Genomic DNA, 576,716 nt, shown 5'->3' with positions numbered 1-576,716 from the left:
TATCTCAGGCCACCCAGGCTGTCCCAGGGAGGGGCTGGAGGCACCGAGAGCCCTTCAGATTGACCCAGACACGTGGCCAGGTTGAGATGCTGGGATTCTCCCAAACCCAGTCTGGGAGGAGCTGGGGAGAAAGAAGAACGGGTTTGGGCAAAGACACTTCAGCCCCTCCCCCCACACCCCCCGCTGGGCCTTTCGGTGGGAAACCACCCAGGAGCTGTTGACTTCTCACAGGGAAAGCCGGGCGGGGGTGGCCGGAAGGGAGCAAGACGGAGAGAGCGCTGCGCCAGCTCCCCGGGGACCGCCTGCCTGCAGGCGCGAGCCGGCGCTTGCATCAGCGCCTGCCAGGGCAGGGGCAGGGACCGCGGCCACCGGCGACGTCAGTCTCTTTCCCAGAAGAATTCCACTTCCTGCGGCCGGGGCCCGGCTGTGAGGGGGCGGGGTGGGGGGGTGGGTTGGTTTCGCAGGATGACACCACTCGTTTACTGCATCTCCTCGGTCACACACTGTTGTCTAGGAGACCAAGAGCATCCTGGCCGCCTCAGTGAGGCTAACCCGCCCCCGGGAAGTGACCCGGGGCACGGCCCACTCAGGAAGCCACTGGCTCTAGGGTGCAGGCCCCAGGAGACGAGGCCACCCACTACAGGTCCTGGATTCTGCCCTGAAGGCACCCGGTGGCCCACCTTCCATATTGTACCTGATTGTCAAGTTTTCAAAGCACACTCGCCTGAGGGTGTTAGAAACAAGCCAGAGAAAACTAGAGCCCAGAGAAGAGCCCTAGGATAGCCTGTAACTGGGAGAGCTGACTTTTCAAGCCTCTGTGATTTGGTTTGGTTTGAGTTGGGTTTTTTCTTACCTTTCTTGCCATAGATCAGGGTCTCACGAACCTCTTAAGAGTCAATGGCCCATCCACTATCAGTGAAGCAATATATATATTTTTTTGTTTGTTTATTTGTTGCTGTTGTTTGAGACAGAGTCTTGATTTGTCACTCAGGCTGCAGTGCCGTGTCTCGATCTTGGCTCACTGCAACCTCCGCCTCCCTGGTTCAATCCATTCTCTTGTCCCAGCCTCTCCAGTAGCTGGTATTACAGGTGCATACCACCACGCTCAGCTAATGTTTCTTTTTTTATATATATATTTTTAATAGAGACAAGGTTTCACCATGTTGGCCAGGCTGGTCTCGAACTCCTGACCTCAAGTGACCCACCTGCCTTGTCCTCGCATAGTGCTGGGATTACAGGTGCGACCCACCACACCTGGCTGCAATGTTTGTTTTAATTACTTTTGGCAAGTATTTCCTGAGTACCCCGAGCGTGCCAGGTGAAGAGAGACGGATAATAACAGCGCTAGCCAGCACGTATTAAGCCTTGCAAAGCTGCACCGGCATGAACTTGTGGCTTCAACACAACCTTATGAGGTAGGTGTTATCCCCATTTTACAGAGTAGAATACCCAGTTAATGTGAGACCAGCTGGGAAGTAAAATCAAATCTGAGTCCTAAACTAGAAGTCTTTACCATTACCAGGCAGCCTTGCAAAACATCAATTAACATGACAGACATGGCCCTTTTTCTTTGGAATTGATGCATTTTTACTGCATTTTTAAAACCATGCATTTAATCTTGAATTATGTGTTAATAATGTGAGATGAGGATAAAAGTAATTCCAAATAAGAAACACGTAATAACATCAATGCAACTAGCATTGAGGCCTACTGTATGCCAAACGCTGTGCCAAAGCCACTACCATTATTACCTCATTTGATACAACAACCCTATGAGGTCAGTTCTATCACTTTGGTCCCTACTTTGCAGATGAAGAGACCGAGACACAGAGGCGAAGTAACTTGTCCATGTCCCAGAGCTGTAAATTAATGCTCAGTAATGAGCAGAATAGCGTCCTGGTCCATGTAAGCGCTTAATGCACTTGTACTCGGCTTTGGAAAGAATGGAGAGACTGCAGTGTATAGAAACATCCCAGGAAAACCTCATTCATTTGGACCATTTCCGTCTAGATTTTATTATAATTTGAAAGGAGCCTAGGGTCGTGTTCTCTTTTTTTTTTTTTTTTTTTTTCTGCTTGGGGGGAAAAGCTAAGCAAATAGTACAAACAAAGTAAAAATATTTTTGTGGGGCGTTTTAGAATTTAGACGAGATAGGGTGCATTCAGGATAGTATGACCGTAGACACATTTTAGTATTTATAAAGCATTTTCCTACCCAGGAGTTAACTTTATCTTCACAATACCCCTGAGAAGTAGTTAGAACTGGTCATCTTAGTCCCAGTCTACAGGTGAACTCTGAGAAGCTTTCTAAAGGAGAATTTCTAACTAGTAAAGAGAACAAATGATCTTTAGGGACTCGAAAGTAAACTACCCACAATAGCTGAGATGTGAAAACAATAAATGAATGGATAAACTAAATGTAGTATGTACATACAATGAAATGTTATTCAGCCTTAAAAAGGAATGAAATTCTGGTAAGTGCTACAATATGATGAATGTTGAAGACATGATGCCAAGTAAAATAAGTCAGACACAAAAGGACAGTATTGTATGATTCCACTTATATGGGACACCTAGACTAGACAAATTTATACATACAGAAGTAGAGTAGAGGTACCGGGGGCTGGAGGGAGAGAGGAGTGGGGAGTTCTCGTTTGATTAGAATTCAATGAACAATTTAATTGGTGATGAATTGAAGGGATGCTGAACAAGCTCTAGGAATGGGTAGTGATGGTTGCACAACGTTGTGAATGCACTTAATGCCTCTGAATTGTGCACTTAAAAATGGTTAAAAGGTGGCTCATGCCTGTAGTCCCAGGATTTTGGGAGGCTGACATGGGTGGATCGCTTGAGCCCAGGAGTTTGAGACCAGCCTGAGCAGCATAGTGAAACCCCATCTCTCCAAAAAATAAAAAAAATTAGCTGGGTGTCAGGGCACATGCCTGTAGTCCCAGCTTCGTGGGAGGCTGAGGTGGGAGGATTGATTGAGCCCTAGAGGGTGAGGCTGCGATGAACGGTGATCACACCACTGCACTCTAGCTTCGGTAACAGAGGAAATTCTGTCTCCAAAAAAAAAAAAAAGTTAAAATGGTAAATTATGTGTTATGCATATTTTACTACAATGAAAAATTTTAAGAAAAAAAAGGTAACCCACATAGCAATCCCCATGCTTATCCAAGTCTTTCTTTAAAAGCAGACTCCTGGGTACTTATTAAAGCAGAAGCAGTCTTAACCCAGGCCTGCACTTGAAAGCAAGAAAACATCATGCCTTTAAAAAATAGCTCACGAGTGTGTGTTTTCACTAAACACAGGAGGCTGGTATTCCCCTCAGGTATTCCAAGTGAGCAAGATATGGCTGGTAGAGGGGAGAATTGGGAGGTGAGTCACCGGTTTGGCAGGTGACGTCACCATGAGGTGACCGTCTGCGTGGTGTGCCTTCCACCTCCCACGTCTCCCATTTTCTCCACTCAGGGGCGGCCAGGTCACCAGCTGGCTCAGCTGGAAGTCTATCTGTTCTGGTGTGATGTTTAGTGAGAAACATTCCTCTTTATGACTCAGTGACTCAATATCCCAACAGATGGGTTCAGGAAGGCTCCAGCAGCTAAAGCCAACTCCGAGGTCGAAACCTGGATAGCCAAGGAGGAGATGAAAGACATAAACCCTTGGGAAGGGAGAGGAGAGAGCTCGTTTTCTGTTTGTTGGAATGCTAAATATCTAAGAAGTAATGGGATGATTTAGGATAATAGTTATTATCCTAAGACAACTTAGGAGACTGGCACACGGAAGAGGATAGTAAATATTTATTGAATGAAATATTCATTGATTATTATTTCAGAGGTATTCAACTGCAAGAACAATCCCAAACTATGAGTGAAAAACACAGATTCTCGGGTGGGCACAGTGCCTCATGCCTGTAATCCCAGCACTTTGGGAGGCCAAGGCGGGTGGATCACTTGAGGTCAAGAGTTCGAGACCAGCCTGGCCAACATGGTGAAACCCTGTCTCTGCTAAAAATACAAAATTAGCCAGGTGTGGTGGCACAGGCCTGTAATCCCAGATACTCAGGAGGCTGAAGCAGGAGAATCGCTTGAACCCAGGAGGCAGAGGTTGCAGTGAGCCGAGATTGTGCCACTATACTCCAGTGTGGGTGACAAGAGGGAAACTCCATCTCAAAAAAAAAAAAAAAGAAAAAGAAAAATGTATATTCTTACTTATGTCTCACCAACTCTAGTTTTCTCAAAGGGGCACCAGAAATGGAGCTTGATATATTTTCATGGAATTGACACAGGTTTGATACGGACAACTATGATACTGACACAAAGAATCATGATGTTTATGCAGGTAATGAGGTCATTAACAAGTAGTAATGTGAAGGGATTGTCTTGGACATGTTTGTACACTCATCCAGCAATTGTTAGCAGAGGTACCATATCTATATAAGATGAAAGGAAATGAGAAAGAGAAAGTATTTGCTTTATTTGTTTTTCCTTTTTTCTCTTTAGGCTCTATACTGTTGAGTCAATCTGGGATGGTTTAAGGTACATGAGCCTCGGTATCAGGCAAGCCTCAAATTAGTCAGTGAGGACTCTTAGTTGCAAGACAGAAACTGGATTCAAATTAGCTACAGGGGGAAAAAAAGATCCAGCTGATGGCTTCAGGCATAGCTGTTTCCAGGTGCCCAAATGCTAGTGTTAGAGATTTGTTGTTTTTTTAATCTTTCAGCTCTGCCTGCCTATAAGATGACAAGGAATTGTCCCAGTAGCTCTAGTCTTACCTTTTGTGAGCTTAACAACCTCATTAGAAAGAGATCTTTCTTCTCAACAAAAATATCAGGATTAACCCTGGCCAGCCTGGCTTGAGTCACATATTCCTCCCTAGACCTGGAGATGGTGTTAAAGCCATAAGATGCTGTTTCCAGAATAAAAAGGAATGGTTGCTGGGCAGGCAAAAACAATGGGTGTCACTCCCTCTGTGTAAATGTATGCCTGTGGGAGAGAGGGTTTATAGTTTATGTGGCACTTTCCTGATTTGTCACTACCTAGTGAGTCAGTCTGATGTGGTGGAATGCGAGCGCTCTGGACTCAACAGGCCTGAGTCAAAATGTTGGCTCTTCATTAGCTGTGTGGCCTTGGGCAACTTACTTAAAAGTAACCGTGCGGATAACTAGCATGTTTTGAGCACTTGGCATGTGCTAGGTGTTATATATATTAATCTCGTTACTCCACAGCTCTGCAAAAGAGTTATTTTCTCCTTCTTATAGATGAGGAAGCTGAAGATCAGACAGATTAAGTGACCTCCTCAAGGTCACTAAGCTAGCTAGGGACACTCCAACCCAGGGTGCTCTGACTCAAGGCAGCCTCTCTGGCGCTCCCCTCTCCATGCCTGAAAAATGGACATGACATGGAGAAGAAGAAAGTGGCAGAAGAGGAGGAAAAGGAAAAATACTGAAACAGTGAAATGCCCACAACATATTAGGTATGCAATCAATCTAGTTCCCTTCATCCGTTCTTCCACTCACTTCTTTTCTTACTTTTCTCCATCTTTTTCTTTCTTTGGGCACTTCAAAAGGTCCTAGCTTTCTCCTTCCTTCCTTCCCTTCCTTCCTTCTTTCTTTCCTTTCTTCCTTCCCCCCACCTGCCTTTTTTTTTTTTGGACAGGGACTCGCTCCATCATCCAGGCTGTAGTGCAGTGGCGCGATCTCAGCTCACCGCAACCTCCACTTCCCTTGTTCAAGCGATTCTCCTGCCTCAGCCTCCCGAACAGCTGGGATTACAGGCGCCCTCCACCATGACTGGCTAATTTTTGTATTTTTAGTAGAGACAGGGTTTCACCATGTCGGCCAGGCTGGTCTTGAACTCCTGACCTCAAATGATATGCCCACCTCAGCCTCCCAAAGTGGTGGGATTACAGGCGTGAGCCACTGCCCCCGGCCCATTTTTTCCCCCTCTTTTTGAAGTCCTTACCTGGTCCAAGGTGATATTTCTGAATCATAACAGGATAAACACTGGGGCTCTAGTCATTTTTAAAGCACTCACCCTCATAAGCATGACTGCCCCCCCAGAGGAAGCCCCAGCCACGGCCCCTACATCAGCACTCTGGCTTCACCAAGATCATGTTCTAGCTCACTGGGAAGGGGGAAACCAAGGTACTTGGGTTTCCTCCCACTCCAGTTCATGCCTCTGTACCCATCAGTCTCTGCGTGAAGTTTTCCTAATCTGTTTAACTCATGTGCCAGCTCTGACTGAGGTGGGGCAGTGGCAGGGGCACCCTTTTCTCTCCACACTGTTTTGGCTTCGGCCCTCACCTGACCTTTGTTTCACCCCCTCCTGCCTACCTGGGGAGCCTGCCCAAGCCCTGATGAAAGGCAAGGGAAGTGAGCGCCAGGCTGAGCCGTGGGGTTTGGAGATAAGCACCTTCCATTTTGGACATGTCGGAACTAGAAATCAAGAGGAACTGGCACTCCAAAGGGAGAGTCAGGCTTCTTCCAGATGCTGGGCTGGTGGTGGTGGGGTTCCCCTCGGCAGATGCAAGGGTGAGACTTCACAACATAGTCTTGCCGGGTGAGGAACTTGCCGAGGGTGAGCAAACAGTGAACCTCTGACTCCTTAATGATTTTTATAGAATGTTCTGGCCTTGGGAACAGGAAGTCCTCCTAAGTGACAGAGCCACCACTTCACCCACACCTTGTACAATGTGTGAGCGTGTGCAGGTCATTCTCCACACGGCCACATGCCCTGTTTGGTGTGGGAGCCGCACCCCATGCCCAGGCCCCTCAGGCCGCTCCACATGGGTTCCCCCACCCAGGTGGGCACTGCAGTTGGGCTCAGGGTCTTCCCTCTTGGGGTAGCATCCCTGGTAGCAGAAACTGCCTCCTGTTCACCCCATCCTCAATGTAGGGCACAACGTTCAGAAAGTCCGAGTCCAGGAAGGCTTTTGTGAGATAAAGGGGGAGCTGTGGCCAGAGAGGAAAGGGGGCATGGTGATGAGTTCACACTTATTAAATACCATCAGCCCCGAGAAAGAGTATGAAGAATCCCCATTCTAGAGATGGGAAAACTGAGACTAGAGTTAGTTAACAGGAAGATGCGGTGTCTACCAACAGAACAATTTCATTTTATGGACTTGAGTCCCTCCCAAGATGCCTGGCCCCCGAACATTCTGACTTCCTCACCCGGTTCTTCTTAAACTACAATGTGCCCACAAATTCCCTTGTTCAAAGGCAAATTCTGATTCAGCAGTTCTTGGGAGGGGCCCGAGATCCTGCCATCTGACAAGCTCCGCTGCTGCTAGTCTGAGACAACACTTTGAACAGCCAGCGAGGCTCCGGGTTGAGGCTGTCTTTCTGATGAACTTACGACAGCACGCGCTTCCACTCCTCACACAGGCAGCGGGGCTGGGTGGTCTGGAGTCGCGCTCTCCTGATTGAGATGTGCTGGGAGTGTGAAATACACACCTGATTTTGAAGATGTTGTAAGAACAAAAGAACATAACATATCTCATTCATTCTTTATATGAATTACATGTTGAAATAATATTTGAGGTAAAATCAAATAGATTTTTAAAAAATCTATTTTAACCGCGTCTTTTTTCTTTTCTAATGTGGCTACTAGAAAATGTAAAATCATGCATGTGGCTTGTATTTTTTTTTTTTTTTTTTTTTTTTTGAGACAGGGTCTCACTGTCACCCAGGCTAGAGTGCAGTAGCATGGTCATTGCTCTCTGCAGCCTCAACATTCTGGAGTCAAAGGATCCTCCCTCCCATCTCAGTCTCCTGAGTCGCTGGGACTACAGGCACTCACCACCATGCTTGGCAAATTTTTTTATATTTTGTGGAGCTGGGGTCTCCCTATGTTACCCACGCTGGTCTCCGACTCCTGAGCTCAAGTGATCCTCCTGTCTCAGTCTCCCCAAGTGCTGGGATTACAGGCATGAGCCTCCAGGCCTGGCCACATTATATTTTTAGTGAACAGCTCTGGTTTAGAGCAGTGGTTCTGAACCAGGCAGGGGTAATCCTGGCGCTCCAGGGATATTTGGCCATGTCTGAAATGTTTTTGGCTTGGTTGCCATAAGTAGTGGGGTTGCTACTGGCATGTAATGGGTAGAGGCCAGAGGTAGTGCTAAACATTCCATAGTGTCCAGGACACCCCCTTATCACCAAGAATTTATCCAGCCCCAAATGTCAGTAGTGCCAAGGTTGAGAAAGTCTCATCTAGAAATGTCGCCACCATCTCTGAGATTATTTTATTGACTTTTTAATTTGTCCAATGCCTTCACCCCTCTACTAGAACACGAGCTGCATGAAATCAGGGACTTGCCTGCCTGTAGCTGCCAGAACAGTGCGTGGCACAAGGCAGCATTCTGTAGTACACATTAAATGTCCCTCTATCCACTTGAGCCCACCAAGTGGCTCGAATTCGCCCATGCAAACCAGCACAGGCCCGCCAGCCAAGGGCCTCAGGACACAGTGAGACCACTCCACTCTGAAATCAAGCTAAGACAAGACAAAATCTAAATCCACAGGTCTTGACAGGTTGTCCTCACAACTGCACATTCATCAATCCCTCCACAGGCAGGCATTAACCCCAGGGAGCAGAGATAGGAATTGCCTCTGAAGGGCTTGTTAGGCCTCTGTGCACAGCTTGGCCCAGCCCAGCCCTGGCAGGCCTTTCATCCCGGGCGGGGCCACCTACCAAGCTGCCACAGACCAAGCTTCGTTCGTTTCCAGTGATTTTATTCACCACCCAGTGGTGGTTTCAAAGGGCTGGCTCCAGCCCATCTGATCTGCTGCCTTTTCTGAGTTGCTGGGCCCTGTGTGGAGCCCAGACCTGAGCTTTCTACGGGAGAGTTGTCTCCCAGCCCTCTCCTTTCGCAAGCCGGTGGGTGGGGTTAGGGTGAGGCCAAAAGAATAACTTGGGTCCACCCAGGGTGTGCGAGGGAATGGAATCAGGGCAGATTAATTTCTCTTGTTGAGATAACTCTTTAATCTTCAATATAAAGTCTTGAAAGCCACTGTTCTGGGCCTTCTCCCTTTCCCTCTTGTCACTCCCTGGGGTGCGGCCCTGTCCTGGTAGGAGTCCAGAGACCTGGGTTTGGCCCCAGAGCTGGGCTGTGTGACCTAGGGTAAGGGAAGAAAGCCCTTCTGAGCTTTTGAAATTTCTACTATTATTATTATTTTTGAGACAGAGTCTCGCTATGCTGCCAAGCTAGACTGCACTGGCGCGAACTCGGCTGACTGCAACCTCCATCTCCCGGGTTCAAGCAATTCTCCTGCTTCAGCCTCCTGAGGAGCTGGAACTACAGGCGCGTGCCACCACGCCCAGCTGATTTTTGTATTTTTAGTAGAGATGGAATTTCACCATCTTGGCCAGGATGGTCTCGATCTCTTGACCTCGTGATCCACCTGCCTCAGCCTTCCAAAGTGCTGGGATTACAGGCGTAAGCCACTGCGCCCGGCCTCTGAGCTTTCTTTTAAATGGAGTAGGGGAGAGAGGAGTAGGAGTTATACTGATCTTTAAATCTTTTAGCATTTCAATCTTGCCTCTAGTCTTTAAGATAAAGCCCAAGCCCCTTAGCATGACCCAACTTCACTCCTGTCCACCTTCCTGCCTCCCAGTCGGCAGTCCAGCTCCTTGCCCCATAAGGTGAATACATCCCACTTCAGCCGCAGTGGCCTGTCTTCAGTTTTGTTAATGTGCCTTGCTCTCTTTTACCTTCTGGTCTTTGGACTTGTCATTCTGCTCTTCCACGGAGTTTTCTAGGGTAATGCTTAAATCTATGTATGGTAGATCACATGACATCTGTTCACTGTGTGCCCTTGGGCAAGTTACTTAGCTTCTCTGTGCTTCAGTCCCCTCTTGCAGAAAAATGAGAATAACACTGGTCCTTAATTCATGGGGTTATTGTGCAGGTTGAATGAGATGATGCTTGCAGAGTTGTTTACAGCAATATCTAACACCCAGAAGGCAACAAGGGGAAACGTTCCCTGCCATCATTATGATTATTTCTGGAACGTGTTCACAATCAACTCTCAGGAATCAGCTCCGTTGTTACCCCCTTTCAGGAAGGCTTCCCAGGTTTCCACTCTCCAGCTCCGGTGTCTGCCCCTCCTCTGCCTCCTGACTCACCCTGGGTTCACTGCTGTCACCACCCTTATCACCGGTGTGGTAACTGCCTGTTTACTTGTCTAGCTCCTCTCAATAGATTGTCACTTCCTCAAGTCTAGAGATTAGAAACAGACCACATGCTGGCCTAAACCACAGATGTGCTTTAGCTGGACTGGGGGCAGGAAGTTTGGAAAACTTTTAATAAGGTGTATTTTTTAAAACTGAAAAAAATAGTTTATTTTAAAAATGGGATGATTTCACATAAAAATATGAGTTTCCAACTTCTCTTGGAAAATTAGAGACTGCAAATACAAGCCCCTGTCATTGCCTGCACCTGCGGGAGCATCGGCTTCAGCGGGGCAGGTGCTCCTGGCTTACTGCAGGTTCCACCCAGCCCGATTACTCACACTCTGCCCCCAAAATAAGGTGATGACATAAGCCTCTCCTCTGAATCAGGACACCTTTGAGAGTGAAAGTGATATGTTATTAATAACCACAAATAAACCAGACAGATCAGGGAAAACTGGAAAACAGACTCCCCCTGAACTACAGAGTCGGGGACTTTGACATCTTTGGGTCCCACATGACACACTTCCTGCCACATATATGCTCAATAAACGATCATCACAACAACTAGGGCATCTTGAGCATTTGCTTCATACAAACTTGTCCAATCCATGGCCCACAGGTCTAGGACAGCTCTGAAGGTGGCCCAACACAAATTCGTAAACTTTCTTAAAACATTATGAGGACAGGTGCGGTGACTCACGCCTGTAATCCCAGCACTTTGGGAGGCGGAGGCAGGCGGATCACGAGGTCAAGAGATTCGAGACCATCCTGGCCAACATGGTGAAACCCTGTCTCTACTAAAAATACAAAAATTAGCCGGGCGTGGTGGCAGGTGCCTGTAGTCCCAGCTACTCGGGAGGCTGAGGCAGGAGAATCGCTTAAACCCAGGAGGCGGAGGTTGCAGTGAGCTGAGATCTCACCACTGCACTCCAGCCTGGTGACACGGCGAGACTCCATCTCAAAAAAAAAAAAGAGTTTTTCTGCATTTTTTTAAAGCTCATCAGCTATCGTTAGTGTTAATGTATTTTATGTGGGGTCCAAGACAGTTCTTCCAATGTGGCCCAGGGAAGCCAAAAGACTGGACTCTCCTGGCTTAATGTATTAACTCGACAGCCCTCCCAGGAGCCTTATGAGGTAGAGACTGTTGTCTGCATCTTGCAGATGAGGAAACTGAGGCACAGATATATTTAATACTGTAACCTGTCTCAACTGCACAGCTAGGAAATGGGGAACCAAGACAGTTTGAGTCTTGAGTCTAGAGGTCGTGTGTTGGCAAAATCAATAATTCGCTCTTAGGGTCCTTCCCACCTCTACAAACCTCGGGTTCTTTTGATGTTTTTCCTCTTGTTTTCTCCTTTCCCAAGTCTCTCCTTTTGTCCTTTCCTCCTTTCTCTCTTGTACTCTGTTCTCTTTGTCTCTCCCTCTCGCTCACTCTTTCTGTTCCACCAACTCTTGCTCTCTCTGTCTCTCCCATCTTTGTCTCTCTGTGTCTCTAACTGTTGTTCCTGCTCTTGGGAACTCTCTGTTTCTGTCCCTCTGTATTTCCCTTAACATCTTTTTTTTTTTTTTTTTAAGACAGGGTTTCACAATGTCACCGAGGCTGGAGTGCAATGGTGTGATCTTGGCTCACTGCAGCCTCAACCTCCCAGGCTCAAGTGATTCTCCCACCTCAGCCTCTCAAGTAGCTAGGACTATAGATGTGTACCACACTCGGCTAATTTTTGTATTTTTTTGTAGAGATGGGGTTTTGCCATGTTGCCCAGGCTGGTCTCAAACTCCTGGGCTCCAGCAATCCTCCGCCTTAGCCTCCCAAATTGCTGGGATTACAGGCCTGAGCCACTGGCGCCTGGCCATGACTCCTTTCTTGAAAGACTCTCACTGTCTCTTCTCTTGCCGTCTCTCTGCTCTTCCTTTTTCTGTCCTCCCTTTGTCCTCCTCCTCTTTCTCCTTCTCTGTCTCTCCCTATCTCTGTGTGTCTCTCTCTTCGTGTCTCTCTCTTCCGCACATCATGCATTCTTACCAACCATGACTAAACACTTATGCGATAGAAGAATATGTTTTCAGTAATTCACTGTGGGTCTTGGCTTGTAGAAATCCCACAAGCCAGGCTCTGTGCCTTCGCTACACTTTTGGTGAGAACTTCTGTGGACAGAGGCACAAAAGCCTCAAGCTGTGAGATTCAAAATCTGGTGGTTAAGCCAGCCCCTCAGCGCTCCCAGCCTGCGCCCCTCGTTGGAAACAACGAGTTGGAAAGTGTCTTGATGACTTTCAGCAGACAGACCTGCAAAGAAGAGAAGCTGATCTGGACTCTGGCCTTCCTTCACAACACACTGACAAGTAAATAAAACTAATGGCATGTGTTTCTTTTCTGCAAGAGAAGGATAACCAGAGTATATTTTTTGCAACAAATATGTATGTTCAAAGCACATGAAATGAATGTCTCTTGAAGGAGAAAATAGCCTTGGAATATCAGTTTGAAGCCAAGGAGAAAAGTAACTTTTTCTGGCTGGGCGCAGGGGTTCACGCCTGTAGTCCCAGCACATTGGGAGGATGGCGCAGGAGGCTCTCTTAAGCCCGAGAGTTGAAGACCAGTCTGGGCAACGTGGCAAGGCCCCCATCTCTACAAAAACACAAAAATTAGCCAGGCGTGGTGGCGCGCACCTACAGTCCCAGCTACTCAGGAGGTTGAGGTGGGAGGGTGGCTGGAACCCGGGATGTCAAGGCTGCAGTGAGCTGAGATTGTACCACTGCACTCCAGCCCAGGTGACAGAGTGAGACCCTGTCTTGGAAAAAAAAAAGTAACTTTTTATTAACATGTAAACAGGGAGAAAAGTAATCGAAAAGGAGAAAGTGGTGCTCCTCATCAGTGAAGTGAGTGAAAAATTGAGTGGGGAGTGCAGAGAGGGAAAGAGAGGGGAAGGGAAATTAAGCAGAAGTCACAGTGACCCGAGGAATGAGGCAGAGGAGGAGGGGGGGGGGGAGAGGTGGAGGAAGAGGAGGAGGAGGCAGAGGCAGAGAAGGAGGAGAAGGAGAGGAGGAGCAGGAGCTGAGAGTGGGGGGAGGAAGGGGACTGATCTTAACAAATTTGAGATGAGACTTCAGCAGCTCCAGCTTAGGCAACTACCTGGTTGGCTCTGCCTGAATGAATGTCCACTTATGGAGGGAGGGAGGGAGGGAGACAGGGAGAAGGAGGAAACCTGGAGACCAAAAGGGCCCCAGTGATGTAGATAATCAGTCTCAAATCCCAGACGGGGCTCCACCCTCTTTTTCACCTTGGTTTCCGAATGGGTATCCCTGTGCTCTGGAGGGGAAGTGTTCAGACAAAGGCTCACTGGTGGCGAGGAGTCAGGGCCCCTCCCAGACCCTATCAGCCCCAGGAGGCCTCTCCTTGCCCATAGGCCTGACAGCAGCTGGGTGTTATCAGGAGAAAGCAAGAAACAGTAGGGACATGGGAAGCCATTCAAAGTCACTCCAAAAGACCTGCTGTGGCCATAGGGTCTAGCTGCCAGAGCTCTGTAGCTGGGATGGCTCCATTCATCCTGTCAATTAATGGTGAGTTGGCTGCCCAGTGTTTGTCATTTCAATGTCAACAGCCCAAGGGAGACAGCTCTGTGGAGCAGGACCAGCCCAGTTATAAAGATCTGTCACTTGGCCTGGCCCAGTGGCTCATGCCTGTAATCCCAACACTTTGGGAGGCCGAGGCATGAGTTTGAGGCCATGAGTTTGAGACCAGCCTGACCAACATGGCGAAACCCTGTCTCTACTAAAAATACAACAATTAGCTTGGCGTGGTGGCACACGTCTGTAATCCCAGCTACTCAGGAGGCTGAGGCAGGAGAATTGCATGAACCCAGGAGGTAGAGGTTGCAGTGAGCCGAGATCACGCCACTGCACTCCAGCCTGGGTGACAGAGCAAGACTCCATCTCAAAAAAAAAAAAAAAAAAAATCTGTCAACACACTATTTCCACCATCAACACCCTTCCTTTAGCTGTAAGACCTGAGAGGGCAGTATCCCACAGCATACCCAGCAATTGACATGCAGGCTGGTATGCAGCAGGTGCTCAATAACTGAACAAGTTAACATGCATTTAACTCTCCCTGCTGCCACAGACCAGCTGTGTGACCCTGCTCAACTTCCTTAACTTGTCTGAGCTACTACTTCCTCTATCAGGACACGGGAGAGTGCCAGTGAAAACACAGACTGTTGCCTTCCCACCTTTGTGAGATAAGAAAGCAGGAGCATCGAGTCCATAGTTGTCATCAAAATATGGTGGGGGTGGAAAGGAGGAGCTACTTTCCCTTTCCAAAAGTCTGCAGCTTCTGTTGCTGCTAGTTCCAAGGGTGTCGTACAGATGTTACTTTTTAGGAAGATGGTGTGGGGATGTGGTTAAGAGCCCACGATCTGGGGGCTGAGTACCTGGGTTCAAATGCTGCCTCCTCCACCCGTCACTCCCTGGTGGCCACCGGCAAGCCACTTCATCTCGCTGAACTTGTTTTCCCATGTGTAAAACAGAGTTGTCAGGAGGCTTACGTGAGATAAATCCCACATCCCTGGCACATAATAGATGCTCCATGCACCTTAGCCATGATCACCAGTTTCCACCTCCCAACACTGTGAGGGAGATGACTCTCCCCAGGGTGCAAAAGAGGAAACCAGGGCTGGCCAGGTGGAGAGGCCCTCTCCTGACAGCAGAACCAGAACCAGACACCCTTCTCCCACCCAGGCCCACCACAGCTGCCAAACATGAGGTGATGGGACAGCCCTCGTGGTCTCCACCCACCGCCCTGGTGGAGAAGTGAAACACGAACCCACCAGTGCAAGACAGAGGAAGAGGCACCAGCGAAGGTAAGAAGAGTCGGGTGGCCCTGAATTTTGTCAAAGGGACAGTCCAGGACAAGGTCAAGTCCGGGGTGGCAAGAGGGTGGAGGCGGTGGGAGGATAGTATGACAAGAGGGGTATGGGGGTTGAGTCGGCCGGCGGCCCGGGGTGAAAAGCTGGTCCCGAGAATGAGGAAGGAAGCCTTTTTATCAGTGTTAACAAGAACAGAGAGGGAAGTTCTTTGCATCTGGCCAGATACCTCAGCTGTGACCTCCTGTCTCTAAGGAGGGGGTCCCTGCAAGTTTTGCTTTCAAAAGTCTCTTGGGAGAAAACACAAGTCCCTGATTCTTAGAAGCTGCCTTCGTCTTAACTTAAGAAATCCCTCAGTGGCTTTTTGGTTAGCACGACAGGGTTAGCCTTTCTGACTGGTGGGCTTCCAGCCTCTAAGGATAGCTGGGTTTCCCTTGCTTTCGCCTACCCATTTGCAGGCGAGAAAACTGAAGCTGGACGTTGGCCTCCAGTCCTGTCTTTGCCATTAGCAGCCCTGGGATCTTAGTGCCTTCACCAGCCGAGCTTCAGTTTTTCCACCTGTAAAATGGAGGGTTGAGGCCACATCTTCCCTTTAGTCCTTCCTCTTCCCTTCCCTCCAGAGCAAGTGGTGTGGAATTCTAAGGCAAAAGTCACCCTGATTGAATGGTGTGGATTAGTCAAGAACCCAGCACTGAGGTCAGCCTCTGGAAGCAATTTAAGATGACCCAAGGATTTGAGATTCCAACCTCCTGCATGCAAGCAGAAGTGCTTCCTCCTACATAGGGCTGCCCTCCTTCCTGAGCAACTGGGCTGATTTGTGGAAGAAACAGCTGTGCTTTCTGGTGAGCTCCAATGCCAAACATGTAGGCCTTGGATCAGGCAGGATGTTCCATCAGCAGTCATTGTTCACACCTGTGCTGTATGGGCCAGGCATCGAGGCAATAGTAACACCTCCTTTCACCCCACAACAACCCTGTACCAAGCACACACCCATTTTATACCTGAGGAAGCTGAGGCTTGGAGAGGCACCGCGCCCAGGGTCATGTAACCACAGGTGACAACATGAAGATGCAAATGCAACCTGAGTGATTCCTTTTGATGGAGCCACACCATTTAAATCAATGCTGGGTGACTGGATTATATGTAATTTTTTTAAATTAAAAACATTTTTTTGCCAGACACAGTTGCTCACGCCTGTAATCCCAGCACTTTGGGAGGCCGAGGCAAAGTGGATCACTTGAGGTCAAGAGTTCAAGACCAGCCTGGCCAATACAGTAAAACCCCGTCTCTACTGAAAATACAAAAAATTACCCGGGTATGGTGGTGGGCGTAATCCCAGCGACTTGGGAGGCTGAGGCAGGAGAATCACTTTAACCTGGGAGGCAGAGGTTGCAGTGAGCTGAGATCGCACCACTGCACTCCAGCCTGGGCGACAGAGTGAGATTCTGTCTCAAAAAAACCCAAAAAACAAAACAAACAAAAACATTTTTTTCCCTATAATGAATAGGATTGCTTGTGTTTTAAAAGGGAGTAACCAATCACAGCACTTGCAGATAACATTATATGTTGCCTGGAATCTGATTTAAACTATTCCATGGGGTGGGGGGTGCAAAAATAAAGCCAAATTATCCGTGAATTCATAACCCTTGAGGCTGAGTATTGGGTATGACGTTCATTATCCTATTCTCCTGTAGTGAACGTGTTTGAGAAGTTCCACGATATTAAAAAAATGTAAATTTAAAATTTAATAAGTCTAAATTCAAGACAAATGAACTAGCCTGGGAATGCCCTGTCATGAGGGTAGCAGTCCTTCGCCCCACCCCACAGCTGAAAGCATTTTAAGGTCGGCTTCGAGAAGGTATTCATTAAGGCCTCCTGGTTCTGCTCTCCCTGGACCACAGTGGCTCTCTTTGCGTCCAAGAGAACAATCTTCCCCCAGATTGCTGGCCGAGTCGCCACTGCGTGTTAGGGATCCCACAGCCAAGTTGTGGTTTTATGACAGAATTTGGAACCATATGTGGTTCACGTTCACTCAGTCCGGAGACTTGGGGAATCTCTTATAAATGTTCTCAGCAAAGGCACAGTGGCTGCCCACATCCTGGGACACCCAGAAAACTGGGGAAGATGAGACCTCTGGCTTCCACAAGACAGCCAAGCGTCTGGGAGTGGCCCCTCTGCACTGGCCTCCCTCAGGACCAGCACACGCTGCTCTTACCTGTCCCCAGAGTCCCTGGGGAGTTTGACTTCTCTTCCCAGACCCCTCTGAAACAAGGAGACCTCGCCATGTACAGCCTTCCCTGTCCTCAGACAAGTGGAATCACCTGACCACTGTCCTGTATTAGACTGAACTATAGTCATTCACTGAGTCAATAATTATTTATTCAATTATTATTTATTGAGCACCAGCTATATGTACAGCCTTCCCTGTCCTCAAATAAGTAGAATCACGTGTCTAATGGCCTGTATTATATTGAGCTATAGTCATTCATTTATTCAATAATAATTTATTGAGCACCAACTATATGCACTAGGATTCTAGCATATAGCAGATAGATGGCCTATATAACATGTACACCATATAAAAGACACAGTCCCCATATTCCAGGAGCTTCTAATTTCCTAGAGGAGAAAGGCAATAATCAATAATTAATACTATTAATCATTTCATTATAATTCTGACAAATGCTTTAGAGAAGTACAGGCACTATGGGGGCATCAGGAATGTGATCTGATTGGGTGAGAAGGAAGGGAGTGGAGAGCCTTCAAAGAAGGCTTCTTGAGCCTTGGCAACACAGTGAGACCCCAACTCTACCAAAAAAAAAAAGCCAGGCATGGTGCCCTGTTTCTCTCGTCCTAGCTACTTGAGAGGCTGAGATAGGAGGATCTCTTGGGCAAAGGTTGAGGATGCAGTGATCTGTGACCGCGGCACTGCACTCTAGCCTGGGCAACAATGTGACACTCTGTCTCAAAACAAAACAAAATCAACAAAGGCCTCTTGGAGAGAATAATATCTAAATTGAGATCTGAACATTTGAGGCATTAGCCAGCCAATCGGAGAAAAGGGGGTTATTCCAGAGAGAGGAAACAGCATATGCAAAGATCAGAGGGACCATGGCCCCTTCAAGGAAGTGAAGCTATACCGTGTGGACTGTGTGGTATGAGGAGTATGAGAGGGAAGGAGATGCTAGAGATGGCAGAGAAGGAGCTGGGGGCAGGTCGTAAAGGAGCTTGAAGGCCAAGTTAAGGATGATGGAGTGCTCATGAGGTAATAGGTGTGTGTGCAGGGGCGAGTAACTTATACCTAAAATGAGTGCTTTAGTTGGTGGGAGCTGACTGGGTCAGAACAAGGTAATGTGAATGCTGCAGGGGCTAGGCCAGCTCACACAGCACATTTGTAAGAATTAGGAGAAGGTGCCCCTCTGGGAAGATGCAGCCCCATAGGCCCATGCTTAGGAAAGGGACCTGACCTGAATTTCAGCCCCTCTATGCCCGAGCCAGCACCCTCGTGCAGTGAACAACCTACACAACTGTATACAATGGCCACAGATGCCAGGGAACCGTCAGAAGGGTGTAGCGACATTTGTTGACAAATCTGTCTCCTCCATCTTAAGCACCTTGAGTTCTGAGTTCTGGAGCTGCATATCCATGTTTGTAACCTCAGTACACATAGGAGATGCTCCTAATATTTGTCGAATGGATTGTTCTTTGGCTACTTGTTTTTTCTTCAGACTTTCTGTCTCCTTGTCCTTCTAAATTCATAACGGCTTCCTCTTAATGCACTCCTGCTAGCGTTAGAAAGCACTGTGTTGGCTAGCTTGACTTTTTTTTTTTTTTTTTTTTTTTTTTTTTTTAGACAGGGTCTCGCTCTGTCACCCAGGCTTGAAGTGCAGTGGTGCGATCTCTGCTCACTGCAGCCTCCGCCTCCCAGGTTCAAGTGATTCTTGTGCCTCAGCCTCCTGAGTAGCTGGGACCACAGGCATACACCACCAAGCCCAGCTAACTTTTATATTTTTAGTAGAGATGGTGTTTCGCCATGTTGCCCAGGCTGGTCCTGAACTCCTGGCCTCAAGCAATCCACCCACCTTGGCTTCACAAAATGCTGGGATTACAGGCGTGAGCTACCACGTCTGGCCCACTTTGACTTTTTAATCCTAACGTCTTACCCTCTGTCCATTCAACAGAAACTTGGCTATGGCCACACAGCTAGGAAGGCGGGCAGGCAGTGCTGGGCAGGAAACTGTCAAGCCCTGGGGTTGTGGTCCAGGCTGGATCCCCTACCTTCTGGTAGGGATTCTTGTGGCTTAATCTCTGTACTTTGGATCCTAGAATATCAGAGCCGAAAGGAACCTTTTGGGGCCCCATTTTACAAATGGGGCAACTGAGGCACAGAGAAGGGCTGGAAATTACTAGAAACCACTGAGTAAGAGCCAGAGCAGAACTGGAAACTAGGTCCCTTGACATGTTTAGAAGAAGTAGCTAGCTAGATATCAGGAGTGGAAATTACAAGAGAAAGACCCAGGAGGAGAAATGGCTCTGTGAGGAGGGTGTCTGACTGTGATGGCTGTCAGTGGGGCTACGAGGGATTAGAGAAGGACTTGGGAGGATCCTTGATCATTGTTCAAAGGGAAGAGAGGGTTAAGAAAACAGGACTTTGCCAAGGAGTGGACAGCCCTCTAAACTGGAATCCATTTGGATCCAGCCTGGCCATAGATCTCCAGATGCTAAACAGAATTTCTTGTTCTGGGCCTGGTCAGTTTGGAAGTCCTTGGTCAGTAGCATTTGGCTGGCAGCGAGCCGCCAGATGGCCTGCTCTGTGAGCACTTGCTGAAATCAGAGGCAAGGCTTGGTTCCCCTTCCCGGGAGCCTGCACTCCAGGTACCTCTGTGAGGCCCCACTCCAGTTCTCTGTCAGCATCTGCTCGGGGCTTTCCTCCTTCTAGGTCTTCATCACAGCTCCTCCTATGTCACATTGCCTCGGGTCCCACCAGCACTGCCCTAAGCTGGAAAATCCCTCCGAGCCCAAGCAGCCCGTGACCATAGAGGCAGGAAACTGTGACACTAGAGGCACACAGGGTGTGAGGTTTATTCTTGGTATGTGGTTGGGAAAGGCGGGGTTGAATGGAGGTGGGGTGGGATGGGATCCTCAAGAGAGATAGAGAAATCCAAAAAGAAGGAACCCCTTTGAGAATATCAGAGTAGTTTTCTTTTCTTTTGTTTTGTTTTCTTTTTCTTTTTTTTTTTTTTTTTTTTTTTTTTTTTTTTTTTTTTTTTTTTGAGACAGGGTCTCACTCTGTCACCCAGGCTGGAGTGCAGTGACATGATCTTGGTTCACTGCAATCTCTGCTATCCGGGGTCAAGCGATTCTCCTGCCTCAGCCTCCTGAGTAGCTGGAACTACAGGTGCACACCACTGCACCTGGCTAATTTTTGTATTTTTTGTAGAGTCGGGGTTTCACCATGTCGCCAAGGCTGGTCTCGAACTCCTGGCCTCAAGTAATCTGCCCACCTCAGCCTCCCAAGTTGCTGGGATTACAGGCATGAGCCACTGCACCCTGCCTCAGAGTAGTTTTCTTTCCCAACGTGTTCCCTTTGCTTCAAGCCTCTGGGATTGTCTCTCTTCCTTGGGGTAGCCTCTGGGTGTGGGGGGAGCAGGGGAGCATTTTAGGATCAAGGGTTCAGCTCCTCAATCAGGGTCTCCAACCTATAGAGTTTAGCAGTAGCAATCGTAGTAACACAGGGAATATTGAAATTAACTGATCACTTTCTAGATGCCAGGTTTTATGTACCTAGTACAGTGCCTGGAACACAGTAACTCCTCAATATATGGTAACGTGATTGTATGATTGTAATCCACCTTAAGAAGTGGCATGGGGCCAGGCACGCCTGTAATCCCAGCCCTTTGGGAGGCTGAGGCAGGCAGATCACTTGAGGTCAGGCATTCGAGACCAACCTGGCCAACATGGTGAAACCCCGTCTCTACTAAAAATACAAAAATTAACTGGGCATGGTGGTGGGTGCCTGTAATCCCAGCTACCTGGGAGGCTGAGGCAGAAGAATCTCTTGAACCCGGGAAGTGGAGGTTTCAGTGAGCCGAGATGATGCCATTGCACGCCAGCCTGGGCGACAGAGCGAGACTCCGTCTCAAAAAAAAAAAAAAGAAGAGGCATGAATCCCAATCCCATTTTAGAGATGGGGAAACAGATTCAAAGACCACAAGTCATTTTTCCAACATGGTACAGCTGGCTATTCATTCGCTCACTGATTCAATAAGTATTCATGGAGTCCTTGCTGTGTGGCAGCCACTGCTGTAGATGACAGAAATGGAGCCCTGAACGTGGCCCCCGCCCTCAGGGTTCATCTGTGTGTGTTCTACGGAAGGGAGTCAGGTGATGAACACATAGCAAGTCAATAAGGAAGGGAATTGCAGATTGGAATAGAAAACAGGCATTGCAGGGAGATGTGGAAGAAGTGAGAAGATGACAGTGCTTTAGAAAGGAAGAGAAGGGAAGCCTTTTTAAAAATCTTTATTTTTTGTAGAGATGGGATCTCTCTGTGTTTCCCAGGCTGGTCTCAAACTCCTGGGCTCAAGTGATCCTCCTACCTCGGCTTCCCAAAGTGCTGAGATTATAGTCATGAGCCACCATGCCCAGCCAAGGGAAGGCTTTTTAAGGGAGGTGACACTGAAGCTAGGATTTGATGAGTGTGAAGGAGCTGGGGAAAGGTCGTTTATAGCAGGGGCAACACCAACAGCAAAGGCCTTGTGTGGGGAGAGAACTTGGTTGGTTTTCAGGAGGTTCAGGGAGGCCAGTGGGAGTGAGGTGAGCAGGCAGGAGCATGGGAGGGAGGGAGATGAGGAAACCGGTGGGACAGGGACACACCGGCCTTTGGGGCCACGGGAAGAGCTGGGGCTGTCAGTGGCAGAGGCTGCCACTCTGGATTTTAATCCCTCACTTCGGACCTCCATGGCCAGCCTGGGCTCTGCCCCTTTGGCCCCAGTCCTGACTCTGAGCTGGGCTTCAGCAGGTGTGACTCCCCTACGTCCCTGCCGGCCACAGCCCCCTCCACTCACAGTGTGTCATAGGACAAGCAGGGCCACTCCTGTTTCCCAGCTCAGAGCCTGTCCAGGCCTGCAGATTCCCCACTGAGCAACAGAAACAACCCCCTCCTGATGGGACAGTCAGCCCTAAAGGAGGGAGCAGCTGTCCAAACCCCAAACACCTCCCTACCAGCTACCTGCGAGGCTTCTGGGCCTTCTCCCTTCCTCCACCCACCCTTCTCTCACACGTCAGCTGACCTGGGTTCAAATCCTGCCTCTACCTCCCATAAACAGTAGGGCAGTGAGCAAACTGGGTTTTATTTTGTTTGGTTTGGTTTGGTAGAGATGGGGTCTTGCTATGTTGCCCAGGCTGGTCTTGAACTCCTGGGGTCAAGCAATCCTCCCACCTCGGCCTCCCAAAGTGCTGAGATTACAGGTGTGAGTCACTGTGCCCAGCCTGAGCAAGTCATTTAATCCTTCACCTGTGAGGTGGGATAATACCTATCTGCTCTCACAGGGCTGTCAGTGAACATTAAATATGATAAGAATAATATCAGTTAGCATTGAGAGTCTACTCTGGGCCAGGTATGTGCCACTTGCCCTACACACTTTAACTCACTTTCTCCTCATAACAACAATATGGGGGAGTATTGTGATCAGAGCCAGCTTCATGGGCATGTGGCCTATGCAGTCACAGAGGGCCACCCCACACTTAGAAGGGCCCCACACTTGGTTTAATTCTCCATCATTGCTGTCTTGAAATTCTTTTTTTTTTTTTTTTTTGAGATAGAGTTTTGCTCTTGTTGCCCAGGCTGGAGTGCAATGGCACGATCTCAACTCACCACAACCTCCACCTCCTGGGTTCAAAGCGATTCTCCTACCTCAGCCTCCCGAGTAGCTGAGATTACAGGCATGCGCCACCATGCCCAGCTAATTTTGTATTTTTAGTAGAAATGGATTTTTTCCATGTTGGCAGGCTGGTCTCAAACCCCCAACCTCAGGTGATCCACCTGCCTCAGCCTCCCAAAGTCCTGGGATTACAGGTGTGAGCCACTGAGCCCGGCCGAAATTCTTAATAATTTTCTTTTTTTTTTTTTTTTTTTTTGAGACGGAGTCTCACTCTGTTGCCCAAGCTGGAGTGAAGTGGCACTGTCTTGGCTCCTGCAACCTCCATCTCCCGGGTTCAAGCGATTCTCCTGCCCTAGCCTCCCAAGTAGCTGGGACTACAGGTGCATGCCACCACGCCCGGCTAATTTTTGTATTTTTAGTAGAGACGGGGTTTCACCATGTTGGCCAGGCTGGTCTCAAACTCCTGACCTTGTGATCCGCCCGCCTCGGCCTCCCAAAGTGCTGGGATTACAGGCGTGAGCCACCGCGCCTAGCCCAAAATTCTTAATTTTTAAAACAAGGGCCCTGCCTTTTCATTTGCGCTGGGTCCCACAAATTACATAACTGGTCCTGATTACTGCATTAGCATCTACTCTTGGCCAGGTGCTGTTTAAGGCACTGTAGAGACAGGAGTGAACAAAAGAGAATTCCCTACGCTTGTGGAATTTACTTTGCATTACTTCCCAGATGAGGAAACTAAGGTTCAGAGAAGGTAAGTTACCTGCTCAAAGTCACACAGTAAGTGGGTGTCCAAGTTCCAACTCAGAGCTCTTAACCATGATACAATTCCCCTCTTCTGACTGAGGCTGTAAAGTATTTAATACGACTTCAAGCAAAGAAATAGCAAATAGCGTTCTACATGCTTTAAATGGGTTAACTCATTTAATCACAACTGCCCCATTTTAGAGATGAGAACATGGAGGCTCAGAGAGGTTAGGTACCTTGCCCAGGGTCACACTGCTGTGAAGAAGCAGAGCGGAGACTGGGAACCCAGGTGTCTTGCTCAGAACTACGTTCCTAGCCACACCAGCATGTTGCCTTCTGAAGGAATCATTCAGAAAATGGTGGCTTTTGCAATTCGTTTTAATCACCGTCATTTTCATTTTTGTCATTTTTGTCTTGTGTCTGGAGCCCCCACGCACAAGGCCTGACCCGAATTAATATGTACGCGATAAAAGGATCAACAAATGAATGAGCAGATTGAGGCATAAACCTGTGTGGTAACGGCTACCGTTGCCCCCACCACCACTACCACAACCACCCAAAATCTGACATGACTTATCACCAGGGCCTGACACCCAGCTTCTCTGTCTTGCCTTAAGCCAGTGATGAAATCTGTCATCGCTCAGGATGTAGAAAACAGGGTCGCGTCTTCCAGTAAACAGGCCAGGGCTGGAAGGTAGGGGGTGGGGAGGGGTGCCGTGTGGAGGAGTCGTTCACAGCGATGGTTATCAATGAGTAACAAGCTTTCCTTTTCCTCCCGAGGTGATGACGGGGCTCGTGACAGGGCTTGTAGACGTCTCCCTCCCCTCAAGGCTGTCACTCTTTACAGGGTCTCATCCTCCATGCTTGGGCTGACTTGGGGAATTTATCAGTCAGGCAGGCCTTAAGTGCCAGGTGATTTCTGGGGCTCTGGGAGAGACCCTTGGAGAGAATAGCACCTCCCATTATCCTCACTGATGTCTGACACCCCTATTCATTCATTCATTAGTCAACGAATCGTTATTGCGTGCCTACTATGTGTCAGACACTCTTCTAGGAACTGAAGATATAGCAGAGAATGAAACAGATAAAAATCTCTTGCCTCAGGGAGCTCATATTCCAGTCCAAGGCACTTCCACTGGGAATTCTTTTGATTACATGGTAGACATTGGGAACTTTATCTTGCTGAGCATTAGATATGTTTGTACTCTTCTAAAACCCAGTGAACTTTGCCTAGGACACAGTTAAGGTTCTTTTTAATTGTTTCAGATGGGAGGGTAAATCTGGTACCTGTTACTCTATTTGGCCAGAATCCAAAGTTCCCTTCCCCAGGTTTTTTTTTTTTCTTATAAGAAAGTCTTTAGGCCTGGGAGAGGCAAGACTTGAAATATCATCAGTTACTTATACCTTTTTGTGAATGAGTTTATAACAGCCGTTTTGAGGCACTGTGGTAATAGGTAACAGGAAATGAAGACCTGGACCTGGAAGACACCGAAATAATATCTACGGATTAGGAAATTAAATATATTCACATAGCCATTATTTCATTTGAATTCATCTCATTCTTGGAAATATTCAAGCAAGAAAAGTGCTTCAATTTCCATTTTATGGCTGACGAAAGTGAAGCTTGGAGAGCTTCACTGGCTCAAAGCCACACAGCTAATTAACACCCAGAGGCACTGACCTTTTTAGAGATAGGGGGTCTCACTTTGTCACCCAAGCTGCATGTGCAGTGGCATGATCATGGCTCACTGCAGCCTTGACATCCTGGGCTCACTTGATCCTCCCACCTCAGCCTCCCAAAGTACTGGGATTGCAGGTGTGAACCACCACGCCCCACAGAGCCTATTGACATTTACCCTAGAGTGCGTCCTAACACATCTTGGGGCAGGGATCACCATATGGAGAGAGCAAAGGGCACCTATGATTCCAAAATACTTGTGCTGACTTTGTTGTTTTGCACACCGCTGCACTTGCCCCTTCTGCTTTGGGCCTGTCTGAGGAACAGCATCAGCTTTCTGGCGACACAAGTCAGTACTGCTTGTTCATGTGCCCTGAGCAGCAGCTACAGGTTAGGAAGACACACAGGAACAATCTGAAGAGACTGCGAATTCCACGAGGGCAGGGACTGCATCTATTTGGGTCCCCACTGGGACCTCAGCACCTAAAACAGCACCTGACCCCTAGTAAGTTATCAAGGAATATTTGCTGAGCAACGATAACAACAAAACACATGAATAAATGAATCTGAGGGGTAAGCAGACGAAAAGGAATACCTACCTCAGTTGCTTCAGCTATGGGAGACAGTAATCTTTGCCTTTTAATGTTATTTTGATTTCACTGAAGCCAGGGGTTTTTGTCTGTTTTATTTATGCCCTCCTATATCCCCAGCTTCTAAACCAGGGCCTGTCACATAGTAGGTACTTAATAAATGTTTGCTGGATAAACAGAGGCAAGCAAAACATCTAGGTTTTCGTGAACATGTGTGCCTAAAAAGGACCTAACATAGTACTGTGGTTAAGGGCAAGGAACTTGAAGTCAGGTCTGGGTTGGACTCCTGGCTCTGACACTTACTAGCCGTGTGACCTTGAGAAGGTCTCTGAGCCTCTGTTTCCCCAGGGCATATAATAAGGAGAGTCATCATCTCTATACTAGGGTATCCTGAGGATTAAACAAGGTCATGTATATAAAGTGCTTAGCATAATTCCAGCAGCAAATAAAATGCTCCAAACTTATTAAAGTTCTAATGTGTCTAGGGGCAGGGTGCAGCAGCTGACACCTGTAATCCCAACACTTTGGAAGGCTGAGGCAGGAGGATTGCTTGAGCCCAGGAATTTGAGATCAGCCTGGCCAATATAGTGAGACCTCATCTCTTTTTAATAAAGGAAGAAATTTTTATATAAAAAATAATACGTCTAGGAGTGAGGATGCATTTTTATGGGGCATTTTTCTCCCTTAAGGACTTTTATCCCTAGGACTCCCCAGAAGATCCCAGAATTTGTTCTCCTAAAAGATGAAGATGTATGGAAAATAAATACCAATTGAATCTCCCATTGGCAACTAAGGTCCCCCTTGAGCCTGCAGGCAGTGCTCCATCCTACCCTGCACCTGCCTGAGCCTGATGCAGCTAGATTTATTGGGGGGGGCATGAAGCTCTGCTCGGCTGCCCTGGTCTTCGGCAGCCTTTTCAAGTTGGGATGTGTCTTTTCTTGTCTTGTGGTTGGCCTGGCCTCAAAGCTAACATGCAGCCCGTCCCTGCCCCAGGGTGAAATGGGTGCTCTCAAGATCTTCAGTGGAGATAATGAAATCTAGCCCTCCAGCAAAAGCAGGTAAAGAGCATTCTTCCAGCTTTGTCATCTGCCCCGAGGCCTGTCCACCTGCATCCTTGGCTCTGTTCCAAGCCTGGATCTTGGCCAACTCAGATCCCGGACTTTTGGTCCCTCTGGCCTCAACTCTTTGGGCCTGTGGATGCCATAAGCATGTGTCAATTTTTGCCTTGGAAACTTGGTCATTATCAAGGGAAGATTCTGTGGCTTTGCAAAGAACACCCCACGAGGCTGACCTTCCTGTGGACTGCAGGGGATGAGGGGAGAGCGGTTTAGGAGAGTGATTAGACAGGCCTTTGACACCCTAACACAGAGAGGGCAGGAAGATTCAAAGATAAGTAGGCAGGGTGTGGGACACAGAGAAAGCTCTCAATTCACGAAAGCAATTATTATGTTGATGTGAGTATATGGATATTCCAGAACTAAATGTGCATATCTCTTTTCACATTCAAAAGTCCCACACAGATTTAAGGCTCATGGCATCCTACTTCCTTGGAGAATTTTCTGGAGCTTAAATATTTCCAGGCTTCACAACCCTGTAGCTCTCTCCGGTGAAAGCTCTCCTGAAATATATGTGTATGTGTAGTCCTGTAGCTAGCAGATGTGCTTTCATTCATTCATTCAGTCATTTGAAGATAGGCAATACAGTCTAAGGTCAGGAACACACTTGAGGCCAGAAGGCTGGAGGTCCCTCTGACATTTACTAGCTGTGTGAGCTCAGAGAAGTTACTCAGCTGTAGCCCTCTCATCTCTAAAATGGGCATGATAGGCTGGAGGCAGTGGCTCATGCCTATAATCCCAGCACTTTGGGAGGGCGAGATGAGATGATCACTTGAGCCCAGGAGTTTGAGACCAGTCCTGGTAACATACTGAATCCTGTCTCTACAAAAAATAGAAAATAAAAAATTAGCCAGGCAGTTCCAGCCACTCGGGAGGCTGAGGTGAGAGGATTGCTTGAGCCCAGGAATTTGAGGCTGCAGTGAGCTATGATCATGCCACTGCACTCCAGCCTGGGTGACAGAGTGAGACCCTGTCTCAATCAATCAATCAGTCAGGCATAATAGTGCCAACCTTACAAGGCTGGGTGAGGGTTACCTCAGTGAATACCCACGAATCACTTAAAATAGTGCCTGGCACATAGTGATCACTCAGTAACTAAGATATTGTTCTTATTCTTTTTCAGCAAACATATCTTAAGCACCTAACTTATGCCTGACATTGTGTATATAGTGATTTCTGGGCTTATAGAGATAAAAGGTTGTGTTTGCCTTCCTGAATTCACACTTCAGGCTCTGCACAAACCTTTGATAATTTCTCTTCTTTTTTTGTAGGGAAATGTTCACTGATGAATTCATGAATGAAGGATGATTACTTTTTCCCTGATCAGGGCTTGGGCTGCTGTTTCACGTGTACCATCTTAAGGACTGTGACGCCCAAAAAAGGCTCTGCCACTTAGATACAAAGGCATTTCTCCTCCTCTGAGCCTCAGTTTCCTCAACTGTAAGACTAGGGTTGGGGAGATTTAATTCCTGACTTGCAGGGTTTGCAAAGTGAAACAAATGCCGCCAGGCTCACAGAGGCATGGTGAAGACTCAAGCGCCTCCGGTACTATAAAGAGTGAAGATGGCCTTCGGCTCCATGAAGGGTTTCCTAAGAGGGCAGGGACATCTCCTTGGTCCCTGACACAATAGCACACACTAGGGCCAAGAGCAGGGTCTCATCACCTCACTCACAAACAGTGGCTGAGGTTGACACGGGGGATCCCTGTGTGAATCAGAACTCCTAGGACTGTAGGTGACAGAAACTCCTCTCCAACTAGCCTAGGGGAAACTGATAAATGCAGGGTGAAGAATGTGCGTGTAGGGTATCTCCAGTAAGCCCAGGGAAAACGCGGAGATGCAGCAGGGCCAGGGCAGCCAAGGGGCTCGCTCGCACTCTCTCTCTCTCTCTCTCCCTCTCCCCTCCCACCTTCCTTCCCTCCCTCCCTCCCTCTCTCTCTCTCTCCTTCCCTCTTGTCTCTCTCTGGGTCAGCCTGTCAGCTCCATTGCCTCAAGTCAGCCCCCTCTATGTAGCAGCAAACATAGCCACCAAGAGAGAAACTGCATTTTCTTCCTTAGCTCCTGACCAAAAAATCCAGGGAAAGATTCTGATTGGCCCAGCTTAGGTCACGTGTTAACCCCCACCCATCCCCAGACCTATTAATTATGGAGTGGTGGGGCGGGTGGAGATGTACAGCATCGAAATTGTATCTGGGGCCGGGCGCAGTGGCTCAAGCCTGTAATCCCAGCACTTTGGGAGGCCGAGGCAGGCGGATCATGAGGTCAGGAGATCGAGACCAGTCTGGCTGACACTGTGAAACCCCGTCTCTACTTAAAAAAAAAAAAAAAAAAAAAATTAGCCTAGCGTGGTGGCGGGCGCCTGTAGTCCCAGCTACTCGGGAGGCTGAGGCAGGATAATGGCGTGAACCCGGGAGGCGGAGCTTGCAGTGAGCCGAGATCGCGCCACTGCACTCCAACCTGGGCGACAGAGTGAGACTCTGTCTCAAAAAAAAAAAAAAAGAGAAATTGTATCTGGGGTCCCACTAGACTTCGAGACCCCCCATTAGGGAAGCCACCACTTTAGCCCTTCAGAATGTCTGACATTGTCCACTTCACACACTTAGCACTTCCATTGTGCACTGGCCCGAATGAATGTCATTTCCCCAACTAGACTATAAGTTCCATAAGATCCACAACTGTGTCCAATGCTATTTTCATTCTTTTCTCTTCCTTCGCACCGGCTCACCACACAGGAGACAGCAACACAGAGCACACTGCTAGTCATATGGTCACAGAATGTCCCAGATAAGGGGAGAGATCGAAGAACTAAGGCACAGAGACAGACAGCCATTTTCCCAAAGTCACACAGCTCAAACGAGGCTCTAGGTCGCCTGTGTACCCTGCTAGCTTCTCCTCTGTCTTAAGGTTAAAGGCTCCACTTCTACCCCTACAGGGAAGCCCCTGCATAGCTCTAGTCACGTCCTGCCTCCCCAGGCTTATCTGGTACACTCTACACACCTTCGAGGTAGTTATTTTTATTGCTACTTTAATAGCCGCCTGAGGTGCCCACACTGATCTGCTTCCCTGTCAGTCTGGATAAAGGAATTTTTGACTCTGCATTTCAGCCAGGGTGGCCTCTTTTCTCAAACCCGCCTCCCCTGCCCTCACTTCCAGGGCTTTTGCATGTGCAGTTTCCTCTGCCTGGAAAACTGAGTTTGTCTGCTAGGGCTACCTTGACAAAAGGTTTAACCCACAACTGGGGTGGGTTAAACAACAGAAATGTGTGATCTCAAGTTCTGGAAGCTACAAATTCAAAATCAAGGAGTCAGCAGATTTGGTTCCTTTGAGGCTGTGAGGGAGCGTCAGTTCTAGGCTTCTCTCCTAGCTCCTGGTGTCGGCTCACTATCTTCGGCATTCCATGGCTTGTAAGCAGCCAGCATCACCCTGATGTCTGCTTTCATCTTCACGTGACATTCTTCCTGTGCGCATGTCTGTCTCTGTGTCCAAATTTCCCCTTTTGATAAGAATACCAGTCAAGATTAGGGCCTACCCTAATGACCTCATGTTAACTTGATTATCTCTGTAAAAAACCCTATTTCCAAATAAGGTCACTATCTAGGTACTTGGGGTCAGGACCCCCATCTCAACCAGACAACTCCCACTTACCCATCTATTTCAGGCAAACCTTCCCTGAACACCCCAGACCACTCCAGGCACTGTTGTCTGCTCTTCTGTGCTCTTCCTGCATATTGATACTGGATTGTTGGTATCTATCTGTGTAATTATCAGGTTGCTATCTGTGTCCCTCTCAGACTCTCAGCTTCAGAAAGACAGGAGCATGACTCTTCTGTGCACCATTGTAGCCCCAAAGCCCAGTACCTGGCATGTAAAGGTACCAATAACTATCTGTGCCCTGAATGAATGAATTATTGAGAGGTTAATCTTTGCTAATCGCAAAAATGAATAGGAAGTTATAAGTAAGGGCTTCAGAAGCAGTGAGGTTAATGTTTCCTCCAGAGAGAATGAATTTACTGCGGGATCCATGAGGGCTAAACCCCTGCCCTCACACACCCTCACCACCCTTTGACTAATGGTCATTGCCTCTTCCTCCCTCCCACCCAGTCACCCTAGGGAGAATCCACATCAGCCTGGCCATGCAGGGGAGGCCTCACGAAGCCCTGGGAAGCCAGAGGTGAGTCAGAAGGGATGGTAAGGTGAATAGCTCTGAAACCGGAACCCTGGCATAGAGCTGGGGGCAGGAAGGTTCACCGAAGGTAATGGTGCTTGCTTTAAAATTCAAGGGGCCCAAGGGAGCATCATCTTTCAGGAAGGCACCACTAGTTGATAAGAGGCCAAGTGTGCCTCAAGCTCCAGGTACCTGAGGTTGCTGCGCTAGCATGGCCTGTGAAAGATGCCAAAGGTGGACTTTATTTTATAACTCCTCTTCTTATCCCCCTCCCCATGACTGGGCACAACCGTAAGGGCCATAAGAACTTACCCTCTGTGGCCTCTACTTTTGCTTATATGAGCAGGGGGAGGTAGAGCGAGACCAGTTGGGCATCTTGAGGGACCCTCATTTGGCTGAATTGCAGCAACTCAACCTGCCCCAAAGGAATTCCAGCCCCATTGCTTCCTAGGGACCCTTGGGAATACCTCGTAGGCAGCCGAATCCCAAAGGGAAAAATGAAGGTCTCCCCAAACCCAGCCCAGGACAAGGGCCAAGCTGGAAAAAATGACTTGGAGGCCAGTCACCACGTTTTTCCCCAGTGAAAGGCTGACTCATTGCAACAGGCCTGGGCTGGCTGGGACTTGAGCCGGTGGCTTGGAACATGCTTGGACAGTGAGCGCCTTGTCTGAAAGGCAGACCGTGAGAAGCCACGGGTCAGGGGAGCCGAGGCCACTGCCCTGAGAAACACCCCTCACACAGCCATGTGAGCCCCAGGGGAAGCAGGGGCCAGGTGGGTGTCCATGCTGCCTCCCACTCAGACTCTGGAGAGCTGGCGTCACCTTGCTGGCTGAGGTCTAGAGAGGCTCTAAGCCCCAGGGCAATTAAGCCATAAGGTCCTGAGACATGAGCATTTTGATCCTTCCTCCCCATACGAAGTGCAAACTGAAAACACAAAGCTTAAAATAAATTTAGAGAAACCCCAATAAGGCCTTGATTTTAATCCTAAGATGATCTCCATGTTTTTCTTTGAAATATCAAAGAGAAATTATTTTCCAATTTTAGGGAGATGGAAGGAAGCTGGGGCTGCTTTCCCAGTGTTTTGAGCACACACTAGGTCTACCTAATGGGTAATTCAGCAGTGTGCACAGAGTGGGAAGCTTATCTCTGACCCTCTTCCCTCCTCATGCCTCTGTCCATTTTGACATCCTGGGCTCTTTCAGCAAGGACTTTTGAGTCATACGTTGAGTTAAATCCTGTCTGTGCCATCTGCTTGCTGTGTGACCTTGGGTGAGTCACTTAATCTCACTGAGTCTCAATTTCTGTAAATGTAAAAATGGAGATTGCAGCAGATAATGTATGCACAGTGCCTAGTACAGTACTTAGCACACAGTCTGATATATATACATATCACATATATATATATCAGAGAGATCTCATACACACACACATATATATATGTGTGTCTGTATATATATGTGTGTGTGTGTGTATGAGATCTCTTTCAGCTTTTCCCTCTACAAAGCATCTTTCAGGAAATAATGTTATGTCAGTTACTTACACTTTAGAGTGAATATGTTCCTATAAATGTCACTTTCTTTTCATTTATTTTTTTATTTTCTTTTATTTTTAAATTAAATTAAATTTTTATTTTGAGATGGGGCCTCACTCTGTCACCTTGGCTGGAGTGCAGTGGCGTGGTCATGGCTCACTGCAGGCTAAGATCCTCCCACCTTAGCCTCCTGAGTAGCTGGGACTACAGGTCCGTATCACCATGACTGGCTAATGTTTTAATTTTTATTTGTAGAGACAGAGTTTTTGCTATGTTGCCCAGGCTCCTTTCATTCATTTAATCAGCAAATGCTTGAGCACCTACCACATACCTGACTGTAGCTAGATGCTGTATATTCTACATAAGGATTTCTTTTCATCCTCACAGCAATCTCTACAAGATCACTAATATCCCCATTTGATGGATAAGGAAACAGATTCAGGAAGGTGAAAGAACTTTCCCAAGGTCACACAGCAGAGTCTAGATTCACTTGTTCGTTCAGGAAACACTGACTGAATTTCAGCTTTGTTTCAAGCTAGGCACTGGGAGCGCTGCAGTGAATGAGTTACAGCCCCCATCCCAGGACCCTCACAGCCTATTGAGTGTCTTTGCACCTTTTTTGAAACTTTTGTCATCTCTCTAATTGTTAAGGTCCTTGTTAAAAGCTCCTATGTGCATGTGGGTAGGGAGAGCTTTCTCTAGATCTTCCACTCACCCTTTGAAGGGAGTTGCCTTCTTCCCAGGGTGTAGGGCTGGCCCTGCCCAGGGCTGAGCTGGCAAAACCAAAAAAGCATCCTGCCTCTCCTTTCCACATCATCCCCTGGGACTGCTGGGTACAGATGTCCATGACAACCTTGAACTCCATTCTTGTCCCCTACTCCACTTATTCTGTTGCACTTCATGATCTATATTACAGAAATACCATGTTCATTGTAAAATAAAAAAAAAAAGAAAATATAGAAAAGCAAAAATTCTTAAAGGAACAGTAACCAATAATTCTAAATCCTGCTAAGGTGGTTAAAATTTTATTGTATTGCCTGCCAGACCTTTTTCCTCTGTAACTATAATACGATTACTAAAAAATAATAACAATAACACTAATTTTAGCTAACCCTGACATGGAGCTTTCTCTGTGCTAGACACTGTTCTAAGCATCTTAGACATTGAAACTCATTTAATCCTCACAACTCAGTAGGCCAATTACTATCGTCCTCATTTTACAGTTGTTCAAAGTGAGGCAGAGAGAACATTTAGAAGCACACATATTATTCTTTTTCAAAAATGGGATAAGTCTGAACATACTATTTTGTGGCCTACTTTTTCTCCCTTTACAACAAATAAACAATAATCAATTTACTTTCCTAACATAATTTTTCATGACTATTTAGCATTCCAGCATTTGCACATACTGTAAGTTACTCAACCAGTCTCCTTCTCAGCCATTTTTCTGATTTCCTTATTCTCTCCTTCCCTCTGTCCCTCCCTTCTTTCCTCCTTGTTTGTTTTACCTATGAATGGCACAGGATGTCCCATCTTGTAGCTTAGTCTTTGAAAACCTGTTTAATAACTTCTTGGCTGTGCACGGTGGCTCGGGCCTATAATCCCAGCACTTTGGGAGGCCAAGACAAGAGGATTGCTTGAGGTCAGGAGCTTGAGACCAGCCTGGTCAACATAGCAAAACCCTGTCTCTATTTTTTATTTAAAAATTAATTAATTTTAAAAATCGTATTTAGGATAACTCCTAGAAGTGGAATCATTTGGTCTCAAGATATACATGTTCTAAGCTTCCCGACATCTCTTGCAAATGCCTCCAAGACAGGCAACAACGTTGGGTTCTAAAGGAGTATGACCTGTGTCCCACAGAATGATACCCATCAGAATGACAGATGCTCATGACATTGACCCAGCAATTCCATGTGGGAGTTTACCCCATAAATACTGTTATACGCTTGCAAAATGACCTGTGTATAAAATTACTCATTGCAACCCTTCTGGTGATAGCAAAAGATAAAAAATAATCCAGATGTTCATAATAGGGAACTAGTCAAGTAAATTATAGGACATCTATACAATGAGATACGCACAGTTGTGAAAAAGAATTAAAAGCCTTTCTATGTATTCACGTGGACAGCTCCTCAAGACATACTAAGTGCAGAAGAGTGTGAACAGCATGCTATTTTTGTGTGGAAAAAGGGGACAAATGACAGCCCACATCCATATTTATATGCACATGCCTAAATAAACTCTATTTTTAAAAACATTATTATTATTTTTTGAGACAGGATCTCACTCTGTCACCCAGGCTGGAGTGCAGTAGCAACGATTATGGCTCACTGCAACCTAGGCTCAAACTATCCTCCCACCTCAGCCTCCTGAGTAGCTGGGGTTACAGGCATGCACCACCACACCCTCGTAAGTTTTTAATCGTTTGTGGAGATGGGATCTTGCCATGTTGCCCAGACTGGTCTTGAACTCTTGGGCTCAAGTGATCCTCCCACCTTGGCCTTCCAAAGTGCTGAGAATACAGGTATGAACCAACATGCCTGGCCAATAAACTCTAAAGTAGTTAAAATAGTGCCTACTTGCCTGCTTGCGGGTGAGTTTGGTGAAGGCATAGAGACCAGGATGATGGATAGGGACAGGGAACAATTTCTTTTTTCAGATCACTTTTTTTTTTTTTTTTTTTTTTTGAGACGGAGTCTTGCTCTCACCCAGGCTGGAGTGTAATGGCGCGATCTCAGCTCACTGCAACCTCCTCCTCTCGGGTTCAACTGATTCTCCTGCCTCAGCCTCCCGAGTAGCTGGGACTACAGGCGCCCACCACCATGCCTGGCTAATTTTTGTATTTTTAGTAGAGACTGGGTTTCACCATATTGGCCAGGCTGGTCTCAAACTCCTGACCTTGTGATCTGTCCTCCTTGGCCTCCCAAAGTGCTGGGATCACAGGCATGAGCCACCGCACCCGGCCTCTGATCACTTTTTATATTTTTTAATTTTGAAAACAATCTATATTCTTATTTAGAGAACTAGTCTAAAAAATTGCCTTTTTATACTGTTAAATATTTTTAGGTATGATAATATTACAGTATTTTTTATAACACTTATCTTTTAGAGATATATACTAAATATTTTAGAAATATTTACAAATGAAATTATATGATATCTGGATTTGCTTCAAAATAATACATGAGCAGGGGAAGTGGATGGGTATATATTACAGATGAAACTGACTTGGGCAGGAATTAATGACTAATGAAGCTGGGAGACTGATAAGTGGAGGGTTCATTATGCTATTCTATCTACTTAAAAGAAAATTTATTGAGGTGAAATCTACATATAATTAACCATTTTAAAGTGAATAAGTCTATGCCATGTATTACATTCACAATGCTATGCAACCCCCCATGCCTAGTTCCAAAATATTTCTATCACTCCAAAGTAAAATCCCTGTACCCGTTTTATTCCCATTGTCTCCCTCCCTCATCCCTTGGCAACCATCAGTCTGTATTTTGTCTCTATGGATTTATTTATTCTGTATATTTCATATGAGTGGAACCACGTAACGTGACTTTTTGCCAGCCTTCTTTCACTTAGCATAATGTTTTTGAGATTCATCCGTGTTGTAGCATATACCAGGACTTTATTAATTTTTTGCGGCTCTATAATAGCTCATTGTATGTATACACCACAATTTGTTTATCCATTTATCTGTTGATTGACATTTAGGTTGTTTCCACCTTTTGACTCTTGTGAACAGTGCTATGAACACGTGTCCATATATTTGTATGCGTTCCTGTTTTCAATTCTTTTGGGTATATAACTCTTAGAAATGGCATTGGGTAATATGGTAATTCTATATTTAACTTTTTGAGGAAATGCCGAACTTTTTTCTATGGTAGTTTTATCATTTCACATTCCCACTGGCAATATACAAAAGCTTCAGACTTCTCCACATCCTCGACAACCTTTGTTATTTTCCATTGTTTTGTTGTTATTATTATTAATATCATACCCATCCTAGTGGGTGTGAAGTGGTATCTCACTGTGGTTTTGATTTGCATTTCCCTGATGACTAATGACATTGAACATATTTTTATGCACTTGTCGGCCATTTGTATATCTTCTTTGGAGAAACATCTATTGTTGTTTCTACTTTTGAATATGTTTTAAATTCTCCACAGTAAAAGAGATATAAAATATTAGATATTTTATTTAAAACTTTAAGAAACAGTTGTTTTTTTGTTTTTTTTCCATCTGAGAAGAGAGTGGTTTTTCCCTCCTCCTTCTCCTGCTTGGATTCCCCTGAGACCCTTGCCTAATTCCCACCCCCACATCCCCATCCATAATTCGGTTTCAAAAAAACATATTTGCTCTTCAAACAAATAAGCACAAGTTTATTCCCTTTTGCCTCCTCAAAGGTGGGTGTGGGCGTGGGCGTGGGGGAACAGGGCCAGGACTTAGGGTGAGCAAAGGCCGGTTGCCCTACTTCCTTTGGTCCCAGCCTGAGGCTGGCACCCCTACCCAGAGCAGCCTTGTGACACCCTCATGTCCCACCTCCACATCTTTGCTGAGAATCCCCAGGGAAGGGAGGGCCCCATCTATAGTGGAAGAAACCTTCTGGGCCCAGATCCAGCCACATCACAAGACTGGATGGCCCAGCCGCGAGACGAGCATGTCAGTGGCTTCCATGGCCAATGGGAGAGGCTTCACCCGGCTCATGTTCTGCTGTGGTTGTCGGGCCAAACAGATGGCCGGGGATAAACAGGGGGTGGTGCTGGGTGGGGTGTGTGTTGGGGTGGCTTTGAATGGCCTCAGCCTCCCTCTGGATCCTAGGGAAAGAGGCCAGTGAGGTGAAGGCAGTGCTTGAGGAAGGGGCTGTCATTGGTGGCCTTCAAAACTTGTTTGTGATGTCTTTTCAGCAATAAAACTCTTGTTCAAACAAACGATTACAGTGGTAAGACACGAAAAGAAAGCTGTTCCTGCTGATGAAGGGTGAGAAACCTGGAGCCTTCCCTCCCTCCGCGCCACGTGGCAGACACCTCAGGGAATGCTGGGTCTTAGGAGAACACGCCGATCCCGTTAACACACAGTCTTCACATGAAACCATGTGGGAACTCAACACATGCTGTCTCCTCTCTAACCTGAGATCCTGGCCCTGTTCCACAAAGCGAGGCAGCCTCTTATATACCCCTCACAAACCAAGTACTGGGGTGGTGGCCAAAGGGGAGAGACAGGCTAGGGTGTGGGTGGGCCGAAGAAATCTGAGAGGGACAGGAGCTGCGGTGGCCTGGTCTCTGAGCCTGCAGAGGCTCCCTTCCAGAGAGACAGCTTGGAACTCAGTCTCTGCCTCCCTCCTTCTCTCCCTCCCTCCAGCAGAACTGCCCTGCCCCAGGGGGTTCATACCTTGCTAGTCCCCTAGGCCTACACCTTTCCTAACCTTAGGAGAGACATAAGAAAAGGAATCTCTCCCCTTCCCCGCAGAATACTTTTTTTTTTTTTAAACAGGGTCTCTCTCTGTCACCTGGCTGGAGTGCAGTGGCGCAATCATGCTCACCGCAACTCTGCCTCCTGGGCTCAAGTGATCCTCCCACCTCAGCCTCCCAAGTAGCTGGGACCACAGGCATGCACCACCACGCCTGGCTAATTTTTGTATTTTTTGTAGAGACGGGATTTCGCCATGTTGCCCAGGCTGGTCTCAAACTCCCAGCCTCAAGTGATCCTCCCACCTAGGCCTCCCAAAGTGCTGGGATTACAGGCATGAGCCACCGTGCCTGGCCCACAATACTTTGATATAGTTGCTTCAAGCCCAGATTCTGGTTCTTTGCACAGTCAACCTATAGGGTGCCCCCCCACCCCCCCCCATAGTCCGTGATAGTCATGCTGGGTTAGTTTCTCTAACCAGAGGATGGGCCCATTCTTTGCTGTGGGATGGTGTGTGGGGACATCGGTAAGGAACAAATAAAGACTTGGGCAAATAACTTTATTCTGAGGTTGGTTATCTCAGCCACAGGCTGAGCATCATAGTACCTATTCCGCAGGGCTATTTGGGGGATTAAATGAGATAATGTGTATCAAAGCCCAACATGACAGGAGCTCAGCGTAGAAGCAGTTCCATACCAGAAAAAGGGATGGCTTTGTCCCTTAGGTGTCGTGTCACCTCGGATAAGGCATTTCCCCTCTTTGAACTCCAGTTTCCTCATTTGTAAAATGAGCATGTTTAAAATTTTTTTTACTTAAAAAAGGGGCATATTAATATCTACCCTTCACAGTTGCTATAAGTAGAGGCGATTCACATGACGTGGTTGATACCTGGCACAAAGAAAGTACTCAAAACAGGATAGTAATAATTGTAATTATTACTACTTTTACTATTATTAGCTTAACTAGAAGGGCAGTGTGGTTTTATAGTTAAGCACATAAACTTTGCAGCCAAATTTCCTAGGTTTAACTCACAATTCATCAATGGAGCTGTGTGACTTTGAGCAAATTACTTAACCTCTGTGTGCCTACAGTTCATTAACTGTATACTAATTTACCTACTTCATGGACTTGCAGTGATAATGAAGTTATTGTAGGTAGAGCACTTTGCAGAGTGCCTGGCAAATAGTAAATGCCACAAACACATTTGCTGTAATTATTATTAGTAATAAATATCCATATTTGTATTATTATAGTCATTAACAACTCGGCTCTGTGAAAGCCTTCTCCTTGGATCCAATTAAGGGACCCACAAACCAACAGATCCACCATCCTACAAAAGGTTTAGCCCCCTCAGAAGCTGTGTGACCTTGGGCTAGTTACCTCTCTTCTCTGAGCCTGCTTTTCTTTTATTTATCTACAAAATGTGAATTGTAATAGTACCCATAATGATACTTCTAGGTTGTTTGACGTGCATTAGTGAGCGATGACCCGTGGGAAGCTTCCGGCTTCTAGTTAATTAAGCCCCGGTCCCCGTGCTCTGCCTAAATCCAGCTCCCTACCCCACCCAGTCCTCCCTCCCCACCGCCGACGGGGAGCGCTCGAATTCCCTCCTGCTGGGCGCGAGGGAGCGGGGGGCGTCCCGTGCCCGCTGCCAGGCCCTATTTCTGGGGGCCGAGCGATCCCAAGGCCTTGCCAAGCTTCCCCGGGGATCAGGTTTCTGCTGACGCGGTGCCAGGCACGTCTGCTTCCAGGAACCGGCAGCCGCTTTTAGCCGCGGGCCGCACATGAAAGGGCTGCAGTCGGAAACGTGACGTTGTGTCAACAGGCGAGGCGGGTCAGCGCTGGGTGAGACCATCCCGGCAGGCCCGGCGGATCACGCCCTGTCTGAAGGCGGCCAGATCCCCAGCCTCCGCTCCCCTGCCTCCTGCCACCTCTCCTTGGCCCCGGAGCCAGCGCTTCGCCCCCTGACGCTCACACACCCCGCTTTTGAAACAGAAGTCCTCTTTGTCCGCAGCGGGCATTAGGCTGGGGTGCGCGCCCCTCCCCCGCACCTCCCTCTGAGCGCATTTGGATGCCGCCAGAACTGGGCTAGAAGAGAGGTTAAGGGCGAGCTGGAAGCAGAAAATGAAGTGGAGGGACAGCTGCAACTTTAGGCGCTGTTTGACAGGGGCAGGTTCCCATAGCGGGATTCTGGGTTGACTGTGTGTGGAACCCTCAAATCTTTTTTTATTTCAGGTTGCTCCAACCACTTCCTCCTTTCCCCATAGCTACTCCTCCTGCAGTGGCCTAGGAAAAAAAGAGGGTTATGCAAAAAGAGTTTGGTCTTTATTGCAACCCCCGGCTATATCACCAGGGTAAGTTTGATTTGTTGGGTTTTTTCCAAAAAAGTCTAGCTAGAGAGGTCTGGCAACTCATGGAGCAATTGAGGTGTTTCACAGGCGTGAGACCTGGAAGCCCAGGCGTTGGGCTGGGAGAAAGAGTGGCTTACAGAATTTGCCATCTGCCTGCACTGGGACTTGTGAGAAGGGCTCGGGATTCTTATTTTATCTAGTCAAAAGCAGGCGTGGAGAGGGAGGTGATAGACCACCAGCAATTGATGCCAGGCTTCCACCTCCTGGTCCCGGCTCCTTGCACAACAGCCTGTGGCCTGGGGACAGTTATGTGCATTCCATATGCATCCAGCACAAGCAGACAATGCTCACTTTCACCTGCTGGCCCATCAGGAGACAGGGAAGGTGATATGTGAAGCAAACAGTCTTCATGGTCAGGTGGAGCCTCTGCCTGGCTAAGAAATCCCTAGGGGCAGCTTCCCTGCTGTACTCCAGACAACCAGGGAGTTCTGGCAGATTGGGATGCTTTGGGAGCTGGAGCGTGTTGAGTCAGGCGCTGGCCATCAGGAAACATCAGGACACCTCTGACAGGGAGTATCCCACAGGAATGTTGCAAATCAAGGCAAAGGAGAGAGGCAAAAATACACGACAGGGTCATTTCCCACCTTTCCCATGGTTTTTTTTTTTTTTTTTTTTTAAATAAGAGCACTTGTTGAAGGAACACCCAATATTCATTCACGCACAAACACACCGGAGAGGAAGTCCAGGAAGGATGTAGAAAATAATTATGGAATGTTGCCTCCAGCAGGAATAAGACAGGATATGGCAAATCCATTAGACCTTGCTAGATTTGAAAAAGCTAGACTGCTTTGGCAAAGAGGTGCTATCCCAGCATCAATTAGCATTGCATAATAATCCAGTAAATCTTTTCTCAATGTGCCTCTCCCTCCAGCAGGCTCCCCAGACACTGCGGCCCACGGTGTCATACCTTGGTTTTCTGTCAAGTTCCAAGGACCACGATGAAAGCAGGCAGGGGAAAATATGCTTTTTACTTAACTCTGGAAAAAGGTAGAGGATGATCGTGAACCCCTGGCAAGGGTTAAACAAAAATTGAACCAATATTTACCTGCCAAGTTGACTAAGCTTATTCTGATTGAATACAAAGCACATGAAAAGCTGAATGAAATTACACTGAGATTAACTGGTTTGCTTCAGCCAAGAAAGAAGGACATGGGAGTCAGCCATATCACACCAATTGAGCTATTTTTAAAAACTCAGGAGACCATCTTTCTCTTCCACAGGAAAAGAATTATTTTATTAAGTATTTTAAAACAACTACTTAACATTTACTCATAGATAAAAATATTTACAATTTTACACCTTCAGGAAGGCTCCAAAATATAAACACTGTACCTCTCCCTAGAGAAAAAAAAAATTATTCTTCTCTTCAAAAACAGGAATACATTCATTTTTTCTCACTGTGTGAATCAAGTAATTATACAAATAAACATCTGAAACATTTTCCTTTCTAATATATTTATATAATATATATTTATAACAGCTTTACAAATAAAGGCAACGACTTAATACCAAAATAAAAACAGGAAAAGAAAAAGTTAAAACACGATCAGCAATCAGGCATAGTGCATTTTGAAAAGCTGCTGCGGAGCTGGCTGGACACATCGGGAAAACAAGTACTCTGGACCAAAAATAAAACTTCTTTGAAGGAGACAGAATCCTTTTTAGCAATAAGGACACTCCATATGCCGTTGGGCAAGAGGAATTAGCCTACAGAAAGGATCTGGCGGTGCCAAGGCTTGGTTAGGCCTTTGAGAAGCTAAGCTTGGTTAAAAGGAGTTTTAGGATGGAATTGACAACTGAGTCTAGCTCTGCTTGAAGGGGGCAGCTTTTTACTCAGCTTTGTGCACTTTGGGGTGCTCGCTCGGGGTGTCCGCATCTCTCAGACCTTGGTTTGGTTCCCTGAACAGTAAGTACTAATGGTTAGGCCTAGAAACAGGTGCCAGAAGCCCAGGGAACTCCTCCCTCCCTCCGGGGCAGCTCAGCTTGTACAAGGGGCCCATTTTCAGTTCCTTAGTAAGCTAATCACTACGAAAGCCTGAGTAGGGAACTACATTCTCTTTATTCCTCCGAGGCAGGGGTGGGGAGCAGACCTGCGGAAACCTCCCCAAACCACTACCGTGCTATGCCAGTGCCTGCTACCTCCCCATGTTAGCAGAAAGCTCGGTCTGACTGCTCTCTCTCCCCGTCGTCTGGTGAGTCACGTCGACAATAAAGGCAAAAGGGTGGGGTCCTAACAGCTGGTTGGGAGCTGAGCCCTGGAAAGCCCTCTTTTGAAAGTACCTTCTGATCAAAGCCACAGACCCAGCTCCCAAACTGAAGAGTGACTCACAGACCAAGACTTTGAAGCTTTTGAAAATCCAGCTGATGTGTATCAAAGGGGGCTATTCTCTGGGCGGGGAAAAGCCCAGACGTCTGCTACAACCCCCCCACCCCCCAAGTCTCCTGATGTCAAGCAATCCTTCGTGACTTCCCTATGCCAAAAGGAGCTTTAAAGTCCTATACCAACACGCAGGCACACATGTGCACGCACACGCACATACATACATACATACATACACACACACACACACCCTGAATCTTCTCTCCATGCCTCAGATTATCTCAGTATACACAATGCAACAATCTTGCAGCATTCACAAAAACTTTTTTGTTGTTTTTTAGGAAGTAGCGAGGAAGGAAAGCAAAGCAGCAGGATCCCCTAGAGAGTTTAGTCTTTGGTTTCTAAGTTTAAAGGGGGGATTGGCTTCAGAGCTTGGAGCAAGACAGAAGAGTCGACGGACGGATGAGCTGGCAAGGGAGAAGGGAGTCTCTGGGGCATGAGCAAGGGAGCCGAGATCTTGTCTGGGTTCATGAAGCTAGAGAGGGCTGCGGCAGAGGCGTTGAGGCCTGGGTATAGCACTGGCACTGAGGTGGGATACCAGCACTTCTCCAGCATGGGCAGGTAGGCAGTCGCTGAAGGTGGGATCAGGTAGAAGGGCAGGCAGAAAGGAGGCTGGTGTGGGTGTGGGCCCAGGAACGGGGAGCTGATCAGGTCACTGCTAGTGAAATGGCCTTCATCATCTGAAAGCTGCATCCGGTTCTTTTTTGTGGGGGGTTCTTCGGATTCTTGCTTAATTGCGCCGATCCTTTCTCCCATGGTGAACCTGCGTCCGTGGTCACTTTTGAAGCACGGCTGCTCACTGCGCAAGTCGCCCTTCTCCGATTCTCCTCCATAGCCACTGTCTGTGTCCGTGTCGCTGCCGCTCTGCTCCCCACTCGAGTGAGCGAAAGTCCGCTGGATGACTGGCACGCAGTTTTTCCCAGGACCTTCCGAGCCTTTGGCCGGAGAGCTGGGTTTTTCCTTGAAGTCCATCACTTTGGGAGCTGGGTCTGATGGCTTCCTGGAGGTACCACCCTGCAGCAGCTCCGAGACCACCCGGTGGAGGTGGGTGACAAGCTGCGAAGACTTCAGGTCCCGAGTGTTCTCGTGCTTGGCCAGATACTGAAGCACCTCCCGGGCACATGTCTGGAAACCTGAGCAGAACATCTCTTGACCTGTTTCGACATTTCTCCCTGACAGCTCACCTGGGGAAAGAAAAATCCGAAGGAAAACGTTTCAGAAGGCCTGTGGCGCACCTGGAACCTATACTCCAAAAAACCAGGTGCTTTAGTTTTTGTTAAAAAAAAAAAAACGCATTTACTGATTTGTGTTCCCACCTCCAAAAGTAGTATGCTCAGAGAAGAATTACACTGAAAAGTATAAATAATTAAAATAATCCATATACTAACACTCAGATAAAATATGATTTTTAATGGTTGCATAATATCCTATCATGGAAATGGACCATAATTAATATGAGATGAGCTGTTTCCCCTCTTTTGGATTGTATAGGTGGTTTGTGAGTTTTCCATGTAAGCGAGGCAGCAAAGAACATTCTGATGTATTTATAAACCTAAGAGTCAATGCATACAACATTGCACCGTGGCAAAATGGGCAGAGGCCGGATAGTTATAAAATGAGGAAAAGAATGAAGAAACAATAATCACCTAAAGTAAACTTATTTTCAATGATTTGTAAAAGTTGCAGTCATGCTGTGACCTTTAATTAGGCTATTTCTATGTCTTCTCCACATATTCTATCCATGATCCTCAAGACATTAGGTATGACCATCTTCCTATTTTGAATGAGGAAACAGGCAGAAGCACTTGCTGGGTTTTTGCAATTTTCATCATACGAGCCTTCGAGAGGAAGGCAGACAAGAATGAAATGAGGGAGTGGGTAGAATAATTCTCCCCAGTCTGTACAGTATTATTTGGAAGAAGTGAGACTAGAAGGTTAGAAGGTGACTCCGATTATCTGGAAGTCAGTAGAAACGAATGATGAAACTTCAGTGGTTTCGCTAGATTGTGCAATTCACCAAGATACCTAGTGGCTATTCAGGGAACCACATGAAATGCAGGAAAAACTCCTGCTGTATCCTGCCAGGATCACACCACACACCAAGTGACAAGGAAGCAAAGAAACAGGAAAACGCTGGGGCATACCCACGATTTCTTCTCCAATGAAAGAGGGCTAAGAAGACCAACTGTAAAACACCCACAATGCAAATTATAGGTGCCTTGGCATTTTAAAAGGGAGTAGGGAAATCTCCCAGAACCCAGAGACTCTCAAGCTAAAATGCCACAGGAATATCTTATCATTTCACTAATACGTATTCATGCCAGGTGGCACACTGCATTTCAAATGAAAAGTCTGACCTTTTAGGAAAGATAAAACTGCATCTCCCCCAATGAACGTGCATAAGCAATTTGTTGCAGTAATGTTTATTGCATCAGATGTTGAGCCCACAGGCTCTCTATTTGCACTCAAACTCTTAAAGAGAGGATAGCCAGAATCAGCACTCACCAGCTTGTAAACCACTCTGCAGGGCAATGATTTTCTGCTGCTGCTGATCAATTAGGTTTGTTAGTGCTTTCACATGCTTCAAGGTAAGTTCAAGAACCACTGCTTTTTCCAAGTGACCCAAAGTCTGGAAGGAAAAGAGCCTTAGTCAGCGGTGAGGTCAGAGAAGTCCCACCTTTGGGACATTTATTAGCAATGAGAAATGAGAAAAGAAAAAAAAAGTGGAATAGTCTTTCCTGGTTGGCTGTTTTAAGTCTGTAGGTCATGCTTTTAAAAAGATAGACAGATACACTCATATATATATGTGTGTGTGTGTGTGTGTATATATATATATAATATATATAATTAAAGAATTTTTAAAAACGGGTGCCACCTATCTTTGGAGGCATTTTGGAAGCTGCAACTACTTCAGGAAAATCCTTTGACAGGTAAATTTCTCCAGCAGCCTCTGCCGACCTTAACTCAGGGGAATCCAGAGAGAACATTTTCCTGCAGTGGTGTCAACTCAGAGAGGGACCTCTATTATGTCTGGCAGCCAAGAGGCTTTCCCTACTTCTTTCCTTACACCCTTTCAGAACTTCCAGCTCATCCAGGCTTTTTTGTTCCTCCCGAAATACTATTTTTTTTTTTCCATTTCCCCAACCAAAGGCTGCGAAGTAGCCGAGGGCTACTGTCAAGAAAGGACAGGCCGTAAAAATCACACACCAAAGCAAGTCCCCTTATTTAACAACAAAAAAGGTGGGGGGAGTGGTAGAGGGGAAGGGGTAAATAAAATGTGTGTGTTTCTTGGCGTGTTCCTTTAAGTGAGAAAAACCAGGGAATCCTGAAAATCACCAGAAGTTAAACTCCTGAAAAGGAAGGCCAGTTGGTGTTGGAGCCAACTTGGAGAGGTCCAAGTGGTTCTCGCCTCATTTGCATGAGTCAGCCCGAAAACGCCAGGACTGTGGAGGAGGACCCCACCGCAGAGCCACCCGCCAGCTCTGATCCGCCAGTCTGGTCTGCAGTTCCCCGCGGAACCTGCAGGCGGCGAGTGACCCGCCCGCCCTCTGGGCAAAGGACTGGGTTGGAAAGGGGCCAGCTTCTCACTTACTGTAAGTTTGAGATGTTCGGGTAGGAGATCCTTCAGCTGGGCGATGCACTCGTTAATCCGGTCACGTCTCTTTTTCTCGATGAGCCGGTGCGGCAATTTGTAGGTCTCCTGCAAGACGCACGGGGAGGCGGTGGGCGCTTGGGGAAGGAGATGAGAAGCCTATCCTCCCAGCCCCGCAGCAACAGTCCGGCAGAGGAGCAGAGTAGCAGAGTAGCACCCAGAACCATCGTCTGCCCTTTCTTTTCCAAGTCACTCAGAAGAGGCACCGAGCCCACACCCTGCATCCCCTCGCCAACCTCAAAGCGAGAAAACTTTTCTTGGAAACTCAGCGCGCGCGAGGGGCTGAGCGCAGGGTCCCTAGGGGTGCACTTGCTTACCTTGCTGTCCTCGCTCCGCTTTATTCCCCGTCTTGACTTGTACACTTGGTACATGTGGGCAGGGTACATCCTGCAGGAAGAGAGACCAGGAAGGGTCGTGACTGCTTGCGCACGGCTGCAGGCGTTCTGCCGGGCAAGAACCTCCCGGTGCGCCCGGAGCTGCTCCAAGTTGAGAGTGGCGCATAACATGGGGCTGGAGTTGAGGCTTGAAGGGCCAAGGAGTGCCAACTTACCCTGGTAGGTCTCCGTGCTCCAGTCCCGGTGCTTTGGGCAGGCAGGCGGGGGGTGGTTGCGCGCTGGGGATCCGCTCCATGGCGCGGCGAGCCGGGGCCACTGCGCGCTCCTGTCTGCACTAGCGGAGCGTCTGGATGAGGACTGTCCTGGAGAGGGCTTCGGGGGTCTCTCCGCAGATGTTCCTCTGAGTCTGAGCTCTTTGAAATCCCCTGGGCTGCTGGAATCTTCGGCTTTGAGATGCAGCTTCAGTTGGGGGCGTGCATGGCCCGGTGTCCCCGCGGCCTCTGGCTCCGACTCAGCGCACAGACTGGCGGTGTGTGCTCCCTGCGCGGTCTGCGCCGTGCAAGCCAAGTGAATGAGAAGTGGGGCGGGCGGGGAGGCGGGAGGGAGCGGGTGAGGGGGGGGCGGTTAGGGCGGAGTGGGGGGGTGGGGGGGCAAGCCGAGGAGTAATGGAGAGGCTGCGGGCTGGGTTAAATGGGAGCGAGTGGGTGGGTTGGAGCTACGTGTTCTACCCTGTGACTCCAGGCACGTCTGGCCACTGCCGGGGAGGGAAGGAGCGACCTGCCCGCCCTCCCCCGGCTTCATCACATGAGTCTCACGTGTTGGACAACGCTCCGGCGGCTGCTAGGGAGCCCCCACCCTCAGCCCCGGCCCCCAGGTGTCTGCGGCTGCGGCCGCCTTTCCCCGAAGAGGGGGTGGCAGCACGACCTGGGTCCTGCCCAGTTGGGTGGGGGGCGCGGAAGCTGGAAGGGACGGGGGTGCTGGGGGAGGGGGAGAAGTTGGTAACGTGGGCGAACCTGCCCCAGGGAAATGAAGTAAGTTCCCGTCTCCTGGGAGGGAACGGGGGAGGACGGATCCGCCCGCGTCTGACTCAAGCCGGGAGAGGAATATCCCCTTGCTAGCTCCAGCCCAGCCCTCTTCCTCCTCCCCCGCCCGGCCCGCTTGGAGGAACCGGCGCGCAGCGGAGGGAGTCGCCCGGCCCCCCAGCCTTCCCCAGAGGCTGGGGTTTCTTTCCGTCCTGGCTTCCCTGCCCCCACTGCTCACCCTCGCGTCCAGGAATTGCCCGCCTTGGGGAGGGACCGAGGGGCGGGGCGGATGTCACCCCATGGGAAGCGGGCCGACGGCCAAGCGCAGGGGCAGCTGAGGCTGCCGCCGAGCACGCCGCGCGCACCTGACCGTGGAGGGTGTGAGCCGAGGGCCCCTCGCTCCCAGGAGCTCCGCTCCTGGGCACAACCTGCGGGCGGGCGGGCACCCGGTTGCGCAGCCCCCTGGGTGCTCCAGTGTCACCCCCTTCCTCCCGGCCAGTCAAGCACAGAAAGATACCGGGCGCGGTGCCCGGCGTTCCCTCCCTCCGCTGCCCCCTCCGGAGCAGAGGCGCCCGGGTCGCCTCCCCTCCGGCTGCAGCGTTACACAACCGCGGCGGCGGCGCCTGCCCTGCAGCAGCGCAGGGCGTGACGCTTCACGTGGCCGGGCTCAGGTCGTAGCACCGCGGACCGCGAGCCTCTCTGCGTTGACCCAGGGACTGAGACCCCGGGGACGTGGTGCGCCAGCCCGGATCGGCCCTCTCCCTGCCTGTTGGGAAGTTCGGCGGCGCTGTTTGCGGTCTGCACCCGGGGCAGGAGGGATGAGAGAGACAAGAAAAAAACCGCCTGTTACAGGGAAATCTTAGCAATCGTGCAGTCGACACGTATTTCTTGAGCCCCCTACTCTGTGCTAGGCGCTGTACTTGTTGATGAATCCGACACGGATCCTGCCCTTGAACTTACAGAACCTCTAGGAAGAGGTTAAATTGAGCAATAAGGGAAAGGCAGCCCTGGGAAAATTGTATCGAGGCCACTGGCTAACAGAGGGGGAAAAAAAATGAGAACTTGTGTTGCTTTGTGTTTTGTTTTTAATTTAATTGTAACCGAGATGCCTAGGTAGAGAAGCGGGGGAGAAGCTAACCCAAAGCCCCAAGCCCGGGGCGGAAAGACCTCCTCCAGCGGCCCCAGATCTCTGCAATCTCACTTAGGCTGCCGGAGGGCCCCACCCACCTCCCCCGGAAAAGTCCGGGCTCTGTGACCTTCTCACTCAGCCGGGAGCAGGGAAAACAGCTGAAACTCCAATCCCGCGGTGTGAGCCCCGCTGATACAGTCAGAGGAGGGAGCCAGTGGAAACTCATGACTAAAATAAGGCCTGGCTGGGGATTTCACTGACCTCTGCGCTCCCCTGCCCTGCAAGTTCGGGGAGTTGAGAGATGACTGTAAGCCTTTCCCACTGCGCTTCGGGTCATTCACCCCACTGCTGAGTGACCTGGCTGTGGGAAGGATTGAAAAAAAAAATGGGGTCACTGCCGAGACTGGGTGAAGAGTAGTAGCCTCGGGTGCAGTTAGGGGGTCAGCCTTAACTGGCAGTGTCCTTGACGACCTAGAGAACTGGCATTCACAAGTTGACCAAACTGGCAGTGTATTTCCTTCAGGTCGCCTTGGAGAGCTCCCACTTCCTGTTTATATTTCACAAGCGTCAAACTCTTTAGCAAGTGTGAGAAATGCCTCCTTTTCTAACTGCTAACTGGCATGACCTCACTTCGGGGCTCAGAGATCCCTCCCTGCCAGAATGTACTTTTGCTGGCCAAAGGCGGGGACCGGAGTCCGCCCTGGAAACGCGCTTTCAATCTTGGGCGACCTGCTTCATTGTGTGATTTTAATAAGGATGAAGAGCTGTCACGGCTGCGTCAAAACCACGGTTCCAGCAGGAAATAAGCACTGGGAGAGGACAGGACACGTACCCCCTCCCGCTGACACCCCCCACCCGATGGCAGGAGGGAGCCCAAACCTTGCAGCTTCCATGGCTCATGGCTCATGACAATATCATTCTTAAAATTCTTTGAGTTTATCAATACGTTTTGCCCTTACCTGCCCTACAACTGTAAATAACAAAATGTATGCATTTCCTGCTTTTCATTTGTTCCGAATGTATTCTCAAGCTTCAAGAACTGTTCCCATCCTACCAGACTTCCACCGTATCAGGATTAAAAAAAAAAACAAAACTCTGTTATTCTCTCCATAGCTTATGGCTTTTAAAAAATAATAATTTGAACAAACAATTCCTACGTGGCATAGATCTTTCCATCCTGGAGAATGTTACTATTTCAGTCTGTCATCTTTTGTAGATATTAAAAACCTTTCGTATGTCAATTTCTTTGCTCCTCACCACCACCTTTTAGGCAGGTACTAGTATTAGCTCGATGCATTTGACACGTGTTTATTGTTATTTAATGCCAGACACTGAAATAGGCCCTAGGGATGTATAACATATTCTGTTTGGAAAATTGAGGCTCAAGGAGGCTAAATAACCTGCCCCAGGTTATGTAGTCTGGGATTCAGTCTGAGACAAGCCCCCAGGTTTGTTGGACTCCAAAACTTGTGCTCTTAATCACTATACTTACGGTTGCCTGGTAGGGTTGTTTGAGTTGTGCACCGCTCAACTCCAGGGGGAGCTATTCACATTGCAGTCTGTGTGAGAGCACCCTCTGGAGTTGTGCAATGTGGCACTGAGCAGCTGCACTGGGTAATTCTGCCATTTTGTAGCCGTCCCTGCTGTTTTGTCTCTTCTAAGTGGGGAGAGAACATAATTTCGTACAAGAGAAAGATGGGATCTTTCTCTTCTTTCCTATTGGGACTCAGCATCTTGGTGGCCTTACACTGTGTGCTGAATGAGTCTATACTGTTACTATCTATAGTAACTCCCGGGCCCTTCCTGTGCAAGAGTTTAGAGCCCCAAGCTCCCCTATACATCCCCACAACTTGCTTGCTCAGATATCACTTTTTACCTGCTTATGAAGCCTCAAAAATTTTTATCTCAGCTCACAGTAAGAAATACATTTTACATCATGTCTCAATACACACACGTATGTCTTTACACACATCTTAAGTATATTTAAGCATAGGGCAGCCAAAGCTTGGTTGGGCTATAGCAATAAGTGACCACTACCCTCTCTCCTATACTCCTGAGTAACCATTGCTCTCTTAAAAAAGAAAAAAGAAAAAATTGAGCCACTTAGAAAGAAGTCAATCAGGCCGAGTGTGGTGGCTCATGCCTGTAATCCCAGCACTTTGGGAGGCCAAGGCGGGCGGATCGTCTGAGGTCAGGAGTTCGAGACCAGTCTGGCCAAGATGGTAAAACCCCAGCTTTACTAAAAATACCAAAAATTAGCCGGACATAGTGATGGGCGCCTGTAATCCCAGCTACTTAGGAGGCTGAGATAGGAGAACTGCTTGAACCCAAGAGGCAGAGGTTGTAGTGAGTGAGCCGAGATCACACCATTGCACTCCACCTTGGGCAACAAGAGCAAAACTCCGTCTCAGGGGGAAAAAAAAAAAAAAAAGTCAATCCAATGCATTTCAGACAAAAATTTCACAGAACAATATTTCACTCTTATTATATACATTCTGATATTTTCCAGTTTAGTCTCATCTGTTTTATTAAAAGTATTCAGGTCATGACTTACTAAGTTGATCTCACCACTCACCAATGGATCATGACCTGAAATTTAAAAACTTGCCTGTGGGGCACAGTGGCTCACGCCTGTAATCCTAGCACTTTGGGAGGCCAAATCAGATGGATCATGAGGTCAGGAGTTCAAGACCAGCCTAGCAAATATGGTAAAACCCCATCTCTACTAAGAAAATTAAAAAATTAGCTGGGCATGGTGCTGCACGCCTGTAGTCCCAGCTACTTGGGAGGCTGAGGCAGGAGAATCGCTTGAACCAAGGAGGCAGAGGTTGCACTGAGCCGAGATCATGCCACTGTACTCCAGCCTGGGCGACAGGGTGAGACTCCGTCTCAAAATAAATAAAAAATAAAAACTTGCCTTACTCTAGAGATAGTGTTGTATTTTTGGCTTGGCCTCACCAGAAAGAGATCAGTGGCATGTGCACACTTGAAGATCTTCCAAATAACTTACAAAAATGTTAAATAAAATTGCTGATCCTGGTTGGACTTAATGGTATAGAGGTCTCCATTCAGGAAAACATCTGTTAATTCCTACCTTTGTTCCCTATTTATAATCAACCTTCTCATTTTCTGCTCTTTTAAAAAATAACTGCATTTAATTCTTTAATTGAGAGGTAAACATAAAATACAGATCTTAAATGTTTGGTACATTATTTTTGGTAAATGTACACCTATGTAGCCACTGCCCCACACAAGATACAGAACATTTTTATCACCCCAGAAAGTTTCTTTATATATCATTTTCCAATCAATCCCCCAACCCCCATAATTACTTTCTGATTTCTATCACTATAGATTAACTTTGTCCATTATTGAGATTCGTATAAATGAATGTACTCTTCAAAGTTTCTGTCAATATAGTTTTGAGAACCTACCATATAGCACATGTATTAGAATTTTGTTCTTTTTTTATTGCTGAGTGTATTTCATCATACACATATAGCACAGTTTATCTAGTTCCCTGTTAATGGATATTCAGGTTGCTTCCAGTTTGGGGCTGTTATGAATGAAGCTGCTATCAACATTCATGTACAAGTTCTTTTGTGAACGTATGTTCTCATTTATGTTGGATAAATATTAGGAGTGGAATTCTTGGGTCGCAGATTAAATATGGGTGAACTATATTATAAATTGCCAAACAGATCTCCAAAGAGGTGTTACCATTTTACAATACTACCAACAATGTATGAGAATTCCAGCTGCTCCACAACCTCACTCACATTTAGGGTAGACAGATTTTTAAATTTTAGCCATTCTAATGGGTATGAAATAATATTTTATTGTCATTTTAATTTGCATTACCCTGATAATGAAGTTGAGCACTCTTTCATATGCTTATTGGCCATTGGTATATCTTATTTTCTGAAGTATTTGTCCACATCTTTTGCTTAGTTTTTAAATTGGATTACTTACCTTTATAATTGTTGTATATAGAAATACAATCCAATTTTCTATATTGACCTCGTATCCTGCAACTTTGCCATTATATTGTTGACTTTTAGGAGTTCCTTATATATTCTAATTACAAGTGCTTTGTCAGAAACACGATTTTATTAATGATGTCCTTTATGAGTAGAATTTTTAGTTTTGGTAGAGTCCAATCTATCAGTATTTTCTTTTACAGCTTGTGTGTGGGTCTTTATCAAAAAATTTTGCATGACTCAAGTCAGAAAGATACTATATTTTTCTCTAGAAACTTTATAGATAAGATTTTTGTACTTAGGTCTGTGATCTGTCTCAAAATAATTTTTTGTTTATGGAGTGAAAGAAGAGTCAAGATTCAGTTTTATGTTCCAGCAATACTTAACAAGACTTTCCCTTCCCAATCGGATTTACTTCACCACTTTGTTGAAAATCAATCAACCATATCTGTGTGGTTCTATTTATATACTTTCTGTTTTGTTTCATTGGTCTGTTTGTCTAGGTTTCACCAATACCACACTATCTTGATTACTGGAGCTTTACAGAAATCTTAAAATTGGATGGTGTAAATCTTCTAACTTTGTTCTTTTTAAGGATTGTTTTGGCACGCCTGTAATGCCAGCTCTTTGGGAGACTGAGGTGGGCAGATCACATGAGGTGAGGAGTGTGAGACCAGCCTGGCCAACATAGTAAAACCCCGTCTCTGCTAAAAATACAAAAATTAGTCGGTCATGGTGGTGGGCACCTGTAATCCCAGCTACTCAGGAGGCTGAGGCAGGAGAATCGCTTGAACCCAGGAGGCGGAGGCTGCAGTCAGCCAAGATCACACCACTGCACTCCAGCCTGAGTGAGATCATCTAAAAAAAAAAGATTGTTTTGACTATTTTGGGTTCTTTGCATTACCATATAAATTTTAGATTCAGCTTTTTTCTTTCTTCAAAGAAGCTTGCTAGAATTTCTATGGGAATTGCATCATACCTATAGATCAGCTTAGGAAAAATGAACATTTAAACAATATTATGCCTTCTTATCTATGAATATGGTATAGCTTTCCATTTTTTTTATGTCATCTTCATTTCTTTCAGCAATATTTGTAGTTTTCTATGGAGAGGTCTTACACATCTTTTGTTAGATCTCTTCCCAGCTATTTCATTTTTTTAAATATGCCTGTAAATTTTAAAATATTTCCCAATTGTTTATTGAGTGTATATAGAAATGCAGTCAATTTTTGTATCTATAACCTTGCTAAATTCATTTATTAGTTTGAGTAGTATTTTTGGTAGGGTTCTTCACATACGCAAACATGTTGTTGTGAACAATGACAGCTTTACTTCTTTTCTGATCTTTTAAATTTCTTTTTTGCCTTTAATACTTTATCAGGATAATGCTGGTCTTATAAAACAAGTGGAGAAATATTACTTCTTTTCTGAAGGAGCTTGTGTAGGATTGGTAATATTTCTTCCTTAAATGGAGAAGCCACCTGAGCCTGAAGTTTTCTTTGGGGGAAAGATTTTTACTATGAATATAATTTCATTAACAGATATTAGGCTATTTAGTTTTTAATTTCTTCTTTCATTAGTTTTGTTCATTTGTGTTTTTTAAGAAATTTGTCTATTTCACTTAAATTTGCCAATATATTGGTATAAAGTTTTATCAGTTTCAAATTTTATAGTCAGTAGTGATAAACCCCTTTTCACTCCTTTTAAAAATTTTTGTTAATGTATGTATTTTTCTTGATTATCTTGCTAAGGGGCCTATCCATTTTATTACACTTTACAAAGATCGAAATTTTGATATTATTGATTTTCTCTATTGTTTGTTCATCTTATATTTCATTAATTTTCTCTTTTTTTCTTTTTTTTTTTTTTACTTATTTTGGATTTAATTTGCTCTACTTTTTCTGGTTTCTTGTGATGCAAGGTAATGTGATTTTAAACTTTTCTTCTTGTTACTTACTTTTATTTTTTATTTTTTATTATACTTTAAGTTCTAGGGTACGTGTGCACGACGTGCAGGTTTGTTACATATATATACATGCGCCAGGTTGGTGTGCCGCACCCATTAACTCGTCATTTACATTAGGTATTTCTCCTAATACTATCCCTCCCCACTCCCCCCACCCCACAACAGGCCCCAGTGTGTGATGTTCCCTGCCCTGTGTCCGTGTGTTCTAATTCAATTCCCACCTATGAGTGAGAACATGTGGTGTTTGGTTTTTTGTCCTTGCAATAGTTTGCTGAGAATGATGGTTTCCAGCTTCGTCCATGTCCCTACAAAGGACATGAACTCATCATTTTTTATGGCTGCATAGTATTCCATGATGTATACGTGCCACATTTTCTTAATCCAGTCTATCATTGCTGGACATTTGGATTGGTTCCAAGTCTTTGCTATTGTGAATAGTGCCTCAGTAGACCTATGCATGCATGTGTCTTTATAGCAGCATGATGTATAATTCTTTGGGTATATACCCAGTAAAGGGATGGCTGGGTCAAATGGTATTTCTAGTTCTAGATCCCTGAGGAATCGCCACACTGACTTCCACAATGGTTGAACTAGTTTACAGTCCCACCAACAGTGTAAAACTGTTCCTATTTCTTCTCATCCTCTCCAGCACCTGTTGTTTCCTGACTTTTTAATGATCGCCATTCTAACTGGTGTGAGATGGTATCTCATTGTGGTTTTGATTTGCATATCTCTGATGGCCAGTGATGATGAGAATTTTTTCATGTGTCTTTTGGCTACATGAATGTCTTCTTTTGAGAAGTGTCTGTTCTATCCTTCGCCCACTTTTTGATGGGGTTGTTTGTTTTTTTCTCGTAAATTTGTTTGAGTTCATTGTAGATTCTGGATATTAGCCCTTTGTCAGATGAGTAGATTGCAAAAATTTTCTCCCATTCTGTAGGTTGCCTATTCACTCTGATGGTAGTTTCTTTTGCTGTGCAGAAGCTCTTTAGTTTAATTAGATCGCATTTGTCAATTTTGTCTTTTGTTGCCATTGCTTTTGGTGTTTTAGACATGAAGTCCTTGCCCATGCCTATGTCCTGAATGGTATTGCCTAGGTTTTTTCTAGGGTTTTTATGGTTTTAGGTCTAACATGTAAGTCTTTAATCCATCCTGAATTAATTTTTGTATAAAGTGTAAGGAAAGGATCCAGTTTCAGCTTTCTACATATGGCTAGCCAGTTTTCCCAGCACTATTTATTAAATAAGGAATCCCTTCCCCATTGCTTGTTTTTGTCAGGTTTGTCAGAGATCAGATAGTTGTAGATATGTGGCATTATTTCTGAGGGCTCTGCTCTGTTCCATTGGTCTATATCTCTGTTTTGGTACCAGTACCATGCTATTTTGGTTACTGTAGCCTTGTAGTGTAGTTTGAAGTCAGGTAGCGTGATGCCTCCAGCTTTGTCCTTTTTGCTTAGGATTGTCTTGGCAATGCGGGCTCTTTTTTGGTTCCATATGAACTTTAAAGTAGTTTTTTCCAATTCTGTGAAGAAAGTCATTGGTAGCTTTATAGGGATGGCATTGAATCTCTAAATTACCTTGGGCAGTATGGCCATTTCCACGATATTGATTCTTCCTACCCATGAGCATGGAATGTTCTTCCATTTGTTTGTATCCTCTTTTATTTCACTGAGCAGTGGTTTGTGGTTCTCCTTGAAGAGGTCCTTCACATCCCTTGTATGTTGGATTCCTAGGTATTTTATTCTCTTTGAAGCAATTGTGAATGGCAGTTCACTCATGATTTGGCTCTCTGTTTGTCTGTTATTAGTGTATAAGAATGCTGGTGATTTTTGCACATTCATGTTGTATCCTGAGACTTTGCTGAAGTTGTTTATCAGCTTAAGGAGATTTTGGGCTGAGATGATGGGGTTTTCTAAAAATACAATCATGTCATCTGCAAACAGGGACAATTTGACTTCCTCTTTTCCTAACCGAATACCCTTTATTTCCTTCTCCTGCCTAATTGCCCTGGCCAGAACTTCCAACACCATGTTGAATAGGAGTGGTGAGAGAGGGCATCCCTGTCTTGTGCCAGTTTTCAAAGGGAATGCTTCTAGTTTTTGCCCATTCAGTATGATATTGGCTGTGGGTTTGTCATAGATAGCTCTTATTATTTTGAGATATGTCCAATCAATACCTAGTTTATTGAGAGTTTTTAGCATGAAGGGCTGTTGAATTTTGTCAAAAGGCCTTTTCTGCATCTATTGAGATAATCATGTGGTTTTTGTCTTTGGTTCTGTTTATATGACGGATTACGTTTATTGATTTGCGTATGTTGAACCAGCCTTGCATCCCAGGGATGAAGCCAACTTGATCATGTTGGATAAGCTTTTTGATGTGCTGCTGGATTTGGTTTGCCAGTATTTTATTGAGGATTTTTGTATCAATGTTCGTCAGGGATATTGGTCTAAAATTCTCTTTTTTTGTTGTGTCTCTGCCAGGCTTTGGTATCAAGATGATGCTGGCCTCATAAAATGAGTTAGGGAGGATCCCTCTTTTTCTATTGATTGGAATAGTTTCAGTAGGAATGGTACCAGCTCCTTTTTGTACCTCTGGTAGAATTCGGCTGTGAATCCTTCTGGTCCTGGACTTTTTTTGGTTGGTAGGCTCTTAATTATTGCCTCAATTTCAGAGCCCGTTATTGGTCTCTTCAGGGATTCAACTTCTTCCCGGTTTAGTCTTGGGAGGGTGGATGTGTTGGGGAATTTATCCATTTCTTCTAGATTTTCTAGTTTATTTACGTAGAGGTGTTTATAGTATTCTCTGATTGTAGTTTGTATTTCCGTGGGATTGGTGGTGATATCCCCTTTATCATTTTTTTATTGCGTGTATTTGATTCTTCTCTCTTTTCTTCTTTATTAGTCTTACTAGCGGTTTATCTATTTTGTTGATCTTTTCAAAAAACCAGTTCCTGGATTCATTGATTTTTTGAAGGGCTTTTTGTGTCTCTATCTCCTTCAGTTCTGCTCTGATCTTAGTTATTTCTTGCCTTCTGCTAGCTTTTGAATGTGTTTGCTCTTGCTTCTCTAGTTCTTTTAATTGTGATGTTAGGGTGTCGATTTTAGATCTTTCCTGCTTTCTCTTGTGGGCATTTAGTGCTATAAATTTCTCTCTACACACTGCTTTAAGTGTGTCCCAGAGGTTCTGGTATATGGTGTATTTGTTCTCATTGGTTTCAAAGAACATCTGTATTTGTGCCTTCATTTCGTTATTTACCCAGTAGTCATTCAGGAGCAGGTTGTTCAGTTTCCATGTAGCTGCGTGGTTTTGAGTGAGTTTCTTAATCCTGAGTTCTAATTTGATTGCACTGTGGTCTGAGAGACAGTTTGTTGTAATTTCTGTTCTTTTACATTTGCTGAGGAGTGCTTTACTTCCAACTATGTGGTCAATTTTGGAATAAGTGCAATGTGGTGCTGAGAAGAATGTATATTCTGTTGATTTGGCATGGAGAGTTCTGTAGATGTCTATTAGGTCTGCTTGGTGCAGAGCTGAGTTCAAGTCCTGGATATCCTTGTTAACTTTTTGTCTCGTTGATCTATCTAATGTTGACAGTGGGGCGTTAAAGTCTCCCATTATTATTGTGTGGGAGTCTAAGTCTCTTTGTAGGTCTCTAAGGACTTGCTTTATGAATCTGGGTGCTCCTGTATTGGGTGCATGTATATTTAGGATAGTTAGCTCTTCTTGTTGAATTGATCCCTTTACCATTATGTAATGGCTTTCTTTGTCTCTTTTGATCTTTGTTGGTTGGTTTAAAGTCTGTTTTATCCAAGACTAGGATTGCAACCCCTGCTTTTTTTTTGTTTTCCATTTTCTTGGTAGATCTTCTTCCATCCCTTTATTTTGAGCCTATGTGTGTTCTGCATGTGAGATGGGTCTCCTGAATACAGCACACTGATGGGTCTTGACTGTTTATCCAATTTGCCAGTCTGTGTCTTTTAATAGGGGCGTTTAGCCCATTTACATTTAAGGTTAATATTGTTATGTGTGAATTTGATCCTGTCATTATGATGTTAGCTGGTTATTTTGCTCGTTAGTTGATGCAGTTTCTTCCTAGCATCAATGGTCTTTATAATTTGGCATGTTTTTGTGGTGGCTGGTACTGGTTGTTCCTTTCCATGTTTAGTGCTTCCTTCAGGAGCTCTTGTAAGGCAGGCCTGGTGGTGACAAAATCTCTCAGCATTTGTTTGTCTGTAAAGGATTTTATTTCTCCTTCACTTATGAAGCTTAGTTTGACTGGATATGAAATTCTGGGTTGAAAATTCTTTTCTTTAAGAATGTTGAATATTGGCCCCCACCCTCTTCTGGCTTGTAAAGTTTCTGCTGAGAGATCCACTGTTATCTGATGGGCTTTCCTTTGTGGGTAACCCAACCTTTCTTTCTGGCTGCCCTTAACATTTTTTCCTTCATTTCAACCTTGGTGAATCTGACAATTATGTGTCTTGGGGTTGGTCTTCTCAAGGAGTGTCTTTGTGGCGTTCTCTGTATTTCCTGAATTTGAATGTTGGCTTGCCTTGCTAGACTGGGGAAGTTCTCCTGGATAATATCCTGAAGAGTGTTTTCCAACTTGGTTCCATTCTCCTCATTACTTTCAGGTACACCAATCAAATGTAGATTTGGTCTTTTCACATAGTCCCATATTTCTTGGAGGCTTTGTTCATTTCTTTTTACTCTTTCTTCTCTAAACTTCTCCTTTTCTTCATTTCATTCATTTGATCTTTAATCACTGATACCCTTTCTTCCACTTGATCAGATTGGCTCCTGAAGCTTGTGCATGCGTCACATAATTTTTGTGCCATGGTTTTCAGCTCCATCAGGTCCTTTAAGGTCTTCTCTACGCTCTTTATTCTAGTTAGCCATTCGTCTAATCTTTTTTCAAGGTTTTTAGCTTCTTTGCAATGGGTTCGAACATCCTTCTTTAGCTCGGAGAAGTTCGTTATTACCCATCTTCTGAAGCCTACTTCTGTCAGCTCGTCAAAGTCATTCTCCGTCCAGGTTTGTTCCATTGCTGGTGAGGAGCTGTGATCCTTTGGAGGAGAAGAGGCGCTCTGATTTTTAGAATTTTCAGCTTTTCTGCTCTGGATTCTCCCCACCTTTGTGGTTTTATCTACCTTTGGTCTTTGATGATGGTGTCCTACAGATGGGGTTTTGGTGTGGATGTCCTTTTTGTTGATGTTGATACTATTCCTTTCTGTTTGTTAGTTTTCTTTCTAACAGTCAGGTCCCTCAGCTGCAGGTCTGTTGGATTTTGCTGGAGGTCCACTCCCGACGCTGTTTGCCTGGGTATCAGCAGCAGAGGCTGCAGAACAGCAAATATTGCAGAACAGCAAATGTTGCTGCCTGATCCTTCCTCTGGAAGCTTCATCTCAGAGGGTCACCCGGCTTTATGAGGTGTCAGTCTGCGCCTACTGGGAGGTGTCTCCCAGTTAGGATACTCAGGGGGCAGGGGCCCGCTTAAGGAAGCAGTCTATCCATTCTCAGATCTCACACTCCATTCTGGGAGAGCCACTACTCTCTTCAAAGCTGTCAGACAGGGACGTTTAAGTCTGCAGAAGTTTCTGCTGCCTTTTGTTCAGCTATGCCCTGCCCCCAGAGGTGGAGTCTACAGAGGCACACAGGCCTCCTTGAGCTGTGGTGGGCTCCACCCAGTTCGAGCTTCCTGGCAGCTTTGTTTACATAGTCAAGCCTCACCAATGGCAGACACCCCTCCCCCAGCCTTGCTGCCACCTCACAGTCCAATCTTGGACTGCTGTGCCAGCAGTGAGCAAGGCTCTGTGGTCATGGGACCCACCGAACCAGGCATGGAATATAATCTCCTGGTGTGGCCTTTGCTAAGACCGTTGGAAGAGCGCAGTATTAGGGTGGGAGTGTCCTGATTTTCCAGGTACCATCTGTCATGGCTTCCCTTGGCTAGGAAAGGGAGTTCCCTGACCCCTTGAGCTTCCCAGGTTAGGCGATGCCCTGCCCCACTTCGGCTCACACTCCATGGGCTGCACACACTGTCCAACAAGTCCCAGTGAGATGAACCCGGTACCTCAGTTGGAAATGCAGAAATCACCCGTCTTCTATGTCACTCACACTGGTAGCTGTAGACTGGAGCTGTTCCTATTTGGCCATCGTGGAACCAGTCCCTGTTACTTACTTTTAATAAGGCATTTAAAACTAAAATTTTTCATTGAGCACTGCTTTCATAGCATTCCACAATGTTTGGTATGTTTGATTTTTTTAAATTGTTTAGGTCAAAATGTATTCTAATGTTTTTTGTAATTTTTCATTTATTTATAGTTTATTTACAAGAGTGTTGCTTAATTTCCTAATATTTATGAATTTTCCAGGTAACTTTTTCTTTTAAAATAATTATAGGCTGGGTGCTGTGGCTCATGCCTGTAATCCCAGCACTTTGGGAGGTCAAGGCGGACAGATTGCTTGAGCTCAGGAGTTTGAGACCAGCTGGGCAATGTGGTGAAACATTGTTTCTGAAAAAATAAAAAAAAAATTAGCCAGGTATAGCAGCACGCACCTATAGTCCCAGCTACTCAGGAGGCTGAGATGAGAGGATCACTTGAACCCAGGAGGCAGAGGTTGCAGTGAGCCGAGATCATGCCACTGCACTCCAGCCTGGGTGACAGAGCTAGACCCTGTCTCAAATAATAATGATAATAATATCACAAGAAATTACAAACATAATACAGAGAATTTCCATGTATCTTCACTCAGTTTCGTCCAATGGTAAAAATCTTACATGACTATAATACAATGTCAAAACAAGGACATTGACATTGGTGCAATTCACAGGTATATATTCATATTTCACCAGTTTTACATGCATCCAACTTATATGTAGGTGCATATATAGTTCTATGCAATTTCATCACAGGTGTAGATTAGTGTAATCACCACCACAACCAAGATGCAAAACTGTTCTATCACAGTAAAATTCCCTCATGCTACCCCTCCATAGTCATACCCATTCCCTTCTTCTCACCTGTCCCACAGCCCTGGCAATCAATCTATTCTCCATCTCTGTAATTTTATTATTTCAAGAATGTTATATAGGCCAGGCATGGTGGCTCATGCCTATAATCTCAGCACTTTGGGAGGTCAAGGCAGGAGGATAACCTGAAGCCAGGAGTTTGACACCAGCCTGGGCAACATACAGACCCTGTCTGTATATTAAAAAATTAAAAATAAATATTGAAAAATTTAAGAAGAATGTTATATAAATAGAATCACATCATATATAACCTTTGAGATGGACTTTGTTTCACTCAGTATAATTCTCTTGAGATTTATCCAAGTGGTTTTGTGTATCAGTAGTAAGTTTCTCTTTTATCATTGAGTAGTATTCCATGATATGGATGTACCATAATTTGTTTACTTATTCACCCACCGAAGAGATTTGAATTGTTCCAATTTTGGGCTACTATAAACAAATCTGCTATAAAAATTTATGTACACATTTTTGTGTGCATATAAATTTTCTTTTCTCTGAGATAAATGCCCAGGAATGCAATTACTAGGTCATTTTGTAATGTAGATTTTTTTAAGACACTGATAAACTATTTGCCAGCATAGCTGTACCATTTATTTATTTATTTATTTATTTATTAACTTTTATTTTTTTAAGTTACTCAAGACTTTATTCTCCTGTTATTACTCCTCAGCTCAGTCACTCTTCTCTTCCCCACAATTCCAAAACTATGTTGCAGTTCTTTAAGGGTCAGCCCTCCTGAAGAGCTATTTTCTTATTCTGCCGACTTTGACTCTGTAAAATTCCAACAGGCAAAATAAAGGCTAAAAAAATTTTTTTTGCCTTTACTCATTTTCAAAATCTGTCAAATTCTCCTCAGCATAAAATTAATTATCCCTTTAACTAATCAATATGCAAGGATGAATGAGTAGTACTTTGGGTTACTTCCTTCTCTTCCTCCCTCTCTTCCAAATAGACTGAGATAAGGCTTCTCAGAACCATGGGATGTATCAGCAGTATAGAAAAGGGACAGTGCTGAATGAGTCAGCACCCAGTTCCTCCTACCCATTCCCTTCTATACCAGCTGGTAGGCTCGCATTTTATATTTCCCATCGCAATGCATGAGAGATCTAGTTTCTCTGCATCCCTACTAGCATTTTGTATTGTCATTATTTTTAATTTTAGATGTTTAAATAGGTGTGTAGTGCCAGGTATCTTTTAATTATTGATTTCTAATTTATTACTATTTGGTCAGAAGATAAACTGTATTAGATTTTAATTTTTTGTTTTTGTTGTTCAGAGAGGGTCTCATTCTGTTGCCCAGGCTGAGTGCAATGGTACAATCATGGCCTCAGACTTCCAAGTAGCTGGTACTACAGGCATGTGCCACTGTGACCAGATAATTTTGGTATTTTTTGTGGAGATGGGATCTGTTATATTCTTCAGGCTGGTCTCGAACTCCTGGACTCAAGCAATCCTCCTGCTTCAGCCTCTTAAAGTACTGGGATTACAGATGTGAGCTACCATGCCCAGCCAGATTTTAATTTTTAACAGTTATTAAAACGTCTTTCATTGCCCAGCATATAATCCATCTTAATGAATGTTTTATGTGGGTTCAAATACAAACAAATGCGTATTCTACATTTGTGGTAACATTTTATAAAATCAATTGAGTCAAGTTGGTTGACATTGTTGCTCAAATATAATATATCTCTATTGGTTTTTTGTCTATTTGTCCTATCAATTACCGAGACAAGAGTCTTAAAAATCACTCCAACTATGATTGTAGATTTGTCCATTTCTTTCTTTTCTGTTTTCTTTCTATTTTTTTTTTAAGATGGGATCTCACTCTGTCACCCAGCCTGGGGTGCAGTGGCGCAATCATAGCTCACCATAACTTCAAACTCGTAGGCTCAAGTGATCCTCCCACATCAGACTCCCAGGTAGTTGGGACTACAGGCATGTACCACTATTCACAGCTAATTTTTTTTTTTTTTTATGTTTTGTAGAGACAGAGTCTCACTGTTTTGCACAGGCTGGTCTTGAACTCCTAGCCTCAAGTGGGATTCTCCCACCTCAGCCTCCCAAGGTACTGGGATTAGAGTGTGAGCCACCACACCCAGTCAATTTGTCTGTTTCTGTCAAATTTTGCTTTTGCATTTTGGGACTCTATTCTTTTTTTTTTTTTTTTTTTTTTTTGAGACGGAATTTCGCTTTTGTTGCCCCAGCTGGAGTACGATGGCATGATCTTGGCTCACGGCAACCTCCACCTCCCAGGTTCAAGTGATTCTCCTGCCTCAGCCTCCTGAGTAGCTGGGATTACAGGCATGCGCCACCACGCCTGGCTAATTTTGTATTTGTAGTAGAGACAGGGTTGCTCCATGTTGGTCAGGCTGGTCTTGAACTCCCGACCTCAGGTGATCCCTCACCTCAGCATCTTAAAGTGCTGGGATTACAGGCATGAGCCACCACACCCGGCTGGAAGTCCATTCGTAATTGCATACACACTTAGTATTGATAGATCCTTTTGATGAGTTTCTCTTTTATCATTAATACTTTTCCTCTTTACCTCTAGTAATATAATTATTCTGAAGCCTATCTTAATATTAATATAACCACACCTGCTTTTTTATACTTAATGTTTGTGTGGTATATTTTTTCTACCCTTGTGCTTTCAAACTATGACTTTTTATATTGTATTTATTTTATTCTGTTTTTTAGAGACAGGGTCTCACTCTGTTGCCCAGGCTGGAGTGCAGTGGTGAAATCACAGCTCACTGTAACCTTGAACTTCTGGGTTCAAGCAATCCTCCTGCCTCAACCTCACAAGTAGCTGGAACTTCAGGCGTGTCTCACCACACCCCTGAAATGGGGTCTTGCTGTGCTGCCCAGGATGGTCTCAAACTCCTGGCCTCAAGCAGTTCTCCTGCCTTGGCCTCAAAGTGCTGGAATTACAGGCATGAGCCACTGTACTTAGCCTTAAACTATTTCCTTATAATTTTGTATTTGTCAAGAGCATATTGTTGGATCTTACTTTTATATTAATCTGACAATCTCTGCCTTTTAAGTGTTTAATATGTTTATATTTGATATAATTACTAATCTGAGTTAATTCTCCCATATTGGTATTATTTTCTACTTATCCCTTTTATTCTTTGTTTCTGCTTCTACTTTCTTGCCTCATTTTTGGTATACTGCATTCTTTTTAATTAATTTTTTTTTGAAATGGGGTCGTACTATGTTGCCCAGGCTGGTCTTGAACTCCTGGCCTCAAGTGATACTCCCATGTCAGCCTCCCAAAGTCTTGGGATTACAGGCATGAGCCACAGTGGCCAGCCTATATTGCATTTTTATTTTTATTTATGTTTTTTGTTTTTTTTTTTTTTTTGAGATGGTGTCTCACTCTATTGCCTAGGCTGGAGTGCAGTGGCACGGTCTCTGCTCAATGCAACCTCTGCCTCATGGTTTCAAGCAATTCACATGCCTCAGCCTCCCCCATAGCTGGAATTACAGGTGTGTGCCACCATACCCAGCTAATTTTTCCTATTTGTGGTAGAGTTGGAGTTTCACTGTGTTGGCCAGGCTGGTCTCAAACTCCTGGCCTCAAGTGATCCACCCACCTCAGCCTCCCAAAGTGCTGGGATTACAGGCATGAGCCACAACACCTGGCCCCATATTGCATTTTTTAATCATTCCATTTTATCTCTTGTTTTTAGCTGTATTTCTTGTGGTGTATTTTTAGTGGCTGTTCTAGAGCAGTGGTTCTTAAACTTTACATACATTAGAAACACCTAGTGCTTTTATTAAAACATAGATTTCTGGGCCATACTCCTAGAGCTCCTTATCTATTAGGTCTGTGAGATTGCTCAAAAATATTCATTTCTAGTAAGTTTTCAGATGATGCTGGTGGTATAAGTCTGGGAACTACATTTTGAGAATCACTATTCTAGAAATTATTCTCTGCATTTACCTTCAAATAGTATACTAAAAACAATTATTATACAACTTCACAGATAGTGCAAGAACTTTACAACAGTATAATTCTATTTCTTCCCCCACCAACATTTTGTGCTCTTATTATCTGACATTTTATTCTTTAATCCCAAATATGTAATAAACCTCACAATATATTGGTTTTTTGCTTTAAACAAACAATTATCTTTTCAAATATTATATACACACACATACACAAATAGATATATAAATATTTCTTTGTAAAAGACCTTTAACGTAGTTTTTTTGTTTGTTGTTTTTTTTGAGACGGAGTTTAGCTCTTGTTGCCCAGGCTGGAGTGCAATGGCGTGATCTCAGCTAACCACAACCTCTGCCTCCCAGATTCAAGCAATTCTCTTGCCTCAGCCTCCTGAGTAGCTGGGATTACAGGCATGCACCACCACGCCTGGCTAATTTTTGTGTTTTTAGTAGAGACAGGGTTTCTCCATGCTGGTCAGGCTGGTCTTGAAATCCCGTCCTCAGGTGATCCACCTGCCTCAGCCTCCCAAAGTGCTGGGATTACAGGCGTGAGTCACCGCACCTGGCCTTTTTTTTTTTTTTTTTTCTCTTTGAGATGGAGTCTGTCTGTCACCCAGGCTGGAGTGCAGTGGCATGATCTTAGCTCACTGCAAACTCCGCCTCCTGGGTTTAAGCCATTCTCATGCCTCAGCCTCCTGGGTAGCTGGGATTACGTGTGCACACCACCATGCCCAGCTAATTTTTATATTTTCAGTAGAGATGAGGTTTCACCATGTTGGCCAGGCTGGTCTCTAAGTCCTGACCTCAAGTGATCCACCTGCCTTGGCCTCCCAAAATGCTGGGATTACAGGCGTGAGCCACCACACCTGGCTCTATCCATTTTTTAAAACACTTTCTGGGAGTCTTAAATTCTTCCTACAGATCTGACTTTCCTTCTGCTATCTTTTCTGTTCAGTCAGAAAAACTTCTGCCAGCTTTTCTTGTAGCATGGGTCCACTGGAGATGAATCTTCCCAATTTTTACCTGTCTGAAAATGACTTTATTTCACTTTTTTTTTTTTTTTTTTTTTTGAGACAGAGTCTTGCTCTGTTGCCCAGGCTGGAGTGCAGTGGTGCAGTCTCAGCTCACTGCAACCTCCGCCTACCAGGTTCAAGCGATTCTCCTGCCTCAGCCTCCTGAGTAGCTGGGATTACAGGCGCCTGCCATCATGCCCAGCTAATTTTTTGTATTTTTAGTAGAGATGGGGTTTCACCATGTTGGCCAGGCTGGTCTCAAACTCCTGACCTTGTGATCCGCCTGCCTTGGCCTCCCAAAGTGCTGGGATTACAGCTGTGAGCCACCGCGCCTGGCCTTCACCTTCATTTTTAAAGTATATTTTCACTGGGTATAGAATTCTAGTTTGACAGTGTTTTTCTTTTAGCACTTTAAAGATGTTCTATTGTCTTCTGGCCTCCATTGATTCTAGTGAAAAGTCATCTGTTATTTCTATCATTATTCCCTTATATTTATGTATTTTTCCCCCCTTTGATTGCTTTTCAGATTTACCACTTACCACTGCTTTTCAGCAGTTTGGCTGTGATTTGTTTAGGTGCTGCTTTTTCCATATTTATTCTCCTTGTGGGTGTGTTAAGGTTCTTGGTTCTCCTCCCACCCCCAACTCTCCCCTGACACACAACATGGATGTGGAACTTCTTGATTCTATGAGTTGAGATCTTTAATCAATTTTGGTAAGTCTTGACCAATAAAGCTTTAATGATTTCTTCTGCCATGCTGTCCCTGTTCTCTTATTTTTGGGATTCCATTTGCACATATGTTGGGTTGTTTGAAATTAACCCAAATACTGTCAGATGCTCAGTTTCCTCTGCTGTTGAGTCTGCTACTAAGCTGCTACTAATGAATTTATTTTTGATATTGTGTTTTTCATTTTTAGCATTTCCATATGGTTCTTTTTTTCTAGTTTCCACCACTTTTTTGAAATTCCCCATCTCTTCATGAATGTTGTCCTCTTTTCCATGAGGTCCTTTAACATTTTTATATTATAGATGTTTTTTATTTTAATATCTCAGTCTGATAATTTTAACTTTTAAGGTAGCTCTGGATCTGATTCTATTGATTATTTTCTATCTTAACCATGAGACCTATTTTCTTGCTTTTTCACAGACCTTGAAATTTTTTATTGCACACTGAATACTTTGAAATAAAAGCAGAATGAATACAAAATAAATAATATTTACCTCCAAAAAAAAGAAAAGAGCAAGCCCCTTCTGCAAGGAGCTGAGTCTATCTGATCTGTAATTGATCTGGGTCTGGGCATTGTTGTAGCTTTAGTTTAATTCTGTTCACAACTGTTCTCAATGTTTTGAGGGTGGGATTAGGACTTTGTCTTCAGCAGAACTGGGTATCTGAGCACTGGTGAGATTCTTGAGATCGGCCTTTATTTCAAAAGTGAGCTGACAGACTTCAGAACTGTCGGGGATCGCAGACTACTTTACAGCCCAGCTGATAGCTTTTTGATTTCTCATTGCCCTTTGCTTCCCTGCTTTCTGTACCTCTAGAGAAGTCTTTCAGCCCTTTGGCTCCTCACTGGCTCTAGAAACTTCCTAGACTCTATGAAGGCCCAAAACACCTCAAGGAGTTTCCCCTAGCCATTTTTTTCTGCCCCCAGCTTTGGTGAACTATTCCCAGCATGATGTGAAGACTCCCGGGAAAGAGGAGGCAGGCAGGTGCAGACTCCCTCTGTGGCTGGGGCTCCTCCGCCCACAGGCAGCCATTCCAAGCTTGTTAAAATTGCAGCTGAGTTCTCATCCCTGCTGTTCACAGACTCGTCTTCCTTCTGCCATTCCCCCAGAGGTGACAATGACCATGAGTCTTTCCTTTCATATATAGAGTTTGTCACTTGCTTGAGTTTGGTTTATTTAGGTTTCTTTGCTCCCTCAGTTCTCTGATGGGTTTTAAAAATCAATGATTATTTTGAGCTTACCTGTCTTGTTTTGGTTGATAAGGTACGAATAGTCTCATGTAACCCTGTACATCTGGTAGAAATCCCCCAGATAACTGCCTCTTACTAGCAATGAAAATGTATGTAGGAATCAGAAGAAAGCAATCAATCACATAGGAATTGAAATTTTTAAAGCCGAAGCCAGTGCAGAGATTAAAAAAAAATAGACGATGGTAAAGGTTTGCATCGTAGTCTATCAAACAAATGCCAAGGTGCTAATCACACACACACACACACACACTCGCCCAAAGACTAAGGCAAAGAAGAGATGATCTGTGCCCCTTGCAAGTGACATTTATTTTCTGAGATTGGATAGAATGCATAGTGCACTAAAATGTGTTGTGTTTTATTTGGGTGATTGCCTACTTCCTACTCTGTCTCTTAGGGTAATGAATCTCACATTTTACTCTGCATCTGAATCACCTGGGCATCTTGTTAAAATTCAAATTCTCTCTTAGTAGGCCTGGGGTTGGGCTCGAGATTCTATATACATTTCTAACAATTAGATAATGCTAATGGTATATGACCAGCATGGTCCTAGAGTATATACACCTTTATTTTTAGGTGGGTCATAGCAATGGAACTTAATCATTTGTGCTAAGGTGAGTTTACAGTATAAAGGAAACAGGAAATATTTAAAAACTTAATTAAGTAAATAAAATCAGCAATCTGAAAACTCCCAAGAAGTAGCTAGAATGTGGCTTATAGTCATGCAAGGTGCAGAGAAAAGTGACATTTCAGTGTTGAGGAAATCCAGTGAGAGGCAGTCCTATAATTCATCAAGCTGGCTTCTCTGGGGGTGGTTTAGTTTTTCTTGAAGTGGGTAGCTGCCATTCTGGGAGCTGGGGCTGGAACCGGTATTCATTGCCATTCAGAACCAGGCCTTTGACAGCTCTGCTCTCTCACATCTGCTGAGGGCATCAAGCACCAGTTCAGCAGGGAAAGAAGGATGGGGAAAGGCTGTGGGGAGAGAGGTTGGGTAACATTAGGGAGATGCCAAGAATCTGGCTATTCAAGACAGTGTTCACAGCACCAACAATTGCAGAAAACATTCATTGGGTGGTTGTAAATTAGCACTTGAATCCCACTATCCTCTTTTTCAACTGCCAAATTTGTTTGTTTTTCACCAGAAGAGACTTAGTGATTGGAATTTTGTAATTGTGATATTAGCTGTTGGTCCTGCATTCATCACAGAACTAATTAATGCACCCATAGAAGAGAAAATAAATTCCCCATCATTTTCTGGGCTTAGCAAGGCAGTACAAATTTCCAACACATGTGACTAGGGCACAGGCCACCTTGTTAGGAAGAAAGCAAGGGAAATGATTATAAATCCACTAAAGGTAAAGATTTAATTTAATGAAACTTTACCACTCAAAGAAACACAGAGGGAAGTAGTCTAAAGTTTTAGTGACGTTTAATTAAAGAAAATTTAAAAGATTGAATTCATTTATTTAATCAAAAACATTTACTGAGGGGTTTCTATCTACCAAACACATGCTGTATGAAAAAAAATTTCATGATTGTACTCTCATGGAGCTTGCAATGTTATTACTTTGATGCATGTGAGGAACTTGAACTAGGCTAACAGATTATTGTATGCTATTCCCGTAGGGCAACTGTTTAATGACTAGACAGGAATTCTTCAAAATTATCATGTTCTCTGCATACAAACAAGGACATCTTAACTGGAAAATAATGTGTTCTTTTAAGTACTTAGACCAAGTTTATTCAGTCATTATCGGCACTGTTAGTTTTCTTTTCTTTCTCTCTCTCTTTCCTTTTCTTTTTTTTTGAGACAGAGTCTCACTCTGTTACCCAGGCTGGAGTGTAGTGGTGCGATCACGGCTCACTGCAACCTCTGCCTCCTGGGTTTAAGTGATTCTTGTGCCTCAGCCTCCAGAGTAGCTCAGATTACAGGTGCATGCTACCACGCCCAGCTAATTTTTGTATTTTTAGTAGAGACAGGGTTTCACCATGTCGGCCATGCTGGTCTCAAACTCCTGACCTCAAGTGATCGGCCCACCTCGGCCTCCCAAAGTGCTGGGATTACAGGTGTGAACCATTGCACCCAGCCACTATTAGTTTTCTTGAGCAGCGCTCCTTTCTTACTTAAAGCCTTAGTTTGCTCAGCTGTAAAATGGGGCAACAAGGCTATCTACCTCCTAGCATCATTGTGAGTATCAGATTAAATTATTTGTTTAAATTATTTATTACAGTGCATAGCATATGGTGATGACTTAATTAAGGTTAGTTAATAATATTTGTTTTTATTGGTAGAATGCCAGTAATTGCTTAGCATACCTGAGTATATAGTCACATAGATGTAATTTGGCTATCAGTAGCACAACCAGAATTTTCTCTGTAGAATGTGCTGAAGGTGAACTAAGGTTCTAAGACTGAATGGTTCTTGTTGAGTGTTCTTTGGCACCAGCAGCAAAGAAACGACTCAGGAGTCCTGAACTTTTTATCCAGAAAAAGGCAAAAATTGACCTTCCCTAACATGGAGTTGCTCAGAATAACCAATATCTTTTTTTTAACAAACAAAGAAAATTTAAATTTTAGCTTTTACCATAAAAAGGAATGAATGGATGGGATTGGAGACTATTATTCTAAATGAAGTCACTCAGGAATGGAAAACCAAACATTGTATGTTCTCACTCATAAGTGGGAGCTAAGCTATGAGGATGCAAAGGCATAAGAATGACACAATGGACTTTGAGGACTCTGGGGGAAAAGGTGGGAGGAGGGTGAGGGATAAAAGACTATAAGTTGGGTTCAATGTATACTGCTCAGGTGAGGGGTGCACCAAAATCTCACAGATCACCACTAAAGAACTTACTCATGTAACCAAGTACCACTTGTTCCCCAAAAACCTATGGAAAGAAAAAATTTTAAAACAAACAAACAAACAAGCTATGCCCTGACCACCTTGGGCACATGTCCTCTGGAGATGTTCAGAACTTTGTGGATTTGTCTACATGGTGTTAAAACTTTTGAACAATTCAAACAACTGGCCAGTACTTTTTTTTTTTTTAAGCTATTTAATAGATAAGCCTGGTTGGTTAAGACTTATGAACTCATGGCCAGCTGTGCACATGAACTTTGCCTGGAGGTATCTTTCAGTATAGTTTAGAATAATAAGGATTTGTGATAAGAGTATCAAAGAAAAATAGACAAGTTGTATTTAATAAAGCTCCATGTCATTTAATAAAGCTCCATGTCACAATGGCTTTGCAAATATAGTGTGAAATCCTGGTGAATAGATACTTAAAAAAATTATCCAGAACCACTCAGATTACAAAATGTAACTCTTGATTACTACAGGAGATTGTATATTCATTCATTCATTCATTCAACAAAGACTTAAGTGCTGTATTGGTTAGCTCCAGGTGCCATAGCAAAATGCCATAGACAGCATGGCTTAAACAAAAGGAATTTATTTTCTCACTGGAGGCTGGAAGTCGAGATCAGGGCGCCAGCATGGTCGGGTTCTGGTGTGGGTTGTCTTCCTGGCTTGCAGTCAGCTGCCTTCTCCTTGTGTCCTCACAAGCAGAAGAGCACTCTGGTGTCTCTTCTTATAAAGACACTAATGCCATCATGAGGGTCCCTCCCTCACGACTTCCCCTAAAACTAATTACCTCCCAAACGTCCCATCTCCAAACACCATCACATCAGGTGTTGGGCCTTCAACATTAGAATTTGTGGGAGGACACAATTTAATCCATAGCAAATGTCTTCCTGCGCTTGGCATTGTGTACCGGAGAAATAAATCCAATCTCTATGCTTCTAGAGGGGAGAAACAGACAACACATGAATAAACAAATAAATAAAATCAATTAATTTCTGAACATGATGGCTGTCATGAGGGAAATAAATGAGGTAGTGAGATAGAAAATAATGGGGCAGGAGGTGAGGAGGCCACAAGGCCCTTCTGATGATGGAACATTTAGGCTGAGACCCAAGGAATGATAAGGAGCGAGCCAGAAAAGCCAGGACAGGGGCATTCTGGGAGGAAGGACAGCAAGGACAAAGGTGCTGAGGTGGGAGGGGGCTTGGCATGTTCTCAGACCAGATACAAGGCCAGTGTGATTTGAGGGTCTTGATTGTAGGGCAAGGGACACAGACAAGATTGTACTGGTAGCTAAGGGCTGGATTATCTGCAGTTTTGTTAATAGTTAGTAATACGTGGGTGTTTTTGGTACATTGGCACTTGTTATAAGTTAAACTCAATTGCCTTCAATACTCTACAATGTGTGTTGATCATCTCACTTCCTCAATTCACTGTACCTATAGGAATATCCTTTGAAACCAAGACACCTAACCACGTATGGTCATTCAGGAAGACTCAAGAGGGGGCAGATACCATTCCCAGCATGGGAGGGTAAGGTTTACCCTCCAACCTGCATTCATCTATGAGGATGCATGGATCCTTATAGATTCAACCACTTGATTATAGAAATTATTAAATGTATTACAAACATCTTATGTGCTGGTTGAAATGTTTTGTCATCAAGGGAAAATAGGTATTGTTACTTAAAATGGTCTGGTCTAATGAAATGCAAATACCAAAAAGAGATGGAATATTGAAAATGTTTAAGAGGCAAGATAAATTGATAATTTAATGGGATAGTGCAGGCATAGTCTCCATTTACACCAGCGTGTCAGATGAGGTCCTGAGAAACACAGAAAGATGTTTTTGCAGATTTCTGGATCTGGAGTGTTAAATTTCTGATGGCAATTCTCAGGAAACCAAATCATTGGCCTGGAAGTTTAAAGATATTTGGTAAACACGGTAGCCATTTTAATTCAGGAAATATGCCCTTTCGGCTTTTTAATTATTTAACTGGACTGTGATATACAAAAATGGTATTTTAATATCAGTTGCTTATAATAGTTTAATTAGATTAATGACCAAACAAATGAAGCTTTGCTCATTATCTAATATTTCAGCATGCCATCTGAACGGGCATGGTTATCATGCCAACGTAGTATTTAAAAACCATATATTTCACTACATTTATTTAGATTGAATTTACCCTGAAGTATTTTCACGTAAGAGGAAGTGGGGTTGCCGGGCACTGTGGCTCACGCCTATAATCCCAGCACTTTGGGAGGCTGAGTTGGGCGGATCACCTGAGGTCAGGAGTTTGAGACCATCCTGGCCAACATGGTGAAACCCCATCTCTACTAAAAACACAAAAATTAGCCGGGTGTGGTGGCAGGCGCCTGTAATCCCAGCTACTGGGGAGGTTGAGGCAGGAGAATCGCTTGAATCCGGGAGGCAGAGCTTGCAGTGAGCCGAGATTGCGCCACTGCTCTCCAGCCTGGGCGACAGAGCAAGACTCCATCTCAAAAGAAAAAAAAAGGAGCGGAGTGCCTAAGAGCTAAAAAGACACTGAACTCATGTGTATATTAAGTGCCGCTGAGTATCTGTCACTAGTATAGGGGTGTCCGAGGAAGAGAATACAGTCATGGGTTCTTAGTTTCTCTTTCTGGTTGGGCCAGTAAAGCCCCTTCCTCATCCCTCTTTTCCACTTATCACTAGAGACAGAAACTAAAAACCACGGCTTCAGAATGCCAAAACCTAAAACAAACAAAACAGAACAACAACAACAAAATAAGGCAGGCTGGACAAGCTTGCAACCCTTCAAGATGATTGTTTTCATGGATTTAAAGAAATGGGATAGCACTTTGGGGGGCTGAAGCAGGCAGATCACCTGAGGTCAGGGGTTCGAGACCAGCCTGGCAAACATGGTGAAATCCCGTCTCCACTAAAAATACAAAAATTAGCCAGGCGGGTGGCAAACACCTGTAATCCCAGCTACTCGGGAGGCTGAGGCAGGAGAATTGCTTGAGCCCAGGAGGTGGAGGTTGCAGTAAGCCGAGATTGTGCCACTGTACTCCAGCCTGGGGAACAGAGTGAGACTCCATCTCAAAAAAAAAAAAAAAAAGAAAGAAAAGAAACCGGAAGAAATAAAATGGATGACGGAAAGAGAGTTTGCAGAGTGTACACACTTTCTTGAACAAACAGTTTTTTCTCGGGCTTTTTGCCCCACCCAGCTTTACTCATTAGCTCTAAGATCAAACAGGACTTTACGTTGGGAGGGACATTAATAAGGAGACTGTACAAATGGAAAAACCCAAAGATCTAAGCAGAACATCCGGTTCAGAGGAGAGACTGCACGGAGAGGACAGTTATCGTCATAGTGCAAAGGAACACAATTAAAAAAGAGAGAGATGTCAGGGACCTCTCTGATTCATATTTGTTTATTCTGTGATGCTTTTCCTGGCTCCTCTTCTATTTATTTATTCATTATTCATTCACTCATTCATTCAACTTACTGAGTGCCAGACATTATCCTAGTCATTAGGGAATTCTTTATTGACGTTCTCTTAATCTCTGTTGTTTTCAAGAATGAAGGGGGCCAGGCTCAGTGGCTCACACCTGTAATCCCAGCACTTTGGGAGGCTAAAGCAGGCAGATCACTTGAGGCCAGGAGTTCAAGACCAGCCTGACCAACATGGTGAAACTCCGTCTCTACTAAAAATACAAAAATTAGCCAAACATGGTGGCACCTGCCTATAATCCCAGCTACTGGGGAGGCTGAAGCATGAGAGTTGCTTCAACCCAGGAGGTGGAGGCTGCTGCAGCGAGCTGAGATTGCACCACTGCACTCCAGCCTAGGTGATAGAGCAAGACTCCATCTCAAAAAAAAAAAAAGGAAAAGAAAGGAAATTGAGCAACTGGCAACTTCTTCTGGTGTGTAGAACAGACTCATTCCATTTGGATTTCCTTTTCCTGAACCAGTCTGAAGGGGCGGCCTGATCCTGCTCCATGCACCAACTGGGTTCCCGTGTCCTTGGCCAGAACTCCATAGAAGGCTCTGCCTTGGGGCCAGGGCCAGGAAAGGCTTCCACAACTCACAACTCTAAAGATGAGCCAGAATCATGACAAAATAGGGAAAAAGAAGATTCAGAAATGTTTGTCGTCATCTTCAAAATGATTACCCCTTCCTTGTTTGTAGAGTACTGATTTAAAAACAAACAAACAACAACAACAAACAGAAAGAAAATGATTACCCCTGGTTGGGCCTGGGATGAAGCAAGGTGACCAGGGTGCAGCATGTAAGGAGACCCTCAGTCTCAGGGTTGTGCTAGTGTTTTCGTGCAAGTAGGTACTTTCTTAGATTTTGCGCCCTAGCTGTCTCCTTTACCTTGTTCTAGTCTTGACCCTGCAATTAATTCTTTTCTTTACTCCCTCCACTGCTACCCTGAAGTGTCCACTGTCAGACACATTTGGAAAATATTGCTTACCATGTACAGTATATTCTTCAAACTACCTACAGCTTCTGGTTTATACACAGTGCACGCCAGTCTATTAAAGGCTCTGAGATCTCCTGCAGTAAGGAAATCCTATCTAACCCTGCATTTCCCAAATGTACTGGACTGTGGAATTTTTTCTTCTTTTTAAAGAAATACTTATTAACATCTCATGGGACATCCAGGGACGCTGGTTAAGAAATACTTTGAATGGTTGTGTATGGAATGTACTCATTAGTTTGAAAAGTTTTCCTTGCTCAATAATACCTATTTTCTATTCTGGATTTAGATTTCTTTGCAAGTTTCATTAAGCTCTTCAGCATCTGGGAAAGGATTAGAACGTTTATTCACACTCTCCAAATTCCAGTTTATCAGTTCATTGATTCATCAACATTGATTAAGCACTTACTATGTGCTGAGAATACAAAGGTGAGTGAAATGGAGTTCCTTACCCCTTAAGGGGCTAAGGAGGAGCAGAGACTTGCACAACTTAAGTCCAAATGCAATTTGATAATTGCTGTAAAAGCACAAAACAAACAAGGAAAGCAGCTCAAAAAAAAAATCCTTTGATGTTTTTTGTTTTGTTTTGTTTTGTTTTTGAGTCAGTCTGGCTCTGTAGCCCAGGCTGGAGTGTGGTGTTGCGATCTTGGCTCACTATAACCTCTGCCCCCTGGGCTCAAGCAATTCTCCCCACCTCAGCCTCCTGAGTAGCTGGGACTACAGGCATGTGCCACCACACCCAGTGTTTTTTTATTTTTTTGAAGAAACAGGGTCTCACTATGTTGCCCAGGCTGGTCTCAAACTCCGGAGCTCAAGCAATCTGCCCACCTTGGCCTCCCAGAGAACTGGGATTGTAGGCATGAGCCTCTGCCCCTGGCCTATCCTTTGATTGTTGTACCTCCAAACCAAATTAACTGCTCCTTAGGGAAAAGAGCTATTTGTGATTTTTTCAGTCTTTCCTATCACACCTAGTAGGGACTATGCACATAATAGAGGCTCAATAAATATTCATCAATTAAATATTTGAAGAAGAAAGCTTGCAACTTAACTGACGTACATTTGGTTATAGTATCTATTAAAGATCATTCACAAAAACACTTTAAAAAAACATAAACAGAAGGTTGTACTAACCCCTCTAAGTTTCAGTTTCTCCATCTGTTAAACAACAACGAAAAAATAGTCCTAACTTCATGGGGTTCTGCGACGATTAAAGGAGAATGTATGTAAAGCGGCTATTATGTTCCTCAGCATGTTAATGGGTGGCAAATAAAAAACAGTGATTATGACTACAATGCACCGTGCTTTTCATCCACAATGACACACTCTGATATGATGAAAAGGTCACTTGGAGTTTTATTTGGCTCCATGAAACACTCTCTCGCTTGACAAGAATGTAGTGAACACATGCTGGCCAAGAGCCCTAGTTAAGACTACACACCACACACACACACACACACACACACACAGCACATCACAGCACACCACAGTGCACACACACACACACTCCTCCAACCTTCCCTTTCTTTTCATTAAAAGGCATCAGCAGGAGGCCAGGCTCAGTGGCTCATGCCTGTAACCCAGCACTTTGGGAGGCCAAGGCAGGAGAATCACTTGAGCCCAGGAGTTTGAGACAAGCCTGGGCAACATAGGGAGACTGCATCTCTACCAAAACAAAAAAGTAGTGGGCATGGTCGTGCACCCCTGTGGTCCCAACTATTCAGGAGGTTGAGGTGGGAGAATTGCTTGAGCCCAGGATGCGGAAGCTGCAGTGAGCCATGGTGGCACCACTGTACTCCAGCCTGGGTGACAGAGTGAGATCCTATCTCAAAAGAAAAAGGCATCAGTAGGAATTCCCCAAATGGTCTGATTTCCCCAACTCTCCAGTGTGAACTTGCTGAAATATAGGTTGACTCCTTCCTTGGAAGGCACTGTTTTGAGATCCAAGCAGGCTTGATAATGAGGAGGGAGAACCCATGAGTGCCCGTCAGCAACTCAGCATCACCTCACGACTGGTCAGCTTTCCCGCCTCCACGAGGCTGCGAAGGGTTCTCTTGGTACCCAGCACTGATTCCTGCTTCATAGTGTAATTAGCTCAGTTGCCTTATCCTTTTCCCTCATCTAAATGCTCCCTGAGAGATGACTTTGAGCCACATTTACCTTGAGATTCCTCTCTGCCCCTGCAGTGTTTTCCAAACCCAAACAGGCCTTCAAATTATCTGGGTGGCTTGTTAAACATACAGATTCTCTTGTCAAAACTTCTGGGAATGGGACCCAGAGAGCTGTGTTTGGAAGGCTTCTGGGGGATTTTAGGTGGCCAATGTGATGTTTGGGAAGCACCAGGCCACAGCACTTTGCTCAAGGTTTTGCTCACAGTTGGCCTACCATGTCTATGGAAAGAATGACCAATGAGAGGGTAGGACTTTGAGCAAACAAGGAGACATTTGGTGGAGGGGCGCATACACTTGCATATGTGCCATATGGTCTACAGAATAGAATTCGGTCTGTGGCATAAGATGTTGCCTGTAATTCAGAAACAGAGGCCCCAGGAGCCAGAAGATCACCTTCAGGGACCCTGAAGCAAAGCCAACTGCTTCTCATTCTGCCTCCACATCACCCTGTGGAAGGGCACAGCTGTTAATCATAATAATATGGATTCTTGGAGGAGCTCCAGATTGATATCACGCTAGCCAAAGGATCCCAGGTGAAAGTAGCAGCATTCAGAAATAAATAAATAAATAAATAAATAAATAAATGTCTCCTGGCACCCATAAATAAGATATCAGGATAGGAGCCTGATTGGCCCAGCTAAGGTCCCACACCCTTCCCTGAGCTAATCACTGTGACTAGGGTGCTGGGGTACATTGTTGGCCAGGCCTGGATTACTTGCCCATCCTTTGGCCTGGGGACAGGGTCGCATGATTGGCAACCACAAGAGAAGCACATGACTGAGGAGAGGCAGTTCCCTGAAGGTGTGGTTGCTACTGCCAGAGGAATGTATCTACTCCAGACTATGACCTTGACTTGCCCAAACAACTGAAGACACCAGCTAGCCCCAAAGGGAGATGTCCTATCCCCCAGGCAAAGCTTCTTAAGGATCCCCATTGAAGGAGCCTTCTTGAAGTAACTTCAAAGATAGTGAGTTTTTATTTCCTGAAGGTAAAAGCTCAAAGCAGACATATTCAGACCTAACTTTTTTTGGAAGTTTCTTATTTCTAATTAAAAATAATGTTCTGGCCGGACGCAGTGGCTCATGTCTGTAATCCCAGAACTTTAGGAGGCCAAGGCTGGAGGTTCGCTTGAGTCCAGGAGTTCAAGACCAGCCTAGGCAACATAGGGAGATCCTGTCTCTATAACATTTTTTTTTTTTAATTAGCCAAGAATGGTGATGCACACTTGTGATCCCAAGCTACTCAGGAGGCTGAGGTGGGACGACTGGCTGGGCACCACTGCACTCCAGTCTGGGAAACAGAGCAAGACCCTATCTAAAAAAAAAAAAAAGAAAAAAATCCCAAATTTTTATTATGAAAAATTTCAAACCTACAGAAAAGTTGAAAACATAGTACCAACACTACCAACACTATCCTTAAGTTTCAACAATTGTTAACATTTTACTACATTCACTTTATTTCTTTCTCTCTTCACACACATATATAAAGAGAAAGGGACACAAACAAAAACACGTGTATATTTACTTTTTTTTCTAAACCAATTAAGTGTTAGTTGTGGGTAGGCTGGGTGCGGTGGCTCAGGCCTGTAATCACAGCTCTTGGGGAGGCCAAGGCGGGTGGATCACGAGGTCAGGAGATCGAGACCACGGTGAAACCCCGTCTCTACTAAAAATACAAAAAATTAGCCGGACACGGTGGTAGGCACCTGTAGTCCCAGCTACTCAGGAGGCTGAGGCAGGAGAATGGCGTGAACCCAGGAGGCGGAGCTTGCAGTGAGCCAAGATTGCGCCACTGCACTCCAGCCTGGGGGACAGAGCGAGACTCTGTCTCAAAAAAAAAAAAAAAAAAAGAGTTGTGAGTAAAACGACACTTCACCCCTCAATACTCCAGCATATATTTTCTAAGAACAAAAACATTCTCCTACATGACTACAATGTAATTATTGAACTCAAGATGTTTAACATTAATGCAATGTTATTATCTAACATATAGGAACATTATGGAACATAATCTATATTCAGATTTTTCCCAAATGTCTCAATAATGCACTTTTTTTTTTTTTTTTTTGACAGGGTCTCACTCTGTCACCCAGGCTGGAGTGCAGTGACATGATCTTGGCTCACTGCAGCCTCGACCTCCCAGGCTCAAGCAATGCTCCTGCCTCAGCCTTCCTAGTAACTGGGACCACAGGCGGGTGTCACCACGCCCAGCTAATTTTTGGTATTTTTTGTAGAGACAAGGTTTCACAATGTTGCCCAGGGACTGGTCTCAAATTCCTGACCTCAAGCGATCCACCCGCCTCAGCCTCCCAACGTGCTAGGATTACAGGCATGGGCCACTGCGCCTAGCCTCAGTGATGTCCTTTAAAGTGTTATGGTTTGTTTCCCTCCTGCTCTGGTATCCAATCAAGGATGCTTCATTGCATATCGTTGTCGTATTACTTTAGTCTCCTCTCTTTGTCTCTCACACCATTGATATATTTGGAGCTCAAGTTCCAGTTGTTTTGCCAAACTTCCCTTAATTTGGAAATCTATGGTTTTTTCCTTATGGTTAGAATCAACAATTTTGTCTGGAATACTATATACTTCTCAGTGCATCCCCTCAGGGGCACATGATATAACTTACTTGGTGATGTTAACTTTGATCACTTGGTTATAATCATGCCTGCCAAATCCACCATTATAGCACTCCAATTTCCCTGTATAATAAGTAATTCACGAGATCATGTGAATATCCTGTTTTCCAACAACCTTCCACCCAATGGTGATTTTTGTCTGAATCAATTATTAGTATGGCAGTTGTGAAATGGTGATGTTTCTATCCTTTCTTCTACATTTATTACTTAGTATTATTCTGTTAAAAAATTTCCCTCCACCTAACATTAATTTTTACATTTTTAGTAACAATTAGTAATAATGATGCATAAAAATCTATTACTGTCTTTATTCATTTTGATGTTTCATATTATCTGAAATGTGGCCAAAATACCTTCAGGCTGGCGCTCCTGTCCTTTTGAGATAGCCACGTCAGCTTTTGAACGTGTCCTTACTGTCTGTGAGAAGACGTTCCAGACTCACACTTGTGCTTTCTTCTCCCTAACTCTGGAAACAGTCATTTCTCCAAAGAATCCTGATTCCTTATCATAGAAAATGATATTTAGAAACCAAGGTATAGGTGGAAGGTGTGCTTATTACTGTTGGAACGACACTACTCCCAGGTTCTGTAAGGAGACAGAGCCAGGGAATACTTGTCTGTATATATGCATGCACGTACTGAGATATAGCCACACATATCTTCAAATACTTCTTTATGTATCTATACATATTAAAAACTCAGTTCATACTGGTAGCTCCAATTCCAATCCAACACTATAGAATTCATTCTATTTTTCTCACTTTCCATATTTGCAACTCAGTTCTTCAACAATGAGAAACCATTAGGAGAGAAAAATTAATTCTGCAAACATTATATCCCTAGAAGATCAGTAATAAAAAGAAATAATGCTCAACACACAACATGGATGAATTCTGAAAAATTATGTTGAGCAAAAACATTAGATACATGAAATAATCAGATATACATTATTGCATATTCCATTTACATTCCATTTGTACAAGCAAAGGTAATTTATGAGAATACAAACCAGAAAGTGGTTGCTTCTGGAGTGGGTGGGAGGATTGACAGGAAAGGAGTCAGAGGGATGTTCTAGGGGGATGGCAGTGTTCTACAGATTGTGCTCAGTGGTGGCTACACAGATATATTCAACTGTCAACATTTATGGAACCACACACTTGAGAGCTGTACATCTTGTTGTACGTCAATTATGCCTTAATAAAAAAGAAAGACATAAAAATCTATAAATTGCTCTTAAACGGAAAGTTGTTAAGCTTAACTCATAATAAGAGAATGCAAATTAAAACACTGAGACACCACTTTCACCTATATCGATGGCAAAAATCAAAAGCTTGACAGTACACACTGTTGGTGAGGCTGGAGGGGAAATGGGCATTCTCACCTGCTGGTGGGAATGCAAAAGAACAGCCCCAGTGAAGGGGAATTTGGCAATACCTAAAAAGAGCTATATCGACCCTTTGCCCCAGCAATCTCGCTTTTGGAAATTTATCCTAAATATGTATCTAAAGCTAATTTCCCTACATACTCAGGTCTATTTCTTCACTTTTCCTTCTTTTCTACTAGTCTACTGATCCTCCAGTACCACACAACTGTACTTCTAGAGGTCTTCTAGTATGTGTTCTTGTCTATTAGGGTTACTTCTACCTCTTTGTCTTTTTTTAGTTTTTCTAGCAATTCTTGTGTGCTTTATTTTAAATAAATAAGTATATATATATGTACACACGCAAATAGGTATTATATATATTTGTATATATGTGTGTGTATGTATATACCCATACAAATAGATATAGGCATTAAATAAGTATATATTTGTATAGGTGTATATACACATACACTCACACCCCATACAAATAGGTATATATACACACATACATATATATACCTATTTGTATACATATATACACATATACAAATAAAATATATATACATATATACAAATATAAAAATAAGTATATATACTTATTTAAAATAAAGCACACAAATAGGTGTGTATATATATGTATATGTTTATATATATGTGTATATATAAACCTATTGGTGTGTATATGTATGTGTGTATATATACACAAATATGTGTATGTATATGTGTGTGAATATGTACATATATATATTTGAAGTTTTGAAACAAAAACTTAGTGGTACTTTTCATTGGAAATGCATTAAATTTATAATTTAAGAATAAGTAACATTTTTATGACAGTCATACTTTCTGAAAACAAAGGATGTCTTTCCATCAAGTGTATACTTATATCTTTTAAGAATGTTTTACAGATTTCCTCTTATAACTTTTGCACATTTCTTATTAATACCTAAGTTTTTATCTTTATTATTGTTGCTATTGGAAATGGGGTTTTTGCTTTCATGATTCCTTCTAACTAGTCGGTCATTGTTTGTGTATATGAAGCTATTGGTTTCTGAAGGTTAATTTTATACCCTTTTATATTATTGAATTACTTTATTGTTTGAGTTAGTTTTATCATTTAACCTCTTGGGTTTTACAGGCATACTACCATATCATCTGGAAATGTACATAGTTTTACTTCTGCTCTTTCAATTCTTATGCTTCAAATTGCTTCCTTCTGCCTAATTGCATTGGCTGATACCTTCTATACTGTGTTAAATAGTAGTAGATATACTTGGCATCCTTGCCATATGTCTGACTTTAGTGAGAATGTCACCAATTTTTTCCAATTAAATAAAAAGTTGGCTTTTGACTTAAGTATTTTTATTATGTTAACCACATATCCATCCTCCTATTTTATTAAGAATTTTTTATTTGAAATGAGTGTTGATGTTTATCAAAATCCTTTTCAACTTTTATAGAAATTATTATATAACTGTTCTTACATTAATATGATGAATTATTTTAATGAATTTGCTAATATCAAACCATTCTTGCATTCCTGAAATAAACTCTACTTGATCATGATGTATTTCTAAATGAGGTATTAGATTCTGTTTGTGAATGTTTCATTTGTTTTTTTGCATCAATATTTGTAGGTTAGAATGATTTATATTTGTGTGCGCATGCACTGTATTTATTAGGTTTACGTATAAATGTTAATCCTGCTTTATAAAAAATTTAGAAGCCTTTTTCTATTTTCTATGCTCTGGAATAATTCATGTAGCATTGGTACTATTTGAATTTTGAAGGTTTTCTGGAATTCTCTTGTGAAACCGTCTGAGTGTGATGGCTTTTAATGGGGTAGTTCTTTGAAACTTTCTTTAACAATTCTTCGGAAATTTGTCTGCTTAAGCATTTTCTCTCTCCTGGGGTCAATTTTGTAAAACTGTATTCCTAGGAAGTTATCCATTTCAAAAGTTTTCACATTTATTTATGTATGATTATGCAATGTAGTCTCTCATGATTTAAAAAAATTCCTCCATGATAAAAGTTATTTGTCACTTTTCTTTTTTATAGATTCATGTTTTCTTCTTTGTTTTCTTTATTAGGTTGGCTACTGTTTCCCTCTGCCCAAGGAACCACCATTTTAATTTATGTAGTTTTATCATTTTCCTGTTTTTTTAAGCCCTTTAATTTCTACTTCAATATGGATTATTTCTTTAAGCCCTTTAATTTCTACTTCAATATGTATTATTTCTTTCCTTATGTTTTCTTTTGGTTGATTTTGTTGTTATTTTTCTAGCTTATTTGAGTTGGAGTTTAATTCACTTGTTTTCCTCTTTTTATTTTTATTAATGTAAGCATTTAAGACTATGAATTTCCCTCTGATCACTAGTCTAATGTATCCCATAAATTCTCATATACAGTGCTTTCATTATTATTATTATTTATTATTATTTTTTTTTTCAGACAGGGTCTCACTCTTTCACCCAGGCTGCAGTGCAGTGGACCAATCATGGCTCACTGCAGCCTCTACCTGCCAAGGCTCAGGTGATTCTCTTGCCTCAGCCCCCTGAGTTGCTGGGACTATAGGTACGTGCCACCACGCCCGGCTGATTTTTGTGTTTTCAGTAGAGACAGGGTTTCGCAATGTTGCCCAGGCAAATCTCGAACTCCTGGCCTCAAACAATCCACCTGCCTTGGCCTTCCAAAGTGCTGGGATTCCAGGCATGAGTCACTGCGCCTGGCCTCATTATTATTCTTTTTTAGAACTGCCACCATTGCAGTTTTTATGCCCACTGTCACGTAAGTGTTTTTTTTTTTTTTACATGCTCATATCTGACCAATCCTCAGTGTTGTTTAATAGACAAGATTTTAATTTTCACCTGTAAAGGCCTTTAAAATACTTTGTAGTTTTATTGTATTGTGATAAGAATTATGCCTTATTTTTATTTTTAATTTTTAGAGACAGGGGTCTTGCTATGTTGCCCAGACTGGCCTCAAACTCCTAGGCTCAAGTGACCCTCCAGCCTTAGCTTCCCAAGAAGCTGGGACTATAAGCACATACCACTATGCCCAGCTAGAATTATGTTTTAAAGCACTTAACAGTTAAAATGTTTTCCTCCTAGAACATTTAAGTGCAATTGACATTGGAAGATGTGCTGTATTCACCTGGTAGCATCTCATATCCTCTGGCTTACAACCACATATCCCTGACAGCGTGTTCAGCATTTTTTGGGTCACACTTTTTAAAGAGTGAAATCAGTTCTTCTCATAATGTTCTAGTATTACCTTTCAAAAAATGGTTTTCATTTATTACATATGTATTTTTTTAAGAGACAGAGTCTCGTTACGTTGCCCGGGCTGGAGGGCAGAGCCTATTCACAGGCACAATCACGGCACACTGCAGCTCTGAACTCCTGGACTGAAACGACCTCCCACCTCAGGCTCCCGAGTAGCTGCGACTGTAGGTGCACCACCGCACCTGGCTAGTATTACCTCCTTCTTCTTCTTCTTTTTTTTTTTCTTTTGAGACAGAGTTTTGCTCTTGTTGCCCAGGCTGGAGTACAATGGCACAATCTCAGCTCACTGCAGCCTCCACCTCCTGGGTTCAAGCCGTTCTCCTGCCTCAGCCTCCCGAGTAGCTGGGATTACAAGTGGCTGCCACCAAGCCCGACTAATTTTTTTTGTATTTTTAGTAGAGACGGGGTTTTGCTATGTTTGCCAGGCTGGTCTCAAACTCCTGGCCTCAGGTAATCCACCTGCCTTGACCTCCCAAAGTGCTGAGATTACAGGCATGAGCTACTGTGCCCAGCCAGGTAGTATTACCTTCTTATCAATAGAATGATAATGTTTGATTAAAATGATCTGGATATATCAGACCATATGGTTCACTAAAATACCAACCTAAAAACATATATGCCTTCAATTTTCTTGTGGTTCAATAATTTTATGAGAACCTAAATGCTTCCTTTTTTTCCCACTTCACTGAGAAAATTTTATCTCGTGCAGTCTTTGTTTTACTGTATACTAAAGGTCAACTAATGGCCTACAGTTCTACATTAAGAGCAAAATGATGGCTGTGTTTACCAAAACCTAGCAGAAGACCTAACAATTTACGAATGTTTAATGAATATTTTTGAAATTCATAAGTGAATATTCTAATGTACATTAGAGTTTACTTTTGTAAAATAACAGCACTTTGATAGATCTTTAAGTAGTTAAGTATGATTGCTTTAATCTTACTACTAAAAACCATTTTCTATCATATTTGTAATCTAAGTTTAATGGGATGTAGTGCCTTTTAGCTTAAGTGCAGTGGATTGGAAATAGCATTTTTAAGGGTGGGTGTCAGAAGACCTAGAGTTTTCTCAAGCTAATGGGAGGAAGGAACTGTTGTCTTTAAGTAATGAATCATAGATTCTTTTTTTTTTTTTTTTAGACGAAGCTGGAGTTTTGCTCTTGTTGCCCAGGCTGGAGTGCAATGGCGTGATTTCAGCTCACTGCAACCTCCACCTCCCGGGTTCAAGCAATTCTCCTGCCTCAGCCTCCCAAGTAGCTGGGATTACAGGTGCCCGCCACCATGCCCGGCTAATTTTTTGTATTTTTAGTAGAGATGGGGTTTCGCCATTTTGGCCAGACTGGTCTCAAACTCCTGACCCCAGGTTATCTGCGTGCCTCGGCCTCCCAAAGTGCTGGGATTACAGGCATGAGCCACCACGCCTGGCCAAATCATGGATTCTTTAAAGTGATGTCAAGAAGATAATTCTTGAAAGGATCAAAGGATGGCTTCACAAGTCACCAAACATTTCCCTTAGGTGAGGGTCTCCAGACAGAATGTGGAATGAAACACAGTTTTGACAAGCAAACCTCTTAGAATTGTGTGATGGTCTGTAACATTTGGTGAACCATGCCTCCTGGTACTTACACCCTTTCATAACCCGCTCCCTTGAATCTGGACTGGCCCTGGGGCTCATTTTAACCAATGGACTGTGATGGAAGTAATGCAAGTTCCAGGCCTAAGCCTGTCAACTTCTGCTTTTCACTCTTGGAACCAGCCACCACGCTCTAAGAAGCCCAAGTCACATGAAGGGTGGGTGTCAGAAGACCACACAGAGCAGTGCCAAGGCACTCCAAGAGTGAGCCATCTTGAATGTATCACGCCAGACTGAGCCCTTAAATCATGGGTGGTCAAACAGTGCCTTTCAGTGAAATCTGGTCCGCCATCTGATTTCTGTAAATCAAGTTTTATTGGAACACAGCTACGCCCTTTGATTTATATATTATCTATGACTACTTTGTCACAACAATGGTATGGCTGAATCATCATGCCAGTTGACCATATGGTCCACAAGGCCTAATGTATCTGTTATTTGGTCCTCTATGGGAAAGTTTGCTGAGCCCTGCCCTAGATGGCTGCAGCACCAGCTGGCTTCATGTGATGAAGAAATGCCAACCTGAGCCCAATCCACCCACAGACTCATGAGCCACAGTACAATGGTTGCTGTCTTAAACCATTAAGTTTTGGGATGCTTTGTTATATAGCCACAATAGCAACAAATTATACAATCCAATATCTGAATTGTATAAGCTTGATGATTTCATAGTTTAAATTTTTATGCTCTTTTCTTTTGTTTTAACTCTTTGTAAGCTTTATTTAACATTTTCTAAGTTGTGTTATCCATGTGTCATTGAAACTTCTCTTACCAAGGCAACCTTCTCCTTGTTGTTACATTCAATGGAGGTTTTTCAGTCTTCACCTCATTTGACTCTTGACCAACATTTGACACTGTTGAACTTCTTGGTTCCTGAGATATTTTTCCCTTTTATTCAGTTACAGGATGATCTCCAAGCTTTCTTTGGTTTTACAGGAAGCTCCTTATCAATTTTCTTTTGGAAATTCTGCCCAACACTTAATGTTAGAGTTTCTCAGAATTCTGTCTTAGATTTCATTCAATATTCAAAAGATATATATTTTTTAATTCATAAGTGAATAATCTACATATAGATTATAATTTATATCATTTCTATGTAGAAATACAAATTATTTTAAATTATAATTTATATTTTTACATTGAGATTATATAAACTATAACATAATGTACTTTATGCCAGGCATTTTTCTAGGTACATTGGATACCTTAATAAACAAAACAGGCAAACAAAAGTCGTTCCTGCCCTTGGATAAATTTTTAAATGTACACATAATAAAATAAATTTTTGCAAAAGCTAGAAGTTGATAAGTGCCTTAGAAAAGAAAATCAACAGGGAAGGGGAAGGGAAGTAGGGAGTAGCGCAGGGGAAGGGGAGGGCAATTTAAAGAAGGGTGCTCAGAATAGGCCTTTTTGAGATGATGATATTTGAGCAAAGCCTTAAAAAAGGCAAAAGACCTGACATGTACCTATGTCAGCATTTCTGGCAGAGAGAGACCTGAAAGCAAGGAGCATGTCTGAAAGGTTTGAAGACAAGAAGGTTGTCCCCTGTGGTGGAAACGAGTGAACATCAGGAGATGAAGTTGAAGAAATCTCAGGCTCCCGGGGTCCTGTAGGACCTTGTAAATTATGGTCAGGCATTTGTGTTTTCTGAGTGAGATGAAGGGTTACAGGGGAATTTTGAGAAGCATGAAGTCATCCGATCATCAAAAGAATCACTGTAGCTGCTGAACTGAGAGGAGAACAGAGGTGGCAGGAAGGGCGATAGAGAGACCTGCTAGAAGCTCTGGGAGTGACCAAGGGCAGCAGTGGAAACAAAGAGGAGTGACCATCTCTGGACAGTCGTACAGACTCATGCTTCCACGGTTCCTATTACCATTCACATGCTGATACTCCCAGGTCTATGTTCTAGCCCAGATGCCTCTCCTGAGTTTCAGACCCAGATATTCCAAATACCTGTTTGTCTTCCCTTTTCTTTCCATGTTCCATAGGCACTTCAGTTTCTACGCTTTCCTCTAAAGCCTTTTTCTCCTCCCATGCTCCCTCTGTGTCACTACTAAAGCCATGCAGCCACACCTTTCTATGAAGGCATTATCTTTAAAAGGTCACTGTTAAAACATATGTTAGTGGAGAATCTGTGCTGGCCCACAGACATTTTGGTTTCCACTAACACATCATTATGGTTTAGTTTATCAGCTTTTCTGCCTGTAATGGTGGCTTTAAGGATTGGATATAGGATCAGTAGGTTTTAATTGGCATAGGAAGATGGAATCCTGCCTGAGAAGTCAGTTTAGGGCAGGGTGTACCATATTGGTGGGATGCTGAACACCCTGAGGATGGAAGATGGGAGTTACAGAGGGAATTCCTTTCATTTCACAGTTTTACCCAATACAGGAACTGCCACTGGAACACATAATCCTGAAATTGTCAGTTTTGTTACAAATAGTGCCTTTATCACGTAACCGTCATGCAAATAAAATTCTGTATATGTTATAGAATTTTAATATGTGAATTCCATTTTCTTCCATCTCTCTTAGGAATTGTTTTGTCCACTTGCCATAATAATTTTAGAATTTTGCGTTCATCCTATTGACTTGTAGCAAAGGCAATACTTTCACTCTGGAAAACATTTAGTCTGAAGGTTGTGTGACTCCTTTTTCCACGATCTTTGTTTTTTCATAATTCGTGTGTAAAGGAGTTTACACATAAATATCTTAATCTTTTATTTCTAACCCTCACAAGAGTTTTTTTTTAAATAATAGATACAAAGGAAATACGTTTTCCTAAATTATATTCTACCACATCATACTTGTATGTGGGAACAAGTCTTGTAAAAATCATTAATGTGAAACTAACTAGGCCAAGGAGAGCTATTATTTTTTATTAGAAAATTAACTTCAAAATGAATGTTTAAATACAAGCTTCACATAGTTAAAAATGCAATTAAGGCTGATTCATTGACACTTGAAAGCTCTTTTTATATATTTATCATTTATTCAACAAATATTTACCAAAGGATTGCTCTGTGCCAGGCAGTATGCTTGCACTTGGGATGGAGCATAAACAAAGACAAGGACCCTGCACTGTGGAGCTTAATTCTAAAGGGAAAAGTAGACAAAAAATAAGTTAAAAAATAAATTACTGCTTGCAAAAAGTGCTAGGAAGGAAATAAACCAAATGAAGAGAGAGAGAGAGAGAGAAAGGAGAGGCTACTTGAAAGAAGGTCTTTCTGAGAAGATGAATGTGAGTTGAGACCTGAAACCACAAAGGTGAGGTTGAGTCAGCCACAAGAACTGAGAAATGCCTCCCAGCAGAGGGACCAGCAGGAGCAAAGGCCCAGAGGCAGGAAAGGCTTCATGTTCCAGAAACAGAAAGGAGGCCAAAGTGGCTTCAGTGAAGTGACCAAAAATGAGAGGCACCAGACAGGCTGGAGGGAGGGGCAGAAGCCAGATCACGCAAGACTCTGTAAGCCTTGGGAAGGAATTTGGATTTCATTCTGAATGTGATGAGAGGACAATGAAGGGCTTTTGAAAAGGAATGATTTGACCTGATGCTCTCCTTTTTGTTTTTTTGTTTGTTTGTTTTGAGATGGAGTCTTGCATTGTCACCTAGGCTGGAGTGCAGTGGTGCGATCTCCGCTCACTGCAACCTCCGCCTCCCAGCTTCAGGAGATTCTCCTGCGTCAGCCTCCCAAGCTGCTGGGATTACAGGCATGCACCACCAGGCCTGGCTAATTTTTGTATATTTAGTAGAGACGGAGTTTCACCATGTTGGCCAGGCTGGTCTCAAACTCCTGACCTCAGGCGATCCACCATCCTCGGCCTTCCAAAGTGCTGAGATTATAGGCATGAGCCACAATGCCCAGCTCTCCGGTTTTTTATTTATTTTATTTTTTAATTTTTAATTTTTATTTATTGTTTTAATTGTGGGAAAATACACGTAACATAAAATTTACCATTTTAACCATTTTTAAGTGTACAATTCAGCAGTATTTTGTACATTCTCATTGTGCAACTGTCACCGCTGTCCATCTCAAGTACTTGTTTCATCTTCCAATGGAAATTCTGTCCCTCTTAAACACTAACTCCCCATTCTCTGCCTCCCCTCCCACCCCATCTAATCACAATTCTACTTTCTGTCTCTGATTTGCATATTCTGGGTATCTCCAATAAGTGGATCATATAATATCTGTAATTTTACCTGGCTTATTTCACTTAGCATCATGTTTTCAAAGTTCACTCATGCTGTAGCATGTGTCAGAATTTCATTACTTTTTAAGGATAAATAATATTTCATTGTATATACACACTACATTTTGTTTATTCATCTGTTGATGGACACTGTCTTCTGCTTTTTAATGAAGGGTTAATTATTTCAATGCTTTTTGTGGGAAGAAACAACGATATGAAAAATAGTTGTTGAATGGAGTTGTGTCTGATAGGATTTATACTCAAAATGATAATTGTGTAAACAAGGTATCAGTTTGTTTTTCTCTCACATAGAGGTAGATGGTCCAGGACCAGTATGATGGCTCCATACTTGTCAGGTTGTCAGGGACCCAGAATCCCTTCTGGCTTTCTCCTCCATCATCTTTCGCACAAGGGATTCCCATTCAAGGTCATCTCATGGTCACGTGATAACTACAACAGCTCCCACGACCACATACGACCTCCAGGCAGCAGGAAGAAGAAAGAGGGTAATACAACATGGTGGCCAAAGACAAAATGTGCCACAACCGAGTGGTATGCTTGTGTAATTTGTTTTTAGAGATGGGGTCTTGCTATACTGCCAGGCTGGACTCCAACTGCTGGTCTCAAGCAATCCTGCTTCAGCCTCCTGAATCACGTGCCACTGCATATGGCTCTGAGTTATATTCTTTAAAGAACTCTCCTAGAAGCTCATTGGCTGCCCTCACCTGCAATGGAGGCTGGAAATCTAGTCTTATAGCCGTGCACCTTACCACATCCAGCATTATAGGCAGGTCTCTTCAGAAGGAAGGAAAGAAGGAAGAAAGAAATTCCTGATTGTCTCGGAAACAACAGAAGTGTTCTTGGTATCTTGGCATTTTGGCTGCTTGTGATGGTTGAATTTTAAAATTATAGCAATGGCTCCATGGAAAATACACCATTTTTTCTTTTTCTTTTTTTGATACGGAGTCTCAATTTGTTGCCAGCCTGGAGTGCAGTGGCACAATCTCAGCTCACTGCAACCTCTGCCTCCTGGGTTCAAGCGATTCTCCTGCCTCAGCCTCCCAAGTAGCTGGGACTACAGCCGCGTGCCACCACGCCCAGTTAATTTTTGTATTTTTAGTAGAGACAGGGTTTCACCATGTCGGCCAGGTCAGTCTCGATCTCTTGACTTCATGATCTGCCCGCCTCGGCCTCCCAAAGTGCTGGGATTACAGGCATGAGTCACCGCGCCCGGCCGACATCATCTTTTTAAGAGGAGACAGTGTGTGGGAATTAAGTTGCCTTGCTGTTAACTTTTCAATTGGCCCATAGGCGATTTCCCTGTCCTATCTACTTATATTTGAAATCCACGATTAAATGATAGAACTCAGAAGTACATGTTGTGCTTATTGGCTAAAGAAATCTTTTTTTGTGTGCAGTTGCAGTTGGTTTTCTTTTCTTTTTTTGTTAAAAATTTAAACTTAAAAAGGACTAAAGTCACTTCTGGAATTTCAGGAGTGGGTGGAGGTTTAAACAAATAACAACAGAAAAAATGAGAGTGAGTATGTCCAATCAGATGCACTTTCCTCTAGTTAAAAATAAATAAAAATACTAGTTTTTTCATGTTTTCTTCACCCACTTAAGAAGCATAAAATACATTTTTTCTTTTATTTTTTCTTTACTTTTGTATTAACGTATGGTTTACATATAGTAAAGTCCAAAAATCTTAAATGTAAAGCTTCTCTGAATTTTTACATTTTACATTTACATTATACACCTGTATAGTTGCCAACTGGATCAAAATATAAGCAATTTCCTGCATCTAGAAGTTTCCCTCAAATCCCCAACCAATTTCCCCCCCAAAATGCAACTACTCTTCTGGTTCTTCTTATTATAAGTTAATTTTGTCTGTTCAATAAAATACATGTATGTATGTATGTATGTATGTATGTATGTATGTATGTATTAGAGACAGAGTCTCACTCTGTCATCTAGACATTACCTCGGCTCACTGCAGCCTCGACTTCCAGGCTCAAGTGATCCTCCCACCTCAGCACCCCCGCCACCCCGAGCAGCTGGGACTACAGTCACACATCACTATCATCCCTGGCTGATTTTTGTATTTTTTTATAGAGACGGGGTTTTGCCATGTTGCCCAGGCTGGTCTCGAACTCCTGGGCTGAAGAGATCCTCCTACCTTGGCCTCCCAAAGTGCTGTGATTACAGGCGAGACCCACCATGCCCAGCCTAAAATACCAGTTTTCAAACTTTTTATTTGGAAGCTTGCAGAAAGGTTGCAAAAACAGTACAAAGAGCATCCTTATTCCCTTTACCCAGATTTACCTGTTGTTAACATTTCTTTTCTTTTTTTCTTTTTCTTTTTTTTTTCTCACCAAGACCAGGCTCTCAAACCTGCTGTTAACATTTTTCTCTCCTTTATAATTTGCTCCTTTTCTCTCTCTCCCTGTCTCCACCTCCGTTCCCTCCAGCCACACATACTTTTTTTCTCAAGTATTTGAAGTATTGAGGTGTTTTTGTTTTTGTTTGTGGTAGAGATAAGGTCTCACTGTGTTCCCCAAGCTGATCTCAAACTCCTGGCCTCAAGAGATCCTCTGACCTCAGCCTCCTAAAGCACTGGGACTACAGGCATGAGCCACCACACCTGGCTGAGGTGTTAATATTAATATAATATTTTCATCTAGTGTACCACCCATGCTCCAGTTTTGTCAATTGACTCAATAATTTTCTTTTTTTTAGCATGTTTTCCTCTTCAATACAGGATGGAGTCTAGGATCTGGCATTGTATTTAGTTGTTACATCTCTTTAGACTCCTTTAATCTGAAACAATTTTTCAGCTTTCCTTTGTCTTTTATGACAGTGACATTTTTGAAAAATACAGGCCTTCTCTTTTTAAACTAGAGTATTTCTCATTTTGGTTTAGTCTGATGTTTCCTTGCTATTAGATTCAGGGTCTCCACACCTAGCCAGAATACCACACATCTGCCCCATGCTGGTGCTGTTAATTTTGATAATCTGATCAAAGCTTTGTCTGATTTTTCCACTGAATACTTACTATTTTTCTTTTACACTTAACAATCTGTGGGTAGACGTTTAAAGATCATGCAAATGCCCAGCTCTTCATCAAACTCACCCTCCTAGATTTAGCATCCATGAACAATTCTTGTCTGTATCAATATTTACTTTGTCGATTGCAAAAAATGATGATTTTCCAATGGCCACACTCCATTTTTAACTTCATCTCAGGACGACTTTAGGATTTAGAACATCCTAAAAAGAACAAACCAATGGCCAACTCCTAATTTCTCTTAGCATGGTCTCTTTATTCTGCTTGCTGCTATATACTTGAAGTTACCCTGCTCCCATTTGTCTCTCTTTCCTGGTTACTTCAGCTGCAGATTTCATCATGGCAGATTTCACCTATGGAAGAATTTTCCAGTAATCATGCTTTTGAGTACACCTGGGCATTTGATATCTGCTGTCTTTAGACCCTTAGAAGATGAAGTACTTCATCTTTCATTTAGAAAAATAACCACACACTCTCATACGATTATTATTCTGAAGACAGAAATCCAAATTATTGATTAGTGGTTCTTGGGGGAGGGGGAAGATATGGTTCCAATTAAATATGATGTTTCAGATAAACACCAGCATTAGAAACCACTAGAAGTGATAGGGAAAATATGACATTGATGTTTTTAAATGGAAGCTGTTCTCATTAGGGGCATGATATGCAAATTGCCAGTAAAACATCAGAGATAACAAACATTTTATTTGTTTTCTCAATTACAGAAGGTTGCCTTATTTTTCCATTCCTTAAAAATATGAATACATTATAATTTTTCATAGAAATTCTCCCTAGGCACATATCTTTCTGCCCAGGGACAGCTACAATGGCAACTCTAGTAGTTCCATCCTTAAACCTGATCTTCATACCTGTAATCTAGACTGGAGGCCACTGAAGTGCAGGCTAATGCTTCTGGTTGGGGACCTGTAGGAGGTAGTGGTTGGATTTTAAACTAGTTACCAGGAAATGATCTTCCTCATCTCAAAAACCATCGATTCCACTTTGGGAAAGAGTTTTGCAGTTTTCCAAAAAGTTAAACATAAAACATATGACCAGCAATGCTATTCCTAGGGATCTACCCATGACAAATGAAAACGTGTCCACATAAGGACTTGCACATGAATGTTCACAGATGCTTTATTCATAATAGGCCCAAACTGAAAACAACCTAATGTCCATCAACTGAAGAATAGATAGACATAATGCGGCTTATCCATGAATGGAATTCTTTTCAGCACCAAAAAAGAACAAATTACTTACACATGCTACATCGTGGATGAACCTCAATAATATTATGCTGGCTGGGCAAGGTGGCTCATGCCTATAATCCCAGCACTTTGGGAGGTTGAGGCAGGAGGATCACTTGAGCCCAGGAATTTGAGACAAGCCTGGGCAACATGGCAAGATCCCATCTCTACAAAAAATAAGAAATTAGCCAGGTGTTGTGGCACATGCCTGTAGTCCCAGGAGGCTGAGGCAGGAGGATAGCTTGAGCCTAGGAGGTCAAGGCTGCAGTGAGCTGTGATTGCACCACTGCGCTCTAGCCTGAGTGACAGAGTGAAATCCTGTCCAAAAAAAAAAAAATAGTATGACAAGTAAAAGAAGTCAGACACAGGCAAGTATGTATTGTATGATCCCATTTATATGAGATATCCAGAAAAAGCAGATTTATAAAGACAGAAAGTAGATTAGCAGTTGTCTGGGATTAGGGCTGGGAACAAAGATCACCTATAAATGGGCGTGAGGGATCTTATTGCGGGGATGAAACAGCTTTTAAACTGATTTATGATGATAGTTGTATGGCTCAGTGAAGTTACTAAAAATAATTATATTGTGCACTAAAAATGGGTGAATGTTATCCTATGTAAAATATATCTTAATAAAACTGTAATATGTCACATAGTCAATATCCAGATCAGCACCTGGATAAAGTGTAATATTTACTGTTCTCTGGAAGATAAGACATGTTTGGCTGGACCAATGTTGAAACATTTCAGCTGGGCAGAATGGAAGGGGAAATTTATTCTAAAATTACTGATAGGCCTGGATTTATCTGTGACAATTATATTTTGAAAGGCTCTCAATATCTCTATATTAAGAGGAATTAAGGTTTCTAAAACCATTTTGAAAGCATAATTCTTTATGTTTTTTGCATTAATTGTGCATTCTTATTTCCATTTGTTTTCACAACTAAGATATAGGATCTAAAATAATTTCTGTTCCCTGCACTGTTATATCCCTAGGTAAATTGGTTGTCCCAGAGGTTACTACTCAAGATTTCACTTTCTGTGGTAAAAAGGATTTGATGAATTTGTTTTTAAACTTTCAGAGAAGCATTTGTTCCTCAAATGGCTAAAAGGTTCTGATAAATATGAGGGGAGAGGGAATAAGCCTTCCAAAGATCCCTTGGCCAGCGTGTACTAAAGGCCTATGCTTGACTGTTTCTAAAGCTATCTTCAAATTAATTTTAGTTTACAGGTTATGATTAGGAAAATAATAAGTTATTTTACAAAAGTCCTTTTGTAAAGTGGAGCTTTAGGGAGAACTCAAGAATGAAGGTTAGAAAGACCTGGATCCTGGCCGGGCGCGGTGGCTCACGCCTGTAATCCCAGCACCTTGGGAGGCAGGCGGTTCACGAGGTCAGGAGATCAAGACCATCCTGGCTAACACGGTGAAACCCCATCTCTACTAAAACTACAAAAAATTAGCCGGGCCTGGTGGCATGCACCTGTAGTCCCAGCTACTCAGGAGGCTGAGGCAGGAGAATTGCTTGAACCAGGGAGGCGGAGGTTGCGGTGAACTGAGATCACATCACTGCACTCCAGCCTCAGCAACAGAGTGAGACTCTGTCTCAAAAAAAAAAAAAAAAAAAGAAAGAAAGAAAGAAAGAAAGACCTGGATCCCAGGCCTGTGCTGCTTTTTACCAGTGGTACATCCTTGAGTCAAATTACAGAGTGACTTCTAGCTGGCTGTCACTGTCCTAGTGGAGTGGAAAGAGGCCCAGACATTCCGGTTATCCCAGCAGAGCCCAGGGTGGTCCAGCCCAGCTAACCCACCAGCTGACTGTAGCTGCATGAGTGAGTGTAGGTGAGACCAGCACAATCCACAGAATTGTGGGAAACAATAAATCATTGTTTTAAGCCACTAAATTTTAGGGTGGTTTGTTACACAGAGAATACATAAGTGAGACTCCAAACTTCCCACGACCTCACCACTACCACCACCCCACAACACACACGCACACACACACCCTTGAGCATCTCTCTGGCTTGCCAGTGGCAATCAGTGACCGCTTTGCTGCTCCTGTCTTCATCTTACCCGACATTAAAACTCACCCTCTACTTTGGCCTGGCCTGCAAGAACCTTGCAGTCCATTAATGGGTTTGAAAACAGACTCATACTTTGGTTCATACTGAGGTGTTAGTAACTGATGTTAGCTTAATGTTTTACATGGCTTTCACCCAAAGGACTAGCTCCCTTAAATGAGGAAATTTAGGCCCCAAGGCAGGCAAAGTCCTGGGCAGCATCCTCCTTGTAAATGGCTGTATCTTTGACTTAGAGGTAGACCTTCATGTGTATGGAAATGAAAGAAGGTGCCTCCTAGCTTCAGACTCCTTTTACCTGCTTCTAATACTGCACTTTGTTTTAGAGAACAGTGGTTTCCAATGAGGGTGGAGACTTCAGGGCTTATTTTAAAAGCCCATTCTTGGCTCTGCCCACAGGGATGCTGAGATTCTGATTCAGTAGGCTTGGGTGTGGCCTGGTTCTCTGTATTTTCACCAGGTTTCTTAGTGGTTCTGGAAATCTCTCTCTCTTTCTCTTCCTCTCTCTCTCTCTCTCTCTCTCTCTCACACACACACACACACACACACACACAGACACATTCCAGCTCAATTGAACATAGAGTAGGCAGCAGTGGAAACAGCCCAAAGTTCACCTCCTGTGGTAACATGGTGGGGGTGAATGGGTCTAATTTTATAACATGTGACTATCTTTTGTCACTGATTGAAAGAAGGGAATAATTATACCTTCCCACAAGGGGCAGAGTGTGGTGTCTATATCAGAATTGCATCCTAGAAGTACTGACTTTCTAAGATCTAGGATGGAAAGGGAGATTTGAGAGATGATCTGATTATACATGGGGATATTCATATGGACCCACAGGAAAAAATAAGATATACTATTTTTAAAGGTCCTCAAAGTGGGCAGTTTCAAAATTTGGTTTCAGGTTCATTAATTTCCAAATCTGGAATTTGTCACCTTTTGTCATTAAAAATGAAAGCCCAGTAATTTTTTTAAAAAATCTTTTGGGGGTTTTTTTGTTTGTTTGTTTGTTTTGTTTTTACAAATTCACATGGTACAAAATTCAAAAGACACAAGAGTGTATACAGTGGATTATTTCCCTCCTATCCTTGTCCCCTAGCCATCTAGTCCCCTTCTCTGGGCCCAAGGTTTACCAAAAAAAAAAATGTTTTTTAATTGAGGTAAAATTCACATAACAGAATTCACCATTTTAACTATTTTAAGGTATTATAATTCAGTGGTTTTAGTATAACCACAGTGTTTGGCAACCATGATGCTTATCCATTTCTGAAATATTCCCATTACCCCAAAATGAAACCCTTTATACCCCAATTCCCCATCCCTTACCCCTTAGCAACCACTAACCTACTTTCTAGCAGTATGGGTTTGCCCATTTTGCCATTTCATCGAAGTGGAATCATAAAACATGTGCCCTTTTGTGACTGACTTCTTTCAGTTACCATAATGTTTTCAAGGTTCATCTATGCTGTAGCAAGTATCATTTCCTTTTTGTGATTTGATAATAATATTCGATTGTATGGATATACCACATTTTGTTTATCCGTTCAACCATTGATGGATTATTTCCTCCTTTTGGCTATTATGAATAATGTTGCTATGAGCGTTTGTGTACAAGTGTTTGTGTGGACATACATTTTCAGTTCTTTTGAGTGTATTTTTAGTAGAATTTCTGGATCCTTTGATAACTCTAATTTTTTTAGAAACTGCCAAAGTGTTTTTCCAAATTGGCTGAACAATTTTACGTTCCCATCAGCAATGTTGGAGGGTTCCAATTTCTCCACATCCTCACCAACACTTGTTATTTTGTTTTTGTGTTTTTATAGCCTTCCTAGTGAGCTAAAATCGTATCTTACTGTAATTTTTATTTGCATTTACCTAATGACGAATAATGCTGAGCATATTTTCATGTGCTTATTGGTCATTTGTATATCTTCTTTGGAGAAAAGTCTATTCAAGTTCTTTCCTCATTTTTTGAATTGGATTGTTTATTGTTGAGTTATAAGAATTACTTATATATCCTGGACCCTTATCTGAGACCCTTATCAAACATGATTTGCAAATATTTTCTCCCATTCCTTAGGTTGCCTTTTCACTTTTATGATAGTGTCCTTTGATCCACAAAAGCTTTTAAATTTTGGTCAAGTCCAGTTGTAACTACTTTTTCTTTTGTTGTGTTTTGGATGTCATATTTAAGAAACCATTACCTAATCTAAAGTCACAAAGGTTTATGTCTAGCTCTCTTCTAACTATAAACATAGTTTATAACTATAGTAATTTTATAATAGTTATAGCTCTTAATTTGGGTCTTTGATCCACTTAGAGTTGATTTTGATATATGGAGTGAGACAGGGGTCAATATTCATTCTTTTGTGTGTGCATATCCCGTTGTCCCAACACCATTTGTTGAAAAGGCTATTATTTCTCTTATTGAATTTGCTTGGTGCTCTTCCCAAAAATCAATTGACCATCGATGTATGGATTATGTTTCTCCTTATGCCAGTACAATACTGTCTTGATTATCATTGTTTTAAATTAAGTTCTGAAGTCAGTAAGTGTGAATACTCCAACTTTACTTTTCTTTTCTTTTTCTTTTTTTTTTTTTTTTTGGCTATTTGGGATCCCTTGCATTTTTGTATGAATTTTAATATCTGCTTGTCCATTCAGCAAATTAGAAAAAAGGCAAAAGGTAATTGGAATTCTGATAGGGATCGCATTGAATCTGTAGACCAATTTAGAGAATATTGCCATCTTAACAATACTAGGCCAGGCACAGTGACTCACACCTGTAATCCCACTTTGGGAGGCCAAGGCAGGAGGATCACTTGAGGGTAGGAGTTTGAGAACAGGCTGGGCAACATAGAGAGATCCCATTTCTACAAAAAAATACAAAATACAAAAACAAGACTAAGTCTTTCAATCTATGAACATGAGATGTCTTTCTATTTGTTTCGGTCTTTTAATTTCTTTCAACAATGTGTTGCAGTTTTTGGTGTACAAGTCTTACACATCCTTGGTTAAGTATATTCCTAAATATTTTATTTTTAATGGTATTGCAAATAAAGTTGTTTTCTTAATTTCATTTATTCACTGTCAGTGTATAGAAATATAACTGGTTTTTGTACATTAGTCTTGTATTCTGCAACTTTGCTGAACTTATTAGCTCTGATAGTTTTCTGTGCGGATTATTTAGGAGTTCTATATATTATATCATGTTATCAGCAGATAGAAATAGTTTTACTTCTTCCTTTTCAGTCTGGTTGTTTCATTTCTTTTTCTTTCCTAATTTCCCTGGTTAGAACTTCCAGTACAATGTTGAGTAGAAGTAGTGAGGATAGACATCCTCATTCTATTTCTGATCTTAGGAGGAAAGCTTTCTGTCTTTCACCGTTAAGTATGATGTTAGCTGTGGGTTTTTTCATACACGCAGCCTGAAGGTTTTTGTGTGTTCTTCCAGATGTAGTTTATTCACATACAAGAAAATAAATTTTAACATAAATACTAGCCTATGTATATACTGGTCTGCACCTTGCATTTTTTAACCTAACGATATATCTTGGAGATATATCTTTACTGACTTTCTAAGTCAGTAAAGAACTTTTTTATTTTTAGAAAATGTTGCTTAGTTTTTCATTTTATGGCTATACCATTACTTATTGAATGAATTCTCCATTGAAGCATAGTCTAACTATCAGCAGTATTGGTCATATAAATTCAAAGTCAGCAAATATTTATTTAATCTCTACTACTTATTTAACCCCTACTGTTGTATAGAGCACAATAAAACTTGTTAAAGAAAATAGGGTGGCTGGGTGCGGTGGCTCACGCCTGTAATCCCAGCACTTTGGGAGGCCGAGGCGGGTGGATCATGAGGTCAGGAGATCAAGACCATTCTGTTCAACATGGTGAAACCCCATCTCTACTAAAAATACAAAAATTAGCTGGGCGTGGTGGTGCATGCCTGTAATCCCAGCTACTGGGGAGTCTTAGGCAGCAGAATCATTTGAACCCAGGAGACAGAGGTTGCAGTGAGCCAAGATCGCGCCACTGCACTCCAGCCTGGGCAACAGAGTGAGACTTCATCTCAAAAAAAAAAAAAAAAAAAAAAAAGAGAAAAAGAAAAGAAAGAAAGAAAGAAAGAAAATAGGGCCTAACTTTTATTCACTCCATTTTCCCACTTTCATTTATAGGAATACTGCAGCAAAAAAAAGCTGTTAATACCATTTCTTCCAACTTTGAAAATTTCAACAGAAGAGTTGAAAGAATTGTACAAGAAAAATCAAATAACAGTTACTTAGATTGAAAAGTTTTTAAAATTTTGCCATCTTTATCTATAATGATACATTATTTGCTTTGTTTGCTGAACCATGTGAAAGGTTTTCTTCAGTTAAAAAAATTTTTTTTCTTGAGATAGGGTTTTGCTATGTTGCCCAGGCTGGTCACAAACTCCTGAGCTCAAGCTATCTGCTCACCTCGGCCTCCTAAGGTGCTAGGATTACAGGTGTGAGCCACCACGCCCGGCCTAAAAATTTGCATATATTTAGGAGATATAAGTGCAGGTTTCTTACATGCATATATTGTATAGTGGTAAAGTCTGGGCTTTTAGTGATATGAAAGTTTTAAATTATAGATTTCTCAACATTTCACCCCAAAGAATAAGGATATTCTCTTACTTAACCACAATATTGTTATCCCACAGACATTAAACAATTTCCTTATAAAATATTATCAAACATCTGGTCCATATTCAAATTTTTCTATTTGTCCCCCAAAATGTCTTTTTTAGTTATTTTTTTTTAAACTAAAATTCAGCCAAGGTCCACACACTGCATTTCTGTTGTTACCTCTCTTATTTCTTTACCTACAACAGTTGCCATATCTTTTTTTAAAAAAATAATATTGACATTTTGAAGAGATTAAACTAGTTAGCTTTTAGAATGTCCCACATTCTAGATTTGCCTGATTGTTTACTCATGGTATGGTTAATCTTGCTCTTTTATTCCCAGGATCTTCTGTAAATTTGAAGGTGAACTCTAATGGTTTGATTAAATCCAGGTTAAATATTTTTGGAAGAATATTTAGTAAGTGAAGCTATATAGTTATAGCATCCTATCAGGAGGCATATGACATCAACTTATTCCCTACTAAGTTCATCTCTCAGTTTAAGTGGTCTCCACTAGAACTGTTCATTAAAAAGGAAATTTTTTTTCTTTTAAGCTCTGAAATAGCCACTGCTTTAACGATGAGAGAATGTCAAAGACCTGGAATTGGAGGGATGGGGTGGAATCTATTTGCTTCTTTTCTTCCTTATATATCTCAACTCCAATTAGTGATTTAGATAACTTTTAAATACAAATAGAAATTTAGATGCAAAAGTGTTGAGAAGCAGACCTCTATTTTAAAGAATAGATGCAAGAGTGCGATAGATCACATGGCCTTCTGTAACTCAGAGCAGTAGGGCATGATCAGCTTATGACTCAGGGGTCCGTGGAAAGGTCATTGCATTAGAAAGCCAAATCTGAGACCAAGGTTTCAGTCTCTAATCTGCCACTAACTAGCCATGTGACCTTAACTCATTTAACTTCTCTGGTCTCCAGTTTTTCTCCATGACTTGAGATGGTCATTATCATTCCTACAGCTTTGACAGTTCATAATCTTATGATTTCACTTAGTGAAAGATATTAGAACACATTTCTTAGACGTACAATGTGAGAGCTTTTTTTTTAATTTAAAAATCACAACACTTGAGAATTTCAATTAATCCCATAATTAAGAAATGCCTACTCCATGTAGGTGCTCAATAGGTATTCTTGTAAACCAGGACGCTGGTTTTCATGATTGCATTTTGCTATGTTCATAATCAATCCCTGTATTCCACAGGACCCTGGGAAATTATTTGATAACTAGGTCACTTTTTCTTTTTGTAAAGGGTTGAATTGTGTCCCCCTGCCAGATTGATATGTTCAAGTCCTAACCCCCTATCCCTCAGTAATTCAGAACATGGCCTTGTGGCCTTATTTGCAGATTGACAAACTGGTTGTTGCAGATGTAATTAATCAAGTTAAAATGAGATCATTATGGTGGGCCCTAAACCAATATAAGTGGTATCCTTATAAAAAGGGGAAATTTGGCTGGGTGTGGTGCCTCGCACCTATAATCCTAGCTCCTACGGAGGCTGAGGTGGGAGGATTGCTTGAGGCCAGGAGTCAGAAACCAGCCTGGGCGACACAGTGAGACCCTGTCTCTAAAAAAGGTTTTTGAAAACCCAGCTGGACACAGTGGCGTGCACCTGTAGTCCCAGCTACTTAGGAAGCTGGGTCGGGAGGATCTCTTGAGCCCAGGAGTTCAAGACTGCAGTGAGCTATGATTTTCCTACTGCACTCCAGCCTAGGAGCCTGGGTGACAGAGTGAGAGACTCCATCCCTTTAAAAAATAAAATAAAAAGATAAATTTAGACACAGAGACACATAGGAGGAATACCATGTGAAGATGAAGGCAGAAATTGGGATGTTCTGTTGTCTACAAGCCAAGGAACAGCAAAGATTGCCAGCTAAACCACCAGAAGCTTCCAGAGAGGCCTGGAACAGATTCTACCTCACAGCTTTCAGAAGGAACCAACCTTGCCAACATCTTGACCTTGGACTTAGCCTCCAGAACTTTGAGGCAATATATTTAAGCCACCCAGTCTGCAGTACTTTGTTACAGCAGCTCTAGCAAACTAATACACTTGGTGTCCCTGACCTGGTAATCAATGCCTTGAGCAATTATAATATCCTATAAAAAAGAGAAAAAATTATAATATTCTATACAAAGAAAAGAAATCACAGGGTTACTCTTGTGTATATGTCAGAACCATGACTGCTATGGTTTGAATGTTTGTGTCCCTCCAAAATTCATGTTAAAACTTAATCCCCAATGACCAGGCATGGTGGCTCACACCTGTAATCCCAGGACTTTGGGAGGCCGAGTCTGGCAGATCACTTGAGGTCAAGAGTTCTAGACCAGCCTGGTCAAAATGGTGAACCCTTGTCTCTACTAAAAATACAAAAATTAGCTGGGCATGATGGCACTCGCTTGTAATCCCAGCTACTCAGGAGGCTAAGGCAGGAGAATCCCTTGAATCTAGGAGGCGGAGGTTGCAGTGAGCAGAGATCATGCCACTGCACTCCAGCCTGGATGACAGAGCAAGACTATGTCTCAAAAAAAAAAAAAAAAAGGGCTTAAGGAAGCCTATTTAGCCCCTTTTTGTCCTTCCACCAAGTGACAACACAGCAGCAAGGCGCCACCTATGAAGCAGTGAGTGAGCCTTCACTAGACATTGAATCTTCTGGTGACTTGATCTTAGAATTCCTGTCTCCAGACAGTAACAAATAAATTTCTGTTTCCTTATAAATTGTCCAGTTTAAGATATTTTGTCATAGCAGAAGGAATGGACAAGGACAATGACCAGATGAAAAGGTCTATTTTTTTATTCCTTGCAAATTCTATATCAAGCCAGACACGTTTTCTGAACTATTCAGGGGATACTTTGCTGCCAGTGTGTCTCTGGTAGGTCTTTCGTGCATATGTACATTGGCACGTGTGTGCACTCACAGGCATGTGTAAGTGAATTCTAACTCATTCTTTCAACAGATTACAACTCTTGATACCAAAAAGACAGACTAGAACTCATTATTCTCTAACTGAATTTAAATCTCTTCGCTGTTTCAGCATACATATGGTCACATCTACAATACACAAAAATTATATTCAGACTTTTGAGTAAAAATCTCAATAATTGCTCACACTTCCTATACGGATATCAGAAAGATATCAATCATAGAAAGCTATACAGGGACCCAGTTAAGTAGAAAATGCTTCTGAGGAATATAGATGCCTAAGATGAAGACTGATCTGCTAAAAATTTCCATTCATTTCTAGCTTTTGCTATAATCTTAGAATGTGGAACTCTTAATCATGTTGTACTTCTATCATTTTTTAAAAAAACACAGATGCAAAAATACGTTTGTTTGGTTCAGATGCATGATTTCAGAAAACTATATGAATCTAGCGGTTTTATAAGAACTGCTTCATTTATTTTAACAGTACAGTTTTGTTCTTTGAATGAATTTCCTCACCTGTGCCCTGATGATTTCTGTGGTCCCTTCCATTTATAAAATGCTGTCAGTCTAATTTAAGTCATGGCATATCTACTCATTTCTTTAGGGATGCTTCTGGAATCATCGATAGTTATCTCACAATTGTCATAGTGCTAGCATGAATTTTTCAAACATGACCCTTTTCAAGGGTGACATTCTGACGTAAGCCTTTGGAATGGCTCTGTGTCCCCACCCAAATCTCGTGTCGAATTTTAATTCCCAGTGTTGGAGATAGGGCCTGGTGGGATGTGACTGGCTCACGGGGGTGGTTTCTAATGGCTTAGCACCATCCCCCTAGTGCTGTCTCATGATAGAGTTCTCACAGGATCTGGTTGTTTAAAAGCATGTGGCACCTTCCCCCATTGCTCTCCCTCTCCTGCTGGCCATGTGAATATGTGCCTGCTTCCTTTTTGCCTTCTGCCATGATTGTAAGTTTCCTGAGGCCTCCCCAGAAGCAGAAGCCTATACAGCCTGCAGAACGGTGAGCCAATTATACCTCCTTTCTTTATATTATTTTTTGAGACTGAGTCTCACTATATAGCCCAGGCTGGAGTGCAGTGGCACAGTCTCAGCTCACTGCAACCTCCACCTCCCAGGTTCAAGCAATTCTCCTGCCTTGGCTTCCCAAGTAGATGGGACTACAGGCACATGCCACCACACCTGGCTAATTTTTTGTACTTTTAGTAGAGACGGGGTTTCACTATGTTGGCCAGGCTGGTCTTGAACTCCTGATCTCGGGTGACCCACCTGCCTTGGCCTCCCAAAGTGCTGGGATTACAGATGTGAGCCACCATGCCCAGCCTTTTCTTTATAAATTACCCAGTCTCAGGTGTGTCTTTTTTTTTTTTTTTCTTTGAGATGGAGTCTCGCTCTTTCACCCAGGCTGGAGTGCAGTGGTGCAATCTATGCTTACTACAACTTCTGCCTCCTGGGTCCAGGCTATTCTCCTGCCTCAGCCTCCCAAGGAACTGGGATTACAGGCATGTGCCACCACACCAGCTAATTTTTTGTATTTTTAGTAGAGATGGGGTTTCACCATGTTGGCCAGGCTGATCTCAAACTCTTGACCTCAGGTGATCCACCCACCTTGGCCTCCCAAAGTGCTGGGATTACAGGCATGTGCCACCGCACCTGGTCAGGTGTGTCTTTATAACAGTGGGAGAATGAACTAATACAGCCTTCATCAATGATTTCTAATAACAAAATTATCTTGCAAACCTATTGAACAAGTCTGGCTTTCATTATCACAAATTTAACTTTCCATGCCTCTGATTATATACTGTGATTAAAAACACAGAAATTAAGAGAAGATCAATAGATCTGAATAAAATGGGGACAGTAACTAGTTTTTATGCTTATTAATGAGTAGAAATTTATATATATCTGGATGTCTGCTATGAAAATGTAAGCATAAGGCATGTTTCTGCTTGAAAAGAAGGTCATCTTGCAAAGATTAAGGGTTTTTGCTTGTTTTGTTTTTTGTTTTTGTTTTTCTTTTGAGATGGAGTCGTGCTCTGTCCCCCAGGCGGGAGTGCAGTAGTGCGATCTTGGCTCACTGCAACCTCTGGCTCCTAGGTTCAAGCGATTCTCCTGCCTCAGCCTCCTGAGTAGCTGGGATTACAGTGGGCAGCATGACGCCCGGCTAATTTTTTTTTTTTCAATAGAAGCGGGGTTTTGCCACGTTGGCCGGGCTCGTCTCAAACTCCTGACTTCAAGTGATCTGCCCACCTTGGCCTCCCAAAGTGCTGGGATTACAGACATGAGCCACCGTGCCCAAGATTAAGGTTTTAAAACAGTTCTTTTTTGCAAAAGGTAAAGTGACTGGCGATACATGAGGAGCTTGTGTTCATTCTAAAGACAAGTGTGGTTCATAATTAGATGCCACAGGGCCAGTGACAAAACTCTTATACTTGTCGTTGCAATTACAGTGGCTTCCTTAGGTGCACCGTTTGGAGTGAAAAGTCATTATACATAACATTCAACTTCTGTAGTGGTAGAGGAAGAATGGAGACTTCAGATTTTCTTCTTCAGATTCACAGTGTTATAAAGACAAACAAATGAAATCCAAATGAACTGCTAGGAGCTCAAAGTACGTAGCTCTGACAGTATCATCCTAAAATACTGACTTCGCCCAGTCCCATGGAAGTTCTAATAAGCACCAGAGGAGGCTTCATCCAGGGATAAAATTTATCCCATAAAAATAGTCGTTTTTTAGGGATGCTTCTGGAACTATCAACAGTTATCTCACAAACAGTTCAGAAAATGATTCCATAGTTTCTAATTTATCTTTTCAAGTGTATGTCCTAAGAGCCCAACTCTGGTAATCACATTTTCAAAACCCAGAGAGATGTAAGTAGAACTGTGACTTACGTCACAAAAATGATAATAACCAGTGATCAAGTTTAATCTGATTCCAGATTTTCTAATAATGTTAGTGGCATTACAGTGTTTGGCTTCAAGAAATGATGTAAATAACACATTTTTAAAAAGCCAACGTTTTTATGATCTCATTTTATATCTGTCAGCTCAGGTTATTCAAGACATCCATCACTGTATATTGAACATTGGTCCATTCATTTGATTTTGCTTAGATCCACGTGCTTCTGTTAAAACCTGGGCTTGAATTATGACAGTGAATTTTTTAACATTCACACATGTGGCAAACAGAATTATTTCGATATTTACTAATTCATTTGTTTTATAATCTTACTGGTAGGTCAGGCTGCCAAATGCAAGCTCGGTGAGGCTTTATAAAGGCAGGGAAGGATGAACTATTTAATATCGTTAATTATTCCTGTTTTGTTCACAGTGATAATCTGTCTTAAGACACCTCAAGACACACCCTGAGTTTGGACTCTGCTCTCTCCTTAAACTCTCCAATATTAGCAGATATGCAAGAACTCAGGAAGACAACTGTTGATAAAGTATCAGCTAGTATCCAAAAAGCTCTAAGGCCCATGTGTATCTGCACATAATCACATCCTTCATCGCACATAATCACATCCTTCATCTCACCCTGCAATAGAAGGAGTGCTCCTTTACCATGCACTCACCTGAGGATGTGCTGTCTGTATTCCTCTTTAAGTGCTGGGCCATGTTTACACTGTATATGTGCACTCCCCCTTCCAAACCTGGTATAGAGTGTCTGGATGCTCTCCCCTTCCTTCCTTCAAACCTCAGCTTGGATATCACTTCTTCTGGGAAGGCTTCTTTGACCATGCTAAGATGGGGCGGGGGTCAGGGCTGCCACATTGCACAGCTGCAGCGGACATCATTCAGCAAAGTCTCAGGATACAAAATCAATGTGCAAAAATCATAAGCATTCTTATACACCAATAACAGACAAACAGGGAGCCAAATCATGAGTGAACTCCCATTCACAATTGCTTCAAAGAGAATAAAATACCTAAGAATCCAACTTATAAGGGATATGAAGGACCTCTTCAAGGAGAACTACAAACCACTGCTCAGCGAAATAAAAAAGGACACAAACAAATGGAAGAACATTCCATGGAAGGGCATTGTGTTTCAAGTGAATCCTGACCCCTCTGGTGTTAGGCCATGGAGCAGCCCTCTCACAGTGCTACCTCTGCCTTGGTAGCACTCTGGGTTTACTTCTTCCAGGGACTTCACTGCTAGATTGTAATTGCCTGTTTCCTTGTCTACCTCTCTCAAGGGCAGAGACTATATCATAGAACACTGAACTTTACGCAGATGGTGTGCTCAGTAAAAGCTACTAAAGGATTGAAAGTGTTGTTGAGTTGGGTGGCCCTGTGTCCAGCATTTCCTGAGGGGCGGCCCCGATCAGCCGGTTGCTGTGGTCTTGTTTTGGAAGAGGGCGCTATAAACCCATATAGAGGGCTTCCTATTTCTTGTTGCTTATGAATATCTCCTACTGCCTGGCCCCGGGGCCCTGTGTACTTTCTCAGAGAATGGGACCACGTTGGGAGCTAGAATGGGAGAAAGAGGGGCTGAATAAATCCAGGAATCCCAGCCCTCTTACAACACCTTCTCTTTAATGAGAGAGACTTGTAAGTCCTAAGTTCAATTTTTAGTGACAGACGATTCTCTAATCAAGAAGGTCTGACTTAATATTTATTTATTTAATGAGCATATAAATATATATGGAAGCATCAAAAAATCATTGAAATCAAAAAAGTTGGTTCTGCTTTGTGGAAAACAAATCCTTCTGCTGTAGTATATTTTTCCATTAAAAAAAAAAGTTGATTTTCAGAGTCCTGCCAACAACATTCTAAATGTAAGTGCTAGATTTGCAAATAGGCTTATATTCATATTTAGAGAATATGCATATTCAGAGACTTATTATTCAGGAAATATTTGGTTATCTTCAGACTAAGTAAAACTTATGGCTAAAAATAAGAGGGGTAACATATAAATAGTGGGGAAAGTTAGGGAGCATGAACAGCAGCCATGGCAAGAATAGAATTGAGAGGAAGAGGTACAGAGAACTGCGTGTTATTTTTCTGTTTTGGTTTTTGTCTTCACCACTACCTAAAATTCCATTCCATTCCATTCTATTCAATGTAACAAACATTAGCTGGGTGCCTGGTACGCAGAAGATCTGAAAATGCAATTTTTGCCCCCATGTTCTTAGAGCTGGATGGGCAAGATACAATGGAATAAGGTTGCCTCTCTGACATCCTCTCCTCCACCATGATGTAGCCACTCTGTAGTTGTGGGGTTGGACTTCAGTTCCATGGGTAGCACTGACTGGTGTAAACCTGTCAAGGTAGCCCTACTCCCTGCCAGCAATTGGTTCAGATACCCAGGCTCAAGCCTGGCATGGCACTCCTTAGGCAACAGTGGCTGGTTCAGGAATGGTGTGTGACTCTGTTTAGGCCAAGGAGATAAAAGGGAGTTTTCTGAGGATTCCAGAGAAAGTTTCCTGGCTACAAAAATAGAGAATAGACAGTAGAGTATTCTTCTTATAGTCCCTTTTGGGCAGGGATAGGAGGCCCTGAACCATTGCATCCTCTTGCTGTTTGTCTCAGGATAAACATCGTAAACACAAATCAGTAGAGTCAATAAAATCACAGAGAAATAGATCAAGAACTCTGATCCAACTTTGCTTGAACCTGCACTACTCCTTAACTCTTAGTTCTATGAGTCAGTAGATCTTTTTTCTCGTTAAGGCGGTTTGAATTGGCTTTTCTCATTCTAACTGATGCAAGTGATAAGCGCACTGGTACCTGCAATGCTTGTCAGGAGATGACACATAATAGAAAGATTACCCAGGAAAACAAAGCAAGGTCTAGCGGGGATGAGATCCCATATCTAGGAGTAATAGAATGCAAATAATAAAAATATTGTTAATTGAAAGTTAAACTGGGCCCACAAATATGAATTAATATCTAACAAAACAAACAGCAAACATTAAATAAGAGAAACCTAAGTTGGAAATGAATCATAGAATTTGAGAGTTAGACAAGATCTCAAAGCTTAGATAGGAAAACCCCTAGATTTCCTGTACAGAAATAGGTTCTGAGAGGTTAAGTAACTTGTTGAAAATCACACAGCTAAGTCAAGCGAGGCTGAGGACCCGGCTTTCTTGAATTCCAAATGGGGTTCTTTCTGCTGCATTACATAGTTTCCTCTCTGAAGATATAAAATGAAATAGGAAAATGGTATTTCTAAATGTCAGCATAGGAAGAAGAGTGAGGAAAATACTGCATTTTTATTTAACGGGGATTTGGGAGGCTCATAATAGAAATTTTGGATGTTTTGTTTTTAAATAAGACCGTGGCCTTTACTAAAAGGTTGAGCATATGCTACAGCATGGAACCACCTGGGGTAGCGCTGTTGCTAAGCGCCCCAGCAAAAGCAAGGCAGGGCTGGTTCAACCCATGCTCACCCCAAACTTGTGACCTGACTCCAGCTGTTAATTAGCTGGCTGTTGCTAAAGTTAGACTCTGTACATTCTTTACGAGATCAAAAGTCAATCCATAAGGAGTCAGACCAATAGCGTATTCCGCCTGCTGTCCACCCCAACACTGGCACTGTTTTTCTCACTTTCTTCTTCTACATATTAAGTGAGGTAGGAAATTCCAACTGAACCACGGTGCTAAAACAGCAGTAAAACAGATCTCCAAGAACTGGATTCTGTCTCAGGTGTTCTATTTTAATTGCTCTAAGATCTTAAACACGTTGTTTTATCTCTGAGCCTCCATTTCCTTGTGTATTAAATAACAAATGCCCTGCCTCCCTTCAGGGTTGCTGTGAAGATCAAAAGAACTAATGATTGTGAAAGCAGTAGGCGAATTCTACAGCCCTATGATCTAACTTCAGGCCCCTCAGTTTAAAGACAAGGGAGCCCCAAGCTACTGACGGGTTTTCTTAGGTCGCCCAGTCTCCTAGTGACAGGTAGAACTACCCCTTCCTAAGAATGAAGTGACAACCTCCAGGACAGAGATTCATAATTACATTCAAAACAGCCACAAGATTTGCTAGATCTATTCAATAGCTGCCTTACGAAGCTATATGTGAATGTTGGATTCTATTCCCTCTTTTTTAGTGATGCTCCAGATGTAATAAAACGTTATACACAATGTCAAGAGAGATTGCTGTGAACAATCTAGCCCAATGATGCCCATTTCAAAAACAGTTTCCAGTGCTATTTTGCTTTCTGGCTAGTGAAAAAAGAATTCTCAAAGAAGAAAAGGGAATTTTAACAAAGGAAATGGAATTATTCCTTGTGAACATGCATTCATATTACAGCCATTCAATCAATTGTCCTGTTCTTTAGAGCTTTTATAAATTCTCTTTTACCCTGAATTTGAGAGCCCTGCAACTTGAATACTTGAGGGATTGATTCACACTTAGAGTCTCCAGGGTTAACAGTTTAAACAAGTGACACCTCTGCTTCACTAAAACGGACTCTGAGATCTCACGGTCTATCATATTAACATTCTTTCTACACTTTATGTATTTGTCTGTTTGTGGCTTTCCGTAGAGGGAATTGAAGCAGCTTATACAAATATAGGCTCTGCTTAAGAATAAAATAAACTGAAATGAGTTTGAGGAAAGAAAAAAAATATGGCTAAGAAAATATAGGCTGGGTACAGTGGATCACGCCTGTAATCCCAGCACTTTGGGAGGCTGAAGCAGGAGAATTACTTGAGGCCAGGAGTTTGAGACCAGCCTGGACAACATAGTGAGAACTTGTCTCTAGAACAAACAAAAAATTAAAATTAGCTGGGCATGGTAGCGTGTGCATGTAGTCCCAGCTACTCAAGAGACTGAAATGGGAGGATGGCTTGAGCCCACGAGGCCACAGCTGCAGTGAGCTATAGTCACAGCATTGCACTGCAGCCTAGGAGACAGAGTGAGACCCTGTCTCAAAAAATAAGTAAAAAAGAAATATGATGGTTTGCTGGATAGATAGATATATATGCGTATTTGAATATGTGTCTGTGTGTATACATATACATACATACCCAATAGCCCAATTCACTTGCAAGCAGTAGAGGATTAAAAAAGACTAAGCCTCCTCACAGCCAGTGCAAAGACAAGTCATTGCTACCTGGTGACTGGCGTTTGGCTTATAGTCAGCAGCCTATGCTGGGCTAGAGAGAAGGGGTGGAAAGCAAGCTTGGCTTATAGCCAGTGCTGTGTATGCAGCCATATAGTGAATGCCTTCATTTGCACCCTGAACTCTGAATAGTCACTTTTAAAACATCCATCTGTCATCCATCTAGTGAGCTCAGGAGAGTGGCTGCTTAACTTCTGGGGTGAGTAATTCATCTACAGATTCACCTACCCCAAGCAAAGTGGGTAATATTTAAATTCAAAGCCTGCATTTGTTCTACAGAAACCACTTGCAGAGTCGGCTGCCTTGGTAATGTATTGCCCTAGGCAACTGCTTGTTCTGACTCTGTTCTTTTCCCAGCTGGAGTCATTGTTTGGACTTATTTGTATGAGTTAATGCTTCTTGGGTACCCAGAAACCTATTCCCAGAGCTCACTCATTAGTCAAGTTGTTTTTTTTCACTAATCAATTATGTTCTCTTTAAACTAGCTAATCTGAAGAAAAGCAAGTTAACTAATTTGGAGAAGGGTGTTTAAATCATTGTAATATAATGTTTTCATGAAAAGTGCTTCTGTGAATGAGAGTCAGGTTGTGTATGTGGATGATCCAAGAGGTCCTGGAATTTGAAGACTGGGTCCTTAGCTTGTGTTCCCACCTAGATATTTTCTTTCTTTCTTTCTTTTTCTTTTCCTTTTTTTATTTTTGAAACAAGGTCTTGCTCTATCACTCAGCCTGGAGTGCTGTGGCGAGATCTCTGCTTACTGCAGCATACACCTCCCAAGCTCAAGCTATCCTACTACCTCAGAGTCCTGAGTAGCTGGGACTACAGGTGTGCACCACCACGCCAGGCTAATTTTTTAAATTTTTTGTAGAGATAAGGTCCCACTATGTTGCCCAGGCTGGTCTTGAACTCCTGGGCAAAAGCAGTTCTCCTGCCTCAACCTCCCAAAGTGCCGGGAATACAGGTGTGAGCCAACATACCCAGCCCTCACCTAGACTTTCTTCCCTCTTCACGTGTTCTTCTTTGACAGCTGTGACACAGAAACCACTTCTGCCCTTGTTGAAAGAAGAAACTGTGAAATGCCAGGACAATAGGTGTGCAGGGGGTGGTGAACTTGACATACATGAAATAGTTAAAGAATGGGCAGGACCAGTCGGGCAGCTTGACTCGGCAGTGTGTATAATCATTACTTTGTGATCATTTTTATAGTCGCCATCTGCTTACTAATAATGTTTTTAAAACAGGACCTTAACTCAACCTCTACAGATTGCTTGTGTTAAATTATTTGGTCTATCTCACAACTGGTGAGAACTTTTCAAAGAAAATTTTTTAATTCATTTACACAGACTTGAATGTTTAAATTAGAGGAACATATCATCACTTTTATTTTAGTCACAGTTTCCTTCTCTTGTTTTGATGTGCTGTTTGACTTTTTGCCTTGCCAACCCAGATTCAACTGTCTTCAAAATATCTTCAGCTATCATTTAAAAAATCAGCTTTCTTTTCTTTAGATAATTCTGCAACATGAAGAATTAAAACAATATTGTCTAGCTGTGCTGTTGACTCTTGCGCAATCTTCAGGAAGCTAAATCATTTTCATGTGGCTGCTTAGGTTTTAGAGCAAGGTTCCCATAAGCATGTGCTCTTTTTTGGAGAATGAATGATGATAATTCTGTCTGTTTTTCTTTCCTATTCTTCGTGATATAGAAAATATAAGCTGTACAGAGGATATAAATTACTAAGAGTCTATATGCCTTTAAAAATGCATCTCCTAGTCAAAAGATTTGTATAATTTTTGTTGAACAGTACAGTTTAGGAAAAGAAACTATAAATCTATAAAACTGATATCTATCAAAATATTTTCTATGAGTTCTAATTTTTTCTTGTCCTTCTGTTGCCACAAACTTACAAGTGAGAAATAGCAATTATTATGAAAGCACAAAAACCAAAGAGTGCTTCCTTCCAATTTTGGAATAGATTATATTATTTTGTATGTCTTCATCTAAGGATGTAAAATATCATTGGAAACCTCAATGACTCTATGAGGTAGATAATTTTATATTGTTTTACAGGTAAAGATAATGGCATATTAAGAGGTTAATTAAGTCCTGGGATCATATTGTCACACCCAAAGGTGGATTTTAAAGTTCAAATTCAAGGATCAGAAGTACAATTGGCCACCAAACCACTTCAATAGGAATTTCCAGATTCTGACACCAAGGCTACATTTGACCTAAGGATCTGAAGTTTGACTGGCCAAAATTTTTCTCCATCTCTCCTGTCTTCTCTCCATTTAATTAAATACATTGTAGAATGAAAAATAGGTTTTGTAGCTGTCTTGCTCTCCCAAAACTTTCATCTGTAAAACAGAGACTATAATACTAATGCTTATCTCACAGAGTCATTTTGAGGAGGAAATAATAGCATGTAAAGACTTTATTACACGCCCAGGAACTTAGTAAGTACTGGACAGTCAGCCCTCCATATCCCCAAGTCTGCATGCAAGGACTCAACCAACCTCGAGTAGAAAATATTCAAAAAAATACCGATAAAAAATACAAATAAAAAACAGTGCAATATAATCCTATTTACATTGTATTAGGTATTATAAGATTACTTATAATTTAAAGATGATTTAAAGTATATGGGAAGATGTACATAGGTTACATGCAAACACTATGCCATTTTATAAAAGGAACTTTAGCGTCTTGGATTTTGGTATCCATGAGGGGGTCCTGGAACCAATCCCCATGGATGCTAAGAGATCACTAGAAATGTTGACTACTATTATCATAATGATCAGCAAATAAAAGAATGAAACGAAGGGCGTCAAAACCTCTTACTTGCAGAAGGTTAAAAGAATGCTTGCTGGCTGTTGGGTGTGGGGATGCATGCTTATAGTACCAGCTACTCAGGAGGCTGAGGTAGGAGGATTGCTTGAGCCCAGAAATTTGAGGCCAGCCTGGGCAACATAGTGAGAAAGTGTCTACTTTTTTTTCCAAAAGACTGGAAGGAAGACTCTTCTGTAGACATACAAACCTTGCAGCAGAAATTCTATCGATACTATTATTTTTATCTACCTACCTATTACCTAGCTAATATCTGTATATCAATTATCTGTTATTATCTATTTTCTACCTGTTATTGTTTATTACCCTATTATCCAAGAATAAAGTCTTTATCCTGTAATTGTCCCATTTACCCATGGCCAATTGACAAGGACCAAAGACTTTATCACAGAGATAACAGAAGAAACACTGAAGTGGTAGCCAGCAACCACTTACGAAATTGCCAATATTTGATGTCATTTTAACTAAATAAGCAGCAATTTCATATGATTCAGCCTAATAGACCTTGAATCCAGATACAACCAGGCAAAGGATTCAAAACCAAATCAAACAGTCTATTTTCTACTGTTTCTTCTCACTTACTTCCAAAATGTGAAACAACCATATAGTAAAAAACAATAGAATAGGAAATAGTGATTCACCAGAGCTGTTGGAAGTTTAGAAAGTATTGATATAATTAATTCAATACAATTTCAGTTGGTCGCTTTTCCATTTTCAAAAGGCATTTTAGATGTAGGAAATGACATTTTCTAAATATAAAATATAAGTAAATATCACATTTTTTTTTAAAAAATTATAGCTGTTTCTAGCATGAAAGCCCATTCTCTCTCTCTCTCTCTCTGTTGTTAAGACAGGGTCTCACTCTGTCACCCAGGCTGGAGTGCAGTGGCCCGATCATAGCCCACTGCAGCCTCAATCACCTGGGCTCAAGAGATCCTCCTACCTCAGAGTTCCAAGTAGCTGGGACCACAAGCCCGTGCCACCACATCTGGCTAGTTTTTCTTTTTTAATTTGTTGTAGAGACAGGATCTCACTATGTTGCTCAGCCTGGTCCTTTGTCTCTAAATGGGATACAGATATTTGAATAGTTTATCGTAGATCAGCTTTACTTTTACAGGACAAGGTTATTTTTAAATAAAATTCTCTACTGCCTTAGACTGTATATTCTTGTTATGTGTTAAATATCTCTATTTTTGAAGAGAATTTTAACAAGATAATTTTATACCTCCTTCTCGCTGTTTTCTGCTTCCTTGATTGGTCACCTAGCTAATGGAGCTTTCTATTTGAAACATTGCAGCTTCCCTGTCAAGGGGACGGAGTCAACATGCTGTAATTATAGCTGTCTTCGAGGGTTGGATTATTATTCTGTCGCTCTGACTTTCCTATAAACGGAGCAGCTACCCATTGTAGTGTATGTGCACTGTTCACCCAAACAGAGTAAACTCAGCCTGCTAACGACATGACGTGTCCTCCAACACACAATTACATTTCACGGCAGTTCAGAGGTTTTCCAACGTAACATCTGTAATACAATTTTCCCTGCCAAAGTTTTACAAATCGCACATTCTGGCAAATGATCAGCGATACCGAATCAACACTATTATTCACAGCTGGATCTCCTCAGGAAAATAAGTTGGAATATTAAGCTGAAGTTTTCTGAAAAGCTCCCATGGTACCTTTGCTGAAGAGATGTTAAACCAAACAGCTCCTGATATGGAACCAGCGGTTTGAACTGTAACTCAGTTAGATAACTTAATAGGGGAAGGCTATGATGTCATGATGCAGGAAATGACTAAACTTTTTTTTTTTTTTTGAGACGGAGTCTCGCTCTGTCAGCAGGCTGGAGTGCCGTGGTGCCATCTTGGCTCACTGCAACCTCCAACTCCCTGGTTCAAGTAATTCTCCTGCCTCAACCTCCCGAGTAGCTGGGATCACAGGCACGCACCACCACGCCCAGCTAATTTTTGTATTTTTAGTAGAGACGGGGTTTCACCATGTTGGCCAGGATGGTCTTGATCTCCTGACCTTGTGATCTGCCCGCCTCACAAAGTGCTGGGATTATAGGCATGAGCCACCGCGAAATGACTAAATATTGCTTTGCAGTATTCCTGGATTTAGGGAGGGGGTATGAATGGCATTGTGTGGGCACTGATGGTAACCCAGGTCAGTGAGACTTTAAAGGGACCATTACTTTGTCCTTCTTTCTAGAGTTTCAGGCATTAAAAATGTTAACTTGTGGCTGGGCATGGTGGCTCATGCCTGTAATACCAGAACTTTGGGAGGCCAAGGCAGGAGGATCACTTGAGCCTGGGAGTTCAAGACAAAGCCTGGGCATCGTGGTGAAACCCTGTCTCTACAAAAAATACAAAAATTATCCAGGAGTGGTGGCATGCACCCCTGTAGTCCCAGCTGAGAGGTGGGAAGATCCCTTGAGCCTAGAAGGTTGAGCTACGGTGAGCCATGATGCTGCCACTGCACATCAGCCTGGGTGACAGAGCAAGACCCAGTCTCACATAATAAAATAAAATAGAGTGTTAACTTGTCCAAGATCCTGTTTCACAGCAGTCATTGATGAGACAAATGAAACATTTTGGGACACCTTAAAAAAATCCCATCGGTGTGGCAGAGCTAGTTTTATTATCCCACTTCCTAAAAAGCCATGAGACCTCATCAGCCATGGAAGAATCTATGTAAAGCTGAAGGAATTTGGCCCTTTAATGATGCACAAAGACGTATGCATGGATTTTGCAAGTTCCTACTTTCACCTTTATAAATGCTGGGTTTCATCCGTGTTTTAATTGACTGGAGTTTTAAGCAAAATAAATACAAATACCATAGTATGTAATTTCAGAGACTTTTTTAAGTACAAAAATGTATTTGGGCCCCAAAATGTATTTGGGCTATGTGCTGCAATTGATCTTTCACCATATGAGAAATCCAGGCCCCAGCTGATATTTTGGAGTTAAGAATGATTTTTTACATTTTTAAAGGGTTGTAGAAAAGGAAGAAGAATCAGCAGAGACCATTTGTGGCTAGCAAAACTTAGAATATTTCCTAACCGATCCTTTGCAAAAAAAGTTCGCCCACTCCTGTAGTCAGCAGCTCCCCTATTGTGCGCAGTCAGTGTGCCATCTCAGACTAGCAAAGGTGAGTAAAACCATCCCTGCCCCTAATCAATTTACAATCTGCATCCTTAGGGCAAGAGCCTAGTAAGCAAAAGGCAAAATAAGATGGCGCCAGATAAGGGCTTCAAAGGAAGAGAGACCAGGTTTGGTGGGGAAATAGGGGGTGGCTTCTTAGCAGGTTTTCTTTAGATGAACCTTGAAGATAAAAAGAGATTTTGATGAATAAGGGTGGGTGAGATGCAGAGGGGGTCAGCGCTGTGTCCTGGAACCAGAGAGTGATTCCATTTCAGAAGCACCCGGGGAGGCTAAAGGGTAGATTCTAAGGCCAGAAAGAGAGGAGAGGGTCGTAGGCTGGAGACCATGATGAGGAGTGTATACAGAGGGAGAGAGGAGAGATTCCTGCACTTAGAGGCCAAAAGGACAACAATTTGCACTTTTACTTTGGTGTCGGAAAGAACCGTAGTCTCATATGGTTACACGGAAGTGTTTTATGATAATCAGTGAAAAATGAGGAAAATAGTCTCTCTTAGGCTGAGCACCTAGGAAATGAGTGGCTCTTGGCTGTAAGTCAATGAACAACATTAATATATGCAGTTACCAAGTCATCATTAACACATAAAGCACCGCAGGGTTTCAATCTATTCATCAGAATTCTTGCAAGTCCTATTTTAAGGCAGTTCAAACAGAGGCGAGGCAGCTGAACCTGGTGAGGCTGCCAGGAACAGCGAGTTCTGCCTCTGAATTTGCTCCTGACTCAGTGCCTGACCTTGGGCAAGCACTCAGCGTCTCACTATCTCAGTTTCCTCAGCCATAAAATGGGGATAACAGACCTTAGCCACCTCATAGGAGTGTCATAAATGTGTCTGCAAAAACCTTTCAAGATAAGTGCTCCTGGAAACGGACAAGGTGGGGAGGGTTCTTTTTCAATCGTCTAGGCGGGAAAATGAGGTTATCAAAATTAAAATAGGAGACTACTTTGTGAAACAGAAATGATTGTGGATGAATGATGCAAAGCCGACAGATGATTAAAGGTACCCATAGTCTACCAGTTAAAATCTCTGTCAGGATTTTCTAAATTAACGTCAGGACATCTTCTTTGTTGTTGTTTAAGGATGGAAGAGAATATTAAAAATCAGACAGGACCACCTTAGGGAATGTGGTCTCACATATCTGTTCTATTTGCTTTTTCGAAGCTTAGAATATTCTGCTCAATTCTCTGGGTATTACTCAGTTATAAAGGTGCAGAGGGATGCATCTCCTTCTGCACTTTCTTTACTCTGTAGATTTTCCTAATCCGTCCTAGAGAGGGACTGTGGCAGGGTCTGCAGACAGAAGGGCTGCCTTGTAGCCAGCCATCTTTGTATGACCTCTGCCACTGGCCGTTGGTGGCTGAGAAAGACACTGAAGTCTCTCGAGAAAGCTGAAGACCCAGCCCTGAGATGTACCCACACTGCACCTGGAGCAGACAACTGGGCTAGAAGACAAGTTCTGCTCTGCTCTGGAAAGTGTGAGTGGTAAAATATTTATTAGGATCCTGTTGAGAAGACTTGCCATTTTAACCTTCTCTCTCTCTCTCTCTCTGTCTCCTTTTCTTTCTTAAATAAATTTTTACCTTACAGTTGTCCAGAGAGGAAAGACAGGCCAAAATAGTTCAGTATGCTGTCTTACTGGGAGGACAACAGCTTAAGCCACAAAGCCCTGAGTTTGACCCTAGAACTCTGTGGCTACTGATGACTCATCTTGAAAATTATCAGATTGAATCTTCTCTACTGGCTTGATAAAAACTGATGAGTGGAAAAAGAACGCCAATCAAACGTGCATGCTTAATAAGCAGCCTCCTTATTCCCCTCTGCAGATTTGTGCTTGGATCATCTACACTTCCCTGTATGTTGAAGAAGATATGCTATCCATGCAATCCTTGTGGACTGCTTGATTAAAAAGTGGATAAACTGTCTTCAGGCCCTTGGAGTATGGTGCCTGTGTGAAGAAGGGAATGAGGCAGAAGTAGCCGTCAGTGGTGGCTGAAGTAGGAGAAAGTGCTTGCTAATGAAATCTTGATTTTTCTGTGGCTTTTCTGTGCAATTGGGTGGCTAAGTAGGAAAGCCATTGGAACTTCACTGTATCAATTCTGCCTTTCTTGTTTTTTGGAACTCCAATTCACCAAGGCTCCCTGCCACCCTATCCATCTATAACTTTACATCACTTTTTCCTCAAAGTAAGAAGTGTGTCCCAGAAAATGTGCCTTTGTGACTCAGCAACATTTCAAATCCATCTGAGCCTTCCCAGCGTTCCAAAAGAAATACTGATTTGAATTCAGCTGCTTAAAAAACCAGTCTCTAAGCAGGCAGCTTGAAACTTCCTTACAGCAATAGTTTAGGCTTTGGAGGGGAAATTGGTTTGTTTTTAATTGTTTTAATTTTTCAGTCAATTCATTTGCCACCTGATTATATATGATCTTTTGAGCCCAATACTCTGCTCAATTAACCTTGACTTTCTTTCTCTCTTTCTCTCTCTCTCCTTCTCTCTTTCTTCGTTTCTTTCTTTCTTTTTGACAGAGCCTTGCTCTGTCGCCCAGGGTGGAATGCAGTGGCACAATCTCAGCTCACTGCAAACTCCGCCTCCAAAGTTCAAGCAATTCTCCTGCCTCAGCCTCCTGTGTAGCTGGGATTACACGCACCCGCCACCATGCCTGGCTAATTTTTGTATTTTTAGTAAAGATGGAGTTTCGCCCTCTTGGCCAAGCTGGTCTTGAACTCCTGACCTCAACCTTGGCCTCTCAAAGTGCTGAGATTACAAGCATGAGCCACCATGCCTGGCCTTACCTTGATTTTTTTTTTTTTTTTTTTTGAGACAGAGTCTCACTCTGTTGCTCAGGCTGGAGTGTAGTGGCTCGATCTTGGCTCACTGCAACCTCCATCTCCCGGGTTCAAGAGATTCTCCTGCCTCAGCCTCCCAAGTAGCTGGGACTACGGGTGTGGGCCACCACGCCTAGCTAATTTTTTATATGTTTACTAGAGACAGGGTTTCACCATGTTGGGCAGGCTGGTCTTGAACTCCTGACCTCAGGTGATTCACCTGCCTCGGCCTCCCAAAATGCTGGGATTACAGGTGTGAGCCACCACACCCGGCCCCTACCTTTGATTTTTAAGTCAAGAGGGAATAAGTCGAAATTTCTATTCAGTTAAACTATATACCTTTGGACATTGAATCACTTTTAGAACCACAGTAAAAATCATGTATGAATGACCCACAATTTCACTCCAACAGGAAGGTGTGTATATGTGCACAAAAACATTAGATTGTTCACACCAGTGCTATTCATAATAGTCAAAAACTGGAAACAACTCAAACATCCATCAACTGTAGAATGGATAAATAAATCATGATATATTCATACCATGGAACATAACAGTGACAATAAATGAACCACTGCTACACACAACAGATATGAATTTCACAAACAGAATGCTGAGCAACAGAAGCCAAACACAGAAGGATACACATTTATGAATCCATTTGTATGAAGTTCATAAACAGACAAAATTAGTCAGTGGAGATTGTTCTCATAGAAGTCTGAAGGGTAGTTGTCTTTAGGGAGGGGGATATAGTGACTGAAGTGGGTATAAGGGGTTTCTGGGGTTTGGTGATGGTACACCAGCATATTCACTCTGAAAATTCATTGAGCTGTGCAATAATGATTTTTCAAACTTTTATATGTGTATGATATGCTTCAATAAAGCTTTGCTTAAAAACACACATAGTCATTGCTATGGTGTGAATGTTTGTGTCCCCCCGTTCACCAAATTCATAGGTTGAAATCCTAACCCCCAAAGTGATGATATTAGGAGTTGAGGCATTTGGTGATGATTAGATCATGAAGGTGGGGCTCTCATGAATGAGATTCATGCCCTTACGAAAGAGGCCAAGGGAGCTGGTTCACCCCTTCTGCCACGTGAGGACACAGTGGAAAGATGGCCATCTATGAACCAGTAAATGGGTTCTCACCAGAGACAGAATCCGCCAGCACCTTGGTCTTAGACAGGTCAGCCTCCAGCAGAGTAAGAAAATTAAATTCTATTTATAAGCCACACAGTTTATGGTATTTTACTACAGCAGCCCAAATGGACTAAGAGAGTCATTATTATCAGGTATAGTTTAGTGTTACCACTTTTCGTCAGAATGAAAGTGATCAAATATTGTGTGAATGCTTTTGAGGTGCAAATGATAGGAGACCCAACTCAAAATGATCGAAGGGATTGGAAAACTTTTCCTTCAAAGGAATAAATAGTAAAGATTGTAGTTTCTGCAGGCCATGTGGCTTCTTGTCTTAACTACTCTGTGTTGTTGCATGAAAACACCCATAAACAATGGGTAAACAACTGAACATGCCAGGGTTCCAATAAAACTTTACCTGCAAAAACAAGTGGTGAGCAGGATTTGTAGTTTGCTGACCTCTAGTTTAAACAATCACTGAATTTACCATCATACAAGTAACAAGAAGTTCCAGGCAACGTAAGCTTCAGGGTTAGTTGATTCAGCAGCTTCACATCTCAATCCAGGAACTCAATTCATTCCATCTGCTTGCTCAGCTTTGTGCAGGCTGTGTCCCCAGTCTTGGTCTCTCCTGGTCATGAGATGGCTCAGCTTTGTGCAGGCTATGTCCCCAGTCTTGGTCTCTCCCGGTCATGAGATGGCTCAGCTTTGTGCAGGCTGTGTCCCCAGTCTTGGTCTCTCCCGGTCATGAGATGGCTCAGCTTTGTGCAGGCTGTGTCCCCAGTCTTGGTCTCTCCTGGTCATGAGATGACCACAGCCCCCCACACATCATGTCTTCACACAAGAGTGTCTAAAGGCCACAAATGTCTCTTTCCTGTGTCCCCTTTCTAGGAGCATGGAAAGCTTTCTTTCTTTCTTTCTTTCTGTTTTTTTTTTTTTTTGAGACAGTCTTGTTCTGTCACCCAGGCTTGAGTGCAGTGGCGTGATTTTGGCTCACTACAACCTCTACCTTCTGGGTTCAAGCGATTCTCTTGCCTCAGCCTCCAAGTAAGTAGCTGGGATTACAGGCACCCGCCACCATGCTCAGTTAATTTTGTATTTTTGGTAGAGACAGGGTTTCACCATGTTGGTCAGGCTGGTCTCAAACTCCTGTCCTCAGGTGATCGGCCCATCTGCAGCCTCCCAAAGTGCTGGGGTTACAGGCGTGAGGTACTGCGTCCGGCAGGGAAAGCTTTTTTAGATGCCTCCTAAAAGATTTGATTCACTTCCTAAGACTGAGAAAGCAGGTGAGGTGTGTGTGTGAGTGGTTGTTTTTAGGCAGGCAACCCACATCGTGATCTGCATTCATTTCCTATTGCTATGTAACAAATTGCCACATAGCTCGCAGCTTAAAACAACATACAAACTACCTCCCAGTTTCTGTGGCTCATCCAAGCAACGCTTGAGGTCCTCCATGCAAGGTCTCACAAGGCTACAATCAAGGTGTCACGAGGCTTTTCTTCTGGGGCGTGGAATCCTCTTTCAAGCCTATGTACTTGTTGGCAGAATCCAGTTCCTTGCAGGTGTGGGACGGAGGTCCCTGTTTTCCTGCTGGCTGTCAGCTGGGGGGTCACTCTTGGCTCCTAGAAGCCACTCACAGTTCCGTGCCCACCACATGCCCCTCGCCATGAGACACCTCACTTCTTTAAGCTCAGCTGGAGAATGGCTCTATCCAATTTGCTAAGAGGGTCTCATATAATATAATCTAATCAAAAGAATGAAATGGATTATATTCACAGGTCCTGACTGCAGTCAAGGGAGGGGGGATTAAACAGCACACATGAGCACCCCCAAGAGACCCAACTCAAAATGGTTTAAGCCAGAAGCTGCAAACTTCCTACAAAGGGACAGACAATACAGATTGCAGGTCTTTCAGGTCATCCAGCTTCTCCTCTCAACTACTCTGTGTTGTAGCACAAAAGCAGCCATAGATAATACATAAAAGCAAATGAACATGTCTGTGTTCTTTTTTAAAATTATTTGTATTTTTTGAGACGGAGTCTTGCTCTGTTGCCCAGGTTGGAACGCAATGGCACAATCTCAGCTCACTGCAACCTCTGTCTTCTGGGTTCAAGCGATTCTCCTGCCTCAGCCTCCTGAGTAGCTGGGACTACAGGTGCGGGCAAGTACACCTGGCTAATTTTTGTATTTTTACTGGAGACAGGGTTTTGCCGTGTTGGCCCGGTTGGTCTTGAACTCCTGACCTCAAGGAATCTGCCCACCTCAGCCTCCCAAAGTGTTGGGATTACAGGCGTGAGCCACTGTGCACAGCAACATGGCCGTGTTCTAATAAAACTCAAGTGAACTTGGAGGCCATCCCAGAATTCTGCCTAACGATAGCTCTCACCTGAAAAATTAAATCAGATAATATAACAGTAGAACATTACAAACTTAGAAGAGGAAATATGCTGTATTTGGCATATTCTTTGCTTGGAGGACAGACATTTAAAACACAGCTCCTTAAAACACAAAGTTTTTTTTTGTTTTAACTTTTATTTTAGGTTCGGGGTACATGTGATGGTTTGTTACATAGGTAAACTCATGTCACTGGGGTTTGTGGTACAGATTATTTCATCACCCAGGAATTAAGCCCAGTACCCAATAGCCATCTTTTCTAATCCTGTCCCTCCTTCCACCCTCCACCATCGAGTAGACCCCGGAGTCTGTTGTGTTCTGAAGACCCCAGTCCTTCTTTGTGTTCATAGCTTCTCATCATTTAGCTCTCACTTATAAATGAGAACATGTGGTATTTGGTTTTTTGTTTCTGCATTAGTTTGCTGAGGATAATAGCCTCCACCTCCATCCATGTTCCCCCAAAAGACATGGTCTCGTTCTTTTTTATGGCTGTGCCGTATTCTATAGTGTGTATGTACCACATTTCTTTATCCAATCTGTCACTGATGGGCATTTAAGTTGACTTTGCTATTGTGAATGTAAAAATGTTTTTGTTAGTGTGAAGAGTGCTGCAATGAACATTCATGTGCATGTGTCTTTGTGGTAGAATGATTTCTATTCCCCTGAGTATATACCCAGTAATGGGATTGCTGGGTTGAATGGCAGTTCTGCTTTTAGCTTTTTGAGGAATCGCCATCCTGCTTTCCACAATGGTTGAACTAATTTACACTCCCATGAACAGCGTATAAGCATTCCCTTTCCTCTGCAACCTCACCAGACTGTTATTTTTTTACTTTTTAATAATTGCCATTCTGACTGGGTGTGAGATGGTATCTCATTGTAGTTTTGATTTGCATTTCTCTAATGATCAGTGATATTGAGCTTTTTTCATGTGCTTTTTGGCCACATGGATGTCTTCTTTTGAAAAGTGTCTGTTAATGTTCTTTGCCCACTTTTTAATGGGGCTCATAAACACAAAGTTAACCTGAAAGTCCTGAAGAATCAATTTTTTAGTTTTGCTCTTGTTGCCCAGGCTGGAGTGCAATGGCGCAGCCTCGGCTCACTGCCTCCTGGGTTCAAAGGATTCTCCTGCCTCAGCCTCCTGAGTGGCTGGTATCACAGGCACGCACCACGATGCCCGGCTAATTTTTTACTTTTAGTAGAGATGGGCTTTCACCATGTTGGTCAGGCTGGTCTCGAACCCCTAACCTCAGGCGATACGCCCTCCTCGGTCTCCCAAAGTGCTGGGATTACAGGCATGAGCCATTGCGCCCAGCCTGAATTCTGGCTTTTACTCTATGCTTCAAAGCATACTCCAAGATTATATTTAAAGATTATCTAATGGCTTATTCTAGTGCTCTCATGATTTTATTTCCCTTTTGCTCTTTCTAAAAATGTTAATTCATCTGGAATTTATCATGGCGAAACATGTAAGGCTTGGATACAACTTTCTCATTTTTTTCCCCAGAGGGCTACTCAGTTGCTCTGACATCATTTATTGAACAGACCATCTTTTTCCATTGGTAAGTGGTGGCATTTTATCATATACTAAATTTCTTTTTGTATTTGAGTCAATTTCTGGACTTTGCATTTATAATTTATCGAGTTGCCTTGTCTATTCATATACCATACCCTTTTACTTGTTAGAGCTTTATACTATATTTTAATACCTGATACAACTAAAAAACCCTTGTTTTTTATTTTCAGGATTTCTGAATATTCTTGCTTCTTTATTTTTCCATATGATAATGAGCTTGTATAGTTTTTAAAAGTCCTTTTTTAAAATTGAGCTTTTGCGTTATAGATTGGGAATAATTGACATCTTTATATAGTTAAGTCTTTTTATCTAAAAAGACATACATCCTTCCATTTGTTCAAGTTTTCTTCTGTGATCCTCAGTGGCATTTTAAAGTCTTTTCATATAGCTCTTGTCCACTTCTTAAGCTTAGGAATTTAGTCTTTTTGTTCTAATATAAATAGGGCCCTTCTATTTTTAACCCCATGTTGTTTCAACGATTCTTAAAAGCCAAAAAAAGCATTTATTCTATCTTAATAAATGAACTTTCATAAACATATAAGTAGCAATAGGACTTGCAAGTTAGTTCTGTCCTAAATATTTCACTGGTAGGAAGAAAACAAACAAAAACCTTTCCCAAATTCACACAAGCAAAATGGTATTAAGAATACATTAAAATGTCTCTTCTTAAGATCTTTTTTTCTTTTTTTTGGTAGAGACAGGGTCTGGTCATGTTGCCCAGGCTGCTCTCACACACCTGTCCTCAAGCAATTTCCCCACCTCGTGCTCCCAACGTGCTGGGGCTACAGGTGTGAGCCACTGCACCTGGCCTTACAATTGGTTTTTGACTGACTTTTGAATCTTAAAATGGGATCCATGTAATTTTCTCATTCTCACAAGTCACTCACTCTTCACATTTTGCCTATTTTGGGTACACATATTATTTCTCAGGGTGCTCTATTAACTGTTTACCTCTCCCTAGGGGAAGGCTGGTAGCTCAGCTGTTCTGATCCTGTCTCACCAATATCTTAGGACACAAATGTTTCTAGGAAGTAGAGCTCCTAGGTCAAGCAGAAGAGGCAGCTGATGCCTCCCTTTCTTCCCCACCTGCAGGTTCCCATCATCATAACCTGGCAAAGCAGTCATAGCCTGGGAAAGCAGTACTTATGGAGGAAATTAAAGCTCTACCCAGAACTGAGAACATTTCCAAGGTCAGCTACAAAGAAGAAAGGTGGAAGCCCTTTTAGAAGACTCCCAGATTTGTAACCTGAGAGGATGCAGGATACAGGAGTGAGTTGTTCTGGGAGGGGAGCCTGGAGCTGGGAGAATACTGGTCTGTGTAGCCCTATGATGGAACAGCCTCATGGAATGGGAGTTTTCCGTCAGTGAGTGGCCATGTTGGAGGCTCGCATCTCATTCTTGGACTCGAGTTGCTTGGCTCTGACTTTGGAAGAACAATTGATAGGGCGGGGAGGGACTAGAGGCTATAATCTCCTTTTCTTAACACCCCAAAGCCCCCTTACAGGCAAAAATTCTACCTGTAACATTTTCTTGGCTTAATTGGTAGTATCTATATTTATTGAAAAGCAATCAAGAGGCCTTCTGCATAACAATACAGTACTATTAATAATAAAAAGTAGAAAGGCCGATATATTTGTAGAACCAAGCCCTGTACTCATCCTTTACATAGATTCCCTTATATTTTTAATTTTTAATTTTTTATTTTTTCTTGAGACAAAGTCTCAGGCCGCCCAGGCTGGAGTGCAGTGGTACGACCTTGGCTCACTGCAGCCTCCACCTCCCGGGTTCAAGTGATTCTCCTGCCTCAGCTTCCTGATTAGCTGGGATTACAGGCGCCCACCACCACACCCAGCTAATTTTTGTATTTTTAGTAGAGACGGAGTTTCTCCATGTTGGCCAGGCTGGTCTCAAACTCCTGACCTCAAATGATCTGCCCGCCTTGGCCTCCCAAAGTGCTGGAATTACAGGCGTGGGCCACCACACCCGGCCAGATTCCTTTATTTTAATCCTCACAGCAGCCCTATAAATTTAGTAGTACAATCATTTCAAATTGATAGATGAGGAAACGCAGATTTAGGGAAATTAAATAACCCATTCATGGTCACATGGCAAAAGGCAGAGTCAGGATTTGAAAACAAGCACCTGACTTTGATGGTCGTGCTTTTTACCACCACCCTTATGAACATTCATGGTAAACCTAGATATTTTGAAATAAGGGTGAGGAAAGAGCTTAAAGTTGTTTTTATGTATTAAATACTCTGTCCTATCGTTTTACATATTAATATATTTGGTTTAAAATGTATGTTTTACTTATACTGACAGAGCTCATGTCTATGAGAGATATTGTAAACTCCATTCACAGGCATTTAATGCTTTTGCCTTTAAGTGAGTGATGTACTCATATAGACATTGAAATATAAGCAACCAATCAACTAGAATGTTTATTCTTCAGTGCTCCGAAGATTATTCTACTTGTGACTATAATTCTGTACTCAGTTTATAACATTCTTGCAGAGATGTCAGGATGTGTGTGTGCGTGTGTGTGTTTATTATGAATAATATGATTTCCTTGTGGGTGTGAATTTCATCCTCTCTGTGATTCCTGTGCCCTAACCATATTGCTAGGCAACACCAAGCAACACACATCCCACATTTTCCTAATTCCTTTTGATGTTTCACAAATGGACCTTTGCTTTTATCTGCAAGCAGAATAACACCAGTGGGTTTAGGATTTTGGCTTTTTAAATAATCAGGTGTCCGGTGAGATCAAAGCTAAGTGACCATAACTGGCAGAAACTGGCAGAAAAAAGGAAGAGCTGGCATGAAGCAAATGCACATATTTATTTTAAGACTTTGGCTGATGATTCGTTAGTGAAGTCTAATGTGATTTCTACCATTCTGACTTTGTAGATGACATCAAGGACAGTGAGTAGGTTGGCTTCCTTCCAAGGACCTAGAGTCCTCCTAGGGCTTGGAGGGTAATTGCATATGAAATACTCTTTCTGATACTGGCAATGTTGCACGCATATCATTTTCCAGATGAAAATCAGGTGCCCATCTCCTCTGTCAAAACAGAAACCAATATTTTCAGGTCAAGATCCAGAATCTGGCAGGTGTAATGCACAGATATCACATCACAAGCTAAAGAGCATTTACAGTTGTCCTGCCTTCTATGTGTAGGGAAAGGTCAGAGAGAGGCCCCAGTGGGCATGGAGAATGCCAGAACTGGCCTACAGTGGACAAGGGCTCAGCACTTCATCACCACAAAAAAAGATCATTTGGTTTTTCCCCATCCACTCAAGCCAAGCCACAGAGAACCACAGGAAGTAAGACTGACGAGTTTCCCCACTGCTAACTGACAGTATTTGAGAAGTTGTGCTGCCCAAGTTAGAAAGCCCCATGATGGCACTCTAAACTAACACTCAACCTGTGAAAGCGAATATGTTATAATACCTTACTTGCAGGCTTGGGGAAGAGAATATTTTTCCAGACGGGAGATGAAACGGAAATGGGGCCACTGGTAAGAAATGCACTTGTGGGAAAATATGATTGTATTAGTTATCTACGGCTGTGTGACAAGTCTCCTGCACCCCACCTCCCCCAAAACAACCCTGTTATCAGTTTAAAACAATATTAAGCATCACTCAGTTTCAATGGGCCAGAAATGGAGGAGTGATGCAGCTTGGTGGTTCTGTCTCACGATCTCTTATGAGATTGCAGTCCAGATGTCAGCCATGGCTGCAGTCATCTGAAGGCTTGCCTGGGACTGGAGGAGCCACTTTCAACGGGGTTTACTCACGTAACTGGCAAGTCAGTGCTGGTGATTGGCAGGAGGACTCAGTTGCTCACCATGTGGCCCCCGAGCATCCTCATAACATGGCAGCTGGCTTCCCCAGAGCAGACAAGCCAAGAGAGAGCAAGGCAGAAGCCACAGTATCTTTGACAGCCTAGTGTTGGAAGCCACGCTCCATCATTCCCACAATATCCTATGGGTTCTACAGGTGAGCCCTACTCAGTGTGGGAGGAAACTACATAAAGGCATGAATACCAGGGAGGGAGAGTCACCAAGGGCTCTTTTGAAGGCCAGCTGCAATAATGGTGGAGACATTTCTGTGCATACGATACTGAGAAGCAATTCGTGTATGGGTTGGGTGATGGACGGCACTCTTGTCATGGGTCTCAATGCAAGCCGCAAGCCAGTGCCTGCATTGGAATCATCTGGGAGCACTTTTTAAAGCACTGGTTTCCCTGGACCCTTCCCTGGACATTCTGATTAAGTCAAGGATGATGCCCAGGTTTGGGAACTACTGGATTAGAAGATCTCTAAGGTCAAGTCCAACCTTAACAGTGTTCCTCAGACTTACCTGATCATAGGCATTACCCAGGGAATTTATTAAAAACCTTAACAGTGTTCCTCAAACTTATCTGATCATAGGTATTACCCAGGGAATTTATTAAAAATACAGATTTTTTTAGGCCCCACTTCCAGCTTCATGAATCAGAACATCCAGGGATGGGCCTGAAAATCTGTGTATTTATTTATTTATTTATTTACTTAAGAGACAGAGTCTTGCCAGGCTGGAGTACAGTGGCACCATCATACCTCACTGCAGCCTTGAATTCCTGGGCCCAGGCGATCCTCCCATCCTGGCTTCCTAAATAACTGGGATTACAGGCATGTGTCACCACACCTGGCTAATTTTTAAAATTTTGTTGTTGTTGAGACGGAATCTTGCTATGTTGCTCAAGCTGGTCTTGAACTCTTGGGCTCAAGTGATCCTCCCACTTTGGCCTCCCAAAGCACTGGGATTACAGGCATGAGCCACTGTGCCCAGGCTGTGATTTTGTTTGATTTTTAAATTTTTTGACCAGGTCATACATTTAAAATGATGGGAAATTCCAAAAGGTATAAAAGGGTGTCATTATAAAGCCCCTATCCCAACTTTGTTCTCTCAGTATCCCAATTCACCTACCTGGAGGTGCTCAATGTTATTGGTTTCTTGTGTATTCTTCCAGCAATATATGAATATATAAGACATATAAAGTAAATATATTTATTTTAAATGAGAGAGAGAGTGTGTTTGTGTGTGTATTTTTCTTTTTTTTTTTAACTCAAGGCAAATCTAAAGGGTAGGCAGTGAAAAACAAGTTTATTCCTGGTTCTGATCACCAGTTTTTTCCTTCAGATTCACTTTTACCAGCTTCCCGTGTGTCTCTTTAAGAGACAGGACGCTGTTAGTTTGTCAAGTGACTCAGGTGATTCTTATAATCTGGTGCTTGGGACACCCCAGTTCTGTAATGTAAGTTATAATAGAAGCTGAAACAGCTGGAAAACCTCACTTGGTTACACGAGTTGCATGAAATGCATTAGATCGTATCTGGATGTCTTAGTTACATTTGTTCGTGTAATCATTATTTACCAAATAATGATTATTTACCAGGCCAAGTCATTATTTGCCAGGCCAAGTCAACGATGAGCAATGAACCCAGCTCACGGGAGCTTGCAGTCTAACACAGGAAACAGCCACCTGCATCTGTAAAGGTGCGTGCAGGGCGCCGCAGAAGCTCCTTGGCATCAGAAGTGAGTGGAGGCTTCTGGAAGGAAGGGATTTCCACAGAGGTAAAAATGATGAGGACGTGGGGCTCATTGGGCAAATGGAGAGGACGATATTCCTGGCAGAGAGAAAAGGAGAAATACGAAGTTCCCAGGTTTTGATCTGGTACGCTGCTCTCAGGCAACCAAAAAGTAGAGCGTTTTGGTGTTTGTGCGCAGAAGAGGCTCAAGATAAAATGAGAGAGGTAAACTGAGGTCAAAATAAGATGGGGAAAAAACACGATGACTCTGAATGTCAGATATTAAGTTTGGGAATGATACGATCAGCACGGGGGAAAAATCGATGTGGGTGTAAAAAAAAATGGACTAGAAGGGGGCGGGGCATGGTGGCTCGTGCCTGTAGTCCCAGAACTTTGAAAGGCCAAGGTGGGAGGATCACTTGAGCTCAGGAGTTCAAAACCAGCCTGGGCAACATGGCAAGACCTCGTCTCTACTAAAAATACAAAAATTAGCCAGGCATTGTGGCGCACGCATGTAGTTCCAGCTACTCAGGAGGCGGGAGGATCGCTGGAGCCCTGGAGGCTGAGGCTGAAGTGACCAGTGTTTGCTGCACTGCACTCCAGGCTAGGTGACAGAGTGGGACCGTGTCTCAAAAAAAAAAAAAAAAAAAAAAAAAGACCAGAAAGGAGTGGTAACAACTTGGAGGTGGGAAGATAATTTAGGAAGTTGTTATCAAAATCCAAGAAAGAGACCAGAATGGACTGGATTAGGTGGCCATTGTAGGGATGCACAAAACTGGAAACACTGAAGTTATTAAAGAGGTAGATTCACCTGGACTTGGTGATTGATTGAAAAGGGCTGTAACTGGGACGTTTCCAAATTTCCAGTATGGGCAACCACCTGTGTTTCAATAGGGAATACCTGTGGGAAAGTGCTTGGGGAGGAGGCACGAGGGAGCGTGAAGGGTAAGTCTAACATTCTGAGTTTGAGGAAGAATACGTGGGTAAATTAAAGTTTAGAGTCCAACAGAAAAATAAGAGCCTGTTTGTGACGGTCCATGGCAGGACAGGCATCTGCTAATTTCTCTTTAAACCTTATTTAGTTTGCATCTCTGCCCCCATCCCCACACTCTCTCGCCCACCATAAAGCAGGCTGGCACTGACAGTCCCTTCAACCTTCTCCACGGGTTGGAGTGGAAGGGGTGAACGAAGGTCCTGCCCTCCAAGCAGGTGCATTCACAAAATTCCGAAGCTGGCCAATAGTGTATTCCGTTCTGTAAAAATATATGTTTTTTTTTTCTGAGGCAGGGTCTCACTATATTGCCCAGGTTGCTCGAAAATAGTATTCCCAGGATGGTTATAAACAGTTTCATGTTTCCCAGAATCAAAAACCAGACTCTAAATTCACTTCCTTGATTGATTTATTCTAGGTACTGATGAGACCTCTTTAGTATGACACTGGCAACTGACTGCACTGCGGATATGTTTGGAATAAGGTAAGCCTGCAGCCACAGTTTTTATGCCTTTTGGAGTTTTGGCCGGAATGAACAGAGCTTAAGCAAATTAGATATTTGAAAATACCTTTGTTTTGTTCCGTGAGCAACCACCAGAGGCCTTTTAAATTGTGATGGTGACTAACAAAATTAAGATCTTTGCTATTGTTCAGAGAAATCTGAAGAATTTTATCCATTCTTTCGTTCTTGCTAAATGGTGCATTGTATGCTATCTGTGTGGTTTGGGTCTAGGACAGATTTCTCTCTGAACTTCACAGCATGGGTGGAAGAGAGTAATTTGGCCTTTCGTTTTCTCTGGCAGCCGGTGCCAGTCCATTTATATGGTATGTTCACAGGAGAGCTGACAAGTGTTGAGAGGTTTTATTTGATATGCGTTTTTTTTTTTAAAGTAGAAAAAAATCCGTAAAAATAGGTACTTGTTAGCTAGTTTTCCTAGTTAGTCTTCAGATCATAACCAAATGTTTCATTAAGGAGTTCCACCTCAAACAGACGAGCTACATTGAATTATCTGGGCTGTGTTTAATATTCACAGTGTAACCATTCATGGCAAGGGCAGTTTTTAATGATAGAAATGCAAACCCACATTATTTTTCTGTGTAACTTGTAAAAGCCGTGCCTTCTAAAATGGGGCTGCTTATGCTAATTTGTTATAGTTAGTGAATTGCAGGCAGCTCTGTGAATTTACTTTTCTTGGCAGTTCTAGAATATCCTGCCATAACACATACTGAAAAACTGTTTGACGGGTTATGAAAATCTGGATGTACTAAAGGTACATCTTGTGCAAACCATAAAATAAATACATGATTACATTTTTAAAAATCTGTTATCAGGTTAAGGAAGTTGTCATTATAACAACCCAAGGAAAATTAAACGTTTTGAATGGATGATACACTTTTTCCACTTGCACATACTGTAAATACTTTTAGTATCCAACCCTCGCACTATTTTGCTGGTCTTTTTGAAAAGACTGCCTACTGGAGGTAAACCGTATTTCATATAGGCCATATAGAACCTATCTTGGAAGTGGATAACACCTCATTGCAAAGGTTAATATTCTCAGTGAAGCATAAAAAATTGTCAGAATTATTTGACACAAAATATAATTTGAAATTTGTATTATTTTTAGTCAAGCCAGCAATGTTCTATTACTTCAAGGATGTTGATTATGGGTCTGTCAATGTTACTGTTGCCAGTGATGTGTGATTGCTTCATTCATGATAAATGAATTAAGTATGTAATTTGGTTCTATACTGTTTTAGCTATATACCAAACCAACTCCTTTGAAACAGTCTCTAATCTCAAGGAGCTTGTAATTTTAATAGACGTTAAGATGTTAAGACAAAGGCAATTCATTTGTTCAACAAATATACTGCATACTGAGAATTTACTATGTACAAGACAATTCATTAGACTTCTTGGGGCATGGGGACTGTAACTATGGTGAATAGGAGAGATTTGGTTCCTATCCTCGAATTCTACCAGAAGACAAACATGAAAGAACAAATCATACAATTACTTAATAATTATGTGAAGTGTTCCAAAGTACATCTACAGGGTGGGCTGAGGATGTATAATGAATGAAGTGAAAGAGCAAACTTTTTAAAAGGGAACTCCTGAAGGTTAAATTGTGTTTGCGATTAACTGGAATAAAACCTTAATCGTGTCAAAGAAAAAAAGAGTTCTTTTTAAATACAAAGTAAAAGATCTCTAAAAGAAATATGGTGGTGTTTGGTGAGAATCTTATACAGTCAGGAAAATATCCTTGCATGCACTGAAGACATCTTACCACTTGGAGGAATGATTTTTCATCCTAGGATAAAAGTAGGATTTTATATTCCACTTTAAGAGGAAAAATAGATAAGAAATGCAGATGGCCAATTAACTTCTTTAGTAGAACTTCATGTACGTGATAAAGAATGAAACTTTAACAAAAAAACTTTAACACGTTTATATGCTCATAAAAACTTCAAATTGATTAAAATTCTTCAGTGACAAGGTTAGGGTCCTTGATCAGTGAATGTTCTCACATATTTCTAAGCAATATAGAAGGGTTATATTTGAAGTAGAAGTATAAAGAAGAATTATACAAAGAAAGCCAAAATTGAGTAAGAAGTGTCAAGAATATGATTAATTTTTGTAACCTACTCTTTCAATAATGAATTTCAACCAAACCTAATTAATCTTACATTTCTAGCACAACATATAATTTTAAAGAATGTGTCATTAAAGAGATACATAATCAGAAGTAAAGTAAATATCATCTAGGCTTAGATTAGGGAAAAATATTGGTTTTGATTTAATTTTTGAACAGGTAATATGCATATCATTGAAAATTTAAAAATTGTTTCACAACCCTGTCCCCCATCTACCTCGTTCCCAACCACCCTAGACACACACAGACAGCTGCACACCTGACGTTCTTTTCTTTTTTCTTTTTCTTTTCTTGAGGTCGGGTCTCACTCCATTGCCCAGGCTGGAGTGCAGTAGCACCATCATGGCTCACTGCAGCCTCAACCTCCCAGGCTCAAGTGATTCTTCCACCTCAGCCTACTGAGTAGCTGGAACTACAGGTGCGCACCACCATGCCCAGCTAATTTTTATTTTAATTTTTTTAAGGGATGGGGTGTTATTGTGTTGCCTAGGCTGGTTTCAAATTCCTGGGCTCAAACCATCCTCCCCTGGTTGGCCTTTCAAAGTGCTGGGATTATAGGTATGAGCCACCACACCTGGTCCTGATGTTATTATGTGTATATGTAAGCACAGTTTGTTTAGCACATACCAACAAATCTTTTTTCCTAGGTAGTATTGGGTTGATACAAATCTTAGTGTAGTTTTTCTTGTCTCTTTGTATGCAAAAGGTAGCATACTGCAGACACTGTTGTGCCGTTGCTTCCCCACCACCCACTTAATATTATTTATTTCTTGGAGATCTTTCTAAATCAGTACATGGACCCTTTCCCTTTCTCCTTATTTATAGCTGTATAGTATTCCACTATATGGAGCTACCATAATTTATTTAACTAGTCTCCAATTGATGAATATTTGTGTTGTTTCCAATAAACATTTCTGTAGTGAATAATCTTATGTAGGGTCATTTCACAAATATATCTGTGGAGGTAGAATTGCTAGCCAAAGGAATAATTAGTAATTTTGTAGATATTGCCAAAATGCCCTACACATAAAGTTTATAGTAACTTAATGCATTTAACAGTAATACATAACAATATTTTCCACTTGATGTCATCAAACTTTTTTTGTGTGTGTGAACAAATGAAGAAAAATGGTATCTAATTTTTCCCATTGTTTTCCTCTTGTATGATTTTCTTTTGGGCTGTTTGTGTTTTTCTTCTCAACTTAAGCTCTTCTGTATTAGGAAGATAAGACCTTTATTAGTATGAATTACAAATATTTTTATCTCATCTTATATAAAATAAATTTTATTTTTAAAAATAAAATGTAAAATAAATTTTATTTTTAAAAATAAAATATAAAATAAATTTTATTTTTATGTACCTGAATTTACCAATATTTTCTCTTATGACTTTTGGATTTGACTCATAGTTGAAAAGGTCTACCATATTCAAGGTCATTAAGAAGGTATCCTGTTTTTCTCCTAGATCTTGGGTAGCTTTTGGTGTTTACCTTTACATTTTTTATTCATTTGAAATTTGGCCTGGTGTAAGACAGGCTTTCCCCTAGAATGCTGCCCAGGTAGCTCAATATCAAATATTGAACTATCCCTATTTTCATTCCACTCTGATTTATAATGCAATTTTTATCCCACATATATTTGGATCTATTTCTGAACTTTTTTTTTTAACATACATATTTTTACACGTTCCAACTCTTAGAAATGTTCCATGCTGTTTCTGTTTTTAGGCTCCTTTTAGGTACCTGCCGTGCTTAATTTTTTATTTTAAACATGGTTTTTCCTGTTAACAAAGTTTGCATTAGTTGCTTCCTTGAGCAACACCTTCAGAAATTTAAATGCGTTTGAAATGATGTGAAAATATTATTCATATCAGAGCTAATTCTGCAAAAGCTGAAATCTTGTGGGAAAAAAATCTATTTCAAGCGAAATCCCCTAAATCCCAGGGAACCTCCATATACTCAGACCAGAAATATTTTTTGATTCTACATAATGTATTTTAAAGGGACAAATGGATCAACTGGGCAGAGAGTTGGAAGAAAGTGTTTTAGCTCTGCTTCTGAATCCCCCAGTGTGATCGCTGGGAAACTTCACCATAAGTTGCATTTATTGTAGGGCAGTTTTGTCGCTTAAAAAAATATTTTTAATTGGAAACAGCAAGCTGGTTATATAATTGTAATTGCAGGATTATAATGAAAATATCAGGCCTGCAGGTTTTACATAATCACATGCAAAGTCATGTGCAAGAGTGGAAAAAGGGAAGAGCAGAGATATGTCTGATTATTTACTCTCTGTGGGGTGTACACAGATTATTTCTGGTGCAATTTAATCTGGAAGATTATATAGCTGAGAATAAGATATCAAATAGATATCCTTGAGACACCAGAATCTCATGAGTCAGTTGCAAACATCAGGCACGCAGCCTGCACTTGATACTGGATAACTTGCTCATGTTTTATTCCTGACTTTCCTTAAGCAAGGTCTGTTCGAAAAGCTTGAAGTTAGTATTCGTTTAAACAGAGAAGCACTGGAACCAGCTGGCATTCTGTAAATGAAATCAATGGAACAGGAACGTTGAATAGTTTTTTCTTAATTATTTTGCTAGGTCGTCACTACAAATGGCCAAATCCTAAATCAGCTCTTTCACTCTTCTAGTGTTGACAAGGAAGTCGTCAACACTAGCATTTTACAGTGTTTAATGAATTATTTTCCAAACATACATTAAGTTTACTGTAAACAAGGGTATTTATAAGAATACCATGACTATTTGACATTTAGGTAAGAATTATGTCGTACTCTAGAAAAAAGAGAAAGCAATTTCAGTACTATCAGAACCTGGAGCAGAACTTAGTCTTGGGTGGAGCTTACATATGAAATTGAAATTAAAAAAGAAATCAAAGTAACTCTCCAAGTTTTGGACAGGGTATTTTTATTCTTCAGAATATCGATCCTGAAATTAGAGTGAATACATCAAAAGTGTGTGTTTAATTTCTTCAGTGGAAACATGAGCTCATCCCTTGGGGAAAAATATCACTAATTGTACATTGAATAGTTTTTGCCCATAAATAGCAACATGTATAAATGCAAATACATGAAGTCAAAATTAATTTTAAATACTTCCTCAGTAAATGTAGAGGTTTTTATTAATAATCTAAAAGAAGGAAAAAAGCATTACTGAGAAAATCTCCAATTTTTTTTAAAGTTTATGAAATGTGAGCATTGAGTTACTTTCTTGTATGACATGATTGACCCATATGTGAATTTTTTCTAAGAATAAGGAAATGGGTGAATTAAAATTGGGACTAGAAGGTTGGATGATTTAAAGGCTATGCTTATTTAAATGTTCTATTCTCTCCAAATAGTACATTTTTGGGCTTGCTTGCACAATAATGAAACAGCCTACTTGAGGTAACTTAACAATAATCCCAACACTTTGGGAGGCTGAGGTGAGAAGATGACTGGAGCCCAGGAGTTCGAGACCAGCCTGGGCAATATAGCGAGACCCCATCTCTCCCCCCGCCCCCCCAAAAAAATCATTGGACTAAGGTGGAAGGAGACAGGGCAGCTGTGAAGTTGCTGGTATGAGGGACGAGAATTAATGTAAAGGTGGGCAGCAGGTGATGATTCTGTGGCAAAGCAACAAAAGCAGGGATTACAATTTATTTCTGTTTATAACCATCAGCACCTAGTTTGCCTTTCATTGTTTGCTGATTTTGTTGCCTGGGAAGCATGAATCTCTCTGATTCCTTTTTAGTGGTTCTTCATGAAGCCTACATGTGAGAAATGAAAATTGAAAATGCATTTTTTAAAAAGGAAAATAAAACTGGTATAAAATCAAATTACTCTGGCTCATGTATAATAAAATACAATTACATTAATCCTTTCCTAATTATTTCATTCTACCGTTTGTGGATTTTTTTTTTTTTTTTTTTTGTAATTAACGAATTTATTAAGTACCTTCTATGCTTAAGGGAATGACTTTGTCTCTATTTTTTCAGCAAATTATTTTGTGTGGGTGACAAAATGTACGTTCCCTTGCATGTAATATTTAAGTGCATATTAAATGTCTAATATGACTCAGGTCACAAAATTTCAGAAACAAAGACAACAGGAACTGTCAGCTCAGGAAAGTTTGTTTGTTTGCTTTTGAGATGGAATCTCACTCTGTGGCCCAGGGTGGAGTGCAATGGCATGATCTCAGTTCACTGCAACCTCTGCCTCCCAGGTTCAAGCAATTCTCCTGCCTCAGCCTCCCGAGTAGCTGGAATTACAGGTGCCCGCCACCACGCCCGGCTAATTTTTATATTTTTAGTAGAGACAAGGTTTCACCATGTTGGCCAGGCTGGTCTGAAACTCCTGACCTCAGGTGATCCACCTGCCTTGAACTCCCAAAGTGCTGGGATTACAGGTGTGAGCCACCATGCCTGGCCAGGAAAGTTTTCCTGAAAGAGACTAGTCAGTTTTTTTTCTCTCCTTCTACATATTGCCTATAATTTTCCAGGAATCAGAGAACTGGATTATTCATGCTTAGAAAGGAATAAAGGACAGGACTTAAAGGATTCAGGAATTTTTTACATAATCTCGGACGACTGCTTAACTTGTCACTGGGGACACGTTGAAGGTGTAGGGTGTTTGTGTGTGTGTTTCACACCAATCTTTTTTTTTTTTTTTCTGGAACTTTTCTTTCCAGAGTTAGTGGCTGAAGATGCCATAGAGGGAAGCAGAGGTGATACAGAGAAAGGCTAGGATAACCGAATGACAAAGCAGTGGTTTCAGAGGGTTCATTGCAGCCTCTGGATCTGGGGACGGGTCTTACAGGTAACAGCCTGTCTAGGGAAGCAATTGGAAAATGCCATTTCTCTGATTCTTCTATAGTTCATGAGCATGATGATTGGGTGTTCATGACATGTGTGAGATGTGCCACCCTCTGAACCTTGTTCCCACATCGGCACATTACCCATCTAACCTAAAAAGAAAAAAAAATGTTGCTCCTCTCAGGTGTGAGGGCAGCTGAAATTAGAAGGGAAATCAATACAGCACAGAAGTGACAAAACACCTTGGTTTTCAGGAGGAATGGGGTGAGGGGCACATATATTTGAAGTCATGGTGAGATTCTTTCATCTCTGAATATCTTACCTAATGGGCTCCCTGGATTCTTTTTCTGCTCTTTGGAATCTCATGGCTTACGTCTTAGATTTCTTCTTTCCAACATTTACTAAAAGCACAGAAACAGACATTCCTGACTGCTCATTTCTTTTTTTTTATTATTTTATTTTATTATTATTATACTTTAAGTTTTAGGGTACATGTGCACATTGTGCAGGTTAGTTACATATGTATACATGTGCCATGCTGGTGTGCTGCACCCACTAACTCGTCATCTAGCATTAGGTATATCTCCCAGTGCTATCCCTCTCCCCTCCCCTCACCCCACAACAGTCCCCAGAGTGTGATGTTCCCCTTCCTGTGTCCATGTGTTCTCATTGTTCAATTCCCACCTATGAGTGAGAATATGTGGTGTTCGCTTTTTTGTTCTTGCGATAGTTTACTGAGAATGATGATTTCCAATTTCATCCATGTCCCTACAAACGACATGAACTCATCATTTTTTATGGCTGCATAGTATTCCATGGTGTATATGTACCACATTTTCTTAATCCAGTCTATCATTGTTGGACATTTGGGTTGGTTCCAAGTCTTTGCTATAGTGAATAGTGCCACAATAAACATACGTGTGCATGTGTCTTTATAGCAGCATGATTTATAGTCGTTTGGGTATATACCCAGTAATGGGATGGCTGGGTCAAATGGTGTTTCTAGTTCTAGATCCCTGAGGAATCGCCACACTGACTTCCACAGGGGTTGAACTAGTTTACAGTCCCACTTGACTGCTCATTTCTAGTAATAATCTTTTAAATGAGAGCCTCTCATGTTCAGAGTCCAGTCTCCTGCATTCTACTCACATTTCTGCCTCAAATGTCCCTCTAAAGTCCAAGGTACAACTCTGAATTTTAGGAATTCTCTGACCCTTTGCTGTAGTTCCAAAATGAACATTTGCCAGAATCAATTCTCAAATCAGTCTCAATAAATAAATATATTCTAAAGCACCCTATGCAAACTGTGCAAACTGTTGCACTGTGGGAATCTTTCTTCTACATCTGGATTTTCTAGAAATGAATCTTTAGTAATGTCAGCAAATTTAGAGTCTTGAGGTATCTGCCAAATCTTACCTCTGCCAAGCATTTTGTGGCTAATCTATTCATTTAATTTTTCTTACAATTCTTTTTTTTTCTAATTATAGCTGACAAGCTATGACAACTTGCTATAGTCAATATGTTGCCTGACCCTCCTTTAATAAATATCACAGTGTGAACGATGTGTGCATGGTGCTAATATATTTTATTCTTCCTCTGAGAATTGTTATAATGACCTTACTTTTTGGGGGAGAAATGTGGGTTGCTGCTTATTCAACATGCTTTTAGGTTTGACTTAGCTATCACGTTTTCTTCTTTTAATCTAGACTTTTCTGTATTTTCTTCACTGACCATATATTACTGGCATATATTACTATCATAAAAAAATCTGCATAAAAACATCTTGCCCTCACCAAAATCAACAAAAATGGAAACTTTAAAACTGATATATGAACACACACATATATAATTTTTTTTTTTTTTTTTTTGAGACAGAGTCTTGCTCTGTCACCAGGCTGGAGTGCTGTGGTGCAATCTTGGCTCACTGCAACCTCCGCCTCCCAGGTTCAAGCGATTCTCCTGTCTCAGCCTCCCAAGTAGCTGGGACTACAGGTGTGTGCCACCACACCCAGCTAATTTTTGTATTTTTAGTAGAGACAGGGTTTCATCATGTTGGCGAGGATGGTCTCGATTTCTTGACCTCATGATCCACCCACCTCAGCCTCCCAAAGTGCTGGGATTACGTGCCCGGTCACATAATGTAATTTTTAAGTAAAGTTTCAGAGAAAAGAAGTTTTAATGATAGTGAGATCTGATGTTTGCCTAGGACTTTATCATTTGATAGTTGTTTTCATATATGTTATATTAGAGGTAGAATAGTTTAGTAGTCTGAAGTCAGACAGCTCAAATCTTGGCTCTGCCACTTACCAGATATGGTTTGGGCCAGGTATTGACCTTCTCTAAGCCTCAGTTTTATCTCTGTACCTGTTTCCTAAGGTCATTATGAGGATTTGGTGGGACAATTCATAGAATGTGCTTATAGGGGCCAGATTATGCCAAATGTTCACTTCACATTACTTGCCTTTTTCTTTTAAACCGCAACACTCTTATGAAAAAGTAGGGCATGTGGGTTTATCTTCACTTTACCAAAGAAGAAAATAACGTTCAGAGAGATTAGGTGAATGACAAGTAATTCTATCATTTTAAACTGAGTTTCCATTGCAGTCTTAATGGCAAGACTGGAAAAGAGAATCCGGTGAGTTCCCTGGGCTCTTTCCTTAGTGTGGACTAACACACAGGGAATGTGAAACACCCATTGAGCCACTCTTGGGGGGTTAGGAGAACCCCAAAGATCTGATACCGTCAGATATTCTATATGGTCACATAGCTAATGGCTTCAAGTTCAACTTGAGCTGAATGTTAACAGGGTAGATTCAAATCATTTTTCACTTTTTTGGGGGCTTAGAGTGGGGAGGTGATGAAGAGCAATTGTAGTAACTCCAGTAACTTTCTCATTTCTAAATGAAAATTACTTCTCTGAGAATTTCTGTGAGTAGGTAGCCTGTGAAAGCTACTTTCAAGGCTCAGCTTCCTTGGTTAATGTAGCTTTGCTAAAGGGGCATACAGGCCTTCACACCATACAGTGCCGGCTGGCCCTAGCCTTATTTAGCTGGGAGACATGTTGATCCAGTGACTTTATATGAGGCTCGTCTTTTAGAGCTACTTGAAAAGTAATGCCTCCCTTCAGCTTGTGACAAAGATGCACTCTGCCATTTCTTCCTAGCAATTACATTTTCTGTTCTAAATTAATGTCACCTCACAGCATTCTTTTACCATTCTTTGGCATTTAATCCAATTTTCTTATTCCTAACAAACAATTTTAAAAACAAACTCAATCCCTTTAAAATGAACTGAAATGTTAAAATGTTTCCTAGGAACACATTCAGTCCTCATTCTATTGTTGTTTCTTGCAAAAATATTCTTGGATTGCTTAGCTTTGAGAGAAACTATGAAAATGAAAAATTCCCAATAAACAAAGGGGGATAATTCACTTTATAAAAGAATGCTTTTCTTTGCGCTGGCATGTGTAATAAAAAGAAAGAAATACAAATTCTTTATTCACTGATGGGTTCTGTTAGCAATACACTTAATTTTCAGACACAAAATGTTAGGAGTCAGTTGACTACCAAAATCTCTGAAATCACATGGTTGAGGAGATAATTTAAAATGCAAACATTTGATACATACCAAAGTTTCCAGTGATATAGCTATTTGGCAACCTCAAAGTGGAATCTACAGAGATAGTCTGGAAAGTCATTGTTAAAAGACTCATAAAATCATGTCTTCGGATAGTGATGAAAACATAGTTTAGCGAACTTAATTCTAGAAGACAGTAAGCTGGAAAAGCAAGGTTTAAAAGCCAGACCACAGACAGAGAAGTACTTCATATAGGCACAATAATCTTCAAGAAATAGATAAATGTATTGGATATTTATTTTTATTTGTAATAATTCTAAGAAGCTATCTCATAACTACAAAATGCCACACAAGCATAGCAGCTTTTATCCAATTGCTATATGTCCTTGGGCATGTTTTTACAATAATAGAAATGTTAGTTTTGCTATTCACATACAAACTCCAATTTAGCTAATTAAATCTTAGCCTTAATATGATTCTACTGGAATTAAAGAAAGATACTGCACACATTACTTCCTGCCCTGACCATTTGAGTGTTGCTGACAGCAGTTAAAAAGGCATCACATCCCTTTGGTGTGGCATTGCCAGGTTTAAGAAAAACAATGCCAGGCAAACTGGGCAAAGAAGCTGGAAATCCTTCAGGAATGAGATACAGCATGAGTAGGTATGTGTGCATACACATGCAGGTAGAAATATATGTTATTATTTACCCAAAACTTGTTACAGAGCATATACAACTAATTTTCTTTAAAATAGGTGGCTGTCAGATTAAATTCATAATGTCTCAACCTTGATGAAAATTGTGTGTGTGTCAACTGCAGGCTATAAAATCTATTTTTTTAAAAAAACGTTTACAAAAACAGCAAAAATGATAGATTATTCACGTTCTACCCTCTCCAGTTTGAATCCAAATCCCTGGGGAGGGTAAGATGAACTGCACTCCCAAATCAAGACATGTACCAGGAAACTAAATTAATGTTAAGTGTTGCAATTGGCATTTTTTAAAAGCAATCAAAGCTCCTGGAATTAGTTTTTCTATCAAGTTTTATCCCTAGCATGAAATTCAGATGCAGAGTTTGGAACTTGGGCAAGGCAGGATTGTATTTTCCAAATACGGCAGCAGCCATCTGCCCTTTTAACAGTGTGATATGGGCATTCCTTCATCAAGAAGTGGGGCCGATAGACCATTTTATGGAATATGGGTGAACCAATGGCAGGGCACAAGGGTTGCTATATGACTTCCAGAGCATAAGTCATACAGTGCAATACAGCTTCTTCCGGGATCACTTTCTTGGGAGTGTGAATCTTGGGAGCCCTGGCCAACATGTAAGATGACTAGCCAGCCTGAAGCCATCATGCTGAAGAGACTGTGTGTAAAAGCTCCATAGAGATGATAGAGATAGAGATACCTGAGGAACCCCACTGTTCTAGCCTCCAGCTATTGAAGTCTTCCACCACCAACCTCCAGACAAGAGAGAGCCAGCCTTCAAATTACTTCACCCCTAGACTTCAAGCCAGCCCTAGCTGATGCTGAGGGCAGCAGAGACCAGCCATCCTCATGAAGCCCTGCTCAAATTACAAAGTGGTGAGCAAAATAAGTAGTGTTGGCTGCGCACGGTCACTCACCTGTAATCCCAGCACTTTGGGAGGCTGGGATCACTTGAGCCTAGGAGTTCGAGACCAGCCTGGGCAACATGGCGGGAACCTGTCTCTACAAAATAAATAAATAAGTAGCATCATTCTAAGTCACCAAGTTCTCCGGTGGTCTGCTGTATAGCAGTAGATAACCAGAATATTAGAATTTGAAAAGAAAAAAAAACTTTGTTACAGTTAAATGCTAAGTATAAGTGAATATACCCATAGGGTCGATTGATCAGCAAATTAATAAAGTGTAATTTAAATTACAGCTTTATTGTTGGAGAAGAGCTGCTGACATACATGGAAGTGTTAGCTGACTGGGTCTCTTAATGAGACTACTGAAGCTTAACCAGAGTATCATGTCTTGATTTCTTAACTATGACCATCAAGTTAATAAAAAGGCAGAGGGTGTAGCAGCCTTTCCGTTGCCTGCTTCTCATGATTCTCTGGGTCAGGAATTGGGGTAGAGCTCCACTGGGTAGTTCAGGATGGCTTGGCCAGGCATGGTGGCTCATGCCTGTAATCCCAGCATTTTGGTAGGCCAAGGTGGGCGGATCACCTGAAGTCAGGAGTTCGAGACCAGCCTGGCCAACGTGGTGAAACCCCGTCTCTACTAAAAATACAAAAATTAGCTGGGAGTGGTGGTGCGTGCCTGTAATCCAAGCTACCCAGGAGGCTGAGGCAGAAGAATATCTTGAACCTGGGAGGCGGAGGTTGCAGTAAGGCGAGATTGCACCACTGCACTCCAGCCTGAGTGACAGAAGAAGACTCTGTCTCAAAAACAAACATAAAAAAACAACATAAAAAGAAGTCTTGAACTCAATTGGCTGCTCCTCCACGTGGCCTCTCTGCGTCTGTGTGCTGGTCTCTGGTCTCATCACTCAGTAGTCTAGCCCAAGCTTTTGTTTGTTTGTTTGTTTCAGACAAGTAGCTGGGATTACAGGCATGCGCCACCACGCCTAGCTAAGTTTGTATTTTTTAGTAGATACAGGGTTTCTCCATGTTGGTCAGGCTGGTCTCGAACTCCCGACCTCAGGTGATCTTCCCGCCTCAGCCTCCCAAAGTGCTGGGATTACAGGCGTAAGCCACCACGCCTGGCCTCCCCAGGCTTCTTTAAAGCATGGAGGCTGGCCCCCAGAGGGAGGAAGCAGAAGCTGCCAGACCTCTATGGCCTGAGCTTGGAAGTCTCAGAACATCACTTTCATTGTATCTTTCCGCTGCCAAATGAAATCACAAACCAAGTCAAGCGGAGGGAAGAGACTCCACCTCTTGAATTGTGTGACATTATGTGCATACAAGATGGGAAGAAATTGATGGTGGCCATTTTGGAGAGAAAAGGGAAGAGCAATTGCGTCTGAGCAGGGAGGGAGTGGTTCTAATTCTGGTTCTGCTAATAACTAGCTTTGTGGTGTTGGCCATATCACCTGAAAATGCTTAACCGGTTTGCTCAAAGTACAGGTGAGCAGAATGAGCCATAAGCTCCAAGCCCCTGTCTAGTTCTAAAAATTTGCATCTAATCAAGGCAGAATCTACATTAGCCTAAAAGGTGGGAGAGGAAGGGATGTCAACAGAAAACACAATGAGTGAATTATATCCACTTGTGCTCTTCTGGGCTGCTGTTTAACCTTTCACTGTGGACTGGTGTGACATCTCCCTCATCGACCATTATACAACCTCAGCTTTTGAGGTCTATTCCTCTATCTTTAGGGCTTTGTTCCTGTTACAACTTATTCTACTTCAGCCTCACAAGGTGGGAAATCAAAATACTATTTTTTTCAGCTAAGGTATTGTCTTTTACAGGGAGTAGGAAGCTTTAGGTTACAAAACAAGTTGGGAGAAAGATCCTGGAAATGAAGCTTTGAGAAAATAACGTAGAACATCTCTTATAAATGTTGTGTCCAACAATCTGAATCCAATATTGCAAAATGAGACCTCTGAAGTAAACTGAAACAGATGGCGGGGTGGGGGGGGGCGGTATTTTAAAAACTCTTCAACTATGGGCTTTATTACTTTGAAATATACAATTCTTTCAGCAGGTATTCCCAAAAATTCATTGTAAGAGGACCACAAGTTGCCACAGGGGCCCCCTGAGCTAAGTCTTTGATCAGTAATTGATGAGATTCAATTTGTAATATCTATGCTAGGTGCACAGGGTCTCTATCTTGAGCTCATAATTCAGTAAATTAATCTGGTGCTTTCTAATTTGGGGGACTAAGTTAGACATAGCATTTGAGCCCTTATTGGCTGCATCCATTCAAGGAATTTCAGCAACAACCCCCCAGGTTCAGGCCTCTGTATACCTGGTGCTAGCTAGTTACTTGTGTGCTGCAGAGACACTAAAAGAACTGGAACTGAGATCTACCCAATCCTAGATTATCTTTGTCATTAAGCTCTCAACCCCTCCCTATGCCCTTCCTACTCTATTGTCAAGAATTTTCAGGCCTAGTTTAACTAAAAAGATTCTCCAAATGAGGACACAGTAATGTTTTTGGTCACCATAAATAATATAGAAATCCTTACACTCAAGAATTAGCTTACCATTACTATTAAACCATAGAGGCCAGGCACGGTCGCTCATGCCTATAATCCCAGCACTTTGGGAGGCCAAGTGGGCAGATCACTTGAGGTCAGGAGTTCGAGACTAGCCTGGCCAACATGGTGAAACCTCATCTCTAATAAAACCACAAAAATTAGCCAGGCATGGTGGAGTGCTCTTGTAATTCCAGCTACTCAGGAGGCTGAGGCAGGAGAATCGCTTGAGCTTGGGAGGCAGAGGTTGCAGTGAGCCGACGTTGTACCACTGCACTCCAGCCTGGGTGAAAGAGTGAGACTCTGTCTCTAAATAAATAAATAAATCATAGAATATTGTTAGATCTGCCACTCACTCATTTTAAAAAATTCCTTCTCTAAACTCTCATTGTTATCTCTCCTAGCCAAGATTATGCCCTCCTTTCCCTAATACCTTGACACTGCCTCCTCCCCAATTTCCAATGCATCCATTCTGCCAAAATTTCAATTGAGGCAATTCAAATCCAAATACAGGAAGAATATTCTTTCAAATGTTATGAGCAAAGATTTGAGTTCATCTGTGAACGGTCACTGAGTTCTAAAACTTTTGGATGAGAGGGCGGCAAGGCGGGAGCAGAACTTGAAGATCTCAAATCAGTAAAGGTTTTGTTATTTGTTCAATTCTCATTGTTCCTTAATCATCCCATTCTCTTAACCACCTTCTGATGATAAGCTTCAGTCAAACTACCCACCATAAGAGAAGATGGGAAAAACAGGAGTAGCAGTAATTCCATATTAACGAGAAAGTGAAATTTGGAGGTTGAACAGCAGATCTAGAGCTACTTCCTTATGGTATTTGCACCCAGGAATCAACCTAAAAAAAATCCACAGGAACTCATAATCAAGCAAAACTAAATGCTGCCAAATGTGATAAATGTGGGACATATGTTCCTTAAGTCCTGTCCCAGGAATGCCCCATCTTACCACACTCCATCAGGACAGCTTCAAAGTAATGTTAAGAACAACAATCACAAAAAACTTCGTGTTCTCAAGGGACCCACGGTATGCGAACACACACAACTCACCTAAGGCAGGGATTTTTTATTTTGAATATAGTGACATGGTCTGGATATAGACTTTTCTTAATAAAACTACCCACCAGAAAGCTACACAAGAATATCAGTAAGTGGCTGGGTGCGGTGGTTCTTGTGAGCCTGTAATCCCAGTGCTTTGAGAGGTCGAGGTGGGAGGGCAGCTTGAAGCCAGGAGTGTGAGGCCTATCTAGGCAACGCAACGAGACCTCCTCTCTATAAAAATATTTTTTAAAATAAGCCGGGCATGGTGCACGTGCCTGTAGTCCCAGTTACTCAGGAGGCTGATTCAGGAGGATCGCTTGAGACCAGGAGTCCGAGGCTGCAGTGAGCTATGATCATGCCACTGCACTCCAGCCTGGGCAATACAGCAATATCCTGTCTCTAAAAAAAAAAAAAAAAAAAAAAAAAAAAAAAAGAAAGAAAAAAAACCCCACAAGGCCAGGTGCGGTGGCTCACGCCTGTAATCCCAGCACTTTGCGAGGCCGGGCGGGTATATCACTTGAGGCCAGGAGTTCGAGACCAGCCTGGACAACATGGTGAAATCCTGTCTCTACTAAAAATACAAAAATTAGCTGGGTGTGGTGGCACACGTCTAATCCCAGCTACTCTGGAGGCTGAGGTGAGAGAATTGCTTGAACCCGGGAGGCAGAAGCTGCAGTGAGCAGAGATTGTGCCACCGCACTCCAGCCTGGGTGACACAGCGAGACTCGGTCTCAAAAAAAGACAAAAAATGCCCCCACAAACCTGTTAACTGGGTTAAGTTAATGTAAGAAGTCTAAATATCAAAGTTCTAAGCATGCCCTGGCTTAGCCTCTAGAGCAGGTCACTGACCAGCAGGGTGGCCTTGGACACCGTCTTTCAAAGTCTGCTACTCAGCAGGACGATTGGGGCCCTGACCAGCAGTAGCTTCATAGATAATGCTCATGATTAGCAAAGCGCTTGCAGCAATAGTTGAGCTTTGGTGGAAGGAACTGCTGAAGTTCCTGATGTGATGGGGAAGGGGGTCCGAGTCATTTGGATTTAGCCATAAAATGGGAAAATCTGGAGCAGTATCTTGTGATTTCCCACTCAAGACGCCAAAGGGGCCGTATTGAGGCCCGTGACACCCACTTCCTTCCTTTTCCGGGGAAACGCCCCCTCCTCCACCGAAGCCGGCCGCGGCACGCCGCCTTCCCACTAGAGTTTGCGGCCTCGGCGGCCTCGACCGCATCCCGCCGCCAGCCAAACCCCAACATGCGCACGCGCACGCGGGGAAGCCGGCGCCCCGGGCTGGGCTGGGAAGTGCCCGCGCCAGCCGAGGGTCCCGCGCTCCCTACAGGAGGCGGGGCACGGAGGGGGCGGGGCGATCGCGAGGCTCCGCCTTGCCCTTGGCGGCGCTGGGCCATGCGGAGGCCCACGTGAGTAGACTGCCCGCTGGCCCACGGGCCGGGGCGCGCAGGCGCACGGCGGGGCTGGGTCGAGGGCGGAGGTGCCAAAAGGGTGAAGGCGGAGGAGGGAGTGCCTGGGAACAGGCGCATACGCTTGGCGCGGTGCCTCGCAGCTGTCTGCGGGTGGGGCCGCCGCTTTCCCTTGCAGACGAAAGCTGCTGACGGGAAAACCACGCGGGAGGGGAACGTCTAGGCCCTGGCCCTTTCCCCTCAAAGGCCACGGGAACATGGGGCTGGGGAATCCTGGCAGAGGCTCTGGGCATTATTACAGATGGTCGTTGAGGGTCGCAAGGACCAGGCCTGGAGGCCCTCCTCGGCCTGCCACCAGCTGTGACCTTTGGAAAGTCACTTGGCTCGCGCCTCAGTTTTCCGTTTTCTTGAGGACTTGCGGCCTGAGAGCGGCCAAAAAGAAGAGAGTTAATGTCGCAGTCACTACCTGCCTAGTGGGTATTTAGGTGCCCAGTCATGCCTTTGCTCTCGGAGCCAGTGCCTGGTGCAAGCACTGCGGTGGGTTCGTGCCCTAGCTTGGGGGCCGCAGGGCTGACTCGGCCGCACTGCCTATGCGAGCTTGGCCCCAGTTTCCTCATCAGGGCACAGAACTTCCTTCAGAGGTAATGAAAAGAGGTGAAATCTGTGTCACCTTCAGTCCCTGGCTCATAGTGGGCTGGTAATCCCGGTTACAGGCTTCAGGCCGCGCACAGGGCATGTAACTAGAGCTGATCCTTTCATAGGAGGGGAACGCAGACACCATGCCAGCCGGTTGTGCATGCCCGCCCAACAGAGGTCGATTTCCACTCTGTCGGCTGGCCAGGGAGAAGGAATGCAATTATTCATTTATTACGTACACTCCCACTGATCCCTGCCGTAGAAAAAGCTGCTCAGTCTTACTTTGCAAATCTTTCTAGTTTAGTGTTTTAGAAAAGATAAAGGAAGCATTTCATTGATTATTTTTTCTAAATTTACAATTAGTCCTTTTCTAATGATCAAGAAGGAAACGTGATTAATCTGTATTTGTGGAGGTTATTAGTGTATTGGAATAACATGGGATAAAACAGTAATAGAGCTGGCAAAACCAGATACTCTTCAGTTGTTAACTGTGTTGAAAGCTTGAAAAGTATTCATGTTCTGTGCTGTGTTACACTCTTTTTTTTGGTCTCAAAAATACGCCTACCTCCATTGTCTCTAGGTGGTCCTTAAAAGCTGTTATTTTTTGTAGGCTTTTATTTTGATCTTAATTTCACCTTTTCCTACCAGTAACCACTGTCAGATCCTGTTGCTACAGGAGTTCAGAGAAAATCCATTTGTAATATTATTTAGAGGATAACCACGCCCTGACTTCTACAGAGTGTTGAGTAAATCAAACTACTGTTCTTTCTGGAAAAAACCTGCAGCTGAAACTGGGATTAGGGATAAAGAAACCCAGCTGGAGTTTGCCCCTAAGTGCCAGTGATAGTTTCTGTTTATGGTCTGTTTATCACACAACATGTTTTGCCAGGATGTGACTAGCTTTTTGTGAGCCTTTCATGACCGCACGCAGTATGTGATGCCGTACATCTAAAATATGTACAGATAGCCGATCCTGACCCCCTTGATTAACTGTCAGATGTTTGCTAAAGTCAGTGATTTGCCCACACATAGCTCCTTGTTGGAAAAGCAGCCATTTGATTGATGTTATGTATGAATTATAATTTACAAATAAATTATTGAAAGCATATGAGGTCCAGTCAGATGAGATCCACAGGGGGAAAAATACACATACGAGGGAATCCAGGGTTTGACTTTTCCATTTAACCAGTTTTTCATTTTAATATTTTAAACAGTTGCAGAGTTTAGCTACTAATGGTCCAGATTTTTGAAATAGGCATAAACGAGTTAGTTGTCCTTGGTCTTACTATTTCAGTTCAACATACATTATTTAATGTAGTATAAATAACTACAGCAATCATAATAAACATTTATTGAGATTGTACCATTTATATTTACTATTTAAATATACCATGTATATTCATGATTTTATTTTACTGTTGACCCTTGAACAACATGGGTTGGAACTACGCGGGTCCACTTACAGGTGGATTTTTTTCAATAATTAAAAAAAAAATTCAAAAAATTATTTCTAATAATTGAAATAATTTTTTCAATGTGTTAGAAAAATTTTTGGACATCTGTGACAATTTGAAAAAACAGATGAACCAAGTAGCCTAGAAATACTGAAAAATTTAAGAAAAACTTAGGTATATCATGAATGCAGAACATATATGTAGATACTAGTCTGTTTTATCATTTACTGTAAAATATACACAAGTCTTATAAAAATGTAAAATTTATTAAAACATACATACAAACATAGACTACATGGCACCATTTGTAGTTGAGAGAAATATAAACAACAGAGATGCAGTATTAAATCGTGACTGCATAAAACTAACTGTAGTACATACTGTATTGTAGTAATTTTGTAGCCACCTCCTGCTGCTATTGCCATGAGCTCAAGTGTTGTGCATAGCCACTTAAAATGTCATGTGATGCTAATCATCTCTGCAGGAGCAGTCAGTCTCTCCAGAAAATTGTGTATCACAGTAAAAAGTGATCTTTTGAGGTTCTCATGTATTTTTCATTGTGTTTAGTGCAATACTTCCATTGTGTTCAGTGCAATACCTTGCATAACACCATGGGACCCATGCAATGCTGGAAGTGCTCCCAAGAAGCAGAGAAAAGTCATGACATTAGAAGAAAAGGTTGAATTGCTTGATATGTATGGAGGTCTGCAGCTGCAGCTGCCCGCCATTTCAGACACAATTCATCTTGTAAACTTATGGGGTTGATACATACCGATAAATGTATTTTCCTTATGATTTTTGTTAATCACATTTTTTCTCTCGCTTACTTTATTGTAAGAATACTGTGTGTAATACATATAACATACAAAATATACGTTAATCACCTGTTCATGTTATTGGTAAGGCTTCCAATCAACAGTAGGCTATTAGTAGTTAAGTTTTGGCAGAGTCAAACGTTCAACTTGGATTTTCGACTGCACAGTGGGCTGGCACGCCTAACCCCTGCATCGTTCAAAGGCCAACTGTACTATTTTGGATAATGGGGAATAAAACAATGTTTATTATATACTCTTCCACCGCTGGAAATTTATAGCATTGTTTTTACTTTTTTTTTTTTTTTTAAGAAAAAAGAATCTTCCTGAAAAGTTATGCCTTTTAATTGTGGTATACATCCTGGGTATTTATAATATTTCATTGAGAAATTTTTGTTCCCTCTAATATTTTTGTTGTTTTTTGTTTGTTTCAGGTGAAATAACTAAACCTGACAATGTTAGTGTGGACTTAAAACAGATCGTTTGTATAATAAAGGGATCAATAATTTTATTTTAGTGCACAGCAACTGTTTGAGAATCTTTAAGTAAAATTGATATTGGATGATGAGGATTTTAAAACAAGGGTTTTAGACTTAAGAAAAAGAAAGGTAATTGGTATTTATCCTGTCCTTTATTAAAATAAATTTGAAAATGTAGGAAATTAGTAGTAGTGGAAAACACTGATGGATAAAAATAAGCCATTATACTTTGGCCACTGTGGATTAGTCAAGGATACGTATATGTATATGTTGAGTATCATTGTTTGATTTACAAAATGCTTTCGCTTCATCTCCTATCATCTGTTTCTCCTATATCACTTTGGTATAGGTATTGCTTAATCCCTTTAAGAAATGAAGAAAAACCTTCAGAGAGGCTGAAAGGAATTGCCCAAGGCATCTGAGTCCAAGTCCTATAATGCCTTACACAATAATAAGAATGTCAACATGTTGGGCGATGAATATTTTTGACTGAGACCATAGTCAATGTGGTGCTCTGAGTCAATACACCCAAATTACACTATGCCATTGACTGCTTTGTTCTGGTTTGTGCCTGTTTCTAAGTAATAAGGATTACTGAATTTAACATTAGTGGGAACAGAGTGATGAATGAAATGAACAAGTAAAGCAGCCCCAGCTCTCACGGAGGTTGCAATCTAGAAAGAGATACAGAGAGAAAAATAATTTCAGTGTGTTAAGTGCTAAAAGATAAAGAGCACGTAATCTAGATTAGGGTATTATGTAAAGCTTCCCAGGAGAAAGGATACCTTAACTAAAACCTGGAGGATAAGTAAAAGTTAGTTAAGTGAACGCAGGAGGAGGTGGATGTTCTACATAAAGGAATAGCAAGTGAAAAGACATGATGCAAAAGACAGCATCTGTTGTTCCAGGACTTGGGAACTACAGTGTTAATTATTATAGATTTACGTGTGTCTGTTGGGGCAGTGGCTTCAGTGAAGGAGGGAGTGATGAGAGAGGATAGATAAGAAGAGGGAGCCAAAGGACTTTGTGAGTAGAAGTTTTGGGGAGTAGGGTACAAGAATGCTGGGAGCTTCAAAACTGCAAGTAGGAGGAACAACCATTAAAAGACTTTTGCAGAAATCCAGGTAAGAAATGATGGTTGCCGAAAAGGCTAGTAACATTGCACATAAGATGGGAAATGAAAAGGTAAGATATTCGAAAAAATATATAGGAGTAGAATTAATGGGGGTTTGATGATTAGTTGGATGGAGGGAGAGAAGAGAAGAGAAGGTGAATTTCTGACTTGGCAATTGGCAGGATGATACTACTATTCACTGAGAGGAGAGACATAAAACAGGGTACAAATTTGAAAGGAAGAATGTACAGGGGATGGTAACAAATTGAGTTTTAGACATGTTGAGTAAGAGGTACCTGTGAAACATCAAAGATATTAAGTAGGCTTTTGGCTTAGTGGGTTTGACAGTGACTTGGGAGATTTTAGTTGTAGACAGATATTGGGAGTCATTGGATGTATAATACTTGCTTCGTCTCATTAGGAATGGGAGAATAGAAATATCAAGTATACTTTTAAGTTATTTTTGAATAAAGGTATTATGTTTAATTTGCATGACAAATCTGTAAGAAACCTCTAGGACAGGGAAACGTTATTGCACATAGAAGTGGCTAGTGGCTTGAAGGGTTGCCTAATATGTAAAGACATCCAAATTTGTAAAAGGTGGAGTAGGTAGAGGGAAATTTTAACTTATTTTTTTAAATATGGCAAGAATTGTCAGATTGGGTTAAAAAATCAAGACCCAACTCTATATGCTATCTGCAAGAAACCCACCTCAAATATAAAGACATAGATATATTAAAAGTAAAAGGACGGAGAAAGATATGTCATGCAAAGCCCTAATCAAAAGAAAGGTGAAGTGGCTATATTAGACAAAGTAGACTTCAGAATAAAGAATGTTACTAGGAAAAAAGAAGGATATTACGTAATGAATAAGGGAGAAATTGATGAAGAATGCACAACAAGCATAGATATGAATGGACCTAACACAAAAAATTGAAAGAACCAAAAGTGAAATAGACAAACAATTTTAGTTGGAGATGTCAGTGCTCCTGCTTCAGTAATCCATAGAACTAGTAATCAGAAAATCAGTAGGGATATAGAAAACCTGAACAGCCCTATCAACCAATTTGATTCAATTAAGTTTTAGAGAACATGCCAACAACAGCAGAATACCATCCTTTCAAATGTATGTGGGAAATTCACCAAGTTAGATGATATTCTGAGACATAAAACCTTAACAAATGTAAAGAATTGAAATAATATAAAATATATTCTCTAATCACAACAGAATTAAACTAGAAATTGATAATATCTGCATAATTCTCAAGTAGTTGGAAATTAGACAACATACTTTTAAATAACTTGTAAGTCAAAGAGGAAGGCATAAGGAAATTAAAAACTATTTTGAATGGACTGGCGATAAAAATATAACACATCAAAATGTATGAAACTAAGCTAAAGCAGTGATTAAAAGGTAATATATAGCATTACATGCTTACATTATAAAACAAAAAAGGCCTCCAATCAATGATGTAAGTCTCCACCTTAAAAAGTTTAAAAATAGAAGAGCAAATTAAATGCCAAAGAAGCAGAAACTAGAAAATAATAAAGAGCAGAAACGAAATTTTAAAAAAGATTCTAAAACCAAAAGCTGGTATTTGAAAGACAAAATTAATAAACCTCTAGCTAGACTTATCAGAAGGAAAAGTGGAGAAGACATAAGTTTTAATTCAAGAATGAAAAAGGTGCTATCACTATAGATCCTACAGACATTAAAATGATAAGAGAATATCATAAACAATTTTATGTCAATAAATTTGATAAATCAAATGGACACATTTCTTGACAGACACTCAAAGCTTACCTAAGAGGTACTAGGCAATGTAAAAACTTTCCCACAGGAAAAATCTGATGGCTTCATTGGTAAATCCTACAACATTTAAGAAAGAAGTAATACCATTTTTATACAGACTTTTTCAGACATAGAAAAAGGGAGGAAAGCTGGGCATGGTGGCTCAAGCCTGTAATTCCAGCCTTTTGAGAGCCCAAAGCAGGAGGATCACTTGAGCTCTGGAGTTTGAGACCAGCCTGGGCAATGTAGAGACTTTAGTAGAGACTTCATCTCTACTAAAAATAAAAGAAAAAATAGCCAGGTGTGGTGGTGCATGCTTGTAGTCCCACCTACTCAGCAGGCTGAGGCAGGAAGATCACTTGAGCCCAGGAGATAGAGGCTGTAGCGAGCTATGATTGTACACTGCACTCTGGCCTGGGTGGCAGAGTGAGACCCTATCCTGGAAAAACAAAAGGAAAAGGAGAGAAAACGTTTCAATTTTATGTGGCCCGCATTACCTGATATCAAAACCAGACAAAGAATTTATAAGAAAACTACAAGCCAGTATCCCTCATGAATATAGACATAAAAATGTTAAACAAAATATTAGCAAATAAAATCTAGTATATAAAAAGAGTAGAAAATACATCATGACCAAATGAGCCTTACTGCAAGAATGCAAAGTTGGTTCAATATACGTAAGTTAATCAATGCAATTTACCATATCAACAGACTAAAGAAGAAAAAAGGCGTATGATTATCTCAATAGATACAGAAAAAGCATTTTACAAAAATCTGTCATTCGTTCCTGATAAAACTTTCAGAAAACAAGGAATAGAAGGAAATTTCCTCCACCTGGTAAAGGGGATTTATGAAAACACCTAACATCATACTTCATAAAGAAAGATAAAATGCTTTCCCCCTAAGATCAGAACAAAGCAGGAATGTTGGCATTCCCCACTCCTATTCAATATTGTCCAGGAGGTCCCAGCTAGTGTAATAAGGCAAGAAAAAGAAATAGGCACACAGATTGGAAAGGAAGAAATGAAAATGCCTTCATTTGTAGATACCATGATTGTCTATGAAGAAAATCCAAATAATTTACAAAAAGCTACTGGATCTAGCTGGGTGTGGTGGCTCACGCCTGTAATCCCAGCACTTTGGGAGTCCAAGGCGGGCAGATCACGAGGTCAGCAGATCAAGACCATCCTGGCTAACATGGTGAAACCCTGTCTCTAATAAAAATACAAAAAATTAGCTGGGCTTGGTGGTGGGTGCCTGTAGTCCCAGCTACTCTGGAGGCTGAGGCAGGAGAATGGCGTGAACCCAGGAGGCGGAGCTTGTAGTGAGCCGAGACTGCGCCACTGCACTCCAGCCTGGGTGACAGAGCGAGACCTTTTTTTTTTTTTTTGAGACAGTCTACTGGATCTAGTAGGTGAGTTTAGCAAGCCCACAGGATACAAGGTCAATATATGAAAATGAACCATACTTTTTTATACTAACAGCGAACATTTTAAACGTGAAAACTTTTTAGAGTATATTTACAATAGCATCCAATTTACAAATACCTAGGAATAAATCTAACAGAACATGTATAAGATTTGCCTGCCAAAAACTGACATACATTGATGAGAGAAATCAAGACCTAAACTAGTGGTAAAATGTACTGAATTCATGGATTAGGATTCTCAATATTGTCAAAATGTCAGTCTTCCCAAATCGACAGATATAATGCAATTGCAGTCACAATCTCAGCAGTCTTCTTTGTGGAAATTGACAGGCTATTTCTAAAATTTATATAGAGAAATAAAGAACCTAGAATAGCCAAAACAATTTTGGAAAAGAAAATGTTGGATCATCCACACTACCTGATTTCAAGACTTGCTGTAAAGTTACAAAAATCAAGACAAAATGATTTTTAAAATTTTATGGTTAAAAATGAGCTCTACCCTCTTAATAAATTTTTAAGTGTATATGTTGTTAACTATGAGCACAAAGTTATACAGCAGATCTCTACAATTTTTTTATCTTGTGTGACTGAAACTATACACCCACTGAATAGCCACTCCCCTTTTTCCCCTACCTGCAGCCCTTGGCAACCACTATTCTACTTTCTGCTTCCATGAGTTTGACTATTTTATGTAATTCATGTAAGAAGAATCGTGCAATATTTGTCCTTCTGTGACTAGCTTATTTCCCTTAGCATAATGTCCTCAAGGTTCATCCATGTTGTAGCATGTGACAGGATTTTCTTCCTTTTTAAGGCTGAATAATATTCCATTATATACACACATCACCTTTTCTTTCTTCATCCACCAGTGGACATTAAGGTTGTTTCTACCTCCCGGCTGTTGTGAACAATGCTACCGTTAACATGGGAATGCAGATATCTTATTTTAATTCTTTTAGATAAATACCCAGAAATGAGATTGCTAGATCATATAGTAGCTCTATTTTTAATTTTTTAGGAAAATTATGCTATGCTCCATAGCAGTTGTATCATTTTACATTTCCACCAACAGGGCACAAGCGTTTTCATTTCTCTACATCCCCACGAACACTTGTTATATCCTGGGTTTTGTTATTGTTGTTGTTGCTTTCAAATAATAGCCATCCTAACAGGTGTGAGGTGATATGTCATGTGGTTTTGATTTGTATTTCCGTGACGATTAGCAATGTTGAGCATCTTTTCATATACCTGTTGGCCACTTGTATGAATTCTTTGGAAAAATGTCTATTCAAGTCTTTTGCCCATTAAAATTTTTTTTAAGTTTTTATTTTTTGAGACAGGGTCTTGTTCTGTCACCCAGCCTGTTGTGCAGTGGCACAGTCACAGCTCACTGCAGCCTTGACCTCCTGGGCTCAAGTGATCCTCCCATGTCAGCCTCCCAAGTAGCTGGGACTACAGGTGCGTGCTCCTGCACCTGACTAATTTTTGTATTTTTTTTGTAGAGACTGAGTTTTGCTATGTTGCCCAGGCTAGTCTGGAACTCCTGAGCTCAAGTAATCCTCCCGCTTTGGCCTCCCAGAATGCTGGGATTGTCGGCATGAACCACTGCACCTGCTTTTGCTCATTTTAAAATTATGTTATTTTTGTTTGGTTGGTTCTTTTGCTATTGAATTATAGGAGCTCCTTATATATTTTGAATATTAACCTCTTATCAGATTTTTTGGTTTACAAATATTTTCTCCCATTCTATAGGTTGCCTTTTCACTGTGTTGATTATTTTCTTTGGTGTACAGAGGCTTTTTAGTTTGATGCAGTACCACTTGTCTATTTTTGCATTTGTTGCCTGTGTTTTTGGTGTCATATTCAATAAGTCATTGCCGTGACCAATGCCATGAAGGTTTCCTGTATTCTAGAAGTTTTATAGTTTCAGGTATTACATTTAGGTCTTTAATCCATTTTGAGTTGGTTTTTTCTTTTCTTTTTTTCTTCTTTTTTTTGAGACAGGGTCTCACTCTGTCATCCAGGCTAGAATACAGTGGTGCAGTCATAGCCCACGGCAACCTCAAACTTCCTTGCTCAATATTTATTTTTTTTTTGTAGAGATGGAGTCTTGCTATATTGCCCAGGCTGGTGAGTTTATTTTTGTGTGTGGTACAAGATAAGCATCCAGTTTTATTCTTCTGCATGTGACTATCTACTTTTCCCAATACCGTTTGTTAAAGAGACTATCCTTTCCCCATTGTTTATTCTTGTCACTCTTTAAATATCAGTTGACTATATGTTCAGTTGATGAAGGGATAGACATATAGGTCCATGGAACAGCACAGAGTCCAGAAGTAGACCCACACAAACATGGTCAATTGATATTTTTGACTAAGGTGTCAATTAACTCATTGGAGACAGGATAGTCTTCACACAGAATGGTGCTGGAGGAATTAGGTGTCTATATTTTTTAAAAAAATAACCTTGACACATACCTTGTACCTCTATAAAAATTAAGTAAAAATGTATCATAGACCAAAATGTAAAACCTAAAACTATAACACTGCTAGAACTTCCTGGCCCATTATGGTGGCCACATGTGGCTATTTAAATTTAAACTAATTAAAACAAAATAAAATTTAAAAATTCAGCTCCTCAGTTGTTGCAGCAGCATATCAAGTTCTCAGAAGTCACATCTGGCTAGCTATACCCAGTGTATTGGTGAGCACAGATTATAGAACATTTCTGCCACAACAGAAAGTTATATTGTACAATGCTGTTCTAGAAGAAAACAGGAGAAAATCTTTGGAATCTTAGGCAAAGATTTCTTAGGAGGCAATATGAACCATAGGAGCAAAATAATTGATAAATTGGGTTTCATCAAAATTAAATCCTTCGATCTTCAAAAAGCTCTGCTGGCCAGGTGTGGTGGCTCATACCTGTAATCCCAGCACTTTGGGAGGCCAAGTTGGGAGGATTGTTTGAGCCCAAGAGTTTGAGATCAGTCTGAGCAACACAGGGAGGCTCATCTAAAAAAAAAAAACAAAAAACAAAAACAAACAAACAAACAAAAACAACCTTTGCTAAGAAAATGACAAGCCACAGACGAGAAAAAAAAATTGCAAAACATATATTTAGTACAGAACTGGCAACCAGAATATAAAAAGCATAAGTTTCAAAATTTAAAATTTAATAACATAATCATAGTCTGAGAAGTCCTAAACATTTTAATAACAAAGTAAAAAGTGGGCAAAAAAATTTGTATAGACACTTCATCAAAGAAATATGGATGGCATATTATTTAATTTTTCTAATCTTTTTTCTTTTTTGGCTCTATTACGTTAGTAACTTACAACTTTTCTAAGCTTATACAGGTATGCATCCATTTTTTAAAAATCAGTAAAGTTTATCTGGTTGAGAAGTTTATGATCTACTTTTATTTTCTTTGTACCTCACTGGATCTTTTAAAGTGCAAATCCTAGCAAATAAAACCTGAGGAAGAAAGTCTCTAATCGGGGGTGCGTGTGTGTGTGTGTGTGAGTATGTGTGTGTGTCTAAAAAAGCAAACATCTTTTTATAGTTGTTTCTGGTTGTCCAAGAATAGCAATAGTGAATGTAAAAGGAAGCAACAGTCTCTTGGGCAAACATTTATAGCTTTATCAGTGTATACGATCATGTTAATGAACTGACTTGTTCAGCCTGTTTGGACCATGAGAAAATGTGACCTTCCTAATTGTATTCAAATCCATCAGAGTTGAAAAGAAATATGTGATTTGTTTTTCTCGTCTTTAACCTGTCTAGATTTTGCCTAAGCAAATGTGGTAGGCAGAATAGCGGCCCCCTTAAAGATGTTCATGTCCTAATCCCCAAACCCTGTGAATATGTTGCCTTACATGGCAAAAGGGAGATTGCAGATGTGATTACTGATTTTGAGATGGGGAGATTTCCTGGATTATGCAGGTTGGACCAATGGAATCACAAGTGTCCTAATAAATGAAGGAGGAAGGCAGGAGAGTCAGAGTCAGAATGATGCAATGTGTAAACGGCTCAACTGGCCATTCCTCTCTTTGAAGATGGGGTCAGGCCACAAGCCAAGGAATGGAGGCAGCCTCTTGAACCTGAAAAAGGCAAGAAAATGGATTCTCCCCTAGTGCCTTCAGAAGGAACGTGGACAAGCAGAACTGTAAGATAATAAATTTGTGTTGTTTTACGGCTTTAAGTTTTTGGTGATTTGTTACAGCAACAGTGGGAAACTAGTGCAGCATACCTACAGGACTGTTCCATTTGTAAGTTCTAAAACACAGGCAACGGATTATTTTTATTTAAATCAGGAGCACAAATCATTTTAAGTTTCACTGCCAGTGCTACCTTGCTCTCTAGTGAGCAGGTTTTTGACCCTTGCCCTCCTGCCCAACTCTGTGAGATACTTAGTTGAAAAAGTGTGCACACTGAATGTGCTAAAAAGGGTAAAAGTACCGTGAGTCAACCCAAACATTGGCAGTCCTGGGTGTGTGGGCTGTGGGCCACATGCACACAATCGCCACTGTATGTTTGCACCACCATTTGTTTATTCATTTACTAGTTGATGGACATTTGGTTTGTTTCCAGTTTGAGGTGATATTAATAAAGGTGTTTATAATTTGCATACAGGTTTTTGTATAGACATATATTTTCATTTCTTTTGGATTAATACGTGGTAGTAGGATTTCTGGATTTTTTAGTAGGTGTGTTTATTTTTTTTTTAACTTCAGTTGTTTTTCAAAGTGGTTGTACTGTACTCTACCCATAAGTATGAGAATTTATATTAGTCCATTCTCACATTGCCATAAAAAAATGCCTGAGACTGGGTACTTTATAGAAAAAAAGGTTTAATTGGCTCACGGTTCTGCAGTCTGTACAGGAAGCATGGTGTCATCTGCTCTGCTTCTGGGCCTCGAAGCCTCAGGAAACTTAGTCATGGCGGAAGGAAAACAGTGGGCCAGCACTTCCAATGGCTGGAGTAGAAGGAAGAGAGGGTGCAGGAGGTGCGACACACTTTTCAACAACCAGATCTCATGAGAACTCACTCACTATACAGTATCAAGGAGGGATGGTGCTAAACCGTTCATGAGAACTCTGCCCCCATGATGCAGTCACCTCCCACCAGGTCCCACCTTCAACAATAGGGATACAGTTCTACATGAGATTTAGGTGGGGACACAGATCCAAAGCATGTCAGAGTTTCAGTTTAAAATCCTATGGAATGGTACAAAAAGAGCTATGAAAGACTTCCATCCACCCCTAAGTCCTTTGGCCCATTGTGAAATTTCTAGTATTAGCAGAAATACTAAAATTTGTTAAATCTGGTTGGGAGACTCTAACTCAAGTGATTTACATATGGTTTATGTATAGATGAACCATCATTATTTGTTATTCAAAATGGCCATAATTTCTTTAGGCTACTTAAATGTGCTCTGTCTCTTCAGGTGTCATGAGAACTGCCATACTACTACCTGGATTGTTGAGGGATTATCTTTTAGCATTGTTAGATAAGGGAGTTGGGTGGAGAGAGGAGTATGAAAGTATATGTGGGTCTGAATTTGCACATTCGTAGAGACCATGCTAAATCACAGCTTTGTTATAAGAATTGAAAGAGGGAGGGAGAGAGAGGTTGGCATCCCCTGGTTAGAGGGAGCAAATTGGAGAATGTTGTGAAGCAGGGTTACCGGAGCCAGAGGCATTATGATTAATGGTTAGCTTATAGGATTGAATGGTCAGTTAGCAACAGAAAGAGTAGTGACTGCCTGATGTTCAGTTCTATCTGCACCTTCTTTTTGGGCCACTGCTAGATATTCGTTCCTTAATGAAAGACTCCTCCTTGCCCTTGGCTCCAAAACAAGCAGATTAAGTGAAGTTTCAAAAATAATCTTTTTTTACCCCTCAAAGGCATTGACCCTCTTTGTTTGGGAAGAATTGTGCTAGGTACTAACAAAACAGAAATGAACTAGTTGCAGCTTTTGCCTTTAAGAACTCTGACTTTTCTTTGCATCTCTTAGAACTCTGATACCTTACACATCTCCCCCAGGCAAGGTGGGCAGGTAGAGGTGCAGACACAGGAACATAGCTGGATGGCACCTCGCATAGTGAAGCACTGGGATACTGAGGAATATACATGAGGTCAGATGATCTGGCTTTGAATCCCAGGTCTGATGTTCTGGTTTGGTCAAATCACTTCAACTTTCTTTTTTTTTTTTTTTTTTGAGATGGAGTTTTGCTCTTGTTGCCTAGGCTGGAGTGCAATGGCATGATCTTGGCTCACCATAACCTCCGTCCCCTGGGTTCAAGCGATTCTCCTGCCTCAGCCTCCCGAGTAGCTGGAATTACAGGCACATAATCCTGTAATCCTGGCTAATTTTGTATTTTTAGTAGAGACAGGGTTTCTCCATGTTGGTCAGGCTGGTCTCGAACTCCTAACCTCAGGTGATCCACCCACCTCGGCCTCCCAAAGTGCTGGGATTATAGGCGTAAGCCATTGCGCCCAGCCCAAATCACTTCAACTTTCTAAAGACATTTCTTGTTCCGTAAAATAGGGATGTATCAGAAAAAAATGCTATTTTAGCAGCCAGTTTGCCCTGCAAGTGGAAGCTAAGGATGACAGAATTATAGCCTTTTTTTTTTTTGGCCAAGGTAAAGGCCTAATCTAGAGAGGAATGACTGGGAACTGAGGGCTAAAATTGCTCTGCATAGTAAAGAAACAAGAATTTTTGGTTTTCACTTGAGGCTGGAAGGAAGGTTTTTGTTGTTGTTGTTGTTTTGTTTTGCTTTTGTTTGTTTAGGCAAGTGGGAAAGAAAAAGTAGATGCCTGCCTGCCAACAGGCTGAGAAGAGACGTTGCTCCTCCCATGAGTGAAAAGGAAGGGGGAGGGAGCTTTGATGACTGATTCTCAATTTTTAATTGTTTCCTATTCCTTATTGTAATCTTCTTCCACTAAAGATCTGCTCTTCACAAAGCCCAGATGATAGTGGTGCTTTGGGGACAGGTAGGAGAGAGAGCTGTGTCCACACTAGTGAAATAAAGAGAGGGGAGATGATGAGAAGGAACAGATAATTGGGTTGGAATCAGGATTTAGGATGAAACAGTGATAAGGGATCATGAAGAAGGTGTGAACACCCTCCTTAGAATGGTTACTTGCTGAACTTGGGTCTGCCCACCCAGAGCAGCAAAGCCACACACTGACATCGGGATTGCAGGGAGAGAAAGTGAGGCATTTATTGCAGGGCACCAAGCAAGGAGGATCGGGGAGCTCATGCTTAAGACCTGAACTCCCAGATGGCTTACACAGGTAAGGGTTTTTAAAGGCAGCGTGGCAGAGGTTACAGGCAAAGTTATAAATCAATACATGAGGCTACATATTGGTTTAACCTAAAAAGGTGGGATATCTCAAAGTGGAGTAGGAGTGGAAGGGTACAGCCCATAGATCATAGGTGGATTCAGAGATATTTTCTAATGTGCAATTGTTTAAGGAGGTGAAGCTTTGTAGAAAAATTTGAGGTCAGCAGAAAAGAATGTTAGCTCTGGCCTGTGGGCAATAACTTCCTCCAGGCCCTTCAAGAAGAAATTTAGAACAAAGAACAGTGGTCAGAGTTCCATCCTCCGTTCCCCCTTATCTGAGATTTACCTGCCAGCTGACAGCATTTTTCCTTTGGTAGTGGTCTGGATTTTTAAAAAGCAACTCAAGGACATATGTTAAGATACTATCTATAGTTTCTTTAGGGAACCAAACATCTCATGACTTCCTTGGCTATTGTTTTAAGCTACTATTACCTTATTTTATTTTATTTTATTTTATTTTTTATTTTTGAGACAGTGTCTCACTCTATTGCCCAGGTTGGAGTGCAGTGGTGTGATCTTGGCTCACTGCAGCCTCGACCTCCCTGGGCTCAGGAGATCCTCCTACTTCAGCCTCCTGAGTAGCTGGGACTATGGGTGTGTGCCACCACGCCTGGCTAATTTTTGTATTTTTTGTAGAGATGGGGTTTTGCCGTGTTGCCCAGGCTGGTCTTGAACTCCTGGGCTCAAGCAGTCTACCTGCGTCAGCCTCCCAAATCATGAGCCACTGCGCTGAGGCTGCTATTATATTACTTTATTGCTTAACAAGTTGCTTATTTACTTCTCAGGGCTAGCTAGGTGCCTGGAATTGCCCTTGAAGGAATTCAAGATTTTCCTTTATTTTCATGCTCGGGTTGAGGAGGGGCTCACGGGCCGCCAAGGTGGGGTCTCTGCTCCTTCTCAGGATCCTTCTCAGAAAGAAATTATTAAAGAGGCTCTGGGTCTTCTATAGGTAGTGAGATGTGGTGTAGAATTTGTATTTGAATGTTAAATTAAAGTAGTACAACTTGGGACCATTCAGACGTCAGGGATAATATCTACTTGACAAGCAAGACTGGGAGGTTTAAATGAGAATGTAAGTGAAGGCATTTCAGAAACTAAGGAAATATATTGTCATTCCCAAGATAAAACATTTTTTCTGTAGAGATTTATTTTATTTATTTATTTTGAGATGGAATCTCACTCTGTTGCCTAGGCAGGAGCATAGGGGCACAATCTTGGCTCACTGCAACCTCCGCCTCCCGAGTTCAAGTGATTCTCCTGTCTCAGCCTCCTGAGTAGCTGGGACTAAAGGCATGCGCCACCACACCTGGCTAATTTTTGTATTTTTAGTAGAGACAGAGTTTCGTCATGTTAGCCAGGCTGGTCTCGAACTCCTGATCTCAGGTGATCCATGCACTTTGGCCTCCCAAAGTGTTGAGATTACAGGCGTGAGCCATTGTGCCCGGCCCAAGATTTATTTTAAAAAAAGAAGTCAGATTTGAATCCAGCACTGCTAAAAAATATGAGAATAGTTATCTGGAAGTCATAAGCTGTATGAGAGGTTTCTTTATGAATTTATTCAGTTCAAACTGATAGTTAAAACATAATTTGGATAGAAAGATAAAAGTTTTTAAAATGACTGGATGTGGCCCAAATATGTCATGTTAAGACATGTAGATTTAGGATTCCGCAGTAATAACATCAGACCCATTTAGTGGGAACAGAAAGAAGCTTTTGATCATGCAATAGTTAGTTGAGATTGTGGATAGGTATGAAAAAAAGGAAATGGTCATATTGCAAAGGAATGGGAAGTAACGTATCAGGTATATGCCAGACTCTTGGTATAGATTATCTTTCTTGATGCCCATTACTGCCCAAAGAAGTACGTGGTAGCATCTCTACTCTTGAGAAGGGGGGAACTGCACATTAAAATCATTAGTAACTTGCTCCAAGTTATAACATTTCAGTGACAGAAATGGTATTAGAATTCTTATCCACCTTAAGGCCCGTGTTCTTTCCATTCCACCATATTGCCACGTGGACTCTGACACAGACCTAGCACCTAAGCCTTGTGTGGTTCAGGTCTCCTTGTCCCAGTTTTATACCAAACCTTAATTGTTTTTCTGCAGAGAACTTTTACAAAAAGCTTCTCACAAGACTTTATGAGATACCATAGGTGATAAGTATGTGACTTATGCTCAGGAGTAAATAGGTGAAATTCCTGGATTGTCTAAAGTTCCATTTACCTGGGACCAACCATCTATTGTGAGGTCGTTATAAATGTGCTGGCAAACTCTTTCCATGAGTGGTTCTTGCGTACAGTGTGCACTTCTTATGTTGTTGGACTCTTTGTGTTGTTGTTCAGAATTCACCTTAGGGGTTTTCTCAAACTCTGCATTCTTATTCTGTAGTGGTTTTTGGCTTTCTTTTTTCTCTCCAAGCTGGGTGGATGATGCAGTTTCGCTTCTAGGTGTTAGGATTCTCTTTCACACTGGTTTGTCATGACCTTAAAGTATTTTAAGATGTTCCTTTGGTAATTTTTTTTTTAATGTCTTGCCCTAGTAAGCTAGAGATTTGTTTTACCAAATGAGTTTAAAATACCAGCAGCTGGAGACTCCATAGCATTGTCTGAGTTGACCAAATGTAAACACCCACCAGTGGTCTACCTTTTTATTTTCTTGATTTTGGTAGACTTTTTTGGTTCCAGACCTGAAGGCTTGTTATGCTTCTGAATTGGCCTCTGGGTTGTGAGAGTTGCTTAATGTGGCATATGATACCAAAGATGGAAAAATGTGTATGATAATTATAATCATCTTATTATAAATTGCCATCATACTCTCTCCTGTCAGATGATTGATGAGGCCTAAACGTTGTTCTGAGCTGCAACCACCCACAAAAACCACACACACGGCGTTTTACTCAAAACTTTACTTCAACCACTGCTTTGTGATGCAAAACTAGTGGAATTTTGGGTACTTTCTGTAAAATTGAAATCTTTATGGGGATTTTCCAACATTCTAGTTGATTGTTATATTATTAGTGTAAGGAACAAGACCAAGGCAGAGTTTGCCAATGAACACTGACATCTGTGGTAGGAGAGGACACCAGTGTGCACCTGCACATGCTCCCTAGGAAGAAGCCACCTTGATTGGGCCGAGGACGGATTCTCCCTTTGAAAAATGCAGTTATATAAGAGCTATATACAAGAGATTTGTAGTTGTGAAAGATAAAGACTTCAGGAGCTCACTCACTGCTTATCTTTGCCACAAAGTTTTCGGTCTTGACAAAATATTCAGAGTCAATACTTTCTAATGTGTAGATCCATCATCTCATGAAAGAGATTTGAAAAGAAAAAACAAATCAATCTGTATTGTTCCACATGTAGGACAAAATAAAGTTCTGCATGAATGCTTTGTGTAAAGGGAGAACTGTTAAGGGAAACTGATTCCTGATATCCCCACTCTGGAAGGGAGATAGCAAGTGGGAAGAGCTCTCTGTATTTTGCTTAGTCAGGAGATCTTTATTTATTCTGAAGCTGAGTCCTTGGACAAGTTACTTTACTTCTTTAGGGCTCAATTTCTTATCTTATTTAAAATAAGTTTCACTTCTGCTGTACAGTGTCTCAAGAGCCTTCAATAACAGTCCTTTGTTATTATATTCTGTCTTATGTAAAGGTGACTTTTACTGTCATATAATTTGTCTTCTAACAAGCACATGTTATCAAAATCTGTAAAAAAAAAAAAAAAAAAAGTTTTGGCGAAAAAGTTTTGGCAAAAACCCGACTCTGCTTCTATAAGTATGTAGTTATGATTGTAGCAGTTTTGAAGGAGTAAATTTCCCGCCCTGCCGCTCAAAAGTCGGGCTAAGGGTCTCATTATTAGCCTTAAAATAACTATCAGAAACTTTCAGGCCGTTGCCCATTAAGGCTTTATCCAAGCCGTCTATAGTAGGAGTATACAGAGATCTACAATTGAGTTTTTAACAGGTTATTTTCTTAATTTACTCTAGAGATCTTAGTAATTTCCCACTAGCACATGGCATGTCAATGCAGAACTTCCCAGTGAACTGTATGGGACTTGGGAGACAAACAGCTCTGTATAGTTTGCTGCTGCAAAGGCTGAGTTGTTGACTAGCGTCCATAGACAAAGGATGCTTGCTTTAGAATTCATATTAGGAAGTGCTCAGTGAAACGCAGTGAAAGAGCACGTTTTACAGGAGCAAAATCAAGCAATTGATTTCCAGAAAGGGCAACCAAATAAAAAAAAATTGGCTGAATGAAGAACAATGAATAAGGAACATGAACTTGAAAGCAAACTAAGTGAATAGTATCAAATCTTTAAAGAATGAGATTAAAGTCATATTTTGTATGTTGGGGGGCAGGGTAAATACAGATAAATACAGCACTAGGAGAAAACTGAACAGGGTGGATGGAATATCACTTAGACCTTCAGGACGACAGCAAACAGAGTGGAAGCTTTACTTGTAGAGAGAAACAGGGTAATCACTACACAATTTTAGGGGCATGGAAAGGGTAAGATCCCATAAATGTTAGAGAAGTGGAATGGAATTTCCCAGACCCTTTAACAGATGGATTAGTTAGGGAAATTTGCAAATGCTTGAAACTTGAATTGGTGCTATAGCAAACTGTTAATATTAAATAAAATGGCTTAATTAAATAACATTGGCTTTCTCTCATGTTAGCGAGTACTACCATACTTTCACCCTGATAACACTAATTCTTCATCCGGGTAGGTAACTTTGAAGGTGACTTGGACCTTGATCTTAAAATAGAGGTGTTGGAAAGGCACAATGTGAAGGAAGCAGGCAGAATTACAATTACACATCAAAGGCCACCAGAGTTTTAACTTTAAATTGTATGTTTCAATTCTACTAGCTTTAGTGTTCACACCCAAACGGCAAGGGTAGGATCTACTGCATGGAGGGAGGAGTGGCATTCCAATTTCATTTATTTTCTGCTGAAGCTGGCACACTGAATGAAGATTTATATCTTAAGTGACAGGATTCAAATGGAACATGACAAACCTGTAAAAGCTGCAACTTGGCATGTCAATGCAGAACTTTCCAATGAACTGGATGGGACTTGGGAGACAAACCACACACACTGCCACATCTCGTTGGGCAGTGCGAGGGATCAAAGAGAAAGCCCAGGGGAAAAGCAAGTCCTTGCTAGCTAATGTGTGCATTGTGGGGGTTAGCATAGATTGCCATTTTGCTTACAGATAAAAGTAGGTATCTGTCTTAGGCTTGCCTTACGATGGAAAAATTTTGTGGAGACAGGCTGCACTGACTGGAAAAAATTAATTTGTTTTTAAGTTATCAAATTTATAAAGTAGAAGCATTAGTTACAAAACTAGCCATTTAACTGGAATTTAATCTTGACCTAGTTCCCAACATTGGGTGGTATTATTTACCAAAGCATAGAGAAAATTAGTGTCAAAAAAAGCAGCCAGGGCAAGCACTGATTTGAGGAGGGAACAGGTTTTACTACGTTTGGACAGGCAAGGTGGCTCTGTAAAAACATTTTACACTTTGCTGAAGGACCCTGACCGCTGGGCATGAACTAAAACAAATTTCAGCTGTTCCCGATACTTCCACATTGCACACAGCAAATTAAAGAAAGATCCCCCAGTAAAAGCAGAAGAGACAGGAGATTTAGTAGGGCGCTCCCGACAGCCTGGCTGGCAGTCACTAATCCAGAAGAATGAATGAACGTTGTACTAAATACTCCCCAATGTTTGTTCTAATAATTCTCCTCAGAGCTGTCATAACAACAGCAAGTGTTTTTTTAAATAAATAATCAGGTAAACATTTTCTGAATTAACCTGGTAATCAAACCGATTGTACTTCAAACTGATCCTAAAGAAAGTACATAAATGGAATAGCAGTTAAGTCACAGATGCCAAATGAAAGCCACCAACCAGTCACTGTATATTCTGCATCATTTATTAAATATTTTTATATATGCATTTACAAACTTTACTCATTTCAGAACTCTGCTTTCAATGCATTTTTAAACTTTTTTTTTTTTTGCAGAGAGATTCTCTTGTAAAATGAGATCCATGTACAAAACTAGGCAACAGATATAAAAGTTTCCTTTCATATTTTTCATCCATCAAGAAAAGAAATCAATCATGTGACAAGAAATAAAACCAAAATGTGGCTCTTTCAGAAGAATAACATGTCTGTGTTCAACTATGACTTCTAATGAGATAGTTCATATTTCATCTTTATATGGATGTATATAGTTTTAATACTTCTTAGCTACTGTAGCATGTTGGTTCAGATGAAGAAAAAATAAACTCTATTGTTTGGACTAGATAATCTAGAAACCATCAATTATGCATGTCTTTATAACGTGACATCAAAATTTACCCAGGAGATGACACTGATTGGCCAACAGTATGCATTTATCCTGAACATTGCATAAAAAGTTCCCTTTAAAAAATTCATTATCTTCTTCACAAGCTAAAGTATGAGCCCCTAATTTGGCTCTCTTATTTAAAGAAATAGTTTAAATGATCAATTTAGAAGCTTAAAAGTATCTTTGAAACTAAAGTTGCTTTTCTTAAAATGAATGCTGATTTAACAGTTCATAGACTTGGAGCATTATCACTAGGAGACGGAGGCACTACTGCCACTAACGAGAAACAGCATCACCAGAGGATAATTACACGGTACAAAATGCCCAGGGGCCTGAAACTCACTATTAATATAATTTTGGCAGCAGCATCATTTGAAAGTTAACCATTTATTACATAGTATTAACACACCAGCTTCAAAGAAGTGCACTCCCTTTAGGACACTCGGGAGCTACAAATGTATTGTGATTGCATAATTCGTATTGCACAGTTTTATAAAAAACATAAATACTGGCTATTCTAGTTTTAAATACAAAATACATGTCATATACTTTTAAATCTATAATCTGGTTCAAGTGCAAATCAGGTGCTTTCTGTTAGTCCTTCCAAAAAAGGCATTTTCAATATTTTTGGCACAAATGAAATGTCATCATGCCAACAATTCTAATTACAATACATATATCCAAACCTTTAGAGTAGCAATCATATACATACAGTATAAAACTGAGTATTTACAAATGTATTCAGCATAAATGTAACCTTCGTGGGTGAATCAGAACTCATTAGCCATACCCACACTAATAATCATTATAAAAGGTAAATACAATTCCTTTCTTTCATTTGCTTATGCCGGTTGTTGTGGGTTGACATTCATGTGAGGAGGATGTCCTAGAAGACCGATTCTTTGTTTCTGCTTCCTTTGTTCTGTCATCTGGAAAGTTAAAAAGTTTCATCATTAGACCCAGATACTTCCTGTACGTCAAATCGCATACTGAACCATAGATTTACCTCTGTGGTTATGGTTTATACTGAAACCCACTTTCTACAAATAGTGTACCATCGCTATATCAAACACACAGCACTTCAAAAAAGGCATCTTCTTAGGCAGAATGGGAAATTCTGTGACCTAGTCATGCAATGTAACATTCAGAAGTATTGCTTGCTACTTGTTTCATGAAGAAACAAAAAACAATAAAAGCACAGGATTCTTTCTTGTTTCCCAAATCCATTTCCAAATGATTTGAAGACTCATTGGAAAATGGTGGCTTTGTACGATAGTAACAACACGCCTTACTAACAAGAAAAGCAGTGTTTAGAATCCTAGGTTTGAGAGGGAGGGTTTATGTCCACACTCTTTCGGTGGGTCCTGATTTTTCTCTTCAGTGACTCTTGAGTAGTTGGTTAGAGAAAAAAAAAATTACCTACCATAACTAGGAAAATGAGAAATGTTCTCAAATCTCTTTGAGGTCCAGAATGATTAAATGCTGTAAATAATGCTGTGACCATTCACGGTATCTATTTCTTGCCACCCAGTAGACACTGAGGCTCGCTGAAGGTCAGGCGAGACCATTGCCTAAGACTAGTTCAAATGAAAAAGTGCTTTCAAAATCCCAAACAAGAAGCCGATTCTATTCATTTGGTTGCTGAACTAAATATATTCTCATGTTGATGGGTCTCTAGACCTGTTCTAGGTATTTTAGGGCATACTTACTTCTGTCTCTGTATTAAGATTTTCCTTAACCCAGTTAGTCTTAGTTTTGGATTTTAGGCTGAGCATTCAAGTCAAGTGAGATAAAAAGGCTGTACGAAATATATATTCAAGAAAATTGTTGTCTGCAAGTGGGTTAAGGTCCTACTCCTATGTTTTTAGCGTCCTAAAATTGTAGAGGAATTAGGGTAAAAAGAATAAGGGCTTTGGAATCAGATCTAGTTTCTTATGGTTTTGTCATTTAACTTATCAAACTCTGTTTTCTCATCCATACAATCAGGATGATAATTCCTAGCTGATTGGTGGAGAATTGCGAGGTTATAGGTAAATTTATTAGCATAGCATCTGTCGCATAGTAGATGTGACACTTAATCTCACTTTTTCTCACTCAATCTCACTTTTCACATGAACTCATTTTTGGTACAAAATATCTGGAGAGAACATAAAACAAGACTAATTTACCTAGGTTCAATTTCAATGTGGTTATTTTTTCTTCTTCAAAACTAGCATTATCCTCTCAAATCAAAATACTATTTTTAGGCTCCTGTGGAGATGCTTTCTCTGTTATAATTTAGATGAGAAGATTTACAAGGACTTAATATTTCCAAAAGGTAGCTTTTAATAAAGCTTTTAATTAAGAATTGGATTAGGAAATTCCAGCTAGCCCCTGAAGTTTCCTTAGGTGAGTGACATCTTTAAAGGAAGTGTTACACACTACACTGTATCCACAGATTCAGCTCAGGAAGGAGCACCTAATATGACACATGAAATAAATTCACAATTAGGTTAAAATGCCAGTAACTCATTCATCTTACTGCCTGATAGTTCAGATGTTTAGCTCAGATTTTTCTCCCACAACCCTTCCCTTGGCAGGTAACCTTGAGAGGGAATCCAATACAACTTAGCTAAATTTGGATAATCTCAAGTGTTCAAATTGATTTAGAAATCTTGGTGTGCTCAGCCAGGTGCAGCGGGCTCACGCCTGTAGTCCCACCACTTGGAGAGGCTGAGGTGGGCAGACTGCTTGAGCCCAGGAGTTCGAGACCAGCCTGGGCAACGTAGCAAAACCCCATCTCTACCAAAGGGGAAAAAAAATTAGCTAGGCACGGTGGTGTGCACCTGTAGTCCCAGCTACTTGAGAAGCTAAGAGTGGGAGGATCACTTGATCCTGGCAGGTGGAGGTTGCAGTGAACAGTGATGATGCCACTGCACTCCAGCCTGGGCAACTGAGATCTTGTCTTGGGAAAAAAAAAAAAAAAATCTTGGTCTGCTCAGCCCTTATTGAGGGATACTTTACTCAAAGCTTATATTTAAAGCTGCTGAAATCTTTCAACTCAAAGTTGAATGTCAAAGTTGGCCATTAAGACTTTTTTCCCCTGTAATTTTGCTGTAAATAACTACTTGTATTTGAGATGACCTTTTAGTATGCATATTTTCATCCCTGTTTGTTAAATCAGCTCTCCTTGACTTTTCAATTTGTCAGTTAGTCTTTCTCTTAAACTTGAAGAAACCTCTGAAACTTTACAACAAAGGAGTCTTCAGTTGGTGGCCTGGCTTCCTTTTCACTTCCACAGCCGCGGCCTGATACCTCCTCAGTTAGCAGCCCTATTCATTTGTCTTTGTAAGTGATCCCATCGCCCACCCTCCCTCCGTCCCTAACCTTAGGGCTCCCCACTGATGTGGGTTATTGGCCAATTCTTTGCTCAGGTAGTCATATTCCTGATAATTTTAAGTACCAACTACACATCTAATGTTCTTTTCTGTTTCCCTAGAAGAATGGTTCTCAAACTTCAGCATGCACCAGAATCACCCAGAACATTTGTTAAAACACAGATCAGAAACAGAGTTCCTGACTCAGTAGGTCTGGGGTAGGTCCCATGAATCTGCATTTCTAACGATTTCCCAGATGATGTAGACGTTGCCGGTCTGGGGACTACACTTTGAGAACCACTGCTCTAGAAGAGGTTTTTCACTGAGAATCTCCAAAATCGGACAAGATCATTTTGAGTATATACTTGAACACTTTTTTTAAAAAAAGTAATTTGTGTACATATATTATTTTTCTCAAATGAGGGAAGCTCTTGGAGAAGATTCTCTGCAACTGAGCATATAGTAGGCACACACATTTGACTGATACTGTTTTGATTGACCATGGCCTTTTAGACAGAATGGCTGTCATTTAAGTCAACATCACTGCCATTTAAGGGACTGCTAAAGGAGAAGGAATTGGGCAACTGCTAAAGTGTTTGGTTTTTTAGTAGCAGTCATCATCCAATTACAATTATAAGAGAACCAAAAAAAAAAAAAAAAAAAAAAAACCCTCAAAACCCTGAAGGACTAAATCTGACCTATAAGAAACTGAGGCCAACAATTCTGGACGCTTAGGTTTCTCCAGCCTCTTAGTGCATATTCTCACATAATTTCTGGTTTTATTAGTTCAATTCTTCTTATCTACTTACCTACCCCACCTACATACATTCACACGTACTATCTATATATCTTCTTATAAGGCATCATTATTGTCTGTTACTCTTACCTACATCAAAACAAATATAATGACCAAAGTCTATCCTTAGCATTTTTGTCAGATAATAGTCTCTCTGGACATCTGAAACAAAATTGACTCTTGAGTAAAAAAATCTATGGTAACTGTATTCAGAATTCTAATATTGAAACATCTATTTTGAGTAGTGTGAAATGTCTCATTTATAGTACATTTAAAAATCCTCAAAACTCCTGGGCATGTGGTTGACTCCGTAATACCAGCACTTTGGGAGGCAGATCACTTGAGGCCAGGAGTTCGAGACTGGCCTGGCCAACGTGGTAAAACCCCATCTCTACTAAAAATACAAAAATTAGCCAGGCATGGTGGTACATGCCTGTAATCCTAGCTACTTGGGGGCCTGAAGCAGGAGAATCACTTAAACCTGGGAGGTGGAGGCTGCAGTGAGCTGAGATTGTGCCACTGCACTCCAGCCTGGGCAACACAGGGAGACTCCGTCTCAAAAACAAAACAAAACAAAAAACCCAAACCAAACCTCAAAATTCCCATGTAGCTAAGGATAAACAGTTGTAGTAATGCTGTTCTTCACATCTATACAAATGTAGAAACTAGCTTGAATTTCAGCATTCCTCCTTTTGACTCATCTAAACAAGAAGCAAAGAATAGTGTAGCTTTACAAGTCAGATACAGCCAAACATCTGAAAGACTGTTCATGAAAACACGAGGCATACAGTAGAAATGGACAAATTTTAATCTACCAGTATTGCCCCTAAGTGATTAAAGGCTGGCACTGGAAGGAAAGTTCATTGACAGCACACAAATGCCACATTTCTGGTTTATAACACATCTTAATAGCCTTTGAAAAGCTGCTTTCATGTTACAGGAAGGTCTTGGTTACTCAGATTCTAAACAGCTAGCAAATTCTAGTAATCACAATTATTTTCTACAGCCCTATAAAATCAGTCATGTTCAGAATGATGAGCTTCAAATACTGAGAAATGAAACCAAACCATCCCTTGAATACAAATATGTTGATTTACTATCAATGTACAGATACAATTCAGATTCTTAGAGTTGATCTCAAATGCTCTGTTTCTCTCTATTTCACCTGGCCAACTCTTACTCAGGCTTTGAAACCAAGCTCCTGAATTACCACCTCTGAGAAGACTTCTGTGGTAATTACTCTAATCCTCTCCCGAAGATCAGATTGAACAAATCACTCCCTTTTCTTCATTCCCAGAGCAATGTGTTCACAGCTCGGTTACACCCTCACCAAGTTTAATTATAATTGATCTGTTTACTTGTTTCCCACTCTAGACTTTTAGTTCCTGAAGGCAGAGAAGAGGATCTATTCACCTTTGTAGCCCCAGTACCTAATGCCGCACCTGGCAAACAGGTGTTTCATGTGTTGGCTGAAAGAAGGAACGGAATTAACCAGAACATACTGCCATTCCTTGAGCATGCCATGCATTTTCATGCCGTTGCTCATGATGATTCCTTTCCTGGGAAGCCCCCTACTGCATTTCTCTGCCAGCTCAGAAGTCACCTGCTTGTAAGATTATAAAAGCTAAACTCCTTCTGCACTACAAACTTCATACAGGACCACTACCTACCTGCTTCTTTGTGCTCCATGAAACTATTCATGCCTCAAGTCATTCATACTGTATCAGATTGCTAGAGGTCTACTTCTTTGTCTTTCTTGCTAGATCCTGGATCTAGAGGGCAGATGTTGACTTAGTCTTCTTTTGTGGTCCCAGCACAGTATAAGGAACATAGATGAAGTACGGGTCGTTTAATGTTCCATTTTCCAACTTTGGGCAGTTATTCTAATCTTGCGTTATGCCTTCTGTCCTTAAGCAGTTAATGTTAGCAAGATAACCCTCTTGTATGAAAAATGCCAAACGCTGTAACATGCTAATGTGATCTGAATTTTCAAGCACTTCTTGTATTCCTAGCAACAGCAAATAATGGTCGCTGTCCTATAGGAAGCCAGTCATATTTTCAAGAAAGTTAGCCCTTCTTAGTATTTGCTCTTTTGCATTATGAAGAAAACATGCAAAAGATTTTTAAGTTCTTACATTAGTTCTCCTCCTTGGAATAAGAATGTAAGAGAATCACATTTAGTATTCAGAATCTTTTGGGAGGGGAAACTTCAAGATGAGAGGCATCGTTAAATAATACTTAGAATAGCAATCCTAACCAACCCTTCTTGGCAATAATAGAAAAAGTGACACCACTAACCATAATTTTACTAATATCCTAACAAGAACTTTTTTCCCTCAGATCGATACATAACAAAACAACCAAAGAGGTAAATAACAGTAAAGATTTAGACCAAAGTCATCCACATTTAAGCTATCATTGCTCGATTCTGCTGGTTTTTGAATCAGAAAATCTAAAACAAACAACAACAACAACAACAAAACAAAAAAAACCCTCTAAGTAATGGAGCAATTTTTGTGTTTTCTGGCACTTTTACTAGTGAATGGTATTCTTTCATAGCTGTTTTAAAAAATATCACAAGATTTCTTGGTCATTTAATCATTCATGGAGCTTTTATTTTTTAATTCAAAATTTTTTCCCACAAAGGGCAAGAATTCTCACAATTACTATTTAAGAAAGAGCAGCTCTGTAACATATCTGCATTTTTTAATATCTTTTGCACATAAAGGGTTTTTAAACCTTTATGATTGCTATAACCAAACTTAATGAAATTCAAATCTATTCAACAAGTTGATTCTCAAATGCATTAAAGGTTTGTAGGATGTTACATAATCAAAAGAAAACACTGACTACTTCCTTTTAAAAGATGCAAATCCCCCTGCCCCCTCAAAAAAAAAAAAAAAAAGCAGCTATGCTGAATTTTTCCTGTAATTCTGAGTACCTTAAAACTTAAGTAGATCAATCCTGGTAAAAGCACTTGAGAATGTACTACTGGATTCTCATGCTTCTTTTTAACTTATAATATCTTCCAAGAAAAAAACAGTTCAAATTCATTCACAGGGGAAGGGCTTTCTGAAGAGTGGTTCCAACTGCCAACTTCAAAATAAAAAACGCATAAAAGGCTGGAATCAAGCAGTTTAAACCATACTGGTTTTAATGTCACTTAATGAACCTTAGTCCATATGTAATCAAATTTTACATATTTTGTTTAAACTAAAACTTTGGCTTATCCAGAATACTCTTATCTTGCATTTTAGAAATGCCAAGTCTCTACTATGCTCACTTGTATAAAATGACAATGAATGTATCCTCCATACCATTTAAGTATATGATGCGACTTGACTTCTGAAACTTCAAGCTTTTTTTAAAAAAAGAGTAAGAACTTAAACAGTCAACCATGAAAGGCAAACAGTACAGTGACATAACAAAGCAAATGAAAACACACACACACCCCTGACTGGATGATCAGGAGCTCCCGCCCTGGCAATGCCTAAGAACCTTCTGGGCTCCTTTGGTATCCTCATCAAGAAAATAAGGGAATGAGGTGAGATGGCATCTGAAGTCTCAGATACTGTCCTATACCTGTATTTTTTTTTTTTTTTTTTTTTTTTTTTTTGAGATGGAATTTCACTCTTGTTGCCCAGGCTGGAGTGCAATGGCGTGATCTCGGCTCACCACAACCTCCGCCTCCTGGGTTCAAGCGATTCTCCTGCCTCAGCCTCCTGAGTAGCTGTGATCACAGGCATGTGCCACCACATCCAGCTAATTTTGTATTTTTAGTAAAGACAGGGTTTCTTCATGTTGGTCAGGCTGGTCTCGAACTCCTGACCTCAGGTGATCCACCCTCCTTGTCCTCCCAAAATGTTGGGATTACAGGCGTGAGCCACCACACCCGGCACTATACCTGTATTCTTTACTCTAATTCCTCAGCTCAACTCACTCCTTCGATGAGGCTCAATGGTTTGTAAAGTGTGCACTGAAGCAGATTCAGAATCACTCTTCGTGAACAATTCAAAATAACAGATTCTTAGCTCTGAAAGGACAGAGAGCGTAGGGAGGCGTTGCCCGGTTTTACCACCACAGAATGCCCATTAATAGTTTGTTTCAGATACATTTTAAGAAACTCTCTAGTAAATTGGTAACACCCAGTTTCTCAGATCAACTGAAACATACCCCCAGAGAGCCTCCAAGTGTGACAATGAGAAGCAGAAATGAGTGAGCAAGAATGAATGCCGCTCGCATTGGCATGTGAGAGCTAGAATGCCTCACTGTTGCAATTCCAGTACCACGGGTGTGAAACAAAGATCCTCTGTTTCTTTGGAAAATGGCACCAGATTTTATGGAGAACTGAAGTGTTCCTTTATTTAAGTATTAGTTCAGTGTCTGTAAGATTTTTTGGCACCTAATTTAAACATCGGATTTAACTGAGATTCTTGTAGCCACAGTTATCTCAAATGGGAGAAGAATGTAACTAAAGCTTGCTGGATGTGTAAAGAAGTTCACCTCACTGGGGGGTTGGGGGGGCGGTGCCAGAAGCAGCTGTAGGCACCAATGTCCTCATGAGTCCTGCAGAACATCTGCCAAATGTTTCACGGGGGGGAGGGGGTAAAATGTTAATATTAAGCAAAGTAATCTAGTTAGATCTTCATTAGTTTTACTTATTTAGGTTATTACTCATTTTATGTAGCTACCAAGCTCAGAGCTATAGACAACCTTCATAAATAAGGCCTTCTTTTCCTACTAGTCTTCTTTATTTGCACCTTAATACAGATGAAAGAAAAGAACTTGAGGCCAAATGGTATCTCAGGGCACAGTTTGGAATAATTTAGTTTGAAAAGAAATATTAATATAAATCTAAGTATGATGATTAAAAGTGCTCTGTAAACCATCTCCAGTAAGAGCATTCTAGATGCGGTCTTCATTAGTTATCATCTTTGTAAGAGTAATAAATCACCCGTGGGTGTACCTTGCAACTTACCTCCAGTGCAGACATGGCCCATGCCTATTGCTGTGCAACACTATAATCTTGTCTATGGAGTTGATTAAAGAGCTTTCAGAAACTCACGTAAAATGCTGAACTGAACATGATTATCCCAGTCACTTACAGAAATGCACTAATAAAACCAATCAGGGTCTGCTCACCACCCAGGGTACAAGTCCTTAATACACAGCTGCATCCTATCACTAGATAACCACCTGCTGACTGTGGCATGTTCATTGTAATGGAGTCAAAAGGGCAGAAAAAGAGTACGTGCGGTTTTCTATAAACATGTCCCCTACAACTTACTTTAAATTGGAAACTGCCTGTTTCCAATTTAAATTCTGCCCACAGTACTGCCCGCATCCTGCTTCCTATCCATACGATAAGAGCAAAGCATTTATCTTACGGATAGGAAGCAGGGTGCAGGCAGTATTTCTGTAGATGGTTAAGGCCTGTGAGATCAGGGAGTATGTCTATATTATTCACTGTTTTATCCCCAGCACCTGGCATAATTCCTGTACTATGATAGCCACTCAGTAAGCCACTGAGAAAAGAATGAAACCAAAAGGGCTTTTCCATGACTATGGTTTAGCCTAGGATGCTGAATTTAAATATATGGGGTGAGGATTTGACAAGTCTGAGGGCTAGGAAGCAAAACAAGAAACAGCTTTTAATCTTCCACAGTACATAAAGTAAAAAGGGTATAGCTTTATGCATAGTGGTTTTTGGACAGTACTTCACTGAAGTAGTCTGCATTTCCCCCCTTTTTTTTGGTTTTGTTTTTCATATTAAAACCATGTCCTGAGCAGCACTGAAAGTAGCACCATGGCTTTATCCTGGAAAAGGGCAGTGAAGGGGATTGGGGTGAGGAGACTGGAGGAGTGAGTGGGTTTGTCCCCTGTTGCCCGGCTCTCTCTTCCATCTAGATGAAGCACTACTGATTTTCCTCATCAGATTTGGTGTGGTGACAGTGGGGGTGGGTGGGGATGGTGATGGGAGGGCAGGCGCTGGGATTTTCTTTCTTTACCTGATCCTTTAATTCCGACAGCTGGCCAGAAAGGTTCGTGACAAGTTTCATGGTGGACTCCAGCTTCTCCTGCAGGTTTCTCAGCTCATTCTGTTCTCCTTCAGAATCACTGCTGACCAATGACATGGCTCTCATCCTGGGGAACCAGTCAAGGTTTCTTTCCTAGAATCCACATTAAAAAAAAAAAAAAAAAAAAAAAGACTGAGTCACTTCTAGAGGTAAAAACAAGAAAGGCCAGCTTACCATGCCATGTTTCCTAACTCTCATTAGGTTATCTCCTTCTATTGCAGAACTTATGTGCTGTGTATTTTTTTAATTGCTCAGCAGCTATCTTTTTAATTGCATACAATGGAACTCTTAATTCTTAGAGGAAGTCACTTTAAATTTAAATAGAGGGGAAATGTAGGTTCTAAACAAGAGTCCTAATCTCCAAATCTGAATACTGCCACTGCCGCTCTGATCTTTGTAAATTACATGGCTGATGAGTTTGGTTTTTTTAAAAAATTGTGGTAAAATATGCGTAACATAAAATTTACCATTGTAACCATTTTAAGCATACAGTTTAGTGGCATTAAGTACATTCACACTGCTGTGCAACCATCCCCATCATCTGTTTCCAGAACTATTTTTTTATCTTCCCCAAGTGAAATTCCATCCCCATTAAACACTAACCCCATTCCCCCCAGCCCCTCGCAACCACCATTCTATTTTCTGTCTCCATGAATTTGACTGCTCGAGGGACCTCATATTAGGCTGTGTATTTTAAAATGCATTATATACTGGGGAAAACCTTTTGCAAACACTTCAAGTGAAGTGAATTTTCAGGTCCCAAGTGTTCTGTCACTTAACAGACACATGTGCATGTATGCGTTTGCGTGGGCGAGGAGATCATTAAGAGGCTGAAAATGGGGAATAGGCTCTTCCGTCAATGTCCCCGTTTATGAGCTTATAGAAACCACTCCTCTTGTTTCCTTTTCCTTCCAGCCTGAAATGGTTGATGGGTGCTGGCAACTAGCCTAAGAAAGGCCCATTCAGTTTCCTCCCCCGTCCATCTCCATCCTTTTGATGTCTATAGCTTATGCCTGTAAACAGTATTTCTCACTACTGGTTAACAGAATGGGACAACTCCTCCTCCCACCTCACTTCCTTCTGCCCACATATGCCTTTCTCCCAAAGAGCATGCCGCATACATAAGTTCTGTACAGAGAGGCAGGAATGAACAGTAAGAAAAGCTTAGCATGAGACAGGGGGAAGAAAACTGACTCATTCCACATGTCTGGTGTCATTCTCACCTGGACCAGTTTTATCTTGTAAGGATACATTTACCAGTTTTATCTTGTAAGGATACATTTAATGGTCTTTCTAAAACAAATCAAGCCCCCTCCCACAAACACACACACTCACTCGGAATGCTGGATAATTGTTGCTTTGTGTACACCGTGGGGGTCGGCAACATTTTCTGTGTAAATATTTTCAGCTTTGTGGGCCATCTGGTCTCTGTCACAACTACTTAGCTACTCTGTTATACCCCCCAAACAACCAGTAAATAAATAAATGGGTATGTCCATGTTCCAATAAAACTTTATTTACAAATGCGGCCAGCAGGCTGGGTTTGCTCACCTCTGCTGTATACAATAGAAGGCATCAATATATTTAAAATCACGAAACTCCATGAGACGTATCTAAATATTACAACTCAAGTGAGATCATTAAACTGTATCTTGACCTAGGGCCATCTAGCAATATAGAAGCCATATAAGAGAGCTAGATGAAAAATATCACAAGCAGCCATACCACATTGACAACAAGGTGTCATAGAGTGTTTGCTTAAGATACTGGTGGGTGGGCGGGCAGGGTTACAGTCTCTAGTTTGTGAGCTTTATGAAGGCAGGAACCACCTTAGTATTCTGGCTAGAGCATAGTAGACATTCAATATTAATAAAAGCTTGTGGAAGGACAGAATGACATGCAACTCTTTTTCTGCATGGACTCTAATAACAAATGCTTAAGTAGTAAGCCTGAGCTGCTTATCGTGACTGCTGGAGGAGAAAAATGGCAATCTCTACCTTCCTATACCCTGAATAAACACTTCATTCATGTGTCTTAACGTTAGCTTATATTCATCAATTTCCCATCACAGAGCAATGGGCAAAAGATCGTTAAAAAATATTCCATTTCAGAGATGACTAGCTTAGAAACCCAAAGTGCTTCCCCATCTGTAACCAGTTTTCTCCCGTGCAGCTGCAGTGACCTATCATTGACTATACTCATCTCTCCTGTGTCAATCCTTCAGACATAGCCACATCTTCCCACCAAGGAAGTAGCCCATGTTCAAGGACTATGCAACTCTGAGAAGGAAACCTCATTTTTCAGAAGAGGGCACACATAGGGGACAGGTCACTGGTGATCACTCACTCCCACTAGGGTGAGGGGAGGAGGGATGATGTGGGCTGGGCTGCTGAAGCCACAAACCAAAGCACAGCTGCAGAGAGATCACTTAGCACGAGGCCCTAGATACTCACGGTGGCTGCTACATATTTTTGCAGACTGACCTCAATTGAGGAAAACAAATTGAAGAAAAAAGATACAAAGTCCCACTTTGGATACAACAATGTTAAGGATACTACAGTGAGCAACAGAGACATGGTCACTGCATCCTAGACCCCCTCAAAGGAGAAACAGTTTTGATACCTAAGTATGTGGTAGAATTCCTGCCATCAAAGTGCTTACAATTTAGTTAAGGAGAGTGACCATCTAGATTTTCTTTTTAACAGGCCAGTCCTGGTGGCTGGTGCCTGTAATCCCAGTGCTTTGGGAGGCCGAGGTGGGTGGATAGCTTGAGGCCAGAAGTTTGAGACTGGCCTGGGCAATAGAGTGAGACTCCATCTCTATAAAAAATAAAAATAATTAGCTCGGTGTGGTGGTGGGCACCTGTAGTCCTAGCTACTCGGGAAGCTGGGGCAGGAGGATCATTTGAGCCCAGGAGGTCGAAGCTGCAGTGAGTCATAATTGTGCCACTGCACTACAGCCTGGGTGACAGCAAGACTCTCTGAAAACAAAAAAATAAGGAATAATGCAGGCTATGTTGTATCTAGGAGCGGTAGAGAGAGTAGTGTCCAAGTAAGACCCAACAACCAGTGACTGATTGATTGGCTAAAATCCTCTTCAAGCAAGGCTTGGCCCTAAAGAAGGTTAGCCCTATGGGCAAGCATGAGGGCATTTCACAGAGGCCACTGGCACAGTGAGGCTCCAGTGTGGCTGGAGCTGGGGATGAGGGCAGACAGGCAGGAGCAGCTTGGACTGTTGAAGACTAGAGGGAAACAGAAGGGAGCAGGAACTCTGTGAAAGGCTGCCGTGCCTTACAGACCAGTGGAGAGGAGAGAGGATGGACATTCACAGTCCTCACTGCTATAGTCAGAACTCACCTGTAGCTCACTTATTACTGACATGCAAATGAATGCTAAACTGCCTAAAATGTTAGCCAATCCATCTAAAATCTGGCTTTCAAATCCTTCATATGTTCATTGGCTTAGCAAACCTTCTATAAAAATAGAAAACACAGATTTCCAAACAGAGTCCACATTAATGAGGCCTTCAAAAGACTCCAGAAAACCAGTGCAAGAGTCTGCACATAGCCGGAAGTTTAAGGAACAGTTTATCTCCCTTATTCTAATAGCAAGTGACCAAATGACTACAGATTAAAATGAGAATTTTCCTCACCTTTCATGCCATATGTACCTCCTGGCCCTCTAGGCAATGATTTCAGAAGGGTCTTTGAACAAATAAATGCAAAATGCACAGACTTTCTCCATTCAACAGCCTTTTACTGAACTTTTACACTATCTGTGTCCTGCATGGGGTTGAGTGCTGAGGATCTAAAGATGAGGAAGACAAGGTCTCTATTCTCAAGCTGCTTTAGTCCAAGAATTGTGGTCACCGGCCAGGTCTCAATGCATAGTTCTTCGCCTCTGTGGAGCTGCACGGAGGCCCTACCTCCAAGTGTGAGTGTCTAAAGAGTGTGTGCTGAAGACATGAATGGGGCCCATCAGCATGCCAAGGGCTGCTCCTGGCATCTCTGCCCCTCGCCTCAGTGGTGGTGGAGAGGCACTGATGCCCTGCGTCTTGTGCTGCTACATGGCATACCTGTAATCCTGGGACTTGATGGCCCCACCCAAGGGGTACATAAAGCCATAAAAAGAAAGAATGCATCTTTTTAGAATGTACAATATCCATTTTAATCGATGGTAAATGATTGAAATATTTTTATATTAAATTCAAAAAGTTACATAGACCAGATAGAAAGGTCAATTTATTTTTTTGAGACGGAGTCTTGGTGTGTCACCCAGGCTGGAGTGCAGTGGCGCCATCTCAGCTCACTGCAACCTCTGCCTATCTACTGGGTTCAAGCTATTCTCATACCTCAGCTTCCTAAGTAGCTGGGACTACACGCATGCACCACAATGCCTGGCTAATTTTTGTATTTTTAGTAGAGACTGGTCTTGAACTCCTGACCTCAGGTGATCCAACCACCACCTCCCAAAGTGCTCAAATGTTAAAACACGGCGTTTCAAAGAAGGTCATACTTTGTGCAGTCCACATGGGCCATGTGCTCCCATCCTAGGGATAAAGCCTCATTCTCCATTTCATAGGAGGCCTTCAATGCAAAGATAGCAAAAGGATTTTCTGGTCCAGAAATTTATCAATCACCACCACACAGAGTCTCCCCCATTGCCTCCCTTAATATCTAATAATGAAAAGCTGGGCTAGGAGGGATCCCACTGGCAAGCATTCTTATCTTTTCTGCACTGAAGTGGGGGAGAGCCCCAAATTTAGGTGTTGCCAGTGTTTTAATTAAATAATCATCCTGGGCTGTGAAATTAAATCTCAAATTACCAAGAAGTACCTGGTAGTTAAAATTAATTAGCAATTTTAGCCAAACTGTTCTCTCAATTTCCCGTTGGCTTTGCATCCTGTGCAGTAGGACGGGCTCTAGTGTGGTATAAGGTTCCCCACCAACAGGGTCCCCCTCTGCACAGAGAATCTAAATCTCAAAGTGCAAATGTTTAGACTATAACCCAGTTACTGGAATAGGCACAGAGAGAACACCTGAATCCAATTACTTTCTCCCTAGCTAAGACTTTCATACAAAACTCTGAGCTTGTTTGAGTGCTGAATGACTCCAGTGAAGCCTGTCACCCACGCCTCTCCAGCCAGCCAGAGTCTGAAGGCCTAGAAATGTTTGCAGAATCTTGCCTGTATTATCTATTCAAGATCAAAAACGTGTCTCAGTGTCTTGGCTTCTAATGGATTTTTGGAAAAGTCATCTTCAGCTAAGACGCTTTGTCTGTTGTGAATTATCTTGGGGTGTATGTGTGTATGCAGTTGGGAGGGGAAGGTGGGGAGAGGATTACGGGGTCACTGAGCATCTGTCGGCCGCATCTGCCACTGGATCTGACTCTGGCTTCAGTCTGCTTTGCTTCACTCACTCCTTGCTGCTGGCATCTCACATACCGATGTCATTAGGCACTGTCTGCCCCGGTCCTCCTACAATCCAGCCAGTACAGTTCCCGTCACAGCAAGTGCTTCCTCTCTCGGAGCAGACAAACTAACTGAAGCCACAGCCGGAAGCAGGCTGACCACAAGTGCTAAGGTTCTGGTTAGTTCTTTTCTAGGTAAAGTTGGAAAAGTCCCTGCGAAGGCAAACACTGAAGTTTTAGATATGGGGGTGGTACTGACCAACCTCTTGAAATGTCCTTGACTGGAAAGAGGGAGAGAGACAGAGAGAGAGAGTGAGTGTGTGTGTGTGTGTGTGAGAGAGAGAGAGAGAGAGAGACAAAGACAGACAGACGGAGGAGGAAGTTGGATTGTATGATGCAAATGCGAATCATTCTGAGAAGTGGGGTATTTTTTTTTTCTTCCCAGGTTCAAAAGAAGAGGCTGTTCTAAGAAAGACTACCGAGTAATCAATCACCTCCTCAGAGAAAGTCTGCTCAGGTAGAGTATTACGTTTACCACCTAAACGATGGAACATTTTTGTTGAATCTTTTATAGCCAAATCAGAGAATGAGGTGTTGAGGGTGAGGGGGGCTTGAGGGCAAAAGAAAGGGTCATGGGAGAGAAGATGGGTCCTAGAAAAATGGTCTTGTTGCTTTCTCTGCCCTTGAGAATCCCCTCTGGGAAGATGCGAGGAGGCAAAGATGGCCTTTCCAACTCAAATGGCAGCTTCATGTCTACTGCTCTTACCAGGCAGGAAGACAAACTGGATGTTCTCAGAATGTCTAGGGATGCTCAGGTGATGGAAATGACTAGAAGGGGGTATGGGGTAGGCCTGGAAACAGAGATTTGGCCTCCCCATGTATTTAAACCCTCAGAAAATGTCAGGAGGAGGAGGCTTGAAGATAATATTTATGTCTTCAAAAGCAGGAATATGGGACACTTAACAGACTTTAAATCATTTGTCCCTTTTATGAGCTAGTAGGGTGATTATTTTCATTGAAGAGGAAGAAAAAAAAATTAATCTTTAGAGCTAATTTTTCTAAGATCACAGCAAAACAAAATGAAACCTAACCCTCCAAAAACAAAAACACAGAATCTGTTGGTTTTGGTGAAAAAATAGTCATCTTTATGTTCAGTAGCTCTGAAATGCCACTTAATAATATCTATTATAGGCCAGGCATGGTGGCTCACGCCTGTAATCCCAGCGCTTTGGGAGGCTGAGGTGGATGGATCACCTGAGCTCAGGAGTTCGAGACCAACCCGGCCAACATAGTGAAACCCTGTCTCTACTAAAAATACAAAAAAATTAGCTGGGCATGGTGGCATGTGCCTGTAATCCCAGCTACCCAGGAGGCTGAGGCAGGAGAATCGCTTGAACCCAGGAGGCAGAGGTTGCAGTGAGCCGAGATGGTGCCACTGCACTCCAGCCTGGGCAACAGAGCAGGACTCCGTTTCACAAAAAAAAAAAACCAAAAAACAAAAAACTGTTATACATGTTTTAAAAAAAACCCCTAAAAAATGGATCCCATCTTTGGACACAGTAAGATCAGAGACAGCCTGAGGCTCAGGGGGAGGGAGGGAGGGAGTGATAAATAGGAGGTGTGCAGAGGATTTTTAGAGCAGAAACTATTCTGTATGATATTCTAATGGTGGATACGTGTCATTTGCACTGGTGAAAACCCACAGAATGCACAACATGAAAAGTAAGCAGCAAATGATGGAGGGACATTAATATCAATGTATCCAATATTGGCATATGAAATCTTAACAAACAAACAGGCCACAATAATACAAAACGTTACTAACAGAGGAAACTGGCAGGAAGTCAGGAGGAGAAGGGCATGTATGAGAACTCTGTACTTTCTGCCCCATTTTTCTGTAAACTTCAAACTGCTCTAAAAAATAAAGTCTAGTAATTTTTTCTTATTAAAAAATTATCATCCTTTTATTCTTTTTAATTTTTTTTCTTCTTCTATCCTGTGAGTCTATTAATTTTTTAAAAATGGGATTCCATACCCGGAATTTGTTGGCCAGCCCCAAATTCAAGGAATTCAGTTCTCTTTGTCCCAAAAGTACAGTGACTTCAGACCACATGCATATTAATATCCCTGTATTTCACAGGTTCTGTACATTTCTGCCACAGCCTTGTGACATTAGTGTGTCAGTAGAAAAAGCAATGGCCTGTAATAAGAAGAGTTTCAGTTGTGTGTATACAGGACGGTGAATGAGTGTGTAAGTCAGCTAGCTCACCAACCTGGTCTATTTTCTTTCTTTCTTTTTTGAAAGAGATCACCTCACCAGCTACCTCGCTGGGTTACTGTAAGGATCAGATGGCTATAAAAATGTCCCATAAACTGGAAGGCATTATGCAAAAGTATTATAAATCAGTATGTCCTCTGCCTAGAGCTGGGATAGAGTCAGCACTGCAATCCACGTATTGACTCTAATTTCAGTGCTCAGCTCCTGTGTAAAGATAGTTCCTTTCTTTCTTTGGGATAAAAATTTTAGGGATACTGATTTCTCTTTTTACCAGCTAAGCCACATGAAGGGTATCCAAACTGCATAAATCAAGGTGTCAGTCTGGTTCTGTTTTTGAGCTCTGAATGACATTACCAAAACAAGCCACATTATATAATCTTCAGCTGGACTGGAATGACCAATCACCCTTCCCAGACTCCATAGTTGTTCTTGGATGATACAGTGCAACAAAGATGGGCTCATCCCAGCAGAGAGAACCACGCCCGTTTCTGATGAAATCCCTAGGAAGAGCCAGCCTCAGAATAATCCTTTCAAGTCATTCTGGGGCCACCGGTGGAGGATTTCCTGGGCACCCACGGGGTGCCATGGTGCACAGGGACCATGGTACACAGGGTGCACACTTGCTGGGTCCTGGGCACCTAGGCTGCCAGGCTGAGGAAACCAGAGGACAGGAGGAGAAAAAGGTGGGGCCGGCCACCCGTGCTGGACAAGGGCAGGGCGAGCCCATTTGAGACTCTGAATAGAGAACAATCAGGCTCACTCACCCTTCTCCCCACATCAGCATCCAAGCTGGCTTATGACATCTCGCTTAGGCAACTTCCCCTGCACTTTCAATTAGCTAAGAAATATGCCAGAACATTCCCAGTGGCTACGTATGAGGATTTTAGCAATTTTCGTGGTTTTCTTCTATTCTTTTCTGGATTCCAGTAGTATTCAACTTTGATCCATTACTACTTTTATACAGCAATGCATTGTGTTTGTTTTAAGCCTAGGGAAACATCTTTCCAAAGTTCTATGCTGTTGTTTCGGGGAAAGATACATTCGTCTTTGAAAACACACACACACATCCTCACCAATAAGCTGCTTCAACACAACCACGTTCCATCTCAGCTTTATCATCTGATGGGCTTTTATACTGGAAAGCTCTGAGCTGAAATGGTTTTACTCAAGGTCAGTCCCGCCTAGACACACCGAGAAAGAAGTGATGGAAGATGTTATCCATCTCACCATCTACAGGACTTCATGAAGAACTGAGAAGGGTACCAGCACTGTTATTGACTTAAGAGTGGTTTGGAAGAAAGGTTCCACACAGCTAGATCTCTTTAGGGGGAAAGAGATCATCTGCCACGTGGATGGTCTCCAAATTCCTTAATCCTTTCCAAACCCTCCCCTTTTCTAACCAGCCCCTTGTACTCTGATCCCTGACCCAGACCCTAAGGATCACACCTTCCTGTTTCATATTTCATGAACTCCTATCCCCACTCTGAATGTTGCTTATTGGAATCTTAGACCCTACAAAGGGCACAAGAGACCCTTTGATTCAACTTCCTCATTTTATAGGTGGTAAAACTGAGGCCCTGAAGAGAGAGGATTTGTAAAAGGTGGAAACTCAGTCTAGTTCACCTTGTATAGCTTTCACATACAAATGACTATCCCTAAATACTAACCTCTTTTCCTCATTCTCACATTCCCTAGAGACATGACAGTAGGCTTCATTGTAAAGACGCAGGTTTTAAAGAACTCTGAATATATATACCTGATGTAGACAGTCATATTCAGAACATTTTCCACGTGAGAGCAGTTTTATAAGTGCATTTTTATGGTGACACACTTCTCAGTATCATATACTATAGTCCAGCTCTACCAGACACAGTCAGTATTTAGAATACACAGGAAATAAAGGAGTTGAAGCAGGGGAGTTACAAATGTAGTTAGGACGTCTGGAAGTAAAGGGCAAGCGGGGCAGCACAGTGGTGGTGCTGTTGGGGAAGGAGCAGGAGGGTGGGTCAGGGTATGGGCGGGGGGAGAAAATGCATTTTGGAGCTTATCAGATCTGCCAAGTTGAGGAAAATGTACATGTATGCAGGTATTTCATGTGTTTGTTTAATAAGCATGTACAAACTCATACATCCTTGGACGAAGTAGCCAATGGGGAGAAGTGGTTTCATGCACAGTGAAGCCAGTCTTCAGTGGCTGATGGAACAATGTCTATGCATAACCCTCATGTCCTGCACAGTCTCGCAGACTAGACTCTTGGGTATACCTGACTCATGCCCCATGCTCTCCCTTAGCACACAAGCTCCTTCAGGGAGGATCATGGCTCTGCTCAACTCATTGTTACAAACGGCACCTGGCACACCCTCCACGAAGGTCAGAATGTAGGAAATTCGGAGGAGAGCACTGGGAGGTCAGTGCAGAACCGGGGCCCAAACGCCAAGTGCCTCACAATGAAAGGAAAGTGCCAGTGAAGTGCTGCACGGAACAAGGGGTGATTTCATCCTCTCTAGACTAAAGGGCAGAATGTGTTCTAAGGCTGGGTGGGGAAACTTAAGCTCAGCAACTGCTTTGTGCAGCTGCCACTGACACGAACCCAAGCTCAAGTGCACAGGGTGGGGTGAGAGAGGCCTGGCTGGCTGGCTGGGCGGCGAGTCCAATGACGCTGACACACTGTTTCCAGCCACCGGGAAGCCAGTGCCAAATCCCTCTTCACTCCTCCCTGCTCCGATATTCTTGACTCTGCCGTGGTGCCAGCTAACTTCAAGGGGCATTCTGGGAATCGTATTTGGCAGGCAGCACAGGCTGTATCCTCACCCATGGTTAAGGGCTTGTCAGAGCCCAGGTGACATTTTAACCAATGCTCGTGGCCTCCCAGGTTAGGCCACAAGGAAAGCTGCTGCTCAGCACTATCAATGCTGAAATATCAATATTCTAGGAACATACCTAGGCACTCCTTTCCTGCCAGCATCCTCACTGGAATTCAGAATAAAAGCCCAAACCCATCATCGTGCATCTGCACGAAGCAGAAGGTGTCCACGGCACTTTATCAACAGCCAGGAGCTGCCTGCTTCATGCACAGAGGAGGTGCACAGGCAGGCAGAAAGGTCAGACCAGGGTTAAGTGCACGCCCTGTTGGACTCGCCCTTCCTCTCTCCTGCACCTAAGTGCTGTCTGGCAGGGACTCCAACTTCTGATTTCCTTAAAGTGAGACGCCCCATGATGGCTGTGTGAATTTTTATGCTCATTTCTTGGCTCCGGTCACTGCTGCCACCATCTTTTCCCCCACACCTAGGTCCTTACTCTTATCTAATTATGATCTGCAGGTAACTGTACTCCCACCAGCCCCTGCACTTGGTTCCTTGCATTGCCTCTGGCTGGAAGCTGTTGTCCCCAACTTCAGAAAGTGTCTGCAGATTTCACAGGCTCTCTCTTGGGTCAAGGTAAGACTTCAGCCAGTTCCCCTTTTAAACAGAAGGTAGTGACACGCAGGTATTAAGTTTCCATTTTGATCTTTTGCCCTTGTTAACACGTTGCTTTCTGTATTTGCTTCCTGTGTCATCAAATACAGATAAACACAAGGGCCAGATGTCCTACTGCTTTTGAATCTTCTCATAATGTTTCCTCATAGATGTTTAGTAGCACTGAATTAGCTAATAGAACTTATTTGCTTGGAAATGTTACCCAGGAGGTGCTGGCAGGCAAAAAGGCTCTTTTGCGTGTTACTTTTTTTTGAAGCAAATTACCCGCAGCTCTCAGGAAAGCATTTTCCAGGAATGCGGGCTCCTGGACTCTCCCCTCCTATGCAAAAGCACCCCACCACCTTCTGAGAGCATCCCACTTGCTGCCACATTGAGCCTACTTTTGATCTGGAAAATTGCTCCTTTGCTTCTGGATCCTGTATAGCTAATTTCTGAAGAGGTCAAGTGAACTAACCCGTAATGGAACAAACTGGAAAATCTCCAATGGAATGTTGAGGGCAAGGAAGAGGGAGCAGGAGAGGCAAAGAGAGAAAGTAGGGAGGTGTCTACCCCCACTGTGAGAAAAACTCAGCACCAGGCTTAAAGGATGATGGAGCAGACATTCTCATGTGTAATTATTAGGGAGTTAAACTCATTCAGATGAGTCACCTGGGTGTGGACGCTCCAGTCTGGCTGTGGTTCTAGTGAATCGTCCTTCTCCTTTTACTTCGACACCTCTCAAATCTGGCCACCAAAGGACATGTCATTCCCTGTTTCAAGCTAAGGTGAGGGTAGTGAAGTTTCTCATATTTCAGCAGGTCAAAATTAACATATATTTCAGATACATCCTTTGCAAGGGCTGCACTTGATACCCTTTCCTGAACTCCTGCCATCTCAACAACCCCTAGGGTTTTGAAGTGGTTGTCTGAGCAGTGGTTGCTGGCGGCAGCAGCTCTGAAAGTCACACCCCATCTAACTCCTGTCTTACTGATTTATGCATGAGCCAGTCAGTATCCCCGGGAGATCCTCTTTCCCACTCTCCTCTCTACCCGCAAAGGGGCCTTTCCTGCATCTTGCCTCTTTTAAAGGAGGCTAATGCAGTATCACTCGGGGTCGGGGCTGGGAGATAAGCCAGTCCAAGTCTAAGATGCGCCAGTCCAAACCAGATGCCGCCAGCCAGCCAATGGCTGCAGCCTGACAGGAGGGCTGTGTGCATGTGCACACAGGTAACCACATGTGGATATGTGGGTCAGGACAACCTGAGGGTGGGTTCTGGTTCAGCAGCTCTGGATTTCAGTCTTGGCTCTAGCACCTCCCAGCGCCGCGACCCTGCAAAAGTTGCTCAACCTTCCTGAGCTTTAGGTTCCCATCTATAAAGTGTTAATAGTGCCACCGACTATGCCGTGATGAGGATTGAGTGAGATCACGCACATACAGTGTTTATTTCATGCACACTGATTACACACGACCTATTCCTTACTATCCAATCTGCCCTTCCCGGGGTAAAGCAGAGCCCAGCACAGACCGCTCCTCCAGAAACGGCAGCGCTGGTGCATTCCAGAACACCGTAGCTACCATGGGGGGGCAGGTTCTCCCCCGATATTTCACTGTCCACGTTAGTCAACGAATATGCTGTCCTAGAGAAGTAGCCAGAGTAGACCAAGGTATCGGGACCTTCTGAAATGTAGATGGACAGTGTTCTATCTGATCAGGCCGTCTTTATATGCAATTCACTCAAAAACACACCTCTGAAAATACGAGAGTTATGTTAACATGGCAGAATTCCAACATATAGAAGTGAAATCTATAATTAGCAGAAGACATGTCTTATATTTTTTTCATTTGTACAAACGTATGGGGTATATATGAAATTGTGTTACATGTATGTTGTGCCTAGTGATCGAGTCAAGGTATCTAGGGCATCCATCACCCAAGCACCACACATTTTTGTTAATTATAGTCATTCTACTCTGCTATCAAACATATTCCTTCTACCTAACTGGATGTTTGTACCCTTTAACCCATTTCTCTTCCTCCTTTCCTTTTTCCCCTGACTCACTCTTCCCAGTCTCTGTTATCTATCTTTCCACTTGCCACGTGATCAATTTTGTTTTTTTTTTAAGCCCCCACATATAAATGAGAACATTCAATATTTGTCTTTTTGTGCTTGGCTTATTTCACTTCAGATAATGGCCTCCAGATCCATCCATGTTGCTGCAAATGACAGGATTTCATTCCTTTTTTATGGCCAAATAGTATTCCATTGTGTCTATATACCAAATTTTCTTTATCCATTCATTTGTTGATGGGCACTTATGTTAGTTTCATATTGTTACTGTTGTGTACTTAAGTTACTGTTTGGTCTTCTTTACCAACCTTCCTTCTTAATGCTGCTCAAATTTCTAATTTTCAAGAACAATTTAGTCTCCTGCATTTGACTATACTAGAAAAATGGGCTGCTGTTTCTTTGCTGGGAATCAAATATTTGGTCTTTTACCTGCAACATGCCCAGGGTGCAGTATCTAAATTCTCTCAGGCAAAGTGCTCATAATGAATTCACCACTTATTCAGATTAAATAGCTCCAATAGCATGGCCTTTCAAATCATCATCTATAGACTAACACAGATTCTCAGTTTAGTTGGCACTAGAGCAAAGCCAAACAGTGCTAAAATTATTCAAAAAAGGGTGTGCAGCATATAAATTACTGTGAAAACTTAAATGTAGATCAAGATTAATAAAAATTTGCTTATTAAAAAAAGCTATCACCAAAACTATGATGGCACCAAAATTCAAGTTCCCGCAGGGAAAGGAAATTTTTTTTCCCTCTTCCCTTGATCTGCCAAGGGCTATGTCAGGTCACCCCACAGTCACATTTCTCTGAAAGCCCAGGCTTGTCCAGGGCCCAAGTCAATGAATATGAGATTGCATCTTGGGGAATGAGTGGCACTGTGAGTTACAGTGGAGGAGGGCTCACTTCCCCTGGTCATTTGAGTACTCGACAGCATCGCCTTCCATCAGGTGCTTGAGTTGAAGGACAAATCTACCAGTGAACCATGAATGATTTCATGATTAATCTAAGGTTTGCCTTGAATACACAGAACTCAGGGTCCACTCCCCAAATCAATGAAAGCCCTACTTCTGGGCAGTAAAAGCAAGTGGAGGAAACCACTAAAGACATGGATAGAATTTACAAGTATCTGTGCCCAATTCAACAGAGAAAAGAATGCTAATGTCAACCATGCCCTGCCTCAACTTTGAAGGACACTTAAAGATTTAAAGTTCAAGAGAGAGAAAGACATAGGGATTTTCCAGGGGAGGAGGCTCTTAGAGTCAAGATGCCCACTCTGACTTTTCTTAGTGACAACGTGCCCACAGCCAAGGTGTCTTGCAGAGTTTTGGAACCATAGGAAATGATGCTTCTGTCAGCTCTGCTGTCAGCCCCACAGCCCCTGCTTCCTGGCTGGCTGTGCTCTGGGCCTGTTGCTCAGTTGCTCTTTCGCCTGCTCCCTCCCTCTATGCGTGCCTGCCACCTGCCAGGTCTCATTTATCTCATGTCTACCACCCAACGGATGTGTGAGGTGGTATGAACCGCGATGTACAGACAGGAAACCCAGGTCAGCAAAGTCCCGTGACTTGCCCAGGGTCACACGGCGAGGGAAGGCACAGAGCGGAAACTCTCACCTTGGATCTTCTGCCTCCACTTCTTGGGTAGTGAGGACTTCATAGTAGGCATCAGCCTGGCCCCAGCTTTGAGGGGGATACTCCCATCTCCAGTGAAAGGAGAGAGGGGAAGACCAAAAGGGGAGAGGGAAATCTATGATCTATTATGTTTAAACAAGATTAACTTGTGGGTGAACAGCTAGTTGCAGAGTTCTCAACTTAAGACAGAGCTTCTTTGCATGTTCCCTCTTTCCCTCCCTCCAGAGATGACAAGAAACACACTGTTTGTGTCTACAGGGAGAAGAGGTCCTGTCACCTTGTCTGTAGGCAGTTCCAGCAGGAATTAGGAAAGGTGAGGTATCTGATCTAGACAGGCTGTTGTGTTTTTACATGGCTGAGCAGCCACCAATGCAGGGAATGTGCCCTTGGGACATGGGACTAGGCAGGGAGGGCCATGGCTCTGCACACAGACACCTCTTTCATTCATGACTCGTCAAATGTCATTCTTTCCAAGTCAGCCTGGGTTTCCAAGAACCCTTCTCAATACAGTGCCCCAGATAAATTCTATGACCCAGTGTGGGGTGAGATGAAAACCCATTTGCCATCCCTGATGCTGCTGTCTGCAAGGAGCTGCTCTCAGGGCAGCGGGGCTCCTCCCTGCCCGAGTGGCATCTGAGGCCTTTTCCATTGGTTCTCTTGGGTTGCCTTTTGGCAGCTGTCATTCCACCAGTCTCCAGGAGTCTCTGGGATCTTCAACCGTGGGCTAAAGGAGAGCTGCAGAATAATCCAACATCCCCAGCCTTCTGCAATTAGGCAAGAGGTATTTTTCCTGAGGACCACATACCCTAAAAGAGCCTGTATCAAAGACATAAGGTAAGCAAGAGGGCAGTGAGCCCTCCAGCCTGCTTTTCCTTCCATCTCTGCCACTGCCCATCAGCTGTCCCTTCTCTGTTCTCCACGCTGGAGTAGCTACAGCCTCCTGGGGTTGGCTCATTCAAGAGATCACCTGATTTTCCCTCCCAGCAGCAGTGGGTAGGATGCCCCCGCTCAGAGGGGAGGCTGGTGGGGGCCTCATCCCAACTGTGGCTGCCTCCACAGGGTGTGACTAAGCGGGGCCCACAGGTGGTCTTGTAGCCTCTGCACCGCAGCTCTGAGGTCCCATGGGGCCCCAGCCCCCACCCCCGCCAAATGACTCAGCTGAACACCCCAGCCGCTACCCTGATGGGGCTAATGCTCCCTTAGGAGTCCGCAGCAGGGATTCATGTGGTTTCAAGACTAAACACAACAGCAGATAGCGCAGGCGAGAAGGCACCACCGTTTGGCGGTAGATCTGATGCTTCTCTGAGCCATCACTTAGCGCACAGAACATCTGGTTCTGCAACAACTTTAACATTCAGAGAAGAATTCCTTGATGCTGTAGATTTTTAGGTTTTCTGACAAGATGTCTCATATAATCAAAGAATGATGTCGATGGAGAAAGCACACCAAACACCCAGGTTCTCAGAGTGTTGCCACGCAGCAGGCTCTGACCGGGTTGGGTGGGTGGCGGGCTACAGGTCACTCTGGCTCTTAATCCTTATCAAGTGACTGCTCACAAGATGCCTTTAAGTCTCCACGATTGAGACAGAAACCCAAAAGTGTGCCAGAGTTTTCTGTGACCGGAAAGTAAGGTGATTAAGAGAAAACTTCAAAACTGGCCCCTGGAAGATTTAAAGATAGGACCCACTGAAACACTTCACAGACAAGAGAGCAAAGTGAGGGGTGAGAAGGGACATAAGTCAAGGGTGAACAGTACAGGCCTCCTCTAGACATTAAGACATCGAATGCAAATGAAGGTCATTATCTGTGCATGTGGACAGGTCTGTGTCAGTATAAATGCTGATCGAGTAGGGTTTAATTTGCCAGTGCCAACAATTGGAGGAAAAGAAGGGAATTGAGGACTTTTCAGTTAATGTGTCCTGACCCTGGAAACCTCACCTGTGGAAATCCACACTGGCACCCATCAGAATCCCTAATCTGCTTAAAAATAGGAGTCTGCTCCCAGAATCACCAGCACCCTCCCAGTTTCCTATCAACGACATGATTATGGAGTGCGATTTCTACAGTCAGCCAAGCCTGGTTTGAATTCTGGCTCAGCTCCTTCTGAACTGTTCCTAGGAAGTCACTTAACCCCCAGCCTGGCTTTTATCTGTAAAAGGGATAAGCCATCATCAGCATTCTGCAACTTGTGTCTTTTTCTCCCTGGTCTGTGCTGCTTTTTTTTTTCTCCTTTCTTTCTGCTAATCTATGACCCTAGTGACTTCATCCTCTCTTTCAAAACCTTTTTCAAAACTTACCTCTGCCGTGAACCTCCATCCATCCCTCCCCACCCCAGAAGTCCCTTCCTCCGGGTTCCCCATGGAGCGTAACTTTAACAACCAAATACAATACTAGAGGTGAGAGGATTTTACAAACTGAAGAGGGCCAAATGTATATAAAGGATTAGGAATATTTCTCCTCATCATTCGCAGAACCCCTCTGAGAGTAATCTTAAGTGAGCATCTGTTTTGTCTCCTCTGTGAGGCTCTTACTACTTAAAGGGTGATTCCCGGACCAGCAGCTTCGGCATCTCCTGGAAGGTTGTTGGAAATGCAGAATATCTCAAGTCCTGGAAGTGACTGCTGAGTCAAAATGTGAATTTTAACATGCTCCACAGATGATTCATACGTACAATAAAATTCGAGAAGCATGGAATTCAACTCTAAGGACCTCAAGGGTACAGACGGCACAGTATCTCCAGAAAGCCCTCCAGAACCTAGGAGAGGCCTCTGTGCCTCTGTAATCAGGGTATTCAGCAAATACAACCACGTAATTGCTGCCCTGCTGGCAATAAAACGGAAAGCCTGGCTGCCTCTAGGCCTGTCAATGATGATACTTATCTGAACAGACCTGACTTCCAGTATCTTTACATAAAAAGCTTGAAAATTACATCTACATAAAAAGCAGGCTCCTTTAGGGTAAGTCATTATCAGGCCGAGCACTCAAGTCCTTGGTAACTGGAAGGAGAGTTGGCCCCTTCTCCTCAGAGGCAGCCAGCGTGAATCACAAAGACCCCCTCGATTTCACAGTTCATGCTCCTCACGCCACTATCCACCCCTGAACATTTTAATGATGTTCGGAAAGCACAGGTCTGAAAGGACAGCTGGCCCGGGACACCCACAGCGCACGTTTGGTGTCTCAGCAAACTCTGCCCGAGAAGTGTTCTCTAACAGCCTGAAGCGGCTTCCCCGCTTCCTGGGACATAGTATCCACACTTCCCATCAGCGAAAAGATTAATTTGGAACTCAAATTCCTCCATCATATGATCACTTCTTAATGATTAGTAGAGTGTCTCCCAGAAAGGCGAGGCTGAGGGCAAACACAAACCATGCTGGACTGCAGTGAGCAGTCACTTTGCCTCTTCTCCCAGAAAGGCGAGGCTGAGGGCAAACACAAACCATGCTGAACTGCAGTGAGCAATCACTTTGCCTCTAAGACACCTCTTAGAGAGTAGGTGTTATTTAAAAAGAAAGGGGGGGAAAAAGCACTATCAAGAAAAGAGGCAGATTCACATAGCGACAGGAAATCGGGCTATGGAGTTTGATCCAGATTAAAATCCCAGCCCCAGTTCCGTGCTCACGTGCTAATCTCACCGAGGCTCAACATTTCCCCCACTAACACAGGCCAATACCACCTATCTAGTGCTTCTGAGGATCACTCGAGAGAACACACGAAGTTCACAGAGCACAGCGCCCCATCCGTGAAAAGGGCTCAGGCAACATCGGATGTTATTCTTCTGTTGTGCAGCTCCCCGATGGGCTGCTGGGGCCTTGCTCAGAGCTGAGAAGCCAGGCCAGTAGGCCCCAAGTCCACCTTGCTCCCAGGAGGCCTTTCCACTCACCTTGATCATTTCTGCCACATAACTCTCAGGCCCAGTATATTCGGTGGAGTCCTTTACTTTCACCAGGACGATGAAGCACAGATAGTGCCACATGTTGTGTTCTTCCTTGATGTGCTCTTCAAAGGTGACAGTCTTGTTGTCAAACTTGTCTCTTTCCAAGCCTAAAAATGAGACAAAAAGCCCCCAGCCCCAGCTGAGCAGTCTTGTTAAAGAAAAAAAATCAATAACAGAACTGTCAGTAGAAAGGGGGCTGTGGTTTCACTCCTGTCTTTATAAAGAGTTGGATTCTGTCGGCCTTATAAGTACATTCATGTTTACATTATGGCAGGAAAACACAGGCTGTGAGTCAGACAGACTTGGGTTTGAATCCCACCTCTGCCACTTAGCAGTTGCTGCTTCATCTCCACATGCCTTAGTGGCCTTGTTAGTGAATGGGGAGACCGCCGTCTAGGTTCCAGGAGTGTTTAGGGGTAAAATGAGAATGTGTGTGACACGCTCACACATTGCATGCAACCAGGGAACGTGAAGTCCCTTCGCCCAGGTAAATGCCAAAATGCAGATATGTTAAGGTTTTTTGAGGAGGCAGAATAAGTAAGGACAACAAGAACTTTAAACAAATTGTGAATTCTAGCTGGTAGGTTTATAGTTTGAAGAGGCCGGGGTGAGCAATTCTAGTCTGTACGTATTCTAGGATTGATCAAATAAATATATCATGGATAATGGGAGCTGGATTCCTCACTGCCTGAGAAAAGAACACAGATAGAGAAAGGGAGAAAGAATAAACCCTGTAATGCTGAAATGGAATTAAAGGTATCAGTATGAATTCATCCTTTTTCATACATATATACACAGATGTGTGCAGATACATGTGCTGTGTACACATACACACATATGCAGATGCATACACCTCTCCTCTAGATCTGCACCCTAATAAGCCCTGAGAGCAGCAGCACACCAACAGGAATGAGCACACTCAGTCCCCAGATCTTGGCTTCTAAATACCTTTCTCCAATAAAAAGAACCGGGGCTCTTTGGAGAAATGGCTGATTCCAGGGATGGCTCAGGAAATGTACAAGGTGAGCCTAAGCCTGGAATATATTATGATGCCAAAAAAGTAAGAAAGTACATAGAAAATGACGATGACATGACTAAACCCAGGAGTCAGCTGGAAAGGGCTCTCACTGGCCACATCTGAAGCAATTTGAACATCAAAATAAATAGCCCATTGAATAAAATAAAAATCCACAAGTCCATGTAGTTACAAATACAAACACAGAAATATAAACACATACGTGGGGAGAAGAAAAAATTCTTTCTTACAATAAAAAGCCAATAAAGAAATGTAGAAATAATAATAAAATAAAAATCATCATTGGGCAACCATCATCATAATAGAGTTAGCCAAGCATCATCAATGAATGCTAAAGCTAAGGGGTGAAAGTTTAAGGAATAGCAGGATATTTACAGAGTGTCTCTCCAAAAAAGACTTTATGGAGTTACTGGAAAAACCTGGCAATTAGCACCTTAACCAAATGATCAACGTTAGTATCAAGGCTGGGCGCAGTGGCTCATGCCTGTAATCCTAACACTTTGGGAAGCTAAAACGGGCAGACTGCCTGAGCTCAGGAGTTCAAGACCAGCCTCTCAGCAACATAGTTAAATCCCATCTCTACTCAAATACAAAAAATCAGCCAGTTGTGGTGAGAGGCACCTGTAATCCTAGCTACTCAGGTGGCTGAAGCACGAGAATTGCTTGAACCCTGGGAGGTGGAGGTTACAGTGAGCCGAGATACTAGTTACAAGATGAACTGGCATTACATGCCTCCTGATACGATGCAATGAGAAGAACACAACAGCATGTCTTTGATATTCCTGTGGAAAATACATACCCTCAATCTTACCATGAGCAAACATCAGACAAACTCAAATCAAGGGACATTCTACAAAATAATTGACCTACATTCTTCAACATTGTCAGCGGAGGCTAACGAGGCATGGTGACTGAAGCCCCACAGGAGGTGGGATTTGCAAAGGACATTATTGGAATGAAGGGTGAAATTTGAATAAGGTCTGTAGATGAGATAACAGTATTGGATCTGTTTTAATTTCCCAATTTTGATAATTATACTGTAGATACACAAGAGAATGTTCTTGTTTTTAGGAAATGTGTACTAAAATATTTAGGGATAAGAAAGCATCACTGTCAGCCACTCACATTAGAAAATGTGTGTGTGTGTGTGTATAAAGCAAATGAGATAAAATATTAATATTTGGGGATTCTGGGTGAAGAATATATAGAAATTCTTTGGATAGTCATGTCTTTTCTGTAACTCTGAAATTATGCCAAAGCAAAAAGCTTAAAAAGGTTTTAAGGGGGCAAAAAGCAAAGAATTTAAGTCTTTAATTGGAAACTGATCATTTTTTTTTAGCATACATACCACTAGGAAATTTATATATTTAGTAGCTATATTATGAATAATCCTGAAATGATTACTCAGCTCCCCAGGTTCCTCCATGATTAGTTTACATTTACAAATATTTTCCTGTAGTTATGCTGAAAATGATTTGTTTGGTGTCCATGCACCTCTTTTACGTAGCCATTCACCACTTCCCCTCCCTTGCCTATAGTGTGCCAGGTTCTAGCTAGGAGTGTTACATACGCTGTCTCTCCTAATTCTCACAGTAATGCAGAGAAGGACATGTTATTGTACCCATTTTACAGATGAAGAAAGAAGGATTAAAGATGTTAAATGACTAAATGATGGTTACACAGTTAGTAAGTGGTAGAAGCCCAGTCAGAACCCAGGTCTGTAAATACTTCCCAGCAGAATAAAGGCCAAGGACAGCCTCACTCACGGCAGAGGGTAGAAGAGTCAAGAGGACGCAGCAGCCGGTGCCCCCTCCCGCATAACTGGGCACGCACCCAGCCCATCACACCCTCGCAGTATCCACGTGCCTCTGCCACGCTGGGCCTTCACGCCCTTGCTGGAGCTGGCCAGCGACACTCACCACAGATAAAGCACGTGGTCTTCAAGATCTCTTCCTTCTTCTGCTTCTCACTCCTCAGGTCAGCAAAAGTGTCAATGATAACCCCAAAAATCAGGTTAAGAACAATGATGATGACCATGAAGAAGAACAAGAGGTCATAAATAACTCTAGCAGCAAACAGGGGCTCCTGGAAAAGAGAGGTGTCTGGATCAGTCTGGGTCCCTTGCGACCCTTTGGTCTGCAGAGCCTGGGGCACAGCTCAAGTGAGACCTCATCTACTTGGGTAGAAATTAAATTGGGCATTCAACTTTTAAACTGAAAACTGCATCTCTTTTCATATCCCCTGTCTCAATTGTGACTTCTCCAAGTGTGGTGTGACACAGCCAGGAGGGATATTCACTGTGCGTTCAGGTGGATCAGGCCTAACCCCGATGGAAACAGTCCCTAAGTCTACTGAGCCAAAGCCAACCCTTTCCACGCAGCTGATTTTGCGGCACCACCTCACATGGTAGAGAGGAAAGAAGCCTGACGAGCTAGTTCCGCAGCTACTCAGCCCTACTCCCAGCTCTTCCTCTGCGTCTTCAGTTTACACTCAACACCGCTGCATGGTGCTCCCACCAACCACCCCACCCGCCCCCTTTGCCCTTCCTTCCCCTCGGGATGAATTTACCTCTTTGGACGGCTTCCTGAGCACATCTCCTACTCCACCCCCGCTCCGCAGCCCGTGACTCAGTACAGTGACAATGCACATCAGCAGCGTCTCACATGTGTGCTCTTTATCCTGTTCCGTCTCTTCTGCAGGGACCAGCTCTGTGAACACGGCAAGTAATAACAGAGAGAAAACGTGAGGAGAAAAGAGAGACCGGGATTTTGAAATCCTGTTTCCTGAATGCCATCTCACCAGGCACACGAAAGAATAAAATTAAGGAATCAAGAGCCAAGTATTTTCTTTCAAAAGCTAAAGTCGTCTGGGGCAACTGTTTTCATCGCTAACCCCTGCTAATTTCTCCAGCTACGGTAGTATTGCTCTCCCTCTGTGGGATCTAAAACACGCCCTGTCCTTTTCAGCTCTTAAACCCCAGACCCAGCCGCAAACAGTCTTTTCATGTCAGATGAGTTGCTTCGCGACCCTGAGTCACAGGCCTCTTGTCTCTCAGATGAGGGTTATGCCACAGGACCCAGGTTCCTCACTGGGAATGGTGTGAGGACTAAATCCAGGGATATTTCACGGCAGGGCCTCTGGATAAACTGCTTTACATTGGAGGCTGTTCATTCTCACTGGTTTATGCAGTAAGAGCCATGCCTTGCTGTGTGCCTCATTCCTTTCTCCGGCTGCAGAAGGGTCTTGCTAAAACACAGATTTCATCACTCATCTTCCAACAACCCCTGACCATCCTCTGGATGAAGTTTAACCTCCTACGCCTGACACAGAAGACCCTTCATGATCTAGCCCTTTGTCTGTATCTGTGGCTTCATTTCTTGCCACTCTCCTTCCTTATAATCATTATCTCCCCAAACTTGCTGTTTTTTTCTTTTTACCTTTAAAGCCTTTAGATGTACTATTCCCTCTCCTTGGAATATCAAGTCTTCTTTTACAGTTTGGACATCACTTTCTTGATGATACGCTTAGCCCAGTAGTAGGCCGGGTGCCTAACTTCTGTATTCCATCCTTATTCCCAGCATTGGGCAACTCTCTAGCAATCACCATTTGGCCTGCCCGCACCCTCCACTACATTACTGTCTCTTAGAGTACACCACAGTCCCTGGCAAATGGCGGGCACTCAGTGTAAATCGGCTGAATCACATCAGATCTTTTCTTCAGGTGTGACCTTCTTTTCCCTTCATCTCCCTCCTCTTTCTCAGCCTTTCCCCTTTGCTATAGCCTTACTCCTGAGCAGTAAATTTAATCTTCTTCCAACATCACCTGCATCAGCTAAGCCTCTGGAGGAGTCCGATATTAACATGGGGCTTACAGTTCGGAGGTCCTACCTTCTCTGGGTGCAGGAGAGGAGCAGTTCTCCCCACTCTCCACCCTACACACATCGGAGAACAGGAACTCGCTTGCCAAACTCTCGCCGGTTTCTGGGAGAGAGAAGGAAATTTTATGATGAACAATCTGGCAGCATATGGTTAAAATGTTTGAAGTCCCCAATTCACGGCTGATTAAACAATTCTTTACATAAATAACACCCTAGAATCTTGCATATAAATTCAAAGCAGAAATGCAATTTACACTTTCATTTGGTGATCTGGATGGGAAAAAAGCCAAAAATGTCAATTCCTGTAGGCTTACTAGAAATATCGCACTTAAATAGCACCTCTCCAACTTTAAAGACAAACAGCTGAAACTCTTAGACAGATACTACTGAACGTACAGACTCTGGCAAGATTTATACCAAGTCTGCACGAGAAGCATTAGCAGGCATTAATAGAAATCCAAGGTCCAGGCCAGTTTAGTCCACAACTCTAAGATGGCTGGCAGTAAATGTCACTTAGTGTCAACTTGGGAGGCTGGAGATACATGCCAAGAACACAGCATTTGGGAGGGAGAGCACAAAGGCTGGCTGGCTCAGTCAGCCACAACGATTCTAGTCTGTTTCTTAGACTCGGGATGAAAAACCAGTAGTATTTCACTAAGTCAGGCCAACTATTGTAACTGAGAGAAGAGGGCACTTGGGTACCATTAAAGTATTATGGTCATTTTTTTTCACTCTCAGAATTGGAAATCTCTTCTGTTCTTGCTGTGTGTAAAAATAACATGAGCTCACTGTAAAACCTGCATATAGTAAAAAAGCCCCAGAGAGAGCTACTGCTAGCAGTCTGGAGGTACAGTCATCCATGTTTTAATATATGTATATGGGCTTTTTAATTTTTAAGAAAACATAAGACCAGGCATAGTGGCCCACACCTGTAATCCCAGCACTTTGGGAAGCTAAAGCTGGGGGATCGCCTGAACCCAGGAGTTCGAGACCAGCCTGAGCAACATGGCAAGAACCTATCTCTACAAAAAATACAATTAGCCACATGCAGTGGCAGGCGCCTGCAGTTTCAGCTACTGGGGAGGCTGAGGTAGGAGGATTGCTTGAGCTCGGGAGGTTGGAGGTTGCAGTGAGGTGAAATCATACCACTGCACATCAGCCTGGGAGACAGAGTGAGATCCTGGCTCGAAAAAAAAAAAAAAAAGACATACGTGTGATCCTGCTATAGTTATCCTTCTGCCATTTCCAACTACATCTTGTGGGTATTTTTCCATGGAGGTTTCTAAAGATGTACCTATGTGCAAGGCACCCCACCTCATGGATGTACCATGATCTGATGAAACACCCCCGAACGTTTACACTGCTTCCAACTGTACACTGCAGCGAACGCTCTCCCATATATGTCTGTTTCTACATGCACAGTCGACAGCCTTTTTTTCTTTAAGTATTGATCCTAGAAGTAGATTTACTCAGTTAAAGGGATGCATAAGCCAATGCTCTCAATATGTATGGTCACTGCTTTACAAAAAAGTTGCACTAGTTTAAAAGATGATGTTAGTGAACAAATAAATGTCAGATCTGGTCACCCACTCTTAGCATTTGATATGCCACATTGCCACATTCATTGTGAGAATGAAGACCTGTATTTGAAATTCACAGTCTGCGTGTTAGGGAGATACAATGGGGAGATATCTGCATTACTAAAGTCACTATTTTCTTTAGTTCAGTTATAATCAGGAAATAATCTTTTAGCATTAAACAGATCAGAAGATCCCAAACCCACCTGGAACAGCTGTTTCATTGGGCAGCCTATCTACTTCCAAGATAAAGTCATCCTTGAAGAAAAGGTAGCCCACTATCGAGAACAGGTAAACGAGGATCAGAGCCAGAACTGCTGTCAGGATGATGGACCGTCCATTGCGAGTGACACTTTTAATGACATTAAGCAAAGTCTCTTCTCTGTACACTAAATCAAAAAGCTTTGAAAACAAACAAAAAGAATTTTAAGAAGCCTTGATGTTAGATGTACATCACTATCCCATAATGAAAACTTGGTTTATAGAGAGTTTACCCTCTTAGACACTCAAAAGCACTACATATGATCTTAACACTGAACATCTTCCCTGGCTTCACAGTGAAACGGAGATGGTAAAAATGAGGAAAAATAAACACAGAAGAGGAAGCAGGAAACAATAGCAACTTCAAGTAGTATCCAGAGCCATTTAGAGGGACTGGAAATAGAGAAAATACATGCTTGTGCCAATGAGTTTCAGAGACAAAGGGAGAGGAAAGTGATGAGGGTCTTGGCATCCATTCATTTAGAAGGTACTGAATTGAGTTTATGAAGAGCCAGCCACCCTGGTCCCCGCCCTCCTGCAGCCCAGTGTCTGGTGGGAAGGCAGATGTACTACAAGCCAGCGTCAGTGGCAAGAACTCTGGACTTAGATGTAAATTCAAATCTCAGCTCAGCTACTGTCCACCGTATGATCTCGGGCTAGGCACTTTCCTCATCCCCTCTGAGTCTCCATTTCCTCATTTGCAGACTGGAGGATGTAGAGTTGTTATGAAGAATAAGTAAACCACGTACGCACAGTGCTTAGCACACTGGCATCCATATGCTCAGTAAGTACAGTAAATAGTAATTATCATCAATTTCCTGATCAAGAGACTGGGGCAGGGTCACATAGCTAGTGTATCGCAGGGGCATTAGTGACGGTAACACTGTGAGGGTAAGACCCCTGCAGGTCACAGTGCATTCACAATCCAGGCTTGCCCTCTGCTAAGGAACCTGCTCTTAGCAAGAAGTTGGCTTCCTGAGGAATGGAGGATCCTTGTAGGTACATATAGGTATGGGAGGATGGTGGCTAGTTTTCCAAGAGCTACAGTCACAGATACTTGACTGGGAGAATGGTGGGGAGTGTGGGGAGAGAGCTCTCTGAAGTTACTCTTAGACCTGAGGCTAGTTTTTAGCATGGCCTCTGGCTGCTGTCTAATCCTGTACAGAAGGTTTGGTCTCCACTGTGGCTTTGGGGTGTGACTGCACCATGAAGTGAGTCAGGGGACAGGGTTGAATCCTGACTGCTTTTAATTTGTTGCAAGATGTCGGCCAAGCCATCTAAGCTCTCTGGATCTGTTTCCTCATCTGTAAAATAAGTGGACTGAGACAGCTGATCTCTGAGTCCCTTCCAATTTAGAATTTTTCATCTGAGGTCATTTTCTGGTCGATTGGCTTTTCTGCCTCCTTGACACCAATCTGTGTTCTGAGACTAGTTCTGTGAAGGGCATTGGGTAGAGTAGGATACTTAAAGGGAAGCAAGGAAGAGGGATTTTAGTCAATACAATATGACAGAAGGCAAAGTGTTGCTGTTAATGTTGGTTAAATATTTTCCAGCAGCTCAATATAAAGTGGCAAGTAAGCGCAACTTCAGACAACAAACAAATGATACTTGTTTTTTGTGGTTAAGGACCGCAGAGATTACACAGGCTCCAAATCATAGAAATGACAAGCGATTTTTTTCTTTTCACTCATCTATAATTTCTGATTTTAAAACAATCAATAAGTATTATTTATATAAAAGAAAAGCTTTCTTCTAATTGGAAAATTATACATGTTCAATGGAGAAAACTTGAAAAACAAAAAAAAGCACAAAGGAAAAAAAGTCAGTAATAATTCACCATCTAGAGACATTCGCTCAATAGCTTAATTCCTTCTGGCCTTAAAAAATGCAATTTATAGATATATATTGTTTACAAAAATATTATACCATAATACTGGCACATAACCAGCCTTTCACCAAGCCATCAGGAACATTTTCCTGTCAAAAGTGATCACCTGGTATTTCACTATATGGGAAAAACATGATTAACATAACCAATATGTTTTTTAAAAACAGTCAAGATGTTTCCAATTATATGTCATAATAAATAATGCTGTGAGGAACACTTCTATACATGCCTCCATACGTGCTCGTCTAGTTATTCCTTTTCGGCGAATTTTTGGAAATGGAGTATTTGAGTCAAATGGTATAAGAGAAACATTTTGCCTGCTGCTTTCAGAAACGCAGGATCAGTTTACATTCACCACTAGTAAAGAATCGTGCCCATTTTACCCCACTCTCACTAGTACTGGGCACCATCAGGCTTTTTAACCTTTACTAATGTCACAGGTAAAACACGGGATTGCGCTGTTTTAATTAGCATGTCTTTGTTTAGCACCAAGGATGAACATTTTTCCATGTTTACTGACCACCTGGATTTCTGCTTTTGTTAACTGCCTGCTTATGAACTTTGCACATTTTCATCTCCAGGTGTTAATATTTTTCTAAGGACACAGCTTTAATGCAGGCTCACGACCAGGTCCGGCCAGTGTTTGTGGGGGAGGGGGGGCAGCAGTTTAATTAGGCCACCAGATCACCCTCCCTACCTTCCGGCCTGCTGGCATGGAGGGAGCTCTCCCAACTCTGGAACACATGGGTGTTCCCTGCTCAGGTCTCTCTCCTTTTACAGGCAGCCCAATTTCTTTTGGTTGCAGGCTTTCCTTATTAGTAGAATAATTTGAAGTGTCAGTGTTTTCTGGTTCTTACCAGACACATTGAGTACTGCTTTGATACCAAAAGGAGCACATCACTTGAAGACACAAACAAGTCAGGGTCCACACAGCTTAGAAAATCCCCCCCCCAAAGCACAGGAGAGGCAGCCAACCATAATCTAGTTTGATCCTATTGCGTTTCCTAAAAGTGAACTGAGGTAGCATCATCAGAAGTTGAGAGTTACTCTTATCTTTCTGTGATAGGTTGGAGACTTGAAAGCACAGATGCAAACTGGAACGTGAAATGCCAGTTTCACTGATGCAAGGACTTTTTCACATGCTTGAATAAAAGGCAGTGTCAACTTGGGAATCAACAGAGTTGTGAGGCTCTCCTGCCTCCACCAGTTACTGACAGTGTGACTCTGAGCAAGTTACCTAACCTCACCAAGCCTCAGTTTCCTCAGGTGTAATTGGAAGATACCATCTACCTCAAAGGTGGTAGTGAGAGTGTGTAGAGAAGAGTGCAGGGTGACCACTCACAAAACGGCTGTCCCTGTAATGTGCTCCTGACTGTGAGGCCTATGAGGGTAGGGACTGTGTTCCTCTCACCATTATGTGCCCTGCGTCAGGCACTGGCACTGGCCTGCGTTGCAAGTGATGAAGAGAAGAGGACTCAAATGAACAGAAAAGAAGCCAAGCCAACTGGAGGCAGATTGGAGGAAAGGTCGAAGTGTCTACTGGGGCAAGGTGGCGTTGACCAAAGGGGAATCTCCTGTCTCTTGGGAGAGAGCCCTTGGCAGGGATGAGAGAGACCACTCCAACTGAACTCTGCCGCCCTCCCAAGGGAGGACAGGAATTTGTTGTCCAGGGACATGATGGCATGAGACAAAAAGTTCCAGAAACAGACATAAGTCTCTAAAGATTTCTGATACAAAGTGACCAAAATAGGCCACGTAATGGGAATCACAAGTATATCCTGAGACCTCTTTGCCTAAAACCTCAAAATATAGCCAGACCTATTTTAAGATGAGGGAAAAGAATCCATTCCCTTTAGCCTGCCAAAATCCACCCCTAATGGAATGAGCTAATCCTAGTGATCTGAACGGTGAATTCCTTATGGTGTTTTGGACGGGGGAAGGAATATAGAATGACAAAGACAATAACAATAGCTGGCAATCATTCGGCAGTGCTATTCCGAGACCCTGACCTGAACAGCTGCATGTAATCCCGATGACGGCCCTGGGAGGGAGACACACTGTTCTCATTTTGCAGATGAGGAAACTGAGGCACAAGGCAGTCAAGTACGTTAAGCGAAGGGAGCATCTCACACAGTTGCATTTTGTACTTTCAAATCTCTAACCTATCGCAGAAAGATAAGAGTAACTCCCAGCTTCTGATGCTGAACTGCTCCTCAGTTCACTTTAAGAAAACGCAATAGGATCAAACTAGATTGTGGCTGGATGCCTCTCATACGTGCTTTGGGGGGATTTTCTAAGCACCTCCCTGAAGAGCTTCCCTTGCTCTGCCTTTTGCAAGTCCCCCCTCTCTTTGTAAGTCAACCCTTAGGCCTTGATCATTTTTGTCCTCACAAATATTTTAATATTCCTAGGCTCTTTATGGTGTTGCTTGCAGATAGGTCAATTTTATGCTTCCTGTCATTTTATGTAGGCACAAGAAAATGGTTTCTTATCTACAACACCACAGGTCTAGATTCCTTCTAACTACAGGAAAGTAAGTAGTTACTTGATTTGTAATTTAAAAACCTGCTCAGGAGGAAGGTGATGGAACCAACTTGTTTTATAGACTGTCAAGACATTAAGCACTTGGCTCATATCGGAAGAAAATGAGCTACTGAAAGGGTCTCCTAGACCAATAAATCTACTGAGCTCATGATCATGAATCCCGGGGCTTCAAAACTAGCTCCTACTCTTATGGTCGCTACACGTGTTCACAAGAAATGGATTCCATGAGAACTGTTGGATGACAGCCTCAAAGACACTCCTCGTGGTGTAAGTGCTGGCTGAGTCTAAGAAGTAAAGAAAAACAAAGGTGCATGGAAAGGAAACATCTCCTCAACCTACTACAGGCATGTTCCATTACTGAGAAGTAACAGATCGGGAGTGCCCAGTACACAGTGCAGTTGTGTGACTCTTGAATTCCTGGGCTGACCCAATGCCTGTGGAGCTCTCCTCTCAGATCCCCCAAAGGCTGCAAACTGTGGAGCTTCAATCTTGGTGGACCAGGCACACCAATCACCATTAAAAGGAAGGGTCTGTGATGAGAGAGAGGACATAGGACACTCTCCTAGTTTCCCCACACATAAAATATTTCCACACCAGGTACTCACCAGCAGACTGTAGAAGAATTCATGGACAAAGAGCCCCATGGCACAGATCACCAGATACAACAAATGATAGAGGAACTCAACATCCAGAACCATGGCTCGGTAGCCTCTTGTGAATGTCCCACAGTTGCCCACAAAGCTCATTAGAAAGATGATTTTATTGCATACCTGAGAACAATGACAGGTACAGTCAGATGGCACGGACTGTGCCAAACTCTTCATGAGAGCAAAGAGAGCATCTCACACAAATGTATTTCAGTCACCGTGCCCAAACAAACGCTTCCTTTTCCACCCGGTGCCCACCAAACCCGCCAAGACCCATTTGCAGATCTAAGTCATTTCATTACTTTGCTTTTCAGGCATATTACAAATTACATGGTAGTCAAATAACTTCATGCGCAACAGTAATCAAGTAGCATTTCTCTATGGCAAAAACAAAATTAACACATACTGAGATTATGATTTTCAAAATGAGATATGAATCATTTCTAACATTCTTGTATGAGTTAGTCAAACACAGAAGTCACCTCAATCCACGAACCCTGTGATCAGCATGATCAAAAGCATTTTCTGAATTTGTTACATTCTAGGCACTGTAAGGTGGCAATTTAATGAGCAGTGATCAGTTCTTGCCTTTCAATGCTCCTAAGTTCACAGGGAAAACAAGAATTTTCTTGGGGGAAAAAAAATATAAGGGACTTCAGGATGAGTTCTATTCCCCTGCCCTCTCTTCTGGGAATAACTTCTAATTTTCCTTTGGGAACCATTCCTCTCTGAGTAGCAGTCTTTGAGGTCTGGGTGGGGCTCCAACCTGGCCATCACAATAGTGTATTCCCCTGGGTACAATGACTGGTTTAGAGATAGACACAGGACCAAATGGAGCCAATGATGTCCACTGAGCTCTTTCTTGGGATTGCAGCCAAAGATAATTTTGTTCTTTCCCACCAACCTTGAACCTGAGCAGCTGTAAACTCTGGAGCTGCCACATTACCAACACTGAAGGCACCACCAGCACTGGGGACACAGAGCCAAAAGATGGCAAGGAGGAACTGGGCCCTGAGGACACCGTGTGAGCCCCTGTATCAGCTGTGCCTGAAGCGAGGCTGTTGGTTTCTTGGTCAAAATGAACCAATACATATTCTCCTTTGCTGAGGCTAGCATGGATTAGGTTTTCTGACATCTGCAACTGAAGGAGTCCTAACTGAACTACTGTGAAATATAGTCTCACCTTTGATAGAAACCCCAATGCCTGGAAGTCCATCTCTAGCAATATGTTGACAGAAAAACTTGGCTCAGGAGGAGGCCAGAGAGGGACCTCTCTGGATGCACTTGGTAAAACCATCTTCTGCTACTCTAGCTCCCTTGGCCACAGGTGTGGGGGAAATACTGCCAGTTAATCTGGTAGGTCGGTGTAAGTGAGCTTCTCGGCAATCAGATAAGCGAGGAAGCCGACACCCACAGATCGCTGCTGGCTTTCTCAGACAGGCTAAGCATTCAATCTGCCAATTTTTTCCAAAATTCTCACCTTTGCCAGTGGAGGGGATTTCAGAGGGTGGGAAAGTATCACTGATTCTGGATGATCCATGATGATGTGGTTTCAGGGAGAGGCAGATGGTGCCCTGGGTGACATCACCCATTACAGGACCTCAAACACACCCCAGATCCTGCCATCTTAACAACAGGGTGATCCACTTCACCTGAGTCCATTCTCCCCTCTAACTTCTGCCCTAGTTTTCTCCATTGCTTCCCCAGGAAATAGCTGCTATTTGTGGTCTCAGCCTGCGGCTGGACTCTGCTTGTTAGTCTTAGATCTGGCTTCCATCCCCACCTCTCAACAGAGACAGCTCATGTGAAGTCTCCAAGGATTCTGCGCACCCAGCAGTCTTCCCGTCTGCTCTTAGCATCTTTCCCAGCTCCCTGCGGCGTGACAAGTCTCCCAGCGCACCCTGCTCACCACTCTCCCAGCTGGGCTTTAGGACCCCACCTTCTCCTCCTCCAGCTCTCAGAACTGCAATATTCTTTCTCTGTCTCCGTCCACAGGTACTTTCCCTCTCCCATACATTCCATGTGGGTGTTTCTCTCTTTTAAAATTCACTCTAGGCGGGGCATGGTGGCTCACGCCTATAATCCCAGCACTTTGGGAGGCCGAGGCGGGTGGATTGCCTGAGCTCAGGAGTTCGCGACCAGCCTGGGCAACACGGTGAAACCTCGTCTCTACTAAAATACAAAAAATTAGCCAGGCATGGCGGCACACACCTGTAGTCCCAGCTACCTGGGAGGCTGAGGGAGGAGAATTGCTTGAACCCAGGAGGCGGAGGTTGCAGTAAGCCGAGATTGTACCACTGTACTCCAGCCTGGGTGACAGATCGAGACTCTGTCTCAAAAAAAATGTAAAATAAAATTTACTCTAAATAATTACTTATTATAGCTGTTTGCCCCCTACCAGCTCATGTTGTTGTAAATGGTAATTAATTATCTCAGTTGAGTCTTTCCCCCAACTGATTTGTGTTAAAGAAGTGATAACTGTGGAATGATTATCAGAGAAGGCCAGAGAAAAAAAGAACTAGACAGCCCATAGAAGACAGCCTCTGAAATACTGAACATTTTTTCTACCTAGTTGTTTATGTAATTCTTTTGTATTTCTTTCTTAAATGGTTTCCTCTCACTGCAGGCAATCCCTACATTCCCCTCCCCACACTGATCTCTCTCTGTAGTTCTGGTCATGTATTTCCAAATGCCGCAGCTCACGTTAACAGCGTGTCTTTCCACCTGAAGCCCAGTAGGTCAACGATGTAAATGCATTTTCACCCTGAAAAACTAGATCTTTGCATGACTTCATTTTAGATGGCCACATTATTCTTCTCCCAATCATTTGTGACTGAAAATTTGGAGTCATATTTGCCTCCTTCATTACCCAATCAAGACAGTGATACCCTCTTTGTCTGAAAAAGGGACCCGGAGTGGCAATATGGTTTGGTTCTGTGTCCCCACCAAATCTGTTCAATTGTAATCTCCAGTGTCAGAGGTGGGGCCTGGTGGGAGGTGACTGGATCATAAATAGTTTAGCGCCACCTGTCCTGGATACAGTATAGTGATAGAGAGCTGGTTGTTTAAAAGTGTGTAGCGCCTCCCCATCCGCTTCCTCCTGTTCCAGCTCCAATTTTGCTGCTTTTACTCCGCCATGAGTGAAAGCTCCCTGAGGCCTCCCCAGAAGCAGATGCTGCCATGCTTCCTGTACAGCTGCAAAACCTCAAGCCAATTAAACCTCTTTTCTTATAAATTACCGAGTCTCAGGCATTTTATAGCAATGTGAGAACGAACTAATAGAAGCACATTGCTTTCTGGGTGGGGTAAGGCTCTGACTCTGTGCCCACCATGTGTTACTATTTCCTCATCTCTCTTTCTCTCTTTCTTTCTTTCTCTTTCTTTCTTTCTTTTTTTTTTTTTTAATCAGTCTCATTCTGTCACCCAGGCTGGAGTGAAGTGGCACCATCTCAGCCCACTGCAACCTCTGCCTCCCAGGTTCAAGATATTCTCGTGCCTCAGCCTCCCAAGTAGCTGGGATTACAAGCATGCATTACTATGCCAGGCTAATTTTTGTTTTTTTTTTTAGTAGAGAGGGGTTTCACATGCATACTGGCCAGGCTGGTCTTGAACTCCTGGCCTCAAGCAATTTTCCCGCCTTGGCCTCCCAAAGTGCTGGGATTACAGGCTTGAGCCACGGTGCCCAGCCTGTTTCCTTCCCATTTCTGACGTCCATACCTTCCTTCTTTCTTCTACACTACGTCCAAGACTCAGGCTTCTCAAACCTAATCAAAACGTCGCTACAGCCCCCAAAAAGCCTCCTTGCCTCTAGTCCCTCCTGATGAATCCACATAGCAAGCCATACTGAATGCATTTTCTCAAGAATACTTCTTTGTATGGACCATTTCTTGGCTCAAAAACACCACAGGCACTTTCCACTACTGGGAACAGAGTTTCCAACATACATTCTATACAACACTAATCTCAAGTGATACTTACAAAAAACTGCAGGAAAATAAGTTTGGGAAACAGAAAGACACTGTTTTCCTTGGAGGTTCCTAATCCATATTAGTACATTAAAGTCTGTGAGGAAGCCTGTAGTAACGAAACCTTTCATTGTGTTTACCTCAGCATTTTTCATGCGGATTCAATCACGGAACCCTTTTTTCACCTCATATTTATCAACGTGGAATATGCTCTGGGAATGCTGACCTGGGGGATGAAGTCCAGTTGCTTTATCCTAAAATTCAGTGCTGCAAGTGACTTACACAGGATCAGTTCCTACTGATCACGACTGAACCACGAATGAGGTGAAACTCTTTATTGTCTGTTGATAACATCCCGAGCTTTCCCACTGTTCTGCTCTGGCCTATGGGGCCCAGGAAACCAAAGAACTCTTCTCAATCCCCGCTTCATGGCCAGATCCTCTCCATTCCCTTTTTTTTAAAAATTATTTATTTATTTGTTCATTTATTTATTTTTGAGATGGAGTCTCCCTTTGTCACCCAGGCTGGAGTGCAGTGGTGCCATCTTAGCTCACTACAACCTCCACCTCTCAGGTTCAAGTGATTCTCCTGCCTCAGTCTCCCGAGTAGCTAGGATTATAGGCGCATGCTACCAAACCCAGCTAATTTTTGTATTTTTAGTAGAGATAGGGTTCTGCCGTGTTAGCCAGGCTGGTCTCAAATTCCTGACCTCAAGTGATCTGCTCACCCTGGCCTCCCAAAGTGCTGGGATTATAGATGTGAGCCACCGAGCCTGGCCCTCCATTCCTTAAGCCCTAACTTCCATCCTGCCTCCTCCCCGCGGTAAGCTTTTCAGCTTGACATGACCTGTTCTCTAAAGTCCTTGCTGCCTGTGCCATTTGAATACTCCCTTTGGGGCTTTTGCTGTTGCACTGAATTACTATATTATTTTGCGATATCACTTCCAGTTTTGCATGGGACCTCAGCTTCCTTATATACTCAGGGCAGAAACCCCTGGAAGGCATTTTTAGATCCTCCAGTGCCTCACATGTCCAAATTTTCTCCTTCCCTTCACAAGGAAACCTCTCTAATGTATGGTTTTATATCAGTTTGTCCTAAGAATTCTCCCAGAGATGAAATTGGCTTCTATCTTTCAATGGTAGTGAAACAGCATTTCTAAATGTCACCACTGACTTTTAAAGAATTGTCTCTGCTTCTCCTCTTCCCTCTCCACCTGCCCTGTCTCTGTATTTGGCCAGGCCCTCTTACCTATCCCCTCTTTTCTATGTGGGCCTCTCCAGAAGTGGGTACGGTGTTAATATTTGATCATTTCACTTATTGTCTAAAATCTTCTGTCCCAACAAACCTTTGACCAGATTGGCAAAACTAACTGAAATCTCAAAGCACTACCACTTTTTCTGCCTATCTCCTGACAGGGATAGTCCCTAAAAGTGAGAGTGCTGGTGCCCAAGGGATACATTACAAGGCTCACTGCACCACGAGGAGGTCAAGAGGGAGACGTCCACCTGCAGCCATCCCTTGCTTCTGCTATTTAAACAGTTGCCCCCAACAATAATTTTCTGGACTGAAAGCACAGGCCAGGATTCTAGAAACCAGAGTGCAAGGCATTCCTATTAATCTGCAAACAAAACAGTGGCAAGGAAGGTATTCACACTTACATTGAAAGCGCCCAGAAGAAACAACGTGGGTTGTAACCCGACTGAAAATATCAATCGTAGAATTGTGGAGGCAATTAAGGCCCGGATGCCATGGGGCTTGGGGAGGGCAATGACGATGGCCAGAGAGATGAGCATGGCTGTCCACAGGAGTCCCGACCAGTGGGGCTCCAGGGTTCCTGCAAGGACAAAACAGGGTTCTCTCACAAATCTGTGCATTCACTGAGTACAGGGGACAGACCTAAAACATGCACTGTTACAGATTCCTCAATAACTTTTTTGGCTTACCAGTCCCAACTCTCACCTCAAATTCTCTGCCCCATCCATAACCAGTCCCATCAGCATTTTTTGACCTCCAAGCCTCCACACATGCTCCTTCTGCTGGGAAGTTCTTCCCCTCTCATTCATCTCAGGTCTTAGCTTTGACGTTACTTCTTCCAGGAAGCCTCCCCCAATCCCCTTCCTCCCCACAAAAACATGTCAGGAGTTCCCTCCTCCTCCGTACTCCCTGCTTCCAGTCATCCCTACGGGACACTATTTCCTAATGGTCAGTTTACTTGTCTCTCTCTCACCAGATTGCACATTCCCCAGGGGAAGTACCTGGTGCCTGGCAGGTACTCACGAAAAGCTTGTTCGAGAAATAAAACTCATGCATGTGTCACACTTCACTCAAAGAAGGCGACGTGGAAGCCTAAACTTAATTTCTATTAAAAGTATGCAAAGGAAAACTGCAGGTCCCCTGCCTGAATCAGATTTCTCCAAGGGAAGGAGAAAGGCAACTTCCGTGTCATGAGCATCATGCTACAATTAGATTATCCCTGCAGTCAAAGAGCTTATACCAATTTTTGTCATCTCTTGCTACTGCAAGTTCTATTTAGAGTGTCCCACGAGACGGCTTGGTTATATAACATGAGCCAACACGGCTAAAAATATAGTTCTGTAAAACACTCATTAAAAAAAAAACACCCCTATTTCAAATGCTGTCACATTTTGAGTCTCCTTCAGATGTAAACAAGCAGCACTACATGATTAAGGCCACTTATATAAAGGAGCTTCACTTCTTCAGAGATGCTTGGATTGTGGCACCACTGGGGAGGAGACACCTTTGCAGGGCACAGCTCTTCCACCAGCTGCTGGCTGCCCTAGTTCACTGAGTCCACGCCTGCCGAGATTCAGCCTCACTTTAACAACTGTTCCCCCCAGCCCAGCCACTTACCTCTTCCCTTTTGAAATCCTTCAAAAGGCAAAGCTGATTGGGAATGGGGACAAAGAGGCAGAGGTTTCTCAGAAATTCAAGAAGTGCACATTGAGGCACATGTGCCGCTTTCTACGCATTTAACAATCGTTAGACATCGTGTCAAGCCCTTGATGTTGATGATCATTTATTCATCCTACTGTCCCCAGTCTACTCTAAAGGAAACTGAGTCTCAGGTTACATTTCTTGCCCAAAGTGATGCAGCAAATGGCTGCAGACCATTTGCCTCTGAAGTCAATGGTCCTTAATCAATATTTTTAAAAATCCATGCATTTTAAGTGTAAAATTTGGTGAATCTTGGCAGTTTATATAGTCATGTGACCACCGCACGTAATTGTCACCACAGTCAAGATACAGAACATTTTTATCACTCTAAAAGTCTCCTTGTGCCTCTTTGCAGGTGATGCCTTGCCCCATCCCTACCCCCAGCTACCACTGATCTAATAATGTCAGTCCCTATAGCTTTGCACTTTCTAGAATTTCATAAAAATGGGAAAATAATCCTATCAGGTAGTCCTTTGTGCTTGACTTCTTTCACTGAGCAAGTTTTTAAGATGCATCCAGGTTACCATGTATGTATTGATACTTTGTACTTTTTATTGCTGACTATATCATAGTATGGATATATTACAATTTATTTGTCCAGTTAACAATCAATGAGTTTCCAGTTTGGAGTGATTACAAATAATGCTACTAGAAACATTCATGTTCAATTCTTGGAGTGGACATATTTTCATTTCACTTGGACAAACATAGAGAAGTAGAATGTTGGATCCTACAGATATGTTTAACTTTAAAAGACAATACCAAACTGTTTTCCAAGGTGAATGTATCACATTGCCTTCCCACCAGCCGTGTATGACAGTTCCATCTGATCCACAGCATCACCAATACTTGGTAGTGCCCATCTTTTTCATTTAGTCATTCTAGTAGGTTTGCAGTGGTATGGTGTTGTGATTTTAATTTACATTTCCCTGATAACTAGTGATTCTCAACATCGTTTCATGTGCTTACTGGCCATTCATACATCTTCTTCTGTGAAGTGTCTGATCAAATGCTTTGCCCACTGTTTTAATTGAATAGTTTTTTTTATTGTTGAGTTGTAAGAGTTCTTCACATATTCTGGATATAAGCTTTTTATCAGATATATATTTTGCAACTATTTTCTCCCAGTCTGTGGCTTATCATTTTCTGAAATGCTTAATGCCATTTTAAATGGACTCTTAAGATGATCTCAGTATCATCAATGTGACCAGTACAATGTATGTCCCAAATCCTGAAGAGGCCAATGTAAAAATGCTGTCTCCTCACTATAAGAGCAGTGTTAAAAAAACATAGTGCTAGATTCCAAAAAATCAACTCTAGAAAGACATCTTTGAGACAGTTGGAGAAATCTGAATTTGGACAGGCTATTACAGGATTTGCTGTTAGTTTTGTTAGATATGATAATGGCATGGTGATTATACATATTTTAAAATGTCCTCATAAGTTATACACTGAAATATTTATGGACAAAAAATCCAAGATGTCTAGACTTCTTTAAAATATTTCAGAAAATATAGTACGGGGATAGATGAAACAAGATGGGCAAAATTGTTAAAGCTGGCCGATAGATATATGGTAGCTCATTATACTGTTCTTTCTACTTGTGTGTATATTTGACAATTTCAATAATAAAAACATTTAAAAAGTAGTACTACATTTGCTTTAGCCATCACGGCATGCTCACAAATTCAGTAAGCAATCTGAAGCTGCCTGAGTTGCACGCTTTTGAAAGACTGTAACTTGTCAGTTCTAAAACAAAGGTGGAGGGGCGGTGATACTTTTGAAAAGGAGCTTTTAAGGCCACTGGTTCTTGGCAGTCGCAAACCTTGTAAGCCACACAAAATCAGCACACATAATACGGCTATTATACACATTCAAGAGGGACATTATGAATTCTTGCCTTTAGGATGCAACAAATCCTAACACATATTAGCTCAAAGAAATACTTTCAGGTCAACAAACCAGATCTTGTTTCTAGGCAGGGTTAATACAACCCTTCTACTGAGGATGGTTAGCAGTGAGTATAGGAAATGCCCTCAATGCATCTTACAAAAGGAAAAAAGAATCCCTCTGAGAGTGAACTGATGCACTTAAGGAAGTATCAGCTACTAGATAATGGAAAAGGCTTCCTTGGGTCATATCAGCCTCAGGTCAAATCTCCTAGGAGCTCTGATTTATGCTTTCAGTTTAGTCCATCAGCATGAAGTTCTAAAGCCCATGATTCCAAACCAGGCACCCTTGTCTCCTGCAGACCAGCCTGAGTTGATGGCTCATTCAGAATGCACCATTTTAGAGTTGGAAGGACCCTCGATAGTCATACCATCCAGGGGATCTCAAGCTTGGATGGGCAAGAAACACATGCTCTGGAGATCTTGACTAGTTTGCCAACTGTTCTTCCCCGGGTTCCACAGGATTTTCTGAAGCCATATCAAAGTTTTCTAACCATGGGCTTAATGTAAACATCTCTTCACATAAAGGATGACAAGGACTTGCTGAAGTGGCTTGCCCAGAGTGGCTTGGCAAATGGGCGGCAGGAGCCAGGCAGAGACCTTAAGTCTCTGGACTTCCTAAGTCTAAGAAAGGCACTGCAGGAGGCTTGTCAATGAAGGGTGGGGGGCTGTTAACTCCCTGTCCCCAGAACTGGCCTGAATGCTGCCACAAATGACCGGTGAAGAAAACAGACGTGGTGAATAATAAAATCTGTTTGAAATATTTTTAAGGCAATGGAGAGTAAATGAAAACACAGACAAGGTAAGCGTTGAATAATCTGCTGTGAGGAACATGACAACTTCCCTGAGGCGAAAGGAGACCTGGGCCTCCTCCGCCGCCGCCAGCTGAGCTCCTCACTAGCCCTCTGCTGACTGGCAGCTGGGTTAAGGTGGACATCCCCAAAGAGAAAACCTTGCAGCTCTGGGTTCTAGTCAAATCTTTTTAGACATAGACACGGGCATTCATGTTTCCTGACATGACATTAAAAAAAAAATCCCCCCTGGACTTGTGTTTAGATTGTACTTTTCGGAGGGGGGGGGCATTCAGATGGTGCCTTCCACGTAACTTAAGGTCAAACAGAGAAGCTAGCTCCTCAAAAGGGTAACTTAGGCATATAAGCATTACATAACGTGTCATCGCTTTCAAGTTGGTCCTTAAACTGACTCATTACCCATACATGTCTGCTTCAGTTGATGTCTGCATGATTAAGCTAAAGCGTGGAGCCTGAAACTTACTCCTGTGTGGTTTTGGGCTCTTTATCCCATTCTCTGTCACATAAGGTGGTTCCTGGCAGGTTGATCTATGCGTATGTGAGGTGATCTGCCAAAAAGCTCTGATGAAAAATTTAGCTGGGAGGTGGACCTCCCAGGTGGCTGCTGTGGATGTCAGAAAAGGGGCCATGAATGTATCACAGAAGAGGAGCTTTGAATGCTTGTCGAGGGGCCCCAAATAGCAAAATGCCCCCCTCCAAATTGTCTGCCTTTTCTCAGCAAAATGTGTAGCCTGGAAGGAGGTGGGCTGGGGGGAACCCAGAAAGACCATAATCATCATGTTTTGTTATGTGAATAATGGCAGGTACCTCTTAATAGACTAAACATTGTACAGTCTGCAGTCATTCAAGTCCTGCCTCCCCTCTGACCCCTGGCAAAAAAAATATTCCAGAGATTTCTTACAAATTCTTTAGTCTGAAATCAATTCCAGAAGTGCGGCGTGGCAACACATATACTGGACTGAGCATCAAGACGTCTATGTTTTAGAGTTAGCTCTGCCATTAGTTAGCTATGTGACTTTGGCCTGATTTCTTAACTGCTCTGAGACATAGTTTCCTCATATATAAAAGAAGGGGCTGATTAAGAGACTTTCTCACAGGTTTAATAGTATCTAGCTGCTTCTCTTTCTTTCCTGGTTAAAAAAAATGGATAAAAAAGTTAAATTACTTTAAGTTAGTTAGATTTAAAACTAAATCTATGGTAACAGCTACAATCTCCTCTTGTCTGAATGTGGATAACTGGGATCCCCAGTACTGCACCAATACATCCAGGAACCACAGCTGAGATGCAAGTCCTAGCCTTCCTGCTGCTTCTAATAGGTTTTTTGAAGTTAAAGATATGGGTACCTCCTCGGACTCCCTTAAACGGGTAGAAAAACGCCACAAGCAGGTTCATCAGGACGGCCAGGTTAAACGAAATGCTGCTCCAGAAAGACATGTTGCGGGCACACCAGTACAACACGGGCTGGGCTGCAGAGACAAAGGCAAAGCCGTGTGAGGTTGGAGACCCCAAGCCGGAACGCCAGGAATGCAATGTGGCCCTTCCGCCAGCTCTGCCCCACAAGTCCACTTTTGTTCCCGGTTTTTACCACAATAGTAAAAATGATCATTTGTTTTGAACTTGGTACATAATGACATCAGATTGGTTTATTTCTGTGTGGAGTACTTACTGGAACAGAAGATGTATTGGGGGTGGAGTAAGGAGAGAGGAAAAAGAGAAAAGTTGGAGCATCTATAAACCCTGCATACCCCAGCCACAGCCATCAGTTGCGGAATCTGGGGGTTATCCAGAGTTCACACACTGAGTCCTCGGTTCCCCCTAGGGCTCTGGGACCAGATGAGATGCCCGGAGAGACCCAAAAATTCAATTAGCTTTTTAGAAGTGTGGGGCACTGGGGAGGGGTGGGGGACATACAGCATTCAGAGTCAGCCCCGCTGGGCCCCAGACTAGGGCTGGTATCATTTCCACATTCCTCTCTGGCTCAACATGCTCCACTAACACGCCAGTGCCTAAAAGCAAGACAATGATTCCTTTCCCGGCATTGAGTCATCTGCCATTTCCCTGAAGTTGGATGATCATTCTTGAGGACAGGGAAGCGAGGGGTACAAGTTGCTGACCTCGTGGTCAGCAGCAGAGTTCCCATCTCCAGGGCTATGGCAGAGACAGGATGTGGCAGCAAAGCCATCACAAAGGGGCAAGAGACAGAGACACTTTGGACATTGCTGCCACCTTTATCCACCGTTGCCCACAGGTTATCCCACGCTGGCCGGGCATTCTCAGTCTTAGAACAACAAACACTTGGTTACAGGGGTGCCTTTTTCCCTGAACTCTTTTTCAATGGTGCTTTACACTTAGGGTGATGCTCCAAAATAGACATGGTAGGCATAATTTCAGTGTCCATGTCACAGGCAAAGTTTCCAAAAGACAGTCTCATTCCACATCATCCCCTCCAGAGAAAAGCATGGAGTACGTGAGAATGGATCTCTATCGTATATTTCTTTTTCCCAATGAAGTCATCATGGAACTTTGCGACAGCAGCCAATGACAAATCCAATGGCCCTATAATAATGCTTGTAGCAGCAGCCAAGCCTTTGGGAGCTTCCAACCAAAATGAAATTATGGTACAATTAAATAGAGCCCTGGGTAATTTATTAATCGCCCATATCATGTTTGCACTTGGTAACAGGCAATGTTTCCAAACTGTAGAGTTTTAGAGCCATGAGCAATCATCTAGTTTAAAATCCCTCATTGTATAAATGAGGGAAACTGAGGCCCAGCACAGGGCAGAAGCAGTGGAGATCTTGTTATCCAGGTTAGTGATCCTCTGGGGTCTGCGACAGGGATAAAAATAAATGACCCATGTGACAATTCAATGGGGGAGCCAGCCAGGACCCAGTCAACCACTACGTAGCAATGTACTTTTTTTGGTAAGTTGATTGCTGAAGCAAATTTAAGCTGAGACATTTATCTGCTCTAGAAACAACAGCTATTGTGTTTCTTCTGGGACTGAAGCCCATTTCTGATCTGGATATGTAAACTCCAGAAGAGGACAGAAGAGATGAATGGCAAAGAGTTGATAACCACTGAAGCTGAGTGATGGATATGTGGGAATCTGAAATATCCTCTCCACACTAGTGTGTGTATAAAAAGCTCATAAAACAAAGTTGGGGGGAAGAAAAGGATCTGGCAAAGCTCAATGATGGTCTGTGTAAGCCAGCATTCGTTTCAGAGGGAGTGCTCCGTATCAAATGTGAGTGCGTGTACTGCAGGATACGCTAATATGATTGTAATAAATGGTCTTCAACTATGGCATATAGTTCATGAAATAAATCTTATTTTTATAACGCTAACATTCTACTTAAGTTGTAATGTTGTTTTCAATCTGGACAAACATTCAGTCCTTCAAATCAACTAGGTATTTATCCAGGTGCAAGAAGATACTTAGAGACCAATCTTGACATGCAATGTCTTTTATTTCCTGTGGCACATGGAACTATGTCCCTATCTACCTTTCCAGACACTTCTCCCACTCCCCTTCCCCATATACTCTGCCTTTGTATCCCAATCTAGTGGTGGTTCCCGAACACACCCCGCACTCTCCAGCCTCTGCACACTCACTTTGTGTCAATTTAAAAATATGTTCATGAATTATTTGATCCTCCTCCCTTCAAGTGGTACATCTTAATTTCCCTTCCACTTGAGTATGGGCTGGACTTAACAACCTGTTACTAATAAATAAGAGTAGAGTGAAACTGCTGGTTCATGCCTTCTGAGACTAGGTGATATTAATAAAAACACTGTGGCTTCCTCCTCCTCCTCTCTCTCTTCCTCTCCCTCTGTCTCATCAATAATTTGCTCTGAGGAAATCATCTGCCATGTCATGAGGATGCTGAAGCAGACCTATGGAGAGGTCCATGTGGAGGGGACCTGAGGCCTCCTGCCGACAGCCATGTAAGAGCACCAAGGAGTGGACCCTCTAGGTCCACTTAAGCCTTCAAATGATGGCAGCCCTGGCTGACATCCTGGCTACAACCCAATGAAAGACCTGAGGCAGAACCATCCAGAGGAGCCACTCCCAAGTTCCTGACCCCAAGAAACTGTGAGGAAATAAACATTTATTGTTTTAAGTCACGGCATGTTGGGGCAATTTGTTATACAGCAATAAAAAGCAACTAACCTACTTTCTGTGGCAGCCAAATAATGTGCCCCCCTCCAACATGTTGACATGTGAATCATTAGAACTTGTGAATGTGCTACCTAACCTGGCAAAAGGGGCTTTGCAGGTATGATTAGGTTAAGGATGTGAGGTGGGGAGGTTGTCTTGGATTATCTAGGTAGGTCCAATGTGGTCACAAGTATCCGTGTAGGTGAGAGAGTGAGAGAGGGAACAGGAGGGTCAGTAGCACAGCATGAGAAATGCTCTACTGGACAATGCTGCTTTGAAGGTGGAGGGAGGGGCCGGGGGCCACAGGTAGCCTCTAGCAGCTGGAAAAGGATATGGCCTTCAGAAGGAACACAGCCCTATCAACACCTTGGTATTAGCCCAGCGAGAATCTTTTCAGACTTCTGACCTCCAGAACTGTAAGATAATCAACGTATGTTGTTGTAAGCTTCAAGCTTTGTGGTAATTTGTTATAGCAGCAATGGGAAACAAATACATCTCCCCATCCCCCAGTCTCTCAGGCTGTGTCTATTCAAGTCCTACAGACCTTTCTATATGCTACTCAAATCCTACCTTTTCTCTGAAGCCTTCCTTTCTTGTACTTCCATGTGTCAATGCTTGATTACAGCTCTAGTCACAAACAGCTTGGTATTGCAGCCACTTAAAAATATGCCATTGTTGTCTGCCCACTTCAGATAGTAAGTGCCCACAGGAGGAGTCATAGCTTACACACTGTTGAATTCCTCAATGTACCTTATAGCAGGGGTCCCCAACCCTGGGGCCGCAGACCAGTTCTGGCCCATAGCCTGTTATGAACTGGGCAGCACAGCAGAAGGTGAGCAGCAAGCGAGCATTACCGCCTAAGCTCTGCCTCTGTCACATCAGCAAGGGCATCAGATGCTCACAAGAGTGCGAACCCTATTGTGAACTGTGCATGTGAGGGATCTAAGAGGCTGCACACTCCGTAAGAAAATCTAATGCTTGATGATCTGAGGTGGGACAGTTTCATCCCCAAATCATCCCTCCGATCTGTGGAAAATTGTCTTCCATGAAACCAGTCTCTGCTGCCCTAAAGGTTGGGGACCGCTGCCTTACAGCATGTTTTCTACTTATCAGGGGCTAAAAGTTGGTTGGATCAATATACCTGCTACATTATAGCAAAAAGAAGGAGTGCTGTGATCCTGGATTGGCAAGGCAATTTAAATAACCACAGCCTAGGGCATCTCTTGGTAACATTCTTTCCTAGTTTTTTGTTTGTGTTTGTTTGAGAGGAACGGGCCTTTACTGGAAGGCTTGGACTCCATATATACTTACGAGTGGGATAATCACATGGGAAAACCTCATGCAAGAAAGTGTCAGCACATTCAACTCTGCCTCGATTTCCTCTTTCTCTCTCTTCTCATTTTCCTAGCCCAGAGTTTTCACTTCACTGGGGATAGGATCTTCAGGAAAGGATATCAGAGAGGGATGGTGAGAGAGAGGATGTGAGTGCAGAGAAGACTATGTGTGTGTTCTAGTGTAAATAAAGCAGAGAAGAGAGTTTATGAAGCTCAGAGCAATTGCATATTTTAATCTTGCAGAAGAAAATACTAAGCCCCATCAGTCTCAGACGGATCTCACTACGTGTCTGAGTCCTAGCTGCAGATTTACTGAAGAACAGATGATCCTCTGCAATACATTCAGGAAAAGGTAAAACAGCGAAATGAATGAGCCTGAAAAATTGATTCTGCAGACTTATTAGAAGAGATATAAGCTACTTAGAGGGGAAAATGCATTTCATTTTAATTGTATTTCTGATGAGTACATTTCTCCCTCCCCAAGTGTGCAAATCATGGTTAATTCAGTTATTATTTTCAATTTCTCTCTTACCAGCAGATAGTTTTGAAGCCAATTAAAATCTTTCAGCTGACAACTGCAGTTGTGCTTAAGTTTCACTGAAATGAAAACTGTTTTTCAAAAAAAGAATGACTGAAATAAGGAAGGTATTAGCTACAATATAATATAAGTCTTGGCATAATGACCATGCTACAGTCCATCAGTTAGGTCATCTTAATCCCTCACTTCACAGGTGAGGGTCTGGGAGCAGTTAAGCCATTTGTCCCAGGGCCATGGAGCCTGTTGGGGGCAGAAATGGACTAGAACTGATTCCTCACTCTTTGGGCCTGAGGGTCCTCCCGCTATTCCGGGCTGGAGACATTATCTCAAGAAAAGGGATAAGGAGATATCTCATCTCACCAGAAAAGGTGAAAACCTTTTTGTCATCTCCAAAATAAGCCGTTTGGAGAACCTATAAAATACATACATTATACATAAACATTTCATAAAACAATTTATAGAGAATGAATGTATCAGTGTATGTGTCTGACCAATTTCATAGACACATATTCTGATAAGGCTAAAATTACAGCCTATTAACTATCATGGAGGTTTGGATACAAGAACTCAGGATTGGCCGGGCGCAGTGGCTCATGCCTGTAATCCCAGCACTTTGGGAAGCTGAGGCGGATGGATCACAAGGTCAGGAGTTTGAGACCCTCCTGGCCAACATGGTGAAGCCCCGTCTCAATTACAAATGCAAAAATTAGCCAGCCATGGTGGCATGTGCCTGTCATCTCAGCTACTCAGGAGGCTAAGGCAGGGGAATCGCTTGAACCCGGGAGGTGGAGGTTGCAGTGACCCGAGATCGCGCCAGTGCACTCCAGCCTGGGCGACAGACCGAGACTCTGTCTCAAAAAACAAAAACAAAAACAAAACACCTCAGGATTATTCCCTAAAGCTGGAATGATGGAATATCCCAGTGAAGGACAAAAGCAACAGATAAGTTTTCTCCTATGTAACATAATAGCTAGAAAAATGAGGATGAAATGGGTGGGGTCTATGTCTCCCTTTTGGGGTACAGGGTATCTTTTTCCCTCTTATTGCCCAAGCATGGTGCTCTGCAAAAGTTTCCATGTTCATGAGGATCCTGGAGCTGCAAGGGTCTTTGAGGAATCTACAGTAGGCTATGAGGACACTCTGATACCAGGTAGAATTGCACCTCTGTCTCCTGAGGTCCATACCGTGGAGGCCACAGAGGCTGGTCTGCTAACGGTCCCCTGGCCCCTCGGTCAGACGCTAGACATGGAGCTGGCTGAGGGACGGATTTGGCCTGGCCAGACTTTTTGTAATGTTTGAAGGTGCTGCACAGGAAGGTGCCCCTTAGAGACGAGCAAGAGTACAGCGGGGCTGGAAGTGAGGTGGGAACGGGACCTTTGGGCGAACCTTCTTGCACCACCTTATCTGCCATTAGCCTAATCTAGGGATGCAGGCAGGTAGGGAGAAAAGGGAAGAAAAAACACAGACAGCACTGGTCTGTGCCTGCTCAGATTGGCAGCATCACGGAGAAGACGAAAGCTCTGGGAAACTGACCTCCAACACGGCTGTTCTCCACCCCAGGTCTACCCCTCAGAAAGAGCTCAACATGTCACAACTATAGCTGGAATCCAGTGTTTCAAATAAAAAAATCTGGCTCCTGATGAACAGATAGAAATGAAGCACGATCCTTTTTAAGTTGGTCTCAACAGCCGGTGCCAAGCACAAGGCTGGTACTGAAGGATCACATTAAAACCCCAGTGAAAACCAGGAACACAGAAGCCCCCTGGGGAAGCCCTACGAATGTGTTTCAGACAAGTAATTTCCACCTGCCTGGCTGGGATCCTCAATGGGACTCGCTGGTGAGCAATGATGCACCTTATGTGGCAAATGATTCCATTGCCTGTAAAACGATTTAGTCTAAAATCCAAGCTACCCCATAAAAGGGAAAATACCAGAGTCTCTGGAGCAGGTGTGCTAGTAAGTGAGCCAGCAAGCAGTGTGAATTTCCTGCTCAAGTGAACCACCCTGTGAGCTCAAGGGCCTGGGCTTTTCCCTTTTCTCTTTATTTTCTAGATAGAGATACCAAAAGAGGCATTCAAAAAGTCTTCCATGGAGCTTTCCAATCAAATCAAGTCAAATTCTGATGAAGGAAGCCTTTTCAGGGGAGTTATCATACTTTGGCTTGAGCCCACTGATCAGCTGCAAAACTGGTTATGACTTCCTGGTGGTCAGAGGTGCAAAGTATCATAAATGATACTAGCTTTGCTCCTGCTTGGAAATGAACGCACCATCAGGCCCAAGTTTGTGAAATCCCAGAACTGTGTCTCTCTGTGTTGTTGCTGATGCGTTGGAACCCACCTCTCAGTTTCTTCTGCCAATTCATTTCATTGAAGAGGTCTTCAGACCGCAGAAAGAAATCATTGATTTTGCTGCCTTGTTCGTCTCTCTCTGTAGTATAGTAAATTCGTAGTTTTGACTCCTTGGTTAGGAATTCACATATGCTGGGCACGGGAAAGACTATCTGTTCCATTGTTCGGTCTAATCTGACAATCTAGGATGAAAAAGTGGATGAGATTAAATATTCATCTTTGAAACCTTTTACTAAGACTATTTGCTACTGGTGGTAGACTCGGTGGTCAAGATTGAGTATAATATGATCTCTGATTTTATAACCCCAAACTGGGCTGTGTGTCTCAGATTTATATAAAAAATAGCTTGGGTAACTCTGGAAGAGTATTTTCCTAACTTCAGATCCATTAATTTTATTTATTTATTTTTAATTTTTATTTTTTTGAGACAGAGTCAGGAGTCTTGCTCCGTCACCCAGGACAGAGTGCAGTGGTGCGATCTTGGCTCACTGCAACCTCTGCCTCCTGGGTTTAAGTGATTCTCCTGCCTCAGCCTCCAGAGTAGCTGGGATTACAGGCATGCACCTTCACGCCCGGCTTTTTTTTTTTTTTTCCTCCAGTATTGACAGGGTTTTACTATGTTGGCCAGGCTGGTCTCAAACTCCTGAGCCCAGGTGGTCTGCCCACCTCAGCCTCCCAAAATGCTGGGATTACAGGCGTGAGCCACTGTGCCTGACCTAATTTTAATTTTTTTATATAATCCAAGACAATGATGAACCCATGAATTTTTTTTTTTTTTTTTTTTTTTTGAGATGGAGTCTCGTTTTGTTGTCCAGGCTGGAGTATGGTGGTGCGATCTCAGCTCACTGCAACCTCTACCTCCCTGTGAACCCATTAATTTCTAAGGTGACCAACTTTTATCTGGATCAATTCACTCTGTGTTTTGTGTGCATATTCACATGAGGCTGGTGCTATCCCTAGAACTTTCTGTAATGATGGAATGGTTCTGTGTCTGTCCTATCCACGAGGACAGCCGCTAGTCACGTGTGGCCCCAATCACTAACACGTGTGGCTAGTGCAACTGAGAGGCAGAATATTTAATTTTATTTAATTGTATTTAAATAGCCATACATAGCTAGTGACTATCATGTTGGAGAGTACACTGCTAGGCAGTGGTATAAATCTCACTTAAGGCACTTTCTCAGATAGTAACATTGGGTTATTTTTCCTAGATGGGAACTTTAAAAAGAGATCTTTGGTTATATCCAGTTGCAGTGACCTCCTACCTTGTCAAAGGATCTAAAACATACAATACATGAACCAACTTGCCTATTTAACTCTGGGGCAGCACTCACTGTTCTTTATGCTGGGTATGTTTGGGCCCCGGGGTGGACACCTTGCAAGTTTCCTCCATGCCCTTCCTAGACTGGCTCAGTCCCCAGAGAGGAGGTACCCTGGTTGGATTGTTCAAATTCTAGCGCACTTGACTGTGTCATAGTCCTGGGAGGTGGTGATTTCGAAAGGGCTATGGGTTACAGTATAGTAGAGGCACAAGTCTCTCTTCTTCCTCCTCAGAGGTTGGAGAAGTCAGGTGAGGCCCAGGATGCAACGTGCTCTACAAGAAGAGCTGGTTCTAGCTCTCCCAAAACCTTTGTTCCCTGATACAGCAAGACAGGTGACTCAGGTCAAGTTGTAGTGGGAAACTCTCTTAGAGGTGAGACAGATTCCCACAGCCCTGCCTCCATAAGTTCTGGGGGGTGTGGTCTTTAGACCAGTGGTTCCCAAATCCATGTGGAGATCAGGTTAGTTACCATACTGATTCTTGTCCATAACTCAACCCCATTTCACTGGAATTGTGGTGTGGGGTCAGTGACCAGAACCTGCACACAAGCAGTTCCCCCATGATCTTGGTGTATGCAAGGGTCAGGGATCACCTCTGCCGTCTCCTGCTATCAAGAGCCTGCCTGCTTCATATAGTCAAGTGGACTATGGACAAGTGCTTCTTCCCACTGAAGGAAGATGATCTGAGGTGTGCATCTGGGTCCAGGAGGGAAAGGAGGAGTAGACAAGGAGGCCTCCTGGCAAGAACTGAGTTCTAGACTCCAGGGCTACCCAGCCTAGTTCACCAGAGTGAAGATATTGGGTCTGCATGGAAAGCCCTTGGTAGTAACAAAGTGTCCCTGGCTTTGCATCGATCACTCCCTAGGGAAACCTGAAGAGCTGGGTGGCTGGCCAAGGGCAGGATTTGAGAGCTAGGTCATGCCTGGTCACTTCTCTTTACCATTTAAGATCTATTCGTAACTCTTTCTCAGTAGATTTAGAATCTGGAGTCAGGAGAGCATATTTCCGTCCTTCTAACATCCCTAAAAAGCTAGGTGACCTTGTTCACACCTCTTAAACCTGATCAAGTTTCAGTCTTCTCCCCAGTGAGTCAAGGAGCTCAGTGAGATAATCTCCAAGGTCCTTTTCTCCTCTGAAATTCTGTATCACAGACATCTAAAGCTCGCCTTTTAAGGGCTCTAGAGGACAGAGCTGGCCCTTCAGTCAAGCTCCTAGGCATTAATGATAAATCAAAGATATTTGCTCACATACACTGGCATGGTTGGCTAATCAGTGAAATGATGTGTTTTATTAGGATAGCCCAGAGACCTGAGACATCAGGTCAGAACACATTCTTGAAAAGTCTCCATCATGAACATTTCATATTGCCCAAAGGAGTCTGTCCATTCTTTAAAATCTTTGTTTCAACACTGATATTGAACTTGTGCATTTCCTCATTAGCAAAACACATCATTCCTTACTGCTCAAAGCCTGTAGAGAGAAGTCTGTGTTCTCTTGGATTCTGAAAGACAGTGCAGGTACAAACGGACCCACAGGCTCAGGGACCAGACAGATCAGGATGAAAATTCCAGCTCTGCCACTGGTGGCTGGAAAAGTGACACAGTCTCTCTGAGCCTTATTTCACAGCTCCCCATCTGCAAAATGGAGATACACCAATGACTTTGCAGAGGCTTTGTTTTTTTGTTTGTTTCTTTCCCCCAGAGAAGATTGTAAAGCTTTATTGAAAGAATTTAAGTCACATTTTCAATATAACACCAACATGTGTGGCTTCAGCTTGTCTTCTTTTTAACTTATGGCTGCCCAGCACCTGCTTCTGTAATTTTAGCATTCCCTAGATTAGGTGGAGTCTCCCCTTTCACATTATGGCCATCTCCACACTCACAATGCATCATGACACTTTTTCTTTTTTTTTGAGACAGCTTGCTCTGTCGCCCTGGCTGAAGTGCAGTGGTGCGATCTTGGCCCACTGCAACCTCCGCCTCCTAGGCTCAAGCCATTCTTGTGCCTCAGCCTCCCAAGTAGCTGGAATTACAGGCGCGTGCCACCACGCCTGGCTAATTTTTTTTTTTTTTTTTTTTTGTATTTTTAGTAGAGAAGGGGTTTCACCATGTTGGCCAGGCTGGTCTTGAACTCCTGACCTCAAGTGATCTACCTGCCTCGGCCTCCCAAAGTGTTGGGATTACAGGCATGAGCCACTGTGCCCAGCCACATGACACCTTTTTTTAAAAAAAAAAAAAAAAAACACAGATCTGATTGTAATGCCCTCCTGGGGAAAACTCTCCAGTGGTTCCCCATTGCTCTGGGGATGCAGCCCAGACTTCTCATAAGGATGGCTGATAGGACCCTGTGAGATCAGGGCTGCCTGCCTTTCCCTTCGGATCTCCCTCTGCACTGAACTCTATGCCCTGAGCCTTGAAGCCTTGCTTAGCCCCTCCGGATCACCTAGAATCTTCCCACGTCTGGGCTTTCGCTTGCTGTTATTCCCCATGTCTGAAAAGTTCCTCTTGCTAGTCTCTACCTGTTTCATCCCTCTGTTCCTTAGGGTCTGGGTTCAGATGAAATTTTTTCAGACTAGGCCTCTGTGACCACCACGATCTACAGCAGGTCTCTCTGCTGGACTTTCTTATGATGCCTCCCACCTGTCCTCGTGAATTCGTGATGAATGAGAGGTTGCTCAGTGTCCTCTTCCCCACCGGACCACAAGCAGCAATAATGACTGTCTTGGCCATGGGATGTCCAGCACCCAGCCCAGGACCTAGCACACAGTACACACTCACATTTCTATTGCTCAGATGAATGAATGCACGCCAGCCCCAGAGCAGGGCATTGCACACTAATGGCCTCAACACAACCCCATGCCCTGAGTTTACTCAGCTTTTACCTCTATCTGCGCCGTGTGCTTGGCATAAAACTCCAGGGCTTCATCTCCGTCCACTTGGCCACCAGGTTTCAGCATGCTCTGAAGTTCTTTGTTATGCCGAGCCAACTAGAATACAGGGACAGAGATACAGGAGGTTGGTGTCTCTTCACAACAGGAACACAGAAACTCCTTTCTAATGTTGGGTATTTAAAAATGCATAATAACCAGCAGCAAGCCAAAGGGCAAAGGTGCCACGAGGCTTGCTCCATCCCATCATGGCGTGCTGTGCACAGGCGCTATTTTGGGAGCTTGGTAGAAAAGCATGGAAAGCTCGTGCCCACACATGGTTCCACTTTCCCCCGATGTCATTAGCCAGGCAGGAGGGAGATGGGGCTTTCTGTGTAGCCTAGGGAGCCTCCATTCGGAATGTTCAGAAACCTTCTCGGTGGCAGATGTGGTCATGGAAGGGAAAAGAGGCAGGAGACTGTTTGAAATTCTTTAACCAGTGGGTGGTAACAGGGGCCCACCAACCTCGGGCCCAATATCATCATTGTTGTGTATCTGGTTCCCGTATCTGAGTTTAAAAGAGGTGGACGGGACAGGAAACACAAGGCTCCAGCAGGGTTACAGCCTGCCCCTACCCACCGAAAGCTCAAGGCACGTCGGCATCCAAAAAGAGAAAGGCTCTTCAAAAACCCAGCCGCTTGGAAGGAGAATTATGAAACATGGCATTTTGGTGCCAGGGCATAAAGTATTGCCGTATCCCCAAAAAGGGAAACAAAAGGAAGTCATAAGGACAAGTTCCCACAGATTTCCAAGTGCAATATGCAAGGAAGCTGAAGTTTATTTCTTTAGATTGTTAAGAGAGGCTCATCAATATTTATAAAAGCCTAAGACTCCTTTCAACTGTCTCCAGACAGAGTCATAAACCATCCAAGTATCACTGCTTGGGGGTGAATGCTTTTAAGAAAGACGGGGATTTCCAACTACATGACCCTATCACTGTGGAAAAATGGAAACGTCCTGGAACTCTGCACACTGGGTCAGGTTGCCACGAGCACCTGTGAGCCGCAGGCTCATGAGTACAGACAGTCCTAGGTTAAAGTCATAAAGGAAAAGCAAGACTGGGGGCACCCTCCAGCTCGGAATTTTGGACCTGTAGGGAGGCAGCATCCAGAGGAGGCACAGGAGAGATCATACCTGATGGGCTAATATGTAGATGTTGTGCCCCACGTTCCTGGGGGACGCCGCCCCATCCTCACCGTTTTCTCCATCCTCAAATTCCACTTCACCTTGCATGTAGGCTTTCTTGATCACTTCCACCTGCAAGAAGAGCCAAGGGAACAAAAATCCTGTTTCGAGGACGACCCACACATGACTGGATGGACAGCATGCACACTGGCTGTCTCCCCTCCCAGGGAAAAGGCTGTTCCGCACTCTCTCCTATCGGGCTTGGACACAGCCTCAGAATCCTTCATGACACTGGCACAGGCAGTCAATACCAATCCACCTCTCCTGTCGTGAGAAATGAAACTCATTCACTCTACTTAGACCAAGAGACATGCTGTGGCTGGTTAATGTCCTTCTTTAGAAGGCAGCAATGGCTTTCAAGCGCCTTGAAACAATAAATATGATATGAATGTAGGCTAGAAGCCAGACTTTTCCTATCTCAACATTTCCTCCCACCAACATTCCCCACTCCCAGCCCTTTGCCATTTCAGGAAAACCTAATAAGAAGTCTATTCACATTTAGGAATAGCTGGTGAAACTATTTTTTCATTTTTAAAATTTTCCCAGTGCCCAACAGCCTACTCCAAATGAAAATAACAGCACGAACTAGTATTACCTACTGAGTACTTACTATGTGCCAAGGACTGTGTCTAGGTGTTTAACATTCTTTCAAAAAAATTTAATGCTCACAAACATTTATAAGGTATCAGAGATTCCCCTCCTTTTTTTGAGACAGGGTCTTGCTCTGTCACCCAGGCTGGAGTGCAGTGGTACAATCATGGCTCACTATAGCCCTGACCTCCCAGGCTCAAGTGATCCTCCTGCCTTATCCTCCCAAGTAGCTGGAACTACAGGTGTCCACCACCATGCCCGGCTAATGCTTTATTTTTTTGTAAACACAAGGTCTCACTATGTTGCCCAGGCTGGTCTTGAACTCCTGGACTCCAGTGTTCCTCCCACCTCAGCCTCCCAAAGTGCTGCAATTACAGGTGTGAGCCACTGCACCTGTTTCCTTATTTATTTTTTTAGTGGATGAGGAAATAGAGTCAAGGAGATAAAAGAACATTCCTAAAGTCACAGGTAGTGAGCTGGGATGTGAACTTGGCCCTATTACCCTCCACAGCTGCAAGACTCGGCTCCCGGAGGACCACACACTTGGCTTGTCTCATGGTTTGAGCACATTTCTCAGAGCATTTCTGTGCCTGTCTGATTGTTCCCTCAAGTTTCTGTCTCAGTTTCTTGAGAGCAGGGACTGGGTCTGCTCATATCTGAATCCTTCCCCTAGGACCCTCCGCAATGCCCAGGACAATGTAGGGTGTGGCCAACACGTATCAAATGAACACATCATTCATGATTGAATCATTTCAAGAAGAAGAAAATACCTTCAACCTCTAATTTGTACTAAAAATTATAATCCTCTTTGATGATTCAGTGGGCATTTCTGCCTCCCCCATTGCCACGAGGCCATTCCCATGAATTATTTGTCATTATCTAATACCAAAGGCCACGTATGTCAGTACGGACACCAAGTCAGGCCCTGGAAGTAACGGTGGAGACAAGAGAGCCTCACTGTCTGAGCTTGTTTCCCTGCCAATTCTCTCAAATACTAAATTGAGCAGACAACATGTTACATGCGATTTGAGGCCAGGAGCATACACACGTATGTACGCACACATGCATGTACACACGTGTTCTATTTGGATTCCTAGAACAGTGTTTGTTCCAGGAAGCCTGACTCTTCCTATGAGCCAGAATGATGTTCTCCAACCACCGGGGGGCTGCCCAAGAGCCGGTGCCAGCCACCTCACTGGGTGTTGACATTTTCCCCACCTGGGATAGGTCAGAGAGCTGGGGCATGTTCTTGATTCCTGGGAAGCCAGATAGGGTCCCTGCATAGTCATTCCATCCCTGCTCAAGAATGACAAACCTCGCCTCCCCAGTGACCCCCAGTTACATAAGCTTGTTATGTAAACTCAGAGAGGCCTTCCATCTCGGGCTGAGAACTTACTCCCTGACCTCAGAGATCAAAGAACTGGGCTGCTCTTAACTTTATTTAAAAGCATACATAAAGGGACTTTTGCCTGGCCCCCAAATGCACATTCAGGTCACCAGGAGGCAGAAATGTTTTGGTGCCCTCATTTAAGTCTGTCAGTTACAGTTTATTAGCGTGGAAAAAAAGTCCAAATAGAGAGCTCTGCCCTCAACTCATGTCACCGTCTCTGAAAGCTGCTCGTCTCACAGCCTGCAACACTCTCCCAACCTGCAAGTCACAGCCAATTGTGACTATCACCCCTCAAAAATAAACCAGATCGTGTTTTCTTTAAATGAAACAAACAAAAAATCCAAACGTCAGCAACCAAAAAACATTTCTGTAGCTCAGACTCTTGGCACCAAGAAGAGACATGAATTCTTCAGCACTGGACAAAGATATGGCTCCAATACCAGCAGCAAACGAGGAAAGAAAGGAAAAGGAACTTCCGTTCATTAAGGGTGTATCAGGTGCTGGGCACGGTGCTAGGGCTTGACATGAATCTTCTCATCTAGTCTTCAAAGCAACCCTCTGGACTAGGTCATATTATTATTATTGTCCTTTTATGGATCAGGAAAGTGCAGCTCAGAGAAGTCTAAGGTAACACAGCAAAACAGGCAGAGCTATGGACTTGAACTCAGGTCTGCTAGGTTCCGTAACCACACTGTCCCCCATGAGGGAAAAACAGAGAGGGAGGCTTCTCCATGTGGTTTACGCCAAAGGGAGAGGGTAAAATAGCACGTATTCAATGTCGTATAGGTTGGTGCAAAAGTAATCGCGGTTTTTGCCATTACTTTCAACGGCAAAAGTAATAGTGGTTTTGCCATTGAAAGTAATAGCAAAAACCGCGATTACTTTTGCACCAACCAAAATATTTCACTTCTCTACTCAGTCAGAGGCCTGAATTCAATGTTCCCTTTATACTTCTGACTTTGGGAACCTTCAAGAAAGCTCCAGGAAGCAGATCCTCTGCTCTGTCCCAAATATCGTCGCAATGCTCCTTGGTGCTACCATCAGATCCGTCACCCGACTCACCAGTTCCTTGGGCCTCATGTTATAAAGTATCCTCTCTGCGTTTTCACTGTCGTGCCTGCTTTCCATGATGGCCAGGAGCAACTTCGAGGCATTGTTCTAGTTGGAGAAACAAAGGGAGAGGAAATGTAGAGGGGCTGCTTGGGGGCCCGGCCTGAATGCAGGTGCCAACTGGCACATGGGAGGCATCCCGGCTAAACAGACGAACATTTCACCCCGTGAGGAAGCTCCGGGTTAAGGACATCAAAATCCATCTGCACCAGGCAGAGAACGTCCCCCTTCAGACCCCAGATACGTGTGCAGAATCTGATTTCGGACAAAGAGGCACATATTTGTCAGGGCATGTGTGTTATGCCCTAATGTTAGCTGGTACAAGTCCTAGAAGAAATTGGGAATTTACACGTGGGTGCTTACGGATACACTGTCACCCTCATGGTGACGGTGGTTGGGAAGAAGCTGCTACTACACAGATCTGTGCTGCCTTCCGGGCAGGTGTGGTTACAAACTGTTATTTGGCCTTGCAGGCCACAGAAGACAGGTAATAAAGGTAATTCTTCCCTGTCTTAAAATATTTCTATTAGCTCTCATAACCCCTAATATAATGAGTACATCTGACACTAGTTAACAAATGTGACCCAAAGGAACAATGTATGCAGGCCAAGCCCTAATTTCCCATTACATTAAAAACACCCATGTTCACCCCCCACATCCTGTACTTCCTGGCTTGACTTCATTTTAGGCCCTGGGTCTATGATACTTTGTATGCTTCTTTACGTACAGGACTTGAAAGCTGTTGGGTTTTTTTTCTTTTTTTGGACAGTGTGAGTGGTCTTATTTCTTCCCCTAGTTTAGGTCACAGCAGTTGAGTCAGGGTATCATGCTATCGCAGGGCACAAATTTCTATCATCATCCATAGATCACTGGATTAGTTGAAAAAGTCACTCAAATGCTGACCAGGAGCACATGAACTTCTGTTTATTTCGGACTTTCTGATAAATGGTGGCCAGGTACACGAGCTTGAATGTGTTAAAATTCATTCTAAAACACAATTTGTCAAAAGGAATTAAAAATAGCGGAAAAAAGTCCATTTAAACCACACACCCAAATCGACTGTCAGTGTGGACTCTCAGTTCTAAATAGTAAAGAAAAAATAACTGCCATTCCCACAGGTTTCTGTGTTCCCATCTTTCCTAATGACCTTTCCTATGACATCCTTCATGCAATAAATACAGCTCAACCTTTCAGCCAAAACCCTGTAGTTCTAGGCTCTTTCATGATAATGATGAAGTGCTCGCTGCTGCGGATGGGCAGATAGAGGACAAATCTCAACATGCCCTGACATGGGAACAGTTAAAAAGGAAATGTGTCCAGAAAGGCTAACATGTTTTGAAATATACTTTAGAAACCTGATGCCTGCAAGCTCAATTGTTAAAACTGAATCACGGGATTCTCAGAGAACCTATGGAACCCCTACATAGAAGGGAGGGTTTTCTGGGTATACTTTAGAAGTCAACATCAATTTCTCAAATATCCAAAAAAGGCCAGCTTGGAAATGCTGCAGGTTTAGCACCTAGAAGTCACGATTTTCATTCCGTTAAGCTGTTTGAGTAATAGAGAGTCCAAATGTCAGTGGGGCTTCCACATCAGTCACCTGCAGTCCCGCATTTGTACACAATACAGAGAAACTCAGCAGAAGCCTGCAGGCACATTTTTGGTTTGTGTAATTTTCCTTATTTTACACCAACATTATTAACCACCCTTCTGCTAAATCAGTGACAAAAGAGAAAAAGGTATTTCCTTGATTAAGTAAAAATACACGTTTGTTTTTTTGGGTTTTTTTTTTTTTTTGGTCCTAGATAGGCTTAGTTGTACTATTCTTCAACCGGCCCTTTTCCCTCAAATGGGGAAAAATCAGAAACCAGAGAGGGAATGGCGTTTCCACTGTTTCTCTCTTTGTGACTTTCAGAACCAAGGTATTTAGTACTCGATGCTGTTGGGATTCACTTCTTAGCTTGGAGCAAGGAATCTTCATTCTGTGTGACCTAACAGTTCAGAAGCTCCTATCCCCTCATGAGATACCTTATGTGGAAGAGAAAGGTTGGAGTTCTGCATCGTAGTCAGCACTAGCAACCTGGGTCATTCATTTAAAGAACTATCTTTAATATTTACTCTCATGGCTAATTGCCCATGTGCATATGCCAAGGCAAAACACAAAAGTGACTGTTTCCAAATGACTGTCTTCTGCTTTTAATTCCTACTTGCCTTCAGTTCTAACACGAGGTCCATCCTCTTCTTTCCCAAAGGATTGATATCATTGAGGATCAGGGCTGTGATGATGTCAATGCCATTGGATTCATGGGTGGCTATGCAGTTCTGAGCAAAGACACACACAGACATTCACACAAACGCTGGTCATAAATCAGACGTCAAAGGCCAACAGGCTGAACTGCTATTTCAACACAATGCTTACCACTCCCAGTAATGTCTCTAGGGGAGAGCTGCAAATTTTCCGTGAGAAAGTGGTAAGAATAAAAGACAGATGAAAATCTCTAGTTTCAGAATTAACAGTAAACAGTAGGAAAGTCCCCATGCACTGTAACTGATAAATTGGTTGTGTCTAATCCAAATCATGCAGCACAGCTGGCTTTTGTTCTTAAGGGAAAATATGGTGTATGACTGATTCTGGGTTCTGAACCCTTTTTCCCCTTTCAAGGTGTGTTCCATTTTCTCTAAATCACTCTTTTTGTATTTTGTACTTTAGCTTAAGGCTTAAGCTTGGAAAGCAAGTTTCCTGTTTAAGGCACACAATATCAAAATTAATCATCTGCCCCCAGGTAACATCTCCGTTTGCAGCACAATCCACTCTGATCTGTTCCTTTCAACAGGCCCCTATTTGGCAGAGAAGCAAACTTGAGGTAATAAGGAAATTCACTTAGATGTCAAATAAAGCCTTTCCCCAAGCCTGTTGTATTTTTTTGTTCCTTTTCATTTTAACTAGGACTACACCATCTGCTTCATGAGGGAACCGGGAGAGGAAAGTGCATCTCACAAAATGCTATTCTCACATTCACAGACAACTGAGACCAGGTTTTTAATAGACAATGAGTTGTCTCTCATAAACCATTCTCCTCTGAATGAAGGGCCTGGCTCCCCAAGTCACACAAGTAACCTTCCCTGGCTGCTGGGTTTAGCACTGACCATTTGAAGCCTTGGTCATCTCTCTCCAGTTAGGATGAAGCTATAATTTGGTATTAAAAAACATACTTGGCTGGGCGCGGTGGCTCAAGCCTGTAATCCCAGCACTTTGGCAAGCCGAGGTGGGTGGATCACGAGGTCAGAAGTTCAAGACCAGCCTGGCCAATATGGCGAAACCCCATCTCTACTAAAAAAATACAAAAATTAGCCAGGCATGATGGCATGCACCTGTAGTCCCAGCTACTAGGGAGGCTGAGGCAGAAGAATCGCTTGAATCCAGGAGGCAGTGAGCCGAGATTGCACCACTGCACTCCAGCCTGGGCATCAGAGTGAGACTCCGTCTCCAAAAACAAACAAACAAAAAATCATACTCAACCTAGCACAATGCAAAAACTCACAAAATCCTTAAGATGCCATGTATAAGCAATGACTCTACTCAAGACAAGAAGTTATTGGGTTGTACTCCCAAAATATTCTTCTCTGAGAAACCAAAGTCAAGACTATCTCATCTTTCTTTTCCCTGAATGTCCATGATGTTTAAATCTCAACTATAAAAATGTCCTTATATTACTTTCAAGCTGTCTCACGTGTAGTAATTTTCTTCTCTCTAGCTAGGCTTAAACCCCCTTCCAGTAGTCACTCTTTGAAATCCCCTAGTATTTAAAATAGGTCACTGTCTTTTGGTTCTCATTTCACTCCTGCTTTATTGCCTACTCCTAGAAATCAAGTTAAATAGTTGGACATTCAAACCAGATCAAATGAAGCCAAACCTAGCCAAGGAAAGAGACCATGGACTGTCCCTCCAATGTCCTTCATTAGGAAGGTTCTGAAGTATCATGAAACACCATGGCTATTTCTCAACTGCTGGAAGACAGCCTCCTGTCCTACTGACTCCCTAGGCCAACAGGCACAGGCTTCGTGATTTCTGAACTAGTCTCTGTCAACATTTCCAAAATGGGACACTTTTTTTCCCCATCCCAAAACAGAAATTTAATTACCTGGTTCTCATGGCAAGGTCCTTGACAGTATTCGGTCAGACTTTCCAGGGTTTGGTTGATAAGCGCTACGTTCTTTTCATTTATATACAAGCCCAGAAGACCAAGGCCTCCAGTTGTGCTTCCACAAATACAGTCCAGAAACTGCAGGGTCTCACATACCAGATTGTAGTTGGTCTTGTTATTTTGGCAACGGAGGAAGTTCTGCAATTGGGTAGTCCCCAGGTTCGGTGAGCAAAGGCAGAGGAAAGAGGGAAACATTATTCATCCTGCCATTTTGATAGCCTCTAATAGGTTGGTAATTATACAGAGAGATGCCACGTGGGAGAGCATGGAAGAGTCAGTATGCCCCCCACCACCACGATGATAAACCCATGCACTTGGTGTATGGCAATGGCCCTCAACAATGCAACCTGCTCTCCAAGGTGTAAGTATATGGAATGCAGTGCAGTTGACTCCTATAATCTTTTTGAGTCCTCATTTCTCCATTCACTTCTTAACCCTTCTTCTCTCCTGCCCACCCCAGCTTCCATCAAGTGTTGAGTTCAGAGGCATCTGACATTTCCAAGGGCGGCGGTTTTGTTTAAAGATGATGGTTTGATCTGAGTGCTGAATGCCCGGAGCCCAGCACTAGGGACAGTTCACCATAAAATGGGGGTGTGATCAGCTGGCTTACTCCCAGTGCCATGTGGAGGGAGCCTGGATTACTTGTTTGGCCATTTCCACGATTAAAGGAAGGAGTGACAGTGAGTAAATGTCTGTGTGCTTGTGTGCATGTGCCTGAGCAGGTGTTCTCCAGGTGAGTTCTAAATGTAAACAAGAGGCACAGATAGGAGCAAGACACTTCCTCAACAAAATTTAAAAAGCCACATTCACCCAACTTGAGAAATAGAGTATTTTAATGAGGAGATTTTTGTCAGAGGCTCCAGTAATCTGTTCTTAAAAAGAAGCAAAAATTAATTATGTATGTTCTTTTCCTCAGTTACCAAAGCGACATGCTTACTGTAAAAAAAAAATGGGCAATACGAAAAGATAAAATGGACATGATCTTTGACCCAGTAATTTCCACTTCTATGAAGTATTCACTTCTACTCACAAAGTATGTATTGGATGTCCACTATAGTACTGCTTGTGACAGTGAAGAACTGGAAACAACCTAATTGCGCACCAATTGAGGAGTAAATAAATTACAGTATATCTACATCATTTAATATTATAAATTAGAAACACCAAGTAGATCCCTGTGTGCCAATATGGAAAGATCTCTATGACACACCGTCAAGTTTTTTCAAAAAGGCATATAGATTAATATGTAACAAATGTTCCCGTTCCAATATATAGAAAAAGGACTTGAGGATACAGTGTAAATCAACAACCAATTCTCTATGGATGAAAGAGAGGCAACTCTTGTAACTAAATACTTATTTTCATTTGGTCTTTATAAAAAGGATATATCCACACATTCCTTGTATAATTAAAACATTTGTAAATGCACAGGTTAAGAGCTGGTAACCAAGTTCAGTGCTTGACTCATCACCAAACTAACCACCTCCTTTCTCCCCACTACAACTTAACCCAAATCCCTTTTGCTCCACAACAAGTTCAGGTCCAGGTGGGAGGTGGAGGGAGAACAGATGATTTGGGACTGTGTGGGCTCGATTGTTTCTCTAAGGGAAACCAGAGGAGGATTTCACAGCCATTTCTGCCTTGCTCCAGCTCCTCAGGGAAGACACTACCTGTTTGAGGGGTTGGCTCAGCCCCGCTCTGTGCAGGGGCGCTGGAAGAGTGTTTGGGACAACTCTGGAGAGGGCCTGGCTGTCCACGGCTGAAATTCACAGCAAGGCTCTCCTGGCCCATCTGTCTGTCAAACTTCTGTTACTGCTCCCAGTGAATTTAAAAAGGCATATAGATTAATATGTAACAAATGTTCCCATTCGAATATATAGAAAAAGGACTTGAGGATACAGTCTAAACCAACAACCAAGTCTCTATGGATCAAAGAGAGGCAACTCTTATAACATCTGAGAGGCAACTCTTATAACATCTGAGAAGCAACTCTTATAACATCTGTCTCTCAAACTTCTGTTACCACTCCCAATGAATTCATTTCATTTAATTCAGATTATTTCAACCAGTGTTTACAACACACTTCAAGCACTCCTCATTCTCTGCCTGGCCTCCAGGCTCCCACCAGGCAATGCCCTCTGCCTGTTGCTCTCGAGGCCTCCACCCTGAATGACTCCTCTTCCTTCAGGACGTGGTCTAAAGTCACTTCTAGGAAGCTCCTCCGACCCCTGAGCCCTACTCCAGTGAGATGGGAGCACCGCCCGTCGCCTCTTCCAGCCTTCCTCACTCCTGTGATGTGCGTACAGAGGGACCGATCAACTCACCAAGGACCACGTTGACAGTGCTGGGTGCCCAGCAGCTGGCACAGGGACTGGCACCTACCAGCTGCTTTGTAAACACTGGATGAAATAATCTGAACTAAATGAAGTGAATGGAAGGAAGAGGACTGGGAAGTCCTCAAGGCTAGCTGGGCCCACGTGTTTCAAACTCCCCATGAAGACAATGGCTGCCCATTCCTGAAAGCCTCTCCCATCTCTCATGGCTTTCAGAGTGTCTGGACGGAATCTGTCCCAGACTCAGATCCATTTCCTCTGGCCCTCTCCATAAACAGAGGCCCACCACTCACTACGAGGCACAGGGAACTCCTTCTTAGAGAAGAGAACTCCCCTTCAGCATGTACCACCCTGCCTTGTCCAAGCTAGAGAAATCCTGCCCTTTTTGCAGTCTTCCTTGAAGAGCCTGGGACAAAGTTGAGATGGGTGGGTTAAGGAAATGGAAGACTTCAAGTCTGTGCTTAGACAGACTTTGGTGGAAAGAGATCAGGACCTGCATTCATTACCCCAGGGGAAAAGCAAAGTCAGCTTCTCAGGGGAGGGTCCCCAAACACATGCCAACTGGCTGAAGAGAGGTTTTTCCCATCACATTTCTGACCACTGTAAACAAGGCTTGCTTAAGGCAGCAACTGCCTGTTTGGCAAAGTGAGACTTGGTGACTTTATCTCTTCTGAACATTTACCAACAGGAAAGTTAAGGTTATAAATATGACAAGCAACTCCGGGCACGAGCCCAAAGGGTGCTGCTGCAAAAGGCCAGATTCCTTCTCCCTCTGCGCTGACTCTGAGCTGCTTTACACCAGGGAGCCGAACACTCTCTCCTTATGAGAATGCCTTCTCCTTCCCTCCGATCCAAGAGGAATCCCTGACCCAGTGACCCACCCCCTGTTCTGGGATATTGCCACAGAATGGCACTCAGAGTGGCTGAGTCCTGCTTAAAACTATTCTTTGGAGAAGTGGATTTCTACACACCATAATTTTATTGGAGCAAGTCACCACCTGAGAGAATCTGATTTTGCAGGAGTTTTTAAGGATGATTCCAACCTCCATCCTTGTGAACCACTGGTCCAGATCACGGGCTTCTAACTGGGCCCTGCAGAACCCTGGGGGCTCCCTGCAATTCCTCCCTACCACCCCAGGGGTCTCCTAGGTGAGGGAGCACTCTAGTTTCCACTCCGAACAGAGCAGCTTTGCTCTCCTCTGCTGTACTTAGTATATTTCAACAAAGGATCCCGTGCGCTCCCCACAGCCAAAAAGTTTTAAAGCACTGAACTGGATAATCTTTATGACACCTTCAAACATTATGTTGCTAGCTCTTTTTTTTTTTAAGTTAAAATATGTTAAAATATACTATACACCCCAACACCCCACAGCACTGTTTCCAACAGAGCAATGCACTGAGGAACGAGTTTTGGAAGGACTTCATTAAAAGGTGCTTCTGTCCATGGGGTTCCCAGGGCATTGATTCAACGGAGAATTCTGCAGAAAGCTAAGGTATAAAACTAAAATTCTGAAGACTTCCAAACAAGAAATGATGAACCTGTGCAATTAAAGCCTTACTCCGCTTTCACAGTGGAAGGAAGTGGGTGTGTGGGCGAGGGAGGGAAGGTCAGGGAGAGAGGGAAGGCGGAGCAGGCCCATGCCACCAGAGCTAAGCTCGGGAACAAGCACATTGGCACTGCACCTCTGACACTCATGGAGGGATTCTACTCCAGGCAGTTTTGAGTTTCATAAGCTCAGAACTCAGCAGATGCCACCTCCTCTGAGAGGCCTTCCTGGACCTGCAATGGGTTGGTTCCTCTCTTCTAAGGAGTGGCTGGTTCCATTCAGCTCAAGTGGCTGCTACCCTAGACTCAGCTCTGTGAAGGAAGGGGTGCGGTCCTGTCACCATGGGTGCTGGGCACAGAGCAGGGATTCACTGATATTGATTAAATGACACACACATGCCTGGGCATCATCTCAACCTACTTCCCCTGTGGACTCCAAGGCTGGCAGAGACCAGTGACACCTGCATAGGGGAATAGTACAGAGGCACTGATCACCATGCTCTGCTCAGAAACAGTCCCCAGCATCAGGATTCCCCCACTCCCATCCACAGAGATGCCAAGCTAGCTGCTCAGCATTTAGTCCTCTGTGAGTCACTCACTCCCCCTTTGCCTGAATCCCGTGACTAGTGGTAGGGTTATGGAAGGTGGAGGGTGGACAATGTCACGGAAACAGTGGCCTTCAGATAGAGGTTATCAGCCAGTGAGATGGTACCAGGCCCTGAGCATTTGGGGCATAAGTGATTTGCTCCACCCAACTGGACTACACAGTCCTGGCAAGAAAATCTAGGGCTGAGGTATTCTAAAGCCCCAAAGAGGAAAGTCTGAGCAACTGACAAGAAAACTAAGGAAACCGATGGCTGAGATCCCACACTCAGATGGCGACAGGGATCAAGCAGGGAGCACCACAGGCTGAAACGGGCCAGGCACCAAAGAAAAGAAAGAACCCAACCTCATCTGGAGGGGCCCCCACTAGCATGCAAGCCACATGGTACTGTGGGTCCAGCCTGGCCGACAGTGGGGTTTGTGTGAAGTTCCTCCACTTTCCAACATGAGTCAGATCTGGCCAGGTGAGGACCTCAGATCTCAGATGCTTTTTCAAAGTTGAGGCTCTTCAATCTGATTGAAAATTCAAACAACTATAGAAGGTATTAACGTTGCAGGCTTCTCTCAGTTCCATTTCACTGTTTGCCTCACTAATTAACAATATAATTTCTTAGCTAATCCAGGCATAGACTCTGTGGCAAGTTTTAAGTGAGAGCAATTCACTGTGGCAGTACCAACTGTCTAGCCACAATCGAGGTGTGACAGGCATCAAGTCACCTGGGGGATAAGGTCAGCCAGGTAAATATTTAAAGGCTGTGCCTTCCCTGGCCAGATCTGGACTAGCATTATTTCCTTTCCATACCCTCATAACCCAAGTACACAGAACTACCACGGCTGACTGGAGTGTCTTAGGAGGAAACATTCCACCACAAAGGAGATAGATGTTCAGATGCCCTTTCCTTGTTCATCCTCACATCACTCAGGCAAAAAGGGGGTGGTTTCCCTAGGTCCAGGAGTTGGCAACAAACCCAGGCAAAAGCCAGGGACCCAGTGCTCCAGCACACTTCTCCTGGGCAGTGAGGGGCCTCCGCAGATCCAGACCCATTCGGAAGAAAGAAGCGGATCTCTACGATCCATCCTTGGCCCTTCCTAAACAGCTCCTGCTGCTGGGAAACTTTGCAAGGGACATCATGTGCCCTCTGTCTCTCAGCATTTGGTTAACAACATGAGCTCTAGTGTAAGACTACCTGGGTTCAAGTCCTACTTCTGCACTCCCTGTGTCCTCTGCACCTCAGTTTCCTCATCTATATAATATAATCATATAAGCAACACTTAGGATTCAGGATATCGTAAGTGCCTAACAAACCTTGCCCATTGTTATCAGACAAAAACAACAAAATGAACAAAGGATTTCTGGAATAATCAGTTCAGCAAATATTTTTGAGCACCTCTTTCTGTAAAATACTGAAAGGCAGCCATTTCCTTCATTCAACCAACAAATATTTATTCAGAACTTTCTATGTATCCAATTTTAGAAATCTAATATATTTAATTATCTAGCCATCCATCCATCCCATTTTTACCTGAGTGCCTAGATGTCTAACAGTGACAGGCTACAAGACACACACATCAATAGGCACATACAGACACTTAACAAATATATATGGGGCAGGCACCTATGTTGGTGCACAAGATGTGGTCTCTGGCTCCCTGGAGACAGCAGGGAAGACAGACAAGGGCATTACTTGCCCAGGCTTTCGCATCACAGAACTTTGCTGATCTGGCCAGGCTCGGTGGCTCGGTGGCTCATGCCTGTAATCCTAGCACTTTGGGAGGCCAAGGTGGGGGGATCACTTGAGGTCAGGAGTTCGAGACCAGCCTGGCCAACATGATGAAAACCCATCTCTACTAAAAATACAAAAATTAGCCAGGCATGGTGGTGCACTCCTGTAATTCTAGCTACTTGGGAAGCTGAGGCAGGAGAATCGCTTGAACCCAAGAGGTGGAGGTTGGAGTAAGCCAAGATCACGCCACTGTACTCCAGCCTGGGTGACAGAGCGAGACTCCATCTCAAAAAAAAAAAAAAAAAAAAAGAAAAGAAAAAAGAAAAATAAGAACCTTGCTGGATCCTTGGCTCGAGCAATCTGGCCCAAGTGAGAGGTGCTGAACCACCAGAGGAAGGCAGGCCTTGGCAGCCTTTCCCAAGCTCCACGCCCCCGCCCCCGGGCCCTCACCTGCAGGTCTCGGTTGTGGTTTTCACACAGGAGCTGAAGGAAGCGGAGGATGGGCTGCATGATGGTGATGACCGCGCTCATCTCCAGGTCGTCCTTGGTCTTGTCGGCAGTGGCCTGGGTGCCCTCTCCAGGCTGGTAGTGGTCGTCAGGATCGGCCTCCCTCCTGAAAGTGGTGAAGGCTTTCCTGGTGGCAGCGGAGGCCTCCAGGAGCTGATCCCGGACCTCTTCTGTTATCTGTGTTGTGGGCTCTTTAGCTAGAAAGCAAGCATAAGGCATGAAAGGCTGCAGAGTCCTCACGGGCCCTATTCACCACTCCAAAGGTGACACTCAGAAACCTACATTCCTTTATCTCCTAGAGACCTTCAAAGTTGGCAAAACACTCAAAGAAGTCACAATCTGCTGTCAGTCCTCAGACAGGATTAAAACTGAGCCAGGCCCTGCCACCTTACTTGTGGATCTACCATTTCACCTACGTGTACAGTGTGTTTCAGAGGAAAAGCCTCAGTACAGGTTCTGTCAGCCTCACACATCTAAGGTTCTGGGCCTCAGCTTCCTGATCTTTAAAATGGGAGAGCATCCGTGAATAATATCTCAAGAAAGTTCTTAAGAAGCTCAACATAATGCTAATCACAATTATTGTTGTCGTAATGACTGACCCTTCTGTAACTATCAAAGCACTGTGATGAAGAACTTTGTGTGTGTTATTTTATCTCATCCTCAGAATAACCCTGTGAGGTAGTTATGGCATTACAGTTAGCAGCACTGACTCTGCGGCCAGACAAGCTGGGTTCGAATGCTGGCTCCACTGCCTCCTAGCTGCATGTCCATAACGACTTAATTACCAATGCTGGCTCCACTGCCTCCTAGCTGCATGTCCATAACGACTTAATTACCATCTCTATGCCTCAGTCCCCTCATCTGTAAAGTGGAGATACCTCAATTTTATCTATCTTGCAGCGGTGACATGAGTCTGAAATGAGGGGAACTGTAAAGAACTTTGAACAGTCCAGCGCAGTGGCTGGACTAGAATCCCAGCTACTCAAGAGGATCACTTGAGGCCAGAAGTTTTAGACCAACTTGGACAACATAGTGAGATTCCATCTCTACAAAAAAAAAATTGTTTTAAACATCAGCCAGATGTAGTGGTGCAGACTTGCAGTCCCAGCTACTCAGGAGGCTGAGGTGGGAGGATCATTTGGGCCCAGGAGTTTGATGTTGCAGTGAGCAATGATCGTGCCACTGCACTCTAGCCTGGGCAACAGAGTGAGACAGAGCCAAGATTTCGTTTTTTAAAAAAGAACCTTGAACAGTGCCTGATTCCTAGTAAGCACTTAGTAAATGGTAGCCATTCTTCTTTTTCTTCTCTTTAGCTCCTGTCTAGACCAGCTGTTCTCAGCCAGGGGTGATTTTGCCCCCAACCCCGCCCAGGGGACAACTGGCAATGTCTGGAGATATTCTGGGAGTAGGGGTGTGCTGCTGCATCTACTGGTTACAGAATGTGTATGCTGCTATATATCTTACAGTGCACAGGACAGCCAGACAGGCCTGTAACAAAGAATTCTCCAAATGTCACTTGTACTGTGGTTGAGAAACCCAGTTCTAAACTTGAAACGTGAGGCTCAGCATGCTTAACTTTCTCAAGACCATCTGACTCCAACACTTGTGGGTCTACCCACTGCCCAGTACGACTTCTCTTCTGGTGAGATACTGGATAAAAAGCTCTATAAGCTTTCCAATACCTCGGAAAACAAAAGAACATTATCTGACAAAGGACTAACACCCAGTTTTAAAATACGTATTTCCCTCAACTTTCTCTAACATTAAATAGAAATCACAGGAAAAGATTATTCATGGATCCCTTGCCAATAAAACCCTAAGCTTGACCAAGAGGAATGTTCTTTATTAAACAGGAAGATCCTTCTGAGCAGCAGGGCTTCAGCTCAGGTCACTGAGGAAGAATTACATCATAACCAGGCTGGCTTTTCTTCTGAAAGCTCCCATCATAATGCATTTTAGAGCATAGAAGTGATGAAAACAATGAAGGATAACAAGGACTCTTCTGTTGTTCATGATCCAGCTGACTGAAGACTGAGGAACATTTACCTTTTTTCCGTGATGGGGCATCCCTGTCTACCTCATCGTCTTTCTTTTTATTTCCCAAGTCACTGGTGTTCACTGTCACTGTTGCTTTGATTTCTTGCTGGGCCACCTTCATCCGGTCATAAAACACCTTAAAGAATTTCTCTGACTTCTTATCTTCTGTCAAGCGACAGAAAAAGGAGTGCTGCAAAGGAAAATCCATAGATTGTGAACACTGTAACTGACCAGAAACTGCACCCCACTCATGACACCAAAACCTAATGAAGATCAGAGCCAGTTGCAAAACCTCACGCATGATCTAAGTTTAGATCAACATTAAGGACCACTCCACACACTGTAGTTCTCTGGGTTCTAAGGCCTGGGGTTTTCAACACAGAGCCTTTGAAACAAATTGCTGTGGCTGGAACAGACACATAGGCTTTGGGAGCATGCTCGAGTGTGGTGGGCAGACTGTTGCCAACTAAGAACAACTCCCTTCCACCCTTGCACACACGCAAAACAACACTGTTAATAATGAAAACTGAGTTTTTCTGGGGGGATTACTGCAGGGCCAATCATTTGTTTAAGGGCTTCTATGCACTCTTCCCCTGGGCAGAGCCCTATGAAAAATATACACATGAATAAGATATGCTGCCTTTGCTCATTAACAGGTTAGGATGACATGTCCATAAATCAGACTAAATTATGTTAAGTAAAAAGTACTCAGGAAGCTACACAATTATATTATAAATGCTCAGAGCTGGTGAGGATGACACTATGCTATAGTGACTCCAAAATCTTCAAGAAAAAGGTCATCTTCAAATCAGGCTTCAAAGGACAGGTAAGAGTGGTTAAATGAAGAAGCTCAAAATGAACAGGTAGCTCTCCTCTTGGATACACATTTGTTTTTGGACCCTCTGCAAGCAATAGTATACACTGTTGATGGAAAAACACAATATGGTGTCTCAACTTTATTTATGAGTATTCGCTTTTCACCCCTTTGCAAACACCACGCTGTTGTAAATTATTTACATAAAAATACAATACGGTCATTTCCAGAGAAAAAAAAACAAAGCTCCAAACAATATATTTGCTTCTTCCAGTGGATCTTCTGCCAATTTCAAATCTTTCCAATTGGAAAGATGGCACTTCCCTACAGAAGGCAGTCCTAGGCTTCCAATCCCAGAAAGAACTTAAATCTTATCACCTTCTTGAAGCCCCCTTACTCTTAAAACTCTCACCCATACACAGACCCCAATGCCTGATTCAGCAGAGCCCTAGGGAACCACCAGATTTCCATCGTCGACATGCAACTTCAGCTACTCTGACTCTTCCAGCCATTGACTCACACACTTTGTGGACAAACATCTGTCCTGTCTGCCCACAATGCACTTCTTGGTCATGCCCTTTCTCTTCCTTCCAACTGTTCTTCTTTACCTCTGGTTGCTTTTTACAGCTCAGGATCCATCCATCCTGCCTGTGCTCCCTGGTTCATTTTCCCTCCAGCCACTGCCAAATGCCAGGACACAAGTCACCACCTCCCCTATGCTTAGCCTTGTCATCCTCCATGTCACTGAGGCCTTCACGACTCCCACTCTGGAACCAAGGTAAGTCTGTAGTGTCCTTCATTGCCTTTTACTGCCTCGTTTCTTTTCTTTTCTTTTAGGTTTCCTGCTATTTCATCTATCCATCCACTCATCCATCTACCTACTCATCCATCCACCCACCCACCCATTCACCCATCCATCCATCCATCCATCCATCCATCCATCCATCCATCCATCCACCCACCCACCCACTACTTATTTTTGCATTTGTCACAAGGTGGGCACTATGTCAGTTATAAGAGAAGTGAAGAAAAAGGAGCCTAGACCTTTCCCCCATGAAATTGACAGCCTCAGGAGGAAAACACATAGTAATTCAACAATCACCATAATGACTACTTACTAAATAGCCTTTTACCCCTACAAAAGTGACCCAGGAGGCTGCTGGTAAACAAAGCTGTGGCAGACGCTCAATGCCACTGCCCTATTCTTATATTCCTAGCTCTTCCCACAGCTAGGGCCCCTCATCTTTTGGGCCCACCACCAATGCCACCTGCTCAGTGAGGCTGCCCCTACAGCAGCTCCCAAGCCTATTGCTTATTCTCCATGCCCTGTTTTATCTTCTTCACAGCAATCAAGGCCTCTGAATTGCACTGTTGCACTGACTGTTCACCTCCTTACTGTCTGCCTTATGCAGAGTGCAAGCTCTGTGAAGGCAGATGCCTCGCCTGAGTGGTTTCCAGCTGCCCCCAGAGCACCTAGAAGAGGCCCACCACATAGAAGGCACTCCATGATTATTTGATAGAAGAATGAATATAACCCAACACTTTATGGCTCCCCATAACTGGATGCCCCTCTCCTCATGGTCAGATCCTTTTTATATTTGGTGGACATGACAGAAATAAATCTCCAAAATAAATGAATTCTAGAAAATTGCTCAAATATGAGAAAGCAACTTCCAGTTGTTCACTTCTTTGAGAGCTCTTGAACCCTCAGGTCAATAAAAGAGACAAAAAAATGGTGGGGGCAAAGAATGCAACCTGAAGCCACCTAATTATGGTGACTGAATTTCTCACCAAGACAGACCATCCAACATCTCACCCATGCGGGCTCACAGGGGACTGCCTGCTAACGCTGGGGTGCACCAGAAGGTGGCCGTGCAGGACCATTCGCTTCAGTTGCTATCCCAGCTGTGTTCTCATGGCATGGAAGCAGCTTTAAAAGCATTTTGGGACAATCTGGTCATTCAAGGAAACAAAAGCCCTTCAAGTAAGTAAGTAAATGAATAAATAAAGCCCGCCATCTGTTATCTGATAGCAGCGCCACGCGACACACACAGATAGCCTGCCACGGACCGCGCTGTCTGACGGCCAATCGGGTGACCCAACGGCTGTCAACCGCTAGGGTCAGGGTAAGGGAAGCTCTTATGAGATGAGACAGGGCCAGGCGCTGAGAACGCCACATTGCTGTGTGTGTTTCCGCCACGGTCACTAGGTTTGTTTCGCATTACTGATTCCAGTCCTCAGTCGCTCAAGGGTTCGAAGCAGCTTTATTGATAGAATGTGCTCAATAAAATAATAAAATGGATAATAAGGTCTAGAAGACACAAGTAAGCACAGAAAATCAAAAAGAGAATAGGTTGGGAACTGGAGAATGGGGAATGAGGATTCAGAGGAGTCCCAGGCTGGGCTCTGAGGTCAAGATGAAATGAGAGGTGTGCTCAGTTACACTACTCTTGGTATCAAAAGGAGAAATACAACCAGTGCCTCAACGGAAGGAAGACATTTCTTTTTTTTTAATTCTGTTCAAGTAATTTTTAAAAACTTTTTAAATTTGTTAAGTTCTGGGGTACCTATGCAGGACGTGCAGGTTTGTCACAAAGGTAAATATATGGTGGTTTGCTGCACCTATCAACCCACCCATCACACACATATTAAGCCCAGCATGCATTAGCTCTTTTTCCTAATGCTCTCCCCCAACTCCTGCCTCCCCTAACAGGACCCAGTGTGTGTTGTTCCCCTCCCTGTGTCCATGTGTTCTCATTGTTCAGCTCATACTTGTAAATGAGAACACGTGGTGTTTGGTTTTCTATTCTTGCATTAGTTTGCTGAGGATAATGGCTTCTGGCTTCATCCATGTCCCTGCAAAGGACACGATCTCATTCCTTCTTATGGCTGCATAGTATTCCACATTTTATGGCTGCATGGTTTATGTACCATAATTTCTTTATCCAGTCTATCATTGATGGGCATTTGGGTTGATTCCATGTCTTTGCTATTATGAAGAGTGCTGCAATAAACATATGCATGCATGTAACTTTATAATAGAATGATTTATGTTCCTTTGGGTATGTACCCAGCAATGGGATTGCTGGGTCAAATGGTATTTCTGGTTCTAAATCTTTGAGGAATTTCCACACTGGGAAGGTGTTTCTTAACAGAGGAATTAGCAGGGCAGGTTTTGCAGTCAGACTGCCTGGGTGTGAGTCCCAGGTCCTTGACCCACTGGCTCTGTGGACTTGGGCACACTGCCCAGCCTCTCTGAATCCACATAGAAAGGCTGCCATGATGCATGCCAAGTGCTTAGTACACTGCAAACTGATGGTGTTAATTTTGTTTTTCTACTACCATTACATTAGTAGAATGTGAAAACTCCAAGGTGAAGGTGATCCTGTGAGCAGCTAGGACAGGAGAGCAAAGTGAGAGCTCTGCTTCCAGAGTCAGAAAGGCCTGGATCTCAGCTCCACCGCTTACTAGCGAGTGTCACCTTAGAAAGTGACAATGTCTCTGAAACTCGAATCTTCTCATCTGCAAAATGGGCAATAATCGTACTTCATGGATGGTTGTGAAGGTTCAATGAGATCACTACAGTAACATGATAGCTAACACTCACTGACTGCTTTCAAGCTACCAGGAGCTCAGGCAAACCTTCACATGTTATCTCACCCAAAAACCCATGGAGCTAGTTACAAGGCCTACCTGGGCAACATAGTGAGACTTCTGTCTCAATGAAATAAAAAAAAATTAAAAAGGTACCCCTGAAGAAAGAAGTGGGGTTTCTAGAACAGAAGCAGTGGTATCTATTGCAAGAGTAGAAGTGAAACATGATGGTAGTGTGCGTAAAGAACTAACATACTTCTTCTTAGAAGGGGCGTGCCCTTGGAGCGAAGGGAGGCAGAGGGCCCTCAGGGAGGGCCTTCTGGAATTGCTGGCTGTGGCTGCTGGAGGCATTCACCTGCCCCCTCTGCTACCTGGTGTGACCTAGACTTAGAGAGACAAGAGCCCTCCACACAGTCACAGACCTGTTCATTAAGCCTCTTTCTGTAATGATGCGTTTGCAGGGCTTGGGTGGGGAGTGGAGTGTTCTCCTCAGGACTGTCTCCCTATGGCTGGTGGGAGCGGAGAGCAGAGAAGGTGGGTGCACAGCCTCCCCGCCCCAGGCTCCCGAAGCACGGCCCCTCTACCCGCTACACTGCCTCCCTCTCTCCCTCCCGGAACCTCTTTCAATTCATCACTCTTCACCCCGACCAAGAGCAAATCATCAGAGATTTTACTTTTCCAACCTTTTCACTCCACCCCACCTGGCAGGTGTGAGGTAGCCCTTCAACATAAACCTGGCCCAGACTGGGAAACATCAGGTGATGGTGAGAGAAATCAAAATGGTGGTTGCTAGGTACCCATCAACAGTGGGCTGCATAAAGAAAATGTGGTACATATAAAACATGGAATACTACACAGCCATACAAGAGATTGAGATCAGGTCCTCTGCAGCAAAATGGATGCAGCTGGGGATCATTTTCCTAAGCAAATTGATGCAGGAACAGAAAACCAAATACTACATTTTCTCACTTGTCAGTGAGAGATAAACATTGGGTACTCATGGGCATAAAGAGGGGAACAACAGACACTGGGGAGTACTTGGGCGGGGACAAGGGCTGAAAAACTCTTGGGTACAATGTTCACCACCTGGCTGAACCACCCCAAACCTCAGCATCACACAATATACCCAGGTAACAAACCTGCACATTTACCTCCTGAATCTAAAATAAAAGTTGAAAAAAACACCAAAATGGTGGTTGCCTCTGGAGGGTGGGGGGTTGTGAGTAGAAAAGGACTATAAATGGGAATGAGACAACTTTCTAGAAGAAAATAAATGTCTTGATTAGGTCGGCAGTTTCACAGGTGTGGTAGACAGAATGGTCCCCGCAAACATGTCTCTAGTTCCTGGAACCTGTGAAAATGCTGTCTTATGTGGCGAAGGGGAATTAAAGGCGCAGATGGAACAAAAGCTGCTAATCACTGACCTTAAAGTAGACAGATGAGCTTGGATTACCCGGGTGGGCCCAACATAATTACAAGGAGCCTTCGCTGTGGAGGCAGGAGGCAGGAGAGGAGGGTGGCGAGAGGCAATGTGAGAGGGACTCCATTCACCATTGCTAAACCTGAAGATGGAGGAAGGAGCCACAAGCCAAGGGATGTGGGTGGCCTCTGAAAACTGGAAAAGGCAAGGAAGCCTTCTCCCCTAGAGCCTCCAGAAAGGAGCGCTGGCCTGCCAACACTTGCTTTAGTCTATTCTAGTAAGACTCATGTTGAACTTATAAAACAATACATTTGGTTACTTTAAGCCACTCAGTCTGTAGGAATTTGTTACAGCAGCCACAGAAAACTGGTACAATGGGTATAGAAACATTTGTCAAATCTAATCAAAGTCTACATTTAAAATCTGTGCCTATGATTATATGTCAATTATATCACAATAATAATAATTAAAAAAAGATAACAGAAAGTCTGCTTTGTTCCCAGAAAGCTGGGGAACTCTGTAGAGGGGCCACCTTCTGAGGCTGCCTCTCCACCAGAGGGAACGGCATCTGCCCCCGCCAGGCCGACCTCTCCTCACCCTCCAGTCATCTCCAAATCACATTTGATTCCAGAGCCCTTTCCATATAAGCTGTCTCACCAGAGTCTTAGGAGATTGCCAAGGCAGATATCATCATTCATAAATCTGTCACATTATAGATGAGAGAGCTGGGGTTAGGAGAGGTCAGTGACTTGTGGCAGAGCCACAACCAACTCTCCTCCCATCTGCACGCTGAACCAACACAGACAACCAGCCCCAGCAGTGAGGCCGGAGTCAAAGGCTGGGAAAGCAGAAGACACGAAGCTGGTCTGCGGGCAGATCCTCAGCACCAGTCCCAGACATCCCTGATGACAGATCTGATCTGATATGCTTTAAGGAAAAGGCCAGGGCAGGGGCAGGGTGAGGCAGTGACCCCGGCAGTGGCCGTTTCCATCCTGAATCCACTGGACAGGGGGAAAGGGAAGTGGGCATGGCTGCTGTCAGCCAACCTTCAACCACAACAAAAGAGCAAGAGAACACAGATCACAGAACTCTGCAGCTGGAAGCACTGGAATCCAGCAGTTTCCAAATGCCTTTTTCAGCAGGGTAACGTGCTCCTCTCCGGTCCCAAAACACCATCTTAGGATAAAGACGCCGCTAGATAAAAGACAAAAGGCAAAACAGCTCCATATGAAGCAGGGCAAAGAGGATCCCCTCCCTCTTGCCATTGAAACTCCTTGGAACTTCAGGAGAGCAGCACTTGAAAACCACCCATGTCGTCCATCCTTCCACATTTCACAGATGAGGAAACTGAAGCCCAGAAAAGGAAAGAGACTTGCCAGGGCCACACAGAACCTCCCTCCCCTGACTGCCCAAGACAGTTACTTTTGACCACACTGGGGTGTGGCTGGTTGAAACTACAACCCGAGTTTACATTCTTACCTTCTGATAATTGTCAAGTAGACAGTTTTCCCTCCGTGGGTTGACTGAGCTGTAGAGGGGCCAGTGAATCCGGGTCTTAGATTAAAAGAATAACAAAACTACCTTTTCAGATCAGCCTTGAAAATAATATAATATTGCTTAATTAGCCTGGCTCCCCCATCCTCCCCCAGCCCTGCAAGTCCTTGCAAAGCCATGGAGCGTGGTTATGACGAGCCTGCCTTGCTTCAGGAACAAGAGCCACCCCGAGGTTAGGGGCTAGCGGACAGTGGCGGCCACCTTGGTGACAGCAGGGAGACAGAGGGCCTGGAATTATCACTGGATGCAAGTTGGACACCAGTCTTTGGCCTTTTACGTAACACCCACCTCCTTTCTGGATCCACCTATCTTACCCTTCCCTGGAAACGGGTATTATTGTTAGACAACTGTAGCACTTTGCATCTGAGTAGCTCTTGGCAGTAATCAAAGTGTTTTTGACACCTCATGTTTCATAACAACCTTGCTGGACCCCAGCTTCCATGTGATGCTGACATGGCAGATGGTAAGACCCTCATTTTTCAGCTAACGAACCCAGGGCACAAATGAGGTGAAGTAAATTGCCCACGATCACATGGCTGGATAGCAAGGAGCCAAGGCCATAATTTAGGTTTCCCGACTTCCAGTTCTCCAGGCACGCTCTGCCTAGCCAGGTGTGTTTTATTACCTAGTTCAAAGGGGGACACTCCTTTCTTTAGGTGCAAGAGGTCACAGTCCTAATCAAACTGTGTAAACAAGTGGTCCTGGGGAGACGAATAGGAGAGACAAATCTTCTCCATGACCTAGACATATACCCATGAAGCCATCTTTCCCAGAATTCAGGAAGTTCAGGGGAAAAGACAGGCCTTGCAGTCCAAGGATCATGGTGCTCCCTGGAATGTGAGCCAGCCTACCTGTCCGTTTCTGGGCCACCAGACCATTCTAGGGGAGGAGCCCCTTTGTGGCATCTTAGCTGCAAGACAGGGCAGTGGCGGGGAGCATAGATGTATGTGTCCCAGGGTGGAGCCTGGTGGGAGCGGGCATGTCTTGCAGGGGAGCAGTCCAGCACAGAGTGACGGCTGCAGGACTCAGATCCTTCCTCAAAGAAAAGCATTTCCATCAGCTTCTGAAAGTTGGTCCACCTTTCAGAAGCCCTCGCTGTGGGCCTTGAGAGAATCCAGAGAATGGGATTTTCCACCTCACTGCCTCGTAAGACATGGCCCTGACCCATCTAGCCCATGACACTCACCACGGCTGCTCACTTACCTGCTGCAGAATGATTTAAGTTCTCATGTTAAGGCCAAGAATTTGAAAAATGTGGCTGCCAAACAGTGAGCCAAAGCTTGAGTTTCCACAGGCTGAGGAAAATTCTCTGTGGGCATCTTTGATTTTTCTCTTTTCACATCAACTCTGGGAGTCTCGGGGACTTCAGAGGACATCTCCCACCAGACTAACCCACTCCTGCCCAGCTTGAACAGATACTCTGTGGGTGACAGAGCAACGCCAGTGGCTACCAAGAGGTGGGGCTTACCTTGGCTGTCTTCCTACACCTGTGGTTAACTGAGAACTCCCCACTCCCTGGGGACCCTCTCTCTGCAAGTTTTATTATAGTGAACGGCAACTGAACGTTTCCAATTTGCCGGGCGCTAAGTGCTTTATATGCATTATCTCATTTAATCCTCAGAAGCACCCCATGGGGTAGGTGCCATTATCATCCCCAGTTTACAGATGAAGAAACTGAGGCCCCAAGAAGTAACCTGCTGAGTCATCCACCTAATAAGTGCCCTGGCACCCAAGCCCCACCTGTCTGACGCCTCAGCCCTGTTCCCAACCACATGCTCTGTTAAACGCCTCTCCCCTGAGCAAGAGTCTGTCCTGTTCTGAACACCTTTTGGCATTTTATAATCCACCCCACCACTACCCCTACCCACCAGGTCTTTCAGAGGCATAAACAGGCTCCTCTCACAGTAAAGAATAGTGGCGGAAGGTACACATGCATTCGAATGCCTCAACTTTCCCATGACGTTTAATACATTTGTTAATATGGGCTCCCAAACAATCCCCTTCTGCAAGCTGAAGGGCTGCCAGGGCTGGGGTAATAAATTATTAACAAAACCATTGTCACACAATGACTTCTGTGGGTCTGGAGTCCTTTTTTAGAAACCAATGATTACAATCAAAACTCAAAGAGCAGGAACCATGAACCAGGTAATAAAACACACCTGGGTAGGCAGAGCGTGCCTGGAGAACTGGAACTCGGGAAACCTAAATTTTGGCCTTGGCTCCTTGCTATCCAGCCATGTGATTGTGGGCAATTTACTTAACTTCATTTGTGCCCTGGGTTCTTTAGCTAAAAAATGAGGGTCTTACCACCTGCCATGTCAGCATCACATGGAAGCTGGGGCCCACCCAGCAAGGTTGTTATGAAACATGAGGTGTCAAAAACGCTTTGATTACTACCAAGAACTACTCAGATGGAAGGTGCTCCAGTTGTCTAACAGTAATACCCCTTTCCAGGGAAGGTGTAAGATAGGTGGATCCAGAAAAGAGCTGGGTGTTACATAAATGGCCAAAGACTAGTGTCCAAATTGCATCCAGTGATAATTCTAGTTGGTTCTGATAGGTTGAATGGCCTCTAAATTGACAGCAAAAACACAATGAATGGCAACTCCCATTAAGTGTCACAATGTAGAATTTTTTTTTTAAGTTTGGACGGCATGAAAAAGAACGAGATCATATCTTTTGGGGGAACATGGATGGAGCTGGAGGCTATTATCCTCAGCAAACGAATGCAGGAACAGGAAACCAAATACCGCACGTTCTGGCGTATAAGTGGGAGCTAGATGGTGAGAACTCATGAACACAAAGAAGGAAACAATAGACACTGAGGTCTACTGGAGGGTGCAGGGTGGGAGGAGGGAGAGGAGCAGAAAAAATAACTATTGGGTACTGGGCTTAGTACCTGGGTGATGAAATAATCTGTACAACAAACCCCAGTGACATGAGTTTACCTGTATAACACACCTTCACATGTACCCTCAAACCTAAAGTAAAAGTTAAAAAAAATTTGGCTGAAATTTCAGTAGCTATAAAAGCCATTCAAATTTCTGCACGTGCAGAGATAAACATCGTTGCTTCCGCTTGTCAAAGTTTAATACACCCAAAGGCGGAATACAAGCTTGTGTCAGACCCTCCTCTCAAATAATCCCAAGCCTTTCCACATAAAGCATTTCCCAACATTTTAAACCAGTCTTGACTTCAGTAAAAGTCTGACCTATGAAAAGGGCCTAATAATGAGTACAATGGGCATTCAGAATTGGACCCTCCCTTGGCATAAATTATCACTCACCCTAACAAGAAACTTTTTTGCAAGGTCTGATGGCTTTCAACCAGCCAACATCTGCAGCTCTCAGTTTACCAGCCTCTCTCAGGATGTTTCCAGCTTTAATGAGTTCAGAAATAACATAGACTTCCAAGTAGAAAGGAAGCGATGAAGTGAAGCAAGTCTGTATTGGAGAGGTGTCAACATTTCAATTTCATTTTTCTGAAATAAGGTCCTCCCTCATCCACACTGTACAGTCACCTTTTAACAACTGAGAGACAAACCAGTTTCAACTACCCTGCCAGGCAAGGGTGGGGCAGACGCCCTTGCTATGCCTGACACCTGAGAGAAAAGGTGGAGGACAAAGAACCCTTCCTTCACTCTTATTAATCTGGTCACTGGGCTCTGGGGAACGGCCTAAGCTCCAGGGTCAAGGCCAAGGCAGGGGATCTTCATGATGATTTTCAAGGTGAATTCAGTCTTCTTCAAGCAGCAAAGTCCAACCTGTTCTATTAAAAACACTTTTCAGGGTCCAGTATGGTGGCTTACAGCTGTAATCACAGCACTTCGGGAGGCCAAGGTGGAAGGACTGCTTGAGCCCAGGATTTCAAGACCAGCCTGGGCAACATAGCAAGACCCCATGTCTAAAAAAAAATGTTTTTAATTGGGGAAAAAAACACCTTTCTTCTGAGACAGAAAGCTTAACAGCTCTCCTTTCCTGTCTCCCAGTGCCCATGGGAACCGGGACTTACTGGGAAAGCTCTGCCCTATCTGGTAAGCAGCGTGGTCCCCCTCCTCCCTGTGTGGATCAGAACGCTAACAGTTTCACACATATTCAACAACAACTCAACCAACAAACAGTAATTCCTAAAAAAAAAAAAAAAAATTAAAGGTATTATCGTAGGAAGCCCCTGATGGTGTAGGTAGGCTACTGGCAACCACTGTTTCCAGCAATATTCAACAGTAAAACCAGATTTCAGAGAAGCAGGTCAGCCACCACCCTGGAGGACCCTGTGGCTCTGACCCAGGAACAAGAAGTTAAGGAGACTCCAAATTTTCTCTGGGTTCAATAGTCAAACAGATGCCAAAGGCCAGTATCTTTTGTGGGGATACACGGCACAGCCGTCTGTCTCTTCCAGCCAAGTCATGAAGATTGGAAAGCCTCCAGACAAAACAAAGATGACCAGTGGAGTGTCAAATCAATGATACCCTTGAAAACAGACATAAAATAGATGCAACATCAAAATTTGCCTGAAGTGGAAGGGGACTGTGGTAGGAAGCTCCTTGGTAATCCTCCAGGAGGGCAAGAAGGTGTTCTGGTGGCTCTTCAAGCCAATATGAGGCTTATTAAAAATGTACTCTAAAGCAAAGGAGAGTTTGGTTAGATCTCAGGAAGGACTTTTGTCCAAGGAATCAGAGGGCTTTAAAATCTCAGTCCATAAAGAAGGAATGAACAATGTGAACTGCACGTCTGGGCTGCAGGAGACACATGCTAGCCTCTGAGGGTGGCTTCCAGGGCTGGTTCTATGATTCAATGACAAGTATCCTCTGGTGGCTCTTGTGAAACTCTCAGGTCCTGTCTCAGCTCACCCACATGATCACTGTGGGAACTGTGGCCAGGAGGACATGAAGACTTTCTCATCACACCTCCACCTTGTCTCATGAACCCTGAAAAGACAGATGCAAGAGGCGCTTGGAAAATTCTATCATCAAGTCCTCTTCCCGGGAGGAGGGTCCAGTGCTGAGGACCTGGCAGTGACTTGGGTGCTGTTCCTCCATGGGGGTGGCAATCTGCATCGTGGAGAGCGAGGGCTGAAGCAGGAGTTGCAGGGTCAGGGGAGTCGATCTCTGGAAACAACTCCCCAGGTCTTATTTCCATTCTGTGTACCTGAGGGACAATGAATCAACACCAACCAACATTTCCTGTCCTCAATGCTCCAAGGTTCCCAGGGAATTCAACTTGAAATTTATACAGATGCCAAGAATAATCCTTGCCCCACCCATTTTCTGTGTTTGTGCAGTCACACGGCTCAGTGAAAGCGATCTCTATCCTGCATCTTTAGCAAGGTAGAAACGTACGCATGGGGTGACTTAGGAACTGGGTGGGTTTGGACAGCTCATTTATTAACTTCCATCCTCAGTTCCCTCATCTGCAATGGAGAAAGAGGAGGAGAACCACTTGAGATTCTATTGCAAGGAGTGCAGGAGAGAAAACAGGTGAGAGCCCGCACAGTACCGGCAGGGTGTCTACACCAGCCACGTTCCCTTCTCTGCTCTCCACACAAACTGTGACAAGGACACTTGGCCATAGAAGCCGAAAAAAATAAATCCACTCAGGCCGGATGGAGGCAAGGACACTGGCTTAGGTGGCAAAGCATCAAGCAAAGCAAGTGCCTCCTTGATGAAGACTGCAGTCACCCCCAGTCAACCCTAGTCCTTCCCAACTCAACTGACTCTCGGGTACAGCCGAGTCTGGTCCCGAGCAGAATGCTCTGGGACTTTTCATGTCTCCCCACCCTGCATACCCATTTTGCTGTGTGCTGGCCCACCAGGTAACTTCCACATGGCCACAGAGAGCATCCCTGGCAGCTGACAGTAAGATGTACAGATGGCCAAGTGGTTAGAGCAGGGCAGGGTGAAATCACACAGCACTCATCTGGGTAAAGCTGCTTTGTATATTAGGGCTTTGGCGGCAGCAGCGCATATCCAAGCAGGGGACAGGCCCAAGCCAACTTGGTGCCCTTTAGAAGCACTGACTAGGGATTGGCAGGAACCACAGAGATCACCTCATCCAGCCCCCACTTGATGACAAGCCCATCACCTTGGTGGAGCAGATACTTTCCGCAGCTCTGCCCCTGACCGACCACCATGGGGTAGACCACGTTAGCTTCCTTCACTCAGCTCCTCCAACATCCTAAGCACAAGCCAACCCTCTTATGAAATACTCTTGCCCTCCGCTACTCTTCACACAGCTCCTTCTCTTCTCATCTGTTGGGTCTCAGCTTGAACGGCATCTCCCTAGAGAAGCCCTCCCTGACCACCCTTCGTGGCGCCTGTTTGCTTCCCCATCACACTTCTCTGAAGCTCTGATTTAGCTGATGATGAGCTGATTTCCTAGCTCTGTCTCCCACAAGACTGTAAGCTCCTGGAGGGCAGGGGCTATGTTGGTCTCATCCCTGACTCTATTAACGCCAATGTGTATAGCACCTGACACCCAGGGAGTGCTCAGTAAGTAAACATCTGCTATATTAAGCCGGCTGTGGTGGCACAAGCCAGTAGTTCTAGCTACTCCGGAGGCTGAGACAGAAAGATCTCTTCAGCCCAGGAGTTCAAGGCCAGCTTGGTCAACACAGAAAGGCCTCTTCTCTCTTTTTAAAAAATTTACTATATTAATGAATGAACAATAATCCTGAAGGAGGTGCAATTCTGAAACACTCAAGCCAAGCTTTGCATCCATGGCAGCTGAAGTATAACTTTATGGCCAGAAGAAGCCTGCATGTGAAAGCTCAAAGTCCTGCTAAGTGGGAATATGCAGCACACCGCAGACCAGCCAAAGGCAGCTGATGTGGTGTTGTCACCTCTACGGGCTTATCTGGTTTTTGCACGTAACTCTGTGATGGGCTCAGCCTGGCTGGGGATCCTTAATCCATTGAGTTAACTGTTAACTACCCCGGCCTCAGTGACACAGCAGCTTGCATTATTAACTACAGCCCGGGAGGGATGATCATTTGTGCACCTTCCGTCTCCAAACCTGGCTCCCTCCCCAGACTTGATAGCTACAAGCTCTGGGCTCAACAGTTTGTGGGTTTGTGTTGCAAGGAGGCTAATAAAAACATATTTCTCAAATACCATATGGTGAGGGCAACTGCAACACATCCTCCTCGAAGAGCAATAAAATATATATATTTTTAAAGTCCTGAATTCCAGGGGAAAAACGAGGCTTGAAGACTTCAGAGGGTTTACAGGACTATCCCCTTCAGTGTCAGGGCCATCTTGATCAAAAGTCTAAAACCCAGGAATAGGAAATTGGTAGAAACTTTGAGAGAGCCTCTGACAGTTTCAAAGAGGAACTCAGAGGACCTCAGGAAATGTGAGCGGGCATAGATTTCTCTGTGAAAAGGAGGGTCAAGGCAGAAGAACCAGAGGCAACTGTGAATATCAAGTCAGTTCTCAGGGAAGCAGGGGATCCAAGTGTGTACATGAGGCGCCTTCATTGTCCCTGCATCAGGAATCTAGCTGTTGGCACCTTATAATGAGAAAACAGTCTCAACCATGAAGTTAACTCTGCTGGAAGATTTCCAAAGGGAAAGTCCCTCCAGTTACTCAGAGGGGAAAAAAAAAATTACCTACTTGGTCTGGAATCCGGGGATATTTTATGCAGATGTCTCTAACAGAAGTTAATAAAGGGAAGTCAGCTTGCCTCTGATTATTCAAACAGGCTACTGCTATTAAGGATTGCACAACTTCTGGGCAAGGCAGAGGTGGGTTTGGCTTTTTAAAATTTTTTTCAGCCTGTCCTCATGGAACTACATATTCTTTTCTAAGAACTTTTCATCCTAACCTCCCTACTCACATCTTCTAACTGTCTCTGCTCTGGTGGGAATGTGATGGACAACACAGAGCCATCTCAGAAGCCTCTGTGGCCACCACCAGGCCGGCCAGGGTGCAGGGGGCCACTCCCTGGGCAGCCATAGGGTTCTCAGCAAGGTGCATTCGTCGTCCCTGCTGAGAATCTGATGGGGCAGCATTTTTTTTTTTTAATTAAATGCAAGCTGAGTCATTTCAACCTGCAACCTTCAGGTAACAGGAGTTACCCAAGCTCCAGGAATTATGATTGTGGGGTAAACCCATTCTCTTGTTTTCTTGCAGTTCTATTTTATAACGCACTAGAGGAGACAGAGACGTCATTGCTTCACCCAGGGCAAGAGGACAAAGGAGGATGCATGGAAATACAAACAGCCCTTCTCCTCCAGGCCATACCGACTGTCCAGCTAGCAAGAGACTTCACCTGGTTTTGGAGCAATCTGAATTTGGAATATGCCAGAGAAAACTTCTATCAGGCAAGATGGAAGACTCCTAGGATAGGTCCCTCTCATGGAGGGGTTGGTAATAAAAAAAATCATGGGAAAAGAAATAAGGGAGGGTGGAAAAAATACACCTTAGAAAACAACTTCTGATGTCCCAGGGCTACACAACGGGGGAGCTGAGCACTTAGGAAGGAGAGGGAAAATATTCTGTTTCCGGAGACAGCTCCAAGAATCATGAGTAGGTGTGAGAAACAAGGAAGCTTACAGATTTAAAAAAAAAAGAAAGAAAGAAAGGAAGGGGGCAAAAGGAAGGAGTCAGGGAAGGGGGGAGTGAGATCTTTGAGAGACAGGGGAATTAAAAAACACCATAGCAACAACGCAGTCCACCTACCCCGGCCGCCCACCCACAGCCAGATTCTTTACTGACGCATTTGAGAACAAGCTGGTTCCTACCAGCTCAGGAAGGTGAGCAAACCCAGAGAGCTCATTAAATCCCTTCTCAGCGACTCTTGTCTGCCTGCAGATAGTGAGCAAGGAGGATATAAATAGAAGTTATATAACATCTCTTTGTTGATTCCTGTGCTTACCAAAAAAAAATGCAGCATGACCTTGTTTTTCTTTAGAGTTTGCCTCGGCCTGCTGGTTGAGGACTTTAATCCAGATAGGAATCATCTTGAAGTTTAAACAGCAGGATATAGATTTCCAAGTTAAGGGTGCTCTGCATGGCCATCCAAGTTAGGAACCCGCAGGGTCAAGTCCTCCTCCGCGGATTAAAAAAAAAAAAAATCCACCAGCTCTAAAACAACAACAGCAGGTATGGAATCTTGTGGCTTCCTCTTAGAACATCTCCTGAGGTAAATTAAGGAGTAAATTTGATACCCAAGAGCAAAGCATCATTAAAATGGCATCTTGGGTTTTCTAAAGGAGGTTGGAGCACCACAGGTATATTCAAAGGTAACTGATGGTTTCCACCTACCCTCCAGGCCTAACCAGTTGTCTTTTTGTTCCTTAACAGGCACGATGGTAAGAGTCCAGTGGATGGAAAAGGGCTCCTCCTTAAAGATGGTGATGGAAACGAGCACTGCACAGGGAAACACAAATCAGGTCCCCTGAAATCCAGCCCAACCTGGCTAGACCCTCCAGTGCCCATCAGGGCTTAAGAACAGGTTGCTTCCGTGTCTTTGTTAGGGGGTGGTTAAAAAGGAGTATGTGCTTATAGAGTATGCTGCTGAGCTCCATGATTTTGACTTCATGTCTAACCTGTTGATGCTACAAAACTCTTTCAAAAACAGTTACCATGGGAACTTTTCCCTAGCAAGCATTCTTCAAGAAACGTTACAGGTGCTGGTGAATTCAATGCCCTTGGTGTCAATAAGCTTTTGCTGAGTCTTAGAATGTGTGGCTTGAACTGAGAGGACTTTCAAACAGATAATGCAAAGTTTCCAATGCAAATGTCTTCGGGGTTAAGTGTCAGTGAAACGCAGTGGAAGGTAGGGGGGATAAAATGATCTCAGTGTATATGGAGGCCCCACTTAAGCATTCAAAAAACTCTATATACAGTGTTTTCAATGTATTATGTATCAGCAAAACAAAATACCCCATAGTGCTATAATCAGCTCAGGGGGTCACCTCAGCAAGAGATGCTCTGGTTATCACTCCTACTACGGGATTTCCTCTCTCATCAGAACCAGTAGGTGGTCAAAACCACAATAATGCATAAATGAAGGCAGGGAATTGGGTATCCAATGTGAGCAACTGAAAAGGTGCCATGTATTAGCTATTTGCCATTATGGTACTGCAAGTGCTCAGATGACTCACAAAATGACCAGAACAAAAGTTTGTTGTTTTGTTTTTACTTTGAGAAGATAAAGAATCACGAATTAGTATTCAAGGTTACCTAATACTAACCCTTGTCTACCACGTGAGGAACCAGACCTTGCATTACAGGGAGCTGTTGTTGGGACAGGACAAGAGTCCACATCCCCTGCCCAGTGCCTGGTTCTGGGTCATGTCACTGAAGCGCATCAGCCCATCTGTCAGCCAAACCCCACTAGCCTTGTGCCTTCTCTTCTAAATCCCTGCGGAGGAAAACAACTTCTGCCTTCTACAGTACGAACAGTGAGGGTCTGCTAGGAACCAATACAACTTCGCGTCCCAATGCAGCAATGTTGCCAGGTAACAAATGTAGAAATATACTCCAAAAACTGTATGTGACAATATACAACCTCCGCTCTGCAGCTGATAACCGAGGGAGTGTTAAAACACCGTGTTCTCTTAACACTTGGGTTTTTGGTGTGAAAATAAAATTAAACGGGATACTTCCTCTTGTAAATAGAAGACAGGCACACAACTCACACATGTATCCACTAATTGGAAATAGTAGAGGGGTTTGCAATAGCTATCTGCAGTGCATCCCAGCCTTCACTCTTACCCTCAAGATGAATTCCAGAAAACCTACAGAAACAATAACTGAGGAAGAGCCTTTCTTATGTCCGGGACAAGCTCTCCTCTAACAATTGTGAGGAAGCTACCCACAAGAAAGACACCAGCAGAAATTAAGGAAAAGCTCATGCACTGTTATTAAAAAAAAAATGTGCTTCCATTCCACTCCATTTTAAAGGTCTACCTTTAAAACTCATTGGCTAACCAAGCAGTGACTACTTGCTTCTCAGATCAAATAACCAGTGCAGCCTGTTCCCACCCCAAACGAAAACAAGATAGACACTGCTCTCTAGTAGGCAGAGCTCCAAAGTGGGTACAGGGCACTGAATAGCTCCCTCACATTGGACTCATGTAACTTAAAGGCTGGCTAGCATGGTAGAAAGCTGAGAGACTTCTGAGGGCCTTGTGTTCAAATCCCAGCTCTGCCAACTGGGTGACTTTGGGTAAGACACATGGCTTTTTTCAGACTCAGTTTCCTTATCTGCAATTGGGACTATTTCATGTAGTCCAGATAGAGTATCTACTGGCTCCATGCACAGTGCTGGGCACTTTATAAAATGAGAAGACCTTCCTCCCTTTCCCTTCGCCCAAACATGAATATTCTTCAACCAGTAAAGACTCAGATGTGGGGAGTATCTGGTGCATTTAGCTTCTCTGAGCAAAACGGGCAAAAGCTGAGATCTAATAACCATCACATGATGCCAAAGAACATATGTTTCTTTAGACGCAAGCGAAAAACAAAAATCGCTATTAATCCAACTTTTCATAAGGGCCCTAATTAGATGAGCTGCTGTCAATCTCTTCCACAGTGAGGAAGTTCTGTAGGACAGTCTTCTTGTCATTAACTTTCCTAAGACCTGGGAACCTGGAACTTGCTGGAAGCACATGTATGTAGCACACATAATTGTCATTTGGCAAATGAGATGCCCAGTCTAAAAGGAAAAGTCTTTCATGATTTCCTCCTTCAGAATTCACGGGCAGACCTTATAAACAAAGCAAATACACTGACCACTCGAGCTGCCTTCTGATTATCAGGAGGGCACAGTGTCTCCCACAAAGACTCCACTACCAAAGAAAACAAAATGTGGAGCCACAACTTCCAAACTGCCTGGCAAACAGACACAAAGTCCTTGAAGCGGCCATGTCTGTGCCTGGAAAATTGGTGGAGTAAGGAGGCGGCATGGTAGAGAGGTTACAAACTCACGTTCTGGCAGAAAACAAACCCTGGCACAACTACCAGCTGGCTCTGTGACTCTGAGCATATAACCTGACCTCTCGGATCCTCTATTTCCTCATTAGCAGAAAGGGATCAAAACAGTACCTACTACATAGGCGCCCCAGGAAGATGGATGAGACCATGCAGTGAGGGCGCCTGGCTAGCCCGTGGTACGTGAGCACTTGTTACCACTACTGTCCCTCATTATTACAAATAAGAAGAAAAGAGGACTGCTGCCATCATAAGGCTATTTCTCCAAGTTGACATGTATTTCCCATGGGCTCAGATCAACTCCCTCCCACACCTAAAGAAGGTCCCCTTTAAAATGGCAATAACCATCAACAACACAAGTTCACATTTCACATCCTCATGTTTCTATTCAGAAATGGTTAAGAAAGCTAAAGTAACACGGTGGCCACATTGGGTCAGAACTTCTATCTCTACATTTACAGTCTGAGTGCTGGGGAGTCAGATGGAGACTTGACCCCGGAAGAAAGTGCACCCTTGGGCGAGTTAGTGGGTGAGGGAAGATAAACAACCAAACAGTAAGCAGAGTTGCTTTGGATGAGCTGTTACGATGTGTGAAAAGCTCCATGCTGAGCTGAGTGCCTTCCACATATTATCTCAGTGAATTCTCAGAATACTTTATACAGTAGGAGTATCCACACTGATTCATCATGTACACACTGAGGACCTTTCATCCAGCACATGTGGAGGCTCCTCGAGGGGACTCAGAGTGAAGACAGACTTGGTCTCTGCCCCCTCGGGTCTTACAGTCAAGCTCCAGTTGAAGTGTGGTCATTACTACAGTAAATGAAGCACAACCCATTATCTCTGCCTCAGGGGATCAAGAGGAAGTTTCTAGAGTAGGAGACATTTCAATCAGGGCTTGGGGAGCCTGCCAAAGGGAATGAGGGCACGTCCCACATGAAGCAAAGGCATCTGAGTTCATGGCCCCGCTGGGGATTGGCAGGCATGAGTTGCAGCTGCAGGACAATAAGCGTAGGGGAGTGAGTGGAGAAACCCCAGTGGGGCCAGACCACGTGAGGCACTGATGGGTTCCATCAGGGTGGCCATGGGCTCCATACTCCACAGAAGGCTGTTCAGATGGGGAAGCAGGTAGTGAGGGTTCCATTTGGGGGGCATCACTGACAACCGCGTGGAAGAGAGAAATGCCCAGAGGCAGGAGGCCACTAAAAGGCTATCTCAGTTATCCAGGCAAAAAGGCTGACAGGTGCAGATCTCAGCAGCCCTATGCTGGCAGGCGGTCAAGCCTGGTGGTCAAGAATATGAATCCTGAAGTAACAGTGCCTAGTTTCAAACCGCTGCTCCTCCATTCCCAGCTGGGCCACTCTGAATTCACAGTGCCAACTATCTGGCTCATTGTAAGTCCTAACAATGGTTAAACTCCCAGGAGGTAGAGTGGGCACAGATTAGTTCCTGGAGAAAAGCAAGAGAAAAAGAAGTCTGATGACTGCAAAGCTTCTAGCTTGGGTATCCTTGGCTGGTGGTGAGTCCACTGACAAAGCTATGGAACACGAGAGGGCAAATAGAATGGAGGAAGGGAGATGACAGCGTCATGGGGTCCTGCTAACTTATAGCTAACACAAGTGGAGATGCCCATCAGGGATTTCAGCAGAAATCTAGAAATCGGCAGAGAGGTGGGACCGAGAGCTGTATCTTTGGGAGGTGTTGGCATAAATGGCTGCTGGAGGCCTGGGCAGTAGATGAGATTACCCAAGGGGATCGGTAGAAAAAGAAGGCAAACAGGCTGGAGATGGGGCCTTAAAACATTTCAGATGTTTTAAGGTCAACCGTATATGCCCTGAGAAGTCCCTGTGTTTACCACTAGGAAAACGTTTGTAGGAGGCACAGAAATAGCACAGCATTAAGCCATAAGGGAGTGACTAACCTGAAAACATGATGCTTTGGGGTAGGACGGTCAGAGGGGGCTCACAGATCAAAAGTCTGTAATCGCAGGTGTCTGGACTCTCAGGCTACATATACAATTTCCTAAGGAATGTCCTGCTTTGTCTGCCTCCCGAATCTGTGTTGAAAGGTAGTAAACTGGGGTGATGGAGTACATCCTGGCAGAGGCTATGTGGGGAAAGCAGAGATGACTCTAGGAAAGAAAACGTCTTTTAAAAAACAACCCTGTCTGCCCCCACCAAAAGGAAGAAAGAAAAGAAAGAAAAAAATGAAGGAAAAAGGGAAAGGAAGGGAAGGAAAGAAGGGAGGGAGGAAGAGAGGGAGGGAGGGAAGGAGGGAAAGAAAAACAAAGACAGTGAGAGAGAGAAAGAAAGAAAACAAAAGAAAGAGAAAGGAAAAGAAAGAGAAAAAGAAGAAAAGAAAGGGAAGGAGGAAGGAAGGAAGGAAAGAGAAGGAGAGAAGGAGGGAAAGAGGGGAACGAAGGAAGGAAGGAGGGAGGGAGGGAAGGAAGAAAGGAAGGAAGGAGGGAGGGAGACAGAGAGGGAGGAAGGGAGGGAGGGAGGCCCCAGCCTGTTTCCCTGAATTCCCATTTATTAGCTGAGTAAGTGGCCAACATATCTTGGGACTTAGGATATTGCTCATCTGGTGAATATTTACTTAAAAATTGCCATACCAGGGGATGAGGAGCACAGAACAAAGGGGAAATACTGTGGTTCTTTCCCATAGCCAGTTTAACATCTACATAGTAAAGATTAAACAAACCCTAGGGTCAGCAAACATTTTTCCAAAGGGCCAAATGGTAAACATTTCACACGCTGAGGGTCATCGCAGCTCTCTGTCACAACTACTCAACTCTGCCCTTGAAGCAGGAAAGCAGTTAGGACAATCCCAGAGGAAAAACTGCAGCTATGCACCAATAAAACTTTATCTACAAACACAGGCAACTGTCTGGATTTTTCCCGTGGGCTACCATTTACTAATCCCTGACCCTCCAGAGGAGGACTGACCAATCCTCTGCCTGGCAGTTCCCAAGAGGCATCTCACACTCGGAAGTCACTAAAGAAAGTTAGGAAGAGCACAGACCTCTTGCTAGACCAGAAGGAAGAGAAAGAAATAAGGAATATCTGGACCTGTTGAGGATTCAGTGGGATAAAATGAATTGATGCCTCACTTTACAAAAATTTCCAGGTCTTCTCTGTCATTTTTCTCTGCACTTTTAGTAAAATTTTAGAGACCGTGGAAAACCTGAGGTTCTCTCTGAAGACATCTCCTCTTAGAAACAAATTCCTAGCCGGCGTGGTGGCTCACGCCTGTAATCCCAGCACTTTGGGAGGCTGAGGCGGGCGGATCACTTGACGTCTGGAGCTCAAGACCAGCCTGGCCAACATGTAGAAACCCCATCTCTACTAAAAATACAAAAAATTAGCTGGGCGTGGGGGTGGGCACCTGTAGTCCCAGCTACTCAGGAGGCTGAGACAGGAGAATTGCTTGAACCCATGAGGCGGAGGTTGCAGTGAGCTGAGATCGCGCCACTGCACTCCAGCTTGGGCGACATAGTGAGACTCCATCTCAAACGAACAAACAGACAAACGAACAAGAAACAAATTCCTGCTTCTAGGTTTCGCAGAAAGGAAGGAGATTAACATTCTGCTTCCAAAGTTCTTCCCCTCCGCCTTCCCCCTCAACAACTGTAGTCCTCTCATGGAAGGCCAGACAAGCAGATGTATGTAACTGTCCACTTCTGCCCATATTGTTGGCTCTGCTACTCAGGAAAGAAGAAAAATCACGCTGGGTCTCCAGCTCCTCTGGAAGCATGAACCAGGATGCACATTCTCCCCTGCGACCACCTCACAGGGATTGTGCCTTTTATAACCAACCTGGAAGGACTCACAGATGAATGATGCTGACAATTCTTGCAGTAATTTCTTGCCCCGAACTGGGAAACCGAATGCCAGTAGGTGCATGCATTACCTACTGTCTGCCGTCACTCAGAGAGCTGCGCTAAGGATGACCAGGGCAGAGTTGTGGGAACTGCCATCTTCTTCTGCAGGAGGGCTCACTCAAGTCTGATATGCCTAAGAATGTAACGACTTTTGAATTTTGAGCTTCTTCCTTAAGACCTGGATTCAGACCAATAATCCTCAAGGACTCCTGTTCAATAACAGTCCAGTTTCCTGGGAATGGTGAAGAAGGGTGTGAGGTGTTCAGGTCAAAGGCAGATAAAGTAGGAGGAAAGGAAGAGAAGGAGGGAAAGAAAGGAAAGGAAAAAAGGACAGACAAGACAATGGCCTGGGCCAGGGAGCACTTCAAACCACAAAGAAGTGACTAGATTGCTGTTTTTCTTTCTGCTTCATCCCAGAATGTCTCTCATTACTATTAGTGGCAAAAACTGCAATTACTTTTGCACCAACCTAAATAACCTGTACCCAAGGCAATGAAATTTCCCAATGTCCTGGAGTTCTAAAATCATTTTTAATATACAGTCAGAAGGACTTGGGTCAACTGAGTGTGAAAATAACATAAAACAGAGCGTCCCCCAGGCCCGCTGGATGATAAACCACTATGCAAAAATAGAAAATATCAGAAGTAGGATTTTAGACAGAAAACAAATTTCACAAAATACAGCATTTATTTAAAATAAATAAAAATATTATTAATTAGAACCGAGCATGGTGGTCAGCACCTATAGTCCCAGCTACTCAGGAGGCTGAGGGAGGAGGAATGCTTGAGCCCAGGAGTTCAAGTCTAGCCTCAGCAACATAGCAAGACCCTATCTCTTAAAAATATATATGAACAAATAAAAATAAGAACCACATCATCTTGAGATCTTTGTATTGGCCAGATGCCACGTGAGGTGCTTTCTATAAATAGTCTGTGAAAACATCTCAGGAGTTCTCTGAGGTGGGAACTGTCACCATCCTATTCTCCAAGTCAGGAACCAGTGGGATGAGTGAGGTGGACTTCGCCAGGAGTCCTGAGGTGGGCATATAGGAGGCAGGGCTTGAGCCCAGGCTGTACCCACACCACAAAATCAGCAGCCCTGGCAGCAGCTCCACATGTCTACCGGACCACACACTTTACCCTCATGTTCTTGGTAACTCCATAAGGAAGGGACTAGGCTTTTCCAACCCTCATTTTGCAGATGAGGAAACTGAGTTTCAAAGTGGCCCTGACAAACCCCAAGGTCACTCAAGGCTGGCAGGGGCAGAGCTGGAATTCCAGCACAAATATTGTGGTCTGGAGGCCCGCAGGTGATAGGCTCTCTCCTTCCAGGGGGTCCCCCCTGAGTCCCTAACCTTTATGCCACCATTTCTCAAAGGAGCCAAGCTGGTCCTTGAGCCAACCTGGGGCAGCTTTGCTGACCCCTCACAGCTTCCGCAGAAGGGCAGTGTCTCTGGGGACGCCTGCTGGGGACAAGTCACTGCCTCCCTCTTTCTTTAATGCCAACAGCTCTCGAACCCCCACGTGCAGGAGGAGAGCTGCCCTGACTCCACTGCTGGCTTCACTCCTTTCCCACATGGATAAAACCTGAGGTTAGAAAACACCGCTCAGAAGTGACTCATTCCTGACTTCCCTGCCAAAAACAACACCCATTTACGTAACTTGCTCACACACCAATCTTTTCCTCCTCCTCAGGGTGACTGCCCTGTCAAACCAAGGCTGATCTTCCTCACAAACTGGCCTTCCATTTCCAGCAGAGGCAAATCAAATTGCCCTTTCCGCCCTCATCTCTTTGCTAACTGGGGTCAGAGATAGCCCAACCAACGTGTCCCTCCCACACTGTGTTGGTGACTTCCGGAAGGGATGTGAGATTTCCTATCTAACACTGGTTCTTGGGCTGATTTCTTAAGCCAACCTCAAAAAAAAAAAGAGTGTGGTGTAGGAAAGGCCTCATGAACCAGGGATCACTCTCTCTGCTGAATTTGCAGGCCAGTTTCCTGACGGAGCACTTCTCACATTTTCCATCTCTAGCTGCTTACGTGCAGAAAAGAAAACCCTTTTCGGGTGTGTCTGTAGACTAGACTTTGGCATAGGAATAGACGTGGGCAGCCATTTGATACATGAAATTCCCGGTGCTTCTGAAACCAGAAGCAATTTGTCCAAAAAAATGTTTAACTATCTATCCCCATAATGTGCTAGGAGGTTCTCTATGGTCATGTCAGCATATATATCCCAAAACATCTGTATTGGCTTAAAAAAAACAAAAATAAAAAACGAGGTATGTCCAAAGATAGCCTGTCCTCCTCTTCATTCCAGGTAAGGACAGCCCCTGTCCTTCTGTAAGGAAGAGGAAGCGAAGGGAACTTCCCCCAGGCGCCGGTGGGAACATCTTAGGAGGAAGGAACATAGAAATTGGCAAGGACTCGAAGGACGGATATGAAAGTGCCGTGAGCCCTGCTGAGCCCCATGTGTGCCAAAAATTAATTCATAAGCAAATGCTTATTTTATAGTTTCCCACTTGCTACAAAACATCAAGCCACAAGGAAATATTTCTTCTGGGGGCTGACAGGAAGCGGGTGGCACCAGAGTGGGGAGAAAAAGCCGGAAGTTCTCTTCAAGACAAGCGTGATCCTGTCACCTGACAATGTGTCACCCGTTTCTGGAAAATCCATGGGCTGTGGTACTGTCTCCTTGTTCCCATAAGCGGAGGGTTCAATGTGAAGCCTGCTCTGATGGCAGCCAGGTAGGAGAAGTCTGGGAGTCACGATCTACCCTCAGATGTTATCACCATCACAGGAGCCGGGGCAGGAAGAAAAGATGCTGGGAGACTTGGGGACACCACCCCTGGGAGTCCATTATGCCAGACTGGGAAGTAACCTGTATTTGGCTTCCAGGCATTTCAGGGCTTTAGGTGATGATGTGATGGATGACAGGGTTTCATAATAAGGGAGCAAACCCTCCATGAGAGTGCCTAGCAAGCACTGTATGTCATTATTTGTGGATTCCCATAAATTGAATCCTCTAGGGTCTGGACAATGAAATCTAGAATTTCTGGAGTGCTGTGATTCCCAGTGAGCTTATCCTAAGGCAGGACTGAATTTTCTTACAACATCCAAAAGGAGAAAGACAAGAGTCAACACTTTTGCAAAGAAGGGATTTAGTATCCAGGGAGATCCAAACTCCTCAACTGCAGAGACAATGGTGTCTCCCTTTCCTGCAGCTGTAGCATCCAGCTTGGGGGCCTGGCTGACCCATGGTAGGTGCTCAATCGATTATAATGGGGGTGGTGGTGAGGAAGCCAGTCCCCAAAGGTGGTCCCCAACAATTCTCTCTTTTTATACATATACCCTCCTCACAATAAGAGGTGGAGTTTTTCTCCCCGCCTTTGAAATGGGGCTGGCCTCATGTCTGGCTTTGACCAATAGAATATGATAGAAGTGATATTCTAGGAATTCTAAACCCAGGCTTTGAAAAGGCTAGTAGCTTCCACTTCCTGCTTCTTGAAACACTGTTTCTCAGAACCCAGTCACCATGTTCTAAGAAGCCCAAACCACAAAGAGAACCAAGGCACTCCAAGCAGTACCCCCAGCTGAGCTCTCAGCAAAGGACCAGCACCAATGGCCACAGTCATATGAGTGACCACGTAAGCTGTTCTAAGACCAGTCAACCCCCTGATGGTTGCAGACTCAGCCAAGATCACACAGAGCAAAAGAACCACCCAGCTGAGCCCAAGCTCACAGAATCATGCTAGGCACCAAAATGGCCATCACTTTAGGCTATTAAATTTTTAGGTGGTTATTCAGTGACAGATAACTACAGGTGGAGGTGGGACGGACAAGAGGTACAGGATATTTTATCATGGGTTTTGTCCAGCTCTGGAACTCTGAGTAAGTCATAACCTCCTTGAGTTTCTGTTTCCTTGAGCCACTGTGCCCAGCCTTCCCTAAATATTTTAAATCTGCAGTTGGTTGAATCCACAGATGCAGAACCGACAAACACAGAGGGCAGACTGTATACATTTCCGGAACTGTGTAGGCCTGCCTGCTTCCCTGCAACTCCCTTTTCTACCACCTGTCATCAGGAAACATGGATCTCAAGAAGGCCAGCTGACCACAGACCCATTTCCCTTCCTGAGACCCTCCATGGTGCACCGAACAGGAAGTGACCGTGCTCCACCAGCTCCGGCAAGAACCCACCATGTCTTCAGTGGAGCAAAGCATCTCAGCAATCATTAATTGCCACATTGTGGTCTTAGCCCAAGTCAGGCTCACTTCCCAGCTGGCCACTTACTACTCTGAACCAACTTCTCAACAGCAAGACGAAACTCTGAATCACTCCCCCTGGGGCTTCAAGGTTCCTGTCCTTAACTGGCCCCAGACACAACCCTAGTTCCACATCATTTTCTCCAGAGAAAGAGAAGCTTGGGGCCAAGGGGCTCTGACAAGTCAAGTCTAGGCTAGAAGGCCTTTTCCTGGAACCATCGGCCTCCTGTGAGACACTGGGTTAGACTGGGCCCCCCAGGGGTCACAGAAGCGGGGAGGAGAAAACAGCATGTGCGTGCGGCCAAACCCGCACCCTTCCATCCTGGCATGGGTCCACAGGCCCCCACACCACCCCTGAGTTCCCCCAGGAGAAAACATCCCTGCTCCACACGTGGCTGAACTGTGGTAACTCCATCATGGCATTTCATCTACAGCCTGGGTGTATGAGTAATAAATGTGTGAAAACATGAAACTAATATTCATAATGACCTTACAAGATAAAGAACTTGAAGGAAAAACAGCTTCTGTGTGCCTGGCCGTCACCATCAGGGTGCTCCGTGAAAAACATGGCATCTCACCAGAGCCACAGACATCGTCTCCCCAGGAGCCTCAGTGCTGGCGGCCCTCAGCCCCACCAGCCACTATACTTCATTGTTGGTCCTTAATTAATGGTGCCTTTGTGCACCTGGTCATCCCGATGCCAAGCCCAGAACCGAATGGGGCCTCTGACTTCTCTTCCACGTCTAATCAGATGCCATTTCAGCCAACATTTACCAAGTATCAGCAGGTCCAGGCCTGGGCCTGGGGCAAGGAGTGACAGGGTCTCTGTTTGTGATATCCTGTCCCTCACCCCCACCCCTTTAGTCCCAGCAAGGTTCAGAGTCTCATTCCCTGCCCTCATTTCTTTTATTTGTTGATTGACATATAACATAGGTACAGTAAAGCACACCAATTTTAAGCATATGGCTTACTGAGTTGTTGTTTTTTTTTCTTTTTTAAACTTTTATTTTAAATTCAGGGTTGCAATTGCAGGTTACATAGGTAAGCTTGTGTCACTGGGGTTTATCATATAGATTGCTTCACCACTCTGGTATTAAACCTAGTACCCATTAGTTATTTTTCCATCCTCTCCCTCCTCCCGACCTCCACCTTCCGAAAAGCCCCAGTGGGTGTCGTTCCCCCTATAAGTGTCCACGTGTTCCTATCACTTAGCTCCCACTTATAACTGAGAACATGCGGTATTTGATTTTCTGTTCTTGTGTTATTTTGCTAAGGATAATGGTCTCCAGCTCCATCCGTGTCCCAGCAAAGGATATGATCACGGAGTTTTAAACATGTGCACAGTCATGTAACCACCACCCAAACAAAGAGGTCGAATATGTTTCCAGCACCCAGAGAGCTCTCTTGTGCCATTATGAGAAAATATCCTCTCCCAAGATATGAACTCTTTTATCAGAGATTTAAGTTCAGGTTCTCATCAGCTCTTCCACAAATTACTGCCCATTAACTTTTTAATTCTTAGACTGCCTCCTTGGGACCCTGCTTTCCTCAGTTTACCTGTCCTCTACTGCCAGGTGTATAGTCCTCCGTTACAGCTCCAAAGCCCCTTGGAGGGCTGCACTGCTCCTACATGTGAACCCCAACCCCCATCCAAGGCCCTTCACTTCTACATAGCACTCCTCGGTCTGAAAGACCCAACCGCTGTTCTGGAAACCCAACTGCTGCTCTCACACCTCTGGGCCCTCTCTACCATGGAATATGACAAAGATTCCTTATGCCCCAGGTCCATGCCCAATTTCCCCCTTTCAGTCCCATGTCCATCCTTGAAAGCCCATTTCATCCACAGACCGTCTGCAGACTCCCCAGAGAGATGCTGGTCCTTCTTCCTTGGTGGTTCCCCGGCATCACTTCTACTTCTTGGAGGGCACTAAATGTCATCCTTGAGACATAGCATCCTATGTGCACATCCACGTATCCTTGTTAGAGGTTCAATTTCTTGAGGACTGAGATTCTGGGATTTCTCAAACTGGTAAAGCTTTAAAATTTGGGGAAGGGAAGGAATAACAACCTAGGGTTTCCAACTTCTAATTTGGCCAACAGAAAAAAAAAATCTATCATCCATAATCAACACCATTTCATTGAAGAAGACACTGTGGCTAAGAATAAAGACTGGAGAGATATAATCTCAGAAAATAATGGCCAGGTCTTCAAACTGAATCCATTGGTTTATGAAAAATTCACCACATTGTCCTCATTTTCCACACTTGACTATGCCTGGAGAAAATTCTCACAGACGAACTGGCTCCCATGTCTGGAAACCACTGCCCCATCATCGCCCCTGGTATAGCAGCACATACGCAGAAAGGACTCAATGACTATTCAGTTCAACTGCTCTAATCACAGGAAATCATGTGGTTCTAAGACAAGGAGCATTTCAGCTCTGCTTCCTCCCAACACAGGAGCCCAGAACACAGCAGTGGCTGGGCAACATTCCATTGATGAGAAGGACTGCAGGACCCACCCACACACACATGACAAAATAAAAAGCAATCCCAACGTGTACGACTCGTGCCCACGTGACAACTTAGACAAGCAGTGGGCCTTGCCACTGGCCCAGGTGCCTCACTCATTGTCCCAAATCCCAACCTGGCGCAACACGTGACAATGAACTTCAAAAGTGTACGTTGGGGGAAGCGGGGATTGGAAGGCGAAAGAAAAGGGCCACCGCAGTTGGCTGCACAGGTTGTGCCAAGGCACAAGGGTGCTGGCTGGAGGAGCAAGCAGGGACTGAAATCTCACCTGTGCTGCACCTGCCAAGCCAGGCACCCTGGCCCGGGGCACAGTGACTCACAGGAAGAAACGCCCTTTTCAAAGTTGCACAAAGAACCAAGACTTCATTAACCGAGACTCTGAATTTCAATTCAAGGCCAAGAATATGTCAGGTCAAATATATACATCAGGGTGAATTTTACGGTATGTGGATTATATCTCAATAAAGCTTTTATCAAAATATATATGTGTGTGTATGTGTACACAAGTCTGTACATAGATACACGTCCAAAAAAAACTCTTACTCAGAGAGCTAACAAAGAAGGAAGAGTGCGTAAAGGAGGTATTAAAAATATTTAAAGGGATCATATATAAAAGTTATGTTATTTATGTATTATTAAAATTCACGTTCTAAGATGACTGTTGTGGAAGAAAAAATCATGAAAATTGTTTTTTAAGGACATCTATAAAAAGTGAACTAGAAATAGAATTTGAGTTTTTATTATTATTTTTAAATATATATCATACCTACCTTTCAAAAAGTCATCTATTCATTTCTGACTAACATAGCCTGGTATCTCTAGTATTTCAAATCGATTTGGCTTTATTAAACTTTCAGTTAAAAGGTAGGTAAATTTATCAGAAGCAACAGCTGTGGTATCTATAGATACATAAAAGTTAAATCTTCTAAATAGCACACACAGTTCAAACTCTTTTGGTCATCTTGTGATGAGATCCCCTACAATCTTGGATAAAAACTGTAAATAAACTTCATGCAATCATTTACTTATTCAACAAACATTTATGGAGTGCCCACTATGTGCTAGATCTTAGGCCAGTTTCCTTTGCATATTCTCAGCGTTTTATCAGTTTTCAAATGTAACTCATGTTCTGGAACCAAGTCTGATTTATGACCAAATGATCACAGCAGGATACTAGCAGAATTCATTTTTCAAAACAGAATTTTGTGCCCTCAGAATGAGCTGTCTCTCAAACAAGCCTTGGTACCACCCAGACATCTGGCTCCCAGAACAGACTCTCCTCCTGCTCAGCAGGGATGCCATACCAGTAGCCAAGCTGCCTTCCTACCTGGATGGTGGTGTTGCCTCCTTCCAGAAGGGCAATGGCCAGGAGAATGCTTTCATGGAACACTCGGTCACTGGATGCGTTCATGATGAGGTCGATAACTAGATTGGAAGCCCCCTCCTTGTCAAGGTGACACTGAACCTCGGCCAGACTCATCTCACCCCTGCTCATAGAGCTGGATCCGGAACCTCCCCCTAAGAAGATGGAATATTGTTTTTACTAAGCACAATCAGAACAGCTAATGTTTGCTGCATACTTACTACGCACCAACACTTTATGCACTAAATGCTTTACCCATGTTCATCTCTTTTAACCCTTTCAATCCCACAAGGAAAATACTGATTATTAACACAGAGCGATGAAGGTGCTTTCCCTAAGGACACCCAGCTTGTCAGCAGCAGAGATGGTGTTTGAATTCAGACAGGTAAGATGAAAAAAGAATGATACATTTCCAGCAAGGGACCTAAAGCCAGCCAGCAAAGACTCTCCCTTACATTAAAACACAATTACTTGTGGCAGAGTTCAGAACTGGTTTCAGAAACAAACCAAAGTCAAACACTTCTTAGAACACTCTCAAGGAAGCTTAGCCTATAATGATCACTTTAGCTCTCTTTTTAACAAGCCCACTCTAATCCCCAACTTACTCTTTTACATAATTTATCTGTTTATTCATTCAACAAATGTTTGCTCACTGCTTGGCGTGGAGCCAAGAGCTGGGGATGGGGGAGATGAATATACTTAAGAAGACCTATGCCATTTAGAATGGATTCTGACTGTGTTTGGAAGGTACATATTTAAGGACTTGCCTTGTATTACTATTGGCAATGACTAAACCCTGAACGCACATGGAGAAATGGGCTGATCAGCTTCAAAAAGCAGAAAATTGTCTATCTGTCCTTTCGTGCAGAACTCAATTCCAATGTCACCTCCTTTATGCTGCTTGTCCTTGACTTGTCCTTATATCTATAGCACAAGGTAGAAATTGGGCTGCACATTCTCTCTGCTACAGCTTCTCAGAGCAGAGTCTGTCTTGCATTTCCAAATCCCTGTCATGATGCCTCCCCAAGGGCTTCACATAATTGTTAAATGACCTCACTACAGAAAGTAAAGAGAATGGTTTTGAGAGATTATGTGAAGAACCTCTGCATTGATTTTTGGATTTGAAAGGCCAAGTTCTCATCTCTAGGATGCCTTGAGAACTGCATCTTCACTGAAGCCAGCATAGCTCCATGAACTGGGCAGCTATGCTTCCAGTTTTCATTTAGTGAGAAGTCCAGGCTTCCTCCTTAGCACGTGCTAGGACAAATTAAGCGTACACTGAGTATTTCTGTGCTATACATGGAACCCACCAAGGATCTGAAGCTGCCCCACAGTCATCACCATAAGACAGGAAATCAGGCAACTCACATCTGTGCTTTGAGCACTGCCTAAAAACACAAACTAGGTAAGACCCACCTTTGAGTTCCATGTTTTTGTATCTTTTACCTGTAATTGTGCTTAAACTGATTTAAAGTAAGCACTTCTGTACAGGGATGTTTTTTTTGTAAACTCCCATAGGAGTTTGTGGATGTACACAGCATGGGCATTAGAATTAGATATACCAGGCTGAAATTACAGACCAGCCACTAACAAGCTTCCATTTCCTCTGTGGAACTGGGATAGACTGTACCTATCATATAATGAGTAGCTGGGAGGAGAAAATGAGACAAAGAATGCAATGCACTTAGGAAAGCCCCTGGCATTCAGTAAATGTGTAATAAATGGCAGCTTTCACTATCCTGGATGCCAATATCCTCATTATTTTATGGAAAGACAAGAGTCCTAACAATCACGAGACGAAGTGCAATAAAATCAAATCCCTCAAATCATTCAAACATCACCAAGATGGTCACTGCATGGGAAGGAGGAGCAAAAGGCTTAGCCACTATCTAGTTGCAGGGAAATGCTAGTTTGCAGGAAAATATGTTTAGACATCAATTTGATGGTAGACCAAAGACAAAACAAGTTGCTAAAAAATACACTTGCAACACAAATTCATCTGTTGTGAGCATTTCAGCCTGTTAGGAGGAAACATGCAGCTATCATAGAACACACTTGATTCACACACAAAGGTAATTACACCACAAAGTGTACCTCCTCCCCCGGGCTTGCTCGGTCCTCCTGGTGACAGTGGGCCATTGCCAAAGCTGGTAAGGCTCTCTCTTCTTCCCGAAGGTCTGATGTTTCCATAGTAACGGTTGACCAGAATTTGCCTGAGCGCCTCACCCTTAATTCAAACAGGATAATAAAATCAGCTTCTGCATTTAATGCATCACTGAGGGACGAATATTCAAAACACACAGGGGTACTCAGTTATAATTGGCCCAGTTTCACTTGGCGAAAAAATAAGTTATTCATAGAAGCATTTAGAAACTCTGAAGTTAACTTCAATATTTTCTCAGAAAACCAGATGTTTTTAAAAAAATGGTAGCAATCTAAAATATTGACTGAAGTACCCTCTCACAGAATGATAAGACAGAACAGTAATTTTGAAGGACAACTAACAATAACAAACAAAAATCTCTTTGGGGTAAGTTGATAAAATTAAGACAAATTGAAAATGCTTACAGGTCAGCTTCCACATAGCAATATAAAAATGTTATTTCAAGCACAAGGTTTATTCCCAAGGTCCGAAAAAATATTAAGATATCAGAGTAATAGAATAAGATGATACAATAAGCCAAGAGTAAGCCTTTCTTACAAAAATAGTCGATGGGCCAAATGGTTAAAAAAACAAAAGACAAACCAAAACAACAACAAAAACCTCATAATGCTATAGGAAATAAATTAGTGGCATGAGTGGCAGATATCAAATATATAAAAAAAAAACCCAACATAGATAAAATGGCATTTTGTCTGGAATCTTCTTTAAAACAATACAGGAGAGAAGGGGAAGCAGCGAAGGATATAAGTGAGACAAGAGTGGGCATGAGCTGAAAGTTGCTGTTGAAGCAGAGTTATGAATGAGGGGTTTCAAAACCTTTCTGACTCCTTTTATATACATTTCAACCTTTCTGTAATAAAATTTTTTAAAAATATAAATATCAAAGAGTCCTGAACAGGGATATAGTAACTCTTTGTTATTACTCTAACCAAAAAAACCTCCATTGTTCAGTAATACTGGGGGATACTGGCAAGCCAGTAACCAGAGGCAGCGTGCATTCTGCATTCTCAGCTCTACACTTTCACCCGCGCTCCTAAGGGGCCCCAAGACCACCTCCTAATCTGAAGGTTCTAAAAGTCAAAGGCTGTATAAATTTTCCCTGGACTCCTTTCCGGAATCAAAGTAGCAAGTCACGGAGTTCCTCTGGTACGTCATGAAGAGAGGTGAGGGAGAAGAAGTCTGGCCGAGAGGAAAGGTGTTGAAATGTAGCAGGTCTCTAAAACAGAGACTCCAGAGTTCTTCTGAAGAGACCTGCAACTGAACCATGAGTCAGGAGAATTTAAAATGATTTGTTAATAAGCTCTGAGAATAGGTCTGGAGATTTCAAGTGAGGCATTTGCAAAACAAGATGGGAGGGAGCAGACTGAAGCGGGGACCCTGGGAAATGTGAGGCACCCTGGGAGAAGTAGGGGACCAAGGAAGAAAGGAGATAGGCAGGAAACTCTTGGCTCCTGTCAATCATCAAAACCATGGAAAGTCCCAGAAAGGGTTTATCTACTCTGTTAATTCATGCTGCTAATTAAAGATTCCAGGGACAGATTGGGATGGGATAAACAGGGGAGACGGGAGGGGACTGATTTTTAAATGAATGTGCAGAAAACAAAAAAATCCCAAATTTCCTCTCTCCATTCCACCCACAAATATGTCTCTCTTCATAGTTCAGCAAAGGAGGGTAACTTCTATCAGCTCATGAAACTCATTTCCCACTGGACTGACTGTAAATTCAAAATTCCAAGAGTGCTTCAAATGGGTAAGTTACTGGTGATATTTTAAGTACTTTTTAAATAAACTGCTCACAGGTGGGGAAGAAAGTTTCGGTGCAAGATGCTTTAATGACTTAGAAGACCTCATTCTGGAAACAAGATACAACTTTACTGGTATTCCAGTCTCAGGCACCAGTGTAAACACATCAGCACTCTCTGAAGAAGTCACTGGGAACACAGTGATTTAAAAGGCTGACTTCATAAGAGAAGCACAAGTTTGAAAGCTACATTCAAGAAAGCCTATGAAGAAAGAATTGAGAGAAAGAAAAGGTTGTCTCCATGTTGAATATGATAGATTAAATATGATTTCCCTTTTTAAATATTATAATGCATCTATTTGATTTTCTTTCAATATGACACAGACTTTGAGTTCCAGCAACAGGAGTGATTGGCAGCTGACCATCCTGAGTCTCTCACTGGATCCCCTTTGGCACTGTGAGAACATTGTTTGAGCACTAGATGGCTGGGCTGAGACCCGTAAGCCGCAGCCAGGGAAGACAGCCAACGTAGCCATCGCAACGGGAATCTGAAAGAGCATAGGGTTGAGTGGCCAAGTGAAAGGCAGTATGGTTGTGACCAGTCAACAAACACACATTTCTTAAGGGGGTCTCAACTGGAGCCTGTGTACCACGATTCCACTTGGAGCTAGAGTGACTTGCTTAGAATTTCAATTTCTAGTGGTGGCTTTTTTCTTCCCCGCTTCGTGTTTTTGAGGGTGAAGAGCAAGACCCTGGTCAGTCTGCAATCAAGCAAGCAGGAGGTAATGAAAGGAGCACGTGGACGCCAGCAACAGGAACTCCACATTTATGCAGCCTGGATGCCAAACTCAAGTTACAAAGGGATCTCACATTACCATTTTGTCTCTCCTTCAACAGAAAAACCCTAGCAGTTACCATAGCAACTGATGCATCAAATGGTACATTTTCCCCCATAAGAGAATATCATGAAATGTGCTCATTCTGGGGGAAAAAAACCACACACACACACACACATTCCACCCAACAAACTTTTTTTTTTGCTTTTAATTATAAGGTTTTTGGCACATATTCGTCTCACCTTCTCCACACACACACACACACACACACACACACACACACACACACACACAATTAAACTGCAAGGAAGAAAAACCAGAGAGCAAGGTTTTTTGTTTTTGTTTTTTTTAAAGATGAGATTCATTCCTTTTTTGAAAGAATAAAGACTGAGAATTATAGGTAAGAGGGGATAGAAAAGGAAAATGGATAAGAATTATTAAAAGTTATGCAAATCCCTAATGTGAAAACTTGGGTTCAAGGAGAATTCTGTTTGAGCCAGCGGTTTAATTTAAGAAAAATTAAAATCTGCAGAGAAAAGCTTTCCTAATCATCCTGATATAAATTACTCAACAGCACTAAGCTGTTCATAATGTACCAGGCTGAGAAATCTGATTGCAGAGAAGGAAAAAAAAAAAAAAAAAGACTTCTAAAATAACGTCACTTCTTCAGCTTTAACATTTGGCTGTGCAACCCTTTTTAAAAATAATACCAGTTTTTTTCCAGCAGTTTACACCTACAGTATGCAAACAAATATCAGATGTTTGTCTCAGTCAGAAATTCCCACACATTATTACCTAAGACTGAGAAAAGAAAAAGTCATTTGTAATAAGTGTCACATTAAAACAATGAAAATTGGTAGATTAGTGATGTGGAGTAATTAAACCAAGCTCCTACCTGGTCACTCTACCAATATGAGTTCCACTGATATGAACTGAACTAAATAAGCGAATGAACTGCGTGGGAAGAGAGCCAGTGTTGAACAAGGCACTAAGGAGTTAACATTGCCACACACAAAGGAGAGAGAGAACTGACCTTTCGGTTTCCCAGGTTCCAGCCACTTAAAAATCATGTGCTTCAGGCAAGATCACCCTCTCATGTGAGCTGTGAGCCTCTCACACCTTAGTCGGCATGAGGGTAGCGCCTGGATTTTAAAATACCTTCCTTCTCCTCTTGTTGTCTACAAAATCACCTCAATGTTTCACTCCACAAGGTATCTACAAGTTAATATCCCTTATCACATTCCAGCCACTGTGCTAAGGGCTTCATGTGCACAGCTCACTGTCCTAAGGCATAGGGACCATTGTCACCCCCATTTTACAGCAGAAGAAACTGAGGCACAGGGAGGTTAACTTGCTCAAAATCACACAGCTAGTATCTGGCAAAAGAAAACCCCAAAACTTGAACCTGTTTCTAATTACAAAGTTCACGGGCATAGGCAGCATTCAGTACCAAGTCCTGTGAGAGCTCAGGACATGAGGGACAGGTATGTGCCTTTACCAGCTACTCCTAGGACCTAGGACAATTCTAAAGGGCAGGCAAGGATGGAAAATACAAGAATGCAAGGTGCCTTGGGCCATGAAGTGCAGGAGATACAGGAAGCTGGAGAAGAAGGGCTGTAGCCTCATGTCCTGAATTCGGATGAAATGCCAACTTCCTGGAGCTATTCTCTGGTCCTAGTCTGAGAAATCACAAAGTTGATGTCTCTATCAGAGCAAGAAAACAAAAGGGATTTGGGATGCAGTGGGACAGGGCAGGGGCCTGGGTGTGTGAGCAGAGTACAGGTGCATCTGGCTACCCATTTATCTCAGGCATCAATTCTCCAAGACAGGGGGCAGGTGGGGATGGTTAACGGGTACCAAAAAAATAGTTACAAAAAATGAACAAGACCTGCTATTTCATAGCACAATAGGGTGACTACAGTCAACAATAACATAATTGTACATTTTAAAGTAACTTAAAGAGTGTAACTGGATTGTTTGCAACTCAAAGGATAAATGCTTGAGGGGATGGATACCCCATTCTCCATGATGTGTATATTTCACATTGTGTGCCTGTGTCAAAACATCTCATGTACCCTATAAATACATACACCTACTATGTACCCACAAAAATAAAAGAAAAATTCTCCTAGACACCGATGACCATAGTTCCAAGACAGTCTTCATAATGACAGGTCATTTTTGAACTCCATGACCTTAGACAAGATGTTGAACATCCCAGAGTCTCAAGGTCCTGCTTGTGAAATGCGGATGAAGCCTGTGTCACCAGGACGTCTGGTTATCTTCCCAAAAATGGGCAACATGAAAATCGGTGCTGTCAGCATGCTCATGGATATACACAATCTTCTAGAAATGGTTTGGCAAGGCACAGTCAGCACCTTAAAAACAGATCTGCCCCTTGGCCAAGGAATTCCTCTTCTAGGAATTTATTCAAAGATGCACACATTCATTCATTTCTTCATCAAAGGAAAACAGTGATGAACCACCTGTTAATTTGAGGAACTTCAGGCAGCTGTTAACTTCCAAAGACTTTCAAAACAAATGCTCAGATCCAGTATTAAATGACAAAACAGGGTACAAAAGTTGTATACCTAGAATAATCCCAATGACAATGCAAATGTGCCTGTGTCTGTTGGCACATGTGCTCATGTGTATAAAAAATGGGTAGAAGGAAATATTAAAACATTAGTGGGGCTGGGCATGGTGGCACACACCTGTAATCCCAGCACTTTGGGAGGCCAAGGCAAGAGGATTGCTTGAGCCCAGGAGTTTGAGACCCGCCTGGGAAACATAGCAAGACTCTGTCTCTACAAAAATAAAAAATAAAAGAAAACTAGCCGGGCGTGGTGCCTATGGTACCAGCTACTCGGGAAGCTGAGGCAGGAGGATCTCTTGAGCCCAGGAGGTTGAGGCTGCAGTGAGCTGAGATTGCACCACTACATTCCAGCCTGAGCAACAGAGTAATATCTGTCTCCAAAAAACCACCCCAAATAACAAACAAAAACAGTGGCTCTTGTGGCTAGGTAATGTAATTATGAACTTTTTTCCATTTTTTAAAATTATAAATTATAATGGTCATCAGCCATTACAGTTTTTCTTTTTCTTTTATATTTCACCTAAATAGAAAGCCACCACAGAAAAGAAAAAAGGACATGAAAAGCTTACTTGGTCTTTATTTGGAGGCCAGCTGGTTACAGTGCTCTGATCAGGTAGACAATGGGCAGAACCACTATTTAGTTTCATTTATATACATGGCTGTGATTGCTCTTGAGTCAATTAATGCTTTAACAATATCAACAACAAAAGCTGTCTCTCAATCACAGTGTGTGGCTGATGGAGGTGTTACGGTCATTGATCATTAGCTCCCGATACCCGAGACTCAAGACTACGTACCCTTTTATGGTCTTCCAGCTGCCGCAGGGGTGGACTTGGTTCAAGCTCCTGCTAGGCATGCAGAAATTCCATTTTAATACAACACTAAGGAGACACTACCATCTGCAGCATCAGTCACATATAAAATACATTGAGAGTTCATATATAGACAAGAGTTACACAAAAGGAGAATAGGTCTGGAGTTTTGTTTTTCCCCCGTATATCCATGCTTGATCACTTTAGATGCTGCTTAACGACTGTCCTATACCCCCAACCCTAGTGCACTGTTCAAAATGGGCAGACACATGACTTTTTGGCCAACATAATTTATTGCAAAGATCATGACAAAGAAGTTCTATATTATATGCTGTGACATTAACCCAAAAGGGGTTGTAATGCAAGACTCAATAGGGCAGGTCCTTATGATTCATACATGCATCATTGCACAGCACATGCATAAGGACATCAAGACACACGCCTCTGAGCAGACACAGATATGGGACCACGGCTTTCCCCACCCCACAAGTACACAAGTCTTGTAACAAAACTGTTAACAGAATGAGGAGCTCTGATTAGGATATTAAACACTGATCATTAGAAAACATGGACACTGCAACTTAGCTATTCAATCATTTGTTCATGTTTCATTTTTAAGTCTTCTTTCAAATAAAGCACACTTCATTCTAGCTTGAACTACTGTGATTTTGGAATAGTTTCTGAAATTAAATTTTGATACTTGGAAATACGTCTCCCCAAAAAGCTTCTCTATGATCTTACAGACCTTAGTAAACGTTAGTCCTTCATTTAGTGAGTTTAGTTAGCAGCAAGGAGGAAAGATTTTTTTTTTTTTTAACTGCATCATAGGCTGGGCGCAGAGCCTTATGCCTGTAATCCCAGCACTTTCAGAGGCTGAGGCGGGCGGATCACCTGAGGTCAGGAGTTTGAGACCAGGCTGGCCAACATGGCAAAACCCCATCTCTACTAAAAATACAAAAATTCGCTGAGCGTTATTGCACATGCCTGTAATCCCAGCTACCCGGGAGGCTGAGGCAGGAGAATCACTTGAACCCAGGAGGCAGAGGTTGCAGTGAGCCAAGGTTGTGCCATTGCACTCCAGCCTGGGTGACAACAAGACTTTGTCTCAAAAAATAAAAATATTTTTAAAAGTGCATTGCAAAATTACAAGTTTATTAGTAGCTTTTTCTACAATTATAAATATTCTTTATTATTGATTTATAATAACTTCAAAAGTGCATCATCTCTGCACAGGACCCAAAGTCAATTTTGTATAACAGCAGAAAGGTCTTAACATCCTCACATGTCTCAGCTAAACGTCTCACGATTAAGATGGTTCTGAGTGAGAACTTTCAAAGAACCATGTCCTGGCACCTGGAGGATGCTCAGTTTGGATCCAGCTCCTCAGAAGTTTCTATACTGAGAGCCACATCCACGTCAGCAATGATCTGTTCCCAGCCAGCCTAGAGACCTCCCTCCTACATCTACCACCGGGACAGACTTTTTGTTACAACAGTTCAGACACCCAACCAGGACAACTGAGAGGCATCCATATTTGCTGGCAGTGGCGCTACAAATATAGGCGGGCAACACACCTCGGTGGCGTTCTCAGAATCCGGAGCTGGAGGAAGCTAATTGGGAGTAAAATGAAGTACGTTAGTCATGGCACTTGCATCTCGTGGGCCACAGAGAAGTCCAGAGACCAACACTCAAGGACAAAACACAGGAGGAAGGATCAGAGATGAGGCAACCCTGCTGGATCACCTGCCGAAGTGGGCTTCAGCAATCAAGGTGACCAGATACCTTCAAATCAAACTGAATGTGGTTGTGCTGGAGGAGACAATTGACCTGCGATGGGGGAACACATTTAAGATAAGAAAGAAACAAAAAAGTCTACCACTAACCAAGAAGGAATGATGCTTTAAAACAAAGCAAGTGACAGGAAAAACCACAGCACATCCGTGTCTCAGTCCACGGAGACAGGGAAAGCATTAGTATGCGTGTCCACGGAGGCTCTCAGGGGAGCAGGGGTAGTGATGAAAGCAGGGGCCCAAGGCTTGGGAAAGTTCCACATGCCACATGTCTCCTGTGGGTTTAGGCTTTCTCCCATGTCTCTCCATTCTCCACATCCTGTCCTACAGCAGGCAAGAAGACCTAGGCTCCAGCTTGGGCTTAGGGGATGCAGTCTCCCTGCTCCAGTGTCTCTGGGAGAAACAAGGTTTCCTGCACTCAGGGTTACTTTGGAGATGAGTTTCCCACCCCATGCGTTTCCCTTGAGGGCTTCATGGTCTGGATTTCCTGGCCCCATCCCAGCCATGCCACACAGATACCACCCTCCCCCTTGATTTAATAATTTCCAGCCCATGGATGAGCAACAAAAGGATGCCTCGAAAGGACACGCAGGTGAGGGGGAAGGGGTGAGAGGGCATGCAGGGGCTACACAAAGGTGTGCCTGGAGAAAAGTCCACCGCTCCATCTGCAGACAGTGCCGTGAATCTGCCCTCCAAAAGGACATGTGCCTGGAGCAGAGAAGAGATGACAGACGGAACTGCCAGACCCCACCTGGGCATCTCGGGACCAAAGTCACACACCAGCGGTGTGACTAGTGTGAGGTGTAGTCTGAGGCCACGAGACAAACCCGAGGCTCACGCTGCAACTGTGTGACCTTGGCCTCTAACAGGGCTCCAGCACACTCATCTCAGGGCCAGAAGGTGGCTGTCAGGTGGCAGGCCAGGGCTGGTGTTGAAAGCATGAGATGAGTGACACTACGAAATCTGGTGGTGTCTTCGTCCAGCTCAACATTACCCTTTTGATAGTTTGATCCCCAAGAGGGAAGAAAGCCTCTTAATATAGGGCTGCTATATTATGTAATCTAATGATTTCTGTCTTTTGTCTATTTCCCAATAGAGAAAATGAAAGAAAGATCCAGGGGATTAAACTACTTCGGCAAAGACAACAAGGGTTGCTCACTCAATTCTGGACAGACGACCTTTCATGCATGAGTCCAACTCCACTCATCTCAGGGAGAAAACTTCCCTCTGAAGCATGCAGCCTCCTGCTCGGGGTGGGGAGGGACAGTGCTGGTGGTAGGAAGGACATGAGTGGGGAAGGAAAGTAAAAGCAGAGCACAGGTAAAGGTATTTTCAAAATGATAGAAAGATCACAATCCAGGAATGCATTTTTAACTCTACCCTTACATTCTGTATGCTAAAGAATTAAAACTGTGTAAACATTTTTGCTATCTTCCCTTACTGCAAAAAGAACATATGAGAAAAAGCAGAATTAAAGCAATTTCCCATGCATTTTAGAGCAGACAGAGATATAGACAGAAGTATTATATTCTACTATTTGCATGGGCAACCCTCCCACTACAGCATCCTTTATACTGATCCATTATGATCAGAACAAAAGAATTATAGGCATGGATTCACCATAGGAACGCATGGAGCTACCCTCTTACCCCTTTGCCAATCAAAACAGAAGCAAAAGAAAATAAAGATGGAACTAGTGTGTCGTCTGTTTGAATTCTCTTGCCTGTGCTCTCTTTGTCCAGAGAAGCATCTTGAATTCTTTCAGAACAGAAATAGGTAGTATATATCTATTTCTTAATCACCCAGCAGGGATTATGTTTTATGATTGTACTGACACTCTGTTTCCTCTGTTAAACTGCTGTCATGCTTGTTCTAAAATTAGTTTAATTAATTCTTAAAACAAAAATTAAATTTAAATTAATAACTGTCTTTTCCCTTGAAAATTTTACGAAGCCGTTTGAGAAAACAGAGGATGCTTTGCAGCTTCAAGAATCATGTCTAACCAGAAAAAACACTTTTCAATGTGATCCCTTCGTGGAATAGACTGGAAAACCCCAGAGCACTGCATGAGGATCCTGTGACTATGGCTTATCCAGGGTTTAGCTCTGGCTCTCTGTGTGCCCCTGAGCCAGTCACTGAACCTCTCTGGGCATCCACTTCCTGACCTACTCAAGGAGGACAAAGCAAATATTCTTTTTTTGTGTGTCTGTTTGTTTTTGTGATGGAGTCTTGCTCTGTGTCCCAGGCTGAAGTGCAGTGGCGTGATCTCGGCTCACTGCAACCTCCGCCTCCAGGGTTCAAGCGATTCTCCTGCCTCAGCCTCCTGAGTAGCTGGGACTACAGGCGTGCACCACCACACCCAGCTAATTTTGTATTTTTAGTAGAGACATGGTTTCACCATGTGGGCCTGGCTGATCTCGAACTCCTGACCTCAAGTGATCCGCCTGCCTCGGGCTCCCAAAGTGCTGGGATTACAGGTGTGAGTCACCACGCATGGCTGCAAATATTCTTTAGGATTCCTTCTAGCTAAAATACTAATTAATCCTTGGTTTATTTTCAGTAAATTTCATTTCACAATATCTAGCTGGCAAGTTCCCTAAATAATCCAACCCGCTGGGACATAAAACATTTCCAGGCATGGAAGGGGCCAGGCCATACATGGTATCTAAGTCGGTAAAACCACCCATGGCCTATACTAGCACTTCCTTCTAATGAGGATGTTGGCTATGTTTCCTTGAGGATAAGGTTATTTTACGGCAATAAGCTGTAATTTCAATAAATATAAGCATATTAATAGGATATGTATGTTCAAATAAGATCTGTATAAATACAATGTATAATACCCCAAGTAAAACATAATGTTTAGTAAATGAATAAATGGAATTATATTTTTATTGTCACATTTTTTACATGAAAGGTGAAGCCCTCATTGAACATGTGTTCAGGGGGAACATTTTGAGGGCACGGGCTCTCTGAAATTCCCATGTCCTGTATTCCTGCTTAGTCCCAGGACCAGTCACTACGTTCAGGCGCTGGCACCTCCAGTCAAGGCCAATCTCACACACCAGCAGGCGATTCATAGTGATCTGATGTGCTCTGGTTTTGAACTGAGAAACCAACTAGTGCCCTCTACTGCCTCTTCATATTTACTCTGCAATCTTGTCTTCCCAGTGTTTTTAGACGAGGTGAGCAAAACCTAACTTAATAGAAAAATGACTCCCAATGAATGGCTTTGAAATAGAAATTCAAACTGCACCTCAAGTCACTGAATCTTAAGTGTCCTTCCTGGATGAGGCCACGAATCAGGCCCTCATTATGGTACCTTGGGTAGTAACTGAATATATGCATATGCGACACTGATCTACTCACTTGCAACACATAATGTACCCAGCATTTTATCAAGGGACGAATTTCTACTACAAATGAAGGAAATTATACTTTATCATTCTTAAATGAAAAGGAGCACACAGACTTCCTAAGGTGACTATTTCTGGTGTCTGCACAACAGCACCCACGCACATCCATCCACCCGCTTCATGTGTGCCCATCACAGACCAGCACAGATCGCGGCCTGCAAATACCCTTTGTTTTCTACTGCCCTCAGCAGGAATCCCCTTCCTACCCTGGGGCTTCTAGAATTTTCCTTTGAAATGGGATGTCTCTTTCTATGACTAACCTGATAGAAACCGAATGCAATTCAAAAAATGTAACTGTATCGTAGATCTAGTTATCAGCAAATCAAAGACAATTTGTATCTCCAGCCCCTCGAATCAGTCTTCAGAGTTCCTTTCCACTCACTCATAACCTCAGAGGAGACCAACAAACAGTGAACAGGCTTGCAAATATGTTTGCTGGGCCCGATCCTGCATCAGCCTCTGAAAACCCACACTAAGAAAACAGAAAGCTTTAAAGAAAATTGAGCTAAAATAGAAGTTATCTAGCATTTCAGTAGAACAACTTTAAATCTTCCTATCTGCTGAGACAACTATCTTTACTAACTCTATTTGTTTTTAGAAACAGAACTAAGCAAAAATTATTTAGCTCCAACAATGTGGTTTCACCTACAGTTTATAGGACAAGCTCATCAGAACTCAATAGCAAAGCTCATTTTTTAAAAACACATTCTGACATGACCAAATTATACAACTTCAGTCATTACGGAATAATCTCAGTGATATGCATATATATATATATATATATATATATATATATATATGCACACACATATCTACACACAGACATATATAAATATAAATATATATATATATATATATATATCCCTCCACTGACTTTGCAATAGCTTCTGTATGTTCTGAGTTGAGTTTGCTCTGTGGTTGCCAGTGTCTAACAGTAAACAGCCCCACTGCATTTATTGGCAATTACTGCTGAAGGTCACACATCAGCAGTGAGCCTAAATTCCAGGAAAAAAAGCAGCTCTTATGTAACTGCTGCCTGAACACTGGCAGGTACCCAACCCAGCAGTTCACAGCAATGTAAAAAAGTAGGACATCTCCACCCTGGGTTGGGCGTCATGAGAACGCCCCCTGAAGGTGAAATTTAATCACTCTGTGTTTCTCCTGTTCCCCCCTCCAACCTCGAATTTTACAATGGCATCTTTTGCCTGCAGAAGCAGCTCAAGTAGGAGAAGTCGAGGTGTTAACATATGCAGGCTGCAGCCGCCCTGAGTAGCTGGAATGTGAATTTAGCTTTTTTGTTGCAATGCAGGAGGGCAAAGTTGCTAGCTGGCACCAATGGCTCCAGAGATTCCACAGTTCCAAGGAGGCAGTGATTCAGTGGGAATCACATCTCAAATATGTAGAAACAGACACGTCCACTGAACTACAGTACCTGCCTTCTAAACACACCAATCCCTTCTACAGACACATCTATGAAAACTAGGTGGACTACTGTTCTGCTCACCACCTCGGGAGTACTTCGCCGGAACTATCCGTTTGATTAGTGCAGCACTTTAAAGCGTAGGAAAGCAATTCACATGATTACCTGTTGGGGCCACTCACCTGTCGTCACCTGATCTCCTAAGCTGCTACCTGGCCTCCCTGCTTAGGTAGAAGTCCCCGCATTCCATGAGCTTCTCCTTTCTAATGTGTCTCACAGCTGAGAGCTGTCATCTTGCATGAATCTGTATTATTGTCCCTTTGCCCCCACAAAACTGTAATCTCCAGAATGGCAGACACTGTGCCCATTTGGGGCACCACTGTATCCAAATCCCCCTGGACGTAACAGGCACTCAAATATTAGTCATATAAATGAATGTCTTTAGCACCAGCTGTTAACTCTTTCAAGCTAAGAATGGCTAGAGGAGGGGACTTTCTGGGATGATGGAAACATTCTGTGTCTTGATTTAGGTGGCGGCTACACAGGTGTACACATGTGTAACAATTCACCCAGCTCTGAGAGGAAGGTACAACAACACGAGGAGTTTCTCTCTCTCCTCCACCCCATCTGTCCCCCCGCCCCAGCCCCAAGGGATTAAGAAAAATCAGGGGGTAAGGATGGAGACCCTGCCTCTTTGTTTGCCAAAAAACAAACAACCCCTTCTCTTCCTGGTTTCAAACAAAATTTTATTCTAGAAGGCAGCGGGGAAGACCCCATACCATGAGCTTTTCTTGCAGGAAATCTACACCCCTGTCCTCATTTCACCCTGTTTTCTCAGAGCACTGACAGGGCCTCAGTAGGCGTTGTACTTTTTATCAAGTCATTAACTGCACATTAAGTGGCCTTTATGATCAAAGCATGGTGTCCCTTCCTCGGTGGGCCACTGGGCAGGCCCTACACAGCCTTGGGGCTATTCCCCACCACATTTAGACTTTGGAACATGGGTGTGCAGTTCAGATGTGAGGCCCTGCCTTAATCCTGGGCCAGCATGAATTCTCATTAAGCTTCTGCAGAACTCCAGCTGTGGGCTGCAGGTTTCCAGGAGTATACACCGGCAAACGACTTGGTGGGGGAGAAACCACAGGAGCTGTGGTAGCTTCCAGAACAGCATCAATTATAAAGGCCAAGGAGGCATCTCCGCTGAGAGGGCCAGATCCACCAGCCTGAGGGGCTGGGGACAGGGCATCGGTGTCCCAGCGCTGACAGTTGCCAGGGGAACAACGCAGAAGGGGATCCACAGTTGCTTCTTCAGGGAATTTTCAAAGAATCTGAGTGGCTGCCAGAACATTCCTCTTTTATAAACAGACAGTATTCTATTTCCTAGAGTATAATTATAAACACACCTGCTCCAACTGTGGAATCTTTCCATAAGTGAGCAATAAACTCCCAGCCAGGAGACCCAAGCTCTATCTTGAGCAAGCAAACACATCAACTGATTACTATGGGGCAAAACAGTGTATTAACAACACCACAGACTCTGATTAGGGAAGGTTTTCCTTTCCCGACTTAATATGTACTTAAGCAAATAGAAACTCAACCTCAATATTTCAGAGGAAAAATTTAAATCAGTGAGGCATTTACAACTCTACGTAGAAACAAGAGTCTTAAAGGGTGCCAACATCAAATTCAGCATAGAAGTGATTTTTCTGGCATATAAATAACCCGGAAGAAGGAATGCTAAACAGGAAACGGCAAAATTCCCTGCAGTTAACAGCAGTTAATTAAGTTGGTGCACTCCCTTTTGTTTTTCTCACCTTCTAGTCTTCCCAGAAGGCATGGCCCTCTCAACTGCTCCCGTCTAATTAATATAAGGAAAAATCTGTGCTTATGGAATTGACTGTGGTAGAACAGCAAGCACATCAGGAAAGCCAGCCATGTGTTTGTCCTGATTTAGTCACTGTCTAGCTGTGTGAGCGAGGACCAGTCACTTAGCCTCTCTGAGCTCCATTCCTGAGGCAACTGTGCCAAATTCAACATAAGCACTCATGCTGCTTTCTGTTTCAAGCTGGTAATTCAAACCCTCCTTAGGGATATCTGAACCATTTCTCAGTATTCCTGAAATTACGGTGTATTAATTAGAGTAGATCCTAGAGTAGACAGCATGTTCTATTTGGTAGCTCTATCTCATCTAAAGGCATCAGTTGGTCTACTAAAAGAAGAAACAGAGATTTGAAGTAGATCAGAGAAGTGACTTTTAAAAGACAAATTAAGTTTTTGTCCAGTTTGCTTGATTTGCCAACCAATGAAACCCTCTCAATTATGTACATGAATTCCTCAAATTAAATTTTTCTGGTAGCATTTACCTAGCATGTGTCACAACCTAAAAATACAGCAAGGAATATTGAAGAAATGCACAAAACAGAAAACATTCAAGAGGCCCCCAGATCCCAAACAAAATGACCACTAGTCAGTCTCCAGGGTAATTCTGGGTACGGGAAACTAGCTTGACATATAAGTACAGAAGCCACTGGATGATATTCAATTTCTGGATCTATACATAGTTTTCCTAGAAGAGAAGCCATGGATACAGGACATTTCTAACCCTGCCGGTGAGCCTGCGGATGGAAAGTCTCAACTAGCACGTAGGAATTCACACTGCACTCAAAAAAAGGTTTATATGAACTCTCACACTCAATACTTTTCAATACGTAGACCAAGAGAGTGATGAGTTTTCCTTTTTTACTACTTTCAAATTATACCAATGCTGTTGTATCTTTTTGTACCAGATGCTTTACTCACAGATAGAGAAGTTCTTTAGGCCAATTTCAAAACTGACTTTCAGAGATAGGTTAATGGCCAGCGTCAACCACAAATTCAGTTGAGATTTTAGACAGTGAACAATTAAAATCTTACTGCAGTTTAGAAAGTCTTCATCTAGACTCAGATGAGAGCTCCAAGGACTAATGGCAAACAAACTCATGGGAAATGCTAACACAGACACGACAGACTCCACTCACTCCCAGAGGGCACACCACACAAAGCCAGATACTCGACGCTGTGAGACTAGAGGAAGGATCACAGGGCTAACTGGGAAGGTGTCACGGAAACACCACCATGAGACATGAAAAACAAAAAACAACAAAATTAGGACCTCAGCATTATCCAATTCATCAATGGAAATTAGCTGGAAAAGAAAAAAGGGGAGAGAGAAAGAAGGAAATGTTAGGAAAGGAAATACAAGCCAGCCAAGTTTATAGACTTTACTCTTATTGCTGACGCTTTCTCCTTAAAGCCTTGCTAGATGGGTAACCATCCTAAGAGGCTTTGGCGCTTAGGTCACGGCCAGAGCTCACAGTGACATCTGCTCAGGACCAAAATGGACACGATGCTGCCACGCTTTATTCACATGTCAGGCATCAGACCTCGCAGGTCACTTAACCACATGTGCAGACAGCCGTGTGCTTGCTTGTGGACGTGAAAACATGAACCGAGCTGGGAGCAAGGGCAAATTCCCCAATGTTTTTTTCCGAAGAGGGTGGGAAAGAGTAGAGTGAAAGACTAGAGTAGAATTAGCCCAGTTTAGAAGAAAATTCTTTCCTTAGCTTCATTTTACGACTCAGTCGTGGGGGTCAGAAGCTCAAACGGTACCAGCTGTAACTTCAGCAGCTAATAAGACCAGCATATCCCCAGCCTGGTCCTGTGGATGATTAAAGGAAACTATATTCCCTCTGGGATGATTAGTGGCAACTCAAGTGATATTAGTGACATGGGATTTATCAGCATCGTGTCCAAGAAAAACAAAAGCACAAGAGAAGTATCACAACTATGCTTGTTTAAGGATAGATGGATGATCCTCAACTGATTTTTTATTAGGCTTTGTTAACATTTAGTATCTTTTGCAAATTTAAGTTGCTGTCAGAAACACTAGTAGCTGGAAATGTTAATACTTTACTCACCTGGAGCAAAGACGCTTTGGTAATTAATAGGAGACAGACAACTTGTATGAAATGAAAACCCAGGCATTACCTGAGGTCATATACTTTCTAGTACTAAAACAGCTACGACTATTCAGAAGGGAAATGGATTTTAAATACATTCTGAGATATCCTTTTACATTAATTCCTGGCCTCTGAATTTCTTTCCAAAGCTCTTTGAGTAATAACTTAAGTCAACAGCAGTTTAATAATAAAAACCCACAGCAAACAAAAGCAGTTATTAATAATACATAAAATAATTATGTTTCCTTCTCAAGCAGGGTCTAGGGGCTTGAAGATTTTCTGAGTTAGAGAGTGATTCAGGTTAAATTTTAGAGCTATTTAGCTGTGGGAGGTTATTTTCTTTTCAACACAGACATGGTTTAAACTGTAGATTAAAAGCAGAGATTAGTAGGCATTGCACACAGAGTGTTTATAAAGTCCTGATATAATTTTAAAGTTTATTAACTTTGAATACACAGGACCGAAAGACACTATAAGCATCATGCAAAAATGTATTTCATCATTATTTTGGTGATAATTTTAATATTTATTTTATATTTAACAATCTGAGAAGTATATGCATTGGTGGTCCTTTGCATTTTAGAGACATAAGAATTAAAGATTTTTTTTATTCCTAAGTGGTCATGATTAAAATCTCTGGCCATCTTCTTCAGTCAGCCCCTACCTTTCATCATATGTGATAATTTGTTGTCGTCGTTGTTTTGAGATGGAGTCTTGCTCTGTCACCCAGGCTGGAGTGCAGTGGTGCAATCTTGGCTCACTACAACCTCCACCTCCTGGGTTCAAGTAATTCTCCTGCCTCAGCCTCCCAAATAGCTGGGATTATAGGAGTGTGGCACCACGTCAGGCTAATTTTTGTATTTTTAGTAGAGACAGGGTTTCTCCATGTTGGCCAGGCTGGTCTCGAACTCCTGACCTCAGGTGATCCACTCGCCTCGGCCTCCCAAAGTGCTGGGATTACAGGCATGAGCCACCATATCCGGCCATGATAGTTCTTGAACAGGCACTTCTTGAGGGCACTGGACCCAGACAAGTGAACCAACCACTTGCTACTCACTAGTCTGATTCCTCTGTGTGGGAACTGACCAAAACTACAGGTTTTGGATGGCCTTGGGACAATCACACTTTGTAAACGCACTTGGCGTCTATGGGAGAGTGTTCTCAACTGTGTGAAAAATCAGCAATGAGCTGAAGACTAGATGTTTAAGCTTTGATACATTTAGTGCTCTCAGGGCTAATGCCCACTATTGTTTACATAATCGTGTAACATAAAGGAAACTTAAAGGTTCAACCTGTAGGTGGACCTCAAAACACTCAAATGGTGTCCACCTGTTCACTGATAATGCAGTGGTGAAGAGCTAGGACTCTAGGATCAGACTGTCTGGGTTTGAAAGCCAGGTTCCCTTGTAATTAACTATGTAACCCCGGGCAAATTCTGTAGCTCTCAGAGCCTATGTTTTCTCTTCCTTGCGTATAAAATAGTTAATGACAATAGTGGTATCTATCTCTGAGGCTGAACTGAGATAAGGCAGATGTGTTTAGTATAGTGGCTAGCACATGACAAGAGGTCGATCAATGTTATCATTGTAACTTATGACATAATCTAGGAAACTAGTGAATATCCATGACTTTTAAAAAGTGTAGGTCAGTCTTACAGTGATTCTATCATGTTTTAGTCTATTTGGTAATATGGGTGACAGTTCTTCATGGCTTTTCTTCCCCAAGGCAGGGAGACCCAAACAGGCACGCCAAAGTTTTTGAACAGGATAATAAAGAATGATGTCAACTTTCTTTTTCATCTGTGACCTTGACTAAGTACTAAAGTTGAATGAAAAAGTAAAGATGGGTAAAGGTACCTACGTCTCATCATCTTTAAGGATTATCGCTTAGAAAAAAGGCAAGAAAACCCAGCCCACACATGGTGGACACCACCTCAGGAGAGGCTGGAGAGGACACCGCACAGGGATTTGGGAAACCCAGACGGTAGTCTTGATCTCATATAGACTTCACACGTGACCTCGGGCAGTCTCTCAGCTCTTAGCCCCAGCCTCCTCGTATGCACAGGGAGAGTTGGAAGAAGCCATGCCAGGGCCCCTCCAGATCCGATTCTTTGGCGGTGAAGGCTCAGGAGAGGGCAGAGAAGCAGAACAATTCTGGACATCACCAGGGAAGTGTCAGTCATGGGACAAGCTCCATAAGAGGCCACTCATCAGAAAACAGGGATGGGAGGAGGGAAATGGCCTCCACACTCACCGTGGTGTTGTCTTCAGCACCCAGGCCAAAGAACACCTCATTTATTATATTGACTCAAGTCAACTGGTTTGCTTGAGAAAGCTTAGTTCTTTGGCTCCGGGTTATTTCTGCCCTTGAAAAAGTCGGCCTGCCCTGTGCGTCATGCTTCTTTAGTCAAACGGGGCAGCCAGTAAACCATCAAAAAGCATCTTCAAAAAGCCTTAGTGAGACAGACAAAGTGAATACCAGCTACCAGGTCAGGAGACAGAAATACTTTAGTGTCCCTTGTTCTCCTTCTCTCTCTTTTGAAGTTCAATTAATAGGAATGGCTAAGTAGCATTTCCTGGCAGTCAAGCATTGGGCCAGAAGCACGACAAGTCTTGCAGGTTTGGAGTGGCTAACATGGGTTTCTAGAGCATCTTCCTTGCTTTCATGGCATTTTCCTTGCTGGCCTATAGTTTGTTCACATTCATGGATGGGAATGACAGCCCTAACCAGACTGGAAAGAAATGCCATCTCTTCTCCAAGCCTCTCTGCTTAGGTGTGACTGATTTCTTCACCAGCTGAAAAGGATTCAAGCTAGACCCCAGGAACCTCTACAAAACTGTGATATAATTTACTCTTTCCAAGTGATCTCCTTTGAGGGTCCTCTCAACCCTATGCCCTTTCTTTCTCCATGAGCTTTATAACATGCATTACGACATTTCTCATGCGGCATCCCCTGGGGTCTGGGATGCTCTCCCAGTTGGCACTAATGGGTAGGGGCAGGGAGCAGGGCAGCACACCTTCCACATAGCCTCAAAGACCCTGACATACTTGTCCGCCAGGCAATAGAGACTCAGGAAACTCCAGGACAATGCTTCTACTTTCCAGGTTATAAAAAGACAACTGCAGGGAACTGCATGTATAATCACAACTTGTAAGTCACTAGAATAGAGGCACCGAAGTTTACTTTAAATACCTCGGTTATGGAAAGAAATAGATATTCCAAATAAGAGAAAATTGTGGTCTCCAGATTTGAAAAATCAGGTTTTATGCCCATGGGTGTGAAAATATTCACTCAGCTTTGGTGGATTTAATCTTTTTTATGGAGAGCAAGTTTCTGTAACTAGATTCATATTTTATGAATGTTTCTGAAAACTCACTTTAAGAGAAATGAAGATCTTGTGAAATAAACGGTTAATATTTATTTGTCTGGTAAGTGTATTCTCTGCCATCAGCCTTCCCCCGCACCCCCCATCTTTTTTCTTTTCTTGTTTTTAAGAGATCTACTAGGTGCCTATACAGGTATGAACAGGCCATCCCAGCACTTCTCACCTTGCCAGGGGTCTTCACTTCCATCATTTCTATTTATAAACTCTTGTCTGGCAGGTTTTCTCTGCAAAATTCCTACTGAGTTACAGAAACCTATGTTCTAATTAGTTTCTAAAAATGTAATGGAGATTTCTAGTCATGGAACTGCTTGTTGCTTACAGATTATGCCCCATGGTATAAACTAAGAAACTACAAAATCCGTTTTCTGTTTTCTTATCCAAGGAGTCTCACTAGTAACACTGCTCTAATATTAATGACAGATAGGTTAGAAAGCAACATTCCTGCAGACATTTATACTTGTGACAATCTGGTTGCCACCATCGATTTTGACAAGGCAGGCTGATTTAATTATCAAGGCTTCTTCCTAGAGCTGAAAAATGACTTACTGGGTATTTTGATTAGTCAGTGATATCAGCATATTCACCTACTCAGAAATTGTTGCTAAATGTAGCTAGCTGACCATTAGTGAACATTATTACCTTCAAATGAAAATGAGTGAGATTTAAATTCACGCCCATCATTTGTTGCTGGGGGCTGAAAGGAAAGGGAATGAGATTGTTTCTGTCCTGCTCTGCCCAACATCAGAGGTGTAAGGAATGGATCTGGTATATCCTTGTTCACTGCATATACTAAGAACAATCAGGTCACGGGACTGTCCATTTCCCAATCTCCCTCAGAAGTGGTGACGTGTATGCCTGCCTTAATTGCAGTTAGAAGTGGAGGGCGTTTCTTGATGCACTGAAGGGATTGCGCAACAGCTCATCTGAACGAGGAAAGTAAACCCACAGGTAGGCTTAGCTGAAACCTAAAAATCAGAAACGCATACTTTGATACACAAGAGGCATTTGCTCCTCACTGGGAATTTAAATGGATGGAAAATCTTGTTATTACCACTTCTCTGACATTAGATTATGTGGCAATCAGCCTATAAGAGACGACTAAGTATATTTGACTTTTAAAAAAGACAGTCACATGATTTAGCTCCCTTTAAGGGCTGGATAAACAGCTTTTTCTTGCTTTCTTTTTTTTTTTTTTTTTTTTTTTTTTTTAACAAAGCTAGCCCCTCAGTCGGTAATGCCTGAGCTAAGGTGGGTTTTTAAAGGTCCCTCCCTTCAGTTTCATAGTAAAACCTGGTTTGACCATGAAAATAAAATGCAGTACCTTTTCTCCATAGCCTCTATCTTTGGTCATCATTTCCCTCAGGGTCTGTAGGACCTTAATGCAGAGCTTCTCTTCATTTTCTTCTAGCAGCTGTTTTGTATGCTTTATTAACCTGAATGGGGGGAAAACCATGGATTACTTCCTTGAAGCTAATTTTAAATTAAAAAGACTTCACAAGCAATTTATTTTAACTAGTCCGTTAATGAACAAATATTTATTAAGAGCTCTCAGGTTAAACATACTTCAGGGCATTCCCTGCACTGAGAACAGCCAGTTAGCAACTGTGTCTCAATAGTGACACCTGCTGGTAAATCACAGCAAACAGGCTCACTGGGCAGGAGTCAGCCACATACAATGGAGAGATTATATGGAGAGGAGAACCGAGACAGAGGTCCACACAGACCTGCTCGTTTATAAAGCGTGGCTATTTATCCACTGAGAATTGCTGGTAAAATGGGTCAAATATGCCAACACTGTAAAACAAAAACAACTCATGAGGATGATGGTTGAGGCCAATACACACAGTTCCCTTATGCACAACCTCGTCCTTAGAGGGGCCCAGAAAAGTAAGAAACTCATAGGCAGAGTCCAGCCCCAAGCTAAACCAACAACTAATCTCAGGGTAAAAATCTCTTTTTTTTTTTTTTTTTTTTTGAGACAGGGTCTCGTTCTGCCACCCAGGCTGGAGTGCAGTAGCGCGATCTTGGCTCACTGTAGCCTCTGCTTCCTGGGTTCAAGTGATTCCCCTGCCTCAGCCACAGAGTGGCTGGGATTACAGGAGCCTGCCACCATGCCCAGCTAATTTTTGTATTTTTAGTCAAGATGGGGGTTTCGCCATGTTGGCCAGGCTGGTCTTGAACCCCTGACCTCAGGTGATTCACCAGCCTCGGCCTCCCAAAGTGCTGGGATTACAGGCATGAGCCACCGTGTCCGGCCTTAGGGAAAAAAATCTAATGGAGACTTCTAACCATGGGTCTGCTTGTTGGTTACAGATTACGCACAAGGCATAAACTAAGAAATTACAAAATTGCTAGGAAAAGATGGTGAGGTCACGATAGATCTGAGATTTCTGAGGGCTGAGGGACCATGGCTTCTTTATGTCTGTACCACAGCACACGGTGGGTGCACTGTAATGAATGAACGAATGGGCATGCAGTGAAAATAAGAACTTCTCACCAAAAAACAAAGCAAAACAAAACAAAACAAAAAAGTGTCAGTAAGCAGGATTTAATAGACAAACTTACTTCGGGGAGGTCAGAACAGGACTTTAGCACATCACCTTGCATTCATCACAGTTAAAAAACAGGACAACGTCTCCTTCTTCGGGAACAAAAGCTTTGTGAGGTCATCAAGGTTCTGGCAAATGAACACCCCAGAGAGAGAGGCCGCTTACTTGCAAATGAAACCGCCACTTTCACATTTCCTTCTGGCGTCTGTGTTCTCTGGGAAAAGCAGCTCGGGTCTGTGGAGAACATCCACGAGCACAGATAACTCTGCCTGCACCAGGGGCCTGAGACGGTCCTCCAGCGCGGAGACGATGTCCTAAAACGGAAACACAGCCTCAGTCAACGGCTCAGGCAGACGCTGACCGCAGGAGGGTGAGGACATTGATTTCTGCCCTAAAACACTGATGCACGGGTAGGCTAGGTTAGAGTGACTTTAGTACCGTCTGGCATCTCAAATTATTAGACATCGCCCAATGGTTACCTGAAACATTAGCCTCTGATGCAGAAAACAAAGTGAAAACAAGTCAACTTTCCCCCAACCCCTTCTTTCAAGGTGGCCTTATGCTACTCAAGGTACCATTGCATGTAGCTTAAAATAGGACGCAAAAAATCAATTTCACAACATGGAAAGATGTCTATGACATGGGCATAACAAAGGTCAAACAATAATAATCCTATTTTTATAAACATCATCAATATCTAGCTAAAGGATAAACATCAAATATTAAAACATTACTACTGGTTTTCTCTGGGTGGTGGGATTACAGGTGATTCTAATTTTCTTCTATATAGAAATACTTGTCAGTGTTGTTTATTTTCAATGAGCATGAATTATTCACATAATAAAGTCATACAAACATGAGGACACCAATGAATGAACATGCTGTATCAACATGCTAAATACATGTACCCTGATAGCATGATGGTCTTCAAATGCAAAACACATAGCTGTAGGAAAGGAAAACAGAGAGAAGTTGAAAGAGCAGCAAAACCAACACAACAAACACCATTTGAAGGCAAATGATAGAAAACAGATGAGAAATTATCTTCAAAAGATGCTAAAGCCTGCTCTATGGTTTGGTGACTCAGAACCTGCCCAGAGGCATGTTGGCTAAGACAGGGGCCGAACACAGCACGTTGGATAATACAGGAAGGCCTGGTTAACCAAGGACATTTGCATGGGAAAAGCTGCTTAAATTGGGACCCAGTTGGGATTGACAAAGAATTAACTAATCTTTTATCCAGAAACTAATGACATGAAGATAATTTAATCTTAGATTTAACACAATTTGGGTGATGAATGTAATCACTCAATAAGGTTTAAGATGCATAAAGATACATGAATCAATCAAATAATTTTGAGTGGGGCAATTTTCCCAACAAGACTGTAAGACAGTACTTTGCAACATCCCTTAGTTTATACTGACTTTCACAGCACAGTCAAAAAAGGGTCATTTTTGCAAAATTCTGAGGATCTTATCAGTTCCCCCCACAGCATCCCTTTTGGAAGCACCCAGCCAATATTCTCTTCAATAGTTACTGATCCTGACTCTGGCAAATCTTTGTCTACGGTATTTACACAGGATTAAAGTTGTTCTTATCATGTTCATGTATTTCATAAAATCCTGCATCTTTTGCACAGTTTGAACTTTACATTGCAATTGATTTGCATTGTATTGTCAAATGTATAGCATTCAGCAATCAAGGAGACATCAACAAAGATGGCAAAGCAATGGGCGGGGAAAGATGCTAGCATTAAGTGAGAGGGATGTCTAGATGGGGATTAATTACAGAAGTGGTCTGTTTGCGAGTGAATTTCTTATATTACAACTTTTGCTGCACTAGGCAATCTCATAAACCACAAAAACTCAGACAGTAAATAATTGGATAATGCAAATCCTTTAAGCCACTGGCCAAGTCCTTAGAACAGTATTGCCCACCTACGCGTTTCATTTAATTTCCCAAGAATACGCACAATAAATCTAAGAAGAGCACAAGAAACCAGCATGTTTGATTGCAGATAGTTTGTTTCATTTGAGCAGGCGAGAAAATACTGTATGCTCATGGAGTGAGGAGTCTACAACATCCCTCCCGCCTTTCTAAAAGCATAGTGGGATCAGGAAGCACTCCATCAGGAATCAAGAACTGGTTCTCTTTGTTATTTAAGAACTGGTTGTGTTATGATAAAGGCTGAAATTCTTAACTTGACCCGAGAAATCCCGCCAGCCTCCCCAGCTTCCTGGCTCCAGCCACACTAACGTTCCTTTGCTCATAAGAGCAGGGTTTCATAGGTCAAGTTAAGATGCACGTTTAAGTGTTTAACACCCATCTAATACGACTCTCCCTTTTAACAAAGGGAGAGCAGATCTCTTGGTAGACGCTAAGAAAAAAAAGAATAATCTAGCTGGAATTGAGTAATACTTTTATTTTCGTCTTCTTTTCGGTATAACGGTCTTTACACATGCTGTTTCCCTCCCTGTTATTCTTTAAGTCCTGCTGTTCCTTCTCAGCTTAGTTCAAAATGTTACTTTCCTCAGCAAGGTCTTCCTTGACCCTCATCCCTAACCTCAGACAAAATTAGTTTCCTCATCAGAATCTTTCAAGCGCTCCTCACTTCTCTGCACTTCTCACTTGTCCCTCTCACCATTTTATATTTAAAATTAATGTCTCTTTCTCCCTTCTGATACTTGAGATACTATGAGACAAAGATCATCATTTCTGGTTTTGCTGACCACTGTATCCCCAGAGCCTAGCATGGAGCTGATGAATGATTTAATGAATTCATCTGTCTCCAAGTAGGTTGTGTAACTGTACAGAGACTCAGTAACTATTACAATCATAGCAGTAAACAACAGTAGTAATAGTAATAATAATAATAGCAGCCCTCAACTGAGTGCTCACTACATGCCAGGCACTGCTCTATGTGTTTTATGTGCACTCTATTTTCCTAAGATGGCTATACCACAATACATCCTGTCTTTCACATTCTTCTTACAATGTGACACTGACATCCCTTTCACTGAATGATGTTCTAGATTCCCTCCCCCTGAACTTGAGTGAACCTTTGAGACTGCCTTGACCAACAGAGTACAGTAAAAGTGACGCTATGTGACTTCTGAAACTAGGTCATAACAACGATAAAGTTTTCACTTGTCTCTCTCTACACACACTCATCTTGGGACACAGCCGCCATGACGTGAGGAAGCCCAGGCTACATGGAGATGTTTCAGTCGACAACTCCAGCTGAGGTCCCACCTGACAACCAGCATCAACTGCCAAATATGCGAGTGAGCAAGGTGTCAAGATGAGTCCAACCGCAGTCACTATCTGACTGCAACCCCATGAAAGACTCTAAGCAAGAAATAGCTAGCGGAGCCCAGTCAACCTCCAGAAGAGCAAAAGAGAATAAGGTAATTGTTGTGATTTGCTGCACGAAATACAGGTAACTGGGACATATTATCAACTCTCTTAATCCTCACATCAACCCCATGAGGTAGGTGCTACTGTTTTACAGACTAGGAATCTGAAGGACCGAGAAGTCAAGTAACTTTCCCAAGATTACACCATTTCTAAGCGGCAGAGCCAGGATTTAAATTTAACCCAGGCACTGGCCTGAGACTACACTCTTAAACACTGCTTGTGGGCTCATTCAAAGGATCTGCGATTCTCAAACTGTGACCTATGTACTACCTGTGAGAGCATCAACTGAGGTGCTTGTATAAAAAATATGTTAATGTTAAGATGCATGTTTAAGTGTTTAACATCTAATACTCACTACTCTCCCCTTTAACAAAAGGAGAGCAGATGTCTTGGTAGATTCTACGAAAAAAGGTAAATAATCTAGCTGGAAGGAATACTTTTGTTTCCATCTGGCTCATTCTGATGTAAAATTCTTCTCTCAGGTATCACCACCCTTGTTCACCTGCTGATTCAAGAGGCTAAATAACCCCAGAGTGATGGGGAAAACGGAACATTTATGCTCTTACTCTAAACATCCTCTGTAATACTTCAATATTTCCTTCTAATAAGAGCAGAGTCCCAATTTTTCGCCAGGAAATCTGCAAATCTAGGAGTAACCTTTAAAGACCATCAGTTTTTCAGGAACTTTTCTATTCCTAAGTAACTTCCCACTCCTGGCCCTACATATATAACATTTGACTATTCGTTCACCACACTGACATCTTCCTATGGCTCAGCTTAGATGCTCTCTGGCTCAAGGACGCACTGCTGTGTGTGGCAATCACCTGAGGCCAGGCTAAGCATCACTTCTCTCAACACCAGGCATTACCTGCAATCTCTCAATGATATTCCGGTAGTCTCTGGAAGCTGCCAGAACAGAGTCCCTGCGTGCGGCATTGCGGGCTGAGAGCCGCCAGTTCATGGCTGTCTTCTGCACAATGTTGTGGGACTTGAGAAAGAGGTTGTTGACTTGGCTGTCCAGGTCCACGGGAATGGCAATGGCCCGGCTCTTGGCTGCACAGGAGAAAGATGAGTCGTGAGCCTACAACTTTGATGGGGGACACCCCTACAGATGGACGTAATGCCCTAGTCCCCATCCAGCAGGTTTTTCACACCCAGAATGGGCCAGCTTGCCTGGTATTGAGCTTAAAGACTGAGAAGCTCAAGTCAACTTTACCATCTTTTAGGTCAGGGTTTCCCAGTGTGAATTCTGGGGGGAAGCAGTTCTTAGGAATGTTAAAATGCTCTCAGGTCATAAGGCCAGGGCATGTCAGAGTTAAAGTTCAATGGGTTTCCTCAATGAATGGCTTCTTAAGGTCACTGAGGTGTTTGTGTATTTTAAGAATAATCAAGACAGGGAACTCGTTTGGCCAATGAATCATTTGCTAGTTATTTTTCAGGTTTGTTCAACAATCTACAAAAATGCTGGGTTATCCCAAACATAATCCTAAAGGTAGCATTCACAATGGTATAAACTCCTCTTTCTGGATAGGTGCTTCTTTCTTCCTCTTAAAAAAGGAGAACTCCAGTCTAAGCATGAGACAAACATCAGTCAAACCCATAATGGGAGACACTCTACAGGACTCCTGACCAGTACTTGTCAAGACTGTCAAGGTCATAAGAAACAAGGAAAGGCTGAGAAATGGTCACAGACCAGAAGCCACTGGAGAGACATGACAACCAAATGCAAGGTGGTACCTGGACCAAATCCTGGAACAGAAAAAGGGCATGACAAGGGACAGCAGTGGGAAAAGTGGTGAAATTCGAATCGAGTCTGGAGTTGAGGTAATAGCATTGTACCAGTGTCAGTTTCCTAGCCTTGACAAAGGTGCCCTGCTAATGTAAGATGCTGACAACGGGTGACAATGGGTGAGGGAAATTTGTGGGAACTCTCTGTATTACCCTTGCTACAGTCCCATAAACCTGAAATTATTCCAAAATAAAAGATTTTGAAAAGGAAGATAATTAAGACTAATAATCATTCCTTTCCATACGGGAAAATGTCCAAAAAACAATGATTTCCTGTCTTCAATGCTTCAAAACACTAGAAGCAAAGAAAGTACTCAACTATCTAACTGTAAAAACAATTCCAACATCCTGAAAGAGGAATCTGAGAAGCAATTATTTAAATCCCATTGAAAAACATACACACACACACACACAATTTAGGGGAAAAAAAACTATAAGCCAGCCAACAACTTTCTAACAGTCTAATATAGAAAGTGGGAAATTTGGAAAAATACAAATAATAAACAATTAAAAAGCAGGATGCACAGGGTACACTCGTCACAGCTAGAAACTCTATGCCTTGGATATTCATAAGCTAAACAACTAACACAGTGGGCTCTGGGTGTGGTATTAGTCACGAGGAAGCAACCCCCAAGAGGCACAGAGGGGACTCTGGGTAGTGCTGTTTTCATGTCTTACCGTTCCACAGACATCAACTCTCCTTGTCTTTTGTCTTATCACCGCCAAGACAAATGGAAAGATTTCCCCTCTCTAATGAGCACTGAGCTACTAGTCAAGTCAGCCACTTGCTAAAATATTAAACAAAAACTAACCTCTGTGGCAAGGACTTCCTCCTACATTTCCTTTGGCCTCAACAAGCACAACTTTTTTTTTCTTTTTTCCAACTTTTATCTTAGAATCAGGGGGTACCCGTGCAGGTTTGCTGCAGAAGCGTATTGCTTAATGCTGAGGTTTAGGGTATGATCGAACCCATCACCCAGACAGAGAACAGAGTACCCAACAGGTAGGGTTTTTTTTTGTTTTTTTGAGATAGAGTTGCGCTCTTGTTGCCCAGGCTGGAGTGCAGCGGCGTGATCTCGGCTCACCGCAACCTCCGCCTCCCAGGTTCAAGCAATTCTCCTGCCTCAGCCTCCTGAGTAGCTGGGATTACAGGCATGCGCCACCACGCCAGGCTAATTTGGTATTTTTAGTAGAGATGGGGTTTCTCCATGTTGGTCAGGCTGGTCTTGAACTCCCAACCTCAGGTGATCCGCCCGTCTCAGCCTCCCAAAGTGCTGGGATTACAGGCATGAGCCACTGCGCCCGGCCCCCAACAGGTAGTTTTTCAATGCTTTTCCCCCTTTCCCCCTCTAGTAGTCCCCCATCTTTACATCCACGTGGACCCAATATTTAGCTCCCACTTTAAGTGAGAACGTGTGGTATTTGGCTTTCTACTTCCACATTAGTTCACCAGGCACATTCTTTTTGATAGATAATCCTGTATGGAAAAAGTATAGGGTTATCTGGGAATTTCACTGCAGGGCCCTGTTTCTAAGATATAACACAATGAACCTGTCGTGTATATATTTTCCAAAACCTAATTTCTTACTGTGAAATACGGCCACACCAATAATACAAAGACATCAACACCTGCCATAGGAGAGTAAAGGAACTGGGCGGGAGACTACTGAAATCAGGCAACAGTCCTAATAGATTATACATACCTCCCAAGGTATATCCAAACTGACTTGATATCTTACCTACACAATTGACACTTGCTGGACAGCCACTAAATAATGCTGAGAACTACACCTGTCTTGCTCTTCTTGTTACTGTCTGCAAGGATCTAAGAGGCCACTCCAGGCAGGTAACTCTCTTCTCAACTTCAGGCAGGAAGCTTACCTCTTTGCACAGCATTAATAGGGGGTGGGGAATGGGTCAAGTCATGGAGTCTGATAAAGTCAGGATGAAGGAAAAAGAAATTTTCCTAACTTCCTTTCAAAGGCTGCCTATGAGAGGCGGGACAGGAGGGGAGTCACAGAGGAAATGGAGAATCATTTCTCCTCAAGGGGAAGAAGGGAGCAGTGCCCCATTTCTGAGAAAGGGTGTTCCTTAGGATGTGACAGGTGCTTTCCAGGAAAAAGTTACCACATGGTCAAGTACATTTGCTGGATTAAACAAATTAGTTTCTTGAATGAGGGACTTCCCAGGGCCTTGAATAAGCTGTGTGTATTGTTACTTGCCAAAGAATTGCCTAACAACCATGGAAGCTTGTTTTTCTAGGCCTATCTGACTTAGGACTCACTGGCTCTTCCCTTGGGAAATGCTGGCTTGGTAGATAAAAAAAAGAAGCCCAGCAATCAAGAAGAACTTGGTTCCGGGTCTGGCTCTGAAACTTCCTGTCTGTGTAACTGTAGAAGAGTTGCAATGAGTGCTCAATAAATGGCAGCCTTACTACTGTCAGACAATTCATTTTCATCACGTACATCCAAACTGACTTGGTATCTTACCTACATCAGACAGCACCCGAATACAGCTCTCCACGGAGGCTTTTTGGCTTGGCATTAACCAGTTGCAGTGGTAAACCCTGAACACGCCTTGCAGCAGTTGCACAAAGACAGGTTGGCGAGTCTGCAAGAAGCCAAAAGAGGCAACGTGAAAAACAGATTTTTATTTGTAGACTACTGATGATCTGATCAGAGATAGAGACATTGTCTTGAACCACTGGACCCCAGATCAGAGACAGACATTGCCTTGTTAATGGACCCTGAGGCAAGTGTGAGAGGGGATGCCTGGATAAGAGCTAAATTCCATAAGTTACCTAGCCAAGGGAGAGCAATTCAGAAGCATTTTAGGGCAATGCATTAACTTGATGCTATTTTAACTAAGTTTGAGCACAAGAAGGAGCAATGGATCCACAGTTCAAAGACTGGTATTCTTATCCAGTTACCAAGCAGCTGCATGACTTTAGGCAAATTACTTCACCTCTCTGAGCTTCAGTTTCATCCAATGTAGAAAATAAGTGGATTGAGGCAGACTGACCCCAAAGTTCCTTCCAGACATTATATCCACTGAGTAGAACCCACGTTTTTAATCAGCAAAAACAAACTGATACGTGGATCTCACCTAGAATGCTACTTCTTTATTTCTGGCAAGGTCTTCAATGACATAAAGAGAATTTGGATAGTTACTCTTTATAAATATTCATTTATTATGATGAGTACTTGGAAGTTACATGAGAAGATTTATTCCTTTCCACAAAGGTATAAATTTATACTCATTTTAAAGTAAGAGTACTCAAACATCCACTGAATCAATTTGACACTGACTTTCCGAGTACATTAAAAAATTATAGTTTTGGTCTCCATTCAAAGGGTAGCTTTGGACCAGCAAGGCAAAGATAGATAGCTGTGTATGCTGCGCTATTCAACTGGTCTTCTCGTTTCAGAGGGGACAACTTGCATAGCCCCTCTAAAAACAGCGGCAGTTAATATAGTAAAGAAAGAAGTATTGAAAACCCCGAAAGAGGTCTCTGAGATGAAAGAAAAAGGAAAGCGTCAGGGGAGAAAGGAAGTCTATTTTAAGAAAATAACAAAGATTAATTAAAAATTCAGAACCTCCCTGATAAACATGGTTCAGATAATCTCCATTTATTAAGGGCATGCTATGTGTGAGACATTTCACATATGATCTCATTCAGGCCTCGGTGAACAATTCTGTGACTTGGAATTACCTTCCCGTCACGCATGAAAAACAAAGGCCCAGCAAGGATAAAAGAAATTATCCAAAAGAAAAGAGAAGTGACGGCAAAGCAGGAAGTCAACTGCAAGAGTCTCTGATGGCAAACCTCCATGCTCTTTCCATGAAGTTCACCTGGGAGCCAGAATCTCATTGCCTTCTTCAGGAAGTACTTTCTGTCCTATTCCCTGCAGCCACCCAAGATAGTAAGCTGTGTTTCTAATAGAGGACAGGAGCAGAGGCAGCCTGGGAAACTGGCAGGGGAAACCTAGGATTTAGTCCCTGAGTTTTGTGGCTGCTTGTTAGCTCTGGAGCTAACTCAAAGGGTCCAGTGAGAACGGTCATTTACCCCAAGCACTTCCTGCATGCCAGGCTCTGTGCTAAGCACTTTATACATATTTAGCCTTCACCATCACCCTGTGAAGTAAGCAGTGCATTATCGCCTGCCCTATTAGCCAGTAAGTGCTGGATGTGGGATGAGAACCCAACAGCCCAGCTCAAAGAAAGCAGTGTCTCTTGACTAAATGAATTCCACTGAACCCTATTCCTGGAACACCTGATCTGCTCCTATTTGACACCTCGGTGTACAAAAGATGATTAAATGGATAAGAGTAGCCACCTACTAACTATCCAAATGCAACAGGCAATCTGGTGGGATATGGTTTGGCTGTGTCCCTATCCAAATTTCATCTTGAATTGTAGCTCCCACAATTCCCACATGTTGTGGGAGACACCTGGTGGGAGGTAACCAAATCGTGGGGTGGGTCTTTCCCATGCTGTTCTCATGACAGTGAATGAGTCTCGCATGATCTGATGGTTTTATAAAGGGGAGTTTCCCTGCACAAGTTCTCTTCTGTTGTCTGCTGCCATGTGGGACGTGCCTTTCACCCTCCACCATGACTGTGAGGCCTCCCCAGCCACATGGAACTGTGAGTCCACTAAGCCTTTTTCTTTTGTAAATTGCCCAGTATCAGGTATGTCTTTATCAGCAGCGTGAAAATGGACTAATACAGGTGACATCAGCTCACTCAACCTCCTGGAAGAGCAAAAGGACGTGATGGCTCATCGTCTGCTTTTTTCCTAAAATCCTCCCCTTTCTTCATTCCTGAGGTCCCAAATCGCATCCTGCCTGCATGAAAACTCCTGATCTTGCTCCACCTCTTTTACACCCCATCCTCCATTATTTGTGTTCTCTCCAGGTCCCTTTTCGTTCACCACTTCCTTTTCCTGGCTAAGGCTTCAACCAGCACATGTTTATCTCTGGTCTCTACCACTCTCCTGAGTCTCATTTATTCATTTGTTCAACAAATTAGCAACTCAGTGCCAGTCACAATGCCAGGTACAAGGGACAGAGTACTATATGAGATGACCATGCACATAAGGCATAACTTTGTCCTCATGTAGCTTATAGTCTAACAGAAATAGCACAGGCTACCATTTATTAAAGCACCTACTCTGTGTCAGGCACTGTGCTAGATGTTTTATAAATGTTATCTCTAGGACTGGAGGGCAGGGAAGCAGAAGACTGGAGGACAAAAAAAGCAGAAAAGATTTCAAGGAGAAAATCAACAATTAACAGAACCATCCAGTATAAGAAAATATCCCCAGGTACTTCTTTACCCAAGAAATCCCATCAAAGCTATCTTCCACCAAGAGAAATATATCTTTTATTAATGCCTTGCAGACCAGTTCATTTACAGTTGCTCACTCCCAAATTCACATCAAGCCCAACTGCAGAAGGTGTATTGTGAACATTCTGCTTGACGTTGGTTATTTCTTACCTGCAAAGTCGTACTCTGGTCTGAGAAGGGAGAGCTGAAGAAAGTAGTAACAATACTCATGACGATTTCGGTGACATACTTCTCCAAAATCGAGTCTGCATGTTTCCTGTCACTAGTGTTGTTACAGGCCTGGAAGACAAGTGGGTATGTTAAAGCATTACACTAAAACCTACACCAAACATTAAGAAATCTGCGACTCCCTCCAGTGGGTTACTTTTAACAAATGAAAGGTAAAGGCCTGCTGGCCAATATTTCTCCCCTTAAGGAATCATAATAATAAAATATAAATCATGAAAAAAAGAGAAGCAGATCAGCTTGGATATCATGATGCAAAATCACAAACATTAAAATGGGTATGAGACCAACAAGGCCACCGCTTGCAGCTTCCTACGTGTGTCTGGAAAATCCAAAGCCCCAAACGGCAGTAAGAAGCACAGTGACTACAGGTGTCTTAAATTTCCCCTAAAAGAAAACTGCTCTCCTGAGTAATCCATTCCTCCATTCTAGGCCATGGTTTCCTCATCCAAATAGTCAAATATGTTACTGAGGTCCTGTGGACCTGACCGTCTCCAATCCTTTTTTTTTTTTTTGAGCTAGAGTCTCACTCTGTCACCCAGGATGGAGTGCTGTGGCATGATCTTGGCCCACTGTGGCCTTCATTTTCCAGGTTCAAGTGATTGTCGTGCCTCAGCCTCCCAAGTAGCTGGGATTACAGGTGTCCACCACCATGCCCAGCTAATTTTTGTATTTTTTTTTTTTTTAGTAGAGATGGGGTTTCGCCACATTGGCCAGGCTGGTCTTGAACTCCTGGACTCAATGGATTTGCCCACCTAGGCCTCCCAAAGTACTGGGATTACAGGTGTGAGCCACCACACCTGGCCTGACCATCTCCAATCCTACAACAATCTTCCATTCAATTAAAATCTGACCAATACACAACATTGTTCAAAATAGCAAGCCATATTTCAGAATAACTGACTATACATGTTTTGGGGTGAGGAGACACCTACGATTTCACCCGTACTCTGCTTAATTCTGCTGCCTAGAATAAGATTTGCCATTGAGAGGGTTAGCACATACTTTAAAAATCAAATTTTATTACTGAATTCATTAGTTCTATAATTTAAGAGATAAAATTGCTTATGCTGAAAAGAATGAATGACATAAAAATCAAGTGTTCTAAGAGACTCTCATGTTCTCACCTTAAAACTAGACAGTCTGAGAACATATTCAAAGAATGAAATTAATAACTGATTTTACAGCATTTCTAAGTAATTTAATGCAAGGATCGGTAAAATCAGGGCCAGTAATTATTTTTATAAATAAAGTTTTATTGGAACACAGCCAAATCTGCTTGCCATGGCTACTTTCATGCTAGAAGGGCAGAACTGAGTAGTCATGAAAGAGATGAACAGCCCACAAAGCTGAACATATTTACGATCTGGTCCTTTACAGAAAATTTCACAGAGCACTGATTTAAAGAAATAAAGCAGGCCTGCCGTTCCAAGCCAAAATCCCTAGGCTAATGGGATTAAAAAACTAGGAGGAGTTTGAGATTTTTTAAAAAATATGTCTGTGAAACCAAGACCTGACCAAATATTACTAAATACGGTTCTCACTCAGAAGGAAAATAAGTTCTTACAGGCTTCTTGTCTCACACTAGTAATCGTACAGTCAAGCAGAAAATACCACATTCTAGGATTCTACAGTGCACCTTTTTCACACCACAATGTTTCTGAAATTGGGATGTATCTGACAATTATCTTCTAAAGAATCTTTTAATCTACCTGCTCGCCAAATTCCACCATCACAAAACTCATTTTAAATCTGTGGTATGCTTTGCTATGTGGCAGTCTTGTGGCTTTAGCATGAATATTAGGCTCAATGCAAAACCAAATCAAGTATCTTGAAGGCCACTCTTGAGGCTGAGCCAGGAAAGCAGTAAATGGAAGTGAAGAGCTTTGCAGAATCCTCAAGTTCAGACTGCAGGAGACAAATGCTCAAGCTCAGGGAAGTGCCCTTCAAGCACAGACATATTACCAAGGAAAATAAATCCTTATAAATGGAATTTTAATATGCCCAGGTTATCATTCACCAACCAATCCACAGGGGTGACATGAAAACCAGAAATTACCTCTCTTCCCTGCAGCTTGATAAATAACATCCATTCTCGGCTAAGAGCAAAAGGTAGGAAGAATGGCCAGGTGTGGTGGCTCACGCTTATAATCCTAGCACTTTGGGAGGCTGAGGTGGGCAGATCATTTGAGGTCAGGAGTTCAAGACCAGCCTGGCCAACATGATGAAACCCTGTTTCTACTAAAAATACAAAAATTAGCCAGGCATGGTGGCAGATGCCTGTAATCCCAGCTACTCAGGAGGCTGAGGCAGGATAATTGCTTGAGCCCAGGAGGCAGAGGTTGCAGTGAACTGAGATTGTGCCACTGCACTCCAGCCTAGATAACAGAGCAAGACTCCATCTCAAAAAAAAAAAAAAAAAAAGGAAGAAAGGATACATGAGAAGAAAGTCACAAGTGCCTCTTCATGCCACGGATTAGAGTAGAAATGATGCAGCTGTTTTCTTCATGTGTGCACAAAGATGCTACACACACACACACACACACACACACCTCTCTCACTCTCCAACTCTGCCTCCTTCGTTCCAAAAGCCTTACCCTGCAGATGTCTACAAGGAAATTCTCAAACAATTTCCACATGTGATTGCTGGTATAAATCTCCTTCATTTCCACCTCTGTATCCACATAGCAGTGATTCAGGAAGTTAATGTATGCAATTTTAACCTGCAAGATAGAAAGAAGCTTTTCTGAAAAACCATCTTGGTGTGTATGGAACTCATTAGCTGCTTCAACTTCACAGCAAGGACCGATGAAAATGGTCATCCCATTCCCCACTGCCGAGTCTTACTTCTATGATTTTCTGACATTTGAAATTCACAATTATGAAATCCAAAACCATAAAGCTTTTGGAAGAGAATATTTTCATGACCTCAAGGTAAAGAATGAGGCAAAACCTCTGACCACAGAACAGGGACAAGTTTGACTACTTGAAATTAAGAATTTCTGTGCATAAAAAGGCACCATTCAAGAGGTAAATGGGCCCAAGTTGGGACAAGATATCTGCAAGGCGTGTACCAATGAAGAATGCCCCTAGATCTGTGCTTATATGATAGACACCCCCAGAGAAAAGGTAAGCAAAAAACTGGATCAGATATTTCTTAAAGGAATATCAAATGTCAAAAAAAAAAAAACCACACGGCAAGGGGCTCAACTTCAATTAGGAAGCAAGGACATAGAAATTAAAACCACTACGGTTAATGAAAACGTGTCTATACAAAATCCTGTAGACAAGTGTGCACAGCAGCATTATTCACAATAGTCAAAAAGTGGAAACAATCCAAATCCCCATCAACTGACTGATGGACACAAAACGTGGTGTATGTATAGAATAGAAAATTACTCAGCAACATAAAGGAACGAAGCGCTGATACATGCTACAACTTGTGTGAGCCTTGAGAAAAATCATGTAGGTGACAAAATCCAGTCATAAAAGACCACATGTGTATGATTCCATGAAATGTCTCAAATAGGCAAATCCATATATTCAGAAAGACAATCAGTTGCCTAGGATTAGGGGGGTTGGCAGGAAATGGGAAGTGACTGCTAATGGGCATGGGGTTTCTTTATGGGGTGATGAAAATATTCTGTAACTAAATTGTGATGGTGATTGCACAACTCTGCGAATATATTAAAAACCACTCAATTGTACACTTTAAACAAGTGAATCACACCTGTAAATATCTCCATGAAGCTTCTAAAAATTAAGCTGGTATGCGATACTATTATACAACCATCAAATTGAAAAAAATAATAAAGGATCTGATGATAGCAAATGTTAGCAGGGTTGGGAGGAGGAATGGTAAATGGAGCAACCATGCTGAAAACAACTGGACTGTATCACATCAAATTGAAGAAATGCACCTCCTGTGATCCAGCACTTCCACTTCTGACTATCCACACACCCTGGACGGAAGTGTACACATGTGGGCCAGGATGTATGCACAATCCTAACAGCCAAAAGCTGGAAACAACTAAAATGAGCATCAATAGAAGAATGAAAAACCTATCATGGTGCCACAATAGAAAGGAACGCTCCAAAGCAAAGGAAATGAACGCAGCTACATGTCAGGGTGGATCAACCTTAACAACACAGAGCTAAACTTAAAAAGGCATGGAATGATACACAGAAGAAGTCCAAAACCTCACAAAACTAAACTATATTGTTGAGGGATGTATACAGAAAAGCAACTGCAGGATTACATAAAAATCAGCTTGTGATTACCCTCAGGAGACAGCCCTTGGGGGAGGTGAGGACAGGAAAGGGGAATGGGGGAGGTTTTTGCATATTTCTTGACCTGGGTGGCAGTTACAAAGCTGTTCTCTTTATAATCGTTCTATCGTTCTTGTAGCATACAATTGAGTTTATGTACTTATTTGCACTTCCGTTGTATTTCAAATAAAAAAGAGTAAAAAACAAACTAATGCTTGTTATAACACTATGCTTCTCTCATCCCTAATACTAGTCATAACTCTACCTTCTTTATCCATAACAAGTGAACTGTAAATTAAAACTATGTTGAAATGACCATTTTCACCTGCCAGATATATGAGAACCCAAAAGTGTGGTAACATACCCTGGCCAAGACTGTGAAAAGAATGCAATCTCATTGCTTTCTTATTACAGCAATTAATTATTCATTATTATCTCATTATATCATAAATTAGTACCACACTTACAAACGGCCATGACAGTACATCTATACAATGGAATTTTATGCAACTGTAAAAAAAAATCTGGCATCTTTTTATGAATTGATATGAAAAGAAGTTACAGTGTTAAGGTACAGAATAGTATACCTAGAGTATCATCTTCTGCATTTACAAAAAGGGGGTGGGGAAGTAAAGTATATATACTGTATGTGTTTATGTGCAAAATTCTAGAAAAATACACAAGAACATAATAAATTATTTTCTGTAGGGTGGTGGGAAAACAGATTATAAGACTTTTCGTGGTTTACCCCTTTACAGTCTTTGATATTTGAACTTTTCAAAGAGTATGGTCAGGTACTGACTAATGACATTTTGGTCAACGATGGGTCTCATACACAACAGTGACCCATAAGATTATAATACCCAATTTTTACTGGACCTTTTCAATGTTTACATAGACAAATATAATTGTGTTATAATTGCCTTCAGTACTGAGACAGTCACATGTTGTGCATGTTTGTAGCCTGGGAGCAAGAGGCTGTACCATATAGCCGAGGTGTGTAGCAGGCTGTGCCATCTAGGTTTGTGTAAGTGTGCTGTATGATGTTTGCACAATGAGGAAATCACCGAAGAACGCATTTCTCAAAAGATATCCCCACCACTAAGCGACACATGACTGTTTTTAGCTTTTCAAAATAACCTAAAAACATAATATATATGATATATGTCATATATATTTAATGTAATATAAATGTGTACTACAAACTAATATTACACATTGTAAAACATACAATACATACTTTATAATATACTTTATATGATATATCATAAATACATACTTTATAATCCAGTTTTTCATTACTAATCAATATAATCTATGAGTAGGAAAAAAGGCAGCCTGGAAGGGTTAACTTCAAAACTTAGGTATTCATTATTATTTTTTTTAATTGATTGTCTGTAGTTCCTAAATTTTTTATAATGGCCATTATTTCTGTAATAAGGGTTTTTGTTTTAAAGAATTAACTTATTAAGTCTTACATTCATATGAACTAGATCTCAACCTACTCTTCGTCACATTTCTGAAAAGTTCATTCAGGTCATATCCCCTTTGCTCAACAGGCTAAATTACTCCCACAGAGCTGAAGCTTTTTTCCTCACTGTTCTTAAAGATACAGAAGGAACGACTAACTTCTCCCGTGTTCCTTTCATGCAAAATCAATGCTCGAGAAAATGTTTTAGGGAACTGAAATCCCACTACAAAATGAGCTGCAGCTTTCAGAACCGTGAGGGCTCCCCCAGGCCAGCCACCACCACGTCTCCCAGTGAGCCACGACAGCACACACCACATAGCAACGAGAAGGGCACAGCCAGGCTGGGCTCGCTCACCTCAGGGATGCAGTCCTCGTGGGTCACCACGCGAACGATGTCATCCAGCGGGAGCAGGGAGTTGCACTTGATCTCTGTGTAGACGTTCTTACCCTCCGTGCACACAGCCAGGAGCTCGACCAAGTGGATGTGGTACATGAGAGGGCTGTTCTCATCCATCCGATCCCGCTCTGACCGCATCATCTGGATCAGAGTCTGGAAAGAGGCTCTGTCGTTGTAGAACACAAGGACATCCTCTCCCGAATTGACCAGCTACATAAAGAACAGGGTGGGTTTAGATTACAAGCTTGCAGGGGTGGGGCAGCATGAAAAAAATCTATTCACAGAGGAAGAGAGAGGTTCTGTTAGCATTTATCTTCCCAAATCAGTCTTACCTATTTTGACTTCATTCATTTATATAACTGAACAACTAGAAATCTTCAGCATCATAATTTTAGTCCACAGATACAGAAATACCACACTGGCCCTAGAAAGCTATTAGGGGAAGAGAAAGCCTGCATACCAGCATTAACGTATCAAGTGGAAATAGAGATTGCAAGCTTGCACTGGCATTTCCAAACCTACCGATTAGGCTATGATATTTCTTTTTAAATGTTTCCATCTTATTTATTTTTTTGAGATGGAATTTCGCTCTTGTTGCCCAGGCTGGAGTGCAATGCCGCGATCTCAGCTCACCGCAACCTCCGCCTCCTGGGTTGGTTCAAGTGATTCTCCTGCCTCAGCCTCCTGAGTAGCTGGGATTACAGGGATGCACCACCATGCCTGGCTAATTCTGTATTTTTAGTAGAGACAGGGTTTCCCCATGTTGGCTAGGCTGGTCTCGAACTCTCAACCTCAGATGATCCACCCAACTCGGCCTCCCAAAGTGCTGGGATTATAGGTGTGAGCCAGTGTGCCCTGCCTCCATCTTATTTTTATGCTTTACAATGTATCCCCTTTACAATTCTTTCATCTACCATCTTATCTCTTCAATCACAAATTACTTTTAATTAAGATATGCCTTCCTCTCCATACTTACTCTTCAAAAAGTTGAGGCATTCCTGTTTATAACTTGTCCCCTAAGATGAGGCTTCTTGCAAATCTATTTAAGAATAAATCGGTTTCATCAGCAGTACATGAAGTACAAAAAACCCAGAAAGGGCTGGCACAGAAGTCAAAATAAACATGGTCAGTACTTACTAATGACTAACCTTTATGAGCTCTAATGATTAGATGCCAGATACCAAGATAAACTCTTTAGACGAACTTCCTAACCTCATTGTATCTCAGTTTCTTCATCTGTGAAACCAGGACAAATACAATAGCTAACTCACAGTGCTATGTAGATTAAATAATTTATTATAGACAAACTGCTTAGGACTGTGCCTAGAGTATGACAGGCTTCCAAAAAGTGTTAGGCATTAATGTCACCATTATCTCATTTGCCCCACATATCAACTCTTTAAAGTGAAATCTGCTCTATCTTCATGTTATAGAAAAGCTCACTGAGGAGTTGAAAGGTCAAGTAATGTATCTCATGGCACCCTTCAGTGAAGGGGTTCAGGTGACATTTGTATCCCAGGTTGAGCCGACTCTCTCTTTTTTTTTTTTTTTCTAAGAGACAACGTCTCACTCTGTTGCCCAGGCTGGAGTGCAGTGGGTGCCATCATAGCTCACTGCAACGTCAAAATCCTGGGCTCAAGGGATCTTCCTCTGTAACTGGGATTATGGGCACATGCCACCACACCCAGCTAATTTTTAAAATTTTTTGTAGAAACAAGCGTCTTACTATGTTGCCCAGGCTGGTCCCATACTCCTGGCCTCAAGTGATGCTCCTGCCTCAGCCTCCCAAAGAGCTGGGATTACAGGCGTGAGCCACAACGTTGGCCCCAACTCTTAATCACACTACCCTCCCTGCCAACGGAACCATATACGTAGACAAGATTGTAAATCAAAGTGAATTCATAATAAACCAAGTAAGACTTTTCCTTGATTCCACAGACCAACTGCTCCTCAAAAAGCATCAGGCAAAATTTTTTCCATCTAATTAATTAGGTGAATAATTTTTAAAATTCATTAATCCACAAGAATGGAAGCTGTTCTGGCTCACTGGGTCCTGACTACATTTTATCTCCATTCCCTATAATTCAGTTCCTTATTCCTCTTTCTGTCCCCTGTCAGAAAAATCCAAGCCATCCTTCCTTAAATTGGTTGCTATGAAATATCAGATCAGATTCTTGCCTATAACTACAACTTAAGCTCACACAAGAGATGACACAGACATATGCACACACAATTACTTTCTGTCCTTCTGTATGGCTCCTGAAGAGGGTGCAAGTTCATACAGATAAGATTAAATAATTTTAAAATTTCTACAGAACACCAGATGGAGGTATACAGAAATATATAACAATCACCTCGGCCATAACCATGTCTTGGCATTTTTTAATAAATTTCCCTTCTGCCTTGACAATTGTCTGTAAGAACTTTATATACTGGACATTCCGACCGTGAGTCTCTATGCAGTGAACGAAGTGCTGAACAACTCTCTCGTTGATCTCACTGCAAAGCTGGAAATTGTTCATGAAGATGTGCTGCATGGTTACCGCCTCCAGGATCTGGCACAAGAGTGAGGAAAAGAGCACAGGGACAAGTCAAAAAGCTGACAGAACAGATTAAAAAGTGAGAAAAAGAAGAGTCCACTGAAACACACACAAGGGAAGCATTTAAACCCATGAAGATATGTTTCTCTCATTCTTGCTTCTGTACTACCTTCTTTTTTAGTAAGCTTTTTTCATTGACATATAAATAAACATACAGAAAAGTAAACAACTCATTAGCATTCAGCTGAATAGATTATAAAGGGACCTTGAACACCCAGATCAAGAAACAAAACAGGTCTCCTTTATGCCTTATCTCACAATTTAACTACTATTTTGACTTATATAACCAGGTTAGTTTTGCCTGTTCTTAAACCTCTTGCACTCTTTTTCACTGATATGTAAGTTCCATTGCATGAATATACGACAATATCTTTATTCTATGGTGGAAGGGCATTTGGAGTAGGATCCAGTTTTAATAGATAGTAACATTACTAGTATTATAAATACTAGAGTTGCTGTGAACATTCTTACACATGTCTTCTGGTGAACTTAAACCCATACTTCTTTTGGGTCTAAGAACAGAATTGCTGGGTCACAAAGTATGAGTATGTTTGGCTTCAGAAGATACTGACAGCTTTCAAAAGATGTTAACAAGTTGCATTCTACATTCCAGCTGTTCCTATCCTTGTCAACACTTAGTATTGTCAGTCTTTTAAATTTTAGCCACATCTTATTGTGGCTAAACATAACTTAATTTGCATTTCTCTGATGTCTAATCATGTTGAACACTTTGTCACATTTATTGGCCATTTGGATATCCTCTCCAACAGGGTGTCTGTTCAAGTTTTTTGCCTTTACGTTCTTACTTACTTATTTATTTATTTGAGATAGAGTCTTGTTCTGTCACCCAGGCTGGAATGCAGTGGTGCAGTCTTGGCTCACTGCAACCTCCACCTCCTGAGTTCAAGCTATTCTCCTGCCTCAGCCTCCAAGTAGCTGGAATTACAGGTGCTCACCATCATACCCAACTAATTTTTGTATTTTTAATAGAGATAAGGTTTCACCATGTTGGCCAGGCTGGTCTCAAACTCCTGATCTCAAGTGATCCGCCTGCCTTGGCCTCCCAAAGTGCTGGGATTACAGGCGTGAGCCACCACGCCTGGCCTATTTTTAAAAGAAGGTCAACTTTTTCCTTAGTGACTTTTTTGAGAGTGTGTTATGTACATTCTGGATATGAATTCTTTGTTGAGAACGTGCATTGCAAATGTCTGTTACTCTCTGCCTCCCCTTTGGATGCTCTTAATGGTGTCAGTGGACAAACAGAAGTTCTTAAAAGAAGGCCCATTTATCAATTTTCAAAAATAGTGTTCTTTGCATACCTTGTAAGAAAATTTTGCTTACCACACGGCCATGAAGATTCTCATGTTACCTTCTAGAAGGCTTATTTTTCACTTTTTACCCACAGTTACTGAGTTTTATATTTGGGGTGAGGTGGTGGCTTTAATCTTTTTATCTTTTGACTTTTCTTTCTCTTAACATGACACTGAGGGAACACAGGTTGAGTATCCCTCATCCAAAATGCTTGGGAGCACAAGGGTTTCACATTTTGGATTTGGGAATATTTGCATTACAGTCTGCTGGTTGAGCATCCTAAATCCAAACATCTAAAATATGAAATGCTCCAATGAGTGTTTGCTTTGAGCATCACACTGGCACTCAAAAGTTTTGAATTTTGGAGTATTTCAGATTTCAGATTTTCAGATCTGGGATGCTCAACCTATATTATCCTACAATCCAGCAATCCTTTTTCTGGAAAGTGTTAGCAGTACTACTGAGTGAGTGAGTGTGTGCATGCACAAAGATGTCCTTTGCAGTATTGTTTACAAAGTTAAAAATCAGAAATTGCCTAACTGTCCATTAATATGAGAATGTTTTTTTAAAAGTTACAGCCATTCTATGGAATGTCATTTAGCCATCAAAAGAATGAGAAAAATTTATATCTCTCTGATTTGCAAAGGCATCCATAATGTGTTAAGTGAAAAAAGCAGAACACAAGACAATGCATAGAGTGTGGCATCATTTTTCTTTACAAAACCTATAATACATTTAATATACTTCTAGAAATATATTTAACAAACTAAGATGTATTACAGATATGTTTGATATGGAAATATGATATATGTATACATAGCCACAGAAAACTTTATGCATGACCTCAGTAGGAGGTGGCAGGAGAGACATTTAGCACTTCTGTATTGCTGAAGTTTGATACAATGAAGGACTTGACTAGGAAAATATAGACACGTATCTTACTTTATCCATCTCACTTTCCTCCTTTTCCCCTCCCCAACTCCTGCCATCTCATCCCCAAAAGATGAGTGTTTATGTCCTCCTGATAAGTGATGAAAATGTTCCCCTTTGGAATGAATGTTGCATTATAACAAGCCCCAGAAGCCACAACAGCCAAAGAACAAGCTGTTCCTCCTCCCTCTTCCCTGCCCTCCTCCCTCTACAGATTTGCAGATTGGCCTCAAGTCTTACCCCTGGGTTGAGAAACAGGTTTATGTGTTTATGTAGCAAAGCTTGATTCTGCTGGTTGCCTGCGCAGAAATTCTGCAAAAATTCATGAGCCAACCTCATTATCTCTTGCATCTTGGTATCTTCGGCCTGTGTGGGAGGAGACAGATGAAAGCACTGATTGCTGGGCCAGGAGACCAGCTTCTCCTATACCCAACACCTCCTGCTAACGTGGGAGTCAGAAGGTGTTTGCTGGGGACCTGTTGTGGGTAAATATTGAGGGGCTGCACTGCTGATGCTGAAAAGAAGCCAGTAACTTGTCTGTGCTCATGGATGAAAGTGAAGATCTTATTTGGGTGGGAGGGAGCACTGCAGAGTGAAGGCTAATAGAAGGCATCCATGAGTCCATTATCCAGCAAGGACTGAAACTTCTGAACCCCCTACTTCTAAAGACAGGGATGGGCTGGGCACAGTGGCTCATACCTGTAATCCCACCCCTTTGGGTGGATCACTTGAGGGCAGGAGTTTGAGAACAGCCTGGCCAACATAGTGAGACCCCCATCTCTAACAAAAAATAAAAATAATAAAAATTTTAAAAATACACAAAAACAGGGACTGACAACAGAACTGGGGCTGACTTCCTCACTGATGCTGAGCAGTCATTTTCCCTATTGGGTTCACCTTTTTAAGTTGTCCGACCTATTAGACATTAACTTTTGCCATCAGCTCACACGGCAAAGTGGAAATCTCCTGAGATTATACATTAGAGCGACTGTGCCTGCCATAACTCCTTTATCATCTCAAGTACAATTTTTAACCTCAGACTTAATTTTCCCATCGGCAAAATGGGGATAATACCCTCCCTGGCATTTCACATGGTTGGATTATGTGATTCATACATTAATAGCATAAACTCAGTATTTTAGAGTTAAATATTCCGTAATAAGCCAATTCTATAAAACCCATGGCCATTTTGTCCAATTCTAAACAAGCAAACATTTAAGAGAGTAAAAACAGAACAAGAATTTCTAAACTGGAAATCATCCTTCATATTCTTACAGCCCACAATAGTCTTCCTAAGTCTTCACAGCCATCACCTCATTTCAGAGGCAAGAGAGGATAGCAGGTAGGAATGCAGGTCCCCAAACCTGACTGCGTTACTCTTATCCCAGATCTCCAACTTCCTGGCTGTGTGACCTGGAGCACATTTCTTAGCCTCTCAGTGTCGCTGTTTACTCATCCATGAAAAGGAGATAACAAAAGTGCACACTTCATGTGATTGTTATGAAGATTAAATGAGAAAAGTCACATGAAGTGCTTAGACAGTGATTACTCTGTAGAAGTTAGCTTTTGGTTCCGGGCTAGACTGAGGTCAGCAAACTTTTTCTTAAAGGGCAAGGCAGCACATACTTTGGGCTTTGTGGGTAGAGAGGGAGTATCAAGGACATTATGTAGGTACTTATGTGACTATTTTAAAATGTAATAACCATTCTTAGCTGATATGCTGTTCAAAACAGGTGGTGGATTAGATTCGGCCCATGCCTGTAGTTTGCTAACCCCTGGTCTAGAAAAATAACTCTGTGACAAAACAGAGTTGTGGGAGGAAGGTGAGCTCCCAGCTTTGACAATCAAACCAAAACCGAGGAGAATTTACAAGGACGTTAATAGCAAGTCCCAGGACAACTAACGGGGATCACATTTGTCCCTGATTAACAGGAGGAGTGGTGAACCTTCTAGCTCTAAGAAATCAGAGGGCTTGGGACAGACAGCCACTGCTGGTTGACAGCTGTAACCTTAAATAGTTCCACACACCTCCAGTCCTTCCGTATAAAAGGAATCTGCGGGTGCACAAGCTAAGTGAAGAACCTTTGTGGTGTGAAGCGGATTTTTCCACGGAAAGCAAGCCCCAAAGACATCAAGTCCCAAGAGATTACCTGTGGGGGATTCCTCCACCGTTCTTTGGAAGTCTGTGCCCATCCAAAAGCAAACAAAAGCGTGCACATGTACACACACAGATACACACACACATGATATTCTTCCTTTGAGTCACCAATTCCAACCACATCTGGTTACCTGTAGATTAAGCCTGCTCTATGAAGGCATAACTCTCATTAGGGAAACTGATGATATTACGAGACAACACTATGGTCAGCAAATGACCCCCTCGCATTCCTTACTCACAAGGAAGTAGATCAGCTTGTTGGTTCTAGTCTAAATGACAGGCAAAGTTTGGATGATAATGCACACCTGTATCAACTACAAGTTAGCTAGGTATTATACCTACGACAGGGATTAAGCTTGGACTTTATTCATAGCTACTGAAAGGCCTGACCTGCCCGATTCATATGGTCCCCATGACTGAGGAGGAGGATCCTTTCATAGGAAATTTCCTGGAGTAGAAGGCGACAGGCATAGGGAAGGCAGCAGGCCCCCGATCCACAGTGAAGTGGAGCCAGCGTCACTCTACACAGCGGTGCCATCCATGCAAGTTACTGAACCTCTCCAGCTGCAGCTCTCTCATCTAAAATGGGGCTAAAGATAGCACCACCCATCTCATCCATGTGTCCTGAGGATGGCATGAGCTAATAATGTGTATAAAGGCCTCAGCATAGCGCCTGGCACCCTGCAAGCACCTAGAAATGAGCCTTCATCAGGTGAGTCTTCTCTAGCAAATCAGTCTCTCTAGCAGTTAATAGTCAACTCAAGAGACCTGAGTCTGAGCCTTTCACCTCTAAACCTCCCCAAGCCTCAGTCTCCTCATCTGTCAAGTGGGCACAACACAAATACCCCAGTGGGTCTTGTAGGCTTGAATGAATGATTTCATAAGTGCCTTGTCAGCCTACATGCATGCAAAGCACTGTCAGCCTGCTCCTGCCTCCCCAAATCAAATACGTATCAATGACAAACACTAACGTGAAAAATTAGAGGCAAAGTACAACTTCCAGCCACAGAAAAGAAGACCTAGATCAAAGCATCACCTGATAAATCCAAATACTTAAGCAGATGTCAGCGTCTTAGTGAGGACTTCAAAAGTGGGCACATCCCATGTTCCTACATGCACTTAATAGCTGGTGATACTTAAATTGGTTGAGTCACATTGCAAATGAAATTGAAACACACCAACTCATGGGTAGATATAGCTCTAAGCTCTGACACAGACCAAGTTGTCTCTATCCAATATGTCTTGGGAGTATGGAGAATAAATGGACTCTCTTTCTTTACAGAGTCTTAAAACTGGGGATGAGGATTATTCACGGGTGATTTTACTTTATTTTTCAGATGCTCTGTTTCATATCAATACCTGAAATTGCTTTGTAGTCACAATAGTCACACTGGATGCATTTCTTCACTAACAATATCCAGATGTGAAGAGTTTGGGGAAACCCAGGGATCCGCCCCATCCTGAGAGCAGCTGCTGTGCATGAGGCACCGCTCACCTTCTCATAGGGAATCTGCAGCAGCTCCAGCACCACGGCGTGCGCGCCCATGTTCCGGAGCAGACGCTGTTGCTGCTTCCTGCTCTTTCTCACTGAGGCACTCTCTTGAACACAGAGTTTGCTAAGCCGAATCAAAATCTAGTAGAATGAAAGAAATCAGTCTCAGAAAACTAGGAACTATAGCTGGAAAAAGATTGCAGAGGGTGGTGGTGGGCAGGGAGGCAAAGGGGATTATAATGCATTAAAAACGTAAAACAAAATTCCTTCGGTATGTGGCATTTCTGTTGATTCCATCAAGCCAAGTCCATAAGACTAAGGTCACGTCTTCCAGAATAAGCAGGGGATTATGGCTTCAACAACAAATGGGACAGTTTCAGAGATATCGCTTAAAATGGAATGACCTGGCATCATTGCCGAGACCCTGGGAAGAGTTTGTTCTGGGGTAAAACACACAAAGCTCCCAGCCTCCCAACTTTGAACCAGCGTACGCAAAGGTTTCTAAAAAACTACAGCTCTCAGTGGGGACACTGTGCCAGGCACTTAGATGACTCCCTGACAGTATTCTCAATTAGTCCTTCCTTCAATTGTAAAGCTTCAGAAATATGTGGTGCCTACAAAAGGTTGCACCTACAAAGGTGACGAAGCTGAGGACAAAAATATTAAGTAGAAGAGCTGGGTGTGGAGCCCAGATATGATGCCAAAACCCATGAGCTTAACCTCTGAGCTCTACTTTCTCCCTGTTAAACCACATGAAGAAAAAAGCTCAAATGTGTGTACCTTCAACTTGATTATCACAAACTAAAGCTCCTTAGAGAATTCATAAAGAAAGGAAAAATGGTGGTGGGGGAGGAGCTTACCTCTTTGACCACTCTGTAGTTGTAGCTGCTGGTGCTTTCATGCTTCTGTGGCTTGTTATTTCCCTCCTAGAAACCAAAGTGAACACAAGTGTGATCTGTACAACTCTTGGGCTACTGTCAGTTTGTTACAGTTAGCATCAACCTTTAGGAAAGAAAGGGAGTTCTATACTGTTTTACAGTACCCATGCTGGGCTTATGCCCCAGTCATCTACCTACTTGCTATGGGTTTCCTTAGGAAGGGAGAGTGGGCTGGGCCATGCCTAGAGAACAGGTCAATTCCCAAGTGGGTCTGTAAGGGAAACCTGGTGCTAATTCACTCAACATCGCAGTCTCTTCTACACGGTCCAAGGCTGCACAGGAGACAGAGCTAAACTTTGATTCGTAGCTTATTTCCTAGGCAAACAGCTGTGATCTTGGTGACTTAACAAGCAGATCTCTTGAAAATAAATCCTATCACATTTATACCTAAAACCAGAAGAGGATGCCCGCTAGTTTCGAGAAGCCCATCCATCCACTTTGGCAGCATAACTTGTGTTTCACTCACCTCCGTCTTCTTATGTTCATTTTCTCCAGATGCACCATCCATAGTCTCATCGGGGCCCTGCCCTTTGTACACCCAAAGCTCTGACTTTTCCACGATGGACCTCAGTTGATCCAAGTCTTGTTTGATCTGTTTGTAGTTGTCCACATCTTGGCTGGTAACCAGCAGTTGAACCTTAATGAACGCAATCCGTTAGGCGCACACAACAGCTTCTTGGACAGACAACACACACGTGGGTGACCCGAGCTACCTGTTTGAAGGCCTGGAGCACCTCCTGCCTCTGGCTGAAGTGCCGGAAGAGGAGCTGCAGGGCCCCTGACACCAGGGGTGGGTAGTCATGCATCGTCAAGTGGAGCAAGACCCGGAGAAAGGTTCTGCCGCCGTGGTCATCCAAGTCCAGCGGGGTGTTCTCCTCACTAAAGGAGCACAAGGTGGGGGAAAGGCCAAATGAATCACAAATGCCTCCTCTCACGCCCCTTGGGCCCAGATGCACCTAACCTAGTTACATTTCTAGCGCTGTGATCTCCAGACATGCAATTTCACTTTTCATTAGCTCCTTTAACAATACAGCCTTGCTTCATCTTCAACTATATTATGAGGTGAGGGGACAAGTAAGATGTCATATTAAAAGATAAGTCAAATTTTAAGCCAAAGTGACAAGACTAGCATTAGATTCTCAACATCTACATAGGGTGTTCTTCTGCTGGGCTTCGTCTGTGGTCTGAGAACTGCAAGAGGATGTGTTTCTCCTAAGTTATTAGTTTATGTATTTAGTTTTTAGAGATGAGGTCTTGCTATGTTGCCCAGGCTGAATTCAAACTCCTGTGCTCAAATGATCCTCCTGCCTTAGCATGCTGAGTAGCTGGGACTATAGGAATGCACTACCATGCCTGACTATATTTAAATATTAATAAGCATATCCTAGATCAAATGGCAGACTACTCCATAACTGAGCACTGCTAGTCAATTATTGGGTCTGCACCTATATTGGGTTTAGAGTCAAATGAATGACAAATGGTGGAACCTTCCTGGTTGCTGGCTAATAAGAAAAGCACAGAGAAGGCTTATAAATACTGTATTCATGCTATGTATTCCAAAAAGGTGTGAAGGTTTCAATGCTGTTCACCATGAGGAAAATGGCGGGAGAGCTGAGTGATCACACAGCACGTGGAACCTGTATTATGCTAAACTCACAATACCTTGTTTAAGTTTCAGAAAAACGTCTTATCATAGTACATAATGTTGCTAATTCAAATTTCACAGGTTTTATGTTAAGCATTGAGGTAGACTATTAACACTGGTGGGCCCCAACAGAGTATTCAAACCCTTATGTAGTCCCCTCCCACACTGACAATGAGCTTGGCCATGGGATTTGCTTGAACAATAAGATATTAGGAGATGCAATGCAAGCAGAGGCCCAGTTAGCACTTGCATACTGTTGGCTTGTCCTCTCAGAACATTTGCTTTTTGAGTCAGCCACCATGCTGTAAAGAAGCCCAAGCTATCCACATGGACAGAGAGAGAAAGAAGTCCTGGCCTCGCAGGCATCTCTGCTATAGTGCCAGAAATGTGAATAATCCAACTTGGAGGTGCCAGCCCCAGTTACCACCTCACTACAGTATGACAGACCCAACAGTGACCACCAGCAGAAGAACCATCCAACTTAATCAAACCACAGGGCTGTGAGAAGTATTAATAAAATGGTGGTTGTTTGAATCCTTAAGTTTTTTGGAGTAATATGTTATAAAGCAATAATCAAACCAAGTGTGCTAATTATAAGAACTACGTGCATATGGTGTTTATACCAAATTTTATACTTGGAGGTATAAGAGTTCCATAATTATAATAACGTCTTAAGTCAAAATTGACCAGTGCAGTTTTTTTTAAAGGGGTTCATACATTAATATTAGGAACAATGAAAGAACAGATTTTGCTTTCTTTGTTGCATAGCCTATAAGGAGCTCAGGGATAAAACTGTAGCCCAGCAGCAGCAGCAGGACATGATCTTACTAACTTCACTCTGTTTTGAGCCCCTCTCTCTTTCTATTCTTTCTTTTGATTGCATTTCCTCACTATGTAAAAATAATCTTGTAATGTAGGTATTTTGAGAAATCTCCTTAAATCCTTTCTGTCCTAGGTGGGACACACACACACACACACACACACACACACACACACACACACACACTCTCTCTCTCTCTCTCTCTCTCTCTCTCTCTCTCTCTCTCCTCCCAATCAAGCCAACGAAGTTAACTCTGACTTGAGTACTAACAGTTCCAAAGATAGCACCAAAACAACCTAAGCCCAGAGACTAAATATTTACTAACATAATAAAGGGAAGGCCTCTGAGAGCTCTGGAAGAGCAGCCTTCCCAACTGCAGAACCACCTACAGAACAGTAACTGAAAATATACTTTCCTTCCTCCAAAGATGCCTTCTGCTTGTTCTTCAATGTGTTCAAAGTCAAGAGCACCTGAAAAGTTAGAGCATATCACTTCAGATGCAGGAAGGTCTGCAAACATGCTGCTGGTGAACTCATCCATAAGTTTTGCAGGGTAAAGCTGTTGAGTTAACCCCAAATCTCCCAGAACATTATATTGCAAAGCTATGCAGAGTGACTAACCCAGATGACATTAACCACATATTCCACATTCCTGCCCCTTCCTCCCTCACTGCATGGTCCCCTGGTAAAGGACAGCAATGATCTCACTCATGGAAGCTTGGGCTTGGTAGATGGGATTATTTCTACTCCTACCCTCTCCCTTCACCACTAGTTCCTGGGCAGGGAAAAACTTCCAACATGAGTAAAAGCTGGTAGTGGACAAGAAGTCTCCTGGAGAGTTTTTTGTTACTGTTTTTATTTTGGTATTTTTGCAGGGGAGGTGGGTAACCACAATGCTGGAAACCTTAACTGTCTCATCACTAAGACACTCCCAGATGGAAGGAAACAAGATCCAACCCAGAAGGAATCTGGGCTCTATCCATTATTCACTTGCTCAAAAAGAGTAACTGCCAGGATGATGCCCTGGTGCAATAATCCTCAAAACCATTTTCACCCTTTTTCTAGAAGATACTGTTTGCTCTCCCCATTTTCCTTAGAGCCAGGTCCCATTCTATGGCTGAAATTCCATTCTGAATCACTAACCTGGTACATTACTTGGCCCTTCTTGGCTGCTGTTTCCGGAGGATGTTTCTGAAGTCTGGGAATTGCTTTCATCAAACTCTCGCTTAAATATACACAGGAGGCAGGAGATCCTATAATCCAACCTCACATTCAAAATAAACTAAAGATTCAAGTGGAAATGGAAACAGATTGGTTACATTAACATACCACCTTGACTCTGCCAAGCCACCACACACTGGTGGGGCCTGGTATCAGCTGCATCAATTACCTTAAGCACTAAGTGAGCCAAGTATTTGGCTTAGATTTCAACAGTCATTTTAACAACAGCAGACTTCCATGGGGCATATGAAGTCTGCCCATAGCATCTTAGCCTCTAGTGTAAACTTCAGCATCCTGGCAATTAATTTAACAATTGGAACACTAAATCACTCACTCCTGGCTCCATAAATGGAGTCTATAAAACAAGACTCCATTTCAGTAAGTATTGAATGTCAACTCTGGGCCTAACACTGAGAAGAGTGAAGTTGCCTGCTTTGGATTTAAGAGAATTAACACAAAAAAAATTTGTTTTTTACTACGGAAAATTAGCTTGGTTCCTATTTCCTGTTTCTGGTTGTTTTCCCTGGTTTGGGTACAAACCCTTGGACACCCTCTTCTTTTGCCTCCTGTATTCCCTCACCCTTTATTCCAACACAGGGTCACTTTTCCCAGGATTGCTGCTAGAACCAAAAAGAAAGATTGAGCAGCTGACATCATGTAGGGATCTCACTCATGTTCTTCCTTCCATTCTCCCCTTGTCTCTGCTTAGCCTCCCAGCAACCTTTCCCAGTCCAATGGCCATCACCTCTTCCAGAGGGAGAAAGGTCTCTGGCCTGCCTCCATGCTCTCAGTGTATGTGTCCTACAGACTGTTGGACATCCTATTTGCTATCTTCCCAGGGCCTCAAACTCAGTGTTTCACAAAAGTAACTGCGATGGTTAATTTTATATGCCAACTTGACTGGGTTCAAGGACACCTAATTAGCTTGTACAACTTTATTTCCGGGTACATCTATGAGGGGGTTTCCAGAATGGACTGGCATTTGAATCAGTGAGCTGAGTAAAGAAGATCCGCTCTCACCCAGTGTGAGTGGGCACCATCCAATCCACGGAGGGCCTGGATAGAGCAAACAGGTGGAGGAAGACCGAATCCACCTGTTCTGGAGCTGGGACACTCATCTTCTCCTGCCCATCAGAGCTCCAGGTTCTCTGGCTTTTGGCCTCAGACTGAGAGTTACACCTTCAGCTCCCCTGGTTCTCAGCCTTGGGACTCAGGCTGAATCACACCACTGGCTTTCCCGGGACACAGCTTGCTGTGGCAGACTGGGGGACTTCTCGGCCTCCGTAACTGCGTGAGGCCAATTCCCATAATAAACCCCCTCTTGTCTATCTGTATGTATCCTATTTGTTCTGTTTCTCTGGAGAGCCCTAACACACTAACACTGTCAGTCTTGCCTTCATCTACTTTCTGTCTGGGTTTCCTCAACCTCAGTCAGTTGCCTGATCATCAGCGCCTCCTTCCTGGACACACATCTAATCAGAGACTAAGTCCTGGTGGTTCTCCATTTACCGCTTCTCACAGAGTTCTCCCCTACTGCCGTTTCTCCCTGCTCAAGGCCTCATTATCTCCTGCCTGTTCCATTTACAGAACCAAATTCACCAAATCAGCCTCCTAACCACTTGTTCTTATGTTAACCTCCTGCTTGAAGACTTTCAAAGGCTCAACAGAGAATAAGCCTTAGCATTTTACACACCCAAAGCTCCGTGCAGTGTGGCTTGGTCCTCCTTTCCAACCTCACTTCTGACAACTTCCCCTCAGCACACTCTATGTCTCTGCTCAGCAAGAAATGCCCACTGACCTGCATCCCATGGTACTCGGCTTCAGGCTGCTCCATCTACCTGAGAACGGGCCCTTGTTTCTCCATGTACAAAGCCCATGCACCTGAAAGGCTCAGATGAAACCCTACCTCCTCCATCAACCCTTCTCTGATCTTTACCATGTGGAGTCACATGACCCCCACCCCCGGACCCCAGTCTCAGAAGAACTTTCTGGTGGTTTTATTTCCACATCCACACAGCTTCATCATACCTTATTCTCCCATCAGACTATAAACCCCTTATGGATGGAGCCCCTGTTCAAATCCTTTTTGCATTCCTCACAGTGCACATGGTAGGGAGTCAATAAGTACCCGTGGAAAGAATGACTCAATCGACCAATCCTTCTTAGGTCACCACGTGAGTGGACCTCAAGATGTGACCAAGTTTTGCACTGTGTCGTTTCTGATAAACGTCCAAGACACCACTTTGGAACACATGGGCCATGGCCTGCAAATTTTATATGTATATTTTGTCTCGACAAAAAAAATTGAAAATAAAATTAAAAATAAAATTTATTAAAAAATAAAGTGTTAAAAAAGGAATCTTTCTCTACTGTTGGTCAGGCATAAACTCAATAAGGTTTCTCCTTTACTTAAGCTGTCTTTATTGTCCTAATTACATGACTTTGAGACAATCCATTAAAACTTTCAAAGCATTGGTAAAGGATGATTTCAGACTAAAAAATAAAATCCCCAGATCTTAAACATTTATAAATTTCTACTACATCTGTTGGGGTTGAGATCAGGCAACATGGGATTAAAAAAAAGAAGGTGCTAACATAATTCTTTCCATTAAGGAGCAGATGATTTTGTTGATGAATAAAAGTTACCTACATGGCACAGAAAGAGGGAAGCGCAGGTTGTCGGGTGGGGTTCAAAGCTGTAGAGAGGCTTGGGAGGGTTTCATGCCTATGACCAAGCCTTCCCTATATACTAGATTCCACCCCCGCTTGCCTACAGAAGGACTTTGCTCTTACAATTATTCTCTCCCCAAACAGCAACAAGTTCTCCCTGTACACATGATCATTCCTATTCGCCATACAAGCTTGTTATAATCTACCCACTTAAAAAATATTACAACAAAAATAAACCTTGTCACCAACAATCGCTCTCTGCCCATGTCCCCACTTCTCTGTGCATCCTTACAGGCAATCTGTCCAAGAAGCTATATATATTTACTCCCCGACTTGATCTTCTCCCATTCCCTCTTGAACCCCACCTGTTCCCAAATGTGCCCTCCTCACCATGGGGTCTTTGCGTTTGCTGTTCCCTCTGCCTCAGATACCCTTTCCCAAGATATCTGTGTGGCTATCTCCTCACTTCATTCAGGTGTGTAATCACGTCACTGTACTGGAGAGGCCTTCTCTGATAACCTCACCAAACACAATATCCCCAGCCCCCTGTCCTCAGTGTCTCCAAACCATCCTGACCCTCCTTTACTTTTTAACATCTCTTAGCACTTATTCTTAATACATGCCCATGCCCCTCTGTCAAAATATAAGTTCTAGAGAAGCAGGAATTTCATCATTTTTTTCACTGCTGGACCCTCCCAGTGCTTAAGGGGACTTGGCACAGAGTTGGTCTCAATAAATATTTGTTGACTGAATGAAAAAGGGAAGAAGGGAGGAAGGCTTTGCAAAGTTGATGGAACCCTGAACCTAGTTATGATCAATAAGCAGAGATGCAGCTACATGGAGACACAGAGGTAAGTGAATTCTAGGCAGAGGGTTGGCATGGAGGCCAATGATCATGGAAAGCTAAGATAACAATGGCAAGTCTTGACATGGCTGGAGGGACATGGCCATGTTGAGAGGGTAGGAGAAAGCAGTAAAGGGATTAAGAGGAGCCAGCTCATAAATGACATGGAGGGATGAGCTAAGGATTTGCCCCCATTTTATTCCCAGAAAGCCTTGGGCTCCATCAGAACAGAGGGACTGGATCTGAATGGCGCCCCTGTGACATACCCTCCCTACCCCAGCTCCAGCTAGTGGATACCTGGAGTATCTCAATGATCTTCAGCTTGGTGTCCATGACCATGATGTCCTCCTTCTCAGGCTCTGCCTGCTTCACATTGCCTTCAGGGGCAGCAGCCATGGGAGTCATGGGCAAAAAGCCTCCTCCCCGGAGCACCACCTGGGTCATCAGCTCCCCCACGCCATGAATAGATCTCATCACGTTACTGCCTAGGAAAGGCCAGGAGAGACCACGGTCACAATGTCTCTAGAGAATGCTCGGAGGCATATGTCAAGGGGCAGGGGCTCTTTGAGACAAATTATTTAACATATCCCTATTCCAACACAATCTCAGGACCCTGGAAACCCGGAAAGGTAAATGCACATCAAAAATCTGGGCTTCTGAGAGCAACAGAAAGATCATGGGCTTCAAAATCCCCAGAGGGGCATTTCTGTGCACTAACTTGCTCATCAAATTTTATTTTTTTTAATTTTCTTTAGAGACAGGATCTTGCTCTATCACCTAGGCTGGAGTGCAGTGACACAATGATGGTTCCCTGTGGCCTCAAACTTCTGGGCTCAAGCAATCTTCCTGCCTCAATGTCTCAAGTAGCTAGGACTATAGGCATGCATCACCACACCCAGCTAATTTTTTTTTTTTTTTTTTTTTTTTTTGGTAGAGATAGGTTCTCTCTATATTGCCCAGCCTGGTCTCGAACTCCTGGCCTCAAGCAATCCTCCTGCTGCAGCCTCCCAAAATGCTAGTATTAAAGGTATGAATCACTACGCCCTGCCCAAATTTTACTGATCATCAACTATGTGCTTGTTATGAGCACAGAACTAGGTACATAAAGTTAACAAGGTACAAATCCTGATGCTGCCTGACCTTAGCTGCATCATATTACCTCTAAGCCTCAGTCTCCTCATCTACAAAATGGAAATAAAGGAGCTCAACAAAAGAACTAAATGGTATAATGCAACATGACTCAGCACAAGACCTAGCAAATAGAGATAAGTCAATGTATTTCTTTCTGTTCTAGCTTCAGAAGACCAGTTAACAATAATTGATACATGATACCAATATCTGCCTACTCTGACCCTAAAACGAGGAAGAAACAAACATGCAAAGGCAGACTGTCCTTCTCACAAAGTGGAAATAGCTACCAAGATAGAAGCCTGGATTTTCTTACATCCTAAACAAATATTATTATCAAGGGTCTCACGAATGTCAAGAACAATGATAGGACATGTATTTGTTATATAAACATTCAAAGTGTTAAGTAACTTTCAAATTGTTCAACAAAATATACACACGACTCATACATAAATACATAAATACAAAATAAAATACACATAAATACACATAAATACAAAATAAAATTCAGCAAAACGTGAATAACTGTTGACTCAAAGTCATGGGTACGTGGGACTCCATCGTACTGTTCTTTCCGCTTTTTTTTTACACAGTATTTGAAAATGTTCACGATGAAAAGTTGGGAAGGAATGAACAAAGAAAGGATGTGGCATCACATATAGGGTATGACATGAGCATAACAGGAAAGGCTGGAGGGCATCTCTCAGATGTATGGGCACCCTCAGATACTCACTCTTCAGCTTCTCCACATCATTGTTACCTTTATTCTCTTCTCCTTTCGCCATCTTGCTAATGGGGAAGATTGTTGTCACATGTACACAGTCCAATATGGCCAGAAGGATCTTAGTTAATCGTAGAAGGTCAGAGAAGTTGTAGAAACCAAAGTATATGAGATTCCTAGCTAAATTTACAACCTATTGTATTAAAATAAAAGAAGAAGACGGTATTACATAAACTGCATCCCCTTCAATTCCATTTGATGTTGACCAGTTTAGAAATGACAGACTTGGACCTTCCTTATGGTAAGAGAAGGCATGTATTTTCCTTGCACTTTCTGATAAATTTTCATTTTGTTTCATAAGGAGGAAAAATAAGAAATGGAAAGCTACTGATCTGCTCTGATGACTAATTAAAAAAAAAAAAAAGACCTCATCATTTGCTCTACACAGCTTCCCAAGGATAATATTAACACCAGGCAAGCAGAGTTATTCCCAACAAGGACACAGATAATAACACTCTGCAATCCTCAGCAATACAGCTCTTAAAAGGCAAAAGCAGTCTCAGAAACGTTGTTAACTCAGAAGTAACAAGGATTTATGTTCTGCAAATGATTAATCTATGGCAGATTGCAAGCAGTGTTTCTCTCTTGTCAGTTTTAACGCAAAGTGATGTTCTATCATTTTATGTGGTTCAAGTCACCTTGTATATTTCTTTTAAGCCCATAACTACTATTAAGCCATGTGACTGGTATCCGTTTTATTTTATTCTGGAACAAAACCAAGCTGAATTCCTTTCCATTACAAAACCAGAGCATCATGACCAAAATCACAACCTACTCACATATTTTCTATTTGCCCCATAGAAAAATGACCACTGAGAGGCAGATAATACACATAGAAGATTTCATCATGAGTTACCTCAAACGTAAGCTTATTCTTCTCCTTATCAGAGAAAGGGAACCTCTGACAAACCACATCTCTTAAATACTCCTCCACAAACTCCATGGTCTGAGCAAATCTCTCCTTAATTTCATCTTTGGAAGCTCCACTACTATCATAGCTGAAAAGAAAGGAGAAAGAAAGGAAACAAAATTTCAGGTTATTCCCAGAGAGGCCTTCCTGGGTCACTCAGCTTCAAAAGTCAACATCCCCTAACCCTTGGTATCCCTTGACCCTACCTTATTTTTTCCCTCCTTAGCATATATCACCAACTATATATTTGAGTCGTTTATCTTGCCTATTGTCTGTCTTCCACCAACTAGCATAGAGATTGCTTTCTAGTTTGTTCACTGATATATTTCTTGAGCTTGGCACATAGTACACACTTAAATATTTGCAGAATGAAAGAGGAGATAAATGAGATATAAAAAATACAATCGGGGCCGGGCGCGGTGGCTCACGCCTGTAATCCCAGCACTTTGGGAGGCCGAGGCGGGCGGATCACAAGGTCAGGAGATCGAGACCATCCTGGCTAACACGGTGAAACCCCGTCTCTACTAAAAATACAAAGAATTAGCCGGGCGTGGTGGTGGGCGCCTGTAAGTCCCAGCTACTTGGGAGGCTGAGGCAGGAGAATGGCGGGAACCCGGGAGGCGGAGCTTGCAGTGAGCCGAGATTGCGCCACTGCGGTTCAGCCTGGGAAACAGAGTGAGACTCCATCTCAAAAAAACAAACAAACAAAAAAAACCCAAAAACATAATCATGCCATCTTTCACATTCTTGAGGAAAAAAATATTTGCCATCCACTTAATTTTATTTTAAGCTTAAAGAAAAAACCAACACTTCATCTTTCTTCTAAGATTTAATGAGACCACATGGGGCTATCTACTGCCGCACAGAATAATGTAAAGTGAGGTTTTCAGGTGCCAGGCTCACTCGTCAATGGCGATCTCCGAGGGAATCTCCGACCAGAGGCGGGCATATTTCACGGGGGTGACTTGTTCCTGGGGATCTCGGTCCACATGCATGTGAAGCATGAGGCGGCAGAAGGACGCCCTGAGGTCATAGGGCAGGTTCTCGTCAGACATGCAGCGGAGAATGAGATCGACATCCAGCTGGCCTGAGATTTCGTTGATGGCCAGGTATTGGCGGTCCAGACACATCCTCGCAAAGAGGTTCAGCTGATATCTAGAGCAAGGAACAAGGGCACACAGCTCACGCTCCAGAAATCATTTAGGATGAATGAAGGGTCGTCTGGGCAGCCCTGACTGTCATGGGAGTGACATTTGGCCAACTAAACTCATACATCAACACCCCTAAATTGCTCTTGTATACCAGGATTTTGGCTTTGGTACCAAGCAGATAAAAGAACTATTCAAGCTGTGCAGTAGAGTGTGGGTTGACAGCCGACAGGAACACATGTCTATCCAGCTGTGTTGGAGCAATTATGTGACGACCTAATTCCACTAGGTCCTTAATGTTTACTTTTTAAAATAAATGGGGGGAATGCTAAGGCCTAAGATGGTTGTCTATTTCTATCCCTTCAGCTGTGTTTTATACAGTAAAGACCATGTAGGAAATGTTCAAGATATCACACATATTCAGCCTAATTAGAAATTTTATAACATTTTAAAGATCTTATATCATGTAAGTCACTCTAATTCCTACACATGTAAAAAAACATTTCATTTACAAAAGTAGGAGACTCCTCACTTTTCATCTTCATCCAATTGCAAGTGAATGTTGTTAACTGGAACCTGACCAATTAAGGCACTCTTTCTCATTCACTTGGGAGAAGATTCATCAAACACTGAAAGAGTAAACACACTTGAAATGTGAAATAACGAGAAAGCCACAGGCTTTCAAAATACTGCCTTCTGAATTAAAAACTCTATGTATTTCTAATAATCATGATTTGAAGACATTCTCAGCCTCATTAGATGTCGGGGAAATGCAAGTGTAGACATGAGTCTATTTCACACTTATAAAATTACCAAAAATTAAAAAGCATCATGATATTCAAGGTTAACAAAGACATGAAGAAACAAAGCTTGTCGTCTACAACTGGTGGGTGTGTACACTGAAACATCCAATTTAGAATTGCTTAGTAAAGCTTAAAATATGAATATCCTCCAAGCCCACCTCCCAGTGTGGAATGGAAATTCATACATATACTCAGAAAATTTTGAATGAAGATGTTTCCTGACATGAAGAACTACAGCATGTGATCAAATATCAAACAGTGATGAAAATGTGATAAATCAATAAAACAGAATATCATCCAACAGTCCAAATTACAGAAATGGATTAATCTCTATAACGCAGATATATTCAATACGGCTTCAGTACCCGTATTGAATAAATAAGGCAAGTTTTAGAATGGTATTTGGAGTACAGTCCCATTTATATAAAATTTTAAGTAGAGATAAAATACTACATATGATTTACAGATGCATACAAATGCAGCACACAGAGAATGTGGATAGGATGCATACATCACAGGTGAATGAAAGAACAGAATACAGGAGGCAAGAAAAGGCATTTTATCTGCAGTTTTATTTATTTTATTAAAAAATAATAAAAGCCTTGCTTTATCTTCCCTTTCCTTTTCTTTTAAAAGTATTAATTGGTTCACTTCCTTTCTTTCTTCCCCTTCCCTTCCCTTCAGGTGGCAGGACTGGCAGGTCTTACAGCTGGAGCCAAGGAGACACTGGGGACCGAGGAGGTGGGCGGCAGAGGTGAGACAGGTACACACAGGGAAACGGGCAGACGGGTAAACATACAGGGAATCGTGGCAGCTGGAGGGAGTGATGAAATGGAAAAGATGAAGGCTAGAATAAATCCCATGGTGTTGGAATGGAATTGGAAGTATTAGTGTAAGTACATGATTTTTATTATATATTTGTGTAGTTATAGAAAGATACATGGATGAATGTGTAGATATATGTGTATACACACACACACATCTTCTGGCTCTGTCTATAAACATTTGGTGAGATTGGCACTATCACCTTTATTTTGCAGATAAAGAAATTAGAGCATAAAATCAAACTTGGCCAATGTCAAAAAACTGGTAAGCGGAGAGGTCGGGATTTGACCCCACAGCCTGCCTCTTACGTACCTACCACCATATCTATGGGCCATGCTGCTTAAGGATAAACTATCACCAGGGACTGATGCAAGCACTCATCCTTTTTGGGAACCAGCCACATCCAGATGTCAATTAACTGAAATCTTACACTCTAAACTCCTAAAACACACATCTGGCTTTTTTCTAGACAATCTTACAGGATGACACCTTGTGATTCCTTGAAGTAATCAACAAACGAGCAACAAATTCCTAAGTGCCACTGTTTTGGGGCACCCCAATCTGAGCCCCACACGTGTCCCACGCACCTGTAGTAGCTGAGAACGTCTCGGTCCTCCTTCTGCCCTTCTTTAGCATCCTGAGCCAATTCCCTCACGCTCTTGCTGCGAATCTCCTTGTTGCTGTCCCTCCAAAACAGCCACACTTCTTCCTCGTCTTCTCCTGCCTCCAGGGCATTCTCTCCAGTGGAAGAAACACCTTCAAATTCAAAACGAGAAAGAACCAACCTAGAAAACAAGAGGAGGAGGGAAAAGTTACTATTTTTAAAAATACTTTGAGATCTAGCTTGACTTTCAGCATAAAGACACATGGAAAGACACTCTTTGTTTTGTATTTCCCCCAAGGGCAGAGCCGCAGAGAGCCTGACATTAACATCTTCATATACTGTAACCCAGTGGTTCTCGACTATGGTGCTGCTGCCCCCAGTGGACACTAGGCAATGTCTCTGGACAGGTTTTTGGTTGTCACAACCGAAATGGAGAGGTGCTACTGGCATCTATGTGGGTAGGGGCCAGGGATGCTGCTGAACATTTTACAGTGCCTAGGACAGCCCCACAACAAAGAATTACCGAGCCCGAAATGTGAAAATACCTAAACTGAAAAACCCTGCATTAGCCCAAGCCCAAAACTGACTTACACATGTGAATCAATGAAGTATCACTAGCTCAGGACGTAATTTAGTATTTTTTTTAATGCTGTCCATATTACCGGCGCTGTACTTCTCAGGAAAACTGCTCCTTTGCCAAAAATGAATTACTACTGGTAACAAAAATTCTGCAGACCAATAAACATGTTCTGAACAGTAATAATTTAAAACTCCTCCCAACACTGACTTAATCTTAACACTGAATATTCATTATGTCATTTGAAATTTTAAATTGATGGTCACACTTACAAAGAGTTTTAAACTCTTGAAATGTAGCTGTATAAAATGCTCCCCGGTGAGTTTACATGACTTTTAAACGTGTATGCAAAATAAGTGACACCACTATGCAGAGGAGGCGACACCAAAATCAAATTCGGGAATTCTCCTAATCAAGACTTTTCCAATAAGAAGATCAAATGCCAGCCACACTGACTTTAGATCAACTCAAAAAATGATAGGGCTAGGTTTTATTCCTCATGAGCACCAACACTGAATGAACCCCATGTTTTCCACCTAAACCCTGGCTCCCCACTCACTTGGTCTCAATCAAGATGTCAGCGTTGGTGGGGTTCAGCACAGCTTTACATATCAGCTCCTGGGTCACTGGAATTGATTTGTTCATGGAGACACAGAGGTCGGACAGGTAATCTAAGAATCTAAACAGAAACAGAAACAAAACATTTTCTGTAGATAGAGCAGAGGTTAGGCTCCTGGACCCCAATTCTTCCTTAAGTGCAGAGGTCCAACATACCTTTACCAAGACATGTCAGCAGCATTCTAGGTCTTGATGCCAATGTTTATGGCATCACCAGAAAGCCACATGCCAGAAAGAAGGAAGAGGAAACAAGAAGGAAAGACAGTAGTGGCTGTGGTCAAGGAAGAGGTGATGAGGCAAAGATGACAAGAAGGAACAAGACAAGAAAGCAGCTCACATAAGGAAGGTGTGGTGGAGACACAGGGGAACCACAGTGGTGAGAGGCAATGCTCTGATGTTTGGCTACGTGTGTTGGAAGCCCAGTTAGGATCTTATTAGCGGAGTTCTGCTATGGAGTGTTCATTTGGGGAAATTACTAATTTCACTGTGCTTTAGTTGATGCTTGTCTGCAGAAAAGGATAATGTGTCACTTCTGAGGGCTGTCCTGAGGATTAAATGAGATAATTAACGGAAGTGCTTCCATTGCTCGCTACCTGGGCCCTTGAGCAGGCTCCAGAAAATGCGGGTTATTTTCAAGGGTGGTAGTAGGTGTTTTTACAGCAACTGTGTCCGCGCTCCATTGTAATCATTTGTGACACCCACATTGTAAATTGCTTCCCGCTTCAACTGAAAATGTGGGTCTTAATTAGAAGGATAAGAGAAGGGGAAAGAAATGGGGAGAGGGTGTACGAAAGAGAAGCAGATCTGTGTGAATGAGATACAATCAATAGAATTCACTAATCTATAATAAAAACGCTCAACCAACAACTGAACTTGCAAGACTCTTACTGATTATACTGAGGGAGGGGAGTGTTTAACTGATAAGCAAGAGGTGCTAAAGAGTGAATGAGGCCGAGCGCGGTGGCTCACGCCTGTAATCCCAGCACTTTGGGAGGCAAAGGCGGACAGATCACGAGGTCAGGAGTTCAAGACCAGCCTGGCCAATATGGTGAAACCCCGTCTCTACTAAAAACACAAAAATTAGCTGGGTGTGGTGGCACGTGCCTGTAGTCGCAGCTACTGGGGAGCCTGAGGCAGAACAATTGCTTGAACCCGGGAGGCGGAGGTTGCAGTGAGCTGAGATCTCGCCACTGCCCTCCAGCCTGGGTGACAGAGCGAGACTCCATCTTAAAAAAAAAAAGAAAGAGGGAATGAAAAGAGTGAGATCCAGTCATTTGCAACAACATGGATGGAACTGGAGGAGGCCATAATGCTAAGGGAAATAAGCCAAGCACAGAAAGACAAACATCGCATCTTCTCACTTATTCGTGGGATCTAAAAATCAAAACAATTGAACTCATGGACACAGAGTAGAAGGATGGTTACCAGAGGCTGGGAAAGATAGTGGGAGGGCAGAGGGGAGGTGGGGATGGTTAACAGGTAAAAAAAAAAAAAAAGTAGTTAGAAAGAACGAATAAGACCTACTGTTTGTAGGTAAATTGGGTAATTACAGAATGAATAAGACCTACTGTTTGTAGGTAAATGGGGTAATTACAGTCAATAATTTAATTGTACATTTTAAAATAACTAAAAGAATAGAACTGAATTCTTTGTAACACAAAAAATAAATGTTTGAGGGGATGGATACCCCATTCTCTACAATGTGATTATTACACATTGCATGCCTATATCAAAACATCTCATGTACCCCATAAATATATACACCTACTACATACCCACAAAAATTAAAAATTAAAATTAAGAACATTTTTTAAAAAGTGAATGAGTGGCCAATTGTCATTTCCTCTGCATCCACTAAGTGCCATGCACGTCACCTGCGTTTATTCTCATTTAATTTTCATAACTACCCATTTAGCAGATGAGGAAATTAAAGTTCAGGAAAGAACCCAAGCTCACCCAGGTGGGACACACTGGAGCTAGGAATGCACCCCCAGGTCTCATTTTAACACCAAGTTCTTGCCACGACTCATCAAAAAGCCTCTCCAGACCTAACTAATCAAAACTTGTCACTAGCAGCACAAGGAAACGTAGTAAAAAGCACCAGCTAAGTCCCTGCATCTTACAGGCACAGACACCATCCTGCATTGACCCCACTCCCGCCTCACCTGGGCTCCCTGTTCTTTCGCACCAGGCTGACAAATGTGTCAATCTCTGCCGCGGTAATGTGTTTTTCCAGGAGTTTCCGATTATTGTGGAGCAGGGCAGTGATAGTGTCTTCAGCCAACACATCATAGCCAATCTGCTTCTGCATGAAGCCAAACTGCTTGGCTATATACTCCTTTATAAGGAGAGAAAAGAGACGTCAGTAGGAAGGATAAATGACAATATGGTTAAGCGTAGAATAAAGAAAGCAGCAATGTTTCCTGATGAGAACTACTGCCCCTAAGATACATTACAGTATAAGGGAGGGTCTTTCTACAACTTTCTAACCTAGGGCAACAGCTGCAAACTCCTTCACATCCTTTATTTTTCTAAGCCTGCCACACAAATGTAATTAAGCAAAATAGCCTGTATTTACATGTGGATATTAAGTGCACAGTATACATTTTAATCTAGTGATTTATTTTTCAAAAAGGTCCAAAGCTGGTTTTCAGCTCTAAACGTATTCCTAATTCAAGAGGACTTAACTGTGCCCCCAGTGATCTGTGCTGCTAAATAAACACAGATAAAGCCTACCTGGATATCTGGAACAATGTTACCCTGTTTCATTTCCTTTATTTGTGGTAAAAATACTTTCTTAAAGTCGATGAGTAGCATAAGAAGGTCAGGAATAAATACCTAAGAAAATCCATCATATGCATGGAACTCATGAATACATCTCTGGTTTCTCTCTTTTGGGATCAGATATCACATTCCATAGAAATATTTGTGAACTCAAGGAAATCTCTTACAAATACGTGTTTGTTTCTGTTCAAAGATGCTTCCCTGGCCAAGATAGACTGCTTGCTCAAAATTCAAGTGGCCCTTGAAACTTGCTTTAATTTTTTTCCCATTAATTCCTAAATCCCGGAAACTATTTAGGATTAACATAATGAAAACAGGCCATGTTTTTCCGCCTGTATTCTATAAGGAGGCATTGTGTAGGAACTTATCACCTGCCAACTGGTAAAGGATCCGAAAACAACTAAGCAAAGATGTCTAATCCAGCAATTCCAAGAGTAACTAGTTTGTTTCCTCATGTACAAGCAAAGTGTCTTGACACACCCCACAGACCCAGATGTATCCTCATCTGAAGATGGGAGAGAGGAACAGAATAAAATCTCTCTGGCTATTGGATTACAGTATCAACGCACTGAAGGTGGATTTAAAGCAATCACAGCTTGATACACTTCAAAAAAAGCACTATTCAAGATCAACACTATCTTTATGATGACATGACAAAAACCTTTAATTACAAAGAAAAAACTCTAAAAGTCCAGTATAGTGGCAGTCAAAACCTTAAAAACAAAAGCCTTTTGCCCCAAAAGGCAGGGATAGTTCACATAAAGTGGTAAGAGTCAAGGTTATGATAAGCATCATTTTGTATGCCTATGGTACTCCATGTGGCACAAATTTTCTAAACCTCAGCACTACTGGCATTTTAGGCAGGATAATTCTTTGTTGTGTGGGGATGTCCTTGGCACTGCTGGGTGTTTGAGAGCATCCCTAGCCTCCCCTCACCAGATGCCAGTAGCACCATGAAGTTATAAAACTCAAAAGAGTCTCCAGATGTTGCCAAATATTCTTTGGGGGACAAAATTACCCCCAGTTAAGAACCAATGATGTAGCAATATAGTTCTCAGATTTTCTTAGAATCTGAAGGTTGTTTGGAGCTCCTAGGACATTTATTTCATAGGAGACTATACATTGTGTGTGTATATAAATACACATATACTATGTATAATATGCAAAATATAACTATGTATAAGATATATCTACAGACAATGACTTAGAATGTCATGAAACATGAATCAGAAACAAAATAAAGATCATGTTTCTAGAAAGAGATGGAGGATTTTAAAGGTGGCAGGAAGAAAAGACTCCACTGTATCTTTAATATAAACACATGGCATCATTTCACCCCTAAGCCCTAAGGGAATACGTCATAAAAAATTCTATAAATGTAAAACCAACTCCAAAACCAGAAATCTCATAGAAAGATGTCTGCAGAAGAGAATTCTCCCGTACGTTTCTTAACAATTAGGTAATAATATTCTTCCTGGGCTTATGTTTCCTTCCCAAGAGCAAGCTCAACACTGAACTATTCTCTCTCCACTCTATAAATAGACATGTGACACTAAAAACTCAGGAGGAAAGTTCACAAACTTCAGGGAGGAAACTGACAACCACATCCCACCAATGCTTCATCCAAACCTGGTTCTTCCTGTAGTCTTGCTGCGAGTGTCTCAGCACCCTGTAGCAGAGCCGGCAGATGTGTCTGAAAGGAGCGTGCCGCTGGTCCCCGAGCTCTTCCAGCCGAAGCATTGGGCCATCACCGCAGTCTGTGAATGGGGCTTGTAACAGCTTGAAGATCTGTTTGTGAAAATGAAAAGCAAAAATGGCAATCACTTAGGGCTTCAAAGCTAACCCTCTGTTTGGAAGTAATGCAAGCTCAAGGGTGGCTGGATTACATTAGAAAGTTTCTCTATCCAAACACATCCATAACCTGAACACTGCATTCAGCCCATCATCTGAGATGGGAGACGCGCTGAATTAAGTCTACTGGACTTCACTGGTCCTCATACACCTAACAGCACAGTGCTTAGAGCAAAGCGTTTAAGAACACAGACAATGGAATCAGCAGATTCTAGGTGGAAACACAAGCCTTTATTACTCCCTAGCAGTACAGATTACAGTCAAAGTAAACCCCCATTTCCTTACCAGCAAAATGGAAAGAATAATGCCTATATCACAGAGGTGTAGTAAGGATGAAAATGGATGATAATCTTAAGTCGCACTAGTGCCCAGCACAAGTAATCAATGAGGGCTCCTGCCAGTGAGTCAGTTATTTTTTGCCTCTCAGGAATTACTACGTACAAATGAGCATGGGCATTAAGCCAGAGGTCTAATTTGAGAATCATCACATGAAACAACAGCTGGACATTTACTCTTGAACTGGAAATTCTTGTTGAAACAAGATGGATTGTTAATAAATTCTGTCTATCATAGACCAACATGAAAAAATAATCTCAAATCCCATGTTCCATGGGGACCAGTGGGACTTGTAACTAATATGTTTCTCTTTTAGCTTTGGTGGCCAGGAATTCCCGTGGCAAGTTTGTGGGCTAATCTCCAGTTGGGTTACAGAACGACATGGTATGCATCTCTGTGCATTTAATCTACTCTGGATTTGTCACTTTACTGCCTCTAATTTGTCTTTATACCAGTTTATTTACATTTACATCCAACAATATCATCTATGTATTTCCTGTCAACCACTACTCATTCTTTACGCAAAGATTTTGTGGTGACTTATAGGGCACTCTATAAGAGCCTATATAGGCCTTCTGAGTTTATAGAATATGCCAAATCTCCCAAATGTATGAAATAACCTTAAGGTCACATTGCACTTTACATTATTTTTGAGGAAAATAAAGTTGTCAGCTGAATGTTTCTTGAGGTTCCTAACAGGTAAACTCTCACATGATTGATATCCAACAAGTACGGTAAAAATCAATAGAACTGAACTATCAAGCCATGGACAGACACTGAAGAACCTTGGATGCATATCACTAAGTGAAATTTGCCCCTCTGAAAAGGGTACATACTGTTTGATTCCAACCATGTCACATTCTGTAAAGGGAAAACAATGGATGCAGTAAAAACATTCATGGCTGTGAAGGGTTAGCAGGAAGGACAGACAAATAGGAGGAGCACAGATGATTTCAGGGCAGTGAAACTATTCTGTAAGATATTTTAATGGTGGCTAAATGGCATCATACATTTATCAAAACCCATAGAAAATAAAATGCCAAGAGAGAACCCTAATGTAAACTATGGACTTCAGGTGATAATGATGTATCAATGTTGATTCACCAAATTGTCACAAATGTCTCACTGTGATGTAGGATGTCGATAGTGGGGGAGGCCAAGTGTGTGAGGACAAGAGGAGATATGGGAACTCTCTGGACTTTTTGCACAATCTTGCTGGGAACCTAAAACTGCTCTAGAAAATAGTCTATTGAAAAATCAATTCATCAAGCCTTTGAGGTGGGAATCACCAATATCCCTCAATGATCCCATTGATTTCTCTTTTTCTTTCTCTTTTGAGACAGGCTCTCTCTCTGTCACCCAGGCTGGAGGGCAGTGATGCAATCTCAGCTCACTGCAACCTCCATTTCCTGGGCTCAAGGGGATCCTCCCACCTCGGCTTCCCAAAGTGCTGGGATTACAGGCATGAGCTACCACTCCTGACCATCCCATTGATTTCTCATAAAGCCAAATCCCCAGTACGCCACATCTCACCGACCTGCTTGAGAATATTCTGTTCTCTCATCAGTTTCTGCCGTTCTCTGTTGGGCTTGGAGAAGACAACTTCGAGAACATCTTGACCAGAATTAGTTCCACCAGTGACGAAGTAAACCAAATCTTCTAGCAGCTTGGTTACAGACCTTAGGAGGAAAGACGCTATTAGAGACAGACGTGCTCAGTGTTCAGCAGGCTGGAAGCTTTGCCTTGGAAGCCTTCTGGACGAATGAGCCAGTTAAACAGGGGCAGACCCACACTTCCCAATTTCTTTGAAACTGACAACAGAAGCCAAGTATCAAAGAGAGTGAAAGACACAAAACATATCATTGTCCACAAAAGGATGATCACCTTTATGAAATATCAGACACAAAATTTTATCTCAGAGTAACCTCATTCCCTGACATTTAGTAATGTGGTTCTAGAGACCAACTTAGAGACAGAAAGAGAGAGTGAGGTCTTCATCACTTGATTATTATTATTATTTTGGGATGGAGTCTCACTTTGTCACCCAGGCTGAAGTGCAGTGGTATGATCTTGGCTCACTATAACCTCCGCCTCCTGGGTTCAAGCAATTCTTCTGCCTCAGCTTCCTGAGGAGCTGGGATTACAGGCATCCGCCATCATGCCTGGCTAATTTTTGTATTTTCAGTAGAGACGGGGTTTCACCATGTTAGGCAGGCTGGTCTCGAACTCCTGACCTCAAGTAATCCACCCACCTCAGCCTCCCAAAGTCCTGGGATTACAGGTGTGAGCCACTGCACCTGATCTTCATAATTTTAGAGACTCAAAAAATGAAAGCAAAAGTACTATTTCTTAAAAGTTACAAATTGAAGCCACCCATAAATGCCAAGGCCTGCTACCCCATGTTTAGCTGTTCAGAGTCACCATTCTCTCACTCCACCCCATGGATGTCAGAAACTCTCAGTGGGGGAGGGCGGCTGTGCTGAGCATGCGGGAGTGCTCACCTCCTTTCATTCTGGGTGATGGTGCCCTTCTCTAGCTTCCCAGCAATGGAGCCCAGCACCTTGCTGGCATCATTGGCAAAGTCCAGGTCCCGAACTTCAGCAGGAGAAACTGGAACTATGGCAAATGCTTCCTTATCCTCCTTCACAGGAGAGGTGCCAATCTGAAATTCAAGGTGGTCCTTGTGAGATAATCTCTTGGATGGGAAGGATAAGACTTTAATCAAATACTACATTTACGAGACACTGGCTGATCCCAAGATACTGGAGCTATCTTGCAGTTAAAATGACATAGGAAAAAAATCTACAAGGACGTACTCCAAATGGTTAACAGTTGTTATCTCTGGAAATTGGTATTATGGGGGCCAGTGCGGCAGGAAGGGGGCATTAATATCATTTTTAACTTCATTTGTTACAGGGAGCATCCAAAATTCTCATAACTAAAGAAGATGTTTGTAAATATACAGAGAAAAAGCAAATATGGAAAATGGTAATTAATGATTCTAAGTGAGGAGCATTATAAGGATAGACACTGCACCATTATTTCAACTTTTCTATAAATCTAAAAATGTTCAGTAAAGAAGTAAAAAATTTCAATGACCTTCCCCAATGCCACAACAAAAGAAAAGTTACATGACAGCATCCTTCCACTTGCTAAAAGAAAACCCCCATGTCTATTTATTTATACTGTATGACCCTGGAGACAGGGGGAAGGAGAAGTAGGGAGAGAAAGTAAAGGGGCTGGAGAGAACATTCATGAAATAAAAGTGTATATTGACATATAGAGAGAAACAAATAATAGAGATTGGAGGAAATCAACTAGATACTTGATGTACCTCAAGACAAAAGCAAACATTCCCCAGCCCAAATTATCCTTCAGACAGTCATGAAATGCAGTTGAAATCCAGACAATTGCTCAAGCATTATGGCAGAAGCCATGGAATAAACTTAAAAAGTTCTAGTTATTTCAAAAGCCCTGGGTTTGCTCCACTCAGGTCTCTTGGAGAGTATTCTTTTGTCACATTCAAGTTCGGCCATGACCACACTCTCGCCAAAGCAACAAATCTCCACAGCTCCATACTCCCTGATCTGTCCTCAAAGGAGCCCTTTCATTAGGAAACACGAGACCAAAAAGAGACAGGCAAGTCCCAGGACTTACTTTCAGCATCACGGGCTTTTCTTCTTCCTTGTCAATAGGAATATTTGTGCTGTGAACCCAGGTATTAGTACATAGGTGTCTGAGCCGAACATAAGAGTTCCTAACAGGGAAAAAAGGAGGGTTTTAGGGAAATAAATATTGAGGTTTACTCTATAGCCCCTAGTCTAGAATATAATCTATCAAAATAGAAATAGCAAAGTGGTTTCCTACTGCATACACTGGGCAGTATACATGAAGGGGCAAATGGTCCGGGTCTGAGCCACATTCTGATGCATTTACAATAGAAAATCATTCATGACGACTCTACAGTTACTGTTATATATTATACTTCTAAATATAAGATCATACTCCATGAATGAGTGTCTCAGCATAAACAGAGCATGAGACAGAGCAACAGGAAGTACTTACGGGGTATATATTAGTGCTTATAACAAGAAATAATAATACAGCAATGATTGAAATTTTCATAGGGATCAGTGAAACAATAAATGAGATCATAAAATTTCTGGAAAAAAATGAGTATTTACTAATCTTGCAGTAGGGAAAGCCTTTTGAATCATATAACAAAATATAAGATTTCTAAATTTTAAAAGTAAAAGACGGTAACTCTCATTACATAGTTTAAATTTTATATAATCTATATAGAAAAAAAAAGAACCATCATAAACAAAGTTGAAAAAAAATCACCATAGCCTGGGAAAATAAAAGAGTAGCCCATTGCATTAAAAGGTTATTACTCTACACACAAAGGGCTGTTACAAATCAATAAGAAAAATATGAATATTGGAAGTGAAAATGGGACAAGGACACAAACGGGTAATTTAATAATGAAATACAAAGAAACATGGAAGTATAGATTCAACCTCCTTAGTATAAAAGTTACACAAGTTAAAACAATATCATTTTATTGTATCATATTCCAAAGATCTAAAACCCAGTCTCAACAAGAGCTTAGGGAAGTAAGTCCTATGTATTGTTGGTGAGAGTGTAATCAAGTAAAACTCTGAAAAGAAGTCTAGCACCTTGTAGAACACAAAAAATATATCTATAATTTCATCTACCAATCCTATTTTTAGGTATTCTTCCTTCAGTGGTGATAGTACAGGTGCAAATGAGGCAAACAGATGTTCAACAAAGCATTATGTATAACAATAAAAACTGTAAACAATCTGATATCTCAATAATGGACTAGTTAATAGAATACAAATCTATTATATTCTATTGTTACAATGTAATATTAACATATTACATATTAATACCTAATATATTGTATTAATACAGTATAACAGAACAGTCCAATAATGAACCAGTTAATACAATATTAACTAGTTGATACTACAGTTATTTAAAGATGATCACAATTGACTATAACAGTTTCTTTTTTTTTTTTTCCTTTGGAGACAGGGTCTTACTCTGTCACCCAGGCTGGAGTACAGTTGGCACAATCTGGGCTCACTGCAACCTCTGCCTCCCAGGCTTAGGATACTCCCACCTCAGCCTTCAAAGCAGCTGGGACTACAGGTGTGTGCCACCATGCCCGGTTAATTTTTTGCATTTTTTTGTAGAGTCGGGGTTTTGTCATGTTGTCCAGCTGGTCGCAAACACCTGGACTCAATCAAGTGATCTGCCTGCTTCGGCCTCCCAAAGTGCTGGGATTACAGGTGTGAGGCACTGCGCCCGGCCTGATTACAACAATTATTTAAGACAATGACAATTGATATTCATTTGCTTGGAGATATGTATAAAACATAGTATTCAGTTAAAAATGTTTAAAATAGCTTATGATCCCATCTATAATAAATGATACAGTCATCTCTGTGTGACCAGAGACTTGTCTAAAACTACATAAACAAAAATGTTACCAGTAGCTACCTCTGAATGGATGAAACACAACTAATACTTCACGAGGGACCATACGTGTAACCCATAAATGACAGTGACATTTCCATTAACCAACATGGTATTGCAGAGTCAGAATTGCCCAAATAACCCTATGTGTCTTAAACATTTAAGATTTTGGGTTCTGCTACGGGACTCACTGACTTATGATATGTTGCTTAAACTCTCTGAGCCTCAGTTTCTTCATCTACAAGAAAGGGTGACAGCAATACCTATCTCTCACTGGGTTTTTTGAGAAAGATGAAATTATATAACACAAGTAGAGTACTTAGCTTTGTGTCTAGCATGCAGTCAGCGCTTAATAAGTGCCAGCCATTATTATTAATATTGTTGATTCTGTTGTTAAGAGTAAGCTTGTTTCCCTATTTATAGTCCAGTTATGTCCCCTGAAAAACGCATTCTTAAGCAGCAAAACTAAAGTTAAATTTAAAAAAATAACTAAAGATTTGTGGTTGAATGTCTCAATACTTGTTAATAAAATTTACTATGCAAACAGTGAACTTCAGGTATTTCATCTTGTAGAATTTCTTTTCAATGGTTTATTCTATTTCCATTCAATTTCCTAGTTTCCTCTACTCCCTTCCTTTTTCCCCAAACCAAGAGCTCTCCCAAGGTTTGGGAAGGAGGAAGGGAGTAGAGGGAACTAGGAAAATTGAGCTACTTGGGCTTATGGTTTGGCTTGTTTACCTAAATATAGCACTTCTCATTCAACTACTGAGAACTTATCAATGGTGAGCCATTAAAAAAATCAGTTGCCATACTGGGCAGTCAGTCTAAACCTTTCACCAAATCCTTTATAAAAATCTAAAAGAAAAGTCAGTAACGATTTGGATTCCAAGAAACCTGGTCAGGCCACCTATACCAGGCCTGATTCTTTGGGGATAAGCAACTTTAAAATCATACCTTGGGACAAGGCTGTCACCTCCACGGAGAGTGGTGGGGTCTAGCTCAAAAATGGAGGAGATGTCATTGCCTTCAGGCACAGAGACCAGGGAGTATACCATCTTTTCTTGGGCATTCCGCAACCTACTTCGAGAGGCGTCCTGATCAGGGTCTACCTGAGGAGGTAAAGTCATCAAATCAAGAACCGTGCATGCCAAAGCCTTCACTTTCTACAATTATTCCACAATCCACAGGAACGGAGAAGAAAGGATCGTGAATGTCAGCAGTTGGCAGGAAAAGGACCACAGTTACAGAGCAGTCCTAAAAGATGACAACTGGCCATGCAGCCAGGGATATTTACGCTCTACCTCTTTGTGTTGCAATAAAAATATTCCAGCCGGGCACGGTGGCTCACACCTGTAATCCCAGCACTTGGGGAGGCCAAGGCAGGTGGATCACGAGGTCGGGAGTTCAAGACCAGCCTGGCCAAGATAATGAAACCCCGTCTCTACTGAAGATACAAAAAATTAGCCCAGGCTGGCTGCAGTGGCTCAAACCTGTAATCCCAGCACTTTGGGAGGCCAAGGCAGGCAGATCACCTCAGTTCGAGAGTTCAAGGCCAGCCTGACCAATATAAACCCCGTCAATACTAAAAATACAAAAATTAGCTGGGCGTGGTGGCAGGCGCCTGTAATCCCAGCTACTTGGGAAGCTGAAACAGAAGAATCACTTGAACCTGGGCGGCAGAAGTTGCAGTGAGCTGAGATCGCGCCACCGCATTTCAGCCTAGACGACAGAGTGAGACTCTGTCTCAAAAAAAAAAAAAATCTTTCAAAAATGTGGAGTTACACTAAGAGATGACCACGGAAGGAGTGCTCTAGATGATTAAAAAAAAAAAAAAAAAAACCTCTAGGTACATCCATCCGCAGGAGCTAGGGGAGAGGGGATGTTGAGGAAACTCATCCTGCAGATTTGGTTGTGGGCAGCTGGATTCATCTACAGTGATAATTGTCTACTCACAATATGATACAGCAACTTCCCAGGAGAAAAACTAAAACAAAATAAACCTGAATCCAAGTGTTCGTAAGCAGCAACCCCAACGCAGCCAAAAGAAATATTTGAGAAGTCAGCGTAGCCCTGAAAAAGATGTCCAGCATTAATGGAGAGGGCTGCTGATGACAGGTCAGGGAAGACGGGCCTCTCCTGAGACATCAGGGATTTGGCTGAGAGCGAAGAAAATGTCTGACAGCGAAGGCTGAGGGACAATGATGAAAACTTTCCTGAGAAACTCAAAAAGCACATTCTAGGCTCCAAAGCCCATCTGCCTACAGATATTCAAGGAGGGGGCTTAGACAGGGAGCCTGCTCAGAAGAGACTGGCCGGCTCGCGCTCAGCCCGGCAACTCTACATTGCGTGATTTTCCACGTCTAACATCCTTGCGGGCTGACAGCCTCCACCTGCACCTACTGAGGAAGCACATTTTCTTTGTCACTACGGCCTGCTTGTCTTCGGCTGAAGCTCTGCCCCCTTTCCAGACAGAGAGGAAGGACACTTCACCAGGAAAACAGAAGAATCAAGAAACGGAAATCAAATCAAAGGCAAAGGAGAGCGCCTGGGAGAATCTAACTCTACGGGGCCTGAAGTGCAGGAGCACAGGGCAATAGCCTGTTAGTTCAGCTGCGGCCCCCAACCTCTATGTGTGTTTTTTTAAAAAAGGTTCTTTTAATATCCAAAACCTGTATCTCTTCCCTTTCTCACACTTTCTCCTCTCATCGCTCGTCCCTTTACTTGCACAAACCCCAGACCCTTTATTCTGTCTACGCTAAAGGAAGAATTACCTGGACAGCGACAGAACACTTCTACAACTTCAGTTTAGGAGTAAGAACTTTGAGCAACATTTGTTCTCTCCGAACCGTCTGGCAAATTACTCCACATGCCACTTTCAAAATAAACTCTGACCTGGCTATGGTTTGAGACACAGGGCTCAGCTACAGGCTGGCAGTTAAGTTTCAGAGACCTGTGGGAGTTGAGAGGAAAATCGCAATTGCACTACGTCCACTGTGTCTGGAAAAGTGACTGAGAGGCAGCGTCCTGACATCCTTTCAGTGTGCAGTCGGCGCTTGCCACCTAGTGGAAAGAAAGGCACATGTGCAGAAGCCTGGCAGAGGAGCGGGAGCCTCTGGTGGTCCTTTTTCTCCCTCTGGCACCAAGCAAGTGTCTTCAGGGTCCTGAATTTAGAAGGACGAGCACAACAAAGCCAAGTGAGGTCCAAGGCAAAAACCACAGGCACTGAAGCTGTTCTTAGGGAAACCAATCAACTCAAAAAAATTCGAGGTTTTCCATCCAAGTTTCCAAACCAAGAAGAGTATGAGGGGGGTGGGGTCCTCCCAGTACTAACACCTTGCCACCGGGCAGATCTGTGCTGTTGGCCGTGTGGGCGTCAGGTAAGATCCCCTCTCCATGCACCCCTTCTCTGCAAGCAGCCCACCCCCAATCAACATCGAAGTAGCCAGAGTGATGCAGTCTAGATCTGCACCCAAGGCTGCTGGCACATCCGCCTCTCTGACGCCAAGAAGCACGAAAACGTCAAAAGACCACTGAACTCTGAGGGAGCCTGAGATGCGGGATGAGTCTGGACCACTCTCAACGGCTGCTTCCTCCTCTGTACCAGGAAGATCCTAAAACCCACCCTAACTCCTTTTATACACTGCTGTGCAGCCCAGACAACCTGGTGGACGCAAAGGCACTAAAAATGCTAATGATCTGGGAGAACTTGAAAAATGCCACTTGTATAGATGAAGGAATTGAGGCTCAGAGAGGGCAAGTAACTTGTCCAAGGTCACACAGCAGCTCATAAATGGTATGTCTGGTATTTAAACTGCACTCTTCCTCCTGCACCATAAATGCCAGTCTTCCCTCCTGTACCAGGAGGCCAGGAGAGCAGCCCTCTACCCGCCACAGCACAAAGTTCACTTGGACATCAGCGCTCACTGAAAGGATCTGCAGCTTGCCTAATCTCAGAGGTAAGATTTCCTCCATGTCACCACAGACGGCAGCATGGAGACCACCAGATGTTGGCCACACAGAGGCAGCTCCTTCTCTTGAAATAAAGAAGGTGCAAGGACAAGAACCGTCCTATGAAACATGACGTCCCTCCCAGTCCAAGTGTTCAAACAATAACAACATGAACATGATGCAGAGAAGTTTTACCACAGAGTTCCTCATGCACTGACAGAGGGTTAAACTGGGTCAGGGTTTTCCAAGCCATATTAACTGCGGAAGCAAAGCTTTCAAAATGGACTCTAGAAATAGGGGTGACAAGGATGAAAAGAAGGAAGGTGAGCCTCGGGTACGCCAGTAAGGAGCACAAAAGGGAGGAGAGGCCCCCCAGCAAATCCACAAACCCACAGCAGGAAGGCCTCAGTTAGAGTGTCTTTCAAAGCCAACATTTCACCAAGACATAACTAGAAGGATAACCATAACAGCAGAATTCACAACACTTTCCGAGGACAATTACAATTTGAATTCCCTTCACCCAATTCCCTTCATTAAAGTGCCTTAAGAAAATCCCTCCATTTCTTTTTCAAAATCTTGCCAAAAAAAGAAAGAAACACCCTCAATACCACCTTCCATGCCCACTGCTGAGATCATCATGTAGACACACATGTCAGACACAGGAGCAACTGTTTCAATCCTAGACCAGAATCAAGCACTCCACAAGAAAACTGTCTTACTTATACCCACCCTTTCCATGTAACACAACTGCTGCCTTCTTCAACCCATAAATGTGGACACCTGAAGTCCAAAGTGTCTACGTATCAGCATTACTTGGCGATATGGTCTCCAGAGAAAGATCCATTTTGCACTTAAAATTCTAAACCATCCTATATACTAAAGCCTATTTCTGACCTTGCAGAAATCAAGGATGGATTAGCTGAGTATCTAATCACACGCCAGGTGCACTACGCCTCATGTGTTACCGCCATAGCCTCAGTAACACTATCCACCTCACATACTTACTCCCTGAAAAAGCTGTGTGAGTCATGGATTGAGGTCAACAGCAATAAGGCAATTGGTTTGAAAAGACCATCTTCTATATGAGGCATCACTGTCTCCAACCCTAGGAGTCTTCCAAGTGATACCATGAACTTCTCCAACTTAGAAATGGAGACCCCGTTACTACACATGGAAACACCATCATGAACAACAGTCCCTGGACCAATCGAGACACAAAGGACTATGGTCCCTCTCAAGGGAAGCACAGAACATGATCGTGTTTTAAGGGAGCCTAAGGTTTCTCCTTCCCCAGCACTCCGTGACCACAGTGACAATTTCTTAAATGGAGCTCCAAATCATTTGGCCGCACCCTACCAGATGAAGACAAGAAGGCTCTTGTCCATACTTACTGAGGGCTGAAACTCCAGGCATTCTTCCTCAAAGTCAGGGTCTACCTGATGAAAAAGAATCATTAGGAAATTAAAACATCCATTGCTTTCTTAAGGACTGGGCCCCACTTGCAGGAGACTTCAAGGCCTGCAAACATCCTTGAACAGCTAAGAACTTGTCCATTCCCTCTGTTCACAAAACCAGCATGCCACGACAATGACACAGGTCACATGGGTACAGCACACATGGAACATCCACCAGTCACCAAGAGACGGCTCTCAAGTATAGACAGAGGAAGACAATGAATTCACTGGCAAAGCAATAGTTAAAAGCCTGAGATGAATAAAAGATCAATACACAGTCACTGATAATCCTGCTTATTTTTAGCTAAAAATAAAAAATGTAGGCCTCCAGCAAGAGCTACATTAGCTTCAAAACATGACAGATAATGCCACCACCATTAGTCTTCAGGAAACCACATAAATCATCTCTCACAGCTGATTAGCTGGGTCTGTAATTCCCTATGGCTTTATCTCAAATTTGAACTTGGAGTTCTTGATCTTCAGTTCTTAAATATACCAAAATCATCACTTCATGTACTAGGCACCGTGGGGGGCTGAGCACACTTAAGAGCCAGCCTTCCTCGGGTCAGGCACAGGAGCAGTGCTGACACCCACCATCACCTTGGAAATCTCTCAGCAGTCTCATGGGTGGTCCCAGACAACAGTGGGGGTCTTTTGATGCACGACTAGAATCTGATAGAAATATGCATCATACATCTCCCAGCAGATCAGAGTAAAGCTCAACATGTCAGACAGTAGGATGGCTCCTTCATCTGATACAAAAATTAAAAGGTAAATTCCTCCTGTCCTTCAGCATTGAGTCTTTCGTCTCCTCAAAAACTCTTCACAGACATTTTTTTTGAGACAGAGTCTCATTCTGTCACCCGAGCTGGACTGCAGTGGTGCGATGTCGGGTCACTGCAACCTCTGCCTCGCGTGTTCAAGCGATTCTCCTGCGTCAGCCTCCCAAGTAGCTGGGACTACAGGCGTGCACCACCACACCTGGCTAATTTTTGTAGAGACGGGGTTTCACCATTTTGGCCAGGCTGATATTGAACTCCTCAGCCTCCCAAAGTGCTGGGATTATAGGTGTGAGCCACTGTGCCTGGCCCCTTCACAGACATTTAAGGTAAAGTTAATTTCTGTGATTTTTGACATTCCTACAAGTAAAAGATAAGCCACTGTCTATTCCACTAATGCTCTGAGTAGTCAAATTTCTTTATAAGATTATCTAATTCCTTATACGTCTTAGTGCTTCTGGTTCCACATATCATGTTTCCGCTGCAGCCTCAGTCGCTCATGCTAGGTGTGGGGCTGGTAGACAAGACGTGGGGAGGGTAGTATATAAAAGCGAAATGGAAAATAATACTGAAAACCTAGATCGGCATGATCTTCTAACTTACTTTCTCCCCACATCTTGATCAGCATCCCTGTCACCTACCAAAATGTGGTAATCATTTTTGACTCTTCTAGGAAAATGAATCAGAAGGAAACAGAAAAACAGGAGGAAAAGCAAGGTGACTGAGTATATTTCCCTAAGCCTTTTACTACATGATGGCTAGAGGGGAATGAGAAAAGGTGGTGAGGTGCGTCAGCCTTGAAAGAGAAAACCACAGGAGCTGCTACTTACCTCTGCTGCCAAGTAATGCCCCGTGGCCAGATGCTTGAAACGGAAAAGGCTGTTCCAGTACCCTGCTCCGCCCCGACATGGATCATGCTGGACCACCTGCAAGAATGATCAACAGGAGTCAATGAAATGTCAACCTACACTAGGAAGACATTAAATCGGAGGTATCACAAGTCATAGTTCAGGAGTGATGTTTATAAGCTAGAAAAAGAAAATCAGCATCTTCAACAAACCCATTGCCAGTGTCACATGTAACATCCAAACTCAAAAGTAAGCAGTGTCTCTCCAAAGAAGGCATCGAGTCTCCTAGTTAACATACAATGGTTGGAATAAAAACTTCAGTGGTTTTCAGGTTATTTGCCTTAGCCATAATGAAGTAGCAGATTCTGAAATTTATCTACAAAAAGCACAGCCAATAAAAAGGACTTTCGTGGAGAACTGTCAAAGCAATCTACGCATGTACTCATGTGCTAGAACACACACGCGGGCCTGTGCTCTGAAATGTGAAACTCAGGGCCTGGGCCAATGTATCAGAAAAATAAATGTCACATCAGCTTCTGGCCATGACAGAGTTAACTAGCAGTGGTATTGGTGCCATAAACAATTAGACACTGCAGAGAATAGATGAAATTGCCATAGACAACTAGAAAACTGGATAAAATATCCCAAACAACTGTGTTCACACGTTGGACAACTGGTGGTACACAATGGTGATCTCTGAGAATAGGGAAACAAACAAGGCCAGCTTGGCTATTGCTTTGATTTTCTACCTGAGGGTCCTCTCTGGATGGCAGCATAGGGAGGAAGAATCCAAGCTGAGGGCATGAAGCTCATGGAGTTAAGGAGACAGATCAAAGTTTAGGGAGACTGAGGCAGCTAGAATTTGTGAGGATGGAGTACTAATGCATACAGAATTAAACACAGAAAAAGCTCTGGAAGTCTGCACAGGAGGCTCCCTTGAGTTTTTGGCTGAACATCAGACTGCATATGCATAAGGCAAGACCCTATGAAGCCAAATGAAGAAAAACAAGGAGTCTGAAAGCTGAACTTTCCCAGAGCGCACACAGGGCTGGGAGGAGTCCTGATTCTGAAAAGCCAAAGCCGAGGGATCATGTGGAACACCCTGCGTGTTAGTTAACACATCAAAGGGGTCCCATCTTGGAAGGGGAGTTAGACTAGCCCCAAAATTAACTCTACACAACACCTGGCTGAATAAAGCTTGAAAATAAGCCTTCAAAGGAGCAAAGGGATCCACAGGTCACTTTAGTGTATAACAAAAGAAAATTCAGTACTCTTTAAAGAACAACAGACTCCACATACTCAACAAACTTGTATTACAATGTTCAGTAAATAAAGGACTAGACAAAGAATCAGAAAAATGTGACCCATGAACGCAGGACCTGTCAGACAATATCAAATGACCCAGCACATGTCTGCGTGGGTTGGTCAGGGCAAGAGAAACATTTGACTCATAAACATAATGACTCAAAGTTTTCCCATTTTGACACATACCCATAGATTCAAGAAACTCAATGAACTCCAGCAAGGCAAACACACACACACACACACACACACACACACACACACACACACACGCACACACACACACACTAAGGCATATCATAATCGGATTAATGTAAACCAGAAATAAAAAAGAAAAATCTTTACAGCAGCTGAGGTTGGGGGAGGATGCATGGCAGAGACACTATATACAAGGAACATTTTTTTAACCCATCGAATAATCACAAACGATGCAAGCCAAAAGACAATGGATCAAAACCTTTAAAGTAAAAAACTATCTACCTAGAATTCTATATCCAACAAAAAGTCCTTCAAAATGAAGGCCACATGGAGAACTGGGACCCTGACACACTGCTGGTGAGAATAAAAAATGGTGCAGCCACTCACTGTGGAAGGCATTCTGGCAGTTCCTCAAAAGGTCAAAAATAGACCAGAAGTCTGCTCCCAAGAACCTTGAGAACATATATCCACATAAAAAGTTGCATATGAATGTTCATAGCAGCAGATGACTTATTCACAGGAGCCAAAATGTGAAAACAATCCAAATGCTATTAAATGATAAATGGGTAAATAAAATATGATACATCCGTACAATGGAATATTACTTGGCAATAAAAAGAAATGAAGTACTGATACATGTGGCAATATGAATACACTTTCAACATGTTATCTGGTATGGTCTAAATGTGTGTGTCCTCTCATTATTCATAGGTTGAAACCTACCCCATAAGGTTATAGTATTAGGAGATCATTTACATTATACTTCACCTTTGGGAGGTGATTAGGTCATGAGGCCGAGTCTTTATGAATGAGAACACTACCCTTATAAAACAGACCCCAGAAAGTCCCCTCTCTTTCTGCCATGTGAGGACACAGCAGATGAACCAGGAAAAGTGCCCTCACCAGACACTGAATCTGCCAGTGCCTTGATCTTAGATTTCCAGCCTCCAGAACTGTAAGAAATATATTTCTGATATTTATAAGCAACCCAGTTTATGATATTTTATAACAGCAGCCTGATTTGGACTAAGACATCATCCTAGGTGAAAGAAGTCAGATATGAAGGACCACATATGATAGGATTCTGTTTATATGAAACATTCAGCACCGGCCAATCTATAGAGATAGGAAGTAGATTAGCTACCAAGGGCAGGAGAATGGAAGGATATTGCAGGGGAAATAGGGAGTGACTGCTAATGAGCATAGTATTTGTTTGGGGGTGATTAATAAGCTACAGACATATAATGTAAACCCTGGCTCATTACTACAAATATAAAATACATGGTGTTGTCTTCCCTCTTTTATTTTGAGGGGCACTTGACTTTCCAGAATCCATTTTAAAAAATGAGAGAAAGAACTACTCAATATCTTCCTATGAAATTCGGGAGAACAAGGTGGAAAATTGTTTATAAAATGGTATCAACTATGCAAAAATATCCTGTTCACAGAAGAACAGCTCAATGGAAGTAGGCACGTTAAGTGAGTGAAACAACACTTCACTTCTTCCCTTGTTTTCTTGACTTTCTATGTTTCCTTAGTCTGCATTATTACTTTAAACTAACTCTGAAAGATGAGGAAGTCTCCATATTTTTTGTACCAGTATCCAAATTACACATGAGAAGTGGTTCTGAGAGACTGTTCTGAATGTAAAAAACTCTGTGGCGGGGACCGTGGGGGCATCAATCTTCAATGACAAAGTTCAAGACCAAATTCTGGCTCTCAAGCAATTTTGGTTTTTGCAGGTTTTTCTTTTGCAAACAAACAGTTTTATTTCAGAAACTGAGTTCATCATTTACAAATACACTACAGCATAGTCAATGCAAATTTACAGTAAGCACATGGACAGTATTTTAACAAAACAACTTTTCTTCTCTGAGACAGGGTCTCGCTCTGTCACCCAAGCTGGAAAGCAGTGGTGCAATCTTGGCTCGCTGCAACCTCCGCCTCCCGGCTTCAAGTGATTCTCGTGCCTCAGCCTCCCGAGTAGCTGGGATTATAGACATGTGCCATCATGCCTGGCTAATTTTTGTATTTTTAGTAGAGACAGGGTTTCACCATGTTGACCAGGTTGGTCTCGAATTCCTGACCTTCAGTGAACCGCCCACCTCGGCCTCCCAAAGTGCTAGGATTATAGGCATGAGCCATCGCACCTGGCCAAAACAATTTTTCTAAAAGGTCATAGGCAAATGAGTGATCTGTTTTACCCAGAGTATTTAATTAGCTTAAAATGAGAAAATGAACCTTTTTATAGATGTTAAAGCAAAAACTCTGAAGACATAATTGTTAAAAGAATCTGACAACTGATATTTCATTCTGATGTCTCTCAAGGAGTTTATAATCTAGTAGGATTGACAGGTCCCTGTGTAGACACATAGAGTAACTAAAGGGCAAATGCATGTAGAGAGGAGGAAGAAAGGGGAAAATGGATACAGGGTGGGAATTAACAAAAACTTTATACAGATTCCTTTTTTATCATAACTGTGGAAACTTTTCTATACAATGCCCAAGATGAACTTGATCCTTTTTTTTTTTTTTTTTTGAGACAGAGTTTCACTCTTGTTGCTCAGGCTGGAGTGCAATGGTGCAATCTCGGCTCACCACAACCTCCGCCTCCTGGATTCAAGTGATTCTCCTGCCTCAGCCTCCCGAGTAGCTGGGATTACAGGCATGTGCCACCATGCTTGGCTAATTTTGTGTTTTTTAGTAGAGACAGGGTTTCTCCATGTTGGTCAGGCTGGTTTCAAACTCCCGACCTCAGGTGATCCACCCGCCTTGGCCTCCCAAAGTGCTGGGATTACAGGCATGAGCCACCATGTCTGGCTGAACTTGATTCTTACAATATCCATTTAAAAGAGTGGTAAGACAATTTTTTTAAATGGGCAAAATATCTGAACAAATATTTCACCAGAGAAGCTACACAGATGGCAAATAAGCACATGAGAAAAATGCTCAACATCGTTAACCAAACCCACACTGAAATTTCACTACACACCTACTAAATCAAACAGGGGATGCAAATCCAACCCATGCTGAAATTTCACTATGTACCTACTAGAACGAGTAACATTGAAAAGACTGACTATACCAAGTGTTGGTAAGGATATGGAAGAACTAGAACTCTTACACATTACTTATGGGAATGTAAAATGGTCCAATCACTTTGGAGAACAGTTTAGCAATTTCTTATAAAGTTGAATATATACCATGCCATACCATACCATACCATACCATACCATACCATACCATTCCATACCATACCATACCATGGCTACCATATGATCCAGCCAATCCACTGCTAGGTACTTAATTAAGAGAAATGAAGAAAAGTTACATCCATACAGAAACTTGTGTATAAATATCCCTAGAAGCTTTATTTGAAATAGCCAGAAGTTGGGAACAACTCAAATGACCATCAGCAGGTGAATAGATTAGCAAATTGTGGTGTATCCATATGATGGAGTATTATGCAGTAATATAAAGGAACAATTAATTTGATACATGCAAGAATATATATGAATCTCAAAATAATTATACTGAGTGAAAAAAAACAGAACATAAAGACTGTATACTGTATGACTCCATTTATACAAAGTTCAAGAACAGGCAATAGAAGTCTCCAGGAGGAAAAAGGAAACATTGCCTGGAAAGAGAGGCTCAAGGGACCTTCTGGGTGCTGCTATCGTTCTATTTCTTGTTCTAGGTGCTGGTTACATGGCTGAATGTATACGTAAAAATTCATTGAGTTGTATACTCTTGACTTGGGCACTTTACTATACTATACATAGGCTAGACCTCAGTAGCAACATGAAACAATTGAAGCTAGGGAGGAGGAAAAGAGAAGGCAAGCAGAGACAGAAAAATTTATCTATTCAAATTAGAAATTTGAATTAGAATTCTAATTCATGCTGCAACTACACAGAAAGGAAGGCTTGAGGTGAAGAAAGAGCTCCATGTTAGTTGAAGCTGTCCATTGCCTCTTTCGCCAAGCATTCAGAACATTTCCTCCTTTGTCCTGCAATTCTAGACTCTCCTTACAATAAATTACATGCTGTGGGCAGAATCTTCTATCTTCTTTAAGTTGCACACTGATTATGTTATTCCCTTCCTCAAACAACTTTCCAAATTTCTCCCCTGCCCATAAATTAAATCCCGACTCCCTATAGCCTGGATATATGGCCCTTCAGCCTCTGGTCTCCAAAAACAGTTTCTGTTTAATTTCCCATGCCTATCCCATGCCCTTCACCAAACAAGTTACTGAGTTTTATCCCACGCTGCCTCATGTTTCCACATTCTGCACCATTCTCTTACATGAAGTAACCTACTCCATTCATCTCTTCCTTCTGAAATACAAATCATCCTGCAGGTACCAGATCAGATGCTATCTCCTTCAGGAAGTCTTCCTTAATTCTTCACCCACCCAGACATTCACCCTCTCTCACTGAAACCTCCAGAGCATGTGGAATATGCCTCTTATCACCTTCACCATCCCCTTGTGTGTTCCAGTTATCTGGGTGTATATCTTCTCATTTCTGCCCCATCACCAATGTGGGCATCACCTATGTATCGTGTCAGGTAGACACCTGGTTAAATATTGTTGTGATAGATAAATGAGCAAAGGAAAGAAAACAATAGAAGGGATTAGATGGCTCAGAGAAAGCTATTTCTAATTTCATTTTGGAATTTGTTTCCAAAGTACTTATTCTTTCCTTCTGCACAAATATGCAGCACCATGATACGCCATGATGCACTTACTTCACTAAGCCATCCCCAACCCATTTTTGGAATAAGGTGGGTATAAGTACCTGTTTGTGACGTATATATATATACACACACATGTATTCTCTGTGTGTGTGTGTGTGTGCGTGTGTAGGTGTGTGCATATAGGTGTATAGACACATATAGGTATATGTATGTATGTATATTTGTAGAATAGATATAGAGAGAGCCTATACACAGGCTTATATCCTCTAAACCCGTGAGCCCTTTCTCCACCCTACCCTTACCTCCACCTCCCACAGGGCTTTTGAACTGGTGGCAGATGTGGCCGACTGCCGGCCCGTGGTTCTCAGGAAGACATGCTGCTTCTTCCTGTGTTCGTCACAGGTGAGAAACTTCTCCTGCTCAGCATGAAACAGCCTCACCACGTCACCCTGAAAGTCAACACAAGAAAGAATAAAGGAAAAAAGAATTTAAAAACAGAATTAGACTGCTGCCCCCAAGAAGAGCCAAGTAATGCTCAGCCCATCAAGCATCAAACTCACCCCCTTTAATATGTCGTCTTTGTTATCACTCCATTTCATGAAAAGGACTATTTTCCAGCTTGTATTGCAGTTGACGGAATTGACCTGAAACACAGATTCGAGTTATTTTTTCACGTACCCCTCACAACAACTGTGTCATCCAGCCCCCAAACTTCTCACCGCAGCCTAGGAAGCAAGGCTGTACTTGAGACTAAAAACTCTAAAGATTGACGCCACTAAAATCACAGCACCTGCAAAATCAACTGGCCTGTTGGCAGAGTTTGGCAATAAATGGTTCATTTGCACCAATCACTATGCACATTCCAGCCATGACTAATGGAACCAACCCTCCTGCCTTTCTGGAATGATATTTTCATTTTCCTCCAAGTCTCTTGTTCTGTAGCCAGAAAGAAAAGGCCTGATGAAAACAAGTACTTATAAAATGGGATGAGCCATAAAGGGAAAAAAAATGAGTCCAGTGTATACACTCGAAAATGTTAATGATCATTGTTAACAACAGCAGCCATTCTTTGTGCACTAAATCTGTGCCAGGCACTAGGTTTAGGTGCTAACATGCACAATCTCCTTTAATTCTTGGCAACATCCTAAAAAATAGGTCTGACCACCGCCCCCATTTCAGAGATAAGGAAACTGATATGCAGGGAGACCGGGTAACCAACCTGCCGTCACAGAGCTTGGAAAGGCAGACAGGATGTGAACCCACATCTATCCCACTGAAGAGTTTATGTCCTTACCCATCAGACAAATATTTATGTCACAAGGAAGTAACATCCTTGCATCCTATAATTGCTAATTTAGAGGAGAAGTAGATGTATTGCCAAAAGCAAGCTATCACTCTTGCAGGGCTGCTGATAAGCTGCAGTGTTCCTTTTTGAACAGTTAGAAAGAGGCACCCTGTATATGGAGACAAATTAGAAAAAGGTGCTCCTATGGCCAGAAAAAAATTAGTAAAAGGGGTCATCTCTGGCTTCACCAATGAAAAAACAATCCCTCAGTGATGCAAGGCTTCGCAAACTGAGCACTAGAGCGAGTATCAGCCCACATCTACTACCCACTGCACACAGCTGCACAACCTTACACGGCAGCCCTGACCCTGGGCCTGTTTCTTCACCTGCAGAATGGGCACCCTGCCCCAAGTCACTGCTGAAGTCACTCTCAGCACACGCATGCACTGGCGCCTGCCAGACCCGCTCCTGCAGGATAACCACACCCACCCACATAACTCAATGTCCTTACCTCATTGCAGCCTGGGTTATCTACCAGTTGATGGCTGCTAGCATGTAGGGGCTGACCAGCATTCACGGGGTTCAGAACCACCTTGTCACCTATGACCACCTGGAAAGGAAAGGAGCAATAGAGCTTTGCACAAAACTGATAAGGACTGCGGATTGACCACTGGGCAGTTCTAGAAGACATATGAGTCTGTGCTGAAGAAGGCAAGGCCTATCCCCAGCAAGTATAAAGATGTAGCACACACCACGCCTTCTTTAAAACCTGACCCTGTGCAGAGGGGGTCATGTTTACAAGGCTAAGCCTGAATGTTGTTCCTCGAGTGTCACTGATTATACAGAGATGTTTCAAAGCCAGTTCAGAGCAGGAAAAAAAAAAAAAAAACAACTGTTCAGTTTAAGGTACCTATATAAATAAGTTTTAACTAAATTTAAGAAAAAACAAGATAGAGTCTGAGTAAGTCTTTATCTTTGACAAAGCCATAACTTTATGTTTCTAAAACAATTACTTTCATATTTTAACTATAACATTCGGAAATACATTGTCTATGATCAAGTCATATATACAGCCATTGAGACTTATACGCATGTTTCTATAATTACAATACTATATATATATGTAACTAAAACAAAAGTTATCCCCCCCCAAAAAAAACAATACTTATCATTATGTGGTGTAACACAGTCTGATCTTTCTGTTCTATCCCACTTTCAAAAAGGATAGTCACAAGCCACTAAACTGATTTCATGGCCCACAAATGGGTCTACACCTATTCTTTGTAAAACACTATTTTAAATTCAAGTCCATCTCATCTTCTCAACTAAGTCATGGCCACACACAGATTCGTTTAAAGGAGAGGAAACCAAAGGATGTGCTGAAAATGAAATTCAGAACAAGGCACACTTGTCTTTTATTTTTGGTTAGAAAAGACAGTTTCCTAACATGAAAAACCATCTATTTTCAAGCTTATCACATTTGAGGAGCATATACAATGGAATTTTCTCTAACTCCAAATGAATATAAGTTCATTCGATAAATCCAACACTTTTGGTGTAACCTAAGTTTTACTGGGCTTTTCTTTCTGTTCACCGTTAAGGATCAATTATTTACCAACTATGAGGGAATGGTCTGGTAGTAGATGTTTCTGGTACATTCCCTATCATATACACAAACTTCCCAAAGCTTGTAAATTTAAATGGCACTATTAAAAAGTGTCAAAACCAGTTTTAAAGTTAAGGCTGGTTGAGCATTTTGAGACTATTTCATGCTGTTTGTGGCATATTTTTCAATAAAAAGCAGCTACTTTAGAATCGTTAACAAGGTCAAAAATACAGCTGATAGCATTTAACCACAGTCACTGTGAAGTATATGCCCAGGTAATGGCTGACTAATTCAGCCAACAAATATCAGGAGTGCTCTAAGTCTCCCTGAAAAGCTTTCCTGTGGCTTTATGTACTATGGAACCCTCAGGAGTGGGCCCTGCTGCAGACCCACTGCATTGCTGAACACGACGGGGAGCCTGCCGGCTTCTCGACACAGCAACAAATGAGGCTGATCCCAAATTCTACTCTCCTTCCCTACTATGGTTATTTCTTTTCCATCCTCTATCCTTTATGAACTTTATTTCCAAGATAGAAAAGATATTTCTATTCCACTAATGGATCTGCAATGACAGGGACCCTCTCCAGGACATTAACACGGAATAGCTGTTTTTGTGGTAAAGTTCCTAAGGCGATGGGCTGTTCATACAATGTTTTCAGACATCCAGGAGGAAAAACACAGAGACAGTATTTAGGTCACACTTCTCTCCACAGTTCCCTGTTTCCCAAACACTAGTTTCCATAGCAATTCCCTTCTCTTTACACAGGACAAGCCTCTGGTTCCAACTTTCAACGTCTCCTCCTTGACTCTGATACACAGTCGCGCTTGGAAGCCCGGCACGGAAGGCGTCCCAGGCGGGGAATCCGCACTTACGCTGTCGCCGATGGATCGCAGCTTGTAGAATGGCTGAATGTAAAACCAGGAGCCTTCGTTTCCAGCCTCGTCCAACGTGACTCGCATGGCATTCTTCTCCAACAGAGCGGGAAGCCTCTTATTCACTGTTAGGTATTTATTACTTTTCAAATGCAGGAGCTAAAAACCCACCAAGAGAATAAAGTGAGTGTCAGCAAATCTGAATTTTCTACCATTCCTTCTCTCAATCATACCAACCATGTAGCAAACATTCCTCCCCTCAGTCATACCAACTATGTAGCAAACATTCCTCCTACCACTGAGCTGCTGGTGAAGCTAGAGAATCACAAAGTGCCTACGGCTGCAGATGATTAGAAAAGGAAGAAGAGAAAAGGGAGCAGAAAGAGAGGGCAGAATACAAGAAAAACTATCATGTTTTATTTTTCAGCAAAGCCTTGGACAAGATGGATGTTGCTCAGGTCAACTGTGCCATCATAACCTGCCATCCGTCAGTGGGGTGGGCCTAACCCTATGTGAACGGGCTAAGGAACTGCAGTGTGGCATGCCCTGACACAAAGGCGGAGCTGAGGAAGGCCACTCTGAGCACAGGCAACAGTTTAAAAAACAACGCAGGGCCAGGCGAAGTGGCTCATATCTGTAATCCCAGCACTTCGGGAGGCAGAGGCAGAAGGACTGCTTGAGCCCAGGAGTTTGAGACAAGCCTGGGCGACACAGGGAGATCTTGTCTCTACAAAATATTTAAAATTAACCAAGCGTGGGGGTACACACCTGGAGTCCCTGCTACTCAGGAGGTTGAGGTGGGAGGATCACCTGAGCCCAGGAGTTGCAGGCTACAGTGAGCCGAAATCACACCACTGTACTCCAGCTTGGGTGACAGAGCAAGATGCTGTCTCTAAAAAAATTAAATAAAATAAAATGCAACCCCTTTAGGGGATTGTCATTTCATTTGGAAAAAATGGCTTGAATTTCCAAGTACTTTCTTCTTGACTTTGGGGTAATAATTACATGAGGAATATGGAAAGACTGAAGACCTAGAGCGGATATAACGTGTCTGATAGTCAGTCTAGACCAGAAAGAGTTGGCCAAGGCTTCCCAACTCAACAGGCTATAAGAGAAAGCGGAAGGGAATACGAAAGACTGCCCAATCCCTTGAGAAATGGTACAACCAGCATAAGACTCCATTGGTAATTGAGATTATCCTCCTTTTCACATGTAGCAGATACAGCTGCTAGAACTGTTAGGGGGTCCTCCAAATCCCCGAACAGCGCACTTGGAGGTAGAAGAATAACCTGTCTGATCCATAAGCCCCGATGACCCCTAGCTAAAATAAATAAGGAGAAGGCAACGTCTTCCCAACCCCTCAACTGTTCCCCTGGTGAGTAACCTCTGGTCCTGCACACATCTGTCTAGGTGCCAGACTCAGTTTGTTTATAAACGAAAGTTACCTACAGGTAGGCCCCCAAGATCCAGGGCTGGGGGAAGTAATAATAACTAAGATTAATTATGGTGTAGCCACAGCTTATTCTGGGACAGGCACCTCTCAACCATCCTAAAGAGCAGATGCCATTACCATTTCCATTTTGCTGGTGAGCAAAGTGATACATGGCAAGATTTCTTGCCCCAAATCTCACAGTGAGGTACAAAACCTAAATCGGAATGCATTTAAAAGTTTACGTCCTTAGCCTCTGCACCTTTCATCTTCATGTCAAGCCATATTCTCCAATCTAACCAAATCAGGAAGTCTTGTACTCTGAATTTCAGGGCACTGGCCTGGCCTAGTAATAAAGCTGACATTGAACTTGAAGCCCACCTGGACACTTGTGTCCATTCTGAAGAGGATGGAACTTAAGGAGGAGGAAGTGCATGAGTGGGACTGGCAGGATCTAATCTTCAAGCAGATTTTGGAAGCTACTTTCACTATTTCAAAAGGCCTAATATAAGAACCCATTTAACCCCCAAAGGTTGCTTTTACTAATCTTTTACTAGTGTTCCCATCTTCCTGATTAGCCCTGCTCTATACCTAATAGCAAGAGAAAGGGGAAGGACTCCTATGTAATTAGTAATGTTTACATAGCAGGCAAAATCTTCCAAAAAGGAAAATAATGAAGGAAGATCACCAAATGGGTCTAGGTGCTCAATAGTTGGTAACTACTACTCTTTGTGCCTGGACAAATCAAGAAAGCCACATGTGGCCCTGGGCTTCCTGCAAGATTGGCATGGACCCAGAGAGATCTTCTGAGCAAAACCTGTTTAGCTTTTCCTGGATTATGTTTTATCTCCACGGCAAATTTAAAGGCACAAAGGATAAGCAACCCATGAGAGTAGACATGAAAACAATCAAATATTTTTGATAAGTATAAAATGTATCAAAATGATAAATATTTTTTATTTAAAAAGTCCCAAAGGTACAGAATTGCTCTTATTACCTCCTGGGAGCAGCTGTTTTTGGCCAGTAGATAAAAGTTATAGGGAAGCTAATTTTCACCAAATAGGAAGAATTTTCAAGCATTACAAGTTAAACAGAACTGCCACAGCCAGGTTCCTTTTCAAGTAGGAAGCTTCCCATTTGAAGTGTCTGGAGTGAAATGATCAGCCACAGACAGAGAGAAGTAGATGCTCACACTGAGAGATGACCAGCAGAATAGCCCAAAGAGTCTATCACATCTAACAAGAAACACTAGACTTTTTGCAATAAACTGGCTGCCTCCATGGAGTCCTACTGTAAAGGTGTCCAAACCCTGTCTTAGGTGTTTGTTTCCTCAGCTGCATTCTTTGTAACGCTTCAGCTTCAGAAGGGAAGAGCTGCCTTGACCTACCTGGATCACATTGCCATACTGGATTACGGTCCCCAGCAATTTCCTGTTTTCTGTCTCATTCTGCTTCTTTTCCAAGTCTGCAGCATGCTGTGCATTGAGAAGAAAGATTGATCACAAAGAGGAAACCATGTGTTCTATCCCACTGCAGTGACGCAGAACAAATGTCGCCGGTTCATACAAGAACCACCGAAATACGCAAATCCCTGAGGACACACCCTGAGGCTTCACGAAATGAGCCAAGGGGTTCAAACAGCCCATCCACTCTGCCTTTGCTTGGCTGGCCTTTTTGCCTTCTTTAAAATGCTTTTTTTTCTTTCTTTAAGGAATTCATGGGTATTTGCTTAGGGTGAGAGTAAGTCAAAAGCTGAAATATCTTCAAAGAAAATAGGGTCGGGGAGGGAGGGAATTTGCATAGCCCCTTTATAATCTGTGAAAGTCCTCTTTAAGGCTTTGGAGTAAAAGAAGATTGAATTTAAATGCTGGATTTGGGTGGTCTGTGGTTTTGTAAACTTAGATGTGTTATTTAATATCAGTGAGCCTGGGTCTCCTCCTTTGTAAAATAAGGATCAAATGGTACCTGCACCTCACACGAACTCCACTGCACGGTACCTGATACACTGTAGCACACATGGAGTTATTAGCTATTCTTGTTAGACATTAATCATAATGTAATCAATTTTATAATCATTCCGTGAAAAGAACATTATTATCCCACTTTTAAAGAAGAAATTGACTCAAAGTGATTAAAAAATTTGGTCACCCTTGCATAGCTAGTTGGATGATGGGTAGGAAAGGGATTTGTTATACCCTTTCTCCTCTTCTGTGTACATTTAAAACTTCGCTTAATAATGTTTTTTAAACCACGCATTTATTAAGTCGCAGAGATAGTATTCAAATCCACATTTGGATTAACTGTATAGTCACAAATGAGACTGGGAGAGGTTACCATTCCAAATGTGACATGCTGGGGGGGAACATGGTAAAGCTGAATAGAAGGTTCTAGAATAGTCTGGCAGGGCCACCTTCCCAAATTCATTCACCTGTGCAACTCTGAAACCACTGTTACCACACTACAATAATGGTAAAGGGCAACGGGCTTCATCCCAGGCAGTCAGCAAACTGTTATCCCAACCCATCTCCCAAACATAGACTGGTGGAAGGGAAGTAAAATAACTGAGAAGAAATTCAGTATTGAATCTGATGGATGGTAAAACCCTGATGATAAGAGTGTTCTTCAGACGGGTTTCGAAGGCACTCTTCCTGGAGTGTCTCCTTTCCTTGGGGCCAGATGCTACCAGGTGCCAGTGGGTCCTCTTTCCCAGGTAATGTGTCTTCATTTTCACAGAGTCTTCTGGACGTGGTCTTGGGTCGCCTACCTACCGGCTTCATTATCTTGTCCTCTTTACTGAATCCCACCAAGCCTCACTCAGTATTTTCATCACAAAATGGGGACAATACAAGCCTTTTAGGGCCATTGTAGAGATCAGAGAAAATGTATGCCAGACACATAATTGCCATTTGATCATAAATTTTAACCATTATTATTATACGCTACTTTCTAAAACTAAGAAATGTTCTGATGATTAACATTTCAAAAGGTGACCTAAGTTGGCTAGGTCAAGAACCTTTCTGTTTCCTTCAAATTCAGCATCTGTTCCATTTCTACCTGGAACACAGGTGTTTTTAGGAAAGCACATCTTTTCAGAAAAAATGAACTGCCGGAAGCAATTCTAAGCCAAAATGAAACCATATTACAGGAGGCGAATGATCCACACAGGTTAGCGTAGATCACTGCAAGTTGACCCCATCTGTATCAGCTCTTTAAAACAATAGCCCATTCAAAACTTCCCTGTCTCTCTTTTGGAATTAGTTACCAGTCTGCTATTCTCAGTGACACAAGGATAAAATCCACTGGGTGCAAGACACATTCAGAGATAATACCAGTGCTTGCAACGTGGCAATCTTTGGCATGCAAGTTGCCCTCAGCACGGTCCTCCTGAACCTTTTCTTTCCTCTGCATAAACACTCTCCTTAGCAGCCTCCCACCTCTTGTTCTCCCTAATTTCACACCTGAGCTTACACTCCCTTCAGAGATTTCCACAGTACCCACAGGTTCTGCAGGTAGTTTTCCAAACAAAACACTGGACTGCATCCATTTGGAATGAAGCCTTATTCTTTGCGGAGAGCCGTTTGTTCTTTCTGCTTAAGAGTTCTCAGCTAACACTGACTGCAAACTCAAGAGGGGGAAAATATCAAAGGGAAAAAACTCAATGGATTCAGTAAAATAAAATATAACATTTTCCAACATGCAAATATGGTTTTTCTCTGTTCAAAGCCCACGCTGAAAGGATTCACCTTTAGAGAGTTCTTAAGCAGCATTTCTTGGACTCAAATGATCAAAGAGCTCATCTTTAAGAGAAAAACTGCTCATGAACATTCCCCTTACTCTCAAGAATGTCCAATGGCTTCAGTTTAAGAAATGCTAATATTATGTTTCTACCTATGCTTAGAATAAGTACAGTATAACAACAGCAACGCAATGGTTACTGGTTTATCTAGAAAGAAATGTCAAATTAACCATCAAGAAGGCATATTCCACATTAAAGACTAATTAAACACCAGCAGCTCTAAAGAGCATGGTCATTTGTCAAAAGACATATAAAAGGCAAGAGAAGAACAGAAAATTAAAACAACATTGGAGAATAAATATCTAAAGACTTCTCTTAAAATAAAGATACTCTTGGCCAGGAGTGGTGGCTCATGCCTGTAATCCCAGCACTCTGGGAGGCCGAGGCAGGCGGATCACCTGAGGTCAGGAGTTTGAGACTAGTCTGGCAAACATGGTGAAACGCTGTCTCTACTAAAAATACAAAAATTAGCTGGGCATGGTGGCGGACGCCTGTAGTCCCAGCTACTTGGGAGGCTGAGGCAGGAGAATCACTGGAACCCGGGAGGCGGAGGTTGCAAAGAGCTGAGATAGTACCACTGCACTCTAGCCTGAGTGACAAAGACTCCATCTCAAAAACAGATAAATAAGACATTCTCAAATATCACATCTAAAACTTTGTCAAAACTCTGTTAAACTAAGAGTTAATACTATTTTAATTCTGTTATAAAGTTTAATGATGACTGAGCCTTCACATCACCACTGAATAAGCATTAAATATATTAAGCTTATGGACCATTTTAAGAATTCACTTTTCCTATAAGTTCTCATTAAGGAGAAAACTTCCCATTTCATTTCTTTTCTAAATGCACAAATATCAAATTTAATTCATTTCAGTTCACATGTTAGTTTTTATATAAATCCCCTTACAAAACCAAGTCTGGGCTAGGTGCGGTGGCTCATGCCTGTAATCCCAGCACTTTGGGCTGATCACGTGAGGTCGGGAGTTCGAGACCAGCCTGACCAACATGGAGAAACCCCATCTCTACTAAAAATACAAAATTAGCTGGGCATGGTGGCGAATGCCTTTAATCCCAGCTGCTCGGGAGGCTGAGGCAGGAGAATCACTTGAACCCAGGAGGCGGAGGTTGCAGTGAGCTGAGATCATGCCATTGCATTCCAGCCTCAAAAAAAAAAAAAAAGCAAGCAAACAAAAAAACAAACAAACCCAAGTCTGGTATTTAGACAAAACTATCCATGATTCTTTTTAGGTTCAACAGGAGGCAAGGCAATAAGGTAGATGAAAAGGTAACAAGGTGCAAACACTACAGGCCACTGATCAAGGCTGTTTCTACCCTCAGAAAGAATGAGATCTGGTTGGTTAAATCCCTCAAGTACATTCCAAGAATGGGCCCTCACTGTGAGATACTGAGTTAGCACCTTTTGGCTGGGTGCAGTGGCTCACGCCTGTAATCCCAGCACTTTGGGAGGCCAAGGCAGGTGGATCACGAGGTCAGGAGTTTGAGACCATCCTGGCTAACACAGTGAAACCCCATCTCTACTAAAAAAAAAATACAAAAAATTAGCCAGGCGTGGTGGCGGGCACCTGTAGTCCCAGCTACTCGGGAGGCTGAGGCAGGAGAATGGGGTGGACCCGGGAGGTGGAGCTTGCAGTGAGCTGAGATTGTGCCACTGCACTGCAGCCTGGGTGACAGAGCGAGACTCCGTCCCCCCCACAAAAAAAGAAAGATATTGAATTAGTACCTTTACTGAGTTAGCACCTTTCTAAAGGATACTCAGGCAATATTGACCAAAAAACTTTTCACTCAACATAACATTGACTTAACAATTCCACTTCTAGGAGTTTCTCCTAAGAGGACAACCTGGCATATGCACAAGGCCATACAACTTTTTTCAGAATGGCAAATGTTGTCAAGATCCTGAATATCACTCCCTACCTAACCTCTGCCCATAGAGGCTGCTTATCTAAAATGACAGTACTGCCAAACAAGGAAGTAACTGTGTAGCCATTAAAAATGAGGATAGAGGCCAGGTACGGTGGCTCACGCCTGTAATCCTAGCACTTTGGAAGGCTGAGGCGGGCAGATCACCTGAGGTCAGGGGTTCAACACCAGCCTGGCCAACATGGCCAAACCCTGTCTCTACTAAAAATACCCCCAAAAATTAGCCAGGTGTGGTGGTGCATGCCTGTAATCCCAGCTACTCAGGAAACTGAGGCAGGAGAATCACTTGAACCCAGGAGGTGGAGGTTGCAGTGAGCCAAGATCGCACCACTGTACTCCAGCCTGGGCAAGAAGAAAGGGAAGTGAATAGCATACTCCTGTTGATACTTTAAAATGTGGAGACACAGGAACAGAATAGGGGGTAGGAGAGTAGGGAAAACATCAAAATAAAACCCAAGGTTATCTTTGAGGAACACAATTTAGGAATCACATCAATTAATATTTTTTTGCTTTTCCTACTCACATATTTTGGAATACTCCTCCTAAAATACAAGTGTGTAATTTCTTCAAAAACATCTTCATCATGTCTCTGTGTCAAGTACTCTGAATTTTGTAAAGTCATGCCGTGGCTCATGTCTGTAATCCTGGCACTTTGGGAGGCCGAGGTGGGTGGATTGCTTCAGCTCAGGAGTTCAAGACCAGCCTGGGCAATGTGGCAAAACCCCAACTCTTCAAAAAATACAAAAATTAGCCAGGCATGGTGGTGCGTGCCTGTAGTCCCAGCTACTGGGCAGGGAGGTAGGAGGATCACTTAAGCTCAGGAGGTTGAGGCTGCAGTGAGCCGGGAACATGTCACTGCACACCAGCGTGGGTGATAGAGTGGTGAGACTGTCTCAAAAAAAAGAAAAAGGCATCTTAAATGTGTCACCTTTTCATTACTTTAAAATCCTGATAATTTAAATATCTATTACTCTTTTCCCTTGAATAATGGGTTGCGGGCTGTTTTTAATTTCTAAGGGAAAAAAACACTCTATGATATGGTTCCACCACTATTATTCACCATGTTCCCTAAGCAACATCAAGGTCTGCCCCATCACAGCCACCTGTTATTTTATTTCAGCGACAGAGAAACTATTATCGAATGACAATAGAAAGGTGACTGAAACAGTACGGAAAGGTTATTTTGTTAAAGTCAACAAGCTCTGAATCATGTAATGCGATATTGAAGCAAGGCTTCTAAAAACAAGCAATGTAGTACCCAGACAATAAGGACCTGTCACTCCTCTAGCTCTTCCTAGCTGGTCAAAGCTGTGACTTAAGTAATCATTTCTCAGAACAAAACAATGTAGGTGCTTGTTTCAAGGTAACAGCTATGCTGCTGTCAGAAAACAGTAGTAATGGCCTTTAGAAGAAATGTATGTGATTTGCGGATGGGAAGAAGCTCATTTTGTCAAGAGACCCTTAGGAAATCATGACCAAGAGAGTCAAAATCCAGTTATTCCTGCAGAAGGAAAAAGCATAGACAGTAACCAGCCACTAGATGTCACTCTCCTTCAAAGTGCTGTTGATGTCGCTCATCCTAGTCAAAAGGAAGTCAAGTGGTCTAGACAACTAATTCCTTAAATGGCATTAATTTAAAATAGTCTGACTTCTGATTGGGGTGCTGCATAGTAGTTGACAAAAATAAAAATGAAAACCCACTGGAGACTGGCCATCAGTTCCAAAGGCAAAGTGGCTGTCCAAAATACAACATCGTATTGGCTGGTGGGAATGTAAATTGAATGAAACATGTAGATAACTTTAAGACACTAGGGGGAAAAGTTCCAGCTAAGTAGGAAAGTAGGAACTGCAGAAAGTGAAGCACAAAGTCAACATTCAAGACCTGAGGCCGGGCCCAGTGGCTCATGCCTGTAATGTCAGCACTTTGGCAGGCCAAGGCAGGTGGATCATGAGTTCAGGAGATCGAGACCATCCTGGCCAAAATGGTGAAACCTCGTCTCTACTAAATACAAACAATTAGCCGGGCGTGGTGACGCACCCCTGAAGTCCCAGCTACTCAGGAGGCTAAGGCAGGGAAATCGCTTGAACCCGGGAGGTGGAGGTTGCAGTGAGCTGAGATCGTGCCACTACACTCCAGCCTGGCAATAGAGCAAGACCCCATCTCAAAAAAAAAAAAAAAAAAAAAAAGACCTGAAAGTCACATCGGTAATCTTAAATCAGGGAAAAGAACTGGCTTCCTTTTTTATTTTTTAAAAGCATAAACAACATGAGAGAGATTTCTGTTTTTCTCTTTTCTCTTTTTAATAAGGAGTTGACCATTTTTGATCACCTTATGATTGAACTTTTTTCAACCATGCTGTTTTCTTCACAGTTCATTCATAGGAAGGAGTGTCAAAAGGACTTGCTGATGAAACATAACATATAGAGCACAGGCTGCAAATGGGGCTGAAGAACCACATCCAGCCTGAGCCATTTCTTTTGGTGTTGAGTGTATATTTCAAGCCTTAATTGAATTAGTTCCCAACATCTTTTTAAAATTGAGATACTACACTAAAAGCATGGATTTTTATCTTCTCTTAAAAAGTGGAAGACGTGGCAGCAGCTCTCAGCCCACATTCCCAAGCAGTGACAGTAGGGAAGTAGAGCTGCCCCTCCAGACCCACCCATGGGACTCTCCACTTGGCAACACTACCCACCAAGCCCACTTTATTCCTGTTGATTTCCTGTATGGCCAAGAGGAATCTGAATTTACAACCCCTGTGGTAAAAAGTGTAGGAGAGGAAAGAGTTGGAGATTTATTAATAAGATCTCACTGAACAAAATGATCTTTATACCAGAAAAGCAAAGTGAGGACAACTAAAGACACATAGACCCTCCAGAAAGATAGCCCCCTATGGGCATATGCACTAAATATACATACATGCAGGACTGACCAACCTTCCCCACCTATTCAACTAGATTCCCATGTTCCCAGCACAGACTTTGAGGAGATTATGGATTGCTGCAGTGACTGGAAGAGGGTGCTACTGATGTTCAGTGGACAGGAGCTAGGGATGCTGGGTAAAGTGAACGCATGTTACAATCCTATGCAAGGATGAACCATCATTTATCCCATACAATTGTATGTCCAGCTGGATATTCACATAAGTTAAAAAGTTATCTGTCGGCTGGGCGCAGTAGTCCATGCCTATAATCCTAGCACTCTGGGAGGCTAAGGCAGGAGGATCGTTTGAGCTCAGGTTGTCAAGGCTGCAGTGAGCCATGATGGCATTACTGCACTCCAGCCTGGGAGCATCTGTAATTACCTGAACCTAGCACCCCACTCCATTTTACATATCAACAGAAATCACAGCTTTCCATGGTTTTATTAATACTATTAATAAATTTTCCAAAAGTGCAAGTACTACTTAAGAAAGAAAAGAGTGTACTTTGCATTATTCATAATATAATTAAGAACTGCTGATTATTTTGGAAAAAGATACGATCATAATCCCAAAAGGCACAACAATCCTGAATGCCATAATCCCAAATGTTAAAATCCCCAAAGGTCAAAAAAGACCAAAATCCCCAAAATATAATTCCGGAAAAAATAATTTTAAAATTCTTTAAAAGAGATTGATATTTTTAAAAGAGGATTTGAGAAACATGTAAAAACACAACAGAACACTTCACAGGCCATTTTATACAATAAAATGGAGAATAGTAACATACATATTTTTGCAAGCATAAATACTCAGGTATACTAACAATGGTCACAGGGATTATGCGCAGATTAACCATAAAGAAATAGGTCAAAAAGGGAAATGTAAAATCGTGTATCACTATGGTTGGTGATTGTGTGCACCAAGCTCATACTGCAGTCATCTGAAATACCATGACCAGCAACCTGAGTCTTTTCACAAGATCGGTCAAAACCACAGAGGGTCACCACTGGATATGCAGTCGCCCAAAGAGCTGAGAGCTCAAGTAATTTTATCTTTCACAAACACAAACATCTCTTCATTCATCGAGGAAGAACATCCCTTTATTTGCAGGGGAAGTTCCCATGTTTTTACATATTCACGTCAAGTTGTAACAATGCACTTTCATGAAGTTAAACTTGCAAAAGAATGCATAAAATGAATCAGAACTCTCTAATATTAGTCTCCACACCATTTAAATCTCCAATATTGAAAATGATGCGAAGATGTAATACATAGCATAGTGAATTGTAAAAAATAATGCTGACAGGGCTGAGCACGGTGGCTCACCCCTATAATCCCAGCACTTTGGGAGGCCGAGGCAGTGGATCACTTGAGGTCAGGAGTTCGAGACCAGCCTGGCCAACATGGTGAAATGCTGCCTCTACTAAAACTACAAAAAAATTAGCAGGGCGTGGTGGTGCATGCCTGTAATTCCATCTACTTGGGAGGCTGAGGCAGAAAAATCGCTTGAGCCCGGGAGGCGGAGGTTGCGGTAGGCCGAGATGGCGCCACCGCACTCCACCCTGGGCAACAGAGTGAGACTCTGCCTTAAAAATAATAATAATAATAATAATGCGTACAATTTAAAATAGTAAAAAAAAAACTGTAAAAATCTGATATAAGAAAAAGTGGATTGCAGGAATAGATTATGGGCATTTAAACAGAGACAGTCCACAAGAGCTGGCCTAACATGCAGCTATATCCTACGACTGTGATTTTCAGGATTTTACACTTCAGGGATTTAGACTTTTGGAATTGAATTTTTAGGGATTTCAACATTTGGGATTATGGCACTTGAGATTATGTCTTTTGTGATTATGCTTGAAGCCCTTTTAGAAAACCACGTCACAGATAACATGCTTTTCACACTGCCAATACCACATACCTACACCAGTCACAGTCTACAGCTGCCTCATTCATGGGGTTTATACAACGAGGTGCAAGCACTTACTTCCTCACGTCTTCTAGAGTAGTCATCCCTGAGCATTGACTTAAGAAGAGTATTCAATTTACTATATAATTTATTACTTTCCTTTAATTTCTCCTTTATAATTTTTTAAAATTGGTATCTATTATTTATGAATTTTATTCCATGTTCATAAAGCCATATAATATTTGCTCTAAAGACGGTACAATGCTTTTGTTGGGATTGAGGATGTCTGATATAATCATCATTATTCAAATAACGATGCAATTCCAGAAGTCTTCAAAGCAATCACTAGCCTCCAAGTCTTTGAGTCCATTGTTTCTTCTTCTTCTACCCTCTAAATCCCATGGGTGCCTCCGACTGAGGCTTACTCGGCACTTCCTTCTTCCTCCAGGAAGCCCTCCCTGACCACTGTATCACACCCTCTTATCCAGCAAAGACAGATTTGGCACCCTTCCTATGTGCTCCCACAGCTTTGTGTGGTTTGTCCTGTAATATACTACTTATCACTGCCTCTTTATTCTTTGATATTCAGCTCCCACAGGGTTAAGACTGTTATACTTCTATCTCTAGCACCTAGCACACTGCTCATTCATTATTCAATGATTATTTCCGAGCACCTACTATGTGCTAGACACTATTACAGAAGCTGGGATACAGCAGTGAGCAAGAGAGATAATGCCACCACCTGGTAGAGCTGTCATTCTAATAAGCGACAGGTGATAATTAACAAAGCTACTAAATATAATTGCAGACCCTGATCAGTGCTGAGAAAGATATAAGCAGGGTGCTATCATGGAGAAAAACAAGCAAGACATCTCTTAGATAAGGTGGGAGGGGAAGACCTTGCTGAGATGACACTTCGGCTGAGACACAAAGGCTCACAGTCCTAGCTCAAGAAGAGCCAGGAAAACAATGTTCTCAACAGGACAAACTGAGGATGCAAAGGTCATGTGACAGTTGAGAGTCTGAGGTGCTCAAAAAATAAAATAAAATATAAAATAAAATAAAATAAAATAAAATAAAATAAAGCTCATATGGCCAGAATGTAGTTATGACAGAATGGCCTGCTGTGGGGGCAGCAGGGTCCAGGCATGGACCATCTTGTAGATGATGACAGAAAGTCTGGATTTCACTTTAGGTTCAATGGGAGCGAGCTTACGTGGCTCATGCTTAGGTGTCCTCATGCTGGACTGTAAGCTCCCTGAGGTGAGGAGCCTGGGCTTTTCATCACAGCCCGTCTGAAACAACACACACCGCATGTAGGAATCCCTTCACGTGACCCTCACCTTACCAAATGCAGCTGGCTGTGACTTAGCCATATGCTAGTCAAAAATGGAGCAAGGTGAGAGGCAGGACCTCTTGAGCTGCTCGGGGCTCACAGATGCTCTAGGTCTTCAACTGTCATCACTGAGCCCCAGGAAAGACCACTGTGTATTCCGTGAAATATTTGATGGAGTGCCTGGTAAGTGCCCAACCTTGCTGTAGACACAAAGGCCACTGCAACAAGCAACACTGACACAGACCTGGGCCCTCATGAAACTTACATGCCAGAGGAGGGAGACAGCCAGTAACCAAAATACATTAGAAAGATGATGTTACGTGACGGGGAGAAAATGAAGTAGGTCAGGGAACAGGAAATGGGGCACAATTTCGATGTTAGTACACTGGCTATACGTCATGTCTCCTTCTAAACATCTCAGAGAACTTCCTGATTAGCCTTGGAATGCAGGGCACTAAAAGAACTATGTCATTATTTTACAGAAGGTGAAACAGGATGAGAGAGGCTCAAAAACTTGCTATGGTCACACAGCACGTCAGCAGTGGAATGAGCACATCTTTAATATGCCAGATAACACAACAAATACAATGCTAACAGCCAAAACTTATCAAGCATTTATTATGTGCCAGGCACCATTCATGTGGCTTTTATGTCTCATTTTCTGTAATCCTCACAATGACCTCCTGAGGTGGGTACTGCCATTTCCATTTCACAGGTGACATAATAGAAGTGGAAAATAGCACATAACGTGCCCAAGAGCACCAGTTGCTGAGTGGTGGAGGCAGGATTCCATTCCAGGCAGTTTGCTTCCAGTGCCTGTACTCATAACCACTTCTCCATCCAAAGCTACCCATGCAAAGAGAGTGGCTGAGAAAAGAAGAACTCTCCAGACATCTCAAGATGACTAGGATCTATCCCTCTCTAGGGCCGGTTCCCTTCTACCCCTTCACGAAAAAAAAAATAGAAAGCTGGCTGCTAGAATTGGAGGGTTGCATAAGCAGTCTCCCACCATTACACCCAGATACCACCAAGGCAGCCACTCACTACTGCCCCATCGACAGCCCCATCGCAATACGTACGTGCAGTTTGTTGAGTAGCACTGCGTCTGTTGTGCTGTTGGCCCCAGGCTTAGCGGCTTTCCAGAACTGCTTTTGGGCAGAGTAGCGGTTCATGGGACATAGCTTAAAGAGGCAGTCTAGAAGTGAAGCAAACAAACAGAAATTGCCATTGACGGTGTATAGAGACTCAGCCTAAGGGAAAAAAAAAGGCTTTCCACTTAAAAAAATTACATAAAATTACATCATACATAGACATAAAATGAGAGTACAAAGCTCTTTGACAAATCTCTTTTTAAATTTAATTGCCACCACCACTGAGGAAACCAAGGCTTACAGAAAGTGAGTCAATTGTTCTACAGAACTAGTTGGTAGCAGAGCTGTACAAATTCAGTGTTTTGTGTTTTTTTTGTTTGTTTTGCTTTTTTGTTTTTGATTTTAAGACTGAGTCTCCCTTTGTCACCCAGACTGGGGTGCAGTGGCACAACCGCGGCTCACTTCAACCTCCGCCTCCTGGGTTCCAGTGATTCTCCTGCTTCAGCCTCCTGAGTAGCTGGGACTACAGGCACATGCCACCAAGCCTGGCCAATTTTTTATATTTTAGTAGGGATGGGTTTTGCCATGTTGTTAATGCTACCCCATAGTTATCTCATTTCCTTTACAATGAACAAATAAATACAAGGACAAATAGTCCTTGCTGTATACAACAATGCATGCAAGTATTTTTTTTTATACAAATCCAACTCTCTTCAGTACTATTCAATTTAGAAAAAATATTACAGGCCCGGCACGGTGGCTCATGCCTGTAATCCTGGCACTTTGGGAGGCTGAGGCAGGTGGATCACTTGAGGTCAGGAGTTTGAGACCAGCCTGGTCAACAAGGTGAAACCCCGTCTCTACTAAAAAATACAAAAAATTAGCCAGGTATAGTGGTACGCGCCTGTAATCCCAGCTACTCCAGTGGCTGAGGCACAAGAATCGCTTGAAACTGGGAAGCAGAGGTTGCAGTGAGCCAAGATCACACCACCGCACTCCAGTTTGGGCAGCAGAACAAGATTCTGTCTCAAAAATAAATAAATAAATAAGATGCTTATTTGGAGGGCTCTCCTAGGGCAGTGGTCTCTTGAGTATTGTCTGCAAGATGACCTTCTGGGACACAGAAAGAAAGTATATAAACTGGCATTTAGATAGTCTGTGCCCTTGTCCCCTCACTCTCAGTGCACTGCGATGTGCTTCCATTTAGCATGCCTCGGCTTATACAACTTTATACATTGTCTTATGTGGTATAACCAACATTCATAAAATGGACAAGTGGCTTCAAAAGATTTCTGCAGAAAAACCAAAACATCAAAGATAATAGTAATGCAACCCAGCAAACCAAAAAAGGCAGAAGCAACCCTTCCCTTAGAGCTCTTGTAAAGCAAAAAGAATGATGATCTAATCAGATCTGGAAAAAGCCATCCAGACATTAAAAATCATAAATAAAACCATGTAAAATATTGTTTTTAATGATGAACATTACCCTAAAGCATCTATGTGTTTTAAGGTATTAATGATAATATGAAACCATCATAAATAACAGGGTACATTATTGTTTAATCTTAATCTGAGTTATTACCTTCTACTTTCCACTTGTTTTATATTGCCTACAATGTGTTACTACAATAATACACGTTTGTAACTTTTAAAATACACACACACACACACACACACACACACACACACAGAAAGTTTAGGGTATAGCCACCAATTTTTTTTTTAAAGAGATAGGGACTTGCTATGTTGCCCAGGCTGGAGTGCAATGGCTATTCACAGACAATCATAGCACATGACAGCCTGGAACTCCTGGGCTGAAGCCATCCTCCTGCCTCAGCTTCTCAAGTAGCTAATATTTGGGCTTCACCAGATTTTTCTGACAGGGATATGTCATCAACAAACCAATAACTACTCTAGGAAACCAATATTTAAAATTGACACTCCCCATGAAAAGTTTACATTTTGACATACTGAGTTTTCAAATAGTAAATATCTGAAGAGTAAAATTAACGAACTTGGGCCAGGTGCGGTGGCTCACGCCTGTAATCCCAGCACTTTGGGAGGCCAAGGCAGGTGGATCACGAGGTCAGGAGATCGAAACCATCCTGGCTAACATGGTGAAACCCCGCCTCTACTAAAAAATACAAAAAATTAGCCGGGCGTGGTGGCACACGCCTGTAGTCCCAGCTACTCGGGAGGGTAAGGCAGGAAAATGGCGTGAACCCAGGAGGCAGAGCTTGCAGTGAGCCGAGATCACACCACTGCACTCCAGCCTGGGCGACACAGCGAGACTCCGTCTCAAAAAAATAAAAATAAAAAATTAACGAACTTGAAGTGGATACTGATATTCAGAAAAATGACACCCTGAAAGTAGGTCTGGACAAGCATTTAAGGAAGTTACTAACTGTACATTTATTCTTACCTATTCATTAAAACCGATTCCCTTAAAGTACCTTGAACAGGTAAATACCTAGCTATTGTCCTAGTCAAATAAATATCTCAAAATAAGAAAAATGGATTTGCAGTCAAGTACATAAACACTAGGTCTTTCCTCCAATTCAGATCACTCTTTCTTCTAGTCATGATGCATAATTAACTGTTACTATGTACTGCACACACAAATACCTGAGACTGCTCAGAAAAAAAAAAAGATGACTTAATTGTAGAAGTAATAGGTACTTTTCCAGTTTCTGTAATCTCCTTCATCACTAAATATTTCTACCTAGTCACAGGCAGTTATAAGGTAACTATGGGACCATGATAGCTATCTTTATCAAGAATCTAATCCATCTACTGAATAATTTCTACTGCATATGAAAGATACTCTCTAGGACTTTGGAAAACAAAAGATAAAGCAGGAGACCAGTTTGAAAGACCAATCTGCTCTCCCCACCTCTTAGGAAAGACACAGGTCATGGTCATTTGCTATATTAGTGGCAATTTAATGACATTATATCCTGAGCAGCAGTTTTCCTACCAGCTTAATATTAATATATGTGAATTCTCCATTCACTCCATGAATAACCATACATGACCAGGAGACAGTAGTTTACATTAACTATCCCATCTTTGACACAGGCCTGAACATTATCCCAAAGCATCTATGTGTTTCAAGGTGTTAATGATAATATAAAACTATAATAAACAACAAATAACAGAATACTGCATTATAGTTTAATTTTTTTTTTTTTTTTTTTTTTTTTTTTTTTTTTTTTTTTTTTTTGGAGACAGAGCCTGGCTCTGTTGCCCAGGCTGGAGTGCAGTGGCATGATCTCGGCTCACTGTAACCTCTGCCTCCCGGGTTCAAGTGATTCTTCTGCCTTAGCCTCCCAAGGTGGCTGGAATTACAGGTGCTCACCACCATGCCCTGCTAATTTTTGTATTTTTAGTAGAGATGGGGTTTCACCATGTTGGCCAGGCTGGTCTCGAACTCCTGACCTCAAGTGATCCACCCACCTTGGCCTCCCAAAGTGCTGGGATTACAGGCGTGAGACACTGCACCTTACTGTTTAATCTTAATCTTATTCATTAACTTCCGCTTTCCTCTAATTCGGGAAACTGGGCTGGGCCAGAATGGCTTCCTTAATGACCACATGACTTTTTAAAATATTCAAAATATTTAAGTCACTGGCATCAACATTTGACACATGACTTACTTTATGGACCAAATGGGGTTAACAATGTCAGTTTTCACCAATAGTAAGCTATAGAGAGTAAAATGACCTTTTCTCTCCAGCATGCTTCATATGATGACACTAAGTGGTATGCATTCCCAAAAAACTGATTTAGGTAGATGTGGGGGACACTCAGGGTGGATTCATGATGCCAAAGGATAACAGACAATGGAAAGCATTTTACAACTGTTCACGGTACCAGCAAGTCAAGCACGTCACCTAACAAAGGGGCTGCATCACAAGCTCAAAACTTCCGATAAGTTTACATTCCCCTAAGGTGAGAGGGTGTATTTAAATAACATCAATCCAACCAAAGCCTTGCTCCAACTTCCACATCAACTATTTTCCTTGGGCGAAACAGAGCATTGCATTAAGTGTATTTACAACCAACTGTCTGTGTAAATATAAGAGATGCTAACATACTAGTAACAGAACGAAATTAGCCTTGCTGATTTTGCCTTGCCTTCCCAGTTGCTTAGCAACTGATTCAAAGTGAAAATTAAATTAAGCAATTCAAATGTAATGTTAGAATAACCTTCCAAAATTTTGCAATTTGTAGGTTCCATATTGCCCTTTGCTATTTGGATGGCACAGCAGAGCAAAATTAAACTTGCACTGGGCCCTAACACTCTGCTAAGTATAGAAATGTACAAATACAGGAAAACCAGAAGAATATATTTAATATTTATTTGGGGGAAGGAGAACACATGTGTGTACATATGTGTGCGTATGCATGCGTGCACACACACATACACTGTAGTTTGAACTCACCCCAAAGAAATGCCACAAAGAATGTCTGATGTGACAAGTGTTATTTTAGGCCTTTGAGGAATAAACTAAGCTAGCTTTCAAAAAATTATGGTGGAACATTCCGAAGTTTGAGCATATGCCACACTGAGTTAGCAAAGGAGAATGCAGCTGAATAAAGGGGTTGAAGCAGGTGTTAAGGGGCTGGGTGGGCTAGAAGCCAGACAGAACAGGCCACAGGTGAGCTTCCATTGTATCAAGGGCATGCTGGAGCCTGGCTGGAGGGAGAATGCTCAACTGCTTTATAGATGAGTTTGACTATCAAATCAGGACTTGTGGTGCACACTTAAGAGGAGATGGGAGCAAGGGGAGCCACAGGTGTGCTTCCAGCACTCTGGGTTGGGGCAGAAGCAAAGTGAGAAAGCAAAACAGTCAGCCGACCTTCAGAGGTATCCACGTCAGTGACCAAGTAAAAGAATAAAGGTTGCCAGACCAGCAGAAACCCCACTGTGTCCACGCCCTCCTCCCCACTGCTAGAACTTTCACCACTAGACTGTAAGGTCTCTGAAGGCAGAGACTTCTGTCTGTTTTGTGTGTTTTGGTAGCCCAGGGTCTAAAGATTGAGTAGGAGCACAACAATGGTGTTGAATTAATGATTTAAATGTGCTACAATCCCCAGTCCTCCAGAAACAACTGCAGATATGTCCACTGAAGTCACTTTCAGCTCTAAGCTTCCCAGTGTTCATTCTTGGATTCAATTACTACTTATTAAAATGTTAGGCCGGGTGCGGTGGCTCACACCTGTAAGCCCAGGACTTTGGGAGGCCGAGACAGGAGGATCACGAGGTCAAGAGATGGAGGCCAACATGGTGAAATCCCGTCTCTACTAAAAATACAAAAATTAGCTGGGCGTGGTGGCGGGCATCTGTAGTCCCAGCTACTCAGGAGGCTGAGGCAGGAGAATCACTTGAACCCGGGAGGCGGAGGTTGCAGTGACCTGACATCACATCATTGCACTCCAGCCTGGCGACAGAGCAAGACTCCATCTCAAAAGAAAGAAGGAAAGAAAGAAAGTCAAAGGCTGGGCACAGTGGCTTATGCCTGTAATCCCAGCACTTTGGGAGGCCAAGGCGGGCGGATCACGAGGTCAAGAGATTGAGACCATCCTGGCCAACATGGTGAAACCCCATCTCTACTAAAAATACAAAAATTAGCTGGGCATGGTGGCATGTGCCTGTAGTCCCAGCTACTCAGGAGGCTGAGGCAGGAGAATCGTTTGAACCCAGGAGGCAGAGGCTGCAGGGAGCCGAGATCACGCCACTGCACTCCAGCCTGGGCAACGGAACAAGACTCCTTCTCAAAAAAAAAAAAAGTCTACTATGTGCTGGTACAAGACTGGATGCTGAAAATACAGCAGGGATCCAGTTGCACAAGTCTGTTACCACAATACCAGTGACAGGGACAAACTGGTCAAATATCCATGTTGAATTACAGCAAGTTAGAAGTACTATGGAGGCAAAATTTATCTGTGGATGCACTAGGGCTGAGGTGGGGAGGCAACACTTTCTACAGGGTCATCAGGAAAGGCAACTCTAGGACTGTGGCATCTGAACTTGGAGTTGCAGGAGGAGAAGGGAGGAGTCAGCCTTCATAAAACTCGGGCCAAGCCCCTCAGGCAGAGGGAACAGCACGTGCAAACGCCCTGAGCTGGAAGAAAACTGACAGATTGAGTAGAAAAGCAGGACTGGTAGTAGTAGGCAAAGGCTAGAGCTGCGGAAGATAAGGCTTGAGAGGGAAGCAGAAGCTGCACTGTGCAGGGCAGTGCAGGCCATGGGAAGGCATCGACTCATCCTAAACACAGTAGGAAACCACACAAAGGCTTCAGCAAAGGAAGAACCTGGTGTGCCTGGCTGATGCTCCTAAGGGAGCTTTCATATTGGTGATTGACATGGTTTGGATCTGTGTCCCCACCAAATCTCGTGTTGAATTGTAATCCCCAGTTTGGAGGTGGGCCTGGAGGGAAGTGACTGGATCATGGGGGTGGATTTCTCATGAATGGTTTAGCACCACCTCTTTGGTGCTGTGCTCATGATACTGAGTGAGTGCTCGCAAGATCTAGTTGTTTAAAAGCGTGTGGCACCTCCCACCTCGATCTCTTGCTCTTGTCATGAGTGATGTGCCTGTTCCCCCTTCACCTTCTGCCATGACCGTAAGTTTCCTGAGGTCTGCCTAGAAGCCAAGCAGATGCCAGCATCATGCTTCCTGTAAAGCTTGTGAAATTGTAAGCCAATTAAGCCTCTTGTATATCTTGTATTTCTCTGTAGCAGTGCAACAACATTACGCTAATACAGTGATGGTACCTACCAAGAAAGGGAACAATGAGGAGTGGGGTTGCGGGGAGAGAGGAATGGACACCGAGAATTTTAATTTTGGCTCTGCTTAGTTTGAGATGCCTACGAAACATCCAAGCTGAAATGGTGAGTAGTGAGTAGGCTGTCCATCAACTAGTAAGTTGAAAATATAGAACAGTCAGTTATTTAAAGGTGTCAGAGGGTGGCGGGTGGCAGAAAAAGAGGAAGGATGGGGAGTTGGAGAGGAGGAAAGTTGAGGAAGTCAGTATCACAAATCCACTGTAGCTATACATCTGGAGTGAGGGAGATCCCAATCTCCCTATTCAAATTCAAAAAATAATTTAATTCAGGCTGACAAAAGCTTGAACTTGATTCAAAGCTTCATAGAGCAGAAAAAGGCCCTTTCTACTCTCTTTACTGTTCACTACCGCCAACAACAACAAAAAAAGAAAGCCCACAAAGAAAATTAGAAGCAAAAAACCCAACTCCATCTTCTATAAAACCCAAGTCAATCTTCCCAAGTTGCAATAAATGAAGATGGAAAGAGGATGGAGGGATGGAGCTTGACAGATGAAGTAAAGTGAGGCCTCTGTTTCTGCACAGGGTACCATGAAAAAACACGCAATTAGCACTGCAGAACCCTGGAAAGGCTTAGGAACTGGGGGCTCCAGGCATCAAGGGTGACAGGAGTGGGATGAGGACCAGTAACGGAGGATTGGATGAAAACACACGGGAAGAGCAGTCAGACCCCTGTGTCCACCCACCACATATAGTCCAGACATCTGTTCCTTCTCAAACCCTGCAGGAGACTAAATCTTGGGAGAAAACGGACCATTGAGGCTCTGCAGCTGCATGTACCATGTGCAATGAAGGCATGTAAAACTGAGGAGGAGAAATAGAAGTAAAGTGACTAAGTAAAAATCCACACCTGGGATGGCGAAATGCACAGGCTCCACCCCAGCCAGGCTTCTCTCCAGCAGGTGTCTGGAACATCGTCTTCTAACTATAGCTCAAGGCCCAAACTGGGTCCACTGCAGACCATTTTTGTATGACTCACAAACTCAGAGTGGTTTTTACCTTTTCAAATAGGAAAAAAGTCAACTATAACATCGTCAAAGACTGGAAATAATAACCAAAAGTGAAAAAGCACATAACTTTAAAATGCAACCAAATAAAAACTCTGAGAAATTTAAAATGCAATGACAAAAAATGTTTTAATGTACTACAGAAAGTAGAAACAAAAAACAAAGAGAAATGGAAGGGGAAGAGGAAAAAGAGAAAAGAGAGAAGGAAAGGGGAGAGGGGAGACGTGGGGAGGGGAGGGGAGGGGAGGGCAGAGGAGAGCAGGGGAAGGCAGAGGAGAGCAGGGGAGGGCAGGGGAAGGGGGAAGGGGGAAAGGGTGGGGGAAGGGGGAAAGGGCGGGGGAAGGGGATGGAAGTTGGAGAAGGGGCAGAAGGAGAGGAAAGGAGAGAGGGAGGAGTGAGGAGAGAGGTAGGTAAGGAAAGAAGAAAGGAGGAAAGGAAAGGAAGGAAAGGGGGCAAAGGAAAGAATAAGAAAGGAAAGTAACTTACAGAACAATCCATAGGTCCAATACAAGAGGAAATTGAGAAAAAGAAACTGAAGGTATGGAAACAATCAAAGAAATAAAGAAGATAATATCCTAGAACTGGAGATGACTCCCCAGGTTGAAAGAACCCAGTAATTCCCCAGCATAAGAAAGCACAGACCCATACATGTCATTGCAAAATTTCAGACTAATGGGAAAAGGAGAAGATCCTTAAGGCTTCCAGCAAGAAAAAAAAACGCTCAAACAAAAGAAGAGGAATAAGAATAACATCAGACATCTCACAGCAACCCTGGAAGCTCAAATATAACACAGCAGTATCTTAAAAACACTGACTAAAAAGAATTCTCAATCTAGCATTCTGAACTGTATCGAAATAACAACAAGGTATTAAAGTACAATAAAGTCAAGTCTAAAATCAGGAAGCTGCTGGAGGTTGTACTCCATCAAAAACTGGAGAGAACCGTTTTTAAATAGTTGTGTGGTTGTTTATCAAAGAGGTTGCCCTGGCCCAGCTCAAATGCCAACCCTTGTTCTACAGTCGAGACAGTATGCTTAATATGCTTAATGCTAGTCATCCATCCCACAGACAGATGTGAGAAAGAAAGTCCCACAGTGACACCATGTAGGGCATGTCACTGCCACAACCTGGAGCAGAGGCAAAGTGCTCCAGGGACAGAGGACGGTGGTGAGGAACAGGAGGGTCAGATCATCCGATGGATCCGGCACATGGAAAACATGCTGAGGAATTGGAGAGAGGGAAGACTCGGTAAATGCTACAAAAGAGCTATGCAAATAAAGAAAAATAAGACAATCACTAACTCCAGGGGAAGGTTGCATATGAAAATTCCAATATGTCTTTGGCTCATTAGCGAACAATATTTACATAGTCATAAAAATATTAAGACTGAATATTAGTTTAGCCAGAAAACTGGGACATAACTCTAGTGGGAGGATGGAGGAGGAACAGAGAAGTGTCACAAAGCTAACAATAACAGTAAGTTGACAAATGTTATTTAAAATACATTCATCTACAGACATCAAGAGACACACATCATCTAGAAACACAGTGGTAAATACCAGAAGAAAATGTTAAAATATTTGAAATTGTTGCCTCTGGAAAGTGAGAAGGCATGAGGTGTCATACTGTTATGTTTATCAGTATTTGACTTTTTTGTGGTGAAATTCACATAATATAAAATTAACCATTTTAAAGTGACCAATTCAGTGGCATTTACTACAGTCGCAATGTTGTAAAACCATCGTCTTTATCTAGTTCCAAAACATTTCATCATCCCCAAAAGGAAACTCTGTACCTATTAAGCAGTTAATTACCCCCCACCTCCTCAACACCCTACATTTGACTTTTTAAAGGATGTGCATATATCAAATAAAACTTTTTTTTTTTTTTTTTGAGACACGCACGGTCTCACTTTGTTGCCCAGGCTGGAGTTCAGTGGCACCATCATTGCTCACTGCAGCCTCAACCTCCAGGGCTCAGGTGATCCTCCCACCTCAACCTCTCAGGGAGTTGGGACTACAGGTGTAAGCCTGTAAGCCTTTTTTTTTTTTTTTTTGTATTTTTTAATAGAAATAAGGTTTCGCCATGTTGCCCAGGCTGGTCTTAAATGCCTGTGCTCAAGCGATTTATCCGCCTTGGCCTCCCAAAGTGCTGGGATTATAGGCATGTGCCACCAAGCCCAGCCAATATTTCAATTTTTTTAAACCACCTTTTGGTACTCAATTGGTGTTCAGTTTTTCACAACTACAGACTGACAAGAAACAACAAAATCTGGATCTTATGATTTGAATGTTTGTCTCCTCCAAAACTCATGCTGACATTTAATTGTCAATGTAATGGTATTGGGATGTGGAGCCTTGAAGAGGTGATTAGAGGGCTTCACTATCATGAGTGGGCTTAATGCCTCAACACAAGAGCTTTTGGGGTTGGGCGGGTCTCTCTCTTGGCTCTTTTGTCCTTCTGCCCTATGAAGAACAGCCATCCTCCCCTCCACAGGATGCAGTGTTTGAAATACCATCTTGAGAGCAGAGACCAGGCCATCACCAGACACCAAAACCTGCTGGCACCTTGACATTGGACTTCCCAGCCTCCAGAACTGTGAGCCAACAAATTTCTGCTCATTATAAATTATCCAGTCTGTGGTATCCTGTTACACCAGCACAAATAGACTAAGACACTGGAAAATGCCAAGTATCAATGGGGATAGAGAAATCTTCCTACGCTGCTGATAAATGCACACACTGGGGCCACTACTGTGAGTGGCAACTGGTATAAGTCAAAGTAAGTACATACGTATAACCTATAACATGTAATCCAGCCATTCTGCTATAGGGCACATATTCCAAAGAAATTCTCACATAGGTTCTCTGATCTCACTACGTCCACAAGCAGAAGGACGTTGTAGGGAAGAGAGTGATGAGAAGGCACACCAACTCTTCACTGCTTTGGCCTGGAGGCAACGCAACACTTGCACTCACATGTCTTCAGTGATAATGAAATCACAAGACCCCACCATGATGCAGACAAGCTAAGAAATGAAGTTTAGCTATGCCCAGGAAGAAGATAGGAGTTTCCTGTGCATCTAGCCCATCTCTGCTACAGCCTGTCCTTGAGGTCAATAAATAATCTATTTCATTCTTTCTTATTACCCCACACCCCAGGCAACACTCTGGCTGGAGTTGCAGCAATTAAACATAGTCCCTTCTCTTTCAGAATCTGAACTCTTCAAAACCATCTCATTGACCAAAAAAACAATCCACGAGCTACCATTGTTTTAAAAATTCTTCATTCAGCCAGCATATATAAATGCAATTTTATATAGGATGAAATCAATAGGTGATATACACAAGCAGTGAATATGAAAAAGGGAAGTGTTCATCATTCATATCTTTTCCTTTTTTTGAAAAGGATAAGAGGAAACAGAATAAAAATTTCAGAAGGAAAAGACAAAATTATTAACACAGGGAAGAGGGAGTATTAATTCCCCACCAAGGGGGTTAAGATTTAAAAGTAGTAATGAGAGGGGAATATAAAATAATCCATATTTTAAGAACTAACCCAATTCAAACTTATTAGACTGTAAGCCTCATGAGGTCAGGGCTTATTTGCTCTATTAATCATTCTATTCCTGATATATTCAGTAAACACAGGATCAATTAATAAATGAATGGATAGTCAAGGTAGAAGAATAATCTAAAATTGCAGTCAACACAAGGAAAATCTCCAGCAAGCCTTCCATGAACAAGCAATTAACTCCAGTTCAGTACAAGAGGAAACCAGTAGAACACTGTTGTGTCTGCTGCATGCTAATCACATTTCTCCAGCCATGACGGTAGCCTTTTGAAGTTAAGTGACATTTTCCAATTGGAAATGCCAAAAACCCTCCCATTACCCATCTGCAAAAAACATAGACCGTGTTATTAGAAGACAAAAGATGAGCTAATTTTTTCCCCACTTCAGACAACCAGATGCTTTCTCTAAATAGAAAACTCGAGCTGGCAACACCCCAGGCTGCTGCCCTCTGCCTTTAACCACCTCTCCTGCTTGCAGGTCCACCACTCACCAACACATTAATCAACTGGAAACATGAGGAGAAACTTCCTTTTTGACCTGATCTAGTTCAAGCAATTAAACTTTTATTTAGCTACTTACAATGATTACTGTATGTGGATCAGCTTAAACACAGGGAAAGGTGATAAGAAGTCAGTTGGGGTCAAGCTCAGTGGCTCACTCCTGTAATCCCAGCACTTTGGGGAGGCAAAGGCGAGTGGATCACCTGAGGTCAGGAGTTCGAGACCAGCCTGACCAACATGGTGAAACACCATCTCTACTAAAAATACAAAATTAGTCAGGCGTGGTGGCACATGTCTATAATTCCAGTTACTCGGGAGGCTGAGGCAGGAGAATCACTTGAACCCGGGAGGCAGGGGTTGCAGTGAGACGAGATCATGCCATTGCACTCCAGCCTGGGCAACAAGAGCAAAACTCCATCTCAAAAAAAAAAAAAGAAAGAAATCAGTTGGAAAGGCAAGTCCTCTCCCCATTGTGGAAGACAAAAGGGGCCAGAGGTTCCTTCCAACCAGTAGCCCGAACACAGGTACCTGCCCACGCTTGGTTGTTCAGATGCTCTGCCCTGACTTCTGCACCTGGAGAGAAGGCTGCAGAAGACTCAGGGCTTATTAAAGACTGTGGTAACTGGGTCAGAGGTCCAGGCGCAATGTGGAGAAGTGTCAGTACGGGACAGGGGTCACTGTGACAGAGGCAGCACCCTTCCAAAGGTTCCCACACATGGACCTGGCTCCGCAGCCATGCCTCCCATAGTGCCTGGGCCCCATTCCAAGCCTCCTTATTGATTCTGTGAGCTATACAATATTCTTGAACAGTTTCCTTTTGGGCTTATGTTAGTCAGTTTCTGTTGTTTGCAAACAAGAGTCCTAGCTGAACCATAGAGTGATAAGGCATTGTGCTCTGCTGGGAATGAAAATACACAAAGGCTTTCACCATCACCCAAGAAAACGCTGAAAAAAATAAGAGAAAGGGAATCCAGAAACCCAGGTTTCCAGGTTTCCAACAACCCTGTTTCCTCCCCTCCCTGGGTGAGCAGCCTTGTCTATGTGCTGAAAGCTCTCTGTGTCTGCATGTCTTCCTCCAGAAAAGAGATCATCACCCAGAAACTGCATGCCTGTTGTAAAAGCTCAAGTTGCATGTCATGCGTCTAGCAGAAAATCTAGACCTGGAAGCACTAAAGTGTTCATCAATCTAGAACCTGATGGACTGAGCTGAAACTCCAGCTCTATCACATGTGAGCTGTATGATTTGGGGAAAATTATCTAATCTCTATAAGTTTTAGTTTCCTGTCTATAAAGAGGTAATAACCACATAGCTAACTCAGAAATTAACTTTAAAAATTAAACTACTTTGCTTAAAGTCCTTCAAACAGATCCTGGCACAGAGTAAACATTCAATAAATACTAGCTGCTATGGTATGATGGAAGGGATAAACAGGTGACACAGCCACGTTACACTGCAACGCTGGAAGACCACACTGCAACGCTGGAAGACCACACTGCAATGAAAAACAAGCTACTGTTACAACATGGATGAATTTCACAATCGTTATTTGTTTTTGTTTTTTAAGATAAGGTCTTGCTCTGCCACCCAGGCTGGAGCACAGTGGCATGATCAAGGCTCATTTCAGCCTCCATCTCCCAGGCTCAATAGATCCTCCCACCTCAGCCTCCCAGGTAGCTGGGACTAGAGGTATGCACTGCCACGCCTGGCTAATTTTTTGTATCACAGTCATTATTTGGAGTGAAAGATGCCAAATCAAAGAGTCCATTTATACTGAATGAATCCACTCACATGAAGTTCAAAAACAGGCGCAACTAGAGTGACAGCATTAAAACAGTGGTTATCTCTGTCAGGGGTAGAGGTGGAGGTGGTGTTTTCTGGAAAGAAGCACCTTCTTGGGGACTGGAAATGTTATCTATCTCAATCTGAGTGTGGGCCATGTGGAAATGCACATATGCAAAATTCCATCCAGCTATACATTTAAGGCGTGTGCATATATGCCTATATATCTGTATACACGTGCATCTATGAAATACCTCAATAAAAAATAAAAATAAAATGCTTTTCATGTTCTCATGAAAAGAAGGATGATCCTGCTGATAATGGAAAACAAATTTTCCCTTCATGTAAAAAGATAACAATGTCCAATTTGCACTGCTGGAAAAACATTCTTTGTTTTGTCAGGGTTTGGAGGTTGGAGGCTGCTGGTCTATAAGGAAGAGAGAAAGGCAGAAGAGAGAGAGATGACATCACTGACTCCCCTTATGGCCTTGGTATTTGCGTCACCCACAGGAAACTCAGGCAATGAGCATTCCCTTGGCCCAAGGACAAGTGCCTAGAGGAGCAGCAACAGAGCGAAGTTCCCCCCCAATTCCCTCTTCCGTGAAAGAAAAATAAATCTTGGGACCCCCAAATCACTAAGCTAAAGGTAAAAGTCAAGCTGGGAATTGCTTAGGGCAATCCAGCCTCCCATTCTATTCAAAGTCATCCCTCTGAGGGTCACCTGAGACAAATGTATATCTGATTGCTTCCTCTCCCCTATTGTTTATGTAAAAATACAGATGCACTGAGCCAGACTAAATTGTGTATTTAGTGGAAGACTGACAAAGGACTCAGAAGAATGCAACCTTTTGTCTCTTATCTACTCCTAACCTGGAAGCCCCCACTTTGAGTTGTCCCAAATTACTGGACCCAACCAACGTACATCTTACACATATTGATTAATGTCTCATGTCTCTCTAAAATGTATAAAAGCAAACTGTACCCCCAACCACCTTGGGCCCATGTCTCAGGACTTCCAGAGGCTGGCACGTCCTTAACCTTGGCAAAATAAACTTTCTAATTTGACTGAGATCTGTCTCTGATATTTGGGATTCACATATCCAGACAGCTTTAAAACATTAATAAGCACCAGTTTTGTTACTTTTGTTTGTTTGTTTTGAGATGCAGTCTCACTCTGTCACCCAGGCTGGAGTGCAGGAGCAGGATCTTGGCTCACTGCAACCTCCGCCTCCTGGGTTCAAGCAATTCTCCTGTCTCAGCCTCCCCAGTAGCTGAGATTACAGGCCCCCACCACCACACCTGGCCAATTTTTGTATTTTTAGTAGAGACGGGGGTTCGCCCTGTTGGCCAGGCTAGTCTCAAACTCCTGACCTCAGGTGATCCGCCTGCCTTGGCCTCCAAAAGTGCTGGGATTACAGGCATGAGCCACCATGCCCAGACAATAAGCAGCAGTTTTAAAATGTAATCTCTAATGAAATGAGATGATGTCTGACATGTACTTCAAAATGATCAGGGGGACAGAAGTGGGGGGATATAGAAAAAAACAAGATTAGCCATGAGTTGGTCATTGTTAAAGGTGGGTGTTGAGGTACTGCCATTGTCCTTTGGTATCCATGGGGGATTGGGCCCAGGACACCCCTTGGATTCCATAATCCACAGGTGCTCAAAAGTGCCTGATATAGTGGCCAGGTGCGGCAGCTCACGCCTGTAATCCCAGCACTTTGGGAGGCCGAGGCAGGCGGATCACCTGAGGTCAGGAGCTCGAGACCAGCCTGGCCAACATGGTGAAACCCTGTCTCTACTAAATATATAAAAATTAGCCAGGCGTGGTGGTGGGTGCCTGTAATCCCAGCTACTCGGGAGGCTGAGGCAGGAGAATTGCTTGAACACAAGAGACAGGGTTTGCAGTGAGCCGACACGGACTGCACTCCAGCCTGGGTGACAGAGTGAGACTCCATCTCAAAAAAAAACAAAAAAAAAAGGGGGCCTGATATACTTGTTATGCTATAATTTTATTTGTATTATTTTTAATTGTTGTATTACTATTTGGGGGAGGTGGTTTCTGAGTACTTTTGACCTGAGATTGGTTGAATCTGTGGATGTGGAACCTTCAGACATGGAAAGCCACTGTGCATGGAGAGTCATTGTACTTTTATTCTCTTGATTTATAAATAGGCTTAAATTATTTTTACAATAGGAAGTTTTAAAACTCATCTGTGAAATTTATTTTCAAGTGTAAAATTTTCATAAAAACCAAGCAAGTATTCATTGAATTCAAAGCAAGGTTATTTTCATTTATTTTTTGAGAGAAGGTCTCGCTGTCACCCAAGCTGGAGTGCAGTGGCATGATCTCAGCTCAATGCAGCCTCGGCCTCCCTGTGAACAGGTGACCCTCTCACCTCAGCCTCCCGAGTACCTGGAACTACACACACATGCCACCACACCTGCTAAGTTATTTATTTATTTATTTATTTTTGAGAGAGAGTCTCGCTCTGTCACCCAGGCTGGCGTACAGTGGCATGATCTCGGCTCACTGCAACCTCTGCCTCCTGGGTTCAAGCCATTCTCCTGCCTCAGCCTCCCAAGTAGCTAGGATTACAGGTGTGTGCCACCATGCCCAGCTAAATTCTCTAATTTTAGTAAAGACGTGGTTTCACCATGTTGGCCAAGCTGGTCTCAAACTCCTGACCTCAAGTAATCCACCCGCCTCGGCCTCCCAAAGTGCTGGGATTACAGGCGTGAGCCACTGCACTCAGCTGGGCTAATTTTTGTACATATATAAAGTTTTTTTTTTTTTTTTTTTTTTTGTAGAGATGAGGTTTTGACATGTTGCCCAGGCTGGTCTCAACCTCCTGTGCTTGAGCAATGCACTCTCCTCAGCCTCCCAAAGTGCTGAGATAACAGGCGTGAGCCACCATGGCTGGCAGTTATTTTTCTTTAAGTCAAGAAAGACAGACAGACAGAAAGGGAAGGAAGGGAGGGAGGAAGGGGAAGGGGAAGGGAAGGGAAGGGAAGGGAAGGGAAGGGAAGGGAAGGGAAGGGAAGGGAAGGGAAGGAGAAGGAGAAGGAGAAGGAGGGGGAAGGGGAAGGGGAGAGAGAGGAAAGGAAAGGGAAAGGGAACAGGAAAGGGAAAGAGAAAGGGAAGGAAAAAGAAAGTTTGCCACTCCACCTGAAAACCAGTATGTTCTGGAAAGGAGGCCATAGCTGGATGGATGTGTGGAATAAGTGGTGCACAAAACAAATGAGAATGCCCTGCCCTAAGTTAGATCTGTGAGTAACAAACAGTAACCATGGACTTCGGGTTAAACCCTTTGCTGAGGAGAACTCTACATCCTCGGTACCTCTCAGTACCTCATTAAAGGCAAATGAAATTTCCCAGTGCATTCCCCTGGCTATTTAAAAAAAATGACAATACTTAAGAATCTCTGAGGATATGCCACATCTACAAAAGGGCATTCAGAAAGCCTGGAGCAGCTGGCATGAAAGGAATTACACAAGCTATTGGCTTGGTCATCGAGATCCTCCAGGAAAAACTCTTTTCCTATCAGGAACTCCCACTACACAAAGGAAGAGCAGACTGTCTCTCTTGAAGCAATTTTATTTCTCTCTCATTCAAACAGTTATTAAGTGCTTGTGTGCTGCAGATACAAAGTCAATAAAACCTGGTCCCCGAGTGTCATCAGGGAGAGGGAGGAACCAACCGGAAACTCCAAGGTGTCTGGCGCACAGAGGAGCACTAACCCAGCCCAGGCAGAGATGGGAGAGGCAGTAAGAAGGTTTCTCATTTGAGCTTTGCAGGATTCACTGGACAAGCCAATGGGTGGGACAGGAAGCGGGATGGATGATGACAAGCAAAGAATGAGATGCCACAGAAATCTGTTGCATTCCAGCCAGCACAGTGGCCCTAGAATGACTTTTCTGTGCAGTGGGCCAGACTTCTTGATACAGCCCACCATGTAGAATGGAAACATCAAGTACAGCTGACCTGGTCCCCCTCCCTTGCTCATCTGGGCCAGGCATCCCTTAGTCCGCAACAGTGCCTTTTCCTCACGTGTCCTGCTCTCAGAGATCAAGGCAACATGGCAGGCTGAGCAGAGCTGTCACTGCTGGTTTGGCCCCGTTTCTCCATAGAGAGACAAGAAGGACCAAAGGAAGCTTTGTCCTGTTCTATTCCTCTATGTTGTCCATCGAATACATGGTGACCCAGCCCTGAGCACCAAGGTCCTTCCCCCTCTATTCTAGCATTTCCAACCAGCCCCGACCACATGTGAGGTGGCCAAGCTACCACCCCATCTGTCCCATTCCATCCCTCCATGTTCTCCATTGAATACGTTGTGACCCAGCCCTGAGCACCAGAGTCCTTCCCCCTCCATCCCAGCATTTCCCATCCAGCCCCGACCACGTGTGAGGTGGGCCATGGCCTCATATAGTTTTGACATCTGTACATATTCAACATACCCCTAATGATCACATTCCTTCCAAAGAGACCCTTTCACCCACCCTAAGCCCAACAAGAAACAACTAATTAGACAAATCAGGACTTACTCAAAAACGTCGGGTATATACCCTAAAGAAAGAGAAAAGCTGCTTTCTTACTTCATGACCTATGTTTCCTTTGCTTACCTTTTATTTTTATCCTAGCAAACACAGCCTACCACCAAACAGGTTTTTTCAGTCCAAATATCTGCCAAGAACAATGACTGTCAAGCTTTTTCTTTTCCCCAGAACACCCACCTGAAAGATATGATACCTTCCCACCCCAAATAGAGGCTTATCATAGTAGAGATTCTCAAGGATGGCACCTCAAGAATGACCCCACCCCTCCAAAATGGTGATTAGATTAGAAGAGGATTTCTCAACACCACCACTGATGTACGTGTGTGTATATATATATTTGTTGTTGTTTTCTTTTGTTTTTGTTTTTGTTTTTAAAAAGACGGAGTCTCACTCTGTTATCCAAGCTGGAGTGCAGTGCATGATCTCAGCTCACTGCAACTTCTGCCTCCAGGGTTCAAGCAATTCTCCTGCCTCAGCCTCCCAAGTAGCTGGGATTACCGGCATGTGCCACCACACCCGGCTAATTTTTGTATCTTTAGTAGAGATGAGGTTCACCACATTGGTCAGGCTGGTCTCAAACTCCTGACCTCAAGTGATCCACCTGCCTTGGCCTCCCAAAGTGCTAGGATTACAGGCATGAGCCACCGTGCCCGGGCACCACTGATATTTTGGGTGTCATCTGTAATTCCTCATTGTGGGGAGTGTCCTGTATCTTGTAAGGTGCTGAACAGCATCCCTGGCTCCTACACACTGGCTATCAGTAGCACCCCACTCCCTAGTTCGAACAATCATAACCGTCTCCAGATTACCAAATGTTTTCTGGGGGCTAAAATCAGCCCCAGATGAGATCCATAGGAGGAAACCTTCCTCCCTGTCCTTCTTGAGAACCAATGCCCTAAAGTTAGCAAAAGTGGGAAGATGGACTGATGAATACAACAGAGTGTAGCAAAAAGCATTCTAGACCCTTCTGAATCGTGTCTCAAAAGAAGCTTCTTTGCTGTACTTCTTGGAATCCTACTTGATGGCTGGAATTCCACACTTGACACCTCTGCCTCAAATCCTGTAGGGCTGTGATTCTCAACCCTGGCTGCTCCTGACAGTCACATGGAGAAGGTTTTAAAATGATACAATGCTCCAGAGGATTCTGGAGTAAATCAAACTTAGGAGTAAATCATAATTGCCAGGGTAAAACTGCTTTTGCAAAATGTATAACATTGAGAAAATTGTAGCAGTGGGGAAGATCTGATCTGGCTAACCCTCATCTTCCCATTAACCTTCAAACTGCCCTTAACTGTTTCTGGGCTTAGGCAAAGCTAACTTTGGGAGACATTTAGTTTATAGTATAAATGATAACAGCCCTTCCCCAAAACTCAACGCTTTGTAAAGCTAATGAGAGGCTACCAGGCTAGGCAGATAGACGAGCCTGAATTCTGCTAAGGTGTAGACATAATCAATTGCCAGCCATTATTCTGCAAGTCACAAGATATGCAACTTACCCATTACTACTGCAGGTAACATCACTGTGGTAGATCCTAAGATTGGCCTTTTGAGATATCTTTTCAAGTTTTGTTGCAAATCTGACTACTGATGGCCTCCACCTGGACCTGCCAACTGCTCCCGAGTGGCCCAACCCAGAAGCAACTCAGCACACCAGAGGACCGTTACCCACACCCGTATGACTGCACCCCCACAAATCAGCAGCAAGCACCCACTGCCTGCCACCCCCACCTTTCCCCAACCAACCTTTGAAAAACCCCTTGCCCCCAAATTCTCTGGGAAGCTGATTCGAGCAATAGTAAACCTCCAGTCTTCCATTTAGTCAGCACTATGTGTATAAAACTCTCTCTCTTGCAATTCCCCTGCCTTGATCAATCGGCCCCATTTGGGCAGTGGGCAAGAAGAACCCATTGGGTGGTTTATAAGGGGACTTTATTAAAACACACGGACCTGGGTGGAAGTGTGGCCTAGGAATCCTCATTTTAAGCAAGTACTCCAGGCGATTCTGAGGCAAGTGGCCCCGCAACCACACTCTGAGAAACACTGACCTGCAGGATAACTGAATTCTAAAAACAGCGCTTCTCAAACTTTAGTGTGCAGTCAAATCATCTAGAGATCCTGTTAAAATGCAGACTCTGATGCAGCAAGTCTGGGTGGGGTCTGAGACTGCGTTTCTAACAAGCTGCTGGTCTGAGACCACACTGAGCAACAAGGTTCTAGGACTCAAGTCACTGCCAGCAATCAGGGTGATTCCCAAGTGCTGACGGGACACATCTGTAACAGCTCACCCATGAAAATATCCAGAGGCCTTCGATATTATTGTTGTTTGGTGTGGTAGAAAGAATATTAGCCAGGAATGTCAGACTTTTCACGTGGCCCCTCCACTTCTCCAGTTTCATTCCTTAAAACATCTCCCCCATGAACACTTCACTCCAGCCATTCCAAATTCACGACAGGTCTCACAAATGTAAACCATGCAGCACTCTTCTCTGCCTTTCCCAAGATTTTCCTTCCCTCTGCCAGAAACTTGTGAAAGAAAATAAAAACTCGGACCCCAATTTATTATGCCAAAAAGGAAAAAAATTAACCTGAAAGCTGAGTCATGCAAGAGCCTTTCCTCCTATTCCTAAGCAGATAGCTACAGATAAAAGGTTAAATATCTCCACAGGTAGCTACTCTATGTTCACTTTATCTTATGTAAAGTGCATGAGGCTGAGCATGAGACGAATACATAATTAACATTCCGCTACCTGCTCCTTTTCCCTTGCAACATGTGTTTTACCATACCCTCCCTGTCTCCCCTCCAGCCCACTCTTGCCCTTTATATACCAAAGTCCTCAAAATCATCTCTGGAGAAAGGCAAGGACCACAGACTGTTTCTGTGATTCTGTGTTTGTTTCTTTTTTTTCCTTCCAGGCATCACCTTAACCTTGGTAAAATAAACTTTCACACTGACTGAGACCTGCCTCAGATACCTTTTGGTTTACAAACTGTATTCCCATGTTACCAGCAGCATCAGTGCCATTTTCTACCTGGGACACCCTTCATCTATCCTGCTGTAAGCTCACCCTCAAAGTTCCACTCCCAAAGGAAGACCTTTTTTGCCCTCCATCCTACTCCACCCTACCACACAGGGTTCATCACTGCCTCCTCCAGAATCCCAAACACTACCTTCATTCTAGTACTGCCCTAGAATTTGTCTGTGCAATGGGTATGGTGACCATTAAGAACCTGTATGACATAATCAGAAAACATATTTGTCTTCCACTGTTGTTTTAAAATTTATTCAGTGGGGAAGGCTCTTTCCCCTGCTCCTGGATTTTGGAAAAGAAAAAGTTGATCAAGCCTCTGGAAACTGTTGCAAATGGTAATGATCCAATTAAAATAACTTAGACCCACCTGACAGCCAAAGCTAAGATTTTTCCTCCCCACGATCTCTTCTCTCTTTCCTGTCTGATGTCGGCCCCACTCCCTGTTGCCTACTTCACTTTCTGATCTCACCTTGGAGGAGGCAGAGGATGTGGAGAGCGGAGAGCAACCAGAAGACCAGGAAAGGCCAGTGGAATCACGCCAGCTTCACACTCTAGGCCTCAGCGATAGATGCTGAAAGCTGGGCACTCATGGTCATTTTTTCTTACATATTTGTTTGGAGACAACTGCAAATTTACAGAAGTTGCAAGAGAAATGGTACATGGACCACTCTATACCGAGTCACCTATTGCTAACCTTTTACACAGCTGCTTGATCATTCATATTCTTTCTGCATGTATAATACATATATACAAAATAACTCCCTGAACCATTTTAGAGTTAGTCACATATATCATGCCCGTATTTCAGTGTCCATTTGCTAAAAATAGGACAATTCTCTGATATGACCCCAGCACTACTATCAACTTCAGCAAATCTAATACTGATCCTATGCTTTTATCTTATCTATGGTTCACATTCCCATTTTGTCATTTGACCAGACAATGTCCTTTCTGACACTTTCTACCCTCCAATCAGTATCTGGCTTAGGATCAGGTACTGCATTCAGTTGCCATGTTTTTTATAGCTGTTCTCTGTCTTTCATGACCAGGACATTTTAAAATAATATGTGGTCCCCCATTTAAAAAACTATAGGGCCGGGCAGGGTGGCTCAGGCCTGTAATCCCAGAACTTTGGGAGGCCGAGGTGGAGTTCTAGACAGCCTGGCCAACATAGTGAAACCCCATCTTTACTAAAAATGTAAAAAATTAGCTAGGCATGGTGGCGTGTGCCTCTAATCCCAGCTACCAGGGAGGCTGAGACAGGAGAATTGCTTGAGCCTGGGAGGCGGAGGTTGCAGTGAGCCAAGATTGTGTCACCGCACTTCAGCCTGGGCGACAGAACAAGACTCCATCCCCCCCACCCCCCCAAAAAAAATAGCATGCTACTCATGTGGGGCTTGTCTGATGTCTTCTCATGGTTAGATTCCAGCTGGAACACTCCATGCAGGGGTTGTGTCCTACCCCGGGCATCATATCTGAGGACTCACGATGCTGTCCATCTGTTCTTGCTGGCATTTCCATAGGCATTTTGGAGATAAGCCTGCCATTGCCAGAGGCCTCTCTCTGCATTCCCTCTTCAGGGGGAAAGATCTCTATTCTGGTAGTCACAGGTCCTCCCCAACTACTGCAGATCTTAAGCTCCACCCCTAGGTTCTCTTCTGCGCAGGGCCCCTTCCCAGCTAAGATGACCCCACACCAGTTCATTCACACATGGCCCATGCGTGTCCATGAAAGAGTCATGAATTCCTTTCTCAGGCAAACTGATGCCAAATTAGCTGAAATGCTCCTTTACATTGCTTGTCATTGCAGCCAGATAGCTCATCTCCTCGCTGATCCCACGTCAGAATTGAACACCCCATCCCTCCCTAAGCAAAGGAGACACATAGACAGTTCTCCAAGTAATACAGTTGTAACTTTTTCAGCTAACACCTTTATAAATACCTTGACCCATCCTCAGGAATGGGACATGCTTTATGTCTTGGTGCCTCAGCAGAGACTCCTGACTTCCACCCTGCCTACCTGACCTCCCTTCCACCTCCACAACTCCACGAAAGCCCACAAGCATAGGTCCAGCATCTTACTCATCACTGTGTTCCAAAGAGCCTTGCCAGCACATAAGTCTTCCATAACCTCTGTTAAATGTATGTGCCTCTCACCTAAAACATATCCTCAGACACATCTGAAAACTCACCCAACGTACAGACCTTCTCAAAGGAAGACTTACAGATGGTCAACCAACACAGGAAAAAACGCTCAACATCACTAATCACTGAAGAAATGCAAATCAAAACTACAATGAGATACCATCTCCATCTCACATCAGTCAGAATAGCTATTAAAAAATTTAAAAAGAAAACAGATGTTAGAGAGGTTGCAGAGAAAAGGAAACACTTATACACTATAGGTAGAAATGTAAATTAGTTCAGCAGTTTGGAGATTTCTCAAAGAACTTAAAACAGAACTATCACTCAACCCAGCAATGCCATTACTGCGTATTACCCAAAGGAAAACAAATCGTTCTACCAAAAAGACACATGCACTCGTATGTTCATCACAGTGCTGTTCACAATAGCAAAGACATGGAATTGACCCAGGTGCCCCGTCAACAGTGGACTGGTTAAAGAAAATGTGGTACATCACACCTGTAATCCCAGCACTTTTGGAGGCCAAGGTGGGTGGATCACCAGGTCAGGAAATCAAGACCATCCTGTCCAACAGGGTGAAACCCTGTCTCTACTAAAAACACAAAAATTAGCTAGGTGTGGTGGCGCGCCCCTGTAGTCCCAGCTACTCAGGAGGCTGAGGCAGGAGAATTGCTTGAACCCAGGAGGTGGAGGTTGCAGTGAGCCGAGATTGCACCATTGCACTCCAGCCTGGGTGACAGAAGGAGACTCTGTCTCAAAAACAAAAACAAAACCAAAAATAAAAAAGAAAAGAAAAGAAAAGAAAATGTGGTACATATGGACCAGGGAGTGAGGGCTGAAAAACTACCTATTGGGTGCTATGCTCACAACCTGGGGGATCATTCATACCCCAAACCTCAGCATCATGCAATATACTCATGTAACAAACCTGCACATGTGCCACACGAATCTAAAATAAAAGTTGGAATTTTAAAAATAAAGAAATAATTTTTAAAATTACAGCAGACTGTAAAAAAACAAAATAAAAAACGCCTGTCATCTAAAAAGCAAGTCTTGCCTTATTTCCTTCCCCTTTATCTCTTTTTTCACTTGTTTTGTAGTCAAAAGTGGATGTTTCATTATTTTATCTGATGCCTGTTGTTTCATCTGCATATATTTTGCTACCAGTAAGCTTGAACATTTTTTACATGTAGTCATTTTTATTGAGATATTGTTCGCATCCAACAAAATTCAGAGTACAACTCAGCAGTTTTTAGAAAATTCACAGATTGGTACCACCACCACTATCTAATTCCAGAACATTTGCATTATCCCCCACAAAAACATCCTATACCCATTAATAGTCCCTCCCCATTCTCCCCTTCTCTCAAGAGCCTAGTTATCTAGTGTCTGTCTCTGTGAATTCTAGGCATTTTACATAAATAGAATCACAAAATAGGTAACCTTTTTGTGACAGGCTTCTTTCACTCAGCACGAGGTTTGTAAGGTTCATGCATATTGTAGCAGGTACTGGCACTTCATTCCTTTTTATGACTGAATAATATTCCATTGTGTGTCTACACCCCTTTTTAAAATCCATTTACTAGCTGATGGACATTTGAGTTGTTTCTACTTTTTAGCTATAATGAATAATGTTGCTATAAATGTTTATGCATAAGTTTTTTTTTTTTTTTGACAAGGTCTCACTCCCATTACCCAGGCTAGAGTGCAGTGGTGCAATGTCAGCTCACTGCAGCCTTGACCTCCTAGGCCCAGGTGATTCTCCCACCTCAGTCTCCTGAATAGCTGGGACTACACGTGCACACCACCATGCCTGGCTAATTTATTTTTTATTTTTTATTTTATTTTATTTTTTTAGCAGAGACAGGGTTTTGCCACATTGCCCAGGCTAGTCTCAAACTCCTGGGCCCAAGCAATCCACCCACCTTGGCCTCCCAAAGTGCTGAAATTGTAGGTGTAAATAGGTGCACCTGGTTCGTGTACAAGTTTTTATGTAGACGTATGTTTTCAATTCATCTGGGTATATCCCTAAGGAGTGAAACTGCTGAATCATATAGTAACTCTATGTCTAACCTTTTGAGGAATTGCCTAACTTTTACAAAGTGGTTGTGTCATTTTCAATCCTGCCAGCAATGTGTAAGAGTTGCCATTTCTCCACATTCTCACCATTGCTTATTATTGCACATCTTTTTTACTCTAGCCATCCTAGGGATTTCTCACTGTGATTTTGATTTGCATTTCCCTAATGACTAATGCCACTGAACATTTCTGCATGTGCTTATTAGCCATTTATATGTTTTCTCTGGAGAAATGTCTTTTCAAATCTTTTTCCTATTTTTAAATTGGGCTATTTGTCTTTTACTATTGAGCTGTGAGAAGTCTTTATATACTCTATATATATATGTCCTGAATCATAAAAAAATTTGAAAGTATTGTCTACTTTTCTATGAGTTGTCTCTTCACTAGATAGGATCCTTTGAAGCATGAAAGGTTTTAATTTTGACGAAGTGCAATTTATCTAATTTTCTTTTATTGCTTATGCTGTTGGTGTCATATTAAGAACCTGTCACCTAATTCAGGACCATGAAGATTTACACCTATGTTTTCTTCTAGGAGGTGTAGAGTTTTAGCCCTTATATTTAGAGCTTTGATTCATTTTGAGTTAACTTTTGCATACAGTATGAGGTAGGTGTTCAACATTTTTTTTTTTGAGACAGAGGTCTCACTCCGTTGCCCAGGCTACAGTGCAGTGCAGCCTCGACCTCCTGGGCTCAGGTGATCCTCCCACCTCAGCCTCCCGAGTAGCTGGGACTACAGGTATATGCAACCATGCCTGGCTAATTTTTGTATTTTTTTGCAGACATAGGGTTTCACCATGTTGCCCAGGCTGGGTTCGAACTCCTGGGCTCAAGTGATTCTCCCACCTTGGCCTCCCAAAGTACTGGGATTACAGGCAGGAGCCAATGAGCCTGGCTCAACTTTATTTTTTTGCATGTGGAAATCCAGTTGCCCCAGTGCCAAAAAAAAAAAAAAAATAAGGAATATTTTTCCCCATTTAATTGTTCTGATATCTATGTTGAAAAATCAATTGACCATAAATTATGGGTTTCCTTCCCCTTTACATCTAACAGGTGATTCATGTCTACCAAACCCTCTCCACAGCCCACCACCACTAACAAAAGAAGAACAGAATTCCTCAATTATTTACTCAGAAAATATTTACTTTCTGAAAAGAATTAATTTGCTCCAGGAAGAAATGCAACTTAACAATGAATGAATTTCTCTGAACAACACAAAAATCATGGTGTGCTTTCATGAGTTGTCCCCACACAATCAACAAATTAAATAGTGCTCATATTTTTATTTCTCCATTCCTGCATTGTCTGATGGCTACTGACATTCTGTGGGAGTCGCCCTTGTTGGAGGTGGGGAGTGAATCAATTTTAGAGCAACAGGAAATTAGCTCATGTGACCCAATCCTGACCTCCCAAGGAATATGTCTACCATCAACTTCACATTCCCCAAATGCCACCCTTCACACCATAATCTCCACATTACAGTTACTAAACAGTCCACGGACTATCATTTTATGTAGAAGACACAAACATTCACAAATATTTGACAAATGCCAGGAAAATGTTCTCAATTTAGAGGCTAAAAATTAAAGCTATTTAAATTCTTCTCAAAACAGACACAGACACACACACACACACACACACACACACAAAACAGGAAGGTCCGTAGAGATGGTACCCTTTCTGAGCTCCAGCCTGTGGGCCCTCAAAGAGCCCATCCACAGTATCCCCAGCATGACCACCCACAAGAAAACCTGGGGCTTGGAATCTCCTTAGAATCACAGAATCAATACACGACCACAGAAATCCTCAACACCAGTTCTAATTCACAAGGGAACTTGAGGGATGTGTAGAATGAATGGCTGTGGGTACCAGAAACTGGGGGCCAGCATGTCCAAAAATCTGCCTTGAGTGGAAACTGTGGTATGCAATGAAATAATGCCACAGAGGTAAAATTTTTAAAAAAGACAAAAAGACTAAATAAACTATTGATGCATACAACACAAATGTATTGTAACATACTTATGCTATGTGAAAGAGCTCGGGCAAAAGAGAAGACTTGCTGTACAATTCCATTTGTACATACAATGCTAGGAAATGCAAATAAACAGCGATAAAGCACATCAGGCTTCCTGGGGGCATGTACCAGTGTAGGAAGGAGGGAGTAGGGACAACCAATGGGCAGGGGGAGACTTCTGGGAGAGACTAAGATCTTCATTATCCTGTGGTGAGTTTCACAGTTTCATACATACGTCAAAACTGACAACTATATGCAACACCCTACATATTGACACTCCAACCTGACACTGTCCACTCCAAGACTGATCCAGTGGAGAGTATATCATACATGTGCCTCCTGCTGGTATCAGGAAAGTCAAGTCCAACACACTGCAGAACTCAGCTGCAAAAACAGCAGCCACTGTCGGAGTAGGGGAAGGCTTGCTGCGACCAAGGTCCTTCATTCAACCATTTTCACGTTTAGAGTTCACTGCTTCTCTTGTTCCCAGTTTTCATCAATCAAGTACAGCATCACAAACCCAACTGCCTACAGCCATCACTCAAGAACTGTAAGGTGAGGACCAAAGGAAGTAGGATGTTGGCAAGACTGTAAAAGTCCTTCTCCCCTCAAAAGAAGAAAGCTTTACTTAGTTTCTGACACTTGTTGTCATCTGGCAATGCTAATCCACTGTGGCTAGATTTTCTGCATTTTCCCCCAAAAGCCAGAAATTTGTTTTTTATGTAAAATCTCCCAAACTGTAAGGGTAAACCAATTAACTCAGATTTTAAAACAGTGTGCAAGTTAAACAAAAAACAAGTGTGAGCAGGAGTCAGCCTATGACCTGCTGATTTGCAGCTACAGAGAGTGAAGGCTATGAACACAGGCTCTGTGGTTACTAGCTCTGTGACCGCAGGCAACATATTCAACCTCTCTGAGATCCCATATCCATATCAGCAAACCAGGACTAACAATAAAGGATCCCCATCTGAGGACTGTAGTAAAAATGAAATATTTTACCCATAGGAAACCCTCAGTAAGTATTCTCAATATTAGTCTCCAAGTGAGAACACTTCAATAGATTTTTCCCAAAATTAGGCGATGGCCAGAAAAGATGAAAAAAAAAAAAGCTCATCAGTAATGATCCTGTGCACTATAGACCACACCTAGAATATGACCTTTAGTTCTGGAAGCCACACTGTACAAAAGAGGAAAAATAGTGGATATGGCCACTGTGAGAGGTACCGGGACACCCAGTGGGTTTGACGATGTTCTCAGAGTAAAGTGAGAGTCAGAGAAGTTCAGGAAATGACATAAAATTGCACCTGAATTGAAACACTCTGATTTAGAGCCCAAATTTTTAGGTATAATTTTGGAAAACTACATTGGGACAAAGTTGGGACAATTTCTTTATTGCAAGACTTCACAGAGCCTTTAATATATAACTCAGCCACTTATGAACATCTTAAAGGCAGACGTGATAACCATATTTCCTAAAACTTTTCTGCATTTTTTTTAAGACAGGGTCTAGCTCCATCTCCCAGGCTGGAGTGCAGTGGTGTGATCATGGCTCACTGCAACCTCAACCTCCCAAGCTCAAGCAATCCTCCTGTCTCAGCCCCACCGAGTAGCTGGGATCACAGGCACCCACCACCACACCCAGCTAATTTTTGTATTTTTTTGTAGAGACGGGGTCTCACTGCATTGCCCAGGCTGGTATCAAACTTCTGGGCTCAACTGATTCACCCACTTCATTCTCCCAAAGTGCTGAGATTATAGGCGTGAGCCACTGCACCCAGCCTGCCTTTATTTTTTAATTCTCTGTTCAAACAAGGGTCTCCCCCAAGTGAGGAGAGGACCTCCTTGCTACACTCAAGTATCACACATCCTGGTTAAAGAGATTACTACCATATGACATGCACAGAAGCCAATGACAGGTCACAGAGGAGGATTTGCTTCCTTTCAACCAGGGGAGAGGGGAAGGATGGTACAAATTTTAACTCAGAGGAAGCACTAAAGCTCTAGCCATGCAAGGCCCCATAGACCCTGCATAGGTGCTAACGGCCCAGGCCATGTGCCAACCAATAAGACACAGGAAACGGAAGACTCAGCAGGCACTCAGTCACAGAATCACACCGCAGGAAAGCTGAAGGATGGTTTATCAACCTAGCTCTCTGAATCTGAGTCTTCTAATACTATCTGCCTCCTAGTGCATGGGATTGGTCTCCACAGATGTTTGCAAAACCAAGTTCAGGCATGAACACTAGTGAGAAGACCACTGTGACTTTGTATACTTTAAACTCTGGCCAGACAGCCAGGAATGGTCTGCCAAGCTAGGAGGTTACCTGCAATGAACAATGGCTAAATAGGATCACATATCACACCAGGTTGCAGTTTCCAGATCAAAGTTAACCTGGACTCTACCTCTAGCCAAACCAGGTCACTGACCACTTCCAAAACACAGCTTGCTTTCTCTCTCATTTCTACAATTTCATGCACACTCCCTGGTGCCTAGAATGTGCCCCCTTGCCTCATCTCTTTCACAGCAGAGCCCAAATGCCCCTTTTCCTTGGTGATGGCAGCCAGAAGTCATCTCTCCAACTTGGGAAATTCCAACACCCTTTTGTCTTCCCTCTCTTAGGATACTTCTATATGGCCTCGGATTACTGTGTCATTTCCTTACCACACTACAGGCTCCATGGGGGCTCAAATGACGTCTTCGTCATCTACATACACCCAAATCCCCATAAAACCTTACTTGCTGTTCTGCACATCTGGATGTATTTACTGGACTAATAGTAGCTTCATTTAAAAAACATTACCTTAAGCAAAATTTGCCAGCTGGTTGACTTCAAGCCAAATCCAGCTCACAGACAACATTCTATCTGGCCTACACAATGTTTTAAACAGGCTGGTATTAATTGCCACTATTTTTAAAACAGGGCAATTTCACATTCAAATCCACCTCCACATCTTTTCCTTAAAAAACAAACAAAACAAATGAACCAGGATTTGGCACCACGGGGCTCATATTTCTGCATGGCAGCAAGAAGCTGGAAGCGAATAAGAAGACCCCTTCAGACAGGCCACATAGTTCCTTTTCTCACGCAGTCCTCTCTGAGCAAATGTACTCACTCAATGCTCTACAATCCTAACTCTCTTTTGCTGAACATACAGTAAGCTGCAAACACCTGGTAACATATCAACACACTAAAACTATCAGCCTCTAAAAGGTGACGTACTTTTACTGACCCAGAGAAACAATATAAAGTCAACTTGTTTCCATGTGAATTACAACCACATTCCTATTCCCCCAGGGAGTGACATCTGGCTTGCCCTATATAATGAGCATGGAGGAGTTGGGGTTTAAACACTGCCAGGGTATACAAATGAAAGGTGACTGTGGGAAGACCAGCAGCTAACGAGCAGCTCTGATCACAAGAGGCTAACATTTCAGGGAGGAAAGACAGTTCCATCTACCAGAATTAAAAGGATTCTAGCAGAGGCAGTCATATAACCCATATGACCTCAAACCAAAAAGGTGACACTTTATACCTTCATTACAATAACAACTTGGTTCAGATAACTAAAAACCCATCTGTGACCACCAGTTGCTAAGCCTTTTGAAACACAAATAAACCCCATGTTCCAACCGTGCTAGCTTTAAATAAGTGATTAGTAAAGCAACAAACACCACTGTATATAGTGAACAGACTATTACTTCACTCAGCTAATAAGTCTGCGATTTGGAACCAAAGATGATAAATACAGAGTAGACATAAACATTTTTAAAAACTAATACTTTAAAAGCAGGAAAGAAAAACTCATGGAAAGAGTTTATCTTCTGGTAAAAAGCCTTGGCTTTTTACCATAAAGTCAGACCGTTTACAATAAACTCTAAGGAACTTTTGCTTAATTCTTGGCTCATCAGGAAATTTCGCTGTAGAAACTTACCTGAAATATAGATACATAGATAGCAACTTAAGCTCGGTGAAATGCAGAGCTTTCCAAAATGCAGAGAAGTTTTGAGAAGAGCATTTGTCTGTAATTTGGACGTGTCACAATTCTGTAACTGCTGCTGGTATTCACAGCAAACGCCCCCACCCCCTGCAATAAATCAGGGGATCTGATTTCATTTCTGGTATCACCTTCATCAGTTGAGTGGCTGTGGGAGTGGCAGGGCAGGGTGCACTTAGGCCAGTTTCAAAGAAAAACATACAGTCACCATAGTTCTTCATCTATGACATGAGAGCCATACCTGACCTTTCTGATTTCTTAAGAACATTCTGCCACTGCCATGCTACCGCAATGCTCTCAAAGGTCATCAGTGACCTAAATGCTAAAGTCACCTGACTTCTCAGACCTCATCCCCTCCAGTCTTGGTGCCATGCGACCTTCTTCATCACCTCCCCTCAAAGCATCCACCTCCCTGCAACCCCCAGCCCCTACTCTTGGCCTTGCTGTCCTTGTAGGCCTGTTCACTCTCTGCTCTTAAAAACATCTCTAAGCCGACACCCCAGCTCCTCATATATAAAATGGCCAAAATTAACTATAATATATACCAGGTCTTATGCTGAGTCTAAGAGTTTTGATATAGTTTGGATCTGCATCTCCACCCAAATCTCATGTGGAATTGTAATTCCCAGTGTTGGAGGTGAGACCTGGTGGAAAGTGATTGGATCACAGGGGTGGATCCTTCATGAATGGCTTCGCACCATCACCTTAGTGCCGTTATTGTGACAGTGAGTTCTCACGAGATCTGGCTGTTTAAAAGTGTGTGGCACCTCACAACTCTCTCTTGCTCCCACTCTGGCCATGTAAGATGAGTCTGCACTCCCTTTGCCTTCCACCATGACAAAGTTTCCTGAAGCCTCCCCAGAAGCCGAGCAGATGCCAGCATCATGCTTCCTATATGTCTGCAGAACCATGAGCTAATTAAACCTCTTTTCTAATAAACTACCCAGTCTCAGGTATTTCTTTATAGCAATGCAAAAATAGACTAATACACGTTTCATTATGATATTTGACTCAGCAAATTCCCATGCCAACCTTTTGAGCTATTTTCACCAACCTTATTTTTCAGAAGGGAAAAGTGAGGCTTAGTAATTGGCCCAAGTCATACATCAGGCAAACATGAGCACAAAGGAAGGGTTTGAAAACCAGGTCTAAATCCAGAACCTATACCCTTAACCACTTTGCTATACTTCCCCCTCCTCATCCAGGGTGATACGATCTACACTCTCAATTTCAGTTTTAACTTTTGTGGCAGAGACTGCTGCATACTCAGTACTCATTCCACCTTTCTTCCTTACCAATCGACCACTTTATTATAGGAGATGACAACGGGCCCAGATTAAAACACTCCTGCCACACATTTCCCGGTCTCACTTGCAGAAATCCATGACTGAGACGGCCATGGTGGGGGTGGGAGGTGGAGGGCTGGGTTGGCCAAGGGTTTTAAAGGAGGCTCCTTCAATGGGTAGGTGCATCCTTTTGCCCTTTACTCTCTTCTGCTTCCTGGAATGTGAACACAATGGCTGAAGCTAGCGTAGCCATCTTACGATAAAGAGACAACCTAAGAATAGGCACACACTAAGAATGGGAGAGTAGAGACAAGGGATTTGGCTCTCATCGATCACGCAGCTGCCACACCAGACCTGGATTTGATTTACCTAAGATAAAAACGAATCTTTATCTTGGGTTGGTTCAGGGGACGCTGGAACAAGTGATTCACATACAAGTGATTTATTAAGGAAGTGCTCCCAGGATAAACCTGTAAGGAGGTAAAGGAAGCAAGACAGGGAAGGGGGAAAAGCCCATCACGATGGAATTTTAGGCAAAGTTCTAAGGAGGATGACTTCAGCCCGATTGCGTGAGGAACTCTGGAATACAAATCATGCCTCCTATTATCCTGACCTAAAACTGGGTTACTGAAGCTTTTGTTCTTCTGTACCACTGAGTCCCTGGTGAAGGTGGGAAAGGATGGAGACTCCTTCAACTTCTCTCTCTCACTTGTATCTCCCCAAGCCAATGAACAAGCCCGAAGTCTACCTTCTACCTATGGCCACCTCCAACATCCTTGCTGCCTCTGCCACAGGTTCAAGCCCCACATTTCCCATATCATATCTCCCACATAGATTCTCCTGGTAGCCTCCCTGGCTCCAATTATCTCAGCTCTCCAGTAGGAATGGCTTTCAGAAACACTGCTGATCATCTCTTTTCCCAACCAGAAATCATCAAAGGCTCTCATTGCCAAGAATAAAGGCCTGAGCTCCTTAACCCAGCAATCAAGAGGACTCAATTCACATTTACAGCTTCTTCTCCCACCATATCCTGTGTGTCTTTGATAACATGTCTCATGTTTCTTTTGCACTGGTCTCTCCTGGTATATTATACAAGTCTGTTTAGCATTTATCTGATCATGTCTTATAAGTGAACTATAACAAACACGGTTGCCTTTTATCTTTTATAGCATTCTATGTGTCCAAAGAACAGCATGGCCCCTCTTATTTTTGTATTCTCCCAAGGCATTAGCATCTGAACTTCACATATAATTATCAATTTATGTTTCTGAATCAAATTCGAGGCTTCTAAAAAATCTGTCACCAGCTATCTTGTGTTCACGTTGTAATTTTAGCCCTTAGACAAACTATAAAATGCAACCCAGATTCTGCTCTTAGAGAAACTATAAAATGCAACCAATTCTGATCTCTCGCCTTCTTGAGGTCTCATATTTCCTCTTGAAAATGGAAGGAGTAGCCTAAGTGACAGCATAAAGTTTTAGAGCTAAATGTGACCTTGTCTAAGCCTCCTTTTTACAAATATAACAGTTACTAAGCAAAGGGAAATGGCATGTCTAAGTTCACGAAACTTCAGAATAAATATCACACATGAAACCAACAGGTAAAGTACCAACAACAGGTATTGTTAGACAGATCCAAGTGCCATAGCAATGATCAAAAGACCTAAAATCTCCTTCAACCCCACACCGCATCGTGTTGTTCAATGAGTTAGTGAAAATGTATTTAGATTTCTAAATCACACACACAAAAAGAAGAGCTGAAATCTCCTGACTTCGAGCAAGTTCTCCTCTAGCACACAGCTGGTCCTCGGTTATCAGACGATGGGTCACTTTCAATTATTACACCAGAGAAGCCAGTTGGTCTTGGTGTGCCCAGCTAAGACCACTCCCCCAGTGTTCCAATAACACTTCTCATATTTCCTAAGGGAACCAGTCTCCCACCACTCAGAGTCCCTGTATTTGGATGGAATTCACTCAATCTCCTTGCTCCAAAGGTGGGCCTGTGACCTAGCCCTGGTCAAAGAGGCATCTAAGTGCTAAGACCTCATTGCCTCAGAGTTGGTGGGATTTAACCAGCTGAGAAACAGGGCAAAGACATTCACCTTCCACTAACACAGCTGAAAAGAGCTTGCAAATCCAGAGTTGCAGACGATGGTGTGGACATCAAGAGGGAGGACCTGCCTGACAATGGAGTCCACCTAGAGGGAAGCAAAGATGAAACATGGAGAGGGTGGCAGACAGTCCAGCCCCTGGAGACATGACAGCATCACTTCAACCACCGAGCTGCTCCAGCCAGTTATGGGAGCCAACTAATTCCTGTATGAGCTGAGCTTTCAGGTGTCTGTACCCTAGAGGACCATGATTAATACAAAGGCCACAAAGGGAAAACAAGAGCAACCACTCTGCCTCAAGAGAAAAAATGGTCTCACGATAGATGAAAGACCGTATATTTTACACTTAATGAGCAAAATTTGATGCAAATGTTTACGTACAATGAATACCATCAATGTGTTAGAACTAAAAGACAAGGTGCATAAGAGAGACCAAATGCTATTAAACACAAAACATAAAACAAGACAGTCAGTTTGTATGCGGGACTGAATCTCACACCTGAATCACTACTGCTCAAGCAACTTATTAGCATTCCCAGGTATGGCAGGTAGGCATTAGTGATACTTCTCAAACAGGACTGACGTAGTTCCCTGCCCTCACCCAATTTTGTTATTACAAAGACGTTATTGTGTGTTCTCTTTTAAACTGAAGAATTCCTCGGAACCCCAGCTCGGAATTAACCTACTGAAGAAACATGGATCAAGGGCGAAAGATCAAAAGCAGGAAGACTGATCTCAAAGGATACAAAATCAAAGAAGTTCTAAGACCTAACTGAAAGCCCTTTCAATCTGTATCCTTGAAAAGTCTGATTATGTAATACAGTTATGTCAGATCTGACTGTTAAACTGACACTGCTCCAAATGAAGACTTAAAAAAAAAAATCAGCCAAGTTGAAGTGAGCCATTATGTTCAATACATCATCTCCAAATCCAAGCCAGGATCACCTCTGATATTTCACATTCTGATATCAATCTTAGCTACTACAAGTGATCATAAGCTTCTCTTTAAAAATGTTTTTGATCAGGGTAAATGAAAAGTCTTCCACGCCCTATCAAAAAAGCAAAACCAATTCAAGGCAAAGATCTGATAATTTGAAGACAGTCATGTTGCTTCAGGAAAATAGTCAGGCTATCCTGCCATTTTTTATTTTTCCTCTTTACATTCCTCCCTTAGGAAGAAACAAGGAAATGCTTTCCTGAATCAAAGTTGAACCAGGCAACAAGCATATGAAGAAAAGCTCAATACCACTGATCATTAGAGAAATGTAAATCAAAACCTCAGTGAGATACCATCTCACACCAGTCAGAACAGCTATTATTAAAAAGTCAAAAAACAACAGATGCTGGCAACGTTGTGGAGAAAAGGGAACCCTTACACACTGTTGGTGGGAGTGTAAATTAGTTCAACCATTGTGGAAAGCAGTAGGGTGATTCCTCAAAGAGCTAAAAGCAGAACTACCATTCCACCCAGCAATCCCATGACTGAGTATATACCCAGAGGAATATAAAGTATTCTACCATAAATACACATGCACAATTATGTTCACTGAAGCACTATTCACAATAGCAAAGACATGGAATTAACCTAAATGCCCATCAATGACAGATTGGATAAAGAAAATGTAGTAAATCTACACCATGGAATACTATGCAGCCATAAAAAAGAATGAGATCATGTCTTTTGCGGGAACACGAATGGAGCTGGAGGCTATCATCCTTAGCAAACTAATGCAGGAACAGACAACCAAATACTGCATGTTCTCACTTATAAGTGGGAGCTAAATGATAAGAACTTATGAACACAAGGAAACAACAGACACCAGGGTCTACTTGTGGAGGGGGAGGGTGGAAGGAGAGAGAGGGGCAGAAAAGATAACTATTGGGTACTGAGCTTAATACCTGGGTAATGTAATAATATGTACAACAAACCCCCGTGACACGTGTTTGTCTATGTAACAAATCTTCACATGCTTCACATGTACCCCCAAACCTAAAATTTAAAAAAAAGACACAAAAACCAAAGTTGAGCTGGGCATGCTGGCACATGCCTGTAGTCCCAGCTACTCAAGAGGATTGCTTGAGCTCAGGAGTTCAAGGTCAGCCTGGGCAACACAGTGAGTCCCAGTCTGTAATAATAATAATTAGTAATTATTATTATAATTAATAAAATAGTAATTATAATAAAAAATTATTATTATTATTAAGAAGAACAAAATACATGGAGAAGACCAGACTGATCGTTTACCAGGGATGAAGCATTCTTGCTTCTGTCCAACCAGGGCCAACTCAGCTATAAAAAGCCAGAAACACCATAATGCAGTCAACCACTGACTACTCTCGTTCATCGTAAATACTATTCATCATCTGCTTATGGCCAGACACTGTTCCAGGTATCAGGAATACAGTGTTCAACAAGACAGATAAGGTCTCTGTCCTCATGCAACTTAAATTCTACAGAGAAAGATAAAGAGCAAATAAGTAAGGAAGTAACACGACATACAGTGTTGAGAGTAGTACCTGCTATGAAGACAAAAAAAAAAAAAAAAAAGCAAGACGAAGAGACACAAAGGGGGGAAGCAGCTAGAGGGATAAGTTGGTAAGACAGGAAGGTCACAGAGGTCTCTCAGGGGTGGTGGCATCTGTGCAGAGGCGTGAAACAAGTGAGGGCATGAGTCCTGCAACAGAGAATTCTAGGCAGGAGGAACATTAAGCACAAAGGCTCTGGGGCAGAAATGAGTTTGCTGTGTGCAGGCAACAGGAAAGCAGCCAGTATGGTTAGAGCTGAAAGAACCAGGAGAGCCCTAGATAGGCCCACTTCCAGAGGCAGGCAGGGGCCTGGTCTCCTCATACAGCTGTTCTCAATCCTGGCCGCATACCCAGAGATTCTGATCCAATCTGTCTGTGATGTATCCCAGGCATGAGGTTTTGTTTTGTTCGTTTTCATTTGTTTTTTAATTCGTCTGTGTAATCTTAATGAGCAGTCATCCAGGGTTGAGAACCTGGCTTGATTCTGTTCCACATGAGGTAGGAGGCTGGTTAAAGCAGGCACAGGATGACCCAAATGGCTTTATAAGGACCACTCCAGCTCCACCCATGGTAGAAAGACTGTGAGCCATCAGGGCTGGAAACAAGGAGATCCACTAGTAGAAGGCCACAGCAGTCATTCCAGACTAGTGACACTCACACTGCCATTGCCTGCAAACTACCTGGGCATCTCCTCCAATGCATGTTATGATTCAGGGGGCCAGGAGAGGGGCTGAGATTTGCATTTCTAAAAAGCTCCCAGTTAATGCCAATGCTGCTGGCTCCACAGATCACCTTAAATAGCAAGGATCCAAACCAGTGTTTTTCAAGCTGCAGATCATGACTGAAACTGGGTCATGAAATGAATTAAATGGGCCTCAACCACCATTTGTTTTTTCACAAAATAAGAGAATGAAATATCAGAGTATACTGCAAACAGTAAAGGTAAGTACTGCTTTGTGAACCTTTTGCTTATATATATGAATATGTCTCCTAGGTTGCAGTTTTATATACACATATATGTGTGTATTTTTTTTGAGACACAATGAGACAGCATTTCACTATGTTGCCCAGGCTGATCTCAAACTCCTGAGCTCAAGCAACCCTCTGCCTCACCCTCCCAAGCAGCTGGGAGCACAGGTGCACGCCACCATGCCCAGCTGAAATAAATTTCTTGCTATGAAGTGCAGTCAAAGAAGTCTGGGAAACAATGGCCTGGGTGGCACCATGATGGTTTAGAGCAGAATGAGGGCTGTAGACTAGGTGGTGAGAAGTAGGCAAATTGGGACTATAACTGAAGGCCTAGAAAACTGGACTCAGATGGCTAAGATGTGACGTGTGAGGGAGGGAGAGAAATCAAGACACTACAAGCCAAAACAGTCACTATACATCACGATGGGGAAGACCAGGGATGGAACAGGTTTGAGGCAGGGAGACACTGCCAGTTGGAGACAAATTATGTCTAGTATGCCTGTGAAGTCCATTCAAGTGGAAGTGTCACTTAGAAAGTTGGAGATGCACATTTAGCTCTTGGGAGACAGATGGGCACTGGAGAAACAAATCTGTTAGTCATCAGCACATTTAACCTCAAGGAGTGGATGAGATCATCTAGAGAGTGAACACAGATAGAGATGAGAGCCAAGGCCGAAGCCTGGGACCAGCCCAGCATTTAGAGGTGAGAAAGCGGAAGAGAGAGTCAGGGAGATCCAGAAGGAACAGCAGAGGAAGTTCTGGAGAACCAGCAGAGAACTGTGTCTGCAAAGCCAAGTGAGAAAACGACTTCACAGCTGCTTTGAATACAGGTTTAAAAACCCAGTGTAATATTAAAATACACCCCACTAACAGGCTTTAAAAAAAAAAAGAAACAGGTATGCACATACGTAAGTACACTCAAAGAAAAAAGTCTGCAAAGTTACAGAGCATTCTGGTAATAGCTAGCTCTAGGGTCAGGAAGAGAACGAGGAACAAGCCTTTGCAGCAAGACTATGAGAAGACTGTATGCATCTACTTCTTACATAATAGAAAATCATTTCTTAAACCTCTTAATGATTCTGATATGCAGCAAGGTCTAGGGATCCCTCAGTGGGGGTGCTTAAGGGGACAGCTAAGCATCAAGTGTCAGATTGAACCAAATGTCTTTGAGGGCTTTGTGATTTTATATGACTAATTTCATACCAAGAGGGGGGAAAATCAATACAGTCTTAACAGAGCAGGCTTGGCAGTAAAATATGCTTAGGGAGAATCTCCCTACACAGCTTCTATTTTGGATTCCAGCAGGCTATTTAACAAAAGTCAGATGAGAGGTGTTAAAACCTCTGCAGAAGCTGTCTTTAAGAAGACTCCAGGAAGCATGATTTGCAGCCTTCAGTGACAAAGATTAGACACTAAGCTACTAATTAGCAATGCTTGTCTTTTTTAACAAGTCCTTCCCAAATTGAGACAGTTTCTCTTTCAGTATCTTCCCATTTTGCTCCTTTTTCTCACTTTATCCTGTGGGCAATTACCTCCAGTAGGTTGTTGGAAGCCACAAATTCCAGCCAGTGTGAGACACAATCCACTAAATAGACTGAAAGGGTAAGAGAGTACAGTCAAGATGCACAGTCCAGACCCCAGCTACTCAAAATGAGAAGTGTGGGCCGGGCAGGGTGGCTCATGCCTGTAATCCCAGTACTTTGGGAGGCCAAGGCAGACAGATCACCTGCGGTCAGGAGTTTGAGACCATCCTGGCCAACATGGTGAAACCCTGTCTCTACTAAAAACACAAAAATTAGCGGGGCATGGTGGCATGCACCTGTAGTCCCAGCTACTCGGGAGGCTGAGGCAGAATTGCTTGAACCCGGGAGGTGGAGGTTGCAGTAAGCCAAGATTGCCCCACTGCACTCCAGCCTGGGCAACAGACCGAGATTCTGACTCAAAAAAAAAAAAAAAAAAAAAAAAAAAAAAAAAAAAAAACCATGAGAAGTGTGAACCAGCAGCATCAGCAGCACTGGGTGCTTGCTAGAAATGCAGGCCCTTGGGCCTCACTGCAGATCAGATAGCAGGCTGTTTCGGAATCTGCATTTTAATAAGATCACACAGTACACCTGCAAAGTTTGAGAAACTCTGCCTTAATGCAAAGCAAGCCGAAATCGTCGAAATCTCCAGGGAAATGTAAAAAATATTTATTCCCGAGTCTTATACCAACTGCAAGGATGGAGCCAGGGAATATCATTTTTTGAATCTCCCGGGTGATTCCCACTACAATCAAGCTTGGGAATCAGTGCCCTAGAGAACCGGCAGGTCTGAGACCTACCTAAGAGGTATGTGAACAAGAGTCAGAGAAAAGCACAATAAGGTTACAAGCGAAGGGAAGTTTAAAAGAGAGCATAGCAACAAAGCAGGGCAAAGATCTGGCCTCATGCAAGAAACAGTGATCACCAAACAAACCAATATTCATTTAATCTAGGTAGTCCTTGTACCATGAGCTCCAGAGACTAGTTGTATTAAAAAAAAAAAAATCCAGCCTGGGCAACACAGGGAGACCTCATCTCTCCAGAAAATTAAAAAATTAGCTAGGCATGGGGACAGTGCCTGCAGTCCCAGCTACTCAGGAAGCTGAGGTGGGAGGATGGCTTGAGCCAGGGAGGTCAAAGCTGTAGGGAGCCATGATCGTGCCACTACACTCCAGCCTGGGTGACAGAGCAAGACCTTGTCTCAAAAAAAAAAAAAAAAAAAAAGCACTCAAGGCTACTTGCCACCAGACAGTGACTTAAATAGCAGTAAGAAGCAGCACAGCAAAGCAGTTGGGCCGTTTCTAGAGTCAGACTACCAGGGTTAACACTTCTAGCTAACCATGTCGCTGTGGGCATGTTAATCCTCTACGCCTCAGTTTCCCTCAATAGTAAACCAAGGATATGACTAGCACCAGCCTCATGGTGTTGCTGTGTGGTAGAAACGGGTAAAGCTTTCAGAACAGAACAGGTGCAACATAAGTATTAAAAGTGCATGTCACCATGTATGTTTATTGCGGCACTATTCACAATAGCAAAGACTTGGAACCAACTCAAATGTCCATCAATGATAGACTGGATTAAGAAAATGTGGCACATATACACCATGGAATACTATGCAGCCATAAAAAGATGAGTTCATGTCCTTTGCAGGGATATGGATGAAGCTGGAAACCATCATTCTCAGCAAACTATCACAAGGACAGAAAACCAAACACTACATGTTCTCACTCATAAGTGGGAATTGAACAATGAGAACACATGGACACAAGGAGGGGATCATCACATGCTGGGGCCTGTAGGGGGCTGGGGGGCTAGGGGAGGGGTAACATTAGGAGAAATATCTAATGTAGGTGACAGGTTGATGGGTGCAGCAAGCCACCATGGCACGTGTATACCTATGTAACAAAACTGCACGTTCTGCACATGTAACCCAGAACTTAAAGTATAATATAAAGGAAAAAAGAATTACACAGTTAAAAAAAGTACATGTTAGGCTGGGTGCGGTGGCTCATGCCTGTAATCCTAGCACTTTGGGAGGCTGAGGCAGGTAGATCACTTGAGGTCAGGAGTTCGAGACCAGCCTGGCCAACACGCTGAAATGCCGTCTCTACTAAAAATACAAAAATTAGCTGGGCGTGGCGGTGCACACCTATAATCCTAGCTACTTGGGAGGCTGAGGCAGGAGAACTGCTTGAACCTGGGAGGTGGAGTTTGCAGTGAGCTGGGATCGTACCACTGCACTCCAGCCTGGGTGACAGAGTGAGACTCTGTCTCAAAATAAATAAATAAGATAAAAAATAAAAGTGCATGTTAGTAGTAGTAGTAATCATTATTAGTATGACAAAAGAGTTTTGTGTACCAGGACTGATAAGGACAGGTAACTAAATCCAACTGAGAGACAGAACTCTCTAGTGCAGAATGACTTAAGGCAGTTAAATCAAAACATTCTGTATATTCTATATAGAGAGGTAATTGGTTGGGTTTCTATGCTTGGCCCAGCATTAGGCAAATAGGTTCATAACATACCTAGCATATTGCTTTGAATTTTCACAAATTTGCTAGCTATTTTCTAAAAGGAAACAAATACCCAGAAGAGTATAGGACTGAACTGAGTATCAAGATGACAACACAACTGCCCGGGCAGGGAACAGCCGCACACAGTGTGGACCCTCGGAGGGTGGGTCTCACCAGCTCTCACTGACGTGGGTAGACCAGTAATACACTCTGACAGTGGGCAAGTCAGTTTTCATTCTGGTGTTTCACATTCAAAAGCTACCCTTCTGTTTTTCTCCTTTTCTCCCTCCACCCAGTCGATTTCTAGATGTCTTTTATTTGCCTCTTCGTTTGCTTCATTTTGTCTCTTCATTTGCTTCATCTCCTACGATGGGGACAGTCCCTTAACTTCACACCCACACTCCAGAAATGAACTGCAGGGCAAGGGAGATGAACGGGGGTCTTTTCTGTGACAGGCAGGGCTGGAAGGGAGAAGCAAAGCCAAAGACAAAAAAAGCCTCCACCAACAGGTTCTTGAAAATGAAAGTGAGTTCCGGAGCTTCACTAATTCTCCCACTGAGTGGCAGCCTCCGCATTCTGGGAGGGAAAAACGTTTCCTTCGGCCCCCTCCCTCCAAACTCTTAATAAATTCAACTTCCTTTCACAAAAAAAAAAAAAAAAAAAAAAAAAAACCCACTAACTCTCTGGGCAAAGAGAAAAGGATTCACTTACATCAACCTCACTTCCTCTCCTCTCCTCCCCGCTTCCCCATTCCCACTTTTCGTCAGAAAGAATATAACTATCTTTCTGAGGATTGGGGGGCCTGTAAACTTCGTTTTTAGGCTAAGACACAAAACGAATATAAGCTCCAAGGAATAAGCCACATCTTCTCATCTCTTTAAAACTTAGGCTAATTATTTTTACAACAATGCTACTTAGGAACCAGAGAAGGATAAGTTGTCAGGATTCTGGATTCCAGTTGGTTTGGGGGACAAGAAGGGGGTGAGCTGGGTGCTGAGAACATGACTTCATACATAACGAACATGAGAAGAATAAGTTTCCCTATAAACAACATCAGAAGAGGTACTGAAGATAATAATAAACTGTGAGCTCCATTAAAACTTAGGATGTGCAAATTTAACGTGAGCATAATTATCTGTTTCTTATAAGGGATAGGAAAAAGCCCCCAAAGAGATAGAAAGAATGCAGAAATGAAAAGGATAATTGGCGAAAAGGCAATCTAAATACCAAGACCCTGGGAAAAGCGAGAAAGCCATGCCCATTCCAGGCCCTTGGATGAAGCAAAAAAGCCAGCATCTTTTGTGAGTACCTAGTTTCAAAGGGAAGTTTACATTGAACTATATATCTGATGTGTAAACATCTCATTAGCGAGGGGTACATCACCACCAGCCATGGGTGGTGAGAATTCTTCAGGGTACCCCCATCCTGCAACTGCCCCAGTTCAAATCAGATACCCCAGAGCTGCAAGCAAGCTCAAGTTCCCAGCGCAGAACTAGATGGAAGTGGGAAATAGTCCTTGAAACTGGTGAAACAGCCCTTTCCAGGAATAACGAACCCTGCAGCTTTACCAAATAAGGCAAGTGAAAGCTAAAAGCCAAGGAGGAACAGGCTCAAGCTGTATCTTTCCTAAAACTAGCCAGCTGGATGATAGAAATGTGAGTATCTCAATTCCACTAGCCTGGATTGCACAGGGGAAGAGAAAATGCTGAGAAACTACAAACGGAAAAACATTTTGCCAAGGAGAGGCCTGTAATGCACTCATCCCAGCCCCTGCAACAACCTTCAGGAAGTTTCAAACCCACTAAGCTGCTAAACATTCCCTTGTGAAACACATAACACAAACTGGAACGGGTGTCCATGCTATGATTAGTGAGAAAGAAAAAAGTTAGTGAAAAAACGCTAACTTTTTTTTTCCAAGTCTACATTTGTAGAGTTTTAGAGCATGAAGTTCAGATATAACATGGATATTATCATAAAGTGCCACAATGAATTTCCATTTTTGAAAGTGAAAATATTTACGAGACCACTTCCATTTAAACGTTTATTTAGCTGTATTTTTTTGCTTCCAAAGAAGGTCCAAATCCAATTTCCTGTTGTAGCAGATCTCCCTTATAGGAGAAACGGCTTGATGTTTTAGGAATCTTCTTCTTCCCCTGTATGCCAAGAGTTTGTACATGCTGAGAAAATTTTAAATAAATATTGGAGAGGAAGATTGCTAAAGTAAAGGCTGGTGGGTGAAAAGAAAGAAAGAAGGAAAATCTGCCTAGGGTTCTGATTTAGATTTCACCACTGTCTTCTTCAGGTCTCAGACAACGTGCCACCAGCCCAAAGAGCACAGACATGCTAAAGCAGAGGCAGCAGCTTCCCTGAAGCACGCACAGAGCTGGAAGAAGGAGAACACATTCCATACATTTTTCTAGAAAGTCTAGTATTGCTTTCACTTCCCTTGAGTCATTTAGGTTTCTGAAAGCTAATCATCTCCCAGAAAAAATCTAACAGATGGTAAGACACTTTCACAGCCATAAAGAGATGTATACAAAGGGTTAAGAGGCTTAGAAAAAATACGTTGTCCAGTCAATTGCTAGTCTGTTCTAGAATGAGTCCTCTCTATCCACTTCCTTTTCATGCAACATGGTCAACCACTCATCATCTTGGATCTTTTTTTGTCCTTGAAGTGTGGAGCTGATAACACAAATCTCAGCAGAATAGAGAAGCACACAAGACTATGCCCATCTTCCCACCCACACCGGAGAGCGAGCTGAGTGCATACACATGGACGCGTGGGGAGAAGAGGAGGTGACCATCCGTCCCTTCACAGCATGCTAACAATTTTGTCAACTGGCTCTTCAACATACTCAGACTGGGGTGGCGGGGGTGGGGGAGGACAGTTTCCTACAGACACAGTAGGAACATGGCCTCTAGGCATTAAATTAACCAGCGGTTTCTTTGGCATGTTCGAACAAGTCTAGAACCCAAAGCACATATGCTAAGGGGAGAGGAAAATTGCCTACTTGATAAAAATAAGCGGTATCTAACCTCTGAGCTCAGAGCTTGATTTCTGATGCCAGTTTGATAAGACTGGCAAATGCACTTCTTGGTAACAACACTGAGGCCAGTACGGGAGCACTGAGTATTCAAGTCTCACACATAGCATGACTTAAGAAATGACAGCAGCATTAGGAAATGTGCTAAAATTTTAAAAGGTGTAACAACCCTGTCTTCTGGTTACCCTAACCTGTGATCTGTTTGTTTCCATTTTCCTTTTTTTTAAAAAAAAAAACCAAAAAAAAATAAAACTCACAAAATCTTCAAGACCCAAACAGACTATTTCTTTTAAGCAATAAAAAAGAAAAAAGCCTGTCGAAATTATTTTAACAGTTTGTGTGGGCAAGATGACATTTTGAGTCCACAGGGACAACTGTAGGTCCCTCCAACACCAGAAAAGCCTCAGAATGACCTTGCAAAACTAGTTCTTGGGCCCAATTCCTGCCGTACACTATTTAGTTATAACCAGGGCAGAAAACAACACGCTTCCCCCTACAGTCATTTTTGCATCACAAATGGTTTCTGAGCATTTGGTTATTTTTAGCACTTTATACAGTGGAGTCTGCACAAAGCAAAAATAGATGTTTGCTTCATATAAAACTTGTAATGGGGTGGGTGTTGCTTGTTGTCCCAGACTCATTTAATACTGAGTTGAGATGGCTCCCAATATAGATTACCACTACCATCCCAAATATTCCTGAAAGAGGCTCATGGAGAATATGGCAACCCACCTAAAACTGATGTAAAAGCAACCACCATACACCATACTGGTCTGGGAAGAACAAAGAAGCCTTTCTTGGGAGTTTTTAACCCTACACCAGGGAGTGAAGCTCAGGACAGAGACGAGCATAGCACCACAGCATCACCGTAGATGTGTTTCATCATGCAGACCGGCTTCTGAAGAGGACAAGACTCAATGGGCCTCTCTGTAGCACATAAGGTGCTGACCTTGCCTGGTCCTCCTCTACCCTGCTGATGCTGCCTCGGCAAAAACACTCTCCAAGGTGGCTGGGCTGTCGGGGTGGATTTGGGAACCTTCTAAATGATCCTTGGGGGAATTACTTGGAATTTTTTATCAGTATGTGAAACAAGCGGTATTTTAAGCTTCTGAAACGTTTGAGTTTGGTATGTGGAGGAGTCGGGATAGGTTTATATCCCAGGTCAACACAATTAAGTCTTATGAGTTATGGAGTTCAGAGGTAGAGAGGATAGTTAACTGCTCTGGCACCTAACGTGATTGGTATTTACAGAAGAAATATTGGCTGCTCCGAGATGGAAACGTTCACTCCTCCTGCCTGACGTTACTCTTACTGGCGGAATCTGCTCAAGGGCACCACTCACCCTATGTGCCCACTGTATCCCTCTTCCCCAAGAGGCGGCCCCATTCAGTGACTGGCAGGTTTGGGAGAAGGACTAGGCATGCTCAGTACAGCCCCTGCGGCTTGCTCACTGAGGATCTGTTGTAATGGGCTCAGCAACAGAAATTCTGGCCCTGCAAGAGGTTGGGGATGAGGACAGTAGTGGAGGACTATGAACAACACCTGGGACGGCAAGGCAAAGGCCACATCCTTGACACGCTTTACCAGTGAGCTGCAGGACACAGGCACAGCAAGCTCTCTGCTGTTCATCTGTCACCTCCCCGTATCACTTGTTCTCCTGCCAGGGACATTAGCAGATTAGATGACTAGGCTAATTTGAACAATTGGCTTGGCAGTTCTTACAAAACAAAATGTGGGGGATCTGTGGGGCTCTCCTGTCCTGCCCCCACTTTGAGAGGGTAATGTGGGTCATAAGGAATGGCTGGATGAGTTAAAAACCACTTGTTTGAACCAAAAGCCAGACAATCCTTATCGAACCTAAAACTTAACCTTCCTCCTCACTCCTGAATACTTAATGTTAATATCCTCCATCAAGGGCACGTGAACCACATATGCTTTAAAAAATAATAATAAAGGTTTTTTGTTTTTTTTTTTTTGAGACGGAGTCTGGCTCTGTCGCCCAGGATGGAGTGGAGTGGCGTGATCTCGGCTCACTGCAAGCTCCGCCTCCCGGGTTCACGCCATTCTCCTGCCTCAGCCTCCCGGGTAGCTGGGACTACAGGCTCCTGCCACTACGCCCAGCTAATTTTTTGTATTTTTAGTAGAGACGGGGTTTCACCGTGTTAGCCAGGATGGTCTCGATCTCCTGACCTCATGATCCACCAGTCTCGGCCTCCCAAAGTGCTGGGATTACAGGCGTGAGCCACCGCACCTGGCTAATAAAGGTTTTTTTAAGGCTGAATTTAACATTCAAAATACAGTTAGATCTAATTGTGCAATACAGATATAATATGCCTGGAATCTTTGGGGGATGGAACTATAAAGAAAATGCAATGAAGGAGAACAGTCCCACAAAGTCTCTGTCTAACCCTGATTCAAACAGCACCAGAAAGAACCCATCATGCCATCTGATAATGCCAATTTTCAATTCTCTATCATTAAAATAAACAAAAACCTTGACTCAATACACTTTCTAAAATGAACTTTCCTACGGAAAGGAAGCAAGATCCGTAATAGGCTTTTTGTTTAAAGGGAAACCACCAAAGATGGATACACTCAACTTGTGATTGATTAACCAATATTTCCTTTCTCTAAGCAAAGCCAGAAACCAATTTCAGAGTTATTTAACCTGCAGGTAGAAAATTAATTTCCATGAAGATAGCTCTTGATCAGGTTACAGAATCTATATCATACTTCCTCTAATCTATTATTTTCAATGTTTAAGCTGTATAATATATGTTATACATATATACATATTCAGCCATTTAGTAACAAGTATTTAGAAATATTTATTGATATTAATAAGAAATTATCATCAAAATTACATAACTAATATTTACAGGGATCAGCAAATGCTCAATCGTATTGCTACAATGTAGCAGTAACAACGTTCTAGGTACTATGCATGTACTGAACAATATCGTTCCATCATCACAACGACACATCTCTTAGAAGAAGAAATTGCAGCTGGAAGAGGTTAAGTCATCTTCTCAATGTCACACAGCTGATGAGCTATGGGGCCGGAACTGAGACCCAGGTAAGGTGGCCCTGAGCCTACTACGTTAAGTCAATACCCAAATGGTGCTTCTTTGTATCAGAATGTTCAGGTCACAACAGCCTCGCCTGGAAGCAAAATCAGCAATATCACATGGGTCAATGGAATTTTTGTTCTACTCAGTATTTTGGAAGCCTCAGAATGACAAGATAAAAAAACAAAAGATGCCTTGACCCTGTGGGTACCCCTCTCTCAATGACAATGTGAAGCTCACTGTTTAATGTCTACACGGACCAGTGTAAGGGCTGTGTGTTCACACAAGATAAAACCTAAAATAAATTAAAAATCAACAATAAGAACAACTTTCAGAGGTGCAGTCATCTAGCCCTCCTTCATTGTTCCTTGGAAACTCAGTATGGCAATCATGAGCGCGCCAACCACGTTTAAATCTCAAACACAAACGTTGGTTGGAGGAGCACTCAGCACGTGGCTCTATGAACAATGGTAACTCAAACACTGAAGAAGCTCATCACAGAACACAGGACCAGCTGGTCAGGCTAAGCACTAAAGCCCCTTCTGGCTGTGGGACATTATGAGCTCCATAATTCTCACTGGCACACACACTATATATATGCATATGCACACACACACACACACACAATAAAAATTCTCACTGGCAAAGCAACTTGGAATAGCAACTTTGTTGTCAGACACACAACTCCTCATTTGAATGCAGAGGCCTATACACAATTAATCCATCAGGTCAAACCGAACCGCTCCCTCCTATGATTTTTGCATTCTCTGATACTGTCACTCAAAAGAAAAGAGAGGAAAAAGATCACTCTAGAAACCAAAAAATAAAAAAAGTGGCAGAAAAAAAATGTTTTCTATAGAATCTTACATAATTTAGTTTTTAACCTCATATCAAACCATTTTTAAAAAGAAACATGCCTACACAAGAGCTCAATTTATTCACTTACAACCTTTAAAAAGCCCAATGGTGTCAAGCGTTATAGCAATCTGAAAGTAATCCTTTCTCTCTTTTTGCTTGCTATAAACAAACTATGAGCTGGAAGGGCTAATATTTCAAGATGAGTATAGAATGCACAGTTTCACTGGCACTGGTTGCTGGATGAGCTTCAGGTAAAAATGCAACTATCCTTCAAGATTTTCTGTGCCAGCCTATGCCAACTTATGCAGTAATGTAAGATTGAGGTGGGGGAGAGCAGAACAAGAAACGAATATGGCCTCTATCCAAATAACTACAGTTAGAGGACCCCAGTCTAGACACCCCTAGCCTCATTTCCTTTATCACGTTTGTCACACTTCTAATTACAGTCTGTTCTGCTATTTTGTGACAGTTGGCGAAGTCAAGAAATTTTGTTTTATCCAAAATGTTATCCTTTTTTCAGTGACGTAAAAAAGAATTAGAGGTTACAGAGGACACGACTTTCCATCATAAAGTTGTTTTTCTGGACAAATTTCAACAGCAAAGGTATTATTGTAGTTATAATGCACCTCGTTATTATAAGCTACTATATATAGTAGGCCTTGTGACTATAAGCTGAAAAAACACAAATCAGTTGATCAACACTAACAAAAACCAACCTGATCTCAATTTAGGAGATCTTCAGTGACCCAAAAGACGTCTGCTGTCTCCAGACATCTAGCACTAGTCAGCATGGTTCACCTGCTAGCAACATCAGCATCCCTGGAAGTTTGGTGAAAATACAGGGCACCTCAGTTTTTATTCTAGACCCACAGAATCTGTATTTTTAACAAGAGCCCTGGGTGATGGCCTTGCAAATTAAAGTGTAAAAAGCACTGCTGTACATGATCCAAATAAATCACAGCAGATTGCATTCAATGAAAGAACTCAGGGCCAACTAGAAAGCCATTCAAACTGCAGCTGCACAGAGAGCCGTGTGGCTCGTCATGTGCCATCGTGTGTCATCATGTGCCCAGGGCCCTCATTTCAATAAAAGTGTATTCAGTAGGGGGGTCTGTGGAATGCAACTCTACCACATATAACTGGCAGCGTGGGGAACACAATTCATTGTAGGAAAAATTCCCATACTTGTTCTACAACTGACACCTTCATTAGACTGTCAACTCCCAAAGGCAAGGCTGTATTGATTTTCTTCTTTTCAGCAGGATCCCGGGGTCTAGCCCAGGACTGGGTGTTTAGAGGAGGTGCTTAATAAGTTTTGATGAATAAACAAATAAGTGTTTATGACCCTTCAGGAAATCTCTGAATTTCAGCCAAATCTCCGCTGATCCCTCATGAGTTACTACCTCCCATTCCTTTCTCTTAAATGACAGGGTTGAACAGGAAAATAACCTTTAAGGTATGTTCCAGCCTCCACATGTTAAAGTGCAAATTATTCAAGAATGATATTTTCATTTAAATATTGACTTTGTTCTGAAGGCACCTGCAAATAAAAACATTAGCTATAGATTGTAGCATTCCATGGATAACGGGCTCCATTGCCATGACCCGTTTTGCCATCAGTCCCTCCAACGCTAGGAGCTGCCTGGCATATTTATTGTTTCTAGATAAATTTTCTTTTTCTGTCTCAGGAATGAGTCTGCCTGTTCACTGAATGCTATCCTTTTTTGCTTCCAAGCATTTGCCTTCCACCAATCCTGCCCTCTCTCCCTGCCAAGACTCCTAGTCATCACTTCTCATGGTATTGTCTGAACCACCTACACCTAAACCTCTTTGTGAAGATCCATAACCCAAGGCCTCACCTCAGACCCACAGAATCTGGGGGTTGGACCCAGGAATCTACATTTTTAACTTGTTACCAAGATATTCTTATGCACATTCAGGTCTGGTTCCAACCTCTTTGTCCAAAGACCAATTTGGGTACTATCTACTCTAATAACTCCAATCGCCCAGCAGTTCCATTCCCTATTCATCAGTTCCTTCTATGAGCTCAATGTACTTAACAGTAAAGAAATTCATTTTACACCACCTTGCAATGTTTGCTATATTAATTATTGCCTATTATGATTTTGTTCATTCATTATAAAGAAAACAAACAATAAAACGACTTTGTGCCTCATTAGACTACAAATCTCTTATCACCAGCCACATTTCTTTTTTTTTTTTTTTTGAGACAGCATCTCAGTCTGCCACCCAGGCTGGAGTGTGGTGGCATGACCATGGCTCACTGCAGCCTTGACCTCCCGGGCCCAAGCGATCCTCCTGTCTCAACTACCCAAGCAGCTGGGACTACAGGCATGCATCACCATGCCTAGATAATTTTTTATTTTTTGTAGAGATGAGGTCTCACTATATTGCCCAGGCTTGTCTTGAACTCCTGGCCTCAAGCGATGCTTCTGCCTCAGCCTCCCAAAGTGCTGGGATTACAGGCATGAGACACTGCATCTAGCTGCTGGCAACATTTTTTTTTTTTTTAAAGAAGACATCAACTTTTTTTAGCCATTACTTTCTCACTGCTCTTACACACACACACCCTACCCTCCTCCAACACAGGGTCACTGCCAGCTCTTAATATTAAATATTTCACAATAACAAAACACATTGATGAGAAATACACAGTCTTGTGTTTCAGCTCTTAGTCATTCATCAGTCTAGTTATCCATGCCAACAGTGAGACAGGTCTGGAGAGACAATCATCAACAAACTCCCTGAGGGTGATGATATTTAATAAATTTTCTGCTTTTTAAGGCAATATTTTATCTTCCAAGCATATTTTAACTTCCAAGCATGCTACCACAGAATCAGGATTGAACCCATTTACTCTGGTTTCCTCATATAAATCCTTATTCTATATGGAGGAAGCCAGGAAAAGATGAGAGATAAATCCCATTTAAACCTTCTCTCTGGTTTTCCTCTATCCTCCCCCAAAGATGAGTGTGATCTCTTTTATTTGTGCTCCCATAATACGCTTTGCTTAATCTTGGCACTAAGTTGACTGTGTGATCTTCTATTTCAGTATCTCCACCAGGAGATCTTGCAGGTAGAAACTATGGTTGGTTTGTTTTCCTAAGAAAGTCTTTTTCACTAAAATATAACATATTTGCAAGAAAAGTACAGAAATCATAAGTAGAGAACCCGAATTTTCATAAAGGTACACCCATGTGTAAGCACCATCCAGTACAAAAAGCCAAGCATCACTTGCACTCTAGGAGGGCCTCAGGGAGTGTCCCTCACACTGCATTTGCAATCATCTTTGAATCTCTTGCAATTGATAGACCTCTGGCTACCTATCCAAAGACCCCAGAAGCCTGCAGGTCCATTTTAATTACTGTTGCTTCTAACAGACTAGTAAGACTGAAATAGACTTCTCCAGGCCATGAGGCGGTGTGAACAGGCAAAACTGATGTTCCAATCCCATGACATTATCACTGTGACTGACGCATCAGAAGCTCTCTCCCACAGCATGGAAGCCCATTTAAGGTACAAGCACTCTGCTCAGCAAGCGTGTGCAGATCCTTTAGAATTAACTGACTGTTTCCCTCAGAACAACCTCATCACAAACCTAGCCGGGGGACAACAAAGCCGTTATACATGATTCTAATCCCACAGCCCCAAAATACAGGAGGATGCCAGTATGATCCCAAACAAACTGGGAAGAAAAGCCCATTGTTTTTGATATTTTGGTATATTTTACAAGGAGAGTAAGAGGAGATTCTATTATATAATTCACAGACTTGTCAACCGACCATCTCCCCTGCAGGAGGAATTTCTGGCTTTGCTTTATAATGCTTTAAAATCCATTGCCGGCATTCATTGCGCAAACGAAGCATTGCCCTCACATTACAACAGGAAATGTGACTGCAGGTAATAAGGAGCAGCCAAGACTCAGGAAGGATGATCTGGGGCCAAAAGGGCAGAGGCAAATAATTCCCATCAATCCCTGAATTTTTTTTTCAATAAGAGGCTGAAAAAAAAAAAAAAAGAAGATAAGGATCTATACTTTCCCACTTAGACCTCATGAACAATAATAGCCCATAAATTCTTTCTAGCTGGAGAAATTGGCTAGAAATGGTAGACAGATTACAGCATTTTCCTGGGCAACCACCTCCACCTGAGGTGCCATGTGTACATGGGGCACCTCTGTCGCCATGGCCAAAGCTGCTTAAACACACGGCTACAAAATATTATTTTACACACTCATTCCACAAATAGTTATTGAGCATCTTTTCAGTATCAGACATTCTTTCAGAGGCTGAGATAGAATCCCTGTATTCATGGTGTTTACATTCTCTTGGGGGAAACAGCCATAAGAAAGTCACAAATAAATACACTATGATGTCAGAAAGTGGCAAGTGCACAGAGGAAAAGAAAGTACGGTAAGAGAATAGAAAAAGTTGACAGTGAGTATCTTTTTAAGAGAAGGCTGTTTGGAAAGGCCTCTGTGAAGGGCAAATGTCTGTGAATACAGACACCAGGTGGAGGAAACATCGAGGACAAAGGCCCTGAGGCAGGGACAATCTTAGTGTGTTTAAGGCAAGTACAAAAACCAGTGTGTCTGAAGCCAGGCAAGCAAAGGAATGAGAATTTTTAAGACATTATAAACCAAGGAAACAACTTTGAATTTTATCCTCAGTGTGTGATGGGAGTCATTAGAAAGTTTTAAGCAGAGGAATGACAATATGTAGCTTACATTCTTAAATTACTACTCTGGTTGTTCTATGGAAAGCAGACTGTAGGGGGGCAAGGATTGAGACCAGGAGACCAGTGAGAAGACTAGTATCACATGGTCCAGACAAGAGCCAATGGTGACTCAGAAAAAGGTGACAGTGATAGATGGGAAGCAGTCAGATGTAGGATATATTTCAAATATAAGTCAAGAGGATTTACTGAGGGACTAGATTAGGGCATGAAATAGAGAAGCCAAAAAAAGACTCCAAGGTTTGGATAGATGTGGAGAAATTAGAACCCTTGTACACTGTTGGCGAGATTATAAAACGAAACAACTGTAACGGAAAACAGTATGGAGTTTCCTCAAAAAATCACAAGTAGCGCTACTATATAATCTAGTAATTCCGGTTCTGGTATATAGCCAAAGAAATTAAAAGCAGGGTCTCAAAGAGATTTGCACACTCATGGTCATAGCAGCACTAATCCCAATCGTCAAAAGGTAGAGGCAACCCAGACGCCCAGTGATAAATGAATGGATAAACCAAACATGGTGTACACATATAGTGGAGTATTATTTCACCTCAAAAAGGAAGGAAATCATGTTACATGCTACAACACTGATCAACTATTAAGACATTCTGCTATGGGAAATAAGCCAGTCACAAAAACACAAATACAATATGACTCCAGTTATATGAGGTATCTAAAGTAGTCAAATTCATAGACACCAGAATGTAGAATGGTAGTTACTAGCGGATGGGAAGAGCAGGAAAAGGGGACTTATTGTTTAATGCGAACAGAACTTCAGATTTGCAAGATGAAAAAGTTCTGGAGATCTGTCTCACAGCAATGTGAATATGCCTAACACTCCTGAACTTTACACTTAAAAATGGTTAAAATGGTAAATTTTGTATTACCTGTTTTTACCACAATTTTTAAAAAATGAAACCCACATTATCTATTATGCTTGTGATATTAGTAAATAAAAATATGAAGCATCCTAATTAGCAAGACATTAAAGATCTAGTTAATCAGTGTCACACGAAGCTTTCAAATTTGCTTTCTTTTATAATATATATACTATATTAGAACTATAATATATGCATATAATTTTAAAGTATGAATATTTAACCAAGGATTTGATTCCGACATTTAAATAACTGGAAGACTGAAATTGCCATTTACTGAGAAAAGACTGGGAGAGGCAAATTATGAGGAGGAAATCAAGTGGTCTATGTGGGTGTAAGTTTGAGATGCCTATGAAATACATCCAAATGGACATGTGGAGTAGGATGTAGTGTATGTGAGTCTGGAGTTCAAGGGAGAAGTCTAGGTTGAAGACAGAAACTTATGAGTCATCAGCATCAAGACAGCATTTCAAGTCATAGGACTGGACCCGCTCAATAAGCAAAGTAAAGAAAGAGATGAAGACTGAGCACTCAGCCCTAGGAGACTCACAAGTAGACTTAGGAATAACTAATCCATGAGCTAGGATTTAGGGATATGAATTAGACTCAGACAGTGAGGCCTAATTCATATCCCTAAATTCATAGTAGGTGCTTGAGCCACAAAACTGCATAAAATTAAAATTGATGTGGCCACAAAGGGTCATAAGAGTGGGGAGGGGGGCAGAGGGGGAGAAACAGAGAGGAGCAGAGATGAAAGAAGGGTCTCAAAGTCTAACATCTAGCAGTCCCAGTTCTGGTGAGACCTGCCCATTCTAGGTTTCCTATTTTTATAGGCCTGTGAGCTTCCCTGTTCTGTTTATGGTAATCTTCAAGCAACTTGAGTGGGTTTCTGTTCTTTACCCCCAAATATTCCCTGATGAAGGCCTAAAGAAGGGAGACAACACGTGTGGTAGGTAAGAAGTGAAATCAGGCCGGGTGTGGTGGCTCACACCTATAATCCCAGCACTTTAGGAGGCCCAGGCAGGAGGATTGCTTGAGCCCAGGAGTTCGAGACCAGCCTGGGCAATGTAGCAACTCTACGTGAAATTTTAAAAACTTAAACCAGGCATGGTAACATGTGCCTGTAGTCCCAGCTACTCGGGAGACTGACGGGAGGATTGCTTGAGCCCCAGAGGTCAAGGCTACTGTTAGCTGTGATCATTCCACTGGACTCCAGCTTGGGTGACAGAGCAAGACCCTTCCCAAAGAAAGAAAAGAAAAAAAGGGAAGAGAAGAGAAAAAAAGAAAAAGAAGTGAAATTACGTGTTATCAATAAAAATTCTAAATCTTATGTAATGAACTGCATCATTTAGTCCCAGCTCTTCACTCCTCCTTGTATCCATGCCCTCTGACATGAAACTTTGTAATGCCAATTTACCATAGGTGGGCAGGCTGGCTCTGACCCTTGACTTTGGACTCAGCCCAAAGAGACATGCTTTGGTCAGCAGATATGACACAAACAAAGGCTTCACGGACTTGTGCACTGGGCTAGCTCTCTAGAGCCGCTGTCATTGCCACAACTGCTGGAGAATGAGAGACAGATGGAGCAGAGCCAAGTCATTCAGTCACCTCACTCTGTCCAACAGCAAGCCAACCCTCAGGCACATGGGTAAGCTCACCCAAGATCAGCAGAACCTCTGTGACCACAGACACATGTGCAAAAAAACACTTCTTGTTGTGTCTGCCTGAGGTTTTGGAACTGCTATGTGTCAAAGATAACTGATGCATCATATATAAAAACACACTTGGATTTGATCAACTTTCTTCTTATCCAGTTATCACCACTGATACGTGGGGACAACTTGGCTCCCCAAAATGGCCAAATATGGACGGAAAGTAATTGATAGGGCAAGAAAAGGGAGCTTTAAGACAAATCTAGATTATACAGAATGTGGTTGATCTATCCACAGCTACTGTAGAATTAAATATCATTTTAAGGTTTATTGTACAATAAATATATAAATAAGCAAAATAATACAGAAGGCTATCAGGCATTCAGATTCTCCTATTCATGATTTGCTGTACAGGTGGTTAAAAACTAAAAAAGCAGTCTCTTGTTTTCTTTTAAGAAACAGTCTTTAATTCTTGTAGCATAAAAACATCATTCATCTTCAATGAGTGGTTACATGGTCTACTTGTAATTGTTAGGTCAGACTGTACACTGGCTTCCAAAAGCATTACTTAGAGGATGATTTTAAATACACTCACATTCACATTGCTTTCTTAAATGCTATTCACAGATTATAAGAAATTTTTAACACAGAAATGGCTATTTTATGAGAAGTGCAAACATTCATGATGAACTGAAATTAACATTTCAATAGTCTGTCCTTTTAATTTGATAATATCATGAGGCTCGGGAACTTAAGAAGTTTGAAAGAAGTCTAATTAATGACCTCACATTTGCCTCAGATAAAGTTTGAAATCTAATCATTTTCTTTCAGCAACTATATTTGTTTTCTATACTGAAATAGTAAGCCTCAAAGTATGAGTGTAAAAATACGCAATTCTCCAAAGTGAAGGGCAGCACAAGTGTGGCTATTATAGTTGGGACTCATTAACTCAAGAATATCAGTAAATACCAGCCCTCCACCACCCAACAATTTAAAAATGTTAAACTCCCACAAGAAGTTCTTTCCTTGAAACCTGAATATAATTGTCTTAGGTCTTTAATAGCCATTCAAAAAAATTAAATATGCATAAATGCATTCAACAACTGGTCTTCAAAAACCACTGCTATTCTAGAGTTCAATGTGAACAAAGTTTAAGGTTAAGGACTGATTTCAAAAACTATGCAACTCCCATGACAAGCTGGAAGATCTGTTCTCAAATATCAAAACACTCATGTACCCTTTTAAAGACATCTCTAAAACAGCTGTGTTACCTATGCTTGCAGACACATGGCATCATTGCTTCCCAGTTTTTAGATCATAGGTTCCATGATCCCTCTTACTACACAAAAAGAAAGTAAAAGGCATTTCTAAAAGGCATCAGAGATTTGAGTTTAAGAGCCTTTAGTTTATGGATGAGGCCAACGCAGAGGATCAGCAATGCACAAGCTTGTCACACAACGTTTCGTTTGTTGACGCTCAATATTCATTTTTCCATTGAAAACGTAGTCATAAAAATGAGTTGACTTATAAAAACATAAAATCTCCTTTGTTTATAAATCTAAACATACTGTTATACTGTTAGAATACTAGAAACTGTTTTAAAATGTTTTAAAAATCAAATTTTATATTTTATACGGCCAAATATAAGGAAACACATCTTCCACACTGTCACCAAAATTAACTTTCTTTAAAATAAAAATAAGGGAAATTTAATGATGTCACTTTCCAGCTTAAAAACTTTCATGGGATCCCCCTGGATTCTACAAGATAAAAGTCCATGTGCCTTGAAGAGAGCATAAAAGAACCTGCCCCATTCACAGAGTTTGGATATTTGTCTCCACCCAAATCTCATGCTGAAATGTGATCCTCAGTGTGAGGGGTGGGGCCTGGTGGGAGGTGATGGATGGAGTGAGTTCTCTAGAGATCTGGTAGTTTAAGAGCGTGTGACCCCCTCCTCATTCTTCTCTTGCTCCTGCTTTTGCCATGTGACATACCTTCCACCATGGCTAAAAGTTCCCTGAGGCCTCCCCAGAAGCTAAGCACAAGCCAGCACCATGCTTATACAGACTGCAGAACTGTGAGCCAATTAAACCTCTTTTCTTTATAAATTGCCCAGTCTCAGAGGTATTTCTTTATAGCAATGCAAGAAAAGCCTAATACACTCATAGAGCCCTCATCAACATTTTCAGCCTCATCTGGAACCATATCCGCCTGACACCTGGCTCCCTCTATTCCAGCCACACAACATGGCTCATTCCTTACTCAAACTATGGACTGCCATATCTCCTTGATTTTGCAGGCTGCGTTACCTTTGCTGGAGTGCCTCTGTCTACCTGGTCACTATCTATCCATGTGGCAAGACCTTCAAGATCTTGAAGCCATCCCTGCCTTCTCACCAGATACACCTCCTCCTCCCACACAGCTCCCTATATTACCAGCCACGCTTCACACTGTCAATTAGTTCTTCACACAACTATCTTCCCCTTTTGGGTGAGGTTAGCTCCAGGGAAGAAATAATGCCTTAACCCAACTTGGGATCCCCTGCATCTGGCACATAATAGGTGTTCAGCAAAGCTCTGTGGAGTGAGCAAAGGGGAGAAGAATAAAAGAGAAGTTAAAATAGAAAAAGATGAAAGCATGCGGTCCTAAAAGTAAGGATCTCAGCAGTAGAGTATGCCTAGTTTTTACTTTGTCTCAGTTCACATCAAAGTTTTTAATTTTGTCTTCTGAGGTTCTCCACAACAACATCACTAGCTACCAGAAAGTTTTAACACAAACTCTATGTAATGACCCTGGCCTCCAGGGCCCAACTATGTAAAAATCAGACTCTTAATCTCCTTCTCTTCTCAGGTCTGCGCCTTCAGGCTCCCCCATCCCCACCTCACTGCACCGACTTTGGCACAGATTTCAAATCAGTGACCACATACCTGATAAATACCTGATAAATCTATTGAGCAGCACTCTCACCTTAATTACTTGACTTACTGGGAGTGTTGATAGTGTCTATCATTGAACCTCTCACACCTTGAAGAACTAGCTCAAGGTGGGGCACGGTGGCTCACACCTGTAACCCCCACACTGTGGAAGTCCAGGGCAGGTGGATCGCTTGAGCTCAGGAATTCAAGACTAGCCTGGACAACATGGTGAAATCCCATCTCTACTAAAAGTACAAAAAACTTAGCTGGGTGTGGTGACGCATGCCTGTAGTCCCAGCTACTTGTGAGGCTGAGGTGGGAGGATCACTTGAGCCCAGGAGGAGGTTGCAGTGAGCCAAGATGGCACCATGCACTCCAGCCTGGATGGCAGAGTAAGACCTTGTCTCAAAAAACAAACAAAAAAAAACTAGCTCAAGTGTCACCTCCTCTATAAAGCCCTCCATAACCCACCCCAGCCCCCAAGCCCACTGCACATGGTTGACTATCATCTTCATTCGCCTATCTCTAATCTCAGTTTGGACTTGGAGTCTAGCATGTTCTATGTTATACTGCAAACCACTATCAACATGTCTCCTTTCCTACAACAATTTAAAGTTGCAAGAAAAAAGGACTTGGTCTTCTTAGGCTTTATCTTCCCCCCTCCAACCTGGAACATAACACAAATTCAACAAGGTATTACTCTATTAGCAATCACGTCTTTTCTCCTGATCACTAGTGCTACAGGAATGGATAAAAAAGAGTAAGAGCTAAAGAAAAATAGTGACAACAAAGTATGAAATTGTCCAGTGTTACCCAGGTAAGAATTGAAGGGGAGACTCCACTTCTCTTCAATTAATGCTAATTGAACACATTACAGACCACACCCTACGAGCTTTCCACATATCAACTTGTTTAACTCTCACAACATTCCACTGAAATAGGTATTATTATCCCCATTTTACAGATGGGGAAACTGAGGTAAAGAGATTAAATGTCTTTCTTGAGGTCATACAAGTCATAAGTGGCACTGCCAGGATTCAACTCAGGCAGTCTTAACCTACATTGCATTACCTCTCAAGATACACAGCTAGGAGAAAGACTGCGGAACGGAAGATTGCCTAAACTGAACAGAGAAAGAGAGAGGAAAAGAAGAGAATATGATAAACACTCAACTCTCCTGAGGAGGAAATTAAGAGAGGGAAAACTGGTCCTGACTACTCTTGGTGCCAACAGAATATCTAGTAGTGGCCAAGGCCCAGGCCCAGGTTGGGCTGATTACAGGCCAGAGTTGTATGGGAACAATGAAGGGAAGGTGGAGGAAAGAATCTGCATTGCATTCAGGAGGTTAGGAACCTGGGAAACACCTCAATTTTTGCTGAGTGTTTCAGTGTGTGTGTGTGTGTGTGCGCGCGTGTGTGTGTGCATGTGTCCCCATTCAGGCATCCTGGGCCAAATAGTCCTGGCTATTTCTCCCCACTCTCAACTCTGACCTGGCTCTGAACTCTAATTCTATCTGGCCTTTCTTGGCTGAACTGACCCACCTATTCCTTACCTTTAAGCTCTTTATTTATTCAGAGCTGAGGTTCTAGGAGCTGATTCAACAGATAGAGGTTTGCTCATAGTAGAGACTGGAATAAAGGTCAATACCTTCTGGGAAAACAACTCCTGTACAACAAACTACTACCCATACATAAAGTCAGAGTTCATTAAGGTAACTGTCCATCTGAAAAGCAATGAGCAGACTCACGAGTTGAGGGTGGCTCTTAGAAGATCTATCCAACAGGGGAAGGAATGAATACAGCCCTGGAAAAATCTGAGGTTCAGCTTCCAAATTGGCTCTGAATTTGGCTTATGAATTCTTACAAGTCATTGACTTTTTGATTTATTTGTCCTCTGAATTTATAGATCTCCTCTCCATCTCCAACATACTTTTATGCAGTTCATTTGAGGATATGTTACAGCTCGTTGTACAGGGATTTGGCTACCAGGAAAAGCAATGGGCAAGACGGGGCCAGCATTACGCCGCTCAGATTCACTAGGAGTGAAGCTGAACTTCCTGGCACAAACCTTAGGTCAAAATGGCAATAAATGAAAAGGACAAGGAAACAACTGCAGCCCAATGTTCTCAAACATCAATATCACTTTTGACATTAATATACTTAGTGGAACATGAAAATCGCTTTTCAAACCACTTGGACATTCATCTCCAAATTTCTGAAGTTGCACTCAATTTAATTCCCTAGAAGTTGAAATTTTAATTCTGTTTCAATATCAATCACATTTCCACTTAGCATAGAGTCAGCTGTTCAATTGTTTGCAGAATCCAATCTAGTTCAAAAGAGAATTAGTAGCCATTCCGACCTTCGTCTTGGGGAGACAATCAATACAGCCTGCTCTCTGTGGGAACACACTCTCCTGCGGGCCAAGGGGAGATGCTGACCCCAACCAGGAAGGAGAAAGACTGTTGATTTCTTGGCACCAGGAGGCAAAATTTAATTTAAGTGTTCATGAGCTTTTCATCCTCAAAGTGCTTCACAAGTATTAACTAATTAATCTTCTCAGTACTGCTGCATATTACATAAGCTCTTTCAGGGATAAAGAACAAGGGAGGCATTGAATGGACCAGGTGGTAGAATTAGGAAGATAAGAAACTAACCTTACAATGAGAAACCTTTTATGTGGAGGTGCTATTAGTGGCTAGGGCAGGCTCCAGTGCTAGTGGTTGTGACTATTCTATCAACTCTGGCAGTAAGAAAAATCATGCTGAAACTAGGGCTGCGGTGATGAGCTGAAGGTTCTTTCTGGAACTAAGCCTCAGTTCCCTCAACTGTCAAGTGAGGCTGCTCACAGAACAAACTCCAGAGGGTGCTTATGAGGAATCAACAAGGTGACACATTCAAGATCTTATCACAGAGGAGCCTACCAATGCTCAGTACACACCAGATGTTATTAAATAGAAAAGGGGCCGTGGCTTCCAGGTGTCTGAGCAAAAAATGAGTTAAACAGCTTCAAAATGTTTGCAGGTATTGTCCGTATTTTCCTTTGTGAGAGACAATGAATTTAGCCAAATTATATGCACCTCTTTTATGAACTCAACTGTGTCCCCATTGTAAAATTCCTATGCTGAGTGTTACAGCTCTTTTAGAATTTGTCTAGCGCTGGAAAACCCCTTTTTTAAACTCCTGTGTTGAAGTCCTAACCCTCAGTCGCTCAGAAAGTGTCTTAGACAGTTCAGGCAGCTTTAAAAAATATCATAAATTAAGTGGCCCATAAACAACAGAAACGTATTTCTCAGAGTTCTGAAGGCCTGGAATTCCAAGATCAAGATGCCAGCAGATTCAGAGTCAGGTGAGGGCCCCAGTTCACAGATGGCACCTTCTTGCTGTGTCCTCCCATGGTGGGAGGAACTAGGGGGCACTAATCCCAATCACCTCTCAAAGTACCCAGCTCCTAACACTACCTTGGTTATCAGGTTTCAACATAGGAGTTTCAGGAGGACAAAAACATGCAGAACGTGACTCATTTGGTAATTCGTCCATTACAGATGTCATTAGTTAAGATGAGGTCACACTGCAGTGGGGTGGGACCTATTCCAACATGACTTAGATTCTTATAAAAAGGGTAAATTTGGAGAAGGCCACACCTGTACAAAGAAGACACGCAAACATGAAGGCAGAGGAAATACAGCAGAGCCAAGGAACACCGAAGACTGCCCGCCAACCACCGGGAGCCAGGCAAGAGGCATAACGGATTTCTTCCTATGCCTTCAGAAGGAACCAATCCCGGCCGGGTGCGGTGGCTCACGCCTCTAATCCCAGCACTTTGGGAGGCCGAGGTGGGTGGATCAGCTGAGGTCAGGAGCTCGAGACCAGCCTGACCAACACGGTGAAACCCCGTCTCTACAAAAATTCAAAAATCAGCCGGGCGTGGTGGCACACACCTGAAATCCCAGCTACTCAGGAGGCTGAGGCAAGAGAATCGCTTGAACCCCGGAGGTGGAGGTTGCAGTGAGCCGAGATCACGCCACTACACTCCAGTCTGGGTGACACGGTGAGATTCCGTCTCAAAAAAAAAAAAAGAAAAGAAATCAACTCAGCTGACACTTTGATTTAGGTGAGACAATAAATTTCTGTCGTTCAAGCCATTCAGCTTGTGGTACTTTGTTGCAGCAACCCTAGCAAATGAATAAAACGTCTATATATGATTAGTTTTGTTTAATAAACAACCATGAACCCACCAAATCCTGCACACAAGCACACTGGTCTGTGGAGTCACAGGTACGCAAAAATATCCGCATGAAAAAATCTAGCACCGTTCAATCTTGAAGCCAAAGAGAGAGTAAAGGGAGCACTGAACATCAACACAACTCAGGGTACCAGAAACACGTACTCTGCAATTTCGTAGGAAATCAAATTTTTATCACCCAAACTTCACGTGGCTAATAAAAACCCAACTTATGTAATAATTCTCAATATGCATACAGAGAGGACAAATTGCTTTTTTTTTTTTTTTTTTTTTTTGAGACAGGGTCTCATTCTGTCCAGGCTGGAGTGCAGTGGTATGATCCCAGCTCACTGCAGCCTCGATCTCCCAGGCTCAAGAAATCCTCCTACCTCAGCCTCCTGAGTAGCTGGGACCACAGGTGTGCATCACCATGCCCAGCTAATTTTTTTTATTCTTTGTAGATGTAGGGTGTCCCTATGTTGCCCAGGCTGGTCTTGAACTCCTGGGCTCAAACAATCCTCCTGCCTTGGCCTTTTGAAGTGCTGGGATTACAGGTGTGACACCCAGCCAACAAATTAATTTTTACATGGTCTTGACTACTCCCTGAGGTGTGCGTGGGCCAAGACACACCAATTGGCTCCCTGCTGTTCAGCTTTCTTACTGTTTCTCCAACACTGCACGTACCTACATCATAGCTTTTACCCTTGGTGTTCCTGATGCTAGCATACTGTGTCCCCAAAGATATACGTGGCCAGCTCTTCCTAAACTTGTAAGTGTCAACCTCTATGTTACCTCCTCCAGAAGATTTCCCTAACTGCCCTATCTAGTGCTGGCCCACCCATCCCACCCCCAGTCATGCTGCATCACATCCTCCTTATTTTATATTCTTTCCAGTGTTTATCACTCTGATGTAATCTTGTTCATTACGTATTGTTTGCTTCTTGGTGTCTGTCTCACTCCACTAGAATGTAAGTTCTATGGGGGCAGAGACTACATTTGTCTCACTCAACACTATCTCCAGTGCTTAGCATGGCGCACAGTGCACTGCACGCACTTGATTTTTTTTTTTTTAATGAATGCGTACCACCTTCAAAGGTGAGTCATTTTTAGCTAAGTGCAAAGTCTTGCAGTTTATTCAAGGGAGAACCACTAGCCGGTGCAATTATAAGATCCTGGAAAATCTCAACATACAGGGTTGGCAAATCTAAAACCTGAGATATTGGTAATGCATATTTAAATGATCCCTACTATAAACAATTTGCTGAATGTAATATAAACATGTCAGATAGTCCTTCCTAAGTAATCTTAGGGTAAACAATTAGTCCAACTGCTTCACTCACTATCTTTTTGCACATACTATCAGTAAAATAGTATGTGCAAACAAAATAAATAAAATTAAAATGAAGAAATCTATGGTTATCATAAGCCAACCTTTTAATAAAATTGGGACTATTACTATCCAAAATGCAAACCTACTTGCTGCAACTTAACATTACTGTCTAATAATTTTTCTTAGAAAAAATAGAAATTGAGAATTACTTTTAGAATAGCAAGATATTTTGATGAGCTGTATCTAAATTCCAGTCTTTTACAGCAGGCTTGTCCAACCCACGGCCCAGGATGGCTTTGAATGCAGCCCAACGCAAATCTGTAAACTTTCTTAAAACATCATGAGATTTTTTTTTGCATTTATTTATTTATTTATTTATTTAAGCTCATAAGCTGTTGTCAGTGTATTTTCTGTGTGGCCTAAGACAATTCTTCTTCTAATTCTTCTAGGGAAGCCAAAAGATCGGACACCCCTGTTTTACAGGTTCAAAAAGTAAACAAATGTTAAAGACAAAATTGAATAAATGTCAATGGCCTAGGAGCTATTCAATTCAACTTGTCTAAATCATTCCTCTAAGAAAAATAGCCATCCTGAGTCATGAGCTCTGAATCCTCAATGTGACCTTTGAGCAAAACAAACAGTTATCTGTTTATATTTTAAAATAGTTATTGGCAGGTCTATTGCTCATGTTCTTTTAACCCACGTTAAATTAAAAAATAAATCCTTTAAGTCATTCAGGCTAAACCATGAATATTACAAACCAACGCTACGATTAAAAAAAAAAATAAAGAAGTCCCCAGGCCAATTTAACACCATCCGAAATCCACCCAGATCCAAAAATCTGAGTTAAGTTAACTAATATACATTCTTTCTTATTTTCTCCTTTCCACTTCTTTTTTGTCCTATATTGAGCACTGGACCCAAAAAAGTAAGTTTGAACCTAGAAATGTAGTGAGTTTCGTTCTTAGGACACATATTCTATAAAATTATGTATTTGCAAAAGTCAACAGGTTTAATCCCCCACTCCCCACCGGCCAAAAAAAAAAAAAAGCTGGAAAGCTGGTCAAATCAAGCTGGGATTTCTTGAGCCATTATTAACCACTCAGTCTCAATATCATTATCAGTCACTGGAATTGGTCGTATATTTTTAGGACAGTACAGGTAGACAATGGGAAATTCCACGTCATCCGTCTCCATTAGGGCAGCTGCTGCATTTGTTAAGATAGAATTTCACTCTCGTCATTATCAATTCCAGAAAGAATCAGCTACCAGGCCAAGTAGATCATCTCATTTCATATGAGACTATTTATTCAAAACGACTCAGCACTTACAAACATATACTACATACAGACAATTAGCAAATCGCAGCTAACCAGGTCAGCTGCTAAAAATAAATCAGGAGACATTAAACCCAAGATTCTCCTCCTCGTTCTATGGACATCTCCAGCAGAATCAACGAACACAGCACCTAAGTCATCAGCCTGCATCCTCAAAGCAGCAAAAGGCCATCTTGAAATCAATTCATTGGCCCCCAAGTTGTCTAGGATCCTGGATTCAAAGCACCTATGTTTTAGCAAAATTCAAAAGGTTAAAAGAACATGAACAAAAAGCCAATCAAACCAAGATAGGAGTTCTAGAACATTCACTAACCACTCAGTTACGTTATAATAAGTCGCTGTCACCTCTATTTCTTCCCTCCATGAGACCTTGGGGATAGATTAAGTGGCAGAGGCTGAATTACTGTATCTACATGCACCAAAGTTAATCTGTTCCTCCAGAACTGTTCAAGAAGATTCTTTCAAGGCTGTAATGTGACTAACATTTTTTTCTTTCTCCTTGAAAGAAAAAGTCCAAATCCAGTTCTCTCTTCTTCCAGAGAAAGCTTAACATGAAAGTCACCTCATGCTTAACACAAAAGTCGCCTCTTATGCTTCTGGATTATTCCATAAACACATGATTTAAAGAAAGAAGGAAAAAACAGATACTATTCAATTTGGTTTTTCCTTCTTTCTTTAAAAATAGGAAGTTGATATCAACATTGAGCATTAAAAACTCTACAAAATAATAAATAATGTATGTGTATACCATCAATAAAATTTTATTACAATTTTGTTTAAAAAATCTACACAACATTCTGAGACCTGAGAGAGAATCTTATTACATTAACTGGGGGAAGTGCCTTTACCTTTTATTGGTGAAATATAAGAAAAAGTAGCCTACAATTTGCTCCCTACTTTTTATTTGTTTGTCCATCTGTGCATCCACCAATCCATATATATGCCAAATGCAAGATTTCTGTGCTGCAGTTACTTAAGCATTTTTTAATTCATGGACGTGCCAAGTACTTTTCCAAGGTCTTTTCAAATAGGAAACCATTTAATCTTATGAGCCAGGACTATTTTCTCCATTTTACAGATGAGGAAACTGAGACATAGAGAGGTTAAGCAAGTCACCCAAAGTCACGGAGCTATTTAGTAGGAGAGCCAGAGTCAAAACCAAGCAGTCTGGCTCTAGAACTCATGCTCTGAAACAGTACATAACGCCGCCTCTTAGGAGGGGAGACTAGCATGTCAAATTGGGAGGCCCTATACAGTTTAGTGATTAAGGGTATTAGAAAGACCTTGTTCCTATACAGGCTGTCATTTACTAGCTGAGTGACCCTGCACAAAGTTACCTAATCTCCCTGGGCTTCAGATTCCTTGTGTGGATTATATGGATTCTCCCACAGTGTGTGGTATGGATAAAAATAATTTAAAACACTTAATAAAATGGCTGGCTCCTAGTAAGGAATCCATTAACTATTAGCTTTAAAAGTAATTACTTCCATGTGGCAAAATGCTTTGGCAGGCATGTCCACAAACTGCCCTCTCTGATTAGACTAAAAAATACTGGAGAATAATTATTTTTACTCATCTTGGCATGCAAAGAATTGTGCCCAGAATAACTGATGTGTAAAGGTTCCTGCATTTGAGATGTTTAAATTTAGTCATTAAAAACAAGTTTTTATAAAAATGCACTTACAGAGAATATAAGACTTTTAAAATATATAAAGTTGTCTATACTTTTTAACCATTAAAATTTTAAAAGCCAATTAAAACTTCTTAAAAAATTTTAATCAAATTAATGCATGCACACATTTTTAACATCAAATATTATTCAGTAAGTCAATGGCATGATAAAAAGGAAAAGAGGACTATTCAAGATTAAAAGACTCAGAAGAGACTAGAGAGACATAACACCCATACACAAGAGGGGGCTTTGTTTGGAACCTGACTTGAACGTATTAACTATTAAAAAAAAAAAAACAACTTTTTCAGGTGGGCACAGTTGCACATGCTGTAGTTAACTACACAGGAGGCGAAGGCAGGAGGATCATTTGCACCCAGGAGTTTGAGACCAGCCTAGGCAACATAGCAAGACCCCATCTCTAAATACTACTACTACTAATAAAATTAAAAAGTATTTTTTCAATCAAACAAAATTCAATATGGTAATAAGGAATTGTTAGTTTTGTTAGGTATAATAATGGTATTGTGGTTATCTAAGTAGATGTCCTTTTTCTTGAGATGCGTTTGGAAGTATCTGGGGTCAAATGGCATGATATTTGAATTTTTTAAGATACCAGCAAAAAAAAAAGAAAAAAGACAGATGAAACAAAAATGGTAAAATGTGGAATACTGTTAAGGCTAGTGGGTTCTTGGGGGATCACTGCATCACTCTATTTTTCTGGATTCGTACCTGCACCAGGAGCTCCTTTTCCCAAATGCCTCTCCAGAGAAGACATATTCATAGTTCTTTTACTTCCTAGTCATTATTTTCCTTTTAAAAAGATTAAACTGCTATTTCCTTGCCTATGTATGTTTTCATTTTTTTAAAAAGTAGTCCCTTTAATTCCTGTTGCATCACCTACAATAACTCTTAACTGCCCAACTTTGATATCATTAGAGCCCTCTTCACTTTTCCACGTCTTTCCATTCCTTACCATCTATTGTCTATATTTTTACTTTCATATCATTGAGGTTGATTAGCATTACTGTTTTATAACCACGAGCTTTGTAATTTGTCTATAAATTGATTGTGTTTATATTATAACCATGTAAATATTTTTCTATGCATCTCAAATAATGTAATATGAATACATTTCAATTTTAGCTCAGTTTTAGTTTTTCCTGGAGTTTCTAATTGCTTTTATTTTTCCTTGCACTATTTGCCATTAGTTTGTCCTTAACTTTCTTCAAACTCTTCATCATATCAGGCATTCTATTGGGTAGCTGTATGTCCAATTAAGATTCTCCCCCTACATCTTAGATATGTTAAACCTGTCAAATGATGGAAGAAATTCTAAACTCAGAACATCTATTCTTAAGCATACGTTCCAATTTTTTAAACTGAATTGAGAAGTTGGCCGGTTTGAGAATGGTCCAAACACTTTACTAAACTTATTCTGAGGGGACAAATGATGTTCTTGCAGGAAAGAGAAAAGAAAGTGAAGGAGGAGGTTTTAAAAAGCAGCTTATGTGGATGTAATAAAACTCACTTTATAACTAGAGGGTTTCACCATAAATTTATGAATACCAGTGAATTTATAGTGAGCGCTAAAATAAACATATTTTTTTAGAAAGGAGGTATGCATCCACATGAAACTCTAATTACATTTACATTTAGAATAATTGGGAACACCCCTACCCCCATCTGGCTTCTGAGTCATATCCCTACACTATAACTTTAATATAGGAAAAAAGTATAAAATCTGCAAAAATAATGTGAAAGAAAAAGAAACCTCAAACAATTAGTTTACAAACAATGCCAAGTGCTAAAGAAATATATAATCCTTGAAGCTTGAAAGCCACAGATCACTACTCAGAGGTCTGTCAAAAGCTTTAGCCAAAATATTTCATCAAAAGCAGGCCCAACTGAACACAGTCAAAAGGGAATTATCATGGCCAACCTGGGCAACATAGCAAAAACAAAAAAAAGTGGGGGGTGGTGAACGACACAGTGATATGGTTTGGCTGTGTCCCCACCCAAGTCTCATCTTGAATTGTAGCTCCCATAATTCCCACTTGTCATGGGAGGGACCTGGCGGGAGGTAATTGATTCATGGAGGCGGGTCTTTCCCATGCTGTTCTCATGATAGTTAATAAGTCTCACAAGATCTGATGGTTTTATAAAGGAGAGTTCCCCTGCACCTGCTCTCTCTTGCCTGCCACCATGTAAGATGTGTCTTATTTCCTTCTTCACCTTCAGCCATGATTGTGAAGCCTCCCCAGTCATGTGGAACTGTGATTCAATTAAACCTCTTTCCTTTATAAATTACCCAGTCTCGGGTATGTCTTTATTAGCAGCGTGAGAACAGACTAATACACACGGTGATTAAGAGTTGAGATTCTGGGCTCAAGTCATCAATTGTCAATCACTAAATTGGTGATATCGGGCTGTAAAAATCTTACTACATTGTCCTTTCTGTAAAGAGTTGCCATCTGACTAGGTGTTGTGAGGACTAAATGAGAGACTGCATACGAAACATTCAGCACAATGTTAAGTAAAGGCTAGTCACTGATAATATTATCAGCACTCAAAAGCCATCTTGTGCCTGAATGCTTGACCATTTCTCCTCAAAAGAGTTTGTCTGATGATCCTTGGTATTTACTCAAAGAAGCTGAAAAAATATGTCCACACAAAAACCTGCACAGGGATGTTTCTAGCAGCCTTATTCATAATTGCCAAAACTTGGAAGCAACCAACGTATCTTTCAGTAAGTGAATGAATATAGAAATCATGGTATATCCAGGCAATGTAATATTACTCAGCGCTAAAAAGAAACAGGCTATAGAGCCATGAAAAGACATGGAGGAAATTTAAATGCACATACTGAGTGAAAGAAGCCAATCTGGAAAGGCTACGTAGTGGAAGATTCTAACATTATCACATTCTGGAAAAAGCAAAACTAGGGAGATTAAAAAAAAAAATCAGTAGTTGCCAGGGGTTGGGGGGAGGGAAGAATAAATAGGAGGAGCACAGAGATTCTTAGGGCAGTGAAACTATTCTGTACGATACTTCAGTGATCTATAGATAAATCCCATTATACATTTGTCCAAATCTGTAAAATGTATGACTTCGAGAATGAACCCTAACGTAAATGATGGTCTCTGGGTGATACTGATGGGTCTAGGTAGGTTCATCAATTGTAACAAATGTACCACCCTGATAGGGGGTGTTACTAGAGAGAGAGGCTGTGCACCCTGATGGGGGATGTTACTAGTGAGAGAGGCTGTGGAGTAGGGGAAGGGACATATGAGAAACCTCTGTACCTTCCTATCAATGTTGTTGCAAACCTAACAATAATAATAATAAAGTTTTTTAACTAAATTAGAAAAAATGTTTCTTTGATAATTCTATTTCTATGCTACCCATCACATAGTTAATATTTGCACATGGGAATGAAGAGCTAGGTGAAGGATCTCACTGCTAAAACACAGCACGACGCAGCGTCTACGAGCACAGACCCTGGAGCTGAAGTGCTTGCGTGCAAATCCTGACTTCGAGCCATACGATGTTAAGCAGATGGTTTAATTTCTTCCTGCCTCAGTTTCTTCATCTATAAGACAGACAAGCCTCCTTATGCAGTAACAAGGATTAAACTGGTTAATACTTGTACAGCATTTAGAGTAGCACGGGGCACAAAAGTAGGAGCTGTATAAATTTCTTGTTCAGTAAATTGTAGTATTGCTCATGATGGTAAAAAATAAATAGTTTGAATGTTTATCATTCAGAGAATGGCTGATGACACTCTGGCACATCCATACTATGGAATAATCCTCAAATGCTGAAAAAAACTAGATCGTAGATTAGTAAGTTTCCTCCATGTCTTTTCATGGCTTCAAAACCCACTTATTTTTAGCACTGAGTAATATTCCATTGCCTGGATATACCATGGTTTATTTATTATTTTGCTATTGACATTAACAAAAAATGGGTTAAGAAAGGAGTCAGGTGAAAAAACCAAATTGCAGAATAATAATTACGGGTTTAAGAAAATTCATAAAAATGTATGTTTTAATATACGCTTATATGCTTTCAAATGAATAGGAAACATCCTGGAAAGATACACACCAAACTGCCAAAAGCAATCGCTTGCCTCTGAAGACCAAGTTTCTAGTCCTGTCTCTGTAATAACTACCTGTACAATCTTGGCTAAGTCACCTAACTCAGGAAACACCTAAGGTAGTTTCCTCACCTTAAAGCAGGAGAGGCAGGGATGACTGGATTCAGTAATGCCTCTAATTGATTCGAATCCCTCAAATACCCTGACTTTGATTATGGGATTCTGGTGCTTTCTATAAATAAAAACACTGAATTCTCCAACACTTCATCCTTTATTAGAAGCCCTATGGAACATGGTGTGTTGTTTCAAAAGCACAGCCTATGACAGATGCAAACACATTCCGCGGGTACAGTTCCATCCCCAGATCATGCTCTCAGTAACGAAATCTTTCTTCACCCCTATTCCCCACACATGAATGCTGTGTGCTCCTAGAGAAGATAATTGCCTTATCCATTGATATATGAGCAACAGTTCTTTTATTGCCATTTTTGCTTTTTTCCCCAGATTGTCATCAGAAATGTATTTACACTATCATTCTTAAACATATGTAACCCAATTAATCCACCCACAAGCAGGAAGACAAGAAACTGCTGTTTTAAAATCAGGGGCAGGTTGTCATCCTCCACCCAATGACCAGTGAGACAGATATTTCGAGTCACCGGCCCCCATCATGATTCTAGGTTACCACCGGGTTAACTGAAACCCCAGTCCTCAGTCTCTGCCCATCTGCTCTCTCTCAGGGGGTTGATGTAACCTGTAGCCACACTGTCACTCCTTCCCAACCAGCCTGCCTGCCACCCTACGACCCCTTTCTCTCCAACCCAACCCACCAGTGAGCTCACCACCGTAGGTCCCCAGCACCTACACCAGTGCCTGGCACATAGCCAGCATCAAAAACAAGAGTTCAATTGATTCATGCCCACAAAAAACATTTACTACCTAGGCCAATACACGTAATTACCAGACTAATCTTCCTAAAGGAAAGTACTGATTCCTTCTGCGACTCGGCAAAAAATGTATTCTCTAAAACCTGGAGCACCTATGATGTGCCAAACACTGTACTCATTTCTGACAAAATAAAGAATGATACACTGCTAAGCTCACAGGTATCAGTGGGCCTCTATTCCTATCAAAGAGAACAGAATTCATCACTAACTGTGCCACTCAGTGACTGTTAATCTTGGGCAAGATACTTAAACTCTCTGAACCTGTTTCCTCACCAATAAGATGGGAATGCCCTCACTGCTAAATGAAGTAATGAACATAATACATTTAGTGTAGTAAGATACCAATAAAGGTTCTTTTTAAAATTAATGATAGTAGTAAGGCTGGGTGCGGTGGCTCACACCTGTAATCCGAGCACTTTGGGATGCCAAGGAGGGCGGACTGCTTGTGCCCAGGAGTTTTCAAGACCAGCCTGGGCAACATGGCAAAATCCTGTCTCTAAAAAACTAAAAAATGTTAGCCAGGCTGGGCGTGGTGGCTCACGCCCGTAACCCCAGCACTTTGGGAGGCCAAGGCAGGTGGATCACCTGAGGTCGGGCGTTCGAGACCATCCTGGCCAACATGGTGAAATCCCGTCTCTACTAAAAATACAAAAATTAGCCAGGCATGGTGGTGGGCACCTGTAATCTCAGCTACTCAGGAGACTGAGGGAGGAGAATCACTTGAACCTGGGAGGCAGAAGTTGCAGTGAGCCGAGATCATGCCATTGCACTCCAGCCTGGGCAACAAGAAGGAGACTCTGTCTCAAAAAAAAAAAAAAAAAAATTAGCCAGGCGTGGTGGCATGCGCTTGTAGTCCCAGCTACTCAGGAGGCTGAGGTGGGAGGACTGCTTAAGCCCAGGAGGTCGAGGTTACATTGAGCTGAAATCGTACCACTGTACTCCAGCCTGGGTGACACAGCAAGACCCTCCCTCAAAACAAAATAATAATAACAATAGCAAGAACAAACTTCAAATGTCTTAGTCAATCAAAGACTTCAAAATCTGGCACCAATAAACCACTTAAGCCTCAACCTCACACACCCTGTCTATCTGTCAAAAAAATCATAGCTGGAGTCTGCCCATCTGTGTCTTTGGTCCTGTAATTCACTGCAGAAAAATGTCCCACCCCTCTATCCCAACCCTCACTCCATTCATCTTTAATGCCCGCCCATCCTTTGTTGCCCGGCTTAATATGCCTTCTCCGTAAGTTTTTCTACTCATGATAGTACCTCCCACCACAATAAACTTCATCTATGGTCCCATGGCACTTTAAAACAGCACCTCATCTATTCTTTATAGTGCACTCATTCAACATGCTTTTGTGATGAAAGACACATCTGTTTTCTGACAGATGTTTCACTTTGTGTTGGGGATGCTGGGGTCAACGAGAAAGTCCCTACCCACAATCTAGCAGCGGAGTTAGGCATAAAATAAATCATTACTGTCACATTGTGAAATATATATTTGGTCTTTGACCCCGTTTCCTTGCATACAACCCCTAAAATCCTCAGAAATGCCAAAGTGATGTCTTTTGCATGCTAATGAGTTGACTGGTAGCTGGCAGCCCCCAGGCAGCTTCTAGATGGAGCCGGTCACCAGAAAAAAACAAGGCAGGATTAGAGGGTCCAGCTTTCAGCCCAGAAAGAGGAGAGGGAAGAGAGGCTGAAGGTTAAGCTGATCACCAATGGCCAATGATTTAATCAATCATGCTTACATAATGAAGCTTCCATAAAAACCCAAAAGGACCAGCTTCAGATAACTGAACATGTGGAGGCAGACAAGATGGTGAACAAGAACTCATCCACCCACTGGGAGGATAGTGGGCCCCAACTCCATAGGAACAGAAGCTCCTACACTCAAGACCCTTCCAGACCTCACCCTATGTATCTCCTCTTCTGGTTATCTGTATCCTTTGTAATATCCTTTATAATAAATGGGTAAACATGCTTCCCTGAGTTGTGTGAGCCACTCTAGCAAATTAATCCAACCCAAAGAGGTGGTCATAGGAATCCAAACTTAAAGCCAGTCAGTCAGACGTTCCAGAGGCCCAGACTGGTGTGTCAGGTGGGAGGTGGGGCACTCTTGGGGGCTGAGCCTCCAATCTGTGGGATCTAATACTATCACCAGTTAAACATTAAAATAGAAGATACCCAGCTGTTGTCTGCTACAGAATTGATTGCTTGCTTGGTGATGGGGAGAATTTCCCCCACCCCGTTTGTCACAGAAATCTGTGTTGACTGCTGTTGAGTGAGAGACTAGAAAAAGCACTTTGAGTTTGTTTTTTCCACAATCAGAATTATCCAAATAATTTCTGCATTAGAACTGTGATAAGCATCCTAAACAAAACAGATAAAAATACAAATGGGATTACTTCTGCTATCCTGAGACCTAGATTAAAGACAAGCCTGTTTCACATGGAACCTCCAGAGCATATGTAATAAATGTTCGTTAGAGTCAATCAAATTATCTTTTCTATTAAAAGTTAACTCATTTGAGAGTAGGGACCTTGCCTCAGACAGCAGAGATGTAGTCAAAAAATAAGATACGACTGGTTGCAGCTATTGCTTGTTGACTTACCAGCTATATAACTTAAGCCGACTTCTCTGATTTCAGATTCTTCATGTGAATAAGAGAATAAGCCTTTAGAAACTGTTAAAAGTACTATATACATGGAGTATTATCTGTATCTAGCCCACTACAATTAACACATGTTGTAAATATAGTGAGGGTTTGGCAGATGTTTGCTGAATGAACATTAAGTCCCTGGCCAAGGCCAGGGGTGAGCTCTGTTGTGACCTTGATTCATGAGCAAGAACCAACGTCAGCCCTGAAACAGCTACTCAACCCTTTATAATTAAAACATGGAATAATCTCTCTAGATAAGAAGCATGGACACTTCTTGGCAACGCTGAGAGATTAGAAAGATCTGTTCTCATAAAAAACCCTGTATGCTGAAGCTAACAGAAGACAGTATGTTCATAAGGACACATTTCTGAATCACTTCATGATTTCACATCTCAATCTCAGCACCAAAAGTGAGGGCCAGTAGAATAACTCATCCCATAAATACGGTGATACTGCTATGATTCTAACACCATCTCTTCATTCCCATTATTTTTGCCTTCTAGACTCCAGATGGTCTTTTTTGTTGTTGTTACAAGCAGACCAAGACAAGAATAAGAGCAACAAAACACATGTTGCAGAAAAGGCACTTCCCTGAAGCCCTGCCTTGGCCTCCAAACCTCCACTATGAGATGCCGCAGCTGGTATCTTCTCTTCCAAGTTGCTGTCCCCTCAAATACATACACATGAGCACTTCAGCTACATCTGCTCTGTGTGGAGGGGAAGATAGCTCTATGTAAGATGTAAACACAAAGGCAGGCAGCACTATTCTATTCTCAGTCCTCTTCCTCTTCACCAACCATTTTTGTTCCTAGTGGAGTCATCTCAATCTTCAACAAGTTAGTGTTTCTTTTCTTTCTTTTTTTTTTTTTTTAAAGACAGGGTCTGCCTCTGTCACCCAAGCTGGAGTACAGTAGCATGATCATAGCTCACTGCAGCCTCTACTTCCTGGGCTTGGGCTTGAATGAGCCTCCTGCCTCAGCCTCCCTAGTAGCCGGGACTACATGTGTGTACCACTATGCCTCGCTAACTTTTTAATTTTTTGTAGAGACAGGATCTCACTATGTTGCCCAGGCTGGTTTCAAACCCCTAGTTTCAAGCAGTCCTCCCACCTCTCAGTGTTTCTTCTTTTTTTTACTTCTTTCAGCCCATGCTGGAAAAGTCTGCCATTTGTCCCATGAACGAAATCTAACTTGAAGATAACTGGCCTAATTATGCTTTCAGGGAATTTCTATTTTTCATGTAACAGTTTAGGGATATTTATTATGTCCCAGGCATGAGGATAACAATAGTCTGCAATCATTTATTATGGACCAGGCACTACATGATTTTCAGGAAGCACGCAATAAAATCACTGTCACAACCCTGTTAGGTAGATGGCAGCGCGTCTGTGGGTTGGACGGTCACCAAGCGCTCTGGCAGCAGACTGGTCAATGCCCATTTGCTGTCACCTGTGCCTACAGTGTTTCTGCTGTGAGGATGGGGAAGCTTGCTGTGGCCCTTGAGTCTAAATAGCACATGTGCTGGAAATCCCCAACATGGCCCTGCTCAGAGAGATCTGGGGTCTCAGAGAACTTTTAATAGCCAGAAATTAACCCCACCAAGAATAGCTTTCTGGCATGCGCCAAGCTGTTAGCAGACAACTTGCTAATAATGACAGGTGAATGTTAAAACTATAGAGAAAGAGACTGAAAGCACAGGAAATCCTGTAGACATTGATTTCATTAGCCAAAACAGTCCTCTAAAGATAACAGGGGCATTAAAGGGTTATCTCAAGAAGAAAATCTTGTTTTGTTTTTTGGGGGCAGGGAAGAACAAACCACCCTTGGCTTTTCAGTTAGTAGACATATCTACATCCTTTTCTTTCCTCCCTTTTCTGCCCTTGAAAGGCTCAGACTATGTGGGGGCATTTCCTGAGTCAGAATCACCTCCATGGGAGAATATGCAGAGAAATGGCCCAAGAGAAAGAGACAGTTAATTCTGACAATTTCTTACTTCTCAGCGCTCCAAGTTATAGGTCTAGGAGGAAAAAAGGGCCAGAGGCTACTGATGAAAACCCAAGATGAAGAACCCAAGACTTTGGTTCCATTCCCCAGAAGAGGACGGCAGCCCCACTTTTCAGATGGAAGACAGCACCTAAGGCACTTGGGAAAAATTCACCTGGTCAGAGATACCAAAATGTTCCAGGTTTCAGAAAAAAAAAGAAAAGAAAGAAAAGGGGAAAGGAGGAAGGGAGGAAGGAAGGGAGGAAGGGAAAAAGGAAGAGAGGGAGGGAGGGAGGGAGGGAGGGAGGGAGGGAGGGGCCCTCCAAATTCAAGGGCTGATGTTTGTGAGAAATGAACGAAGCACTTTAATGCTTCATTTACAATGAGGCTGTCAGGATTTTAGAAGCTTAGAAGTTCTTTCCTACTTTTTATTTTTTGCCACAGAAAAATAACTTCAGGCCCCTCTGCTTAAACAGCCCTGGTTAAGTCTCTAAATTATGTGCAATGTCAATTTTAAACATTCTGTGACAAAATGCAAACAATGATTACTAAATACCCCTGTCAGTGCATTTGTCTATTTTTAAAAAGAAAAGCATCATATTTATTTAAACTATGTATTATAGGGCAAATTGGTATTTAGAAGTTTCTTTGTAAACATTTACACACTACAATTTTCATGTTAACTAATAATTCCTAAAAATTAACAAATGGAGAGGGCTTAAGTTCTTTCCTGCTAACTTGACAACCAAGAGTGGCCTGGTGTTGTTTGCACTCTGTGACCAAGAAGAAAAACAAGTCCTCCCCTCCCGAAAAGTGACTCCTTGGTAACATGGGAACACACACCGGCCTTCCATTTCAAAAAGTCAGTTTGTACTGAGAAGGGAGAATAACCCAGATCTTCTTAATGGGGTTCCCAGACTAGGTGAGAATTGGAACAAGTGTCTAATGCAAACACTTACTGGAAACTTGTTTCTCTGACTTACAGAGAATGTGGGTTTCTAAGAAGTTACTTTAGATTAAAAGGTCATTAGTTATTTCACATTAAAATTGGAGGGCTAGTGGCTTTTCAATTTAGTTACTAGCCCTCAAATTTAGCCCCCAAATGAAACTCCTGACTTGACTGAGACATCCCCCCAAATAAAATGCCTTTCATGTCACCTTGAACGAACTGAAGTGACCAACGAAAAGGGTCACTGGCACAACTCCAATAAACAGGACAAAGAGTTCATTCATCACTACCTGTACATTTCATAAGGAGGCATACGGGCTTCGGGAAAAGGTGCTGAAATTTGTTTTCTGCATGACAGAAATTAAACAGTTGCTAAATAGACCAAATTAAAGTCACATGCCATTAGAGCAATAAGAAATAAAGGAATGAGTATTTACTAAAAAGACAAGAATGTCCTAGTTTCACACACACGCACACCCCTTTTCACTTTACGAGTTCTTGAATGATGTTGCTAGAAAATATTGTGGAAAAGGAAATCCGAATGTATAACCAACCCAAACTTGATGTTTGACTGCAGTACAAAGGTGAAAAACTGAAGATGAATGCTGACTGAGACATAGTACACAATCAATTAACCAAATCCAATTCCACCAGTTTTAACTCAATTGCAATTTAATCTTGGCCGTGTCTTTCCACTTACAGTCAGATAAAGTCTTATTAACTTTATCCAGTACTAAAAACAAACCTGGGCTGAGCTGGGGAAAGACTCCCTCACCCTACATAGCTCTGACAAAGTGCTGACAAATAAGAGAGGGTCTGATTATTAAATTCAACATGAGAAATAAGAAGTAGAATGGCTTACTCACAGGTCGGTACTTAGACTGAGCCAATCCTGTAGCTATGCTTCCTAAGTGGATACAGAAGTAACTTGAATTTAACAGAGTGAAAAAAAAATAATCTGAATGATACTCAAAGGCCTCTGCACAAAGAAACAGGCCGGTGTCCTGTTTGATATTCCACCTATCACCCACTAAGTCCTGAGGAGGGAAGGGCAAGGGTGTTTTTGGTGTATTTGAGGTTGAACTCCTCGGACTGGGTAAATACTTAAACTCCCAGTGTAACTGCATATGAAGGGGGTTGGGAATCAACCTTTTTATGTGCCTACGAGACTCCTAACAGATCACCTTTCTTGATGTGGATATTATGCTACAGTTTAAGTAACTAAGTTCCAAAGGTATTAGCGTGTAATAAACGGTAAAGCCAGTATTTGAACCCAAGTTACATTACAAAGTCTTTCATATTGTCACCGTGCCACCCTACCGCCCTATGTGCTAAAGTCTTTTGAAGCCATAGAGGCCTGGATACAATTAAGGGAGACAAATCCATGTCATCTAGAGGGAAATGGAAGTAGGAGGCCCAGGAGCAGTAACACAAGACACATGTGAAGAACGGTCTTTTCATTGCTTATATTACAGCTTTCCATGAATGGTAAGTTTAGAAGAAAGTTTTAATTCCTTTGCTAAGTGGCTTCAATAAATACATATGTTATTTATTCATATGAGTAAATGTAAGTGATAAATCTATGTGCTTCTTAAAACTAAGATGTAAGAATAAAAATAAAATGTCAGGCCGAATCTTTCCTAAAAGAGAAATTAAAGTTTATCAGGGACGTGAGGGGATCTGAGACAGTGAAGAGACTGTAACTACAACCGTACTATAAATCATGCCTAGCACAGGCCTTGAATGGAGTAGACACTCAATAAAAGTTTTGCTGTGTTTCACTTTCTAGTTCAACGTGTTCATGCCACAGATGAAGCAGCAAAGGCCCAGACAGGTCAAGAGCGTTATTGGAGGTCACACTGCTAGTCAGGGACAAACCAAAGACTGGGACTCAAGTCCTCCAGCTCCTAAACCAGTGTTGTTTTCCAAACACTCAAAGTTAGCCTTCGGTGGCCCCTCTCTTCCCCTGGTCCTATCTTATGAGGCCACACTTCTTCACACAGCACTTCCTTCAGGGTGGTATGTCAAGATTTCATCAGAATGCAGCACAAGATCATTCAAAAAGATTAAAAAAAAAAAAAAAGGTCAGAGTTGGCCCAGTGCTTGGTTTATGTCACTGAATTTGAATCATCACCCTACACCTCTGCCATTAAATTATTTGTCTATCCTTAAGACAGATTCACAACCTGTTTAAGTAGATGACGTTTTAAGAGGCAACAACACAAAGGACACTACTGCTTGCGGACTTCTGTGGCTGAAGGCAGAGCATGCATTTGCTACTGACTGGTCAGAGGAACACCAGCTAGAGTGAACGGTGCACGAGCTCTGTCTGAGGCAAGAGCTCCTGGAAAGGAGGAAAGATTCAGGAACTCTTAGCTCCAAGTCTTGGCTCTGCCTCTGGCTAGAATTCTTAGTTTGGGCAAGTTTCATAACCTAAGAGGTCATCCTCTTTTGGCTGGAAAATGGGTATAATCCACCAACTTCACAAAGTTGTGATGAGGAAAAAATGACATAGAAGCAAATGACAGGTTTGAGTGTTCACACCCTCTAATGCACCAGCAATCCTAAGGTCCTCCCGTGGTGCCTGGAGAAGACACTTTCTGCTCCCCAACTCTATCCTCTCAAAGAAAAGAATTCCTTCTTCCAACTCAAGAAGAACTCAAGAAGAGGGGGAAAAATTTACATCATTATCATGATAATCATGTACACTGACTGCACGCTTAAAATGTACCTGACGTTGTTTCAAGAGCATTGCATATCTCCTTTAATCCCCCGAACCTCTAAAGTTGTTCTTGTTGTGACCATTTTACTCAAGAGCAAATTGAGACATAGAAAAATTAAATATTTAGCTCAAGATCACATGTCACGCCTGTAATCCCAGCACTTTGGGAGGCTGAGGCAGGAGGATCGCTTGAGCTCAGGAGTTCAAAACCACCCTTGGTAACATAGTGAGATCCCGTCTCTACAAAAAATTAAAAATTAGCCAAGCATGGGGGTGCTAGCCTATAGTCCTGGCTACTCAGGAGGCTGAGGCGGGAGAATCACTTGAGCCCAGGAGGCTGAGGCTACAGTAAGCCTGGATCACGCCACTGCACTCTAGCCTGGGTGACAGAGCAAGACTCTGTCTTAAAAAAAAAAAAAAAAAAAAGTTTGCATACTAGCCGTGATATGAACACAAAAAAGATGCTTCCAAAGCCTTTTTTTTTTTTTTTTTTTTGAGACCAGGTCCCGTTCTGTTGCCCAGGCTGCAGTGCAGTGGCACAGTCACGGCTCACTTCAGCTTCAGTCTCCTAGGGTCCAGAGATCCTTACACCTCAGCCTCCTCAGTAGCTGGGACCACAGGCATGTGCCACCAAGCCCAACAAATTATTCTATTTTCTGTAGAGACGGAGTCTCACCTTGTTGCCCAGACTGGTCTCAAACTCCTGGACTCAAGTGATCCTCACATCTTGGCCTCCCAAAGTGCTGGAATTACAGGCAGGAGCCACTGTACCCAGTCCAAATTCTTTAATATACCATAAGCAGCCTCCATATACAAGTATAGAAATAAGAACAGGAAGGTTTCCACACTGCTTTCTGGGAAAAACTACTTCCTCCTTTAGGATGAAAAGGAAAATAAATATTAAAGTTTAAACAGATCAACTAATTCATTTTGGGTTTTTCTCTCATCTGTTCGAGGGTGAAAATTAATAACCAAATTGTTCTTGATTCTATCAGGGAGCTTTTGATTCATGAGAAGCTCCAGGCTGAGCACAGTGGCTCACACCTGTAATCCCAGCACTTTGGGAGGCTGAGGCGGAAGGATTGCTAGAGCCCAGGAGTTCGAGACCAGCTTGGGCAACATAGGGAGGCTCCATCTATACAAAAAAATAAACAAAATTAGCCAGGCATGGTGGCACACACCTATAGTCCCAGCTACTTGGGGGCTGAAGTGGAAGGATTGCTTAAGCCTGAGAGGTCAAGGCTGTAGGCTGTGAGTGCACCACCACACGCACTCCAGTCTGGGCAACAGAGTAAGACCCTGTCTAAAAAATAAAAAGTTGTTGTTGCAATGAAAGCAAAGCTATGGGCAAGCTAAGAGAATGACCCTCTGCCAACGCCATCACTTAAAAGGGATGACAGATAAAGAGAAAATCTCAGACTATGCATTTCCCTTTACGAAGTTAGCAATGTCAGTCCAAAACGACTGACAGGATCCCTCCCAAACTTGGTCATGTGTATAAAATGCTTTTTTCTTTACCTAGCCCCACTTAGCTAGCCAAACTAAGGCATCACTAACAAAAAGCAGAAACTATTAGCTTAGGTACTTCTCAGATGCAAGCCAATAAAACAAATGAAGTGCCTATTACTCATTAAAGCCTCTGCTGTCACTAACACTCATACTATTAATGGCGAATACTGGCATCAGGTGAATACGTATGGTTGCTTGCATCCATTTGAGATTGCTAGAGTAAGAGCTACTTGCTCCTGTGGATAGTTACATTACCTGTACTGTCGACAAAAGCTGGTATTCTTCAATCACCAAGACACTAAAAACTAGATGGAAGGAGAATCACTTGGATTCCTCAATGTGCAACCAATAAACCACAGTATAGAAAGCTTGTTGTCTCCCAAACAATTTCCAACACATGGTGACCTGGCTGCTTCTTAACATAAAGGCTGAAAAGACAAAACCTCACTTCCAGTCAAACTCTCTGCAGCTAGGAATAAGCATTAAACCCAATTTTGACTAATGAAATAAAAGTAGACTGCTAGGAGCATGAAGATAAGTTTTTGTTGTCTTAAAAAAAAAAAGGAACAGGAATGAAAGGAGAGCTCACTGTGTTGTCCCTTATTCCTTACCATGAAAGCAAACAGGATGCCTGGAACCACTGCAGCTATTTTGTAACCATGAAGTGACAAGAACACGGTGGGGACAGGGGCGCCCATACACTAAGGATGTGGAGCAAAAAGACACGATTTTGAGACTTTCACTATATAAGATATTGCCTATCTCTGGATTTCTAAGGAAACAACAAATGCCCTTATGTTTTAAGCCACTATTAGGTGGATTTTCTCTCTTACTTGCAGTCAAAATCATTCCTAACAGACTTAAATATGGCCAGGCATGGTGGCTCACGCCTGTAATCCCAGCACTTTGGGAGGCCGAGGTGGGCAGATCACTTGAGATCAGGAGTTCAAGACCAGCCTGGCCAACAGGGTGAAACCCCATCTCTACTAAAAATACAAAAATTAGCCAGGCGTGGTGGCACGTGCCTATAGCCCCAGCTACTCAGGAGGCTGAGGCAAGAGGATCACTTGAACAAATATCATTCTTTATCCCTTGATTACCATCACAGTGGATACCTGGACTGTATATTTATTACCTGTTTTGTTTTTGTTTTTGTTTTGTTTTGTTTTGATTTGTTTTTGGAACTGAGTCTAGCCTAAATGGTTTTCTTGGGAGCTTCGATGTTAACAGAGGTAATCCAAGTCCCCAGCCTAAGCAGATTGACCCAGAGGAGGAAATCTGACCCAAACTCAACCACAAAGTTCCTTACCTAGAATTGCTTTTTTCTTTTTTTTTCTCTTTTTTTTTTTTTTTTGAGACAGGCTCTTGCTCTGTCGCCCAGGCTGCAGTGCAGTGACGCAATCACAGCTCACTGCAGCCTTGGGGTCAAGCAATCCTCCCACCTAAGCCTGTCGAGTAGCTGAAACTATAGGTGTGAGCCACCACACCCAGCCACTTGTTTAAATATTCAAACACGGATCAGTCTTTCTCCAATGATTATAACTGTAAAATTATATATTTTAAGAGCTATGGGTAGCAATGTTTTCAATCACACAGAAAATGACAGTGAGACAAAAAAAGGAGCAGGAAGCAAGTATGCATTTCTTACAGTATCAATTAATACACAGAAAAAGCTGGATGAAATATTAGAAAACATTTTGAAATGTACTGAAGCAGTTATATAGAAGGGAATCCAGAGAAGCCCGCAATGAAGTGGAAACAAGACCCCTGGAAGGTATGTCCTTTCTAAAGCGAGAACTCTGAGAATATCTGGAGAACCTAATAACCTTCCATTATGATACTAGTGCCAGGTAGAGGGGATAAAGCTCTGCACCTACTCAAGATCAAAAGTTTTCTAAGAGACCATTGCATAAAGCTCAGACCCACCCCCCCCCCCACACACAAGAAGCTACAGCTTCAATGCAATGGTGAACAACAAACCAACCAACCCTAAAAATAGGAAGGCAAGGTAACTTGTTTGTGAACTACGGGGAGAGTTTTCTCTCTTATACCTAGAGCCAAAGTCAAGATAAATAAGTTACCCTCATACTCGTTTGTCACCCTAATTAACATATATAGGAAATTCCCAAAATTTAAGCAAAAAATACCTAAAACAAAATTTTAAAATTTTCAGGCAAAGAATTTGATTTAAATAGTCTTGAGTTGGCAGCATCTCTGGCAACTGGCAAAAGGAAACAATTTTCTGGGGAGAAACATAACTTTAACCCAGGCCTCAAACAATTCCCACAGATGAAATGCCAAAAAAACACAAGCTGATAGTCAAAATCACAAAACACACAGGGAAATAAGATACCATTTTTAGAAACAGCCAATGTAGAAAATAGAATAAGATCTGTAGAGATAGCACCTACTGTAATTTTTAGAGATAGAATATATTTAAAGTATGCTTTTTTGGTAACAGGAAGTAAAATAGAAGCTTGAAAATATGGAGGAATGAGAATGACCAAACGTTTCAGAAGTCCCAAATAGAACATTTAGAAATGGAAAAATATAATTCAAATTAAACTCTCAATGAATACAGAGCAGATTATAATAGAACAGAAATAGTAAACAAAGATGAGAAGAAATTACCTACAGGCTGGACTGTAGGTAATGGAGCAAAGATGAAAAAGATGACGAGATTAAAAAATAGCCTAAAGCGGCTGGGCGCAGTGGCTCATGCCTGTAATCCTTGCGCTTTGGGAGGCCAAGGTGGGTGTATCATCAGGTCAAGAGATTGAGACTATCCTGGCCAACATGGTGACATCCCATTTCTACTAAAAATACAAAAATTAGCTGGGCATGGTGGCACGTGCTGGTAGTCCCAGCTACTCGGGAGGCTGAGGCAGGAGAACGGCTTGAACCTGGGAGGCGGAGGTTGCAGTGAGCCGAGATCACGCCACTGCACTCCAGCCTGGCAACAGAGTGAGACTCCATCTCAAAAAAAAAAAAAGTGGTATTTGAATAGATAACAGCTCGGAATTCTTCATAATTGCTAACAAAAAACAACCTCAAATCTAGGAACTTAACAAATATCATGCAGGATAAATAAAAAGAAACTGACACCTATATTCATGCTAGTAAAATTACAGAAAATCAAAGACAGAGATTCCTCTAAAGTAACCAGAGGGAAAAAAAAAAATACTGAGCAAGGCTCTGCCAGTTGCTTTTAACAACAATGAAAGGCAAAAAAATAATGATGCTGACAGAAAGTACCCAGCAATCTACAATTCTAAACCAAGCAAAACTGTCACCTAAAAATAAAAGTAAAATTTTCAGAGAATTAAAAGTGAATATTTTCAAACAAAATAGAATTTACCACTAACAGATTCTCCAAATTCTAAGAATGTGCTTGAGGCAGAAAAAAAAATTATCCAAGATAGGTATAGTAAATACTAATATGTAAGTTAATTTTTTAATGACAATATAAAACAAAATCATATCTAATATGCAAGTTTTAATATAAAACAAAGCACTAACATCATGAACAAGAGCATAGACTGAGACAGGATGACAGGAGTTTAAATATTCTATAATGTCCTAGTATTGTAGGAGAGAATAATGATAAACTTTAGGGTTAATTAAATATGCACGTTAAAATATCTGAGGTATCTTCTATAAAAAAAAACACATATAAAGTATATCCTCCAAATCAGTAGAGGGGGAAATAACAGGATGGAGAACAACAATGAAAAAAACCTTCAATGAAACACAGCCAGGCGTGGTGTCTCACATCTGTAATCCCAGTACTTTGGGAGCCTGAGGCAGGTGGATAGTTTGAGCCCAGGATTCAAGATCAGACTGGGCAATATGTTGAAACCCTGTCTCTACTAAAAATACAAAAATTAGCCAGGCATGGTGGCATGCCTGTAATCCCAGCTACTCAGGGGGAGAACCACTTGAACCCAGGAGGCAGAGATTACAACAAGCCGAGATCAAGCCACTGTACTCCAGCCTGTGTGACAGAGTGAGACCCTGTCTCAAACACACACACGCGCGCGCACACACACACACACACACACACACAAAAGCCTTCAATGAAACTTAAAGAAGGGGGAGAAAAAGATTTTAAAAACCCCACAAATTAAAATCATCAATATAAATACATTACAACAAATGTAAATGGACTAAACATTCCAATTAATAGATAATAGACAAAGATGGTCAGAGAGAGTAGTTCTCTAGTTATGTACAGTTTATGAGAGACATCTCTAAAATATAATGACAGAGAATTTAAAAGTAAATAAAATGTATATTTAAACAAATACTAACTAAAACAATTGTGGTGTGGGTATATTAATATCAGACAAAACAGACTATAAGACGTAAAACACCATTAGAAAGAAAAATGTTTCCTACATAATGATAAATATTTAGTTCACCAGAAAGTTACAATAATTGTATAAATCTAAGCATTTACTAATATAACCTCATTATACATAAAGAAAAAACTGAGGGTAAGGCAAAAGAAAAAACCTTTTTAAAAAACTTAAAAACTGCAAGGCAAAATTGCACACCTACTGTCACAGTGAGAATTTTTTTAACCCTTTTAACTAATTTACTTATAGTAAAACTCACTGTAAGTAATTTTCCTTTTTTTTTTTTTTTGCATCTTAGTCTGCTTTCCATTGCTTATAACAGAATATCTGAAACTGGGTAATTTGTAAGGAAAAGAAATTTATTTCTTAAGTTATAGAAGGTAAGAAGATCCAAGTCAGAGGCCACATCTGGTGACAGCCTTCTTGCTGGTAAGGACTCTCTAAAGAGTCCCTCGGCAGCACAGGGTATCCCATGGCGATGGGGCTGAGCATGCTAATGTACTAACTTGGGTCCCTCTTCCTCTTCTTATAGAGCCATCAGTTCTCTTTCCATGATAACTCATTAATCCATTAACCCATTAAATCCATTAGTCCATGAATGAATCACCTCTTAAAGGCCCCACTTCTCAACACTGCCACATTGAAGACCAAGTTCCAACCTCAGTTTTGGGAGGGGACATTCAAGCCATAGCACCGTATACAGTTCTATGAGTTTTAACATATACATAAATTCATGCAACCACCACCATAATCAGGAACAATCCCATAAGCCCAAAATATTAATAGAAAATTTTAACAAATGTCTCTCAACACTGGATAGATCAAGGAGATAAAAAAACCAACAAACTCATATATAGCACATTGCACCTAAGATTGGAAATATATATATACTTTCAAGCACAGTAGAACATGCATAAAATTTGATAACATGCTAGGCCACAAAGCAAGCCTCTCAAGTTGTAAAGGACTGATAAAACAAAGATATTATCTGACCAACACACAACTAAGTTGTAAAACATTTTTTCAAAAAAGAGAACTAGAAACATCCCTTAAAATCAGAACTATAAAAATACTTCTAAATAACTCGTAGGTATAAAAAATAACAGACATAAGAAAATAATTAGAACTCAATAAGAAAAATACTGCATGTCAAAATGTGTAGGAAGAAACTAAGGCAATTTTTTGCAGTCAATGTTTATAATTATTTCATATGCATACATATAAATTTTTTAAAATCTTAAGTTCTGGAATACACGTGCAGGATGTGCATGTGTTTGTTACATAGGTAAATATGTGTCATGGTGGTTTGCTACTCCTATCAACCTATCACCTAGGTATTAAGCCCCGCATGCATTAGCTATTTATTCTGATGCTCTTCCTCCCTTCACGCATCCCCTAAAAGGCCCCAGTGTGTGTTGTTCCCCTCTCTGTGTCCATGCATTCTCATTGTTCACCTCCCACTTATAAGTGAGAACATGCAATGTTTGGTTTTCTGTTCTTGAATTAGTTTGCTCCATCCATGTCCCTGCAAAGGACATGATCTTGTTCCTTTTTATAGCTGCATAGTATTCCATGGTGTATATGTACCAAATTTTCTTTATCCAGCCTATCACTGATGGGCATCTGGGTTGATTCCATGCCTTTGCTATTGTGAATAGTGCTGCAATGAACATACATGTGCATGTATCTTTAGAACAGAATGATTTATATTCCCTTGGGTTTAAACCCAGGAATGGGATTGCTGGGTCGAATGGTATTTCCGATTCTAGGTCTTTGAGGAATCGCCATACTGTCTTCCATGATGATTGAACTAATTTACATTCCCACCAACAGTGTAAAAACATTCCTATTTCTCTACAATCTCACCAGCATCTGTTGTTCCTGACTTTTTAATAATTACCATTCTGACTGGCGTGAGATGGTATCTCACTGTGGTTTTGATTTGCATTTCTCTAATGATCAGTGATGTCGAGCTTTTTTCATATGTTTCTTGGCCACATAAATGTCTTCTTTTGAGAAGTGTCTGTTCATGTCCTTTGCCTGCTTTTTAATAGGGTTGTTTGGTTTTTTTCTTGTAAATTTGTTTAAGTTTAAGGCAATATTTTAAGGGAATTTATAGATTAAGATGCTTAACATTACAATTTGAGAAGTCAGATTTGTAAATTGATTATCTAATTTAAAAGAATAAAGGAAGAACAAAATAAATCTAAAGAAAGAGAATGAAGAAAATAAAAACAAAGGCAAACATTAATGAACTTCAAAACCAACCTATCGTAGAAAGAATTAATAAAGCCAAAATTTGTTTCTTTAAAGAGTAATAAGACAGAAAAAACATGGGTCAGTGCTTATTCAAGAAAAAAAAGAACGCACAAATAAACAATATTAGGACAATTATTACTGTATTCTTACCAATGCTATAACAAATAATCAAAAACATAGTGGCTTAAAGCAACACAAATCTACCCTCTCAAAGTCATGGAGATAAGAAGTCTAAAATCAAGGTATCGGCAGGGCTGCATTCCTCTGGAGACTTCAAGAGAGAATCAATTTTCTTGACTTTTGCAGCTTCCTGCATTCCTTGGCTCATGGCTACATCACTCCAACCTATTGTTTCTATCCTCCCATCTCCTATTAACTCGAATCCTCCTGCTTCTATCCTACAAGGACCCTTGTGATCAGGCACACCTGGAAATCCAGGATACTCTCCCCATCTCAAGAGCCTTAATTAATCACATCTGTGAAATCCCTATACCATATGAGGTAACATATTCACAGGTAACATATACTAGGATGAAGACATTCAGGGGCCATTCTTCAGCCTACCACAAGGACAAAACCAGTCAATCCAGGAACAAAATAATACAAGGAGACTATAGATTTGAAAACTTAGATGACATGGGTAAATTTCTAGAAGAACAGAGCTTACAATATTTACCCAGGAAGAAATAGCCCTTTAAAGACATAAGGAATGTGAATCAGTAGTTAATTTTGACATAAAGAAAACAGATGGCTGGGATGACTTTACTCACGTGTTCTACCAAACTGTCAAGGAACAGATAATTCCAATATTACACAAACTCCCCTAGAGAATAAAAAAAGGAAACACTCCACAACTCATTTTCAGTGTGGTATAACCTTGATATCAAAACCCGAAGAGGACAGGACAAGAAACCAAGGTGAAAGATGCACAGAAAGAAGACACAAGATATGGACGTAGGCTGCTGACAGTACTCAAATGCCTGAATCTGTGTTTTCCTGAGCCCCTGCTGCACTCCTGTCCTTCATGCAATTCAGCTGTTCATCTGGGATTGTTTGACCCCAAAAAATCCCCCTTTTGTTTAGGTTAGTTTAAGCTATCATCCAAAAATCAAGAGTCCTGACTAGTTCACCATTCCAACAACCAACCTGACACATCTAACCTCTTCAATGGTATTTGCTAAATATCAACTCAACTATCCATATTCATGGAAGGGCCTGTGGATATTTGGGTAATGAAAGCCAGGTCAACTAGAAGTAATTTAAAATGCATGCTGTCACTTTTCCAGCAAGCTCTCTTACTGCATTTTTCATAAGCTATTATTAACATGAATTCAAATTATTTGGGCACAGTGATCTGATGGCATAGATAAAAACAATGAACATCAGGGGACTAAAAGCTTGTCTGGGATTCAACATTCTCCAAGAATAATCCACAAAGTAGTTCTCACTCATCTCTCTTCATAAAATTGCAAATTCCTTAAGGGCAGGGAGCATTTCTATTCATTCAGGTAGGTGACCTTGTAAATAGTCAAGAAGCTTGCACAATCCAATGACCTTTGAGGCTGTGTTTCTAAGAGTCTTGCCAAGGACATATTTTCCATTGCAATAGTTGAGATGCCACTACAGAAACATGCAAAATGGTAAAAACGTCAAACAAAAACATTTATATTCCCTTAAATATACCTCACCTTCCAATTCTATTAAATAGTTATCTTAAAGTCCAATTAAAAAGCTGAAATCATAAAACTGAAATTAAGAAAATGTATCAATATGTAATTGACAAAGAGATACAACCTTAGAAGTTCAAGAAAACCCAGAGCAATGTTTCCAATCCGTGATAAACCTGGCAAACGACTGAACTCCAGTTGCACCTCTGCAGCCTCCAGGGCAGGTGATAATAAAATCAGAGAAGAGTGTCAGTGAAGGACCAGAAACCTCTTTGTCCTGAAATTACAAAATCTGGAAGCCACTTCATTCCAGAAATGGTACCACAGCTTTCTAAGTTCACACAATATTGATGACATTTCCAGCCACTATCAGAAACATGAGCTACTGCTGGGGCTCTTGATAAGTAGATGAAAAGAGATGTCAAATTTTACATAATCTTCATACAGATTATTGCTTATGGCCTGTGGAGTTGGGGGAGGCAGATATAGCTGTACTCAGAACTAGGAGATGTTGGCCCCACTTAATCACACATTAGGCATTCAAAGGAACAAGAGTCTAGAAATTAGTTGCTTTAAAATGCCCAGATTTTGGAGAGAAAATAACTTTCCTGGCCGGGCGAGGTGGCTCACACCTCTAATCCCAGCACTTTGGGAGGCCGAGGCGGGTGGATCACAAGGTCAGGAGATTGAGACCATCCTGGCTAACACAGTGAAACCCCGTCTCTACTAAATATACAAAAAAAAATTAGCCAGGCGTGGTGGCAGGCACCTGTAGTCCCAGCTACTCGGGAGGCTGAGGCAGGAGAATGGTGTGAACCCAGGAGGCGGAGCTTGGAGTGAGCCGAGATTGCGCCACTGCACTCCAGCCTGGGCAACAGAGCAAGACTCCGTCTCAAAAAAAAAAAAAAATTAAAAAAAAAAAAAGAAAATAATTTTCCTTCACATCAAGCCATCTAGTAGATCACCAACAAGTGTCCTTATCAGAATCCTAGCCCAACATCATTTTCACATCTTGCCTTGTTAGTTTGTACCCTGTAGGGGACAACTGGAAATAATGCTGAATGTTTTATTTTGCTCTCTCAAAAAGCTGTATAAATTCATTCCTGACAGATCTGAAAATAAAACCAATACTAACATTTTTAAAAGAAGTAAAGTTCTTGTAGCTTGCAAGAGACCAGCAAAGGAGCACTGTGGGTTTCCTCCCTCCCCCCGCCCAGATCAAGCGACTGCATTCCCCTGGGCTTTTATATCCTTGTATAATATTTAATTAAATACTCTGTTCCTACTGGTTTATGTACTAGAGAACACTAATTTTAGAAAACCGATTAGCTGGTTCTTTCTAACTGTATGTTATTGTAGCTAAGGTCAAATTTTTCACTGAAACTATGGTAACAAAACCCCATATTCTTTGTCGACAAGACCGAAGCAAAGTTCTCAAGTGATAGTCCTTCACTTGATTGCTAAACCTAAGTTGGGTTATTCTATTTCCTACCTTTACCTCAAATGCCACGTTTCTGGGAATGGTTATAGGGGGAGGAGAGGACCTTAGTCACAGAAATTTGCTAGCATAAGTCCAAGCGAGCTTATATATAAGTGTCATCACTGATAACATTTTTAGACACATATAATTTTAGCAGCACAAAACATCCAGACATTTCAGAAGCACCCAAATTGGAACTCAAATGTACCCGGAAAAATACCAGACGAAGAAAGGAACTTTTAAATCTCAGTTAGAGGAATAATTGCCCAACTTATTTTCTCAATTATTGCAACTGCTCAAGTTGGAGTTTTTCTACACTGACCTCCGGCTATTGTTTTGGAAAGGAAAACACGTGGGTTCTTTGAAAAGATGTATTCTTTTCTTCACACCTATAGCCCCTCTCCACTTATCTCCCCCAAATCAGTGCCAATGAGAATAAGCACAATTTTTGCCTCCTGTAAGAGCCAGGCTGACCACTCACCTTGGGGAGAGATGCCTCCACCTTGGCCAATAATATAGAAGTAGCCGCCACTGGGGGAGCTAAACAATGGGTACACATGGACATATAGAGGGGAATAATAAACACTGGAGGTTCCAAAAGGTGTGAGGGTGGTACGGGTTGAAAAATTACCCATTGGGTACAATGTTCACTACCGGGGCCATGGGTACACTAAAAGTCCAAAGTTCACACTACACAATACATCCAAGTAACAAAACTGCACTTGTATCCCCTAAATCTATTAAAAGAGAAAAAGAAGTAGCCTCTGGACATTCCTTCTGCAAATGCAACTGTCCTCAAAGCCCGGGAGAGAATGCCACTTGGCAGGCTGGCTGGCAGAAACCTCTCTAAACATGCAAGGAGCACGTTGGGGGCAGGGAAGGGCAGCTTTTGGGAAAGAGCAGATTGGCAATAACTTCCTCCTGTCTGTCAAGAGTCACTGGAATGCCTGCTGTTTGGGGTAAGATAAACACAACTTCCTCTCTGGCTAGGCTTGTAATTCTATACAGAAGGCAGGATTACCATCTCGAGCAAATGACCCGTCAGTAACTGAGGCTCTGATCAAGGCTCGTGCAAGGAGAGAAAAGCCCTGATGGCTTCTTTTCTAATAGCCCCAAGCTCTGTCATAGCTGGTTACCAGGCCCACTCAATAAAATCTAAGAAATTCAGGAAGGCTAAAGTCTGCCTGGCTATGGATTCCTTTGTATACTCCACTGGCTGAGTTTTTAAAACAGACATATCGATGTTTTACAAGATGGCAAAGGCCATGTTTGAGCTTCCTAAGAGATGTCCCGAAAGCTGCTAATTGCAAATTCAGTCACCACAGCCACTCTTCACTGAGTGCTGAGGCTGTATTGCAGGTATTTACTGTGTTACACACGCACCAAACCATCCTCACACAAGCCTATCAGCTCCCCAGTGTTATTCACCATGGCAGCCAGTTGGGGAAACTAAGGCATAGACAGGTTAAATGACTTGCCTGTGGTCATTTAACTAGTAAGAGCAGGGCAGGGACTTGAACCCATGACTGACTCCAGAGCCCGTGCTCCTAACCTCCATGCTCTAGTGTCTCCCCAGGACATCTTACCCACTCATTATGACCGGATTCGGCAAGCCTTGACTTAGAAAGCTATTGTTTTTTTCTATTTGTTCATTTTTTCAAACATTCAATAATGCCATCTTTCCGCTAATGTTCTCTTACCAATTGGATTGAACCCATTCAGTTTCCAGAGAGCTTCTTGTCTACAGTGCATCTGTGCTCTCCCCAGCTGTTTATTGACCCAACGCTCCCAACCATAGGGCTTCCACAGGAAGCAGAAACAGAAAGAACAGCTGGGTCCTTCGGTGGGAAAACACACACAGTCAAATGGAATCATCCATCTAACCTCTGTCCCAGAGCAGAAATTCCCTCTGCAAAATCCCTGACAGATGGTCAGCCCTCTTGGAATCGGGGGAAACTCAGTAATTTGAAGCAGGCCTCTTCTTTGAGTAACTGCTCAGCACTAATAGTCAGAATTAAGTTCTTTTAAGCCTCAAATTCTACCTCTGGGCACTTTGATCCACTAGCTCTCATTCTCTATTGCTCTGGGCTCAGAACATCTGTCTTCTATAGGACAGCCCTAAAATAAGGGAAGATAACAGTCAGTGGCTCCCGAGAGCCTTGCAGGAGCATGACAACTTGTTAGAAATGTAGAATCTCGGCAGGGTGCCGTGGCTCATGCCTGTAATCCCGATACTTTTGGAGGACAAAGTGGGAGGATCAGTTGAGCCCAGGAGTTTAAGACCAGCCTGGGCAACATGGCGAAATCCCGTCTCTACAAAAAATACAAAAATTAGCTGGGTGTGGTGACACATGCCTGTAATCCCAGCTACTCAGGATTAGGAGGCTGAGGGGGGAAGATCACTTAAGCCTGGGAAGTCAAGGCTGCAGTGGGCCCTGATTGCGTCACTGCTCTCCAGCCTGAGCTACAGAGCAAGACCCTATCTCAAAAAATAAAAATAAAATAAATAAAAAAGAAATGTAGAATCTCAGGTCTCATTTCAGACTACCTAATTAGAATCTACATTTTAACAAGATTCCAGGTGGTTGCGATACGCAGTCAGATCTCAGAAGCAATGCCTTAGAGGTCTCTCTTCATTCATTCCACAAACATTTTAGTTCCTAATATAGTCCAGAACCTGTGCAAAGCCTTAGGGAGACAGGCATGGTTTCTGTCCTCACAGTTAATGCAATAGGGGGGAAGGGCTAAGTCAAAACCATCAAGTTAAAAGTCAAAACCAAAAATTAGCAGTGTTAGGGTATTTAATATGGACCAGGTAGTCCCGTAAGTGCTTTACACAGATTAACTCATTTAATCCTCATGAAAACCCTGTGAGGTATATATAATAATTTCCCCATTTTCCAGATGAGGAAATGGAGGCATTGCCAGGTTAAGTAATACATCTGAGATGACACGACCAGTCAAAAGCAGGGCTGAGAGTCAAACCCACAGGGTCTGGCTTCAGAGTCTGTGCAAAAGGAGCAGCTGCTTGCCTGCACACAAAGGTTCAGTAAAGGTGCCCCAGAGGAGATGCCTGAGATTTGAAGGTTGAGTGGGCATTAGAAAGACTGGGGGGTCCAGGAAGGAACAACAGAGATAGGCAGATCATTTCAGGCAGAAGAAAAAGGACATGCAAAGTCCCAGAGTACAGAGCAAGTATGCTGACTGCCAGAAGGAAGTCAATCCATCTGGATGGAGCATAGAACCTGGAGGAGTTACTGCTGATAAGGCTGAGAGGTAAGCAGTGGTGACTCATGCAGACTGCTGGGGACCCTGAGAGTGTGTCTTTTATCCTGAGCACAACTGGGGAACCACTATGAGGTTCCAAGCAGCTGAATGACATCTTCAGACCTGTGCTGATTCCCCTAGCCGCAGTAAACGGTGGATTGGAGGAGGTGTCCACACTCAGACACAAAGGAGGCAAAGGTGGAATTACAGAAACAGGTGAGGAGTCTGTGCAGCAACTTTGGCGAGAAATATTGTTGCTGGAGCTAGTCTAAAATGTCATCATTCAATATCGAATGGAGACCTAGCCTCCAAGTTACCCCTGCATTAGCTTTATTCCCACGAAGCAATATGCCTTTGAAATGTGGAACCTAGGACATCAGAAGCCTCAAGTGTTTTCTGAGCAGCCCAACTCTGTGAATTCACTTAAGTGGCAGACACTGTGTGGTCCTCCAGACATAGGTTCAAATCCCAGATACACCTTGATTGCTAACCCTCTGTGGGTTCAGGGTGCCCAACTGTAAAATGGGGACAATAACAGTACCCATGTCACAGTGTGCTCCAACGGTCAAGAACAAAAGCATGCATGACCCTATCGAAAGCCAAGCACAAAGGAGGAAGGTACTTAACAATTATTTGTTTTCCATGCTCATGTACTGAATGCAGCCAAGGAATCTCAAAACTATAGGCATGAAAGAGAGAAAAAAGATCAAACATTAGGAGTCAAGGAGAAGACACTCTCAGAGAATGAGACCAATAAGATCCACTTTCCAGGGAGAAGACAAGTCAACTACAAGAAAGTTTTAGGGGTTGTTGTTGTTGTTGTTTGAGACAGAGTCTTGCTCTGTTGCCCAGGCTGGAGTGCAGTGGTGCAAACATGGCTCACTGCGGCCTCAACCTACTGGGCTCAAGCAACCCTCCTGCCTCAGCCTCCTGTATAGCAGGGACTACATGTGACCACCACCATGCTTGGCTAATTTCATTTTTTGTAGAGACAGGATCTCACTTTGTTGCCCAGGCAGGTCTCAAACTCCTAGGCTCAAGCCATCCTCCCGCCTTGGCCTCTCAAAATGCTGGGATTGCAGGCATGAGCCACCATGCCCAGCCTACAGGAAAGCTTTTCAAGAGTAACAGGCTCAGGTAGTTTGGAGCAAGATTACAGGGCAGCGTTAAGTCATCAGTGTAAAAAGATCAGCGGCCATTCAATTGAAAATGTCAGCAAAAACACTGCTAGAACTGGGAGCAGTCAAAATCATATCAGAAAAGAACACCAATTCCTTTTCAACCAGTATTTAAAGAAGGACCAACATTATGCCAGGTGCTGGGCCAGGAGTGCAGGGCAAGATTTGGTCCCTTTGAGTGCTCCAAAATCTGGCGAGGAGAAAACAGTAGCTGTGTATTTATCAGACAGTGATAAATACTATACTCAAGATTGTCAAGTAGGCGGTTAGCACTCCCCTCTTGTCTATAGACTTTTTCTTCTGTGTCAGTGCAGCTCACAATGACATACTTTGGGGTTGCAGAGGAGGAAGTTAAGAAATCGGGTAATTTTTGTCAAAGAATATTTCAAGGCCAGTCCACTTCTAAAGGCAGTTTAGAGTAGCTGTTAAGAGGAGGATTTCTGGTGTTAGATTGACTGGGTTCAAATCCCAGCTCTGCCACTTCTAGCTACGTGATCTTGGACCAGACACTAAACATCTTACATGTCAGTTTCCTCATCTGTAGAAAGGTACCGGTCTTACTTAGGGGGTTGTTATGAGGATTAAATAAATGAGTGTATGTAAAGTATATTAATGAAATAGATTATATTCACTAATGTCTCTTAGCACTACACAAGGTATTCACTATTATTTGCATTTATAAAAAATAGGTTATCATTAATTACACAGGGTGATGGAACCAAAAAAAAATTTTAATTCATGGCTCAAACACAGAAGCCTACAAGACAGTGTGAGTAGAAACTGGGGTTGTGCCCCAACCCCAGTTTTGGCACAGGATTGCTCTTTGACCCCAGGAGACTTTCTAAATCCCTCTAATTTTCTCACTTGTCAAACAAGAAAGGAAAAGAGTTATCATAAGCTCAAGTGATTCACCACACATCTTCATCAATGCTCAAGACAGGATTAGAAAACCCTTTGCCAAAAGAAAAAGTCCGTAATCAACCACAGTATACTGCTTTCAGGAGAACCATATAACAATATGACAATATGACCCCATTACGCTTGCTGAGATTTCCAAATCCATTTCACCCTCAATGGAGGAAGTCACAAAAGCAATACTGTGATTCAATTAGAGGACAAGGTAAACTTATTTATTGCACTAGAAGCATTTTATGCACATAGTGCTGAAAATGGTTCTCCATTAGCAACTAAATCATAAGGGTAAATGACTATAAAAGAGGGGTCTGAGGTCTACTTTCCAGGGTGACTCAGGTATGCAAAAAAGAATGGATCCAGGGCATCAAAGTAAACACAAATTCCCTTATGCTCATTTTCAGGGTACCCAGAGCCTTCAGACATGCATCTCATAGCTTGAAGCAAGTAGGCAGCAATCCAGTGAGGGATACACTGCAGTGTGTGGGACTCCAGCATAATCAGGCAGCAGGCACCATCCCCAGCGATTGTGTAACACACTGTGAACATTCTATGTTGCCCAGGGAATTGACTTAAATTACAGTTTTGTTCCCTTTAAATGGAGTCTGTTGGTCCAAGATTGAGATAAACTAGTAAATCTGAAATGAAGATTACAAAAAACTATTAATCTTTTTATTAAATTTGAATTGATTTTGTGAATACAGAACAAGTTGGAGGAGACTCTGCTACAAGGCAGCTGCACACACTCTTGAAACCTTCAATATGCCTCAAGGCATATACTTGACAAGCACCTTAAATAGACTGATTTTTCTGCCTTATTTAACAAGACAGGCAGAAAGTAAGTCCTATACCCCTACTATGAAAGGCCTGTCATGGATTAGAATCAGAAGAACAAACAGAATTTAAGTTAGGCCCTCCCCTTTGCATGAGGGTATTTAAAACTAAGTAAGATACGGATTCATTCCTTTGATGCCTTGCCAAAAGAAAAAAATCAAAAAATACTGTTGCTTAGCAACATTTAAAACAATGTGCAGCAAAGGAGGGTCGTTTGAAAGAAAGCTAAGCCGGTGAGTTTGTTATAGCCACCCTAGATGACCTTTGTGACCCAAGACCCTGCCTGTGTCCCCATCTGGCCTAAGGGTAAGGTTAAGGCCTGGCTATTACCAGCACTCATCTATCTTGACAAAGAGACCTGTAATCCCAAAGAAATAAGAACCTATTTCTGGACAGCACAAGGCTTCTAACGTTAACCTGCCTGTTTCCGCCACTAATAGCAAAGTTTCAAGCTGGATGAAATCTTGGAAAAACCCAATTTAACAGATGGGGAAACTGAGGCTAAGAGAGATGAAATCACTTCTCCAAGGTATTGGAGCAGTTCATGGCAGATTCTGGGCTGGATGCTAGCTCTGGCATCCAGAGGTTGCTCTTTCCCCTATATTTAACCTAAATTGCAGGCAAGACCAAGATCAGAGAAGTAGGTTATTGACACTCAAGTGTTTCTTATCACTCAAGCATGAAAAATGCCATTCTTATTTGAGGACCCTTCCTAAGCTGCTGGGAGGTTTCAAAGTCAATTACAAAGAGCTTGCATGAGATGTGAAACCCTTCTCTCTCTCAATAAAATCATCCTACTAAATCCACCAGCCTGCTACTAAAAGGGGCTAACATGGTGCCAGCACCCTGGGACTGGGGAAAGAAGGCACCAATAAAAATAAAAAGGCCACAAGTCTGATCCTCAAGTTCATGGCCATGCTTTAGGTCCAAGAGCGGCTCATTATAGCCAAGCAACATACTCTTCTCCATGCCAGTGTCATGGTGACTGCACAATACTCAGACTGTCATTATTTCTAGCCGGGCATATGTTGAGGAACCAGGGGTCTTCCACCAACATTTTACTCCGGAAATGCCCAGAAACCGGGTTATACTGTCCCAGGCCAGACCCTCGTTTGCACTACAAACAGGACTCATCCTACTGTAAGTAACATACTGCGCATCCCACAGCTGGTCGGGGCAATGGCTAAAAGTGCATGAAGTGTGGCAGGGTGCAGTGGCTCACACCAGTAATCCCAGCAATTTGAGAGGCCAAGGTGGTGGATGGCTTGGGGCCACGAGTTCAAGACCAGCCTGAGCACCACAGCAAGACCCCCATCTCTACAAAAATTTAAAAAGAAGCCACGCATGATGGGGTATGTCCGTAGTCCCAGCTACTGGGGAGGCTTAGGAAGGAGGATGGTTTGAACCCAGGAGGTCGAGGCTGCAGTGAGCCATGACCACACAATTGCAATCCAGCCTGGGCAACAGAGTGAGACCTTGTCTCCATAAAACTACAAAGGAAGGAAAGCACTGGGCCCAGCCTTTGGAAGAGGGCTCTGGCTACGACACTCATAAGTCACATGGCACTGGACCAGCTCATAACTTGTCATCTCAAATGGCGTCAGGTACCAAATAGATACGCTCTGGTCTCGGGGTGCTGCACAGCGAAAGATTAGGACATGAAAGCATCCTCATTTACTTTTCCCCAGTAGGCCAGGTTTTATACTAGGTAGGAAGAAATTTCACCTGCTTTGCTTCTACTTATATATAAATAGTTGCAGTGAAGACAACAAATTACTCTAAAGAAGTTTCTTAAAGATTTTCACTACATATTGATGTAGACTTCTTTGAGAATGTCTCTCTCCTCATGGAGTACAAATGGCTGGCACATGGGAACTACCCAATAAGTGTTTGTGAAATGAATGATAATCATTCTAAGAAGTGACATTTAACTGACTATGGGCAAGTTACCCAACTTCTTAGAGCTTCCATTTCCTCAGCTGCATAATGGGAACATCAAGACCTACACCTCATAGGTGGGTTCCTCAGATTAAAAGAGATAATTCAAAGGAAGTGCTTTGCACAAAATAAATGCTATATTAACATGTAATTTATAATGTGGGTCTGTTTCTCCATGAAGCTCTAAGACTCCTGAAAGCAAGAAGGAGTGTAACTCATCTTGCCCTGCCATCACCAAGGCCAGCAGCTGGTACACAGTAGGGCCTCAGCGCTGGAGATCAACACTCATTTTTCACAATACGTTTGCTTAGATTGGACTATGATGCTTGAAACCAACTTCACTGGGAAAGAGGAATGTAAGATACTTATCTGGAACATCCACATATTCAGTCTGTCTGATCCCCTCCCCAATTCATATAAACCACTTAGTGATAGAATAATGATTCCTTTCACCTCATTTTTTCCTGCCCCAACTTCTCCTCATTTTGAACTGTAAGTTTCCCTTCGAACAGCTTTTATTCTAAAACTAAGGGGCTCCCTGCAAAGTTAAAAGCTGCACATTTTGATATTATTGATATGGTAACATCTGTCCAACATCAAGAATTTGGAGCCATGACTGGCCTCTTGATGTGAACAGAGAAGATTAGGTTTTGAAAGCAAGAACCTGACTGTTGCCCGAATCTTATGCAATAATGGCATGATCAACGCTAAAGCCTATCTAATTGCCCAAAAGCCTAGTTCCCTTGTTTCTACTCCAACAACCCTGGAGGTGATTTATATTTAAAAAGAGCAGAGATTCTGGGAGCAAAATGAAGACGGGTTGTTAGTTTCCACCTTTTCTTTGTAGATGTCTTTATATTTAGCACCGGGGAGCTGGGGGAGGGACTGGTAAAAGTGGGAAGAGGAAAAGATAATACAGATAAAGGAATTCACTAACCACAAAGTTTCTATTCCCTGTTTCAATCTGATGTTTGCCTTCTCTATTCTTTCAAGATTATGGGCAAAGACAACACAAATCAGGGAGAAGAAGAGGTTCTGCCTTACCTTCCACGGATGCTGGGGCTTTAAAATGGTACCATATTAATAAAAGAACTAAAGTTGCTGTATTATTCTAAGTCTCAGCTCTCCTCATCCCTTACGAGGACAATGATATTGTCCAAAATTCATTCAGATGAAAAAGATGTGGCTTATGTGAAACAGATGTGCAGCCAACCTTTTCTTCCTACAGAGGAAGTTAGAGGCAAGAGATACATTCAAGGAAATCACACACACACAAAAAAGCAATTCACTTTGGAAATGTGCTTTCAACCATCAGAGAAAAAAAAGCAAGTGTGTTTGATGTTGAACTCTTCTATATCTTCTGTTCGATGTTGAACTCTTCTATATCTACTGTGAAAATTAACAGCAACCACTCACTGAACAACTACTGTGTACTAAGCACTCTATTAGGCTTTTTATGCATATTATCTTGATAAGGATGGAATTGTTTGACCCTATCTCACAAGTGAGGAAACAAGCTGAGAAATGTTATGGAATCTATCAAGGTTACTCAGCTTGCACACAGGGGCACTGGGGCTCAAATCCAAGCCCAGGGGTTCATGTGCACGTCCCCACCCACAAAGAATTTGAAGACAAAAAAAATAACAATATATAATTATTCTCATAAAATTAAACATGAGATTTACAAGTACCAGGCTCTGTACTAAGTACTGGGAATACAAAGAAAAGAATAAGGCTTAAACTCTTAACTAAGGGTCAGGCTCCCCCAGTACTAAATTCTTAACACACAATTAATCTTCTCAATGACCTTATGAGATAGAGCCTATTATCCTCTCCCATTTTACAGGTGAGAAAACCAAGGTTGGCAAAGGTGAAGTAATCTGTTCAGGGTCACACAGCAAAGAATTCATGGAACTTGGATATGAACCAGGAAGCCTGATCCAAGAGCCTCTTTTATTAACCATTAGGGCTGCAGATCTCAGGAGCTCACAAAATTAAAGATGCAAAGTCAGAAGCCATGGGGAATCTTGCATAAACAGGCCTTGGATTTCCATTTACTTAAGAACAGGTTATGATGGTTCTCAATATAGGAAATAACTTGGCAAGGAAACAATGGAAGCAAGAGCAAACCCAAATGACTACATGCAGCTCTGCTGATTGCTCAGATAAAGACTCCATCATCCCATTCGGCTGCTTGCCAGCATCTCGCTTTTCCGTATGTGTTTGTTAAACTCTAGGGTGCAACGAGTCCATGAGGAAATGGACTAGAAATGCCTCCAAATTGCCCAACTTCCCTATGCACAATTTCTAAACATCAAAATGACTTCAGCTCCAAAATACACTTATATTTGGAAACGCAGCAATTGCTTCCAAAAGAGAGATCTTTCTCTTCATTTTAGGAAAAAAAAAAAAAAAAAAAACGTCAAAGTATGCTGCACCGCAGTTGAAGGAATGCTTTGGAAAATTTTTTAAACCTCACTGCCCAAGTTCCACGGTGGAGAAGCAGATCTTTCCAGCACTGAGGCAGCCTGCAAAGGCAGAGCTGCCTAGGCCCCTCACCTGGGTGCAGGGGACCTCTGGTTTAGCACATGGAATTAAGGAAGTCCTGACCTACATTCCCAAAGCCTGCAGCAGAGCTTGTTTTGAACCAGATTTTCCCACAAGGACGAAGCATCTTACAACCCAGAAACCTTTATTTTTAATTTAGGGAGAAAAGCACTCAACAAATCAAGTCACTGTCATGTGACCACCTGTAGAACCAGGCCAGGCTGTAAAAGGAGTTTGCTTCCTTCCAAATAGCTTCTGTCAGACTATTACTGTTATCTCAAAACAGTCACTTCAAATCAGCCACCATACATACATCCAAGCACCAGGCACCTTTACAGTCGTGCCAGAAAAACATGTCTCCTCCGACTTCCCCTGCTATAGTCCTATTTATTTTTAACATTCTAACCCTGTATTCAAACAGTCCCTGGTTCATTTGTGACAACATGAATGAACCTGGAAGACATTATGCTAAGTGAAATAAGCCAGGCACAGAAAGACGAATACCACATGATCTTGCTTATATGTGGAATCTAAAAAGATTGAACTCCTAGAAACAGAGAGTAGAATGGTGGTCACCAGGGGCTGGGGTGGAGGATTGAGATGTTGGCCAAGTGATACAAATTTCAGTTAGGAGGAATAAGTTCCAGAGATCTACTGTACAACATAGTGACTACAGCAAATAACAATATACCGTATATTTGAAACTCACTAAGAGTAGTTTTTAAATGTTCTCACCAAAAAAAAATAATAAGCATGTGAGGTAATGTATATATGAATTAACTCAATTTAGCCATTCCACTATATATGCATATTCTAAAACATCATGTTGTACACCATAAATATATGTCGATTTAAAAAACAAAATTTTAAATTATGTGCATGTATTTGTAAAAAACAAATAGCCACTAGTTAACTTCGTACAGTACATTAGAATCTCTCCCAGGTTCATCTCCCAGCTCCCAAGGCCTGTATATGGAACAAGATAAGAGCTCACGCTGGACCCAAGCAATGCCTTCCGGACGCATATCCCTCCCCTTGGTCCCAGCTGCAAAAGCAAAACCTAGATCAGCTCTTCCCTGAATAACAAAGTTCAGGTTTTATTAGCCTAGATTTCATTAGCCATGGTTCTTAACCTTGGCAGCACAAGAGAAACACCTGAGAAGCTTTCAAAACTCCCAATGCCCAGTTAACTCAAAATCCCTGAGCTGGATTCAGCTGTCAGTGTTTCTGAGAGTTCTCCAGGTGATCTCCCTGTGCACCCAAGGTTGAGAACCATGGCTCCCACTCCATCCGTCACCAGCCATGTGACCTCAGACAAGGTTCTTAAGTTCCGAGTGTATCAGTCTCTTCCTAGGGAGGAGGGATGGCTCCCTGAGCTAATGCAGGCAGAGTGCTTGGCACAGGGCCTGGCACAGTCAATTGATCTTGTCCCTTTTAATATTCACAGTGGGGAAGTAATTCTATGAGTGACTGAATTATGATCGTTGGACGAAACATTTCATTTTTGCAGCACTCAAGATTTTGTCTTGTCTTGGAAGGAAACATGAAAGAAGGATTGAGAAGAAAAAGGCGGTGGAGGCAGTAGCCGCCTTGGGTTCCTCTTACAACTTGTATCAACAACTGTTATTCTCTCTCTTTTCTTCAACAGCCTCCCCTACCCCCACCCATCCTCAGGTGAAAACATTCTCCTGATTGTCTCACGCCAACTGGATGCAACTCAACACCAAATGTCTTCCAAATGGCTTTTCTCCATCTGAACGTCTGCGTTCTATTTTATTCTAATTTATTTAGCTTTTATCCAAAAAAGTCAAACAGTTTCTAAACCACTAAACGATAAGAACTTAGAACTTGAGTTATATAATCTGCAAATGGCAAGATTTGAGCCCTTTGGGACTGAAGTCATCAGTCAAATACCTAACCCAGCGGTTTTCCACCCTGGCTGTAAAGAATCATCCCCAATTCCAGAGGTTACCTTAATTGATAAATAATTTAATTAATACATAGATGTTAGGGCTCTATAGTGGATCCCTAAGCTCTACAATGGAGCCCCAAGCATCTATTTAATTTAAAAACTTCCTCAGATGATTCTAACATGTGCCTAGAGCTGAGGACTACTAACCACAACAACAAAAAAGAAAAACCAATGTTTATCATCTAAGATACCAAGTGCATTTCAAAGACCTCCTACAATAAACTAAGCTACCTTTGGAGAAAGATACCAAATTCAGGAGGCCTAAAGAAAAAACTAATTTGGGTAGAAAAGCTGCCCTGCCTACGTCTTGTTTTTGTTTTTGTTTTTGAGACAGGGTCTCACTTTGTCGCCCAGGCTGGAGTACAGTGGTGCGATCTCGGTTCACAGTAGCCTGGAACTCCCAGGCTCAGGTGATCCTCCCAACCTCAGCCTCCTGAGTAGCTGGGACTACAGGTGCATGCTACCACACCCAGCTAATTTCTGTATTTTCAGTAGAGACAGTGTTTCACCATGTTGCCCAGGCTGGTCTAGAATTCCCAGACTCGTCTAGAATTCCCAGACTCGTCTAGAATTCCCAGGCTCTAGCAATCTCCACACCCTGGCCTCCCAAAGTGCTCAGATTACAAGCATGAGCCACTGTGCCCAGCCTGCCTATGTCTTTTAACTCAAAAAACAAGTGCAATAATTAAGAACGTTTCATTCCAGTGAGACATTCAGTGAGGTATCATTAGCTACCTCTTAAAGAAGGTATCTAAGAATATCAGCATCCCCAAACGGACAGTGAAATCTGCTGAAATAATGAATGTTCCCTGTGACTGGATCCATAAATACTATTTGTTTGAAGAAATACCTGTACAAATGTAAGACTTTAAACCGAATTAGCACTTGTCAACACATATTCAATAGACAAATTAAGGACCCAGTAAAAGCCAACCCAATCTTGATACTAAATTTATGTATGCATTTTTCAAGTTGTAAAGCTTAGAACTGAAATCATACTCTGAAAAAAATACATAATAAATAAGCCTATTTTGCTTATAAACACACACACACACCAACAACACACTTCATGAATCTTCAAGTGAGTCAAGGTGACTACTCCAGGAAAGCCACCACCTTACCTCTGAATTTCTTAGGTGGATTGTTAAGGTCCCCGGTTTCTGGCTGTACAACACAACGATCATCAACCAGGCTGTAAAGAAGACAGATAAATGCTCTGTCAAGTGTATGAAAATGAAACTCTTAGCACTATGCAAAAATCAGATATCCCAGGGCTTTTCCTGCGCAACATTTAGATTGCCATATTCTCCTGCCAGGAACTCTTTACACTAGAGGCTTCCTATGCATGAATCTAAACCTAATCCAAAAGCCCAGGGTTCTGTTCTGTGAAGGACACATTAAGGCTACTGTTTGCTGTGGCTCCTTTCCCCTAACCATGTCCATGGTAGATCTGAGTATAGCATGCAAGGTGGCTGAAGTCGCGAGACACAGCAAGGGGCTGTTGCATTCAACTAAGGGTAGCTGAGGAGCTGACTTTGTGCCAGGTGAATATGAGCCAGGCCCTTGCTCTTTGGGAGCTCAAGGCTAGTGCAGGAGCCTTAAGAACAAACTGATAAGGAGAATATAATCTAAGGGCTGTAAGAGAAGGAAGAAAAAAAAATACAGCCAGAAGCGAACTGTGCCTGAGGTCATCTGAGAAGCTGCAGACAGAGGAAGTTCTAATGGAACTACTGGAAGAGTCGAAATAGATGTTGGAGGCTAGAGGGGAGCGTTTCCAGGTGGAAAGAACCATGAGCACAAACTCATGAAGATATGAAAGGACTCTGGAGCATCAAAAGCAACTAGTGCGGAAAGTACAAAAAATTACAAATAAATAAGCTCACATTACATAAAGACTCAGTATTTAAAGTCCTGACTGCTAAGTCTAACTTGCACAATTCTTTTAGAAGAACCACTTAAAAATATATTTTTGAACAGATGAGGGAACTGAGACTCTGAGAAGTTACACAACTTGTCCAGGCTCCTAAAACTGGTACTGATAGAACTGGCTAATCTTCCAAGTGACCACAGAACTTGCACTTGTTCCCAGCTAACACACCATGGTTTTCCAGGGTTCCTCCATTCATCTGTGCTGCCTCCTCTTATCCCAAATGCAAGGTACCATTAAATATTCAGCCTTTACCTTTACTGTTCTATTCTCCAAGATTCCCTTTTGCCTCCTGAAGTCCTGCCTGTCTTTCAGGACTCAGGTTAAGAGCCCCACCTTCTCCACAAAGCCCCCCCCCACCAAGCTTCTCCTGCGCCAGACACTCTCTGCCTCTCCTTCTCTGTCCTCCCAACCTCACTGACTGAGACTCCAAAGGGGCACCAGGCTACCAGCTCCATGAAGGCCAGAAGATGCCCAAGGCTGGCAGCTCAGTATCTATTTGGTGGGTAAATCAAAGTGTCCATGGTACCCCACCAGCAGTTTGCCTCCTTCAGCTTCATGACACAAGACCTCACTTTATAAACAAGAAGAACAGTGTAGCCAATGGCCTGAGTTCTCATGTAAAAATCAAGAGCAGAATATACATATATAAAACCACCACCCTAAGCTCCTGTAAGTATAGTAATGCCCCCAGAGCTAACATAATGCTTGACAGGGTGGGCTCAGAATCCAAGGTAGGGCTAGGTTAATAAATCATCAAGCCATGGCCAGGCGTGGTGGCTCACACCTGTAATCCCAGCACTTTGGGAGGCCAAGACGGGCAGATCACGAGGTCAAGAGATTGAGACCATTCTGGCCAACATGGCAAAATCCTGTCACTACTAGAAATTCAAAAATTAGCTGGGCGTGGTGGCAGGCGCCTGCAGTCCCAGCTACATGGGAGGCTGAGGCAGATGAATTGCTTGAACCCAGGAGGTGGAGGGTGCAGTGAGCCAAGATTGTGCCACTGCACTCCAGCCTGGCGACAGAGTGAGACTCCATCTCAAGAAAATAAATAAATAAATAAATCATCAAGTTCTCAAATGGGGAGGAAGTGGTAAGAGGAGCCCCAGTCAAGCTCAGACGACAAATGAATTATAGATGGCACTCTGCCACCTACTAGCGGCATGATCATGACTGTGGCATTTTACCCCTACCGGTCTCAGTTTTTTCATCTGTAAAATGAAAGTCGGTCTCAGGGATTCTTAACGAGGGGGATGTTCATCAGACTTATTGTTTCCAAATATACTGACACCAGGACTCTGTCAACCCAGCTTACTAAAGCTGTGCTGTAGGATGAGGCCCAAGAATCCTGCCCATCTTGTTTTTATAAAGAGACAGGGTTCTTGCTATATTGCCCAGGCTGGTCTTAAAACCTGGTCTTGAGCTCCTGGCCTCAAAGGATCCTCCCATCTCAGCCTCCCAAGTAGCTGGGATTACAGGCGTTAGCTACTGCACCAAGCTGAACCTTTATTTTTAACAAGCTAAAAAGGCAGTTCAGAAGCATGCCACTGAGTAGTGTGCACACACACACACTTGCCCTCCAAGATCCTATTGGAGTTCTCAAGTTCAATCAGTAGATGAAGCCATTTGGAGGTAACCACCATCTATATAAATGGGATGGGGCTGGAGTGCTACACAGTGAGTCCCATAACGACTGGCACTCACTCACTGTAGTCCACAACAGGTCCTCCGTAAGTATTAAAAACAGGAAGGGTTGTCAAACTTTCTTTCCAACCCCATTTTTACACTGCTATCCTCAAATATGTGCAAGCAACTGAGAAAATAAAGTATTCATCTCAAGAAAGTATTAGCAACCCAAAGTTCAAAAAGAAGCCCTCCTCACTTTAAAAGGGCAGGAGGGACTCATCATTAATTTGTTTACAATGTTTGAGGAAAACACTTAAAAAGCACTTCATATGATTTTAAAGAAGAGATGCCCTGGAAGAGAAAGAAGGTACTAAGATCTCGGGGGCTCAGGAGGCACCTGGGTGACTGGGCAATCAAGACCCCCAGGGGAAACATGGGAATAGAGTGGGTTGAGATTTAACCAGGCATCCAGATAGGGGCTGTGCACAGTCAAGGAGGAGGGAGAGCTGTGGGCAGACAAGGAAGCTGGAAAGAGAGAAGCTGGCCTGCAGAGAGCAACTGTTGGCAGCCCTAGCCTTGGAGTCTGGAATTTTCTGAGCTGTGAAATCTTGGGCAAGTGACTTTGCCTCTCTGAAGCTCAAAAGTTTTGCCTCCACAAACAGCAATGATGCCAGTGTTCACCATAGACAGTTGTGTGAGGATTAAGGAAGATGTAGGCACAGTATTTAGCATAGTGCCTAGCACACAGCAAATACCCACCGGGCTCATTTAGTGCTTTTCATTTATTACTGTTGCTGTCATTACTGAAAAGAAGAAGAGGGTAAAAGAGTCAACCATAGACGATGAAAACAGGAAGGAGCCAACCATGAAGAAAGGAGGGAGAGTCAGAGGCAGGGCAGAAGGAGGCCTCTTTGCCAAAAGCCACAGAAGATAAATTGTTAAGGGTAGGTCCATAATGGAGAGAGGTCAAATGTAGAAAGTCACTGGATCTGGTGATCAGGCAGTCATGGATGACTTCTTTTTCACTGGATGACATTTGAAACAAAATCTCTCTACAGTGGGAGCACAAGTCTAATTGAGCTATAATTCTGTATCTATAATAATTTGCTCCCTGAGTGTGGAGTAACCTGCATGAGAGCCTAGGAATACTCATTCTGCACAAATACCAGGAAACAAGCATGCTTTAAATAATAGCTATAATTAAAAGGAAGGTCTGGCTGCTGTAAAAATGAGGTTCTTGGAGAAGCTGCTGGTCTTCCTTCCCCCAATTTATTTGAGACCAGCTCTTGCCAAATTCAACAATGCCACCCCGGGGCCTCACTACTCCTTTCTACACAAAGACAATATAGACCATTCGTAACTATTTTGGAGTTAACCATCTTGATTCTCCATTCTGCCTCTGTCTGCCTTTGGGACTATTTCACCTCTCATTTCCTCTTCTAGACAATAGGCGTAGGAGGAGACGGGAGAAGATAATCAAATGAGTACATTATGAAATATATTTATACTCTTAAAAGTTGTATAAAGATTGGGAAAAAAGCACAAAAGAGCAAAAATCTGATTTATAGAACTTTATGCAATTTATAATTTTCAAATGCATACAGTAGGAAATGTCTGCTTCAAAGAAAAGAGATAGGCAGCCCAGGAGGTTTGGTCTTTGCTTATATTATAAAGGAGTCACTATCTGAAAAGAAGAGCCTTTACAAAACTAAAAAGCACTTCTTTGGGCTCTGTAAATATTCATCTTTACACTTTATTCCATTTAAACTGTATTCCATAGTGGAATAAAGGCACTCTCCCTTTTATATAGAAAGGAAAAGCAAATTTTAATAAACTCAGAATAGTGTCCTAAATAATGAGGTTTTGCTCTTTCAGAAATATACAGAAAATTGTGTTTTTGTATAAGAGGTTAAACTTGGCTAATATGAGATTTGGTGTTTGTGATTTCAACCGCACGTAGAAAGCCAAGTAAAACGGTAACGTTCTTATGTTAGAAAAATCACAGTTTTAAGCTGATGTTATGATGTCTTAAACAAATCCTGCCACACAAGAAATTGCATGCTCTTACCCCAAGGTGCTAATAAATCCATTTGTCGATCCCTCCGCGTACAGAGAACAAATGTCTCCAATATGTAGGAAGCTAGACATTTTGTCAGACATGTCTTTCTTGAAAATCCTAGACAAAGTAAAATATGCAGCATTGTTAGAAGAAAAGAAATGTTCAGAAGGGGAAAAAAGTCACTAAGAGTTGGTTTAGCTCAATTTTCCAAAGCGCCTTACTTAAAAGTCAAATTTAAATAACAGTTTGACAGGCAGGCGATTCAATGAGCCAAGTAAGGACATATGCAACAACATTTTTTCCCCGTATATTATTTAATTTCGGGATATTCCAACCACAGTAACATTTGTTTCTAACAAAACCGTGCCTGAATCAGATTCTACAAGTTGAGGACCCTTGATAATAAAAACTGCAGTGAATAGAAAGCCTGCAGGGAACTCAGCCAAGAACGTTGCAGTGATTAGGGAGTTACCTGGAAAGTCTGACTTATGAAACATTAACATATTCAATTTGCTTCAGGGAATGTTAAGTAAGAAGGAAACACCTGGCATAAAAACTTGCTTCTGGCAAGGCCACAGTGCCTGGGCTAAGGTACCAAAGCAACAAAATGACATTAATAAAAGGAAACCTGCTAATAAATACCACAAATTTCCAGCAGCCTTTTAGGCCTTTTAAGAATTCCACAATTCCACATACAGTGCAACTGTATGCACTTCACCCAAATGCTACTTAAATGTCTTTCCTTCTCATCCTTCACCAAGAAACACTTCCAGAGGATGAAAACCCTTTAGACGGTACCTGGCCCAGATCCTTCAGTATTTGGGTAAGAATAATAAGGTTCCCTGCCCAGGAACACACAGCTAGTTAGAGGCAGTCTTAGAAAAAGCTCTGAAGTCGCAGGAAATCTCTACATAGCCCAGAAATCATTAAACACACATACACACACATAAATATCAACAAAAATATTGATGTGACTCCTAGAAACAGCTTTCATCAGGGCCATAAATATTGAGGGAACCAATTGCAAAAAGCTAAATTGACAATTAAAAAACAAACTCAGTTACGGGGGAAGACTGTGTGCTGGTGTGGACTGCGGCTAATAGCCCAGTGTTTCCTCAGGCATCTGCTGTGGAGATGCCCAGGGCAACCCAGGTTTTCCCAAAACCCCTCCTCCAAACCCAGACCCCTTTACACCCCTTTCCCCATCAATTTACTCGACTTCCCCTTCCAGAAGCCATTTACCCCACACAGTTACAAGAGTTGTAACAGTGTGGAACGGTATTGTGTCTCCTTCAATTGCTTTCTGGGTGCCAAGTTTTCTTTCAGGAAGAATTACGCAGCAATGATCAGCATGACACCTCAGGAAGCAACCTACCACCTTAGCAGGAATGTCAGTTACTGAAAGCAAACTTATGTTAAAGAACCTCAGTTCACTGCTTATGAGAAGCTGCAGGGAAAAGCTAATTTGTCATCCCCTTCCCTCCCCTCCAACAACCCAGACATTGCAGGAGAGATAAAGAGCATTTCATTAAACATGAACTTATGTATAGAGGGAGACAGCAACTGAGAACACAGAATAAACTCTCAAACAAAAGAGCCAGCATCTCTAGACCTTGAGGGAAGATACACAAATAATGTACAGAAGGACGGTTTGCCAAGTACCACTCTCTAGAATCATGTCAGTCATTGTTTAATTCTTCGTAACTACATATTTTATATCTAAAGGCAAACCAATGTTTTAAACAGCATCCAGAAAGGTGGCACAAATGGAAAACATCAAGGGGGATTAATATTTCCCTTCTGCGCTTATATTATAAAGCTTTATCTTAAAGGGTCAGGAAGTCAGCATACTTCCAAGACCAATTATTAGAAGACAATTTGTTTGAATTTTGAACCAGATCAAATTTATGTCTGTACACCCTGGCAACCCGAAAGGACACCGGGGAATTTCCAAATGCAGAAGAGCAGGTATGTGCTCTGCAAGAGGACTAGGGCCTTGTCCAGTGTGACTAAGGCTCTCCTTTCAGGATCACCCTTCAGATAAGCATTCAGCCCTAGTGGAGACTAGGCCAGAAAATGCCTGCTGTTTTGTGAACCATCACCGCCACCTGGATACCTTACTGAAAGATTCCAGGCCCTTAATGGGAAGAAGCAGACAATTCAGTGTCCTCGAGTGACAAAGCATGATGTACCCCATGTTGCTTGCAGCTGATCATTGCAATAGATGTCTGGACATTGCATTCCTACAGCACGGTTCTGCATTATTTTCTTTTCTGATAATAATAGCTGGCATTTATCAAGGATTTCTCATGCCCACCACTGTGCTGAGTGCTTTACAAATGTTCTCTTAGTGAATCCTCATGACCACAGCAGGAGGTAGGAACTACCACTATTGCCATTTTGTTGTTGAAGACACTGAGGTGTAATACAGAGAGGTAAGATCCCCACATCACATAAAATTAGCAAGCAGGAGGACCAGGGTTGTTACAACCCAGGTCTATCAGACTTTTTTTTTTTTAGACGGAGTCTTGCTCTGTTGCCCAAGCTGGAGTGCAGTGGCACGATCTCAGCTCACTGCAACCTCCACTTCCCTGGTTCAAGCGGTTCTCCTGCCTCAGCCTCCTGAGTAGCTGGGATTACAGGCACCCACCACCATGCCTGGCTAAACGTTTGTAATTTTTGTAGAGATGGGGTTTTGCCATGTTGGACAGGCTGGTCTTGAACTCCTGGCCTCAAGTGATCTGCTTGCCTCAGCCTCCCAAACTGCTGGAATGACAGCCACAAGCCACCGCACCCAACCTAGGTCTATCTGATTCTTCAGTGGAGGTGTTTATCAACAGTGATCCTGGGAACACAGGTTAAAATGTTAAATGTTCTTATACTCCGGATGATTACGGAGAACTGAGTTTCTTCTTATGCACAATTCTGTTTTCTAATTTTTCTACCATGGCTCTGTAATACTTTCATAAGTCAGAAAAAAAATTAAGCATCTTCTAACCAAGATACTTATTAAGTGGCCGAGATAAGTGAATAAGTAACCTTTAGCTACATTTTACATCTCCCCCTGAAATCACAGGCCAGTCCACCCCCCACAGCTAATGATCCTCTGGGCAATCTGCCAGGGGTCCCAATTAAAAACAACCAAAAAGTAGGGGAGGACAGATCCTTCCCCAGGGGTCTCATGTGATAATTCCCCTCACAAAGGACTGGGCAGAAAGCTTGCTGGTCTGGCTAGAAACCTCTGGAGATCTCCTCCCGCCTCCCCTTAGTGAAGTGGAGGAAGGAGATGGGGGGAGGAGGATAGGTTTTAGTGCAATTATCAGTGATGTCCTGGAAGGAAAAACAAAGGCCGGGAAAGTCAACAGAACAGGCCTCTGTGGTGTGGAGGGGTGGAGGTGGAAAGTCCGCCCCAGAAGTGATGGGCCTAGGAGCAATCTTCTGGAAGACTTCCTGTTGTTCAGAGCTGGGTGGGAGAGCCCGCCTCTTTATCTGATCGTGGACCATTTGTGCCTGTGAACTTCTAGCAGCTGCACTCAGGGCTCCTATGTCACTCACACCATGACAAGGACCACCTCAGAGAAAACAGAGCTGGCGCCAACCTGCCACGGAGCTGCGGAACTTCAAACGCTTTCGGACACCCGGGGCTCTGCTGACAAGCCATGCCTGACATACACGAGGGCAGGCTTAGGCTCAGCTCCCGCACTCCACCCTGGCTCTCTGCCCCTAAGCTCTTCTTCTTATTATTATCATCTAGCTTGTTATTAGGAGCCCACCGCCACCTCTCTGCTTTCATTTCCCCCTCTGTTAAATGGGGATAATTTAACTTCAAGAGGCTGTGGTGAGCAATGGGTGAAATAATGCTTGAAAAGCACCTGGTACAGTGGCTGACATACTTGATCTATGCTAGTTATTTTTATTTTTCTTCCACGAGAGATAAGTGGAATTCTGAAAGATTCCAGGGCATCAAAATTTAAACTCAGTCAAGGATCCCCTGTTTAAAAAGTCAGATGTGTATCATAACAAATGAACTCCTATATGACCCATGATGACAGATTTTACTTCAGGGAAGATAATTTATCCTTCCTAATTCCCCTGATGAAAAAAGGTGAACAATAGCGAATTACACTCAACTGCCAGCCACAGAGCATTCTAACCTTTCAAAAAACACAGAATCATGGAATAAAAGTTGGAAGGAACCCTGTAAAGCACGTAATTCCACCTCCCGCCCAATAATGAAATCTCCCCATCGCGCTGCCTACGGATGGTCCCACTGGGCAATAGAGCCTATTCTATGTTCAAACAGCCTTGTTCAGACAATTACTCCTAAACCAGGCACAGTGTCATGCCTGTCATCACATCTTAAACAGCCAAGGTGGGAGGATGGCTTGAAGCAAGGAGTTTGAGACCAGCCAGACCCCATTTCTACAAAAAATAAAAATAAAAACACATTATCAGGGCATGGTGGTACACATCTGTAACCCCAGCTACTTGGGAGGATCACTTGAGCCTGGGAGCTCCAGGCTGCAGTGAGCTGTGATCATACCACTGCATTCCAGCCTGGGCAACAGAGCAAGACCCTGCCTGTGAAAAAATAAAACAATTACTCCTGTCCCCTCCCTTAGCCCCACAAAGGACAGCCGCCTCCCAGAACTTTTGCTATTCATCTGCCCTTTGAAGCATCTAAGACCTCTGCATATGTGAATGCTATCTAGATTATTTCTCCTTAAGGCTTTGCTTCTTTTCACAAAGCATCAGCATCCTCCCCGCAATTCCTGACGCAGAATGACCTCAAGAGCACCTCTCAGCCCATGGCAGGCAGGAGCTGAGGCTCCAGAGTCAAAGTGCCCAGGTTCAAACCCCAGCTCTGCCACTTACTCACTGAAGAACTTCAGGCAAGTTCCAGAACTTCCCTAAGCCTCGCTTTTCCCAGCTGTAAAATGGGGAGAATAAGAGCACCTACCTCAGCAAGCTGACATAAGGTTCAGCAAGATGGTATTTATAAACACTCAGCAAAGCATCTGGCATGAAGTAGGCATGCCATCAATATATGCTAGTACTATTAGGCCGCCACCCACCACCATTCTGATGGGTGGAAGCACCTGTTAAAACAGGATTCTTCCAGGGTGGCTTTGGCCAAGGCAAAGAAAGGTAGATCACTGCCTCTGGGAGACACTCTTGCAGAGGGAGGCTGTGGCAGCTTTGTTGAGCCTCACACCACCCTCTGGCTGAGCTTCCCTTTGCCCTCTATTGAAATTGCTCCCTGAGCTGTGCATTAAAAAAAAAAAAAAGGGCAGGGAGGATTTGATTCTATTCCCAAGAAAGGTGCAAATAAAGAAAAAAATAAATGCAGAAAGATCTCCCTGGGGAAGAGAAGCCAGAGCTGCTCTTCAGCGTCTGTATTGCTCTCTGCCTTCTCTATACCTTTCCTGGTCTTCTCGTCCACTCTGCTGGCTCCAGTCACTGTTACGTGAAGAGGATTCCCAAATCTGTCTCTCATGTCCCACAGCTACTAGAGTTTTGCTCCTAGCGGCTCACGGCATCTCAATGTACCAAAAAGAATTTACCTGCCTGCCCAACCTGTTCCTCCTTCATAGCCATTTCTCAGTGACCACCAGCAAAGCCTGGTGGCTCCTCCAGTCCTCCCTCTCTCATGTTCCCTGCCACAGGGCCCTTGCCTGTGCTGTTTTCTCAAGCCCACAACACTCTCGTCCCTACCCCACCCCTTGCTCTAATTATAGCCAAGTCACCCTCCAGCTCTGAATTCAACTATGATTTCCACCAGAAAATCTTCCCCATCCCCTCAGATGAAGTTAAATTCCACTCTTATAAACTCTGCACCATGGATCTCTCCTTCCCAGCCTTCATCTCAGTTACAAGTTCACATTTACTTGTGCAATTCCTGTCTGACACCGTACAAGGCACATGCTGTATTCTAGAGATCTGTGTGTGATGTGTTTTATGTACAACTGTATTCCAAACACCAATGCCTAGCACATAGTAGGTATTCAGTAAATGCCTGTTGAATAAATGAATGAAAAAGTCTAATCCAGCATCGATTTTTGCTGACTTTAAGCTTTACTATATCTCTTGACTCTTCTAGCTCCCTTGCCCCTGCTAACCTGAGTCTCAGCCAGTATCATTTCTCAACTGGACTCCCTAAGGCCTTCCTACTCATTTCTCTGAATCTGTCTTTCCTCCTCAATCTATTCGGCATACAACATCCAGCATGATATTTTAGAAACATAAATCAGACCATATCATTTCCCTGCTTAAAACCTTCCAACATCTCTTTCGAGCTCTTCATGATCTAGCCCTGCCTACCTTGAGCCCTGCTCTCCATACTCCAGCCATAATGATTTTTTTTCCAGGGCCCCCACCATGCTCTGTTCCCTGGGCCTTTGCACATGCTGTCTCTGCAGCCTGAGACATCTCCCTCCCTCTCCCACCACCACTTGTGGCTAACTCCCACTCACCTTCACAGCCCCAGTTTGATGTCTCCACCGCTGGGAAGCCCTCTCCGACCTCCCAGATCTGGGTTATACGTTTCCAACATACTCTTCTATACAGCAACCTGGGTCCACTACCACTGTCCTAACATTGCTTATTCACTTGTTTGTTTGTCTTCTCCACTAGACTGCAAGCTCATGAGGGCAAGAACCTCAGTTGTCTTCTTTCCTGTTGCATCCTAGTACCTGGTAGTACCTGGGATAGAGCAAGCAGTCAAATATGGGTTCAATGTCACTTTAGTGCTATTGTATCTGCTGCCTAGAAGAGTTTATACTGGTTTTGTTTTTTAGAGTCGTGGTCTCACTCTGTCAGCCAGGCTGGAATGTAGTGGTTCAATCATAGCTCACTGCAGCCTTGACCTCCCAGGATCAAGTGATCCTCCCACCTCAGCCTCCTGAGTAGCTAGAACTACCGGTGCTACCACCATGTCTGGCTAAGTTTTTTCATTCTTATTTTTGTAGAGACAAGGTCTCACTATGGTGCCCAGGTTGGTCTTGAACTCTGGCCTCAAGTAATCCTCCTGCTTCAGCCTCTCAAAGTGCTGGAATTACAGGCATGAGCCACCACACCTGGTTTGTTTTTTAGATGACTGCTCTCCAAAACAAATTAAAGCCAAATTTACAGTGTTAGATCAAGAACAGAAACCTACTTGGCCCTTTTCAATAGATTTCTATGAGAAATTTGGAAGCAAGAAACAAAATATCTAACTTTTATCCCTGGAAAGATACTCTAACTTTTATCCCCATTGACCATCCCCTCCACATGTCCAAAATGGCTTGGAGTACTGACAAGAGTGTACACTTGGAAACAGACTCAGAATATGTGAGTCTGAATTCCAGCCTCACAAATTACCAGCTGTGTGTCCTTAAGCAACTTCCATAACTTCTCTGAACCTCAGCTCTCTTATCTGTAAAAAAAGGGGGCAACCTTTCATATTTCTCAGGGTCATTGTGAGGAGTAAACCAAATAATCCACATAAAGTGGTCAACACAATACTTGGCCCTTTATGCTGACTTTCTGTATGTCTGAATGAGTCTGAAATGAAAACATTCGTTTTTGTTCCTTCAAAGTCTTCACTCACCTCTGTCCTGTGATTCCTCTACTTGATGAATGTTGCTTACCTGGTCAATACTCTAGGAAATACATCTGGAGAAACAAGGATCCCAGAAATGTTTAAATCCTCTGTAAGCCCACGAGGTGGCTGATACTTGGACAGCATCTCCAAAGTACTGTTGTTTTTCAGTACCCAAACTCACAATACCCAAGCTGGCCAGACCTCAACTCAACTCCCCCGCCTTCTAACATCAATCTAGGTCCCCTGCTGGCAGTGGGGGTGGTGGAAACCTCTTCAAAGGGATAGTAATTCAATATTTAGAACCTCTTCCACTCTGGTGTTAAAACAGGCCAAAGCACAGCCTCACTAAAAAAGAAACATGTTCATTTAATTTTAAGCAGCAGCTCAAGATAGGTTTGGAATTTTTTTTTTTCTAAAAGCTTTTAGTGTGATAGAAAACTCACTCATTTGACTGTGGCAGAAAACTCACTTATTGAAATTTTTCCATCTATTAGTTCTACTGCACACACTTAACTAATTGCATTACATTCATTTAAAAAAACCTTGATTTTCGCCTACACAGAATTCCAAATTTAAAAGTTAACAACTCCTGAAACTGAGACTAAAGTAGAACACTTCATTAACCAAGAAGTTACCTAAGGGATCACTTAATCTTCAAGGGTGGACAGGCTTGGGAGGAAATGAGAAATTGACTTTATACTAGTTAAGGGACCCCAAAACCACAGACCTGCCAGTTTTTACCAAGACACAAAGGCAAGCCTCCTACGTTTAATTAAGATGAAGCCGCCTGGCCACTGGGGCTGAACAGTCTGACTTTCAGTAATCGGGTGGCAGGGGAGTCCCACTGACAGTCTGACCTTAAAGGAAACCCTTCTGAGCATGAGAGTCAGGTACCCTTTGGATCCCCTGCCATGCCTGCAACCCCTCGCCTCGTCCCCACAGTGCACCATTAATTTCCTGATGACCAAGCTCCTCTGTATTTTACCACACAATTACCTTAACAGTGAAAATCTTATATATCACTGACCCAAGACACACGCAAAACACTCCCCAGAAGCCTGAATTTGTAATCATTTAACCTCCTTAAACAGTGAAGCTGGCTAGCACAGAATATAGCTCATCTATTATTAAAAGCTTCTATCCTGGTTCCTTAAACACCAGTTATGACAGAACCTAAGAGCAATAAGCATCAATCTAATTTCTATTGTAGGACACAACTTCATTTGAGGCCAAAAGCTACAAAAAGAACGAAGTAAGTGTTGGAGACTAACAGTTATAAAGGAAGTTACACTTGAAGCTGCTGTTCTCAGACACAGAGAGGAACCTATGCTTTATACTTTTTTAACGACCCATCCCACTACAGAACTTCTGGACTGCTTGGTATAATCTCGCTCATAAGAAAAAGATGAACGTAGGACAAGTACCACTAGCTTCCACATTCTCAGCGTTTCTTTGCATTTCAGGAGGATCTTTAGGAAGCAATTTTGTTTACAAAAACAACTGAAAAGTATCCCCGTGCATTTTTTTTCTGAACAGAAAGATCTGATACAATACCCAGACTTAGAGATGGTCAATTGCACCCTGTCACTTAAGCCTTCAATTTCTCCCTCTCTCTAATGTTCCATGCCACAACCCCACATTTCAAATTACCTAGGTACTCTAGGAGCTGGTGGCCCAAGGGTCAGGGAAACTTCAAGGTCAAAACTATTTTCACAATAACATCGGGGCATTATTTTCATTTTCACTCAGTCTCTCACACGTGTACAGTGAAGTTTTCCAGAGGCTGCAAGGCACATGATGTAACAACAGACTGAAGACAGAAACAGATATATGATCTGTGAATCCGGCTGTGTTCTGTGAAGCCAGACCTCAAAGTGATTCGCAAAAAAAAAAAAAAAAAAAAATTGCTACTCTTCTCAAAATTTTTGTTTGGGAAAATATTCTTATTGTTCATTAAAAATATGTCAATACGTTAATGTGTAATTGGTTTTTAAAAATATTTTTTCAGTGTTCATTTTCTCAGTGTTAATTTCTAAGATTGTAAATACAGACAGATGTAACTCACATCAACAGTTCTTTAGGGTCCTGAATTCTTTTTAGGCATGAAAAGAGCTCCTGAGAGCCAGAAGTTTGAAAACTGCTGCCATAAACTTTTCTTTAAGAGTTGTCCTGGCAATGACTGTGTGCTTAGGACTCTCACTGTGTAAGTTTGGAAACTTTCTATAACAGGATGAAAATGCAAAATATACAACTGAACAGCCAGGGCTCTAGAAAGTGAACTGTTCCATTTGAAACTTAAATCTTCCTTCTTATCGAACATATTTATTGATACCTACTATATGCCACCCCTATACTAGGTACTGGGGATACAGATCAAAGCAAGACATACAAGGTCCCTGCTCCCGTGATACCTATATTCTAGTGAGGGCAGACAGACAGGAAACAAACAGATAAAACAAGCAAGACAAATCAGATAGTGATGAGTATATGCAAAAAATTAAAACTGGTGATATGATTAAGTGACAATGCAATTTTGGCTGGTCAGAAAAAACAAGATGAGATGTTTAAGCGAAGACCTGAAAGTCAAGATAGGCAGTCATGCAAAAAAAAAATCAGGCGGAAGAGCATTTTAGGTAGAGCAAACGGCTAGTACAAAGGCCATAAAGCAGAAAAGAGCTTAGCAAATTCCAGAAACAGAAAGCCAGCCCAATGTCTGCAGCATTAATGGGGAAAGGAAGAAAGCACAGGTTAAAGACAGGGTAGAGAAGATAGAGCCAGTAGGACTTCACAAGCCAGGGTAAAAAGTTGGCCTTCTATTCTAAATGTAATGGGAAGTCAATCAAGTTACTTCCCTTATCTGGCCCTCCATTTCCTCATGTGCAGAATGGGGATAATGAGGGCTTATCTCATAGTTATGTTGACAATTAATTGTGAAAAAGAAAATATGCTTACTTAGCACATAGAAAGGGGGACAGAGGAAGCATTCCTATTCACTGTTATAACTCTACTTTCTAATCTGTTCTATTTTCTATTCTCATAAACTACTCTTTCTAAACTTCTTAGGCTTATAATCAGCAGAGGATCAGCTCTGCCAAACAGCAAAGTCCAAATGACAAGTGAATATACAAAAGGGACACATGAGATGCACTGACCTCAACATGTCAATGCCAACTCCAACAATGTTTTCCCCACTATTCCTAATAAAACCAGAACCACCAAAGCACAGCCAGGTGAGGAGTGAATGCCAGCATCTCACTCACACAGCACCCTTTGTGTCTATCCTCCAGTCGTCAAGCTTTGCCACCTAGCCCCAAAGCACCTGCATTTGGACAGTCATTCTTCTGCTAAAAAATGTAGCCAACAAGTCCATCAGCCTTCCCCATTCTTTCTTGGCATATCCACACTACCTCCACCTCCTAAAAAACAAAAGGCCCTTGCCAACGTCCTTTGGTGCTGGTTTTCTTGCTGCTTGCTTTAAAAATAATAAAAACCAAAAAGCTTCCTTTAGGCCAGGCACAGTGACTCATGCCTGTCATCCCAACACTCTGGGAGGCCAAGGTGGGTGGATCACTTGAGGTCAGGAGTTTCAGACCATCCTGGCCAACATGGCAAAACCCCGTCTTTACTAAGAATACAAAAATTAGCCAGGCGTGGTGGCTTGTGCTTGTAGTCCCAGCTACTTGGGAGGCCAAGGCAGGAGAATCGCATGAACCTGTGAGGTGGAGGTTGCAGTGGGCTGAGATCATGCCACTGCACTCCAGCCTGGGTGACAGACGAGACTCCTTCTCAAACACAAGGGGAAAAAAAGCTTCCTTTAAAGTTAGGCAGCAAAGAGAGGGGCTCACACACAGGGCTTTTGCTCAAAGCACCTGGCAAGCCAAGAGGCCATAAGGCAGTTGGCCCCTCAGAACCGAGGATAAGGACAAAGACAAAAAGGCACCGTTTCACTTTTTAGGTCAAGCAGCACCCAGCAGGGCAGGTTAAAGATGGGCCGAGCCTGGCAAACCATGAGGTCTTTCACAGGAAAAAAAAAAAAAGGAGTATGCCCAGGAAAAGGAAGAGCTGCTGGCATTTGATCAATCTCCTGGAAAGAGGCCAAGGAAACTCCCTACAGAGTGAGCACAAGTCTCCCTGCGATGCCCTCACCCAGGTACATATATGGTAACATGGCTGTAAATACGAGGTAGAGAAAACCTAACACATTTACGGTTGACTTTTTCAAGAGGGAGAAAAAGGCTCCCTTTACAACAGTCTCTGCTCCTGTTTCTGGGCACTCTCAGGGTTACTTTTGGACTTCCTTTGAGCAAAGATGCTGGCGATATCATCTTTATTGTGAAACGAGGAGGAACAGCACATTTTTGACTTGGACATAATGCCACCCTCCTCCCCACACGTTTTCACACAGCTCCCCCTCCTTGCCTTCTTGTCCCATTAGCTGCTAATCAGATCGTCCTCAGAAATGCAGCATGTCCCCATCATCAGATAATTTATTCTCTTGCAAAAAGCACTTCTCTGGGAGCATAGAAAATTGTATTATGCTTTCGTTTTCAGGCAGTCCCAAAGGAAGACACCAACTCAGAAGTTTCAGCTTTAAGCAAGGCCCTTCATGGCCTCCCAGAAACAGCAGCTGTAAATCTGAAGTTCAGAGGAGTGATTCTCCAGTATAATACAACGTTGCTCATTCTCCATTCCCCCCGCCGCAACACACATACACACACAAAAATAAACCTACTCGCTTTTTCAGACATGTCTGCTAAATAACCTTTTCCCCAACCAGGTACAATATCTACAAAGTTATTTCTCAAAAAAAGATGCCCGCACTGACATTTGGTATCATGGCTTCTATTCTTCAAGGCCAAAGTAAGAGAAGCCAACCAAAAGCTCAGTATTTCCAAGGCAGAGAGCTGCAGATTTGGTGAGTGGAGAGCATTTAGCTAAAACTCTTTAATTTACGGGTAGAAAAAACAAACCTGAGGCCTAGTGATTTCTTGGAGGTCACACAGCTGATGAGTGGCCAAAGATAGACCACAGGGCTCCAGATACCAAGGCCAGTGTTTTTTGGTTTTTTGGTTTTGGGAGGGGGCGAGAGGGGGAGGGTGCTTATTTTGTTAAAAAGTTGAAGTCAGTCCCAGCCTGAAGAGACACCCCTCTGCCCACATAGCCCAAACCTCAAAAAACCAGCAAATGAAGTTAGGTCAATATCCTCAGAGAGAGACAAAAGTCTCACCAAGCCAGAAAAATTCACTCAAGGACAGGGTTTCTTAACCGGTTCACTACTGACATTCTAGGGCAGAGAGGTCTCCGTTGTGTGTGTGTGTGGTGGGGCAGGGGGGTGGGGGGCTATCCTGTGCACCGTAGGATCTGTTCACAAAATGCCAGTAGCACCCCACCCCTGCCTGCCAGATAGAACAACCAAAAATGTCTCCAGACGATACCAAATGTCCCCTGGAGGACAAAAATCACTCTCCCTGTCCCCAATGAGACCACTGCTCTAGGATATAGATAGGTTTTGCTTTGTTTTTTTATCTGTAACGCCTTCTGCAAACATTTGTTTTTAGACAACTCGGCAGCAATGACCCGAAGCAGGTATTTTTATTTTTACACCTATTCTACAGAAGAGGAAACAGATGCACAGATGTTCCATGTTTTGCCCCTTACCCAAGAAGCAGTCAACACTCGGTACTGCGGAGTCCCCATCCTGTGGCTCACCAGGGCAATACCAATATGACCTGAAAGCAGCTTGGTTTCACTACCTGATTTTTCCACTCCCTTTTATGAATACTCAACAGTTTCCCAAGACGAATGTCCTGTAGAGGTTTGTACTGAACAACACCTCAAAAGCTATCAAAAGGAAATGCTTAATATATCTCTACACGGTCCTCACGTCACCCTCTGCAATAAAGGGCTTTTCTTTTTTTCTTTTTATTGAGATGGAGTCTCACTCTGCCCCCCAGGCTGGAGTGCAGTGGTGCGATCTCAGCTCACTGCAACCTCCACCTCCTGAATTCAAGCAATTCTCCTGCCTCAGCCTCCCAAGTAGCTGGGACTACAGGTGCCCGCCATCATGCCCAGCTAAACTTTTTTGTAATTTTAGTAGAGATGGGGTTTCACCATGTTGGCCAGGCTGGTCTCAAACTCCTGACCTCAGGTGATCCACCCACCTTGGCATCCCAAAGTGCTAGGATTACAGGCGTGAGCCACGATGCCTGGCTGTAAGGCTTTTCAAAGAAAGATGCCAGTTCAAGAAATATTTAATCAGGAGAGGGGTACAGGGGCCAGGCGCAGTGGATCACGCCTGTAATCCCAGCACTTCGGGAGGCCAAGGTGGGCAGGTCATGAGGTCAAGAGATCGAGACAATCCTGGCCAACATGGTGAAATCCCATCTCTACTAAAAATATAAAAATTAGCTGGGCATGGTGGCACATGCCTGTAGACCCAGCTACTCAGGAGGCTGAGGCAGGAGAATCGCTTGAACCTGGCAGGCGGAGGTTGCAGTGAGCTGAGATCAGGCCACTGCACTCCAGCCTGGTGACAGAGCGAGATTCCTTCTCAAAAAAAAAAAAAAGGAGAGAGGGGTACAAAAAATTAGTTTTTCCAAGCAGCCTTCAAAGGGAGAAAAAACATATATACAAATTACTTATTGTGTAAGCACTTCCTGTGTGCCAGGTATTCTTATGAGTTAAAAAAAAACAAAAGGCCCAAAAGGAAAATAGGTTTTAGGGCCCTGGAGTTTCAAATGACAGATTTTCAAGTATCATAAAAAACTTCCCAGAGGAGGAAGCATTTGGGCTGGGCCCTAAGGAATAGAAGGATCTGGCGAGGTGGACAGACGGGGGTGGGGAGGGACACATGAGGCAGAACATACACACACACGACAAGGCAAACAAATGAATGTCCGTCGTCTGGGTGTTGTATCAGCTTTTTCTGTTCAGAAATATGTGCTTGGGATGCTTTTAAGCTGTTCTTGCAAAAGAAAATCATTTCCCAGACAAAGCTCCTTCTGAAATGCAAAAGAACAGCAAGAAACTTGGAGACTAGTGATATTTTTCTTATGTTCATCTTCTTCTGATAAGCCGCATTATATCAAGCCGTCCAGAAGTTCTGCTGATGGGACAGGTCAGAAAGTATGATAAAACATAAGTTCCTCATTGTCCCATGACAGCAGGTGAACAGCAGTGACTTCACAACTCTAAGTAGGGGTACATGTACCTTCTGGTCTCTTTCTGCCTTCATCTGAACAGCGAATAAAAGCTCCCCCAAATGTAAGCATCAAAGTTCCCATGTTTGTTGGAGAGGGAATCATGTGAAAACTACTTACTCTCACCTCAGGTTGGTGATTAGCCTACCTTTCCACTTCACTGAAAATAAGGCTGCAGGGGAAAAGTACAAAGGTCAGCTTCAGCCTCAACAGGTGAGAGCTAGCCATGAAAAAGCAAAGGAACCACTAAATGACAAGGACTGAAAAAGCACAGGGACAGGCATCCTCCAATGCAGATCTTCTCGTATTTTCACGTGTGTGTGAATCACTTGAGGATCTTGCAAAAATGTAGGTTCTCATTCAGTGAATGTGGAGTAGGGTCTGAGAGTCTGCAATTGCTAGCAAGTTCCCAGTTAATGTCAGTAACGCTGGTCTGGGGACCACACTTGGAGTGGCAAAGATGTAGTACAGTGTTTCTCAAACTTTTGACTGCAGCTCAGAATAAGAAAACTATTGAACTTACAACCCAATGTTCATTGTGTATGTGAGACAAAGAATTTTGTTGCAACATACACAGTTCTTTTTAAGTATCCACGAAATACACTTCCATGTTTTCTATTCTAGTGCATGTCATTAAAAAAAAAAAAAAGTTTGGCTGGGCCTGGTGACTCACACCTCCAGTCCCAGCACTTTGGGAGGCCAAGGCGAGAGGATCGTTTGAGCCTAGAAGTTCAAGGCCAACCTGGACAATACAGGGAGACCCAATCTCTACAAAAAAAAATTTTTTTTTTTAATTAGCCAGGAGTGGTGGGTCACGCTGGTGGTCCCAACTACTCAGGAGGCCGAGGTGAGAGGATCACTTGTGCCTGGGAGGTTGAGGCTGCAGTGAGCCAACATCATGTCACTGTACTCCAGCCTTGGCAACAGAGCAAGACCCTGTTTCAAAAACTAAAAATAAAAAGTTCATCAAGGCCCACTAAATTGATTTAACAACCTCTTAGTGCGTTTCCACAGAGTTTGAAAAACACGGATACAGAACAAGAGTAACATTCCTGCTCATCTGGGGAGAACAATGATGTCTTAGCCTCAGGACACTAAGGCTAAACCCAAAACCAATTTTTAAAAAAAGTTTAGATTATATTCAGAATTCTTTGCAAAAAGGCAAGGATAGGTCAATTGCATTTTGGAAATGCTTTCACCTAGGAAATTCAAGTTTTAAGTTTTCTTCATTTTAATTTGTTTTCTCGTCTGTAAGATGAGGATGACAAGAGTACCTACTTGGCCCTAGGTGGAGATCTCTAAATACCATTTTGGCCAGGCATGACGTCTCACGCCTGTAATCCCAACACTTTGGGAGGTCAAGGTGAGAACACTGCTTGAGCCTAGGTGTTTGAGAGCATCCTGGACAACATGGCGAGATCCCGTCTCTACAAAAAACAAAAAAGATTAGCCAGGTGTGGTGGTGAATGCCCATAGTCCCAGCTACTCAGGAGGCTGAGGTGAGAGGGTAGCTTGAGCCCAAGAGGCAGAAGTTGCAGTGAGCTGAAATCATGCCACTGCACTCCAGCCTGGGCAGCAGAGTAAGACTCTGTCTCAAAAAAACAAAACAAACAAAATTTCCCTCTTAAAAGAGCAAAGGCTCCTTGGAGAAAAGGCCGATTCTCGGTCTGGGATAAGAAATAGAGAAGATGAGCCTGGAACATCTTGTTATACAGAAATCATAAAAGCTAGCAAAGACAACAAGGGCTGTGTCAAAATCTCAGGAACTTTACCAGCCCATTTCTCACTGACTAGAGAACTAATGGATTCAGGTAGTGAGCATCAAGGGGTGCTAATATAACAAGAGTAGACATCCAACATCTCACACCCCCCTAAGCAAAGTTTACAGAGCAGACTTACTGGAGTCCCACCTACTGGGAAGACTGGCGCAGGAAGATTGCTTGAGACCAGGAGTCCAAGGCCAGCCGAGGCAACACAGTGAGACCCCTTCTCAATTTAAAAAAGAAAAGAACCTAACTTTGATGAAGCCTCTACATCTAACTACCAAATTATGGTACCCCAAGGGGATACAGAAACATGTTAAACCACAATGCACTGATGCAGTCAGCAAAGTCTAAACTGTGGAGACGTGTATCACCCAGTTTCTTCAATAACAACAAAAAAAATGCATGGAAAAAAGATCTGTAGAGGAAATACAGAGATGAGTGAACATCAACCATTTGTAATGTATTTACCTTATTTGGATCCTAATTCAAACTGTTAAATACGTGTATGTGTAAAATTATTATATTATGTATTTTTTACAAATATCTATTTATATACGTATATATATCAGGGAAGTATAAACCTAGACTCAATAAAAATGAAAGGCCATCAAAGGGGTAGGCACATTTAGAAAAATGAGACACAGATGTCTGTTTATTAAAAAGATGTTCAAGATGTACAAAAGGTAATTTACCAAATGAGAGATACTGTGTTAGTCCCTTTTTATGAAATTTAAATATATACATAAATTTTACATATGCATACTTAGAGGAAAAGCCTGAAACCCTAATCTCGAATAGTTGAATTGTTTTGTTTTGTTTCATTGCTCCTCTTTATTTCCTAATGTTGCACTACAATGAATATGCTATCTTTTTCTCCTTAAAAAAAATTTTTTAACAGAGATTGGGTCTTGCTGGAGTACAGTAGCTATCACAGATGCAATCATAGTATATTACAGCCTCAAACCCCTGGGCTCAAGTAATTCTCCTGCCTCCGTCCCCTGAGTAGCCGAGTCCAAGGTGTGTGCTACATGAATATGTATATCTTACGTAATAAGCAACAAAATTTGAGGTTTGCTTTAAGTTTGCACATGTGCAGGGGTCCACCTCACTTATTAAGGAGAATCACTGATGTGAAGCTTCTAATTCCTCAAGGATGCTGGAGAGCAGAATATTAGTCCTCCTTGTAAATATCTCTTAAAACGACACTGGATACGCCGCAGGGTGGCGGTAAGACATAGGTTTGTGTTGAAACTCCAGGATTATCATTATGTTCTTACAATTTGCTCTCCAAGTCAACTGTACGTTCACCTATTTGTCAAACTTTCCTTTTCTACTGAAGTGAATTACAACTCCAGGTAAGTCCTGTCATTAACCAGACAGTCCAGAAATCCGGGTTTTACCCCCTATCGAGTTCCCATCTGGTATGTGATCCTGCCAACCTTACCAGAGTCTCTTCAGAAAGGACAATGTAGTTTTGTGATGTTGAAAACCACACTGAGAATTCCGTGAGAGTTTACAAGTCCTCAGATAAACCACTGTTGACCTGCAAAATCTGGTCCCTACAGGTCTGGACCTTGACTCCCTCTCCCTCCTGAACTCCTAGCACTCTCCCCTGGCCTTCTTCTCCTTCCTCCAACATGTCACAAACACTCCTATCTCACGGCCTCTGTACTTGCTGCTCTGACATTGGGAACACACTTTTTCCCTGACAGCTATAGGGTCAACTCGTTTGCCTCCTTCAGATCTGTGCTGAGATGTCATGTAGTAAAGATCTAATCCCCACCTGAGTACTCCCTTAATACCCCTCATCATGTTTTGTTGCTTTTTTAAATTACTGTAAAATATACATAACATAAAATATACCACTTTGAAATGTTATAACTCAGTGGCACTAAGTACATTCACACTGTTGTGTGACATCACCACCATCCATTTCCAGAACTTTTTCATCTTTCCAAACTGAAACTCTATCCTCAATAAACACTAACTCCCCCTTCCTGTCTTCTATCTCCCCCAGCAATCCCCATTCTACCTTCTGTCTGCAGGGATCTGACTACTCTAGATTCCTCTATAAGAAAAATCATAAAATATGTGTCCTTTTATTTCTGGCTTGTTTCACTTAGCATGTTTTCAAGGTTCATCCACATTGTAGCATGTGTCAGAATTCCCTTTTTAAGGCCGAATAATATTCCATTGTATGTATATTTCACATTTTGTTTATCTGTTCATTCATCAGTAGACTTGTGTTGTTTCTACCTTTTGGCTACTGTGATAATGCTTCTATTGACACAGGTGTACAAATATCTGCTCACGTCCCTACTTTCAATTTTTTAAAGTATATACCTTGAAGTGGAATTGCTGGGACATATAGTAATTTTATGTTTAATTTTTTTTAGTAACTGCCATGCTGTTTTCCACAGCAGCTTCACCATGTAACATTCCCACCGGCAATGCACAAGGGATCTAATTTCTCCACTTGTTATTTTCTGTTCCCCCCTTAACCAGTTTTCTTTTTCTCCGTAGCTTTTACTACCTCTAATACTATCATACTTACTTGCTTATTTATATTGTCTGCCTCCCACCAACTGAGATGTAAGCCTCTTGGGAACGGGATGGTTTGTTCATTGCTATATCCTGAGCACCTGGAATACATCTTAGTACATAGCAGGTGCTCAAGAAATTTGTTGAATAAAGAATAAAACATTTGAATCACACACAACAACTTGAACAGGTCTTAGAGTCTGTTAAATAGATTTACCACACCATGTGCCTTAAACTACATCCCATTTAGAAATCTCAAAGTTGAATGGGTGACGGTTTCAGTGGTGTATCTGGCTTATTCTCATTAGCAATCATCTCAGAACCACAGAAATCAAGAGAATTGTAAGGAATCATAGAAGTTATGTCATTCACATCACTGACTTCAAGCCTTAATTGCATTCATCAATTGAGCTATGCACAAACTTACAACAGCAAAAATGGAAAAAAAAAACTGCATGGACCTCTGGTTAACAGACAGCCTGCAAATGCATGTGTTTTATTTTTAAAAATCAAACCAATAGTAAACAAGATAGACACTGGCCCTGTGGAGACTCCTTAATTAGATGTAGCCAAAGACAGCTTGACCTAGAAACCTAACTCCAGGCCTACTTTTATTTTGGCTGTTTTTTCTGTTGTTCATATTTGGTGTTTGTTTTATTTTTGTTTGTTTTCTAAGAGCTGCTCATGAAGAAATCAGACAGAGTTTCCATGATATCTTTATAAATGAGTTGAAAAGCTATGTGATATTCCCCCCTCTGGAAGTCAGTTGGTTGCACACCATTGGATTAAAGGTTTCTTTTTTATCTTTCTCTCTGCCCACTCTCCTCCCTCCCCGCAATACCAACACCCTGATCTTCCTCACTTAAAAATATTTTGAAGAAAAAGACTGTTGATCTTTCTGTGGAGTTCATCCATCTATTTTTTTCTAAGCAACCATTCCACTTCTCATTCCTAAAGAAAAGATGCCAATTCCCTCCAAAAGACAATCACTTGGTTTAAATAGATACCATTGTCAACCCCAAATGACTTTCATGGGTCTCAAGGCAAGAGCCAGAGTAATTCACTTAGAACATGAAGAACTTTCCCTGCCTGATAAGAATGATATCTTGAAAGGATTTTCTGTTCTGATTTGAATTATTCAAAGAGCAGATTGTACTTTCAGTGTACATATGCATACACACACACACACACACACATGAACTTGAAAGAAAAAATGGAGAACAAAAACGTCTGCACAACTGGCTGCAGAGCAAACTGGAAGGTATATGAAAAGGTATCAACATTTCACATTGCAGTCTAACTGCAGTTTAAACTTTCGAATTATTCAGATGGGGAAACGCCTGATCCTTTTAACCTACTCAGATTCTTTGATGTAAATAATCAAGATGTATTTCAGCTAGGAGGTGAGCCTAATGCTTAACTTACATAATGTTCCTTGTGGTTTTGTTTCTTTTTACTCTCCCCATTCAGGCTTTCCAAAATGAACTCATTACAGTATCTAATACCTCCTCAAATATCTGCACTCTTTTATCCCTATGTTTGTGGCTACATCCTTTCCTTCTTACATCAATGTTATGTATTATTTCATCATTGGTGGGAGGTATGCAAGTTATTTCATCAATAGCAGTAAGTTTACCATTTTTCCTAGCTTCCCTCTCACCACCACCATCCCCAAATCAACTGAGGTCCATTTGTGGGATGCAGTACAGCCTCACCGCCTGAGGTTACACCCTGCTCCTACTTCGTACTAGCTACTGGGCAAGTGATTTCACTCTCTGCACCTCAGTTTCTTCACCTGCATCTGACGCACAGGGTTTCTGAGATACATGGCTCTGGACCTGGCTTACAAGTACTTAATGTGTCCATCTTATTATTTTTAGCAACCAGTTAGAAAAGAGTCTGTGGACCAGTTTCTCCTTGCTGTACAGCTAATTCTGAAGAGGGGAACTGGGCCTAATCCTTGGCTCTATGAGCACCCACACAGCCATGTGAGTCAACAGAACTCCAAGAAGAAACTAGAGTTCTCACATCCAAATGCTTCTCACTCCGCCAGTACTCCTGAGGATCTTATCAACAGGAAACAAAAGCACTATACCACTATAATGAAGTGTCTGACTTTTATTTTCTCATTAGAAAAGCCCAAAGATTGTAGCCCAGGGAACAGCTAAATATTTAGAATGTTAAAAAAGTTATTAAGACCCAGCCACCCACCCCCACCTACCTCTGTTACCCTGTTATTTACCATGTTCCTGAACATTTCAGGAGAAAAAACTCTTGATAGCCAAATCTGCAGCAATAGCGATGTACGTGCACCCGTTGAAACCTCCCACTCTTCAAATGCAGTCTGACCATTTTGGGGAAAAAATAGGAACTGTTGTGTTTACAGATAAATGCTGCTCTCAGCTCATATTCCACCACGGGCCCCAAAACAACAGGGACCTGCCAGATTCCTTGACACTCAGGTGGCTTGAGTCAAGGGCTGGATGCTACCACCTTAAGCTTCAATAACTCACTTCCCTTTTTAAAGTTCTAATTCTTTCAACTTGCAACAACCACTTTCATTTCTTGCAATCCAACCTACTCTGATTAAGCACACGTTCAAAATTAGAAAGGAGTGACTATTTCTTGAAGGAGAGAGGCAGTTAATACTGCTTACACATTTTGGCATATGAAATGCACTGTATCCTTCAGAATTTAAATCATCAGCATGCTTTTCAGACCGGCAATGGGCCGCCGTTTTATTGCTCCATTTAATGGCCTTTCCCCCTCCTCTCTCATAAACCTTCAGGCTCCTTCAATTCTCAGCTACGTCCAAGAAACGGACTGTCCACTGGACCTCTGCTCCCAAAAGCCCTCACCAAAGGCAGAGGCAAATTCTGAAGACTGAGCCGCGGAGTTTCTTTTTCTTTCTTACTCTCCACCTCCTTGGCGGTTTAGATAGAACTTAAAATAGGCTTAGGACAAAAACTCATTATTGACTACAGCACTCAGGCTTCCACACTCACCTGACCCGGGTCAGGCACTCTGTTGCCAAAACAAGCCCAGCGAGGGGTGCAAATCCTGCTCCTCTGTAGTCAGCTCCTAAATATTTAGAAAGAAAGAAGACTGAGTACCAGACCGCGGAAGATGAGCTCTAACAGAAATGCTCCAAATTACAAGTTTCCACCTTCTTTAGCCTCCTTCACTGGGGACAGCCCCCCCGCCCCCAAACTTGGTAGGCAGGTTGGTGGGATCGCTTGGGCGAAGATTCCAGGTAACTACACTTACTTATTTCCAGGATGTAACTGACAATTGAGACTAGGCACGCACAAACTTCGAACGTGCGGGAGGCTGGAACTAAGGGAAGTGTTTGGCAGATCCCAAAGCACTTGTTTCCCGGCGAGGAGGCCAAGTATCCGAAGCCCGCATCCTCATTGGACATGAGCTTCGTCCACACTTCATCCCTCACCGCTCCCCCGGTTTTCTTCCGTTTTTAAAAACCCTCCCCACGGGGGCCCCCTACACATGCATTATTCTCCCAACCACGGAGCGCAAGAGAGGGATACATTTTTAGAAAGATTATTTCCTTGAGCAGACTCACATATGACACCCCCACAACCTCTCTTCAAAAAAAAAAAAAAAAAAGAACTATTTCCTGCAGCTGCAGCAACAGTTTCCAACTTGGGGGAATGCCACATCAGACCAGAATGGGGAGCCCCCAAAGCCACGCACTAGAGTAGAGGATATTTGTTTTTTAAGCTTCAAATGAGCTCCCCCCAAAACAACTGCCCGCAGTAAAGGAACCCCCAAATGCATGCCAAGTGCATGCACATCCATCAAGATCTCCCCGAGAGCGGGGCAAAAACTTCTGCGCCCGGGGAGCCAGTGCCAACTCCCCGCGCCCTCTGCCCGGCCCCAGCCGCTACCTTGGTGCCCGGGGAGCCACGCCGGTTTGGGGGAGCAGGGCGAGGAGAGGGGTTAGCAGCCGCTGGGTAATCCCATGTCCGCGAAGAGGGAGCTCGTTCCGTTAGGATGGAAGCGGAACACCCACACCTCCTCTCGGCGTGCGCTTTCTCTCTCTCCACCCCCTGCCTCCTCCTCCACCACCACCTCCTCCTCCTCCTCTCCTCCCACCCCAGCGAGCTTGAGGAAACGCTTCAGCAGCACATCCACATGGTTACTGCACTTTAAAGCGGCTCCGGGTGGCTTATATAGGCCGGGAAGCTCCCTGGGCAATGTAGTCCAAATACCGGGTCGTGGCGGCGCCTGAGGCCGCGGGGAGGGACTACAAGTCCCAGAATCCCCTGGGCGCCCGGGCTGGGCCCTAAATAGACGCGTGCGGGGACAGGGGAGGGGCGTCCTGCGAGGCTTTCAGGCTGCTGAGTCTGTTCCTTGGCTGGGGTCGGTAGGGCTTGGAGCCAGCCGTTCAAAGTCACCCCTGGGAAGCGCCCGCAACCCTTGGGGACCCCTCTCCTCCAGCTGCCCCCCTTCCCTGGAATCCAGGTGTTACTGGGGCCGGGGAGGGGCTAGGAGCTCGGATTTCTGCTTTGGGAAGTTTTTACAAGCCCTCCCTCCCCCTGCCTTGGGTCCCCGAGCCAAGAATTTCAGAAATCCGGGGCACAAAAACGCCAGTGTTTGCGGTCAAGGATTAAAGGCGCGAGGTGTCTTTATTTAATCTGCTCCGCCCTGCTCGGGTTTGCACGAAAAACCAAGCCTGGGAGCGACGGTCCACGCAAGCGGAGACACAGGCAAGTCGCGTGAGAGCACTTTTCTGAGCCCGAGTTGCTTGTCTTTTATCGCCCGTGAGGAGGTAAAGAAAGGCAGACCTCTCCGGTGCACAAATAAAGGAGCCGTGTTGTGACTTGCCGGCTCTGAGATTGGGAGGCAGAAAATAAATACAAACCGCGACCTCAGTCCTGACCCTACCTCTAGCAGCCCCTCTGCTCCTGGGAGCTGTAAATGCTTAAGTAAATAAACCGCAAACCAGAAAAATAAGGGCTTAGGAAAGAGCCGCTCACACAGAGATGCGCGTCCAGGCGGGGCGCTCTCCAAGAGCTCCGAATGGGGCAAGGTGGGTTTCACCCGCTGCCAAGTAATGCCTGGGCTCCCGGGCTACACGCTGCTTAGGGCTCCGGCTTTTGCAAGGAGGGGAAGAGCTAAGCCCGGAGGCAGTCAGCCGACTGCCCTCTCTTGCCTCAAATGACGTATATTCATTCCTCAAACGTTTCCTGAGTGTTTACTAGGTGCCAGGCGCTGGGGCATAGTGGTGAGCCAAACGCATTATAGCATCCCAGACAGGCACTTCCTGACGCCGCCTAAAGATCTGTTATAACAATAGTAATAATAATGATAATAATCAATGGGGAGGCTGATTTTATTGAGCCCAGACCACATGCAGTTTTCATGCGTCATGCTATTGAGTTTTACCAACTGTAGGTATATTTATTATATCTATTTGGCAGGTGCACAATCCAGGGCTCAGAGAAATCAGGTAACTTCCCAAATGACCCCTCGAGTTAAGTGGTACAGCCTGGACTCCCGTTCCAAACTCTACGTGTATGAAACCCTTGTCTTTGGGGAAATCCACTGCCATTGCCTTAAATAGCCTCTCTCCCCATTTAGGAGCAGCCTCTGAGCCCTTGGGCAAGTCATTTTCATCTCTTTGCCCCAGTTTTGCCATCTTAAGGAGATTCTTATTAGAATATGTCTACTTTTTAGCAGGATTCCTTAATATAAAATCGAGTCTCATGAAACTTTAGGAACAAATTAGAGGAGAATCATAGCTAATAGTTATTACTGACATAATAATGCCAAAACGAATCATAGTTATTGACACTTATTGGGTGAATGCCATGTGTCAGGCATTGGTCTAAACTCTTTCTGTATAGCACCTAATTAAATCCTATTAAGCCATTTTTTACTTATGAGAAAACTGAGGGGGGGCACAAAGCGATTAAATTACTTCCTCCAAAGTCACACAAATAGCTGAGTCTTGAACCCTGGACCTAAACTACTAGTCTCCGCTACCTCCCCAGTGTAAACATGTGCACTGTATTTACCTGCTCAGATAAGCATTTAATGTCAGTCCAGGAAGGGGCAAAGCTCTTGAAATAGACAAAGTTTGTGTTCACGATATTCACTCCTGCCCTCCCTTCCCTGTCAGCATTATCCCCTGGTCACTGGACGCTGGGGACTAGTGCCTAATACGTTAAGCTGCTTCTCCCCATCATCCAGAAACTGCCGCATCTGCCATATAAGGGAGATGTTTCTCATTCGCCCGCTCTCATCTCTTCCCCCATGAAAACCTCTTCCATTTTCAAAGGATCTTCGGCTCTACTTTTCAAGCAAATTCAACAAATCAGTGTATGCCTGTGTAACTGGTAAATAGTGAGGGGTAATTATTTCATGTGCTTCTAACTCAGAAACAATGGAATATTAACAGCGGTTTTCTGAAGATCCAGTTGGACAATTTTCATTTTCATCATATAATGGATATTTATCTCCTACCTGCCTTGTCCACTGTCTTCCCTCGGAGACCACAAATTTCACTGAAGGCAGCATCTATGTCTTATTCATGCTTGTGCTCTCTACCTCTCCTGACCCAGAAGGACTTATTCTTCTTTCTGCACATTTTAGTAGATGTGTAAAAAAAAAAAAAAAAAAAAAAGTTTGTTAAGAAGATGTTTTAATGGAAGGTGTGTCAGGCATATGGCAGGATACATGACCATATTTTTGGAGCATGCAACGCCTTGTAGCCCATCTCTATCATAGCCTATTTTCTCCGCCTGTATGTATGGATCATCCTATTCAACATTTTTAAGGTCTAGAAGCTGCTAGGTCACTAGAAAGTAATTATGTTAATTTTGCTATGATGTGAAGAGGTTCTCTATGATGATGTATGACTGATAAATTATGATGATTAATGTCAGAATAAAAGGGTCACTGGCTAACTCATTCTCTGTTATCAGTAGAGGGAAAGGAGCTGCTTTCTCTTCACTGTATTTTTTTCTAGAAGAATTTTCTATCCCTGTGTTTTCCAGTATAGTGACTACTAGCCATTTAGGCACGTAAGATGTGGCTAGTTCTGAGATGTGAAATAGATGTTAACACATTGAATTTCAAAGACTTAGTACAAAAAAAGCAAAATATCTTAATTTGCATAGTGATTACATGTTGAAGTGGTAATATTTTGGATATTTGTGTTAAATAAAATAGATTATTAGAATTTATTTTACCTGCTTTTTCCTTTTTTAATATAGCTACTAGGAAATTAAAAATTACATATATAGCTCATATCATATATTATGCAGCACTGATCTAGAAAACCAAGAATCTGATTCCCAGGATCACAATTCGAGATGATGACCAGCCCATTAAAATGGCCATTTATGACTTTGCCCTTGAAATGTTCATGCAGGGAACTACGAGGGCTTTGCAAGGTCAGTGCAGTATCATAGACTGAGCAGAAGTCTGAAGAAAGTCCAAAACTAGCACTTGAGCCTACCCCCAGGGAAGACCTACAAATAGAAGCAGGTTTCATCAGCAGTACACAGCTGAAAACTCTAACTGAATTCATCTGCCTAGAAGCCCACCTCAAATGCTGCCCTGGTTAAGAGAGCAAGATAAGCTGGAGAAAGGAGGGATCGGAGAAAATGGTTTTGACACCCAGCTGTACCATTTATATCCTGTTTTGTTTTGTTTGATAAAGTGATACTAACAATCCTTGCCTTGTCAATCTCACTGGGTCAATGGGTCATAGGACATGAAAGGGCTTTGCAAACTCACCCTCGCTATACTAAAGTAAGAGAACATTATTGACAAGAATGGAGATAATGTTGATGCGTCCTGATACAGTACTCAGTTCCAAACCAAATTTCAGATTATTGGGGCAGCAGTATTCCCAATTTTCTCTCAGGCATAAGATTTCAATTGCCTATGGAGTGTAATTGGATTGTGACTCAAAGAATAAATGTTTGAGGGGGATGGATACCCCATTCTCCATGATGCGCTTATTTCACATTGCATGCCTATATCAAAATATGTACCCCAAAATGTATACACCTACTATGTACCTGTAAAAAGTTTAAAAAAAAAGAACAGAATCACCTATGAATGTCACAATGAGCCTTGAGTGCTTTAATTAATAACTCTAAGTGACACTTAAATGGCAAGAAAGAATGTCCAACACCCAATCATAGAATTCAATCTATATTTTGGCACTGACACTATATTATCTAGTGTGATGGACTACCATTGACCATGGAAAACATCAGCAAAGACAAATAGCTACTGTATGGCTAGTCCAACTAGTCTCTCTTGGTCATTGTTAATGTTTTATGGTGGAGGGATAGAGTCACAGCCCTCGTTGAAACTCACAAAATCCATGGACACTTGCCCCAGCACAACACAGATACCGCAAATTTCTGCACCAGTTCTTAAGTTTCTTGTACCAGTCCTCTAAAAATCATTCATAGATACTCCCACAAGACTAGATTATCTTTTAGCTCTATTTTTCGGTGATTTTTGTCTCACCATTCAGATAACCTCTTTGAAGATAGGGACTAAGTCCTATGAATGTAGGACCCTTTGTAGCATCTTGTTCTGCTCTGGATACAGAGTAAGCATTCAGCACTTACTGGCTAATTGGAACTTACAGAGATGACCAGAAGAAATGACCTACAGACACTTAATCAACCCTACTTGACATGGAAAAAGTGGGGTTGCTATTGGAGCAAGGGCAGGAGAGAGGATGACTTGGTACAGAGCTCTAGAAACTAAGAAGTTTTCTGAATCCAGGCTCTAGATGTCCTGTGAGAATGAGAGAAGACACAGCGAGAGGGCCTATTTTTGTTGTCCTATCTCTGAAGTGCGGAAGAAACTGCTGGGCAGTCACCTTGTGAGTGGAGGGAACATGGACAAAATGTCAATAATTTAAAATCTGGAAGGCAGCATGATAACTACAAAATAATGCAAAAATTAAGAATTCTTAGTACTCTATGCAATATGGAAGTAGCTGCTATACCATCTCTGATGATTGCTGCCAGTATTGTCTAGAATCATGTAAGCAAGTAAAGAGAACTATTATTTTCTTATTCATTATTTTCCTGTAAAACATGCAGAGCCAGGGGTCTATTATTAACTACCCCATCTCCTGCCTCCCATCTGCAAGACTGTCATCCTAAATTGCTCTGGTAGACAAGCTAGATCTGGGGACTTGAAGAAATCTTGGAAAAGGCTTTTTTGTCTTATCCTAGTGTTTAAACTGAAATGAAATCTGTGTATCAAAGAAAAAACATAAAGCTCTTCCTTACAGAATAATTCAGCTAATACATGTAGAAGAAATAATAACATTAGAAAATTTGCAGCTTCCAGTATAATAATTTATTTAGATAGGCCAGGCACAGCGCCTCAAGCTTATAATCCTAGCACTTTGAGAGGCCAAGGTGGGCAGATCACTTGAGCCCAGGAATTCAAGACCAGCCTGGGCAACGTGGCAAAATTCCATCTCTACAAAAAATATAAAAATTAGCTGGTCGTGGTGGCATGCACTTGTAGTCCCAGCTACTTGGGAGGCAGACGTGGGAGGATCACCTGAGCCCAGGGAGATAGTGGCTGCAGTGAGCTGTGATCATGCCACTGCACTCCAGCCTGGGCAACAGAGCGAGACCCCGTCTCAAAATATAAATAAGTAAAAAATTATTTAGGCAGATTATCAATAGATGCCAAACACTCTGGGGAAAATGTTGATGAGCAATAAGATAGTCATGTGGTCCTAAAAATCACTCCATACATCACACACAAATTATGAAGTGAAAAATGGACCTTTACAGTAAAGAGGTAATGGCAATCACCCACGATTCACCCACATAACCACGTGATCAAATTTATTACCAGCAATACTGGGACAACTAGACACTATTTACATACGTATATGATTCTATAAGAAGTACACAACATCACATATGAAATGTTCTTGCCAAAAATATTCGTGAGGAAACAATCAAACAAACTCAGAATGCAGGACATTCCACAAGACCATTGGCCTGGATTCTTCAAATGAATCAGTGTCATTTAAAAAATATGGCAGGAGGATTATCTAGATGCAAATGCTTAAAGTGATGCATTTGGTAATTACCCTGATTGGATCATTATACTATGTATACATGCATTGAAACATCACATTTTACCCCATGAATATGGACAATTATGTGTCAATTACAAATTAAAAATTTAAAAAGACTCAAACACACTTTACAACTAAATGCAACATGTGACCTTTGAATTTTGGATTAAAAGAAATTTTAAAATGAATCTATAGAAGACATTTCTGAGCAACTGTAAACAATTTGCGTATTATAAAAATTGTAAATAATTTTCTTAGGTGTGATGATGGCATTGTGGTTATGTATGAAAATGTCCTCAAGAGATGTATACTAAAGTATTTTGAAGTGAAATCTCATGGTATCTGAAACTCACTCTCCACAAATGTGTGGTGGCATGCACCTGTAGTCCCAGCTACTCGGGAGGCTGAGGCACAAGAATCCCTTGAACCCGGCAGGCAGAGATTGCAGTGAGCCGAGATCGTACCACTGCACTCCAGCCTGGGTGACAGAGCAAGATTCTGTCTCAAAAAAAAAAATAAAATGCATGCCAATTTAATCTAAAAATTATATATGATTACACTTACCTATCTTATTCAAAAAATTATCTAAAATCTCGCCACATTCATGGAGATGTCTGTGCCCATTTTTGTGATAGTTTTACAGTTATGCTGGAGAAGTAATTATTTTTTACCTTTGAAGGTGATAGTGATGTTTCAACAAATGATTGAAAAATTTACACTTAGCTTTTTGGGTAAAATGCAGAACAAGCTACTTATTATAACTAAACAACTTTTGTGTCAGTCTCCAAGTTAGGAGTAATTGTATTTGTTGCAATATGTCCTTCTTAGGGTCTTTACAAATCAACCAGAAAAGCAAAAAGAATTATGCATAAGAAAAGGGAAATGGAAGGCCAGGCACAGTGGCTCATGCCTGTAATGCCCGCATTTTGGGAGGCCAGGCAGGAGGATCATTTGAAGTCAGGAGTTCCAGACCAGCCGGGGCAACATGGCAAAACCACATCTCTACTAAAAATACAAAAATTAGCCAGGTTAGGTGGCACATGCCTGTGGTCCCAGCTACTTAGGAGGCTGAGGCAGGAGAATCCTGGAACCCGGATGGCGAAGGTTGCAGTGAGCCGAGATTATACCACTGCACTCCAGCCTGGGCGACAAGAGCGAGACTCCATCTCCAAAAAGGAAGTGGAAAACTTGAGTATTGCAGGCTTCATCTTTCCCTTCTCCTGGGAAAGCTTTTTAATGATCAATAGACTTAGTTACTAAACTGAGCAGAGAATTCTATGTAATTCAGTTACCAGCAAAGTAGAACTTATAGCTTTTTTCACTTCTCATGCTCTATCAGTGTAGACTCATGCAAATTAACTGCTTTGTTTTGCTCCCACTTAATTTTATTTCAAGATTTTAAGTAGTATTTCCCCCTCTAACTTTAGTTTTAGGATATAGGTAACCTGTATCATGAGTTCAACCCAGACAGAGAATTTGAGTCAATCCTTTATGAAACAGATCATTTGGGTAGGGTCAGCCCAGGGAAGTGGGATTGGACTGGTGAGGAATAGGGTAGAGGGAGCTATTAAGAACATTTGGTTGGTTTCATGTCTGTCATTATTAAACTGTTTAATAGGTACCTACCTACCCTAGCAGGTGCTACACTAGGCACTAAAAAGACTGAACAGAATGCAAAGAACTTTTGCTATCTGCCTTTTTCTTGATCACTACCTTTCTTACAGAGGAATTTCATACATGGTGCTTAGAGGATGACACATAAGAACACTGGCTGGTTTTTTATCAGAGGTTATTGTCATCAGCTGATCTCTCATGCCATTTCCCTCCTTGTTTCTTCTTTCAAGTAATAGTTTGCAGACCTAGCAGTTGTGACCTAGGAAACGGCTGGTGCTGTGGTCCTCTGATCTTCCTTGGTTTCTTCACCACCATCCAGGCACCTGTCCATTCACACTGGAATATTTCTCCATTATAGGCCATATTATCAAGATGATTCTTTGTCATTGAAACATGTATGTTGAATATAATATAGCGAGTGAATGAGGGAAATACCTTCTTCTGAGTAGTTTCTCTGCTCAACTGTCCTCCAAACAAGCCCTTTTATTTCAATTTTTTTAACTGTGTTACCTCTTAGAAGGAAGAGGGGGAGGAGGAGGAGGAGGAAACAGAAAGTGCATCGATTTTAAAAGTAGTCTAAGTCTTACTCAATACCTGAAATACCTTAAGAAACAGAAAAAGGCCGTGGCTCATGCCTGTAATCCCAGCACTTTGGGAGGCCGAGGTGGGCAGATCACTTGAGGTCAGGAATTTGAGACCAGCCTGGCCAACATGGCGAAACCCCGTCTCTACTAAAAATACATTTAAAAAATTTAACTGGGTTTGGTGGCACACACCCAGGAGGCTGAAGCAGGAGAATCACTTGAACTTAGGAGGCAGAGGTTGCAGAGAGCCGAGATCATGCCACTGCACTCCAGCCTGGGGAACAGAGTGAGGGTCTATCCAAATAAAAGGAAAGGGGAGGGGAGGGGAGGGGAAGAAAGGGATGGGGAGGAGAGGGATTGGCTATCTTAAAGCAAATTCTATAAAGATTCTATAAAGATCAGTGTTAATTAGAAAAAAAAACAGCAAATAGCACTCTTATAATCAAAAATAAATAAGGGTGGTGGTTCATGCCTGTAATCCCTGCGCTTCGGGAGGCCGAGGTGGGCAGATCACCTGAAGTCAAGAGTGCAAGACCAGCCTGGTCAACATGGCAAAACCCCATCTCTGCTAAAAATACAAAAAATTAGTAGGGCGTGGTGGCAGGCACCTGTAATCACAGCTACTCGGGAGGCTGAGACAGGAGAATTGCTTTGACCCAGGAGACGAAGGTTGCAGTAAGCCAAGATCACACCATTGCATTCCAGCCTGGGCGACAGAGCGAGATTTCATCTCTATAAATAAATAAATCAATAAATAAAGATATTTAAAAGAAAAAGATTGTTGTTTCCAAAAGAATCTCACTCATAGGCAAATCAAGGCTTTTCTTTCTAAGTTTCTGAATATACTCTTTTGAACCTGAATGAGGAAACATTGTTATAAGGCTTAATGAAAAAATTTCCATGTGGTAATATGTAAATAGTTTTGGTCTTTCCAAAAAAGGATACTGTCCCGGCACTTTGGGAGACCAAGATGAGTTTGAGCCCAGGAATTCAAGACCAACCTAGGCAACATAGTGAGACTCTCTCTCTACAAAATAAAAAATAAAAACATTAGCCCAGTGTGGTGGCACAAACCTGTAGAACCATCTACTCGGGAGGTTGAGGCTGCAGTGAGCCATGATTATGCCACTGCACTAGCCTGGTCAGAAGAACAAGATTTTGTTCCAAAAAAACAAGGTTGGGGGGTGGGATTTGTTAATCATTTTTAACTTCTGTATTATTGAACACTCATTTGGCCTTCAGAAAAAGCAAAATGGGCCTGGTACAGTGGCTCATGCCTGTAATCCCAGCACTTTGGGAAGCCGAGGTGGGTCGACCACTTGAGGTCAGGAGTTTGAGACTAGCCTGGCCAACATGATGAAACCCTATCTCTACTGAAAATACAAAAACTACCCGGGCATGGTGTCAGGCGCCTGTAATCCCAGCCATTTGGGAGGCTGAGGCAGGAGAATCGCTTGAGCCTGGGAAGCGGAGGTTGTAGTGAGCCGAGATAGCGCCACTGTACTCTAGCCTGGGCGACAGAGTGAGAGTCCATCTCAAAAAAAAAAAAAAAAAAAAGTTTAAGTCCATCTGGTTTTGGAAATCTTCACTTGGTTAGAGAAGTAGGGTGAGAAGTTGCTATTATTAGATTGGTACAAAAATAATTGCAGATTTCACCATTACTTTCAATGGCAAAAACACAATTACTTTTGCACCAACCTAAAAAAATAGAAAATCTTTGTATTATGTTTGTTGTCTTCACTTTTTTTTTTAAAGGAAGAATGTGTACATTCTGACCCCAAATCAGTATTAGAAACTAGGTTCTCAGATTAAATTGGCCTTTATTTCTCTTCCACTTAAATTATTTTCAGAGCATATCACAAGGGAAGAGGCACCAACGTTAAAAAGAAAAGGGAAAAAAAGACTTCTTATAATGTTAACCTATTTTAGAATGATGTTTTGAAGCAAAAGAGTGGCACTTGGTAACATATTAATCCATACCACAAGGTAAAGTAAAAGGAAAAACAGTTTTCATGTGTTTCATGGAATAACTCTTAATGAGTAAGTAAATTGATTAATTGTGGTATTAAATTATGAGTCACATTTTGTGTCACTATCTCATTTAAAATGCAGTAGAGGCTGGGTGAGGTGGCTCAAGCCTGTAATCCCAGCAGTTTGGGAGGCTGAGGCGAGTGGATCACTTGAGGCCAGGAGTTCGAGACCAGACTGGCCAACATGGTGAAACCTTGTCTCTACTGAAAATACAAAAAATTAGCCAGTCATGGTGGTGGGTGGCTGTAATCCCAGCTACTCAGGAGGCTGAGGCAGGAGAATTGCTTGAACCGGGGAGGCGGAGGTTGCAGTGAGCCGAGATGGCACCACTGCACTCCAGCCTGGGAGACAGAGCACAACCCTGTCTCAAAAAAAAAAAAAAAAAAAGCAATAGAAACAGAAAAATTCTTGGTGAAATAAGGAAACAGTTGAGTTTGTCTTAAAGGTCTATTTTGGATGAAAGAAATCATGGACCTCTATCATTGCTCCATAAGGAAGAAGCCTGTTCAGGAAGTGTAGAAGGCTTCTTGCTTGTAGGATGATATACCCTTCTAGAGAAGTATATTTAGCAAATATTGGCATAAATAAAGCACACAATAATAAAGAGATTTGGATAGAATTTAGCAAATATTGGCATACCTAAAGCACACAATAATAAAGAGATTTGGATAGAATTTAGAATGCACATGTGGATTTCAGGATAATTTTCAACACTATGCCTTTTTATTCTGTTGGTTCTCGGGTTCCTATCGCAATGCCTGGCACATAGTGGATACTTTATATATGTATTTATTGTATGGACATGTGCAGTCAATATATTTCTGGGTCTCTAAAGTGATAATGAAGATCCTTAAAATATTATAAACAAACTAGGTGACCCTGGTTATTTAATATTCAATTATATATATTAAGCAAAATTCATTCACTTAGAAATTTTAATTAAGTTAAGATATAGCCAGCTGGGTGCAGTGGCTCATGCCTGTAATCCCAGCACTTTGGGAGTCTGAGGCAGACTGCTTGAGCCTAGGAGTTTAAGACCAGCCTGGACAACATGGTGAAATACCATCTCTACAAAAAATGCAAAACTTAGCCAGACACAGTGGCACATACCTATAGTCCCAGCTACTGGGGAGGCTGAGGTGGGAGGATGGCTTGAGCCTGGAAGGTCAAGGCAGCGGTGAGCCATGATTGCACAACTGCACTCTAGTCTGGGTGACAGAGCGAGACCCTGTCTCAAAAAAAAAAAAAAAAAAAAAAAAAGACATAGCCAATACTAACTAGTAAGTTATATATATCCTAGACAGGCCAGACTTCAAGAAGTTTACCATGCCCATAAGTACAGTAGACTCAAAGTGCCTAGATTTTCCCTCTCCTAGGTATCTGTCTACCCAAGAGAAATGAAAACCTACATCCACACAAAAGCTTGTACACAAATATTCATAGCAGCCTTATTCATAATAGGTAAAAAGTGGACAGAAATGTCCATCAACTGATAAATAAACAAAACATGGAGTATCCATACAATGGTATATTATCTAACTATAAAAACTGAACTACAGATATATGCTATATAACATGGATGAACTTTGAAAATATTATGCTAAGTGGGGGCCGGGCGCGGTGGCTCACTCCTGTAATCCCGTAACCCCAGCACTTTGGGAGGCTGAGGCCGGTGGAACACCTGAGGTCAGGAGTTCGAGACCAGCCTGGCCAACATGGTGAAACCCCGTCTCTACTAAAAATACAAAAATTAGCTGGGCATGGTGGCAGGCGCCCGTAATCCCAGCTACTCGGGAGGCTGAGGCAGGAGAATCGCTTGAACCCAGGAGGCGGAGGTTGCAGTGAGCCGAGGTTGCGCCATTGCACTCCAGCCTGGGGGACAAGAGTGAGACTTCGTCTCAAAAAAAAAAAAAAAGAAAATATATTATGCTAAGTGAAAGAAGCCAGTCACAAAAGGTCATTTATTCTATGATTCCATTTATATGAAATGTCCAGAATAGACAAATCCATAGAGACAGAAAGCAGATTAGTGGTTACCTAGGGCTGGTTGGTGGAGAGGGTACTGGGAAGAAATGAGGAAAATTGCTAAAGGGGATGGGATTCCTTGTTGAGGTGATGAAATTGTTCTGAAATGGATTGTGATGATGATTGTAAACACTGTATTCAAAAAAAGAATTGAATTGTATACTTTATATGGGTGACTTGCATAGCATATTAATTTTTCTTTTTTCAGACAGGGTCTCACTCAGTCTCCCAGGCTGGAGTACAGTGGCATGATCACAATTCACTGTAGCCTCGACCTCCTGGCTCATGTGATCATCCAGCCTCAGCCTCCAACTCAGTAGCTGGGACTACAGGTGTCCACCACCACACCTGGCTGATTTTTTAATTGAAGCCCAGGCTTATCTGGAACTTCTGGAATCAAGCCATTCTCCTGCCACAGCCTCCCAAAGTGCTGTAATCACAGGCATAAGCCACCACACTCAGCCCAATTATTTATCAACGAAGCTGTTACCAAAAAACAAAAAAGTTGGATCCGAATCCTGGGATTTGCCATTTACTAGTTTAGGTAAATTGCTTATGTGAGAAGGGACCAATATAGTTTCTACCTCACTGGATTGTTGCTATAAAGAGAAAATCCTGGTAAAAAGCCTCTAACTTAAAAAGCAAAAATAAGTAGTAGCTATTATTATTATTATTATTATTATTATTGACAGAGTCTGGCTGTATTGCCCAGGCTGGAGTACACTGGCACAATCTTGGCTCACTGCAGCCTCTGACTCCTGGGCTCAAGTGATCCTCTTGCCTCAGCCTTCTGAGTAGCTGGGACTACAGGCGCATGCCACCATGCTCAGCTAATTTACAATTTTTTTTTTTGTATAGATGAGGTCTCACTATATTGGTCAGGCTGGTCTAGAACTCCTGGACTCCAGGCTATTATTAATTAATTGTTAAAGGACATTGGTCCATTCACAGACCACTCTGCTTTATTTTGTACCATTTAGGGTGCATCTCAGGCCCCATGCTTGACAACCTGCAGCATTGCCTTATGTAAAATATGCCCTGGGTCAATGAAATTCTTGCTCTTTAGATTTAAGTGGTGAAACAGAGACTAGGGCAAATGACTGTGAGGCCTGAATTTTCGGTCATAGGGGTTGGACGAGCAACAGGCAAATTGTCGTGGTGAGGGAGCAGAAGTAACCATGAAGCAATGGAGAAAGATAGGTAGGTAGTGAGAGGAGAACACAGACGCCATGGAGAAGGAGAAATTCTGTGAGTGATGTCCCGGTGCACAGTCCCGAAAATTGTCTGAATTCCTGGTAATTTACAGATCCAACCCCGAGCCATTTGGAGGATTGCAATATGCCACCACCATTGTGTGAGGTGCCACCACCAGACTGCAGAGGTTCAAGACCCACATTCAAACCTCAGTTTACCACACCACCTACTAGCCTTCTGACTTGGGCAAGTCATTTAAACTCTCTGAGCCTAACTCCCCTAATCTGTCCAACTGGCATCATGATAGAACTTCCTTCATAGGATTGTTGAAAGAACCACATGAAATCTAAGTGCTAAGCACATAGTAAGTACCAATAAATGAGAACTATTATTAATTAATACTACAGTCTATTTTTATTAATGTGTCTTTACTCCTTGCAAGCAAAGATACTTAATTAAATAGCTGGTTATACAAAGTTATTCACAATGTGAAGTCTTTTGGTTGAAAAGTGATTTTTATAAAAGGATACTTGATAATGAAAATTGTAGAAATGTTAGTGATCTACTCAATCCCTTCTTGTACTGATAAGGAACTGACACCTAAAGATCCTTCCAGATCACACAACCAAAGACAGACTATGCTGGGATGAGAGGCTGAGCTTCCTGACCCCAGGCTTGAGTTCAGTCTGTTGACTCTCAGATTACTGGGATTTAAACTACTAAATAAATTTAGCAAACTTTTCTACCTATTCTCTTTACCAGTTATTCATTCATTCATTCATTCATTTTTTGAGACACATCCAGGCTGGAGTGCAGTGGCGCAATCTCGGCTCAGTGCAACCTCCACCTCCCGGGTTCAAGGATTCTCATGCCTCAGCCTCCAGAGTAGCTGGGACTACAGACGCGTGCCACCACACCTGGCTAATTTTTGTATTTTGTAAATTTTGTATTTTTAGTAGAGACGGGCTTTTACCTTGTTGGCCAGGCTGGTCTCAAACTCCTGACCTCAGGTGATCCACCTGCCTTGGTCTCCCAAAGTGCTGAGATTATAGGCGGGAGCCACTGCGCCCAGCCTAGTTCTTTATTTAAAAAAAATTTTTAAACAAAATGCATGATTAAAGTCCTAATGCTACTTAGTGTATTATATAAATGTTATGTTATAATAAATTCACTGTTTATTACAGTAGAGTTTTATTCCACTGGGTTATTGTCCATTGATATGCCCAATTGTCACCAGGAAAGAGACACTTTTCCATGGGGGAGATCACAAGCCTGTCCTAGTTTCCCAGTGACCTACCCTGTTCTGCTGCTGCTGTGATCCAGAGAATGAACTCCTCATAGTGGAAGGAAAATGGGGTCCTTCAGGTGGCTTTTTCTTTTTTCACATAATGATAATACCAATTATCCCAGAACAAGGAGGAGAAAAAACCCCAGTTCTTACTTTCTTGTCAGATTTCCCAGAGGAAAGAGCATGGCATAGTTCCTTTTTCTTCTCCGAAATTATTTCCAAATTAGTTTGCTCCTGGCCCAGTTTACGTCTATTCATTTCTGTAGCCATTGCATCACACCCAAATGAGTTTCCTCTTTCTATTGTTCGACAAATTTTCACAAAATATTTGAAAATTTTCTGCTTCCTCTTCATTCTGTTTTGTGGGTAAAGCATTATATTCAGACTCTTTCCTCTGGGAGTCCTTTGAGTTACAAAGTTAAATGACATTCCATGGGCAGGAGACTTGGAGAAAGCTCTCACTGTTGTGAGGTGAGCGGTTTGTGAGCAGACATTTATCATCCCTGTTGGCTTATCCATGGGTGTGCCTCTGGGTGCCTTGTACGCTACTTAAGAACTTGTCATTAATTATAATAATGGTAACACATTATAATAGAAACTATTAAGGTCTTACCATGTGCTAAGTCCTTCACATAGATCATCATATTTAATCCTCATCACAATCCTAGGAGGCGGGTTTTATTTACTCTATTTGATAGATGAAGAAAATTAAGAATTCCAAAATTTAAGTAAGCCGCCCAAGATCATTCAACCTGGAAGCAGCAAGGATGGCCTGAATCCTAAACTCTTATCCACTATTTCCATGGTGCTCAAATGGTGGTCCTCAGACCAGCAGCAAATCAGCACTACCTGGGAAACTGAAAGAAATGCAAATTCTTGGACTGGGCAGTGGCTCATAACCTGTAATCCCAGCTCTTTGGGAGGTCAAGGCAGGAGGACTGCTTGAGGCTAGGAGTTCAAGACCAGCCCAGGCAACAGAATGAGACTCTCCATCTCTGTAAAAAAAACTTTAAAAATTAGTTGTGCATAAGGCTGCACAGTGAGCTATGACTGTGCCACTGTACTTTAGCCTCTGTGACAAAGTGAGACTCTGTCTTTAAAAAAAAAAACAAAAAACAAAAAACAAATTCTCAACCTGCACCTCAAATCTACTGAATTAGAAATTCCCAGGGTGGGGACCAGCAATCTATGTTCCAACCAGCCCTCCAGGTGATTGATGGATGCTGAAGTTAGAGAATTAATTGCACCTTGCTATGCTTGACATGCACAAAGACCACACATGTAACCAGAGAACTATAAAGATTGTCTGGGAAATGACTCCAAAAACTTTGTGTTTTTGGCCAGGAACTTGCTGGGACCCGAGGTTTCCTATCTCTCAGTGGGAGGGCTGGGACCCCCATGGTGTTTCAGAGACTCCCCCGGTATCTCCAAGTCAGGACAGTTAGCATTTCTCAAAATTCCCATTAACGCTGACATCTGAACTGAGACGATCTGTGCCTGAGCCCCAAATGGTTATCACCACCTCTACCCCATGCAAGACCACTCTCCCACTTTCCTGGCAAAAAGGGAGCATGGTGAGAGGTTGAGGGGCAGAGTCCCTCCTCTGGTCACAGTCCCACTGTGGTCCAGCTGTGTCATAGCCAAAGCACATTGCCTGACTCCCCAAAGGATGCCAAGAGGATAGAGGGCACACATCTATTGACCCTTTTGCCTCTGAATTCCAGCCTGCACCTAGTGATGATGGTGGAACTGAAATATTTGGATTAGTTTCCCCTTGCTGCCATTACAAATGATCACAAACTTAGTTGCTTAAACAATGCAAATGTATTATCTTACAGTTTCATAGGTCAGAAGTCCAATCTGAGGCTCATTAGGCCAAAATCAAAGTGTTATCAGGGTTGTGTTCCTTTCTGGGGGCTCTAGAGGAAAATGTTCCTTTGCCTTGCCCAGCTTGTGACAGCCACCCACATTCCTTGGCCCTTGGCTTCCTTCCTCCATGTGCAAAACCAACAATGTTGCATGTTTCTGACCATTGTTCCATGCTTTCTGACCACATTGTTGCATCTTGCTGACCACAGCCAGGAGGGGTTCTCCTGCTTATAAGGACTCTTGTGATGACGTTGAGACCTTCAGGATAATCCAGGTTATCTCCCCATCTCAAGGACCTTAACTGAATCATATCTGCAAAGTCCTTTTTACCATGTAAGGTGGCATATTTACAGGTGAGACAGGAAAAAAAGAGATAATGAATTCATATATTATTTATCAATTAGAGGAATATATAAAGCCATTTTTCCTTTGTTCCAAGACTATTTGCTAAAATATAAACCTCTGCTTTAAAAACATTTTTTTTTTTAGGGAAGAGGAAGTACTACCACATTATAGGCATCCATAGCTCAAAAAATGCGTCTAGATTTCAGAACCATAAACTAGGATGGAAATTTGTCTTATAAGCAAAGTAATACCATAATAATCTCATCTAGTGTTTATTTTCCTTCTTATAACTGCCTACTTGATTTCAATGGAGCACTGTTATGAGGTAGGCAAGAAGAGGAAACTCAGGCTTACAGAAACTTTGTGACTAAACCTAAAGTCCCCTAAATAAATTCCAGGACCCAAAGTCCAGTCTTTGACTCTAACTCTAGGACTCTTTGTATTACACTAGTCAAGACTGCTCTAAGTAGAAGTAAGTCTTCCTGGAAAGAAGTTACTTCCTCACTGATCCCCTAAGCCACCTTAGGGGATCCCCTTAGTCACACATCCCTGGGAAACCACAGAGTAATTACAAGGATTGAGAGTTCACTCCTATGTTAAGCACTAGCTGAGGTCTGAAAAGGTGATGTATATTTGTACCTTCAAATATATACAGGTGCTTCTGATGTGATTTAATATGCAGTTTCCTTTGCTAATGGACTGCCTCACAGCAGCATCTTGACATTCTATTTTCTAAAAAAAAGAACCCTAAACGTAAAACTGCTATTGAATGAACATCTGAAATATATATATATATATATATATACACACAAAGACATATATATCTCCTCTCTACAATTGAGCTCTCATTTGTGAAAAAGTTGGGAACCATTTTTCTCCCTCATTTTATCTGACTTCAAACATTGTGATATCTAGGCTCTAAAAGAGACTCATGACTGTGATTTCTTCTATTATTTCTTCCTCTCTCTTTCCAAAGGCACATAAAGCATCTTTCACTTGCTCTAAATTTCTTTTGGTGCCGTTCTGGCTACTTCTCACCCTTCTCTCCTAACACCACTGCCCAGGAACATCAGGAAGACAAACGGTAAGTTTGGAGGAGAATAATTACAGGCTGTACTGGAGTTGTCCATCACAATGCCTGTAATGCTGCTAGCATTGCTAAGAGAAAAGTGCCCCACCCAGCACAGGTAGTAAGGGGTAGAACTAGTGGCTTATTTTGTGAACGCAGTAGTTTGCAAAATGTATGGATTAGCATCATCTTGGAGCTTGTCAGAAATGTGAATTTTTGGGTCCCACCCAAGACGTACTGAATATGGTGGCATCCCCAGCAATCATTGCTTTAAGAAGGCCCCTAAGTGAGTCTGATGCAAGCTACAGGTTTGCCTGACCCAATTGCAACTGATTGGACCAGAAATAGCTACGTGACTCAAATGCAGCTAAAGCATAGGCTTCCTATTGGTCTATGGTGTCTTGTGGTGAGAGAAAGAGGAGCTGGGCAAACCAGGCTTCCCCTTTGTGGCAGGTGAATGGGGAAACAGTGATGCTGAATGAGGCTGTGCAGTAGCATTGAGGCCACGAAGGGTCAGGAACATGCTGGGAACAGGAACTGTGACTAAGCAGAAGCTGTGAAGCCAAAAACAACAATGACAAAAAGACAACGAGGAGAGGGGGAAGAAGGCAAGCCAACTGGAAGAGAAAAAATAAGTGTGCAGGGAAAAGCAGACCTTGGAGAGCTGGGGAATGAACCAGGAGAGCAGCAGAGTGAAGCTGAAGAAAGTCCGCTGCTGAGGTCCCAGAGCTGCTGCAGCCTCTAAGCCAACTCCTGGTTCTGGTTTTCACAATGTGCCAGTGCCTTCTGAAACTAATCATTCTGTTGTCTGCAGCTTCTGTCCTGTGTATTCTTAAAATGTATCTTTTCTTTGCATTTTCTTTAAGGAAGTCTTTCCCCATGCCCTGCACCCCCACCCCGGTGCTTTCAAGGAGTGGGGAAAGTAAGACCAGAAGCATTTGAAAAAGAAAAGAGGGCCGGGCGCGGTGGCTCACGCCTGTAATCCCAGCGCTCTGGGAGGCCGAGGCAGGTGGACCACGAGGTCAGGAGATCCAGACCATCCTGGCTAACACGGTGAAACCCCATCTCTACTAAAAATACAAAAATTAGCCGGGCGCGGTGGCGGGCGCCTGCAGTCCCAGCTACTCGGGAGGCTGAGCCAGAAGAATGGCGTGAACCCGGGAGGCGGAGCTTGCAGTGAGCAGAGATCACGCCACTGCACTCCAGCCTGGGTGACAGAGGGAGACTCCGTCTCAAAAAAAAAAAAAAAAAAAGAAAAGAGGAAATGAACAAACCAAAATGAAACATTCTCTGTACATAACTTTCTCTTTCTCCACAGCACAAACTACAGCGCAAACTAGTAAAACTAAAAAGCCTAAATTAATAGGCTTTCCAATCAGATAATTTCACCAATAAAGGGCTCCAAAGACAGTCCAAAGAAAGAACCATATGGAAAATTTTTTTCTACCTCTAATTATTTGGACTTCTCTCTTTTACTCTCTAAGTATAGAGGAAGGTGTCCTTTTTTTTTTTAAATACTTTGAAATGCTCAGTTTAGATATTAAATGGGTTGACAATAGAAATAATCATAACTAAAAACTCTTGAGCTATTCTTATGCACCAAGCAATGTTGTATGTCACAGGGTTTAAGTTATTTAATGTCATTTTCACAAGGGCAAGAATTCTTTTCTGTTTTTTTTTTCACTGATGTATTCTCAGTGCCTGGAATAGTGCTTGGCTACTAGTTGACACTCAATAAACACTTGTCTAATGAATTAATGAGAATCTTCATACAATCCTTGGGTACTATTATATCCATCTTGCAGGCCCTCCTGGATGTAAAAATGGAAAGCCACATTTCAAATGTCTATGTGAGTATAACACTGTCAGGCAGCAAGTTTCTACTTGGACCAAGACCATGAAGGTTTTTATTCATTGGATGATATATTCATTCATTCAGTAAATATTTACTTAGCACTTATACATACCAAGTGTTGTTCTAGCCATTGAGGTTACAGCATTGAATCCTGAAGATGCTATAGCTGCCCCCATGGGGAGACAGAGGAACAAAAGAAATCATTTCAGATAGTGACAAGAGCTATAAAGACAATAAAGGAGGTGAGGTAAAAGAGCAGAATGGGAAAGGGTTATTTTGCATTTGAGAATCAGGGAAGGTTCCTCTGAGGAGATAAGGTTTGTACTGAGGACTGCATGACAAGAAAGAGCCAGCTTTGAAAAAAGTAGGATATTGCAGGTAGAAGGAACAGCAAGTACAAAGACCCTGAGGTAGGGCTGTGCTTGATGTGTTCCAGGAGCAGTAAGAAGGATACCATGGCCAGAGCATGGTGAGCAAAGGACAATTTGATGGAAGAAGAGATCAGAAAGGAAGGCAGGGGCTAGATCATGGAGGACCTTCTTGGCCACAGTGTGGCAGCCCAGGAGTATGTGCTGAGATTGCTCTTCAAGACAGAACCTGCCTCAAGGTGTACAGTCAATGGAGAGCCCACAGCAGAGCTCTTGTAGGATTGGCCAGTGTTCCAACTGAGGCCACGCTCTTCCTGGGCAGCTCTATCAAATGATTGAACCTGGTGGGAAGAATAGGGTTCACCATTTTGGCTCAATGCATAACTCCTCTAATAAGCAGCCTTTGCTCTGGACTTCTGGTTGACCTGGACTAGACTTTCTCAGTGCAGTACCAGACTCAGAGGCTTTTCCTCCTCCATGTTCCTTCCTGCCTCCCTCCTTCCACAGGTAGGACTTGTATTCAGTTTGGAGGCTTTCCCTTCTGATTCCTTCCTATTCCCTCTCTTCTTGGGGTTTCACAGGTGCGACCCTCCCCCCAACCCCATAGGATTTCTTGCATTTCTTTTTCTTTTTTTTTATTCTTTTTTCTTTTTCTTTTCCTTTCTTCTCTTTTTCTCCTTTTTTCTCTCTTTTTTTTCCTTTTCTTCCTTTTTAATGTTTTTTTTTCTTTTCTTTTTCTTTTTAGAGGTGAGATCTCGCTGTTACCCAGGTTGGCTTTGAACTCCTGGGCTCAACTGCAACTACAGGTGCACCACCATGCCTGGCTTTCTCTTGCATTTTTAATGACCTCTTGGCCTCTCTTTTTAAGAGGAACCACACTGACACAATTGGTAGTGTGAGTAGTCTGAGAAAGCAGGTGGTAAAGTGGAGTTTGGGGACTGGGTCACCCACTGCCTGCCTGGTGATAAGGATCCCATCTTGAGTGGGGTATGATTATTTTTGGGCACAAGGCCCAGCTGCTAAAAATGTTACTGGCAGTGACCTGGGAAAATGTCCAGGTGAAAAGGAACGCCTGTGTCAGCATGCTGACTCAGGAGTTTGAAAACTGTAGAGGAACAATGAATGCAAGGATAATGGAATTGGCTGGTTATTACCAAGCTGCACTGACCCTCTCTACAAGGGATAATGAGAAACTGAGAGCAGTTAATAAACAGCTGAGAACCAAGTGTGAGAGCCAGAGGGTCTCTTTGGTAATTTGCAAAGAAGTCTTCTCCTGCTGTGCAAGAGCAGACCCAGCTGAGCGGCAGAACCCAGAGCTCCACCACAGATGTTTGGATGCTCAGCCAAAGTAGGTCTCCTATGCTAAATTCAGGAATCTGGTTGGAAAAACATGGGGCCTGGAACCTGAAAAGTGGGGCAGGGACATCTAGGTGGAAGGCCCTGTGAAATGTGGCTCTGCAGACTCCTTTGGGACCCCAGAGGGAGCTCGCAGAGGTAGCCTCCCTACTGAGAACCAGTAGTTTCCACATGTGGAAAATACTGCATATACCAGAACTTTTTTTTTTTTTTTCTGCTTAAAAACAACAGCCTCCCACCCCCAAGAAAGTGCCTCTACATCCTCTTGTGGCTGCCAGGTTATAACCAGGGTCAAGTTTCAGTATAACCTGGCTGAGGGTAGGCTGGGCCTGATAAAGGAGAAAGAGATTTTACTCTGCAGGAGGTGGAAGAATTAACTACATCATGGAGAAATTGGACGCCTCATACATTGTTAGTGGGGATGTAAAATGGTGCAGCCACTTTGGAAAAGTCTGGCAATTCCTCAGAAGGTTAAACAAGACCAGGAGTGGTGGCTCACACCTATAATCCCAGCACTTTGGGAGGCCAAGTCAGGAGGATCACTTGAGGCCAGGAGTTCGGGACCAGCCTGGGCAACATAGTGAGACTTCATCTTTATAAAAAAAATAATAAAATGACCTGGGTGTGGTAGCAGCTTGTGATCCTGGAGGCTGAGGTAGGAGGATTTCTCAAGCCCAGGAGGTTGAGGCTGCAGTGAGCTGTGATCATGCCACTGCACTCCAGCACTCCAGCCTGGGTAGCAGGGCAAGATCCTGTTTTGTTTTGTTTTTTTTTAAACCCAAACCCAAAAGGTTAGAATTTCCATATGACCCAGCAATCCCACTTCTAGTATATATGAAGACAAATGAAAACATGTGCAAACAAAAACTTGTACATGAATATTCATATCAACATTATTCATCAAACCCAAAAAGTGGAGCCAAGTGTCCTGCACGTGTGAAGTAGATAACATTTTAACTTGTGCCTTTCCTACTCCAAGAGCCTCAGGCAGCATCACTGTCTGAGGGCTTTCAGAATGCCTTATGCATAGGCATATATTCCTACACCACATGGCATCTGACCGGGGACCCACTTCACAGTGAAGGAGGTGCAGGGGTAGGCCATGATCACAGAATCCAATGGTTTTATCCCTTACAATACAAACCCAAAGCAGCTGGCCTCGTAAAGGGTGAAAATGGCTTACTGAAAGCACAGCTGAAACGCCAGCTTGGATGCAATTTCCTGCAAAGATGGGGCCATCTATAAGGATGCAGTATACGCACTCAATTAGAGATGTCAGACTTGTCCCCACGTAGGAAGAATATATAGGTTCCACCAAGAGGTGGAAGTAGAAGTAGCCCCACTTACTATTACTCCTACTGACCCACTGGGATTTTGTTCTCCCATCCCTGCAACTCTGAGCTCTGCAGAGCTGGAGGTCCTGATCCACAAAGGGATGCTGTCTTTCTGTGGACACAACCAGGGTCCCATTGAACTACAAGCCATGGCTACCATCAGGGCACTTTGCATTCCCTGTGTTCAGGAACCAGAAAGCAAGAGAAGCCTCTAACCTGGTAGGAAAATTGATGCTGCTCAGCAGGAAAAGTGTCAGGTGTCTTCTCAACACTGCAGTGGCACCAACTTCCACAGTAAAAGCTTACCAGAACATCCATAACTTGGCCCAATGTTACCTTTCTGATCTCCTTTCCTTTCTTCTCTCCCCCTTGCTCACTCCACTGTAGCCATGCTGACCTCTTTGATGTTCAGTGAGCAGACAAGCTGCTTTCAGGACTGGGGTCTTTCATCCTCCCAGCTTCATGAGATAGAAGGAGCAAGAAAGGCTACAAAATGCAGAAGGAGCTCACATGAGAGACGGAGGGTGAGAGATATTTTATATAATTACACTAATTCGTACGAGCTGATGGCTGAGTTGGACTTTTTACCTCTTAATTTTTAGAACAAGCCTCCTCACTGATAGGAGGAAAATATTAGAGTGGAAAATATTGATGAGAAATCTCTCATCAATCTCATACTCATTGATTAGTGACTAAAAAGTTAGCCTGAGACAAAAGAATGATCGTCCTGAAGAACCAACAAAGTTCCATCTTTGATAATGATTAGTAATAGCAAAGTTATTTTTGAGATATGTTAAATGTCAGGTACCAGGCTACACCTTTTATATACTTCGTGTTATTTATTCCCCATAAAATCTATAAGAAAAAGGAATTATTATTCCCATTTCACACATGAAGAAATAGAGGCTCAGAAAGGTGAAATAATTTGCCTAGGTCATACTTCATGTAAAGTGGCCAGCTTTAACCACAGCTCTTTGTGAGTCTAAGACCTATATTATTTTCTCCACAATTTGCTTCCCCTTAAGAGAAAGAGCTAATCGTTACTTCATTTGTTCATTCACTTATCCATAATTTAATAAATGTTCACACTGAGTGATCAAGTGCCAGGCTTGGCCTGATTTTGCTGATACAGTGGCAAACAAATAGGCTCCTGCCTTACCTTCATGGAGGTTATAGCCTAATGGTGTAGCTGGACCATGAATCAAAGAAGTTCAGGTCTCTGAAGCGCAGCTGACACAGCATGTGCTGAGACTGATATTTGAAGGAGGCGAACAAAGATTACCGTTGACCTAGACCTTGACTATATATTATGCACAGTAAATACATACAACCTTGGTTAAGGTATTGACCTTTTAGCTTCATCAATTTTGAAATGAGTATAGTAATAATACATTTCTTGCCAAGTGGTTGTAATCTCAAATGAGAAAATGTGTGAAAGGCCTTGGCAAACTGTAAAATAGTCAACAAGGAGAAAAGGCCTTTTTTTTTTTTTTGAGACATGGTCTCACTTTGTCACCCAAGCTGGAGTGCAGTGGCACAATCACGGCTCACTGCAGCCTCTGCCTACCAGGCTCAAGTGATCCTCCTGCCTCAGCCTCCGAAGTAGCCAGGACCACAGGTGTGCGTCACCATGGCCAGTTAATTTTCTTAATTTTTTGTAGAGACAAGGTCTTGCTGTGTTGCCCAGGCTGGTCTCAAGCTCCTGGCCTCTAGCGATTCTCCTGCCTCGGCCTCCTAAAGTGCTGGGATTACAGGCTTGAGACACGGTGCCTGGCTGGTCTTTTCTTTATGCTAAAAAAATTCAGAGATACTACATTAGAATAGTGCAATAAACACCCAGATGCCCATCAACCGGCTATGACAGTTATCAACTCATGGCCAATCATGCTTCATCTTTAGCTAGACCCTGATTACCCATTTTTTGGGAAGCAAATCTTTGACTGCCTGTATTTTTATCCATATATGTGTGTGTGTGTGTGTGTGTGTGTGTGTGTATACCTCAGTGAGTGTGTGTGTACCTCAGTGAGGGGATTCTTTTCAAAAACATAGCCACAAATACCATTATTACTCCTAAAAGCCTAAAAACAAAATTTACAGCAATTCCTTAATTTTATCAAATATTATAATTTGACTTAGTGGTTAAATTTCCCTGATTATCTCAAAAATTTTGAACTCAGTAGGTTTGAATTAGTATTTAGATAAGGTTCACATATTGCAGCTGGCTGCTATGTTTTTTTTTTTTTTTTTTTTTTTTTTCAGATGGAGTCTTGCTCTGTCCCCAGGCTGGAGTGCGGTGGCGCCATCTCGGCTCACTGCAAGCTCCACCTCCCGGGTTCACGCCATTCTCCTGCCTCAGCCTCCCGAGTAGCTGGGACTACAGGCGCTTGCCACCACGCCGGGCTAATTTTTTGTATTTTTTAGTAGAGATGGGGTTTCACCGTGTTAGCCAGGATGGTCTTGATCTCCTGCCCTCGTGATCCACCGGCCTTGGCCTCCCAAAGTGCTGGGATTACAGGCTTGAGCCACCGCGCCCGGCTGCTATGTTATTTTTTAATCTGTAAGTTTTTCCTTCATCTTCTTTTTGTTTTGGTTTTGCATTTTGTTCGATTACGGAACTGTAGAACAGTGGTTCTTAAACTTAAGTGTGCATGAGAATCATCTGGAGAGCTTGTGAAACCCTGGATTGCTGTGTCCAGTCCCCACGGATTCTGATTCCGTATTGTATTTCTCTTTTTTTTTTTTTGAGACGGAGTCTTGCTCTGTTGCCCAGGCTGGAGTGCAGTGGCGGGATCTCGGCTCACTGAAACCTCCGCCTCCCAGGTTCAAACGATTCTCCTGCCTTGGCCTCCCGAGTAGCTGGGACTACAAGCGCGCCATTACTGGGTCTTTGTGAGGATTAAATGAGATTTTAAAAAGTGAAGTGCTTAGCATAGTACTCTGGCACTTAGCAAATGCCCAGCAAATTTGACTGTTATTTTTCAACCAAGAAATCAAAAAGGGGTGCACAGTCTGTGGAAGGCCTTGAGTTTTGTGGAGTTTTGTGTTTTGCTGCGTTTTGACGTTAGCACAGGCCAGCAGGAGCGCCAAAGAAGTACCTGAAGAAAGCTGAAGAGCAACTCTCCTGGCGACTTCGTTAAGTCAGCTCAAAATTCTGCCCCTTTAAGGAGGGCTCATCCACGTGACCAACCGGGTCACATGGCCCGCGGGACAACATGGCTGCGCCCGCACTAGGGCTGGTTTGTGGACGCTGCCCTGAGCTGGGTCTCGTCTTCTTGCTGCTGCTGCTCTCGCTGCTGTGTGGAGCGGCAGGGAGCGAGGAGGCCGGGACCGGTGAGGGCGCGGGGTCCCTCGCGGGTTCTTGCGGCTGCGGCACGCCCCAGCGGCCTGGCGCCCATGGCAGTTCGGCAGCCGCTCACCGATACTCGCGGGAGGCTAACGCTCCGGGCCCGGTACCCGGAGAGCGGCAACTCGCGCACTCAAAGGTGCTCCATCGATTCCTCCGAGGCGGGTGGGGGCTGCTCGGTTCCTGGACGGGGTTGGAGTAGGCAAAGCAAGGCACTAGTAGGAAGGGAAGTAAAGGTTATAACCACACCCCAAATCGAGCACCTGCTGTTCCCGTATGAGGAGTTCCTTCTCCGTGCCTCACCGGAAGACTCCATTTCATTGACCATTAGGGAGTTTGGTTTGAGGGTTATTGTTACTTCTTTACCCCCTATTTCTTCCTCCCTCCAACCTGTTCTCTTAATGAGGATCTCATAATTTTAAGGCAATCAAATTATGGTTTAAATCACCATTTCCTCTCTTATTAACGGAATAAATTAGGATCCTGGGTCTCAGTATCTTCAACAGGGTTGTTGTATACTTATCTGTAGTCTCCTCGAGTACACTCTGCTTGAGGACAAGGGCTTGAATGGTTTATCCTGCTATTCTTAGCACTTTAGCACTTAGGAAGGGCTAAGCAAACTGTAGTTGTTTTATTACTATTATTTATCTGTCTTGCTTAGCGCCTGTATGTGTTAGGTGCCGGGATATATAAATAACTTAGTGGCCGGGCGCGGTGGCTCACATGCCTGTAAACGCAGCACTTTGGGAGGCCGAAACGCGCGGATCACGAGGTCAGGAGTTCGAGACCAGCCTGGCCAACATGGTGAAACCCCGTCTCTACTAAAAATACAAAAATTAGCCAGGCGTGGTGGCGGGCGCCTGTAATCCCAGCTGCTGGGGAGGCTGAGGCAGGATAATTGCTGGAACCCGGGAGGCGGAGGTTGCAGTGAGCCGAGATCTTGCCACTGCACTCCAGCCTGGGCGACAGAGCAAGACTCCGTCTCGAAAAAAAAAAAAAAAAAAAAAAAAAGAAAGAAATAACTGTTACTTCAATCTGTCTGCCCGGTATTTTGCATATTGATGTGTTGTCGAAACAACTTATGGATCTAGAAGTCAGGTCTTCTGACTCTTAAACTAGTGCTCCTTCTTGTTTACTTAGCAGACACTATCCTTTTCCCATTCAATTTTTCTTTCCTTTGGGTTAATCCTGACCAATATTTTGGACTTAGGTGAGAGGTAACATCCACAGCAGGTTTTACCTGACCTCCTCTTTCTCTCCCCTTCAATATTTCCGTATCGTGCCTCAGTAGTATGTGTTTATTCTGACATAACAATTATTAAAGATGTTTTTCTGCTGATGTCTCTCCCCAACTGGACTGTGAGGGTGATGGGGTCAGGACCATGATTTAGTCTCTCAGGTGTACAGTGTAGGAGGTTGATACCTGGGCTTCTCATTGTTTTTCCGTCCTGTATACTTTTTGGCCTTTAATTTTTTTCCTGTTACCCCTTAGAGCGTGTCCTGGAGTACTGTTTATTTTTTGTGTGTTGAAGACTCCTGATTACTGTTTTAGTGTGTATTGGCCATACTTGATATTAATTCCTCTCTAACTTGCCTGGTAATTGATAATCAATCTCTCTTTCTTTTTTCTTTTCTTTTTTTTTTTTAGACGGAGTCTCGCTCTGTCACCAGGCTGGAGTGCAGTGGCGTGATCTCCGCTCACTGCAATCTCCACCTCCTGGGTTCGAACGATTCTCCTTCCTGCCTCAGCCTCCCAAGTAGCTGGGATTACAGGCACACGCCACCATAACCAGCTAATTTTTGTATTTTTAATAGAGATGGGGTTTCACCATGTTGGCCTGGATGGTCTCAATCTCCTGACCTTGTGATCCGCTTGCCTTGGCCTCCCAGCGTGCTGGGATTACAAACGTGAGCCACCGCGCCAGGCCGGTCTGTCCCTCTTTCTAAGGAGAAATCCTTACATCTGTTTATCTATTGTTTAATAGGGCAGCCATCTCATTTGCATATATACATTGGTCTGTCTCAAAATTTTATCTAGATTCCTCTGGCAAGCATTGAACATTTTTCATTTTTAAACATTCTATTTTCCTCTGGGTTCCAGAATGGGATGTGGATGTTAGAATCTTTTGGATTACATTTACAAGATGTACATTTTTCATCCCTATAGAGTGGTTTTGTGTCTTGACTGGATACTATATGGGCCATCTTTGGCCAGTTCTTATAGTCTGCTTTCTACAATGCTTAGGGGCATCTCAATTTATTAACAAATTAGTGGTTGATGAGAATATACCTTCAAGCCTTCAAGGGCTGAACTTAATGACTGAAACTGAAGCAGTCTTGTTATCAAGACAGTGATGTCATAGGAGGCTGTTCTTAATCTCTATTTTCCTTGGTTTCAAATGTTTTAGTTCATGTGCAGATGACTTTGGTCTAATTCTGACACTTTACCATTTATTCTAAATTCAGGAACTCCAATATTTCAGGAGAAGTAAATGATCATAGTGGTGTTTCTGCCTGTTTTTCCCCTCTTTGTTTTCTGTTTATTTGGTTTAATTAAACAAATGTTTATTTGGCACATTACTATATAACACTTGTTATGTAAGATTCATCCTATGTGCTGGGCATACAGAAAAAGACCCATACACTACCCACATGGCATTTACACTCTGGTAGGTGTTTCTCTCTCTCTCTCTCTCACACACACACACACACAAACACACACAGACACACACGTAAGTATCATTTTTCTATAGTGAGAATACTATAGGAGGAATATGTCCAGAGTACCTGGAGAGGAAGAAAGAATTCATTCTTCATGGACAAGTCGAGTAGTGCCTCAAAAAAAAAAGGCCACATTTGAGCTAGGCCTTGGAGGAAATATTTTTAGGAGCTGGGAATGGAATTCCAGATTCAAGGACATTCCAAGAAGGAGAATAGTATCAACACATGGCACATTGTGGAAATGCATGGTGTGTGCTGGGAAACATAAGTGATTTAAGATCTGGGAGTGACATGTTCACACTTTTTAATGTAACACTTTTTAGATGAGTCTTTTTTTGTTTTTGTATGTTCATACAATGAGTGTGTGTGGCAAGGTGAGGGACACAGAGAAATAACACTGGGCTTTGCCCTCAAGAAATTTTCAGTTTCACTAGAAAGTTATGGCAATTAGAATTGTCTGGGAAACAATATAGACATTTAAAAATTTAATGTGTATTCCCTCTGGTTATAAAAATACGATTCTCATTGAGAAAATTATCCTAATAGTTTTCTGCATGGCTTATGATTTTGTAACAAGGAAGCAAAATGTTTTAGTCTGCTTTTATCTTTTAGAAGAGTTATTTGAAAGGCATTTAGGATCATGGGATGCTAAGATTGTAGGTGGCATGTCTGTACATATGGATAAAGTCAGTCTTGATTTCCTGTCTGAGGAGGTTTCTGACTGGTAATGCTTCCCTGGGCAACGAGGCACAATCGAATGCCGTCTCTTCCATGAAACCTTTCCACCTCCTACAAAGAAGTAGTTTTTCTATCCTCTCAGTTCCCATAGCTTATTTTGTTGTTGTTTGATGACAACTTGTATATTTTCTTCAATATGTTGCTAGTGTTTTTTTGTTTTGTTTTGTTTTTGAGACGGAGTCTCGCTCTGTCACCCAGGCTGGAGTGCAGTGGCGCAATCTCGGCTTATTGCAACCTCTGCCTCCTGGGTTCAAGTGATTCTCCTGCCTCAGCCTCCCAAGTAGCTGGGACTACAGGCACCCGCCACCACACCTGGCCAATTTTTGTATTTTTAGTAGAGACGGGGTTTTACCACGTTGGCCAGGATGGTCTCGATCTTTTGACTTCGTGATCCACCTGCCTCTGCCTCCCAAAGTGCTGGGATTACAGGCGTGAGCCACCGCGCCCAGCCCTAATGTAGTGCTAGTTTTGTAGTTGTCTGATATTCTACATTGGAAGCATTTTTAGATGTTTTAATCTCTATATCCCCCACGTGCCTTATACATTTTAGGCATTCTGTAATAATTTCTTGAATGACCTGTGTTTCCTTTTTTGGTGGATACAATATTGAGAAACTGCCTTGGGAATAGAGAAGGTCACATACTTTTTCAAGAAACATTTGTAAAGTATTCTTTTGCTGTATTCATCCTAAGAATCCTGTGAGAGAGATCATCTCCCACTTTACAGATGAGGCAACTGAGGCTTAAAGGAATCATATAGCTCAGAACTGCAAGAAACTTTGAATGTCATTTCATCTATGATTAGTGTCTGTCTGTAGAGGCAGGAGGGTGACAGAATGGTATAGATAAATAAGCCCTGTATAGATAGATAAGGCAGGAGTTTGTGGACAGATCCAGAGAGCATGCTTCTCTTATTCACCCAGCTTTCTCATGAACCTTTAGCTTATTTTATTTTATTTTTTATTAGAGGGGACTCAGAACAAGAGCCTTTAGCTTTTAATGTTAAGGTTGAGGAGAGGAAAGAAGGAAAAGGAGAAGTTACACAAAAAAGTTATGTATGAGCTGATTCTATTTTTGTGTACAAGACAAAAATCTTGTACAATCTTGTAGCAAGTGAAAAAAAGACAAGACTGGCTTGAGCAGGAAAAAACTGGAAGGGACATTTATAGCTCCCCTAGTTGGGAAGTTCAAGAGTAAATATGGCCCCAGACACACCTGGATACAGGGCCTCAGGCAGCATCTCCAAGGCCTTTCTCTTTGGCTATCTCTTGGCTCTTCTGCATAGTCGGCTCCATTGTCAGGTAATGTCCCTTCTCCTACTGATAAGATAACTAGAAGAGAAAAAGTTCTTTCCTGGTAGCTCCAGCAAAAGTTCAAAGATGAACTTTGATTGGGACTTGGGCCTATCCCTAATTACATCTCCGTAGTCAAAAGAATGCTATGGTTGGCCAGGCTTGGCGGGGGGTGGGAAGTAGGATAGAGTCATCCAGTACCCCTGGGCCACTTAGAAAGCTTAAGAAATGGTTTTGGAAAGGAACTTCAGTATTTTACAAGAAGTAGAGGGATTGGGTGCCGGATGGACCAAAATAGCAGTGCCCACTGCACATGGCCTAAGTGTGTAGCCCACACATGGTTCCGTTATTCCAATGAATAATAGAGTCATTCTTTACTTCACTTATGCTTGTGGCTTGAGTGGCAGTGGCAGAAACTGTGGTGTGGCAGGGAAGGGGTTATCTCACCTTCAGATTGGAGGAGATATGGATTGTTTGAATTTGAACCTTCAGTGAAGAGTTGACTAAAATGGTCCTTTTTATGTGGCTTTGGATCCTACAGAGTGAGACACTTGGTTCTCTGGTTTTCACTTGAATGACATTTGACATTTGTAGGACAGAAAACTTTATTTCATTAGTATAAGTGAGAAATTATGATCCACTCAGAGTGATCCAGGCTATTTTTATCTATAGTCTCCAGAATGGAAACTTGGCTTATTCAGCACTGGCTATCTCTGATGGTTAATGAAAGAAGGAAAAAAAAAAACTCGGCCGGAAGTTCACATGGAAGTCATGATTGCATTAGCATTGTTGGTACTCACCTTGAGGGAGAAGAAGATGAGAAAAGTTAGATAATTGTAAAAGTTCATTAGGTACAATGGGCACAGCTTCCTGTGGTCCTTTGAGCTGAGGGATGAGCAACTGTTCTCCTAACAGGAAAGCTTTTTCTTTAAGTCTTTTATGAAATCTCTTATTAGAGCCTCTTAATCATTTTAAGACTGCTCTTGAAACTTTTGTCTGATGTCTTCAATTTTTCTACTTCTTTGTAGAGCTGCTTAAAATGTTGATTTCTCCTTTTAGGACTGGGTTATCTTGTGTCCCAGCACTTAGAGTATAGTGAGAATAATGGACAACCTAGTTCAGTCCTTGACCTGCATCTGTTAGACAGGTTTCACTGTGATGTTGACATGTTATGCATGTCTAGAACTGTTATAAATTAAATAGCATTTTTATAATTATGCATAATTCAAATGATAAATTCCTCATTACAGTCATGACCTCATTCAATTGGTAAAGATTTTTGTGTCTGCTGTGGACCATGCACCATGCTAGGCACTGGGGATATAGAAATAAAAGATTCATTTCTGGTCCTCAAAGAGCCTAGGTTCTAGGGAAGATGAAAACACAGAATTAAGATACTTTGGGTGGGATGCGGTGGCTCATGCCTGTAAGCCCAGCACTTTGGGAGGCTGAAGCAGGAGTATCACTTGAACTCAGAAGTTGGAGACTAGCCTGGGCAACATAACAAGACCTCGTGTCTACTAAAAAAAAAAATTAGCAGGGTGTGTTGGTGTTCACCTGTAGTGCCAGCTGCGTAGAGGCTGAGGTGGGAGAGTTGCTTGAGACCAGACGATCAAGGGTGCTGTGAGCTGTGATCACGCCTCTGCACTCCAGCGTGGGGTGACAGAGTGGGACTCCATCTCTTAAAAAAAAAAAATATATATATATATGTATATATACACACACACACACACACTGTGTGTGAGGGCACATGAGCTAGAGGGATATGCAGGCAGGAAAGGCCTCCTGGAGGAGGTGATCCTTGAACCATGACAATATTTACAAAGAGACAAAGTGGTTTATGGAAATGCGGGTGAAACACAGGGCAAGAGAGAGTGTGAGAGATGAGCTCTGATGTTTATATATGTTATTCTGAAAGGCGATAGGAATTCCTGACAGTTTTAAGTAGGAAAGTAGTATGGTCAGATTGACACTTTATTTTTTAAAACAGGTAGTATATTTACGTGGTTTAAAAATTTAAAAACATATAGAGGAGTATATAGTGAACAATTTCTCATTTACCCAGTAACCTTCCCCTCAGACAACCACTGCATGCATTTCTTACATATTTCCTCAGAGCTATGTTCTGCAAATATAAGTAAATACAAAGATAGTGAACCTGTATCCCTCAACCTACTTTCACGCTAATGACAGCATGCCATACTTAGCATTTGTGCACCTTGCTTTGTTCTTGTAGCTCATCATGGTGAGATCTTTCCATATCAATATATCAAAAGCATCCCTTTATATCCCCCTCTTCTTTTTTCTTTCCTATGGCTGCTTAATTTTCCATTTTATTGAAGGCCCACAATTGACTTAAAATGAGCCTGCTATTGATGGACATTTAGATTGTTTCCAGCCCTTTTCAGTTGGAAAATTGCGTTGGGTACAGTAGACTAACATTTTCAGAAGGAGTAGTAGGGGCTTAAATATTTGTTGAATGAATTATTGAATGGGAGATAGATGACTTGGAAGCAGGTGGGGATGTGAAAGGAGACTGAAGACAGGAACACCAATTACAAGGGTTCTGCAGTTATCTGGGGATAGAAAAGAGGGAGAGATTAGAGAGAGACATATTTAGGAGATCTAGTGAGACTAGGTGGCCTGTGTAATATTGGGAGTAGGGGATGTGAGTAGTCAAGGTTGATTTCTTGGTATAGTAGTAATACATTAGACAAATAAAAACACATTTATTACTAATTTATCATAAATGAAAACAGCACCATTTTTATTGGGAAGTACACGCATAGAATCAAAGCAGCCACCAGCAAGGAAAGCCAGTAGAAATAGAAAGTAGAATCAATGATTGTGGATTCCTAATTTCTGTTTCTTGTGATGTTATTTTTCTAATGCTTCTGCCCTTATTGCTAAGTGACTCTCTTTTTTTCCAACTAGTCATCTCTCCTTGACTTCTTTTTTTCCCCTTTCTAATTTGAGCCCTTGTTTTTTTAAATTTTATTTTTAATTGACAAATAATTTTATAATAATTTGTGGGGTACGACGTGATGTTTTGATATATTTTTACATTGTGGAATGAGTAAATCAAGCTAATTAACAAATCCATCAGCTCACATACTTATATTTTTTGTGTGGTGGAAACATTTAAAATCTATTTTTAATAATTGCGAAATATATAATGCATTACTTATTATAGTCACCACTCTGTGCAATACATCACTAAAGCTAATTTCTTCTAACTGAAATTTTGTACCGTCTGATCAGCATCTTTCCTTTCCCCACCTTCCCCTCTCCCCCAGCCTCTGATAACCACCATTCTACTTCAATTAGTTCAACTTTTTTAGATTTCACATATGAGTGAGATCATCAAGGCATTTGTCATTTTGTGCTTGGCTCATTTCGCATAGTATACTGTCCACTAGGTTCATCCGTGCTGTCATAAATGACAGAGTTTTCTTCTTTTTTTTTCTTTTGAGACGGAATCTGGCTCTGTCGCCCAGGCTGGAGTGCAGTGGCTCCATCTGGGCTCGCTGCAAGCTCCGCCTCCCGGGTTCCCGCCATTCTCCTGCCTCAGCCTCCCGAGTAGCTGGGACTACAGGCGCCCACCACCAACGCCTGGCTAATTTTTTGTATTTTTAGTGGAGACGGGGTTTCACCGTGTTAGCCAGGATGGTCTTGATCTCCTGACCTCATGATCCCCTTGCCTCGGCCTCCCAAAGTGCTGGGATTACAGGCGTGAGCCTCCGCACCTGGCTGAGTTTTCTTTTTAAGGCTAAAAAGTATTCTGACATATATATATATATATATATATATGTATATATAAACATTTTCTTTATCCATTTATATGATAAGGGACATCTAGGTTGCTTCTGTATCTTAGCTATTGTGAATAATGCTGCCATGAATTTGGGAGTGTAGATATTTTTTCAGCATACTGGTTTTATTTCCTTTGGCCATATACCCAGAAGTGGGATAGCTGGATCATATGGTAATTCTGTTTGCAGATTTCTGAGGAACCTCCATATTGTTTTCCATAATCACTGTATTAATTTACCTTCTCACCAACTGCAGTAGAGTTCCTTTTTCTCTACACCTTCTCCAACACTCGTTATCTTTCATCTTTTTGATGATAGCTATTCTAACAGGTGTGAGGAGATAGCCCATTGTGGTTTTAATTTGCATTTTCCTGGTGATTAGTTGTGAAGAGCATTTTTTCTTATATCTGTTGGCCATTTGTATGTCTTTTGAGCAATGTCTATTCGGGTTCTTTGCCCATTTTTAAATTGAGTTCTTTGTTTTCTTGCTATTGATTTGAATTCCTTATATATTTTGAATATTAACCCCATATAAGATGCATGGTTTGCAAAGATTTTCACTCATTCTGGGATATCTCTTCACTCTGTTGTTTCCTTTGCCATACAGAAGCCTTTTGGTTTGATACAATCCTATTTGTTTATTTTTGCTTTTGTTGCCTATGCTTTTGGGGTCAAGTCCAAGAAATCTTTGCCAGGCCTGTGTCATGGAGCTTCTTTTCCCAATGTTTTCTTCTAGTAGTTTTACAGTTTCAGACCGTACATTTAAGTCTTTAATACAGTTTGAGTTGATTTTTGTATATGCTGTGAGATAAGGGTCTAATTTCATTCTTCTACATGTGGATATTCAGTTTTCCTAATACCGTTTATTGAAAGATTGTCCTTTCTCCATTATGTGTTCTTGGTGCCTTTGTTGAAAATCAGATGATGGTAAATGCATGAGTTTATTTCTGGACTCTCTGTCCTGTTCCATTGGTTTTTGTGTTAGCTTTTATGCCAGTACCATGCCATTTGATTAGGTTTGTAGTATATTTTGAAGTCAGATAGTGTGGTACTCCACCTTTGTTCTTTTTGCTCAAAATTGCTTTTGCTCTTTGGGGTCTTTTGTGGTTCTGTACAAATTTTAGGATTTTTTTTTTCTATTTCCTTGAAAAATGACATTAGAATTTTGATAGGAATTACATTTGATAGGAATTACATTTGATAGAAATTACATTGAATCCTGGCCTGGGATTAATTTCTTAATATCTTTTTCAGATAGTTTGTCATTAGTATAAAGAAATGCTGGCTGGGTGTGGTAGCTCATGCCTGTAATCCCAGCACTTTGGGAGGCTGGGGTGGGTGGATCACCTGAGGTCAGGAGATTGAGACCATCCTGGCTAACATGGTGAAACCCCGTCTCTACTAAAAAAAAAAAAAAAATATATATATATATATATACACACACGTATATATATATACGTATATATATACACGTATATATATATATATACGTGTATATATATACGTATATATATATATATGTGTGTGTGTGTGTATATATATATATACATATATACATATATATATATATTAGCCTGGTGTGGTGGCGGGTGCCTGTACTCCCAGCTACTCAGGAGGCTGAGACAGGAGAATGGCATGAGCCTGGGAGGCAGAGTTTGCAGTGAGCCGAGATCGTGCCACTGCACTCCAGCCTGGGCAACAGAGTAAGACTCCGTCTCAAAAAAAAAAAAAAAAAACAAAGAAAAACATGGCATCTACAGTCAGGGACAACATAACGTCTTTGTTTCCAGCTTGGATGCTGTTTCTTTCTTTCTCTTGCCTAATTGCTCTGTCTAGTATGTCTGGTATTACATGGAATAGAAGTGGCAAGAGTATGCATCCTTGGCTTGTTCTGAATCTAACAGGCAAAGCTTTCCATTTTTCCCCATTGAGTATAATGTTATCTGTGGGCTTTTCATATATAACTCATGTTAACGTACATTCCTTCAATGCCTAACTTGTCAAGAGTTTTTCTCATGAAAAGATGTTGAATTTTATCAATGCCTTTGCATATATTGAGGTGAACATTTGGTTTTGTCCTTCATTCTGCTAACATGGGATATCACATTTGTAGGTTTGCATATGTTGAATCATCCTTTGATCCTAGGGATAAACCCCACTTAATTTTGGTATATGATCCCTTTAATGTGCTGTTGAATTCACTTTGCTAGTATTTTGTTAGAATGTTTGCATCTATGTTCATTAGGGATATTGGCCTGTATTTTTTTTTCTTCTAGTAGTATTCTTTTCTGGCTTTGGTGTCAGTGTAATGCTGGTATCATAAAATGAGTTTGGAAGCGTTTCCTCTTCTTCAATTTTTTGGAAGAATTTGAGAAGGATTGGTATTAGTTCTTCTTTAAATTAGAATTCTGCCATGAAGCCATCTGGTTCTGGGCTTTTCTTGATGGAAAATTATTATTATTATTATTATTTGAAACGGAGTCTTGCTGTGTCGCCCAGGCTGGAGTACAGTGGCGCAATCTCAGCTCACTGCAACCTCCACCTCCTGGGTTCCAGTGATTCTCCTGCCTCAGCCTCCCAAGTGGCTGGTATTACAGGCGCGTGCCACAACACCTGGCTAATTTTTTGTATTTTTAGTAGAGACGGGGTTTCACCGTGTTGGCCAGGCTGGCCTGAAATTCTTGACCTCAGGTGATCCACCTCCCTCGGCCTCCCAAAGTGCTAGGATTACAGGTGTGAGCCACTGCACCTGGCCAATTTTTAAAATTATTTATTCAGTTTCCTTATTGTTATCAGTCTGTTCAGATTTTCTACTTTTTTTTTATTCAGTCTGGGTAGGCTGTATGTTTCTAGGAATTTATTCATTTTTTTCAAGGTTATCAAATTTGTAGATATATAATTGTTTATAAGTAGTTTCTTATGATCCGTTTTATTCTGTGATATTGAACCCTTGTTTATAGATGAGGAACTTGACAATTCCTAAGCTGCTGAGGAGTCTATTAATTGATTCACTCAAATGATTTGAAAATAAGACATTGTGTCTGTAAAGAGTGTATTTCTGACAGATGGTATGGTTGAAGGCCTGTGGTTTTTGAAAAAAGTTGAGATAGAATTCATATAGCATGCAATACACTCTTTTAACATGTACAATTCAGTGGTTTTTAATATAGTTATGAGGTGTTACAACTATCACTGCCTAATTCCAGAATACTTCATCATCTCAAGAAGAAACTCTATGCCCATTAGCAATCATTCCCCATTCCTGCCTCCCCCTAGCCTCTGGCAACCACTAATCTAGTTTGTGTCTCTTTGGATTGGCCTATTCTGGACATTTCATATGAATAGATTCATACAATATGTGGCCCTTTGTGATTGGATTCTTTCACTTAATATAGTATTTTCAAGGTTCACGCATGTTGTAGCATGAACCAATACTTATTTATGTCTGAATATTATTCCATTTTATAGATATACCAAATTTTGTTTACTTATTCATCAGCTGATATACATTTGGATTGTTTCTGCTTTTTGGCTATTATGAATAATGCTGCTATGAATGTTTTTGTACAAGTTTTTACATGGACATATGTTTTTATTTCTCTTGGGTATATACCTAGGAGAACTGCAGGGTCATATAACTCTTTGTTTAGCTTTTTGAGAAACTGCCAGACTGTTTTCCAAAGCAGCTGAACTATTTTACATTCCTACCAGCAATATATGAGGGTTCCAATTTCTTCACATCCTCATCAGCACTTGTTATTGTGTCTTTTTTGTTATAGCCATGCTAGTGATCATGAAGTGGAACCTCATCATAGTTTTGATTTGCATTTCCCTAATGACTCATGATGTTGAGCATGGACCTGCATTTTGTAACTGAAAATTTTCAGTGTCATCCTCAGATCCTGTGCTCAGTGTTGGGAATAGAGCTGTGAATAAGGCAGCCCCAGTTGCTGTCTTCTTGGAGTTTAGAGTTCATGTGGGAAGGTAGATAGGAACAAAGTAATTGCAATTAGGGTTTTATAAGGAATTATACAAACAGCCCCTTAGTCAACTTTAAAACTTTCTATTTTAGTGAGGTAAGCCTTTTTCATGATTGTTGCAGGCCAAAATTCATGCAGTGATTATTTAAAGATATTATAGATTGCATTTTTACATGTGCTTTTAAAAATAATTCAAAAGAAACAAAAGCATATGCGAATAAAAAATGTATAAAGAAAAAAGTGGGGCTGGGCACGATGGCTCATAATCCCAGCAGTTTGGAAGGCCGAGGTGGGAGGATCACTTGAGCGCAGGAGTTGCAGACCAACCTTGGCAACGTAGTGAGACCTCATCACTTAAAAAAAAAATCAGCTAGGCCGGGCGCAGTGGCTCACGCCTGTAATCCTAGCACTTTGGGAAGCCGAGGCGGGTGGATCACCTGAGGTCAGGAGTTCAAGACCAGCCTGGCCAACTTGGTGAAAACCTGTCTCTGCTAAAAATACAAAAATTAGCCGGGCATGGTGGTGGGCGCCTGTAATCCCAGCTACTCAGGAGGCTGAGGCAGGAGAATCACTTGGACCCGGGAGGTGGAGGTTGCAGTGAGCCGTGATTGTGCCACTGTACTCCAGCCTGGGGCGACAGAGCAAGACTCCGTCTCAAAAAAAAAAAAAAAAAAAAGTTGGTCATGGTGACACATGTCTGTACTCCAGCTGTTTGAGAGACTGAGGTGGGGGAATCGCTTGAGTCTGGGAAGTCAATGCTGTAGTGAGCCCTGATCATGCCACTGCACCCCAGCCTGGGCAAAAGAATGAGAACCTGTCTCAAAAAAAAAAAAAAAAGAAAAGTGTGATATTCTCCCTACCTCTGCATTCTAGCCGTTAGCGGCTTGGTGACTGTTATTCCAGACCTGTTTCCAGTGCAGGTACGGATTTGTATCAAGTAGTGGTTTGATTAAGGAGATTACCTTCTTAAAGAATTTTCACTTCTTTTTGAGACTCGTGATTCACCTTCTTTGGGGTATAGAGAGATTTTTCCGAATTTTACAGTTATTACTGTGGTGAAGATTTACAAACTTGCGTGCTTCCTGGGTGCTAGGAACTTTACCCCTACACAGGTACACCTTGGCCGTGATGCATGACTTCCTGTGTTTCACCTTTCATTGTAGATGGTCCCCATCCCTGCAGGAGTATTTACAATGGGCACAGATGATCCTCAGATAAAGCAGGATGGGGAAGCACCTGCGAGGAGAGTTACTATTGATGCCTTTTACATGGATGCCTATGAAGTCAGTAATACTGAATTTGAGAAGTTTGTGAACTCAACTGGCTATTTGACAGAGGTAATGGGATTGGGGAAAGGAGGGAGAACTTGTTCTTTTCCAGAACTTTTAAGAATGCTTTAATAGCAGCTAAGATTGACTGACCATTTTTACTGCATTCTGTGGTAGAACTGTGTGAAGCATTTTATTGTATATATTTCATCTTAATTTCTCACAGCAACCCCATGAGGCAGGTTATTTTTCAGGTGGCATACTGAGGATAAGAAAAGTTATTTGCCCCACATTACACAGCTAGTTGGTGGTAGAGCTGGGATTCCAGCCTGGCCAGTTTGACCTCAGAACATGTGCTATAACTATTATGCTATATTGTGTTAATGCTTAATGTGTCAGAGAATACCACTGTCCACTAAGGCTTTTTGAGATAACAGATGGCGTGTAAAGTAAGACCACTTTTCTTCTCAGTAAATTGCAGTTTGTTTTTTTCCAGAAGCATTTCATATTTTTTAAGTGATAAATGCAGAAGTGCAGCTTTTCATTTTCGTGACTTTATTCCAACACCTTGACAACTCACACATGCTGTGCTATGGCAGTTCCAGACATCATCTGGTGGTCACTGAATCACAAAGCAAGGTTCTGAAAGTGGATGTTTTCCTAAATGGGAATAGGAAGAGGAAAGCTTTCTAGTCTATGAATGTTTATGTCAGTTTCTGAAATATACTTATTTTATATGCTTTCCAGTTTTCTCTCACAAAAAACCTTTACTCTTGTCTTCAGTTCGTGGGGTCCCATTCTTTTTTTTTAAGACCCCAAATGTCTTTTTGTAAATTATTATTAAATGAATAATTTGAGAGTGAATGTTTAAAGTAAAACAACTTTCAGATTTGGTTTTGCATTGTCACATTTCTTTGGAATTTTCTCAAATATATAAAGTGGTTAGAAACCTTTTTTGGGCTGGGCGCAGTGGCTCACGCCTGTAATCCCAGCACGTTGGGAGGCTGAGGTGGGTGGATCATGAGGTCAGGCAATCGAGACCATCCTGGCTAACACGGTGAAACCCCGTCTCTACTAAAAGTACAAAAAATTAGCCGGGCGTGGTGGCGGGCACCCGTAGTCCCAGCTACTTGGGAGGCTGAGGCAGGAGAATGGCGGGAACCCGGGAGGCGGAGGTTGCAGTGAGCCGAGATCGGGCCACTGCACTCCAGGAAGAAGAGCGAGACTCTGTCTCAAAAAAAAAAAACAAAAAAAACAAAAAAACCCCATTTTTGTACACATTCATAATAAGCAGAAGTCCTTTTCCTTTTGGTTTCACAGAGATACTCTCAGCTCAGGTTCCTCAATAGTTTACTTAAGTTAGAAGACTTCTAAAGAACCAGGGTTCTCCATGAAGATTAGATAGAATAAGCAGAATTTGGGGCATCTAAAAACATGGATAGGGAAAAGTTATAAGTTGGTACAAAAGTAATTACGGTTTTTGTCATTACTTTTAATGGCAAAGACCGCGATTACTTTTGCAGCAACCTAATATATCTGGTTATTTACTACCCTCGAGCCAAAATGTAGTATTTTCTTCAATTATGATGCAAACAACAAACCACAGCAGTAGTAGCAGTACCTCTAACTTTGTTACCAGTAGAAATCACAGACATTTTTAATCATATTTTTGTTGTTGCGGAGATCTTGAAATATTGTTTGCATTCATCCCCACTTTGAAATATGATAATTATGAGACCTGCCACTAGATCTTATTTAATATATTAATGAAGATCATATTTAATACTATAGCACTGGTTTGTTTATTAATATTTTGATATAATGACTTTTCTTCATAATACTATTTACTTTATTTTATTTTTTTTTATTGATTTTATTTTATGCATTTAAACATTTTATTCTGAGAAGGGAGTTCTTAAGCTTCACCATACTGCCAAGGAGCTCAAAAAGGACCAAGAACTGCCTTGGACAAAATGCTCTGTTTTTTTAATGGCACTCTTTTCCCATCTCTCCAGCTTTACTTTATATCATGCTCCTCTTGTATACTATGTTCTAGCCCTGCTGGTTTTGTTTCGATTCCTTGAAAACTCAACCTTCTTTCCCACCTCAAGAACTTGGCCCGTATTTTCTCTCTGCTTGGAATTCGCAGTCCTCTTGCTTATCCTCCTTGTGCATGGTTGGCTCCTTCTCATTCTTGAGTCATCTCAGCTTAAATGTCACTTTCTCAAGAAAGTTTTTCATGACACTCTACCTTACAAGGTGTAGTAAAGTTATCATTGTTTTCTTCCATTCGTTGTTTGGCTTGATTTTTTTCTGTGCTCCCACACTTAAGCACAATAAGGATAGGGGCCATGGCTATCTGATATTGACCTTATATCCCCTAATTTAGCCCCACACTGGGCACATGGTAGGTGTTTGATACATGTTTGTTGAATAAATAAATGGCTTAGGTAGTTAGTCATGGCAGTGTCACAAGGGAATGCAGGAAGAAGATTAGGGGTGAAGAAAAGATGGCAGCCTCCACTCCGGAAAAGGAGTTGGAGATGCTTGTAAGATCTGCAATATAAGGATCCAGTACTCAGTTAATTTCATCTAGTAAGAACAGGACAGCACTAGAGGTAGAGATTTGAGAGTCATTTGGAGTACTGGCTATAGTTAATTTGATGAGATTGAAAGTTGTCCATCAACAAGAATCGATCAGTGTATCTCAAAGTGCATCTCTTGAACTACTTGTATTAGAACAACTAGCTGTGTGCTATTTACACACACAGACTCCTTGACCTCACCCTAGACCCCCAGAATGAGAATCTCTGGTGTTGGGGCGCAGCAATATGTAGTTTTAACCAGCTGATTACATAATCTCAACTGCACAAAGCCTGAGAGCCACTGGTGTAGTAGAATTGCAGAGAGCCAAGGGCAGAGCTCTGGGGAGCAGCAGTGTTTCAGTGGCTGAAACAAGAGCCTACATATTTTAGGAGATGAATAAGAACACTGACAAATGTAGGAGGAGAGTCATGGTTACCAAGGGACAAACGACCTAATTTTCAGAATAGGGTTACATGCAACAAAAATAATCAGGTGGATGAAGAATTGAGACACTAATGTTAAATAAAATCATTAAAATACAGATTTCCATTTGGTGCTTGAATTGGCCAGTTGAGATTTGTAAGCACATTTGACCCCTTAGTGGAACTAGAATGTGTCAGAATATGAGCAAACAGTGCCATTTAATTCGTTTAGCTAGATTCAGGACAAAGGACAAAGCTTGATTATGTAATCCCACACGTACAGAGTACTATTTCCCAGAGTCATCTGTGATACTTGGGGAAATGTATTTCCTTCAGGAACAGTCACGTTCTCAAAAGCTAATCTTGTTCAGTCTGCATTCTTATCAGCTAAGTGAGTCTTAAATGAAAATGGTCTCTGTAAGTGACATTAATTTAAGAGGAAGCCAGAGACTTTTAGGTCATTTCTGAGTCCTCTGGGAAGTCATAAGAAAGACTCAAGTTCAACTGGACAAGAGGAATCACTTTAATAGTGTGGAGAGAAAATGGCACACATGCAACACATTACTACAACCTTTTCTGGATTTTTATTTCCTACCTTCCTTATAGGCTGAGAAGTTTGGCGACTCCTTTGTCTTTGAAGGCATGTTGAGTGAGCAAGTGAAGACCAATATTCAACAGGCAGTAAGTAATGTTTCAACAGGCTCCTGTATTTCTCTAAGGCTCATTGAAAAGGGTTTGGGTGAAAAATCCAAACCACACGTCACCTTCCTCTCCCTGTAACACCTAACCATTCTCCTGCTGAGGATTGACCCCAAATAATAGGCCCATGGACCAGGACACCTTATCTTAAGGAAAATGGGACAAGATGGTATCTGAGGAAGTGCTGGGTCTGCCTTGAGCTTCTGTCTTGTGTGCCAAGGAACACACAGTGTTGCTAGGTAGAGCTCAGTAGGCTCCAGACACTTCCGAGTTTCATTTACTTATAGCCATTTCTAGAATGGAGGGCTCAATGAGAACATTTTAAAATTCTATTCTAAAAGCCTCCATCTCCTCAGGTGCTGGTGTGGAGATAGAGCTTCCTTAAACATTTTTGAATTCATGGGATCAGAGTAGCATTCAAGAAAGGAGCCCTTTGTTCTGAATGTTCATAAAAAATGGAGGTGGTGAACTGGTTCTTTACATGCAGGGGTGTACCCTCCCATATGGAGGATCCAGGGAATGCAGATGAGGTGTGTTTTTCTCAGACATGGAAACAAACAGTGGAGTAGATTTTCACAAGCAGCTTTGTGATGAGTGGAACTTGGGATTCTTGTTCCAGACATTTTAGCAGGTTTGTGTATGTTTGAGTATTTGCTTGCTTTCATGTCTCTTGAAAATATAAGAACAAGGGAAGGAGTGAGGGTAAGCTGGGAAGTTGAGGGTTCACAAAACAAAGAGGGTAGAGAATGCAGAAGGGATAGGAGATGGTGAGAGAGGGAAGGAAATGGGGGTCTGCCCACTCAAGGGAGGCTGATGAAGCTAGAGGCATTGAAGACAAAGGAATCCAGCCCTCATCTTCCTTTTTAATGCAAGTTACCTTTTAGTTCCTGTCTGCACTTCATCTTTGTGGGTGGGCCTCACTCTGTCCTCTCGTGAGCAGCAGTGCAGTGCAAGAAAAACTAAACTGTTCTGGCTTATGTTTGCTTTCTCTTTAATATAGAAAAATGTGGGGGAAACGGTGAGGTAAAACAAGACTTGCTTTCAGATCATATATAAGTGAATTGAGCCACTTTTTAATATGTGTTTTAGATAAATGTTTGAAAAATGTGATTGAGCTCCGTTTGAATTTCACAGCTTTCTTTGCTCCTTACAAGTTTATAAGTCTAATATGTAATCTGATATTCCCCCCCCCTACTTTTTTTTTTTAAAGGGCTTTGAGGTCAGTTTAGGCTGGTGTTGATTAGCCAGCAGCTTGGGACACGTGCCTCATTTTAAGATACTGAGTTCAGGTGAGGGTAGGCGTTTGCGCTTATTTTTGTAATTTGCATTTTCAGATACAGGGCCTCTTGTCACTTGAGAACCTCCAAACACATTAGGTATGAAGACAGAGGTGGGTCATTGCTAGGCTGTGAAGGTGCCTGTTGAGTACATAGTAAAGTGTGTGCTTGTAACTAGGATGAGGACAAGCGGCTCTCACTGGGTTGTAGTGTTGGTCACTTGCTTAAATGCTGATAATGGAAAAGCAAACCTTTTAAGCTTATTTAGAAAGGGCTGAACAAGTAACATAAATGTGTCAATGATCAGGGAGAGCTAAGTTTTTGTTTTTTCATCCTCCTCTTAAGGTCTGACTTACCTTCATTCACTGCACCAGACCTTTTTTTTTTTGTAACCCAGTGTCTCCAGAAGAGTAAGATGTGAGTTGGCCTATGAGGTAAATTTGAGCAGTAGGGGAGATGATTTTGGGTGGTAGATTGGCAAGCCTCCAATCTCACTGAATCACATAGTGAGAAAGCACTTTCCTTTTAGGTGTCTTTCAAGACTTGATTAAGTTAGAAAGAAAGACCTGAATCTTTCAAGTTTGAGTGCTGGCATATCCTTAACACTTGACTACACTTTTACTCTCCTTTTAACATAGAAGAGGCCTTGGAAGTGTCCTCAGGCTACCGCAGCTAGTTAATAATATTGTTTATTTTCATGTAATTATTTAAAGTATTGCATTCTATTTATGACAGGTTATAAAAGTGAGATAAATTCTCCTTTTTAAAAAAAATCTTCTTTTTTTGGTAAAATAAGACAAATACAGAAAGTCACACAACACAAATGTACAGCTTACTGAGTTATCCTAAGGTGAACGTACCTGTAAGCATTACCCAGGTCCAGAATTAGAATCTTTCTGCCTACCCCAGCAGCCCCATCCAGGTGCCACATCCTAATCATCACCCCTCTCTGTCCCTAAAGTAGCCAGTACCCTGCTTCTCAAAGTAGACACTTCTTTGCATTTCTTTATAATATTATTACCCAGGTGTACATGCAAAGTTTAATCTTGCTAATTTAAAGGAAATTTGTGTCTTTTAAGACTCTTCTACAGGTTTCGCTTTCATTGTGTCGCTTCCCCTTACCCCCTAGTTTTTCCTACAATGATTTATCTATTGAAGAATCTAGGACATTTAGCGTGGAGACTTTCCTGCAGTCTGGATTTTGCTGAATGCCCTGTCATGGTGCAGTTCATCTGTTCTCTCTGTCCTCTGTATTTCCTGCAAGTTGGTAGCTGGATCCCCAGGTGTGATCAGACTCAGGTTTGAACCCTACAGTAAGACATCAGATAATTGGTGGGTTCTTTCCCCTGAAGCACCTGATGTCTGGTGTTTCTTCTTTTTATAATGTTAGCGGCTGTTGATGCTTAGTGCCTAATCCATTAATCCAATGGGGGCCATAAGATGGTGTATTAGTCTCTCCTCGTGCTGCTAATAAAGACATGCCCAAGATTGGGTAATTTATAAAGAAAAAGAGGTTTAACGGACTCACAGTTCCACATGACTGGAGAGGCCTCATAATCATGGCAGAAGGTGAAGGAGGAACAAAGGCACGTTTTACGTGGTGGCAGGGAAGAGAGTTTGTGCAGGGGAACTGCCCTTTATAAAACCATCAGATCTCGTGAGACTTATTTACTATCATGGCAACAGCACAGGAAAACCTGCTCCCATGATTCAGTTACCTCCCACTGAGTCCCTCCCATGACAGGTGGGATTATTGGAGCTATAATTCAAGATGAGATTTGGATGGGGACTCAGCCACACCATATTAGATGGTGATAATCTAATCTTTTTCATTTATTAATGGAGATACTTTCATAAAGAGATAGTTCCATCATCTACTATTTCTTAACCATTGTTGCAGGTCATACAGGAAAGATAGGATAAATGCTTGATTCTTTACTAGCTTTTAAGATAATGAATTGGTTCCCTACTGTTCTTCAGAGGTGACCAATTAGAGTATTTTTTGATTAAATATTTCTTCTTAAGATAATTATATGTTCTCATGCAGTGTAAGAAATAATACAGAGAGATCTGGTGTACCTTTCACCCAGTTTCCTCCAATGGTACCATCTTATATAACTATAGTACGGTTTCACAGCTGGAAAATTGAGCATTCATATGACCCACTTGTTTTTGTCTGATTTCACCAGTTTTATATTATTCATTTGTGTGTCTGTGTATATATTTAGTTCTGTACAATTTTGCCACAAATGTAGATTTGTGTAATCACTGGATTTAAAAAAGTCTTCATGAACTCATGGATTTAAATATATTTTATGGCCAGGCATGGTGGCTCATGCCCACAATCCCAGCACTTTGGGAAGCCAAAGCAGGATGTTCGCCTGAGGCCAGGAGTTCAAGACCAGCCTGGGCAAGAGAGAGAGACAGACCCCATCTCTACAAAAAATACAAAAAATTAGCCAGGTATGGTAGCATGTGTTCATAGTCCTAGCTACTTAGGAGACTGAGGTGGGAGGATCACTTGAGCCCAGGAGTTCGAGGTTTCAGTGAGCTGTGATGGCACCATTGTACTCCAGGCTGGGTGACAGAGTGAGACCCTGTCTCTGGGGAGAAAACAAAACAAAACAAAAACAAGCCATATTTTATTTTACACTGAAACCATGATCCCTTTTGAAGGTTTGGGCATATCTTTTTTTCCAACAGCTTTATTGAGATGTAATTTACATACCATAAGTTTTACCGTACTAAGTGTATAATTCCATATTTTTTATATAGTACAGTTTCACAACTAGAAAGCTGACCATTGATACAACTCTCTTATTTTGGGATTGTATCAAAAATTTATCTACATCATCACAATCTAATTTTAGAACATATCTATCAGCCCTGAAAGAAACCACATGCCCATTTGCGGTCATTACCGATTCCCATCCCCAGCTTTGAGCAACTGTCCTGAGTCCTAGCAGTGCTTCAGTCCTAGTAGTCCTTCATGGCTTCATGGCTTCATAGCTTTGCTTTTTGTGAGGCCAAGATCTGCTCCCTCCCCTACCCCTCACCCTTAAAGCCATTTCTTTAAGAAGCTCTAGTATCTTGTAGTAGAAAACAGTATTTCGAGGACCCTGTCTAGGCCCTGGGTATGCTCATTGCTATTAGGTTGGTCATTGTTTCTAGGCCTCTGCAGTGGACAGACTGAGATAAAATGCCAAAATGAGTATACACTGATACTTTGTGTGATACACTGATACATTTTGTGATTTTTAGTTTAACCTGTTCTGTGTTACATCTGTCTCCTTTCTTCCACAGCAGGAATCCTGGTTTTCAAGGACACAGGGGATGATAGACTAGTCTATAATCACTCATTTATTTTATCCCAGGTTACATACATAATGCTCTCAATAATACTAATGCTACCATCCCCAGTGTAATAACTGAGAATAGGTTTTTAAAACTCCCAAACATTTATATATGCTTTTCCTGTTTCTCCCCTAGTTTTAAAATACTGTACTATTTCTGTATTATTGAAACATATGTCCATTATAGAGAGTACTCTTTCCATTTTAGCTCTCAACTAATCTCAGTTCTACAAGTGACTATACATGTTTAATACTCTCTGTGATCATGTCTCTCTAGTCATTTGAATTGATCAAGCTCATTCTCAACTAGATTCTTCAGGAAGTGGCCATGGGAACAATATGCCCTGAGTTTTTGCCCGTTAATAACAGTTTGTTAGTGCTCTTTATACTTTAAAGTCAACTTTTCTGGATATGAAATCTTTGGTTCACATTTATTTTTCTTGAGTAGCTCACATACTTTATTTTTTTTCTTTTGGAATAAAGCATTGCTATTGAAAAGCCTGATGGTAATCTAATTTTTTTCCCTTGAAAATTAGTTGTTTTTGCCTGAACACCCGACGATTTTCCTTTTTCTTGTTCTTTAGTATCCAGTGATTTCACTAGACTGTGTGTTGGTGTTTGTCATTGGGTCAGTATTTTCAGGTATGGGGTAGAAGCTTTCAATATCTAGTTTCACAATTTTTTTTTAAACTTCAGGAAATTTTTCTGTTATACTTTTTACTATTTTTTGTGTCCTTTTGTTTTATTCTTTAGGAACTTCTCATATCTTTCTTTACATAATTCTTTTTACCCATTTTCAGTGTTTATCACTTTCTTTTTAATCATTTTTATCTCTCTCTCTTTTTTCTTTTTCTTTTTTTGAGAAGGGGTCTTGCTGTGTCACACTGGCTGGAGTGCAGTGGCACGGTCTTGGCTCACTGCAGCCTTGACTTCCTGGGCTGAAGTGATGCTCCCACCTCAGCCACCCAAGTAGTGGGGACAACAGGCACATGCCACCACACCTGGCTAATTGTTTTCATTTTTAGTAGAGATGACGTCTCACTATTTTGCCCAGGCTGGTCTCAAACTCCTGGGCTCAAGCAATCCTTCCACCTCAGCCTCCCAAAGTGCTGATATTACATGCATCAGCTACCATGCCTGGCCTCTTCTTTTTATTTTAATTTTTTCTTCTCTTTTGTCTTCTATGTCTTTTAATTATCTGTTTATTTCTGAAATGACTTTTTATTTTATTTCTAGTTGCTACTTGACTTCTCTACCTCATCTGAGTTTGTGGATTCTGATTTATTTTGTTCTCTCATGCATCATTTTCTTCACGCCATTTACCTCATTTTTAAAAATTTTTATTTTTTGAGACAGAGTCTGGCTCTGTCACCAAGGCTAGAGTGCAGTGTGCAATCTTGGCTCATTGTACCCTTCACCTACTGGGCTCAAGCAATTCTCCTGCCCCATCCTCCTGAGTAGCTGGGATTACAGGGGCCCGCCA

At 42.6% G+C, this 576,716-nt stretch overlaps 3 protein-coding genes, 3 long non-coding RNA genes, 1 other non-coding gene and 1 pseudogene across 23 annotated transcripts in view; 6 read left to right on the top strand and 2 right to left on the bottom strand.

Annotated features, from left to right (window-relative positions):
* Positions 1 to 41,764: 41,764 nt before the first annotated feature.
* On the bottom strand, positions 41,765 to 47,704 carry BHLHE40 (basic helix-loop-helix family member e40). The gene is made up of 5 exons (XM_516248.9): positions 47,141 to 47,704; positions 46,908 to 46,977; positions 46,531 to 46,638; positions 45,444 to 45,567; positions 41,765 to 44,122 (listed from the first exon to the last, which is right to left on the bottom strand). Exons 1-5 carry the CDS (start codon positions 47,218 to 47,220, stop codon positions 43,266 to 43,268), a joined length of 1,239 nt encoding a protein of 412 aa, XP_516248.3. The 5' UTR covers positions 47,221 to 47,704; the 3' UTR covers positions 41,765 to 43,265.
* A 93,969-nt stretch (positions 47,705 to 141,673) lies between these two features.
* Positions 141,674 to 141,777, top strand: LOC112208856 (small nucleolar RNA U13). Its single transcript, XR_002943408.1, has one exon. It is a non-coding gene; the product is annotated as a small nucleolar RNA U13 (small nucleolar RNA).
* Positions 141,778 to 172,831: 31,054 nt separating this feature from the next.
* Positions 172,832 to 526,875, bottom strand: ITPR1 (inositol 1,4,5-trisphosphate receptor type 1). The gene is made up of 62 exons (XM_054680363.2): positions 526,615 to 526,875; positions 525,715 to 525,790; positions 503,631 to 503,738; positions 499,128 to 499,198; positions 392,528 to 392,643; positions 380,927 to 381,013; positions 378,111 to 378,269; positions 376,143 to 376,241; positions 374,907 to 374,990; positions 374,649 to 374,795; positions 368,128 to 368,223; positions 366,456 to 366,500; positions 362,071 to 362,225; positions 359,269 to 359,368; positions 358,113 to 358,273; positions 357,149 to 357,290; positions 355,054 to 355,212; positions 352,806 to 352,978; positions 350,582 to 350,701; positions 349,429 to 349,626; positions 346,969 to 347,220; positions 346,012 to 346,153; positions 345,108 to 345,288; positions 343,544 to 343,731; positions 339,655 to 339,793; positions 338,924 to 338,982; positions 336,761 to 336,922; positions 336,514 to 336,684; positions 335,970 to 336,035; positions 335,113 to 335,250; positions 331,700 to 331,825; positions 328,973 to 329,173; positions 326,577 to 326,828; positions 323,079 to 323,204; positions 320,407 to 320,535; positions 317,398 to 317,518; positions 313,989 to 314,173; positions 309,868 to 310,016; positions 308,475 to 308,586; positions 302,921 to 302,953; positions 294,718 to 294,753; positions 293,129 to 293,176; positions 287,089 to 287,221; positions 284,959 to 285,149; positions 253,652 to 253,832; positions 251,549 to 251,802; positions 244,830 to 245,030; positions 242,899 to 243,009; positions 240,640 to 240,735; positions 237,546 to 237,668; positions 236,367 to 236,471; positions 232,155 to 232,347; positions 225,127 to 225,249; positions 219,725 to 219,900; positions 214,060 to 214,224; positions 208,968 to 209,163; positions 207,195 to 207,287; positions 205,876 to 206,015; positions 205,227 to 205,392; positions 202,218 to 202,378; positions 183,428 to 183,589; positions 172,832 to 174,196 (listed from the first exon to the last, which is right to left on the bottom strand). Exons 3-62 carry the CDS (start codon positions 503,720 to 503,722, stop codon positions 174,110 to 174,112), a joined length of 8,277 nt encoding a protein of 2,758 aa, XP_054536338.1. The 5' UTR covers positions 503,723 to 503,738; positions 525,715 to 525,790; positions 526,615 to 526,875; the 3' UTR covers positions 172,832 to 174,109.
* Positions 268,694 to 270,943, top strand: LOC134809534 (uncharacterized). Its single transcript, XR_010155485.1, has 3 exons — positions 268,694 to 268,764; positions 269,153 to 269,343; positions 270,326 to 270,943. It is a non-coding gene; the product is annotated as an uncharacterized LOC134809534 (long non-coding RNA).
* Positions 309,856 to 315,122, top strand: LOC134809535 (uncharacterized). Its single transcript, XR_010155486.1, has 3 exons — positions 309,856 to 310,072; positions 312,887 to 313,110; positions 313,603 to 315,122. It is a non-coding gene; the product is annotated as an uncharacterized LOC134809535 (long non-coding RNA).
* Positions 435,953 to 444,137, top strand: LOC129143473 (uncharacterized). Its single transcript, XR_008546928.2, has 5 exons — positions 435,953 to 436,054; positions 436,142 to 436,293; positions 440,918 to 441,112; positions 442,483 to 442,565; positions 442,694 to 444,137. It is a non-coding gene; the product is annotated as an uncharacterized LOC129143473 (long non-coding RNA).
* Positions 455,288 to 455,333, top strand: LOC112208805 (U7 small nuclear RNA; annotated as a pseudogene).
* A 25,958-nt stretch (positions 526,876 to 552,833) lies between the features above and the next one.
* Positions 552,834 to 576,716, top strand: part of SUMF1 (sulfatase modifying factor 1) — a 636,667-nt gene continuing 612,784 nt past the window's right edge. For 6 of the 17 annotated variants that reach the window (XR_010155071.1, XR_010155072.1, XM_054681391.1 and 3 more), the window contains exons 1-3: positions 552,930 to 553,225; positions 566,792 to 566,965; positions 570,511 to 570,585. Coding sequence is in view for 15 of the 17 variants with exons in the window: in XM_054681391.1 (XP_054537366.1) it covers positions 552,956 to 553,225; positions 566,792 to 566,965; positions 570,511 to 570,585 (519 nt within the window). In the remaining 2 variants the exon portion in view is untranslated. Of the gene's footprint in view, positions 553,226 to 566,791; positions 566,966 to 570,510; positions 570,586 to 576,716 lie in introns of all 17 variants that reach the window. The other 11 variants (XM_016940327.3, XM_054681388.1, XM_054681387.1 and 8 more) reach the window with 7 other exon arrangements.

Source organism: Pan troglodytes, chromosome 2, assembly GCF_028858775.2.
Source record: "Pan troglodytes isolate AG18354 chromosome 2, NHGRI_mPanTro3-v2.0_pri, whole genome shotgun sequence".
NCBI lineage: Eukaryota > Metazoa > Chordata > Mammalia > Primates > Hominidae > Pan > Pan troglodytes.
Note: the sequence above shows the minus strand (reverse complement) of the source record. Positions and strands in the feature narration are given on the sequence as shown.

Excerpts from the sequence above, each read along its gene's own strand:
- ITPR1 (XM_054680363.2), bottom strand. The coding sequence starts at position 503,722 with ATGTCTGACAAAATGTCTAGCTTCCTACATATTGGAGACATTTGTTCT. Across the intron at positions 376,242-378,110 it reads TGCGATCCATCGGCGACAGC|GTGGTCATAGGTGACAAGGT; the intron begins GTAAGTGCGGAT and ends TTTCCTTTCCAG. Across the intron at positions 336,923-338,923 it reads GCATCTTTGGAGGAAGGAAA|GAGAACACCCCGCTGGACTT; the intron begins GTATATTTTCAG and ends TCCTTTAGTGAG.
- BHLHE40 (XM_516248.9), bottom strand. The coding sequence starts at position 47,220 with ATGGAGCGGATCCCCAGCGCGCAACCACCCCCCGCCTGCCTGCCCAAA. Across the intron at positions 46,639-46,907 it reads AGCGGAGCGAGGACAGCAAG|GAGACCTACAAATTGCCGCA; the intron begins GTAAGCAAGTGC and ends TGCGTCTTGCAG. Across the intron at positions 45,568-46,530 it reads CCGAACATCTCAAACTTACA|ACTTTGGGTCACTTGGAAAA; the intron begins GTAAGTGAGAAG and ends TTTTCCTTCCAG.